General features: G+C 36.8%; 2 protein-coding genes across 19 annotated transcripts; both read left to right on the top strand.

The window, feature by feature from the left end:
• Positions 1-42,109: 42,109 nt before the first annotated feature.
• Apoh (apolipoprotein H) lies at positions 42,110-53,786 on the top strand. 2 transcript variants are annotated; one of them, XM_005328232.4, is made up of 8 exons: positions 42,110-42,243; positions 42,623-42,799; positions 44,237-44,333; positions 44,926-45,002; positions 48,158-48,346; positions 49,809-49,988; positions 51,620-51,817; positions 53,634-53,786. In XM_005328232.4, the coding sequence occupies exons 1-8, from the start codon at positions 42,180-42,182 to the stop codon at positions 53,687-53,689; spliced, it is 1,038 nt and encodes a 345-aa protein (XP_005328289.1). In that variant the 5' UTR covers positions 42,110-42,179; the 3' UTR covers positions 53,690-53,786. The 2 variants fall into 2 exon arrangements, with proteins under 2 accessions (XP_005328289.1, XP_077897961.1); XM_078041835.1 differs by lacking the exon at positions 42,623-42,799 and having other exon boundaries at positions 42,121-42,243.
• A 10,333-nt stretch (positions 53,787-64,119) lies between these two features.
• Positions 64,120-515,926, top strand: Cep112 (centrosomal protein 112). Of its 17 annotated transcripts, none has more exons than XM_078041817.1 (31): positions 64,127-64,295; positions 65,232-65,376; positions 70,997-71,025; positions 72,052-72,165; positions 75,405-75,595; positions 77,821-77,993; positions 113,332-113,422; positions 115,169-115,246; positions 119,369-119,416; positions 140,254-140,301; positions 140,561-140,638; positions 158,151-158,186; positions 164,673-164,759; positions 167,255-167,354; positions 170,200-170,318; positions 172,849-172,992; positions 191,028-191,182; positions 191,583-191,712; positions 192,629-192,721; positions 193,475-193,534; positions 202,521-202,600; positions 235,096-235,231; positions 259,573-259,680; positions 289,341-289,523; positions 345,235-345,465; positions 414,682-414,744; positions 421,062-421,211; positions 470,016-470,105; positions 511,164-511,265; positions 514,430-514,494; positions 515,498-515,926. In XM_078041817.1, exons 2-31 carry the CDS (start codon positions 65,264-65,266, stop codon positions 515,499-515,501), a joined length of 3,099 nt encoding a protein of 1,032 aa, XP_077897943.1. In that variant the 5' UTR covers positions 64,127-64,295; positions 65,232-65,263; the 3' UTR covers positions 515,502-515,926. The 17 variants fall into 17 exon arrangements, with proteins under 17 accessions (XP_077897949.1, XP_077897951.1, XP_077897948.1 ...); XM_078041826.1 differs by having other exon boundaries at positions 64,161-64,282; XM_078041827.1 differs by lacking the exon at positions 64,127-64,295 and adding an exon at positions 64,408-64,615.
• The last annotated feature ends 30,785 nt before the right edge of the window (positions 515,927-546,711 follow it).

Genomic DNA, 546,711 nt, shown 5'->3' with positions numbered 1-546,711 from the left:
ACGTAATATTATTTGGCAAACTATACAATCTGCGTTTGTGTTCAGAGTTGGCATGGCCTTAGAACTAGAAAGATAACACCTTCCAAAGCCTTGGAATCCGTTCAGATATCACTCAAATGTCCGTGTAAGGCACAATTCTGACAAACAGGAAGAATATAAAGGGTATTTAAAAACACAACGTATTTGATAAGTAATAATTATTATTACATGCCTGGGCACAGCTACAGACACTGAAGATGAACAGTAAAGGGAAGAGTTTCAACTGGGGAGTTCCAAAGCTTGTTTTGAGGGCATTGAAGATTCAAGGGAAGAGTGACACTGAAGCCAGAGGTTACAGAATGCTGCTGTTGCCACCAAGACTGGAAGAAAAGGCGGAGGAAGGTGGCCAGTGAAATGAAAACTGAATTTCAAGGGAGAAATAGCAGTATTTTGCATGAAAATAGAATGGTCCTCGAGAAGAAAAAAAAAAGTGATCAGTAGATAGATTAAATAGTTAAGTTGATAGGTGTCAGAGAAGGAAATCTTTTCCACCACACATTTAGGTTCTGTAATTAGAGGTCTGTAAATTAAACTGACAAAAAGCAGACAACCAGAGAAAAGACAACTCTTCCCCCATATAGGCATGTAGAAATACAGAAAATGTGACTCAGAGAGGTGGCTAGAACTGGGGGATCATTTATATACAAGCTTCATAGCCGGAAGGGGAGAAGGATCAGTCAGGGGGAAGCAAATGATTTCGGGGGTAGAGGGAAGCAATTGGACCTTAGCAGATGAGATAGAAGAAAAGATGGTTTTGTGTCAGTGTCTGGCTAGGCAGTCCTTATTCAAATGCCAACTATTTCCAGTGATAAGAGCCCATCTTTCCCAGTTCTGGAATTCCTACAGTGAGGATTTATGTCTGTTGAGTTCTCTTGAGAGATTCTGCTTCCAAGCAGATAAGGAGAGTTCAGAAAAAAAAAGCTTCATCCCACATCTGTTGATTCTCAAATGCCTTCGGCTCAAAATAATTTTTATGCTGCAATGGCGAATTCTATATTTTGCAGACTGAGGCAGAGCTTTGTGTAAAAAGGGGCCCAGCTTCACAGGCAGATGTGAGAGATGCTGCCCTGGGTGCCACAGCCCGGATTGCCTCCTCTTCTGGAACATCTGGCAACAACCTCAGCAGGGGAGATGATCACCCAAATTGAGGTACAGTATGAAAGTCTTCTATTCAGGGGCTGAGCGTCCTCAGTCTCAGGGACATCTGGAATTCTCTGTCCAGGGGGTAAACTAAATGCAACCTACCGTAGGTGTATTTTTGAGTTAGGCTCACAAACCGTGTATTATTTTGCATTCAGGAGAATTTGGCCTACGAGGGGTTTCAATGGATTAACTTTGTGATTCTAATGTAAAATGTGTAACTGAATATTGAATTTAAGCTGAGGTTTTCAGTTAAGATCTTATGTTCTTTGTAAGCATTAATAAAATAATTCAGAGAATCTTAAGAGAGTCACCTGTTTCAGAGTTTAATTCCTTAGATTTAGAAAACATACTGAAGTTTTAATTCTCTCTCTCTCTCTCTGTGTGTGTGTGTGTGTGTGTGTGTGTGTGTGTGTCTGTCTGTCTATCATCTGTCCATCCATGCTTTTCAGCTGGATCTCTTGATGCAACTTGGAAGACAACAAATGATGTTTCTGTTCAAAAGCAGTTTACCTTGTAAGTAGTCTCTCCTTTTATTTACTATCTAACTTTAAGGATCATTTTATTTTATATTTCAATGCCACTTTTTTTTTTACTACCAGCTTTTAAAATTTTTTTTACTTGTTCTTTTTTAGTTATACATGACAGTAGAATGTATTTTGACATATCACACATACATGGAGTATAACTTCCCATCCTTGTGGTTGAACATGACGTGGAGTCACACTGGTCCTGTATCCATATATGAACATAAGAAGGATATGCCCCATTCATTCTACTGTCTTACCTATTCTCATTCCCCCTCCCTTCCCTTTATTCTCATTTTTCTAATCCAATCAACTTCTATTCTTTCCCCTGCCCCCTTATTGTGTGTTAGAATCCACATATCAGAGAGAATATTTGGCCTTTGTTTTTGGGGGGCCTGGCCTATTTTACTTAACATTACAGTCTCCAGTTTCATTCATTTATCAGCAAATGCCATAATTTCATTCTTCTTTATGGTTGAGTAATATTTCATGGTGGATACCTACCACATTTTCTTCTTCCATTCATCCCTTGAAGGGAACAAAGGTTGATTCCATAGCTTAGCTGTTGTGAACTGAGCTGCTATAAACATGGATGTGGCTGTGTCACTGCTGTATGCTGATTTTAAGTCCTTTAGGTTTAAACTGAGGAGAGAGAGAACTGGATCAACCGGCGGTTCCATCCCAAGTTTTCTGAGGAATCTTTCCAGAGTGGTTGCACCAATTTGCAGTCCCACCAGCAATATATTACCATCTGTTAATTAACATTAATTATATGTATTAATGGGATTCAGTAAGATATTTCAATTCATTCAAACAAGTATGTACCAATCGAATCCCACTTCCCTTTATCCAATCCCCCAACAATACTTCCCATCCTCTAGTGAGTTCACTTGTTTTAAGCTTCCACATTTGAGAAAGAACATGCAGTACTGCTCTTTCTGTTTCTGGTTTATTTCACTTAACATAATGCCCTCTAGGTCCCTTGGTTTTATAGTGAATGATGGGATTTTCAGAGTTGACTCCTCTTTATGGCTAAGTTTTAAGTCTTCATGACAAAACCTTTGACAATTGAGCTTATTATTATTTATTGTTGTTTTGCTCAAACATCTCTAATGTGATTTGTAAATAGAAAAAGATTTGCAAGCTAAACTTTCAAGCTGAAGGAAGGAATGTGTTTGTGTGTGTAATCTTAGTCAATCGAACATAGAAAAAGATTTCCTCCTAAATGTTTTCCCCTCAGGGAGGGGACATAAAACTGTCTTGAGCAGTTTTATGTGTGATTTTGTGGAATCTCACACTCATGAATTGAGGGTCTAGGGGGCAGTGAGAAGCCCCGTGTCCCAGCTGTGGTACGTGTGCACACCGTTCCTGAGAGTGCATGGACTGTCTGCCTAGAGTACCAGACAACGTTCTGAGTAACTTAAAGTTGTCAAATCCACATTCATTACCTTGGGAACTGGGCACTTCTCTTAGAATTTGGATGTCAGTGATCAAAAGGCAATTTGAGCCTTGGAAAATATAGAGAAATAAAGAACTAACCTTGAAAAAAAAATATGATCTACCAAATTGCTCCACAGCCTTGGTGGGAAGGAGAATTAGTAGGGAATGGTGGCATACACCTGTAATCTCAGCAGCTCAGTAGGCTGAGGCAGGAGGATTGCAAGTTCAAAGCCAGCCTCAGTAACTTAGCAAGGCATTAAGTAACTTAGCAAGACCCTGTCTCAAAATAAAAATAAATAAGTAAATATAATAGGCTGGAGTTGTGGCTCAGTGGTTAAACGCCCCTGGGTTCAATCCCTGGTGCCCCCCCCACCAAAAAAAAAAAGAATAGAATTTCAGAGGAAGGAGTGAACTAAATGAATACAGAAAGCATATTATTTGATGAGAATGCTCCCCACACCAACCTCCAGAAGCAATAATACCCAGACAAGGGGATAAAGGCAGACTCAGGAAACGACATTTTCTTGTTCATTTGGACCAGTGAAACACAGTTTCCAAATTCATAAACATTGTCTCTTATAAATACCTTGAGTGGACACTAGATTATTCAGTTCTCTGTAGCTTATCTGATGACATTGTTTATAAAGTTTAACAAGAGGAAAACCACAATAAAGACACTTAACTGTTATCCAGACTGGTTAATACTCTGCCCCGGGAATTGTCTGAAGCACTTTATAGACAGATTGTAACTGGTTCAATTCTCACATCTTATATGGTGGATGTTAATATTATCCCCATTTATCCTATGAAGAAACTGGGGTGCAAAGATATCACTTCCCATACCCAAAATCACACGACTGCTCAATAGTGGAGCTGAGACTTGGACCCCGGAAACCTGACCCACAGGTGCCCTAGACCCATCTGCTACCTGGCTTGTACTCGGCTACCCTCGTCCATGGAGAAACCTGTGGTGTGACAAGAATTTCCCTCAAATGGTGCCTCCCGGGGTAGAGTAGGGTGTTTTGTTGTCATTGTAGCTGGTTTGGTTTTTTGTTTTGTTTTGTTTTGTTGGGAGGAGGGGTGTTTCTTTTCTTTTTTCCAGTTTAGGAGATCTTTTGGTGAAGAACTAAAGCAGCCACTGACAGACTGTAAATATTGAAAGAGTCGGAGAGAAGCCAAGCCTTCCCTCTAGTGGCGTGAGAGTGATTTGTGGCAACTAAATGTGGAGCTTCCTTCTGTAGCTCGAGGTAAGGAACAAACAAGCAAAACAAGTATTTCAATGTCTTTTTCTGAGTCATCGCCTGTTTGCTAGGTGTTTGTCTCTTTGATAGAGGATATCATTTCCCCCAGAACACATGGATTAGGCAAAGATGATGTAATTGAACAACAACAACAAAAAAAAAAAAACTTGCAATACTCAATAGTCACTTATTCTACAATCTTTTAACCTAGGAGCCTACAAGCTGCAAGAAATCATTGAGTGAAGCATATTTTTTCCTCCCTGCAAGTGTTGACCTGGTAAGGATGGTGTGCTTTTGCAATTGTGAACTGCCTGTGTTCTCTCAAGTTCTGTGCTGTCTGTTATGCAACCAGGAGGGTTTTATCTCTTAGTTGCAATAATTTCATTGGTGGATAGAATGTGCTAAGGATGGGTGATATTACGGACATTATCAAAGGTTGGGGTAACAACAAATGGCAGGTTGCTCTGCGGTTGTTATTTCTCTTTCTTCACAGTTTCTTAAACACAGACTAGGATATTCACTAAAATTAGGTTGTCCTGAACTCAACAGTTTGTCTCCATCCTGTAAATGAGACTGAAGAAAGCCTTGGGTCAGATCCACCTGGTTTCATACCATAGGTGTGAGTCAAGTGTTGTAGTGAAATCTACTATTGTTCCTTCTGGGGAGTTAGGTGTCTGACCATCGAGACAAAAATACCTCTGCTAACAGTTTCTGTGGTTTGCACAGAGATAAAGACAGCCTGGCAGGCCTTGGCCGTGACCACCGGGAGGGCCAAGTTTGTTCCTTGGACCTCCTTCCCAGGTCAGTAGGAGTAGAGCCTCCTCTTTGGGATCGCTATGGGCAAAGGGAAGGCTTTCCCAAGATGGCTGGAATGAACAAACAATAGACAAATTAAATAGGAGGAAACATAAAAAAAACTTATTAATGCACATGGGGGAAAAATCACATACACTCAGAGTCTCCCTGAAGGGGCAGATGGTAGATGCTTAAACGACTTTCTGAGCCGCACAGAGGAAGGGAGCCTGGGAGAGGGAGGGGCTTGGGGTGTCCTGAGGACAACTATGGGAGGAATGGGAGAAGAAGGTGGCTTCTGGCTTATGATGTACCTCATCTCAGGAGCTGCCCTCGGGAGAATAGACAGGTCTGTCCAGGCAGGGTGTGCCAGGAAGTCCCGGGCATGCAGGACTTCTCCAGTGGTTAATCTTTCCTGGTTAATAAGATTTTGTAACAATTGCAGCTCCTGAAGGGAGCATCAGAGGAGGCCCCTCCTGCCTATGGGCGAGGAAGAGGATTAAGAGCCAAACAGGGTGGAGGAGAGGACCATCAGAGAGACTGCCTGACGTTTGCTGCTGTAGTTCACTTTCACTATAGTTGGGTATTGTCTTTTCAGTCCCAATATTATGGAGTAGTTCCTATCTTTTTGTGTTCTTTCTCTTTCTTCCAACAGTACTTTAAGCTTATCTCCTACCACAATCTAGAAACTTTTACATTTAGTCTCACCAACTGCGATCTTCATAAAACCCTTGGTTGTTTTTCTTGCATGTTGTGGTACAGCATCCAGAACATCCCAGGTCCATTCATTCCAGATCCAATAACACTCCTGAGTGCCTGCTAGACGCCAGGCACTGGGATTATAATGGTTCCTGAAATAAAGTCCCTGCTCTGATGGAGCTTCCATCCCAGGGGGCTGGGCTAAACTGATCCATTGGAACTCAAACACTCTGGTACCAGATCTCCATTCTTTGATGAAGCCCCTTTATAGTGTGAGAAGAAATAGGATCAGTGACCAATAGATGAAAAAATGTTCAACATCTCTAGCAATTAGAGAAATGCAAATCAAAACTACTCTTAAGATTTCGTCTCACTCCCATCAGAATGGCAATTATCAAGAACACAAATAACAATAAGTGTTAGCTAGGATGTGAGTGAAAAGGTTTATTTATACATTGCTGGTGGGACTGCAGATTGGTGCAACCACTCTGGAAAGCAGTATGGAGATTCCTCAGAAAACTTGGAATGGAACCACCATTTGACTCAGATATCCCACTCTTCAGCATATAACCAAAGGACTTAAAATCAGCATGTTGTAGTGATACAGCCACATCAATGTTTATAGAAGCTTAATTCACAATAGCTAAGCTATGGAGCCAACCTAAATAAAGAAAATGTGGTATATATACATAATGGACTATTGATCATTTACAAAAAAAATAAAATTATGGCATTTGCTTATAAATGGATGGAACTGGAAACCATCATGCTAAGTGAAATAAGTCAACCCTAAACAACCAAAGGCTGAATGTTCTCTCTGATATGCAAATGCTAATGTAAAGTAGGGGGAGGGAGGGAGGGAAGAATAGAAGTTCATTGGATTACACAAAGGGGAATGAAGGGAAAATTGAGTGGATGAGCATAGGAAAGACAGTAGAATGAATCGGACATAACTTTCCTATGTTTCCAGTGTAACTCCACATCATGTACAAGCACAAGAATGGGAAGTTATGATCCTTGTATGTATGATATATCAAAACACACTCTACTGTCAAATGTAACTAAAAAGAACAAATAAAAAATTAAAAAAAAACATTTATGCAGTATTAATTCCCTCAGTTGATCCGAGATCTTATTTGCACTTTAAATCTCTCTCTCTCTCTCTCTCTCTCTCTCTCGTTTTTTTTTTTTTTTTTTTTTGAAGGTGGAGAGATCCTTCTATTAGTTGTCTCTCTGGCTTTTTAGAGAAATCTCCTGTATCAGCAGGAAAGTCGGGGATGTGGGAGGACAGGAGCTCGTCCTGCACTTCTCATCATTCCAGGGTTAATGATGACCTTGGAAGAAAATCCACTTTTGGTGCCTGTCAAATGGGAGACTGTTGGGTGGGCAGTCTGTCTCTGCTCTGCCCCCTCCCCTGACCTTAGTGCACTGGAGGCTACGATAGCAAAATAACATCGACAAGGAGCCTTGTAAACAACCAGCAGTCGCTTCTCATGGTTCTGGAGGTGGGGAGGCCCAAAGCGGAGATGCAGGCAGGCTGGTATCTGGAGACAGCCCCCTTGCTCCTTCATAGAGGCGCCATCTTGCCAAGTCTTCCCAGGGCAGAAGGATGAGGGTGCTCTCCTGAGTCTCTTGATGAAGGCATCCTTCCATTCGTGGGACTGCACTCTGGTGACCTGATCACCTCCTGGAGTACCTACACACACTCACATATTGGGAGCCAGGATTTCAGCACATGGATTGGGGGGCACAGCCTATGGCACCCTCACTCTCAGAGGGCCTTGTTCCCGAGGGATGTCCTCGCACCTCTCTGTTCTGTGGCCTAGAAATCCAGACTCACCACTGGCCCTGCCTATTGTGAAAAGCACAGGGCGTTCTCTGCTGCCCCTAATCTCTCTCCTTTCTGTGAGTCCTTATGGCCCACGCTCTATCCTGGTGCCTCCAAACCCAGAGCCCTGGAGTCTCCGGTGTTCCCCAGCTGGCCCTGGTCAGGCGCCCTTGTACCCGTTCCTTTGAGGCCATGGCTTGCAACTTGTGATTTCATACATTTTGCGGGGTCCTCAGAATCAGAGATGAAAGTCAAGGATCCTGCCTTCAAGAAGCTCAGATCCACCTGATTCAGTGACGTTCAGTGACGTGTGGAAGAACCTCTAACTCCACTTCCAATTGATGGTCCCAAACGATGACCTTTCACACTTCAGATTTAGGCTAGGATCCTCCGACTCCATCAATCCATTGGTCATCTTTAAACCAACGTGATGGTGAACATAAAGAGCTCTCCTGGGGAGAAATTCGCTAAAAGGGTTTAGTGAAAATTGTTCCTCCAACTTATATTTTTGTGCAATTGAATTTTCAAATATCAGGGTCTCTGAAAGTAAGTATACCTATATCCATTTCTACCTGCTCCAGAATCTAGAAAATGTTGAATTCTTAGACTGAACTATTAAATTCAAAGCTTTATTTTTTTCCCCTAGTACTAGGGATTAAATCCAGGGGCATCCTACCACTGAGCTAGATCCCTAGCCCTATTTATTTGTTTGCTTGCTTGCTTATTTATTTATTTATTTATTTATTTATTTATTTATTTATTTATTGTTTTGAGACAATTTCTCTAAGTTGCCAAAGCTGGCCTAGAACATGCAGTCCTCCTGCCTCAGCCTTCCAGGTAGCTGAGATGACAGGCATGCGTCACTGCCCCTAGCATAACAAGCATTGTTTTAAAGAGCCCTTTGATGACATAAAATCTCTTTTAACAATCACCAGTCTGTCTCATGTTGCTTCATATGAGAAATTTATTTATTTTAAGTAAGAATGTGCAGGACATGGAGAGACCATCCCTTGTTATTTTTCTTCACACTGCAGCCATATTGCCTGCAAGAATATGCAGAATGAACTCCTTTTTATTGGAAAAGATTCTGTGTGGATTCCAGATGTGGCCAATTAAGTAATGAAGCCCTATTCAACTGTGCAGAACCAAGCATGGGCTCTGCATGATGAATCCCTGAACTGGAAACATCTCTACTTTACAAATGGGGATGTTGGGGGCAAAGGCTCTAAAATAAAACTAAGTGGAGAATTGAAGTCATTGTGATTTGGCCTGAAACATCCAGCTAATGACAGCAAAAAAAAAAAAAAAAAAAAAGAATAAGGTTTTCTCTAAAATTTTTAGAAACATCGTCTTATCATTCTCCTTGAGTCTTCATGGGTGCCTGTGATACAGACAACCAATCAGAGCAGCACAGAAAGCTTCCTAGCCTCATTTTAGTTTCAGTGACCTTAATGATTGAGGTGCTTTGCTATCTTACAGCAGGCATGTTGGCTTGAAATCAATGATAGTCACATATTTCCAGTGGATCTGAACAGAGGGGACAAGTTTCCTCAAAAACAGCCAATACTTGCATTTCTTCTTTTGGGGGACTACCCTTTTTTCATTTGATCTAGTTTTTATATTTTAAAAGAAGACTGTATTTGTCTCTTTTCCATTGCTATAACAAAATTCCTCAGGCCAGATAACATATGAAGAAAAGAGGTTTGGGCTGGGGAAGCAGATCAGTGGTAGGGTGCTTACCTAGCATGCATTAGGAGCTGTGTTAAATCCCCAGTTCCCAAAAAATAAAAATAAAAAAAATTTTTAAAAGCCTTGTTGAATGGTCAGAAATTTAACATGGCTTAAAGAGCGAGATTCTTGGAAAGGCTCCTAATGGATTATTCCAGATGTTCTATCACTGCTGATAATTAAAGTGAGAGTCAAAACCCTCTTTTATTTTTATTTTTTTTTTTTAGGAGAAAGTCTGAAGCAATAACAGTGGAAAACATCCAGGTATGTTAAGAACCCTGTCAATGTCCAGTTGTTTTGGAAGTTGCTACTCTTCTGTTCGTTGCCTGAGAGATTCCGTAAAAGGAAGCACATGGCAGCTGGCTCCTGCTCCCTGTCAGTGTGCGGACAGGTTGTGGACCCCTGGGGGTCTGGCCAGCAGCGGAAATCTCTCCTGCTGCCTGGGCCACGGTAAACCTAGACAGATGGCAGAGCACTGGATTCCCCAGGCCCTTGTGAGGATTTCTACCAGCACAGACACCTGATAGGAAGATCTGGATGTTGTAAAACATGAGCAGGCAGGAATTCCATATTTCTCATGTGAATTTGTACTCAAAAAAGGAATTGACATTTCTTGTCACTCCTGAAGAGCACTTCATGAATCCTCTGGGAAATTAAAGAGAGAAGAAGGGTTTTGGAGTCCAATCGCTCTAGATTCTAGTGGATTACGATTCCCAGCAGCAATCCACTTAATTGTGTGACCTTGATAGATAGATTATTTAACCTCTCTTAGATTCAATTTCCTCTTCTGTAAAAGGAGAATAGTAATGCACATTCCCGCTAAGGCTGATGGGAGAATTACGTGAGAGGATGTACACACGAGGCCCCAAACCTAGTTACATGGCACATTATAGGTACTCGGTAAGTATGTTTCCTAGCCAAGGCATCTATATTGGGGATGTAAGAAAGACAGGAAGGATAAAGAGAAAACAAGGAAGAGAGAAGCCAGGATCAGTGGGAGTAAGAAGAAAAATTTGCTGAAATGCTTTTTGTCATGGAGAACATCCTCGGCCATCCATGCTGGGCCGGCACAGGCTGCGGCCTTCTCCGCTTCTCCCTCCCACCACTCAGCTTTTGGCCATTTCATTCCTCATTAGCACCTTTCCTGGGAAGAAGGAGGACAGAGACACCGAAGCTCAGGTTAGTCGATTTTGCTGTTAGCAACTCTTGTTAAGATGGAGTTGGGAGAAGAAAAAGAAGCAGTCAGAATAAAAGTTCAGAATTATGGGTGTATTTTCAAGATCTCTCCCTCCCTCTCTCTCCTCTTGACTGAACCATCTCTATCAAGAACCTGGCTCCCGGGCCTCCTCTCCCTTGCCTCCCACTCTCTGCCTAACCTTTGGTAGTTTATCTTATGCCACACCCATTCCCAACCCAGCGCTATATGGATCTCATCTTTTCAAAGGCCATAGGTGACCTCCTGGTCACCAAATCATATGACCTTGTCTTAACTTAGGCAATAGATATTGGTGCAGCTAACCTTCAGACTTGCTCTTCCTGTAGCTAGAGACAGCCTCGCTGTCCACACAACCCCATTCTTTTTCCCAACTCTGGAATGAGACCTTTCAAGCTTCCTCTGAGCTAGAAGTGGACTCTAAGCAGGAGAGAGAAGGTCATTCTAGAAGGTTATTGGATAGGTCTTCTGGTGGCTGAAATGGAACCTTTTCTATAGGTTTTGGAGACCTGAAATCTTACGGGAGAAGTCTCTCTAGGACTTCAGAATTCAGTCCTGATGGAATTCTCCCTTTCCCCCAACACAAATGCAGTAGGCATTGCCCCCTGTGGAAGAAATGTCCTGGGGTCGTGGCTACACCTTTGGGGTCCATGGGAAGGTAAGTGGAAAATCCATTTGGGAGAAGAGGGATTCTGTGTATGAAGCACTAGGAACGACTCTTGTTTTGTGCTTTCTGGTATTTGGGGTGATATATCCAGTGACAAGGGCAATAGGGAGAGACTAGCAGCAGCAGAAACCTGGCTGCGAGGGAACCTCCTAGCTAAAGCAAGATCACAATGCCCAGGTTCCTGTTGTGCCCAGAGTCAGGAGAGGGCTGGAGGGCGGAGTCAGCCGGGAATCTGAGCCAGGGGCAGGTGGGGCTGGAGCCAGGTTGGGCCTCAAAGAACTGACAGTGCAACTCGGAGAGGAGCCCAGCAGGGAGAGATCTGCAAGGTGTATAAAGGTCACTGGAGGGGGGAGAGAGGATGACACCCAGACAGAGTTGGGGGGGGGGCTTTGTGCTTGTGTGAGTCACTGTGGCATAATACATAACCCTCGCCAGCTTTGTTTACTTAGTGACACATCTTCCTGGTGCCTGGTGGTCATTCTACTGGCTGATCTGGAAGTTTGTGCCAGCTACTGAGTCATCTGCGAGAAAGATTGTCTTGGACATGTGATACCTCTTTACAAGAGAGTCCTCAGTGTGGTAGGGAGGCATGTGGGAGTCAACTTCCTGAGACTTTGGGCAAGTTCTGTTTCTCCTCTCAGTTTTCTGGACCATAAAATGGGAATAATAAAGCATACCTATCAGTTTTGGTGTAAGGACTAACTGAAGTTGTGTATTTGAAGCAGCAGTTCTCAGCCATCTGAAGAGGTCGTTAAAATACTAATGACAGAGCCCTACCTCCAGAATTCCTGACTCACTAGGTCCAGATTGGGCCTGAGAATTTACTGGGTTTTTTTGTTTGTTTGGTTTTGGTCCTGGGGATTGAACCCAAGGGTGCTCTTACCACTGAGCTACATCCCTAGGCCATTGTATTCTTTATTCTGAGACAAGGTCTCTTGCTAAGTAACTGAGTCTCTAACTTCAGTTCCTCCTTCCTCAGTGTCCCAAGTAGATGGGATTGCAGGTGTGTACCACCACTCCTGGCTGAGAAACTGTTTTTGATTGTTTGCTTTTTGGTACCTGGGATTGAATCCAGGGGCACTTTACCACTGAGCCACATCCCTAGCCTGCCCGCCCCCCCTTTTTAATGTTTTATTTAGAGTCAGGGTCTGGCTAAGTTACTTAGGGCCTAAGTTTCTGAGGCTGGCTTTGAAACTTGTGATCTTCCTGCCTCAGCCTCAGAAGCCTCTGGGATTACAGGCATGCCACTGGGCTCCAGGCTTCAAACATTTGAATAATTGTTTTACAAAGATACTGTTACAGATGGTTCCATACTTCAAGGTATCAGCCTGCTGTGCAAGAAAGTAGCGGTATGTATTATGGTCTGTGTACAGATAATGGTAGCAAAGCTAACATTCGTGTAAAAACTTGGCCAGTGTAATTACTTTTGATCTTCACCAAGCCCTCATTTTTTACATGAGGACATTGAAGTTCAGAGAGAAACTCATGTAGGTGGGAGGGAGCAGTACCTAGGTGCAAACTCAGGTTTTCCACCCCAAATCTGCCGTTATTTCCATCAAATTCCAATGCCTTCATTTTTTCATTGCTATTATATCTAGATTATTTTTCTATTATCATCCATCCCAAGAGCCTTTAATGAGATGAGTGATCCATGCCAAGTCCACAAGTTCAGTGACTTTATCACTCACAGGAGCAGCCCACACACTGTAGGTAGGGATGCATTTGTCACTGGGGCTCACTCAGGTTTAACCAAAGAGCATTCACACAGCTCATTCCTCAAGAAACACTGTCTCGGTGTGGATGTTCCTCTTTGACAGGGGTGCCCCCGCCTTACAGGACTGCCCTGGGGGCAGTGTGTCAAGAAATACGGAGCCATGTTGTATCAATGATTGCTCAAAAGCAAATGCAGATGGCACTCTCCAGGCAAGACGGGAGCCAGCCACTCGCCAGGAATGGGAAGTTCACAGGGGTGAAGAAAACAGCCCTGGCTTCATTTGCAGTTGGATGCAGAGCCAAAAAGATGCTCTCTGTTCAGCGCCACGAGGGAATTACGATTTCTCCAGGAGGAGCGTCGCTCACACGTGTGAGCAAGAAAGGGTGGAAGTCAACATGGCTGCTGATCCTGACTGTTGAACCGGGCTCCTCCACCTCCTGGACAACCCTGGGCAAATGGCCACCCTGTCTGACATCCTCAGGGCTGTTGTGGGAATAAAACAGGGTCAAAAGGGGTCCTGGGCTGGGGTTGCGGCTCAGTGGTAGAACGCTCACCTCGCATGTGTCAAGTGCTGGGTTCCATCCTCAGCATCACATAAAAGTAAATAAGCAAAATAAAGGTGTTGTGTCCATCTATAACTAAAAAAAAAAAAAAAAAAAAACTCCCTAAACATACTAGGTTCTCTCCACACACCTCCGCACAAGGGGATCCAGCTGTAGGGGACTTTCTTCTTTAGGAGGTTTTGTTGTTAATTGTTTTTTCCCACCTCGTATCAGGGCAGCAGCCGCCCTGTCTCCCTTTATGATGGTGAAGAGTCCACAAGCTCCTTCTCCCTGACACCTGGAGAGCAGGTTTGGACAATCATGGGCTTTCAGATCTTTGATTGGGGTTGCCCGAAAGCAGATGACAGGTTTATTTTGGAGCTGTTTCTGGGAAGGGGAGCAAGGCTGCCCGAGTAGGGAAAGCAAAACTTAGAAAGGACAGAAGAAGGGTGTGTCTTTGAGCTGCTCACTGGGGCTCTGTCCTGTGGAGACCGTCTAAGGAAACACAGAATGCATCTCACAGATGCGCCTCAAAAATGGAAGACTAGAACAATTCCACTCCTCATCCTAGGCCCAAGAGAAATGAAAACATGTCCACATGAAGCAAATAGTTATAGCTGCACTATGCATAATGGCCAAAGGATGGAAACAACCCACACATCCATCGACGGATAATTGAATAAATAAAATGTAATGTTTCAACAGTGGAATATCCTTCAGCCATAAAAACGGGATGAAGAGCTGATACATCCCCCAAGGTGGCTCGACTGTCAACACATCACACTCATAAAATCAGCCAGGCACCCAAGGACCAGTGCTGTATGCCTCCACTTACAGGACGTACCTACAGCCCTCAGAGTTAGAGAGACAGGAAGTAGATTGGTGGGTGCCAGGGACTGAAAGCAGGAAGAAACCTGGGAATTGTTATTTAATGGTGCAGAGTTTCAGGTAGGAAGACAAGATCCGGAGCCGGAGGGCGGTGGTGGTTGCTTGTTGTGAACACAATTAACGCAGCTAAGTGCGTTGTGCTCTTAAAAACGGCTAAGACGGTTTCTAAAGAAGTCAAGGGGTTTCTGCACAAGGATTCTTATGTATTAAAACAGGGGATCATTCAAGGTGGTCATGCTGGAGTCGTGCTGTGTGTGAGGTGCCTGGGTTTCCTGCTGCCTGGTGACCCTTGGTTTGTGCCTTCCTGCAGAACCCAAGAGCTCCCTGGTGTCCGCTCTGTGCATTGCTTTTATGCTCACATTTCCCAGCTCCTTGCAACTTGAGAGAGGGTGGTGATCAGGAGCAAGGCTTCAGGCAGCCCCTAACGGGGTTTTCTATAGCCAACAGAGCCTGAGGAACTTATGACCCACAGAAGGAGGCCTGGGAATCTCCGAGGATTCTCCTGGGATTGAGTTTTCAGCCAGTTATGGAGTAAAAGCACGATGCAATTCAAATTTGATTTTGAGGTATAGAATCAAGCAGTGGGGCCTCTGCTGTCCCAGATTTTATGCTCAGCACTAACTTTTTCACTTTTCAACTTCCGTCCTCCACTGGAGTGAGGAAGTGTGCAGTCAAGTCAGACGCAGTAGTACTGTCACTGCAGAAGCACTGTGCAAGCCAGCCCCCTGCCGTGGGGCTCATCAAACAGAGCGCGTTGAGACTGATACAGGGCTTCAGCTCCGCACTGTTCGTCCTCATCTCTCCTGGCTGCTGAAGTGCATCCTTGATTAATTTTAATAGTTAATTTTAGGTGTCAACTTGACTGGACACAGGAGGCCCAGACTCAACATTGTCTGGAGTGTTTCTGGATGAGATTAGTATTTGAATCGGTGGACTCAGTAAGGAATATCCCCCTGTTAGATGGGCATTGTCCAACCCATTCTGGGCCTGGACAGAAGGGAAGGCAGAAGGAAGAGCGATTTTTCCCTCCTTTGGAAGGCTTTGGAAGTCCTTAATGTAGGAATCTTCAAAATGGGTCGTGCTTCAGAGCACGGGAGCAATGTAAGTTGAATCTAGAGCCTTGACTGGAGCTCTCAATCTGCCCCTGCCAAGTATACAGAATCAACCAGGAGACCCTGGGAGGAGTCTGGGTCCAGTTCAAGTGCCCATTAAAAGCTAAAATGTCTTCGAAGTCCAGTGTGTTATCTTAAAACTCATTTTTCCCCCTGATGTCTTAAAGTGTCAGTTCTGCTCTCTGTGCCTGAGTGCTCATTTTGAGTTGATCTTGGTATTAATGCCCCTGGCATTATAAACCCGAATTTTCCATCTTTCATCCCATACCAACATTTCAATTCTCCAAGTTTCCATAAAAAAACAAATATGGTATTACATTTAGCTGAAGCTATCAGACCCTCACAACATGCATGGTAGGTATTATTACACCCACTTTACAGATGAGGAAACTAGCTTAGAGAAACAACAGGCCAGTAAATGACAGAGTTGCACTTTAAAAATGTTTTTTTTTTAAATTGTGGTTATATATATATATAAATAAAATTTATCTATGTTTAAATGGAAAATTCAGTTGTATAAAATACATTTGCAATGTTGGGTATCCATTACCACTTTCCAATTACAGAGCTTTTTCTTCCTTCCAGGACAGAAACTAGAAACTCTGTTCCTGTCCTTCCAATAGTAGCAACTGTCCCCTTTCTGTCTATTAATTCAACTACCCTGGGGGGCTCATATAATTGGAATCATTCATCCTTTGTCCCTTTCTGTCTGGCTTACTTCATTTAGCATGAAGTTCATTCATGAATGACATCTTCATTCTATGTCCCTGTAGTAAAGTGTATCAGGGAGCTGCTATTGGAACCCAATTTAATACGTTCCTAAATCCATGCTCTTTTCACTTCCCATTTTACCTCCAATTATTAAAATGGCGGCCATTGAGTTAGTCAGCTTTCTCTTACTGTGACAAAATACTGGAAGTGAACACCTTAAAACAAGGGAAGGTTTATTCTGCCTCACAGTTTCCGTGGTTTCTGTCCATGGTTGGTGATTCTGTTGTTTGGGGCCTGCAGTGAGGCAGAACACACTCACCTCATGGTGTCTGGGAAGCAACGGAGACAAGAGAGGCTGAGGGTCCCTAAATGACAGAGTATAACAACTGTTTACATGGCATTTACATTGTCCCAGGTACTATAAGTCATCTAGAGATGGTTTAAGGTGTATACAAGGATGGATATAGTTTATGTGCAAACACTACCTCATTTTAATAAAGAGCATGAGCATTCATGGATTTTGGCATTCATGGAGCGAGAGGGTGGTCCTAGAACGAATTATGGAGGGACAGCTATAACTTTTTTCACTTTCTATTCCTGAGATTATGCCAGGTATCATCTGGAAAGAGATTTTGTTTGTCCTGTGGTGCTGGGAATCAATCCCAGGCCTCATATATTCTAGGTAAGTATTCTACCACTGAGCTACTACCCTCTGCTCTGTAAAACGTTCCTTAAAAAGGATCTAGCTTCCTACCTCATTCCACCTGCAGTTTGGTTCATTGAATCTGAAGAGGACCCAGGTGAAATATTTTGGAAGCTCCCTTTTGGGTCTGGGATGTACTCCAGGGTTAGGAGCCACTAGATTAGATTAGATGGTAGCTGGATTCCGCACCCAACAACAGATCTCTTTGATTCTAGGGCCAGGTAATCATGCTCAGCCAGAGAACAGAAGTTCCAATTCTTTTGCAAAAGGGGCTCTGAGGACTGTTACATGTCTGTAAGAAACAGGTCAGTGGTAGGAGGTTATGTCTTGGTAATGATTCAAGCATTGGAGAGAAAAGCCAGCCTGGTGAACACTCATGCACATTAGCTTCGGGAAACACTGCCAGGCTTGGGAAGTAGTGATAAAGTCTTTTCCATGTCTGCAGAAGTCATAGCCCCAGCTCAGCACCCCTCTGAGCTTTACTGCTCCTGGTGAGCTGGCCTCGCCCTGTGGCTGCAGGTCCACCCTGCCCCACCCCTCCTTCCAGTAGTCCCTGGTCCCCTCCTGCTCCTACACTGAATTGCTAGGGTGTGGATGTGGACTAGGAGTGGAAGGGAGGAGAGGCCCAGCAGTGGGAAGCAGGAGTGGGGCACACTGGTCCCCCTCCAGGGTTAATTAGCACAGGAATGGGATTCTCCTCCAGGGCTGAGCATGGCAGAGTGACTGGAGTTTCCTCATACATTTTAAAATTTTTATTTTGCTTTTACTCGACACCTAACAAGTAGACTTATTTATGGGGGACAGCATGATGTTTTGATACGTGCACATTTTATGTAATAATCAAATTAGGGTATTTAGTCTATCCACCACCTTATACGTTTATCATGTCTTCATGATAAGATCATTTGAAATCCTTTCTTCTGGTTATTTTTGAAATATTCAACACAGTATTGTTAACCACAGTCACCCGGCTGTGTAGTAGGACTACAGAACATACTCCTCCTATCCGACTGCCATGCTCACCAGTTTTCTCCATCCTTCCCTCCCCCTCACCTTGCCGGCTTCTGGTAACCAGAGTTCTACTCTACTGCGGTGGATGAATCTAGACTCGGCTTTTCTAACGTGGCCCTAGACGATAGCCAGTACCTCACCTGCGTGCCTGCACATGTTAACATCTGTGAGCCTCAGTTTCTGCATCAGAGGAAAAATGGTGAGTGCTTATGTCAGAGAATTGTGAGAAACCCACAAGATAAAGCATGGAAAGCACCTCAGCATGCGCCTGGCACACAGTAGGAACTGTGCACCCACATTCATAAGCAGACTGAAGGAAAGGGGCTGCTAGTGAGCCAGACCTGGGAGGAGAGGCCGGGTAATTTCCGGTCCAGGAGCTGAGCGGGGCTGTGGCCGTGGTGTCTCTTCAGCTTTTTTCCACCCCACCCTACAAGTTAGCCCTCATGGAAAACGCTGCTGCTTTATTTATTTATTTATTTATTTTGAAAACGCTGCTGCTTTATGATCTGCACTTTTTATGGGACTTGTTCAGATGGCACCGGTACAAAAACCAAAACCTGTGTTGCTGGTGGGAGCCATTTAAGGGATTTCCTTGGTTTGGTGTCCCTGCACCTGCTCAGCTACCTGCCTTGATGTACTTCATATCAGCCATCTCTGAATTGCTACCCTGTTGCTTCGGGCCAAATACAGAGAAGCCAGTAATGAGTCTGGCCAGATTCAGGCAGGGGACATTCTTTTCTTCCCCAGGTGAGACTTCATTGACGACTCCGGGAAGACCCAGCAGGGGCTCTGAACTATCCTGATCTTGTTAGGAACTTTGGCTCCCATTGGCTGGGCACTTAGAGAGCATGCGCAGCGATGCTGGTGGGGCAGGACCCTCACACAGCCCTACTGCCTGTCTTTATTACCAATTTCCTGAATTGTCCATATAGCTCTGTTATGGTTTTGGATCTGAAAAGCAAAAGCTTCTGTATTGAGGGATTGGTCCCCAAAGTAGTGGTGTTCAGAGGTGAGAGCTCTGATTATAACCGTGGATTAACCCATTTGTGGATCCATAGCTTAATGGGCTATTGGGAGGAGGTGGAGCCTATTTGGAGGAAGTAGAACCTTGGCGTGCCTGCCCCTGAGGTCATATCCCCCTATCCCCCTCCTCTGTTTCTGGCTGCCAGGAGGTGAGCATCCTCCTCTGCCACAGGTTCCCACCACCACGATATTCTTCCTCACCATAGGCCCAAAAGGGACTTGGCCAAACATGAGCTGAAATTATGAGTCAAAATAAAACCTTCCTCCTTTAAGATGATTTATCTCAGGTATTTTGCAATGGCAACAGAAAGCAGACTAATAAAACCTCTTAGACATTCAAGACTCTGGTAGTCGGCCAGCTCACCTTTGATTTGTAACTATCAAAGCCTAGTATAAAAAAAAAAAATCCTGGTTAAGAAAAAAAAATCCAGGTAAGAATGTTCGGAAAAGTTTCTCTGATAAATGGCCAAAGCTGCGGTAGCTACAATGGCTTAGCAAGTGTTTAAATTAGTCTCTCGTGGAGCAGTCTCAAGGGTCCTCCTTGACTGCATTAGGAGGATAAAGGAATGGGTCAGATTCTTGTCTGTTATTTTGGGAACCTTAATAATGCGAACTTAAGCTTCATACCACTTTTGAAATTGGATCCAGGTCACGGCCTTTGTCTGTTTCCCACCTTTGAGTTCAGAATGGTGAACTCTGGGGCTTAATGCCACAGAGTAGTTTTAACAATAGAAATGGAACCAAAGGAAAGAAATTGTCTTCATCTGCTTCTACCGTTATAACAGATACCAGAGACTGGGTTATTTATGTATTTATTTATTTATTTATTGTGGTACTGAGGATGGTACTAAGAGGTGCTGAACCATTGAGCTATATCCCCAGCCCTCTTTACTTTTTATTTCAAGACAGGGTCTCACTTAGTTTCTCAGGCTGTCCTTGAAATTGTGATCCTGCTGCCTTAGCCTCCTGAGTTGTTGGGATTATGGGTATGTGTCACCACACCCAGCTAAACTGGGTAATTTATAGACAACAGATATTTATTTCTCACGGTTCCGGGAGGCTAGAAAGTCCTAGATCAAGGTGCCAGCAGATTTGGTATGTGGTCATGGGATTGGTCTCTGCTTCCAAGATGGCGCCTTGTTACTGCATCTTCACGTGGTGGCAGGATGACTGCTGGGTCCTCACTTGGAGGAACTGCACCAAGGACCAAACTTGCTCCCTCAAGACCTTTAATAGGGGCATTAATTCTATCTATGAGGGCAGAGTCCTATGGGTGCACTTCTTAATACTGCTATATTAGGGATTAGGGGTATTTGTACATACATGTATATGTGTGTGTGGTTCTGGGAACCAAGCCTACACCCCACCCCTTTTCTTTTGAGTCAGGGGATAATTAACTTGCCTAGGCTGATCTCCAACTTGTGATCCTCCTATCTCAGTCTCCTGGGATTACAGATGTGTATCCCTGTGCCAAACTGGGGATTAGGGCAAACGTTCAAACTAGAGCGGGAAGGTTCAAGAGTCCAAGACCAACCTGGTTTGGAATAATAGCCCTCCCAAGGACTGCATCACACACGGTTACATGGAAAAACTCATTTTATTTTCAATAGATCTCATAAGACAGGTTCTAGAATCGTTGAGGTGTTGGTTCTCAGACAATAAAGCCCAAGACCTTCAACCTTTTACAACGAACCTTTACTGATTCTCTTGATTCTGAAGTGATAACCGTGTTAAACGTTTTAAAAGTTAGTCCCTTTTGAGAATTTTGACTACCTCCTTCCAGGCTATTCCTGGCATTTTGTTACCTTTGTCTCTTTAGAAGATGCTTCCAGCAGCGTCTCCCTCATCCCTTATCCTTCATCTAGATTTAGACTGGGAAACTACACAATCCAGCTTATTGCAGTTGCGTGTGGAGGGTACCCTCAGGACAGAGAAACGCTTAGCCAATCAATATTGCGGTTAGGATAGAACTTTCTAGTGGATTATGGAAGCTTAGGCTGTGGAATCTGATAGACTCGTACACATGGCTTTTTATGGGTATTAGGAGTTTTAAACGTGACCTGATTGTTCTCAGCTTCGGTTTCCTCCTGTAAAGCAAAACAAAAACAAACAACAGAGAAACACCTAACTCTCATGGCTCTCGTGAGAATTAAGAGAATCCTGGCTCAGGATGGTACCTAGTTCCCTACCCATGGGCCACCATGTCTTGACTTCTTTTCTGCATCTTTCCCATGTGTTAGGATGTTGTAAAGAATGTTTCCAGGAACATGGTTCTCAGACTTGAACTTGCCTCAGAATCCCCCAAGTGGGCCTATTAAAAAGCAGATCACTGGGTCTGGGGTTGTGGTTCAGTGGTGGAGCACTTGTGTGAGATTCGATACTCAGCACCACATAAAATGATAAATAGATAAAATAAAGGTATTGTGTCCAAGATTGCTTGGTCCAATGGTAGTTTCTGATTCTTTAGAAAGAGGTTGAAAATTTGCATTTCAAAGAAATTTCCAGGTTATGCCAGTGACACTGTTGCTGCTTGTGATCTGGGGGCCACATGCCAAGAACCATTGGTCTAGGAAGGATAGACTGGGGTCCAAATCCCTCCCGGTCACCCAGTAGCTGTATCAATTTTAGGATTATTTACTTTTCTGAGTCATAGTGTCCTTATCTGAAATGCAGGCATAATAACTTCTACCTCATAAAGTTCTCATAAACATCAAACGAAGTAGCAATTGGAAAGATCTAGCACTTTTTAAAACAAATAAAGATCAAATAAATCTTAATCTTTTCCTTCTTTGAGACAAGGTCCTTTTTGTTTAGCTTCAGAATTTATGTTCAACTTGTTTTGAAATATTTAAAACATCTGGCTGGGCACTGTGGCCCACACCTGTAATCCCAGTGACTCGGGAGGCTGAGGCAGGAGGACTGCCTGTTCAAGGCCAGCCTAGGAAACTTGGGAAACTCTTGTCTTCAATAAAAATAAAAAAGGGCTGCTGATGTAGCTTAGTGGTAAAGAACCCGTGGGCTGACTCCCCAGTACTAGAAACAAAACAACAAGATATATGTCATTTGCTGAGGAAGAGTAACCGTAGACTTTATAGGAAGTAGTAAACATTGTTCCTGAACAGGTAGCTTAGAAGACCAATCTCATTAACTTCCCACCTGGGTCCCATTTGGGTAAATGACATATTGATTAAAGAACATCCCCCCTGTAGACTAAAAAGGGCTTTACAGGTGAGTATATAAAAGGCAATGAGTCCTTTCTTTATTGGTTGTACATCTAAAAGTATATATATTCATAAGTTGCAAAGCAGGTGCATCTCTAATTGTACTTATTCTGTCCAAATGACACACTTTCCAGGAAAAAGAAAAAAAAAAGTCTTTCTGTAGTGAAATGGGTTTGCTGGTGTTCTGCCAAATGGAAGCCTTATCCTAGTAAATACATCAACTTTAATTATTCATTTCTATTTGCTTGAAGAAATGTTCTTATGTGACTTACATATGTTCATACATTTCCTTGTTGTAGCAACATGAACTAAATAAGTCACTTTCACACATAAGTGCAACTCCAAGAGTTATTATTGCTAACTTGTGTTCTCTATACCATTCTCACATTTTCCATTCAGCAGAAGAAAAGGTAGTGTTTGGGTAACTGAGAAGAATTAGAAAAAATACAGGGTCCTTTTGGTGTTCCTTCAAGTAAAGGAGCAAGGAGCCCAGGCTACCATCTGCTGTTACTGATGAACTGAAACGTGTCCACCTAGAGAGAGTCATTGAAGTTCAACTGGTTTGCCAATTTCGTCTATTGGATCTACACAACCAAATGAAGCTTGAAGTCTTTTCACTTCATCTGCAAGTCACCCCCATGGCATACATATTAAGAGTCTGTTCTGCCATCTGGCGTTCACTGAAGGAAACGTCTGCTGAAGCATTAGGAGTTAAATAGTGTTTTCCTTACACATCAGCAACCGGTGTGTGGTTCTTATTCTTTCAATGAAAGACAACTCCAGAATTTCTGCCAAATTCCAAGAGAAAGCAATTTGAGAATATATGTCAAAATAAAAATGCAAACATCCTTGGTCTAGTGATTTCAATTTTATGAAGTTATCTTCTGTACATATGCATACACGTGCATAAAAAATGTATGTTAGCAATATTTCTAGCAGCACTGTTGTAATAGCAAAATACTGGAAAGAAGATAAATTCCCATTAGTAGGGTATAAGTTAAATAAGTTGTGATATACCCACACAATAGATACATCATGCAACTGCTTGAAAAATCAAGCAAATCTATATCTTGGATGTTAAATGGTCAACAAAACGTATCGTTAAGTGAAATAAGTACGATTTGAACAGCATGAATAATTCGCTGGCACTGGTATAAAACTGTTCATATGGGCATGGAATATCTAGAACATTCATTCAAGAGAATGGTATTCTCACTGTGGAAATCAATATGGAGTTTCCTCAAAAGACTGGGCATGGAGCCACCGTATGACCCAACTATACCACTCCTCAGTATTTATCCTAAAGAATTAAAGTCATCATACAACAGTGATAACATGCACACCCATGTTTATAGCAGCACAATTCACAATGGTCCAACTATGGAACCAGCCTAGGTATCATCCATCAATGGATGAATGGACCAAGAAAACATGGCATAGATAAACAATGAAGTTGTATCCAGCCAAAAGTAAAAATAAAACTGTCATTTTCAGGAAAATAGATGAATCTAAAGAACATTATCTAAACCAAAATAATCTAAATTCGGGAGGTCAAGGGTTGTATGCTTTCTCTCATATGTGGAAGCTATAGACAAAAAGGAAAAGAAAGTTCTGTATGTTGGGAGGGTGTCTCAAGAAAATCAGTAGAGGAAAGGGATGGGGGGGAGTGCTGGGGAGTGATATTGGTCAAATTATATTGTTATGTTGTGTGCATGTATGAATATGTAACAACAAACCCCACTTCTGTGTATAACTATAATGCACCAACACAAAATGTAGAAAGAGAAAACAGAGTGGTATTCTAGAGTTACTGACCTTGAGAATGAGAACCAGGGTGGTCAGATGTGTCAAGAGACACAGTAAGACTATGAAATTGGGCTTGGTCAGGTAGGGGAGGAAAAAGTATCTTAATTCTCACTATTACTATTCTGCACTGTAGGAGTGATTTTTAACACGTGCATTACCTAGGAAGACACTTTAAACACCTGTAATTTTCTGAGACTTCTGTGACTATACTCTCTTAACATGAACATCTGAACTTTTTATGTTTAAAAACCCACTTCCAGAGCTCTCCCTACTATGTGAATATTCACATGTATCACGGAGAAGAGAGAAAGTGCACATGCAAATCCATTTCCCTTATTTTTCATCTCTCTTTTCTTTTCTATCTCCAACTAGGAGGGAGAATAACACAGTTGGGAAAAGACATAAGGCTGGACCCGAGAGATCAATTTGGATCAGCAGTTACTATGATCATCAGAATTAAAGTACTGGAAAATGTTGAGGATCCTCCATACTGATGTTCTTAAAGGTAGCAGGAATTTACGGGAACACAAATTTGGGAAATTCATGTTCTAGGAGGGTTTACATTTCAATAGGAAGGAAAGCATTAGCTTTTGATGGTATCCACTGAAGTTAATCTCTACTGTCCTCTTCTTGTTTTCACACTGGTAGGAAAGAAAAGAATTGTAGTTAAACAGCCCATTGCAAAAGCTTAAATTGATATGGTTGGGAGCATAAAATCAAAAAAATCAAAATAGAGTAGTAATTTTTCAGAGCACTTAAAATAGAGTCAGAGGCCCATTGTGAAACAGAGCCCAGACTGTTGGCAGCTGAATATTTAAACTGGGCTATAGATGTGCTCTCCCTAAAGGCGAGTTGACCTTTGAAATACTGTTGACCTTTCCTTCCTCCCAAATTCCCAGGGACTGAGACTACACTCAGTCCCTCTCTTACAGGAAAGCCTTTTTTTTTTTCCCCCCCTGCACCAGTCGTAATTCCTGGCTAACAAGTGATGTCATTTCCAACCCCCTTGCAGTTTAAAGCTATAAATAAAGCTGCCATTTTGTAAAAAAACCTTGGAGCACATTGGAAGATGCTTAAGTATGTGTTTTCCCAGATTGAAATAGTAATTAGCCCAAAATAGATGTCATTCTCTTTGTTCTTGACTAGGTTGGCTTTATTCTTGGTTGACAGCATCATTTGGCCAAAATTTAAAATAAAATCTTTGACTATGTCTCTGGTTTAATTTTCATCATGGTATTATGTTCAAATAGCATGGAATGAGGACATGAGACTTTTGTTAAGAAATGAAGAATTGGACAAATACTTCTCAAGGACTAACATCTATGTGTGGAAAAAAGAAGAGGTTAGGAGTTATAATAGCTGGGGGTGGTGGCTCAGTGGTAGAGCACTTGCCTAGTATGTGGGAGTCACTGGGTTTGATTCTCAGCACTGCATGTAAACAAGTAAATAAATAAATGTCTATCAACAACTAATAAAAATATTTTAAAAAGAGGTATAGTAATCTCTCCCCCATTACATGTAGCTCTTCTATTTTGCTACTAGCTAAGACAACCACTAAGTCAGAAATTGCATTGACTTGTTGAAAAAGGTTTAAAAAAAAAATGCCATTCAGTGGCAATCTTCATCTTTTAACTCAGGCTTAGAACAAAGCCACTACAGGGGTCTCAAGAGACACAGTGAGACTATGAAATTAGGCTTGGTCAGGTAGGGGAGGAAAAAAAACAACTTCCTGTCTACCTTTCCTTGTTCTTCACTGAGACTCCCCGGACAGATTAACAAGAGAAAAACAAACAAAAGTTGGTGAACATATCACTCTCAGGAACATGTGGGAAAAAGAAAACCCAGAGACGTGAATAAATCTCTAGAGTAGGTCTCAGAGATCATTGTACTGTCACGTGTAACTAATCAAAACAAATAAAAAAAAATAAGAAGTTTCAACTTCAGCTTTAGATACTATCCTTTTCTGAAACAAAGAAAGAAGAGTGTGGGGAAAGGCCCTGCTGAGAGTCCCCGTCCGGAGGAGCACGGTAGGACAAGGGTGTGGTTGTGCCGCAGATTCCATCCACACCTTCTCCGCTGTTTAAGGGCCACTGGTGATTTAGTCTTCCTTCTCTCGAATGTAGAAAGGAGAGACCCTCCCAAGGGGTGACTCCTTTCATATATGTAAATTTCCCTACAGGACAACTTTCCAGAGCTACTCCTGTGTGGGCAGTTTCTCAAAGTAACCAGCTCAAAAACTCATCCATGGGCTTAAGAGGCATATATTAATGACAGTGGCGAATTCTGGCCTTCTGTAGTCCTATTTGAGGTGAGCGTGTTCTGAGTCCCATCAGTCACCTTCTTTTCTGCATCCTTCCCATTCTGGCCCCTCTCTCTGTGGGCCAGTCACGCTGGCTCCCATGCTACCCTCTGACCACGTTCTAGCTGCCCCCCCAGGCCTCAGACCCCCTTCACGACATTCCTCCCACTTCAACCAAAGTGCTCATTTTTTAAATGCTGTTCCACCCACCGTCTGGACGATCTGACTAAAGGAATTCACTCGTCTGACCATATGAAAGGAGGCTTAATTTTTCCTTAATTTTCTAACTGTATCTTTCAAAGAGAAGTGTCTGAGTATAAGCAAATCTCCAGATGGCAGCTCTTGCCAGGAAATGGCTTTGAGCAACTGCCTCACTTGACTCTACTTCCCCATCAGTCTGTCAACAGCCACTTAGGGAGCCCTGGCTGTGTGTCACGCACTTCTGGTACAGAGTCTGCAGCGGGTGACGACAGAGTCAGCCGTTGAGAGGCCTATTCTCTAGGTGGGAGGGCAGGTGATAGACACACAAGCCAAGTAACCAAAAGATAATTTTAGGTGAAGAAGCAGGGTAGTGTGGGGCAGAATGCATGGGGGACAGGAAGATGTTCAGCCACGTTGGGAAGGTGCCTCTGAGTCTCAATTCAAGAGAGGAAGGGTATCAAAAATATCCAGCAGACAGAACAAGTGCAAAGAGCCTGGATGTTTCAGGGAAAGAAACAAGACTGGAGTTAATGATGGTCTGTCTGATCCCAGATTCCTCTCTCCAGTCTATGCCCATTTCTTCAACTCCAGATGGTTATATCTAACTTGACTTTTAGAAGGTATTTCAAACCTAGCAGGTAAAAAAAACTGAACTTTCGATTCCATTCACCAGCCTCAAAGTCAACTTCTTCCTGATCTTCCCCTGTCAACAAATGGCGAATCTTTTTCTCCAAACTGCTAAAACCTGATATTTTGAGTCATTCCTGACTCTTTTCTTTCTCTAGGATCTCACGTGACATCTGTTGACATTTATAATGACTATTTTCTTCAAACAAAATTGAATCTGGTCCCTCATCGCCTCTTCCACTGCTACCATCTTGGTACAGACAAGGACTGTTTAAATTGCTTCAGCTGTAGGTAAGGTGTAGGCTAAAATGCTACATCAAATATTCCATCCAGCTAAGAAGCTGAATAGTACTTCAGAGATGGCTTTTATTTCTTTCTTACCCAATACTCCAGAGAGAGAAAGCCCTAGGCAATGAGATCATCCAGAGAGTTAAACGGGAGTCACATGGCCACACCCAGCTGCAAGGGAGTCTGGGAAACATAGCATCCAGCTGGATCACCACAGGTGTGGACAAATCTTTGGGATGTTTGTGAACTAAAATGAATAAAGAAACTCCGGTGGTCTCTCTCTGTCCACCATTGTGGAAGTCATAGATAAACCACCCTGCTCTCCCTTCAGGGAAGAACTGGCTGCCCACCTATGGGGAGTGTGGTCAGCACCTGGCTTCTTTCAGTCACCTCTGCAGGGTTTCCTCAGCTACAGAGAGGAGCCTTTTGAGGTCACATCCTTCCCACATTCACTTGCATCCCATGACTGACTGAGTAGGGGCCATAAAGGACCTCCCATTTCGGGACTCTCACAGGCCATACTAGCTTATTCTCTCTTGCTGACCTCTGACTGACACAGCCTTGTCAGGTCTGCATTTCAGCTCAATTTCCTGCTCTGCCCGAACACGTGTCCCCTGCCTTCCTTTCAAAGCTTCAGTCCCTAATAAACCTCTTACACCCCAAACTCTATCTCAGAGCTGCTTCCAAAAGACTCAAGCGATTGGTCTCCCTGATCCTACCCATATGCAGGACATTCCCTGCACGGTGGTCCTTCAAAAACATCCATCAGATTATGTCACTTTGCTTCCTCTCAACCTGAGTTTCCCACATCACTCAGAGGAAGTCACATCCTGATCATGGCCAATAAAGCCCCTAAGCTCTGTTCCCCTGTCACTCACAGCTCGGAACTGGCTCCCTCTTCTGCTCTCCTCCAGCCTTGCTGGCTTGTTCCTTGGACAGTCCCACCACTGGCCAGACACAGAGTTTGGCTCTCAATCTTTCCCCAGGAAACCTCAGGACTTACTCCTTCTTTTTCTTCAGAGCTCTGGTCTAACACCACCTCCTCCGGGAGGCCTGCCCTCATTGCCCTATTTTAAAAAGCATCTCCTTCCACTGTCCACTATTTGTTTTTACCCTAATTAGTTTTCTTCACAGTGCTTAACCCTTGACATCTCATCTATTATCAATTTATTTATTTATTTATTTATTTATTTATTGTCTTTCTTCTCCCAGTAGGATGTTGGCAACCTCGGGGCAGATATTTTGCCTGTTGTTTTTTTTTAAAAAAAATATTTATTTATTTTAATTAGGTATATATGACAGCAGAATGCATTTTGATTCATTGTGCACAATTGCAGCACAACTTTTCAGTGATTGTACATGATGTAGCGTCACACCATATGTGCAGTCATACATGTACCTAGGGTAATGATGTCCATCTCATTCTACCATCTTTTCTGCCCCCATGCACCCTCCCCACCCTCTCTCCCCTTTGCACAGTTCATCCATTTTCCCCATGCCTCCCCCTTCCCCAACATGGATCAGCATCCACTTATCAGAGAGAACATCTGGCCTTTGGTTTTTTGGAAATGGCTTATTTTGCTTAGCATGATATTCTCCAACTCCATTCATTTACCTTCAAATGCCATAATTTCATTCTCTTTTAATGATGAGTAATATTCCATTGTGTATGTATACCACAGTTTCTTTATCCGTTCATCCATTGAGAGGCATCTAAGTTGCTTCCACAGTTTAGCTATTGTGAATTGAGCTGCTATGAACATTGATGTGGCTGCGTTACTATAGTGTGCTGATTTTAAGTCTTTTGTGTATAGACGGAGAAGTGGGATAGCTGTTTTCTTCATGGCTATGCTAGTTCATGATAAGCCTCAAAGAAAAATCATAGAATCAATGGTGAAAAGTGGAAAAGAGAAGAGAGAACTGCGGATACAGGTTGGCTGGGGCTGGGTCGCAGAAGACCTTGTAGAGTACAGAGAGGAATCTACATTTTGTCCTATTTTTAATGGGGAGCCACGGAACGTCTAAGCATTAGAGAAGCCTCATCTATTCTGCAAGGTATCACTTAATTGAAATATAAGAATCAAGAACTTGATGCTATTATTCAAAGGCGGCTCACCACTTCTTGAAGAAACTTACTTCATTGCTGAGAATCTTTAATTATCAAGCATTTTTTTTTTCATACATTGACTCTTTCTTTCCTGTAACTGGTACTCATGAGTACAATGTCTGTGCCCAGGAACAATTCAAAACAGGCTGAAAATTTCCTTCACATAATGGTTCTTGAACTATCTGGACACACTTTCTTAGTCATCTTCTCTCTAGGGAAGGCATCAGTATCATTCAGTTACATGACTTCCAGACGCCACCGTCTGTAGGGGAAGCCTCCTTCTCCCATGTGTTTCTCGAGAACTGCCAAACTTTGGTCGGACCAACACAGTACAAAGGAGCAATTATGTTCAAGGCTGTCTATTCCTTTTGAACACAGCCTAATTCAGTTACCCTCCAGCCATGTTACCATTGGGTCAGGCTAAACTGATGATCGATGGAAAGGTCTGTAACTTCTTCAAGCTGGGCGGCTTCCTTTCCTTTATCAACCTACATGCTGAGATTTACATTGATCTGGTGAAATTTATCTTGTGGTTTGGGGCTTTGAGATCAATCTTGCCCTCATTTCTCCAGCTATAGAACACCTGAAAAATCTTGGATTTTATTCAATTTGCTGAATATATTGAATAGAATTAGATGGGGGTCAATTTTTTATCATTTCATTCTGGAAAGTTTTTCTAAGTAATAAGCTCTTAAAATAGTGAACTGAGCAGTTGGAAGTGCGTATTCTTGCGTATGTAGCGCAGAGTCCCTTAGCCTGGGAATCTTAGCAGATACAGGCACGGATTTTGGAATGGGGCAAACAACTGAAAGAGAGCAAACTCTGTGGAAGAAAATGAATAAGACAGCACATAGAAACAAGTGGGGAATCACAAATATTCTTGACAAGTTAAATAAGATGCTGCACTTATTTTGAAGTAGGAGACCAAGGCGTCCACCATAAAATGAAACTATTGTAGTATATCTGTGCTTGCTCACATACTTAGAGACCAAAAGAATGTTTCTTATGATCCATGATTCTCTCAGCAACTTGGGAGGCTGAGATAGGAGGATGGCAAGTCTGAGGCCAACCTCAACAGATTAGTGAAACCCTATCTTGAAATAAAAAATAAAAAAGGGCTGGGGATGAAGCTCAGGGATAAAGTGCCCCTGGGTTCAACCCCCAGTACTGAAAAAAAGGGGAAAAAAATAAGATCCATGATCCTCTTGCAAAGTGTGCATAAATCAGTGTTGTTGGGTGTCCATACTCACTTTAATGGAAAAAAAAAACAGCAGTAGAATATATTCATCAGAGACATTTGTGCCTCTGTTCTCTTAAAAATAGTAAATTATATTCCAAGCCCTTCTTTATCTTCGTATAACTGAGACCTACGGAAGTCACTAGAGCCCCATGGAGTTTGGTTGGTTCATAATCTAGCTATTGAGCAGAACTTTCCACATAAAGTTTGTACAGCAGCTGCCAAATCACTGGTAACATTATATTCCAATCCACATTTCAGGATGACAGTAGATAAGTCATCAAATGTGTTGCTAAAAGGGAGACATACATTATAACAGAAGTATTTCCCCTTATCTACTCACCGAGTAACTATGTCAAAAGCAGAATTGGTCTTAATTTGTTATGATCGTCAACATGTGTGAGTCGAACCTGTGCATCTTTTAGAAAGCATTTCACATTCGCCTAAATGCTTTATAAACCATATGTTGACAATTCATACCACTGCCTGCGGATTCCTGTCAAACTTAGTGATTCTTGGTTGTCAGAATCTATTGTCGTTCCTCCTGTATGCTCGGGCATCTCTCCTGTTTATCATTTTTTAAAATTCAATTTTTTCTTCCACCATACAATGATACAAACATATGACATAAATTTTGGAAGTAGAGAAAGCAAGAAAAAAAAATCTCCCCAAACTCAATTACTGTTATTATTTCAGCTCTTTAACTTCCAGCATTCGTTTCTATATATGTTCTTAATAACATCACAATTTTGGACATATTTTAAGAATAAAATTTGCATGTAATTAGATTTTCTTCCTTACTGTCCCATATTGTAAAGATGTTGATGGGGTCACAATTACAAACTTTGCAACTTGCGGTATATTTTCCAGGGGGACAGTCCCTGAATTCCTTTTGGATTGTTAGTTGCTTATTTTATTTTTAGCTGGACTTTACCTCCATCTTCATGGTGGCCATTTTATTCTTTTCAATTTGAGTGTTGAATTCCTTTGCTATATAAACTAGAATAAAACTAAACATTAAAGAATTGAAAACCTTGTCAGCTGTTAACCTTGAACTGTGGTTAGAACATTCACACTTTGTAAGGTAGAAGAAGCATCCATCGGGCAGATCTTTCAGGAAAGCAATTAAGGAATATGTATCAGGAGCCTTGGATGTGCTTTATGCTTTGTCAAGTAATTCCACATCCAGGATTCTATCCAAAGAAAATAATGCATTAAAGATTTTTGTGGCCAGGTGTGGTGGTGCATGCCTGTAACCCCAGTGGCTTGGAAGGCTGAAGCAGGAGGACCATGAGTTCAAAACCAGCCTCAGCAAAAGTGAGGAGCTAAGCAATTCAGTGAGACTCAGTCTCTAAATATAATGTAAAATAGAGCTGGGGATGTGCCTCAGTAGTCAAGTGCCCCTGAGTTCAAGCCCTGGTACCCTCCATCCCCCCCAAAAGATTTTTGTAGATAGGGTGGGAGTATAGCTCAGTGGTAGAGTGCTTGCCTAGTACGTACACAACCCTGGGTTCCATTTCTAGCACACACACACCTCCACGTACATATTTTATAAGAATCTAAACTGTAGCACTGTTCATACTAGTGACAGATAGCAGCTAAACATGAAAAAGTAGGGATAGACTTAAAATATAGAGCATGTGCAAGATGGAAAATTAGGTAGTTACTAAAAAAAAAAGTGAGCTTTGAAAACACAAATAGTGAGCCAGGAAAAGGCCTGTGATGTGAAAATAAAATACAAAGTTGTGTGCTGAAGACGATCCTGAATTTGAAGTACACAAATGCTGAAAAGAAGAGCTCAGCTGGGCGCAGGGGCATGCGACTGTAATCTCAGTGGCTGAGCTGAGGCAGAAGAGGATCGTGAGTTCAAAGCCAGCCTCAGCAATTTAGTGAGGGCCTGAGCAACTCAGTGAGACTCTGTCTCTAAATAAAATACAAAAAAAAAAAAAAAAAAAAAAAAGAAAAGAAAAGAAAGAAAGAAAGAAAGAGCGAGCTCTGGGTGGTGATATTAAAGGGTTTTTATTTGTTCCATATGTTTGCTTCCCAGATCAACTTAAACAATACTGTATTACTTTCATAATAACAAAAATATGTGTGGAGCCCCTTCCCCATGAAGCATAAGGCCCCCTCCTGCTGCCTTCCATTCTGACCTTCCCTCTTTGTCGGTCCAGCTTTTGCAATCTTTATCTCATGCTGGATTTGGTGTAGTCAGCGGAGTTCCTGACGTCCTGTGGACTTGGTTCATATTGCACTTTGAATTCACTGCATGCATTCCTCCTCTATCCATTTTTTTTTTAAAGCATGATCTCTTTTTGTTTTTTAAATCTGAGCTCATCGGAGCACTTCAGAATCCTGTTGGTTTCTCTGGCTGCCTCCTCATTTTCTTCTACATCTGAGCATCCCTGAGTACATTTTCAGGATTTCAGGCTCCGTCCCTTGTCTCCAAAGCCTCTTTCCCTTTTGGGATCTCTAGTGATGAGATCACACTGATCTTTTTCTTTGGATTTCTCTCAGTGTTGATCTATTGGTGAATGACACTTGTATGAAGTGTCTTAGTTCTCTCTTTTGTGTTCCAAAGTGTCACAGCAAGTTTGTCTGGAACTTGTCCCTAACTCAGGATTTCACAAGAACCAAGAACTGGCTGGGGTTTCTGATGATCACAAGTTTTAGTTGGGTGACATTAAGACTCTACCAAGATGGGCACAGTGGCACATGCCTGTAATCCCAGCACCTCAGGAGGCTGAAGCAGGAAGATGATGAGTTCAAAGCTAGCCTCAGCAACTTAGCAAGATTCTGGGCAACTTAGTGGGAATCTGTGTCTAAAAAAAAATACGTTTAAGGGCTGGAGCTGAGCTCAGTGTTAGAGTGCTTGCCTAGCATGTATGAGGCCCGGGTCGATCCTCAGCACCATATAAAAATAAATAAACAAAATAAAGGTGTTGTGAAAAAATTCTTAAAAAAAAAAAGTTTAAAAAGGGCCGGAGATGTGGCTCAGTGGTTAAGCACCCCTGGTTCAATCACTGGTAAAACAAACAAACAACAAAAAACCCCTACCAAATTGTAGGGAAGTGTCCATATTATTTTCTATACAAAGATGAGTTCCTAGAACAGGGAGACTCATGACTGATGCCCAAGGGGGCCAAGGCTGGTAAGCAGCATCATTATTTGATGCTCATTTAACACATATGAGCTACAATCCCACTTTGGTGGTATGGATTTTCATACAGGCGTACATTATTTTTCCCCCAATGAGGAAATAGATTTTCCATCTTAACTACATTTCTGATAATATTTTTAAAACTAGCAAAAGCAAAATAAAAGTCCAACATATTGAAAAAAGGGAAGAGAATAATATACTCATATTCCACCTCCTGGAGCTAATTCCCGCTGATGTTTTGCAATGAGGAATGGAACACAGCCTTTCATTCTGTCTTTTGTTCTTTTGTGTTTTCTGCTAATGAGTATCAGTTCACTGAGTCTCATTCAAATCTATTAGATTTTATGATTTGTGTCGGAATTCAAAGTACTTTGATGCAAGACATTGGAGGCATTTAAATTAATAAGAATATTAATGAGAGTTAAATTTCAGCAAGCACTCACTGTGAGCCAGGCATTCTGTGTGCATTCAACTGAACCCTGACTACCACTGAAGGAAGACTTATTTTATCCCCACTTTAGCAATAAAATCTTGAATGTCACCTGCCCCAAATGACACAGCTGGTGAGAGACGGCCAAGCTCCCAATCGAAGGTACTGATATTCAAACCTCTGACCTTGGCCAGGGCCCCATACCCCTCCATGGCGGTGGGTTTGTCCACTTTCGATAATTTCATTATTCTGTAAAAGACCACGTACTATGCTCCCTTTTCCCTTTGGATTACTTCCTCCTCCATAATCTTGATATCACAAGTTTATATCTGAGCATTTTCCTCCAAATTTGGTCTAAGATCTGGATTGGTGAATCTTCCCAGAGAAATTCCCTCTAGTTCCTGTAAAATGGCCTTAACACTTTACCGAGACCACATATGAGGCCATGATTCTGGGGGGAAATTCTTCCCTCTGATGCACACTCAGGAGAGCAGCACGTGTTCTGACTCATGGTGGTCAGGTTACGCAGTACATTTCACATACGTTGCTCATCTCAGAGAAAGGCCTTCTACTCCCCAGCGCCTCAGAAGGCAGCCTTGGTTGAGAGGGTGGCCTACACAGTGAGGAATGGAGATGTGTTTACATGGTGATGTGCTATGGTTTTTCTTCTTTGAATCTGTTTCTCTCCCTGCATTACCTTCTCACCCCAATGTGCCTTCTACACTACTGTAATATTCTGTCCAAAATACAAACCTGGCCTTGTACCTCCCCTCCACTGCCTTTAAGGTAAGTTCTAACTCCTTAACATGGCAAGTGAGAGCCTTCGCCGTCCAGTTCCTACTCCCCTTAGGCTCATTTCCCGTTACTCCTCACTTGAAATATTCTGCACCAGCCACCTTCGGCTGTCTGCAGTGGTTGGAGTATATCACACTGTTTTTTGCATTCCTGGATATGCTCATTCTTACCATTACATCCTTACACACTGGGAAACACAAGTACCTTACTTTTTAAAATATTTTGTTTTAGCTGTAGATAGGCATAGTGCTTTTATTTAATTTGTTTATGTGGTGCTGAGGATCGAACCTAGTGCCCCACATGTGCCAGTGAGTGCTCTACCACTAAGTCACAACCCTAGCCCTTTATATATTGCTTTAGAGTCATAAACCAAACAGTGTTGCATCTTGGTTTTAGCAAACCATGAACTCCTTCTAGGCAATAGTGAAGTTCTCTCTATTTCTGAAATTCCAGTATCAATCATAAGGTAGAGCTCAGCAAGGACTTAGTAAATGTGTGTAAAAGAATGATTGTATTAGCCAGGCACTATAGCACACACCTGTAATCCCAGCCACTTGGGAGGCTGAGGTAGGAGGATAACAAGTTCAAGGCCAGCCTGGGCAACTTAGTGAGATATTGTCTCAAAATAAAAAATAAAAAGGACTGGGGAAGTAGATCAGTAGTAGGGTGTCCTCCCTGGGTTCAATCTCAGTACTGCAAAAAAAAAAAAAAAAAAAAAAAAGAAAAGAAAAAGAAAAAAAAAGAATGAATGCATCAATAAAACCCAAGAGGTAACTCACAAGAGATCAGGAATTATATAAAACAGAAAGAATAGAAAGTATTCTCCCTTTGGCAAGAGAGAAACAGGTAAACACTGACATGCTAGAACCATGGGGCTTGACACTCATTGCAGTCTTAATTATCTGGATACTCAAAAACACTAAAGGCCTAATTCCAGAAATTGTTTCAAACGTTCTAGAATAGAGCCCCAGGCTTTCGTATTTTTAAAAACGAAGTGGGAGATTCTAATGTGAAGTCAAAGTTAAGAATAACCTGCTCTGGATAAAAATAGAAATTGCAACCCATAAATATTAGGGTTTTTTTTTTCAGGGTAAAAGCTATATGTTAGGAGGATCCCAGTTTCCAACAAAAATGTCCTCGGTATTGATTTAGGCCAACAATGTACACATTTCTAAACATATTTAATCATGCTCACTAAGCCCTGACTCATTCCCTTTGCAAAAGTGAACACAATTTCTGATAGATTTTATTATCGTAGGAGCAAAGATACCTACAAGTCTCACTGAGACCTTGTTGGTGGACATTGGCTAGGATTCCAATCCAGAAAGAGACAACATTGAAAGCAGTTTAAAAAATAAATCTAAACTGTTGCTAAATGTTTAATGACAAGGTCAAAGTCTCTGCTTGTGGAGTAAATAAGATTAAGCTTTTAAATGTGAAGCAATGTGGTTTTAGGAATACAAACTTTGGACTCTGAGTCCAGGTCTCTATACTTTAATTTATAAATTAGGGTAGGAAAAGATATACAATTATTAAGAATTTTAAGTACAAGGTCCTGTGTTTTTTGCAAAATAAATATTACTGTGTGTTCTTCAGCCTAAGTGTCTATGTCTATCCCCATTTATGATTTGATAAAATGTAACACAATACGTGTAACATTAGAAGATTGCTAGTCATTACTGGTGAATAGAAACCCCAACAATACAAATTGATTTTCTGAAATTCCTTGGATTTTTTTTTTTTTTTTTTTTATAAATTTTTTTAAAGAGAGAGTGAGAGACAGAGAGAGAGAGACAGAGAGAGAGAGAATTTTTAATATTTATTTTTTAGTTCTCGGTGGACACAACATCTTTGTCTGTATGTGGTGCTGAGGATCGAACCCGGGCCGCACGCATGCCAGGCGAGCGCGCTACCGCTTGAGCCACATCCCCAGCCCCTTGGATTTTTTTTCTTAATAATTTTTCCATTTGCTCTACTAAATCACACTTGGAGGGTTGTATCTTTAAAACATCATTTAACATTGATAATCAGCCAGTCCTTTGGTTATTATCCTAGGTTAACTTTTGCAGTGTGAGTTGAAATACATGGAAAGGAAGATAGATCAGTCAGTAGATAACTACACAGTACTCAAGTTATACAGAACAATGTATCCCAAATGGGAAGATGGAAATAATTGAATGGTACAATTTCATCTCGTCTTTCCAGAAGGCTTTTCATCAGACCCATGTGTGTTTTTGGAAGAGTTCTGGGAACATTTTGTAGTTCTCAGACATGTTCAAGTGGCAAAGCACTTAGGACTAATAATAATCATAATTTATTAATTGTGCAGATTTTCTTCTATCATCTTTGCATTTAATTACGGGAACAAGCGAAAATTTTACCAGCCAAAAAATAAAAATGAAAATAACAACCACAAGTCCACATGATTCCTATCAGACTAACTTTGATCTAGTATTTTTACATTTTCCTGTTACTGTTATTTGGCATCATTTTCCAAAGTTCAGTAGCTGGCAAATGAGAGCAGGGTGACAATGTTGAGAGAGAAAGGGAAGGAAGGGAAAGAAAATTAAGAGAATTGCATTGATTATTAAGGGGTGATGCAAATGAAATTTGAGGCCTCACGTGGTGCAGTTTAAGAATAGAATCTTGGACCTGGGGGTGTAGCTCAAGAGCAGAGCATGTGCTTAGCAAGTACGAGGCTGGGTTTGAACCCCAGCACTAAAACAAATAAAAAAGTCAGGCAAAGTCTCCCCTAGTAACCACTGAAAACATCTTCAAGAAATCCACAAAAAAAGCACTTTTTAAAAAATGTTATTTTAAAATAATTTCAATTTCAAACATACAGAGAAGTTGCAGAAATAAAACAAAAAAATTTCCATACCCTTTTAGTCCCAAATTTCCAAAATTTGCACCAGATGTCCCTTCAGGCTCATAGCAGAAAAATCACATGATGCACCCATTTATTATGTGTCTCTAAATTTCCTCAATCTTTTCTTTGCCCTTTGTAGCTTTTGCTTTTTGAAGATTCCAGGACAGTCAGGTTACACAGTGTCTTTCGACTGGAGTGTATACAATGCTTGTGGTATGACTCAAATCAGTATGTTTTGGGTAGGACTATTGCAGAGTGATATTGTATTCTTCTCATTGCATTCTGTGGGAGGGGCGCATGCGATGCCAATTGTTCCTGTTAATGGTGGCATTAATTTTGATTGATGGTGTCTGCCAGGTTCTTCCCAAATAAATTCTGCTTTTCCCTCCTTTGCAATAAATAATTATATGCAGAAACGTTTTTAGGACTGTGTGAGCATTTCATTTCTTATCCCACTTGTGCCCTCTAGTTTTATCATCTATTGCTATTTTTTTGCCAGAATTAAATATTTCTATGATGATTTCAGAATTATGATTTTCTAATTATAGTGTTCCTACTGTACAATTGATTGGCATCCTACTGTGAGAACTTCCTTATCTGTCCATATACTTATTACATGTTTATTGCTATCAAAGTAGACTCACTACCTTCTATTTTTCAGGTTAATTTAAGAAAAGATTGAGGGGCTGTTGTTGTGGCTCATGCTTGCTTAGCATGTGTAAAACGCTGGGTTCGTTCCTCAGCACCACATAAAAATAAATAAATAAAGGCATTGTGTTCATCTATAACTGAAAAAAAAAAACTTAAAAAAATTGAGATGAGGTGTTACTATGTTGCTCAGACTAGCCTGGAACTCCTGGGCTCAAGTGATCCTCCTATCTCAGCCTCCTGAGTAGCTGGGATTGTAGATGCATGCCACCTCACCTGGTTTTGGCTCCTATCTTGTTCAGTGGATGATAACTCACTACTATCTTTATTTACTTGACACAGAGCTTGTCCCGAATTGGATCAGGGACCCTTTAAGTTCTTCGGAGACATTTTGGCATGTTCCTATCATTCTCTGAGCGTTATCTGAAGTTGTGCTTCACATCCTGATATTTCCCTGCCCCAGGCCTGAAACAGTCAATTTTCCAAGGAGCCTGGCTTTTTTCAATGGAGAGCTGATTTTCAGAAACCAAGATGTAGGGACCAGGGGTGCTCATTGATACTGGCTGCATTGCGGTTCCCAGGCTATCCCAGTGTACAGAGCTGGGAATCATATGGATGAGCAGGCACACCATTGCAATCTATATTTATTTCTGGGTCTATCTACTGATTTAGTCCACTTTCCATTGCGGTGACGAAATGCCTGAAAGAAGCAATGTAGAAGGAGAAAAGATTTATTTTGGCTCAGTTTCAGTCCAGTGTTTGCTGGATCCATTGCTCTAGGCCTGTGGTGAGGCAGAATATCACAGTGGGCAGCATGTTGTAGAACAAAGCTGCTCACTTCATGGCAGCTGGAAAGCAGAGATCAGGAGGGGCCAGGACTAGATAAAGCCTTCTCGGGCACATCCCAAAGAAACTATTTCCTTCAACTGGGACCTGTCTCCTGAGTTTCCACCACATCCCAATAGCCTACTAAACTATGAATCTACCAATGGATTATTCCGTTGATGGATTAGAGTCCTCACGATCTAATCACCTACCAAAGGCCTCACCTCTGAACACTGTTGCCTCTAGAACCAAACCTTCAACACATAGCTTTGGGGAGAAATTTCAGATCTAAACCAAAACACCCTCTACACGTGCAAAAATTGAACTGCTATCTCCTTCTCCAGTCCAAAGCCACAGGGTTCGTTTGAACTTTCCTTCTCTCTGTACGGCCACTTCCCTTTGTCAATGAGAAATCTCACTCCTGATATCCTGAACATATCTGCTTGTTGGCTCGGAATCTTGTATGTAGCTCCTCTTGTCACACCACGAGGATGCCATGCTCACACGGATCACCTCGACTGACCCATTCAGGTTCCCTTGAGTTTGGGACTGAGTTTAGGTGGAAGGAAGGAAGAGAGGGTGAGAGAGATAGAGGTAGGAAAGGAGGAAAGAAAGACAGGAGAGGGAGCAGGAGGGACGAAAGAAATGAGAGGAAAGAAGGAAGAAACGCATTGGTTTCCAGTTGAGATATAATTAAGGAAATGTACAGATGTTAAATGTGTAGTTTGATGACTTTGGAAAATTGCAGGTATGCAAGTACAACCACCTAAAATAAAACGTAGAATATTTATGTCCTTCTGGAAAACTTCCTCAGGAAAGGGAATACATCATTAAAACCCTTCTCTCCTCACTGCTCCTCTTAATTTGATCAGTTTGCGGCATCGGCCAAAAATATTCTCTTCTCAATTTAAACCTTCTTTTCCCTAGTTTTCTTTTCCTGATGCCAATCCTGGTTGATTCCTCTCTTTCTCCATCTACCTTAGAGCTTCATTATGCAGAACAGCTCAGCACCTCTCAGCTTTATTCGTGTCTTCTCTTCTCCACCTGTTGAGGGAATTTGCTACAATAAAACGGTACCTGGAATTTATCCAGTTAGCAAGAATCCCTCCCCTGAGAAGGGCAAAAGAAGAACCACCATCATTTTCTATTGGAAGAAGCACACTTTTTTTTTTTTTTGGTCATACCTTGATTTTGTTCATTTATTTTTATGTGGTGCCGAGGATCAAACCCAGGGCCTTGCGCGTGCTAGGTGAGCTCTACCGCTGAGCCACCACAGCCCCAGGAGCACACTTTTATTATCATGGAACATAGTGTTCATTAGAAGCGTAGTTTAAGAATCACTGCCTGACCCAAGAACTTATCAAGTGATGTGTGTCAAGGAACTTTGGACCCATGGGTATAAATCAAGACCACCCAAGTGAAAACTAACAGAGGTTGTTGGTTCAGAACTTGCTATATATAGCCAGGAAGTCAGCCATCATCGTGTATTAGGCAGAGACTCAAAATGAGGCAGAGTGGGAAAACTTCATAACAGAAAAAAATATAAGGTTTCTAGCATGTCCTGGTGGGTTGATGGTGTGGGGAAGATGGAGGCAAGCTAATTGGATGTGCGGCATCCTCTGTGTGACTGATTAGAAGAACTTGTTTGGCTTTCTCAAATTGGGCCAATTGCTACAGAGGTTGTGGATTCACTTCCTAGACTGGGTGCTGCAGAGACCAGTCTATTTTCATATATGGTCTGGCCATGGTCCATCTGTATATTCAGTCTCTTAGAGTAAATGATGTATTAGGGAAATATGGAGTCATGGATGGTCTTCTCCAAGCTCTCCCAAGCAACATCATCAGCAATTGCCCATTCTCTCTTCCTACTCAACTCCTTTTCTTCTTTGAGTCCCAACCTGTAATAGCATATCAACTTTTCAACCCCTAAAACAGACCAGAAACCCCCCTGGACAGATCTAAGATGTACTGTGAATGGATGAGCAGGACTTTATATTGATTTGACATAGAGTCCTGTTCATCCATTGAGATTGAAGAATCAAGGAGGACTCTAAGGTCACACAACTGGGAGCCACATGTTGTTATTATTAACGACATGTAAAAGGGAAATTGGCAAGAAATAGTCATATTTGTGAGATGTCAAGTTCATGTGTTAAGGTGTAGGTGTCTCCTTGAAGATGTTCTTTAGAATCACACAGTTGGAAACGGGAAGATCATTTTAGAGATGTGGAGATGGAGACACAGATTGAGTTAAATTTATATTACAAGGATGTTGGTGAGACAGGAGACTTTGGTGATCCATCTACAACATACAGGAAACAAAAGATGGAGAATGAGAGGTCCGAGCAATCTAGAAATTATCAGGGTTCTGCGAGAGGCGATAATGAACTACTATGTGCTCTTAAGAAAAATGTCATGTACCAAAGAGGAAACCGTCTTCCAAAGATTTCACAATAGACTCACCCATGTGGAGTAAATGATTAAAGAATGGAGATCTCAGAGTTCCTTTCAAAACATGACATTTTATCTCCTATTTACAGAGATAAAAGTACACCCCCAAAGTGGTTTAATATTTAAGCATGTTCATATTTGTGTCTCTCTTTTTTAGCAGAGGGATCCCACTTTGGTGGTGCCAGGGTGAATCATCAACAATGTTTTCTCCAGTGCTCATCCTGCTCTCGAGTTTTCTCTGCCATGCTATTGTTGCAGGACGGAGTAAGTATTCTTGCTTTGAGACAATAACTAATATATCCAACATCCTAATATATGTCAGGGATCAATAATAGTCTTTAATTTAGAGTAGATGTTGGAGAGACTGAATTGGCATTTACTCTTTGATATTGATAGACTTAAAGCTCCTTCATAAGACATTCAGCCACTTGAGCCTCAGGGTACGGACCTGTAATATGGGGATAATAATAATAACCCACTACAAATGACCGTTGAGGAAACTAGATGAGAAATTACACAAGAAGCATTTGGTGTGGAATTTGGTATACTTATTGTTGGTGGCAGTGACTATTTTCCACATGTGTGCTTTGAACTTAAATATATGAAGAGACTGCTTAACCGTCTTCTTGGTGCTCTATTTCAGCCTGTCCCCAGCCAGATGTCTTACCATTTTCCACAGTTATTCCATTAAAAACATCCTATGAGCCAGGGGAGCAGATAGTATACTCCTGTAAGCCGGGCTATGTGTCCCGGGGAGGGATGAGAAGGTTTACCTGTCCTCTCACGGGGATGTGGCCCATCAACACTCTGAAATGCACACGTAAGTTGGCACCTTCTCTCACATTCTCTTCCTTCCCTTGGGTTCTGGACGTTGATGGGGAATAACCTAAGTTGTCATGCTCTGGGTGCAGGGGCCAGTAGGGGCTGGCTGTGGAGGAACAAGAGGGCCCTGGAAGGCTCTGTGGGAGAGAGCAAGGACAATGGATGCAATTTAGAGGAGAGGAGGAGGTTATAGCCTGGCCCTAAGGGAGGTTAAGAAAAGAGACCACAACCCATCAAAGGGTTAAAAGACAAGTGGAGACAGTGTGAGCTACAAAGTGATGCCAAAGAGACACTCGGACAAACAAAATTGGAAAATTACCATAACTTTGGTCTATGCCTCAAAATAAAAGCAGAATGAAGAATTACTGAAGTGAATATAAATTTCATCTAAATTATGTATATATTTACAATAAAATGTAAATAAATGTAATATATGTTAAATTTATAATATATATTATATATAACTATTGTTTTATTGCAGATGGTTACTTTTATTTATCCCTCAGGATGGTTCTATGAAACAATGCTAGCCTTATTTTTATGGTCAAATATTAAGAAATGAAACACACTGGATTCCTGGGAAGTATATGTAGAAGTAAGGCAGTAAAAATAACTAAATGAGTCTATCAGAGCTCTAATTATTATGTTTATATAGACATAAACTTTGCTATAATTACAAATGTATATTCAAGTGATTTTAATATGCTTTTTTTTAAATTAAAAAATAAGCTTTTTATATTTTTGGTGCTAGGGATCAAATATAGGGTCTTGTGCATGCTGAGCATGTGCTGTATTTCCGAGGCTCTAAACATAATTTTTAATGAAAAATCATTATGCCATTACTGGGGAAAATTTTACTTTAAATCAGCAATAACTTTGGAATATTAACTATCATTTTAAAAAATTTTTAGTTGAGATGGATATAATACCTTTATTTTATTTTAATTTATTTTTCTTTGGTGCTGAGGATCGAACCCAGTGCCTCACACATGCTAGGCAAGTGCTTTACCACTGAGCCACAACCCCAACCCCTAACAATATCATTTTAAAGTTAATTTCCATGTGTATACCTCATGTTATTACATAGTGTGTGTATAATTTTGTATTTTTCTATTTTCATCAGCATATCATAAAAATTGACTACATCCCTAGAATCCTCATAATTTATATTTTATTGAATATATAATAGTTCAACTGTTGATTTACCCTGATTAATTGAAACAATCCTGTCAGTGAACATCTAGAATATCCAAATTCTGCAATTAGCAGGACAGTGTAATGAGCACTTGGTGCATGTATCATTTGCCTTAGTCTTGCTCTCTTAGAAGAGTTACTAGTAGAGTTACTGAATCAAAGGATGGAAACAAGTTCACATATCTTTGTTTTAATGAAAATTCTACAAGCAGAAATTTACCTTTGTCTTCTTAAATCACAGCCAGAGTATGTCCTTTTGCTGGAATCTTAGAAAACGGAGCTGTACGATATACAACTTTTGAATATCCCAACATGATCAGTTTTGCTTGTAATACCGGGTAAGGACTTTTATGAAACTAAGCAGCTGAGTACAGTTAGACATCAAGACTGGTTAATATTTCATTTATAGACTTTAGATTGAACTTGCTGTATTCAAAACAAGCTTAGTCCCACTTTTAATATATATTACAGTGGTATTGAGGGTGTAGTAAAGAGTAGAGAAGAAGTGAGTAATTTGGGGGTGTGGCTTCTACATCAACAGCTATGGAAATATCCAACAATTTACCTGCAGCATTTTCTGGGACACTCTATGGGCCCCAAGATTAGTTAATATCCTCAGGAAAAGCATGTACAATGGATAAGACGGTAGAAGTCAATAGAATGGAGAATGCTGGGGTACAGAGGTGCACTCTTCTAGTCTCAGCTATTCAGGGGGCCAAGGCAGGAGGATCACTTCACCCAGTACACTTGAGGCCAACCTGGCCAACATTGTGTGAGACCCTGTCTCTGGGGGCAGGAGAGGCTACAGGAGCTGGTAGTGTAGAGCTCAGAGGCAGAGCACATGCTCAGCATGTACAAATGCCTGGATTCAATCCCCAGAACATTTGAGATGCCAAGGATAGCTTGATAGATTGAAATTTTTCTTTGCAGGTTTTATCTGAATGGAACTAGTTCTTCTCAATGCACTGAGGAAGGAAAATGGAGTCCAGAGCTTCCTGTCTGTGCGGGTGAGTTTATGGGTCTCACTCATGGGTAGGGTGACATTTTGTCCCAAAATGTCTTGTTTTTAGCACTGAGAGTCCCACATCCCAGAAACTCCTTAGTCCCAGAATCCTACCATTTCTGGCTCAGGGAGATGGTTGGTCACCCTAGGTTCATCCTGAGATGATCAACCCCCCTAGATGATCAACCACACTGGAATGATAGAAGACATTTTACTCAAGAACACATGTCATATCCATTACCTGGTGGGGCCAGTAATTGCTGGGTTTGCCAATTCCAAAGCCTCCATGGTGTTTTAGTAACGGTTTAGATATGCCTGGCATTGGCTTATTGGGGACTGTCAGTTTGACTAGGGGAACTTCCACAAGCCGTGAGATTGACATTTCCCCTATGTCCCCATCCCCTGCTCTGGAACCCCATTCATTCATTCATTCATCCCCATCTTTAGTAAGCATGAATTAATGATCCAGGAGATGCCAGATCCTGCTCAGCACTGAGGCTGTAAGGCTGAAGAAGACAGTTTTGTCCCCAGAGAATGATTCTAGTGATGGAGATATAAAAGTAACCCTTCACAGTAACCCACGAAGCCCCGCATTTTCAATTCTGCAAATATCCTAAGGAAATTGACAAAGTGTATTAAAATAGGTTGGAAATCATAATCTGAAGCTTATGCATCCTTCATTATCATTAAGAATGAAAATACAGGGCTGGGGCTATAGTTCAGAGGTAGAGTACTTACCTAGATTGTGTGGAGGCACTGGGTTCGATCCTCAGCACCATATAAAAATAAACAAAATAAAGATATTGTATCCATCTATAACTAAAAAGAGTTTTTTTTTAAAAAAAAAAAGAATGAAAATACAGATTGTCCTATAAATAGGACACTTGGATAAAATAGTATCATTCACACACACACACACACACACACACACACTATGTATATATAATAGGTTCAGGAGTATTGTGCTGTTTTCATCCTGGTGGGTTTCCATTGCATCATATGCTAAGCAGATGTCTCTGGAAAGTCAACAAGTTTCTGAGACATTTCTTGTCTTTGTTTATGAATTTGTGAATAATCTGTGCACTTAGAACACATATATCAATTATTTGAGTGAATGAAGGCCAATATTTTTTTTTCTTTTTACCTCTAACAAAACTGGACTACTTGGAAACCATCCAATTATTTCATCCACATTCCCGCTGCAGTTATTACAGGTCCCCACTGCCTTTGGTTGAGGCACCTTGGCTCCACTCTTTTTATTTTTTTATGGAATTGTGTTCATAATGTCTGATGATCATTTAATTCACGGTCAAACATTCTTCAGAGATACCTAGAATTTAATTTTCCTCAAGCATTCAGCATAATTGTTTTCTCTAGAATACTCTTTGAGGTACAAGAGCACAAGTCACAACTTGTCAACAAATAACCACAAGGGGCAACCAGTAGAGTGTACTGCAGCCGTGCAGTGCCTAGCACATTATTGCGATGATACCTTGTCCCGGCGTCCTATTGATAGAACAGCTACTTTGAAACATTAACACTTTGCAATACAGTACATTTCTCAAAGTAAATGACAGGTGAGTTCTAGAGTGCAGTTCTTATATTATGTGTCAGTATGTACATGGTATTTCTTTCAGTTGAACGTTTAGTAGAAGTAATTTTCTCAGAAAAGTTTATGCCATTTGCACAATGAATTCAAAACTACTTTAGAATGCTCCAACCATTCTCCTATTAGTTTTCTCAAAAGAATAGCCCCCTAAGAAATATTTTGAAGTTCCCAGAGTGATATATTTATAGCTCAATTTAAGCTTTTGTAGGTGTGATGAGAATGGAATGATGAGAAATAAAGGGGTGAGTTAAGAGCCCTCCAAGGGCCTTGCAGTCTAGGATTCCTGACAGATTCCTCCAGAGTCCTGGGGGGTGGGGCGGGGGAGCTCGTTCAGGTTATGTCAGACTCAGCATGGGCCTTTCTTCTGCAAGGAGGGCTGTTCTCATGTTTCCGAACTTGGTGATTTTATATAAGTCCAATCTTTGACCAGGAGGCCCAGGTATCAGAATAGGTAACAGCAAAAGTTGTTTAACTTTTCAGTGAGATCGATCCTAGCAAAAAAAAAAAAAAAAGCAAGTAGAAAAGTAAAGCAATTCCAAATAAATTCTAATTTTAGAATCTAATTTTAGAAAAACCAAACTACAAAAACAAGCTCTTTAAGGATAAATTAAGTAGAGGTTTTACTCAGCAGTAGGAATCACCTAGGTTCCTATAAATAATTTGTTTACCTTTTCAAGTAGCTTTATACCAATGATGTAAATTCACCTTGTCTTTTTAGTTTCAAACAGGCTACTTCATCTTCAATCTGATCTGAATGAGTGAGTCTCACACTTTAATGTACATATGAATCATCTGCACATATTATTAAAGTGTAGACTCTGATTCAAGCATCCAAGGTGGAGGCTGGGCTTCCACATTTCTAAGAAGCTCCCAGGATTTAATATGCATGCAACTTGAATACAGTGCCCAAACTGCTAGTCCATGGACCACTCTTTGAAGATATTTCAAGTCAAATCACAATTGGGTCACTCCGTTCTGGATTGGTGTAACTGTCTCTGAACTTGTTGAAATTCCTTATTGGTCAGGGCATGGTGATAAGCCATGACCGTGTCTCTGTGTCCTGGAGGCTGCACGTATAAGCCCCATGCATACAAAGTCCAAAAGCAGGAGACATTTAATAGAATAAACAAACTGAGCTAGCAATGGAACTCAGACGTCACAACTTTGTACCAAATGCTGTCTTCAGTCATTATTTTAGGATGGTGTTCTAGCGTGTTCTCCATAAATTCTACCTTCCAGAAACATCTTCCAAGGTAGCATTTAGATCAAAGATTTTATGGAAACCTAATCATTGTGTTGTAAAGGACAAATTAAAAGCAGCAAGACTTAAATTTATTTCAGTTTTTAGTTATTTGACTGGTTTGGACATCCAATTTGGGAATTGCATTTTCTTATTTGGCATTTATAATTGAGTCTTATTTCCCTGTTATTTGATCAAGTTTCACATTTTCTCAAGTTCGTTTTTGGATTTTCCTTTTTTCCCCCCCTGAAAAGAGTACATTTACAAGACTCAACTATTTTCATAGAAATGATGTTATTTCTTTTCCCAGCCATAACCTGTCCTCCACCACCCGTACCTAAATTTGCAACACTGCATGTTCATAAGCCATCAGTTGGGAACAACTCCCTCTACCGGGACACGGCAGTCTTTGAATGTTTGCCGAAATATGCTATGTTTGGAAATAATACAATTACCTGCACAGCTCATGGAAACTGGACTGAATTACCAGAATGCAGGGGTAAGTGAATGATATGACAAAATAATTATGGTAGTGTGGATTTCCAGTTTTGAAAAGTATTAAAAAATTCCAACTTTCATGGAGTATTTCAAAGTACTCATTCCACAAATGTTTACTGAGCATCTACCATGTGTCAGGCTGTGTGCCAGGCACGGGGGATAATACTAGATAATACCTGAAATGAAATAAATATCATGCAACTAACTGCCTGGAGCAACCTGGGAAATCTTCCCAGAGGTAGTGACCCTTGAACAGGCCCAGGAGAAGAGGAGCATGAGGAAAAGGTATACCACACAGGGCACAACCCTTGCAAAGTCAGAGAGCCATGCAAGGACAAGGGGGGTCCACAGACAGTTGAGCATTTCCACGAGGCTGGTGGAGAGAAGTCTGCATTAGGAGACAAAGATCAAAACTGAGCAGCACTCCAATTATGACGCCTTTGCAATCTTGACCTAAACTTAAAAAAAAAAAATCACAGAGATGTTTGATTTTCTCTAAAAAAAAGTATGAAAATTCTTCCTCCTTTCACTTCATCTGTCATCACTATCTTTGGATTTGCCATCTGCATAACAAATGACAGATGATAGAGTTTATCATGCATGCAAGGAGTTAGGCTAAGGACTGTTAACATCTCCAGTGGTAGACATTAGGGGCAACTATTGAATAATTCAAAACATAAATGGATTTTCTTGTGGGTGAACTACCAATAACAACAAAAGCTAGCACCTTTTTGGGGAGCACTTCACTGTGAGCCATGCACTTGTTTCCTGTCACATAAATGTCATCTCACTAATTCTCCCAAATCCTGAGCAGTAGGTTCTTTTCTCCTTTTTTTTCCAACCCTTCACCTAGATGTATCAAGTATTAACAAGTGTGACATGTCACCTCATTAAACTACCTCCCCAGGCTGCTTCTGGCTGCAGCCTTGCTCTCCTGAGCTGCAGTCACTAGGGATATGAGTTGGGGCTTCACTGGGGAGGATCTTGAGGAAGCTGGGAAAGCAGCACTGTTTTTCTTGGACATATTTCATGCTGCCTTCTTGCAGAGTCTGAAGACAATAATGATGATTATGCTTGACATTTCAGAATTAAACAGTGATGTGCAAAGTGTGCAATGGGGTCTTTGTGTTTTAATTTCATGGTTTGTTGAGTATAAGAAAGATTTTTTTTCTAAGCCACTATCTTAGAATGCAATGACACCTTAATGATTATATGTGAAAGCCCCAAACACCCACTAGAATGTCATTAATTACATTCCAAGTGGTGTTTATTTTTTAAATACTCAGAGTCCCATAAGTATAAGAGAATGGAGACCGAATTGAGCATAACATACCTAGAAATTGCATACCAGTTTGGGGAACACCCAGTAATTCAGTGGTGTAATGGAGACAAGAATGTAACCATTCTCAAACTACTGGGCAACCTATTTATTACTAATATGTCTTACTGAATAAACTTTATAGAAGTAAAATGCCCATTCCCAACAAGACCAGACAATGGATTTGTAAACTATCCTGCAAAACAAGTATTGACTTACAAGGATAAAGCCACGTATGGATGCCACGATACATATAACCTGGATGGCCCGGGAGAAGTCGAATGCACCAAAATGGGAAACTGGTCTGCACAGCCAAGCTGTAAAGGTATGAAAATATGGGTCCTCAAAGTTTCTGAATTTATCCAGTGGACCGCCTTTGCTGGCCATTTTCTTTTTTTAATTTTTTTTTTTTTTTTTTGCTATTTTCTTGTTCTATTCATTTTCCACTTGCTTCATAGCTATTGGCATGTGAAGCTTCATGTTAAGGAAGCTTGCTTGAGATTAAACTGTGGGAAATAAACAATTCCTTTTTAAGTATAGATAATATGGTGGAAGATCATGTGGGCTTATTATATTTGCTTTTAAATCCTTGCCTGTAAACATCTTTTTTTTTCTTTCTCTATCTGCACAAGGCTCTTTGTGTTGCAGAAAATCAACTACACATTCAAACTAGTTCAAAGAAACAGGGGCTTGTGATAAAAAGGATGTGTGGAGAGGGGAAAATGAAATACAACTGGTTCTTCTGAGGATTGGAACTATGGCTACTCTTTTCACCTCCCAGTGGCCTCTCCCATCTCTGTGCCTCTCTGCTTACTTACACTTGGCCTGATTATACACCAGGGTCTCTCTGCTAAAGGATATGTCACCAGCCGGCATATTTTCTCTGAGATGCTGGGTCATTTAGAGTTAGATGTCTATCCAGTCTTGATCCAGTCAGTGTCACAGTTATGCAAAGAATAGCAACCTAGCATTGTATCTCTGCTCGGGTTGCTGTGGGCTGAACAGTTTACACAGGAATAGAAAATTAGGCTCGGCAGGTAAAATGGTGAATGACTAGTGTCTTTGGTTGGAATTCCCTGGAAATAGACAGGGATTAAAGCGCAATTGATTTCTTAAGCTAGTGTCTCAGAAGAAAGTTAGTGAGACAGGAGGGATAAGGAAGGGCACTGGTTCTTGACTTTCACTGTGCAGCAGAATCTCCTAGAGGGCTTATTTAAACTCAGATTTCTGGGCTCTACCCCCAGTTTCTGATTCAGTAGATCTGGGATGGGACCTGGTTTATGCATTTCAAGCAAGTTCCCAGATGACACTGATGCTGCTGATCCTGAGATTATGTTTTAAACAGGGTGTGGTCTCTTCTAGAGTTTGGTTCATTTTCATCATTCCAGGAACTCTGGGACACAAATTGTTTCTGAGTTTATGGGGATCTGCATTTTGTATTCCCTTGTCCGTTAGTCATTGGCTGTGGGCTGTTCTCTTCCCTGACTCTGAGGGTGGTAGTAGGAGTAGTTTGCACAACCATCTTAATGAAGTGCTCTCCCTATGGCTGAAGGTATTTTTTTTTTTTTTAAGAGAAAGGATCATTTGTGAGCTATTGTGGACCACAGTGGCTAGCTGATAGGATATACCAACTTAATAAATGGGATCTGAGCGGGGCAGTGTAGGCTTACATGAAGTTTTGTTTTCTTTTAAACTGAAGTCTAGAAGCTGAAACTTCTGCTCTGACCTTAGTAGCTACTATAGGGAAAGGCACGTGGAAGGCCATGATTGATGATTCTATTGATAGAGGTTGGCTGTTAGCAATCATATTGACATTATCCACTATGTTGGTTTTTTGGAATCCCCTTGCCTTGACCCATTTCTTTCAGGTATACTTGTCTATTAATCCAAACATACATTGTCTTTAAGAAAGATTCACTGAATTCTTAAGTCTTAACTACACACTTTCTCTTTCAGCATCTTGTAAATTATCTGTTAAAAAAGCCACTGTGCTATACCAAGGAGAGAGAGTGAAGCTCCAGGAAAAATTTAAGGATGGAATGAAACATGGTGAAAAAGTCTCTTTCTTCTGCAAAAATAAGGAAAAGAAGTGTAGCTATACAGAGGAGGCTCAGTGCATAGATGGCACCATTGAAATCCCCAAATGTTTCAAGGGTAAGTCTGCACTACTGTGTTCAGCTAGGATTTCTCTTGCCATAATTAGCACTTGTGTTATATAATGACTGTAAGACGCCTTATCAAGGTTTTTTGTTTTTGTTTTTGTTTTTCTTACTGGGGATTGAATTTGAGGGCACTTAGCCACTGAGCCACGTCCCCAGCCTTTTTTTATGTTTTATTTTGAGACAGGGTCTTGTAAATTGCCAGATACTTGCTTAGTTGCTGAGGCTGGCTTTGAACTTGTGATCCTCCTGCCTCAGTCTCCATAATTGCTGGGATTAAAGGTGTTCTTCACCTCATCCGTTGGCCACAAGACTGGTGACAGGAAAAAACAATCAGATGAAGCCAGAATCGGTTTATTGTCTCCACTTGCATTAAAAAAAATTCCAATTATTTTCCTTAAATTCAGCATCATGGTTTACACAATGAATGTCAAAGTAAACTATGATATTTGACATAATTTTAAGTTAGAATTGAACAATAATGTTGAATCAAATATTGAATAATTCTTTGTCCCAAATGAAAAAGAACTCATGGCAATAGTAATTGGTCTACAGAGCTATAATTTTTTTCCTTCCTTCATCATGCCTAGTTTGAAAACTATCCTTTAGAGCAAAATATTCATTAGAGCAAAATATTTTTAGGGAAGATGATATTAAATTTGTGTGAGATAAAGAAGTTATAATAACTAGCATTTTGAGAACTAAATGTTAACGTTTTAGGTTTCAGGTTTAGGGTGTAAGTATCTTTGTCACTAGGAAGGGAGACCCAGCTAAAGGCTGAAGCTGTTGCTAGTTCTAAGTTTAGAAATGTTCCAAGAAAGTGGGCGGCCCCCTATTGGCAGCTGGGAGAGGACAGGTGAGAGCAGATGGAGTGAAGAAGAGTGGGATCTAAGCAGTGGCAACCAGAGGGAGAGAAGGAAATGATGTACACCTCACAAGGTAGGCTTGATTATGAGAAATGTCGTGCACGACATGGAGTAAGTCCTCCACCAATGACAGTATATCTACATTTTAACTACAAACAGAACTGCATGGAATAAAATGTTATTGTGCAAAAGATGGCAGAGGCCCTGGTGAGATGTTAAGCACTAAAACTGAGAAAGTATAATAAGCCTAGCATAGATCAATAGAAAAATATTAGTAAAGGGGCTGGGTGCGGTGGTGCAGGCCTGTAAGCTCAGTGACTCGGGAGGCTGAGGCAGGAGGATCACAAGTTCAAAGCCAGTAGTGAGGCCCTAAGCAACTTAGCGAGACCCTGTCTGAAAATACAAAATAAAAAGACAGAGGGGTGTGACTCAGTGTAAAAATACCCCTGGGTCCAATCCCTGGTACCAAAAAAAAAAAAAAAAAAAAACAAACCCAAAATCCAACCAACCAACCAACCAAACAAACAAACAAAAACACCCCCCAAAATAAAAACAAGAACAAAAAAAAAAAAAAAAAAAACAACTCACAAACCAGAGCCTTGTTGATATATTTTTTCAGGCTCTTCTTCTGCATGTTCTTCAGACAGATGCAGCAATGTTATGCATTGAAGAATAAATAAAGGGATGATACAGTATTTTTTTTCTCTTTTAATCACGACTGTCAGAGTTATCTAAAACCCTTTATTTTCTCTCTTGGAAATGTGTGCCTAATCATTGCCTGAATGTTTTCTCTCCAATATTTAAACCCCACACTAAATGGTATCATTCATACAATCATATTTATTCTGCACTTTTGTAACATGTATTTTAGATTTGGCTTAGCTACTTAACAAATTCAAGAAACGATCATTTCTCTTAGAATGTTTATCTTTTTCTCCCCAACAGAACACAGCTCTTTGGCTTTCTGGAAAACAGATGCATCAGATGTGAAGCCATGCTGAAGCTGCCTTCAATGGAGATCAAGGGCTGTGCTTGTACCTGTGCTTTGCAAGGAACCAGTGGGAGTGGAGAAATAAAGTCCCTGAACCTACCACCTCAGCCACTTTACTTCTCGTGTCTTGCATTTAGTTGTGTGATCTAGTCAAAAAACCCAGAGGCTTGGAACATCACCATTTCATGGCTGGGAAGTGGAAAGGGTAAACCATTATCTGGGTGACCCAGCTCCCATCGTCTAATCCTGCTCTCAAACACTTTCACCTAAAACAATGCAATGCACTTTATTTTTTAATTTAAATAGCCTGGTTTATAGACACCCCCCCACACACATCTGTGTTACCTGTCTTCTGTTCGGAGAAACCTCCAGATGTCTGCTTTTATGACACAGCTCCCAGTTAATTCTTGTGCTTCCTCAAGTTAGTGAAGTATCACCATAGAAGAATAAGGTGGACTTTCAGGTCCAAAGAACTTGATTGGAATCCTTAATGTTGGGTATACATAATGCAAAAAAAAAAGTGAACAAAAAATATTTTCTTTCCCCACTAAGGTTCCAAGGTCCATCACAGACATCACTTCTTGGCACGTGTTCAACTCCCTCGCCCTTCTCTTTTTCTACAGTATGCACTGCCCCAAACCCACCCAGGGCTCTATCTGCCTTCCCTGTGTCTGTCTGTACCTGAGCAGCTGAATGTTGCTGGAAGAAAAGGAAAAACTCACAGTCCTACCTTAGATTCACCAATGCAAACCTCACACAAGCCCTCAGCTCTGCCCAGCAATCCCACCACACTTCCCTGATTCGCTCACTGCCCTCACCCTCCAAAGCGGCTGTTTCTCTCCCCAGTCCTCACCCAGAGCCACCTTCCTGCATCTTGCTGTTTCTCCTCTCTCACTTGGTGGAGGATTTAATGGGCGGGCCCAGGTAGGACTGTGAAGCAGTGAAAATATGAAATGAGGAGTTCCTTTGGCATCTGGCAGGTGATTATTGGCTTTTTACAACACATCCCAGCTGTGGGCCTTTTGCTCAATTTCCAAGTGCCTCTCAATAAACAGTCTCACCATCAGGCTTTTCTCTTCCTTCACAATGATGGTTCTTCACTCGGATCAACCAAGACATTAATCCAGAACTTTTGAAGTCCTGTAGCCTAGTTTACAGCCCATGAAGGGACACACTGAATGGGAGATGGTTTACTTAGAGATTTATTATTTATGACCTATCTCCAGGGCATAACCAATATGGCTTGGAAAGAGTTGGAATGGATGGCAGCTGGACTGGGGCTTGGTGATGGAGGGTCAGAGCTGGAAGCCCCCTGATGTACCAGTATTATCCTTCGTTCGCTAGACCATGAGAAAGTGAGGGAAGGGTCCCACGAGAGGAGGTGGTGGTCTAGCGGTTGGCACTCACAGCACATGGGCAACAGCTATTTGCCAACTGGTAAATAGAGGCTTTTCAATATGTTAATAGCCTGTATGGTCTTATTTGTATGCCCTATCATGCCTGCTTCAATTTAGAGAAGGACAGGTGCTAAAGACTTGGTTGGTGGTTATTGGGAGGTGGTGGAAACATCAGGAGGTGGGTCCTGGTCGGAGGAAGTAGGTCTTTGGGGGCAAGCCCTTCGAGGGTACTTTGGAACCCTAGCCCCTTCCCCTCTTTTCTGCTCCCCAAGTGCCATGAACTGAGCAGTTTTGATCTCCCCCAACACGCCTGCCGTCACGTTTTGCCTCATCACAGGCCCAGAGTGACTGGCCCAAGTGAACATGGACTGGAACTCCTGAAACCATGAGCCAAAATGAAGCTTTCTACAAATGATCTGTCTCATTTTTGTCACGGTGAAGGAAAGCTGATGAACACCCTTAGCAATGTCGAAAGGACACATTTAACATGAAAACGTCCAAATAGAGCACACGTGCTAAAATGAAGACTATTCAGGCTCTGGAAAGAGATGTGGGAGCCATCAGCATACAGAAAGTTGGTAATTGAGGTCATGAAATTGGACGATACCACCCAGGATGAGCTGGTAGAAGAAAGAAGACCAAAACATCAGTTCCCATATAATGTGTTTAACAAACCACTGATTTCATGACATGAATGAATGAATAAAAAACACGAGTCGACAAAAAGCTACTAAGACTAAACCAAAAAAGCACACAGATGTATTTTTGACATTTTAGGATGAAGGGTTGTACCCAGCACCTAGAATGTGTCAAAAGTTTAAAGTGGACTCTGTCAAGCTGTGAGCTTTGACTCATTGAATGCATGCTTTTAATTATAGGAAGAAAGAAAAGAGCCAGATTGTGCCTGGTAATTGGCACATGTGCATCCAAGATCTTCCTACTTCGTGCCCACCCTATTTAGACATTCATGTGCCTTTACTCCAGACGTACCAATCTTTTTCCTCTGAGACTCTGTCAAGCCATTTGTCACTGCACATGAGTTCCTGTATTTATTCTAATCTTGAGCCACATCTTTTTTTCTGCACAAAGAGAATGTACGCGATTCTTCCCTTGAGGCAGACTTTTTCTTTGCCACTGTTTTCAAGGCCTTCTCCAAAAGAAGCTGCATTGCAGCTACCTGAGTCTGTTTTGTGCTCCCAGAGCAGAATACTAGAGATGGGTGATTTATAAAGAAACGCAACTTATTTTTCACAGTTCTGGTGACTGGAGAGCCCACGATCAAGGGACTGTCTCTGGTGAGGGCCTTCTTACTGCATCATAACATGGAAGAAGCCATCACAGAGCAGCAAAGTATGCATGAGACAGCAAGAGATCGACTCTCAGTCTCTAGCCCTTTTATAATCAGCGTTAATGAGGGTGGAGCCCTCCTGAGTTAAACACCTCTCATTAAGGCCCAACAACAGGGATGAAGTTCCCAACACATGCTTTTTGGGGGACACTTATAGGTTTGTACTTAGGAGGGGCCCTGGTACAACAGGAATGGATGATGAGGAGATTAGACTTTCCTGATCAGGGAACTTCAACTTATTCCCATTCACATGGATTGTTGCTGGCACAACTGATCTTATGACTGAGGTCGGATAGAACAGTTCATGATGTACAGCTGTAGCTTCCTGGTCACATGGTGCCCCAGCATCCAATATTATAAATTAGAAGTTGTTTTTCCAGTGGCATCAAATTCTTCAATGCAGATGTATAATTGTGAATTATTCTATTTCTCTTTTTAATTATGTTGGTTTTTTTTTTACTTTCTTTATACTGAAGCTGTTTATTACTAGGTCTCTATACATTTAAGATAATTATGTGAACATTTCCCTCTTAATTTCTGGTAGGTTTTAATTGATATATTTTGTAAGTAATAATATGTAAGCAAAATACATATTTTTGTGACTTACATTAACTGGATAGTGCTTTCTGCAGAAGCCACAGAAAATGTCGCTACCTACCTTTCTACAGGTGAGGAGTCCTGGCATCCAGGTAAGAACATGGTCTTCAGAATCAGGAAGATGTGAGTTTGAATCCTGACTCCATTCTTGAAAACTTCTTGACTTATCTGAGTACATTTTCTCATTTGTGAGATGGTGAAATGATTTCTAAGTATCAGGGTTCTTAGGGAGGATTAAGATAAAATGCTTAGCAAGGTGAAAAATAGACACAATAAATAGTGGACATTGTTCTATTTTAATAGTAGCTAGCATTGATTGAGAATTTCTTATGCACCAAGCATGTGGCAAGCAATTTACATAAATTAATCCATTAAAACTAAAAATATTTATATGCAAGTGAGGTGGGTGTTACCATAACCTTTCTAACTTTATTGGCCTCCCTTCTCCAGAGTTACTATCTTTAGTTTCTTCTACATCTTCATATACCAGGTTGATCATCAGCCTCTATTAGAATTTGCACTGATCTTATAAATTTTCCAGACTTTCTGTGGGGAATTTTTGGATATAGCATCTCTACAATCCCGACACTAGGTTCTCAACAGGAAGGGAAGGTAGATGGGCTTGTCTACCCTCAGCAAGTCCCTCAGAATAATGATCCAGGTTTCCTTTTAGCGAAAAAGAATAACTTTAGGTTCTTTCACACCTCAGCTTATCTATTATCAATTGCATTCATTTCTTTTCTTTTTTGGGGAGTGAACTTACGGGCCCTCAGTCATTGAGCCATGTCTCCAGCCCTATTTTGCATTTTTCATTTAGAGACAGGGTCTCACTGAGTTGCTTAGCACCTTGCCATTGCTGAGGCTGGCTTTGAACTTGTGATCCTACTGCTTCAGCCTCTTGAGCTGCGGGAAGCCATCCGTGAATTAGTTGAGGATCTTCTCTCCGTATGGTAGCCAGGGAGATTTAGGTTTGGCATTGCAAATTATCTGAATTACCCGTGGCTCTCCCTCAGCAATACATTGTCCAATGCACGTGACCTTTATCTTCACTCTACTAGGAAAATGCCTCGCAGTAGCTCCGGAGGTGGGCATAACCCGTTGGGAACTGGACAACCCACCTACCTTTAACCTTTTTTGGTGAAGAACATTCTATGGAAGGCCTTTGATGTTTCCGAATATAAATAAAGCAGACGTAGGCTCCATTTGGCCACAGTCTAGAAGTTTGATCCATCCTGATCGGCTTGGCTGTCCTGCCCCTGCTTTTGAAACTATTTTTTTTGTGTGTGTGTACTGTGGTTTGTTCGCTGTTCTATTTTTCTTAGCTTTTATTTCTCAGCCCATTCCACTGAGGGTAACCCCATTTCCACCACCGCATGGGGCATGAGCAAGACTGAGCCACTGGGATTATAGGCCTGTGCCACCGCACCCTGTCTCAGTTGCAGTCATTTCTAATCAGGATTATAAGCAGAATCTCCTTTGAGTGTACACTATCTAGTCTCCGGGATAAACCTTAGTGACTTTTGCCTCCAGATGTTCATGCTCCTGTGTAGCCTCCCAGATTGAATATGCTCTTGTGAAATCAAATGAGCTACTACCTAAATGATGGGGAGTCACTTCCAAGTCATGGCAGACATTGGCCTGTGTATGTGAGAGTGTATGTATGGACTGTTATGTGTGTGACAATATTTGGCCTTTATGTGTGTTTAAATGCATGTGTGTTGTACATGGTATTCATGTGTATGTGAATCTGTAAGTGGTTTGAATGTTCTCTGTATGCATGTGATCATATACCTGTGTGCCTGTGTGTGTGAATATGTATGTTTATGTGTGTGTATGGGATAGTTAGTTCTTTGTGTGTTATTGCTGCCTCCTAGTGGCATTTCTTGCATTTCAAAGTGCTCACAAAGGAGTTTGGAAATAAGATTAATATCAAAGTCTCCTTGTGTTTGGGACTGAGAAATTTTTTTCAAATACAATATTTGGTCTCTGTTAATTCAGACTTTCTGATTGTCTCATAAGGAAGATAAAGGCATTGAAGCTCAAAGAAGTTATGTAAATGGGGTTATCCATAACACAAAGCTAACAAGTGACAGAATCGGACATTCAAACTTCAGAACTATGGCTTTTGTACCATTCTTACACTGCCACTTAAGCTAGTATGTATGACTCTTCTTGGAAATAATTGCACTCTAAAGTTGGAATTTTACAGCCTAGTGCTGTAATAGGTTGGTTAGGGAAGATTATTGCATAGATAATGGGACATGTTGTAGTCACTGACTGCTGGTTTGTATGGATTCTGGCTAGAGCAATGTGTGTATTTTTGAAGGTGAGGGAAGAAAAAGAGTCAGTTTATCTCTGTTAATAGACTTTAGCATAAATTTCCCTGAGAAGGTCGGATAAACAGCAGAAGTAGGGATGGAATTTTCTGCATGAGGAAAGAATTCTGAATCACTGTGCTGAAGGCAGGGATTCTTTTACTAGGGAACAAAAGGGATTATGCCTCTTAGTTATTGTTTTTTACACTCATTACGTTATATCTATTTATGCTATAATTTATACTTTTGTGGTCTGTAAATGGAATGTTCTGAATCATTTACTACCCAATTTAAAGAACTTACTGGTTATGGGATTATTCGATGTTTCTCTCTAATGAGTTCACAGCATAATAATACAGTCACAACTTTTGGTATTTACAAATTGCTTTTCATCAAGATAGCTAAGTCATTCATGCATTTCATTCTAGTTATACAGAATATCTTATTAATGTAAAATGGTGAGTCACCGACTGAAATTTGATTATTTAGATGATCAGTTTTATATACAATTACTATGTACGGAGCCATTGCTCATTTTGAAATGACAAATTTAAAGATATGGAAGATGTAGATATTTGCACATCTCTCCTGTCTCAAATTCCTTAAAAATAGTAAAAGGGCAAAAGAGACAATCTTACAGAAGAATAAAAATAAAACACTAATAAAATATTACAAAATTTTTAATTAAAAAGGATGCCATTTTTGACTGTTTCAGGATTTTTTTTATTGGTTTTATTTTTTAAATACATGACAGCAGAATGCATGACAATTTTTATTACACACACATATAGAGCAATTTTTCATACTTCTATTTGTATATAAAGTATATTCACACCAATTCATGTCTTCATACATGTACTTTGGATAATGATGTCCATCACATTCCACCATCCTTGCTAATCCCCTGCCTCCTCCCTTTCCCCTCCCACCCCTCTTCCCTATCTAGAATTCATCTATTCCTCCCGTGCTCCCCCTCCTTATCCCACTATGAGTCAGCCTCCTTATATCAGAGAAAACATTCTGCATTTGTTTTTTGGGGAATTGGCTAGCTTCACTTAGCATTATCTTCTCTAACTCCATGCCATGATTTTATTCTTTTTTATTGCTGAGTAAAATTCCATTGTGTTTATATGCCACATTTTTTTTAACCCATTCTTTCACTGAAGGGCATTTAGGCTCCACAGTTTAGCTATTGTGAATTGTGCTGCTGTAAACATTGATGTGGCTGCATCCCTGAAGTATGCTGTTTTTAAGTTCTTTGGGTATATAGTCCGAGGAGAGGGATAGCTGGGTCAAATGGTGGTTCCATTCCCAGATTTCTAAGGAATTTCCATACTGCTTTCCATATTGGCTGTACCAATTTGCAGTCCCACCAACAATATATGAGTGTACCTTTTCCCCCATATCCTTGGCAACACTTATTGTTGTTTGTCTTCATAATAGCCGCCATTCTGACTGGAGTGAGATGATATCTTAGAGTAGTTTTGATTTGCATTTCTCTAATTGCTAGAGAAGATGAACATTTTTTCCATATATTCGTTGATTGATTGAATATCCTCTTCTACTTCTTCTTCTTCTTCTTTTTTTTTTTTAGAGAGAGAGAGAGAGGCAGAGAGAGAGAGAGAGAACTTTAACATTTATTTTTCAGTTATTGGCGGACACAACATCTTTGTTTGTACATGGTGCTGAGGATGGAACCATGCCAGGCGTGCGCGCTATCGCTTGAGCTACATCCCCAGCCCCTTGAATATCCTCTTCTGAAAAGTATCTTTTCACGTCCTTGGAGATGCTATTTTAAAAATATTTATTTATTTATTTTTTTAGTTGTAGTTGGACACAGTACCTTTATTTTATTTATTTATTTTTATGTGGTGCTGAGGATCTAACCCAGGGAGGATCGAACACGTGCTGGGCAAGTGCTCTATCGATGAGCCACAATCCCAGCCCCAAGGGATGCGATTTTTAAAGATATTGTTAGAACAGATCCAAAAAATTGTTAATATGAGTCAGTCATTCTTATGGACTGTTGAGTGGGATTACAGATTTGCAAAATGCCTCTAGAAGGCCAATTGGCCATACAGGTTAAAAAAAACCTTAATGACATTTTATGTCCATAGAAATCTCTTGTATGGAGTTAGATGAAATTTCAACAATGATGTATAAGTCAAAGACATTTATTGCAGCATTATTTACAAGAGTAAATTTTAGTAACTACAGGAGAATAATTAAGCAAATGACATTATATCCAAATGATAGAATGATGAGTCAACATTAAAAATGGTAAGATATATATATATATGATTTAATTAAATATATGAAGATGTTAATAGTGGTTATTCTTTTTCAATTTTTTTTAGTTGTGGATGGACACAATACCTTTATTTTTATTTATTTTTATGTGATGCTGAGTATTGAACCCAGTGCTTCACACATACTAGGCGAGTGCTCTGCCACTGAGCTATAACCCCAGCCCAAGTGGTTATTCTTTAATGGAAGGATTATACATAACTTTTATTTTCATCTTTAAATCTTTCAATATTTTCCAATTTCCCTACTTGGTATTTACAAATTGCTTTCCTTCAAGATAACCAAATCTTTCATGCATTTCTTTCTAATGATACAGAATATCTTAATAATGTAAAATGGTGAATCACTAAAACTTGACTATTTAGATGAAAACTTCTGCAATCTGAAAAAAAATATGCTATTCAAAATTCTTACAGCTAACTCTTGATTATTCTTAATAATGAATGGAAAAAAATTGATAATCTACTATGGTGATTCAAAGTCACTAACATCTGTTCTTGTGTCTTGCACTTCTTAATGTGTTTATTACTTAAAATCATTCAAATTACCAGAGAAGTTCACAAGGAAGTTTTTGAAACCTTGACTCCCAAGTTTTTTAGAGGAGAAAAATATGGTGAATGTCTTAATTTTGTATCTACACCAATATTTTTGAAATAGAGTTATTTTTGAGAGATTTGAGGATAGATGTGAAGGAAGTAAAATTTCTTTTCTCATTCCCTCTGAGATAAACTTGACCTTGTTACATTTTTTCCTTTGATCCTCCTTTTAAAAAAATCTTCAATTTTCCTTTTTATATTCATTTAGACGCCATTTATCAAATTCTTTTCATGTTCTTTCAGTAATCTGGTTATGCATTTTTATTTTCTAATGGATAAAAGATTATATATGTATTGTGTTCAAGAGGATGTTTTAAAATGGGTATATATTGTGATATGGTTAATTCAAGCTAATTAATACATGCATTACTTGATGTACTTAATCAATTTTGTGATGAAAATACTCCAAAAACTACTGAATTAAGAGTATTCAAGAATACAATATTTGCTATTATCTACATTACCATATGGAACTCTTGGACTTATTCCTCCTATGTAACTGAAATTTTGTATCCTTTGACCAATAAGTCTTCCCTACCCCTTATGTATTTTGAATGTCTTCAATGATAGGTCATATTCCTGCAACTACCTACTTGGTGTGGCGTCCTTGATTCTCAGTGAAAATGATCTGGATTATGGATCATTCCTCAGCTATAAACATGTTCAATGCACTTTTGCAAACTAAATCTTAAGAGCATTTTGTAATATTCTTTTCCTTAGATTTATCTCTGAAACAATAAAGGACTGTTGGTGTTTATTTCCAGTGAGATAGGTTTGAAAAGCACTTTGAAAAGAATATGACTTCCTTCTGGAAGCTTGAAAGTAACTAGTTACGAATGAATGAACCTTCTATTTTCTTTATGGAAAATTGAAAAGATGCTTCAAGCTGTGTTTAATGTTAAGTTTGGCACATATTGAATGCATTGCAAAGAGTCTGCAGAAGGAATCCTGTTGTGAAATTAGATGAAAAACAGTGGTAAACCGGATTTCATTTAAGTGAGTGTTTTTACAATTTAAATTTTGCTTCTGTCTGGTATTTTAAAAAATACGTTTAGTTCACAGCTTCTAGAAATGTAAGAGACCAAAGAACACCACAATGTAGCAAAGCAAATATGAATATTGCCTTGAGATGGATGAGACTTCCTGGGAAGAGGAAAAAAACTACATTTCCCACTTGATGTTATTGTTTTCCACCGAATTGGTAAACATAAATCATTTTTATTTTTTTTCCCAGATCTTCAGAGTCAGGGTTTTTTCAGACTTATAATAGCAAAAAAAAAAAAAAAAAAAAAAAAAAAAAAAGACATTGCTCATTTTTCTGTATAATCCATCACCCTCATATATACGGGTTGTAAGATATCAGGGACAAATTCTCACATCTTTCCACCCATTTAACTGTGACCTGTGTCCAAATAATGGACACACACCCTTCCGTGAACATTCTTCAGCAATCCTTTTTTTTCTTTGTCCTTTACTTGTTTTTTTTTTTTTTTCTCTTCGACCCTTCAGAGGCTCACAAACTACTCTGTGAGTAGGATGCTCTAGGGCAGCACGGTGCAAAACAACAGCCTAATTGTCTTGGAAGAATCGGCCTGGGACTGCTGAAGAGCTGCCAGTGTAGAAAGTGAGCCTGACCACGGTGCGGTGGGCTGGAGCGTCGCCATGGCAACAGCGTGGTGCGCACGCCGCCGCCGGGAGGACCGGGAAATGCGGAGTCGGAAGTCTCCGCCCCCCCATACGCTAGGGAGTAGTGGCTACCGCTCGAGCGTCGTCATGACAACTGCGCCGCGCGCCGGCAGCCGCCGGAGGGCGCGGAAACCCTCCCCTGCGGCCTGGGGGGCGGTAGTGGACGCAACCCGGAGCGTCGCCACGGCAACGGCGCCCGAGAGCCGGCCGCAGCCCGAGGGGTGGGGCAGGGGGCGGGGAAAGGCGAGCCCGGTAGTCCCCGCCCCCGGCCTGCTGGGCGGCGGCGACCCAGCGGCCCGCAAGGATTTGAAACCGTTTGGTGGCGGCGGCGGCGGCGGCCGAACGGAGGGCTTCCTTGTAGGGGCTCCAGGTTCTCGTTTTCCCGCATTTCCCCCCTCCCACCCCTCCTCCCAGGTTCTCAGTGGAATTTTGCGCGGGTTGGCGGCCGCCCCTCCTGTTGCGGGCTCGTGCGGGGCGGGGCGTCGCCCGCAGGCCCGGGCCGGTTCTCCAGGCCTGGGGGGCGCGCGCCCCCCGTGTCGCCTACAGAGTGAAGTCCCGAGTGGTAAAGTTATGAGTAAAGTTTGATCAGCCAGGCGAGGGTCGGGGTGGGGGTCTGGTCTGCAAGACGAGGTCCAGAAATCTGCCCCCGGGGCTTGCGGCTGTGGAGAGAGAGCTGTGTTCTGGGACAAGGTAGGAGGCCGCCGGGGCCGCGCAGGCCGCCGGTCCCCGGTGCCCGCGCTGGCCGAGGAAGGACTGCGGGGAGCCCGACTGCTAGAGTTGCGGAAGCCCTGTCAGAGCAGAGCCGGAGTGCGCTGGGTTTGGGCAGCTCCAGGTGCGCTTGGCTTGTACAAACAATCCTAATAAACATCCCGCTTGGAAAGGCCCTTTTCCCAGCGTCAGGGCCTCAGGAAGACGTGCAGGGTTTCTGAGTTTTAGGTGTTCAAGAAGACAGAAGTAATCATGAACAACTTTTATTCAGATCCTTGCGCGCATTTTTGTTATTTGTCTTCACTATTTAAAGATGAGTGAAAGAAAAGGCAAATGAAACGCCACCAGCCTCTTTGCAGTGGTCAGTCTCCACCAAAGAGGAGGGCAGGGCAATTTGTACAGGGTTCTGGTCCAGCTGTCTTCCGGTGGGACTGGGAAGCTACTTAGCTACTTCACCGGGCTAAGCCTCCACTTCCTAATCAGGGTGAAGTGGCTTATGGAAGTAGTGCCATCTGGCAGGGTGCTCAGGGTACATTGAAATAAGTTTCCTTTCTTTTCTTTTTTCTTTCTTTCTTTCTTTTTTTTTTTTTTTTTGCAGTGCTGAGGATCGAAGAAGTCAGGGCTTCATGGATGCTAGGCAAGCACTCTACCACTGAGCCACACCCCCAGCCCTGGGATACCTTTCCAAAGTGCTCAGCAGCACCTGGCACAGTCAGGGAAGGCGCCTGTCAAAACATCCAAATGTAAGCAAGATAAACGTGCACCTGTACAACTTTTTGATTTACTGACAAGTTGTCTTTTGAAGTATGTTTAAAATATGATTCGATGGAACATAATGGATTTTACACAACTTTCAGAAACATGTTAGGCAAGAGGCATGATATGTGGGAAGCGACTCTTGACTTAGCAATTGTGGCTTTTTTCCCCTGGGTCTTTTCACGTTTGTGACTTGCTTATGTAAATTGCTGACTCCTATGGCAGCTAAGCACCTTGAGAAGGCCTTAACCCATTTTGTGGCTGTCCACAAAGAAACAGTTTAACAAAAGACATGAACCAAATACAGATTATAGATATAAGCAAAAACCATCCATTTTTTTTGCTTTTGAAGTAATTTATATGACTAGTAGTCACACAACAATTTATATCACTTAGAAAAGACACTCTAAGTACTTTAAGCCTAAACCAAAGATGTGGCTTCACTTATTTTTCAGCTTTAATAATTTGAATCTAATCTGATAAATATAAAACTTCTTGATTAGTTGGATATATTCTTTGAAGTTTTGAAATGTTAATTTTTTTTCTTTTTGAATTTGTTGGAGAATGAATAAGGGTTAAGAAGAAGCAGAGTTTTGGTCTTTACTAAACTTTTTAAAAAATTTGAGCTATAGTATTGCATGTCATTATAGATTACCTTTCTGCTTTTCAAATTTTATTAATTGGAGAGAAAGTTGACTTATTTGTAAGTGGCCAAATGGTGAGATACAATAGATATGAAATTAAAATTTCAGAATTTCAATCTGAGTTTTGGGCTTGTTTTATGATTTTGGTGCATCACTTAATTGTTGCGTTGTAGTTTTCTCTAGCATTAAACACTGACATTTCCTGCTGGTATCAAAGGATTAGTTAAGAATTAGTGATTATGAGGGATATTTTTACCTTTGCTATAGTTGATGATGCTCTTAGGACAAGATATTGAGCCTGGAAGTTCATCAAGGCCAAAGCTGTGCTTAAAATTCTTGGCTTATGAGTTTCCTCTGGTTTATCTGTTTGAATAGCTGCTTTTCAATATTATGATCTAACATCAATCAGTGGTATCATAGCCTGTTTTACCAAGTACATAACTTATGGAATATATTATAGAAATGTAAGATGAAACTAACAACCACACACTCACATGCACACACACAGCCTCCAAACCAATCAACTAATCAGAAAATGCATTTAAATCAAATTTATTTATTTATTTTTGCACTACTGGGGATAGAACCAGGGCCTTGCATACATTCTAAGCAAGTACTCTACCATTGAGCTGCATCACCAGTTTTAAATAAAATTTATTTTAACCAAGTCTTCAATTTGGAAGTATTATTATTTTACCATAATTCAGAAGGTATGATGACCAGTTTTAATAAATAATGAGCATATAGTATTTCTATTTTGGAAGACCTATTTGGTATTCAGAACAGAAACATTAAAAAACAATTAGTTGTGGCTGAGTACAGTGCGCATGCCTGTAATCCCAGCTGCTTGGGAGGCTGAGGCAGGACAATTGCAAGTTCAAAGCCAACCTCAGCAATTTAGCAAGGCCCTCAGCTAGACCCTGTCTCTAAATAAAATATTAAAAAAGGCTAGGGGTGTGGCTTAGTGTTACACACCCCTGGGTTCAATCCCAAGTACCAAGAAGAACAACAACAACAAATTAGTCATGTAAAAGTGGAACACTAGTCTACTTGGTTAGTGTTTATTTAGCAATTGATTATTTAGCTTGTAAAATGTATCAGACAATATTCTAGGTATCTTATTAAATGTGTAAATTGTGATCCCTGTTCTCCAGGAGCAAATCCTAGACAATGGAAGATAATGTAAATAATATACAAATGCAAGTCAGTGGAACATAGGGCTTTGTGAGTAATGGCAGTGAGAATAGAAAAGCTGGCAGATTTGAGACAGTATTTGTTGATGTATCAGTTTATGTGAGTTTAGAGAATGGGAACACTGGAACTTCTATTCTAGCAGATGACATAAAGGATGATGCCATCAAGGAGAGTATAGCATAAGTAGAATAGATGTATGGGGAAATCATGAAAAATTTTCTTTGGGAGGCTGTCATAAATGGGAGTCTGGAGTTGCAGAGAGAAAGTGGAGTTTAAATGAAATTTAAGAGTGAATTATATGAGAAGTTACTTGAGTTACAGTAACTGAGTATGATAGCCTACAGAGAGTGTGCAAGTCAGATCAAAAGGAGGCTAAAGAGAGAGTGGAAGAATACCGATTTAATGTTAGGTGGAAAAGCAAGAGCCATTAAGAGAAGGGGAAGGAATGATCTGAGAGGCAGCAGGGGACCCAGGAGTGAAAGGAATTGCTGAGTTTCTAGGAGTAGTGAGTCCTAAGAAATACATGATGGTGTGGAGATGTCAAACAGGGTGCAAATTGAGCTAGCCCTTTGGATTTGTGAACTAGTGGATAATTAGTGAACTTTGAAAGATTTTCCATTGCAGGATAGAGCTGGGAGTTGATAAGAAAGAAAGAAGCAGACTGATGAGTGGAAGATTAGAATGAGGATTATCATGGGAGGGGAAGGAGTCAGAGAATGTAAACTAGAGAAGAAGTAATTGATAATTGATAAATGACAGGAAGAACTATGGACCTTAGAAGTAGAGTTGTTGCTTTTTTCTGATACAGTAGCAAAGGAGGTAAGAATGTCTGTTTCTAAGAAGAAATTTGGGAGATGTTAGGAATACCATTTTACTAGGGTGTTACCATTCATTGTTTTTTCCATGAATCAGGAAGTAAGATTTTTTAAAATTGAGAATAAGGTGAGTTTGGAGTTGTTTAATGGGCATCAAGATATCTGGTAAAAGTTTTAAAGTGCTTTGTGGAGTAAGAAATATTAAGACTCCGTAGGGTTCAGGTGGCATCAGAAGCTATCTGACTCCAAGGCAGTACCATCTTTTTCTTGCAGCCCCTTGTTTGAGAACAAAGTGTGGCATTGAGGGAACTGTAGTCTTGCTCAGTAGAAAGAAAAAGTCTAGTGGAATAAGAGAGATCTTAAGAAGCTAAAGGGCTGTTATCAGCTGGAGGGGTTTCTTTGCAAGACAGTGATGAGAATGGGGAGTGTGTTATAGTAAGATGGTTGGAGCCTCCAAAAAAAAGGAATTTGGGGGTTGAAACTGGAAGAGTAGTAGTTGGGAAGTGGCAGCATGGATGTTGATCAGTGTTTTCTTTCCTGAAATTCTTGTGTGCACTTAAGAAAGACTTGTACACTTTCATAGCTATGAGGGAATAAAGTCAACCAGTGAAAGCTAAGGTTTACTTAGAGAAATAGGATAGAGAGAAGTTTCTGGAAGAGGTTATTGATAATAAAATGGCAGATGCTGAGGAAAATACTAGAAGCTGGTTTAGCAGAGAAAGGGCAATTGTAGAACAACGTAGCTTATGAGACAGATCAGAGCTTTACCCCAAATATTTAATTTGTAAACTGAATTATATAAATATCACACAAAGGTAGTTCACATTCCTACCAAGACATTTCACATTTTAAAAGAACATTTAGAATATGGATATATTTTAACCTAAAGAAGTTTTGTCAAAACCTGTATTTCTTATTTTTGGGGATTCAGTCTTTTTACATTTAGTAGGATTTTTTTTTCTTTTTGCTAACTGGAAGAAATATGAACACTAATATTTTTTAAAGGATATTACAAAAGTTTTAAATTACAGCAGATTAACTTTTTTTTTGCTATTCAGCTGAGTGAATTTTTATATTTATGCATTGGTAGATTCTGAGGCCTCCACTTTAGAGAGGGTACAGAACAATTCAACATCACATATAGTTTCCTTGTGCCATTTTTTTGAATACATACTCTCTTCTACTCCTAACTCTACTGACCACTGATCTGTTCTCTATGCTGAAATTTTTTTGCCTTTTCTAGAGTGTCATATAAATGGAGGTAATCTTTCAAGAATGGCTTCTTGCCCTTAGCATAAAACATTTGTAGTGTATCCATATTGGTATGTGTATCAGTAATCATTCCTTTTTGTTGTTTAGTACTAATTATTGTGTGCATGTACCACAATTTATTTCATTCTCAGTCAAGGGAAATTTGGGCTGTTTCTGGTATTTGGTGATTCCAAACAAACAAAAAATTGCTGTAAGCATTACATTTGCATTTTTGGGAATATACATTTTTAATTTCACTTAAGTAAATACTTGGGACTGGGATTTTTGGGTTATATGGTGAGTGTATGTTTAACTTTGTAAGAAAATGCTAAACTGTTTTCCAGAGTGGCAGTATCATTTTACATTCCTACCAGCAGTGCAGGAGCGTTTCTCTTGTTCTCTTGCACTTAGTATTGTTGGCATTCTAAATTTTAGTTGTCCTAATGTGTTTGTAGTGGTATTTCATTATGGTTTTTTGGGGGGTCGGGTAGGGTACCAGAGATTGAACTCAGGGACACTTAACCACTGAGCCCCATCATCAGCCTTTTTTATTTATTCATTTCTTTATTTTGAGACAGGGTCTCACTCAGTTGCTTAGGGCTTTACTAAGTTGCTGAAGCTGTCTTTGAACTTGTGATCCTCCTGCCACAGCGTCCTGAATTGCTGGGATTACAGGCATGTGCCACTGCGCCTGGCTTTCTTAAGGGTTTTAATTTTCATTTTCCTAGTGATTAATGATGTTGGGCATATTTTTGCATGCTTACTTGCCATTATTTGTATTTCTTTTTTGGTAAAGAGATTGATTTAGTTTTACTTTTGCTGGGAATTGAACCAAGGGCTTTGCTCATGCTAGGTAAGTGCTATCCCCTGAGCTACACCCCCAGCTTCTAGAGATTGATTTATAAAAAGTATGGTTATTTTTATTTGACACATAGTAATTGTACATATTTATGGAATATGATGTGACATTTCAAAACATGCAAATGATGTATAATGATCAGGTCAGGGTAATTGGCATATTCATCACCTCAGATATTTATCATTTTTTTTTGTGTGTTGGAAACATTCAAAATCATCTCCAGTAGCTATTTTGAAACATATAGTTATTTGCTAACCAGGCATTAATTTTTTTGTAGATTATTTTTATTGGGTTAAAGTTTGAGATTTCTTTTCTATATGTGTGAATGTATATAAATGTGTATAAGTGTGTGTATGTATATGTTTATATATATAAATACATATAAATGTGTATAAAAGTGTGCATATAAATGTGTACGTATGTACGTGTGTATTTTTTCAGTGATGGGAATGAACTAAGGGCTTTGTATATGCTAAGCAAGTCTTTACCACTGAGCTATATTCTCAACCCTATATATTCTTTTTTTTTTTTTAAATTTTTTTAGATGTTGATGGACCTTTATTTTATTCATTTATTTATATGCAGTGCTGAGAATCAAACCCAGTACCTCAACATGCTAGGCAAGTGCTTTACCACTGAGCCATAAGCCCAGCCCCTATATATTCTTTTTAAAAAAATATTCTTTATATTTAAAAAAATACTATATATTTATATTTATATATATTTTATATATTCATATACCTTATATACTTATAGATCTTATATTTAAAAAATTTTTTAGTTGTAGATGGACACAATACTTTTATTTATTTATTTTATTTATTTATTTTTATGTGATGCTGAGGATTGATCCCAGTGCCTCAAACGAGCTAGGTAAGTCCTCTACCACTGAGCCACAACCCCAGCTCCCCAACTGTATGTATTCTTTTTTAAAAAAATATTTATTTATTTTTTAGTTGTAGTTGGACACAGTACCTTTATTTTATTTATTTATTTATATGTGGTGCTGAGGATCGAACCCAGGGCTACGCATGTGGTAGGCGAACATTCTACTGTTGAGCCACAACCTCAGCCCCTCTTTTTTTAAAAAATTGTTTTTAGTTATACATGGGCACAATCTTTATTTTGTTTATATATATATACTTTTTTGTGGTGCTGAGGATTGAACATAGTTTCTCACATGTTTGAGGCATGTGCTCTGCCACTGAGCCACAGTCCCAGCCCCCTACATATTCCTGATATGAGTTCTTTGTGAGATGTACAGTTTGCAGATATTTTCTGTGGTTTATTTCCTAATTCTTCATGACCAAAGTCATGAGGATTTGTTTTTCCTATTTTCTTCTAAGAGTTTTATAGATTTACATTTTATACTTAGGCCCACAATTTGTTTGGAGTTAATTTTTCTATATAATATAGATTTAGGTTTGAGGTGTAATTTTTATTTGCATGTGGATATCCAGTTGTTACAGTATTATTTGTTATAAAAACTGTGATTTCTCCTTTGTTGAAAATCAGTTGTTCATGTTTGTGTTAGTCCATTTTGGAGACCCACTGGTCTATTTCCTTGATTTATGTGTTTGTTCTTTCACCAATACTACAGTGTCTTGACTACCGTAGATTTATAGTCCATATGAAAAATCAGGTAGTATGAGTCCTCCAACTTTTTTTTTTTTTCAGAATTGTTTTGTTTTCTCTAGTTTCTTTACATTTACATATAAATTCTAGAATCTGCTTGTCTGTATCTACAAAGAATGCTGCTGGATTTTGATTTGAATTGCATTAAATCTGGAGGTAATTTTGGGGAGAATTGTTATTTATTTAATTGGTAAGTTTTCTTTTATCTTCTTTAGAGTTTTATAGTTTTTGGCTTACAGATCCTTATTTTTAAATCTTCTACAGATCGGACTATGGAAATGGAAAGTGAAGAAGAAAAATGGGAGAAGCTGGATGCAGAATTTGATCACTTTGTGGTAGATATGAAGCCCTTTGTTCTAAAATTACTCCATAGGTCAGGTAAGACTGTGTTTGAAAACTAGATTTTTTTTTTTTTGGTACCAGGGAATCAAACCAAGGGCACTTAATCACTAAGCCGTACTCCCAGCCCTTTTTTATGTTTTATTTAGAAACAGGATCTCAGGAGTTGCTTAGCGCCTGGCTAAGTTGCTGAGGCTGGCTTTGAACTTGCAATCTTCCTGCTTCAGCCTCCAGAACCGCTGGATTACAGGCATGTGTCACTGCACCCAGTGAAACTAAATTTTTAATTTAATTTTTTTCTTTATATTTAATTAAACCAGTGAGCTATCAAAATGGATAGCTGAAATATTTTATTAATAATTTTTGTCATTGACATAGATTGTTTACTTTGAGCTATTCATGGGTAAATAAAAATTTAGTGATTGTGTTCTTTAAGCTGTGAAAAGATCTTATTGTGATACCACTTTTTACATGTCATGAACACTGATCTCTAAAGTTAGCCACAACTGTGTTTACCTCCTTCTATTTTAGGAACCTATTATTCACTTATTCTCTGATCCTTTTGACTATTAGAGCAGAAGAGAATCCATTGGTCTTTTATGATTATGATTGTTTGAATAAAATCAGGTGTGAATGAGTTTTTGTTGCTATTTTGTCTTCATTTCCCAATGTGTTATTTTTTATTTTGGAATGAGGGCCTTTTTCTCAAAAAATTAGAGAATTTTCTGAATATTTAAGGCATCAGAGAGCAATTGGAGTGAATTTGGGGGACTTAGGAGATTCTTTCAGTTGTAGTAGGTATAAGGTTGGATGTGAAGGTGAACCTGATTTGGTAGCTGTTGAGTAGAGGGTTTAGAGTGGGGCCAAGAAACTATGACCTTTACTCTTTCCAAGTTCCCTGTTTCCTGAGGTGTCTGAGTGAACTCTATATTTAAAGTGAGGAAATTATTTAGTATTAGATATTTATTTCAGGGGCTGCAATGGGAGAAGGGAGTGTGACATGAATTGTGCACTGTACCTACTCACTTCCAAAGCCTGTAGCCTTTCCTAGTCCAGGGCAGCTTGGCACAACTTTCCCTTGAATCTTCTTACTGTATCTCCTTTCTTGTCTTGCTGGAACTTTTTCTTTCTTTCTTTGCTATTTTTTTTCTGGTTGTTGTTGTTGATGAACCTTTATTTAATTAATTTATTTATTTATATGTGGTGCTGAGAATCGAACCCAATGCCTCACACATGCTAGGCAACTACTCTACCACTGAGCCAGAGCCCCAGCCCCTCCTTTTGGTCTTTTTGTTTTTGATTTGCTAATTAGGAAAAATTTGTAGCAAAATTTCTCACTACAAATATATTTCAAGTCAAACCACCCTCTTATCTTCTTTTAAAAATAGATTAAAACAGGGCCCGATGGCGCGGTGCCTATAGCCCCAGTGACTTGGGAGGCTGAATTAGGAGGATCAAAAGTTCAAGGCCAGCCTTAAAAACTTACTGAGACCCTGTCTCAAACTAAAAAAAATAAAAAAAGGGCTGGGAATGTGGCTCAGTGGTTAAGTGTCCTTGGGTTCAATCCCTGGCCAGAAAATAAAACAGAAGGATTCCAGATACATAGAATTGATTACTTATAATCTTTGGTTTATGACACATTGTCAGTATTGGAACATTCATTGTTCTCCTTAATTAATTAATTAATTATTTGGTACTAGGGATTGAACCCAGAGACACTTAACCATTGAGCCACGTCCCCATCTCTTTTCACTTTTTATTTTTAGACAGGGTCTCACTAAGTTGCTTAAGGCTTCACTAACTTGCTGAGGATGGCTTTGAACTTGGAATCCTCTTCCCTCAGACTCCTGAGCTGCTGGGACTGTGCTTGGCTATTTAATTAATGTATAATAAGTATGTGGGAACTCATCTCAGTCAAGAACTAGAAATTCATAATAGCCTACTTTTTCTTGTAGCTAAAGTCAATTTTTTTATTTTATTTTTTTTAGATGCAGATGGACATAATACCTTTATTTTTTTAAATTTATTTTTATGTGGTGCTGAGGATCAAACCATTGCCTCACATGTGCTAGGCAAGTGCTCTACCACCAAGCCACAACCCCAGCCCCCATAGCTTTCATTTCTATAGTGAGATTTGTAAAGTGATAACTTTAGTGATTTTTTTATAGGTAAAACAATAAATGAATATGACCTTTATAAACTCAGAGATTAGAGCAGACTTTATGATTTGTGTTATATATATAGTCCTCAAATTACAGTAAACAGATAAATGTTAATATCAGAGTAGTTTTTCTGAGACTTAAAACAATCTGATATCATGGCAAGATAGTATGTATAGTCAGTGGATCATTTATCACATGTGAACTAAACTGTGCTATATTTTTAGGTAGATTTTTCTTTTCTTTTCTTTTCTTTTCGGTATTGGGGATTGAATTCAGGGGCCCTCAACCACTGAGCCACATTGCCAGCCCTATTTTGTATTTTATTTAGAGACAGGGTCTCACTTGAGTTGCTTAGCACCTCGCTTTTGCTGAAGCTGGCTTTGAACTCTCAATCCTTGTGCTTCAGCCTCCTGAGCTGCTGGGATTACAGGCCTATGCCACCATGTCCAGCTAGGTAGAGTTTTAAAAGGATAATTATTTTACAAAATTACATATAAATAGCTCTCACTTATTTTTAGTGATGTTAAAAGAAAAGTCTAAGTAAATCAGCTACAAATCCCTGGAAATCATTGACTTCAGCAAATAAAACATTTTGATTTAATTTTAGAGTAAGTATAAAATGCTCAATATGTCAGAGGTTGCATTTTATGTCTTTCTATGTTTGTCCAGTTAGAATTCTAGAGTCTTCAATATGTCTAAAGTCATTTTTAGAGTTGCAAATTTTAACTAAAAAATTTATTCAGTAGTTATCCAGAGATTTTATTTTTGTGAAATTTTTTCTTTGTATTTTTTGTCCAACTACTGATTAAAGTTAAATTGTAGATTAGGAGTTTATGGCTTGTGAGGCAACGCTAGTTCACCTTTTTTGGTGAAGTTTTATTGGAACCATCTTTTTTTTTTTTTAATGTATAGCCTGTGACTGCTTTATTGGTGCAGTGGCTTAGTCAAGTAGTTATGCCACATGGCCTCCTAAACCTAGTTATTTACTTTTCGAATCTTTATAAAAATTTTTTTCCATTTCTTGTTCTAGACTAAAGCAGATACATTATGGTCTTTGTAATTAAATGTTTTTTCTTCTGAAAAATCAAATTTCTTATAGTTCTTTTGTATTTATAGAACGGCAGAGGTGTGCTCTTTGGATTAGAAAGTTGTGTGAACCTTCGGGAACAGGTTCAGGAATAATTGGCAGGAAGAATCGGAATCTGTATGCAAAATTGTTATTGCATATGCTTAAGCGAGGAGTGCTTGAAGGCCCTTTTACACACCGCCCTGAACCAGGGACACTAAAAACATTACCTTCATACATGGTAGGTATTATTGACCAGAGTGTATTAGTTTCATTTCTTCAAAAGTGTGTAAGTTTTCATCCCTTTGGGAATACTAGGTTATATGTCCTAGTAACACATTAATTAAAACTATTTTTTTTCCTCTCTGATTCAGTTTTTTCTACTTTCAGTAGAAAACAGGAATTTACCTATAATGGGAAGAACCTTATTGATTCATTCATTTGTATTCTACAATATTGCTAAAAAAATGAATGAGTTTTTAATATTGAACTTTAACTGCCAACTGATTTTTCATTGGATTGTAATGGTGACATTTTATGTATTTCAGTAGATTCTAGCTTATTAAACTCTTTTATAAATTTTAAAATAATATTTATGAGAGGTTGGATTGGATGACTTCTATAAATTCCCTTCTACTGTAATGCTGGAGTTTAGAAGTGATTTTCTGTACTTCATTTAGTTTCATTTTTATAGACAGTTTTGTTCCAATGCTTGCTTGATGAATTGTCACTGTCTGGTTCCTAATAAACATGAAGTATACCTTAGTTTGTGCGAGATTTGAATATTTGAGAAGTCTTACAGGAGTATTAGGTAATTGATAGTTGTTGTCAGGATAACCATGTATTTTTTTCATGAACTGTAAAATTCTTATGTAGTATAAGACTTTTATGTATTTTATTAGTTCACATAAGGCAAAATTTAGTTCCAAGGCATGCTACACGTAGAGGATAATTCTTTTTTTTGGTCGAGGAATGTCAACCAAATAATAATAAAACTATTATTTTTATAATAGTTTTATCCATTGTATGTTCAAGTAGAGCCATGCATTTTGCTTAAGTTAAGATCTACAGTATTTGGGATTGTAGTTGCTTGACTTGATATTTGATCAGCCATTAGCATGACGATAGTAGTAGTGTCCCCTTATCTGTGAGGGATATGTTCCAAGATCTGACTGAAACAGTGGGTAATACCTAATTCCTTATACTGTTCTGACAACTAAGACAGCTACTAAATGACTAGTGAATACAGTGTGAATATGCCTGGAGGGACATAGTGGGATGGATGGTGTGAGGTTTCATCATACTACTCAAACACAATTTAAACTTTAATTGTTGATTTCTAGAGTTTTCCATTTAATATTTTTGGGCTATAGTTGACTGTAACTAAAACCATGGAAAGTGAAACTGTGGTTAAGAGGGAAACTTCTGTATTCCATTTAAAAAGAAGTTGTTATGCATTTCTGATTTGGGATAGAGAGTTGTGTGTCACTTTTCCCTATATAGAGCCCCTTGAAGATTTTCTGTATAGGATTGGGAGAATTGTTGTAGAGGTGTCTGGGCAGTGAAGTTTTCTTTAGAAATTTGTCATGCAGCCTGGTTAATTTGAAGAGAAACAAATGGGCTAATGCCATTCTCAGCAACTAGAGTAGAACGTTCTGTGAAGTACATTCAGATGTTAAGATGGGAGTGTGCATGGTGTCCTATTTTCCCATTCACATTCAATTTCATAGAGTCATAAGGGAGAGCTTTATTTTACAAATAAAATAATTAGAAGGCCTAGGGACCAATAAGTTAGTAATATGGCCAGAACTAACTCCCAGGTCTTTCACTCATTTGCTCACACCTCATTAAGGGATTCCTAATTTTAATTTCTGGTTTGTTATTGATTGTGGTTTTTCTGTTCACCGAGTATGTGAATGTATACATAAAATAGTTAATGATCACAGAAAGAAATAGGGTATCACAGGATTTAAAAATATCTTTCCATTTAACTCTTTATAAAGTTAATATCACTTTTGTTATATAATTATTAGATTTTTCTGTTCTTGTTTCTCAGGTTTTCTAAAAATATTTTTTTTTTGTATTTGTAGGTGAACAAATACAAAAAAATATATTTAATCTTAAAAATTAAAAATATATAAATATCTTTATTTTATTTTATTTTATTTATTTTTATGCCGTGCTGAGGATGGAACCCAGTTACACATGCTAGGCATGTACTCTACCCCTGAGCTACAGGCTCATTCCCTCAGATTTTTTATAAAGCAGAATATAACTGAAATGTAAAGATGTTATCCATTTTATTTAAATATTTTGTAATTTGTTGTGCACTGTGATACTTTTTATGTATTTTTATGTAAAGAATTTTGAGTATTTGAAAGAATGTTATCGAACTTGAAACTTGATGGAAATTGTTTCTTTATAGTACATCTTGAAAGAATAACTTCTCTAATTTTTAAAAATTAGTCCATCTATTTTGATGAGCCAAATCCAGCACAAGCAAAAAGTTCAAGCCCAGAGAGCTTACCCCACTGGGTAATGGGTGAGCTGGGAACAAGTGAACACAAATTAAGTGAATCATGGAAACTTTCTTCTGGCGAAGATAGCACTTTGGTGCTGTCACCAACTGGTGCCCACAGGTACGTTAAGAAAATGGGGTTCCGAATGTTTTTCATCTTTCAACCTGTCCTTGAAACTGGTTCATATATTGAATTTTTCCTTTTTTTCTTTTTAATAAATTGTTTTGCTTTATATTTCTGCTAACGTTGAGTACTGTGAGTGGATACTGTATAGGCAAAATAACAGGTTTGCTTTTCCATTTACTGTGTGTCTAAGATTATTTTATATTTTTCGCAGCTTTTATGGATATCTATTAACTTCGTCTATTTTCATTGCTTGGAAAGTGTTGCCTGGGAATCTTTAAATAACATAACTGTGTTTGTTTTTTTCCTTCATGACAAGAGTTAACTTAAGAACATTATCAGTGATTTCAACAAAATGACACCTTACATATCCATCTTGGAACTTTTGCTTGAATCTCCTTTTCCCTCAGTGAACAGTATTTATTTTTATTTAATGAAATAAAAATGTAAAGATAAACACCATTAAACTGTGCTTTCTTACTAAAGTTTTAATCTTAAATAGGATTTTTAGTTTAAATAAGACTAACCTTCTAATAATACTTCAGCTAACTTCAAGATTTACTGCCATTACTGCTACAGTATAATTTTTTGCTGTTAAGAAGAATAGATTTAAATTTGGACTTTTATCCTATTTTTATTTTTCCTATTGGCAATGTTCTCTAAAATGTTAGAATATTGAATAGCATCCATTGACCAGTACCCTACTTCATACTCACCACTGTCTTGGTAATTTTAATTATAGGACTTTGTTTCTGTTATCAATGTAATCTTTCTTTTCCCACTATAATATTTTTGGCTTATTCCTTAATCAGATACAGAAATGTAATTAGAAATTTTCAACTTCTCCATAGTTGATGTGGTCTCGCTGTGTATTTTTCAGACCTAAAATGATATAGTGGAAAAGAAGAGATGAACACAGAGCAAGCAATCCAGTCCATGAAATTATTTTGTTAGAAAGGGGAAACAAATTAAAATGGAGAGGCAGTATTGAAGAGGTGATATAATTAAGGACATGTTAGGAAGAATAAGAGGAAATGAATAGGACAATTTAAAGGAGGTAGTATTAAATACTTATTTTAAAATCCATAGACAAATAAAATTAGAAGAGGTATAATTTTTGTTAGCCAATAGGCAGGTAAGCAGGCATGTAAAGAGATTGTGGTCTCTGTATCAAGAAAAATACTGTTCTTAAATTTGGTTGCAGAATCCATCCATTGTTTGCTAAAATATTTGCCTAAAGTCCACTTAAATCCCAGATTCCTTTCTAGGTGTGATGAACATGGAGTTTTATAGTATAAAGGTGGATTAAGGTTAGTAACTATATCTTTGAGCTTAGACCAGAGGTTGAAATTGATAATCTTTCTGAATTGAATGAATTATGTTGGTAAATTTGTTTGCCTTACATAGTGTCTTTAAAGATTTTTGAGTGAGTTGTCAAAATTAAAAATTGGGAAATTTCATATCAAAATTCAATTTTGTGATTCCTCTTAAAAACTAGAAATCTGGTCATCTTTCCAGAAGATAGTAATGTGTCCCCTAGATTAGATAATACTTGCTTAATCCCTGGATGTGATATGTCTTCACTCTTTCCTCCTAGTTCCAGATACTGAGTTTGATGTTAATTGCATTCATTAGTGAGCTTGCATTTTTTTTCTTAAAGTAGATTTAAAAGGAACACGAAGTGTTATTTTTCTATTTTTGTATTCTATCAAAAGTGCAAAGAAGAAAGAAGAAGGATCATATAATTCAAGAAGGAAAGAGACTTGTCTTGTAGAAGTGAATAGTATGAGGATACTGTTGACATCTTAATCCCTCATTTGTTATCTGTTTAAGTTCTGTTGACATTTGATTTAGATAAATAGAGGAGAGAGATAATAAGTATGTGGATAAATTCATTGTGATGGTTATGTGTGGTCACGGAAAAATTTGCAGAGATTGAAGTATATATAAGAGAAGGTTCAGAATAGGACAGACTTGAGATTTCCAGGAGTCCAGGTGAATGGACTTTTTCTTCCTTGGAACATAGGATAAAGTTCAAGAAAATACACTGAGAATATTCTTTAATTATTACTCAGTGGCTTTTCTGGAAAATGAAACCAGAGTAAAATCCTCACATTTTTAACAAATAGTTTTTTTTGTTGGTCACCTATAATTAAATGTCATTTTAATGCAAAAGAATTACTTGAGTCTGAGGCATTTTCAATTATATAAAAAATAATTAATGGGAAAAGCAGACAGTCTTATGATTCTGGTTAGTGCTATCCATTCTTTAGATGTTATAACTTCAAAAGAACCCTATGTGATATCCCAGGTAGCTTAGGTGACCCCATTACTTACTCCTGTAGCACTCTGTGCTTCCTCTTGCACTCATCACATGAGCAAAGGTTTAATATCTATTCTTTGTGCTAGATTGTAATTTCTTGAGATAGGAATGCTGTTTTTTCTATTTGCACTATATTTTGAGCTGCCAGCGCTGGGTGGGAACATGTTAGGAATTCCATAAGTATTTATATTTGGTGGGTGTATGCATGCATGGATGAATGGATTGTGTTGGGAACTGCCATGTATTTAATCTGTTAAAAACCCCTTTGAGACAGGTATATTATGGAATTTTGTCCAAAAGGATTTTTCATTTAACTTAGAAAATGTTGGGGGAAGAATAAATTTTAGACAACATTGAAGGAAGTGCAGATACATGCAACAGAGATGTCTCTCACACTGTGAGGAATGTAGTATGCAGCAAAGGAGCTGGCAAGGATACTCCGAACTATCACTTTGGTCAAATGTCAGGCTATCATTAGGGCTAATGGTCATTTAGGACTGCCAAAACAAAACTTCTCAGAATATCTTACGTTTCTTTTAATTTAATAATTATAATTTGATTTATTTTAAAATTTCAATTTGATTTAAAACTTTAATTCATATGCATATTGTTTAAGAGATATTTGTAGTTCTACATACTTGAAGTCATTTAAAAAATAAAACTAACATTTATTTTAGCTAGCCGGCAAAATTGATTTTAAGGCCAAATACATAATGTGTAATATCAGATCAGATGTGGTGGTGAATAGTTTATTGATGCTTCTGTCTGTACATTTTTTTTAAAAGTTGTTCTTTTACTCTGAGTGGTCATACTGTGCTAATGAAAAAGTTAGTATCTGCTAATGTTGACCTAATACATCTAATCAGTTCTGTAAGAAATTGTTTTAAAAAGTTTAAGAGGCTTATAATATTTGACACATGTATGTTTTTATAGTGAATAATTTATTGTTACTTAGAACTGAAGTTTAATGCTGCCTCATAAATTTTACAACCACTTCAACTTGTCCTTTGAAAAACCTCTTTAATCTTAAAAGATTTTTCCCCCTTAGTGTTTCTTTTTTGATCACTTTATAAAATCCTGCTTTACTTAGACCTTTTTGTATGTGAAGTATTTCTAATGGCATTTTAGATATGCTGTTTGTGCCCTAGCCTTTTTATATTATTAAAGATGCAGAGTCCTTTTGAAGCTTTTTTGTTAGGGCTCCCTATTCAGTAGAGATGGCATCTTTCCTTTACCTTTATCCGTTCTGTAGGATATGGTAGTGGCCTTGTTCCACACACTTTAAAAGTATGATGAGGTTATTTTCTATCTGTCTTATCATGCTTTCTTTTTTTTCCACCAGATACACAGCATATACTAGTATACTTGATATTTCATATCAAAAAGCTTCAACACATAGCTAGTCCTGTCTCTATTGTTGTCTTCTTCTTTAAACAAATTTTTATAGTTGTAGATGGTCAGCATGACTTTATTTTTTATTTGTTCTTATTTTTATGTGGTGCTGAGGATTGAAGCCAGTGCCTCACCCATGTGAGGCAAGTGCTCTGCCACTGAGCTACAGCCTCAGTCCCTGATTGTTTTCTTTGCTTTCTTTCTTCTCATTTATTATATATCGTTTTAACCCATATAGTCTTTTAGAAGAACCAATTGTCCAAATGTCATTGCTTTTTTCTTATAATTCTGTTATTGCATTTTTATGTCAAATACCTGGCTCTTTTCTTGACAAAGAAATACTTCAGTTATATTTGACTTTGGAGCATGATTTATAAAATGTCTATAAAGAGATTATAAACTTAGTTCTTACCCTGTAGAGTTTGGCTAATTTCACTTATTTCTGCAGTCATGGGCTATGTCAATGTGTATTACCTTTCTGGTTATTCTTCAGATGCTTAGCACTGAAATTCAGTAAAGACCTTGTCTTTGTGGTAGACAGACTTTAAGTTGGCCCCATGGTCCTTCTCCTGGTCTCTCTTTTGTAATTCTCTCCCCTCAAGCATGGGGAGGACCTGCAACTTGCTTCTAGCCAATAGACTATGGAAATGATGATGGGATGTCACTCCTGTGATTACAGTATATTATACAAAACTCCATCTTGCCGGCTGACTTGATCTAGAGTTTTTCTGTCATTCCCTTTGCTGACTTTGAAGCAGCAGCTGCCATGAATCATATATCCATGAGGAAATGAATGCTGCTGACAGCCATGCAAACAGGGAAGTGGATCTTTCCCTAGTTGAGCCCCCAGCTGAGAATGAAGCTCTGGTCCAAACGTGATTGCAGCCATATGTAAGCCTAAGCAGAGGACCTAGCTCAGCTGTGTCTGGACTCATGATCCACAGAAATAAGAAAATACGTGTGTGTTGTTTAAAGCTGTTAAGTTTGTAGTATTTGTTCTGCAACATTAGATGACCAATACAGTATTTATCTTCATTTTAGGTTATGCAATCTGTATACAAAGCATGCTTGTTATAAAAACTTCAGGGTAGAAATATGTAGAGTAAAAAGCCAAAGCTTTTATGTGTTCTTTTCCTACTTTCCTCATGAGAGGCAATCATCATCAACAGTTTGGTTCGAATTATTCTACATTAGACAGTTAACACCCACACCTGTGTAATTAAAAATTATGAATTGACTTATACTATATATTCTGTTCTGTGACTTGCTATTTTTTGACTTAACTATATCTTAAATCTTTGTCATGTAGTCTGTGGAGTTTTTTTACTTGCAGATAATACTCTATACTGTGGATATACTCCAACCTGTCTCTACTGCTTTTAGTTCTTTATTATTATAAAGAATGCTTTAGTTAACATCTAGTACATCTAACATTATGCACCTTGTATTAAAATGGACCAGGGATTTATTTTAATCAGATATGGTAAGATGACAGATGTCCGACAACTGCCTTTGAAAAAAGAGTTTGTTACTCCATTAGCAAGAGTAAAGGGCACGCCATGCCATGCAGGCCTATGTGGGGAAACAACAGGATTGGTTAGGTGACAGAAGAAGCAAGGGGAAAGCACAAGTGAGAGCCTTTTATGTTACTTTAGTTGTAGAGATGTTCTCGGTTGGGTGGGAAGTGAAACACAGATGTTGGGGTTTGTGGTTCAGGGGTTTAAAATATATGATTTCCACATGTCCATAAAAAGATAGGGATGGTATGGATATAAACGGCTTTGGCTGTTAGTTTGAACCATAATTTCAGTTACGATATCAAGATTGATTTTTACACACCTGCGTGTGTTTTGGGTTGTTGTGAATTTCTAGAAGAGGAATTGCTGTGTTGGTGGGATTGTTAGTTTATCCAACATCCTTGTGCATGGAAGAAAAATCTATACAGGCTGCTATGGTGAGGCTTGGAAGATATATAGGGTTAAAAAGAAATACATAAAACATAGTAAACTTCCATTTACGTGTGTGTGTTTTAACCAAGCTGTATGGATACACGTGTGCACGGAATATTTCTGGGTGTCACACATGAAACTGTTAAAGATGGTTATCTTTAGTGAGTGTGCATATAAAATATTCTTTTTGTATATGTGTGCATGTTATTTTTAGTAATCACAACTAGTTTTTTTTAAATAAATATTGTTACATTGCTTACTAAAATACCATTTTATTAAAATTTTCAGTCATACATATTGTCAATATTAGTGATGCAGATTAATATAGTTAATTATATAATATATATTTAAACGTAAGAATGAAAATTTTTTTTATCAGTTAATATTCTAAATGTGTTTGGATTCCACTGGTTTCTGTTTGTTAAAGCATAAACCAAGTGAGGTGAGTTGTACAGTTCATGGAGTTCCTACTATATTTAGGCACTATTCTAAAACTCTTTCTAAATTATCTGATTTAATTCTCTTCACAATTCTGGGAGGTTGGCATCATTGCCCTTTTGTATTTATAGAGGAGGTAACACCTTCAGGAAGATCAAGTCATTTTACCAGTAGTGGATCCGGTATTACAATGCAGGTTTATGATTTTCTTTCTAGTATGCCATGTAGGCATAAGTACTTTATGTAAAAAATATGGCAATTTCATTCTTATCTAATTTTCCCTCTATTTGTGCTGCCTCAGCAATCCTAGGCTGTGCCTTTGTTCTGGGATATTTCTAGGTTGAGTTTTGAAATGAGGTACTTTGCCTTTGTTCAAATTCTACTTCTGACACTTGGCAACTATCTGTCCTTAGGCAAGTTACTTAATTTCTCTAAACCCCAGTTTCATCATTTGTAAAGCAGAGTTTTAAGGACAAAGTAAAATAATATACGTGGAGCCTTTGGCACAGGATCCCCTAGAGGTTAGCTGCTGCTACCACCACCATCACTGTCATGGTGATTGCTATTATAATAGTCCACTCTGGGCTTGCCAGTCAGATTGTTTGATCATTCTTTTTTTTTTTTTTTAACACAGTGCCTTTATTTTATCTATTTATTTTTATGGGGTGTCGAGAATTAAACCCAGGGCCTCGCACGTGGTAGGCAAGTGCTCTACCACTGAGCCACAATCCCAGCCCCTTGATCATTCTTTTCATTCTCTAATTGTGTAATCCTGAGAGTATAATCTTAAAATCCATTGGTTATTAAGTATTTTCAGGTATTGAGAATCATTTTGTATTCTCCAAGAAAAATAAATTGATACCTGTGCAGAAAGATTTTCATTGTAATACTGCTCACTCTCAGAAGAGTGGTAATAGTATTTCAGAAGAGGATTTATAGGAATGTTTATTTAAGTAACATAACAAATATTGTTTTTTCAGAATAGAAATAATACAGGGTGGCTGGCCTCATTTTTTAAAAAAAGAATAAGCTATTTTATTTAACATGTAGTTAATAGTTGGCATAAAGCGAATTTTTTGTATTTAGTTTTCTTATACTCTCTTGCATTTCCACAAATCTTTAAGATATGATTTTACAGAGATTTTTTCCATCAGTAAGGTCAGATATAGATGATTTATTTTTATTGATAACTGAAGGTTTTAAGAGAGTTTAGACTGCAATTCAGATACTATTTAGTGATAACACCATACAAAGACCTTTAATCAGGAAAAAAGATTTTTAACATTATTGCTTAGTCTTATAAAATGGTGAATTTTAACCAAATTGATACCATTCTCATCTTGTTTCCTATACTCTTAGGTCATACTCTTTTGAAAGTAGTATAGGTAATGATGTAGTTTTAAAATTAAATTAACTGTGAACAAATTCTATCTTGTTGGTCAATTCATATATTCCCCTTTACCTAGAATCTTCCTAGAAAAAGTGACTGTCCCACATTAAAAAAAAAAAAAAATGCAGAGCTTCATTCTTCCTTGAAGTACTATAGGGATTAAAAGTCCATAGAGGAAAAAACTGATTAAAAATTTGACATTCCTACTTTTTAATATTTTTTCTGCAGCCTATATTAGAAGCTATCTTAATAATATTTAGACTTTTTTCATGTCATGTCTTTATTATTTTCATGCTGTATCCCAAAGACAGAACACAAAGGTAATGGAGTGTATTCTTACCATGCAATTATGTGAAAAATATTTTGAAGCTTCTTTTTTAGTGGCTTGTCAGTATTTTTATGAATTTTCAACAAAATATGATGTGATCTGATAGTTTATCTCCAAAGTATAATTAGGTTCTGGGATAGGGAAAGATGAAGAAAAATCATATAATAACTTCATTTTTACTTGAAACTTTGATTAAAAGTTAGGAGTCAGAAAGTGAAGAAAAGTAATGTTAAATCAACATTGGCCTTTAAACACTGCTTTGCCTGTGAAAAAACACATTGCTTCTGCTAATTTTAGAGAAGTTTATTGATGCTTAAAGAAGATATTCATCTAAATTTCTTTAGATACCATTTTATAACGAGTGTCATCCAGATTACTTAAAAATTTTAAGAATGTGCAAACAAAATTATCATTATTTATGTTATTTTTTAGCATATCAGATTTAGGCTAATTTTATATAAATTTGATCTTTTAGCTTTTATTAGATCATCTAACTAATGCATTATTTTATGCCTGTAAGAAATGACTTAGAGTACAATTATCCTATTTTAAATGATGGTAGAGGACTCCAGTAGTCTTTGCATCTTTGTTTGATGAGATTTTTCTATAGGTTATTTGATGCTGGTTTTTGTTTTGGAATGAAGAATCTAGTCATACTCATACAATTTTGGAAAATGTGATTTGCTTTACAATGACTCTCTTTTAAACTGTGGTTTTCCAGGAATGCATTGTAGCCAAAAGGTGGTATTCTGTATGTCCTTTAAAAAGGTCTCCCAAGACAGTTAATATTTAATTTGCTCTGCAGTGTAACAGCATAGCCAGCAGATGGTGATAAAGTATAATGAAAACCTACTTGTGGTCAAATGTTGATCTACATGAAAAAAAATTTTATTTAAAAGATTGATTTTTCAGTTTATATAGTAATAAAAACAGAATCTTTTTAATTCGATGAATTCTATTTTTATATGTAAATAAGACTTACTCTACAAACAGTTCCTGCTCCTGAAATTGTTGGCTATATTTGTCAGGGAGCCAGTCAGTACCTTCCTTTCTTGGTGCATCTTCATGTCTGTCAACCTAGTTAGGATTGCACATAGTAAAATGTCCTTGAATGTTATTCACCAAAATACATTCATTTCATTAAAAAAATTCCCTGATGTTTTGGCAAAGACATATTTTATAGCAACACTAATAGAACTTGCTGTGATAATGGTCATGTTCTGTAGCTGTGTTTTCCAATACAGTAGCCACTAGTCAGGTGTGACTGTTGAGCACTTGAAATGTGGTTGACATGACCAAGGAACAAAATTTTTTGTTCTAATTGATTTAAATAGTCACATGTGGTTAGTGGTCACTATATTGGGCCACTAGTGCAGTTCTAGATCTCAGTGTTCTAATGGGCCATTGTAAAACCTGACCTAGTAGATGGAGTACTGCAGGCCTGTTCTCTGTCTAGGTGAGAAAATGTGGTGGTGATGGGTATTAGTGCATATTAACTGTCTCTGCTGTGGTGAGGCCTCTTGTATGCTCATGGCATCCCTTTTTTGATGATGATCATCCATGAGCATCCATAGATAAATTTATATTTATATATAAAATTTATATATTTTATATATAAATATTTATATATAAATAAATATTTATATAGTTATATATAAATATAACTATATATAAGTAGTTATATTTATATATAAATATATATAAATAAATAGTTACTATTCTGTTTATTAGTGTTGGGTTTCTGAGGCTTCCTCCCTAATAGAAAAGATACTGTTTATTTTTTTCATCAGTTTGGGTAGAACACTTAGCATGAAATAAACCTGATTAATTGTTATATTTGTTATACTTTAAAAAAATTTATATTTTTAAGTTGTAAATGGACACAATACCTTTATTTTATTTATTTATTTTCATGTGGTACTGAGGAACAAACCCAGTGCCTCACACATCCTAGGCAAGTGGTCTACCACTGAGCAACAACTGTAGCCCTTTGATATACTTTTTTTAAAAAAATATTTTTTAGTTGTAGGTAGACACAATGCCTTTATTATTTTATTTATGTGGTGCTGAGGTTCGAACTCAGGGCCTGACATATGTAAGACAAGTGCTCTACAACTGAGCCACAGCCCTAGACCCCATTGATGTACTTTTTGAAAGACATTTAATCTTGAGCTCAGAATAGAAGACTGCTACATAAACAAGAAGTAAAACTGCTTGGTAGGGCACTTAATAATATATGACATTTACACACTAATAAAACCACTTTGCTACTCATTAATTATCAACATTAGTGTGCTAGTTAAATAACATTTTAGATATTTACCAAAGCAAGGCCAAGTGGCAGCAATTTTGTAATTGAGATGGAATAGTTATGAACATAATGATAATGACTCTGCATCTTTTCTTTTAGGTATTTTTTTTCCCCCTAAGTTAGATTTTTGACAACTATAGTCACATTTTTCTTTTTCTTTTTTTTTAAAAAGATGACTAAAGCTTTTGAATAGCATCTTTTTATTTCACAAGTAAATTTTGTTCTGTCAGGTAATACTAAACAGTTTTGATCTTTTATTAATAAAAATGATGACTGTGATATACTAAGTGTTATAAGCAGAGATACATTGATAAATATTGATTTCAAGGTGTGACTATTAAGCATTATTTTTATTTTAAAATTTTAAATCAAATGTGTTATTTTCAAGTAGGTAATAAGAAATATAAAGTCTCAAGATGTTTATAGGTATCAGGTCATTTTTTAGTTTTGCTGAGCATCTCATTTTTTAAATTTATTTTTTTATTTCAAATAAAGTTCTCTTAAGGAAAAAAATAAGATAAATATGTTGTAGAACATGAAAGTTACTTTTGTATTTTTAGTATTGATACTTTACTGATATTAAAGTTGTTGCTATTTATTTTTGTCTTTCACAAAAATATTTAGCAATTATACCCAAAGAATACTATTTTGAAGATGGTATTTAACAACATTACCCATTGCTCAGATAAATGAAAAGACAAAATCAAAAGTTAGTACTTAGTTTTCTAATCTAATTCAGGGTTATATCACTTTATTTTTTTATGACTGTGAAACATAACAAATTTAACAAATGCATAAAATGCACATGTACTAAAAGTTTAAAGAACAATGATAATATAAAAGTCCCTGAACTTTCCACCCAGCCAGGGAACATCACATTAAAATACTCCAGATGATCCTGGGTGCTCCTTCCCCATTGCCTCTTCTTCCCTCCTCCTGAGCAGAAACCATTCTTCTACATTGGTGTTTATAATTTCTTAGCTTCTTTCTCCTTTTTTTTTTCTCCTCCTCCTGCTGCCTTTTCAACATTGTGTATGTTATTTTGAGATTTGCTTCTTTCACTCACCATATTTTTCAGATTCATCCATGTTAATAAAGGTAGCTGTAGTGCATTCTTTGTCTTGTAAACCTTGAAAATCAAAGTATAGCATATATACAGCAGGACACACAAAGAATAATGTATAATAATGTATGTACAGCAAGACACATCAAAGTGTGAGGCTTGATGAGTTTTAAAGAATAAAAACATCCCTAAAATCCAGACATTCCCTCAAGATCAAATGAGGAATTTAATCAGCTCTTCAGAATCCTGTCTTGCTCCCTTCCAGTCATTTATCACCCGCCCCAGAGGTAACCACTGTTCTGCATGATGTCAGCATAGATTATCATTAACTGTTTTTGATTCATAAAGTGTGTTCACTTTTGTTTTTAGCCTCTTTTGTTCAACATTAGCTCATGAGATTGTTCCATGTTGTTATATTTAAAAATAAATTTCTATTACTATGTGAATACATCACATTTTATATACATTCATTCTACTGTTGTTGGACTTTTGGATTGTTTCCAGTTTTTGTCTATTACAAATAATTCTACTGTGAACATTCTTTTACATGCCTTTTAGTGCATGTATGCCCACTTTTTTTTTTAAAGTTGCCTTATAAGTATAATTACAGTAGACACTGCCAAAGAGTTTTCCAAGGTGACTAGGCCAATTTACATTTCCACTAGCAGTATTTGAAAGTTCCTGGCTCCCCATTCTTGCCAATAGTTGTGTTGTTAGTGTCCTTTAATATTAGCAATTCTGGCAGGATGGGTGTGTGCTTTCAATTTACACTTTCTTTTGTGACTAATGATTTTCAGCATCTATTTTTATTCCTATTTGACCATTTGAATCTCTGATTTTGTGGAGTTCTTATTTAAGTCCTTGACCATTATTTTCTATGTATAAAAATGATGTCTCTGTTGATTTGCTTTTATATGTTCTGAGTACCAATTCTTTGTTGAATATATGTATTGCAAATATTTTTATTCCGATCTATATCTTGTGTTTTCACTTTCAATTGGAGTCTTACTCCATTTTATGCTAGAGTGATAGAATATCTGAGACAACGTAGTATGTAATGAACAGAATTTATGGTTCACAATTCTGGAGGCTGGGAAGTCTGATTTTGGGCTTCTGACATCTTGCAAGGGTCTTTGTGCTGCTTCATTCCATGTTGCAAGGTAAGAGGATGAGAGAGAGTGAGAATGAGAGTGAGAGAAGACAGCAAGAAAGAGAGGCAGAGGATGAATTTGCCATTTTATAATGAATCCATTCCTATTACTGTAACATTAATCCATCCGTTCATGTGGATCATGGACTAATTACCTGCTGAAGGTCCTGCTTAATGGCAATTAAATTTCAACATGGGTTTTGGAGGTGATAAACATCCAAACCATCTGTTGAACATTATTAATTATAATACAGTTTTTTGTGCTATCTCTGTTGTGTGTGTGTTTTATGGGTGTTTGGGATTTTTTGGCTTGCTTATCCCAAGATCATGGAGGTGATCTCCTATGTTTTTTTTTTCTAGAAAACTTATTTTACCTTTCTATTAGGTATATGGTATATCTGGAATTGATTTTTCTGTATGAAGTGAGGTAGGGATCATGGCTGGGTTCATCTCCTCTGTCTCAGTACCTTTCCGGTGGATATCCAATTGACTCTTTCTCCACTGCTGTTCTGGGACTGTTCTGTATGGTTTTTTTAAAAAAATAACTTTTAGTTGTAGATGGATACAATACGTTTATTTTATTAACTTATTTTTATATAGTACTGAGGATCAAACCAAGTGCCTCACATGTGTTAGGTGAGTGCTCTACCACTGAGCTACAACTCCAGCCCCTTGGCACCATTGTTATACACTAGGAAATCTTATTTGTATAGGCTTGTTTCTGGTCTCTAGTTTCTTCATTGGTCTGTTTATCTATCTCTGTGTTACTACTATACTTCCTTAATTACTGTAGCTTTGAAATAAATATTGATTTTTAGTAGTATAGCATAGGCCTTTCCTAAGCCCTAGGCAAGCAATGATTTCCCTTTTCTGTTTGTATTTGTGTTCTTTAATTTTCTAAAAATTTCATAAGTGGAATCATAAGATATGTAGTTCTATGTGTCTGGTTTTCACTTTAGTACCCCACTCAAAAAACTTTTTAAGTTTTTAAGTTCATATATATCAATTAGTTCATTCTTTTTTGTTTCTGATTGGCATTTCATGGATGACGGTATCTCGTTTTGTTTATCCATTTATCAGTTAAGTAGATATTTGTTTTGTTTTCAGTTTTCACTATTAGAATATTCCTGCTGTGGACTTGTTTTTGTGTGTGCGTATATGTGCATGCTTTGGATTTAACTCAGGGCTTAATGCATGCTAAGCATGTATTCTACTCATTAGTTTTCAGTACTGTATCCCAGCTGCTACAGAAATTCAAGTTTTTGATTGGCTATTTTTTCTTTGTATTTCTTTGGGTAGATATCTAGAAGTGGGTGGTGTTTTTAAGTATATTGTATTTTTCTTTTTTTATGGTTCTGATGATTAAACCCAGGGCCTCATGCATGATGAGCAAGCACTCTACCACTGGGCTACATCCCCAGCCCTTTAAGTGTATTTTTAACTTAAAAAATTATTAAACTATTTCCCAGTCTGGGCCCCTTTTAATTTCATATTGTCTCTTTTTCAGACCAAGGTGGAAGTTATTTTATTGATATAAGAAAAGTACAAAAGGAGTTGGTGTAAAAACTAAAGCAAAATGATAGACTAAATCTTAGAACAATCTTAGCCTTGAAAAAAAATCTTAGAACATATTAATAATTACATTAAATATAAATGAACTTAACACTCAAGTTAGACTGGATAAAAATTCAGTAACCCACTTAATATTACATATAAGGTACATACTTTAAATACAAAGACAAATAACTTAAAAACAAAATACAATACAATGAGATGTTCCGTGGAAACAATAAGGCTAAGGAAGGTGAATGACTATTTTAGATATCAGATAAAATAGAATTCAAGACAAGGAGAATTACAAAAGACTAAATGGTAAGAATCAGTTCATAAGCATGTTATAACAATTATAAATGGGTAAGTAACAAGTAATAGAACAATACAAATACACAAAGCAAAAACAAAACAAAACTAACAGGTAAAGGGATAAGTAGACAAATGCACAAACATTACCGCAGATTTTAACAACCCTTTCTTGGAAACTGAGGCAACAACTAGATCAAAAAAAAAAAAAAAAGGATATAGATTTCAAGAATACTCTAAACTATTACAGCCTAATGAATATTTATAAAATAGCCATCCAATAACCGAAGATACGCATTTGTTCAGTGCATAAGGAAAATTCACCCATATAGGTCATGACTGGGTCATAAAAAAATCTCCAGTGGTTGAAGATTTTATTTTTTTTCTTACTTCATTGGAATTGAACAAGAAATCAACAATAGTGGTTAACCCAGAAAAGTCCTCAAAAGTTTATAAGTTAAGAAAACTCACTTTGGTGTAACCTATGGGTCAAGGAAGAGATTAGAAGAGAATTTGGAAAATATTTTTAATCAAATAAAAAAAAAACTGACAAAATTTATGGGATGCAGCTAAAGTGGTTACAAAGTTTTTAGTGTTTTTTCAGTGAAAAAGTAAGATCTAAAACGATTGATCAAAGCCTTTTGAAGCTTGAAAAATAAGACCTAAATGAACACAATGTCAGAAGAAGAAAATAAAATAGAAGTAGAAAATCAATGTAATAGAAAACAACAGAGGAAAATCAGTGGAATCCAACACTGATTTTTCTTTTTTTTTGGGGGGGGGGTGATCCTGGGGATTGCACTCAGGGGCACTAGACCATTGAGCCACATTACCAACTCTATTTTGTATTTCATTTAGAGACAGGGTCTCACTGAGTTGCTTAGCACCTTGCTGTTCCTGAGGCTGGCTTTGAACTCGAGGTACTCCTGCCTCAGCCTTCTGAGCTGCTGAGATTACAGGTGTGTACCACTGCGCCCAGCCCAACACTGATTTTTTTTGAAAAGATAAATGAAGTTGATAAACTTTAGTTAGATTGATCCCATAAAGAAGAGAAAAATGTGAAAAAATAAGAAAACTTGTAGTTTAGGTTTATAATTCCACTTTTTTCTTTTTTATGATTAATAAGATGCATAAAATAACTGTAAATATATCTAATAGGTGTACAACATAAATAACAAAGTGAGGAGGATCAATAGAGCTATAAAGGAGTAGAGCTTTTATTTGTCATTATGCTTGAATTTTAAAATAGACTGTTGTAACCTAGGGAATTTTAAGTTTCATCTTAGGGTAATTACAGGATGTTTACAGAATATGCACAAGAGGCAATGAGAAAAAAATTAAAACATTATTACAAAAAATCGACTAAACATATAGGAATACAGTAAGGGAGGAAATAAGTAGGACTAAGGTAGAAGCCACATAGGAAACAACAACAATAAAGATGACAAGAAAACAAAACAGTTATAGTAAGTCCTTCCTTACCAGTAATTACTTTAAATATAAATGAATTAAAATTTTCTGATTAAAAGACATAGATTGGTAGCATGTATTAAGACAACAACAGGATTCAATTGTATACTGTTTATAAGAGACTTTATATCTGAGGACATGCGTGATTGGATAAGAAAGGATGGAAGGTGATATACTGTTCAAGTAAATATTAACTCAGAGAGCAGTGGTGACTAATATCAGGCAAAATGAAACTATGTAAAAATTTTAATAGAGACCAAGAAGGACATTATATAATTATGAATGGGTGAATTCACTAGGAAGAACAATTATAAATATATGCTTCAAACATCAGAATTCCTAAATAGATAAAGTAAATATTATAGAACTGAAGGAGAATAGAGAAAGTTCTACAGTAATATTCCAGGACTTTAGTACCCCACTCTCAAAAATAGAATAACTAGGCAAAGTTCAATCAAGAAACAGAAAATATGAAGCTTGGTGCTGTGTTGCACACCTATAATCTCAGCTGCTTTGGATACTGAGCCAAGAGATTCTAGGTTAGAGGTCAGCCTGGTCAACTTAGCAAGACTCTCAAAATATAAAACAAAAAATGGCTGGAACATAGGTGAGTGGCAGAGTACTTGCTAGTGTGCATAAGTCCCTGGTTCAATTTCCAGTACCAAAAAAGATGAATAAAGTTAAAAAAATGGAAAGACATAGACAATATGAACAACATTATAGACCAATTTGAGCTAATAGATGTAAACAGAACACTGTAGCCAGCAAACGGCAATAGTGGAATCTACACTTTTCTGAAGTGCACGTGGAGCATTCTTCAGGATATGCTATAAGTGATGCCACAGAGCAAATCAGTACATGTAAGGAAATCAAAAAATATAAAGTATCTTTTCCTATCCCAAAGGAGGGAAATTAGAAATCAATAGAAAGGTCAAGTGGAAAATCCATAAAGTTGTAAAAGTTAACAAACTTAAATAGCTGATGGATTAAAGAAGAAATCACAAAGGAAATTAGAAAATATTTTCATACTAATGAAAACAAACAAAAAAACAACATAACAAAATTAAGTATTGCAGTAAAAACTGTGCAAAGAGTGAATTTTTTTGTCTTAAAGGTGCTTATATTAAAAAAGAAGAAAAGTCTCCAGTTAAACTTACACTTAAGGAAGCAGAAAAATAAAGAGAAAACTTAGGAAAGAAATAATAAAGAATAGCACAGAGGGCTGGGGTTGTGGCTCAGTGGTAGGGCGCTTGCCTCGTGTGAGGCACTGGGTTTGATTCTCATTACCACATATAAATAAGTGAATAAAATAAAGGTCTGTCAACAACTAAAAATATATATATAAAAAAGATTAGACCAAAGATAGACAAAATAGAGAGTAGAAAAACAATGGAGAATATCAATAAAAACTACCAAGTGTAGTTTTTTGGGAAAAGAACAACAAAAGACCAATTTTAGCTACAAGGACTAAGAGAAAAGAGAGCACTCAATTCAGAAATGAAGGGGGGATGTTACAATTTGACAGAAATAAAATGGATTTTTAGAGAGTTTATGAACAATTGTATGATAATGTATTGAATAATCTAGATATTATGGAAAAATTTCTAAAAACACTTAACATACCAAGATTAAATCAGGAAGAAATAGAAAATCTGAACTGGTCTGTAACTAGAAAGGAGATGGAATTGGTAATCAAAAATCCTCTCAATGGGAAAAGAAAAAAAAAAACAAAACAACAAAAAACCAAAAAAACCCAGAACCAGGTGACTTCACTAGTGAATTATACTCAATCCTTTAAACTTTTCCAAATGATTAAAGAGAAAGGAACACTTCTCAATTCATTGTGTGAGGCTAGCATTAAGCTGGTATTATAGGCAGATAAGGACACAACAATAAAGGAAACCTATAGGCTAAAACCCTGATGAACGTGGATGCAAAATTCTCAATAAAATAATTGAAAACTAAATTTAACAACAAACTAAAAGGCTTATATATCATGACCAAATGGGATTTTTTTCCTAGAATGCAAGGATAGTTTGATATACGAAAGTCTATAATTAAGATGTACCACATTAACAATATGACAGAAAAAGACCTCACACAATTATCTTAATTGATTCAGAAAAATCACTTGACAAAAATTTATCAACATTTGATTAAAAAACTTAGAAGGAAACTACCACAATATAAAAAGGCCATATAAGAAAAGCCTGTAGCCATCATATTTAGGTGAAAGACTGAAAGCTTTTCTATTAAGATCAAGAATAAGGGAAGATAGTCTGTTTTTACGTGTGTATTCAACAGAGCATTAGACATCCTAGCCAGAGGTATGGACAAGGCAGAGAAATAAGAGGCATCTAAAGTAGAAACAAAGAAGTAACATTATTTTTATTCACAAACAATGTACATATATGTTTTACATATGTTTACATATATGTAAAAAACCCTAAGGATGAAATTCATTCAGCCTGTTTGCAAGATACAAAATCAGTACACAAAATATTTGCATTTTAATATGCTAACAGTGACTAATCTGAAAAGGAAGTTAAAACTCAGTAACATTTTCAATAGCATCAAAAAGAATTAATTACTTAGAATAAACTTACCCAGGGAGATACACTGAAAAGTTGTACACTGAAAGTTACAAATCTTTGCTGAAAGAATTAAAAAGATAGCAATAAGTAGCCTGTGTTCAAGATTTGGAAGACTTAATATTTTACAGATGTTAATATGACACAAGATGAGCTACAGATACAATAAAAATCCCTATCAATATCCCAGTAAGATTTTATTTTTCAAGAAATTGAAAAATACATCCTAATATTCATGTCAAATCTCATTAATGAAGGCAGGAGTATTGATGAAAGAATGGGTGGATTTGTAGAACAGAATGGAAATTCTAGAAATAGGCCTCATGTATATAATCAGTTAATTTTCCCTAACGACGGCAATGAAATTGAAGGAAGAGGTCTTTTCATCAAATTGTGTTGAAACAACTTGATATCCATTGAAAAAACAGTGAAAAGGGTCATAGACTTAAATGAAAATGCCACAACTATAGAACTTCTAGAAGAAAGCAGAAAATCTTGGGAACTTGGAGTACACAAATACATCTAAAATAGGATGTAAAAACTGAACAGTTAAATAAAATATTTTTGTAAAGTCTTTTTTCTTAGAAAGCTGTCATTTGGAAATTACCTAGCAAGGTACAGAATGGGATGGGAGAAAATATATTCATTACATATATCTGATGGACTCTTGCATAGAATATATGTCTTTTACAACTCAAGAAAAGATAGAAAGCAATCCAATTAATGTGTAGAAGAGTTTGTAGACAGTTTCAAATGAAATTACATGAAAAGATAGTCAGTGCTATTTTTTATTTGGGAAATGCAAATTCTAAAGCACAATATGATACCAGTATATATCCATTAGTAGGGCTAAAATTGCAGAGATTTAGAAAACCACTATGGGGGTAATGTAATGCAACTGGAAGTCTTATATACCATTGATGGGAACATAGTATGGCACAACCACTTTGGAAAACAGTTTGGAACTTTCTTATTTTTTAATAACATAGCATATGACCAAGCAGTTTTATTCGTATATATGTAATCAGGAGAAATGAAAACACAGCATATGACCAAGCAGTTTTATTCCTATATATTCAATCAGAATAAATGAAAACATGTCTACATAAATACTTGAGTGTTCATAGCAGCTTTATTTATCATAGCCAAAATGTGTAAACCATCTAAATGTCCATCAATACGTGAATAGAAAAGCAAATTCTAGTTTATACATATAATGGAATACTGCTAAGCAATAAAAATGACTTTTGGATACATGTAACAACATGGATAAATCTCAAAAGCATCCTCAGTGATAGAAGCCAGACATAAAAATGTGTATGCTGTTTTAATTTCATACATAAGAGATTCTAGAAAATATTTGTCTTCTGGGATTGGAGGAGGAGGTAGGTTGATTCTAAATGGTCTCAGGAAAATTTTGGGGTGTGCTGGGAACAATTTGTATATTTATTGTGTGGCTACACAGGTGCATACTTTTGTCAAAGCTCATTAAATTCTACATTTTAATTTATTTTCTTTTAAAAATTTGTTCTAATATTGTATGACAGTAGAATGCATTTTGACACATTATACACAAATGGAGCACAGCTTCTCTTCCTCTGGCTGAACACAGTGCAGTCACACTGGTAGTGTAATCGTACATGTATATAGGTAAATAATGTTTGTCTCATTCCACTCTCCTCATCCCTACATCTTCTTCCCTCTCCTCACTCCCCTCTGCACAATTCAAAGTTCCTTCATTCTTTCCTACTCCCTTTTCCCCCATTATGGATCAGCATCCATTTACCAGAGAAAACATTCAGCCTTTGAATTTTTGGGTTTGGCTTACTTCACTTATTAGCATGATATTCTCCATCTCATTTACTTGCAAATTCCATAATTTCATTCTTCTTTAAGACTAAGTAATACTCCATTGTGTATATGTACCACACTTACTTTATCCATTCATCTGTTGAAGGGCATCTAGTTTGGTTCCATAGTTTAGTTACTGTGAATTGAGCTCCTATATACTTTGATGTGGCTGTGTCACTGTAGTATTCTGATTTTAAGTTCTATAGGTATAGACCAAGGAGTGGGATAACTGGGTCAAATGGTTGTCTCATTCCCAGTTTTCTGAGGAATCTCCATACTGCTTTTCATAGTGGTTGCACCAATTTGCAGTCCCACCAGCAATGTATGAGTGTGGCTTCTCCCCGGTATCCTCGCCAACACTTGTTATTGCTTGAATTCTTGATAATTGCCATTCTGAATGGAGTGAAATGAAATTTTAGAGTAGTTTTTGTTTGCATTTCTCTAACTGCTAGAGATGATGAACATTTTTTCATATGTTTGTTGATGGATTATATTTCTTCTGTGAAGGTTCAAGCGCTTCACCACTAAACCACAAACTCAACCCCTCTTTGTAGTCTTGATTGGCATTTTCAGTACTGTTTCTTCATTATATCCTCAGTTTCTGTTTGTTGCTGTGGTCACCAGCTCTTAATTTCATCTTCCTTTCAAGAGCAAGGCATGCCAGCCCAGCCTCTGGTTTCTTGGTTAGTTTGACTTTGTTCTCCTACTTTAGTGGAGCACTTTGGGTCCCTCTTTTTACTTTTTGATAGTCATGCTTCCTACTATCTTTTTAGTTGCTTCTGGAATCAGAGTCTGGTAGACCATTTCCATCCTTTCCATTGCAGTGCGTTTTTGTCCAAGACAAACTGGTCCGAAGTCTGTCTTTAAGACTTCTCTATGCAATCTTTTATATTTATTTATTTTGTAATTGTAAATGGACACAATGATTTTATTTATTTATTTTTTATGTGGTGCTGGAGATTGAACCCAGTGCCTCACATGTGCTAGGCAAGCACTTCACCACTGAACCACAAACTCAGCCCTTCTTTGCAGTTTTGATTGGCATTTTCAGTACTATTTCTTCATTATATCCTCAGTTTCTGTTTGTTTCCCTCCTTCTGGAATTGATTTTGCCTCTATGTTAAGAGATTTTGAATCTATATTCTTTCTCCCTTACACTTTTATTTATTATATTCATCATTTTTTTCTTTTGTTTTTTCAGAGAATTTCTTGAACTAGTTTTTTAATCCATTTTTTTAATATTCTGCTATATTAGTCTACCATTTTATTTATCCATTGTGATTTTAAAATAGGTAATCATGTTTTTCATTTGTAATCACGATTTTACGATTACAGGTTGTTCAATTTCCCTTTCACACAGTGGCCACCTGAATCACATTGTGAATGCAAATTAAATAAACATTCAGAAGTTTCTCATCTTTTATTTATTGCAAGATTATGTAACATGAGATCTAACATCTTAATTTTTTTAGTGTATAGCACAATATTGTTAATGGTAAGCACAATGTTTTCCAGAAAATCTCTATAACTTTTTCATTTTTCTTTTTTAAAAAAATATTTATTTTTTAGTTATAAGTGGATACAATAGCAGTGCTTCACACATGCTAGGTGTGTGTTCTACCTTTGAGCCACAACCTTAGCCCTTCAGGAGGAGGGAGAAGAAGGAAAGGGGATATAATGGGAAATAAAATTGACCAAATTATATTGTTATATCATGTGCATATACAAATATGCAACAATGAATTCTACTATTGTGTATAAATTTACATATATATATAAATATTATGCATAAATCCATACACATATGCCCAACTGATCTTTGTAAAGGTGCCAAGAACACACAATGATAATGGGTTCTCTCTTTAAGTGTTAGGAAAACTGAATATCCACAAGCAGAAAAATAAAAGTGGTTCCTTACCTCATATTTTACAGAAGAAAATCAACTAGAAATTGATTAAAGACTAATTAAACAAAAGACCTGAAACTGCAAAACTACTAGAAGGCAACCTAGTACTTTCTACTGCTCTCCCTTCAGTTTTCATGAGATCTTCTCCCTTTCTTTTTTTTCTTTCTTCTCTAGCTTCTCTTCTCTAACATGAGACAAAACATGTCCTTTGACCTTCTAAGTTTGATTTATTTTGCTTAATATAGTATTCTCAAGTTCCATCCATTTTTCTGTAAATGACATAATTTAATTCTTTTTTTTACTTAATAACTTAATATTTATTTCAAATAAATCTGAAATGTTGAAGAATGTGATGAGAATGCTTTCACCTCATTGGAATTCAGTTTATCTACAAAATGAGAGAATTGAATCAAAAACCCCATTTGACCCTTCCCATTCTAAACATGTTGTGTTTCTGTGCTTATTGAATTGGAGTACTCAAATGTGGAGTCCATTCAAATGTTACCCAGTTGAATTGCCCAGTGACAGTTACCGAGATATTCACTGAGTTATTCCTGAAGTATTATTCCTGCTTTGAAGATAGGATGTAATGCATTAACTACTTACAGTTGAAGTAAACTTCAATGGTTAGAAAATTATGGGGATGACTGCCTGTATCTTGCTATCTGGCAAACCTTGCAAGAGGTAACAATAAGACTGGCAAGCAGAAAAAAATCTGGGCAATATTCAAATTTGAAAAGAACAGTTATGCCAAAATCAAGGCAGAAGATCCAGGTCTTTGGTTGGCTTATCTGGATGAACTTTTTTTTTTGATGTAGCTTTATATATATATATATATTTTTTCTAATATTCTATTTGTTGTTGATGGACACTTATTTATTTATTTATTCATATGTGGTGCTGAGAATCAAACCTAGTGCCTCACACATGCTAGGCAAGCACTCTACCACTGAGCCACAACCCCAGCCCATCCCCATAGCCTTATTGAGGTAAAAGTGAAGTATAATAAATGCACATATTTAAAGTATGCAGTTTTTTCAGTTTTGACATGTATCTAGCCAATACAATCAATATAAAAATCATTTCTGTTAATTTTTAAAATTTGAAGTCATGCAGACTGTTTCCTGCATGATTTATTACATTAGAAATCAATCACCTTAAGATATATAGAACCCCACCCCCACATGTCAACTATTTTAAAATTAAATGGCACACCTATAAATGTCTCAGAGGTCAAGGAAGAAAGCACCAGAAAATAGATAAAAAGTCCTTTGAACTAAGTGATAATAAAAGCTTAAAATATCAGGATCTCTGGGATGAAACAGTACTCAGATGAACATTTGTGATTTAAAGTACTTGTACTTAAGTACTTAAAGTACTTATCAGAAAGAAGATAGAATAACAATCAAATTATTTTCAAATTATGTAGTAAGAAGGAAAAAATAAGAGTAGGAACAGAGAAATATGAAATAGAGAAGAAATAATACAGCTAAAATGTGATAAAAACCAAACAAGTCTAATCAAGATGAAGAACAAGAACACAAAAATTAATATCAATGGAAAGGGAGCTACCACAATAACCCTATAGGTGCTAAAATATATTAAGGTAATATTATAGTTGTGTGCCAACATATGTGATAGCTTACTGGTCTGTATTAGAGAAGGATCTGTGTGCTGCTGAGAAGAAAGTGTATTTAGTCATTGATGGATGAAATATTCTACATATGTCTGTCAAGTCTAAATTATCAGTTGTATTTTTTACTTCTTTAGCTTCTTTATTTATTTTTGTTTAGAGGATCTATTCAGAAGTGACAGAGGCATGTTAAAGTTACCAGTATTATTGTGTTGTGGTCTTGATTCTTGAAATTGAAAAGGGTTTGTTTACTTAGTTGCTCCATTGTTTGGGGCAGAAATATTTATGATTGGTATGTCTTGTTGACATATAATTCCATTAAGCAGGATGAAATAGCCTTCTTTGTCCCTTCTGATTAACTTTGACTTAAAGTTCACTTTTTCTGATATTATAAAAGAAATCCCTGCTTGTTTATGTGATCCATGTGAGTGATATGTTTTTTTTCCCCCATCCTTTCACCTTCAGTCTGTGGATGTCTTTGCTGTGAGGTGAAGTCTCTTGAAGACAGCATATTGTTGGGTCTTGTTTCTTAATCCAATTTGCTATTCTATATCTTTTGATTGATGAGCTTAGGCCATTAATATTCAAGGTTGTTATTGAGATAAGATTTATATTCCCAGGCATTTGGGTTTATTTCTGGTTTTTAATTTGAATTAGTTTATCCTTTGGTTGACTATTCCTTTAGTGTAGTTCCTTCCTTTGTTGGTTTTCACTTTTTTTTCATTTTATCTTCATGGAACATTTTGTTGAAGAATGTTCTATAGTTTAGGCTTTCAAGTTATAAATTCTTTTAACTTTTGTTTATCATGGAAGGTTTTTAATTTCATCTTTAAATCTAAAGCTTATTTTTGTTGGATATAGGATTCTTGGTTGGTATCCATTTTTTTCAGAGCTCGGTATATGTTATTCCAGGACTTCCTAACTTTAAAGGATTTGGGTTCCCATTGTATGTAATCTGATATTTTTCTCTTGCAGCCTTTAAAATTCTATCCTTATTCTGTATGTTAGACATTTTTATTATAATGTATCTTGGTGTGGGTCTGTTGTAATTTTGTAAATTTGGTGTCCTGTAAGCTTCTTGCATTTGATTTTCCATTTCATTCTTATGGCTTGGGAAATTCTCTGATATTATGTCATTGAAAAACTTGTGCATTCCTTTGGTTTGTATCTCTGCAACTTCATCCTCTTGATAAATCTTAAATTTGATCTTTTCATGTTATCCCATAGTTCTTGGAAGTTCTGTTCATGGTTTCTTAACATCTTCTTTCTGTGCTAAACTCTATTTTTAACGTTATAAATTTTGCCTTCCCTGACTGAGGTTCTATCTTCTAAGTGGTCTAGTCTGTTGGTGATGCTTTCTATTGAATTTTAAATTTTGGTTTATTGTTTCCTTCGTTTTGAGGATTTCTTCTTCTTTTTTCTTTCAGAATCTCTCTCTCTTTATTGAAGTGATCTTTCACTTTTTCTCTCTGATTTCATTTCTTATACCATCCTTTACTGCGCAGATGAGTTTAACTATGTACATTCTAAACTCCTTCTCTGACATTGGTTCCACTGAGGTGTGGATGGATTTTGTTACTGGAGTATCTTGGTTTGTTGGGGAGATTTGTTTCCTTGCTTTTTCATGTTGTTTGTGGGCCTGCCCATCTAACAGTATGAATCTGAGGCAGTAAAATTTCTACCCTGTGGACTTATAGTGTCCCTGAAGGTTTCTAGTATCTCATTGTTTAGCGGGAGACAAATGATAGTAACAATTAATGCAAACAATTTATACCATTAAACCAAATAGTTTTTACTATGGTGTTTAAAATATTAGTTATCACAATAAATAGAGATTATATGATCAGTTATTACCTACAATAAAAACAGCAAATTTGCAAAAGACTTTACAATTTCAAATGGTGGGAAGGAAGAGAACAGAAGTGATATAGGATGTGATGACTATGAGGGAGGAGGAGAGATGAAGAAGTAAAAAATTAAAGGAAGAGTGAAAGAGAGAACAATAGAAATTGGCTATTAGCAGAAAAGAGACAATCAAGGGAAATAGGAGAAAAAATATATATAAAGTAAAAATTTAAAAAATAAATTAAAAATAAAAAACAAAATTAAAATATACTTATCAAACATCCTAGTTCACAGAAATCTAATCCATGAAAGGTAACTGGTTTCAAAAATGGTAGAAATGAGAAAAAACCCCAAATATGAATATGTACAAATGACTATGTACTATTAAAGTTACAAGTAAGCAGGAAAAAAGGATCTTGATGAAAATTGAAGAATTCTTTCTATTGGAGTTCAAAAGATTCTCAGTAGTTTTAGGTGGGGTTCTTTCTAGAATGATGCCTTACCCTCTGGATTGATGGAGTGAGAGAGGTAATCCCACAGGCAGAACTCCTGGAGGCAGGATTTAGGTTTAGGTGGGCTCCATGCTCTTCGCTGAATACCTGTTGATCTGGAGACTTTATATCAGTGCACCTCCAGCATCCAGTACTTGCTGGTCCACACTGGAAGACTGTAACCCAGGAATCTCCCCTGGGTTCCACTGTGCTGTGGGGGAGCCATGTCATCTTCAGACACCATATTTCCTGGTCTCTAGTTCAGTTTCCAAACAATCTCTCCTGCCCCCAACCTTCCAAGTTCCCGGCCAGATGCGTCTCTCCCAGAAGGTCCTGCAAACAGTTGGATTGGAGGGGGAAGGGTAGTGCTGGGTGTGTTTCCATGACCAGTTGTCCCCTGTGTAAACTTCTCTCAATGTTTGATTTTCCTTTTTTTTTTTTTCAATGTTTGATTTTCACTTAAGCACACTCTGTAATTTGGGCCTAATGTGGGCCTGTATTTCAGGCCCCATCAGCTGCCAGCTTCACACAGCAGCTGCATACCACCTGGAGAGATGGCAGCTTCGACCTGCATACAGATAATGTGTAGTACATCTTTCAGGTTTGCTGGGCAGTGATCTTGATCTCACACCCTTTGTACCCTGACATGCCTCCAGCCTCCCCAAAATACAGGTTCCTTTAATTTCCTTATCCCTCCACTATGCTCATGGAGGGACTGCTCTGGCTGGTGCTTAAGGCCCAGCTGAGGCAGTAGCTGTACAGCTGGGGATATCTTCTTTATTTTATAATATCCAACCTCCTGAGTCCATGGTCTGCTTTGAATGTCCAATTTTAAATTCCAGTAAAGTTCCTCTCTTCTTTTTTGTTCACCTACCTTGCTGAGAAGCTGCCTGTCTGCTTTCTTGGTTTCACTCCATGGAGCAGCTAAGAAAGGGGCCTCCTCTATTCTGCCATCTTGAAAACCTCCCTGAATCTTCATTGTTCTTTGTGGCCGAATAAAACTCCATTGTGTATATATACACCAATTTTTCTTTATCCATTCATCTGTTGATGGACACCTATGCTGGTTCTATAATCTGGCTGTTGTGTATTGTGCTGCTACAAATGTGGGTGTTCATGTATTGCTAGAGAATTATATGACCTTAATTCCTTAGGATAACTATCCAGGAGTGGTATAGCTGGGTCATATGGTGGTTCTATTCCTAGTCTTTTGAGGAACTTTCATGCTGATTACCATAGTGGTTTTACTAATTTACAATTCCACTAGTAGTTTTATAGGGTTCCTTTTTTTTTCCATGTCTTCTTTAGCATTTATTTTTGTAATATATTTTGAAATTAGGAGGGGTCATATCTCTAGCTTTGTTCTTTTTGTTCAAGATTGCTTTGACTATTCAGAGTCCCTTGTAGTTACATATGGATTTTAGGATTATATTTTCTACTTCTGTAAAAAAAAGCCATTGGAATTTAGATAATAGATTGCTTCAGTAGAGAGTATGGTTATTTTAACAATATTAATTTTACTAGTCCATGAGTACAGTGTACTTTGCCATTTATTGTCTTCTTCAGTTTCTTTCAAAAATGTTTTATAGTTTTTATTATATACCTTTTAAAAAAACTTCATTGACTAAATTTATTCTTAGATAGTATATTCTGTTTGGTTCTATTATAAAAAAATGATTATTTCTTGGGGCTGGGGCTATAGCTCAGTGGCAGAGTGCTTGCCTAGCATATGTGAGGCACTGGGTTTGACCCTCAGCACCACATAAAAATAAAGGCATGCTGTCTATCTACAACTACAAAACAAACAAACAAAAAGAAAAAAAATGTCAAACTAAAAAAAAAAGAACAAAAAACAAAAACTACTTATTTTTCTGTGTTGGTTATGTATCCTGAAATTTTACTAAATTTGTTTATCCTTCCTGACAGTGTTTTAAATGCAATATTTAGGTTTTTCTAAATATAAGGTCATATCTACATTCAGACACTATTCCTTCTTTTCTGATTTGGAACCTTTTATTTATTTTTCTTACCTAATTGCTCTGCCTAAGATTTCTAGTGCTATATTGAATATTAGTGTTAAGAATGAGCATCCTTACCTTATTCCGGATCTTAGAAGAAAAGCTTTTAGCTTTTCAAGGTTGAGTACTGTGTTAGCTATGAGCTTGTCATTTGTGGCCCTTATTTTATTTTTTTGAGTTATAGTCCTTCTGTATACCTAACTTACTGAGTTTTTAATCATGAAAGAATGTTGAATTTTGTCAAGTACCCTTTCTGTATCTATTTAGATGGTTGTAAAAATTTTATCCTTCTTTCTTTTAATGCAGTATATTCATTTATTGTTAAGCAGATATTATACCATCCTGTAATCACAAGAATAAATTCCACTTGATCATGATGTATGATCTTTTTAATATGTTATTGAATTGAGCTAGTATTTTGCTGAGAGTTTTTGTATCTGTGTTCATCAAGGATATAGGCCTATAATTTTCTTTTCTCTTAGTGTTGTCTCATTTTAGTATTAGGGTAATGTTGGCTTTGTAAAATGAGTTTGGAAGAATTCCCACTTCTCCAATTTTTTGGATGAGTTTGAGGAGGATTGATGTTAATTCCTTCTTTGAAGTATTAGGTAGCATTCACCAGTGAAGTCACCTGTTCGTAAGCGTTTTTTTATTGGGAGGTTTTGGATTACTGATTCCATCTCCTTACTAGTTATAGGTTGGTTCAGATTTCATGTTTCTTCACAATTCAGTCATGGTAGGTTGTGTGTTTTGAGGAATTTTTCCATTTCATCTAGGTTAGTCGATAACGTTGACATTTTCTTGTAGGACTCTGAGAGTTCTTTTCGTTTCCATGAAATTTGTTGTAATGTCCCCTCTTTCATTTGTGATTCAAGTTACTTGAGTGTTCTGTCTTTTTTTTTTTTTTAGTCCTGGGAGCCTAAAGTTTGTCAATTTGTTGATCTTTTTCAAGAAAAACCAAAACAAACCTCCCGGCCTCCTTGGTTGATTTCATTGTTTTTCTACTCTCAATTTTGTTATCTCTGCTCTCATCTTTAGTATTTCCTTCCTTATGGTAGCTTTGGGTTTAGTTTGTTCTGCTTTTTCTGGTTCCTTATGGTATAAATTTAGGTTGTTGATTTGAGATTTTTCTTATTTTTTAATATAAGCACTTTAACACCTATAAATTTTCCTCTTAGCACTGCTTTTACTGCATTCCATAATTTCATTATGTTGTATTTGTTTTATTGGTCTTAAAATATTTTCTAATTTTCCTTGTTATTTATTGTTTGATTCATTGGTTGTTTAAGTATGGGTTGTTTAATTTTTACTTATTTGTGGATTTAGCATTGCCATTTGTAAATTGCCTTCTAATTGGTTTACAATTCCTTTGTACATTTTTTTCCTCTCATTGTCTTTTCTTGTGAGTTTATTTTATTTTGGGTTGGTATGGTATGCTTTGATTCTTTTTCTTTATATTTCTTGTCTACTACATTAAAAATAATTGTGTTGCTATAAGGCTTACATAAATCATGTTTTGGTTATAATAGGCTACAACAGTCCTCTCTTAATCAGTCTCACTTTCTGTAGTTTCAGTTACCCACAGTAAACTTCAGTCATAAAATATTAAATGGAAAATTCCAGAAATAAGCAATCCATATATTTTAAGTTGTGCATCATTCTGAATAACATGATAAATTCTTGTGCTGTTCATTCCATCCTGCTTGGGATACAAATCATCTTTTTGTTTAGTTTATCCACACTATGTATGTTACTTGCCCGTAGTAACCTAATAGCTGTCTGTTATTAGTATTGCACACATGATTCAGTAATGTCTACTATTTAAGGTTTCCACTGGAGTGGGGAAGGGTCTTAAAATGTATCTCCCATGAATAATAGGACTACTGTATTTTCGGCTAGTAATAATTTGACTTTGATCATGCAGAAGAACTCTATATTATTACTCCCTCCATGCTTTATGTTGTTAATGTCCCAATTTTTACCTTTTTGTATTATATATCCAATAACAAAATATTATAGTTGAATTTTAAGATTTTTTTCTTTAACTTTTAAAGTTGCAAATGATTTATGTACCACAATTACATTAATGGGGTAATCTGTATTTCACTATATAATTACATTCACCAGTGGCTTTACATTTCTATGGGTTTTCATGCTGCTAATTAGCATCTTTAATTTCAATTTGAAGATATCCTGTTAGCATTTCTTCTAAGTTGGGTCTTTTGGTGCTGAATTCCTTCAAGTTTTATATCTGGGAAAGTCTTTCTTCTTCATTTCTAAAAGAAAGTTTTGTAGGATGCAACATTCTTGGTTAGCAGTTTTTCTCTTTCAGTATTTGGAATGTATCATTCTCTCCTGGCCTGTAAGGTTTCTTATGAGAAATCCAGTGAAAATCCTATGGGGACTCCTTTATTAAATATGAGTTACTTTTCTCTCTTTATTTCTTTGAGTTTTGACAATTTGATTCATGGTGTGTCTTAGTGTAGATCTCTATATATTTAACTTGTTTAGAACTTTTTGGAGATCCATTTCCTTTTCCAGATTATTTCTTTAAGTAAGCTTTCTTTAAGTATTTATTTATTTAAATAATCTTAATGCCTCTGTCTGTCTTTTCTTTCTTCATTACAGTGATACATATATTGTACTTCTTGATATTGTCACACAGTCCCTTCAACTTCATTGCTTTTCATTCTCCTTTATTTTTTTCTTCTTACTAGATCATTTCAAATGAGCTGTTTTTGAGTTTGATGACTCTTTTTTTGTACTTGATCCAGGCTACTGTTAAACCCCTCTAGTTAATTTTTCGGTTTGGCTATTTACTCGTAATTCCCTAATTTTCTGTTAGAAACATTTTCTTTCTACTTTTTTACATTCTTCTTTTGTACATACATAATTGTCCTAAGTTTATTGAGTATTTTGATGGTAGTTAATTTGGATTTCTTTGTCAATAGTTTATACATCTCCATATCTTTAGGGTTAGTTTCTGGAGATTTATTTTGTTCCTTTGTTTTGTATTTCATTTTCCTTAATACTTCTTGTTGGTGTCTGTATACCTGAAAATAGTACTCTTGTCCTGTCTTTGTGAACTATGTCTTTGTACATGTAAAACCTTGAAGAATCAGTCTTATTCCAAGGCCATCTCAAACCTTGTCTGTGGATGTGTCTCCTCTGGACTGTCATGTACAAATTCTTAATTAGGGGTATTTGCTATTTTCTCTTTTCAGGAACTTGTAATATCTTGCTCCCTCTGTAATCTATCTCTTGAATTGCAGGTTTTCAGGAGCAGTAGCCTGACTCTTTTTTGTTTGTTTGCTTTTTAAAAATTTCACCCACCTCTATACTTTATCCTGTCAGAGCATCAAGAGAGATAAAATAGGAACAAGTCCATCGGGCAGTACTCTAAAATGTCTGAATATTGGACATATACTTTAGTTTCTTTTTTTTACCCCAGAGAAAAACTATGGGCTTTGAGTTTCCCAGTCATGTCATGCCAAAGCAGGAAGAGGAACTCTGGCTCTGAGTACATAATAGTACAAATTATCCCTTTGTTCTCAATAGCCCCTGGTCCTATTAGTTCTTATAGAGTCCAGTTCGTCAGGTGACCCCCTCCAAAAATCAGAATGTTACATGGATGCTCCAACTCTTTTCTTCCTTAGGAAGAAGGTAATTCTTTGATGAGCTGGTGGGAGGGGCTATGACCAGATTTTTCACACTAGTTCCAGCCATAGCCTTTTTTCTCAGCAATTCCCAACTTGAGGCCTCTTCCTGTCAGATACAAAAATCAGGCCCTCAAGTAGCCCCTGGGAAAGTCAGAACATTGGATGTATTGTCCATTCCTCTTTTTTCCTTCCTAGGGAGAAGTTGGGAGCAGGGGATTTCCTCCTGATCATATGGGGCTGTTTGTTTAGAAGAAGGTTGTGGCAAGAGATGTCACCAATTTTCTTACCTGCTTCAGTGCAGTTTGTTTCATTGTTTCTGGTATAGGAGCCTCTCATACTGGTTCTGAATGTCTCACAAAGGGGATTGGTCTGCATATTGTGGTTGAATTTGTATGTCTATGGAAGAAAGGAGGGTTTGGGGCTTCATGTTCTGCTGTATTACTGACATCATCCCCTTAATTAATTTTTTTTTCAGAAGGACAATTGGCCATTCTTTAGGCTTTAGATTTTATCTCTTTGCATATCTCTGTTTGGATAGGGCCAACTTTATGTTTATTATTTGGAATCAATGGAGATACCTTGAAAGTGTTGAACTAGTTCAGCATGAGAAAATAGCAAATTGGAGAGTTTATATTTCTTGTAGTTTTACTGTTCAAGAGTTGTAAACGGTATGTTAGAAAATTTTACTAAGGTATTGAATTTTTTTCTTTCTATGATAATTTAAATTTTTTAAAATATTTTATTTTTTGGTTGTAACTGGACACAATGTCTTTATTTTATTTATTTATTTATTTGTGGTGCTGAGGATTGAAGCCAGGGCCTTCTACATGCTAGGCGAATGCTTCTACTGCTGAGCCACAATCCTAGCCCCATCTTTCTATGTAAATTTTGACACCCTGGAATTTATTGAGCCACAGCCTCCTTTTCTAGTGCCCTAGAACCATATCATGAGCTCACTTATGAGCATGTTCTCAGTACCAGACGTATACTGTCTTACTATTCTTTGTGGCAGGAACACTAGTTATTCATAAAGAAGCTTTTTAAGATTGTCATTTTTCTCCCAGTCACAGTTGCATTGTTCACCGTGACCACTAGCCCCATCACTATGAATTTGAGGCTGTTTTTGTATTTTGAGTTCAGGTTAATTGTGTTTCCAGCTGGAGACAGTCTCATGGCAAGAAATGAAACTTCTGTGCCTAATGTCCTGTGTTTCTTATACTAGCCAGATTTTAGCAATGATACTGACCTCCTCCTTTAGTTGGATCAGTTGCCTTCCAAGAAGCTGGCTTCTGCAATGCCTTTGCTTTATTTGGCTTTCGTAGGTACATGTTTAAGGGCCAACTTAATGAGTTTAGTTTTGGACATGTTGAATTGGAGACAGGTCTCTTCAATTTGTATTTGTAATGGATTTGTAGTCTAAGAGAACAATTTGGATGGGAGATGTAGATTTGGTAAGCAAAACTTCTTATTATTTGAAATATTAATAGTATATTGGATCACTCAGGAAAAGCATGTAAAATGAAAACAAAGAGGTTAGACACAGAACCCTGGGGTTGCAACACATATGGGGTTGGTAGAGAAGGAAAAACCAGAGCAAGTTACTGTGAAAGATATTTTTGAAATACAGGACAAGAACCAGGGAAGAATGGTTTTATGGAGCCAATGAATGTGACACACTTAAAACACTATTTCTAATATTCTAGTGAGATCAACTATGGTAAAGAGAGATTTCAACTCATTTGCTTGAGTGTGTAGGAGACCACTGATGACCTTATTTATAGTACTTTTACTATAAGTAGAAGTCAATTTATAGTTGATTGAAAAGTATATGACAGGTTAGGACATGGACCCAGTAACTTTTGAAAATTTATTGTGAAGGGAAAGAGGTTCATTGGTATAAAGGATAGCTACATGTGAATCAAAAGAATGTGTTATTTTATGTATGCACCCTGTGCAATAAATAGATAAATGTTTCAGGCCTCTTTTTTATTAATATTTTCTATGAGAATTACTTTTAATATTTAAACATTTTTCAATTTTTAAGCATAGCTCTTTTCATGATTGCTTAATCAATTTTTAAAGAGTAGGCCACTGCTTATCAGATTGCCTCTTCCGACACACTGAGTTGTAAAAGTGTGTATCCGCTCAAGTACATTGACTGGTGAAATTATCCTCAAAATATTACTTTGTCTATTTGATTTTAACTATTTGTATATCTGGGATACTGTTTAAGGGTATGAAAAATGAATAGCACTCTTTTTAAAACAGATTAAAAAAAATTTTTTTTTTAGTTGTAGATAGACACAATACCTTTATCTTATTTATTTTTCTCATGTGTTAAGGATCAAACGCAGTGCCTCACACATGCTAGGCAAATGCTGTACCACTGAATTACAACTCCAGCCCTGACAGAACAGATTTTTAAAGATATTCTATATATGTAGTAACCAGATTAGGGATTGTTATTTTTATCAGTGTTGCTACCAAAAAATATATGAGTTTTAATATGAACTTTTTGAACTTATAGTTTGTCTTTTGGGAATAATTTGTGTTTGTGAGGAAATCCTGATATGGGTTGTGGTTGAAAGTTAGTGACTCTTAATTCCCTATACAGAGGTCCCCTTAATCATAGAAAATAGGTTCCAAGGCTCTTGAAACTGTAGATAGTACTGAATTCTGCATATACTCTATTTTTTCCCTATCTACATATCTCTTATAGTTTGATTATAAATTAGGCATATTAAGATATTAACTATAATATGAAAATAGGACAATTATAATAGTATACCAAATTAAAAGTTATTTAAAATTTATGAATGGTTCATTTCTGGAATGTTCTCTTTAACATTTTCAGATTTTAGTTGATTGGGGGTGACTACCACTGTAGGGAAAAGAAAACATGGATGGGGGTGTCCTGCTCTATAATAATTTCTGATTTATACTTCTTGAAGTGGTTGAATAGAGAATAGGTATTCATAACCTTGGGACTTTCATTGAAGTAACTTGAATTAAAACATAAAGAGAGACTATAGGCGAGAGTAGTATATTTGAGAATGGTATATATCATATCTTTGTATGATATATTAGAGTAGAGTCTTTTTGGTAAAATCCATTTAAACTGTCTTCCTACTTATCCTGTACTTATCACATTTTACATGAATTAACATGGTATATATTTTAATAAAAGATTTTATATATGTGGTTTCTAACATGGTTTCAGATTAATAGAGACTTTAAGCTCCTTGAAAGTTTTGTTACTTTATATATTTTAAGGTTTTGTCTTAAATCCAACAAAATTTGCTAAGCTGTAAACAATGATCTCTCAGAATATATGATCTCAAAATATAAATATGAATATGTGTAGGAGGAGAAAAGATTTAAATACATGTGATTTATTATAGTCCCACTTAAAATAGAATTTATTTTTAAGCAAGTACGTGGCATTTGAGTGACATTTTACTTTTGATTTACTCTAAATGAAATAAAATGTGAAAAATACAAATGGTTATTATTTGTAGATCTTTTTGTCTGCTGTTGAACCATCATTGTGAATATAATCTATCAATCATTTCATTCAAAAGAAAAGACTTGGTGATTGTAGATTTGAACACTCTATGTCCTCTGAATTCTCCAGATTTTGATTTTTGCTCTTTTGATATTTTTATAGAGAGCAGCACACTGGGAAGCACCGAATGAGTTCACGCTGTATAAGTCCATCTTACAAAGAAGAAGAACAAAATGTTATCCCAAAGAACTCTGTAAGATTGTATTTTATATTTATTTGTTCTTAATTGTTTTAAAATAACTCTACATAGTTTTAGTTTTATATTGTCAAAGTTCCAGTGGTTACTTAAAAACAATGAATAAAGTATGAAGGAAAAGGAGAACATTTTGATGTGAAAGATAGTGGTGTACCATGATATTCCTTCTGTTTTCTCAGAGACTCTAAGGTATACTGCTAAGTCTATCATTTCTCCAGCATATCGAAGAAAAACTGAAACATTTTATTTTTTATTTATCTATTTTTCCCCCTTTACCTAATATACACTTGGAAATTAAGAAGAAATAGGGATTAATTTATAGTCAAATAGGAAACACTGCTTTTCTGATTGGGGTGAACTATTTTTATTTTCAAATATGGAAGTCTTTCTTGCATCTCTGTGTTTAACAAAGATTTAGTTTGAATAAGGTTTGTAAAGTGAAAAATTGCACTTGCTCAATGAAGTCTTTATTGCCTACTTTGGCTATCTTGGGTATATGACTTAGTTACAGGAGACATCATGTATAACATGTGACTATTTTAGCACATATTTCTTTAAACATAACTCATTTCATTTTCTCCAATGATACTTTGGAACATGAAATTTAATATAAGAGGCAGCACACTTTTAATAATAATTTACAGTATATTTACTCAATCAAGGCAGGTATGTTTTTTATTTAAGAAGTTCTGTTCACAAAGAAAACACAAAAATCAAGGTACCACCAGTAGAAGTGATAATGAATTTTAATATAGTATATAAATAATGGAAAGTCAACATTTTGTTGAACATAAATTTGGAGACTTAGTAAAGTATGCAGAACATTTTAGTGTATTTTTTTCCTTCATCACTTTATATTAATTTAAATGAAGATAGGTAAAGAGGTTTATTTGTTAGTAATGAGGCTTTCTACAAAAGCATGAAAGTGCTGTAATTTAACTTTAAAAATTTGGGGCTATAAAATAGACATTATTATTTTATACAGATTTACCTTTCTAAGTTTTTAGTGCTTTGGAATTATTAATTTCTGGGCACAGATCTTAGGTTGTCTTCAGTTAATTGTAGTTTTAATCTGATTGATAAATATGTAATATAGTAATATAGGAGAAAAAAAGCAGAATTTTTTTAAAAAGTAAAGAATCACCATAATTGTGTTTTCATGATGTGAATCCAAAACTTATTTCTCTTTTTATTCAATGTATGAGTTAGAATTAATTTAAGAACAAAGAGGCTTTTGGACATCAACACAAAACTTCCCTGTTAACTAATTTTAATGAGAGTAAATAATTCATCTTTTCAAGTGTTCCTCCCCAACCCCCCAACCCCTTTCAAGCTACTGTGGTATACCACAATTAAAACTTTTTGTAAAAGAACTTAAAGAGGAGAGTCTGGATTAATTTTTAAAATATTCTTTTGATGTTTTTTTTTTCCTAAATCTAGTTACTGTGTGAATATATTGTTAAGGCATCTCATAGCCCCAAGCAGCTATAATAAACAGTCATTAGTTAGAATTGAGAACTCTAGCTTAGTTATAACATAATCCTTTCCTTGGAGGGTTTTATAGCATTACCAAATAAGTGCATAAAACTCTGATTACTCTGAATGACAAATATTTTGTCTTGTTTTCTTTTCTACCTTCTTGCTCTTCCTTTCTTCCTCTTGTTTCCTTTGTTTCTTTCTTCCATTCTCTCATCTTTTATTTCTTTTCTCCTTCTCTTCTTTCCTTTCTATTTTATATTTCAGGAAGTTCATTTGAAAAAATCTCCTATTTCTTTGGATGACAGTGACCTTGAACCTCGCCTGAATAGTTGGAATCTTGGGGTAAAAGTAGCATTTTTTTTTGATGTATATGTTGATGTAGAAGAGTCATATTGTATGTGAATTACAGCTGAGCTAATTTAATTCTATTACTTGAATTTTGGATTCTAGATATCTATTATTATATTGGTTTTAAGAAGGACTTTAAGTATGGGGAAACAAATACCGTTCCAAAGCAATATAAATATTTCCTGCCTTGGCAAGCTAACTTTCTTGTTGGTGAAATGAGAGATATACACATAAAATAGTTAAATAATATTTTAAGATACTATCTCATAAGATACCAAAGTTAATTATATGATAGATATCATCACATATCATTTAACAACAGGGATATGTTCTAAGAAATGTGTCAGTAGGTGGTTTCACCATTGTGTGAACATTGTTCAGTACTTACACAAACCTAGACAGTGTGCGCTTATTATTCAGTGTGAGTCTCTTAATCCAATCAAGAAATGCATTAAGACATGAGATGCATGAGGCCGTTGCTGGCTTAACAAGGCACACTGTTTAACAGTAAACTTTTTTTTTTTTAATAAGATGCGTACTCTGAAATAATGACAGAATATGATATCACTTAGGTGATGGAAACGTTCCAGCTCCATAATACTCATGGGACCACTATCACATATGTCCTTTGTTGTTGATCAAGATGTAATTATGCAGCATGAGACTATGCTGATGTTAACAGGAGGGAAGTCAGGGTGAACATGAATAAGCAAAGTCATTTGGGTTAAAAAAAAACTCAGGGAGATAGCAGTTTTCATGTACAGAGAATTAGGGGCATGGAAGTATTTAGATAGGTGGGCAGAAGGAAAAGGAGGGATTCCAGGCAGAAGTAGACAGGAAGAAAGCTTTGGTTGTGTAAGTGAACTGTCCTGACACAGTCTCTGGGATTTATGTATGGAATTAGTGGACAGTGTTGGCAACTGGATTAAATTGGATCTGTGAGTGCTATCTTGAGAATTTTAGCTTTTAAATTTCAGGTGTATACATCATTCCTTTTTTGTCCTGTATCATTTTATAAAATTAAAATTTAAATAAATTAGGTCATTTTATAAATACTATATTATGTGCAGTTTAACTTTTTATATAAATTTATAAGAATTCTATGAATGACTATTAATGATAACATTCACTTTTATTTGGATAGATATTGTATAGTTTAAGTACTCTGCTATTTCTGTTTCTTACACTTTGTTGTTAATATAAGTAATACTGCAACAAAATTCTTTACCAGAATCTTTTTATTCATATTTGGTTGTTTTCTTAGGTTATATCACATCTTTGGTTCATCACCTTCCAGAAGGTTTCTAATACTTTCAACCAGCAGTATACCAGTTGTCCATTTCCATTTATTCATCTAAATTAGGGATTATTAATTCAGAAAACCTAAAAACCTTTCTACTAATCATTGTCTTTAGTGAAAGCAGTGCTTTAGAAAAATTGTCTTCGTGGCATTGTGAAGATGCTATTGGATGTGAGTAGAATTTGACACAGGAGATCAATTACCTTTTTGATGCTTAACACAAAGTGGACTTTGTGTTACTGTGATTGCTGGGAAGATTGAAAGGATAGAAAAGAAAACCCTTTGATCCTCAGTGACTGATTGGAGGCCTGAACTGAAGGGACCTAAATGTTTGTTTCTGAAAAATGGAAATGTTGGCTGTTAATTGACTATCAGGTAGGATAATCCATTTTAGAGGTTTAAAGTTTTATTTTAGATTAATGCAGTTTAAAGAAGTGGTAACATTAATTGCAGAGCTCAAGGCCTAGAGCTTCATGAGATGGGAGGGCTAAAGGCATATTTTGGAGTCCTTCTGATATGGGTGGTGGCAAGATTGAAGAAGAGCTCAAGCCTTTAGATAGTAGAATAAGTGGTGGAGAGTGGAGAATTAGGATGTTTGGGTCATAAAATTAACACAAGTAGAAGCTTGGGAAATGGGTAGGAGATGAAAGTAATATGGATCTCCTATTAATTTTGGGAGTATGCTAGTGAGAGAAGAAACAGAATTGATGAGAGGGAGGATAATAAGTCAAAAGAAAAACATTTTCATGTTTGAAAGTGTAGGGCAAAGTTGCTGTTGGAGGGAAGTCATATTCCCAATGTGGGAGAAGAGCACAGGAAATCCCACAGAAGGACAAAGTCCTCTTGCCAGAGAGCAACATCAAAGAGAAAAATGAAATTGTGGAGCTGTCCTTTTAAACTTGCCTTTGCCCTTAGCCATTTGAAACTTTTGATGTACATTTCCTAGTACATAGCGTACTTTGCACAATTATTTAACTGTTCAGAGGATTAAATCTTTGCTTCTTATAATAAAATTAAAATATCTAAAATATTTTGATATAATACTTTAAAAACTAGGTCTGCTTGGTTTTAACATCCTTATTGATTATAATGTATAAGCATTAATCAGGCTAAGTGATGTCTCTTCATTAGAGGTAAATGATGCAAGTATTTAATTTATTTAGAAAACAAAATTTTTTATTGTTTTTCTGATCATCTTCCCTTTTTGGTTTATTTTTTAATTATATGACAATAGTGGAATGCATTACACTCATTATTGCCCATATACAGCACAGTTTTTCCTAACTCTGTATATAAAATATGTTCACGCCGAATTATGCCATTACACATGTACTCTTTTTTTTTGCATTACAATTCTTAATACACATATATATCATAATTTTTCATATCTCTGTTTGTATATAAGGTATATAAGGTATGTTGACACCAAATTTTGTTTTGATTTTAGTTTTGTGTGGGAAGGCCTGAGAAGCTTTGTTTTCTTTCTTCCTTTGAAAGATCTGTTAATAGCTAGAATTAATTTTTGTATTCTTAACAAAAGGTACATTGTTTTATATTGCTGGCATTCCTGTCAACTCCTTCATTTTAATGCATTTGATATTTGAGCATTTGAATTTTCTACTATTTGTCAAAAAATACATTTTTTCTAAAATGTATTTCTTTTTTTTTTTTTTTTACTTTTTAAAATTTTATTTTTATGTGGTGCTGTGGATTGAACCTACCACCCCGCACATATTTGACAGGTGCTATACTGCTGAGCCACAACCCTAACCCCCAAATATATTTCTTTTTCTTAGGAATATGTTATTTTTTATGAATACATAATTCAGTTAGAGATTTGTTTTAAAAACTCAGTATGAAATTTTTATCCTGTGTGTTTTTCTTAATCTTTAACCTTTTTAAAACTTACTGTTTGTGATGTTTCTAGTTTTCATGATATATTTTAAATGCATTTCAACCAGCAGTATACCAGTTGTCCAGTATGAGACTCTAAGTCATAGGATAAATTATAGTGCTATGCAGTTTTACTATTTTTAAGTTAATTTGAGTAACTGTACGGATGGAGGGTTTGGAATATTTTGTCCTTAACCAGTGACTCTCATAGCACTATGAAACAAGCTATGTGTACTCATTTGGAAAAAAAAACTTTAAAAATTGTCATCGATTTTTCAAGTTTTAGATTTTATTATTTATTTTATAAATAATTTACTATGTTAAGATCTGTAGGGATTATTGGAGAGTGTTGATTATAACTGGGAATTATTTGAAACTTTCTTTACTTTTTAATTTTAAGGTTGTAGGAAAAAATTGATACATAATTTTTTCCTGGTTTCTAGAGCATATTTATGAATTTTATTTTGAAAGTGGGGTATATAACCTTAAAAGTGAGAGAAAATTACAATCATGACACAAATTGAGTAGGTATTTGAATCTCTTTTCCTATTTTATAGATGTAGATATGAATGGGAAAATTTAGTTTGCTGACACATTTGAAAACTTCCATTGCATGAAGGTTTAATTGTAGTTATGGTAATTACTTATTGATGGTTTAAAAAATTATTATACATAGAAATTGTTATTTTAAAAAATTATTATTGTTGCTGTTACACAATAATTAAATTGGTATTTATTTTGAGATCTGTATACAGATTTTTATTGTATCTTTTCCTTTTTTCTCCTATTTTTTCAGCCATTCCTTTCTCTTCCTTCCCCTTCCTCTTCCTTTACCCTCTTCTTCCTTCTCCTCCCTCTTCTCCTCCTCCCTCTTCTCCTTTTCCTTCTTCCTCTTCTTCTATCCTATTGTCATTTCAATGAAGGGACTGAGAAGGTCAATATGTTCCTATTCATTAATGGACTATTTTGAGGTGAGATTAGTTGTAATAATTATTGTTAAAGCAGCGGTACAATTTAACCTGTTTTGTACGGTTTTATCTTGGCAATTTGAGGTTTTTCCATTTATGTTAGAATCCTATTTTCATACTATTCAGTGATCTTGGAAAGACAGAGTTGAACATGTTGATCTTTTAAATTTCTCATTTGCCTGTGGTTTTCCATAAATGAGTAAACATGTCAGATTTTGTGACTACGACAAAGTTATCTAAATGAAAAAGAGTTATAGAGGTGGTTTATGTAAAAAAATTAACATTTGATAAGGCAAATTCTCACTCTCTTTAGAGTATAAAAATGTTTGGAATTATCTCCTCAAAATATTATAAGGTAATTTCTACATGGTAAAATATGAGTGCTTATTTTCTTAACATTTTATTTTTTCTAATTTTTTTATATTTAGTATTTGTTACTCATAAAACACACAAAGCCATAAAATATTTATAGTATTTTCCCAAAGCTTGTATTTGGGTAATGTAATGATATTCAGAGTTTTATTTGAGAAATTGGCATTTATTTCTTTTAAATATAAACTCCCATTTCTGGCTATGATGGAGTAAGTCTTTTGCATCCTAGCTCTCCTACAGCTAAAAACTCTGTACAGAATAAAACAAAGCAACTACCTGGGGACTCTGGAAAGTAAGTAATAGGAGGCTGGTAGGAGAGGAAAACATGAAGAATGACTGCTACAGTAGTTGAGAGTCATCTTCTTTTTTTCTGTTTGTGTTTTTTTTTGTTTGTTTGTTTTTCTTATCTAACTCCCAGCTTTGACTCCAGGGTGGGCAAAATTAGGGGTTTGTGTAGTGGGCTTGGACAGGAAAAACTCACATCTTTTTGGTTGGAGGACTAGGAAGAAGACTTGGCTGTATGAGAATGTTCTCTTACTCCCTCCACTTTGCCCCTGTTTTGGCCCTTCCTCTATGCCAGCACTGGTGGAGAACTGTACTGTTGTTGTACAGCAGCAGCAGTTTGGGCCCATCTGTCTTGGTAGAAGTACTGAAAAGGTTACCTCTTATGCAAGGAATGTTAGAGGGGGATAATATGTATGTATTTATATTTTCTTCTTTTCACTTGCTACTTTTCTTTGAGAGTGGAACTCTGTGATATTGTAAGAGACAAATTCTGAAGGGAACTCTAATCATTCTCACCAGTTGGACAGAGAAAATCTGAGAGGGAAGAGTGGAAGAAGTAAAGCCTTATTGTGTGTGAAGCAACACAAGTTCCACCCAGCCTTACTCCAAAGTGTGCATGTTTGGAACATACCCACCAAAATTCGTAGCAGTGTTTTAGAGAACTGAATTATGGTTTAAGTCATCACTTTTGTACATTATCAACTCCTGCGTGATGACCTATTAGGGGAAGACTCAGGTGGCATAGTACAAGCTTGGAGCATGGAAATGACATCAAAACCACTCTTCACAGGAGAGGTGAGCTTATAGACAGATCTATTGATTTTCCACACTGAAAGAAACAAAACACCAGGATTTTTCAGAACCTCACAATTTAATTACAATGATTATAATTTCTCTGATATTGTAATTAAGAGATCAGTAACAAATTGCTTGGAAAATCCACAATCATTTAGAAATTAGATACATACTTCTAAAGAATATAATCTGGAAGTAAAGAAGCCTAAGGGAAATTGGAAAATATTTTTAACTGAATTAAAATGATACAATAGCATATCAGAATTTGTGGAATTGGGCTGAAGTAGATCTTAGAGGGAAATTTATATCATGAAATATTTAAAGCAGAAGAGAGAGAAGTTCTTTTTCTTGATTGGCAGCATGAGGAGCTTCATAGACCTGCTGTCTAGCAAAACAAGAATAAATGGTAAAAACTATAAAAAAATTAAATGTCTCTGGAAATTATCCTAAGGATATAGAGCAAGTGAAGATATATTTGTTTAGAAAATCAACTACAGCTTAGTAAAAGCAGCAGAAGTCTGTGGTGCTTGAGCTGTGACTTGCTTTTACTCTCTACTGTCTCTCCAGCTCAATTTTATGGAAGTTGCAGTGGTGAGTATGGCAAAGAAGATGGGGTTCTCTTTCTCTCCCCTTACCTCCCAATACTGTGTCTCCTTAGGAGGAGCATGCCGCCAGCATTTCATATCCTTTTGAAGTCTTGAATTGAAGAGGCTGGTGAGTTCTTGGTGTGTTTTGCTGATTGGTGGTGGTGGTGGTGGGTGGTCCCTTCCTCCACTCAACCCCCACTTATAGGGTACAACATACTCATAAACATAACAGGTCAAGAATATTACAGCCAGGGTTGTCCTTCCCATAGGGTAGATTCCACACTGAGGGTGAAAAGCCAATAAGACCAGAGACTATTGCCACAGCACAGTGCCCAGAGTAATGGCTGAGATTCTTGCATGGGGATAGGCAGTCCAGAAGAACAGTGAGATCAGAAGCTCTCCCTATGGACTGACTGTATGGGAAACTTAAGTGTGGGAAGTTCAAGCCTAAGGATGCTTTAGAAAACATCTTTAGTGGAGATTTTTATGGAAAACCCTATTAGACATATGGTTTAACAGAAGGATCAGAGACAATCAAATAGTGTCCTGCTAAAAACTACCATCATTTCAGGATAACAATGTGCATGTCCAACATATCCACTGAGGACTAATATCAGTGTCTTCACACTGTAAGGGAAATAATTGCACTGAAATAGTCTAGCTAGCCCTAAGTAAGTCAACAAGTAAGCAATAATAAAAATTACTCTTGGAGAAGGGAATCAGTATCCATAGTTGCTGTGTTATGTAGTATTTAATGTGTCCAGTTTCAAGGAATAAACAAACAAAACAAGAGATGCAAAGAAACAGGAAGTGAGACCCATTTTCAGGAAAAAGGCAGTAGAAACTGCCTGTGAGAGTGTTCAGATTTATCAGACAAAATATTTCAAAGCAGCAATTACAAATATGTTCAAAAACTGAAGGAAACCATGTTTAAAGAAGAAAAGGAAGTTATGATGACCATCAAATAAAATATCAATAAGGAGAAATTACAAAAAGGAACCATGTGGGAATTCAGTGTAATGTGGAAACAGTATAATAACTAGCATGAAAACTTCACATTATAGGAGCCAAACAGTAGATTTGAACTGGAAGAAGAAAGAATCAGTGACTTTAAAGATAGATTGATAAAGATTATGCAAACTAAATTAGAACCGAAAGAAAAAAGGATAAAGAAAAATATTGCCTTAGAGAAATGTAGGACAGCATTAAGTGTTTGTTCTAACATGTGTAATGGAGGTACAAGAATGAAAGGAGAGAGAACAAAGGAGAAGGTATATTTAAAACATGATGGCTGAAAATTTTCAAATTTGATGAAAAACATCAATCTGTACATCAGAAAAACTCAATGCACTTCAAGTTAAGATAAACACAAAGATATGTATACATAGATGCATTGTAGGAAGAATTTTGAAACACAAATAGAATAATCTTGAGAGCACAAAAGTGAAAAAAAGGAAGGCCTAAAAAAGAAAAGAAGGAAGTTTTTTTTTTTTTTAATTTTGTAGTTGTAGATGGGCAGTATGCCTTTATTTGTTTATTTTTATGTGGTGCTAAGGACCGAACCCAGTGCCTCACATGTGCTAGGAAAGCGCTCTGCCACTGACCTACAGCCCAAGCCCAAAGAAGGCAGTTTTAAATCATTCAACCCTTTCCAAAGAAATTGGAGAAAAAAGAGTAAGTTAAACCCAAAGCTATCAGATGAAGGAAACACTAAAAATTAAAATAGAAATAAACAAATTTGGACCTAGAAAAGCAGTAAACTCAAAAGTTGGATTTTTAAATGATAAACAGAATTAGTAAACTTTTAGCCAGATAGGCCAAGAATACAAAGAAGAATCAATTTGCTAATGTCAAGAATGAAAGAAGAGATACCACTACAGATCCTACAGATGTTCAAAGTAAAATAAGGAATTACTATAAGCAGCCCTATGGACATAAATTTGACAATGGAGATGAAAGGGATAAAGTCCCTGAGCAATACAAACTACCAAAACTCACTCAGGAAGACATAAGTAACTAGAATACTCATTTATCTATGAACTAAACTGAGCCTATAGTTAAAAGTCTTCCAACAAAGAAAACTCTGGGCCCTCATGTTTTCACTGATAAATTTAATCCATCAGTTGAGGGAGAAATAGTAACAACTGTCCAGTCTCTTCTAGAAGACAGAATAGGAGGCATTGCTGCCTAGATTATGAGACCAGTTTTATTTCAATACCAAAATCAGAGTTTAGGGGAAATATTTGGATATCACATATCTGACAAAGATTTTATTCAGAATATATAAAGAATTTTCAAAACTCAACAGTAAGAAAATAGCCTAATGAAAAGCTAAGTTGGATTGCTACAGTGAGACATGACTACATATGTATTAGAATGGTTAAAACAACTTTAAAAATGCTAAATGCTGGTGAGGAAGAGGAGCAACAGGGGCACTTATCTTTTTCTTGATGGCTACACAGAACATTATTTTAAAACACAGTTCCCAGTTTTTTATTTTTTAAATAAAGTGAAACATATTTACCATCTGACAGAGCAGTTTCACACCTAAGTATTTACTCAAATGAGATGAGAGTCTTTGTCCACACAAAAATCTGTAAGCAAGTGTTTATTATAATGCCTTTCTTATTTTATTTCTAGATATAGACTCTTTTCTTTTAAAAAAATTATTCACCTTGAATTACCTTTTTGAAATAACTCAAAAAATGTTTTGAGCTTGAAGAAATGTTATGGTGGTTTTATTTAAAATTGCATGGCAGTTTTTAAAAGTGAAAAAAAGAATGTAATATGAATTTTAGTCTTTTCACATACTCATGGGATATTTATAAAGATGATCTAATTAGGGCATAAAGACATTTTTATTAAATGATTATTTAATCGAAACTAGAAATTAGCACTCATGTGTTTACCTGAACATTAAAAAAAAATACAAAACAACCCCAAATAGCTGTGCAAATGTAATTAAAACCAAGCATAGACTAATGGATAATAGTGAGCTTCGATAAACAATTATGATGTGTCCAAAATGATAACTGAGGATTAAAGATCCCTTTTTAATTTAATGGGGGAACCCCCCAAAACTTACTAAGCCAAAACAAAGCCAACCCCCCCAATCTACAAACAAACAAACAAAAAAACCCTCCCAAACAACCCCCAAAACAAACTTGCCCCAGTTATTGGAACTGATCAGTTAAACAAGCTGAATCTCAGCAAAGAATAGTATAATGGGAAATTCTTAGTTCCTTCAGTGTGATCTAGAAACAAGTGAGAAGACAAAGAATAATGTTAGCTGCTGAAAAGAGATCAAAGCAGTATATGGAGATTTTATCAGATTTAAGCAGCAAGTGCTGCTTGTGCTGGCATATAAGGTGAATTGGTATGTAAGGAACATTATACATTTCCAAGAAGAGCAGGTAATGATTGTTTTCATCACACATACTGCCCTTGTCTTGCATCGGGATCATACTTTTTTTTTGATCCTCTGCTGGGTCAAATTTTCCTTGCTCCTCTGCTGTCCTTGTGAGGAATTTGGGAAGTCTGGCTGTTCTCAGTGTGGCCTTCTGAGCAGCCTATTGAACCTGTGCTAATTAGTGCTCTTGCAGTATTCCAGACACTTGAGCAAGAGTGGCAGAGAGGAGCTCCCTGAGTTGCCAACTCACAGAATTGTGAGGTAAATAAAATGGTTGTAGTTTTAAGTTATTGAAGTCTTGGGGTGATTTGTCATGCAGCAGAAAGCTAACAGATAAAATCAGATACTGCAAAACAGTTTTCCAAAGTGGTGTACCAGTATATCCTCATCAGTGCTGAGCCAGTTGCCTTTGCGTTGCTTCTTCTCCAATACTTGGTTGCCAGTTTATTTTTTAATTAAAAAAAAATTTACCTGTTCTTAAAGGTAGTTATTGGTATTGCTTTGTGTGATTTAATAGTATTTTTCTGACCAATGATGGTGGGTTCCTTTTAATATGTTTATTGATAATTTAGATAGCCTCTCAGAGTACAGTGCCTACATAAAATTTTGTCTTTAGGATTTTAAGTAGTTTTATCTTTGTGTTGGATTATCTGCTTTTTTATTATTGATATGTAAGAGGGTTTTTTAATGTACTTTGGATAAGAGTCCTTTTGGAATATAGTATAGTAAATATTTTGTTCATTTTGTTGCTTTTCTTCATTCTTTCACTGGTATCCTCAATGAACAGAAATCTTAAATTTGAATGCTAATTTAATCAGCTTTTTCTTCATATAGTAGAACCATTTTGTGTCTTGAATTTAAAGAAATCTCTATCCTAAAGTCCTGAAGATGTTCTTGGGGGAAAAATATAGTTTTCTTATAAAAGTTTTATTGTGTTTTCTATTTGGATCTATAAGCCATCTGGTATATGTTTGGTATATGTTTTAAGATCAAGGAGTTAAGGTTTATTTTTATCCTTTGTATAAATCCAAGTGGCACTAGCATTTATTGAAAAAGATGACAGTTTTTTCCTCTACCACAGTGCTATTTGTCTCATAAATCAAGTGGCACTATGCCTATTTCTCTTCTTTTCCTTTGGCTCCTTTGCTTGTGCCAGTGGACTGTGTTTTTATATCTGTAAATTACTTATGATTGGTAAATGTTTGTTGAAATGTTTTAGGTAAACTAGTGAATGAGTCTCCACTAGTGTTATTTCTGTGGTAAAACATTCATAAAGTTCTAAAATATTGACTTAAAAACAATTTTGAAGCATAATCAACTTGGTGTTGAAGTCTGAATTTATCTATTGATATCAAGAAATGTTTGGCAGTTCTGATTTTGTTATATAAAAACATTTGTTTTACTTGAATTGCTGGTAATATATTGCTAGATAATGTCTTTGCCATTGAGAAAGTTCATATATCAGGTAAAGTTCCTTTAAATTTTTCCTGGAAACAAAACTTTTCTAGTTGATTAACATTAGTCTTTATGGAGGTATTTGCTTATGTCAGTTTGGCCTGAATAATTTGAACAAAACAAAACAAAATAAACTGGCAGAACACCCTTTGTAATCAAATAAGCCAGCTTAAAAAAGTAAATAAAATGTCAAAAGCTAGTTTTCATTAAAGAGCATTCAGATATCTGTATTCATTTCTAGCTTCAAAATTATATATTTTATTGTTGTGATTCTGTTTGCTTTTTAAATGGGAAATGTGCAAATGTGATTTAATCTTGCTATTGGAATTTAATTATTTTCAGTTTTGCCTTCTATGTAATATTTTCATAGATGTCAGTGTTCCACATAAGTCCTTTTTCTTCCATTTCAGATATTCTTTATTGTGGTATCCTTTCTTGAGGTATTATGAGAGAACAGAAGTTTTCTAAAAAAGCATGAAAAGTCAGTGTTAAGACTGTTTACAGATTGCTTCAAGTCCTAGAACTCGTGGATTACAAAGTGGGAACATTAACTTCAAAGCACATCTGGCAATTGTTACAAAATCAGAAAATAGATTGCTTATTTTCCCCAAATAGACTCAAGAACATGCTTTACCATGAATAATTCCCATTGCACATTAAAAGTGGTTAGTAGACAAACTCAGTGTATTGTACACAAACAACAACAGAATATCAGGACTAGTTTACAGTGCTCATTGTTGCTTTTAAAAATTACAGTAGACATTTTCTAGTTTTCCTTCTTTTTGAATGACCAGCTTGAAAAAGGAAATTCATCATAATAAAATGAGTCTTCTACTTCTTTAATAGCTTTTAAAGATGAAGGGAATAAAATAGGAACTACATCTGCATAGTTGAAATGCTACATTGTAATTAGCTAAACCAATATTTTGTACCCTGCTTATAAATGTAGAGATGGGTAAAAATAAATCACAGATGGTTTTCGGTTTTAAGTTCTAAACTTAATTAGTGCTTGAGCATCTTTGAGAATTCCTGTTTCCTCATCCCCTTCCCCCCTTATATTTAATTCTGCTTCATGAATTAGAGTTTTATATATTTTCAGATTTGTATATGTCTTTGAAGAGCTTATTTTCTGTGCTTGTTTTCAGCATTTCAAAAATAGAGAATGATTACTTATTTTTCATGTATATATATATATATATATATGTATACTTTTAGACAATAAAAGTGTGCTGGAAATTTGCTGCCTTTTGTTTTCAAAGAGATGGATGCTTACAGTATTGCTATTTAGTAAAGAATATGCCTCTTTTTGTGGTACAATATTTAAATAGATTGTATATTACCTCTACTTAGTGCCAAAGTGTACTAATTCATACATCCATCAGTAGTGGCTCATATCATGAACAATTTTGTTAAAATTTTAATGTATGTTAGTCTATAAAATGACAAAATGTTATTTCATTATGATATTACTTTTTTTAAAAAAAATTATTTTTTTTAGTGGTAGTTGGACACAATACCTTTATTTTATTTATTTATTTTTATGTGGTGCTGAGGATTGAAACCGGGACCTCACACATTCGAGGTGAGCACTTTACTGCTGAGCCACAACCCCAGCCCTATGATATTACTTTAAATTTCCATATTTCTAAGGAGTTTAAGCATATTTCGTATGTATATTTGCCATTCAAATGCGAATTGTGCCTCAAGGTTTTTTTGCACTTGTCATTTGTTTCTATTAAGTGGCATTTGTCTGTTTTTCCTTGATTATATATGTATAAATCTGTATATCTATATCTATCTACAAGTTTTTTTTTTTTTTTTTTTGGTACCAGGTATTGAATTCCAGGGCATTCTACTACTTGTCTTACAAGTCTTAAATTTTAAGACAAGTTTAGCCCTCAACTTGCGCAGGCTTTATGAAAGAAGGTTTGAATCATGAGAAACAGCTAGGGAGTTTTGAATTAAAGAGACAAGACTCTAATTACCTTTAAACCAGCTCCAGGATGGCTCCTCCTAGCTCCAGTCTCCAGCCACCTATTGTGGTGGCGAGGTTTACTGAAGAGTCTAGCTAGAGAGAGAGAACACGCCAGGTCTTCGGGGTAATGGCCAGACACGCCTCTGCACAGTCAAGCCCTCAGACCTGGAGAAGGGTGGGGAAAGCTCTGATGCAGCTGTGCCTAAACGCCTTTCACCCAGCCAGGGAGGTAACTCAAATCACGTGCGAGGATGGCCTCCCACATATTCCTCCTTTTTTCTTTTAAAAAGCAGGCGATGATTTACTCTCTTGAGTCTCTGTACTCTCGCTCTGAAGACTCGCCATCCTATAATTATAACAGAAAAAAAAATTAACAGCAAAGTGAACAATGTAATAATGGACCAGGCCAAGTGTTTTAGAATGTTTCCAGGGTTAAATCCATTTAATTCCTTCAATATTTGATTAGCTGAAGAAGAAGGATCTGAAAATCAGCTCTATTATTTTGAATATCTTGGATATGATGATGGAGTTCCAAAAGATCCAAGCTATTATTATTATTTTGCAAAATACCCAACAAATGGTTTTTAACCTTCTCCCAGTCCCAGAGAGAAGCATTGTACTTGGCAGCTGTAACACACACATATTTATAACTTGAGTGGCATTTAAGCCTTTCTTTAAACTTTAAAGCCGAAAGTTCATTATGTATATTTATAACAGTTGCTTCTAAGGCATTTAACTTAGTCTCAATCCTTTCATCAATATTTACTTGATTGTGCAGAGGAAGTATTTTGGGCTAAATTATTAAGAAATTTTGCATGTTGAATATTTTGAGATAAAGTTCTAGAAGATGTGACTGTGGATGCAATGAAAGAAACCAAGGCCATAACTCCCACAATTATAATTCCAATGGCATGTCTAGGTCTCGCTAGCTGGGTATGGGTTTTCTGTAAGACTTGAAAACCAGCAGCAGCGTACCATGGCTCTGAAATATTAGCAGGCAATAAAACAAAAGAGGGCTGATGAAGTACCAGTACTCCTTTTCCTCTATTATATCTAGTAATACAATTGGTTAGGTTACATTTGTTAAATGTTACAACATATCTTTCATCTCTCCATTTAACTTTTACATTTCCAATGATTAAAACATAAGGAGATTGGACACTGGCTCATAAGCCATAGCAAGAACCTTTCTTACAGCTCTTGCCAACAAATTTTGGTAAAGGCTTGTCTGTAAAATGTAAGAATTCTGAGGCAGCAATTAAGCACCAAACATCTTTTTGAATACCACCTTCACTGTAGGTCAAAATATTGCTAACAAATCCTGCAGGTGTCATAGCAGAACATTTTGTAATTGTCTTTTATCAATTTTTGGAGACCAGTCTAAGATACACCCACTATCTTTAGACACCTTATGTTATACTAGAAAGGTATTTACACAATCATCCATCCAGGCAAGTGCCAATCTTAATTGTAGAACTATTAGGACAATGAGGTATTCGTGGAGGTTTTGCAGAAATGACTGGTTTGTTATGATCATTGATCTAGTATAAGGTTTTAAGTCTCCATAAATAGTATGATTAATCATTCTAGGTTTCCCAATCGCTGTCTTTTCCTCAAATGATACTATCAGATAGCCAGCATGTTTATTGTGGAACCAACACAAGGATAATTGGGCACTGTAGCCAGACTAAGTAAATCTAGTCACATGATTGGGAGTAATATGAGTATCTATAAATCCTCCCATCATGAATGAGTCATTAGTAAACACTGAAATAGATTCTTCAGCCCACACAGCTGCGTGTACCAGGGTTGGATCTGGGAAATAGGTCCAGTAAGTGTCTGCTCGACTCCCTTTTACCTGACAGCCCAGCAGGGCAATCACTGTAGCTACTATCATCAATGGGGTCTTCATTCTTCCTAGGAGTCGAATCATTCGCAAATGTGTGTTGTCAGCTTTTTCACGTCTTCCTATGAGATCAGCTTTTCAGCTGGGTCTTTGTGGGTTGTTTTCATTCTTCTTCGATATCTCTTTCTTTTCAGTGGAGGCTTCTCCGGGTTGATTTTCAGTCGCTTGAATCTCGGCTCTGTTTCCTCCATGTCTGATTGCGCTTTCAGGCACCCAGATAGGATGGAAAGTACCTTCTGGAAAAACACAAGCATGGGGGCTGGGGATGTGGCTCAAGCGGTAGCGCGCTCGCCTAGCATGCGTGCTGCCCGGGTTCGATCCTCAGCAGCACCACATACCAACAAAGATGTTGTGTTCACCAAGAACTAAGAAAAACTAAATAAATGTTAAAAAAATTCTCTCTCTCTCTCTCTGTCCCCCTCTGTCTCTCACTCTCTCTTTAAAAAAAAAAAAAAAAAAAAAAAAAAAAAAAAAAAAAAGAAAAACACAAGCATGACCTCTGCCCCACATGATCACTGGATCTGGGCCTTCCCATTGACCATTCTGTAAGTCTTTCCACAAAACTCTGCCTAAAGGGCCTGTTGCTGTGGAAGACAAGTCTCTCAGCTGCAGTGTGACCTTCTGTGTCACAATTTAAAAAATTTAAGCAAACAAGGCATGGTTTAGGCTATTTGGGGAGTCATAAACCTATTCCCCCTTTTTAATTTTTGTAATTGTAGCTTAATAGATAAATCAGCTCGTTCCACAATGGCTTGACCTTGGGGGTTATAAGGAATTTCTGTTTTATGGTCAATTTGAAACTCTTGGCAAAATTGTTGAAAAGAAGAGCTTACATAAGTTGGTGTATTATGTGTTTTAATCTGTAAAGGGCATCCTAATACAGCAAAGGCTGCTAGGCAATGAGAAATTACATGTTGAGTATTTTCCTTTGTACATGCTGTGGCAAAAATGAATCTGGAGTGTGTATCAACTCTTACATGTACATACATTGCTTACCAAATTGAGGAATATGAGTTACATCCATTTTCCATATTTGATTTGGTCTTAATCCACGGGTATTTACCCCTGATGGCAGAGATAAAGTGTGAATAACACACTTAGGGCAGTGACTTATAATTTGACGAGCTTGTTCTCTGGTAATATTAAATTTTTTTACGTAAACTAGAAGCATTTTGATGATGTAAAGAATGTGAAGCTTGTGCACAATCACATGGAGACATCTTTTGACAAACAGCTACCAATTTATCAATTTTGTCATTTCCTGAAGTTAAAGGTCCTGGAAGATTAGTGTGAGCTCGTATGTGTTCTATTAAACATGGGTATTTTTGTATTTGTATCGCCTTTTGTATATTACAAAATAATTTAAATAGCTCTTGTGATGAGGTATATCCAATTACTGAAGTTTCAATATTTTTGGTAACTCCAACTGCATATAAGCTGTTAGAATAACTATGAATAGGCTCATTTGCAAAGTAATTTAAGGCACAAATGAGAGCTTGTAGCTCTGCTCATTGGCCAGAAGTATATAAGGTTTGTATTATCTCTGTGTGAACATGGCTATAAAAACCTGCTTTACCTCAGGCTCCATCTATGGGTTGGGCATGTACAATCTTTGGAAAAATAAGCAATGTTATTGTTGTAAATTGAATAATTTTATCACGAAGGTAATGACTTTCTATCTGACCAGAAAAATCAGCAAAAGCTATTTGCCATAGACTTGGAAAAGCCAATTATTTTGTTGAACAGAAAATGTAATAATTATGATATCAGGTTTAGATCCAATTAGTTGTAAAACTCTCGTTCTACCTTTAATTACTAATTGAGCAATAGAGTCATGAAAAGGAATTAATGTCTTTTGGGGAGAGTGGGCTAAATTAATCCATTCAGTAACTCCCAATCTTTTCCATATAGCTCCTGTAGGGGCATGAGCAGTTGGAAATATTAATAAGTATATGAGCTCTTGAGGATTAATTCTAGTAAGCTGTGCATTTTTAATTGAAATTTCAACCTTTTTAAAGCTATTCTAGCCTCTATTATCAGTTGTTGAGGAGAAGTTGGAGAATGATCTCCTTGTAATATCTGGAATAAAGGACTTAAATCAGAAGTAGTTAGTTTTAAGGATGGCCTCAGCCAATTGATATCTCCTAATAGCTTTTGAAAATCATGAAGGGTATGTAACTCCTTAATTTTTATCTGTAGATTTTGAGGACAGATTATACGTCCTTGAATTATTTGACCCAAATATTGAAAGGGAGGCATCTTTTGTATCTTTTGAGGAGCAATGCACAAACCTATCGCTGTAAGTGAAGTCTCTGAGTAAAAATTTCTGAAAGTACTTCTGGATTAGCATGAGCTAATAATATATCATCCATGAAATGAATAATATATGCATCAGGAAAGTTATTTCTTATAGGAGTTATCACTTGACCTACAAATTTTTGACATAAAGTTGGACTATTACGCATTTCTTGAGGCAAAACCTTCCAGCAATATCTTTTAACAGGTGTTTAAAAATTAATTGCTGAGACACTGAAAGCAAATTTTTCACAATCCTCAGGATGCAACCTTATTGAGAAAAAAACAATCTTTTAGATCTATTACCATTAAGCTATAATTTAAAAGAATTGCTGTAGCAGAAGGAAGTCCAGGCTGCAATGATCTCATAGGCTGAATTGCATGGTTTATTGCCCGTAAATCCTGTAGTAACCTCCAATTATCTAACTTTTTTTTTTAATAACAAAAATGGGAGTGTTCCAAGGACTAAGCATTGATTCTATATAACCAACCTGAAATTGTTCCTCAACTAACACATGAATTATCTTTAAGTTTTTTTTCCTGAGATGGTCCACTGAGAAATCCATATAGGCTCTTCTTTGAGCCAGGTGATTTTTCCTACTGTCTTTTGGATCAGGGAGACACTCAGGGTCCCTAGTAAAAATTTTGGTTAGTTTTAAGGATGGCCTAAAATTTTACTAATCTTTGTCAAGGAGACTGGTTTGTAAGCAGATACTTTTCCTGATAGTTTCCTTCATTATCTCCAGGAAGAATCCCTTGATTAATTTTTTTCAAATGATCTCATAGAATTTGGAGTTATTAATAATAATCCTATTTTGTTTAATATGTCTTCTTCTCCATTTACTGGTAAGGGCTCCAACACATAAGGTTTAACAACTCCACTATTCCCATCAGGATCTTCCCAATGGAGATACATAGCACTCTGAGCAGGCTGTGAGATTTGTCTTAATTCCTTCTAAGTTAGCTGGCGCTATATGTAAGTTGCCAATTCTTAGGCCAGAAGTGACTGGACAGGACTGATTTATCTGCTCCTGTGTCCAATACGCCTTTGAAATTTTTATGACTAATTTTAAGTTCCAGTAGGGGGCTCTCCTGCTGCACTAATTGAGACCAGTACACTCTAGCAGTTTGGAAACTGAATTTACTTGTGGGTGTCCATCCGAATTACAGGGTAAAAGAATCAATTGGGCGATAGTGTTTTTAGGAGTAAGCTGGATGGCATAATTTGATTTTACAGTTACATTTAATTCTCCCTCAAAACAAGAATCTACCACTCCAGGTATCACCTAGATGGCCTCTTTTAAATTGTTATGTCCCAAAATTAACCCTATATTTTCTCTAGGGAGTGGCCCGAAAACCCCAGTAGGGATTTGTTGTGGCTCTTTTTCAGGAATCAATTCAATTACCATGGATGGCTGTAAAGGAATTGCCTGTGAAGTCCACTCTGGTAGAAATGGCGGCTCCCTATGGTCGGCTGTGATGTTAAACTGTGTGACCTCTCTTGCGGTTCCCCTGTTTTTCCAACCCAGGGATGGGCCAACTGGAAGTTTTTTGACTCTCTACCAGGCGGAAGTGGAGGCCAAAATGCAGACAGATCAACACCATCTTGGTAGACAGATCTGCAGTGCAGTTCAAACCTTTTGAATATTGTCAGTATTTCCAGGTAGTTCTTTAGAAAGGCAAACTTTATGTAATTTTCTTCCTAATTTTTCCTATGTATATAAATTTGGTGAATCTTGGTCACAAAACCAAGGACAAAAATTCACTGACAACTTTTAAAAATTGTAGCAGCTGGGTCTTTTTGACCTGCTTTCCCTTCTGATTAATTATTGTCTCTAAAATAGTCAAATACATGTTCTTATTGGTAGAAGTTGAATTTCCCATCATTAATTCCTTTAATGTCTCTTAGCTTCAAAAACTGCCTGGTACCTCTGTGACCCTAAAAATTGTCACAAATTCTAGATTTCTATAGCACCATTTCTAACTCAACCTAGTCGATTTAAATCATGAGCCCCACGTTGGGCGCCACTTTTATCCATGGCTTCATGAAAGAAGGTTCAAATTGTGAGAAACCACTAGGGAGTTTTGAATTAAAGAGACAAGACTCTAATTACCTTTAAACTGCTCCAGGATGGCTCCTCCTAGCTCCAGCCTTCAGCCACCTATCATGGTAACGAGGTTTACTGAAGAAGCTGTTGAGAGAGAGAGAGAAAATGCCAGGGAGTGGACTTTTATTGGGGAACAAAAAATTCTGGGGAAAATCCCATCCAATGAAGACTAAGGGGGCAACATCCCAAGATCAGGGGCGACAATTGGGTCTTCGGGGTAGTGGCCAGACACGCCTGTGCATGGACAAGCCCTCAGACCTGAAAAAAAGGGTGAGGAAACCTCTGACACAGCTGTGGTAAAACACCCCTGAGTTCAATCACCAGTATGAAATCAGTCAATTAATAAGGCATTCATAAAGTCTTTTCTTTTCTCCTAGGTGGTTTTTCTCATTTGCAAAAATGCAGTTGACTTTTATATGTTGACTGACATCTGACAGGTTTGCCAAAATCTTAATAGTGCTAATATTAGCACTATTAAGTATTTACATATTCATTTTATGGTTCTATATAGAGATGAAATATTCTTTTTCTGATCTTTTTCCCTCCCCATCCTCCTCCTCTTCTTTCTTTTCACACTGTTTGACTAAAAAAAAAATGGTATTTAGGATACAAAGCATTGTTGAATAGAAGTGTTTTTATAGGGGACAGCTTGTATTATTTCTAATCTTGAGAGTGCTTTGAGTCTTTAGGATTTATGATTCTTGATAAATATTTTTTGTATAGTCCCTTTACCAAGCTAAGGATGTCTCTTTTATTCACACATTCTCAAGATATTAAAAATCATGAATGCTTGTAGAACATTTTAATACCTTTTTCTTCTTTTGAGAAGTTCATATAGTTTTCCTCCTGTAATCTACTAATGTTGTAAACCTCACAACAAAATTTTAATTTTATTATGTTTTTGTTAATTTTGCTTTAAAATAGTCATTTTTATTAAAGATATTTAAAATGTAAGATAAAAGTAATCTATTTATCCAACTATTTATCATTTCTGGCATTATTTAGCATGACTTTATGGAGTGTTTTCAACTGATATTATTGTCATGTCTTTACAATTCTTTTCCAATAGCTTCATCAAAAACAATCTTTCAAAATGCCTGGCACACAGGAAATGTGTAGGAAGTAATTTTTGAATGAACATGCTATAACCTTAAGCGTGATATAGAAAATAACTTCTTTGAAGGATCTCTTATGTTGCCTTGTAGTTAAAGATGTTCTCCCAGATTTTTTATCTTCTCCAAATTACCATGATGACTGGGGTTGTGGTTCAGTGGTAGAATCCTTGCCTAGCATGCATGAGGCACTGAGTTTGATCCCAAGTATCATATAAAAAAACTAAATAAACAAAGGTATTGTGTCTATCTACAATAAAGATATATAAAAAAGCTACCATACATTTATCTGTATAAAGTATTAAGACAGTGTAACTTTTCTAAGTGATATGTTCTAATCTGTAAAAAATATTTAAAAATTATTTTTAAAGCATAGAAAATAATTCTTTCCTTCTAAAATATATTTATAGTTTTTGTCTAATTGTTTTGAAGTCATATATGGTCGTTCCATTTATTTGGTAATCTGAAATAACTACTGACTTTTTTGCAGTGTTTATCCATAAAAATTTAACATGATCCCGTTTCTCTTTCCTCAGAATCAATGTTATTTGAAAAGTTTTTTTCCAGCATGTTTTAAATTATATACTGATCACAAACTGCCCTTTAACTAGGCTAATCAATCGTATCTGGCTTCATGGGAGAAGAATAAAACTGATCAGTTTGCATATAATACCTTTTAAAAAATATTGTTTTGGGGGCTGTGGTTGTGGCTCAGTGGTTGAGCACTTCCCTAGCACGTATAGGACCCTGGGTTTGATTCTCAGCACCATATAGAAATGAATAACTAAAATAAGGGTATTGTGTCCAACTACAACTAAAAATAAATGTTAAAAAAGTATAAAAAATATTGTTTTGTACCATGGATTGATCCCAGGGGCACTTAACCATGAATCCAAATTCCCAGCCTCTTTTTAATATTTTAGTTTGAAATAGGACCTCACTAAATTGCTTTGGGGCTTGCTAAGTTGTTGAGCTGGATTTGAACTTGCAATCCTCCTGCCTCACTCTCCTGAGTATAATAGATTATTAAAGAAAACATTTTTATAACTTTTATTGTGAAAAAATCCATGTAGAAAAAGAATAGTACATTAATAACTTACGTATCTGCTGCCTATTAAATTTTGTCACTTTGCTCTATTGGAACTATCTGAATGTAAGTTGCAAATATTATATTGTTTAATCAGAAAATATTAGTCTCATGGTTGAAATTTCCTTGGCTGTTCTTTTTTTTTTTTTTTTCAAAAATTACCTTTGATTAAGAGAAAAATATGCATTCTCTAGTTTACAGGAAGGAAGTAATTTTCTAAGTTCTTGCATGTTTAAAATAGTTTTTTTATGCTTGATTTTTGAAGGACTCTATACAGGATATAAAATAGTTGACTCATATTTTCTTTCCATGAGTTTCTTAAATACAGTTTTGTACTGTCATCTTCCATTGTATGATGTGTATTAAAACTGAGAAGTTTTTTTTTTTTTCCATTTATGTCTTATTCTTTTTGGCTAGGGTCCAAAGATTTGATTTTTTTTTTAGTTTATGAAGTTCACTTTTTTATTTTTATAATACTCTGAATATATTCAGCATATCACTTGGAATTTTGTTCAAAACATGATATATATTTACGAATGGATTGTTCTGGGTCAATTTTCTTAGGTAAAGAGTGAAAGTATTCAATATAATGTTTCAGGTAATTTTATTTTAAGGAAGTTTTCTTAATGCTTGAATACTGGGTTGTGTTCAATTAATTTTCTTCTTTAAGGAATCTAATTATACATTTATTAGATTCTTGTCCACGTTTGAAAGTTTTTATTTGCTCTTTTAAAATATGTTTTATTTAAACATATTCAGTTTCACCTCTTAGTTTCATATCCTGTCTTCTGTATCTCCTGCTTTTGCTTTAGTTATCTTTTTTAACTTGTGTAATATGGGCTCTATTTCTTAGATGATTTTTGTTTGACTTCCATTTTCTCTTTAATTTGGTTAGCTCCTATTTAACATTTTTTCCTATTTTTTTTATTCTGGTATCCAGTGTTTCTTATATCTGCAGTTAAATTTGCATGTGTGTTGTCCCATTAGTGATGGAACAAAAGAATGAAATACCTGTTAATGAGTGGCCTATGCTAAGTGGGTGGCACAAAAGTATGAGGCAGGAGTGCTAGAGGAAGAGGACTCAAAAGGAGAACTGTTATCCTTTTTTCCCTAATTCGGGCTTTTTAAGAAAAGCATTTCCTTTTGTTGGAAAGTTTTGATTTTGATTTTCTATTTTTTATACTAAGTTGTTATGGTTATTGGATTTTTTGTTCAGTTCATGATTATTTATTTTAGATTTTTCTGAATCAGCAATAACTAATGATGTTATGCGAGGTGTTAGTTTGTCTTACTTTATTTTCAGTTTAGAAAGGCCCTCTTCTACCACACCAAAGTTCTGTTTCTTTAATAAATGGTGACTTTTTTGGTTGTCATTTTGGTTTGTTATCTTTGGATTCTTTGATTCTATCTTGTTTATGTAGAACCTTATCCTTCCTAAGGCTTCCTTTTCTGTTTTTTTTTTTTTACACTTTTCCAAGCCTTCTGTTTGTGCTCCATTTATAATATTCTGACCTATCAGTTCTCCTCCCCCCGCCCCTTTATTTTAGTGCAAGCTGCATAAAGGTAGGCCACTCTCCTTTGGCAGGTCAGTATTTGATGATGCTTATGTCCTTACCCTCTCTAGGACCCTGAGGTGTTCCCCTGTTGTCCTCCCTGCTGTATCACTTTGATTTGGCTCAAGATTTTATTCTGCTGGTCTCAGATCTTTATGTGGACCACTTACGTGTTAATCCAGGAATTAGTATTCTCTTTCTCTTCACTATGTTGAAGGCCTGGCTGATGGGTATTTTTATTTGGTTGCTCTATTGATCTGCATGGGTCTTGGAGGCTAGGGAGAGAAATTTAAATTTAATTGGTTGCCATTACCTTATGGTATATACCCTCCATGTAAAAGAAAATTGCTTTGAATATTCCTCTTAATCTAGGTACTATAATATCGTTCCTCTTCAGTCCTCTTCAGATCTTATCTGTTGCTATTGAAACTCTTCTCTGTTTTACCTAAGTTCTTTTTTTTTCAAGTTTATTGACTCCATATTCTTGGATTAATGGATTCTTTGTATTCATCAGTTGTTCATTTTCCATGATTTTTAACCATAATAAATTACTTGGGGAATTTTGTTTGCAAACCAAATGATATTTCAGAGACGTGGAGTCCAATAGTATATGTTTGAAAACATTTATCACTTAATTCAAATGGTATGCTTCCTGGTACCACTCACTATCCTCGCCAAATTTGTGTTCTTCTACATTATGTAGATAACACATGTAGTGCATTGTGAGTGCATAATGTGAAGAAATTAGACTTCTGTCATGATGATTTTTCATTTTCACTTTATTGTGAATTAAATAGTTGAGACAATAATCATTGTATCTGATTTCAATAATTTTTCACTGAAAAACTATTAGATATTATGCTAGGTAGCAGAGGTACAAATTTTGAGACATTGTCATTATTGTACTCATTCTGTACTCATATTGTACTCATTATTGTACTCATTGCCCCAAGGCAATGTGGAGACATACTATAGACACTTAAAATACTATGGAAGGACTACAAGAGCGTAAATACAGGGTACTCTGGGAACTGAGAAGTGGGTGGGACCAGGTTGTCTGTGCCTTCCTCTTCTTCTTCTTGCCTCCCTCACTAATGAACACTGTTGGGCACTCTGGTGGACATTAGGGACAAAGTGATAACAAGGTAGTCCACATTCTTTTGGGGATGGATACTAGATCATAAAAGGGAATGAACATCTGGGATAATACTAACATGGTAGGAACTAAGTTTCTTGGGGAAGATCATTTCTAATTAGTGAGTCTTAAATAAGTTAATCATGTGAAGACATGGGGAGAAGGGTTTTATTTTCAAAGACTGAATGATGGGGATGCCAAAGTGTAGTGCTTTCAAGATAAAGCAAATTGTCGAGTGTATTTGGAATGTAGAGTATGGTGGGAGACAGATGAAGCCAAAAAGGTAGACAGAAGGGAAGTCTCAAAGGACTTTCCTTTGCTAGTACGGAGCTATGCTTAAGGAGTCACCAGTTTTGTCTGGGAGTGTAGTGATCAAATTGAGATTTGAGGAATGAATAGTAGGTGCATGCTCATAGCATGCAGAGTGATGAAGAAACTCATAGAGGCAGAAAGGCACAAGAAGACCCATCACTTTCTGGTAACACAAGTGATTCAGGATTTTAGGAGCATGAAATGTGAAGTGAAGAGTAATGGAAGATGAGACTGGCAGTTAGGCAGTGAGAGGATCTTGAAGGTGCATTTATGCATGCAAAGGAGTTTGTTTTATATTTTATTTATTAGTGGACCACTAAAATGTATTATATATTCATTCTAAAACTGAACTAAATATTGGTTTATTATAGAAAATGTTTTGATATAACAGCTTAAGTCTATATTTTATCAATTTGAAAATTAATAAACTATTATTTTATTTTTATATCTTCAGATAGAAAATCCTCGGTACCTGAGACAGAAGCCTCTCCCAGTTTCTCTGGTAGGTGAGAATTCCACTGGATTTTTTGGGGGACAGATTTAAAAATCAGTCAATCAATCAAATACTTTTTAATAGAAAATTATATTGTTCCACATTATAAGGCACAGTAATTTTTAAAAATTATCTCATTTGAAAGTGAATAAATCACTTTTTTTCTCTGATGATTTGATATGGGTTTCAGGCATTTTAGAAGTTTACTTTTGGGTTGAAGACAAACTAGCTCTGAAAAATTATTAAATAACTCTTACTAATTCCACAGATGACTCCCAAGTTCAGCCTGAGAAAATCCAGCAGTTTCCATGATGATCATTTTCTTTCTCGAATGCACGAGAAAGAGGTAGGATTGGGATGTTTTCTATGCACCTACTTGTTAACATAGCTTTAAGATTTAATATAATAGGTGCTTTCTGGTCCTAGATAGAATAATGATGCATGATAGGAAGAGATTATCTTTTGTACAAATATAAAATCATGATGCAGCTTATGCAGGTTTGTCTTTCAATATTTTTACACCCATCTCCCATCTTGAGTGTCCCAGCTTCACTCCAACCAGGCAGGGATATGCTGAGGGACTCTTTCCTAACTTTCAAGACCTGATTATCAGGGGGCCAGAAGAAATAGCAATTTTTAGAAGCAGTATCTTTAACTTTAGTGAATCTCTCTACCCTCTTTTTATCTCAGTTTACTTATAACACATCTTTTTATTGTCACTATTCTGTTTATTATTATTACTGTTCCTACTACTTAAATTGATATGCTAAATTAAGCTATGCTGTATTAATGTATGATATAATATTCTGTTTTTTTATGAGAATATTTGAGATTTAAACTCAGAGATTTGCAATGTACACTATTCAATTGTTAGATGTATTTCTCATCTGTGGAATAGATCTAAAATAAACCTTATTCCTTCTATGTGAGACTTTGTACCTTTTGAATATAATTTCTCCCAGGCTCTGGTAACTACCACTTTACTCTGCTTCTATGAGTTCAGTTGTTTTAAATTCTATAAAACGTAAACATGTTGCACTTGTTTTTCTGTGTTTGGCTTGTTTCACTTAGCATAATATTCTCTGTCTCCATCTATGTTGTAAATGATGATTTCTTTTTTAAGGTCAAGTAGTATTTTGTTATGTATGCATACTGCATTCTCTTTATTTACTCATTGATGGACATAGGTTGAGTTTGTAACAGCTGTTGGCAATAGGTGTGGCAGTAAACATGGGAGTGCAAATATCTATTAACATGCTGATCTCAAATCTTTCAAATAAGTACCAGAAGCAGGCTTGGTAGATTATATGACAATTTCAATTTTAGTTTTTTGAGGAACCTCCATATAGTTTTCCATAAAGACTGTACTAATTTACATTTCCACCACCAATATACAAGGATTCTCTTTTTTCCACCTGCCTTGCAACACTTAATCATTTGTCTTTTTGATAATACCCATTCTAGCAAGTGTGAGGCGATGTCTTATTGTAGTTTTAGTTTGCATCTCCTTAATGGCTAGTGATATCATTTTTTAAAAATTTCTTTTGAGAAATGTCTGCTTAGGTCCTTTGCCCATTTTATAATCTAATTCTTTGTTTTTTTTCTGTGGAATCGTTTGAGTTCTTTATTTTTTATTATATATTTTGGATATTATTCTGCCTTCAAGTGTATACCTTTTGTCCCATTTCGTAGTTCATCTCTGTTAACTGTCCCCTTGGCTGTGCAGATGTGATCCTATTTCAGTTTGACATAATCAATCCTGTTTGTCTGCTTTTGCTTTTGTCTCCTGCACTTTTGTGATCTGTTCTAAAAAAATCCTTTTCCAGACCAGTGTCTGGAAAGCTTCATGAAGCTTTTTCCTAATTCTCTTATAGTAGTTTTACAGTTTCAGATCTTATGCTTGCCTTTAATCTCTTTTAAGTCAATTTGGGCAGGATTGGTATTAATTGTTCTTTAGATGTTTGGTATAATTTAGCAGGGAGGCCGTCAGGTTTTGAACTTTTCTCTGTTGAGAAACTTTATTAATATTTTAATCTCCTCACTTGTTATTGGTTTGTTCATATTTTATTTTTCTTCAAGATTTAGTTTTGATGGGTTGTGTGTATTTAGAAATTTATCCATTTCTCTAGGCTATCAATCTGTTGGTGAATAATTTTTCATAGTGGTTTCTTATGACCCTTATATTTCTGAAATATTGGTCTCAATATCTCTTTTATTTCTAATTTTATTCATTTGAATCTTCTTTACTTTTTATCAGTCTAGCTAAAGTTTTGTCATTAGCATTTCTTGTAAGGTTGATCTTTTGTTTATCTTTTTAAGAATACATGAACATCAGACAATAGAAAATTTTTACCCTTGATAATATCAGTGTGGATCAGGAGTGAGCATATCAATGTTCATGACGTGTCTTTAAAGAAAAATATTTAAAGTTGTCAGGTATTTCATCAGAGAATGTTTGTAAATGTGCGCAGCATTATTTTTTTCCTACACTCTTTTTGTTATTCTTTTTGGCTTAGTGTAAGAATGTTTGTGGTATCCTTGAGAGATTTACAAATAAATATCAATTATCCACTGTACATTTTTCTAAAATCATTTTGCATTATTAGTAGTCATTTTTGTCTTAGTTTAATGAAGTGTTTTGTTCATATTTTTCTCCATCATAAAATATTTAAAAGTTTATGTTGATTGTCCAATGTGAAAGCTATCTTAGTTTTATCTTTTTTTTTTAAAGTAAAGTTTCTTATTACAGTTGATGTGGATTTTATTGATGAAGTTTTTGAAGGTAGAGAAATAAATATATGTATATATAAAATTGTCTATAAAATCACACATAGAAATAAAAAATACTGTTAAAATATTTCATGGTCTTTTATTCTTTTTTATATTTAGCCTGAAAGCACATTCATTTTCATTAGAAAATTGGGATGATGTTGTATATGTTGTTACATATATCTTGAGTAATTTTCTTGCTATTGAATATTGTTCCTAAGTATCCCCAAGTAACTTTCCTCACTCCTGGTGTTGAGTGTTGAGATTGTTTACAGTTTTTCCCAATATAAATAAATTTCAGAAGAATATCCTGATACTTTCGTCTCTGTATTCATCTCTAAATATTTCCTTGGAACACTGAATCATACTCTGTGATAAAATTGAAATGATGGGTTTTGTGAGCTTATTATAAACAACATAATTTCTAGAATAAAATGAAGATTTGGAAGCTTGTTGAAAACTGCATGTTGTTATAAGATACAAGTAAGGGATTTATTATGTGAAAATAAAAAGTCAAACATAATCAGGAGACATTTAAAGTCAAAGGAATGTAGCAGTTCAGATTGCCTTTTTAAATATAAAAATACTAATTTTAAACTGATTTTATTGTTACTGTCAAACATATTTTTCTATTAAAGTTTTTCAGTTTTTAGTTGTAGTTGGACACAATACCTTTATTTTATTTATTTATTAATTTTTACATGGTGCTGAGGATCAAACCCAGGGCCATGTACATGCCAGGCAAGTGTTCTGCCACTGAGCTTCAACCTCAGCCCTAGTTTTATTTTAATTTTTAAAATAAAAAACAATGCTTGTGTTGTTTTATTATTTTCCTCCCTGTTTCAGAGATATTTCTATAAAAAGTTTTTATTCCTAAAGGTAAATGCATAGTTATGTTATAAAATGTATTATTTTCCTTTAGAAGAATGATATTATGTTTGTTTTCTTAAATAAGCTTTTTAAGCATTTAATTGTGGACACGTTGATAAATGCTTTTGTGTTTTGAATTTTGTGAAGACCTTGCATGAGAAGGTTAAGTAGTTCTTGTGTGCCTTGTGAATGTCCTGATCTAAAAATAGTTTTGTTGTTGTTGGGTGATGTTTTTAAAACAATAAATGATTTTCTTTCAATTGAGTAAATTTTATTTTTAAGTAAAATAATAATGCTTAAGAATTAAATACTTAATATTTGCTTTCTTAACCCTAATATTCATTTTTTAGTAATAATCATTGCTAAAAATTTAGTGTAATTTCTCTTTAAAATTGTCTATGAATGAATGTGTTTCATATAAATGAGTCCATAGGCTGTATTTTATATGCTTTTCATTGCCTTTTTTTCTTTTTTTGGTATTAGAGATTGAACCCAGGGTCGCTTAACCACTAAGTCACATCTCCAGCCTTTTAAGATTTTTTATTTAGAGAGAGGGTCTTGCTGCGTTGCTTAGGTCCTCACTCAGTGGCTGGGGGCTGATTTTAAACTTGTGATTCTTCTGCCTCAGCCTCCTGAGTCCCTGGGATTACAGGCATGTACCATTGCACCCAGTGTGCTTCACTGCTTTTTTTGACTAAAATATATCTTCTAATGAATTTTCCCTACTAAAACTATAGCCTTATTCTTTTTCATAGCTCTGATATGTTAAAAAGTTTTGAATTGTATAGTTTAAATGTGTGAATCATATGGCATATGAATTATGTCTCAATAAAACTGTTTGTAAAAAAAGGTTATGTCTGTTTCTACTCACATCAGTGGTGTATAAGAATGTCTTTCCTTATATTGTCATCAACAGTAAATTATAAACTTGTTAAATTAACTGTAAGATGACAATTATCATTACTTACATTTATTTATTATGATATTACTGTACTTTTCAGTTGGTTGCCTTTTAAATTTTACTTTAAGCTGTCTTTTCTTATACTTTTCCATATTATATTGAATTGTTTGTCTCCTTCATTACTTCTTACTTTTATTTGTTCTTTTTAGTTATAATGACAGTTGAGTGTATTTTGACATATTATATATACATGGAGTATAACTTATTCTAATTAGGATACCATTTTTGTGGTTGTACATGAGGTGGAGTTACATTCATATATGAACATAGGAAATTTATTTCCAATTCATTCTAATTTACTATTTCTGTTGCCCCTCCCTTCTCTTTTTTTCCCTTTGTCTAATCCACTGAACATCTGTTCTTGACCACACTCCTTCACCCCCCCTTGTGTGTTATCATCCACACATCAGAGAGAACATTTGACCTTTGGTTTTCTGGGATTGGCTTATTTTGTTTAGCCTGATAGGCCCCAGTTTCATCCATTTACTAGCAAAATTCATAAATTCATTCTTTTTATGTCTGTATAATATTCCACATTTTCTTTGTGTATACATACCACATTTTCTTTGTTCATTCATCTGTTGAAAGGCACCTAGGGTGATTCCATAGCTATAAACATTGATGTGATTGTGTCTTTGTAGTGTGATGATTTTAAGTCCTTTGGGTTTATATCGAGGAGTGGGATAACTGAGTCAAATGGTGGTTCCATTGCAAGTTTTCTGAGGAATCATCATACTGCTTTCCATAGTATTTGCACCAGTTTGCAGTCTTACCAGCAATGTAGGAGTGAACCTTTTCCCCAACTCCTCCTAACATTTATTGTTGCATATATTCTTGACAATTGTAATTCTGACCAGAGTGGGATGGAATCTTAGTGTAGTTTTAATTTGCATTTCTCTAATTGCTAGAAATGTTGAACATTTAAAAAATGTATTTATTTATCATTAATGTTTCTTCTGTGAAATGTCTGTTCACTTCCTTGTTTTGTTGGCATTATGTTTTTTGTGTTCTTTATATATTCTACACCTCTATGAGGTGTAGGTGACAAAGATTTTTCTCCCATTCTATAGGCTCTCTCTTTGTGATTTTGTTTCCTTTGCTATCAAGAAACTTTTAAGTTTGATACCATCTCATATATTGATTTTTTTTTTTTAATTTTACTTCTTGCACTTTAGGAGTCTTATTGAGAAATTTGGTTCCTAAGCTGACATGTTGGAGATTTTGGTCTACTTTTTCCTCTAGAAGATGTAGGGTTTCTGGTATAATAATCTTGGTCTTTGATCCACTTTGAGTTTTGTGCAGGATGAGTGATAGGGGTTAAATTTCATTCTACTACCTATGTTTTTCCAGTTTTCCCAGCACCTTTTGTTGAAGAGGCTATCTTCTCTCCAATAGATGTTTATCGTACCTTTGTCTAGATAAGATAACTCTATGTAAGTTTGTCTCTGTGCTTTCTATTTTGTACCATTGGTCTTCATGTCTATTTTGGTGCCATACTGTTTTTGTGCTATAGCTCTGTAGTATAATTTAATTTTTAATATTGGGATACCTTATGCTTAACTTTTTTCACTGAGGATTGCTTTGGCTACTCTTGGCCTCTTTCTTTCCCAAATGAACTTCATGACTACTTTTTCTATTTCTATGAAGAATGTCATTGGAATCATAGTAGGAGTTGTGTTAAACCTGTATAGCGCTTTTGGTAATTTAGACATTTTGATAATATCAATTATGCCTATTCAAGAATATGGGAGATCCTTCCATTTTCTGTATTCTGTAGTTTTCATTGTAGAGGTCTTTCACCCCTTTAGTTAGATTGATTTCAAGATATTTTATTGTTGTTGAGGCTATTGTAAGCAGCATGGCTTTACTAATTTTTCTTTCAGTTGATTCATCATTGGTATGAAGGAATGCAATTGATTTATGGGTGTTAATTTTATATCCTGCTACTTTGCTGAATTCATTTATGAGTTATAGAAGTTTTGGTGGAGTTTTTTTGGTCTTCTAAATATAGGATCCTGTTGTTGGCAAATAGGGATAGTTTTTCTTTTCCTATTTGTATCCCTTTAATTTTTTTCTTTTGTCTAATTGCTCTGGCTATGGTTTCAACAGTGATTTTGAATAGAAGTGGTGATAGAGGGCATCTCTGTCTTGCTCCAGTTTTTAGGGAAATGCTGTCAGTTTTTCTCTATTTAGAATAATATTGACTTTGGGTTTAACTTATATAACTTTTACAGTGTTAAGATATGTTCCTACTATTATGAACATGATATGAATGCCGTATTTAGTCAAATGCTTTTTCTGTATTGATTGAGATAATCATGTCATTCTGTCTTTATGTCTATTGATGTGGTGAATTACATTTATGGATTTTCATATATTGAATCAACCTGGCATCTCCAGAATGAAAATTACCTGATCATGGTGCATTATCTTTTTAATGAGTTTTTGGGTGTGATTTGCCAGTATTTTATTAAAATTTTTCATATATGTTCATCAGGGATATTGGTTTGAAGTTTTCTTTCCTTGATGTGTCTTTGTCTGGTTTTGGTATCAGGGTGATACCAGCTTCATAGAATGAATTTGGAAAGGTTCTTTCTTTTCTATTTCATGAACTACTTTGAGGAGGATTGTTATTCGTTCTTCTTTGAAGGTCTGGTAGAACTTGGCTGAGAATCCATCTAGTCCTGTCCTTTCTTTTTATGGCCTCTTAAGTTTTATTGCTTGAAATTGATCTGTTTAAATTTTCTGTGTCCTTGTATGAAGATATGAATGGTGTGACTCTACTTTGTATACAGTCAGAGAGCTCTATATGTGTACTATGAATTGAAAAGCATTCTGTTCTCATATATAACAAATTAGAATAAAAAAAAAGAAAAATATTTTCTATGTCCTTCTGATTTGATTCTGGTAGTTCATATGCCTCAAGCAATTTGACGATGTCTTCAACATTTTCTATTTTGTTGGAGTGTAAGTTTTCAGAATGATTTCTGATTATCATCAGTATTTCAGTGGTGTCTGTTGTGAAATTTTCTTTTTCATCACAATTTTAAAAATTTGAGTTTTTTTCCTGCTTCTCTTAGTTAGCATGGCTAAGGATCTATCAATTTTATTTATTTTTTTCAAAGAAACAATATTTTTGTTTCACTCAATTTTTTTGAATTTCTTTTCATTTTGTTTAAATTGCATTGATTTCGGCTCTGATATTAATTATTTCCTGTTTTCTACTGCCTTTTGTCTTTTTTGTCTTCTTTTTCTAGGGCCATTAGATGTAATGTTAGATATTTTTGGTTGACTTTTCATTCTTTTAACCAGTGATCTCAATGCAGTGAACTTTTCTCTTAGAACTGCCTTTATAGTGTCCCAGGGAGTTTGATATGTTGTATCACTATTCTCATTTACCTCTAAATGTTTTTTTAATTTCATGCCTAATGTTTCTACTATCCATTGATCATTAAATAATGTAGTATTTAGTTTCCAGATGTTAGAGTAGCATCTATATTTTATTATATTGTTAATTTCTGATTTAATTCTATTATGATTTGATAGAATAGAAGGTATTATCTCTGTTTTTTCCTATTTGCTAAGAGTTGCTTTGTGGCCTAAGATGTAGTCTATTTTAGAAAATGATCTGTGTGCTACTGAGAAGAAAGTGTATTCAGTCATTAATGGATAAAATATGTATATCTCTTAAGTCTAAATTATTAATTGTATTTTTTAGTTCTATCACTTGTTATCTAGTTTTTGTTTTGAGGATCATCCAGTGATGAGAAAGGTGTGATAAAGTTATTCACTATTATTGTGTTGTGGTCGGTTGATTCTTGAAATTGAGAAGGGTTTGTTTGATGAATGTAGATGCTCCATTGTTTGGAGCATAAATATTTATTAATGTTATGTCTTTGTGATGTATAATTCCCTTAAGCAGTATGAAATGACCTTCTTCGTTCCTTTTGATTAACTTTGGTTTGAAGTCCACTTTATCTGATACATGAAGAGAAACCCCTGCTTGTTTATGAGATCCATGTGAATGATATTTTTTTTCCCCATCCTTTTACCTTAACACTGTGCCTATTAGTTGAGTCTCTTGGAGACAGCATATTGTTGGGTCTTATTTTTTAATTTAATCTGACAGTCTGTCTTTTGATTGATGAGTTTAGGCCATTTACATTCAATGTTATTGAGAAATGATTTTTATTCCCTGACATTTTGATTTATTTCTGATTTTTAATTTGAATTATTTTCTCCTTTGATTGACTATTCTTCTAGTGTAATTCTTTCCATTGCTGGTTTTTTATTTTATTTTTCATTTTTTTCTTCATGAAATATTTTAGTGAATATGTATTTTTAGTGGAGGCTTTCAAGTTGCAAATTCTTTTAACTTTTATTTATCATTGAAAGTTTTTATTTCATCATCAAATTGAAAGCTTAATTTTGCTGGGTATGGTATTTTTGGCTACCCTGTATTTTCTTTCAGAGCTTGGTATATAGTATCCCATGACCTCCTAGCTTTGAGGTTATGAGTTGAGAAGTCAGCTGAGATTCGTATTGGTTTCCTTCTAATTATAACCTGTTGTTTCCTTCTAGCAACTATAAAATTCTTTTCTTATTTTCATATTGGGCATTTTCATAGTAATGTACCCTTGTATAGGTCTGTTGTAATTTTGTATATTTGGAGTCCTATAAGCCTCTTGTATTTGATTTTTTGATTTTATATTTCGTTTTTAAGGTTTGGGAATCTTTCTGATATTATTTCATGAAAAGTTTGTACATTCCTTTGGTTTGTTTTTCTGAGCCTTCATGTATTCCAATAAATCTTTAATTTGGTCTTTTCATGTTATCCCACATTTCTTGAAAGTTCAGTTTGTGATCTTATAACCTCCTTTCTCCATGGTCACCTTTATGTTCAACATTATATATTTTGTCTTCATTGCCTGAAACCCTGTCTTCCAGTGGTCTAGTTTTCTGGTGATGATTTCTATTAAGTTTTTAATTTGGTTTATTGATTCCTTCATTTTAAGAATTTCTGATTGATTCTTCTTCAGGATTTCTATCTCCTTATCAAAATGATCTTTCACTTCTTGTACTTTCTGATTTCATTCCTTACATTGTCTTTTACCTTGCAGATTGGTTTTAACTATGAACTTTCTAAATTCCTTCTCTGACATTTCCTCCACTGTGATATCATTGGATTCTGTTAAGGAGGTATTTTGGTGTTTTTGCAGGGCATGGTTTTTGATCCCCTGCTTTTTAATACTGTTTATATGTCTATCTATTCATCAATAAGAATCTGAATTGGTAGAGCTCTGAATTTATATTGTCCCTGGAGGTTTCTAGTACCTCACAGTTTAGGGGGGAGACAAATAATAACAATAACTAATGCAAACAATATACAGCATTAAAGGAAATACTCAGTTCTTATTTTGACATCTATGATGTTAATTGGTCCTATAAGCAGAAATAGTATGGTAAGTAATTGCCAATAGTAAACACAAGAAAGATTTTAAAAGGGTTTGCTATCCAGGAGAATTCAGAATAGATGTAGGATGTGATGACTGTGAGGGAGGATGAATCAGAGTAGAAGCAAAAAATTAAAGGTAGAGTAAATATGGAGCAAATCAAGATATATGAAATTTTATACAGATTACAGAGTTCAATTTTAGCATCTTAGAATATCTGATTAGCATTCAGAAATCAAACTTTACAAGCACAACTTCCATTTTAGATTTATAATTGTGTGAAAGATACTTTAGATGTTAAATGAGTAATATTTATAGTATAATCTGAGTTAAGTAATTATATTGATTTTGTTTTGGTTTGTAAAATATACCTACAAAATATTTTAAACTGTTCTTTCAATTTATTTTGAGTGCCATGTTAAAACATATGTTTAGTAACAATTCTTTATTTTAACTTCAGCTCATCATTCACAAACTTACTTTGACTTGTTTGCTTTTGTAATGGCTAACACATTTCCTTTGATGTCCACATCACAGAATTCTGTGACAGTGAGCATCATCCAGTGGGGTTTTTTTCGCTGTAATCTGAGAAAAGTTTTCTGATGTGGATAAAGATATTTTTAAAAGTGTTGTCATTGAAAATGAAAGAAGAGGCAACACAACAAGAAAAAAATCAATTTTTAGAGCTACCTCAATTTTCAGAGAACGGATTGTAGAAATTTCTCTATTTGTGAAATAAAATAGAAAAATTCCTTTGAATTTCACCTCTATCCACATTGAATATTCCACCTATTGCCTAAAAAAAGGATGTTGCTACTTTCTTACGTGTAATTTCAATTATATTTCTTTTCCTATGAGTCAGCTAGTTAAATGTAAAAATTTCAATGAATACAAGAAGGAAATCTGCATATAAATGAGAGAACTAGTAATTTAAAACCCTTTTTGGGAGTAGGAGGTACTGGGATTCAATCCATGGATGCTTTACCATTGAACTACATCCCTAGGCCTTTTCAGTTCTTATTTTGAGACAGGGTCTTGCTAATTTGCTGAGGCTAGCCTTGAACTTGGGATTCTTCAGTCTTAGCCTCCTGAGTTGCTATGATTATAGGTATATGTCACCACAACCAGTTGGTTCATTTACAACATTTTTTTTTGTGTGTGAAATATATCATTTAGATAAACACAAATTTAATAAATAGGAATACCATTTTAAGTACTATCCAGGCAAGGATTAGATCATTGCCAATAGTTTTTACCCTCTATTAAGGTTACAACAATACTGGTTGTTAATATGCAATACCCAGTACAGGTGTTGATATAGGAAGAAATAGGAAGGAAAAGGAGAAAGTTTCAAGTAAAAAAAGGAAGTATTCATTAATGCATACAGAGAAGTTAAAAAAAGTAAACAGTATCTCAATAGGTTATATAATTATATTTGTGCTTTATATACGTTATACATGAAGTATGAAGCCATTTTTAAAAATTAGATAAAGGAAAATAACTGTGTGTGCTATGTGCATTTGAATATCATTTCTTTTAGTGGGATACACTCCAAAATGATTAAAATTATTGTTTAAGAGAATGTCATATATCAGTTGTCTCTAGGTATGAGATAGCCTAAGAAATAATTTATATTTTGGGCCAAGTTTATAAGTAAGCAAAATGGATAACAATTGGTCTTATGAAATATCACAAATTGATATTTTGAGAGTAGGTTTTAGTATAGTAGTGGAGATATTAATCAGAAAATTGTAATTGCTTACATGATAATTTCTTCTAATAACTAACAAAATTGTCTAGACAGATGACTGTTTTAATTAGATATCTGAGCAGGTAGAGTAGTGGTTATTTTGTGAATAAGTATTGCATGATTATTTGACTAATTATTATTGAAACATAGGAACTGTGACTAAACAAATAAATTATTCAGCTCTTGCCAATAACATTTGGTAATAGGTGACCAATGGTTTAGATATTTTTTTTTCCTATAAAACTTAATTGGTATGTAGGCATAGTGAGTTCCTTGGTATGAATTGTATTGTTCTGTCCTACTCTGTGCTATACTATGCATTATACATTTTGGGGTGACAGTTTCTCACTATGTTGTTCCAGCTGACCATGAACTCTGGGGCTCAAAGGTTGTTCCTGCTTCAGCCTCCATGTTGGGACTGCAGGTGCAGTTCACTGCACCTGGCATTATTATTTTAAAATGTGTGGATGATGATTGTCTAAATAACTGTAATACATTTCCCCCCTTACATAGTAATTAATGGTTATTATGCTCTTTTATCTTTAATTTCTGTTAATTTAGTAGCAAATGTTAAGCAAAATTTGTACATATAAAACAATTTAGAATAAAAAGTAGCATTCTGAATAAGAAAACTGCTCTTATGTAGGAGTAAATGTTGAATAACTGAGTGAATAGAACATTTGGGAATGTGATTTAAAAAATATATATCCTTCATTCAAAGTTTGTAAATATTGAGTAAAATGCATACATGATATTGGTGATTACCTTAAAATTTAACCACTTATACTGTAAGTAGCATATTGTTACACCTAAGGAGACTTTTATATTAAATCAGTGAGTATATTAAAATTGACTCATCTGGTAGGAATGTTCAATATCAGAGCTGTTTGAAGTAAATATTTCAGAGAAGATGGGGCCTACTGGACATTGTAAATAGAATTTCTTAAATTTCAAGTAGAAATTTCAGAAATACTTTTAAAAACAGCTTGTGGGAATACCTTCTAAAAATTGAAGGCATTCAATTTCAGTTTCTTTGCTTTGGCAGTAGTTTCTCATAAGGTGGCTTGGCATATACTCTTATTACTGCAAAGTGATCCCTGATATCTTGATGTCTATCTCTTTTTTCTGGATGTAGGTTGTTTAGCCCTAGGGTGTTAATGTAATTTTTCTAAGGGAATTTTCTGGTCATATTGCCTAGGGATTTGGTTCAGTGAGTTAAGACTTTCCTTTTTCCATTTATCCCAGTTGATTTTAAAAAAATTTATTAGTTATTGATAGACCTTTATTTATTTGTTTGTTTATTTGTGTTGCTGAGAATAGAACCCAGTCCTCACACATGCCAGGCAAGTGCACTACCACTGAGCCACCAACCCAGCTCCTATTCCAGTTGATTCTTTTTTTTTTTTTAAACACCTTGATTTTGTGTATTTATTTTTATGTGGTGCTGAGGATTAAACCCAGAGCCTCACACATGCAAGGCAAGTGCTCTACCGCTGAGCCACAACCCCAATCCCTCCCAGTTGATTTTTAACCATAACTTTTTTTTTGACAAATGGTGTAGATGAATATTTTAGTTCCGCATGAAACCTCTGTAACATGAAAGCTGGTTGGTGAGAATAAGTTGAACAATAGTTGATTTAAGCAATGGAATAAGGTGGCATTCACTTTTCTTATGCACTGTTTTTAAGATGAAGTTTTTTTCTTATATTCCTTAGTGACTCACTCTATTTTGGTCTGTCATTAAAGATTCTATAATTTAGCCTAAGTTATTTACTTTTCTAAATGTAAAAAAATTAATTTTAACACACACACATACACATACACACATAAGTATACTTATACAATGAAAAGAGAATGCAAGTATGACTAAAAAATTATTATTATTTGTGGTGCTGGGGATTGAACCCAGGGCGTTGCACATACATGTGCAGGAAGTGTTCTATCACTGAGCTACATCTCTAGCCCTATGAAATTATTTTATTCAATAAACATTTTGAGAAAGTCCCTTAAACATATTTTTCAGTTCTAGGAAAGAAAGAAAGTTAGTGCAAACCAGTTGTGAGGCAATGTAGAACAGGAAATGTGAGGTGTAATGAGGAAAGAGATCTTGCTTATGTGTGGGGAACCTGAGGTAGACTTCATGAAGGAAGTGACATTTGAGCCAGGAGTTGAATTGTGTGGGATTTTAATAGTAAGAGCAGACTTGGAATCAAGAAAACAGCTGTGTTTAGCTGCAGCTCATCCACCATTTGGCTGGTGCTAAGAAAAAGAAAAGAGAGTGGTAAAGTCAAACCTGCATGTTGTTGTCCATAAGACAGAGCCATGAAATGTCAACTACAGAGTAACATTTTTCTCAACTATGTTTTAGAAAAGTAAATTGGTAGTAGTTTCTCAGATGCATTAGTCGTGTGAAAGATTGGAAACTAGTGAAGAGGCTATTCTAAGAGTTGAGGTGAGGGTTAATGAAAGACCATTTGGGGCTGGGACTGTAGCCCTGTAGTAGAGCACTTGCCTAATGTTGCAACTGGGTTTAATGCCTAGCACTGCAAAAGAAAGACTGACTAGCAGATTGGTGGTAGTAAGGCTACAAGTGAGGCACTGTGTGCTAGAATGGAATTTTGGCAACTACTGGAAAAGAGGAATAAAAGATAAGGAACTTGTTTGTACATAGTAGGTACTATTTTTAATGATTGTTGAATTTGATGTGCCATAGAAACATCTAACTGGAGATGTCTAAGGGACAGTTGGAACCCAGGAAAGATAAGAGGCCTGGAGATTGAGAATTGTGATTCATCTGCATTTGAGGTTAGAATTAGATACTGAAAAGATCACCAACGAAAAGTATTTGTACATAGAGGAAGATGACTGGGATTCGGTTCAGGGCAATGCTAACTATTAGGTACACAGAAGTAGATAATGTAAAAGAGGTAGAAAAATATCCTCTAGGGTGAGAAGGGACCATGGCAGAAGCCAAGGACAGAAGTGGTGATTGGTGCAAGTTGCCAATGAAAAAAGGATGAAATCCACCTTTAGATCTGGTCACTAAAGGATCTTTGCATGGAAAATGATACTAATGTCATTGTGACCTTGAGAGTACAGTTTTAATAAGAGCAAAAGACAAATTCTGAAGGGAAATGAAGAATGTATGGAATATTTATTGAAAAGTTCATTAAGGAAAAAAGAGAATAATATTCTTGTGGTGAAAGCCCAAATATTTAAACAGCAAGTTCTTCTGTGTAACCCTTAACTAGGATTTTTGTAAGTTCTATTAAATAAAAATCAGTGAGGTAAAGTGTACCTTCAAACAATGGACTTGAAAAGATAGGAGCTCTGAACTAATTTTAAAAAATTAAAGGAAACCTTCAGAGAAGAATATTAAGCCATGATGTGTTTTATAAGAATGTGATGATTCTGTCCTGTGCCTGTCCCTGCCTCTCTTTCCAGTTGTGCCAGGTTTTCTATTATACACTCATTTATTAAAACCACATGATTATTTATTTAGAGAGCCCATCATCTTTTCCTCATTTGAGTTCTGTTTATGTATTATTCTATTAAAAACAGGTGAACCCTCATTTAAAAAATTACTCAGAATTATATCACTTTATGATGTGGACAGATTCCTGAATATGATCAGGCCAGACTTTATACCTCCTTGGCCATGTGACCTTGAGCAGTACCACTTTGTGCCTTTGTTTCTTGATATGTAAAATGGGGGCAATAAAAGCACCTATGTTAGAAAGTCATTGTGAAGATTACATGAAATCATGCATATAAACTTCTAGGAACAATGCTTTGCACATAGTGTGTAATCAAGCAAATGTTGTCAGTTTCCTTTTTCAATTTCTTTATCCCATTTCTTGGTGCTCCTGCTACTGTACCTTCTATTACTACTCCTGTGTCAACAATAGCTATTGCTATTGTTCTTCTACTGCTACTTCTACAACAACTTTCTTGTATTAGCTTATATTATTGTTTGTTCTTATGATAATAATGTTTCTTAATCATTTAAGTGAGGATTTTTGCTTTGAAATGGCTATTTATACTATTATTTCATCTTTCTATCTGTATTTCTGTCTCACACTGTATAATTTCTGTATGCCTCACTCAGTTTTCTCTTACCCTTTTAAAATGTAATTATCTTCTGTCCCAAGAAAATTTCTGCTAATTTTATAGGTATTTTAAATCTTGGGGTTAATGACTGATAATAGCTATATATAGTAACTTTTCTTTGAGTTTTGCTGTGACCACATGATGCTCACTGATTTTATACCTTTTTTTTTTTTTGCAAAAAAGTAAAGTATAATAATGATGTGAAACTTTTTAAATTGTGCTGGAATCACTGAAAATATTTATTTTTTTAAAATATTTAATTTTTTAGTTTTAGGTGGATACAATATCTTTATTTTATTTTTATGTGATGCTGAGGATTGAATCCAGTGCCTCCCATGTGCTGTTAGGCGAGCACTCTACCACTTGAGCCACAACCCCAGCCCCTGAAAAAGTGTTTATTACTAAACTGTCTTTGGTGCAAAATTAGGATACACAGAATACTTGTGAATAATACCTCAATGTAGTAGTGATAATTATGCGGTGAAGAATCATTACATTTATCTCATCGATGTTTTTATTTTAAAATTAAAGTTGAATTTCAAGATGTAATGCATTGCTGGTAAAGTTTGAGCCACTTCCTGTAACTATATGTATTAAATATATTCTTTCTATCCCCCAGTTCTATAGATTTATGATTGTCCTTTTTTTCTCCCATAAAAATGTTGTTTGAGGCTGAGGGTGTATCTCAGAGGTAGAGTGCTCGCCTAGCAGCACATGGGAAGTACTGGGTTCGATCCTCATCATTCACATAAAAATAAATAAATAGATCCTCATTATCCACATAAAAATAAATAAATAGATAAATAAACAAATAAAACAAAGGTACTATGTCCATCTATAACTTGAAAAAAATATTTTTATGAAATGTCTCAAATGTGTTATATGGGTACATATTTTATTTTCAATTTTCTGTATTTGTATTTGTCAGAGATAATTGATAAAAGTAGAAGATTTGAGAAAAGAGACATCAGGATTTGAAAAACCTGAAGACAAGGAAAGAGAATTGATTAACTTAGAAAAAGAATAAATTAGAGATACATGGAATTAATACATCATTTACCTTCTGTAGCTAGCTTCTTTTGCCCAACATAAAGTTTCTGAGATTTTTCCATGTTATTATATGCATCAGCAGTTAAAAAAAATTGTTCAGCATTCTGAAATAATGTTCTGTTGTATGGATGTACCGTAACTTCATCATTCACTATTCTGTTAATTGACATTTGGTTTATTTTCAGTTTTGGTTTTTAAGGCTAAGAATGCTATCAAAATTAGTGTGTAAGATTTTCTTTTTTTTTTTTTTAAATTTAAGCTTTCATTTGATTTGGACAAAACTGCTGAAGTGTTTTACAGATAACTGCCAATTTACCCTTCAATCAGCAATGAGGGTACATGTTGCTCCATAACTTCACCAACACCTGATATTCTCAATTAAAATTTATTTTAGCCATTTTAGTGGTGTAAATGGTATCTCACTGTAAGTTTTTTTTTAAAGTTATATGATTTTTTAAAAGGGCACTTTTTGTTTTATAGAAAAATTGAGCTGAAAGTATACGGAATTTCCAGTTAGCTCACCTTCCCCCCTCAACAGTATCCTCTAATTTTAACGTCTTACATTAGTGTGGTGCACTTTTTACAAAATTGATGAGCCATTACTGACACATTGTTATGAACTCAGGTCCATGGTTTACAATAGGTTCATTCTTTGTATTGTAAATTCTATAGGTTTTGACAAATGCATAATGCTATATATATATATATATATATATATATATATATATACACCATATAGTATCAAACAGAATGGTTTTATTGCCATAAAAATCCTTTGTGCTCAACCTATTCATCTCTCCTTATCTTTTCTAGATGTCCTATGTTTGTCTTTTCCAGACTGGCTTCTTTCACTAAGCGACTTGCATTTAAGATTTCTTTATTTTTTTTCCTGAAGTGCTGGAGATTGAACTCAGGACCTCACACATTCCAGGCAAGCACTCTACCACTGAGCTTATCCTGCTTACCTTCATGTGTTTGTACAGCTTGATCTCATGATTGTTTTAATTTATATTCGCTGATGGTTATCATTATATTGAGCATCTTATCATGCACTTATTGACAATTTATCTTTTTAATATTAAGCATTTGTTTAAATTTTTGCTAAACATTTTAAAGCAATTTCATCTTAGTATTGACCTGTAAGAGTTCCTTTCATATTCTGGATTAAAATACTCTAAGATTTCATCTCACTCCAGTCAGAATGGCAGCTATTATGAATATTTTCTAATTCTGAATGTGCAGGGAAATTTTGCTATTGAATCCTTAGGAAGTCTTCCTTTGTCATTATGAAGTAGCCCTTAAGTCTTTTGTTGCAACTCTTTTCCTACAGATATTTTATTCTCATGAATGAAAAGAAGTGTAGTAAAAGATCTGCAGGTTTATTTTGTAGTATTTCATTTTATCCTTTAATTTTCAACCTATTTGTGCTTTTACATTTAAAATGGATTATTTGCAGACAACATATACTGGGGCCATTTAAAGAATATTTCATAAGTCAATCACTTAATTGGAATGTTTAGTGCACTTAAATTTAATGTAATCATTATTCATTATGATTATATCTGCCTTCTTGGTATTCATTTTGACTGAGCCCCTCTTTTTCTTTCCATTCCTTCATTGCTCGTTTCTTGGCTTATTTTTGTTTATTTACTTTTTTATTATTCCATTTTAACAACTTCTCTTGGCTTCTTGGTTATATCTTCTTTTTTTTTCTTTAATCATTGTTTTAGGGCTAAAATATGTGTCCTTACCTTATAAAAGTTTATTTATGTCAGAGTTTTATCACCCACACGGAATTTCTCCTACTTTCAATTCTCACTTCCTAAATCTAATAATTTTAAAATAGTATAATCCAATTTAACCCTACTTCATCTTTGCTGTTGTTGTGATGACTCTATGTACATTATAAACCCACATTTCACTGTTAGATTTTTAAGAGTTGTCTTTAAATAAAATGATAAGAATATAAAAATAATTTTAACTTATCCACTTTACTATTTCTGCTACCCTTCTTCATGTGTAAGTTTTCATCTCATATAATTTGCTTTCATTCTTAGGAAGATCTTTTAGTATTTCTTTTTATTACAGTTTAATAAAGTGTGATAAGTGTTTATTCTTTCAGCATTTCTAAGATATAATTTATTTGTCTTCTGATCACTACTGTTTTATGAAAAAATTTTTTACCAGTATATGTTCCTTGAGTTTTTTGAAGTTATTAGTATTAGCTGTATTAAACACTTCTGTGGTAAACAGTCATCTTGAGTTTTATTAATGCCTTTTCAAAAATTTGTGTTTGCATATGTACAAAATTTCTTTTTGTGCATGTTTATTAATTTTTGTTCAAAGGACATTGTGGAAACTCTGGATTCTGTTATTTTCCTTTATGGAATATTGATTTTTTTCCCATTCCTGTAGACTATTCAAGTTGTGTAGACTTGGCTTAATATTCTATGGGCAAATCTGTGGAAAGTCAAACATATACTCAAATCCCTCCAATCTAATGAACATAGCTTACATACTGTCTATCTGAGGATCTGAGAGGCTTGCTTTAAGTCTTTTGTAGGCAAGTTTAGTGTAGGTTTTAGGTATAGTCCTTATGGTGTTTCAACTGGATGCCCAAGTGTTCCCAAGTTTTTAGGAAGATGTCTCCATATTGCTGTATCCTTGGTGTGTCCCAGCCCTGTTTAATTTGTAATCCTGGTTATGTTTTTTACCTGTAGCAGCTGTGCTTTATTATTCATTCAGTGCCTGCACTTCCAGCCCACTAACTCACAGTCCAGGCCTGGCAGAGGAATCTAGTGGGCAGCTTAGACTTTTCCAGTGCTCTGTACCTAAGATTCCTGCTTCTTTAACTGCTGTGAACTCAGACCTCTGCCTTTTCAGCTCAGTGGGCCTGTGGTGCTATACCTGGACTCCAGTTGTACCCAGGCAAATAGCCATATTATCAAATGAGAAATTTATAGTCAGCTTTGAAATTATCACAGTAATGCCATTTATACCTATATTTTCCCAGTCCAGGATCCAACCCAGGATCGGGCATTGACTTTAGTTGTCGTTATCAACTCTCTCCTTTAATCTAAACAATCTTTCTTTGTGTTTCTGAGCTGAAATTGTGGAGTCAATTCGTAGGATCACCATGCTGCACTGCCTGTTGTTCAGTGCCAGAGTACAGTTTCCTCATATATTTTGTCCTATTCTATGCTGGTTTACAGTGGGAGGTTCGTTTTGTACTCTTTTCTTCATTATAGCTTAGGTACGTCTCCAGGCTTTCAAAGTTGAAATGATATATATCCTGATCCCAGGAAAAGAACATTTAAGTATTGTTTGGTGTCAGGATTACTTATAGGTCAAACAAATTAGAAACGTTATATTTAGTCTTTCAATTTCAGTCTTTTTTTGTTAAACTAAAATAAGCAATTTTTTTCTTGTCTTTTACACAAAATGTGAATATAGATTCACACATCTATATTTATTTAGATCTACATCTCCACCTAAACCTTGTATTTTCATATTATCTTTTTATATTACATTAGTAAGACTATTTCTGTATTTTTTTTAGATGTACATAGACACAATATCTTTATTTATTTTTATGTGGTGCTAAGGATCAAACCCAGTGCCTCATGTGTGCTAGGCAAGCACTCTGCCACTGAGCCATAACCTTAGCCCACTATTTATGTATTCTGATCCTGATTCTCATGAATCATTCCATAATGTACAGGGCAGAAATATAGAGCTATCCAATGGCATCAAGTTCAGAGTTTCAAGAGAAGATATACTCTTCTGTTTTTTTTTTTTTTTAAGGGATGGTTGTAGGGAAACTTTCTTTTTAATGATACCTTTATAAAATTGTGGTATTCCATATTTTAACAAAGTCATTAAACCTTACATTGAATATATTAGGACAAGCCAATATCCTTTTACAGTGGTGTAAAAAAAGGGCACAGCATCTCGGTAGTGCCATTCTTACTAAAATCTAAGAAATCTGATCATAAAGAAACTTCAGATAAATTCAAATTAAGAAAGAGTACAGTAATTGACTGTACTCTTCAAAAATTTCAGCTCATAAACACAAAGAAAGGTTGTTCAGATTAAAGGAAAGAGTTGATAATGACAACTAAACTCAATGCCTGATCCTGGGTTGGATCCTGGACTGGGAAAATATTAGCTATAAATAGCATTATTGTGATAATTTCTAAGCTGAGTATAAATTTCTCATTTGATGATATTATTGTGTTAATATTATATTTTCTGATCTTTATAACTATGCTGTTATTATGAAAGACAGTGTTTTTGTTCTAAGGAAATATATGCTCAAATTCGTAGGGATAGAGGCATGATGTTAATAACTTTAAAAATGATTTAGAAGATAATATGCAAGTCTCTTTCTTTCTGTCCTCATCTTCTTCCCTCTCTCCCCACATATATATATATATATATATCTAGATCTATATATAAAGTCATAAAGCACGTAGGGCAAAACATAAACAATTAATGAATCTCTGAGTAAAATGTATGGAGGAATGTCTTGGGCTAAATTGAATTTTTCTTTAATGTTATACCAAAGAACAGAAATCTATCATTCTACCATAAATAAAAAGGCACACAGATTTTGAATTATAGCCTTATATTGTAGAAATTACTGGAGAGATAGTTTACTTGGTTCTTGTTTCAGATATTAAGTTGTTTATATTCTTTTCTCTTTGTGTCTTTGCTTCACTTTCTTCTGCATACTTCTTCATCTGCTTTCTCTTGATGATAGTGCTCTAGAACATTCCAGTTTCTCAGCTCAATAATCTGATGGAAAATCAAATATATATAAGGAGCTATCCTAAAATTAAAAGAACAGAGGTGACAGGATTTATTCCGTACAACTTAAAAGAATGTGTATGGACAGTAGATTCTGATAGAGCTCATTTCTAACTATAATTCTAATCCCACCACATATCATTGTGTGACTTTGGGAAGTCGTCACTTTGTTACCACTTCCTCTTCTTTGACTTTCCTTGACCATACACAGATTTGCTGTCTCTGTTGTGATTCTTCAGAGAATCTGAATAACCACTTATTCATCAGGTAATCAATTGCTTAAGCATATATTAGGTGTTTATTTCTAATTTGGTCAATACAGTTTCAGGTGGGACAGGTGAGAGGTGGTGAATGGGATACCATAGACAGTCACATGGTATTTAGGGACAACCCTCAGAAGCTGATGATATGACAAGTCCTCTACAAGGTATTATGGGGACATCTGGCAGTGAACTGTATCCTCTATACCTGGCCAGTTTTGTTATACTGACTTTTGTGCTTTATTTAATAGACCCCAAAAACACTTCTGTTAAGGATCGTCTTATTTATTTAGATCAATCAGTTCCCTTTCAGCAAAGATAAGGAGGAAGTACCTCATGATTTAGAGGCACAAGAAAAGAAATGTTCAGACTTTTTCCTTTTGCATAGTAAATAGGCAACTGTCTCCTTTACTATTTATAATGGTTAAAAGTTAGAAACTGTGTTATGTAGCTTTTATTTGTAAAATTTTAATTTGGCTGTATGTTTATGTTGTTTATATTAATTTTGTATTTGAAATAAGTGAAATATAAAATGCATCTAAAAAATTTCAAGAAAAATTTTGAAAGTACATTTCTAATATTTTAAAAGGACATTTTTTCTTAAGATTGTAGATGAATATTTCTGCATACTTACTTTGTATACATATTATACTGAGAATGGTCCCTTAAGTTATTCCTTTGAATAGAATTTTCAGTCATTGAGGGAAGCATGATTTTCCTTATGTGCAGAAGAGGAAGTGATGTCAAAGTTATGACTTGTCCAAAGTCACACAATTGATATGTAATGGGATTAGAATTATAGTTAGAAATGAGTTCTGTCAGAATCCATTCTTTTAAATTACATATTCTTTTAAATTCTAAGGGATAAATCCTATTACTACTGTTATTTTAATTTTAGGATACACTCTTTACCAATAAGCATTGATGACATTTTTTCTGGTTCTGCTTAGAACACTGTTGCATGTAGTGTTGGTGGGGAGGACAGGAGCTGTTAAGGGATGCTTGAAAAGATACAAGGTCATTGCCTTGAAGGATTGGTAGTCTGTCATCCCAGGAGAGGGACCTGTGTTTCTCAGTAATTTGCTATTTTTAAGGATTTTATGCTCAAACTATCATGTTTTAATATACAGGATACTGAATAATAAGAATATTTAATATTTATTCAAAATAATTGACCCAGCTATTCCCCTTCTCGGTCTATTCCCTAAAGACCTACAAAGAGCATGCTACAGGGACACCTGCTACATCGATGTTCATAGCAGCACAATTCACAATAGCAAGACTGTGGAAGCAACCTAGATGCCCTTCAATAGACAAATGGATAAAAAAAAATGTGGCATTTATACACAATGGAGTATTACTCTGCATTAAAAAATGACAAAATCATAGAATTTGGAGGGAAATGGATGGCATTAGAGCAGATTATGCTAAGTGAAGCTAGCCAAGCCCTAAAAAACAAATGTCAAATGTCTTCTTTGATATAAGGAGAGTTACTAAGAACAGACTAGGGAAGAAGAGCAAGAGAAGAAGACCAACATTAAACAAGGATGAGAGGTGGGAGGGAAAGGGAGAGAGAAGGGAAATTGCATGGAAATGGAAGGAGACCCTCAGGGTTATATAAAATTACATACAAGAGGAAGTGAGGGGAAAGGGAAAAATAATACAAGGGGGAGGAATGAATTACAGTAGAGGGGGTAGAGAGAGGAGAGGGGAGGGGAGGGGAGGGGAGGGGGGATAGTAGAGGATAGGAAAGGCAGCAGAATACAACAGACATGAGTATGTCAATATGTAAATCAATGGAAGTGTAACTGATGTGATTCTGCAATCTGTATATGGGGTAAAAATGGGAGTTCATAACCCACTTGAATCAAAGTGTGAAATATGATATATCAAGAACTATGTAATGTTTTGAACAACCAACAATAAAAAAAAAAGAATATTTTGAATGAGAATGTAGATGTGAGCAAAGGAACCAAAGGTTGGAAGAGATCTATTAAAATAAAAAATATTAAGGGCTAGAATACTATGTGGATGTAAGTGTATAAGCAGAATACCACTATAAGAGGAGATTTTTTGTGGGTCATAGAAGGAGGTAGGGGATAACTTAGGTGATTTTCAGTTTTGCCTACAAGTGAAATTTATTTTAAAAATTTTTAATTAGTTTAGTAGTAATTGAAAGAATGTAGTCGATGTATTTGTAGATGTAGTATGATTGCTAGAACATGGGCTACAAGGTAAAAGTGGAAAATAATACTATTTAAAATGTAGGGCATTATTTTAATTTAATGGTATATTTTTGCCAAAGGGGAAAGTAAATTAATAATACTTTTGCAATATTTTCCTTGAAGTTGGACATGAAAACAAAAATGATGGAAGCAAAATTTCATGAAGAAAAACTTAAACTTCAACAGAAACATGATGCTGATGTCCAGAAGGTAGGGCACATATGCTTATTAATTTCATTTTTATTGAATATTGAAAATATTCTAGATCTTGTGATGATCCATTTATTTATCTATCTCTCAAACCATCCACTTGTTTGTGCACCTTATAATATTCTATCTTATAAATGGAATTTGCTAGGGTAACCTCCCAGCAGAATTAATCTTTAAAATTCATTTGCAAAATGTTTATTTCAGACCTTATATTTATATTTCCTTTTATTTCTTTTACTATTATTTCAAGGTTGGACTTCTTAAGAGTTTTTTTTTTTTTAAATCTTCATTCTGTCATTACCTTATATAAAAATTGAAATAACATATCACCTGTCTTAGATTTTGTTTCATCCTAATATTCTTTTAGTTTATTGATAATTATAGTTTTCTCTTAATTTAAAAAGCAACTCTTGGACTTTTTTCTGGTTGGTATCTATATTATATACAGATGCATGCACTGTGAAGCTAGAACTGATAGCTTAGGCTTCTTTTTGAGCATCTTATTGAGATTTAGGCCTTCAAATCTTTTAATCTTTATTTTTAAATAAAAATTTTACTTGTCTTTCTAACTTGGCTCAGCAAAAATGATCAACTTATGATTGTGAAATTTGAGTTGAGAGTATATTTTAGTAATATTTAAAATATTTGGTGATAATAACACTTGTGTATTTTAAATACATAAAGTTGATCCAAATAGAAAGTTTGCATATTCTGTTCCCCAAACTGAATAACAGACAGAGGTGGGTGGTGGCAACCATTATGTATTCAAGCTTTCTCAAAAATAGAAAACATATTAGTATTTAGTCAGGTGCATATCTGACTCATTTTATTTCAAAGCAACAAGTAGGAAACCTCTGATAGAATATTACAGAAAAAAAATATTTGGGCTGGGGTTGTGGCTCAGTGGCAGAGTGCTTGCCTAGCATGTGTGAGGTACTGGGTTTGATCCTCAGCACCACATACAGTAAAGGTATTGTGTCTATATACAACTAAAAATATTTTAAAAATTTAATTATTTTCTTTTCCCCCATTCAGAGGTCAAAGGCAAATTTTACTTTTTGCTTTGATTAGAATGTTACTTTACATTGTTTAGGTAGAACATTTCTGTATCATAAATTTAAGTCAGTGATATAATTTTTATATAACATGTTCAAATGAAATAGAATCTCTCTTCCTGTGTGAACACACACACACACACACACACACACACACACACACACACACACTAAATGGATATAAAAGGTGTATTTGGCAAAATCAGCATAATAGAGTTTGAAGTAGTCCTTCTTGGTTTGCTTGTTACAAAGATGATTCTATGAAAAACATTTAATTTAAAAGTTCTTTCTAGAAATTTCTCTATTTAAATAAATCCAATGTGAAAAAAGAAAATAGTATCGATAATCTGAATTTCCAGGTGAAATGTAAGTAAAATTCTTGACCTTGTGCCAGATTTGGAAAGTATGTTATTGGTTTGCTCCTTGTATGGCATTTTCTAAATGTCAACAACTGGGGAGGAATAAAATTAGAGTGTTGTATCTATTTGCATACATTCTTTTCTTTTTTGCTTCTTTGCAGACATTAGGGTCAAACTTCTTTTTTTATTTACCTGTCAGTCTTAGATGTGAGACTTAAACAAGAAAAGGTAAAATATAACACTGGTAATAAAAACACTAAGGAAAAGTTGATTAGACATTAGTAGACATCTTTTTTAACATGATTTTGGGTGTATAGGAAATATGGCTCTCAATCATTAGAAAAGTTGTGGATGTTTGTACTCCTACCTCAATTTGGTTTTCTTTTCCCCCAAGTCAGTACTTTCTCTTGCTCGCTAACTTTCCTACATTTTAGTTATTCCTGTAGGTTTTTTAAAAATGAAGATATGTTCTGACGTATAAAATAATGATTAAATTTTTTAAATGATTAAAGTCTCTGATATAGATACATGTCACTGATATAAAAATTTTGTGCAATTTTTGGCATATTTGAGCTCATTTTTTGGATTCACAATAGCAGAGCTAGATATTAAAGAAGATTTTTAGATGTCATCTTCCTGTGTATCTGGGAATTCTTGTCATTGTTCATTAAGATGGGAGGAAACTCTTGTGGGAGGATTCAGGATCTGCTCAGCTGAAATATGTTCTATTCCAATTCAATGGAATGAATTGTACTATCCCAGCATGTCAAGTTTCTGATGGCTTCTCTCTGCCACTTTATGACAGTTTAATTTCTGAATTATATTTTCGGGAATCATCTAATTTATTATTTATAATCTTCTTAAAAATTGATATGTGAAAATTCCAAAGAGATGGCATACTTTTTCAGATAATAATTATTCTAGCATATTTAATAATTTTTTCAGGGTGCTGTAATTTTTACCATTTTTGGGGAAACCATTTCTGAAATTGACAGAGACAGACTTGCAGATATATTATGGTTATTTTTAAAATTATGTATTCTATGCTTAATATACTAAAACATTTTGCATTTAATTGCAGATTTTAGAAAGAAAGAATAAAGAAACCGAAGAATTGAAAGCTTTATACAAAAAGAAACAAAATGAAGCTGATGAGACTATAAGAAAGCTTGAAAAGAAAGGTTATATTGTGATTTTTTGTAAATCTTTAATAATATTTTTATTTTAGTGATTATCAAATTTGAAACTAAAATTTAATTACTAGCTTTTTGTTGAGTTTTCATCAAATTTATATGGACAAATTTATGTGAGCTTTCATATGACTGGGTATAACAGTGTGGTCTCTGTGCATACCCATGTGTACACATGAAGTGGTAACAACTAGTATTGTGATTGACAGGTGTGAGGATCAGACCTATGGCTTGCTAGGCAAAGAGAAATATTTTATATAATGTAAAACATATTCCAACTTTAGTAATGTAAATCTTGATAATTAATATTTTAAAGAATCTAGGAGCAATAATATATTGAAATGATAGTTTTCTTTATTTATTCCTTCAGGTTTTAAGTGTTTTTTAAGCAATATTCCCCATTTACACATTCTTGAAGAAGGACAAGAAAACATTTAATCATGGTTTAAATGAACAATGATTATGGGTGAAAACATCTAAATAAGCAGGCAGTCATGGAACAAAGTGTTGTAATTTTTGGAGAAAGGAACTTTTGTAAAATTTTTAAAAGTTTGATAAGATTTAGTTAGTTGGAGAAAAGTCCCCCATGTTAGGGTGGGAATGCTAAAATTGGTTAAATTGTGGGAAGGATGCTGCAAAACTGTTTAGCTAGAGTGAGTAACCTATGCATTAACATAAGAATTTTAAAAGATTCACATGGTTGACTTGGGGCTAGCTTAAGCGTGGATTTCAGATTTACAAATTTGAACTTATCTTCTAGATGCTGGGAAGGCAGTGACTTTTGAAGTGTGAACTTTAGGACCTCATATTTTAGGTACTGTAGGTTGGTAATGATGAGTGTGTTGAACATGGAGACAGAATGGGAGGGGGTAGGGAATGAGCATTCCACTCATTAGAAAACATAGGATCTCATTCAGTTGTGCTCTTCATTATAAGATACTGAGATCAGAAAAATATGTAAAGTTCCTTCTAACTCAAAGATGTTCAGGCTTCTGCACTTGTGTAATTTTGCATAAGAAATGATAAGGACCCAGAATATCTGAGGCATGGCAGCGTGAGAATTGACCTGAAGAAAAAGTTTTGAAGAGTGAGTGAGGATTTGTGAATGATAGGCTATGAGCTAGTGTATAGGGGAAAGGAAGGTTTTCTTTAGGAGTTTGAAGAGCTTAGTGGCTCTCCCCTAGATCACCAAATTTGAATGTGTTTAAGTAATGTTCTTAATAATTTAGGATGGCAGTTACTTATATAAATTAATTAATAAAGTAGACATTTTAAAATTAATTTCCAGCTTTAAATATTGGTGAAAATAATTAGAAATTTATTTCATATGTTTTTCTCCAAATATTATTAGTGACTACAAAAAATAATTTAAATTTATTTCTAGATTTTTCTTTCTTACCCTGATTGAAACCAAGTAATTCAGAGATGCTTAAGGTTTAAAGAATTTGGGTTCTTAAAATAATGCTTCTAAAGCCTTTTGAATTGTATTCAGATCTTACTTAATGTTGGAATTGTCATGTAAAACATGTTGTAGATGCTAAAGACCAGTACTAAATTAATTTGGATTCATCTTCTTCCTTTATGTGTTGCATAGTTGAGATTAAGAGTGAAAGAAATTTCTAGGGAAATGTTTCAGAACATTCTGCTGTCTGAAAAATATATTCAGTAATTAAGGAAGGGTATATTGAAGTAAAATATGGAGCTGAATTTATATTATCCAGATAACATGAATTATTAAACATATTTTCACTTAAATCAGTGACAGTTTAAATAATTTTAGGAAAGACGATAGAAATAAAAATGATTTATAAGGTAAATATTATTTGTTTATTTCAGTGCTTAGGATCAGACCCATGGCTTGCTAGGCAAAGAGAAATATTTTATATAGTGTAAAATATATCCCAATTTTAGTAATATAAACTGTGATAATAAATATTTTAAAGAATCTAGGAGCAATAATATATTGAAATGATAGTTTTCTTTGTTTATTCCTTCAGTACATAACTTTTGGAGAACTTGCCTGTGTGGCTCTGTTATGTCCTGTAGATAAAAAATTGAAATACCTTTTTCCTTAGTGAAAATAGTCTTGTTAAAGAGGAAATAGGAAAGTAAATTCTTATACTGTCATAAGTGACTCAATGGAAAAATATATGTTCTTTTGTGGAAATAAAAAGGAGTTTCTGTTTCTGTAAGGGGAGGAATCTGCTTGGTGAATAGTGCACAAAGAGCTGATTCTTGAGTTGAGACTCTGAAAATGAGCAGGAGTGGTTTTTTGTTGTTGTTGTTTTGTTTTGTTTTAAACAAGGGAGGGAAGGATATTTCAGGTAGATGGGTATGTAGATAGTGATTTATGAAAGAATATGTTCTCAAGACTCTGCAGATAGGTTGGTGTATTTTAGAATACAGGTTTAAAATGCCGAAGTGGGAAGAGAAGTGTCCATAGAATTGTTGGATCATGAGGAGCTGTGATTTCCATGTTAGAGGTTTTTGGCCTTCATCCTTTAGGTGAGGATAATTGTGGAATGATTTTCAGCCTGGGAGAGACATTGGATTTGTATTGTTGAAAGCTCCATTTAAAGCAACAATGGACAACAATTAGCGGCAAAATGTTACTTGAAGATGGCACACTGTTACCATTTTACAACCAAGGCTCTTTATGATGTTAGTCACAAATTGAGAAAAAAGGGCAAAGAAAAAGAAAAATTTTAGAAGAAAGAATTGAGAATTCTTGGTAAAAAATTGAATTATCTATTAAGTGGTATACTATATTTTATATCATCAAACTCTTATTTGGTTTCTAGAATTGGTTTAACTATATTTTCATCATTTTTGACAGTTCAGACCCTTATACGTGACTGTCAAGTTATCAGAGAGACTAAAGAAAACCAGATTATAGAGCTAAAAAAGATATGTGAACAAAGTACAGAATTTCTGAATAATGATTGGGAAAAAAAGGTAAGCTGCCTAAAATAGTAATAGAAAATATGAAAGAACATGCTTCAGAGTAATACATTTAACTGTAAAAGTAATGGATTTCACAGAGTATACAGAAAGGTATAATAAAGAGAATTAAAATAATTTAAAATTCTAGACCAACTAGAAATAGCTACTGTTGATGTTTTGGTATATTTCTTTCTAGAGGTCTATGGTCTGTAAAGTAATTTTCATTTTGAAAATATACTTTTGACTTAATTCTTGTGTTACCACTTGCTTCCCCAATGTTGAAGAATAACACCAAAGAAGCATGCCGAGGCAAGGTCAGAGTAGAAATTAGAAGTTTATTAAAGGACAGAAGAAAAGACTTTTCCCTGAGGAAGAAGGGGACCCAGGAGGTAGAATCCGTGGAAGTGCGGTTGTTTCCCCTTTTTATAGTTTTGGTGATGGAATGTAGGTTGGAAAACCCAAGGGGTGGGACACCGGTGGGCCAAAAGGGCAGGAAGGACTTTTGGGATGGGCTTATCACTTCTCTGGGATGGGCCATCTCCAAATCTGTTGGGGGCTGTTCATTAACACTTCTTTGAGGTGGACTTTGGCATAGGGCCTTTTCAGGACTTCATTAACATTCCATGAATTGTCCTGCGTTTTCCCTGAGTCATTCCCAGCATGGCCTCCATTTTAGATTTCACTCCATATTAGACCCGATTTACCTAACTACACTGACTACCTAAATTTAAATCTGGCTTCACTTGTATTTAATTAATTTTCTTATTTTTTTGTCATAGTCCATAGGTTTTTAAGCAAAATTGGTAAGGAAATATCAGTTTTAATCTTGGATTTTGTCCAGTATCTTTCTGAAAAATCATACAACATATAATGTAATCCAGACCAGAATTTATAGTCTAAACTTGTTTGAATGTGAACAAAATCACTAGTGCATGGATCATAGCACTGAGATATAGGTGCTATGGGTTTGGCTATGCCTTATACCAGCCAGTTCTCTCATTTTTGAATACTGGACATAATACTACTTTTAAGATGTGCAGTTCAAAAATACAAATAAAATGTATTTAAAGGGACTTGGGGGACTGCCTACAAGTAGTCACAACTGCGTATGTTAATTTGTGAAACACAAGAGTCTTCTGTGTGGCTACTGCTGAGCCATCCTGAGCCATTTCCCAGTCTTCTGTTTCTTCAGTATCTTCCTAGTCAAATAAGCATTCATAATGCCTGTGCCATGTCCTTGTGTCTCTCTCATGTTCATGAATCGTGAAACAAATAGATCATTTAGGCTATTTTGGACTCCAGCTCTCCCTACTTGGTGAGTAGGTTGGATTCAGGCAGTAAGAATCCCATGCCCTTGAAGAAAACTGAAGGAATGCCTAGAGGCTGAGAGCACAAATTTTTCGCTCTCTTCCCTTGAACTATTCATTGAACCTTGTTTGGACTTTCAGAATTTACTTTTTTTTTTTCTTTACCTTAGTTTACATGGATATTTTAAAACTTTATCCATTTGACAAAGAGTGAAGTCTTTTTGGAGGTTTGAATGGCAAAGAAGCATTTTTTACATTAATATTGTGTAAAATTTTATGCAAATAAGATGAGAAATATGGATAATATTCCTAATCAATAACAATATAAAAACTTGGAATGGAACCACCATTTGACCCATTTGGCTTATACCCAAAGGACTTAAAATCAGCATATTAAATTGATGTGGCCACATCAACGTTCATAGCAGCTCAATTCACAGTAGTTAAAATATACACAATGGAATATGACTCAGCCATAAAGAAGAATGAAATTATGGCTGTTGCAAGTAAATGGATGGAACTGGAGACTATCATGCTAAGTGAAATAAACCAATCCCCAAATTCCAATGTATTCTTTGTATGTAAATGCTGACTCTCAATGGGGTGGAGAATGGAGATTCACAGGATTAGACATGCAGAGTGGGGGGAATGGAGTGGAGATTGGAATGGGAAAGATAGTTGAATGAATTGAACATAACTTTCCTATATTCATATATGAATACACAACCAGTGAAACTCCACGTCATGTACAACCATAAGAATGGGAAGTTATACTCCATGTATATATGATATGTCAAAATACATTCTACTGCCTACATAAAGAACAAATTAAAAAATATATAAAGATTACTGTTTCTCTTATTTCAGACTAATATTTTTAAACTGAGGTGTTGTATTATCTGATTTATTTACCCTTTCTACCTGAGGTATGAGATTTCCATTAATATTTGCTCATTGATTAAAACTTTCAATTCAGGAAGGCAACTGAAAATGTTTCTTAATTATGCTCTTTATGTGTCATCTTAACTTTCTTGTGGGTTTTATGTTTTTTGTAGTTACATCACCATATACATATATAGTGATATATATACACACAAAAAATTGTCTGTCTCTCTATATATTTATGTATAAATATATACATATGCACATCTATTCATCTATCTATACACACACATACAGGAATATTGGAAAATGTTTATTTTCTGAATTGCAAAGTCATCTTTTCCATTGTGTAGCTCCACAGTGCTGTAGCAGAAATGGAAAAGGAAAAATTTGAACTTCAAAAGCGACACACTGAAAATATTCAAGATTTGCTTGAGGATACAAATGTACGACTGAATAAAATGGAAGGTGAATACATGGCACAAACACAGGCTACAGTAAGTCCTTTTTTATTTTTTAAAAAACATTTTTAGAAACTGTCTTCTTAATCTTCATGACCTCATGCTTCACTGGTGTGCACTGTAAGTGTGCTGCTGAACTAAGAAAAAGCTTTTTCTTCTAATTTTAGTCAGCTTTGTATTGCTGTGAGCAAAATGCCCCACAAGAAAAATTTAGAAGAGGCAGAGTTTATTCTGGCTCACTGCTTCAGAGGGTTAGTCCCTGGTTAGCTGAGCCCATGGCTCTGAGGACAAAGTGAGGCAGAGGGGCATGGCGGAAGAGGGCTGCTAATCTCATGGTGGCTGGGAAGCAGAGAAAAAAGAGAAAGGTCCCCAGAGAAGTTAAACCCTTTCAGGGCAAACCCCCAGTGACCCACCTCCTCCAGCCACACTTCACTTACCTGCACTTACCACCCTGCTAGTCCATTCAAACTAGGATGGACTGATTAGGTCACACTTATAATCCAAGCATTTCAATTCTGAACATACTTGCATTAACAGGAGTTTTTGGAGGGAGATACCTTATATCCAAAATGTAATACATTCTTACTTGCTGTAGATTTACGTGTGACAGTGGACAGTTAGTTCCTTGAAGGGATTTTACTCTAGAATGTTTGATGCCATTTTTATTTTAAATCCTCAGATGGTTTTACAAATCTTTCTCCTTCTTTCCCCTGTTGTTGTTTAGTTCAGAGATAATCTTTCTTTCTTTTTAAAAATTCTTTTTAGCTAAATTCTTGGTTGATTTCTTTTTGAAAATATTTAATGCTACTGTGATAGTCATAAAGGAAGATAGGAATTGCCTGACCACTCTGACAGATTTCCTTGGTAGATGATCTTGACTAAGAAACCTTGCATCCATCACTTGGATAAACTGGAAAAGTTCCCTTTAGTAGGAAGGTCACCATAGCTGGACTATCCAGTGCAATGGCCATGGGCATTATCCAAAGTAATGTGGAGGTTCCCTCCAGAGAGCCTCCTCATTGAACACACTGGTGTAGGGGAGGGGTCAGAGGGAGTGAATGTCTTCAGCCTTGTCTTCCTAATTCATAAGACTGGTAGGTTCATCTACATGTATGGATCAGGGCTTCCCTTATCCAAGGCAAGTGTACCTCATCAGTCTGGTTACTGATGTTTAACATGACATCATAGCACTATGCAGAGTTGGATCCCAGGCATCAACCCACTCCTCATTTATCATTCACAGCTGCCTCAGCCAGATGGCTGGGTCCAAGTACTTTCTTGAACTTAACACTGTGGAATTTGAATAGGAATCAGTTACCTCAGCATATGATAGATATTGTCTTAGTTACCTGGGCCCTTAGACAAGTCCTATCTCAAAGGGTAAAAGAAATGGGAAGTGATATACATAGTGGTTTGGAACTGGACTTTAGGATTAGTCTTTTAAGTTCAAATTTCAAATCCTTCGTAACTTGGGAGTTATGTTAACTCTTCAAATATAAATCTTCCTTATCTGTGGGTTAGGATAATGATAGAATTAAATAATATAAGTTGTTCAAATTATTAAATAAATTAATATACATAAGTTAAATTGCCTGATAAGCACTCAGCATACAATTATCTTTGAAAATGCAAAGAATAACAGAGAAGTATAAATGAGAAAAGAAAGGCTCAGTCTAAGAAGTTAATCAACATTTGCTTGAAGATGAAGCTGAGGCCTTCATTCCCTCCTACGGAAGTAACAGAAAGAGATAAAGAAAAAGGCAGAAAACCAGCTGGACAAAGGGAATAGGAGATTAATATAATATTTGGAGTTTACAAAAGCCTAGGGCCACTGTTGAACTCCCACTAGCAATTTCCCATTTGTGATAGGCAAGCCTTACTAGTCCTACAGGAAATGTACATTAGAGAGAACATTCTCTATAGATTAAAGTACATGAGCAAATAGGGTGTAGGGGAGGGATGATTTTTAAAAAATTTTTTTTAGTCATAGAAGAAAACAATACCTTTATTTTATTTTATTTATTTTTATGTGGTGCTGAGGATTGAACCTAGTGCCTCACACAAGTGAGATGACCGCCGTATCACTGAGCCCCAGCCCCATTATCTTTTAATGAAGAAAGTTCTTTATCAATCTTTTATAATTAGTGCTTTTTGTATCTTGTTAATACAATCTTTCTCTATTGTAAGTGCAAGAAGACTGACTTCTATATTCTATTAAGAATACTGAAGTTTTGATTTTACACTGAGGCTTCAATAACGCTGATGTTAGTTTTTGTGACTAGTATAAGATAGGTATCTAATTTCATCATTTTCTCTGTGGATGGCCATTTTTTTTTCCAGCTTTACTTTTTTGAGTAATGCTTCCTTTCTTTGTTGATGTCATGGCCATTTTTGTACATAAAGCTTCCATATATATGAAGATCTCTATTCTAGTTGGCAGATATCTCTGGCTCTACTAATATTATGCTGTCATCATTATTGTAGCTCACAATTACTCTTTATATCTTCCTGGACCATCAGAATGATCTTGGCTACTCTGAGCCCTTTCTTTTAACATATGCTTTTAGATTCAGTTTAATTGAGTTAATAAGGAAGCAGAACTCTGAGAACATCTTTCCTTTAAACATCTTTTGTAATATTTTATACATGTCTCAGACTTTTGTTATACACTTGCTGTGTAAGAATAAACATATAGGTAAGTCTTACAGATTTTAACTCTTTGCATGAATGTAGCAAATATTTTAATTTATTATACATTGAGCAGAATTTACATAAAATGTTAAATAATAATAGTGGCAATAGTGGTTTTAAAACTTTTTTTCTTATTGCAGAAGATACACATGCTCATTATTAAAAATTTAGAAAAGGTATGGCAAAAGAAACAAAATTAATGTTCATAATAAAATTACCATTAGCAAAAATATATATGATTGTCTATTCCTCTACTTTTCAGTCCAATGCTGGGTATTTAAATTAAAACAAACAATCCAAAACTTTGCTAATTAAATAGTGTGTTAGTTTCCTAGGGCTTCCATATCAAATTACTACAACTTAGATAGTTTAGAACAGGAGATATTTATTGTGCCAACAGCTTCAAAGACTGGAAGTACAGAATGAGGTTTCAGCAGGAACCTGCTCTCTCTGAAGGGGTTAGAAGAAGACAAAAGATTCTGTCTTGCCTCTTCCTAGTTTTAGCTGGTGGCTGTCAGTTCTGGACATTCCTTGGTTTATCACTGTGGTATTCCAGTTTCTGCCTCTGCTGTCCCTTTTTTGTTCTCCTGTGTGTCTCTGTGTGCCAGTGTCTTCACATGGTCTTCTTATAAGGATAGCAGTCATTGGATTTAGGGCCTACCCTAATCCAGAATCACCTCACACTAACTTGATTACATCTGTAAAGACCCTATTTCCATCCAAATAAGGTCACATTTATAGTAGTGGGGGTTGGGTTTCAGTGTGGCCTTTTGGAGGACACACTTCAACATAACAATAGGTAAGAAATGTTATTCTACTTGTTAGTACTGTTAAACAGAAAATATTGAATATTAAGTCATTGGCTTTGAAAAGAAGAAAGACTTAATATGTACATTATAGATTCTTGTAAAATGATTGTGTATTCCGTTTTGTTACAGACATTAGGTTTCTTAAAGCAAAATTTGGGACTTTGCCAGTTAACAGAACTAGTATGGTATGGCCTTTTTTTTTTTTTGGTGGGGGGGGCTATATTTTTAAAATTTTAATTTTTAAATTCACTTAAAATAATAAAACCATTGCATATAAACACACATAATAATATTATGATAACTATAAATATAAAAGAAAAAAATTTCAGTGAGACGTCTGCTGTTTCTTTACATTTTTATAAATTCTTTTAACCTCTGGCTTAATAGAAGACAGCTGGATTCTCATATCTGTTTTTGCACTTATTTTGATATCTCATCGCATGTAGTGTTTGGAAAACTCCTTGGTAATGAAAAAGGCAAAATTGCTTTGATCCCATAAACTCAAGTAAAGAATCTTGGGGAATCTCAGGAGTTTGTTGACCACACTTTGAGAACTACTGTTGCTCTAAGCCATTCGTTTACAAACATTTTGGAGAATGACTTCCAGTAAAAAATAAATTTTGTAAATTATGTCTCAAGCATACATGTATAAGAACACATACCCCCTGCACATTTATAACTCAAATGAAAGTTTCAATTTTGCTATTTGCTGTTCACTCTTGACAGGCTCTATCATTTTTATTTTCTTTTAATTTCATTAAAAATTTTCCAGCTTGTGGTTTACAACTTGATTTCACACACTGGTCAAGATCAAAGGTTTAAAATCATTGGTATAGGGAGTATATATTAAAGAAAGTAATTTCTGTTTCTGTTGTACGCATTTCAAAGTGGTTCCTCCTATTTATGTTCCCGTTCAACTGAATATGAGAGTCATCTTTTTAAATTCTTGCCACACTTGGAATTATCAAATTTTATTTTTTTTCCTGACTTGTAAAATGTCATGTTTTAATTTTTTTTTTTTTTTGGTGACTATTTTGTTTCTTGGTTGTTTCAAGTTGCTTATTTATCCTCTTTGTTGTTTTATGATTACGTTATTTGTCTTTTTCTTGAGTTTGAAGGATATTTCATATATTTAGGATTCAGGTACAAACCAATTGTCAGGGTTTTTCCTCACTCTTTTATTTTATTGTGATAAATATCCATGATATAAAATTTATCATTTTAAGCATTTTATGTGCATAGCTCAGTGATTTTTAAGTGCCTTGACATTTTTGTGCGATCATCATCACTATGCAGATCCAGATTTTTTTCATCTCCCTCAGCTGAACCTTTGTACCCATTAAACACTCATCTTGCTCAGCTGAAGCTCTGTACACATTAAACTCTTCATTTGTTGTTCTCTTCCAGCCTCTGGCAAATACCCTTCTATTGTCTATGAATTGGTCCTTCCAAATGTGTCTCCTAAGTGCTTTCACATAGATTTGCCTTTTTGTGATTGGCTTATTTCACTTAGCATAATGTCTTCACAGTTCATCCATGTTGTAACTTTTTAAGGCTGAGTAATAATCCACTGAATTTATAGACCACTTTGTGTTTATTCATTCATCTATAGTATTGAGTTGCTTTCACCTTTGTTAATTGTGAATAATGATACTGTAGACATGTATATAGATATCTTAAAGCCATGGGCAGAAAGCAAATGTAAATCTGAAATATATATTTATCATTGCAACATTCTAAATTTTTAAAAAACATTTATTTTTAGTTTTTAAAGTGGACACAATATCTTTATTTTATTTTTGCATGGTGCTGAGAATTGAACCCAGTGCCTCACACATGCTTGGCGAGCATGCTACCACTTGAGCTACATCCACAGCCCAATATTCTAAATTTTAATGTCTTAAAATGTTAAATAATTTAAAAGTAGAAATTTGCAAAATATGTTGATTGCTTAAAATGTTTATTCAGTTGCTATGTTTTACTAATTAAATAATATTAAGAGAGAAGTATCTTTTAGAGTAGAATTTTTAATTTTTGTAAGTTTAGTATGGAAAAAACGGTTATGCTTTGGAGAGAAGAGGTTGCTATCAGAGAAACTTCATTCTGTTTCTAATGAATGTTGAATTTAAAAATTAGCATTCAGACCTTGTCATGTGGAGAATCAAACCCTGTGTCTCACTCATGCCAACACAGTGTCTCAAGCACTGTACCATTGAACCACAACCCAGCCTGCTTTAATTTTTTATAATTAATTATGTTGTTTGCAGGATCCTTTTTACTTGTTTAAGGAACTATAAAAAATGTATTTCTAGGGTTGGAGTTATGGCTCAGCAGCAGAGCGCATATCTAGCACATGTGAGGCACAGGGTTTGATCCTCAGCACCACAGAAATATAAACAAATAAAATAAAGGCATGCTGTTCGTCTATAATTACAAAAAAATTTTAGAAAATGTATTTCTAGTTTGTAGTTTTTAGAGTTTGTATCATGACTAGGTGTTGAATTTTATCAAATGCATTTTTGTGTCTAGATTAGTATGTATTTTTCCTTTTTTATTCTGTGAATATGGTGACTTACGCTGATTGATTTCTAAATGTTAAACCAACCTTGCTTTACTATGATAAATTCTCGTTAGTCAAATTCTACTATTCTTTTGTACATTGTAGGATTTGATTTAATGTTTTAATACAGATTTTTGCATCTAAATTATCAGGATGTTGTTAACACAACATTTTCTTTCCTTTACTATCTTTTCCATGTTGTGTTATCAGGATAGTTCTGGCATTCCAATTGAGTTGGGAAATGATTCTTCTCTGTTTCTGAAATAATTCATAGTATTGTACTGTTATTTCAATGTTAGATTAAATTCAGCAATGATGCCATCAAAGTTAGGATCTTCTTTTTGGGAAGATTTAAAATTATAAATTCAATTGTTAATACCTGTAGGGTTCTTATAATTTCCTTTTTGTTTTAGCTTTAGTAATTTGTCATTCAAAGAACTTATCTATTTCATCCTTTTAGAATTCACTGGCATAAAGTTGTTTATAATATTCTCTTATTATCTCTAGGGTGATTTGTATGATCTCTAGGGATTTATCCTCTTTCATGACAACATTGGTAATTTATATGTATTCCCCACTTTTTTTTTTGTCACCCTTGCTATAGGTGTATCAATTTTCAAACACTTAGGTATATCAATTTTTAAATATTTTCCAGGTGTCTTTTGTTAGTGATTGTATGAATTCATTGACTTAATTTTTTTATAAATTAATATTTAAATTCTGTTCCATAGACCATACAGGTTTTTCTTTGTTTGAATAAAATTTTAATTTTCTATAATACTTATTTTGGTGGAGGCAATTTTTTGTTTCTCAAAGCATACTCATTATGTACTGTGAATTTATTTTATTCATAACCATTTTCTTTTTACTGTTTTTAATTTTGGGGACCAGCAATATGAGATTACAATCTTAATGAAAATTGTTAATAATTATTTATTTGATCTATTTTTTTAATGTTGTCATTCACTGTGGAAAGTTTGGTCCTTCCAGTAAATTGGCCAATTGAATATTCATATGACAAAATGCTTCTTGAATCTTTATATTACTTAATAAAACAATTCTAGGAACATCTCAAATTAAAAATTCGTATAAAATAAAATGTGTAGAGGAAATTTTAGGAGACTATCCTGGTCTGGACTACTGGAAGACTTCTTAAAAAGGAAATTAAAACACTAACCATAAAGAAAAATGCTGGTAAAGCAGAATATATCAAAATAAATACCTTTTGTTTGTCAAAGGATATCATTAAGAAAGGGAAAAGGCAATTCAAAATGGAAGAAATATTTGCAATTCCTTTATCTAATAAAGTTCTCTTTTATCCAATAAAGCTCCTAATACAGTAAAGTTTTTAAATATATAAATTATTTTTATAAATCACAAAATAGAACAGCAGTCTAAAACAAAAGGATACTGGGTTTAAACAGACACTACAGAAAAGAGGATAGTCACATGATTAATAAACATTTTAGAAGGTGCTCAAGACTTTATTTCTTTAGGAAAATTGAAATAAAATAATTCAATATCTCTACAAATTCACAAAATGCCTAAATTTAATAAAAACCATAGTTCCTAGTTTTGTCAAAGATGCAGAATCATAAGAAGTCCTATATAGTGCTATAGAGATGTTAGATTTTTATATCTACCTTGAACTTTGGTAGTAACTACTGAAGCTTAACATATATACATCTTAGTACTCAACAGTTTCACTGCAAGATGTAACAAAAAGAAACCTGTGCATAGGAGCACTATAAAACATGTCTGAGAGTCCTAGCAATATTATTTTGAATAGCCTGGAACTCAGAATAGATAGATAAATAAAATGGGTAAATTATTTCCATATATTTGCCAAGTGAAATGCTGTTTAGAGCATTGAAAAAGATTACTACTGTTGGACTCCACAATATGGTGAATTTCACATATATAAGAAGCCTGACCCCAAATAGAATATGCTCTGTATTGCACTTATATAAAATTTAAAGAAAAGCAAAGTTTATTTATGATAAAGTCGCACTTTACCTTTGGATGGAATATGACAAATAAAGCTTCAGAGGGCCTGGTAACATATCTTCTAGTGGTGCATGAGTGTTTTCAGCTGTAAAAAAGTATCAATATTTAAATTAAAATTTGTGCACTTTTTTTGTAAATATTTCATATTTCCACAACAAGCTTATGAAATAAATCAAAATATGTTGCTCCTTATGCCATAGGAGTTGAAATTGGGATTCCTTTTCAATTTTGACTCTTGCAGGGTTTCCAACTAAGTTTGTGAAGAGACAACATTTCTATTTGTAGGGCTAGATATTATCTATATTATGCTGATATAGGCTGTATAACTAAAAGCTCAAGGGATATTTTATATTTCCTAAGACTTGTTGAAAGTTATCTCTATGGTATTGCACACCAGAATAATGTCCTTGCCTCAACTTTTTCTTAATTCCCATTGTCCTTAGCATATTCTCAGCACATTAGGTTTTTAACCTGGAAGGTTTATAATTTTTGATACTTCTCATCTCCCTCATTTAATATTTTACTGAATCATTTTATTTACTTCCATGAAATTTTTGATGGATCTGTTCTATTTCCTTCTGTTCCAGAGGTGCTGGTTGATGTCAGGCCATTGTTGCCTCAATCTTGGACTCCTCCAATAATTTGCCAACTGCTTTCCCTGTCTTCTCTTTCTTCCACATCTGTTGAAAACAAAATTGTCTCATTTTTCTATGATTAAGAACTGAATTCCTAACCTAATGCCCATTATAATTTCTGCTTATAACTCATGTCATTTCAAGAAATCCAATTTAGTCTTCCAAATGATTTCCTGTGTATCCAAGGTAATTTATCATTTCCTGTACAATTTTTGGGCCCTTTCCTGATTTTGTTACATACCTCCGAATTTTCCTTCTAAACAATCTGTTACAGCTTGCAAAACAGTATGCAAGAAAATATGAAAAGATGAATAATTTTTATCCCAATTTTAGGCCCCCACTGTTTAATATCCTTTCAATTCTCTGTATGTAGTTAAAAAATTATTCTTGCCAAATATTGTTGTCCTTGAAGTCCATCATATTATACCTATAGGTTTTCCCTTGCCATTACAAAGTTTAAATTCCTTTTATTTACTTTGTGCAAAAATATGCCTTAAAAATGAATAATAAAGAGAGTAACTGACCTCACATATTTTTCTTCTTAAGTCAGAGAGTTGGTGTCAGCATATACAAAAGTAATTGATCAGTTAATGTAGATCTGTAATACTTATCTGCATATCAGAAAACATGTCAACTTATAATGACAGTTACGTTTCAGCAGATGATCAGTGTTTGAAGAATTAGTATCCGAATTGTCTTTTTTTTAATAATCTGCTTTTACCTTACCAAGTTTCTTCTTCTCACCTCTCTTTTTTTCTTTCTTCTTACAGCCTGATTGACTGCTGTTTTTCTTTTTCTTCTTCTGAATCCTTGCTTCTGTTTTGGTTTTTATATTCCTTCTCATGACTGTTCTATCTGGCACATTACCATCACTTCCCAATCTTGTACAAATCAGAAATCAGTCTTCACAGAAAGGTACCAACTAGTCTGTTTTTGCCCACATGGTGGCTATAGGTATAAATAATTAATCATACATATATCAAATCACATAAAATATGTTTCATTTTTATACATTCTTTGAATTATTTGCTAAGGACACTAGGAAAAATAATATTTGATAACCTGGTAAAATTTGGTCTTAGTTATGCTGCAGTCTGCATGGACATCATGTACGACGAGCCTGAGGAATGTGCTGAGTGATATGCTGAAGGAACTGGTTCCAGGCTTACTTTCTTCGTCTTCATTGATGTTGAAGTAATTGCAGTATGGTTTTTATACTTATGGGGTGCTGGAGTAAGAGGGGTTATAAAAAGATAAGCATATTAGAAAAATCATCATGTGGGAACTATGATAAATTCAGGGTGGGGGATCATTTGATTTTTTCAAATGGGAGAAAGACTATACATAAATATAGAATTAATTGATTCAACTGTTAATCCCCATTATAGTTAAGAGTTATTCACTGCAGTTTGAAATTTGAGAGCCATAGATAATCATATAATCACCTACTAACATTATCGCAAGGGTGTTAGGGGAATAGATATTGAGATTTTCTTTTTAGAGCATTCTAGTTGTATATTTTAAAACTGATTTCTCAAAGATGATTTTTGTCATTTTTAAAACTGATGACTGTGGGAGACCGACCTTACATGTGACTGAGTGACACTCCCCAGCTGGGTGCTGAGGTTCTCAGTCAAAGAAATGTGGCACCCTTCTTGGGTACAAGGGTGGGGGTCTTGTGCATGGGTGTGTCTTGCTACAGCCCCATGGGTGGAGCTATGCTCACCTGTTCCTTTGTAGTATAACCTCTTGCCCTATTTAGGATAGAATCTTCCATGGAAGTGCCTTGTGTGTGTCCCCTTCTCTTACTGTGCCCTTGGATGTGGCCTACCCAGGTGTCAGTCAACCTGCTGACAGTGGACATCATGAAGATACTGAAACCTGAAACCTGACCCCTTGCCTCATTTGAATAGCTTCCCTCAAAAAAAGGGGTCAGTGCATGCTCTCTCTCTTTCTGGGGACCCTTAAGGTCAGAGGAGCCATGACATCGACCCCAAAGAAAAAGGTATTTGTGGGCTGGGGATGTGGCTCAAGCGGTAGCGCGCTTGCCTGGCATGCGTGCGGCCCGGGTTCGATCCTCAGCACCACATACCAACAAAGATGTTGTGTCCGCCGAGAACTAAAAAATAAATATTAAAAATTCTCTCTCTCTCTCCTCTCTCACTCTCTCTTTAAAAAAAAAAAAAAAAGAAAAAGGTATTTGTGTCTCTTGATGTAACTGAAATAAGATCCTTGAGTATACATATTTATTTTTTATAGTTAGGAATGAGAATAAGGATGTTTTTGGTCATCACAGGAACATTTCCGGCTTTGTTCCTGTGGTGAGCAAATGCATCCTCATAACCTCCAAAATTAAAGTTAAATACAAACAAGCATGTTTGATATCTCTTATTAATGGAACATTATTTAGTAACACAACTATAAGAAGGGTCAGTTATTTAACTCAGGACTAACTTAAATTTAGGGCTGCAACATAGAAACCTGTGGAATTAAATTTTGCCTGAAAAAGATATCTTTTGTTAGCATTTACAGGTGGGAATTCTTAAAACGACAGGCTCTGAACAGCTCCAGTAGAAATCTGAAACAGGAAGTATAGGTTAGTGGCTGGAAGGTGGGACTAGAAGTCCTGTCTGAGTGACTGTGGAAGAGACAATCGGAAGCCCTGGAGAGTGTGGGAGGTGGGACCAGGAAGCTTGCTCTTCTGGCTAGGTACCACCTGGTTACCATGGTGATGCAAACAACATGGAGTCTGCTGCCCATTGTAGGAACAAAAGTTCCCCAAGTTTTCCTAGCTGATTGCATTTTGTTTGATTTTGTCTGCATTCCCCCCCCCCCCCCCCCCCCCGCCTGGCCAAGATCCTACTGCGGTAGCAGCTTGCTTTGTCTCTGCGACCTGTGGTTGCAGCCTGTATACTCCGGCATCCTGCACTTCTTTTTATGGCACGTGGGTGCTCCAAAGGTTTTTTTTTTTTTTTTTTTTTTTAATATTTATTTATTAGTTCTCTGCGGACACAACATCTTTGTTGGTATGTGGTGCTGGGGATGGAACCCGGGCTGCACGCATGCCAGACGAGTGCGCTACCGCCTGAGCCACATTCCCAGCCCTCCAAAGGTTTTTTAATGGCAGACATCAGCATTACCATCAGATCTTAAGTTAGTCTGTGTTTGGCACTCAGGTCAAGTCATTTAAGGATTAAAAGCACTGCTGACCTCTGGGGCTAGGACTCCATAGAGAGCAGCAAGCAGCAGTGGCTAAAGTCTCTTGTCCGCAGAGGCTGAGTTTCAGCCATTCTGATTCATAGGACAATCATGTAGTAAAAAGGTTCGTACGTACTTTCTGAGTATTGACAAAAACAATAGAAAATTGAAATTTATTTCTCTCCAGGTAAACATCACAACATTTTCTCTCCCTTTTTCTCACTCTCCTAGCGCAAACTTCTAGAATATAAAGGCCAAAAAATCTTTTTTTTTTAGAATGCCTTTAGAATGTGATGCTGAGGATGGAACTCAGGTTCCGCCCATGCTAGGGGAGCACTCTACCGTTGAGCCACAATTTCAGTCCCCAAAAAATCTTTTATAAAGATTTATAAAAACAATTTTAAAAAATCCACAAAAGCACGCTTTCCATGGAGAGGACTCAACTCAACAACATAGCTCATCAATCATCTTAATAACTGTATTTAGAGTCTCTACGATTATACCCCAATATTAAAAATTTTAACGTCACAGATTTTCCTTTTGTCTAATTCACTTACTTTCTACAATTCTGCCCACAATACTCTGCAATCCTAAGCATGCTTAACTTCTGGAGAGACCATTCAACTTCACAAACTTTCTTTAATATTTAAATTTGAGTCCCCTTAGGAACCAGCATTTGTCACTTTTGTCCCTGTGGCTTAAAGACACAGACCTTTCGCCCCACATTGGGCGCCAGTTGCCGGGTTTCTGTTCTCGAGACTAAAAGGCTCAGTGGTTACTCCAGTTAAACTGGGCTAATGGAGCTGCACGAAATAACCACACAAGAGACACAAATACCTTTTTCTTTGGGGTCGCTGTGATGGCTCCTCTGACCTTAAGGGTCCCCAGAAAGAGAGAGAGCATGCACTGACCCCTTTTTTTGAGGGAAGCTATTCAAATGAGGCAAGGGGTCAGGTTTCAGGTTTCAGTATCTTCATGATGTCCACTGTCAGCAAGTTGACTGACACCTGGGTAGGCCACATCCAAGGGCACAGTAAGAGAAGGAGACACACACAAGGCACTTCCATGGAAGATTCTATCCTAAATAGGGCAAGGGGTTATATTACAAAGGAACAGGTGAGCATAGCTCCACCCATGGGGCTGTAGCAAGACACACCCATGCACGAGACCCCCACCCTTGTACCCAAGAAGGGTGCCACATTTCTTTGACTGAGAGCCTCAGCACCCAGCTGGGGAGTGTCACTCAGTCATGTGTAAGGTTGGTCTCCCACAGATGACTTTTGACTTTATTAATTCAAGCTAACAAAGGTATATATTTAAGAAATCACTGAGCAATGAGCAATCTGTATTTCAACAGCATATTTAGGGAATATTTTGTGGCAATAGATTATTACCTCTATTGCTCTTCTACTGCTGTTTCCTTCTTACATAATATCATGTTTCTGAGTCTCATTTCACTTGTACTAAATATTGCTAATACTGAGTTAATATTGCTAATGCTGAGATAGGATAGAATTTCACTAGCTTGCCTTTTGTTATTTTTGTAGTTCCAAGGTATAAAACACTGTTGCCCTCAAATTACAGAGTAAAAAAAATATCTTGCAAATGTTTAATAATGTAACATTTTTTAAAAAGTACTAGAGATTGAAGTAATGAACATTTGAGAGACTAAGAAAGGGACCTGAACTCTTTCCAAAGTTTGATTTAGCTTCTCTTTGTGTACCTTCTGTTATAAAATGTTCTCTCTTCTCATGCTATTTTGGCAGGTTCATTTTCTATAATCTTATGAGTAGAATATTGTAGTCTTGGAGATGTTATAACAATGGGGTGAATTTTGGTTCAGGAGATATTGAACCAAATTCTTTTCTTCTTACTATTTTACTAAAAGAACAAGTAAAAGAGCAAGGTAATCAGTTTTGCTCATATCTAAAACTATATTTCTGATACCTACCTCATAGTTTTGGGGGAATGATTAAATGGCCTAAACCTTATAAAATACTTAGCACATTGGAGCTGGGGATGTGGCTCAAGCAGTAGCATGCTCGCCTGGCATGCATGCGGCCCGGGTTCAGTCCCCAGCACCACATACAAACAAAGATGTTGTGTCCGCCAAAAACTAAAGAATAAAACTAAAGAATAAATATTGGAATTCATTCTCTCTCTCTCTCTCTCTCTCTCTCTCTCTCTCTCTCTCTCTCTCTCTCTCAATAAAACAAAATAAAATAAAATAAAATACTTAGCACAGTGCCTGGTCTACAGTGACCACTCAGAGGCGGCTCTTTTCATCATCAAAATATGTTGGTGGTCCATGAGACTCTGGGTATTCAATTGGGGAAGATATTTACAAATATTTGTCTTTAATGTGGTAAGTTATATACCTTGTTTTTCTTTCTATTTTAAAAAGTGCAGCATGAGATCTACCTCTTAACAACACAGTATCTTTAATTATGTACACAATGTTGTACAGAAAATTTCTAGGACTTTTTCATTTTCCTTGACTGATATTCTGTAGCTATTGAATAATGGGCTCCCTGCTTCCTTCTCCTTGCAACTGGCAAGCACCACTCTACTTTCCGAATCTGTGTATTCCAGCATTCTGTGTACTTCAGATCACTGGAACTATGCAGCATTGTCTTCTGTGACTGTCTTCTTTCATTTAGTGTAATGTCCTTAAGGTTCATCCAAGTTTCAGCATATGGTTAGTTTTCCTTCTTCTTTGTGGATGAATAATATTACATGTATGTATGTATCATTTTGTATTAGCCATTCACTGTGCATGGACATTTACATTGTTTCCATTTCTTAGCTAATGTGAATAGCTGGAGTGGAACATAAAAGGGTAACTATTTCCCTTAGGATTATAGTTTCAATTTTTTTGGATGAATACCCAGAAGTAAAAATGCTGGATCATTGGGTATTTCTGTTTTCAAATTTTGGAGGAACCTTCATACTCTTTTCCATGGTGGCTACGTCACTTTACTTCTCATCAGCAGTGTACAAGGGTTTCAGTTTCTCCACATGCCACCAATACTTGTTATTTTTCTGTAGGAACCTAAAAGTTTGTCAAGACATGGAGGAGATAATAAGGGTGGAAAAGTACTACTGTCATCAGGGATGCTTCCTTCTTGTCAGTATTTGGCAGTTCTTATAGAACATAGTTATATTCAGGAAGAGTGACCAGTGTCCACACTGCAACATTAAGCAGGAAAATGAAAAAACTGCAGTCTTTCTGCAGTTTTTCAATAAACATATTCCATTGGATTCTTATTTTAGATATAATAGGTTTTTGATCAGTTTGATAACTCCTGAGTTAAAATTTCAGGTTCACTGTATATCCTTACTCTGTTCAATGACAGACAGTTGAGGTCACAGTGTTATTTCAGTGTCCATCATTTTCTTCTCTGAAATGTTGGATATCTTTCCCTTTCATCTTTTTTCTTTTTCTCATAAAAATTTTTTATACTTTTATCTGAGCATTTTTTATACTCTTTATAGTATTCAATTATTCATATCATAGAAGGAGAATTGTCTGGATTTTCTGACTGATAAAAAACCCCTTTCCTTAGGCAAAGTCTGTAGAATTGTTTATTTGTATCAATTTGGGCCCTTTGCATTGTTTAATTTCTTTAGCAATTAGGTTATTTTCTGATACTTTATAAGCATATATTTATTTTCCATTAGGATAAATTATATAAGAAATAGATTTTAAAAAATTCTCTTCATATGGGGCATATATTTATCCCTTTTTTGGATTTCCTATATTCTCTTTATATATAACACACAAAACCCCTCACTTCACCATGTGTTATGGCTTGGATGTGAGTGTCTCCAAAAGTTCAAGACTTAGAGGTTGAGTGATTTGGGTTATGAGAGCCTTAACCCAATCAGTGAATTAATCACTAGTAACATAAGGCGGGTAGGGTGTGGCTGGAGGTGGGTCACTGGGGGCATGCCTTTGGGGTATGTATTTTGTGTCTGGTGAGTGGAGTGTCTTTCTCTCCCTTTCTCTCTCTCTCTCTCTCTCTCTCTCTCTCTCTCTCTCTCTCTCTCTCTCTCTCCTGCCTGATGTTCATGTGAACTACTTCCCTCTGCTATACTCTTCTTCCATGATGTTCTGCTTCACCTCAAGCCTCAAGAAATGGAGCCAGCTGCCTATGGACTAAGACCTCTGAAACCCTGAGCCTCCAAATAAACTTTTCCTCCTCTATAGTGGTTCTGGTTGGGTCTCTGAGTCACAGCTGTGAAAAAGCTGACTAAAGTACCATGCATCCCTTTTCTCTGGGATCTTGACTTCTCAAACCCTGGCTTTTCTGGCCTTGCGGAGCTCTATTCCCTTGCCCTGCCCTCATCATCCAAGACTGGAAAATGCCTCCAGGGTGAAAGCAAAAGGAGAATGCTGAGCCCCTCTGCAGCTTCTTCCTTTAACCACCTTACCACCCTCCTTACACAGCCTCTAACACCTAACTAATAAATAAAAAGTTCTTAGTCTTTCAGTTCTTTTTTTTTTTTTTTTTTGTGTGTGTGTGTGGTGCTTGGGGTTGAGCCCAGGGCCATTTGCATGCGAGGCAAGCACTCTACCAGTTGAGCTATATCCCCAGCTCAGTTGTTCTTTAAAAAAAAAAAAAAAAATTGGAGAGGGGTTATAGATGGACAGAGTACCTGTATTTTATTTATTTATTGTTATATGGTGCTGAGGATTGAACCCAGTGCCCCACATGTACTAGGCAAGTGCGCTGCCACTGAGCTACAACCCAGCCCCTTTCAGTTGTTCTTAATGGGAATGTGTTCTACTGTGAGCTACTTCTTCAGAGCCAGAAGTAGGATTTTCCCTTGTAGGATTTGTAGTTGGAGCTTGCATTTATATTTCTCATACGTCTTGTCTCTTTTTGTCAATTTCTGAAGAGGAAGGGATACAAATAATTTTTATTCCACCATTTAAAATTGGAAAACCAAAGACATATTCTTTGTTTCTTCCATCCAATTCATATGTAGGAAACAGGGGTGTTTGGAATATGTATTAGAAAATTGAAACTGTCTTCTGAAACAAATTCCTGAACAAGAGCACTCCAAAGTAAATGGAATGCTTGAAGAATGAACCTGGACATCTGATAGGTGTCAGGCTCTGAGCCAGGAATTGTGTCAGTTATTAAAATTTGATCTATCTTACATGCTTTTAAGGTAGATGAAATGATTTCCATTTTACATATTTGGAAGCTGTTACACCAAAATTTAACTTTATATCTATTTGGTAATGAAGAAGGGATGAGAGGATGAAAAGATGTGAGATTTTAGTGTTATTTAATATTTGAACTTTATTTTAAATGTTTATCTTAGAAACTGTATAAAAGGAACATAGTACATCTTTCCTACTACTCATACACATTAGAAGTTTACTTGTTAAATGAAAATCAGTCATCCCTCCAGCTAATGCTTGCTACCTTAATTTTAAATATAAAATACCTAAGAGGTCATAAGCACCTTTGTTGAGGTTTTAAATTATAGTCCTACCAAGGTGAAGAATACAAAATAGCTTAAATATCAGATGATAGAGGCATGATTTAGTTAAGAGAAAATTTTGAATACTGTGGAAAAAATACAGAAAAACTTTTACTAAAATGGAAATAATATTCAAAAAAGAATCAAAATTTGTGTACTAACACTATAATTCTGTAATATAATATTTTTATATACTTAAATAATAAAAAGTATATTAGTTATGTGATAACCCTGGTAATAAAATTTGAGAGTTATAGATTTTATACTTAAAATATGATTACGTTGTTTTATAATTTGAAAAAGTTTTTGCAGCTTCAAATGAAGAGAAAAGGGCACTGGTAATTACTCACCTAATGAACCTAAGGTAATAAAGAGATGTGAAGAGAATGTAACCTTCAAAGGATAGGGACTTTGTCCTATATGCTGCCACGTCCCTACTTTATGGAATATTTGCAGACTCAGTAAATATTTACTTAAATTAATGAATGACTTTAAGCATGTAACTGCTGTTTCTAGTTTATCGTAGAAAGCATTTTTTTAAAAAAGATGTTAGAGATTGATTTATTTTTTACTGTTGTCATTTATGATGCATTTACTTATTTTCCAAGCTCCTTAATGGTAAAAAAGTGTTATACAAAAGTAAAAGACTTTCTCAACAATAACTTATTCTTTTAGAACCACATGGTTAAAGAACTGGAGGCCCGTGTCCAGCAACTGACCGGAGAAGCAGAGAACAGTAATTTACAGAGACAGAAACTAATTCAGGATAAATTGGAACTTGAAAGATGTTACCAGATAACATGTAGTGAATTACAAGAAGTAAAGGCAAGGTATTGTCTGTAATCAGATATCTATTTGGGGTAGCTACTTATTTTTTTAATATTTTGTTTATTTTGTTGTACACAAACCTTTATTTTATTTTTATGGGATGCTGAGAATTGAACCCAGGACCTCATGTGTGCTAGGCAAGCGCTCTACCACTGAGCCACAATCCCAGACCCCACTACAAAGTACTTATATTAACTGTATAAATAATCTGTAAAAATTAATCATACCATGCACATTTAATCTTAAAGTCCCCTTTAAACATGAGAGGCATATGTTTACAGTTAATAAAAATGCGCATACTTATTTGACATTTTTAAGTATAATAGAATTAGTTGGTTATAAAATTCCACTTTAGAGATTGGTTCTAAAAATATTAGAAATCTATTTTTTTATTGCTTTTAGGCACAACTTACTGCATAAAGAAAAAGACCATCTTATGAATGATTATGAGCAAAACATGAAACTATTACAAAGCAAACATGATGCAGATATAAGCCTTCTGAAACAAGAACATGCTCTTTCAGCTTCCAAGGTATTGAATAAGCTGACAGATATAGTTATTTTCTTTGCTTAGCTTGTAGCCATAGACAGACATGTAGAAGCTAATTGGAGTTTGACATTAATGTTACCACCACTTTATTCTTGAAATAATGGGAACTTTGAGAATTTTTATTATTTAAAATGTTGAAAATGTTAATGTCTGATAGAATATACAACATAAATGTTTATAAATTACATTCTTCTATAAGTTAACCCTTGTTAGTATGAAGGTTTTAAAAGGAGGAAACCTATAAATTCTGAGAAGTCATTTTTTTAATGCATTTTGTTGAGTAATGATATATATTATTACTGTCTTGAAATTTTGACTCTGCTTTAGTTTTGTAGTTAAATTTTTTAAAAAATATTATTTTAGATGTTGACAGACCTTTATTTTATTCATTTATTTAAACGTAGTACTGAGAATCAAACCCAGTTCCCACACATGCGAGGCAAGTGCTCTACCACCAAGCCACATCAACAGCCTCGTAGTTTTTAAAAAAAAAAAAAAATTATTTATTTTTTTAGTTGTGGTTGGACACAATACCTTTATTTATTTATTTTTATGTGGTGCTGATGATCAAATCCAGGGCCGCGCACATGCTAAGCAAGCGCTCTACCACTGAGCCACAACCCCAGCCCTAGCCCCATATTTTTATAGTTAAAATTTTTTGAAGTTTTCTGTAAACCTATTTTTATGTCAGTATTGCATTTGTAACATTAAATACTACCTGGTACTTAATTTATATTTTTACTTTTAAAAAATTAATTTTGCGTTCATTAAAAATAGTTTTTATTCATATAGCTAGATAATTTAAATTTTGATTGAATTTTCAGGGGGTACACATATATTTTTTGAATCAGAATTTAAAATCAATATTTGAGTTTTTATTCTTCTTAAAATCCGTCAGGCATCTGATATGATAAAAGAATTAGAACAGAACATCTGTCAATTAAAACAGCAGTTACAGGAATCAGAACTTCAAAGACAGCAGCAATTAAAGGTGAGACTTGGGTTTTTACCCAGAACAATGGCCCAAACTCCCCTTTCCTTTCCTTGATTTATGTTTTAGATGAGAGTCAATTAAAAAAACAAATCATATAGCAGATAGCCCTTTCTGATTCTTTTATTGCATTGCATAATTTTAATTTTATTATATTTACTTAAATTGAAGAATTGGATACTAATAACATGTACAGAATAAAGAACAATAGTTTTAATTTGAATGATCTCTCTTTTGAGGTTAGTTTTAAAAAATAAAGCTTAACTAAAAGTATGTTATTTCAGAATAATTTTTCTCTTTTAAATCATCTATGAATTTTCATAATCTCCCTTGTCCTCCTCTTTCTTTTTCTTTTACCTTTTGTTTTTTTCCTTTATCTCATTGCCAAAAAGTACCAAAGATTAGTGTATGGTATAACTTCAAATTTGTTATTTTTATATTGACCCAATTGGCCATTCTTAACCTCCTAATCCTAAGGATTGAAAAGTTCCTCTTACACTTTACTGCAAAGTAGGCACTTTTGAACACAGTTAACATCTTCAGACAGCTAAAGCCTTTGGTCCTGTAATATGGAGGTACTCAAATACTTTCTACTTGTAGCCTAGAAAATTGGGCAGATAGGGCTCTTCTAATAATTTTCAAAACTCTGAAGCTTGACATCTAATAGATTCATTGATTTCATTGGATTTGCTCATTATATTGACTCTAATAGCAATTTTAAATATAATAAAAATAAACATTTACCATTCACAGGACAAAGAAAATAAGTTTCAAGTGGAGAAAAGCCAATTAAAACACAACTATGAGAAAAAGGTAATAAGTTTTGTGGGAAGTTATAAAACATTGAAAATGGCAGATGAGGTATTTAATGGGGTCTGAGTTTTAAAATGCCATACATTTTAACCCTTAAAGAATAATTTGTTTCCAAGTTGATTTCAACCACAAAGTAGTGAATATTTTTTCATTATTTTTTATTTTTATAAATAGCTTCTTCAGATCAATTATTATTTACGTCAACATTAAAACACTGCTTGCATGTTTAATTTATTATCTTTCATAATAATACTTTTAAATTATATTTTCTTTCTACCAACTTAAAAGTATGATACAATGGGAGTTTATTTTATGTTATGTTATCATATGTTCAATGAGAGCATTGAATATTTAACCAAAGAACATAAAATAATGAAAGAATTGACTACTACTTAAAAATTACTAGTAGTTTCTTATTATTTAGACCAGTGTATATTTCTACTGATATATGTTAGTATCCTTGTTATCAGTAGTAACTAGGGGTATATTAACATCTTTGGCAGTAAAATGCAGTGTTTTATGGATTTGTGACTATGAACACTTATGTTCTGAAATTGTTTGCTATCAGTGGAAGGGCATTTGAAATACAAGGTTTTGTGCTGCTTTTATAATTATTTGTTGTTCTAACAAATGAATACACTTGTAAAATTTACCTATAATGGAAAAGGAGAAAGAAGTTAATTCTTCAATTAATTAGAATATATACAAATTTAAATTAAACATGGTTTACATAAAAATTCTTGAAACCTTTTATGTTACCACCTCTTACTTATCCATATAATCAGTTACTCAGTACCTAGCCATTAACTGCTTACACTGGTCAAAGTGTCATATTAGATAATAAGATGAGGTTGTGGATACATTAGGCATAGACCCTGCCCTCCAACAGCTTAATGTAGAAGAAGAAGAATGTTTCTGTTTTTAAGAAATGTATTTTTACTGACACATACTGACTTGTGTCTGTGCTTTTTAAAATTAATAATAGATTTTCTTACTGTTGCAATTTTAACACAACTCAGTGCAAGTTTTTAGGTAGATTTTATATCTACAAAATTGATAGCTCAACAGGAAGGGGAAGTAATGCTTTTATTGAAATAAAGAAGATTTTCAGTTTCTATTGTCAAGCAATGTGGCTTCATAAATATTTTCCTTACCAAAAGAAGAACATGTGTCATCATAAGCCTTGCTTCCTATGGTATAAAGCATCTGGATCCTCTGGGTATACTTGTTAGTTCATTGTTCATTCTTTGGGCAGATTTCTGACTTTCCTTCCATTAAAGAGCATCTTCCTGAGTCTAGTTGTGGCTCAGTGGTAGAGTGCTTACCTAGCATGCATGAGGCACTGGGTTCGATCCTCAGCACCACATAAAAAAATAAATAATCAAAATAAAGGTATTGTGTCCTGTGTCCATCTGCAACTAAAAAAAAAAAAAAAAAAAGAAATTCTAAAAACAGAGCATCTTTCTAGCCTCTTGCTCCATTACGCTTTATGGTTAGTCTCCTCCTGAGAGGTGGTTATATGTGTATCTGTGAAATGGATGGGCTGGTGTCAAGAGAAAGGCACACACTAATTGTGAAAGAATATATTCCTTTCCTGAACTTCTCGAAGTTCTGCTGAGGACTGTTAAATGCAGAGCTAGACCTAAAACGGCAGTCTTTTTTTCTCTCATTATCTTTTCTTGAATATTTAGCAACTAAGTCGACTAAAATTTCTGAGGCCAGTCCCTTTACCTGATGAATATACACGAGAGAGCAAATATGGGAGCTCAATTCATCCTTATCCAGTAACCTTCCAACCATTTATGTTCTATTTCATTCCAAAATTTAGGGAGCAGACCTAAATTTTCTTTATTAGGCATAATATTCCTTTTTATTCCTTTAGTAATTTGTTAAAGTGTATTATTTTCAATGTATGTTAAACTTGTTTAAAATCAGAGCAACCCTAAAAATAAAATAAATATTGCATATTTTCCTAAAATTATTTGTATTGGAAGAAAATGTTGCTCATCATGTCACTTTTTATCTACAAATAATTCCATAATATTCCCATTTTAAATTGACATTTGTTCTTCTTTCTTTATTAAACCTGCTGTGATCTCAAGCCTTGAAGATTTGATGTCTTGTACTCCCCTTGGGGAAAATCCGGTTGGACTGCTCAAAGAGCTGACATAAATCTCACGTAGCCCTGGACTGTGTAACTTTATAGCTAAATGGATTGTATAGGGCTTTTGTTTGTGAGACAGTGTTACAGGTGTGCACATTCAATAACATTGGGCATAAAATTCAGTTCTAAATATCTGTTCAAGAGGAGGAAATACCATCCTAAGTTATTTCCTCATGCCAGTACAAAAGCAGCAGGATAGGACCATACCATTCCAATTTGTTTGAGGTAAAAGAAACAGCATCAAATGCTGTCCCTAATTTAAGCACACACATATTATCTAATGGTTTTTATTGATCTCTGGTGGCTGTTGCCTGCTCTTAAGAGCTTTGAACATCAAACAAATAATAGGTAGTAAAACTAAATGTCATTGTTTGATGAAGTGTCCTAATCTGCTAAATCAGGAAATGGTTAGACTAAATGATCTTACTAGCAAGGAAACACCTGCCTCCTACAAATAGCCTGTTGCTTGTTTTCTGAACAGGCACCAGGGAGTAAAGATGGTGCTGTTTACCTAAAGAAATTTATGAGGCAGATGTTAAGCATGCATATTCTAAAATGTGCTAAAATTGAGTTGTGTACTTGAAATCATTCTGATGTAATTAACAAATGAGACATGAATTTTAATGGAGTTTAAAATCACATAAATATGATTATCTAAACTTAATATTTGTATATAATTCTTTTAATTTTGTTTAAAACAATTTTTCATAGCTTTATGTGTTTATTGTATATATTTTTTTCAACTAATACTGATGGGATTTTCTTTAAGAAGCTATGTGCCTTTCCTAAAGTGTTAGAAAATGAAATTACATAATGAAAAGATTTAGAGCAGTCTTGCAACACACTCTCCCATATTTTTTTGTATTGGGAAGCAGAGGTTAGAGCAGCCAAGAGACATGGTGGAGCTGTTCAGCTGGTCTGTTTTTGAGGCAGGAACAATTCTGAGCTCTTTACCATGCCATGATGTTTTGCACAGTAGATCTATTCCTGAATATAGTAGTCGCTGCTCCTTTATATAGGTACTTCTTTCTTGATTTCTAAATTCTTAGGATGTAAAGGAGTAAACTATCTATCTATGAATGTGCTTATGGCTACCTAAAATAATCATTTACAGCAGGTAGGCACATTTGAGAATATATAATGTATCCTTCACTATCTGGTTTGAATTCTTATCATTACCTCTTTTAAATGCATTTTATTTATCGTATATATTCGGGAAAAGATTAGAAACAAAACATTGTCTTATTTCCCTCTACCATTCAGAAATATAGTGACACTCCATTTCAAAAATAAATAAATAAATAAATAAAAAATTAAAAGCAGATTGGGTAATAACTTATCTCTAAGTTGCTTATTCTTTAACTTTGTTTCATGTAAAAATAAATAATTATTTAATCCAATTAGAACATTAATCTGGAATCTTTCTTACTGAGATCAATATGTAGTTGATTTCTAAATAACCTGATGTTTTTTCATTCCCACAACTATCTGAATATAAGTTAAAACTTAAAAATAACACCTCAAAGGAATCTTAATCATACAGTACAAAAATACTGTATTATGAAAAAATGAACCAGGAAAGCATTTATTGAATATTCTAGTGTGGGCCAGGTATGCTGGACACTAGGGACATAAAAATAAATGAGAAACAGCTTCAAGCTTTAAGGAACCCCCCTGCTCAAAAGTATGCACATGAACACATCCATATTTCACTCAGAGGGAAGTCCCTCATCTTCCCAGATAGTTCATTCTTCCTTTAGAAAGGGTTCTAATAGATTTAGAGGCAGTAAATTAAATCAAGGTGCTTGTGTTAGGAGACCATCTAGCATCAAGAGGTGGCAGCAGAAAATTTGACAGAGGTTAAGATTGAATAGAGTGATAAAAAAGCACTTGTATAGGAACTCAAGAATGCTTAGCAATTCAGGGGCTATTTTCTGAAAGGGCTAAGAGTTCAAGGAAATTATTGTATTGTAGCACATTGTGAGTTTGGATCTTCTTAATGACCTGAAATTATTTAAAAAATGTATGTGAACTATTTATTTTGAGAAGATAATAATAATTTTTCTTGTTTATTGAGCCTTTTAAAAAATTTCCGAATATCACTCTAAGAACATTACATGGAGTAATTAATTAATTTACCACAAGTCTTTGATATACTTAGTGTTATTACCTCCATTTTCAGAGATAGTACCCCAGACAGAGAATTTTTTTAAACATGTTTTTTTTTTTTTTTAGTTGTCAATGGATTTTTATTTATTTATATGTGGTGCTGAGGATTGAACCCAGGACCTCATGCATGGCAGGCAAGTGCTTTATCACTGAGCCATGACTTCAGCCCAAGACAGAGAATGTTAAGTTGTGGAAAAAGTAAGGCTACAAATCTATACAATTTGGTTTTAGATCCTCCACTCATACTGCATAATTTTGGATAGATTTTTCCAAGAAATGGTTAATATTTTGAATTTTTCCCTAAAGGGATAATTCTTAGTTATGCTTTCATGCAGAAAATTCTGTGCTCCCCCCATGCCCAACCCCTCCCCCCCAAAAAAAAAGCTGAGCAGGAAATAGAGTGAAACTACAGGTACATGGTACCTTAAGGTACAGACCCAATGTATAGAATACTATTGTCTTGTCAGAAATTCTGGTATCAATTCCCTGTTGGTTTTCCACAGATGGTATTTCAATGCATCAGAGAGAATAGCTGTGGCATGAGGAGAAAATATCTCTGTAGAGCTAGATAACCTAGTCACAACCCTCCTGGGAATTGTCTTGGGCATTGAATTGTAGTGTAGCTCTGAGAGTTGAGTGGGGAACACTATTCAGGGGGTGATTCCAGGAGAAAAGTCAAAATGGGGTCTGTTGGAAAATATGGTAAAGGAATAAGAACTTAAATAGGGAAGATTCAGAGAAAAGAGTTCCTTCTAAAAATATTTTAGTCCAAAAAAAAATATTAAGAACTCATCATAGAGTACAAGCAGATATGATGGCCATGCAAGAGAAACAGATATCATAAGGAACGAAAAAAATGACATGAAATTGGTGGGCACTGTCATAGAAAGGACTGGAAGTAAGACAGAAAGGCATAGTAGCAAATTTAAAATTCACATGGGCACTTCACTGGATAGCACAGATTATAAAGAGCTAAATCAGTGGTATGAAGGAAAAACAGTTATCTTTAGGATTATAAAGGAAAAGGGCAAAGAATCAAAAAATATGGGAAAGATGATAGATACTAAGTCAGGAAATAGAAAACTAGTATACAACAATTGAAGGAAGGTTTAGAAAAAAATAACACAAACATAAGTAAGACATGAGAAAACTTTTCAGAATGCCTATGTATGTAAATTGACAAGATTCACCCTTTAGCAAATAAAAATCAATGAAAGATTGAAAAAATTTGAATTACAGTACAGAGAGAATGATTTCAGATGTCCAGACTGGGGAAGGGGAGACCAAAACTTATATGACTTTAGTCTCTTTAGTTGCAAACTTAAATATCATAAAATAACAGAGTAGCATCATTCTAAGGCTTTAGGCCAAAATAAGATCTAAGAATCTTACACGTGTGAAGGCAGCAGAATGACATAATTGCATGTACAGAGCTTCAGAAGACATATCACTAGGATATTATTTTTGAGAAAATTATTGAATGAGCCTCAAACTAAGCATAAGCGAAAACTCAAAAAAACAAAATGTACTGGAATGTATACTTGTTTTTGTGTGTGGTGATACTGGGGATGAAAGTGGAGAATATCATGTTAAGTGAAATAAACCAGACTCAGAAAGTTAAGGTCAAATGATGTTTTTTATCTTACGTAGGAGTTATAAGGAAAAAAGGAGATTTTTTAAAAGGGGTAATCTTATGAAAATAGAAGGGAAATTGATTGAATAGACAAAGGGAATCAAGGGGGAGGGAGATGGGAAAGAAAAGGGGAAGAATAAAGGAATAAAATTGACCAAAATGTACTGCATTCGTGTATGAGAATATCACAATGTATTCTACTTTTATGTATAATTATGATGCTCTAAAGAAAAATATACATATACATGAATTAAAAAGGAGGAAGACCAGAAGAATACCGAAAGCGGAAGGGGGTAGGGAGTAGGGAAAGGAAAAGGAAGCTCTAGGGAATTAATTGAAGTAAGTTATATTATATGCATCTATGAATATATCACAGTGAACCTCACTGTTATGTATAAGTATAATGCATTAATAAAACATTAAAAATAAAAGTGTTATAGTAAGAAAAGAATTTAAAATGTATAATATGATGCGGAAAGTAAAAAAAAATATATTAAGGAAAATGGAATAGTGGTGAATGCCAAAATTATCAAAAAGAGATGCATTTAAATCTATATTTCATGATGTGAAATAACATAAATATCAGAAGAGAGTCTTGAAAGAGAAGGTATATAAAATTTAAAAATTTAAAACATCCACCTGGATGAACAACCTCAGATTATAGAAAAGAAAATGACTAGTAGAGAGAAATAAACATGTGCTAAGGTATTTTTTTTTAGAAAATGCATAGAAGTTAATGTTGTGAAATTTTTATTGCATTAGTGGGTGAAATTAAAAACTATCTGTCACTAAGAACAGTACAAGAAAAACGAAATTACAGGTCAGTGTTTCTGATGAACATAAATGCTAAAATCGTGAACAACATACTGGCACACTAAATTCAATAGCACCTTAAAAGTATCAGACACCACGATCCAGTAGACCTTGTCTCTAGGATGGAAGATTTGTTCAACATAGGCAAATCAATAAATATGATAGATCACAGTAATAGAATGAAGGACTGAATTTCCTGATCATCCCAATAGATGCAGAAAAAGCATTTGACAAAATTCAATATTCTTTCATGATAAACAGTTTAAGTGTAGGAGGAATGTACTTCAACATAATAAAGCCATATGTAACAAACCAGAGCTAACATTTTATTCTACCTTCAATCAGCATAGTGCCGAAAGTCCAAGCCAGAGAATTTATGCAAGATTTTATTTCAAGAAAGGATTTTGGTGCTATAAAAATGTATGTTCCCAGAATCTTCAAATTAGGTCATTTCTGAGTTCCAATTTGGAGTTTTAATATTTGATTGTAGACCTTGAAAAGACTAGATTTGTGTTGAGACAAGTGCTCCTGTGACTTTAGTAATGTTTGTTTTCTGGTTAAACATGCTTACTATGTGCCAAGCACTGTAGTACATGGTAGGGATCCAAAGGAAGTAAGACAATAATTTAAGTCTTCAACCTGGTAAAATTTTGAACAACAGAATTTGGGTTTTTTTTCCCCATGTAAAAATAGAATAAATGTAGTGATGAAGATCTGCAAGGCAAGTTGATTTTTCTTTCCTTGAGAATAAAAATAGCCTTCATGAGATATTTTAAATTTACTTTTTAAGAGAGGGAGCAGAGGGGCGCCTGTCTCCTGATTCTCCTGATAATTCACACTTTCTACCACCCTGCATTTGTCTCTACTACTCAGTATTTTTCTTGCTTTAGCAATTACTATCAGAGCAGCCAGTAGAAGGTTTTTGATATTATCATGTAATGTTGCCTCCTCTATCCTTATTCCTTTTGGTTTTAAAGGAGATTGTTAATTTTATCAATTTATTTACCTTACTAAAATTCCAACTGGAAAAAATTAAAGAGAATTATAAAAGGAACAGGAAAACCTAGCATAGTAGCACATGCCTGTAATCCCTGCTATGGGGAGGCTGAGGCAGGAGGATCACATGTTTGGAGCCAGCCTTGGCAACTGAGGGAGACCCTGTGTCAAAAATAAAAAGGACTGAGTATGTAGCTCAGTGGTAGAGTGCTGGCCTGACATGTGAAAACTCCAGAGGTCAATCCTGAGTTCCATAATAATGAAAATAATAAGGCAAAGGCCAAGTCATTCAGGGTTTGAGTTAAACAGGTCCCCATCCAAACTGACAGAAGTAACTATTTTTGGCCAGCATTGCTTCAGCATTTTGTACAGCTTATTGCATGTGTGTGCTCATTGCCATTGCTCTTGTTACTCCTCTCTCATCTCCCTGACCCCCAGTTATGTTTTGAGTCCCACCATGGCTGCAGATCCATAGCAGGTGTTCTCATCCCCTAACATAAGAGCTTTCTTACTGTCATCAAGGCTCTGCATCCTTGGTGCTATGTGAGTGGAACTGAGGCTGCATTTTATTCCTGCCTTTCTGTTGAGCTGTGCTAGTGTTTCTTTGTCGTATTTTAAGATCCCTGTAGTGTTCACTTTAGGTACACTTATCTACATTGTCTGTGAAGAGCTTTTTGTGAATAGATATCTTCATTTAGCTCTTGTTATTGATGTTGCCATCCTACCTACTTAAAGAATGCTACATTCAGGAAAGAGGTAATGGGGGAGGGGGAGGAAGACATAGCCTTCCAAACTCAGTAAGCAGGCATAGGAATCACACCCAGCAGGGGGGCAGAAGACTGCTCATCACAACCCTTATTCTTGAGGAGGATGGATGTATTACTTATTGTATTTTCTTGCCTCTCATGATAGTGTTTTCTTTGGGCTAAAGTATAATTTAAAAAAATAAAATGTGCCTTTTTGAGTTTCTTACATGTCAATTTTAAGAGAGTCTACATGTAGGTGGATTCAGGCAATCATTAGCTTTTAATAGAAAATTGATATTTGAAGTATAGTATAGAAATCATTCCATGGTAAATTATTATGGCTGACTAAATTTCTATCTGAAAGTGTCTAAATATGATTTTATACTACATGGATTTGAAATTACTGTTTCATCCTTTTGAGTATACTTGTCTTTTAGTAAATTTCACATATTCTTTTCATGACAGGTTCATGACTTGCAGAATGAACTTGATAAAGAAAAAGAAGAAGCTCAAAAGAAAATACATAAATTTGAGGAAGCTTTGAAGTGAGTAAAAATCACAACAGATTTAATTAAAAAATATATACCTTCATATTCAACTGTAAGCCAAATTAAGTAATTAGAACCTGAGAATCATATTTTATAAGAGCGTTGCTATGAATAGTTTGCATTGGTTTTCCATCATGAATTTCTATTTTCAGAATTTTATTACTAGTCAGTATTTTTTTTAAAAAAAGAAAAATCAGTTCAGCTGTTTTTAAGTGATAGGAATGTAAGAAAATAGAACCTAGTGGTTTCAGATGTTTTCTTTCTCTTAAATGGAAACAGATTTTTTTTAAAAATGAGATTAAAATCTTAAGACATTTAGAAATCCCTCTGTAGATTTTGTTGAGAAATTTGGGTAATGAGATGTTCCAGTTGTCATATTTAAAAATATATTTCTGTACAGGCATTGTTTAGGAAAGGTTTTTGTCTTAAGATATAATATGTAAATGTTCATTGAAGATTTAGATTTTTGTCTTCTCCATTATTTTCCTAACTATGAGTAGATTTTATCTTGAAGTCTTTAGCTGAAAACACTGACTCATTCAGTAAATACTGTGTTTCTACCATGTGTCAGGCAATGTATGGTCCTTTCTCAGAAGACCACATAGTCTAGTTGGAAAGTTATTTAAGAAATTTGGCAATTACAATACACAACAATAAGAACTTTAATTGGATGAAAGTCAACATGGCATCTGACCCAATAAAGTGATTTAAGAACACAAATTTCTTAAGCTCAAGCTCAGTGTACCTGGTTAACTCCTAGAGAATTAGCTAATTCCATTTTTCTTGCTTTCTCAAACCCCCAAATACAAATACCTTACAGAAAGTCAAAAAAGAACACTCAGCATCAAATAAACTTTATATCAACTTCTCCCTGGGAAGACTGCAGAACCATTCCCTCTCAGATTGTTTGTTAGTAAAATATATTGGCTCAGTTGCTAAATAGAACATCTTAAAATAGTTTATGTATTATGAAATCACAGGATACCAGTTTTTTTTATCTACACCAAGATTTATTGTTTGCTCACATCAAGTGTGAATTAGATGAAATCAAAAGGGAATGATAGTATGCATTAAACATGAACTCAAATAACTTTTATTATCTAACTGTAACTGAGTAATGACAGAACTAATACTCTTAACTCTCAAAGTCTTTATCAGAATACTGCATCTTGGAGTTAAAAGAAACTGTTTTAGAATTTTAAGTAAAATTGTTCAGTAGGTTTCTTTCTGCCATCCCCTAAGCGGGTGGCATCTTCATTTTAACTGTGTCTGCATGACTGCAACAGTACAGCATCCAGTACTGCTGAGGGCCATTGCCAAGTAGGAATGACGCATCGATATTTCCCTGCCAGCGTACCCCATGTTAAATGGACTTGCCTTGGACATTGCATGTGTCTTTGAGAAAAGTGACCCTGCTCAAGGACCAGGGTGGATCCAGGATTAGGGTGTATCCTGCAGGTTTTAGGAAGTATCCGGGTTTAAGACAATTTGGGTTTAGGGCGTTCCTGGTTTAAGATAATCCGGGTTTAGGGAAGTTGCAGGGGAATAGGGCGTTTCTGCTGCCTGAGTTCCTGCTGAGTTCTCGTGCAGAAAAGGTTTTTGGGACGTGAATTGTGCGAGAGAACTTGGAGTTCACCAGAACGTGTTGGTAGACGGCCGGTGTGAGTTCGGGAATAAAGAATTGTTGTTTGAACCTACAAAGCTGTGTGGTGGCTCGTGATTCAGTGCCAAGCGGAGACCTTGGCACAGTACAGCAGGAGTAATCAGGACTAAAGCACCAGAGGGGCCTGGGGATATAGCTCAGTTGGTAGAGTGCTTGTCTCACAAGTGCAAGGCCCTGGGTTCAATCCCCAGCACCAAAAAACACAAACAAACAAAAAAACCTTTTTTTTTTTTTTTTTAAATTTCTGAGCTCTCTGTCAGATAGGCTTCTCCATAGAGTATTTTTCTTCTTTCCTAATGACTTTCAAGTCACAAGTCCTTTGGTTATCTCAAAGAATTAATAATAGAATTATGTGACCATGTGGAGTTATTCTTATGAATTAAGATGTTAAGCAATGTGATTAAAGATATTACTAGAAAAGTTGGGTAACTTTTTTTCTGACTTATGTCAAAGACTGAAAAAGGTTAGGTATTGTTCTCTGAGAATATGATGTAGTTGATACACTCTCTCCAAGTAATTGAAACTGTCAGCTCAGTCTTTGGTTTAGGTCTCAGGTAATATTTCAGAACTAATCATTATTCAAGAGAGACACTGGATTGTAGTCAGCATTTTTCATTTAAAATGCTAACTCCTGAAAGTTAACCTGCCAGTTGTTGTTCCTAAGAAATGAAACTAGTTTAAAGTTGCTTCTCTTTTTAATTTTTTCTTCTGCAAACATTCTAATAATTTTTGTATCCTATTTCATTTTTACTGTAGAAAATAATTTAAAAACCTTCTAGTAATTAAAAGTTATCTACAACTTTAAGTATAAATGGAATGAATTGTATGTGTTCATTTTTTGAACGTAAGTACATAAAGTATATGGGAATCAGTATACTCTAATACATGGAAAATGACTACATATAACAAAAGAATTTAATATAACTCTTTGAAGGACTACCACTTCAAAATTATTGTTTCTTTTTTGGAGGAGTTAAAAAAAAATCTGTCAATATGGGCTGGGGTTGTGGCTCAGTGGCAGAGTGCTTGTCTGGCCTTTGTGAAGCACTGGGTTCGATCTTAAGCACCACATAAAAATAAATAAACAAAATTAAGACATCGTGTTCATCTATAACTAAAAAGTAAAAAAGATATTTAACAATCAATTAATATGCACAAGGCTATAGGTATGGTCCACAATATATAGTATATGTTTAACTTATTCCTTTTTAAAGGTATTCCTGTATTTACTAAATTTGATTTTTAAGCATCATTTGAGATATTGTATAAATTATTTAGTTATTTATTCATTTATTCTTTTTAGCTATACATGACAGTAGAATGTATTTTGACATACATACATAGAGTATAACTTCTATTTTTGTGGTTGTACATGATATGGAGTTACACTGGTCTTGTATTTGTATGTGAATGAAGGAATGTTATGTCTGATTCATTCTACTGTCTTTCCCATTCCCATTTCCCTTTCTGTCCTCCCATTGCCGCAACTTCTCCTTGTCCAATATGGGGAACCTCCACACCTCCCTCCACCCTGCCTTTTGTGAGTCAGCATCTGCATGTCAGAGAGAACATTTGGCTTTTGGATTTGGCGGGTTGGATTATTTCACTTATTAAGATAATCTCCAGTTCTATTCATTTACCACCAAATACCATAATTTTATTTTTCTATGGCTGAGTAATATTCCATTGTATATATGTACCACATTTTCTTTATTCATTCATCTGTTGAAGGGCACCTGGATTGGTTCCATTGTTTAGCTATTGTAAATTCAGCTGCTATAAACATTGATATGGCTGTATCATTGTAGTAGGCTGATTTTAAGCCTTTTGAGTATATGCCAAGGAATGGGTTAACTGGGTGAAATTGTGCTTTTATCCCCAGTTTTCTGAAGAATCTAATACTGCTTTTCAGAGTCGCACCAATTTGCAGTCCCACCAGCAATGTGTGACTGCCTTTCCCTCTGCATTCTTGCCAACATTTATTGTTTTTTTATTTTATATTTTTTTATTAAAAAGAATGTATTATTTTTAGTCTTTAAGTCAGATCTCTTTTATCTTATTACATCAATGATATTTCCTATTTTTCCTTTAAGAGTAAAATAGGCTTTGATACATATCAAGACCTGGAAGATCATATAGAACTTTAACCATATGAGTCAGAGTTTCGTTCATTTCCTTAGAGGTAGAGAGCAGCTGATTGCTCTCCTCCATGTAATTACATTTTCTTCTAACCCACAAAGTGATGTCACCCAAAACCATCTGAAGCAAAAACATACCAAGGTTTTACAGTGAACTGAGCACTAATTATTGTTCCATATAGTCAAGAGATTCAAAAGACAGTGGCCTAAAACTTTATTAATGTGCAAATATTTCTTGAGCACTTTCTATGTTCCGGGAATTGCCTTCTGCATTTGGGAAATTCGAGTCGAAGAAAAAGATTTAAATAAAGAACCCATGCCACTTAGAGCTTACACTCTAGTGAGGGACAATAAACAATAAACCCTGCTAAGTAAATTACAAAATGCACTTTTAAATAGAGCAGGAAAATGAAGATCAGAACTTCTGGGAAAGGGATTGCAATTCAAATAGATTGAACTTGTTGATGTGTTCTAGGGATCACCTCTGAATCAATAATCAGTTTGGTTACACACAGAAATCAACTCTAAACAGAAAATGAATGAACTGGATATTAGGTAACATAACACAAAATTGCCAGTAATACTGAAAAAAGGTCAAGACTTAAGGAGACTTGGAGGCTCTGGGAATAATCAACACTTTCATCACTTACCACCACGGTTATGAATGATCTCCTACTACTTTGTACCATTCTGCACTAACCCAACCAAGATTGGAAGTTCCAGGAGAATTTGGTTAATCAATTCAGAGTCACATGCCTATTGAGAGGGTAGTTAACCTCCAAAAAATGGAATTTCAAGAGGGATATAATTTATTGAAGGGAAATTAGTATGTCTATGCCAAAGTAATGGAAATGGTGATAGACAAACCAACTTAATTTGTTCCCAGTACAAGTGCCAGCTCCAGAATGTCCACACAGAGGACATTAGAGGTAGCAATCTGACTGCAGAGAGAAATAAGGTATTTTTCTTAATGCTGTGTTTTGATAATAATCACACCATTTGATTTAAATTGTGTCTTTATTTGTGTAGTTTTGAAAGGTTGCTGAAGATTATTCAGACCACACCAAGGTCTGTTCAGGACCTTGGCCCATTTATTGATTGGGATATTGGGTTTTTTAGAGCTTAGCTTTTTGAGTTCTTTATATACCCTAGAGATTAGTGCTCTATCTGATGTGTGAGGGGTAAAGATTTGCTCCCAAGATGTAAGCTCTCTATTCACCTCACAGATTGTTTCTTTTGCTGAGAAGAAACTTTTTAGTTTGAGTCCATCCCATTTATTGATTCTTGATTTTAATTCTTGCATCATCAGAGTCTTATTAAGGAAGTTGGGGCCTAATCCCACATGATGGAGACTAGGGCCTACTTTTTCTTCTATTAGACACAGGGTCTCTGGTTTTATTCCTAAGTTCTTAATCCACTTTGAGTTGAGTTTTGTGCATGGTGAGAGATTGGGGTTTAATTTCATTCTGTTGCATATGGATTTCCAATTTTCCCAGCATCATTTGTTGAAGAGGCTATCTTTTCTCCAGTGCATGTTTTTGACACCTTTGTCTAATATAAGATAATTGTAATTTTGTGGGTTAGTTTCTGTGTCCTCTGTTCTGTACCATTGGTCTGCCAGTGTCTTTTGGTGCCAATACCATGCTGTTTTTGTTACTATAGCTCTATAGTATAGTTTAAGGTCTGATATATGATGCCACCTGCTTCACTCTTCTTGCTAAGGATTGCTTTAAGTATTCTGGGTCTCTTGTTTTTTTACTTGCTTGTGGAATTTCCAGTACAATTAGCCTGGAAGGATGCTCATCTGAACTAATTTCACTACATCCTTTAGGGCCTGGGCATCTGCACCATTTGATATATATTTTTTTTTCTTGGTAATTGTGATTCTGACTGGAGTGAGATGAAATCTAAGTGTAGTTTCAATTTACATTTCTCTAATTGCTACAGATGTTGAACATTTTTAAATATATTTGTTGATCATTCATATTTCTAATGTGAAGTGTCTGTTCAGCTTCTTTGCGCATTTATTGATTGGATTATTTGTTTTGTTGGCATAGAGTTTTTTGTGTTCTTTATATACCCTAGAGATTAATCCTCTATCTGAGGTGCAGGTGACAAAGATTTTCTCCCATTCTGTAGGCTCTCTCTTTACAATTTTGTTTCCTTTGCTGTAAAGAAGCATTTTAGTTTGATACCATCCCATTTAGTGATTCTTGTGCCTCACGAGTCTTGTTGAGGAAGTTGGTTCCTAAGCTGACATGATGGAAACTTATGCCTACTTTTTCCTCTTCTAGATGCAGAGTTTCTGGTATCATGACTAGGTCTTTGATCTACTTTGAGTTGAGTTTTGTTCAGAGTGAAGGATAGGGATTAAGTTTCATTCTATTACATATGGATTTCCAGTTTTCCCAGCACCATTTGTTGAAGTGGTTATCTTTCCTCCAATGTATGTTTTTGGTGCCTTTGTCTAGGATGAGCTAACTGTGTTTATGTGGGTTTGTCTCTGTGTCTTCTGTTGTGTCCCATTGGTCTTAATGTCTGTTTTGGCCAAATAATGTCTGTTTTTGTTTCTGTAGCTCTGTTGTATAATTTAAGGTCTAATATTGTGATGCTTCATGCTTAACTTTTCTCACTGAGGATTGCTTTGACTACTGTGGGCCTCTTATTTTTCCAAATGAATTTCATGAATGCTTTTTCTATTTCTATGAAGAATGGAATGGAACCTTAATAGGAATTGCATTAAATCAGTATAAGGCTTTTAGTAGTTTGGCCATTTTGACAATATTATTTCTGCCTACCCATGCCTAAGAACATGGGAAGTCTTTCTATCTTCTAAAGTCTTCTTCAGTTTCTTTCTTTAAATTTCTGTAGTTTTCATTGTAGAGGTGTTTCACCTGTTTTTGTTAAATTGATTCCAGGTGTTTTTTTTTTTTTGAGGCTAATGGAATAGTTAATGGAATAGTTTTTAAAATTTCTTTTTCAGTTGATTTATCACTGATATATAGGAATGCAATTGATTTACCTTAATTTTATATTCTGCTACTTTGCTGAATTCATTTATTAGTTCTAGAAGTTTTCTAGTAGAAATTTTAAGATCTTCTAAATATAGAATCATGTCATTGGCAAATAGGAATAGTTGGAGTTCTTTTCCTATTTGTATCCCTTTATAAATTGTCTGTTTTAAAGTATTCAAAGAAGCTTTCAAAAACATCTGTTTGATAACTTTTTCAAATTCTTCCTTTGCACTAAAATACAAAGATGACTTGTCAGCAATTTATGCTGATCTATTTTAATTTTTTGCATTGTCAGAAAGTAAACATCACAAATATATTTTACCCTAAAACTAGCATAGAAAAGTTTTCTGTTTTTCATGTAGTATTCAAAATAAGTAGTAGTAATTTCATTACCACACAGTGGTCCTTAGATGATACAGTTACAAATAACCCTGTTGGAACCAAAAATATTTTGTTTTCATTGTATTTGTACTCGATTGCTCTCTCCCCCACCACAATCTCTCTCTTGTGTAAATGTATACATTATAAATAAAAATTTTACTGCATTTTTGAAAACAGATAAAACAGATTCAAATCTGGGCCATAACCTCTGGCCAGATGCCTCTTGATACTGTTAGTACACACTAATCATGCAGTTTTATTAAATGAGACAACTGTGTTATGAATTCTGGATATTCCAATAGTTTACTTTTTAATCTTTATATTAAATTTTCTCACAGTTACTTTATAATCCTGAAACATATGTTAATAATATAAAAATAATATAAAAATATATAATTTTTTTATCTTTTTACTTATCAGTGTATCTTGAAGCCAGTTTCATATGAAGACAAAGAATTCCTTATTTTATGCTTTTTGTATTTGTTGTAGCATGATTTATTTAATGAGCTTCCTTCGGAAAACACCTGGTAAAAATTCTTCCATTTTCCTTCTACTACATAAATGGTCTGATTTTTACATTTAAATCTGTGATTCACTTGCGATATATCTAGTGAAGGTTCTAAGATATGGATCCAGTTAGGTTTGGGCTTTTGTTAAATGGTTAGACAGTTACCTCAACCATTATTGCAGTTACCTTTACAGTTATTATAGTTATCTTTACAGTTATTACAGTTACCTTTATTTAATAATATTAACCTTTCCCTCACTGTAGTGTTGCTATAATACCTTTATTATTACAATTATTTCTGTAATTTTTGCTTTTCATATACTGTTCTCCGTATATAGAGGTCTCCATATACATCTACCAGTGATATATTCTTTAATGACTGCAGTTGAAAAATAGTATTTACAGACTAGTAGGACATCTTATCCAGCCACAGTAAACACTCTGTTCTTTTTCAGAATTTTCCTTTTGTTTCATTTGTATTTTTCTATTTGAGCTTTGTAATTACCTTATTTTGTAAAAAAAAAAAAAAATTAGTAACTAATGTTTCTGAACATTCATAGTTCAACAGAGGAAGTGTTTACACCTTATAATGTTGAATCCTTTTATCTAAGAACATCATATTCCTTTCCATTTGTTTGGATCTTCTTTTGTGCCATGTTACAGCTATATCCTTTCTTTGAAGCAAAAATAATTCACAACAAATTTATGTTACTTAATATCCCAAGTTGATTCTTTCCCATTATATTAAATGTGTGTTAGTATTTTGACTAATAGTATATGTAACTTGAAGATTTAAAAAGTTACATTCTAGGTTTAAAGTTTTAAGCAAAATTTAAGATGAAAATTTAAAAATTTCTATACTTGTGGACATACCATGTACTTTTACATGAAGAATGTAAACTCTTGAGTACACTGTTTGTGTATACTTCTGTCATTATTCAATGTCTGTGTTCTATTTGATTTTATCAAATTAATTTATTAATTATTCCCACCAAATATCTTGCTCTAGGAACTTGGTTGGTACTGAGTATAAAGAGCTGCATAAGCCATGACGTCACTGTGAAAGTCACTGTACGCACCTGTCAAGTTTTGTATAGCACAACTTTTGAGGGCACTTGACAGTGTCTAAACTGGGATGTTCTTTCCCTCCCAAGAATGCTGGGTGGGAGTGCCACGTGTTTGGCTTTCCATATGCTTCCTAATTTCCCCCATGTTCAATTATCCCAGAACTATACTCATTGTGTGGCATGAAAACAGTTGCTATGAGAAACTGAGAGGTGTGTAACAGATGGAGGGTAAACCACACCTGTGGTCAACTTAGTAAGGATGTAATTAAGCAACAGACAAAGTGTACCGTAAAGTTTTTCGAATTGCCAACTTCTGTCCCTTCAAATCTTTACTGTTGCTCCAGATTGTGATTCTTGTTTCTCTCAAATCATGGCTTTTAGGACACTAAATTCATCTTAAATCTTATTAATGACCCTTCAGTAAGTCCTTTTCACCATGACTTGCACATGTCTTCTGTTCATCATGTATCTGACATAGCCTATAATACCTCTTTCCTAGGTTTTGTATATTATGAACATAACCTTATTGAGGGTGTTATTCATGTACTCCTATAGAGTATTTTCTTTCTTTTTCTTATTGGTGCATTATATTCCCATAGTTTTTATAATTTTCTCATTGACATGCAAGATAGATACCCAAAACCCAACAAAGTGAACACATTTTGTAACCAGCTGCTAAATTGGGAAACTGAATATTACCACCATTATGAAAGATTCCTCACATCCCCCTAACCAGTACCTGCCTCACAAAAACTAACTAGATTTCTGTTTTTATATGTTTGAGCTACATATAAGGACTTGCACAGAATGTACTTTTTTGTGCCTGGCTTCGTCTCCTCAGCATTTAAGTTTGTGAGATTTATGTGTATTATTTCATATCATTGTAGTTTATTTACTTAATGTAACTATTCATCTGGGAATGTTTGTAGTTTGGGGATATTATTAATAATACTGCTGTGAACATTTTTATATGGTTTCCTTTGATAAATACATATTTGTATTACTGTAGAATGTATAACTCTATCAAGTTTTTATGTTGGTGTCAAGTAAGGCACATATGTGGGGAGAATAGTACTATGTGAATTCCTGTAGCCAGCAGAACTTGACTTATTCAATGGCATTCAGATAACCAGAGTAAGTGTGTGTGTGTCTGTTTATGAAATGAGTGTGTGTATGCTTATGTATATCTACACATTCATACATATTTATATTCAGTTTTTTAAAACATGTAATTATACTTTCATATATATATAATTGTTTATAAAAGTACAATTTAGTTTGCACATAGAATTATTGTAAAACAAGTTCTCAATACTTTCTGAAGTAATTTAGAATGTTCTTCAGTGGTATTTTTATTTGAAGCCAACCCTGAATATTGGTGCTGTTCAGCAAATGTTTACCATCTGATTATTGAAAGCCATTTTATAAATTATTTATTCATGTAGAGATTAGCAGCACCCCTTCTTTGCCTGCCATTATCTTTAGTTTTGTTTAAAATGAGGAAATTTGTGAAAAGGTTTTGCGGTGTTGTTTTTCCCAGTAAACTGACATATAGCTTTTTAAAAACATATCTTCTTGCTTAATATGTATAGTATTTATAATCTTCTATTATAGTGGAAAAACTGATTATTTACCCCTAGAGTTATATTTTTAAATGAGTTATATTTTTCAACAGGATTGGAGGACCTCTCCTACAAGGCACTTTTAAATCTCCTTTATTTATCTTTGGTTGCTCATTTGTTGTTATAAACCAACATTTATAATATTAGTAGGAACAGGAATTAATCTTCAAATAGGTACACCTTAAAGATATTAAAGCTACAAAGTTATAATGACAGTGTTTTTATACATTTATTTACAAGGCATTAGTCTTAATAGAAGACTTAAATAAAATACTGAACAATTTTGTGCTTATTCAAGAAGGGAAGGGACTTTATTTTGATAAGGTTTTTCCTTTTAATGGAGCATTGCCAACTGCAAAATTTAGATGAAGTTGCATTAATAGCAGACAACCTTCCAGTATACCTAGGAGCTTGAATTTTGAGTTTGGGTTGAATGGGCTTGCTGGGTTAAATCAATCTTGTATAAGAATTTTAAAGTATAGCTGAATAGTATAATGCTAAATTTAGTTTTAGATATTGCCAGTGAGAACTGTGGCTTGTTCATTTTGTCTGTAAGGTTAGTGAAGAATGTCTTCAGGAATGAATAGTGGTATTTACTTTAAAATGGAAAAAAAAGAATTAAGGAGCTATGAAGAAAGAAGCTGAAAGGAAAGCCTGCAAACTCAAGAACTAAACAATTTCTAGGACTAGCAAGTGAACAAAAACATCTTTATAAGTCACCTTAATTAGAAATTTTATTGTTTAGAAAAGGAATTGTGTACTTTTCATAAGTCAGAACATTAATTGTAAATACAGTTCTATCGAAGTGCACTGAAAGGTTTTTAAATGGTTAACAAAACTTACATTCTGGGATAAATCATAATTGATCACAATGCATTATTTTTAACATTGTTCAAAGTTTACTCAGAATTTTTACTCCTATGATTTTATGTCAGATTGGCTTACTTTGATTTAATTTTATTCTTACTGAAACACTTTCTTCCCTGTGATTTTATAACACCAGAAGCATTTGATGATTTTTCTACTGAATTAACTGTTCTATATCAGTCTCTCTTGCTATGTCCTTTGCTACTGGGATTCTGTATTTTAAGAGTTCCCCAGTTCCATCCTTGAACAACCTTTCTTCTCCATTTGCATCCTCTCCTTTAGTGATCTCACTAAGGCCTCTAGTGCCAGTAAGTACCACATACTGAGTGAATTGCAGGTCTTTGTCTTTGGCCCAGATCTCTCTGTTGCTTTACTGAATCCTTTATTCAGTATCTTTATTTTACTGAGTTAATTTCTTATTGTTGAGCTTTGAGAGATTTTAAAATATATTATGAGCTTTTAAAATAAATATGTTATGGGAAAATATTTTTCAGAATCTGTGACTCGTCTTTTAATTCTTTTAATAGTGTCATTCAAAAGCACGGTCTTAATTTTGATATAACCCAATTATTTACTTGTTTCTCTTAAAGAACATGATTTTGGATATCATATCTGAGAAATATTTTGTGATCTGTCCTTGAATCACAAAAATTGCCTCCTATGTTTTGTTCTGGATGTTATATAGTTTAGGTTTCATATGTAGGTCTAATATCTATGGTATCTTTTGTGTAGTGCATGGTGCCATCCTAATTTTTACTAGAGGGTAATTTTTTCTGTTGAAAAGTTAAAGCCCTTTCTCTTTGTCCTTACAATTGAAAATTATCATCATGATACTCAGGTTCATTCTAGGATTCAATAAGAAACTAAAAAATTTTAACTTTCCAGTAAAAATTATACATCTTAGTTGTTTATTTCAAATGTTTATTTTCTCCTTTTTGTTAGTAATATTTTTATCTCTCTTTTGTCATTTCTTCTAGTTTGCTTTCTCATGTTTAATTGTTTGTCCTGAGCATATTTTTAAACTAGTTTATGACATCATTAATTTGTATTTGTGACATTGCTAATTTCATTATAATGGGTTTTTATTCAGCTCTGTATTTTTGCTTTTATAATCCCTTTTTTATCTTAGTACCTTCACCCTCACCCCCGCCCCACCCCCCACCCTGGCCCCTGCTCTTTTAAACTAAATCTTTTTTTTAGTCTAATTCCCCAGTCTTTACCCCCATTTCATTTCTTTCGTTCAGGTGCCTCACTCTTTTCTTGCTATTTTATTTTATTTTTTGGACTTTATATTAGATTAATTGGATGCTAGGTTTTTCTTCAGTGTCTCTAGAATGTTCTCTTTCCCTGGTTCTAGAGTATCTCTCAAACTCCATATGGTATGTTTCTCCCTTATCAATCAATCTAGAATGAGGTAGATTTTATCTGGTCTTGTTTTATTTATTTAGCAAATTCTTGGAGAGCTCCTACTGTGTGTGTTCTTTTCTAGGGACATTAATGCCCTGTGTATTTTGTGTATGGAATATCCTGTCTCTGCCCCAGATTGACTTGAAAAAGGGTCATATTCTCTTAAAGATCCACAACTATTAAAATACATTGGTCAGTTGCCAGTGAAATTCCAAATTTCCAGAAAAATACCACCTATTGAAATTGTTTTACTGATGTTATATTTTATGTCCTTGATTTTCTGGATGAATGTAAATTTTATAGTTCTCATTATATTTTGAGTTGAGATTTCTTCCTATTTTTGTACCTATCTTTATTTCTTTAGCTGTGGAGATTGCAGCTCCCTGTATCCAGTACACCAATATCATTCATCCTTTACTTCGATCCAGGTGTTTTCTGGGAATTGCTGGTTTTAACTGGATATATATAAAACTCCAATAGATATTACTCAGAAATAGGGTATCATCATGGAAGAATCCAGCTACAAATATTTCAGTAGTCTTGGACACAGAATCTTTCGCTTGAGATAGAAGGTGTTTTTCTATCTCTTATTTTAATTCCTGAAACTAATTTACATTTGCTTTCAGGTAGATCCCTATAGATACTTTTAATCAATCTATTCCATTTACTTTGTATTTACTAGAGAATCTCTCCAGGCTTGTCCATCAGCTTGTCTATTCATCTTCATTCTTATTGTTACTGTGATGTTTTATTTTCTTTTGTTCCCCCTCTCCTTCTAGGTATTTTAGTGAACACATGGGGGAGACTATTTGTGAGATGTTAGCCAGATGTCATTTCTATTTTTGAAGACTAGAACTTTTCTTACCCTGATTTTTTTGGATAGAATTCTTTTTGAAATGTGATATATTTTTTCCCATCCTTTTATAATTGCATAATGAACAAATTTATGATAAGTCTGCATCATCACTTTTGGAATCAATTATTGTGATTTGCTGTAGATTCAATTATAGATTAGTTTGAGGGACTAAAATCTAAATACACACTGACCTTTCCATGACTTTGAAACTTGATTTCTTTAAAAAAAAAAAAAGTCCTTGATCTCAGCTTGCTTTGTGGTCTTTTGCTTCTTTTTCAAGAGGATAGAGTGAGGCATGTGGAGCTGTATGACCTCCTGAGCAGTATAACACGGTTAGCTCTCTGCAAAATCAATAAGTGAATCAAAGGCTGACTCACCAGCTCCCAAATGGTTTTTTCTTTTACTCCAGGAAAATCATCATATTCTCTGTTGCCATGACTGTTCTTTGATTTTTCACACCATTGAATATATGCTTTATTAATATAATAGACCACAGACAACTCCTTCTGAGCTTTTATTTCTTTTTTAAAATTATTGTTGGCACTGTTTGTTCATGGAGTGTATAGTAAGTCTTTGTCATCATTTTTCAACCAACAATTGGTCGTTCTCCTCTCCAGTCATCTATCATTGATTATATATGATGTTGGTGCTATTTCTATTCTTGAATATCCAGCTAGGCCAGAATATTGTTTCTTATTTTATTAATGTCCTTCTGTTATATCTTCTCCTTTTTGGATTTTGTAAGTTTTATATTTCTTGTATGAATCCTTCCACCAATTCGTTTACTTTACTTGCTTCCTGTTACAATTATTGTATCTTTCTTCATTTTGAAGTCTCTTTCAACTGTATTGGTCTTTTAAACACTTATATATGAGCCAATGTATTTTTTTAATATTTGTAGTTGTAGATGGACACAATACCTTTATTTTGTTTATTTAGTTTTTTTTTCAATGTGGTACTGGGGATCGAACCCACTGCCTTGCACATGCAAGGCAAGCTCTTACCACTGAGCCACAACCCCAGCCTTCTATATCTATCTTAAGACCCTTTTTTCTCAACCTTACCCCAGGTCCTCTCCCTTTGTTCCTCTCTCTCTCTTTGCTTTCATAGTCTCCTTTAAGGAATTAGTTTACTCATCCCTTCCACTTCATCTTCCACTTTTCAGCCCAGTTCAGTCAGGCTTCTTTCCTTGGGTCTCCAGAACTTCTCCTTGGGTTTCCAGTGACTTCCAGTTTCTGTATTTTTCAGACTTTCCTTATGACATTCTCTTTCTCAATTTTTGTGAATCAAATCACCATCCTGATTTTCTTCTTGTACTCAGGGTTCTTTGCATGTTCACGCTCCTCCTCTTAGCTCTAGATTTTCTCCTTACACAGTCTAGTCTGAGGTGACAGCCTTACTCACCAACATTCAGCAGTGGTTTGCAAATGTATGTGTTAGCTTTGGCCTATTTGCTTAATTTTGTTTATGGCACTTATTACTATGTGATTTCTCAATATATTTTGTATATGTAGTTTTTACTTTTTAAATCCCACTTTTAAATTTTTTTATGGGAACTTCAGGATTCTGTCATCTAAACCATTTTTTCCTCATTTTGTCCTTTGTGATACCCTTATCTTTGCTTTTTTTGCATTTCTCTTTGTCCAATGTCATCTCCGATTCTGGTCAAAGCATTCCAGCAGACATTACATATTCCTGGGCTGTAGGTTGAGTCATTCTACATGCATCTTTTGTTTGGCTTACTTAATGTTTTCAAAATTTTGAATTAGTTGACAACCTTATAAAACTGGAGATTACACATAAATTGTAGATTTCTGATTTCTCTTCAAAGAAGTTCTGGGAAAATTGAGCCAATTTCTGTCAAGGCAACAAGTAGTTGAAACTGATTGGATAGGGGTTAAATGAGATCATAAAGAAAGTCACAAACTCCTTCAAGAATCATTGTGATGGACACTGTCTTGTCAAATGCGCAATTAAATTAGAAGTCAATAATAAGCAATCAGAATTTTTTAAACCCTCATATTTAAAATCTTAAAAATTATACTTTTAAAGAAGTTTGGTTAAAAAGAAAACTATAATTAAAAACTGCCAAATATTTAAAAGTTGGAGAGAAGAAAATATTACTCATCAGATGTTGTAGAATATATGTAAAAATTGCTATCTAGACCGAAATTTGCTGAGTCTTTACCTCAAAGAGCTTGATAGAGCAACAAAGTAAACATGAAAAAGTATACAAAATAATGCTAAGAACAGAAATCAGTGAAATTGGAAAGAATGTAGAGATTCATTAAAACCAACTTTAAGAAAAGAATAAATGAATAAATTTGATGGTTTATGTTAGAGTGATGAAGAAAAGACTAGATGGCAAAAAATAGACATGAAAGGAATAAAAATAACTCAGTAACACAATGGCATACATGATATTCAGTGTTTGGCTTACTCTTCTCATTTTTGTTGCCTGGCCCCTGTAGATATTTGAATGTGGACTCCTGCCATACAGTTTCAGCTAGAGATTTTTCTTTCTTTTTTAATGGAGGAGATTCGTGTAACCATTTAAAACTGAACAATTTAGTGATGTTTAGTGTATTCAGAAGATTGTGAACTAGTAGTACTCTATCTAGTTCCATATCATTTTCAGCACCTTGAATAAAATCCTATACCCATTAAATGGTTAGTCCCCATTTCATTTCCAGTCCCTTCCTAGAGCCCACCTAACCACTTATCTGATTTCTATCTCTATGGTTGTATCTTTTCTGAATATTTCATATATATGGAAGGTGACCTTTTGTGTCTATTTCTTTTGCTTGACATAACTTTTCTGGAGTTTATATTCATTGGAGCATGTATCATTACTTCATTTTTATGACTGAGTGATAATTTTTGATACATTCAACGCTTGATAGATATTTGGGTTGTTTCTACCTTTTGACTATTGTGAATGTTCTGTGGAAAATTATTACTTTGCTCACCTGTTTTCAATTCTTTGAGTATTACTTATATAGGAGTGGAATTATTAGGACAACTAACTCTTTTTTTGTACTTGGTTTCTAGCATGATTTTCAAAATGATACTCTGGCAGTTGCCATTCTTATTTCCTTTTGTCTAGTTGTAGCTAGTGCTGTTACCCACAGAAGGAGAATAGTCTTTGAGAACTTTATAAAGGGTTTCCAGACATTTGATAAGATTATTTTTCTTGGAGCATGTTGATCTAGTCAAGAATTCAAATCATAGATTAAAGTATTGTCTGAAGCTCTATAGAATTATAAAAGTGTGATGTTTTCATGTGGTAATTCTATCAAGTTAGAGTGAGCAGTTAAGTTGGGAAAGTTACCTCTTTGTATCTTCAGAGTATTTTGCCTGTATCTCTATGCCAGGCTTACAAAGTTCTCTGCTAATCAATGCCAAAAGTACTCTGATAAACCTTTAGCTTCTATATCCACCCATGTATAATGAAAATATAAAATAGTAATAACATAATAAAATAGCTCCCCCCCAAATTATCCCCTATGCCTGGAGAGTTACAGTAGAATTTTTAGACTGTCATACTTGGGGTCATATTGCAGTATGTCAGTATCATTATCTTTTCCAATAGAGCTCATTTATAGAGTCATTTCAATTGTTTCTTCTTGTATTTATGAACAATCAGGGGGAAAAGTGCAAATGATAGTGATAAGAAGCCAAGTGTTACAAACAAAATATCTGAGGCAAAATAGAAATTCTCGTTTGCCATAATGAAAGACAATACTTTTTTAACCTCAACTAGTTTCCCATTGAACTTAAACTTGTGTGTTAAGTTGTGAGGGAAAGAACAAAATTAAGTTACACATCTGAAATACTTCAAAAACATTCTCACTGATAGTGACATCTCAAAGATATGTTGGCTGTAAACTATCAGATACTCTGTTTTCTTTACAGAGACTCAAAATATTTCATTGGTAATAAATTTACATAAATTATGTTTGATCTGGTATTAATTTTAATAGTAGATCTCTTCCTGATGGTGTCCACAAGTTGCATTCTGAATATGATGGCTTATATGTCCAATTGATTGATTGATTGATTGATTGATTGATTAGGGGTTCTGGGGTCATATTAGCACTGTGCAGGCAGTCTCTCTACCACTGAGCTATAACCCCAGGATAGTATTTTTACATATAGTAAAAGTCATCCAGGAAGTTGGAAGAGCATAAACTAATATGTATAGATGGAGAGTGGAGAGTTGAACTAAGGAACAATTTAGAAGAAACCTGAGAAGAATCCGCTTGGAACCAAAATTACTGGGGACTGGTGGTCCAGATTGAGGATGACCCTAATTCCCCCAAAAGTAAATGGTTGAAGAATTGGTAATAGGGTGGTATATGATCAAACTGACATTGAAGAAAAAGGCTACTTTCCTGAATATTTCTTGGCAATAAGCTAAGTATTGAATGAAGGACAGAACATGAGCTCTTGAAGAACATAATTTCCCAATCAGAAGGAATAAAATATTTCAAGGACATGAATTGGATGACATGTTAATGTCCACACATGAGGTTAGGAACACAGAAAGCAAACGTGACTTTCTGGAAGAAAGACTTCATTAGATTATTATAAGCAATCGATGAAAAATGTTAAACATTTCCATCCTTGAAAAACATGCTTTTATTTCCTCATTGAATTTCTTTTATTCCTTCCTAAATCATAGTCCATGAAGTTTTGTGTCATGAAATTTAATGATGGTCTTTTAAAATTGTGACTGTTAAAATCTTAATCCTCTAGTTTTTTTTATTACTTGATATAAAATTTATTCATTTTAGCTGTGGAATACACAAATGTTAAGGAACTTTGAAGAAACTTTCAGTAATTTGAACCATATATCTCTGTTCTTAGTGAAAAATGAAAACACCCCAAAGGAGGTTTTATGTGGAGTAAACTAGGTCTGGAAGTGGTCTATATCTAGAGACCTAATGGCCTTTTGATGTCTGATGCTTTGATTTTGCCTTTTCTTTTTAAAGGGGTGCTATGTGATTATAATTAGAACCATTTCAAGTTCTTTACTTGGAAAGTTAATTGTTCCTTAGTTCACTCTATCATGACTAACATGTCCTTTAGAATGGTAGTAGTGTTTGAAATTATTATTAAGGAGATTCATCATGTTTAGTAGGTATTGTTCCAATTCACTGTGAAAGTTTTATCACATCTATAATGTCTACTCATTCATTTTGCATGTTGTGTCTGTAATGTACTTTTATATCTATTATATATCTAAGATGTTTCATTTTAATAATTTTCTAGATACTCTACTGGCAATATTAGAGTTTGTTTTTCTTGCAACTGGAGCCATTATATTTTAAGTTGGAAATTAGGCCTAAATTACTAGACATCATTAATAAGAATTTACATTTTGAGGAGTGATAGTTTTTCAATTTTTACTGATAAAAGTATTTGCATTGTCTTAGAAAATCTATGCCTATAATTTAGAATGTTCCTCAAAACTCTGACTATAGTTCTCTTCTTACAAATAGTTTTCATAAACATCAGTGTGGTGGTTGCTGGGGGAAGGTCCCAGCTGTTCTCTTTTTTCCATTCTGCTTGAGCATCTGAAACCATTTTAGATCCAGAGCAGCGTTTCCAGTTTATTGTAAACATTCCTTAGCTGCAGTGAACATGCTGACTTAACCCTGCAAGAAGAACAATATAAAGATTGGAGAGAAGGGAGCAATATGTGGTGACCTTGCTTCAAGTTGAGAGGAAATTTCTTTTATATTAAGTATATCTTTTGAGATACGTCTTCATAGAACTCTGCATTTCTTCTTTTGAGAACACACTGCTTTAAATGAATGTCAGCACAATATGATGGTCAGGAGGTTTCTTATTGACATATACTTGTGACACTATTTCACACAATCAATTTAATTTGTAGCATGATAATTTTATGTTTGGGTGGTTTCGTTAGAAATTGAGTTTGCAAAACCTATTTTTAGCTGTTTACCTATTTAGCTTTTAGAGTTTTTATTACAATAAAATTTTCTTTTAGCAATGAAATGTGGTGAAATAAACCTAATCCCATTGCAGGTGTGGGGGGTCTAGGTAATAATATATAATAATACTTCATTTAGTGTTTTATAGTTGACAGAATGGGTTTTAATATACATTCTCTTAATTTATTTTCAAAGAACTCCTATGAGGTTGTTTGTTAATATCTGTGTTTCAGAGGAAAGAAACCAAGGTTCATGGAAATGAAACATCTGATCAATATGGCAAAGCTACTCTGTGATAGCTAGGCTCACCCATGGGCCTGCTGACTCCTAATTCATTGTTCTTTTCCTGATGGAATGCTGACTTTGACTTTCTGTGTCACCAGAGTAGTTTTCCTTTTGTACTTTTGAATGATCCAAGTCATTTATAGATGGCAAAAGATACTAGGTATGTCATTACTTATTCTTGTGTTAATGGGGAACTCTGCCTGGCCCACAGCTCTGCCACCTGCCTACCATGTTTCTGTGGTGGACTTGCCCTCTCTCTGCCATGCTCACTGGATCTAAGAGGATATCTGGTCCAAAGACAGCCAATTCATTTTACTCTGATGTACAAAGAGCCTACATTGTACAGTTGATGGAAGTGTTGGGAAACTTTGTATTCATTTTGACTCTAAAACCCTTATTTTTAACCACTTTGCTTTACTGCACTGTGCATCCTGTGTGATCTCAGGAATTTGGAATCTGGAAACTGATAGATAACCCAATTGATGCAGACACTGCAAATCTGAAAAGTAACTAGAATGAAGATTGGCTAGGCTATAGCCACTAAGGGCCATATGCAGAGTAATTACTTGAGTAATTATTTAAAGACCAGAGGAAAATGAAGCAGGATGCACATAGAGAAGCTGAGGTGCTGTACAAATAATGCAGCCACTGTGCAGGAGATACATCTCAGCCTTCACTGAGAACTTGTATCCTTATACTCTATAGCCATTTTACTTAATCTGGGTGGGTTGGAAGGTATTTTTAAGATTTATTACTTAAAATGATTAACTGTGGCCCATATATTGTTATTACAACATGCATTTCTAGATAAAAAGAAATTTTTCCTAGAACAAATAAAGGTAAACTTTAACATTCCTCCCTGTCAAAATTTTCACAAATTTTAACTAATAAAGTCTGAATTAGTATGGGAATGACATGCTTCTATAGGTTCCTTAGGAATTTTAAGGAAGATTATTTATGAAAGTAAAATTAATAATGTTGCTGCTTATTTTTCTCCTGTAGTAATAAATTCTTAGTATAAACTTGTATAAAACCTGAAAGTGTATTATTTTTTATTTGGAAGAAATTAGGAGGTCAACAGATAACACCTTCTTTCCTTCTTAAGTTTAAAACCAATTTGAAAAAATAGAAGAATCACATAGATGCTTCAGGGGTGTGGTCATGAGGGTTGGGAATCTTTACCACGTTAGGTTAAATGTATCGAACAAGTCACACCCACAGCTGCTCAGAAGAGCATATGTAAAGCCATGGAAGAGAACAGTGTGATGATTGGCCATTCCTAAAGACAGGGTAAGGAGCTGAGCACTCAGGACCACTTGTTCTTCCGAGTCAACTGTTGTTAGTGTGTGCAAAAAGAGAAGCAGAGATTTCTTCTTGTTGAAAGCGTTAAACTGTTTATTTATGAGCCAATTATAGAGAAGGTGGGAGAACTGCATATGTACCCAGCATGCGTGCAGGCATTTAACAACAAATGGTAGCGTTTAGTAATAATTCAAATTTTTTGTATAAAGAAAGAAGTAGTATAGGTATAGGTTTTTTCTCTCACCCTTTCCAGAAATCACATCTTTCTTATCCATATTTTGTGATTCTACCATGTTTTATCAAGACTGTGTTCAGACTAGCCTTATTTTATTGTCATCTTCATCCTTTTGTGTATTTCTATATTTCTATCTAATATCATTATCCTTCAGCCTGGAGGATTTCCTTATATGTATTCTATAGTGCAGGTCTCTTGATAATGAATTCTTGTATCATTTGTGTGTCTGAAAATTCCTTACTTTGTCTTTGTTTTAGAAAGACTGTTTTTTGATTATGAAATTCCAAATCAGCATTTTTTTTTTTTTTTTTTTTGCTGTTACTACTTTAAAGATGCTTCAGGGTCTTCTTGCTTACATTGTTTGCCTTGAAAAGTCTGCCATTTTCTTTGTGTTTGTTCCTTTATAATCTGCTATTTTCCTACTTATCTTTAATATCTTTTTTCCTTTATTGCTAGTTTGGGGAAATTTGAGTATTATGTAACTTAGTTTTCCCTTTGTGTCTTCTGCTTGGAATTCTTGGAATTAATGAATCTGTAGGTTTATAAAGTTCATTCAAATCAAAAAGGCTTTGGCCATTATTTCTTCAAATATTTTTTATGTCCTTACCTTTCTCTTTTTTTTTTCATGAATTCTAGGATATATTAACTTGCTGGAAATTATCATGGATGCCATTTCTTCTTTATAATTTTGTTTTCTGAACTTTAGTTAATTTTCATTGATGTTCCTTCAAGTTCATTAATCTCACTCTTTCTATTTTTTTAGAAGTGTATCATCTGCCTTAAAGTTCCTCCATTGTATTTTTCACATCACATGTAATTTTCATCTGTAAAATATCAGTATGGGAAGGAATTTTTAGTTTCCTAAAAACATCTTTCTCTGTTCTTTAAATTTCATCCACAGTGGCCCTCTTTTCTTCCTTGAATTAACCAGTCTTTCCCTTTTGCATCTTTTCAATTTGTTACTCTTTTTGTTAAAATGGCCCAGTATTTTCTTTTAACCAGTCCTGCTTAACCTGCTTAACTTTAATTCCATGTTCCTTCATTCTGATTCCTTGAGGTTTTGATCCATTACACAACCCATAGTACCTTGCATTTCTTCCTTATTCAATTAATTGAACATACATTATTCTTATTTGTATTAATTCAGAGTGTTTTTTCTTTGCTACACTGAAAACCACCTTAGTAGCAAAACTGGGTATGACTATTTCAGTGATATTTTCTCAACATCTAGCAAGGTACCTGGTATAGGATGCATAACCACAGCATTCATGGAAAAAGAATTAATGAATACTACACGGTAGCAGTTTCAGATGACTGAACTTGTCATCAAGTACATATAAAATAATGATTGGACCTTTAGAAAAGCCTAGTATTAGGTAGGAAGAAATGCCTAGTGAAAAATGGATTGCATGTATTTACATGTGAAGATCTGGATCTTAAACCTAACATACTTTTAAGTAAAACATTTTCATGTAAGTGTGAACAAAATTCATGCTTTTTTATAATCAGTAAAAGTGGTTAAATATTTTGTTAGACCTCAACAAATTTTAATTCTATCTTAATAAATCCCTTGTCCCTGCCATATTTATCTTCCTCTTGAAATAAAGATAATTCTTCTGATGGCGATTTGTTTTTTTTCTGGGATATATTAAGTTGCTGGAAATTATCATGGATGCTCTTTCTTCTTTATAATTTTGTTTTCTGTGCTTTATTTTGGTTAATTTTCACTGACCATATGATTTTCATATGGTCATATGAAAAAATTTTCATATGATGACTATAAGGAAAAGAAGTTTTACATAAATCAAGTATCATATGTATTTTACAAACACATTTTATAAATACATAGTATTTTAACATATGTATGTGGTATTCAATGTATATCTGAGATATTTTCAGTGACATTCTGTTACCAAAATGAAAAGTCTTTAATGAAACTTTGCTATTGTATTAAATATGTATTACATACATATTTTATAGGCCACAATAAATTCCTCTGGTCCTAATTTGTGTATAGTATTGTGTTGGTTTCACTGTGTAGTTTTTAATCATACCCAAAATAGCATAGTCTAGTCTTTTTCCATATAAGAAGTAGAGAAAATGTCTTGAACATGTTTATATTTCTAGTACTGGTCCCAGATACTGGCACGTAATGGGTGGTAAGTAAAAGTGTAACAAACATTTTAACTTTCAGACATTCTAAAAGTGATTTAATGTGCAGATATTGTTACATTAATTATTATAAGGACATAGCTGTATATTCAATTAATTAAAAGAACATCAATTTAAAATATATATATATATATATGTACAGATTTAAAGAAATGATGAAATGACTCTGGACTCTGAAGTCAGATGGGCTGATTTTATGTTACCTTCTGCCATTTACTACGTGAACTTGGCTAATCACTTAACTCTTCTAAATTTCAGTGTTTTCATATATAAGATATGTAATAACTTTTTTGAAAATTGAATAAAATAATATGTGAACTATCCTGAACTGAAATGTGCATAGTAGACTCTGAATAAATGTTTATTATCTCATTTGCAAATGTTTAAAAGTTATGGTTATACTGTAAATGTTATAGTTTGTAGCAATATCATTCACTAAACTGGAAAATATCTATTGTGACTTTAAAATACATTTTACATCAAGTGGAAACCATCTATTTTAAGTAGAAAACTTCTCTTACATGATAAAGATTACATTTATATTTGATAAATAAGGGGAAAATATACCTACTTTAAGTTTGATCTGTTTGTGCATAGTGATGAACATAAGTGAGAATATTTTCCAGCTACTTTGAAATATTCAACTGCCCAGGGACAAGGCATGGATGATGTTTTTGAAGGAAATAAATATTTCAGCTTCACATTTCAGCCTTTTTTCTTTATTCCTTTGATCTGGATTTGGTTTACTTACCATTCTGCTTGAGTGACTTCACACTGTCTTTCTTCTTCTCTCTAGTAACAAGAAGTGGCCTATGCTTATTCCAAAAGGTTTAGGTTTTGTCATTTTGCAGGAAGAACAAGTATTTCCTTATCATTTACTTATATACTACTGTCTCTAAAATAAAATGTATTATTGGGTATGCATATAAGCTTGGCATATATCATGTATAATTTATGCATGGATGTTTTAATTAGTAGTTTCTTAAATATAGGAAACACTGTATTTGGAATTTATTTTGAAGTTTAAAGAATTTAAAGAATAGCAGCTTTTCTTTATACACCATGGCTATTTTGTTTTTAAAATCATTTTCTCATGATTTTTTGTTGTTTTGTTATAAAAATTTGTATTGTTTTTTGATCTGCTGAGCCAGAGTTTCTTTGATTTATTTATGAACCCATATAATAGGCACAAGTTAGTTTGGCCCAGAATTATTATGTAAAATTTTAAATTGTTTAAGTCTTTTGTTAAATTTACTCGTAATTTTATTTTCAACTTTTACACAACTCTGAACTTCTGAGATTGGTTCTTAATACAGACTCTAAATGCCTTTTTGTATTTCTATAGCACTTAAAATTGTTATAAAATTTAATAGCTATAATATTGCATTACTATTTGATTATTTCTTGCACTTTTGTCTTTTTCCTTTGTCAGATTGTAGTTTCTCCAAGATAGGAACCATTTCTCCTACCTTTTTCACATTTTCTGTGGTATTTATCTGAGGAGATGGTAGATTTTACTGCTGGGATCCTTGTCTCCATTCCTGCATCATGGCTAAGTGACTGAGCATGAAGCCTGGGAAGTTCACACCAGAATAAGTGCTTTTGAATCATAATACAAATCCAGCTGACTTCCCCTCCTAGCTGAAATTTATATCATCTTAAGAGATTTTTGGATACTGAAGCCTTCTTATTCCTGTTCATAACTCACTTGCTTCAACTACTCATGGTTCTTTAAGACTAGAGTTTGACCCTAGGGACAGGCTCTCTGGATAAGTGTAAATCATTAGGTCCTTGTCAGAAGAGAGTTCCTTCCATAGGAGTTCTTTATGCTGTTACCCGCTTTTTTGAGTATTTTCATTAGTAGCAAGAGAAAAATTACTGATTAGTCCTGGATCGTCGTGACTTTATTGAGCGTGGTGGCTTCACCAGTGTTGTTTCAGTGCTGCCTTCTTGGTGCTAGTGTTATGCTTCATCTGTTTCTGACACTAAGAATTGTGCTGGTGTTTTTGCTGTACCTTTACTGCTGTTAGGGTATGTGAAGAGTTCAGAGAAGGTTCTTCTGATCCATTAGGAGAGGCTAAAGATTACTCCAGTAGATATCGCTTCACTTACATCTGTCTTGTCCAGTAGACCAAGGGGCATGACGTGTATCTGAACCCTCCTTTTTTGTTTAAATCCCTATAACCATGTATCTGTCATTAGACTTGGTATTTATCTTCATTTTTCTCCTTTACTTGACAGACTTTTATAAGAGGTTTTTTATGTAGCTTTGTTCCTTATTGTAAGTTAGTGGTTAACCTATAGTTAATCATAAGCAGTGTATAACCAATGAGTCATTGAAAGGTTGACTGACTTGGTGTAAGCTAAACTGAGCTATGCTCTTTTTTTAAAAAAAATTTAGTTGTAGATGAGCATAATACCATTATTAATTTGTTTTATGTAGTGCAAGATAGAACCCAGTGCCTCACACATGCGAGGCAAGCGCTCTACCACTGAGTCACAACCCCAGCCCTGAGCTATGCTGTTTTAGGAAGTAGAAGAATGGAGAAAATCTTCTCAGCTTGTCAAGGCTATTGAAAATGTATGTTATTTATCCTTAGAAACACCTGTTTTATCTTCCAGTGTATTACTAAGTCTCTATAAATTACTCAACTTTTTTTAAGCTTGAGCAGTCTATGGTTTTCTAATAACTCAAGATAGCACTCTGTCTCTGTATATTTTGAATTGGACTAGCACCATGAACACCCACTATGTGAAAGAATTGCAAAATATGTCCTTAATATGAGCAATGCTATAAATGTTTTCTTTCTTTCTAAGGTCTTCAAACTTTCCCACAAAAAGGCACTTATCAGTAAACTGGCATTCTCCCACAGAACCTCATAATCTGTCTGACCCCCTGAGATTTTTAATAGTCCCTTAATTATCATGATTTACTTCATAGTTCTTTTCTTGTCTATGTTGACATCTAATCTTATGAATTTGACTTATAAAGCCAAAATTTTCTTTGGTCACGGGAAGTCCTAGTGGTCATTGATGTTCAGAAGTTTGGTTCATAATTATACTGACTCTTTACTAGCAAAATTAGTTTATTCGTTTGTGTATGTCAGTTAGAGGGAATATCTGGAATTAAAGAATCTTTGGGCAATTTTACCTAGACCTTAACTCAGTCAACTTGCCGATGTTAAATGTAAATATTCTTTCAAAGGAAGAATTTGATTTTTAGTTTGTCTTTTAAACCTGATAATATTACTTAGAAGAAGTCAAGTGTTCGTTAGCTTCCTGCTACTGTGCTAAAATACTTGAGAATAACAACTTAAAGGAGGAAAGTTTTATTTCGGCTCATGGTTTCAGTCCATGATTTTCTGGCTCCATTACTTTTAGGCCTCTGGTGAGGCAGAAACATCATGGTGAAAGGGCTTGGAGGAAAGCTGTGCACCTTTTGGCAGCCAGGAAGAAGAGGCAGAGAGTGAGTGGCCAGGGCAAAGACATATCCTTTAAGGACACACCCCCAGTGACCTACATCCTCCAACTGAGCCCCTGCTCCCAACAGCCTGTTCATCTATGAGTAGCACCCTCATGATTCATCATTTCACTACACCCCCACCTTGGAACATTTCTGCTTTGGGAACCAAGCCTTTAAAACCTGAGCCTTTAGAGGCAATGGGAAATTCCAGATCCAAATCATAACATCAAGTGAGTGAACAGTCACAGAAATTTTAAATATTTAAAGATTTAACACAATTCATCCTGGGGATTTTTTTCTTTGCCTGATTTAACTTTTAAATTTGCCCTATACCCACTCTTATTTTGTTCCTCATAACACTATTATAAATTTTTATAAATTGTCTATTAAATATCATAGATACCACCAGGTGCAGTGGTGTATACCTGTAATCCCACCAGCTCAGGAGGATTGTGAGTTTAAAGTCAGCCTCAGCAAAAGTGAGGCACTAAACAATTCAGTGAGATCCTGTCTCTAAAATACAAAATAGGGCTGGGATTGTAGCTCAGTAGGTAAGTGCCCCTGAGTTCAAGTTCTGGTACCAAAAAAAAAAAAAATATATATATATATATATATATATATATATATATATATATTTAGATAGATACCACTGAATGCAGTGTTTAATAAGTACAGTATTTAGGTTGCATTGGTTTCCTATCACTACTGTAACAAATTACTACAAACTTAATGTCTTAAAACAATTCAAGGTTATTATCTTATAGTTCTGGAGGTAAGAAGTTCAAAGTGAGACTTAGGGGCTAAAGTCAAGGTGGTGATAGTATTGGCTCTTGCAGGAGCTCAAAGGAAGAGCTGTCCCTGGCCTCTTGAATCTTCTTAAATCTTGGAGTGTGGCTCTGTACACACTGTTTGTGTTGACTCCATAGATGAATTTGGGAGCACTGTCATATTTTCAGTTTTAAGGTCAGTAATACCAATGCCCATTTTACTTGGCATTCCCTTCCGACTCCTAAACTATCAAATGTTTAGATGTCTATAGTATTTGCCATTTTTTTCAAGAATTTAGAAGACTACTAGTTTTAGAAATCCTATAAAGAGGAGGCTAAAGCAGTTTGTTTATCATGCTTTAAAATATTTAGTGAAAGGTATTTTAAAATGTTTTTGACTGAGTCAGTCTAATCAATTGAAGTACCAGTTGGCAGCCAAGAACATAGGTGATATTGCCTCCTAAAGGTCTTGTTCTGCAACCCAGCTGGAGAGGAATGGAGACTCTTCTAGCTGTTTTTCAGACTTGTTTGAAGTTGTTTGTTTTGTTTTTCTTGGAGTTTCCAGTAGAGATGCCAAGCTGGCAGCAAATGAAGTATAATGTAACGTGAAGCCTTATAAATGTATGTTGGATCATGGCCATCATTATCAAAAGTGCTGGTTCAGAAATGTGCCAAAGGAAGATTTTCAAATTAGGGTTGGCCTGCATATAGAAATGTTACCTTGTAAAACTCAAGAAATACTAAATTGTAGTCCATTAGTCCCCTACATTTTATTGCCCTTTCTGGAATAATCATGTACTTCAGAACATCCTTTAATCTGAGCTGGCTTGTGGTTGTGTAAGAATGCTGCTGCTTTTTTCTTTTTTTCTTTATTCTTTATATACTCAGATGAGGAAATTTACTGCATTTTATAAATAAATCAGAGCTTAAAAAGCAAATTTTCTTTCCACCTTTTTATCTTCACGGAGGCCAGGCTTTAAGGCATTTGAGTGATGCATTTATACTCAGCCCCACAACCAGTTCTACTGAAGAACATAATCTTCAAAGTCACTTTTTTCTTTTTTTTTTTTTTCCTGACTCCTTGTAGGATGCACTGTTTGGAATCATAGTAAAAAGGAACACTATTCTTACGACAGTAAGGAGCAGACCCTAGTCCCTTCAGAGGCTCTAAGTTTTCATTTCAGTGTCATCACCTTGTAAAAATTAAAGTGGATCTCATTAAAGTGATTATCACCTCTTTATTTAAATTAAGATAATTTATGTTAAGGAAGAATATTCCCAAGAATTAGCGAAGTTCCATTTGTTTGTCGTGGCTTTACTGGGCAAGAACATTGATTTGCATTAAGCAAGACCTTTGATATTTAGCTTCTTTATTAAGTTAGCAGAGCTGGTTGTGGTGAGGTTGGAGACTAGTTAGGAGATGGTATTGTTTCCCCAGTCTTGATATTTAATATAAAACTATATCTGCTCTTCACAGGTCAGGCTAGAAATTTTGTCAAAAATAATGTGCTTTTTTATGCAAGCCTTTATTTTAACATTTTAAAATGATCTCTAAGATACATGGATGATGGCTCAAGCTTAAAACTTGATTGTAGTTGTAACTTAGTTATAAATTAAATGAATTAAACTGTATAGGAAAGAATTAAATAAAGAAAAGAATAAGATTTATCTTATTAAATTGAAAGATTTATAAGCAAGAGACCTTCAAAATGGAGAGGACAAAGTTGATACTTCATCCCAAGGTCATTTATTTTTATAAGCTCTGTTAAATTACTTGATTATATTTTATGATATATTTTAAAATATATCATAAAATATTTAAAATATAATCATTATATTTTATGATTATATTTTAAGCTTTCCAATATTGTCCAATGTGCTTTCTTTTCAGATAAACAGATAAAAGGTAAACTTTTGATAAATTTCCACTCAAATTATAAAATAGTTTTCTCAGGTACTTTTCAGAGGGTCTCAAAAATTAGAGAGTGACATTGTATAACTAGCCACTGAAGAGGGCTTTCAGTGGAAATGTTGCTTTACTATGGGGGTGCAGTAGTGATTGTCATCTTCTCATTGATGAATGTAGGGGAGTGGCAGAGTAACAGCCCTTGTTGTGGCTGGCAATGGAGTCATCATTCATCAACCTTGACAGCCTGTCCTTCCACGCTTGCTTTTTTTTTTTTTTTTTTTTTTGTGTGTGTGTGTGTGTGTGTGTGTATGCTGGAGATTGAACCCAGGGCCTTGTGAATGTGAGGCAAAGCCTCTACCAACTGAGCTATAGCACCAGCCCTAGAACACTTTTAATACAACATACCAGGTAGCTCCTTCCTTAAAGTTGACCATCATACCAGAGAAAATATATTTGGCACTCCAGTCTACACCATGGTGTCCATTATAGTTTATATGACTTTACATTAAGTCTACATGCTTTTTGATATTGGGGTATTCAGATATTCAAATTATTCAGTGTTTTTACCAGAGAAATCCTACATGTAACTGAAGAGTTCCTGCTTTAGGGAAAGAATAGAATAAAGAAGGCAAAAATGCACCAGGCTAAATTCAAATTCTGTAGCCATTAGAGTGCTTAGTATTTAATGTAGTGATGCCTTTGGAATCAATCTTCAGCATGATTTCTAGTTATTAATCATTATTATCCTTGAGCCAATCTTGGTGTTAAGTGACACAAAAGCATCACTAATGTTAAGGCCTTAGGATTTAGCAATATCAGCTAACATTTAAAACATTTTGCTTTAACTGCATGTAAAATAAAAGTAGAGAGAAAGACTTTTAAATCGGACAATTTAATTAAAATGAACAATTTATAGGGAAGCTCTTTTTTAAAAAAAGTTTCAGAAGCCTGGATTCCATTGATGTAAAATACGAAAACTGAGAGCTCATCTGGCAGGCATCCTGATCTGGAATGGCTTGGTTCTCATGCAGAGCATCACTCTGGGGCAGTGTTAAACCCTGTAGGTCATAAAAATGGTGGCTCTGCCAGTAAAAGAGACACACAGGAGAGGAGGGCTTTCAGTGGAAATGTTCTTTACCATGGAGGTGCAGTCTGATTGTCATCTTCTGGTTGATGGATGTAGGGAAGGGTATGAAGAGATTACATAGACAAAGGCAGAAGTACTTTAAGTAAAAAATAAAGATTCAAGGAATGTTCTTTAAGCCCATACACAAAGATATGTCCCTCTGCTTATTTACAGATAAGCCATGCCCAGCACAGGGCAGATGACGGAAGGGGTGTGGAAATAACACTGATCTGTATATACATACTTCATCATAATGAGACAAGAGATATCTTCTGAAATGGAAACTAGGCAACATAGTCTTTTGACCCCTTAAAATTTGAAAAAGGTTTTCAATTTAATGGGAGAAAGTTTGGTAGTATGATACTTTATATTATATATATGGTCTTATAAGGAAGCCTAGAAATTATATATGTTCAAGGGATTATTAAACTCCTATATGAGTAACTCCAAGAAGCTCAAGCTACTTTTTGTCCACCTCGTAAAAGGCGGTATTATGGTTTAGAATAGTCTTTTGCCCCAATTATGATGTTTGTCTAAAATGTGATTTGGGTTAATTAAATTACCTGATCTCCAGTATTCGTCAGTGTTACAGTTGGTCATAAGATAATATTTTATAACTTTCCTGGGAAGATGAACAAGTTAATGTTACGGCATCTGAAAAATCAGGAGAGTAGCACAGCATAGCAGCCAACAGCTGGAGCTCTGGAAGCAGATTGCTATCCTGGGAGTCCTGGCTTGAGCTGTCATGTCTGTAAGCTCCAGTTTACTGTTTTGTAAAAGAAGGCTATGAAAACAATCTTTTGTGGTTTACAGTGAGAAAATATATAGAAGTATTTTGCTCAGGGCCCAGCACCTAGTCACAAATAAAAATTAGCTACTATAAACTTGTGTGAATTTATAAACTAAAGTCTACTTTTCCTTCTATTGACATGCAAGAGATTCTCTTATTTTGTTGAACCCTTTTGACTATACGACTTGAGTTTAAGATATGAAGAAATTAGATGGTTACTTATTCTTTTAGGCAAGTCTATGGAAGGCAGTAGAATAACTTTAGGATATCATGTTGCATCTACTGTGTTGACCAGCTACAAAGCCACTGCTGATAAAAATGCATCTTTCTATTGGTACACTGGGTTTTAAAAAAAAATTTGATATTGTTTACAAACCATAAAACTCACTATTTTAAAGTGTATAATTCAGTGGATTTTAGTTATTTACAAGAATATGCAACTATTACTGTTGATTCCAGATCATGCTCACTCAAAAGGAAACCCCAAATCTTTTACCAATCACTCTCATTTTCCCATCCCTCCTGTTCCTAGCAATGACAAATTTACTTTCTTTCTCTATATATTTACCTATATTTCATATAAATAAAATCATACAATACATGACATTTTATGACAGCTTCTTTCACTTACTTTAATGTTTTCAAGCTTTATCTATGTTATAGACTATATCAGAATGTATCTTTTTTTAAGTCCAAATAATACTCCGCTGTATGAATATACCACATTTTGTTTTAGGAAAGTCTTTTGAAGTAGTTATGCCCTCATCAGAATACATATTATATGTTCATACCTATTTTTCCTGAGACAGATTATTTTGTTGCCAACTTTTTAAAGAGAAATTTAGTAGAATTTGGATTAGACCATTGAAATTTGAATTTAATTTTAGAGAAGGTTGAGTAGTTTTCTTTGAAGTCTAGTGCTTTTTTAGTTTAACTTCGGAACTTTCTGAACTTTTCTAGGGAAAAAGAGGAGCAACTAACTCGTGTGACTGAGGCTCAAAGGTTGCAGGCCCAACAGGCAGACGCTGCTCTAGAAGAGTTTAAGCGGCAGGTGGAGCTGAATTCAGAGAAGGTCTATGCTGAAATGAAAGAGCAGGTAAGAGACAACCACAGTGTTCTTAAAAGTCACTCTGTCAGTAGGAAGGTACATTCTCATCTTCAATAAGAGAAACATTTCGCCTTTTAAAAAATAAAATAAAAATTATCTAAATGAGCCATACAATTGGGCCACAGATTCAAACTGAGAAGGGCTTCTAGCCTTGGATTCATCCTTAAAGAATTTCAGAACAATCATTTAAAAGGCCCTTCTGTAGGATGGGGATGGAGCTAGTGGTAGAGCAACTTCCTTGCATGACCAAGGCTCTGGGTTTAATCCCTAGCACTTTAGGGGGAAAAATAGCCACTTCTATAAATGTTGTAGTAGCAGAAATGTTTCTCATCTGGAGGATGGCTCAGCTTGCAAGAAAAACTCCACCATCAATTAGACTGTTCCACAGAGCACAGGCTCAAGTTGAGCAAGCCTGTTTTTGTATGTTCCAAAAACAGTGCATTATTGACCAGTTACAAAAAAATATTTTCAACTTACAGTTTAGGAAGAAAGAGACTATCTTCAGGTTAAATGGTGCTTTTGTTTTGTTTTGAGAGAATTAAAAAAATTGTAAAAGAATAAGAAGAATTAATACAAACACCTAGGTACTCATCTTGAAGAATCAAAAATTATTAGCACCTGTTTATGTAAACTGAAACACCACCAATGAAGTGCATTTAATTTTGTCTTTCATGTCCAGTCACATTCTCTTCTCTCCACATTTATAGTTAATTTTGTGTGAATTATATCAGTTTATTTTATACTTGAACATATTTAAGTTCTGTATGTATGAGTATATAAAATATTATAATATACTTTTAATTAGTTATATTAAAAATATAATACTTCTATGCATATTTAATGTCCAGATATGCTATATGTAAGCTATATATTGTATGTTATAGATATATAATTGTTTTGTTTTTCTACTTTTAGAAAATTAGATGAATGCAGATTTTATGTATTATTCTTGTTTATTTATTTATATTTGATATTATGTATCTGTGCTCTAAGCTGATTTAATGCAAACCTTTTTTTGGTAAATATGTTTATCACATGAATATAGCCATATTAGCAATTATTAGCGCTCTTATTCAAGAACTTTTGGGTTATTTTATTTTCAAGTTTTCCTAATGAGAAAGACTGTTGTAGTATACTTATTTGTGACTTCATTTTCAGCTGTAGTTACCTTGCTTAGGTGTCCCAAGCACACATTGGTGGTAAAATTGTCCCCAAAGAAAGTTTTGTATGAATCCCACTGATCCCTGGAGGGCTTAGCTTGCCACTATGCCCATTTTGGCTGTTATTTTCTTAATATGATTTCCATTCCTACTGACTTGTGAGCATTTGGGCTCTGACAGTGGGGTCTAAGGTCTCATTCTTTCTTTTTTCTACTTGCTGCCTGAGATACAAGATGGGTTCCTGCTGTGTGTTTGTGCTGCCTGGATGTGCACCTCTTTCCAGCTCCCTGCAGTGATCAGGGTTAGGCCCCAGGATGTGTATCCGGTCCAGATATTTCATGGAGCAAATAGGAAGCTCTCAGACTGGCTGAAAATTAAAGGAATTGAGAAAATATTAGAGAGAAAAGCTCCAGGAAATAATTTTTAAGTATATAGTTAAGAATTTAGGCTAAAAATTAGGCCAAGAGTACAACTTTCTGAGAAAAGCTGACTAATGACAGTTACCTTGGCTCAGTAAAAGCACTTTTGGGGGCCAATGATGTAATATTAAATATTCCCTTAAGATCACTCTTTTAAAGAGTTAAAAAGCAGGCAAATAACATGGAGCCTGTGAGACCATACTGTAGACAAAGAAAAGCATACTTCTGAAAATGATGTACTGTATAATTCTGGAAAAAAATTAAGACAGGTAGTACCATTATAAAAGAATACATATCAAGTAAAATTAATGCAGTGAAACCTGCATGCATCCTGGGAAAAGAACTGAAGCTCAAGAATTAAGTGAATATCATAGAAGTTTCCAGGCAGGAAGACACTGGCAAAGAAATCAGAAAAATTATTGTGTGATGTTGACAGCTTTGAAAGAGAAAAGTTATTTGTTTTTACATATTACCAAGGCGTTTTTAACTCATAAAATCAATAGAATAACATCTTAATATATTATAAGTCACACAATGTATACCACTTATTTTCTGGAAAAAAAGTTATATGAAAACATTAATCCAGAGATGAATGCATAAGACTTTATGCATAGAATACCATCATATAAAAGGGTGAGGAGATAATATTAGATCCCAATAAAGTATAAAATTTAAATAATTGTAAAAATCTTATAAAGTATAATGCTAACAATTGATTTCTGGAAAAGAAGGTATGTTAATAAAATGCATATTTAGTAACTTGAATCTAAATCCCTAGATTATACTAACAAAGATCAAGAAGTAGATGAATAGGGTCAGGGGTGCACTCAGTAGTAGAGCTCCTGACTAGCGTGTTTGATGCCCTGTGTATCCCAGAACAGAAAACAGAAGTAGGTGAATAGTGAGAGTGGTGGAGGATCAAAGTGTGGCTCATAAGATTCTTAAAATCAGGGAAAAGTAGGTTTAAATATTTTTAAAGGGTATAAGCTGCTTAAAGAAGACTATGAGACCAGTTCATCTTTATAAAGTTGTATGAGCACACACACAAAAAAAGTCTCTAGATGTGAGCAGCATTCAGAAGGGTTCAGAATTCCCCTCATGCCTTCTAAAGTAATGAACTATGTTTATAGACATAAAGGAAATGATATGCAGAGATTACTTGATTAGTGCAGTTTGGAAGTTCCCTTATTTGGACATAATTTGTCAGCTTTCACCCTGGGATTGGCTCAGAGTAGCTTCTTTGATTGGCCAAGGCTCATATACTTTGGTACAAGAGTATTCTTAGGTTAGGTTATATCCTATGTGCACATCAAGTTAATTCACTGTATATGGAGTCCTCTTTGGGCCAAACTCATTTTTAAGCATGGATTATTTATTCTGGTTTAACAAAAGAGGCCAGTTTATTCTAGGTCAACAAAACATAGGCATTAATAAAATTAATAAGATGTACATTCTCATAAAAAAAAACTTGAAAAAAATAATAGGAAAGTTTGAGAGGATATTGCCAAAGAAATAGAAGCATGGCATGTCAAAAGACAAAACAAAACAATATACTATTTTAATAATAAATGTTAATAGGCTAAATTTCTTTAGTAAAGAATAGTTTCAAGGGGCTAGGGTTGTGGCTCAGTGGTAGAGTGCTTGTCTAGCATATGTGTTGCCCTGGGTCGATCCTCAGCACCACATAAAGATAAATAAAGGTATTGTGTCCATCTATAACTAAAAAAAATTTAAAAAATAATATTGATAAGCATACTTATATCCACAGATACACTGTTTATAAAGACATAGATAAAATAAAATTATACAATGATTATGTTAAAAGGATGATAAAAGAATGTTGCTTACATTCAGAAAAAAGTCATCAATATAGTCTTATACAAATTAGAATAAATACAAGTCAGTTAACTAGACAAATATTTTTGCATGTTAAAATCAAGACTGCTCGATTAATTCAAGTATTGAAAATACTCAAAGGAATTTACACATAGTCATTGGATACTTTAATATATTTTTCTCCATCTTTAATAGATTGGTGGTGGTGAAAAAAATAGTAATTTATATGTTTGTACTTTCTACGGTTTAGAGACAAAACATCAAAACTGTACTCTCATGGAACAGTTAAAACTCAGTAGATCATAAAGTTGACCTCAGTTGTTTCTAAATTGTGACATGTAAAAGAAGACATGTTTTTTACCACAATGCAATAAAACTAGAAATTAAATTTCAATTAAAATTGCTACTTTGAACTTCACCAAAATTAAAACCTTTTGCTCTTTGAAAGACTGTTTTCAAACAACAAAATGAAGCAAAGCAAGTCAGAGAATGATTTGCATTTCTCTAATTGCTAGAGATGTTGAATTTTTTTTTTTTTATACATTGGTTGATTGATTGTATATCCTCTTCTGAGAAGTGTCTGTTCAGTTCCTTGGCCCATTTGTTGATTGGGTTATTTGTTTTTTTGGTGTTAAGATTTTTTGAGTTCTATATATATCTTAGAGATTAGTGCCCTATCTGATGTGCATGTGGTAAATTTTGTTCCCATTCTGTAGGTTCTCTATTCACTTCATGTATTATTTCTTTTGCTGAATTATTTTCTTTAGTTTGAATCCATTCCATTTATTGATTCTTTTTTTAATATTTATTTTTGAGTTTTAAGTGGGCACAATAACTTTATTTTCTTTTATGAGGTGCTGAGGAACGAACCCAGTGCCTCACGCATGCCAGGCGAACACGCCACCTCTTGAGCCACATCCCAAGCCCTATTTATTTTTTATTTTAATTCTTGAGCTATAGGAATCTTATTAAGAAAGTTGGGGCCTATCTGACATGATAGAGATTTGGGCCTTCTTTTTCTTCTAAAGGGCATAGGGTCTCTGGTTTAATTTCTAGGTCCTTGATCCATTTTGAGTTGAGTTTTGTGCATGGTGAGAGATAGGGGTTTAATTTCATTTTGTTGCATATGGATTTCCCAGCACCATTTATTGAAGAAGCTGTCTTTTCTTCAACATATGTTTTTGGTGCCTTTGTCTAATATACGGTAACTGTAATTATGTGGGTTTGTCTCTGTGTCAGGACACATATATTTCAAAGAATTTATCTAAAATGTAAAAGAAATCTTAAAACAAACAACCTAATTAAAAATAGGTGAAAGATTTTAACATTTACCTCATAGAAGAAGATATACAAATAACTAGTAAGCATGTGAAAAGATGTCAAGGAAATGCAAATCAAAACCAAAATGAGATGATGTTGGTCAGAATGTCAAAAGGACAAGTTAGTTGACAATACCAAGTGTTAGCAAAGATGTTGTACAGCTGGAGTTCTTACGCACTGCTGGTAGGTATGTAAGATAAAACAGCCACCATGTAAAACTGCCAATTTTTGTAAAAAGTTAAAAATAAATGACCATATGGCAGCCATTCCATTTCTATGCATTTAGCAAAGATAAATAAAGACATGTCCAGAAAAAGAGTTGTACATAAATATTGACGGCAGCTTTATTTTCAAAAGCCCCAATTTGAGCAATCCAAATATTCTTCATTAGGTGGAAAGATAAACAACATGAGGTATATACAATGGAATACTATTCAGCAATAAAAGAGGAATGTCCTATTGATGCCTTTGGCAATATGGATGAATCTCAAAACCCTGCTGAAATATTCTGTAATCTCTAAGTTCTGTTAGAATTCCTAAAATGATGTTGAGTTTTTTGTTTTAACAGACCATCAACCCAGTTCATTCACAGCAAAAGTATTGTCTCTTATGGGAGAACTCTGTTCAAGTCCAATTTCAAATGTTTTTCTATGCTGCTTTGGGTCTGTTTGTACTTGTGCCGCTCAGGCAAATCTGAAAACTGGGTGGTAATTTAAGTCACCCCACCCAATGACTACAGGCACTCATTGAACATTCTCCAGGATAGATGATATGTTTGGCTACAAGACAAGACTCAATAAATTTAAAAGGATTAAAATCATCCAAAATATGTTCTTTGACCCCAGCAGTAATAAAATTAGAAATAAATAACAAAAGAAATCTGGGAAATCTTCACATATTTTGAAATTAAATAACATACTTTTAACTAACTCTTGGGTCAAGGAGGATATCACAAGGGAAATTAGAAAATATTTTGAAATGAATTAAAGTAAAAATATGACATATCAAAATTTATGGAATGCAGCCCAAGTAGTGCTAAGAGAAAGAGTTATAGCTTCAAACACCTATATCCAAAAAGAAACTTCTCAAATCAATAACTTCAACTTCACTTTATGAAACCAGAAAAAATAAATAAGACAAACTTGTATCTAAGCAGGTAGAAGAAAGGAAATTTAAAAAGAACAGAAAGCAAAGGTTTGAATTCAGAAAAATAGAGAAAATTCAATGGGACCAAAATTAGTTCTTTGAAAAGATCAATAAAACTGACAGACTGGCTTGACAAGCCAAGCACCCAAACAAAAAAAGTGAGGCGATACAAATTATCAAAGGTAGGAAAAGAGGAGAGCGCACCCACTATTGATCCTATGGAAAAGGAAAGTATTGCAAAGTGATATTGGGGCTGGGCTGTAGCTCAGTGGTAGGGCACTTGCCTAGCATGTGTGAGGCACTGGGTTTGATCCTCAGCACCACATAAAAATAAATAAAATAAAGGTATAAAAAAATACAACCAAAAAAATTTTTAAAGTGATATTACCAGAAACTTTATGTCAACTAATTGTACAATCTAGATGAAATGGATAGATTCACAGAAAGGTGCATATTACCAAAACTGTCAAGTAAAAACAGAAAATCTGAACTGACATGTAATAAATGTAGAAATTGAATTATCAATGAAAAATCTTCTCAATTATGGCCTCATTGGCGAATTACATCAAATATTTAAAAGAAAAATAATTTGAATTCTTGGGAAACAGAAAGTTGAGGAGAAAGAAACACTTCAATTTTTTCTTTGAGGCCAGAATTACCCAAATATGGAGACATTATAAGAAAACTAGATTGATATCTGTCATGAACATAGGCTCAAAAATCCTTAATGATATTTTCATAAACTGAGTCCAGCAACATATAAAAGTGATTATACATCACACCACATGGGATTTATTCCAAGAACCTAAGGTTGTTTTAAAATTTGAAAATCAATTAATGTTACATAGGATATTAATAGAATAAGGGACAGAATTACTTGATCATCTCAGTAGCATTTGAAAAAGTTCAACACCCATCTATGATTTTTAAAGATACTTAGAATATTAGGAGTAGAAGTAAACTCACTCAGTGTGATAAAGAATATCTATGAAAATCCCATAGTTAATAAACAGTGTTGGAAAATTTAATACTTTTTTCCTAAGAACAAGGCAAATATATCTGTTTCTTCCAATTCTTTTCAGCATTGTATTGCAGCTTCTAGCCAATGCACCAAGGTGAAGAGATTAAAAAAGAAAGTGGGCTATGTGGGGAGAAAAATTGCAAATATCATGATCTTGTAGGTAAAAATCTGACACTATTCTTAAAAGATATACATTAGAACTAACAAGTTATTAAACAAGTTTTTCAAAATACAAGATAAATATACAGAAATCAATAAATTCTGCATATTAACAATGAAAATGTAAAATGAAATTAAGAAAATAATTAAAAAAACATCAGAGAATAAAAAATTTATAAATAAACTGATCAACTAAGTAGAAAATATGTGTTGAAAAGTATAAAATTTTGACACACAAAATTTAAAAATATGTAAGTATACAGAAAGCTAATCTTTCGTCATAGATTGGAAGATACAATATTATCAAGATGACAAGTCGTCCAAAATTGGCCTATACTTGAGTAGAATCCCAGTGCAGTTGACAATATTGCTTCCATGAAAAAAGTACATTGGAATTTGTACACACTGGAAAATGTTTATTTTCACTAGTAAATTTTTAAAAAGTAAAGAAGCAGTGAGCTAGAAATTCATGAAAGCCCGTGGTCGAGATTCATGAGAAAATAGGCCGTGACACACATTCTGTTGGTGATATAAAATCGCATTCTCCTTCTGAAGAATTGTTTCAACATTATAGACATCATGTACCTGCTGATTCCACTTGTAGGGCATAATTTTCCAGAAACACAAAGTATTCAAGATGTGTTCATAAGGATGTTTATTGTGATGTTATTTACTAATGATGAAGAATTAGAAAATACGCATCAAAAATTGAAAAGATGTAAAAATTATTTTTAAGTTAAGAGAGAAATCTCCAATCTGTGTGGCAGAACTGAAAGCCCTGGAGGTACATTAGGAATGCTGATATTAAGAATCATACCTAGTCACAGAATGAGATGGCTACCTCATAAGGATGGCCAGGGATGCCAGGGATGTATTTGTGGAGCTGCTTCTGGGACTGTCCTTCAATTGTTCCCCCCCTCAAGTTATTTCTGACTGTTCCGAGCTGTGCTAGGCTCATGATCTGTCTGCTGTCTCACTTCATCAAACTGCTGACATCCTCCTCTTATCTGAAGAGTTCATGCGCTCCTGCTTTCTTGGGTATTATGTCTCTGTGGACTGGCTAAATGATCTGTTAAAGGACCGTATTTCGTGCATGCCTCTGGAATCCCCTATTGGCCCACATTCCCTTTGTCCAATCTTTGTGAACAGCCTTCACCAGACCGATCTGTCTAGTGCTGCTAATCCTGACTCCTTGAAAACTAATAGTGATGACAGCTGATGAGCAGGACATTATTTTGGTTGTCTATGTTGAAGGAATGTACTTCAGTAGTTTCAATGACATACATTTTTGCCAAGTACACTTGGGTTTCTGAAATAGAGAAAGCACCCTTGGTGTGAGTGTAGTAATAAGGGATCCCGTGATAATAGAATCCTCACAGCTAGGCTTCTTCATGGCTCAGTCAAGTAATCTTAGAGGGAAAATTTGAACAAATATTAAACAAAATATTAAAATATGTATATTAAAACATGGTAAATTACAAGTTCTCTGTCCCAGATTATTAGTTGATTAAGAAGTATGTATCTAATATGGCTAAAATTCTAAAAGAAGAGCAATCAGAAGATTCATTATGTGGAGAATCATGTTTTAGATTTTTCTTTCATCTGTATTTTTAGCATTCTTCCTTTTCTGCTTTTGTTTTGAACTACTTTTGTCTTCTTACAGAAATATTTTGTGTAAAAGCCAGCAGAGCTGTAGGGCATCTTTTTCCATTTGGAGACTGCTAGAGATAGCAGACAATGGGATTTTGCATTAAAAATAAAAGCTTTGAGTTTGTTTTAGAAAAAGAATTTCTGTATCAAAAATGAGTCCCATGAGAGAAAATGGAACAGACTTAAACTTTTAAAAAAATTGTTTCATGCTGTTTCTTTAACTTTGAAGAAACTTTTTAAAAAATCTCATTTAACATTGCTTAAATAATAACCTAATTTTTACTTCAATGGAATCCATTATAAGTGTTAGCTATTAGCAATTAGTTATGTAAAAGATCTGTATTTTAATTAATATGTATTACATTCGAGTTATTTCTATGTGTATAGGTAATCATGTTTTAATGATTTACCTATTCTCTCTGAAGTAAATGACTGAAAAAGACAACTATAGTTTTGAAGTATTGGCAGCAATTCTAAAGTGAAATTTTTGATCTTGTAAACTCATTGTATGAATGTCAGTTAACTAGTTCCTTCTGGGTCTTCCACTAGAAGCCTCCCAACTTTTCTTGTTTATTTTCTCCTCTCATAAACATATCCTCGGTAAATGGTATTTGCATGACAATATCTGTCTTTAAATTTCATTCCTTTTTCTTTAGTCTTTAGATAATATGTTACTGCAAAAACCCAGTGATTTGCCATGAAGACAAAATTCTGACTTGTACTGTTGACTAGTAAGGTTGATTCTGGCTTCCAGCACAGTTGAAACTGGTTGGCAAATTTTTGCATTCGTAGAGATTTTAAGTTTAGTTCATCATTCTAATATTGCTGTTGAATTAATGAAAAAACATACTCAATTTACAAGAAGAAAGAATACCATCTGTATATGTTTATGTCATTATTTATGTATAGTTGGATAACAAACAGACTTAAAGCAAAACAATGATTTTACTTTTACAGGCCTTCATTATGATATACCTTTGTCCTGGTATCCTTTTAGGCCCAGGCTGACGCTTATTATTCAAAAATTTTTTAGACTAGTTTTGAGATAATGATACCCAGTATAAATAGAAGCATTTTATAATATTGGAGAAATGTCTTTTAAATATTGCCTTTAAATGAAATTAGGTAAAATTTTAGAATATATTTTAATGTTTAAACAGAGACTGCCTTAGTCCATCTTTTGCTGCTATTACAGAAAGCCATAGACCTGGAAATTTATAATATAAAGACAATTATTTATTTGGCTCACATTTTAAGAAGCAGGGATGTCTAAGAGCACAGCACTGGCAGTTGGAGAAAGCCTTTGTGCTAGGTCCTGACATGGTGGGTGGGCCACCAGCACATGTGAGACAGGCAGTAAGCTGGCCAGACTCATCCTCTCTTATCAGAAAGCCACTCCTTCAATAACTAACTCATTCTGGCAATAATGATATTAATCCACTCGTACCCTTGTGATCTAATCACATTTTAACACTGGCCCACCTCTAAATACTGTTATAATAGCAATTAAATTTCAACATGCGTTTTGGAAGGGATATTCAGACCATAGCAAAGGCCATTGTGATAATTAATTTAAATGACACCATCCAAAGAAAATCTCTAAGTATTTGGTTTTGAAAAACAAACAAAACAAATAATTAAAAGAAATCTTAAATTTTTAAGTGCTTCATTGAAAAAGTGAATTTTCCCCTAATAATATTTATATATGATTAATCTCTTTTTCAGAAACAAAATAAGAAAGAAAAATCTATTAAGAATCTCAGACTAGAAAATGTCTTCCTTTCTTCATTTTGTGATTCGTGAAAGTATTAACATTCTAGTTTTTTTTTAAAGAGAGAGAGGGGGTAATTTTTTAATATTTATTTTTTAGTTTTCAGTGGACACAACATCTTTATTTTATTTTTATGTGGTGCTGAGGATCGAACCCAGCACCCCGTGCATGCCAGGCAAGCATGCTACCGCTTGAGCCACATCCCCAGCCCCAACATTCTTGTTTTTAATACCTTGACTGTTAGTAACCTACTGACTGGTCAAAGATTCAACAGACTTGATTTTTAATTTCATTTATTTATAAAAAATTTAAGACTACTTGTTTCATACCACACTTGTGGATTCTTAAGAATATGGAGATAATTTGCAGACATGTTTGTAGCTTGTATGTGGAATAGACTAGTCATTAAGAGAACACACATAGGAACTTGTAGTAGCCCAGTGAATTATGCCTTTATCTGCAAAAAACATCATGACATCTTTGTGTGGCTAAAGATTTATTAAATGTTCATTTGTCAAAATATTATAGGCTATAAATTTAGTAAGATCAATGAATATAAGTTCAGATATACAAATCAAGTGAATAGGGAAGAATAATTAATGGATATATTAAGTCCATTATTCAGTTTAATTTAAGTGGACCCTCCTATGGTACTGGTAAAGTATAATATATTTACATTTCTAGGAATATTTCTTTTCACATCTCTTCCATTTCATCCCAGTCTTTTCCCATGCTAACATATATACAAGACAGGTTGTCTTTCTTACATCAACTAATGATCATTGGGGCCTGGGAGTAGACATTGAGGTTAGGCCTGACAACACATGAAAATGAGGCACTTTTCCTGATCATTTGTAATTTCCCAGTATGTAGACTAGTAGTCAATCACTGACTTGAGAGAGAAGATCCCACCTGAGTGATGGAAAATTAAAGTTTTCTCCCGCGTCAGAGAAAACTGTTTATCCAATACATTAGGGATGTCTCCCTAAACTTGAGCTTCATTGCGGTCCAGAAAACCCGTCTCTCATCACCTGGCTTTGCCAAAGTTATTCTGGCTTCCTTTGGCAAAGTGCTAGGGTCCCAGTTTGCCCTGTGCCAGAGACGCTGGGAGGATTCAGACTTAAGGGCGTTACTGCTTTCCTCCTTGCCACTGTAACTCCTGATTATGAAAAACCCGCGAAAAAGGGGAATAACTGTATATGTCTTAACCTTTTGTGCCTAATTATTGTCCTATAGACTAAAGGAATCTCCTGAGGGTAAGGGGAACATCTCTTGGTTGTTAAACAAACACACTTTTCTGAGGAGTTTAAGGGAGGGGTTGGTTGAAAGAGCGCCTCCCTCTTGCAGCATTTTTTTAAAAAAATACATTTAGTACACCTGAGCACAGGAACAGTAATGGGAGATTTTAAACTGGCTTGTGAAGGGTAACTATGCAAACAAAGGGAACCTGGATGTTTTCTTACTATTCATCCCATGTCTTTCTCTCAGTCCTACAACCTGAATTGCTAGTGTTTCTGATCAGTGAAAGAAAGGGAGGATCCAGGAGGGAATGGATGCAGGGTTGGGAGTGTTGTGTGGCCCCTGCAGAGGCAAATGTAATGGGAGCTTTCCCTCAGTGCCATTTATCTACTGATCACCTTAGATACCCCTTTGGGCAGTTGGGAGGGGTTTCAAGAGAAGGAACCTTAGGATTTTTGCCTGAGTGTAGCCCAGGCCAGAAATTCCACATTTGTTCATACTCCCACGTCCACCTCCACACAGCCAAAGCAGATCAGGACTAGGGACACTGTGTACTCAAGCCAATTGCTCCCTAGGCCTGGACAGAAAAGTGGGAAGCGGCCTTGGCAGAACTCAACATGGCAGCTCTGTATTGAACAGGTAATTGGGAGCTGTCTTAGCCAGGAAACCTTTCACCTGGAGTCCTGAAGAGTGGCAGCCGCACTAACTGTATATAATCAATTAATTAAACAGATATAATCAATTAATGTGTTAGTTTATTTTCCTTGTTGAAAACAGTCATTTTTAACTGTATCTTTAGCCAGGCACAGAAATAATCGTTTTCTGGCTTTCTGCCATTTGTGGCTATCTGCTAGCCTGCCTGTTTCTATCTTTGTATCTGTATATCTATGTATCTTATCTCTGTGTGTGTGTGTGTGTGTGTGTGTGTGTGTGTGTGTGTGTGTATGTATATATATGAAAATATTTGGAGGATTATTTCTTACAATTTATCTAAGTATGTTTTAAATATAATAAAATGTTTTGTATATTTGTATACAATACATAATTGAATGATATTATTTATGTTAGATTTCTTAGAATATGACAACACAAATAACTTTACTTGTAGAAGAGCTATTATTTATTATGACTATATTTGATGGAGACTGCCAGATGGTCATCCATTATACATTCCTTCTTTCTCCCAGAACCCTGATTTTATTTAGGGCAGCAAGAGACACAGGCTTATATTACAGGCTCTTACCTTGCAGTTAGAGCTGTCATTTAATGTAGTTTATAGAATGAGATGCAAACAGGAAAATTAATTGCTTTTGGCAAGAACTTGCAGAAAAGAAAAAAAAAAACTCTTTTAAGAGGACTCAAGTCAACTAACACATGTCCTTTGTCCTTTACCCTTTGCCCTTTTCTTCCCAGATGTCCAGAACTGCAGCAGTCATTTTGTAGTGATTAGGATAAGGTTGAATTGTAGTAACCTCAACCCTGACATCTTTGAGCTTCTGATACAGCAGTTTTCTTCTGAAGAATATAGACTCTGCAGTATGCTGTTTATGCTATGGATCTTTCGGTTTTGCTTTGCATGTAGTAATACACGAGGCACCATATCAGAAGGATCCAAAACCCTTCATTGTCTCTCTTTCAAATTGCTTCTTTTTAAACACTGAATGCTCACAGAAATGTATCCACTTATTTTTCTGCTTCTAGGTTGGCCACCAAGTTTTATTCTTAGATTCTTTTGAAGCCACAGTTATACAATAAAGGAGTTTGCTTGCCTTTTTTTTTTTTAAAACTGGAAGTTGAATGGAATTTAGAATGATGTTTGAGAAGCAGAATCTTTTGCATCTATAGCAACTAAGAGCTGTGTTTCTAAACAAATTTTATGAGATTTGTTTTTCCAATATTTACTACATTGTGGAAGGACAATGGAGTGGGGTTTGGCATTTTCGGTCAGTGTTATGTAGAATGACATGTATTTCATTTTTGTATAACAACAATTGTTATTTTAATTTTTCTTAATGTTCAGGTTGAAAAAGGCACTTTTATGATTTAAATAATTTCTTATTTTGATTATAAAAGATAATTCTTTGAGTACATAAAGCTCTTAATTTTTATTTTAAATATTAAATCTTTTAAAACTTATTTATTTTTAAGATGTTATTATGAAGTGAAAAGAACCAAAAATCTATTTTATATGAAGTTTTGTCTTTAAAAATATTAAATAGACAATTTTTTTTCTAGTAGATGGACACAATGTCTTTATTTTATTTTTATGTGGTGCCAAGGATCGAACCCAGTGCCTCACAAGTGCCAGGCATGTACTCTGCCAAGTGAGCCACAGCTCCAGCCCGACTAAGTTTATTTTTAATTTATCTTTTGTCTTTTTCTTCTCTTTTCACTTTTTCTTATTTTTCTATTCATCTGTAAGTTATCCTTAAGATATTTTAGACTCAAAATAATGTTTACTTTTATTGAAAAGTCATATTGTATATATTTATGGTGTAGGATGTGATATTTTGATATATGTACACTATGTGGATGATGAAAATAGGCAAATCAGCATATTCATCACCTCACTTATTTTTTGTGGTGAGACATTTAAAATTCACTCTCTTACCACTTTTGAAATATACATTATTAGCTATACTTTCCATACAACACAGTTGATTACTTGATCTTATTCCTTTTATCCAGACTGAAACTTTGTTCCTTTTGGACAACATCCCTCTATTCCTTCCTTCTGCTCTTCTGCTAATCACCATTGTACTCTTTATTTCTGTAGGTTTAGTTTTTTAGATCACACCTATAATATGATGTCATGAAGTTTTGTCTTTCTGTGCCTAGCTTATTTAATGTGATGACTTTGTTTTAGTCAGCTTTTTGCTTCGTGACTAAAAGATCTTACCAGAACAATTTTAGGAAGAAAAGTTTATTTGAGGGCACACAGTTACAGAAGTCTTAGTCTATAGAAGGCTGGCTCCATTCCCTGGGGAAAAGCTGAACCTCATGGTGGAAGAGTGCGGCAGCGGGAAGCAACTCACATGGTAGCCAGGAAGTAGAGAGAGTCCACTTGCTAGATACAAATATATACCCAAAGCCATATCCTAATTCCCACCACTTCCACTTCAATTTCCACTCAATTAACCTCTATCAGGGGATTAAATCACTGATTGAGTTGAGACTCTTACAACCCAATCATTTCTCCTCTGAACCTTCTTGCACTGTCTTACAAGTGAGCTTTTGGGGTCCTCCAGATTCATCCATGTTGTTACAAATGACAGAATTTCCTTCTTTTGAAGGTGGAACGGTATTCCATTGTGTATATAAATGACTTTTTATTTGTCCATCTATTCACTGAGGGATATTTGGGGAGATTGTATATCTTGACTACTGGGAATGATGCTACCTAGCCTGGGGGTACAGACATCTCTTCAGCATATTGATTTCAATCCCTTGGCATATATACCCAGTAGTCAAAGGAGAGTTCTATTTTTAGTTTAAAACAAAAAAACTCCATACTGTTGTCTATGATGTCTGTACTAATTTACATTCCCACTTACAGTCTGCAAAGATTTCATTTTCTCCACATTCTCTACCAGCACTTGTTATCTTTCACCTTTTGTTGTCTTTCATCATTCCAGCAGGTATGAGATGGTAGTTCATTGTGGTTCAGTTTGCATTTTTGTGATGATTAGTTATGTTGAACATTTTTTTAATGAACCTGTTGGCCATTTTAATGTTTTGAGAAATATCTGTTAAGTCATTTGTCCATTGTTTAATGATTGGGTTATTTGTTTTTCTTGTAATTGAGTTGTTTGGAGTTTCTTTTACATATTTTGGATATTGACCCCCTTTATCACATAGATGTTTTGCAAATATTTTCTCCCATTCTGCAGGTTGTCTTTCATGCTGTTGATTGTTTCTTTTGCTGTGCAGAAATTTTTTTTTTAGATATAATCCCATTTGTCTCATTGCTTTTGTTGCCTGTGGTTTTTAAAAAATCTTTTGTAGTTATAGTTGGACACAATACCTTTATTTTGTTTATTTATTTTTATGTGGTGCTGAGGATCGAACCCAGGGCCTTGCACATGGTAGGGGAGCGCTCTACCGCTGAGCCCCAGCCTCAGCCCTGTTGCCCGTGCTTTTATTGTCATATCCAATTGGCCAAGACCAATGTTGAAAAACTTTCCTGGTATGTTTTTTTGTGGTTTTACTGTTTATGGTCTTATATTTAAATCTTTAATCCATTTTTGAGTTGATTCTTGTGGATATCCTAAGATAAGGACCCAGTTTTACTCTTCTTTAGAACAGACAGTTTATCAACAACATTTATTGAAGACATTGTCCTTTCCTCATTATCTGATGTTGGTACTTTTATGGAAAATCAATTGATTATAAGTGTGTGGGCTTATTTCACTATTCTGTATCTTATTCCATTGATCAGTGTGTCTGATATTTTGCCAGTACCATAGTGTCTTGATTAGTGTATGTTTGGATGTCTGGTAGTGTGATGACACCAGCTTTGTTCTTTTTGTTTAAGATCACATTGGCTATTTGGGTCTTTTGAGGTGTCATAAAAATTTTAAGATTGATTAATCTATTTCTGGAAAAATGACATTGGAATTTTGATAGGGATTTCATTGAATCTATGGATTGTTTTTGTTAGTATGATGTTAATGTTTGGATATGAGGTGTCCCCCCAAAGCTCCTGGTAATGCAAGAATATTCAGAGGTGAAATGATTAGATTATGAGAGCTGCAACCCAATCAGTCCTTCCCAGTGTGAATGGACTGACTGGGTGGTAACTGTGAGCAGGTGGGGGTACTGCTTGGGGAGATAGGTCACTGCGGGTATGCCCTGGAAAGGTGCATCTCCCTTGTGGTGCCCTTCCCCCCCATCTCTCTCTCTCTCACCCTCTCTCTTTCTCTCCCTCCCCACTCCCTCTCTGGTTCCTGAACCCACCATGAGCAACTTTCCTTCCCTGGGCCCTTCCTCCATCATGCGCTGCCTCACCTTGGGCCCAGAATGAATGGATTCAGCAATGGATTCATTAGTTAAACCTTGAAAAAAGATAATGTAGCATATATACTCAATGGAGTATTTACTCAGCCATAAAAAGAAAGAAATTATGTCATTTTATGGTAAATGGATGGGATTGGAGAACATGTTAAGTATAATAAACCAGTCTCAGAAGGTCAAGAGTTGAGTGTTTTTCTCTCGTATGTGAAAGCTAGAGAGAAAGAAGAAATGTTTTTAAAAAGGGAAATCTCTTGAAAATAGAAGGCAGGCGGGGAGAAGAGATGAGAAAGGGGAAGAGCTATGGAATGAAATTGACTGAACTATGTTCTGTGCATGTATGAATATATTACAGTGAATTCTATTTTATGTATAACTATAATGTACCAATTGAAAAATAAATTAATAGAAGGAAGACTAATCAAGGGAATTGGGGGAAGGTGGAAGGAGGTAGTACTAAGGCTCAAAAAGGAACAAATTATGTTGTATACATTTATGAATATGTTAAAATGAACCCAACAATTATGTATAACTATATGCACTAATAACAAAGAAAATCTACATGACTTCAGCTCCCTTAGATTTGTTAAAATTTGGGCTGGGCATGTGGCTCAAGTGGTAGTGTGCTCGCCTGGTATGCGTGCGGCCCGGGTTCGATCCTCAGCACCACATATAAAAACAAAAAGATGTTATGTCTGCTGAGAACTGGAAAATAAATATTAAAAAATTCTCTCTCTCTCACTCTCCCTCTTTTTTAAAAAAAAAAAAAGATTTGTTAAAATTTGTTTTATGGTCTAACATATAATCTATTCAGGAGAATGTTCCATGTGTACTTGAGAATAACTTATATTATGTTGCTATTGAATGCAGTGTTCTATTAGGTCCATTTGGTCTAAAGTGGAATTCAAGTCCAGAGTTTCCATACTGCTTTCTTTCTAGATGATCTATCCATTGCTAAAAGTGAAGTCTTGAAGTCCTGTACCATTATTGTATTGCAGTCTACTTCTCATTTCAGATTGATTAATATTTATTTTACATATTTAAGTGCTCTGATGTTAAGTGCATATATACTTACAATTGTTATATTCTTTTGATAAATTGACCTCTTTATCACTATATAATTACTTTCTTTGTCTCTTTTTACTTAAATTCTATTTTGTCTGATTTAACTATGGGTACCTTTACTCTCTTGGTTTCCATTTACATTTCATATCTTTTTTATATCTTCACTTTCAGTCCATGTTCTTAGATGTGAAGTGATCCTCTTATAAGAGGCATCTTTTTTATAAATTGATTCAGCCACTATGATTTTTTGAAGTACAGGGGGTATCTCTGTCTTTTGATTGAGAATTTAGCCTATTTTATATTCAAGGTAACTATTGATAGGTAAGAACTTGTTACTGCCATTATGTAAAAGTTTTTTTTTCTGGCTATTCTGTAGATCCTTTGATCCTCTTTTCTTCTCTCCCTTTGTGGTTTGATGATTTTCTGCAGTGATAAACACTGAATTCTTTCTTTTTGGGTTTCATTTAATGACTATCGACTTTTGCTTTGTGGTTGCCATGAGGAGTAACAAGTAAAACATCATAGACTGTTTAAGCAGATAATAACTTAATTTTTATCACACATAAAAGCACTTCACATTTATTTTACCTTCCTACTCCATTTCATTTTTTGATGTCATAATTTACAACTTTTTTCTAATTTGTATCTCTTAACAATTTATTGTAGTTAGAGTTATTTTTAATAGCTTTGTCTTTTAACCTTCATATAGGAGATAAAGTTACTTTGCATACCACCATTATAGTACTGGAGAATACCAAATCTAACCATGTATTATTTTTACCAGTGAACTTTTTACTTTCCTATGATTTCTGTTATTGATTAGCAGCCTTCTCTTTAAGCTTTTAAAACTCCCTTTAGCAATTCTATCAGACAAGCCTAGTAGTGCTAAACTTCTCTAATTTTTTGTTTTTCTGGGAATATTTTATTTTCTTCTCATTTCTGAAAGATTGTTTTTCAGGTAAAGTATTCTTGGTTAATAGTTTTTATTCTTTCTCACTTTGAAATAAAATATCACTCTGTCCTGGCCTGCAATGTTTCTGCTGAGAATTCAGCCAATAGCCATAATGAGCCCTCCTTGTTGGTGATATGAGCCTTTTACTTTTAAATTGTAGATGGACACAATATCCTTGTTTTATTTATTTGTTTATTTTTATGTGTTGCTGAGGATCAAACCCAGTGCCTCATATGTGCTAGGCAACTATGCTACCCCTCAGCTACAACCCCAGCCCAGAGATATGAATATTATCTCTTCCTGTTTTCAGAATTGTCTTTGATTTTTGATAGTTTGATTTGATGTATCTCAAACTGATAGAATTTCTCATTGGGCTGGATTTAGAAACATCTGAGTTACCTGTATCTGAACATTGACATACGGGAAATCTTTAGCCTTCGTTTTCTGAAATATCATTTGGGTCTGTTTTCTTTCTCTTATTCTCGAATTTCTGTTGTGCAAAAAGTTAGGTTTTTTGATAGTGTAACATAATTCCCACAGGGTTTCTCCATTCTTTTTCATTCTTTTTTCCTTCTCTGACAGGGTGATTTCAAATGTCCTATCTTTGAGCTCACTGATGGCTTCTTCTGCTTAATTGAGTCTGAGGGTCAAGCTTTCTATTGAATTTTTATTTCAGTTATTATATTATTTATCTCTAGAATTTCTGTTTTTAAAAATTTGTTTTTTTCAAACTTATAATTTTATGTATTGTTTTCCAAATTCATTGAATTTTTATCCAGCCATATTTTCATGTAATTCCATGAACTTACTTAAGAGGATTATTCTGAATTCTTTGCTAGTCATTTCATAAATCACTATTTCTTGGGAGTTCAATGTAGGAGTTTTGTTAAGTTTCTTTTGGTGGTATCATGTGTCCCTGATTTTTTTTTTTTTTTTTTTTGGTATTCTTTATGTCCTCGCCTTGGAGTCCATGCATTTGAAGAAGCAGCCACCCCTTCTAGCCTTTGTGTGTGTGTGTTCTTGGGATGATATAGACCTTCACACTCAAATCTATCCTGGGATTCTGGGTAGGATATCTGGTAGTGACTACTACTACCTAGTAGTAGGTAGGCCTTGCTGTTGTTTTTCCTAGTTAGGCTAGTTTTCTGCCTGGGCTCTGAGGTTAGATAGGGCTGTTGGCTGTATCTTGCAGTCCAGTGAGACCACTAGTTAGGCTCTGTGGTCAGTGTCAGTGTCTGTCAGGGCTCTTTAGTCACTTCTGATCAGGTAGGGTTGTAGGCTGCATTCCTTGGAAAGGTAGTAGTATTGCTTGGAATCTGTAGTTCGACAGGACTCCAAGCTGTACTCTTGAGGTTGGGAAAGTCCTCTGTTCAGCTTCTTGGCATGGGCAGGACCAGAGGCCATGCTTCACAGTTATGTGCATTCATGGGCCTGCCTCCTTTGGCTGGGCTTTAGAACTGCGCAGGGTTATTGCTTGATCATAAGGGTCAGGTGGGGTTAGATACTGGGCTGTGCAGATGTGTGGGAACATGGGTTTTCTTTATGGCATAGGGAAGCCTTATACAGAGCTCCTAGACTGAACATAATCACACCTCAGATGCCCAAAATTGGTAAGTCCAGATATAACCTTAAAAATTAAATGACTGAGGAACAAAATGGAGTGGTATATCAGGTAGTGTGAAGAGCAAAAGGTTGTTAGAACCAAGGCAGCCAGACTTGTTTGGTAAATGCCAGTGATACTGTATTGTGCATTGCTGATGATAGGTTAGGAGCTTAGCATTTGGGGGGTATGATCTTTTATATTTTTATATGATCATCTATAATGTAAATACTCCATACTTCACTGTAAGAATCAGAAACTGAAATGTAGTATTTTTTAGGTAACAATACTGAGTAGTAGTATGCATTTTGTTCTCATGCAGTAAAACTGGTTGCTTGTCATTGAATATCTTTGTTCTTAGAAGCTTAATCATGTTTGAATAAATGCATTTGAATTTTTTAAATGTAACATGAAAAACTGTGGGGAAAACACTTTTCATGGTTCATTTCCTCTTATATCCATGTTTTCACTAATCTTAATGCTTACCAAAGGGTAACCTGAAAGTTGGCATTGTGTACAAGTAAAAAAGAACAAGTAGCTCAACAGACCAGTGAAGCAGAATAATAAGGAATATAAAGTAGCCTGTGATAGAATGGTTGTCACATTAACTTACAATTGCCTCAGAAAAAAAATATTTTCCTAAATCACACCCAAATGGGCAGGGGTAGAAGGACAAATGAAATGCTACAATACTGTGAAGAAATGGTTCTATGTTCGTGTTATTGATAAGGAGAGCTTTTAAAATACTGATTGTAAGAACATCTCTTTCCTGTCACATAATGAAAAGATATCTGATGTGATCATGGACAGAGTGATAGGAAAAGTAATATTCCAGCACTACTTTATTTATTTTATATATGTTGTGAAGAATTTGACAATAAAGGTTGAAAAATGTACATTCAGCAAATCTTGAACTAATTCAAGTATGCTGTCTTTTTTTTTTCTTCATTATTTATTGAATCCCTATGTGTATCAGGGATTGTGCTAAATGGTCAAGATACATAGTGAACGTGGGGCTACGTTACAGTGGGGAAGGTGGACATATAAACAGCCCTAAAGAAGAAGTCAACTCTGTAGTGAACCTGAAGGTGATATATTCTGTGGGGCAAAAGAACAACAAAGCTGGAAATGGGGACTGGGTGAACTAGGGGACTAGGGGGGTGGCACAACAAAGTTAAAAATGGGATGTCTGGGAGGCCTCAGTATAATGGTAACATTTAAGCAAAGCCTTAAAACTTTGAGAAAGAAGCCATGTGAATACCTGGGGGAAAGCTTCTAGGTCCTCCAAGGAGAACAACGAGGCAGTTGGTAGTGGGACAGTGTAGATGGGAGGAGCTAGGAGTGGGAATTGGCAGTGGATCATGGGAGCCCTGAGGCATGAATGGAGTCTTTTACTTTTTTTTATTAATAATAGCTTTGTTGAAGTACAGTTCACATGTTAACAGTTTGCTCATATGTACACAATTCAGTGGTTTTTAAAACAAAGTTGGGCAACCATCTTCAAAAATCAATTTTAGAACATTTTAATCTCCCTAAAAAGAAAGTGCATGCTCCTATCCTTAAACCCACCCTATCCCCCATCTCATTCGAAGAAATCAGTAATCTGTTTTCTGTTTCTATGGAATTGCCCACCCTGGAAATTTAATATAAATGTAATTATATAATGTGTGGTCTCTTATGATACCTACCAAAAAATGTTTTCAGGGTTCACATGTGTTGTAACATGTCTTAGTGCTCCTTTACTATTCATAACTGAATAATATTCCATTGAATATACTGTATTTTGTTTGTCCACTCATCAACTGATGGACTTGGTTTATTTCCTTCTTGAGTCTACTAAGAATACTATTAGTATAAACATTTGTATGCTAATTATTTGTGTGTAGATGTATGTCTTCATTTCTTCACCATGATTGGAATTCTTAGGTCACATGGTATCTTCACGTTTAACTCTGTGACAAATTGCCAGACTGTTTTCCTATTTGCCTATATCATTTTACATTCCCACTGGTAGTGTTGCAGGTTCTGATTTCTCCACTTCTTTACCAATAATGCTTGTCATTATTTGTCTTTTTTATTATAGCTATTCTAAAGTGGGTGTGAAGTGGTTTCTCTTTCTTTTTTTTTTTTACCTTTTTTAATTGATTTTTTTAAAAAATAAAAAATAAATGACAGTGGAATGTATTACAATTCTTATTACAGGGATACATCATAAGTTTTCATATCTCTGGTTATATATAAAGTGTGTTGATACCAATTTGTGTCTTCAAACATGTACTTTGAGTAATGACGTGTATCACATTCCACCATCCATGCTAATCCATGCCCCTTCCCTTTTCCTCCCACCCCTCTGCCGAATCTATCCCTCTCATGCTCCCCGCTCCCTACCCTACTATGAGTCAGCCTCCTTATATCAGAGAAAACATTTGGCATTTTTGGAGGGGGGTGGATTGGCTAACTTTAATTAGCATTATCTTCCCCAAGGGCATCTAATTACCTGCAAATGCCATGATTTTATTCTCTTTTATTACTGAATAAAATTCCATTGTGTACATATGCCACATTTAAAAAAAATTATTTATCCACTGAAGGGCATCTAGGTTGGCTCCACAGTTTAGCTCTTGTGAATTGTGCCGCTATAAACATTGATGTGGCTGTGTCCCTGTAGTACGCCGTTTTTAAGTCTTTTGGGTATAAACCAAGGAGAGGGATAGCTGGGTCAAATGGTGGTTCCATTCCCATATTTCCAAGGAATATCCATACTGCTTTCCATAATGGCTGCACCACTTTGCAGTCCCACCAATATATGAGTGTACCTTTTCCCCTACATCCTTGCCAACACTTATTATTGTTTGTCTTCCTAATAGCTGCCATTCTGACTGGAGTGAGATGATATCTTAGAGTAGTTTTGATTTGCATTTCTCTAATTGCTAGAGCTGTTGAACATTTTTTTCATATATTTGTTGATTGATTGTATATCCTCTTCTGAGTAGTGTCTGTTTAGGCCTTGGCCCATTTGTTGATTGAGTTATTTTATTTTTATTTATTTTTTTGGTGCTTAGCTTTTTGAATTCTTCATATACCCTGAGATTAGTGCTCTATCTGATGTGTGAGGGGTAAAGATTTGCTCCCAGGATGTAGCTCTTTGTTCACCTCACAGATTGTTTCTTTTGCTGAGAAAAAACTTTTTAGTTTGATTCTATCCCATTTATTGATTTTTGGTTTTAATACTTGCACTATAGGAGACCTACTAGGGAAGTTGGGCTTAATCCCACATAATGAAGATTAGGGCTTCCTTTTTCTTCTGTTAGATGCAGAGTCTCTGGTTTAATTCCTAGGGCCTTGATTCATTTTGAGTTAAGTTTTGGCATGGTGAGAGATAGGAGTTGAATTTCATTTTGTTGCATATGGATTTCTAGTTTTCCCAGCACCATTTGTTGAAGAGGCTATCTTTTCTCCAGTGCATGTTTTTGGCACATTTGTCTAATGTAAGATAATTGTAATTTTGTGTTTGCCTACTGATAATGATTTGATCATCTTTTCATATCTTTTTTTGCCATTTATATATCTTCTTTGGAGAAATGTCTATTCAGATCCTTTGCCCATTTTGAAACTGTATTAATTGTCCATTTATTATTGAATTGTTAAATTCTTTATATATTCAGAAATAGTTGCATCCATTAAGCATGTAACCCTTGGTATGCTTAATACAATCATATTGAATAAAATTTGAGTGACCATATTATATTTCTATTATACTGTTGTTATGTTAGAATATAGTCAGCTACATACCAATTTTAATTTTCTCCTTTAATTATTAAGCTGTATTTAAATAAATTAATGTTTCATTGTTTTCACCATTAAATTAATCATCAAATTGATGAAGTGTTTAAAATCTATTATTTTAATGAATGAACAATTTTTTATAATATGGAACATAGTTTAAAATATGTTAAACTTGATTTTTTAAAAATTTTATAGATGGAAAAAGTAGAAGCAGATCTCACTAGATCCAAGACTCTACGTGAGAAACAGTCTACGGAATTTTTATGGCAACTGGAGGATGTCAAACAAAGATACGAACAGCAGGTTGGTTGTTCATTTTGTGATACCATTTAACTTTGTAAAAATTATTTTTAGTAATAGATGGACACAATGCCTTTATTTTATTTATTTTCATGTGGTGCTGAGGATTGAAACCAGTGCCTCATACATGCCAGACAAGTGCTCTACCACTGAGCCACAACCCCAGCCCACCATTTAATTTTTTAAAAAAATTTTAAATTTCTTTTAATTAGTTATACATGGCAGTAGAATGCATTTATGTACTTTGATATATCATACATAGAGGGGATATAATTTTTCTTTTTTCTGAGTGTGCATGTTGTAGAATCACATTGGTCATGTAGTCACATATATACATAAAGTAATAATGTCTGTTTCATTCTACTATATTTCCTATCCCCACCTCCCCTCCCTTTACTTTCCTCTACCTGATCTAAGGTAATACCATTCTTATCTAGTGCCCCCCACCTTATTGTGAATTAGCATCTGCATATCAGAGAAAACATTTAGCCTTTGGTTTTGGGATTGAGTTATTTCACTTAGCATGATATTCTCCAACTCCATTCATTTACTGGCAAATGCCATAATTTCATTCTTGTTTAAAGCTGAGTAATATTAAATTGAATATATATACCACATTTTCTTTATCTATTCATCTATTGAAGGACACCTAGTGATTCCATAGTTTAGCTATTGTGAATTTAGCTGCTATAAATATTGAAGTGGCTGCATTACTGCAGTATGCTGATTTTTAAGTCTTTTTTTGTAAAAAATGAGGAGTGGGATAGCTGGGCCAAATTGTTGTTCCATTCCAAGTTTTCTGAGGAAGCTCCATACTGTTATCCATAGTGGTTGTACCAATTTACAGTCCCACTAGCAAAGTATTAGTGTACCTTTTCCCCCACATCCTTGCCAACATTTATTGTTGTCTGTATTCTTGATGATGCCATTCTCATAGCAGTGAGATGAAATCTTAGTGTAATTTTGATTTGCATTTCTCTAATTACTAGAGATGTTGAACACTTCTTCATATATTTGGTGATAAATTGTATATTTCTTCTTCTGTATCTGTTCAGTTTCTTAGCCCATCTATTGATTGGGTTATTTATAGTTTTTGGTGTTAAGTTTTCTGAGTTCTTTATATATCCTAGAAATTCATGCTTTATTGGAGGTATATGTGGTAAAGATTTTCTCCCACACTGTAGGCTCTCTCCTTCCATTATTGTTTTCTTTTACTGAGGAGAAACTTTTTAATTTTAATTCATCTCCTTTATTGATTCTTGATTTTACTTCTTGCATTTTAAGAGTCTTGTTAAGGAAGTCAGACACTAGGCTGAGACAGTGAAGATTTGGACCTACTTTTTCTTCTGTTAGGTGAAGGATCTCTGTTCTAGTGGCTAAGTATATGATCCATTTTGAGTTGATTTTTGTGCAGAGTGATAGATAGAGGTTCAATTTTATTTTGCTACATGTGGATTTCCAGTTTCCCCAGCATCATTTGTTGAATAGGCTCTTTTCTCCAGTGAATGTTTTGGGCACCTTTGTTTAGTATAACATAACTGTATTTATGTGGGTTTGTTTCTGTGTTCTCTATTCTGTACCATTGGTCTACAAGTCTATTTTGGTGCCAATACCATGCTAGTTTTGTTACTATAGCTCTGTAGTATAGTTTAAGATCTGGTATTGTGATGCCTCCTGCTTCACTTTTCCTGCTAAGGATTGCTTTGGCTATTCTAGGTCTCTTATTTTTACAAATAAATTTTATGATTGCTTTTTTTATTTCTATGAAGAATGTCATTGGGATTTTAATAGGAATTGTATTAAATATATATAACACTTTTGGTAATATGGCCTTTTTGACAATATTAATTCTGCATATCTAGGAGCATGGGAGAGCTTTCCATCTTCTAAGGTTTTCTTGAATTTCTTTCTTTAGTGTTCTGTAGTTTTCATTGTAGAGGTCTTTCACCTCTTTTGTTAGATTGACTCCCAAGTATTTAATTTTTTTGAGGCTATTGCAAATGGGTAGTTTTCTTAATTTCTCTTTCAGTGGATTTATTGCTGATATATAGGAATGTGTTTGATTTATGGGTGTTTATTTTATATCCTGCTACTTTGCTGAATTCATTTATTAGTTCTGGAAGTTTTCTGGTGGAATTTTTTGGATCTTCTAGATATAGAATCACGTCACCAGCAAATAGTGATAGTTTGAGTTCTTCTTTACCTATTTTTATCACCTTAATTTCTTTCTTCTAATTGCTCTGGCTAGAGTTTGAAGAATGATGTTAAATAGAAGTGGTAAAAGAAGACATCCTTGTCTTGTTCCAGTTTTTAGATGAAAGCTTTCAATTTTCCTCCATTTAGAATGATGCTGGCCTTGAGTTTAGCTTTTACAATGTGGAGGTATATTCCTGCTATCCCTAATTTTTCTAGTGTTTTGAACATCAAGGTATGCTGTATTTTGTCAAATGCTTTTCTGCACCTATTCAGATGATCATATGATTCTTATTTTAAGTCTGTTAATATGATGAATTATTTTTATTGATTTCTGTATGTTGAACCAATCCTGCATGCCTGGGTAAACCCCACTTGATCGTGGTGCACTATCTTTTAAATATGTTTTTATATGCAATTTGTCAGAATTTTATTGAGAATTTTTGCATGTATGTTCATCAAGGATATTGGTCTGAAGTTTTCTTTCCTTGATGTGTCTTGGTCTTGTTTTGTTATCAGGGTGATATTAACCTCAAAGAATCAGTTTGGAAGGGTTCCTTCCTTTTCTATTTCATGGAATACTTTGAGGAGTATTGGTGTTAGTTCTTCTTTGAAAGTCTTGTAGAACTCAGCTGAGAATCCATCTGGTCCTGGGCTTTTCTTTGTTGGTAGGCTTTTGATGGTGTTTTCTATTTTATTATTTAAAATTGATCTGTTTAAATTGTGTATGACCTCCTCATTCAGTTTGGGTAGATCATATGTCTCTAGAAATTTGTCAATGTCTTTGATATTTTCCATTTTATTGGAGTTTAAATTTTCAAAATAGTTTCTAATTATCTTCTGTATTTCAGACATGTCTGTTGTTTTCCTTCTTCATCTTGTATTTTAGTCATTTGAATTTCCTCTCCTTTTCCCTTCATTAGCATGGACAAGGGTTTAATCTGTTGTATTTATTTTTTCAGTGAACCAACTTTTTGTTTTGTCAATTTTTTCAGTTGTTTCTTTTGTTTTGATTTCATTGATTTTAGCTCTGATTTTAATTATTTTCTGTCTTTTACTGCTTTTGGTGTTGATATGTTCTTCTTTTTCTAGGGCTTGCAGATGCCTGGTTAGATGTAGAACTAATAAATGAATTCAGCAAAGTAGCATGATATAAAATCAACACCCATAAATCAAATTTTATGCTATTATAACTTTGAAAAGATTGTGAATTCCTTTGGTTTGTATCTCTGCTCCTTCATCTTTTTATTATTTTAATGAATGTGCTCAGTGCAATAAACTTTACTCTTAGTACTGCCTTCATAGTGTCCAGAAATTTTGATAGTGTTTTGATTAGTGTTTTCATTTACATCTAAGAATTTTTTATTTCATCTTGATATCTTCTGTTATCCATTTATCAATCAATAATGCATTATTAAGTCTCCATTTATTACAGTAGCTCCTATTTTTTATTTTATCATTGATTTCTAATTTCGTTCCATTGTGGTCTGATAGAATGCAGGGTGTTATCTTTTTTTTTTATATTACTAATAGTTGCTTTGTGGCATAAGATATGTTCTGTTTTAGAGAAGGAGCCATGTGCAGCTGAGAAGAAAGTTATATTCACTTGTTGATGGATGAAATGTTTTATATATGTCTGTTAAGTCTAAATTATTGATTGTATTATTTAGTTCTATAGTTTCTTTATTTAGTTTTTGTCTGGGTTCTCCCCAGTATTGAGAGATGTGTGTTAAAGTCACCTGGTATTATTGTGTTTGGTCTGTTTGACTAGTGAAATTTAGAAGGGTTTGTTTGATGTACATAGATGCTCCATTGTTTGGGTCATAAATACTTATAATTGTTATGTCCTGCTGATATATACTTCCCTTAAGAAGTTTGAATGTCCTTCTTAGTCTCTTCTGATTAACTTTGGTTTGAAGTCTACTTTATCTGAGATGAGGATGGAAACCCCTGCTTCTTTATGCAGTCCATATGAGTGATAAGTGTTTTCCCATCCTTTCACTTTTAGCCTTTGGATGTCTTTGCCCATGACGTGAGTCTCTTCAAGATAGCATATTGTTGGGTCTTGCTTTTTAATACAATCTGTCAGTCTCTGTCTTTTGATTGATGAGTTCAGGCTGTTCACATTTAAAGTTATTATTGATATGATTTGTATTGCCTGTCATTTTGATTTACTTCTGGGTTTTAATTTAACTTAATTTCTCCTTTGGTTGAATATTCCTTTAATGCAGATCCTTACTTTGCTGGGTTTTACTTTGTTGAGAATGTTCTGTAGTATGGGCTTTCTAGTAGTAAATTTTGTTTATCATTGAAACTTTTAATTTCCTATTCAAATCTGAAACTTAATTTTGCTGAATATGAAATTATTGGTTGGCATCTATTTTCTTTCAGAGCTTGAAATATATTATTCAAGGCCTTCCTAGATTTAAGTGCATGGGTTGAGGAATCAGTTGAGATCCGAATTGGTTTCCTCCTATATGTAATTTGATGTTTTTCCTCTCATGGCCTTTAAGATTTTTTTCTTTACTCTCCGTATTAGTCATTCTCATTATAATGTGTCTTGGTGCGGGTCTGCTGTAATTTTGTACGTTTGGTTTCCTGTAAGCATCTTGTATTTGATTTTCCTTTCCATTCTTCAAGTTTGGGAAATTTTCTGCTGTTATAACTTTGAAAAAATTGTGAATTCTTTTGGTTTGTTTCTCTGCTCATTCATCTATTCCAATAACTCTTAAATTTGGTCTTTTCATGTTATCCTAAAATTCTTGGATATTCTGTTCATGGTTTCTTATCATCTTCTCTGAATATTCAACTCTACTTTCAAGATCATATATTTTCTCTTCATTGCCTGAGGTTCTGACTTCCAAATGATCTAGTCTGTTGGTGATGCATTCTATTGAATTTACAATTTGTTTTACTGATTCCTTCATTTCAAGGATTTCTGCTTATTTTTTTTCATAATCTCTCTTTATTGAAGTGTTCTTTTACTTTCTGTGTTTTTTCTTTGATTTCACTTCTTATACTATCCTTTACTTCACATATCAATTAAACTATGTACATTCTGAACCCCTTCTGGCACATTTTCTCTACTGTGTTATCAGTGACTTCTTTCATTGAAGGATCTTGGTTTATTTGGGGCACTTTTTTCCTTTTTTTCTTGTTGTTCATGTGTTTCCCATGTAGCAGTATGGATCTACGGCAGCCTAAATTCTACCCTATAGACTTATAGTGTCCCTGAAGGTTTATAGTGCCTCATCTTTAATGGTGAGACCAATATCTATGGTACCCAGTATAAACAATATATAGCCTTAAACCTTAATAGCTCCCACTAAGGTGTCTACTTCTTTATTACATTAAGTCAAAATGATAAGTTCAATTACTATGTATAGTATAAACAGAAAATTTGATAGTTTACAACTTCTAATGGTGAATGAGAAAACAGAAGCAATATAATATGCAATGTTCGCGATGGAGGAAAAAAGAAGCTAGAAGCAAAAATTCACAGAAAGAGTAGAAAAGGAACTGACCCAGATTGGCAGTTGGTTGGAGAAAATTTGGACAGAAAATAGGCAGGAGAGAGGAAGTATATGAACAAAGAGAGAAAATTAAAGATATAATAATACAAAAAAATGCAAATCACCATAATTCTTGGATGTTCTGTTCATGGTTTCTTACCATCTTCTCTGCATGGTCAACTCTACTTTCAAGATCGTATATTTTCTCTCTCTTCATATGGATTGCATAAACAAGCAGGGGTTTATATCCTCATCTCAGATAAAGTAGATTTAAAACCATAGTTAATCATTGTCTTCCATAAACTGAACATTATAAATACCCTGTTCCAAATATGGTAGAGATATTAGTGAATCAAAACTAAAATAAATCTCTATGGAAAGTTGAACTGTCTCCACCAGCATTCAAAAGTCTCTCAGCCCTTTCTCTGATGTCTCTTGACATCACCAGGCTCAGATCAGCCCTCACTGACTCAGTCACTATCCCATCGATCTGGGATTTAGGTACCTCAGGGTCAGCCATACTGTAGTCCCAAGATCTCAATGCTGATCCTACTTGCAGAGAGACCACAAGGGAGCAAAGGAGCAACCCTGAGATGCAGCAGTAAGACAAAGGCTACTAGCACTGCCAGAAGGAAGATCCCAGATACCTCCAAACCCGCAGGCACTCCCACACTGGACTTGCAGGTCCCAGCCAGAGTCCCCAGGCAGAGTGTCTTGTGGTGGTAAACCTGTTGGCAACCTGGCCCCAGGTCCTGGCCGGTATCCCAAAATGGGTGCAAGCCACGTGCAATCAAACCTGGAGTCTTCTGCAGCAGACTTCTAGGCGGTGGTAGCAGTGATAGTGGTGGTGGTTGGTGGCAGCAGGCAGCTGGTCAGCAGCAGTGGCAGGTATCAGTAGTGGCTTCGGTGGCAGCTTCAACTGCGGCTGTGGAGGCAGTGTCACCAAACGAACTCCAGGGGGCAGTAGTGGTGTCTGTGTCAGTTGTACTGGGGACTTCAGTGTCTGCAGTGGCAGCAGGGGCTGCAGAGCTGCATGGGCAGCAGCACCCAGAAAGAAAACCTGTATGGGACCTCAAGGTGGCAGCAGCAATATTAGAGGCAGCTGCATTGGAGGCAGCTGATTGGAGAAGAGACCTCCAGGCATTTGCGGGAGCATCCTCAGTGGTAGTGTCTTAGATATTGGTGGCCATGCCCGGAGCAAAGACCTCTGGGCATGGCAGTGGCATCTGCAGCAGCAGCATCTCCCACCATTTAATTCTTAACATACATATAATCTATCTTTTAAACACAGCACAAAATCTCAGAATAATGAAATATTACTAAGAGCTTTTATTACCCATGTTTGTAATGATGAAATAATATTTGTTTTAACAAAATTCAGAAACAAAATTTTAACACTCCATTAAAACTTATTCTTGGGGCTGGGGATGTGGCTCAAGTGGAAGCGCACTCGCCTAGCATGCATGAGGCACTGGGTTCGATTCTCAGCACCACATTAATGTAAAGTAAAGATATTGTGTCCACCTAAACAAAAAAAGAAAGAAATATTTTTTAAAAAAACTTGTTCTTAAAGTCTGATAATCTGAATATTTAAGTGAAACATGTAATTCTTAAATTTTGTTCCTGTCAAACGATTAGTTTGACTTTTTCATTTAAGAACAAGTGTTGCATACCTGCTTTGTGCCAGGTACTATTACCAACACTGAGGAGAACAGGGGTGGAGAGGCAAGTCTCCTTTACTTTTAGAGCCTCACATTTTGGTGATAGTCAGACTTGAGGTAAAGAGGGTCCCCTTATGGGTTTTGCACGTGGAGAATGAAAAGCAACATAGCACTGGGCACAGGGTCATGGAAGCCCTGACTTTTCTGCTGAGTCCAAAAACTAAGAAGGAACAACCAGTACTCTCAGCAGGAATGGTATTCCTGAGAGGGAACAGCAAATTCAGAGATCCTTAGAAGAGAGTAAGCTAGGAGCATTTGTGGCACAAAAACTGGAATAAAGACCAGGCTATCAGAGTGCAGGGGGAAAGGCGTGGTTTATAGGAGAGCCAGGAGACATGGCCCTGACTGCAGCAGAAGAAGGTTAGGTTTTCTACTAAGTGCTCTGCCTCTTATTTAGTTAACAAAAAAATCTTAAGTTTCTTTTAAAAAATACATTTTTGTTTATTCCCATAATACTTATTTAGCTATTAATTTTTACTTATGTAATTTGCTTGTCTTGTTTCCTTAACATTTGGAAAAATTAATTAGCTTAGTCACTCAGGTTAAGAAAAAATTTCTAAAGATTATATTTGAATCTTTTAAATCTTGAAATGGGAATAATTTTTTACATTATTATATTTAACCCCCATTAAGCAGGTATTATATCAAAAACTAATTAATCCCTTGTGATTGCTGGATTTTATTTCTTCTACTAATTGACAGCAATTAGTGGCTCACTTGAATTCAGTAAGAAGGAAGTCTGATCTGATGTGTGTCCTCAGGGTTGTTGTTGTTTTAATCTTAAAATGTTGGTAAAAATATCTGGCTCGAGCTGTTTGCTTAGGGATGGTGTAATGGCAAAATAGTTACAAAAAATAGAAAAGCTCTTGGGTTGGTCCTTATCAGCTTTTCAGCTATCTTGCTTTATTCTGTATAGTCCAGTCATGCCTATCGTTTAAGACCTAATCTTGTGTTCAGCTCTCATCAAATATTACATGATCTTTTCAATCCACACCAGTCTCTTCTTTCTGAAATTACAGCATCTATCATCTTCTTATTTTGCACACTTAGGTTCTTGTATTATTTGTTAACATATTCACGCTGTTTTTATCTGGAAAGCATATTCTACAAGAGAGAAGAAACTTTCTTTTACATTTCTTTAAACTTTTATTAATTGTTTCATTTATTGAGTTCAAAATAGTAACAATTCATTGCTGTTGAATTGATTTCAGTTTTTATCAATAGATATCTCCTATCTTTATATTAGAAGTTAGATTTGATGTCCTTAATTATTATATCAATGAAAATATCACTACTTATCACCTCTGGGTATATGTGGTTTGGGGCTTATATTAGTTTATATTCTTAATCCTAGGTAATAAAAAAATTTTCTCAAGGTCACAAGCTAGATAGTGTAAAGTCTTAAGGAGAATCCAATTTCTGAACCCTCTGGTATTCTTTCCTTTTTAACCAAATAGTCATATGATGTTTCTCTGATACCTTAAGAAAGATTTAAAAAGGTTATTAAAAGGTTTTTAATAGTAATAAAACAACTATATGTATAGAAGACGTATCCAATTTCATAACTCTCCTTTGTTTGCTTTAAAATTACTTTATTATAGTAAGTATGAAGATTGCCAGAAAAGAAAACAGCAAAGCATTATAACTGAATGAAAATAAAAACACTGGGGCTGGCATTGTAGCTCATTGTTAGAGTGAATGCTTAGCATGTGTGAAGCTCTGACTTCAATCCCCGGGACCCCCAAAACACTAAATTTAAATAAAAGAAAGGTAATGAAAACATGACACCAAAAGTATTGTGTGCTTATGTTAGAAAAATAGAGGTCTCAAATGAGTGGTAAAATTGTCTATCTTAGGAAACTAGAAAAAGATGAGCATGTTTTATCCCCCAAAAAGCAGAGAGAAGAAAACAAAGAACAGCAAAATTCAATGAAATAGAACACAGAACACAAGATGAGTAGGTAGCATTATAATGTCATATACTATCGAGGAAATCAAGGCCCAAGAATCTAAATCCTTGCCCAACATCACATTGCATACTGATTTCTTACGCAGTTCAGACCTGAGTTTTCCAGTTCTGAGTCCCTGCTCACAGCTGCTGTGCTATGCTGCTTTTAACTTCACCAAAAACAAAGTTGAGGAAATTTTCCAGAAACAGAGAAAAAGGCAGAAGATCAGAACAGAAAGAGACTGGGCCAGTCACCTGGGAAGATGAACAGACCCATCAGTGGAGACTTCCAAGAGAGAACACAGAGCAAACAGGAAAGAAATTACTGAAGGAAAAAATACAAGCTATTTTCAGAGTTGAAGGAGAAGAGACTCAATAAATATTTTTATGGCTGTTAGAGAACCAAAGAGAAAGGCATAATCCTAAACATAGACATGGTAAACTCGCTGGTTTTAGACCAGTCAAGCTTCAAACTTGTTTTTGTTTGGCCAACCCAGGGTTTCTGAAACCAATTTTTGAATGAGTTGTCACAGTCTAAAATACATACGATTTTATGTAAAAATACACATTTCAGGCTTTTCCTATAACCTTAGTAAATCTGACAATTATAGGCTACATTATCCCACAGCAGTTATCACACTGGGCCAGTTAAGAAGAAAATGTAGTCTTAACAAAATAAGGCTCTTCACTGAACAGTGTGCATATTCATAATAATTAACATTCATTGGTGTTCAGCTTTCAGAACTAGCTTATGGTTATAGAACACAGCATAAATATGATTTACCTATTCTATTCTAACAGTAAAGGAACAGGTGCTGTATGTACCTGGAATTGGAAGAAAGAGAAGGAAGTAGAGGAGGGGGAAGGAGGAGAGCACTAAGGTGCGGGAGCCCTAAGTGGGGATTTGAGTTGCTGCCCATGTAATGAAGCAAGATATGCAGATTTTAGTATATCCTCTTAGCATAGGTCAACCATGGAGGAAATGAGAGGAGCAATATAACTGTACAGTGGAAGAGAGGGAGTAAGCGAGGGTGAATAGGCTAAAGTCCCATTTATTAGAGTAGAAAGCCTAAAAACAGTGCATACATTTGGTCATTAATGAAAGACCTATACAAGCTGGGTACAGCAGTATAGTCCCATAATCCCAGTGACTTGGGAGGCTGAGGCAGATGGATCACAAATTTGAGACTAGCCTTGCAACTTAACAAGACCCTGTCTCAAAATGAAAAATGAAAAGGGCTGGGAATGTATCTCAGTAGTAAAACACTTCTGGGTTAAATTCCTAGTGCAAAAAACAAACAAACAAAAAAAGAAGGTAGGGAGTGGGATAAGAAAGAGCTATAGAGCTATGCAGTATATTTTTGTTTTGTTTTGTTTTTTAATTGGTTTTTTTTTATTGGTTGTTCACAACATTACAAAGCTCTTGACATATCATACTTCGAACAATAGTTTCAAGTGAGTTATGAACTCCCATTTTTACCCCAAATACAGATTGCAGAATCACATAGGTTACACATTCACATTTTTACATAATGCCATACTAGTGACTGATGTATTCTGCTACCTTTCCTATCCTCTACTATCCCCCTCCTCCCCATCTTCTCTTTCTATCCCATCTACTGTAATTCATTTCTCTCCTTATTTTTCTTCCAATTCCCCTCACAACCTCTTTTATGTAGTTTTTATAACAATGAGGGTCTCTTTCCATTTCCATGCAATTCCACTTTTCTCTCTCTTTCCCTCCCATCTCGTGCCTCTGTTTAATGTCAATCTTTTCTTCCTGCTCTTCCTCCCTACTCTATTCTTAGTTGCTCTCATTATATCAAAGAAGACATTTGGTATTTGTTTTTTAGGGATTGGCTAGCTTCACTGAGCATAATCTGCTCTAATGCCATCCATTTCCCTGCAAATTCCATGATTTTGTCATTTTTTAGTGCTGTGTAATACTCCATAGTGTATGAATGCCACATTTTTTTAATCCATTCATCCATTGAAGGGCATCTGGGTTGGTTCCACAGTCTAGCTATTGTGAATTGTGCTGCTGTGAACATCGATGTGGCAGTATCCCTGTAGTACGCTCTTTTAAGGTCTTCAGGGAATAGACCAAGAAGGGCAATAACTGGGTCAAATGGTGGTTCCATTCCTAGCTTTCCCAGGAATCTCCATACGAGCTATGCAGTATATTATGTAGAAGTATGGGAAACAGAAATGTTTTTAAAAAGTGGCTGCCAGTACAGGAGTGGATGAGTATATACACATACATTGTTGATTTTAAAATTTAATTCATATAGTTTTTAATTCAAAATTTCTATTTCTTGAAACCTATCCTGTGGAAATATTTATACATGTGCAAAATTATATATGTGTGCACATGTGTTGTGGAAGATTATTTGGAATAATGAAAAGAAGTTGAAAATAAAACAAATGAATCACTATGGAATACTATGTGCTTATTAAAGAAGATTGATTTGAATCCGTATGTGCCAACATATTCAGACTTCTAAAATGTATTGATAAGGGGAGTAAAGCACATCTTAGAACACTTTGTATATTATGATCTCATTTATGTAAAATGAAAACACATGTGTCCTTATCATTTAGTTCAGTATGTAAATTCAGTAAACAAATCTAGAAGATTGCATGTATCTGTGGAATGGGCATGGAATTATGTGTTGGGTATGACAAATTGAGACTTTCATTTTATGCTCTAAATTTTTTTACTTGAAATTTCCCAATGATTATGTACCATACATTACTTAGGTAATTAAAGCATTAGAGTTACAAATGCTAGGAAACAATAGAATGAAGTAAATATAGATTATATTTTACTGTATTGCATTTTAATTGGGTATTAAATTTGGAAGTAATGAAGTAGAAAATAAATTCAAATGATATATAGGAGTGTAAAATAATCAAAAGATGAAAAGTCTAAAAGAGAAAAGAAGACAGAAGATAAAACATTAGCAGATTATTTTCAAAGAGACCAAAGACTAAGGAATTTTGCAAAATCCAGTCCAATGGAATTATTTATCAGAAACTTTTTAAAATATAATGCATGAATGAAGTAGTTAATTTTGGATTAATGTACTGGCACCTGAAAATCATTTTGACATATGCTAGATCATTAATATGTAATTTCACTGAAATATGTTTTATCTGAAAAGCCTAGGAATATTTTCTACAAAGTTAACATGAAGAGAGGTTGCTTGGGTAAGTAGCTTTAGAAAGTAGGTATAGAAAATTATATTTAGAATTGGAACCTTCCATTGGGAATGAAAGGGACACAGATTTTTTTGTTTGTTTAAAAAAATAAGAAATAATATTTATAGCAAATACATTAGGCAAAGTGACACTGATTATTTTTTTTTATTTTTTGGTACCAAGGATTGAACCCAGGGGGAATTAACCACTGAGCCACATCCCCAGCCCTTTTTTTATATTTTATTAGAGACAGGTCTCACTGAGTTCTTAGGGTCTCACTAAGTTGCTGAGGCTGGGTTTGAACTTGCCATCCTCCCATCTCACCCTCCCTAGTCACTGGGATTACAGGTATGTGCGCTGTCCCTGGCAACTCTAATTATTAAATTAATAGATATATAATAAGTACAATTAGTAGGTAACTAATTAGCATAAATCATAATAAAATCATTAATGTCCCAACAAATGACATGACAAAAGGAAAGAAATATACATGAAATTAATTGAATAAACAACCACTTAGAAACATCTTCAGTATTGGTATTAACAACAACAAAAAAAAGCATGCTGGATAGCATTGGCAGAAAAACAGACATGAAGACCAATGGAATAGAAGATACAGACAAACCCACATGAATAGAGTTATCTAGACAAAGGCACCATAATACATGGAGAAAAGAGAGCCTTTTCAACAAATGGTGCTGAGAAAACTGGAAATCCATATGTAATAAAATGAAATTAGCCTGTATCTCTCACCCAGCACAAACTCAACTGTAAGTGAATCAAGGACCTAGGCATTAGACCAGAGGTCCTGTGCCTACTAGAGAAAAAATAAGTGCAAATCTTCATCATGTTGGATTAGGAACCAAATTTCTCAACAAGACTCCTAAAGCTCAAGAAGTAAAAGCAAAACTGAATAAATGGAATGGCATCAAACTAAAAAGCTTCTTCACAGAAAAGGAAAGAATGTGAAGAGAGAGTCTACAGAATGGGAGAAAATCTTTAGCACCTATACTTCAGATAGAGCATTAATCTCCAGGATATGTAAAAAACTAAAAAAAAAAAAATGACTCAGTAAATGGACAAAAGAACTGAACAGTCACATCGCAGAAGAAGAGATACTAATGGCCAACATATATATATGAAAAAATGTTTAACATCTCAAGCAATTAGAGAAATGCAAATTAAAACTACACTTAGATATCATCTCACTCTGCTTTGAATGGCTGTAATCAGGAATACGAGTAACAATAAATGTTGGCAAGGATATGGGGAAAAGTACACTCATACATTGCTGTTGGGAATGCAAATTGGTGCAACCTCTCTGGAAAGCAGTATGAAGATTCCTCAAGAAACTTGGAATGGAACCACCATTTGACCCAGCTATCATACTCCTCAGTTTATATCCAAAGGATTTAAAATCAGCATACTATAGTGACAAAACCATATCAATGTTTTAGCGGCTCAATTCATAATAGCTAAGCTTTGGAAACAATCTAGCTGCCCTTTAATGGATGAATGGACAAAGAAAATGTGGTACACATATGCAATGTAATATTACTCAGCCATAAAGAAGAATGAAATTTGGGCATTTGCTAGCATGTAGATTGAAACTGGAGACTGTCATGCTAAATGAAATAAGCCACTGTCTAAAACCCAAAACTCTCTGATACGTGGATGCTGACACAATTAGGGGAGAAGGAAGCAGAGAATAGAATTTCATTGGATTAGACAAAGGGGAAAGAAGGAAAGGGAGGGGATAAGGGAATAGGAAAGATAGTAGAATGAATAAGACATAACTTTCCTGTGTTCACACATGATACACAACCAGTGTAACTATATCATGCACAGTAGCAAGAATAAGATCCTAATTAGAATAAGTCATACTCTGTGTATGTATGTCAAAATATACTCTACTGTCATGTCTGTCTAGAAAGGAGGGGATCAGAAGTTCAAAGCCAGCCTTAGCAACTTAGTGAGGCTCTAAGCAACTTAGCAAGATCCTATCTCAAAATAAAAAATAATAATAAATAAACCATTAGAATAAAAATTTTACAGAGGGCTGGGAATGTGGCTCAGTGGTTAAATGTCCCTGGGTTTAATCCCCCATACCAAAAAAAAAAAAAAGGCATATTAGATATACTACCTAAAGTTGGAAAAAGTTTAGTGAGATTGGTACTTTGTTAATGCAGCCTTTTTAGAACAGTCTGGCAGTATCTACTGAGTAAAAAAAAAAAAAAAAAAAAAAAAATTTACTTGCCCTGGCTCAGTTACTCTTAACCTTGAACATCAGGCAGAAGTAGTGAACAACCAATGTTGATTATTTTTTAGATGCGGAATCATGGTTAATTCTTTTACTACACCCCTTCTTTCTGCATTGTGATGTTTTTACTATAAAAATACATTTATGTTAATTTATTTGATATATGTTAAGCTTCAAAGGTTTTCCCACAATGATAAATTTTAAAGTCTGTTTTGTCTTTGTGTATTCTTTTTTTTTTTTTTTTAGAGAGAGAGAGAGAGAGAGAATGTTTTAATATTTATTTTTTAGTTTTCGGTGGACACAGCATCTTTATTTTATTTTTATGTGTGCTGAGGATCGAACCCAGCGCCCCGCACATGCCAGGCGAGTGTGTTATCGCTTGAGCCACATCCCCAGCCCTTTGTATATTCTTTATAAAAATAATTAACATAAGCCAGGCCTGGTGGCACATACCTGTAATCCCAGGGGCTCAGGAGGCTGAAGCAGGAGGAACACAAGTTCAAAGCCAACTTCAGCAAGTTAGTGAAGCACTAAGCAACTCAGTGAGACCCTGTGTCTCACTGAGGATGTGGATCAGTGTGTTAAGCCCTGCTGGGTTCAATCCCTGGTACAAAAACAAGCAAAAAACAAAAACAAAGAAAAACTCATATAAGAATTTTAAATGAGCCAGACACCATGGTGCACACCTGCAATCCCAGTAGCTTGGAAGGCTGAGGTAGGAGAATCTTAAGTTCAAAGCTGCCTCAGCAATTTGGTGAGGCCCTAAGCAACTTAGAAGACCCTGTTTCAAAATAAAAGGTAAAAAAGAGCTAGGGATCTAGCTCAGTAGTAAAGCATTCCTGGGTTTAATCCTAGAACCCACCCCGCCAAATAAATAAATAAAATGTGTGTGTGTATTTCACAATTATGTGTAACTATAATATACTAATAAAATTGTGAAAAAATACTTAATAAGGAAAATTGATGAATTCTTTAAAGAAAATTATATTAACAGAAACCATAAACTATTACATTCATATTTCTGTGTCCTTTTGTTTTTTCATGAAAAAGAGAGAGATGATACAAGGGTAGGTTCTGATAGGAATTATATGAAATATATACAAGGATATCTCAGGTGATGCATTTTTATTTTTATTATATCTGCAGTCTTGTTCATTAGAATCAATGCTGAGAATGCAGATTTCAGCCTGCAACTCACCAAGGAGGCAAGAGTATGAGCTAATATATTTTAGGAGAATACTTATTGATATCATAATGTATGAACTTTTTACTTAATCTTTTTTTAATTACTCTTTTTTTCAGCAGAAAATTTTATTAACTGGAACAACATTCCCCCTCACTACTACAAAATTTTAGTATTTTTACTGTGAAAGTTGATTATGAGAAATGATGTAAGTAGAGATCTCTACTAATCAGGACTAGCACATGAAAGTGAAGTCAGTTTAATTACACCTGTGTTCTTCTCTGAACAGGGTAGCCAGGCTGGTAAGGACCAAGGATTAGAGGTAGTGTATCTGTTCTTCACAGAGCCATCTGACAAAAAAATACCTTTTTGTGCTTAAGGACCATTTTTGAATGAATCAACTTCAGAGGATTAGTTATACAAAGAATAAGAAAAATCAGTTTCTGAAGATTCAAACAGGTTGGAATTAGGTAGGTTACATTTTTTGAGGATGAATACAGAATTCCGTGCTTTGGATTAGAAAACCAGTTTCTAAAGTAGGGTGGGGAGCAAGAAAAACAGGCACAGAGGTAAGTGTTGAGTACAGGGGGAAGTGGGACAAGAGAGCTAGTAGAGATGGTCCTAGTCTGTTATTGACATCTCAGGCCACATAAGGAAAACATCAATTCTCATCACCATGTCTTAAGCAGGATACTGACAAACTTGAACACATTCATGGAATTCCCAAAAGTATAGCAATGTCTGGAACCATGTCAGAGGGAAGCATTTAAATGAAAGGCTGCTTTGCCAAGAGAAGAGAAGACTCAGGAGAATTGGGTCTCAGAAATGTAAGATCTGTGTTTCCAGAGGACATGAAGCTTGGTGGATGTGACAGTAATCCTAACAGCCAATGGTTCTTAGGACCTGCTCTACATGTGTTCCATGTGTTCAGCCACCTCCCATCTTCACAGTACTCATGTGAGTTGGGTACCAGGACTTATTTCCAGCTTACGTACACCCAGTTAAGCCAGTTATGTAACTGGCCTGGGGTCCCACAAAGTCAAGAGGTGGCAGAGTCAGAATGGTGAGCTCACAACTTCCACTCTAAACACACTACCTTGGTTTTGCAGGGTAGAAATTGAACCTATGTATAGATAGTACTATGAGGAATATTTTGAGTTACTTCTAAGTAGTACTTTCCTACAGAACTATTTGTTTATTCAGTGATTTGTCTTCTAAGAAAGTGTGTTTCCCAACATAAGCATGTTGAAGCATGGGCTGGAGCATTGTGGAAGGAGCTGTGCTTTCTTGGGGGCTGTTTCTCCACCAAGGCCCCTTCCAGATTCTGTGACTTTCTGCTCATTCTCTGGATTGGACTCCGCCCTTCCCTTGTCAGGTGTAGACTTTTCTGGTTCTACCACTGAGGCTTTCCTTTGGGTTTCCTACTATCAGGGCTTCTGCCGACTTTTTTGGTAACCATTTAGATGAAGTGTGACAGTTTTTCTATTCTTTAATCTTATTTTTCTCTAAAACATAAAAATTTAAAGGTTAAGATCTTAACATTCTTGCCAGGAGAGAATTTAGGTGCTGACCACCCAGGGTCCTGCTTCTCACACTGGGGTAAGGCGACCCCCTGGTGTGGGGAGCAAATGGGATGAATGGGAAGCTGCACATGTGCTTCCTGGAGTGTTCCACAGTCACTTGATTATTTTGTGGGAAAGCAATTAGTTTTACTAGTGAGGTAACATTTATATTAAAACAAACAGACTTTCCTGTTTTGTAAAATGTGACGTTCCCATGAATTTTTAAGATAAAATAGGACATTTCAAAGAAACTTCCAGCTTGCAGAGGCTGCTTCAGGCTAGGCCTCCAGTCCCACAGGGGGATGCTATTCATTTTCACTGATGCTAGGGATACTTTGGTAGAAAAGTTTTAGAAGCTCTTATCTGGCCTAATCCGCATGTTTTATAATGAGAGAATTGACATTTAGAGGAAATGAATGACTTGTGCCTCAGTGCCCAGTGCCTTCTGGGCCTCAGTTTCCTTCTTCACTTTTAAATTTTGAGCCCCACCCATATAGAAAGCATCATGCCAAGAACTGTAATAGAAGTGGAAAAAAGCAAAATGGTACTTTAAAATATCTTAGCCCAAATGCAGGCATAAAGCGTACAGATGTGCAAAGCAAAACATCAAACACATGGGATAAATTCTCACACAAATATCCTGTAAAGCCCAAGCTTTCATCAAGATTTCCTGTTTCTTTCCTGTATAACCCATTGGAACAAAAAGACAATTCTAATTGTCTTTTCACAAACCTCATTCATGTTGGAAACAAACAACCAAGCAGGCATGCTGGGATTTCCTGAACTGTGGAATTTGGGTTTTGGCAATCCTGTCATATCGTTCTTTAATCTTACACTTTATATCTTCTCTTTTAAAGCCTTTAAAGACAAATGGAGTTTAGCAGATAAACAAGTGGTCAAATTCTCCAGAAAGAATAAATGCTTTTTGTCAGTGAATATAAAGAACTCTCCAGGGCCAGCCTCTTACAAGCCACCAAGCCACTGTTACTTGAAACAAAAACATTTGGTAGCAAAGACAGTGGAAGAGACAAAACAGCAATTAGGCAAGATAAGCAAGTGGGAAATTTTAAGTAAGATCAGTTAATTTACAAAGATCAGTTTATTTAGAAAGCAAACAGCCTGGGATTTCCAGTCCTTTCTTTTGTAAATTGTTCTCTTAAATGAGGCTATTTTGTCTACCCTGGAAAAGCAGAGGCAGAAAGCAAGAGACAGGGGAGATGGAGATGCTCACTGGCATGTGGTCTCAGGCAAGGGAGAGTATGGGAAGGACTCTCCCCACAGGTGGAGGTGCTGGCCTGAGAGGAGGGGCAGATGCCCTCTGCTGAACTAGTGAGAAGGAAGAACAGAGGCACAGAAGTGTGGAGACCTGCCCTAGGCAATGAAAATGCTCTAATTACTGAAGGTTTTTCTTTGTGGAATAGGAGGCAAGCTCATTTGCCGAGTCAGGAGAGTGGAGAGAAGTGGAAATGGTGGGCAGCTATTTTTGTGGTCACAAAACTGATTGGACTAGAAAAACTCGGTAAACTTTCTTTCAGTATTGAAGTCCCAGGTGTGGTTAATAACCATGCATTTGCAAGTCTCCTAAAAAATCTCTTCAAAATGGATTTTTATATGATTTATTTCTAAGCATGCATAATTTATGTCGCTTTTATTCTCTTTGGTGTGCTCTTGCTTACCTCATCCTACACTTTTTAAGTCTTTTATTTTTTTTTTTTTTGGCTTGGCTTTCCTTTTCCAATTTGTAATAAATAATTTTTGAGCCCCAACAACAAATCAGCCATGTTGCTCCTCAGTGGTAATCAGGCTCTGTTAGATAACTATTTCTTTTAATAACCCTCTAATTCAGGGAACTCTGCTATGCCACCAGTCACAGTTGGGTCCTCTAGGCCACAGGCTAAGTACTCAATTTGGCTACCAGGCTGCCAAATCAGAGACCCAGGCCATGAAGCTGTGGAGCCTGGAGCTACAGAATGGGGATTGATAGGTAGGGAAGGGCAGTCGAGGTCAGGAAGAAGCTTTTTTCTTTTTTGGCCTGAAATTTTTCTCTTTGAGCCTGAAATAATTGGCACTTTTACCTAGACTGGGAATTAGGGTGCAAAGATGAGGCAATTCTTCAGCAACAGTAGAATAAAATGGGTGTTTACTTTCAGAGATATTTTATTTGAAATTTGTTTGGATAGCAATATGGGAAACTCATTATTCCCTTTATATATAAAGGAAACAATACAATAAATACATTTAGTATACATTAGAATATAAGATATTGGTATATTGCATACAATATAATACGTTTAATATATTTAATATATATTAAAAATATAAAAATGGACATAATGCCTTCTTGGTCAATCACTAACTCAGTTTATAGAGCAACTCTGTGCTAAACACTTCCAGGTGCCTAGGAGATGACAGTAAACAAGCTGTCTCTCTTAAAATATAAGGTGAGGTAATGGTGATTCTACAAAGAAAATAATGCTAACGGGTTTGTCAGTGAAGAGGCTGTTTCATAGAAGGTGTTGTTTTATATAAGGTGTTAGTTTGGTTCGTTCATCCAGTGGAGACTCTGCTGCAATGTGATACTAAGATCTGAAGAGAATAAAGGAGTAAGCCACAAAAACTCCTGAGGTTGAGGAGAGAGCACTCCAGCAGAGTCAGGAGAGGTGCAGCAGGCATGCCATGGAGCCAAGGCTAAGCAGGGGGATCGTATCAAGTGCTGCAGACGGTGGTGGTGAGTCTGGGTTTCTTTCTGAATGTGAGAGGAAGTCCTTGGGGGCACTTAAGCAACATCTGGTTTGCATCTTAACAAGATCATTCTGGCTGCTGTGTGGATCATTGATGGTAGTGGAGATGAGAAGCAGGAGGGAAGCTGGTTTGGAGGTGATTCCAGTGGTCAGGCAAGTCACTGCAGTGGCTGGGACTAAGCTGGGTGTGGTGGGGTGACAGCAAGCCACCAGATTTGGGGTATATTTTGCAGGCCAGATTTGTCAATGGATGTGAAATTGAGTAGAAGCTAGGAAGAGACTTAGAGGTTTTCCAGTTGAGCAATCAGGTGAATGCTGATGACAGACCCTGGGACTTAAACAGAGAAGAAAGGAAGTCCCCGGAGAGTTCAGTTACACCTGCAATTAGTGATGGGAAGGAGGTGGAGGAAGCAGCAAAAGAGACTAAGAAGGAGCAGCCTGTGAGGAAAAAGGAAAAAACTGAGAAGGTGTGACTTCCCAGGGGCCACCTTCGGTAGGTTTTATAGGAAGGAGATGAGATCCTTCTGTCTCAGGTGTTGCCAGGATGGTAAGTTAGGTAGGGACTGACACCTGGCCATTGGCTTTGGCCACCTTGACAGGACCAGTGTCAGTAGAATTTGAGAACAGAAACCCAAGTGCTGTGGGTGGAGAAAGTAGGATGTGATTAACCCTTTTGAGAAGGTTTTGAAGGAAAGGGGAGCAGAGAAATAGGGTGGTAGCTAGAGGAGTAAGCTTTCAAAAAGTGAGATACAGTAAAAACATGTTTGTTAATGAGATGATCCAACAGAGAAGATGAGATGTTGATGGAGAGTGATGGGGAATTGTGAGAGCAACGTGCTGAATTTGGCAAGAGGGGATGGAATCCAGCCCACAGGTGGAAGGACTCAGCTTAGTTAGCAGCAAAGCCTGTAGCCATGGAGCTGTGGGAAGAGCAGGCCCAGTGCAGGGAGACAAGTCCATTTGGTGTTGAGGAAAATGAAGCATCTCTCTTCTGATTACTTCTGATTTTATGTTTTGATTGTTCCTGGATGTCATGTTGTTGCATTCAAAATGATGAACAGTTACGAAGCCTGTGTTAGGTGAGGGGGGTGATTTATAAGGTGGTTGACCTGTTTGTCAGAAAGTTCCATATTAGCTGACGAACTTGGATGATTGTTAAATATTATGTTCATTCAACAGCAGTGATGTACTAGGTTAAGATGAATGCACATTTCATCAAGAACTGAATGTGTCTTAGAGAAACAAACATAAGTTAAAATATGAAGTTAAGACATGTTTTCCCCTGCCACCATTTTGAAATTCATCTATCAAAATGAATTTTTAATTATTTCCCAATTTGTGTCATGTGAATTGTCTATCATTAAACCTTTTTAAAAAAAGCATACATTATACAAAGCCTTCCAGAGTTTCAACTGATATTTGGAAGATAAAAACACAGAAAATTATAGCTAATTTTTTAGAAAATTTTAGAAGCCAAGAAGTTATTTTCACTCATTACCTCCAGGTGCCATGTGAGGTATTTTGAAGTGCTAAATGGGAAACATGGTCTTAGGGCAGCACTTGCTTCTGGCACATGCTTCACTTGGCACCGTGGTCATCACTGGTACCTTCAGGCTTTGGCTCACAGTGCATCTTGAGCTTTGGGAGCTTCAGCAGCCATTGGTCCCTGGCTCTTGATGGTTGATTAGAGAGAGAGAAGGATGAAGAAGCAGTCTACGCTGGTACACCTGGTACCATCTCTAGTTGCAGTGTTAAACCTTTAAATAAAGAAAACATGATCTGTTGATCTGAGAGATTTCGTGGATGGCTCCTTTTCTTTGTATCAAATCTTGGAGCCATGTGGGCACCCACAGATTACACATTCTATTTCTACTCTTGATATGCTGGTTGCTTTTTAGTATCCTTTGTGCCTTTTTCAATTAAGATGTTGGTCAGAAGTCAGACTATATTATAATATTTTCTATACTAAGATGTATTTTTATTGTGACTCCAAAGATCCAGAGCAGTATGTGTTATCTTCAAGGAAGTCTTATTTCTCATGTGATGAATGTTTAGTAGCATATTTTACATCATATAGCTGCAATTAAAAGTTTCCAAGATCTTTTTGAAAGGATATAAGATCAGCTTAGTGAAACCCTGCTAACTTTACAAAAGGCTTTGTATCATTGGAGCTGAATTTCCAGAGCTTTAGATAGTTAGGAACTTATTTTGACATTTCAGATGTGCTCTTTTGCATATGCAAATTTCTCAGAGACATAACTGAATAATGTTAGGTCTCTGTCTCATTAAATGCCTTGGCTTTATGTATCTGTTTATTAGTGTGGATCTTAATGCCATAAGTCTTATGAGCTATATCAAAGTAATGCTAAATTTCACAGCCAAGAAACAAAAGTTTTCCACAAAGAACGCTTAACTAGTATATAGAATGATTCTGAAGTATTACCTGGAAAGATAGAACCCTGTCTTTTTATGGCTGATATTTCAAAGCAGATTATCTCTTGAACTATTAATCTGATGATCAATATTATTTTGATAAAATTCATAATGTTTGAACTTTTATTAATATTGATTGATTTATTGATTGTTACTGGGGATTGAACTGGCCCTCTTCCCAGTACTTTTTATTTTTTATTTGGAGACAGGGTCTCCTTAAATTACTGAGGCTGACCCCAAACTGGGGATCCTCCTGCCTCAGCCTCCCAAATCTCTGGGGTTAGAGGCGAGCACTATACATGCAGCTCGTCTCTTTTTTTTAAAAAAAAAGTATAGCACACTTACAATAGTTTGTGATTTTCCTAGGTAGTGGTCTTCACTGACACTCCATTCACTTGACCTGAGGTGGAGGTAGATACTGAAACTGCCTTCTCAGTATTGAGAAAGAATCAAAATTACCAGAAAAGTGAGAATATGAGGGTGGTTTTGGTGCTGTAGACCAGAGAACTCACCCCTAGGAGAGTCTTAAGTTCTATCTTCAGTAGAGTACTGAGAGGCACTCTGGTAGTGGGACACTGATACCACTGAGTGGTTGCATTCTAGAAGCATCCTCTGTATTCCAGGGCTGATGTTGAGAGATGCTGCTCTGGATCTTTCAGCAGGATGGTAGGGTTCCACAAAGGCAGACAGCATGTGGAGCACTCACTGTATTCTGGAAGGCCAGAGTGATTGCTGTCACTGAAAGAAGGCTAACTGGCTACCAAGGTGTCTTGTCCTGTAGGGACTTGGGGTGGGTGAGTGGAGCTTGGTATTCTGGGAGAAGGTATTTAGCCAGCCAGTGAGAATACTAGTTGGCTGGCACAACATCCAGAGCAAGTCCAGAGTTGGCAAGGGTATTTTATATCATATTCCACTTCAGGGGAAAAATCATAGTCTTTCATAAGTTTTTAGATCTAGGTCAGTTCACAATCCCAGGCCCATTTGTTGGAAGAAAGGCTGTATTCCTTGTTAAAGACCCAAACCTGACCGCCATGAGGAAGTATTCCTCCAAAGGGAGGTGATACCCTCTGATATGGCAACTGTACACAAAGAAGAAGGAAGCAAACATTCTACCCAAATCCTAGCTTCCAAAAGTGACTATTGTTAATAATATTCTTAGTAGTATTACAGAAATTTCATGAGAGATTGATAAGTATAAAAATATGCAAGTACAGAAACAAAAACAATTTTCTTAGAAACAGGACCATGCTTAGAAATAGGACCATTATGTGAAATTAGTTGAAGAAACAAGAGAAACTGAAAGAGGTTCAGAAAAATATTTCTTTTTTAAGAAATGATTCCTTAGATTGTTAAGAAGTATTTATTAAAATATATTGAATAAATGTTATGGTTTAATTATTTACCCCCTACCCTAAAAACTAAAATTAACTTGCATACACTTCCTACCTGTCCTTACCATTCTGTTTTGTAAATTATGGTATTATTTGTACATTGTTGAAATATGTGCCCTTTGTATTCTGTTCTATAGTTGTCACAGTTCTATAGACATAGGTTTTTTTTTTTTTTTTTTTTAAATCTACCATGTGCTCACCATCAGGACGTTTGGCACAACTCATATCCAAGTTTTTTATTTGGACCTATCTACTGACTACTGAGATTTCATCATTGAGTGACTTTTTTGAGAAGAGCTTATAGTTGTATTCATTGCATTTTTTCTTGCTGGAGAATCATTTGTGTTCTTGTAGCTGTAAAGGATAACTTGATTGGGCATAAACTTCCTTATTCATCCTTTGTTTCCCTGAAGCTTTGTACATATTGTCCCATTGTCTTTTGGTACTACACATTGTTTTCAACTCCACTTTTCTAGTCATCTCTTGTTTAAATGAATCTTATCCTCAATTATTACTTTTTTCCAGAGTGTCTTGGGGTTTTTGAGTTTTTCCATGTTTGAACTTAGTTTTAATCTTCTTGAGCCATTATTTTCCTGAATCATAATTAATTTCTCTTGGTATATAGTGTGACTTTTTGATACACACATTCTGTTCTTCATTCATTTTGTGAAAGTTTCCTGATAGCACATCTGTATACGTGCAGATTTTCATTCTATCTTTCTTCTCTTTGTTTCTTTCCTGGGCCTTTACTATGATTTTCTCAGGCCTTTTGTCTATGTCAGTGATTCAGTCTGTAGCCATTATTTTATTTAATTCTTTTTAGTTGTAAATGGACACAATATCTTTTTGTGCGGATCAAACCCAGTGCCTCACACCTGTGAGGCAAGCACTCTACCACTGAGCAGCAGCCCAGCCCTTTAGCCATTATTTTTAACTCATTATTGTTTTAATTTAGAATTAATTTTGTGACTGAGTTATCTTGATCCTTAGCTAATTCTGTTGTTTTATCTTCTTTGAGTTCTTTTCATTACATTCATTTTCATCGAGCCCTCCTATACCTGGCTCTGGTTTTAAAGGTGTACTTTTTTCTCCCTCCAGAGTGATGGGCCTTCCTTGGTTTCTTCATCCTTTCTTTTTTTCCTCTTTCTTATTAAGTCCACCCCCCCACCTCACCACCCCCCACGCACACACACAATGTAGTGTTTTTATAGATGTCCAAACATGTTTTCCCCTCATCTTACTTGGGCATGAAGTGGGCAAGCTTTGTCGAAACCTATAAGCTTTTTCTAAATTCTAGTATAATATGCATGAATTCTCTTTGACCGATTTTCTGCCTTTATATTCAGCCTGGTTGTCTTTCTCTGAGTTTTAGTGTGAGAACATAAATATTTTGTTGCTTTTACTTTTCTGTAGTTTGAGACTCAGCTAGGGATGGAGAGTCAGAGCTTATTTGACATATTAATGAAAGTTCTAAGCAACCTTTGTTAGAGAAACTGATATATCCTCTGTCTTTTAACAATTTACTAATGCTCTATTCCAGAGTTTGCTATGTTTGTTAGAGGGTGGTTTCTCTTTTTTTGATGGGAACTCTAAAGCATGTGTTTTGTCAGAATCAGCCTCAGTTTTTTTCTTTCTCAGTTTTATTCATCTCTGGCCTATAGCCATTTTCACTCTGTACAGTTCCCTTTCTTATCCCCCATCTAGGCAGAAGAAGGAATTGTGAGTTTTCCATCTTCAGTCCATTTCTGTCTAAAATCGGGGTATCCAAAAATATTTCTCAGAATTATCTCAAGTCATCAGTTCTATTTCTGGGGCATGGGGATAAAATAAGTTGTCTTACCAAGTGATGTAAGAATCTTCTTTTTATTTCCTTATCTATCGCATTTTGAATTGAAATTTATGGTCAAGAAATTATTTAAAAATATTCTAGCCATATTTGCTGGTACTATGTTCACTATAAAACTGTTAGCAGGTCTTAAAATGTAGATTCCAAGACTCCCAGAGACTTGGTAATCTCTTAGCTGCATCTTTGTCTTCCTGAGCACCTGGAATGTGGTCCTGTTCTTGGGCACTTACATGAAACATCTGTTGGAATGAGGACATCAACAGCTGTAAAATTATTCTAGTCTGTGGTGGAAGACTGTGCTCTCAAGGACTCAGAACTTCAAACCCTCACTCTTGAATTTCAGATTCAGAATGTATTGGAGTTGCCATTAATTCTATTAGACGTTACTCTTGGTTCACCCAAAGTATGTAGTAGTTCAAGGTAAAGAAGATACACTACAATTTCCCTTTTCTCTCCCTTTCCCTCCCATCTCACGACTCTGTTTAATGTTAGAAAAGGGAAATTGCATGGAAATGAAAGGAGACCCTCATTGCTATACAAAATTACATATAAGAGGTTGTGAGGGGAATGGGAAAATAAACAAGGAGAGTAATGAATTACAGTAGATGGGGTAGAGAGAGAAGATGGGAGGGGAGGGGACCGGGGATAGTAGGGGATAGGAAAGGTAGCAGAATACAACAATTACTAATTGGGCATTATGTAAAATTGTGGATGTGTAACCGACGTGATTCTGCAATCTGCATTTGGGGTAAAATTTGGAGTTCATAACCCACTTCAAACTAATGTATGAAATATGATATGTCAAGAGATTTGTAATGTTGTGAACAACCAATAAAAAAAAATTTAAAAAAAAGAATTAATTACAAAGTATTGAATGAAACATTTAAGAAATATTCTTGTGGTTAGTTGTTTGGAATACTATTGGTATTATTTCTAGCAATCTCTATCTCACAATTAAGTAGACTATGTACTTAGAAACATACTTTGTATACAACCAGAGATATGAAAAATTGTGCTGTATATGTGTAATAAGTTGTAATGCATTCTGCTATCATTTGTTTTTTTAAAAAATCAATAAAAAGGAAACTACTTAAAGAAAAAAAAAAAGAAGATACACTACTTCTTTTTACTTCCAAAATGACCTTCAAGTAAGGGACCAAGCTGGAAGGTCTGAAGGACTCTTTTAACATTTGCTTACTTGGAAGAGGACAGGGACCAGTAAAACTTAGATTTTTAGCACAGATCCACTTCAGTGATTGTCTTAGTAGTTATGAATACCATCATCAATATAGCCCCAGAATATTAGGGGTTTTCCCTTGAACCTACCAGTTATCTAGAAAACACACCTCTAAGATGACAACAAGGAAACCTAGGCTGAGATCAGAAAGGGCTCATAAGATCTAGGCGTTAACTAAGCAGTGTTGGACTAAGCAGATAAACCTCAACTATTTCACTTAAAAGGCTCAACAACCTTGAGATTTATTCATTAAGAAGAATCACTGGGCAACAGGCCCTGGCAAAGTAACAAACCAGTAATAACTTAGGAACATTTATCTTTAGAGTTTAAATTTTGTTATACCAATTTCATTTTTTTCTAGTTTGTTTTTTAATAAAATGAATAAACATGTTTGAACATGGGCAGGATCATTGGTCAATCAATAAGAACAATCAGGTTACTCAAATTAAAATGGTACTGTGAAAGTATATTATTACTAGATCCAAAAATGATACAGCATCATTATAATGATTATACATCTAGTTCTGATCATGTGTCTTTGGGGGAATTCTGAAATTTTTTGGCTCTAATTATATGTCATTTGGATACTTGTAAAATATTTTGCTTTTTTCAATTTTGAGTCATAGTCATTCTCCCATTTTTTGAGACTTCTGAAGATTTCAGTATAACTTCTCCCTCCTACTTTCTTTCAGTGTTACATATGCAAGTGATTTTGACTAAAGTTTGTGATTTTATTATAATGACACTTGATAGTATAACACTGAGTAGAAATATGTGTCCAAGAACTAAAAATTCTTCGACTCAATAATTTATAGCCTCAGCTGCCTGAAAAAGTGCTGTAATAACAGTATCATTTTAATTTGTCTTCTGTTGGGATTATTGTTATAGTTAATATTAGTTGTATGACTCAAGGAATAAATCATACACATGTATTGTAAATAATCAAAGAAAACTGTACTACTTGGCATAGTATGTGCTAGTAGAACATTTTTATACAATATTTTTCTTACATTGCCAATAGAGTAATATGGGAGGAAAACCTGAATTTTAAACAAATTCACTATAAAACACCTTTGGTCTCAGATGAAAAATACTTTTTTCCCATATTATTTGTACATTATTTTGTTCTGATAAGTGTACATGTTCAAGAGTTAGCATTCTTCTAAATAGTGTAATACAATTATGAATGGTTAGAAATTTATTGTTAATTTTCCAACTCTCTAAGTCACAATAATAAAACATTTAGAAACCTGTTTTAAAGCACATTTAATTTGTGTTTTGATTCTTAATTTGCAATTAGGAGATGAGAGTTTCAAATTTCAAAAGAAAATAACTTCTGATATTTAGTGCAGTGTGCATGCCTGGAGAAATGAATGCTATAGCTTTAAGATAAGGTAGTCTGGTGACTCATTGCAGGGAACAAGATCGATTTGGAGCAGGCTCCTACTGTTAGCTTTTTTGAAGATGGATTCTCACGCCGAAAATAACACAACATATTCTAGATAACAGCAGTTTTTCCCCCTGAAATCCACCAAAACTGAAGAAAAATCCAAGTGACTGTTCTTAGCAGCTGTGTGGCCTGGAGTTCACTGGGGAAGCTGGCTTCCTGCAGTCCCCTATTCATCACCTGCTTCAAAGACAGCCTGGCTGGCTATAGTTTGCAGGCCAGGTAGGGTGCCATTGTGCACAGTCTGGGAGGATTAATATCAAAGCTGCGGCAACCAGGCCCTTGGTCTCGGGCTGCCATTCAGTCTAGCAGGGAGAGGCTAAGACTGGCCAAGGTCACAGTCTCCAGTGTGGAGTGGACTGGGAAAGGATCTTGAGAATAGAATGCTTTTTATGAAATCATGGGGCAAGCTTGCAGCACAGCAGGTGCTCCTCTGGAAGACATAACGTATGTTTATAGTGCTATACCGTGGCTGACAACGAGATAATAGAGCTTCGAAATTTATCATTTTATTTTTAAAAAGACAACTGTATATACAATAATCCAGATGCGTATTTAGCTCAGATCTTTTATTTGAAAATCATAAAGAAAACTGATCGATTTAATTGCTGCTTTTTACATCTGTGTATTTAAGCAAAAAGCAAAGCGTACTGACTATTAACCATTTACAACCATAGCTGATCAGTAATACTGGAATCTTGGGGAGGAAATACCTAGCTTTCGACATAATTTTTTTTCAATGTTCAGATATTCATGTCAACAGATTGCAAAAGGATTTCTTGAATATGCCCAATAGTCTTGAATATTAGGAGGTTTGGATAAAATCCCCCCCCACACACCAAATGAGGGTATTTCAAGGGTGAGGTAATAATGACGCAAAAATAAAATTTTCAACTTGGACAAATTAGAGAAAAATTAAGCTGTCCATGAGTTGTCATGACGACAAGGATGTTCTGTTGATGAACTGTCCTCCTCATTGTCCAATCAGATAGTAGAGCTGAAGCTGGAGCATGAACAGGAGAAGACGCACCTATTACAGCAGCATAACGCGGAGAAGGGTAGCCTAGTCCGAGACCATGAACGGGAAATTGAAAACCTGGAGAAACAGCTTCGCGCTGCCAACATGGAGCACGAAAATCAAATTCAAGAGTTCAAGAAACGAGATGCGCAGGTAATTACCAATAATATTTGATAAAACGGGTATCTTTTTAAAAAGTCATCAGCGTTTAATGTTTTCTTCTTATTCTTGTTGATGCACGCTGTTTGATCATTTGCAAAACTGACATATAAATGTGATTTTTTTTTGTTTTCTCTTCCCCACCTCCCCGTTTGGGGGATGAATAAGGCTTTAACTACAGAAACCACAGGTAGCCAGATTAAAAATCCCATGGCGCGCTATAACTTGGCCCCTTTCTTATAATCTTGTCTCAGCTCCTTTCATGATGGGTTTTTTTAAAGGTATCTACCCCTTACCCCTCCCCTCAGCCTTAGAAAATCCCTAAGAAATATATCAGCCTCGCTCCTTGCTTTTTGTTTTAATCTCTGTAGGTAATCAAAGCAGCTGTTTTCATATTTGCTTTTCCTCCCTAGTATTGCTTTTTTTTTTCCATGAGCCTATTTGATTAGATCACTCAGATGGTAATTGATAAAATGACTCCAGAGAAGGGCTATTTCCCATCAGGTCTGTTGCTTTTTCCTGCATGCACATACACATGCCTTCTAGCCTCCATCTCTGTAGTCCCTGTTGGAAGCCATTTGGCAGAATAACCCCCAGCTGTGGTAGCATTTGACTCTTCAAACTTATGGATGAAATGTGCACTGTCAGCATGGAAAATTATCTTTATAAATTTCAGATGAAAAAAAATCTTATTGGGTATGTATCTTTGTGGTACAATACATTCTTTAGAGTATATATAATCAAGGGCCTTTAATGTATCCTCTTGAGGAGATTGCTGTGAAATTTTATTAAAGGAAAATTCAAGAGCAATTGACAACAATAAAAATATAATTTTCTTTTCTAATAAGACCATATCATATACTAGGTCTAAATACCTCTTTTCCCATTGAAATCTAATCATACTATCCATACCACAGATAAGCTTTTCCCCCTATTTGTCCATCCTCCCAAAATAATATAATTTTTCAAACAAAAAAATGACTCTTCTGTTATGGTATATGTTTTAACAAGTCTGTAATTATCTAAGCATAAAAATACTGCTAATTAAATAAGATGCTAATTTTTTGAGTGGAGAGCGGGAGGCAGTAAGGCAAAGAATGGGAGTTATTGGTTATTTTTCATTTGACCTTGGGTTGTTTTTACTTTCAGAGAATAACTGGTGCAATATAAATATGCTCAGCATAGGTTTTTGGCTGATAATATACATTTGTAGAAAAATTATTTTTAGTTTGTTTTATGGTGGCATGCTAATCTAAAGGTAGTTATTGTAGCTATGGTACTAGGATAGTCATATGGTTCCTATTAAATCAACACACATTATACTTTTGCCATCAACCTCATTAGAGCCTTTTAAAAAATATATTCTGGACTTTTGATTTTCAGCCATACAATTTATTTAGAATATTTTCAAACTTGTATTCTCCTTCAGACATGATGTTAAACCCTACCATTGTCTTGCCATTATAACGAAGGAATATGGGGTCTGAATCAGTAAAGGATCTGTTTGCATACTAAAATCCAATAATGGATACAATAAAATACATTAATTTACATAACTTCCTACCATTTTGGTGCTTGGTGGAAAGCCGACACAAATGGAGGCCGAATTTAGAGGGAATCTTTGTGATTTTGTATATGCCCAATCTGCCATGTAGGGCGCGGTTCATCCAATCATAACAAAAGGGAAATTTTAGAATTACTATGTATAATTAAGCCACATGGATTGTATAATTTGGTTATTAATTGAATTTCTTCACACAGAAATATTAAGTATGAGGGCTATATGACCTCTTCAAATGTTGTAGTTTAGAATATTTCTCATATTTTGTGTCTTTCTTGGAAACGTTTTACTAATTAGAATTGCTGTCATGGGAATTCTAGTAAGCAATGGAAATTTAGGATAAATGCATTCTTGGCCAAAATGAAAAAAATTTTGTGTGTTTTGTACTTAGTTGTTTTTAGAAAATAGTTTTTATAACTTTCATCAGTGTTATATTTTATAAATTTTAGCATGTATACCAAAATGCTAATAATTTCTGTATATCTTTCGTTATTCATTGAGGTCATTAATTCAAAGTTTTTTTCAGGTAAGCCCTGAATTTTCAAACTATAGCTCTTCATTATTGTGGTCTAATAGTTTATTGTGTAATTTAGGAATCTAATTCCATTCACAGATTGCAAAAAAAAAAAAAAAAAAAAAAACACCCCAAAATGGACTTTTTTTTTTAAATCAGAAGATATTTTTAAATTCACTGTGTTATTTTATGCAGAATAAACACACACAACATAAATATTAGATTGCGTGATTTTTTAAATTTTAGTTCCAGAGAGATTTGATTTTCAGTTAATGTTTGACTGTTCCAGTTTAGTAATGGAGGCCATTTTGTAAAAAGGGTTATTTGAAATACTTAACCACAAGAGGACCATACAACATCTGTTTGGGTACTATGGCTTTGTTTGGAGCTTCTCTTCCAACAGATTCTTAAGCAAGGATGATACCCTAAAAATTTATTTTTGGCTTCTTCCAAATATGAGTTATAATTATATGCCAATATGAAAGTCATTATTATATATTAACCTGCATTAAGGTAAATCATACCAACTGGGAATTCCCTTTTGGTGAATATGTTTTACAATTATTAGGTTATTTATTCTAAAAATTGCTATTTTATAGAATAATGATAAGATACAGTAATGCATCTCAGGACAGTTAAACATTTTCCTCATTTCATTTGGTATAGTTAACTGATTATCCTGTATATTATATTTTCATCACACTAATTTGATTTTCAATGGCAGGATATATTGTGTCATGATAATGCCATTTTCTAAAATGTACATTAAATGTTATTACCCTCATATAGATGTTCATGATTATTTAAGAAAATACACCAAATCAATAGAAATGAAGACATAAAAATTTAAACCTCATTGTTAAATATTTCTCATTTACTAGGACCCTCTTATTGAAATTATTTTGGAGAATGATTTCATTAATTTAATCACAATTTTAATATGAAGAAAATTTGTAAATATCAGCTTCTTTTGATATGTCAATTCTATATGTAATTCTTGTTTTGCCTTTGTGCTGTGCTATAATGATAGAATGTCTACAGTTTATCTTGTTGAATTTGAAGAAAAATACAACATAGGTTCCTTGATCCCTTAGCTGTCTTTTTCAGACCCTGAACCATTTAGAGATTGCTTGCTCTTTTATGTCTGTTACCCATGTGAGTGGTATGTATGAATACTGTATGACTGTTACATAGAACCTTTGTGATCCGCCCCAGAAGTGATGTCACTTCTAGGATGGCTATGTGACCTGTTGTAGTATAGAAAGATCAAGAAGTCAGGGTAACCAACAGCTGTTGTGAACAACCTTTGGTATCTCTTAAATTGAATATGGCATTCTTGGAGAAGGTTATCAGCCATATCTAAAAGTACATTGAATATAGCACTTGTTCTAGGCTTCTTGTATAACATTGGTATCTAAATGCCTTTGATTTCTTAAGCTGAAAATCGTGAATCTAATTATGATTTAGTAATTTTTGCATAGTAAGTGGACAAATCATCTTGATTTTACTATATTGATTTTGTATTGAGAGGCTGAATTTATCACTGATTCTAAAATGTGGAATTTGTAGTCTCCTCTACTTAAAGAGTTTTTCTGAAGATTTTTAAAAATTAGGTTTTAATGATATTACCATACTTTCCATGAATTTGAAAATATGGGCATGAGGCATAAGTCTCCATTTATAAACCTGTTGTGTGTATATTTATTGAGGTGATTAAACACAGCTCTCATTCTTCCAAGGTTACTAAAAGGACAAATTTAAATTTGTATGGTCTGAACATCAATGGTATACCTTCCTATGTACATGGTCTTTGAGCTCAATAGTATTTTTCTCTTGAGAGTATTTGATTTTAATTTCTTTAGATGCCTACTTTTAAAAGGGATTTAATGCAGTATTTTATAATAAACATATACTTAAATATAATAGAAACTAATTATTAAGTAGTATATGATATATAGCCACATTATAAAATTTATACTTTAAAAATACTATAGTTAAATGTCATTTTTACCTTGGAACTTGCCTAGAAGCCACAGCAAAGAAGGAAACATGATGAATTTTGTGATTCTGTTTATGCAATGAAAGATATCTTAACTTTGCCCCTAGCTCTCAGCTCTGAGAGAAATTTATGGAATGGGACTAAATATGAACGACATTGACCAATAAATGATGATATTCTTTGCATATTAAAACATTCACAAATAACTCTGTTTGGAAAACTTTAAATTCTTTAATTTTATAAAATGTAATAAACAAATTTTCTATTAATGGGCCAGACTTTCATTCAATTTATTGAGACTACAATTATTCTCAAAAAACAAAGCTGCTTTGAGAGAGATAATTTTTTAGATATTATAAATTCTAAGAAAGTACATTTTAAGTCACAGGCTTACCAAATTCTAGTATGATTATTTTATAACCATTCTTGAAACCTTACACATTATCTTTAAAAATTAGAAACATGTCTGAAATTAGAAATAGTTTAGAAGTTAATGCCCTAAATTAATTTTCAAGTGTGTTACTCTCTTATATCAGATTCTCTTGTCCTCTGAATTTATGTTATGAAAAACTATAATAGGAAATTTTAAAAATCAAATGATAATTCATTCCAGAAATAAAATATTTTTATACCTTAAAATGGCTAACAAACCTTACCTGCCTAATCAAAATACTATTTCATCATCAATATTTATTTATTACTGTAATTTCTTTTGTTCTGAGGTAGTAATGATTTTTTCTTTCTTAGGGTCAAACTGATGTGATTGCTGGGAAAAGCTCAACTATGGGAGCTATATTTTCCCCCAACCTGTGGGGCTCTCACTGCTAACCCTGGCAACCCTGCTTTTTGTTTCCCTTTTCTCCCTGTTGACGCACAGTTTCATCAGGGTGGTTGCCTGGTGCTCCAGCTGTGTACACACCAAACTTTGATACTTATCCCTGACTTACCCAGTTATTTGTATTAGAGAGAAAGTGGAGTGGAAGTGAGTGTATTTTAAGTATTAAGGGGGTTTACTGCAGTGGACCACATTTAATTTTCAGTCATTAGAAAGTTGGTAGGAAAAACTTATTAATTCTTTACATTTATTTTGCTGAAAGAAAAGACTTTGGGAACAGATTCCTGATAAAACCACACCTTACAATTTTCTATGTATTTTCTTTAGATGAAGTTTTTTAAGAATAGTTTTTTAGATATTAATGGACCTTTATTTTATTCATTTATCTATATGTGGTGCTGAGGATTGTACCCAGTGCCTCACACATGCTAGGCTAGCAGTCTAGCACTGAGCCACAACCCCAGCCCCTAGGTGAAGTTTGTATATTATTATTTAACTGCTGTATTTAAGGCATCCCAAGAACTTTCTATATACTTTTAAAATACAAATAGAGATTCTCCTAATGAGACCATTTTAAAAAGCCTATGGGGGAAATACTGTTTTTTCTGACACCAAATCATAGGTCAGATAGAATTTATCAAATAGAGAAGGACAAAAATTCTTCTCATATTTTGGCATAGATACACTAAAGGGAAGATTGAATTTATTAGTATCCAGGAGTGGTGCATTTCATAGTATTACATATGGATTTTATAATATGCTTATTTTACTTATGAATTGTCATATAAGTTAATATTTATACAAATGTTGTTTCTTATGTGGTTAATCAGAAGAAAATATAAGAAAGTGCCATTTCAAGTAAAGCTTATGTTCTTTGTAGGTCACCAGCTTCTTTTTCTATTATAATTCTAAAAATTCTGTAAGTACTTTCATTTTACAAACACAAAAGTAGCAAATATGCCTATAATTAAAGTATTACAAATAAGTCACCTTGGTCCTCATCATGGAGAAAGTTAAGTTTAAAACAAAAATATAGGCAAGAAAAGAAAATTTATTCCTCTAAGAAGGAACCATTTGTAGAAGTATTATACAGTGTATCTGTAGCCCTGTGCACAGTTTTTAAATGTGTTAGTTACCATGGAAACCACATTCTATGGTATGTGGTCCACTTTTAGCTAAAGAATATTCCTTTAAAGGCAAACCTCCCAAATAATAACATGTAAAGTATTCCTTTTGAATTAGCAATATTATATCAACTAACAGTGATTTCTTTTTAAAAAATCTGTCTTTTGTTCTCATTATACTTAATGGATTTCTTTAGAAATACTAAAATTGTTCTTGTGAAAGAGGTAATTAAATGCTAGAGATACTTTAGATACAGAGTATAATGTGATCAGTCTGCAGTGGTAAAAATGAGGATGATTGCAAGAAACCAGGAATCATTGCATAAAAGTTGTTCTGCTAGATGTGAAGGTTTTAGTCATCAATTATCTAAGTATCTTGAAATAATATGGTCAGATTAAGGAATTTAAAGAGAGGACTACATCCAATCGTTTTCAATTTATAGATAAAGAACCTATAATTCAAGGATATTATCTTGTTCCAGATCATACAACTAGCAAATCAGGACTTCTTTATCTTAAAGCAGTGTTCTTTCTTGATATCACAGCCTCCTCCAAGAAAGGTTTTAGGTTTTGGGGAAGACTTGGACAGGCCAAAAAAAGGGAAGAGGGTTACGTATGAATCTTTGCCTAGCACAGGAGAGACACTGATACTCCTTTTTCCTTGTTCACCGTATTGAGCAATAGCTGTTACATTTCTTTCTGTGATTTGCCATATTTGATGTTTCTCCAAAGTCATAATTCAATAATGCTGGGGGGTTTTTTTTGGCACCGGGTATTGAAATCAAGGGCACTTGACCACTAAGCCACATCCTCAGCCCTATTTTGTATTTTATTTAGAGAATAGGTCTCACTGAATTGCTTAGCACCTCACCATTGCTAAGGCTGGCTTTGATCTGAGATTTTCCTGTCTCAGCCTCCTGAGCCACTGGGATTACAGGCATGCACCACTGTGCCCAGCAATAATGCTGTTTTATTTCCTCTTAGTAACTAGCACCTCATAAACAACACCGAATTTTTATGTTTGTGTATGTTTAACAGCAGCAGTGGCATCAGTAACAACTAATAGTTATTGTGTGCCTTTTGTGTACTGAACTCTCTGCTAGGTCCTTTTATTGCATTATCTCATTCAACTCTTTATGAAAATGAAATTTCCTTCCAAACTGTTTTGACCTTGCTACCTGGGCCAGAGGATGACCCATTTTATTGATAAGAGAAAACTCAAAGCAGAAATAAACTTTTTAAAGTGATATAACTAGTAGTTAGTGCAGCTGGGACTCTTGGCAAAGTCTCCTGCGCCATATGCCTCTTACTCATGGAACATGTTGTCATTGAATTTTATGTATCTGCATAAGTCCATTATATTTCCAATTTTGGATTGTCCATGTAGTATTAGATTTAAAGAAGTAGTACTCACAGCTCAGACTATGTAAATCCAAGTCAAGTTTTAGCCAGTAGTTTTAATCTTTCTCTAAAACCACAGTCTGTGACCATCTGTGTATGTGTTTGTATGTGTTCCCCGCCCCTTTCTCTACTGGGGATCAAAATCAAGGGTGCTATCAAATTCAGGGGTGCTTTACCACTTAGCCACATTCCCATCCCCCTCCTCCTTTATTTGAGGCAGAATCTTACTAATTGCTAAGGCTGTCTTCAAATTTGAGATCCCGGCTGGGGTTATAGCTCAGTGGTAGAGCACTTCCTTCATATGCGTGTGGCACTGTGTTTGATCCTTAGCACCATATAAAGATAAATAAGTAAAATAAAGGTATCCTATCCATCTACAGGAATGTGCCATCAGGCCCATCTCATTTCCTTATTTTGAGATAAATTTAAGTATAAAGAGATGTGCATTTCTTAATATTTTCTTTGAAATATATATTTTCCCAACTTTTAGAATTTATAGAATGGAAAAATAAATGTATTTTTAAAGTAGCTTAATTTCTGGTTTTCATATTTTACTGAAATAAAAAGGAATGTCCACAGTAAGACTCAATAAAATTTAGGTCAATGTGATATACTAATCTTTATAAAAACTATATAAGAATTTGCATTTGAAAACTGGTGATGTATGGTTTGTTATAAATGGTTTACTATAGTAGATGTATGTTAAATCCATATATCAATTTGGAATGTTACATATCCCATTTATTTTATGGAAGGAATTTTTAAATCTCAGAGTTCTTTGTTCATATTTTTTTCCTAAAGAAATCTAAGTTAGAATTTTATATGTGACAAAAGCTAGTCAACAGAAATATGACTATTAGAAATATGGTCAAGGTGGTTTAATAAATTATCTAGACACTTTTTTTCCATGAAAAATACAAGGAATAATTAGTGTGTTTCTCTTAGACTCCTTAAAAACAACTTATGTTGACATAATTTTGACTTAATTCTAGAGGCATTTTGGTAAAAATTAAAAATCTAAGATGATTTTTTAAAAAAATATATGCTCCAGCATAAATCGTTATTCTACATGCTGCATACCGTGTCCAGTACAATCATGTCAGTGGACATGACATACAGCATGTTGGATAATAGGGAAATATAATAATAGTAAAAATAATAATAGGGAAAAAAGCTAACTAAAATAATTAGTTATTTCTTGCATATTGTCCTTCCTTCTTGTCCTTTTCACCCTGCTGCCCCAGTGGGCAGAAACTACCACTGAGGAAATACTGGATGAATAACTCTTCTCCCTAGATGTCTTGGAAAATCCATTTTTGGATTTCCAACCCAGTATGTTCTGTAGGAGACATCGATGATGCCTTCATTTACATATTTGAGATAATTTTTTTTGTAACAGAAAGGTTGAAGCCAGAGTGCAAGAAATGATTGGCAAAATGATGATATCATTGAATGTTCAAAGAGCTAGCAAATTGAAGCTTATTAAGCTGTCATTTTGTCTTCCATTCAGGACTAATTGGAATCATGCCTAGTTGCATGATTTAAATGATATTTAATACCTGAGCATTTTTCATGACAAAAATGACAGAAATTGATGTTAGGGAGACCTTAAACTCCTATTTGAAGAGGGGTGCAAGGCATTACACAAAAATAATGGCCTTTAATATTTGTATGCAGAAAATATTTGAAAAATATTGTCCTTAAGTGGAAACTTTCAGATAATGATAATTGGCCTAATTGAGACCCAAAGTATCAAAATTGGTGGATTAATGTGAAACTTGAGATAAGTTTTTGAGTTGAAACCAATATTAAAATTTAATGAAAAATTATTTCACTTGTTTTAATAATAATAATTTTAAATTATCTCCTGACTCCTCCAGTGCTTCTGGATATTTGTGTCCTAAAAAGTTGTGAAAGATCACAAGAAATCACAAGCAAACAATATAAAGTTAGATTTCTGGAGTTTGAAAATATATTATTTGCCCAGTCCATTTGGATTTGTTCTTGATTAAGCATGCAATCAAGTACTATATTAGTGATATCTAAATGAGTTGATGGTGTCCTTAGAGAATTAGGTTGACTGCACTATGTGGCCTGAACCAGAGTCTCTTTTCTTGTTTGAGGGGACAGTTACACTATAGCTTCAGTCTCTAAGGGTGTGTGTGTCCCTCCCACTGATACAGTGACTCTGTGATACAGAGGAGCTTTTAGTGAACAGGGAACCAATACTCTGGCAGGCTCAGTGTCTAAAGACAAGGTACTTTTCCAGTAGAAAGACTTGGAAGTTGCATGTTTTTTCTAAGGTTAAAATGAGATTGATGATTAGTTTGTTTATTCCTTTAAACAATACTTTTAATGATCTGATTTATTTTGTTTTTGCAAAGATGTTATTCAATGTGCAAAATGCATATGTCACAAATATTGCTTGAAAATCCAAATGTTTGAAGTGTAAATGTTATCTTCACTTGTGGACAAGTTATATGATAGCCCCAGAAAGAATGATATTACCATGTATAGCATAAGAAGTGAAATGTGAGGGTTGAAATATTTTTGTCTCTGTTATTCCAAAATTACTGTTAGAGCGGTTACCATGCAAAAGCCATGAATTCTAGAGACACAGTGTGTTGTTAGCTCTCCTATTAAAGCAACTGGACTATGCAAATAGTGTTTCAGGCTTTGGAGAAAACATGGAAATATACTTTTGGAGTTTAATCTCTGCAACTACTTCTAGTGATATGCAATAAAAAATTGCTATCGCCAGAATGTTGGTGCTTCTTAAAACAACAGCATTCAACTCAGAAGTAAAAGTAGTAGAATAGATCTTCTCGTGAAAAATTATCATTAATCTGATTGCTCTGAAATCTCACTATTCCATAATGATATTGAAAAATGGAACTCTGTGGCTTAAAAATTTATAGTTATGACTCTTCAGATGATATATAAATCAGATTTATAAAATCAAATTTATCTCCATTTAAGTTTTCCTATCTGAACATTGGGAAGAATTATGTATGTGGAATTTTCTTGACTTCAACTTTCAACTTGATTAATTTATGTCATTAAGATGTCTTGAGTGCCTACTCTGTGCCAGGCCCTGGCCTCACTATGGCAGTGCAATCGTAGGCTGGGTAACCAGTTGGAGTGGTCTTAGTAAGAGGTAATGAGGGCTTAGCTAAGTCAGAAGCAGTGGAGGAAATTGATGTGGCAGTGAGGAAGAGAAGAGACCCAGAGCTATGGTTTGACATGCCCCAAGACATTTAGGTGTTGAATCTATTTAAATAAGTAGGACTATGGCGCTAGGATTCAAACAAATCTTCTCCATCCCCATTGGAAATCAAGACATAGAATCACAAGCATGGAATATACTGTATACCTATGTGAAGGCAAGATCTCTCTCACATGGAGGGGGAGAGAATGAGAATAGGAGACACTCACTGCTTAAAGGGAAGGTGGACATGAACACTGAGAAAAGGGGTCAAGAGAGAGATGAACAGAACCAAGAGGAAGTGGTATTTCAGGAGGCAGGAGAAAAATTCAAAACAATAGTTCCAAACTCCTACATTGGTCTGAGAATTTGATCTGGGCAAATTTTTAAAATATCCCTATCAATGTTAGTTTATTGTTTCTTTAAACAGAAGCAGACCACTGCACTGGGTGAATAATCTATGAAAACTGACCCTTCCTCATAGAATCCTGCATGTGGACATGAACTTTGAGTTCAGGGAGTCCATGAAAGAGGTTCAAATATGAGACTCAGATGAATGAAGCAAACGGGGCCATTAGTGGCCAAGTCAAGCATGATTTACAGGTGGGCATGTTAGTAATGTGGGAAGGACCCACTGAATGCCCAGCTCAGCATCTCCAGTCTCACTGTTGCTCCAGAAAACAGTAAGGTTTCAGATCTGGAGAGTTCTGCCAAACTTGGGTACTGAGAAGGGTTTTACATCTTACCTAAAAAAGTAGAATTGACTGTCAGGATCACCCAGTAAGGTACAAACTCAGTTCTAGGAGGAAAAGGAAACAGGGCTTTTCTGAGCCTATGAGCCAAGAGTATGAGGATCCTTTAAGCTTGGTGGGAGAATATATCTAGTATCAGCTGACAGGTGAAGAGGAGGCCACAAGCTTGTGGAAGCCCTCCCCAGAAGGGTCTTTCCAGGCAATTTAGCAAGTGAAAAAGAACATTACACATGAAATGGTTGTTGTTAACTGCTCATCTGTCCCATACCCCCAGGCTTAGAACACTGTGTGTGTCTGAGGGAACTAGGGAAGTCTTCATAAAGGGAATGATTTTATGAGCAACATGAGCAATGAGCAACATTGAGCTGAGGAAGAAAAAAAATCTAGATACTATTTTATGAAATTGTTTATGATTATACTATGCCCATCAAGTTGAAATCCATTACTCTAGAGAAGTGGGAATTTTGATGGATGGAAAGAAAATAAAAGGAGAAGGAAGAGGAATGTTGTAGAAAGATGTCTTCCTGTGGGAGTTTGAGTGAAAAAATTTGGACATGTGGAGGTGAGTGGCAATAAAAAAAGGGAGGGGTTTGGAGAGTGCAAACAAGAAGGTAGAAAGATGTTCAAAGGAAGCTTTATTTGCTTTGTAGTTATGCCTAGAGTTTGTAAGGTCCAAACTGTAATCAACTAAAGACCTCAAGGAGACAAGCCCTGCTTTAGGGAAACAAACCCAGATACTCCTATCCTCCTAGAATGCCTGGGGGCAGGTGAGAAGATGGCTGGTCAGCTTCTTCAGGGTCAGGTTGCAGGCCTGCACAGTTCCAACCCTGATACTCCATCTGCTAACCTGCCTCCAAGGGTATCCTTGCAGGATTGAGTTAGCTGTCAGAAAGCAATAAGTGTATGCTGCAGAGTTCAATGAGCCATGGCCATGTAAGAGTCCAACATGAGGAGTGGTACTTATGAGCCCTTGGTCTTGGAAAAGTGGGAAATTTCAACACCCACTTTGGAAACAATGGCATTTTCATTAAAGTACATTAAAGTATTTTTGTATATAGAAATATAAAATTTTTCAATTAGAAATGAACCAATTTTATTATTTTTTTTGTATCATCTGGTTTGAGAAAGGAAATTGAGCATATATTATTTGACAAACTTTCTGTGTTCTCTGGAAGAGGATGGACATTATCTCAGTTCCCACAGACAGGGAGGCAGACACAAGCTGTGCAGCTCTCAGCAAAAGGCTAGGATTTGAACCCATATCTTTCCAACTTACAGCCCATGAACTCTCTCCCCTGAACCCCATCATGGATGTAAATTATGGGCATCCGCATTGGCAGGATAGCCCTTTTTTGCTACTCCTCACTAGAGACTTGTTGTTAACATTCATGAATATCGTGAGGGTAATTTCACAGAACAAATCAAATTGACATGTCAGAACTACTTCGAAGGGCAAATACTCTTGAGTCTCTCCCCCAAATCTTAGGGAAGTGTCCCTCAGCATTTTAAACTGGGTATGACAGCTCTTTCTTTTTGAGACATTAATATCATACTGTAGTTATGGCTGTGATCCCCCGCCCCCGTGCAGCTCTTTCTCTTCTGAACCCTATGGCAGCCTATGTTTGTTTAGATTGAGCTCAGGAATGTTTTTTAAACATTAATTTGGTTTGACATGACTTGGTGTGCAAATTAATTATTCAGGCACATATTGTTCCATGTACATGAAAAGAATGAAATTGTAGTGAATTGCATTCTAACTACCACATGTGAATTGTAATGTTACTAGCAATCAGACTATTAAAGAACAAAAGCTGGCAACATATAGTAACTCTGAATTGGACCAGTCCCACAAAATTAGCATAAATATGTGAAGCAATCAGAATAGTTTTGGACATCCTAGGAAAGTGTCCCTGTTCTTATCTAGCTGTAAAAGAATGTGAAATAAACTATTCATTTAACCAAGTATAAAAATATGTCTGCTATGCAGTTATAATCATGTGTCATTAATCTGAAAATACTGCAGAAACTCTGACAAATTAAAAACACAAGGATGTGTCTGCAAGGGTTTTTTCAGCCATTAAAAAGCTGCTTCACCTCTCAGGCAAGCTCTTTTATGGCAACTTCTTGCTCAGTGTACTGACATCTTCAAAGGCTCTGACATCTGTCGGCCTTTGAACTACCATTAAAAAATATTATCCCATTTCCATTCTTTTATGCCCATTTTTTTAATTATAGCCCTTCTTTCAAGTTGGGAACATGGTTGGTTTAAATGATGCTGTCCTTTCGTTTTCAGCCACCCAGCTGCGGTTTGAATAAATTGATGTAGAATCAAAGGCGGGACTTTAAAGGAAAAAGGTTTGATGGACTTGGACTCCGAACCAGATGAGGTTTTATGATGAAAAGGGTTTAATCCCAGCACAGGCATTGCTTCTATCAGTTGAGCAGTACAAAGCAATTCATATATATAGGTTCACGCGAAATGATCTATTTTTTTTTTAACAGCACAGATCTCTTCAGGACTTGCAAATGTGGCATTAGCTAATATTCAGAGAGCTGATTTCCTTTCATCCACCAGAAGCTTATGATTATAGTACAGTTCTCGAATTGGAAATGAGAGCTGCAACACAGATTTAAAGCTGTGCTGTCTGATTTGTATTCAATATACATGTCACTGCGGGACAGGCTAGTCTGGGCCAAGCTGGTTCAATACAAGGAAAAACAGTTTCATCATCTGATATTCTTAGTCAAAAATATCACCAGCTAATTAAAACAGCAGTCCATGACTATTAGTGAGGTGTTTGGTTGAATTGGTATTTCTTAAAATTTGACAAAAATTTGAAGATGCATTCCCCTTCTTATTACATATTCTTCTTGCAGTATTAATGTGTTCAAGTTCATTGCAAGGATAATGAAGTGTAATCAATTAACTTTTTTTAACCATTTTTAAAAAGAGAAAACAACATAATTTTAAAACAATTACTTGTTTTACATTAAAATAGCTCCCCTTATATGATTATTGGCCTGGAAAAAAAATAATCTGTGAAAACAGATTTCAACATTGCCTTTGCTCCATTTACTATTGAATAAATGTTATCTTGAGGCAAATAGTTAATGAGTAAGTAGTTTAGAATAAGTATAACCTAGAACATAGATACAAGTTGATTTTATGTAAAAAATTATTACTTTTGATTATTCTAATAGTAATTCAGGATAGTAATCCATTAGAAAAATTTCTCAAGACTATATGCTCCTGCTTTCTATTAGAAATTTGCCATTCCTCAGAATTAAAAATGCCTATTTAGTTGTACAGATTTAGTAATTCACTGTTTTTTCATCCATCCCAACAGATGTATAATTTACTATTTTTTCATGTAGTTCAAATGAAACTGTAATTTAATATTCAAACCATAGTTAGAACAAATACTGAATATTTATCAATATAAATTAGCAAAACCTAAACCCTTTGGAAAACTTCTATAGATGACAGAAAATGGTCTACCTCTTATTCTAGAACATTTTATTATTTTTTCTTCTCCTTTGAAGAAAACATGGGGAAAAAACACAACCACTTATAATAAATATTATCTTGAGCCAAATAGTTAAGTAACTGAATAAGTAGTTAAGAATAATTATAAACCTAGAACATAAATCCAGGTAGGATAGGCTTTCTAATACAATATAGGATTTTCCATTTTACCTACTCCTTACATATATTTTGCAGATACATACAAGTTTACCAAATTACTTGGGAGGAGTTGGATCCTCTTGGTACAATCACCATTGTGTTTCACTCTGTAATCCTATTTTAGCTTCCTCATTTTTACTCACTGCTTTTCCCGCTGTATCAAGGTTCACTCTCTCCTACCCAATTATGCCTATGTCTTCCCACTTAGCCCTGGTTTTCCTGCTGCTGCGTTCACTTTTCCATCTCTGCTGCTTTGTTCTCTGCCACCTCCTCTACTTTTCAAATATTGGAGTCTGAGTCATTCTTTTTCTTTTTTTTTTCTCTCTCTCTCCCTCTTTATGTTTCTGTTAAGTGGTCACCTGCATTCCAGCAGTCTTAAATAATAGCTATATGCTAAAGACTTCAAAGCGCCCATCTCTCTTCTCAGTTATGTGGCTGCCTCTTGGCATCTTCTCAGCTTGCTCACACTCCACGTGTCTAGAGATGAGAGCTCCACCTCACCATCTTCCCTAGGTTTGTAGGTGGTATTACTAGACAGTTAGTGCTCAAGCCAGAACTTGGTGTTATTCTTGATTTTTCCCTCTCTTAACCCATCAGGGAGTCTTATAGATTTGGCCATCAAATAGATCTCCCATCCATTCACTTCCTTGCCTTCTGCTCACTGCCCTAGTTCAGGCCTCCGCAGTGAGTCTCCTGATCATCATGCTTTCTCTGCTGTTCCTTTCACAACAGTGTGATGATCTTTTTCAAAACACGTATTGGATTAGCAACTGCCCTGCATAAAGTCCTTCCATAGCTTATACTTAGAATAAAATCCAGATTTCTTAGCATGGCCTACAATTAAATAGCCTGTGTGATCTAGCCCGTTGACACCTTCCCACATCTCCTGCTATTCTCTTTCAGAGCACCTTCTTTGTGAACTTTGTGTCACTTTTCTCAGCTTGTCATTGCGTATTTATTAATTTTTTTTTACTGTTCCCCAAATAAACTGAAAGAAGAGACCTTATCTGTTCTCATGTTGGTGTATCCTCTACCTAAGAGGTTCCCAATATAGACAGTGACCTCAGAAAACTTTTACAAATAGCTCTATTAATAAGTCATCTTCACTGATCAATATAAGCCATAGCAAAGCCAAGGTAGGTGCCCTTTAAGGAGTCAGAGTGGCATAAGCATTTAGTGAGGTTGTAAGGGAAGTTGATGATGGTTTGCTGTGCTCTTAGAAAAACCACCAACCAGTCATTTTGGTTTTTGGCTTATTCTTCAGTGGGTGGTATTATCAGCATTTTTATCATTCCCCTCTCTTTGAGCTCTCACGAAATTTCTAACAGTAAATGGCAGAAACATGTACCTGATAAAGGCACCATTACTGTGATGTCATTAGTATTTACATGTTTGTGTCTTTAGAGGAAGGACTACATCTTATATATTTTGTATTCCAAGAACCTATTAAAGGACCTGGCTTAAGAACCAATGTTTAATCAGTAAATAAATGAACACAAATCAATAAATTTATTTTATAGAATTTGTTTTAGGTCTGGGCTTTGCCTGTTTCTAAATTATATTTTTTTAACCCTCAGATTTCTAAAATATGTAAAACATATTTATAAAATTCTTCAAATAATAATGACTTTAGGAGATTGGCTACTATTTTGGTCATTTGATTAAAATTAAAGAATATTTATCCAACATGTACTGAGGGCCTCCTTAGTTTTAGACACATTGCTAGCTGCTAAAAATGAAGAAATAAAAGAGACACAATCAGAAGAGGTTAAAAAAAGAAAAAGAAAACGAAACAAATATAAAATAATATCCTTAGTGCAGTTATTAGAGACATAATAAGGTGTTCTGAGCCGTGGAGAAGGAAACTAAGCCATTCCAAGAAGGGGGAGACAGGTACAAGGGGTAGTTCTATCTTTCAACAGTGTCTGCTTTGTGGGTACTGCTCTTGTGAGTTTTCTCCCAAGTGAAAATAGTGTAATTTCCTCCTCTGTGTTCCTTTAATGTGTTTAGCAAATACAAAATTATTTTACCCCTGTATGATTTTTCTCAGAAAGCCCATATCTTTTCCATAAGAGGCCAGAATGTAATCAACATCAAGTCCCCTGTTTGTTCTTTGCTGAAAGGCACCATAGTCAGCTAGGAAGTGAATTCTGCTACTGATTCCTTGGGGGTAGAACAGTGTTCCTACATAGTTGTAATGTTTCTCTCCATAATTTATATTCACAACTTCAAAATGTGCTCCATTATAAAGAATGTCTTTAATTTTGTGGTCTCCTTGTAGTGATTGACATTGATGTTGTTTTATCTGTAGAGAGATTTTAGGTGCGGCTCTGGTACATAAACTAAATTCAATATGTAGAAATACTGCTCTCATGCTGTTGAAGTGTTGCCACTGTGAGGACAAATGTAGTAACCATGTAGTAGTATATGCCTGTTCCACAGAGCCTTTACTTGTTCTTTTTATCCATGTCCAATTGGTATGATGTTATAATTAAGGATAGTTATTTGGCAAAGGGAACATAGTCTGAGATCATCTTCAGGAACTTGTTTAGCTCTTTTCCAGGCAATAAATTAACTTCCAAGGGGTAAAATAATAGGATGGTTGTTTGAAGCTAAGTCTGATGGCCAAAGGGAAAACATGCATATATGTGTGTGTGAGTGTGCATGTGTGTGCGCGCGTACACACACACACACACACACACACACAATTTTTTCTGATTTGTCTCTGAAGTTAATTTGTGAACTTGGCTGCATCAGTTCTCATAAAAGTGACACAAAAAGGAAATACATCAGCTTCAATAAAAAAAGTAGCCTTGCTCTGTGTTCTAGAGGGCTTTGATTTCCTATTTCTTTTTTTTTTACCATAATTGTAAACTTTCTAATTCAAGATTGAGTTCACACATTCGATGAATAAGCACTATTCTTTTATTAGACGACAGTTCTGAGATTGAGCAATCATAAAATCGTATCACTTGAATAAGAAAGGTTAAGACAATTAACTGGTGCTGGGCCCTTCCTATGTTGTCCGCATACTACAGATAGAGGGTGAAATGACCCTGCTCTCAGAGCCCTTCTTATAAGTTGTCAGTTGCCACTCTCCAGCATGTTCTGACTCTAAATCAAGGAGGTCAGAAAGCAGACAGTGCTGGCCTCTTTGGAAGAGACCACAAACCTCACTTAGAAAGGTCTTTGACACTAGATGTCATCACTTTTTACAGGAAAGAAGTCATGGCCTGCAGCGAGTTGAATTACAGAAGCTGCCTTTGGCACCTTGTCTGCCTCCATAAGATGGCCTCACTTTTTCTAATTTAATTTTTATTTTTTTAGCCTATGTCCAACTTTTTATATTTATATCCTCCCATATAGTTTATGTACACACACACTAACAAATAATACCATAGAACTGTGATAAAACCTCACTATTCCCAGTCCAAACTCTGGAAGGAACCTTTTTTAACCACTTTTGGTTTAGCTTTTTTTTTTTTTTAATTTCTATAATTGAACAGTATGCTGTTATCTCTGAGTTTTGAGTTGATGATTTTAGACATTTATTGGACTCTTCCTATGGAAGTAGGGATTTAACTGTCACATGCTGTCCCTCTCTTCCAATATTGTATAATTAAATATTTTAAAACTTCTGTTTATTAGTAATAGTTACTATAAGTAATATGCCTGTCAATCTGCATCTTTTCCCATTACCTTCAGTCCCTGACTAGAAGGGCTTGACTTTTTCTGTCTAGATTGGGGATGACGGCGTTGTCTTTCCTTTGACCTCCTCTGCTGGCTGCATGGTCACTCCAGAGTTGAGGTTGATAACATTTTCATTCTGTGTTGCACTCACAATGAAATCATAATTGCAGATGAAGTTTGAAAAACAGAAACTGAGGGTGTAGCTCAAGTTCTGTAGTACAGCACTTGCTTAGCATATATGTGTGAGGCCCTGGGTTCCACCCCCAGTACCCCAAGCCCAAAAGTTGAAAAACACTAAACATTATTATGTTTAATCTTTTTAAAATTGTTATGCTGTCATTTCCTTCTGTGGGATTTCAGTGCTGTGCCTGCTGGACCATTCACAGGAGAGAATTCCAGCACAAGGACAAGAAACTCAAGAACTTTCTTGTTCCCATTTTGATTTGTATTGAATTTCTAATTATAACTGATATAACTGAATTACATTTTCAGGATTTTTCACTCTTGTGGTCCTACTGTTAAGTGATGGCATCTCTCATTTCCTATGACTAGAGCTTATTCTTTTCCCTTACATGTCGTCTTGATAAGTTGCTGTCTAGGATTTTTGCATAGCTTTCATCCTAAGGCTTACCTTCACTGCCCTCCTGGTTGGATCAAATGTTTCTTGATTTGTTCCCTCATTTTACTAGAGTACATTTTTAGGTAATGTCCTAGAGAAAGTGGTGGAAGGAAACTTTTGGAATCTTTGATTATTGAGAAAGTATATATTTTGCTCTCACATTTAATAATTCTAGGTTAAAAATAATTTCTGAACTTCTAATTGTATCAGTAAATGATGTCTGAAAGGATCTCTCATTATAGAATCTGTCAAATTAATAGTTTTAGTGTGTGCATGAGTCATATGAAGTAAGGCAATACATCAAGGATTATCAGTTACTATCCCCGATTCTTTTCCCCCACCCCCTAAATAAAGCAGAATTGATGAACAATAAAGAAGGTGGAAAAGTCAGATTGCCCCAAGGGTAAATAGAGATGTCAGTGCCGGTGCAGTAGTCTGAAGATTAGGCCTTCATGAAGTAGTGCCATGCTTTAGATATAATGTGTACCTCAAAAGCTCATGTGGGAGGCAGTGCAAGAATTTTCAGAGGTAAAATAATTAGGTTTTGATAATCTTAACGTAATAGTGTACTAACTCACTGATATGGATTAACTGGGCTGTAACTATATGCAGGCAGGGTGTGGCTGGAGGTGATAAGTCACAGAGGGCATGCCTTTGGGGTTTATATTTTGTCCCTGGTGAGTGGATCTCTTGCTTCCTATTGCCATGACCTGAACTGTTTTCTTCTACCTTGATGTTTTGCCTCACCTTTAGCCCAGAGATATGGAGTCTGCCATCTGTGGACTGAGATCTCTTAAACAGTGAGCCAAACAAACTTTTTCTTCTCTAATTGTTCTTGTCAGTCTTTTGATCACAGCAGCAAAAAAAAAAAAAAAAAAAAAACTAAAATAGAAATTGGTACCAAGAAGTGGGATCATTGCTGTAAGTAACCTGTTCATGTGGTTCATAAGCCCTTTGATCTGGTTTGTAGGGGTAGGAATTTTTGAAAGTTCAGAGATGTGAGCTGGAGAAGCTGGATAATTTTGTAAGCAGAGTTTAATGAAGGATTCCAGTGGGAGCTCACAAGATCAATATGTTGAGACACTGTTGCCAGTAAAGACTGGGCTCATGAGATTTCAGAGGATGAACAGTGTGTTGGAAATTGTACTAGTGGCCATTCATGTTATGTATTGGCAATGGAGTTGTATACATTTTGCTCATGTCCTGAGACTTTTTGTATAGCTGAGTTTAAAGGTGATGGACTAATTAATCAGATTGAAGAAATTTCAAGGCAGCACAGCAATCAGATGATGGCCTGGATATTGCTGGTGACTTTTAGCCAAGTTTATGGTGATGTTCTGGAGCAGAAAACAGAGCAGAAAGATTTGAAAAACTTGAAGTTTGGCCAGAAAAGTATAAGTACAACTCGGCCTAAGGAAGGTGTGTTTGTTAAGGAGATTATAGCCACGAAAGAAGTGCTAAGTACTTTTCCCAGAAAAAAATAAGAAAAATGGCTTGAGGACATCTCAGGAATTGTCAAGACCACAGCCATCTTGGGCTGAGGTTGGTGGTGGTGGTAAAAAGTCTTTTTATTAGAGATCATAGTGGCACCTTGCTTGCACAGAGGGGTCTATGAAGTTATTTCACCATGTTCAGCTGCCCAGGCACTTAGAGGCTGCTGCAGCAATGGTCCCTGGAGGCATGGCTACTCCTTGAGATGGTGGCAGAATTTGACATCAACCAACCCATGTTTCTGCAGGATTTCAGGATGCTCAAGTTAGGGGGTCATGGAGGTTTTCACTGAGATTTCAAAGGAAGACCTTGGAGACCAAAGTGCAGCAGGGTCCCAGCCTATGTAGGTTTCCTGGGAGATAGTGGGCATGGATTGATAAGGAAGCCCAAGCTGCAGTGGAAACCCACAAGATTAAGATGCCAGTAATGTGTGATGTCTATCAGGGAAAGCAGCAGGAATTAAGTAGAAACAAGGCAAGAGAGAAGCCATGTGGGCTGCATTCAGGAAGGGTGGAGCTACATAAACCCTCTGGAGAGAATAGCACAATGCCATGTGCCCCAGATGCTAGATGTAGAGCTATATAACTTGTTTGCCCAGATGGATTTTGATCTTTCTTTTATCCCATTCTTTCTGTGCCCCTATTTTTCTCCTATGAAATGGAAATGTTTACTTTATGACATTCTAAATTGTATATTTGTAATTTGCTTTTGATTTTTACAGGGGAAAATGAACATCCGTGAGTTTGCCTTAAGTCTCAGATGAGATTTTGGATTTGGACTTTTTGGTAATGCTGAAATTGTTAATTCAGTGGGGACTCCTGAAGATGGAATAAATGTATGAGATGGACATGAGCTTTTGGGGGCCAGGAATGATTTAGATATTAGTAGCCCCCCAAAAAACTCACATGTGAGACAACATAAGAATTTTCAAAGGTGAAATGATTGGGTTATAAGAATCTTAACAAATCAGTGTATTAATCTACTGGTGTGTATTAACTGGTCAGTAAATATAGTCAGGTAGCGTGTGGCTGGAAGAGGTAGGTCACAGCGGGGTCGTGCCTTTAGAGTTTGTATTTTGTTCCTGTGAGTGGATCTCTCTACTTCCTATTGCCATGTCCTGAGCTGCTTCCCCTCCCTCGCCCTTCTGCCATGTGTTCTGCTTTGCCTTCAGCCCAGAGCTATGGAGTCTGCCATCGATGGACTGAGACCTGTGAAACTGTGCGCCAAATAAACTTTTTCTTCTCTAATTATTCTTGTCATGTGTTTTCATCACAACAATGGAAAAGTTAACTAAAACAGGAACGCTGAATCTGATATTATTGTAGAAGTCTGGGACCCTATGAGGGAGCAAAAATGGTCTGGATTGATATTGCTCCTGGGCTACCTATCAGAAGAAAATGAAAATTCTCTTTGGAGGAAGTCTTTTCAACCAAGGGCCACAGGTTTCCCACATGTTAAGATAAAAGAAATATGAGCTTGTAAAGCAAATCAACATGGGTGAGAGCCAGCAAAAACAACCAACAGATTTTTATTTCTGAGGATTTCATGTTTTACAGTTTTCAAATATATAGTATGTGTGAAATGTTTAAATTAATAAAATATAAACCAGAAAAAATGGGAAAGCAACCAGGGACTATCAAAACTTTTCAAGAAGAATATAAAAAAAATATAATAGAGCTTTTCAAAATGAAAGACATAATTGAAATAATAATCTAATTGGAAAGATGATGCCAAAAATTAGACATAGAAAAAGATTTAGTGAACCAGAAAATGAATTTTAAGAAATTACCTAGAATTGCCGGGTGCTGTGGCCTATGACCGTAATCCCAGGAGCTTTGAGAGCCCGAGACAGGAGGATCGCCAGTTCAAAGCCAACCTCAGCAACTTAGCGAAGCCTTAAGCAACTCAGTGAGATTCTTTCTTTAAATAAAATATTTTTTAAAAAGCCTGGGATGTGGCTCAATGGTTAAGTGCCCCTGGGCTCAATCCCTGGTACCAAAACAACAACAACAACAACAACAAACAGAAGAGAAAAGAAATTATCTGGAATAAATCATAAAGTTAAAAAGATGGGAAACATGGAAGCTAGGATCTGTTGAAGGTGAGGAATAACCTACCACCTAACATTAGATCCAGAAATACAGGAGAAGGAGAATGTGGTAGGTATACTGTTCAAAGTGCTTATATCAGAGTTTTTGAGAACTTACAGAGGGTAATACTCAGACTCAGGAAGAACACCAAATACTAATGTAGGATAAACGAATAATAAATCCACACCTGAACATCTGATAGTGAACAAAGGAAACTTCTGGAAAGCAGTCAGAAAAGTAATCACCCAGGTAATTGGGCAATGATGGAAGGCATATGAGAATGGAGTAAACTCTTCAAAGCTAACATAGAGCTGTGTGCTCAACTCTCAAGATTGGTGTGTTGAAAAGCATATTGTAACACTAATTGAGAAGGAGATTTGTTGTTTTCAAATTTTTTAAAAAGGAAATGGGGAGTTACCGTTTATTGACCTTTAGTAAGAAATTTATATAAAATATTTCAGAAAGAGGGAAATGGTACTAGAGGAAAATTGGAGATACAAGAAGGTGTGGTGAGCAAATAAATGAATGAATACAAAGGTAAATTTACATAAAGTTTATTTATTTAAAATGATTATAATGTCCCATTTGTATTTGTAAAACAATAGATGTCCTGAGCACAGTAGCATGCATGCCAAGAAGGGGTAGATAATATTTTTTATTAGAAGGTTCAAAAGGGGGCTATATGTAAGATTTTTATACTTTAAGTTAAACTTCAGTAAAAAGTAAAAATAGTTCAACTCCTACTTGTGATTTTGAAAAGTTATTATAGTATATTGGTAGAAGGTAATTTCCTTGGAGTGGTAAAATATATCAGCCCTAAGCAAGCATCATTGTTTATGATGATATTTTAGAAGTAGTACCTTTAAAATCATAAAGATGTCCATTATCATAGCTTCTATCTAATATTTTAAAGAAGTCTCTATCACTATAGTAAGAAGAGAATAAAGGAAACAGGTGATACCAATGTTGGAAAGCAAGAGAGAAACTATCATTATTTATAGATAATATGAATAGTAGGTTGATTGTTCCCAAATCTATTAATAATTAAGCAGAATTGTTGGAAATAAGGTCAATTTAATATACAAAAATCAAGAACATTTTAGCAAAAAATAGACATCATAGCACAAAAACACAAGGTTCCAAGGTATAAATCTAACAAAAATATGTGCGCTTCTGAAATTTTATCACTGGTGTGACTTGGCAAGGTCATTTCCAGCTCTGGAAACCTCCTTTGGATCACTTCTTTGATAATGTCTCCATCCAGCTTTGTGGTGGTGATGGTTCTTTCCTGGAGCTCCAGTTCGCTTGAACCTCCTGGGTTAGCTTTTATGACTTTTTTTTCCCTAGCCTCAAATTTTTTTTCATTTTGTCCTTTGATTCAGTGTTTTTGTATATGTCCATCCTTTTATGCTTATGAATCATACTTTAAATTCTAATTAACTTTTTGTACTTTTCTATTCACTTTTCAGAGCATCTTGTTTTCATTTATTGATGTAATGAATTTTTCTATTGCCAAATTTATGCATTAGAATGATTTATAAGTTCTGTTCCCCGAATTATCTTTTTCCTTTGGGGTTGGTTTTACTATTTAACTTTATATGGATCTCTCATATTTAATTGTGTTAGCTTTTCTCATATATTTGATAATTCTTGCTTTTGATTCATATTTGCAATAGAAGAATCATGTGGTACCACAGGAATCATGGATACCACAAGATTTGTATATTAAAATAACGAAGTGTTATTTTACAGTTCTGAAGGTAAGAAATCTGAAATTAGTCTTATGGAACTAAAATAAAATTGTTGCTAGGGCTGGTTCCTTCTGGAGTTTCCAGAGGACAATGTTTCCTTGCCTTTCTCCAGCTTTGGAGACCTCTGAGCATTCCTGCTCTGGCCCCTCCTTGTACTGCCTTTCTTCCTGCTGCTTCCATTGTCACACCACCTTCGCTCTGACTCTGGCTCTCCTGCTCCTGTCTGTAAGGATCCTGGTAATGATGCTGGGCCCACATGCAGAACTCAGGAAGACCTCCTATCTCAGGATTCTGAACTTAATCCCATCTGCAGAGTTCCTTTTACCATGTGAGGTCACATATTCACAGATTCGGGGGATTGTGACATGTGGACATCCTTGGGAAGAGTGCATTATTCATTTTACCACAGTTAGAATAGCAGATAGCTTGTGTTTTGTGCAAATCATTTATTTTAAATCCTCCTCCTAAGGGTGCAGAATCTATGCTGGAGGCCATGGATCTTCCCTGGGTGTAAACAAAATTTTGTTTTGGTAAAGAACTGTCTGGTTTTTCACCTGGGCTGCCTAGTCTGTAGGTTGGATCAGGCCCTGCCTTCTCTGTCCACACATCTTGGGGATTTGTCTGATGTTCACCTCTTTCTGTGATTTCCCCATCTTTATACCTGAACCCATTGGGAAGGTGTGTGGGGCAGATGGATTCCCAGCCCTGCCGAACTCTTTTCCCACTCAGCTCCAGCTTTCACAACCTGTCTCATCCCTCAATATCTGAAACCTGCCTGTCTACTTTCTGCCCTTCAGAAAGTTACTGAAAGTTTTCTCGGTTGGTGAATATCTCCCAAATATGCCCATTCCAATTCTTTTTTCTGTGGTTGGCTTTGTTTCACACATTTATAGTTTTATTTTACTCAAGGCTGCTGCTTAGTGGTTTGCTAAATAGGTCAAAGGTCACTACAAGCAGACTTCTTTTAATGTATACTTATGTCTTTTTTCAATGTTATTGAGATGCAAATAAAAAGTATGTATTTACAGTGTGTAACTTGATGTTTTGATATACATAGACATTGATAAATAATCACCACATTGTTAATTATTCAAACTAATTTGCACACCCAACATCTTAATTTTCCTCATTTTTGGTAGTGAGTACACATAAGATCTACTCTTAGTAAATTGTAAGTATACAATAAAGAATTATAACTTACAGAAACATTGGTGTATGTTAGAGCTCCAGAATTTGACCATTTTTCATAACTTAAACTTTGCAGCTTTTGACCAGCCTCTCCTCATTTTCCTTTCCCTATCCCCAATTCTATTCTCTGCTTCTATGAGTTTGACTATTTTAGATTTCATGTATAAGTGGCATGATACCATTTTGTATTTCTGTGTCTGACTTATTTCATTACATGATTGAAATGTTCTCCACATTCACCCAAGTTGTCATAAATGTGAGAATTTCCATTTTTTTAAGGCTAAATTGTAAGCCACGTGTGTGTGAGTGGGGGGTGGGGGGCAGTGTTTCTCTATCCATTTATCCATTGATGGACATTCACGTTGTTTCCATGTCTTATCTATTGTGAATAATGCTGAGGTAAGCATTGGAGTGCAGAAACCTCTTTGAGATCCAAATTTCATATATATATGAGGCATCTGTCCCTGAGTTACGTCCCCAGCCTTGTTTTTTTTTTTTTTTTTTTTTTGCTTTGTTTTGCACAGAGTCTCACCAAATTGCCCAGGCTGGCCTCAGACTTGCAATCAGCCTGCCTCAGCCTCCTGTGGCACAGGGATTACAGGCGTGCCACCAACTGACCTATTGACCATTTTTATGTCTTCATTTGAGAAATGTCTATCAGGTTCATTTCTATTATTTAATCAGGTTGTTTGGGTGTTTTTGCTTTTGAGTTATATAAATTCCTTATGTATTTTAGATATAACCCCTAATCAGGTATATTTCTCTTATTCTGTAGACTTTTTTACTCTGCTGATTATTTCTTATAAAAACATTCCATTTTCAGTTTGATACAGTACTACTTGTCCAGTTTTGCTGTAGTTGCCTATGCTTTGGGGGTCATATAATAAGGTCATGATTTGAATAATAATTTAGATCTATGTCTTCAATTTTACCTTTTGAAATCAATTTATATATAAAGCATAGAAAACATATTCATGGTCATAGATATAACATAAATTTTACCAACCTTAACAAAAGTATGGATAACAGAAGAAAAATCTAGATAATAGAGGTTATGAGAATGTATAGGCAAGGTGAAGATTGGGAAGCACCAAAATACTCTTGTATGAAGTGAGCAATGAAGTCATGGCTTTATAACTTCTGGAAAAAGAAAAGTCTTGTTATTTTATTAAAATTTATAAAAGTAACCAATAAAAGGAATTAAAAATGGTGATGTAACTGGACTTTGAAAATGGTGAAGGAGAGAGAACATGTGGTATCAGTAAGCCAAATATTTATCTTTCATACCAGGAAATCAGTAGGTAACAAATAAATGAAAATTTCTGAACTATGGAATGGTACTATGATAATTATAAGGAAAGTTAAAAGCAGACAACTGAAAGAGTTAAATGAGAGTACTTCTGGAGAATGGATTTGAAATGGGAAATCATACATGGTATTGTTTTCATTAAGAGCTCTTCCACGTTTTAGTTTGGTTATTTGCAGTTTTTTTATTTTTTAATTTGTTCTAATTAGTTATACATGACAGTTGAATGCATTTTGTCACATTGTACACAAATGGAGCACAACTTCTCCTTCTTCTGGCTGAAGATGGTGCAGAGTCACTCCAGTAGTGTAATCATACATGTCTATAGAGTAATAATGTCACTCTCGTTCCACCATCCTTCCCTTCCCTCACTCCTCTCTGCACAATCCAAATTTCCTTCATTCTCCCCACCCCCGTTATGGATTAGTATCTGCTTATCGGAGAATACATTCAGCCTTTTTTTGGGGGGGGGTAGACTTATTTCACTTAGCATGATATTCTCCAGCTCTATCCATTTATTTGAAAGTGCCATAATTTCATTCTTCTTTAAGGCTGAGTAATTGTGTATGTGCACCACATTTTCTTTAACCATTCATCTGTTGAAAGACATCTAGGTTGGTTCCGTAATTAATTGCTATATACATTGATGTGGCTGTGTCGCTGTAGTATGCTGATTTTAAGTCCTTTGGATATAAACTCAGGGGTAGGATGACTGAGTCAAATGGTGGTTGCATTCTAAGTTTTCCGAGGAATCTCCATACTGCCTTCCAGAGTGGTTGCACCAATTTGCAGTCCCACCAGCAGTGTGTGAGTATACCTTTTTCCACACATCCTTGCCAACAATTATTGTTGCTTGTATTTTTGATGATTGCCATTCTGACTGGAGTGAGTTGAAACCTTAGAGTAGTTTTGATTTATATTTCTCTAAATGCTAGAGATGATGAACAGTTTTCATATGTTTGTTGATAAGTTGTATTTCTTCTTCTGTGAAGTGTCTGTTCAGTTCCTTTGCTCATTTATTGCTTGGGTTATTTGTTTTTATGGTGTTAAGTTTTTTGAATTCTTTATATATCTTGGAGATTAGTGCTGTATGGGAGGTGTGTGTGGTAAAGATTTTCTCCCATTCTGTGGGCTCTCTCTTCACATTTTTATTTCCTTTGTTAAAAAGATGCTTTTTAATTTGAATCCATCCGTATATTGATTCTTGATTTTACTTCTTGTGCTTTAGGAGTCTGGTTAAGGAAGTCAGTTCCTAAGCTGACTTGGTGGAGATTTGGTCCTACTTTTTCTTCTATTAGGTGCAGAGTCTCTGTTCTAGTGTCTATGTCTTTGATCCACTTTGAGTTGATTTTTGTGCAGGGTGATAGATAGAGGTTTAATTTCATTTTGCTACATATGGATTTCCAGTTTTCCCAGCACCATTTGTTGAATAGACTATCTTCTCCAATGTATGTTTTTGGCATCTTTGTCTAGTAAGAGATAACTGTATTTATGTGAATTTGTCTCTGATCTTCTTCTTTTCTGTACCATTGGTTTACTTTGTCTATTTTGGTGCCAATACCATACCTTTTTTGTTACTATGGCTCTATGGTATAGTTTAAGGTCTGAGATTTTGATACCTCCTGCTTATTTCGGTGCCAATACCATACCATTTTTGTTACTATGGCTCTGTGGTATAGTTTAAGGTCTGGTATTGTGATACCTCCTGCTTCACACTTCTTGCTAAGGATTGCTTTGGCTATTCTGGGTCTCTTATTTTTCCAAATGAATTTCATGATTGCTTTTTCTATTTCTATGGAGACTGTCATTGGAATTTAAATAGGACATTTAAATTAAAAAATACTTCAGAGAAAAAAATTTCATAAAGACAATTTCGTCAGTGCAATGGCTGAATTTTTATTTTTATTTTCCCATTTTTATCTATTCTAAAGAGGTTCTTAGAATTAAATTTACAAATGTTTTGCACAAATTGCTGACTGGTTAATTCATAGTGAACTTTCCCAGAAAAATTTGGAAGTACTTGGAAAACTTTTCTGATTTTAATTTGATATTTTGGAATGTAGCTGCTTGCATCCTGTAAAACATCTTTTGTCATCATTTACTATATTTTTTATGAACACACATTAATTGTATAAATTAATGGGTTTCACTGTGACATTTTCTTGCATGAATATATTGTGCCTTGATCATATCCACCCTTGCCTTCGCCTCTCTCCTTACTCCTTGTCCCACCCAGGTCCTTTTCCCATTCCCTAATAATCCCTCTTCCAATTCCAGGGCATTTTTTGTTTGTTTGTTAGTTTCTATAAAAGAAAAAAATGCAGCAGTTGTCTTTCTTCTTTCTGTGTCTAGCTTATTTTGCTTAACACAATATCCTCCTGTTCCATCCATTTCGGGCAAAATTCATGGTTTCATTCTTCTTTATGGATGAATAAAACAACATTATGTATATATACCCTTTTTTTATCCAGTCATCTGTTGATGGGCATCTAGGCTGATTCTATATTCTATATATCTTAGCTATAAAATATATATAATTATATATATAATATAATATAATATATATAAAATATATAAATATAATATGTAATAAACATGGGTATGCAGCTATATCTTTTGTATGCTGATTTTATTTCCTTTGGATATATATCCAGGAATATATCTATTTTTATCCAGAAGAGGTTCTATTTTTGTTTTCTTGAGGAACCCACATACTGTTTTCTGTAGTGACTAATTAATTTACATTTCTACCAATAGTGTATAAGGGTTTCTTGTTCTTCACAACCTTATAAGCATTTGTTATTGTTCTTATTTTTTTATAATAGCCCTTCTGACTGAGGTGAGATATAATCTCAATGTATTTTTTATTTACATTTCCCTTATGGCTAAAGATATTGAATATTTTTTCATATGTTTATTGGCCATTTGTATTTCTGCTTTTGATAAGTCTTTGTTCAGATCATTTGCCCATTTTTCAATCAGATTCCTTGTTTTTTATATATTCTGGGTATTAATTATCTGGAAGGTGAATGGCTAGGGAAGATTTTTCTCCCATTTTGTTGTTTTTCTCTTCGCTCTGTTGATTGTTTCCTTTTCCATGCAGACACTTTTTAACTTCATACATTCCCATTTGTTGATTCTTTCTTTTGTTTCCTGGAAATTGTTGCCTGTGCCAGGATCTTGAAATGTTTCCCTTATGTTTTCTTCTAGTTGTTTCTAAGTTTCAGATCTTATGTCAAGGTCTTTGACCCATCTTGAGTTGGTTTTTATACAGGGGGAGAGATAGGGATCTAGTTTTAATTTACTTCATGTGAATATCCAATTTTCCCAGCATATTTGTTGAAGAGGCTGACTTTTCTCCAGTGCATATTTTTGTCACCTTTGTGAAGAATCTGTTGGCTGTATACATGTGGGTTTATTTCTAGGTCCTCTGTTCTTCTCCAGTGGTCTCCATGTCTGTTTTTATATCAATATCATACTATTTCTATTATTATGATTCTGTAGTGTGTTTTGAAATCAGGGACTACTATGTTCTTACAAGAATGATCAGTATTCCTATCACTGGTGTAATGAACATACATTTTTGAGTTAGATAAGTATTGTTTAGAGTAATTATAGGGAAGAACTTGGCATAGGGATACCCCATCTATGCTCAACAGTGGTGGTCATACATGCTTTAACAAACACTAACTTTTTGTGTGTGCTGCCAAGATAAAATATAGTCCACAGATATGATTTTAACCAAATAGACAGTACTTAGATAAAATCCCCATCTACATCAATAGTGAGTTGAAAATAGAAAGTTTAGGTAGAAGAAAGATTAAGAATACCCTAAGAAATATAAGGTGTACAGAAAACTGAAATATTAATGGAAATCAATAGAAGATGGATTAAGTCAAAACTTTTTAATAAATCTTGAACATCCTCTTGAAAAGTAATTTCATAATGCAATAAAATTTGAGAAAAGCCAAATTACAGACTAATAAACTGGCATTATTTCAAGGAAATAACTTGCCAGTCCATAAGAAATAATTTCATCTGGAAGAATCAAACTTGTGCTTTTCCACTAATGTTGTCTTAGGTTTCTTTAGGGATTCTCAAATATTAACATGTTAGATGAACCAGTTTTATAGATCTAGCCAGCAATGATTTGTAAAATAAAATAAAACAAATTGTGGTCATTAAAGATTTTATTGAAAAACCAAAAAAGTACCCCAGTTTCTTGTGCCTAAACTTCTGCAAAACGTCTCTGAGCTCTGGACCAAAAGGCTTCCGATAACTGAAACAGACCTGAGAAGTAGAACAGCTGAGTGAAGTCAGGTTTATGTGTGAAAACATAAAACATTAACTCCAGTTTTTTGAGCACTCACTTGATCATTTTCAACAAAAATGATAACTTACATATTTATTGTAAGGATTTCAAATAAGTCTTTATAGCTGCTTGTAAAATTTTGGAGCATGTATAATATATGTACACAAATACTTTTACATATGATGGTTTTCTAAAATGTTAATTTGAAATACAAAGAATTATTTAAGTGACATGATTTGCATTATATGTACTGGTTTAACAGCATCTACTTTATTATATGTGACATATAAAAGTTATAATCATATAAAACTGGGAAAAATTTTTTCCTATGATGTGAAATTAGTATATTGTATATACCCAACTACAAGGCATGTCTAACTGAACAGAGAAACAAAAAAGAAATTATTTATACAATTTTTTTTGCTAATTAAAGAATATGTACTTTCTAATTTCTGTGGTTACATTCTTAGTTATGTTTCTGTCTCCTTACTGGCTACTTCTTGACTTTGGAACTGCACAGAAGAAAGGTTAGGTCATAAATATAGTTCTATATCCATGGCAACATACATTTCTATTTCAACACTTTGCAGGTATTTTCATTTATAGCACTTAGACTTACTTGGGGATAAAAGGAGATATAAGGCTCAGTAAATCGCCTGAGTATAAATCCAATAATCTCAGGATTTCTAGTGGGCAGTAGAGAGGGAAGCATCTAGAACCTGGATAGACATGAATATGGACCATTAATGATTACAGAGTCGGATGATAGATCAGAAATCCAGTTAGGTCAGTTTCAGGTTAATGAATTCATATCAAGAAGTCAGGGAAAAAACTTCAAAAGTCCAGGTATTTAAAATAAGAAATAAAAAGATGTAATTAGAGAAAGTATAAAATCTACCTCTCCCAAATGATCTGGGGAGCACCTTAATAATTATAATTAGGATTAGTGTGTCTATAGCTGTTTTAATATCTAAGATACATAATTTTACTTAAATTTTATAACTGTCTACTTTGCCATATGCAATGCAATATTGGAAAGATTTTAAAATATCCACTAAGATTAATCTTTAAAAATGGTAGCTGAAATCCTCCTATAAATTAAGGCCTTGATTTTTTTATTATATTATTGTTCTGATGTCTGTATATATTAATCACATGTTATATCATGATTCTAATATCTGTATGCCAGTTTTTGTTATCGAACTGTGTATACTTTTTGAAGATGCATTTCAGTATTTTAAAGAACAGCTTGTAATGTTACCTCTTATAAAAGAATTGGCTAAAAAGACAAATTTAAAAAGTTCTTATAATTAAAGTAATTTTAGAATGGAAAAGCTAAATAACTTAAAATTATATATTTTATATTTTATATTTATACCCAGAAGCAAGTAATATTACCATGAATTCACATTTTTTCTGGTTATTTGCTTTGGCTTTGTCTAATTTATTTCTTTTTATGTTAGGTGAATTGATTTTAGGAACGGAGAAACAAAAGCGGCAAATAACAAGATCATGTGTAAAAATGCAAATTATTTTAATAAATCAAGTTATTGTTGTACAGTCTGGTGGAGGCTGTTGTGTCAATGTAAATTATCCAAGAAGCTTTTACAAGTGGGCTGAATTAAGAGTGAGGTAATCCCACTGAGGATAAACCCTAGTTATAATGCAAGGAATTCTTACATAAGAGACAGCTGGGGGAGGTCCCTGGTGAGTAAAGTTGGTTTAGGTCAATCGCCTGGAGGGGATGTTGTGCTGCTGGACCGGAGACATTCACCACCAATGCCTTAATAGCTTCACAGTAGCTTCCCTTCAGTCTGGATACTTAAGCTTCTTTCAAATTTCCTAGAATTGGGTCTACCAATAATTACATTATTTTACTATTAACAAAAAGACGAGAATTTGAACTAGATCTCCTCACATAATCTGGAACTCAAAAAAAGGGCTGGGATATAATTATTCATTTTTTGTATTACTCCTTCAGGTGAGATTGACATGTTTTCTCTTGCACACTTAAATTACAAATGTGGTACAGACTTAAAACATCATCCATCTCAGTTTCTGCATTATTTAAAGAATTTAATTGTACAAAGTGCACATGATGCCCCAAAATGTATGTGATGGGAGAGAAATGCCATTGGCTGTGATAGAGCAGCCATTGAGTCAACTTTAGCTTTCATGCGGGTCAGGAGAGACACCTCCCTTTCACTGGATCATTTTTTAAAAGTCAGTTATTTGTGTCATCAATGTCCTAGATGGTGTCCTAGATTTAAGCATTCAAAACTTCTAAACGCATTGCCTGAGAAATATCATATGTTGTTAGCGTGATAATTAGTGTTTTCTGAATGGCATTAGCACACCGTGGGCAGTTGTGACCTTGTGTAGACAGTGCTTAGATAGGGTAGTTTCTACTGAACTGGCAGAAAAGCTCAGTCAAAACTCTGCTTTCCTGAAATGGGGAATGTAGTAAATGAAGAGCTGAAATTCTACTTTCCAATTACTTGAATGTCATTCTTTATAGAAGAGGGTTTCTAGTGAAGAAGAATCCAGCCTGGATTTTATTCTTCTTCGAAGGCCAAATAGGTTACCTGTCACTCCTAGAAGGCTCTGTCAAAAATACAACTTTAAGTGTCTTTAGATGCTGCAAAAAACACCTTCCCGATAGATATATAGTCCTTCTGTTCATTAGCTCTGATGTCGCACCTGAGTTAGGGATGGTAAGTCTATATTGGCTTTTGTAGTATGTGTGCATTGCACTTTCAAGGTAAGATTATTAAAAGTACCATTTGGAGGTAGTTTTGTGTTATGTCATCATTTTCAAGTGGAATATTTCCACTCGTAATTCTTTTTGAGTCTGGAAATATTTAACAGCATATATTTTGTGCTTCTATCAGTTATTTACGTAGTTCATTTATAAAACAAATGCTTCCACATGGTCACTGTAAGTGAGGTAGACCTTTCAATTGTGAATTTCCAAAATAGACCAATATGTTGTGAACCTTCTTTCATTTCTTTTAATTTTAATTTAACCTAAAAGCACATTGTCACATATTTTTTAATCGTTATCCTTAAGATCTATTTTCAACTAGATGATTTGGGGGTGGATCTTTTAAAATAAAATGAGAAATTTCAACATCAGTTTTGAGTCTTTAGAAGTATTATCATTACTCACAAAAAAACAAACACAGCCACTGTTTGCCAGTTTATGTGACGCAGAACATGCTCTCCTCCTTTTGAAGTGTTTTTTTTTTTCCTCCAGATAGGCACGTGAATTAATGAGGACTTTTCTGTATTTCCACTCTATTGCTTATTTGTTATTGTTGTTATCTCTATCTAGAATACTTTGTTCCTTTACAGCTATAAAAGCATTTTTCCTTTCTTTTTAAAATTTTATTATTCTAATCAGTTATACATGACAGTAGAATGCACTTTGACACATCATAGGTAAATGGAGTATAACTTCTCATTCTTCTGGTTATACATGATGTAGAATCACACCATTCATGTAATCATAGAAGCATATAGGGTAATAATGTCCTATTCGTTCTATTATTCTTCCTACCCCTATACCTCCTCCCCTCCCTTCACTTCCTCTGTCCATTCCAAAGTCCCTCTATTCTTTCCTAGCTTGCCCCTCCCACTTATTGTGAATTAGCATCTGAATATCAGAGAAAACATTTAGCCTTTGTTTGGGGAGGTTTGGCTTATTTCACTTAGCCTGATATTCTCCAGCTCCATCGTTTTACCTACAAATGCCATAGTTTCATTCTTCTCTAAGGCTGAGTAATATCCCATTGTGTATACATGCCACATTTTCTTTATCCATTCATCACCTAAGTTAGCTCCATAGTTTAGCTATTGTAAGTTGAGCTGTCATAAAGTTTGATGTGGCTGAGTCACTGTAGTATGCTGATTTTAAGTCCTTTAGGTATAAACTGAGGTAGGGGATAGCTTAGTCAAATGATGGTTCCATTCCAAGTTTTCTGAGCAATCTCCATACTGCTTTCCATAGTGGTTGCTCCAGTTGCAGTCTCACCAGCAATGTATTAGTGTACCTTTTCCCCCACATTCTCACCAACATTTATTGTTACTTGTATTCTTGATAATTGCCATCTGACTGAGTAAGATGAAATCTTAGAGTAATTTTGATTTGCATTTTTCTTAATTGCTAAAGATGTTGAACATTTTTTTATATGTTTGTTGATTGATTGTATTTCTTCTTTGAAGTATCTGTTCAGTTCCTTTGCCCTTATATGATTGGTTATTTGGGGTTTTTTTTGTTATTGTTGTTGTTGTTGTTAGGTTGTTTGAGTTCTTTATATGTAGCCTGGAGATTAGTGCTCTGAGGTGCATGTGGTACAGATTTTCTCCCACTCTGTAGGCTCTCTTTACACGTATTGTTTCCTTTGCTGAGAAGCTTTTTAGTTTGAATCCATCCCATTTATTGATTCTTGATTTTACTTCTTGTGCTTTAGGAGTCTGGTTAAGGAAGTCAATTCCTAAGCTGATATGGTGAAGATTTGGGTCTACTTTTTCTTCTATTAGACACAGGGTCACCGTTCTAGTGGCTAAGTTTTTGATCCACTTTGAGTTGATTTTTGTGTAGGGCGAGAGATAAAGGTTTAATTTCATTTTGTTACATATGGATTTCCAGTTTCTCAGCACCATTTGTTGAATAGGCTATGTTTTCTCCCATGTATGTTTTGGCATCTTTTTCTAGTATGAGACAACTGTAATTATGTGGGTTTGGCTCTGTGTCTTCTTCTTTTGTTTGCCATTGGTCTTCATGTCTGTTTGGCTGCTGATACCATGTGTTTTTTGTTACTATGGCTCTGTAGTATAGTTTAAGGTCTAGTATTCTGATGCCTCAACTAGAAAAATTAGGGATAGTAGATCAACACTGTAAAAGCCATATATGCTAGACCCAAAGCCATCATTATTCCAAATGGAGAAAAATTGAAATCATTTTCTCTAAAAAGTGGAACAAGACAAGGATGCCCCGTTTCACCACTTCTACTCAACATAGTTCTTAAAACTCTAGCCAGAACAATTAGACAGAAGAAAGAAATTAACAGGATATGAATAAAAAAAGAAGAACTCAAACAATCACTGTTTGCTAATGACATGATTTTATATTTAGAAGATCCAAAAAATTCCACCAGAAAACTTCTAGAACTCATAAGTGAATTCTGCAAAGTAGTAGGATATAAAATCAACACTCATGAATCAAATGCATTCCTATACATCAGTGATATATCAATTGAAAGAGAAATTAGGGAAACTACCCCATTCACAATAACCTCAAAGAAAATAAAATACTTGGGAGTTAGTCTAACAAAAGAAGTGAAAGACCTGTACAATGAAAACTACAGCACACTAAAGAAAGAAATTGAAGGAAACCTTAGAAGATGGAAAGATCTCCCATGCTCTTCAATAGGCAGAATTAATATTGTCAAAATGGCCATACTACCAAAGCGTTATACAGATTTAATGCAATTCCTATTAAAATTCCAATGACATTCTTCATAGAATTAGAAAAAGCAGTGATGAAATTCATTTGGAAAAATAGGAGACCTAGAATATCAAAACAATAGAATACCAAAGCAATCTTTAGCAAGAGGAGTGAAGCAGGAGGCATTTTTCCTTCTTGACATTAGCCCTTTGTAGTGTGTTTCAAAACTGAATATTACTGGTGCTAAAATTCTAACCAAATTAAAGTTTTTCTGTCCTGTATGTTTAGTTTGTCCTGTCTTTCACGATGTAATTTAGTAGTGTCATTGTGAATAATAATTCTTCATTTTACTCTTGTGCATATAATTTCTTCTAGGAGTATGTTTTTTTTTTTTTGAGTGGGTGGACTTTAAGCCTCTTTTTTATCTTTACAAGTTGGTAAGGAAATAAATATTTCACTGAACCACAAGGTGGGTTAATGATTTTATTTTTAATTACTAAGTCGAACAAGTAGAACAAGGTCTAAAAAACACAAATATTTAAATATCTCAACATGCATATTGGATCTCAGCAATTTTTGGATTACTTGAAAGGTAAATTAACTGGCTCTTCCTAAATATTTCTTAGCCATTTAATGGATTTAAAAATATTTTCCATTTGGGCTGTGGCTGTGGCTCAATGATAGAGCACTCACCTGGCATGTGTGAGGCACTGGGTTCTAAGCACCACATAAAAATAAAATAAAAGTATTGTGTCCACCTACAATGATAGATAGATAGATAGATAGATACATAGATACATAGATAGATACATAGAAATATAAATTTTTTTCATTTGCTAAATAAAACACAGGTATTATGAGTCAAGAAAATTCTGTTTGCAGTTTAGATCTAAGTAGCACGCTAAAAATAGAAAACTGTGCCCTGAGAATCTCAGAACTGGGCTTCTTGCCCAGACTTTCTTCGACTCTTCCTGCATCCTTCAGTGTTTCTCTTTTCTCCCAATATCAGCTCCTGTCTTTCCTGTGACATGAGAGTGCACGTTAAAAGCATTAGTCCTATAAAAGTGCTATAAAAATACAAGTTTTATTCAACAAAAATATATCACCTTAGCTATAAAATAATTTTTTAAAATTTGCCCTTAATTTGGTTTGGTTTAGATAGGTTTCAGTATTTAAATAGTAAACATGTAATGTACACAATTGTATGCATGATACAAATTTAATCTGTGAAATAAATCTTTCATAAGCTGGCAGCTTCCAGCACTGAAAATTTCCCAACATTTTCACTTAACAAAGTTCTCAGTTAAGTTTTTAGGACATTGCAGGTAAGGATGACTTACATACGGATAACTTACATAAAGACACATTAAAAGAGAAATATTCAGTAATCAAAGCTATTGTTATTAAAGCTTATTATTTAGAATCTAAAGAAAAAGAGATGAGGAAAAATTAAATATAGGCTCCATAAAATAGCAGACACAATGGGATTTCATTTTTTCTTTTCAAAATTACTTACAGGATACCCATTTAGTCACCATATATTAACCCCAATCCCTTAACCTTTATACAGATACTATTTTACAGTGATAATTAGTGTTTGAATTATTTTACGGTCCAAAACCTTAAGCAAGCTCTACGTAGGTAGTATGAGTGTGGGCAATACCATGTGATTCTGATCAGCATGAGTTCATTCTCCCATTCATATCCAGGTCACACAGAGCAACTGTACTAGTCCTTCTCAAATGAGGTAAAATCAAATAACCATGTGAACCAAAGGTAAAAACCAAAACAACAAAAAACTAAAAAGGCCCCCTAACTACAGGGGTGGGTAGAGTGAAACTCTGACCTGTTCCACATGATGTAAACAGTCATGGCAGTAGATGGTCACTTCTTCAGATCATTCCTTATCTGTGGGGTTTTCCTTAGGTCCCTGAAATAGTGAAGAGGCAGAGAGTAGTTTACTGCCCTTTCCTATATTCCATAGAGGTTGGCAGGCACAACCCAGCCCTTCAGTATTTCATGTAAGACACACAAGTGTGTTTGAAAGAAGTGGCATTTTGCTCTCAGAAGCCCAAAGGAAGTAATTATAAGGAGACCTGATCAAATGTTGCCTACTTCCACACTATGCTACTTTTTAACTCCAGCTTCATGCAGTGGGAAAAGAATAGTATCAGGGCCCCTGTTGGTAGCATCCTTAGCCTTTCACTAGGGAAGAACTTTCCAGTGAGGAGGAAGTCAGGACCTTGGACTGCTTCTCTCAATATACAAACAACTTTTCCTCTTAAGAATTCTGTCTCCTTTGTAGATCTCATAAATAAACAACAACAGGACTCTTCAGAAATAGTCCCCAAAAGCTAAATATAGACAGTCCAACTCCTTAAAATAAGATTTAGTGAGGTATAATGTTTAGTGGATGGACACACAGACAAACCAGCGACTGACCGGAATGTTTAACTGCCAGACAATCAAAAGTTTGGAAAGGTTGTCAAAGCAGGACCTCCAGAGGTTCCATCTGTAAACACCTGAACATCACACTGTTCTGAATTCAGACCTCCTGAGCCTGCTTTTACCATTCTGTTTGTTTCTTTGTAATATGCCTATCCATATGGTCTGACCCTGCAACTGCCTGTGCCTACAGTGTTTAGTACACACCATTTGTCCTACTTTCCAACAGAGCTAATTGGTATTTAATTTGGCAGAGACAAATTATTTCTGGTCCTTTTTTTTCTTTTAGGAAATCAAAGCAATGTTTTCTTATAAGTTTAAATTCTCTTTTACATTAAATTTCCTATGGGAATTGTTTACAATACGACAACATTATATTACCTATGATATTTATAAAATACTATCAGAAAACAAAGACAATAAATTAAAATAATGAATTATCTTTGAATTTGTAAGCTTAAATACAAATACATATTTATTTATGTCCAATATAATGAAAATATGGCATTCATTTTGATCGGTTTTATATATATATAATAAATTTGGTGGTATCGATATTAACCATAAGTAATTAAAATGTATACTGGAATTATTCATATGTCATTCTAAAGAAAATATATTGTTTTAAATTAACTTTATTACATGCAAACAAAAAGTAAAGTGATGAAGCAGTGTGATATCAAAGACATAATTAGTATTGAGGGTTCTCTGTAAAATATTCTCAACAAAAAAAAATTATCTTAGGGTGTCTGCATCCCTTACTAAAGTAAAAGGAAGTCTATTAAAAGTAATTATTAAAAATAATTATTGTGTTGACATTTTAAACATTATTTTTTATTAGAAACATTCTTTTTGTTACCTGGGTTTTAAACCTCTGCATGGTCTTTTTAAAATTTTGTATGATCCATACAAGAATGTATGTCATAACTAATTTAAGAACACATAATAAACATGAGCATCCTGAGTAGACTGCACAAGAGTTAGAACACTGTTGAAATGTTGCTCTCCTGTGTAGTCTCCTGTTATTAACCGCCCTGCTTCCCCACACCCCAGGTGCCATTAACTTTCATTGTGTGTTGATAGTTACTTAAAACATTTTTTTATGCTAGCTTCATCATATGTATGTTCTATGAACACAATTTTTTTATAATTTTTTGCTTGCTTTTAAACCATAGAAAAATTGTTACATATTGTAGATAATCTGATTTGCACTTTTAATTCAATATTTTATCTTTCAGATTCATCTGTTGTCTTGTGTGTAGCTCTAGTTAATTCATTTTGCTGGATATACTATAACATGGTATAAGTAGAAGTCAATTGTGATAAGCATTTGGGGCATGTGTAGTTATGTAGTTTTTTAAAATGCTGCTGTGTACATTCTTAGTCCTGTCCCTAGCAAAAGTGTGAGATATTCTCTGCAAATTCCTGGGACATAGTTTATAAAAATGTTCACCTTTTCTATATACTACCAAATTAATTCACAATGAATTAGTTGCGCTTCACAGTAAATCAGTAGTATCTGGGAGTATCCATTGAGTGATACTATCTGGCAAAGTATCCAGATAGTATCAGTAAATCAGTAGTATCTGGGAGTATCCATTGAGTGATACTATACTGGCAAAGTATCCATTGAGTGATAATATCACTCAATGGATACTTTGCCAGCATTTGGATTATTAGATTTCTTAATTTTAGCAATATAGTGATTATAAAATGATATCAAAATGTCCTTAGTTTATATTTCTGATGACTAGTAAATTTGGGTACATTTTCATGTTTGCCATTAAAATTTTATCTTTTATGAAGTGATTGGTCATATATTTCACTCATTTTTCTACTGAGCTATCTTTTATTTGTTTTTTTATTTGTTGCTATATTTTAGAAATTCTCTGTAATATTCTTGTGTTCTTTACAAACTTGTAAATCTCCCCTTCCTGTTTGTAATGAATTTTTCATTATCTTTTTCTTTGTCTTTTGATAAACATATATTAGTATTGTAATTTATCAATCTTTTCAAGTTATTACCCCTTGAATTATGTTTAAGAAATCTTTCCTTTACCTTGAAGTCATAAAGCCATCCCTACATTTAGTCTCTAAGTCACTGATAATTGAATTTTTAAAAATATCAGTTTGAGGGCTACAGATGTGGCTCTGTGATAGGGTGCTTGCCTACCATTCATGAAGCCCTAAGTTCAGTCCCCAGCATTGCAAAAACAAAACAAGTGAACAATAGCACTTTTAGATATAATTGCCATACCATGCAGTTCACCCATGTACAGAATACAATTCAGTGGTTTGGGGTGTCTAATAGTCTTCCGTTATCCATGAATGTGCAAAAACATGGATAGTACCAAACTCTGTATATGCTGTTTTTCCTATACATGATATACCTATGATAAAGTTTATTAACTAGAGAATAATAGTAAGATATTAACAATAAGTTATAATCAAGATAATTATAATACACTGTATAAAAGTTATTAAAACTTGGGAATTGTTTATTTCCAGAATTTTTTATTTAATATAATCAGACTGCTGATGACTTCGGATAATCGAAACTTTGCAAAGCAAAACTGGATTAGGAGGGACTACTCTATCCACAGGGTTGTGCAACCATGATTGTAATCAATTTTAGAAGAGTTAATCACCCCCCCCCCGAAACCCACACCCATTAATAGTCACCTCACATTTCTGAATACCCCCAGTCCTAAGCAACCACTTAATCTGTCTCTATAGATACACTGTCCCAGATATAAATAAACCTAGGAATTGAGAAATAAACCTAGGAATTGAGAGAATTGATTTTTGTCTCTTGTAAGGTATGGATCTGTTTCATCTTTCTTCTATATGAATAACTGCAATTTTTAGAGTACTTGTCTCATCCCTAATATACTACAATGACATCTCTTTCCAACGTGTGCCTGTTTCTAGGCTCTTAGTTCTATTTCATTCATCAATTTTTAAATTCTCCATGATAATACTACACTGAGGTATTCCGTATACTTGATAGGGAATGTTAAACTGGTTTTTCTCCTTTATGGGTGTCATGGAAGTACGTTCATCTCTGTACATTACACTCGCCTTGTCGATTTCTTGAAAACTTTAAATCATAATCTAACTTATATTGATGCTGTAGTTCAATCTGGAAGAACTAATAGACTTTCCATCACTATGATCTCTCTGTTATTTAGGTCTTCTTTAATGGCTTTCTAAAGGGCTTATATTTTTTTCTTTAAGTTTTGTACACCTTTTAATAATATTTTTTGAGAATCTTTTATTTGTTACCATAGTCATAAATGGTGTTTTATAATTTTTGTTGATGTATAAAAATTGCAATTGATAAGCCTTGATCTTTTTTGGGGGGGGGGTGTTACCAGAAATTGTATTCAGGGGCACTCAACCACAAACCTTTTTTTCTATTTTATTTAGAGAGAGGGTCTCACTGAGTTACTTAGCATCTCACTTTTCCTGAGACTGGCTTTGAACTCTTGATCCTCTTGCCCCAGCCTCCCGAGTGCTGAGATTACAGGCATGTGCCATTGTGCCCTACTAAATATTGATCTTTTATTTAGGTGTCTTTCTAAACTTATTTCTTTTAATTTGTTTACATTGGTTTTGCATCTTCTGTATAGATGATCATAACATCTGTATCTAAAGATAGCTTAGTATTCTTTCACTTGCTTTGTTTTGTTCTGTGGTGCTGGGGATGGAACCCAGGGCTTCGCTCTTGCTAGGCAAGGACTCTACTACTGTGCCACCATCCCTCATTTTCTTTTCATTCTTGTTGGATGCTTGTGAATATATAAGTAATGGTAATGGACATTCTTTTCTTCTTCCTGATTTTAAAAAGCATATTTTAAAATGTTATTTCACAATAAAGGAGAAATATAATTTGCTGAGTTTTTAGCAAATATGTTTGATCTAGGTAAGAATGTTCCTTTCTATTCTATTTAATGAATTTGTCAAATTCAATGAATTTGTCATTGAATTTTTTATTTTTTAAAAGTAACTTTTTATTGAAATATAATGAACATATGGAAATATCAGTGAATTTTATCAAATAGTTTTCTGTGTATCAAGATGATAATAATGTTTTTTATTCTAATACATTAATGGTGTAGATGTGTTCTATCCTGTTTTTTTAATAATGTATTATCATTGGCCTTAGTTGTTAAGAGATTGACCTGAAATTTTTTTTTCCCCTTTGGACTCTCCTTGATATGTTTCTCATAGATGCTGTGCTATCCTCATAAATCAAGTTGCTGAATCATGCATCTTTTTCTATTATTTGTTTCTTAAATATTTATTGGAACTGGCCAGTAGAGCCATCTGGGCTTGATATTTAATTTCTGAAGATTTTTTGACTACTATTTCAATTTTTCTAATGGTTATAGAATGATTCACGTTTTCCAGATTTTTTTTTACAGTCTTGGTAAAATTTTATAGTTCAAGAATTTTTCCTTTTCATTTAAATTTTTAGTGGCCTTTATAAATTTTCATGTGTTAAACTGTCCATACATTATCTACAACTTGATTATTGTATATTTTATTTATACATTGGTAGAGTTGGTTTTCAGTAATTTAAGATTTTTATGCCTATATTTATAAGTGAGTTGGCCTGGAAACTTATTCTTTTCCTGTCCCTGTCATCTTTTGGTATCAATGTTAAACTGACATGAAAATTTGTTTGAGCGTATTTTTCTATTTCTATGTTCTGAGTGCATTTGTAAATATCTGAATGATCTATCCCTTGGAAATTGTTTTAGAAATTACCTGTAAAATTATATGAACTCAGTATTTTCTTTGTTGGCAGATTTTTAACTTTCATGTTTCTTTGATAAGATTGTTTAGCTTTCTATTCTTTATATTATATGTATTCCTTGAAATTTGTGCATTTATTTATTTTTGATTTTGTTTTTTAAATACATGACAGTGGAATGCATTACAATTCTTATTACACATATAGAGCATAATTTTTCATATCTTTGTATATAGTATGTCAAGCCAATACATGTCTTTATACATGTACTTTGTGGGTTTTTTTGTATTACAATTCTTATTACACATATATACCACAATTTTTCATATCTCTGTTTGTATGTAAAGTAGGTTGACACCCAATTCGTGTCTTCATACATATACTTTGGATAATGATGTCCATCACATTCCACCATCCTTGCTAATCCCCTGACCCCTCCCTTTCCCTTCCTCCCCTCTTCCCTACCTAGAATTCATCTATTCCTCCCATGCTCCCTCTCCCTACCCCACTATGAGTCAGCCTCCTTATATCAGAGAAAACATTTGGCATTTGTTTTTTGGGGATTGGCTAACTTCACTTAGCATTATCTTCTCCAACGCCATCCATTTACCTGCAAATGCCATGATTTTATTCTCTTTTATTGCTGAGTAATATTCCATTGTGTATCCATTTTTTAATCCATTCATCCATTGAAGGGCATCTAGGTTGGCTCCACAGTTTAGCTATTGTGAATTGTGCTTCTATAAACATTGATGTGGCTATGTCCCTGTAGTATGCTGTTTTTATATCCTTTGGGTGTAGGCCAAAGAGAGGGATAGCTAGGCCAAATGGTGGTTCCATTCCTAGATTTCCAAGGAATCTCCATACTGCTTTCCATATTGGCCACACAAATTTGCAGTCCCACCAGCAATATATGAGTGTACCTTTTCCCCCACATCTTGCCAACACTTCTTTCATGAAGTTCATCTGGAAAAATAAGAGACCCAGAATAGCTAAAATAAACCTTAGCAGGAAGAGCGAAGCAGGTGGCATCGCTATACTAGACCTTAAACTATACTACAGAACAATAGTAACAAAAACAGCATGGTATTGGCACCAGAACAGATTGGTAAAACAGTGTACAGAATAGAGGACATAGAAACTAACCCACAAAATTACAATTATCTCATATTAGACAAAGGTACCAAAAACATGCACTAGAGGAAAGATAGCCTCTTCAACAAATGGTGCTTGGAAAACTGGAAATCCATATGCAACAAAATGAAATTAAACCTGTATCTCTCACCATGCACAAAACTTAGCTCAAAATAGATCAAGGAATTAAACCAGAGACTCTGCATCTAATAGAAGAAAAAGGAGGCCCTAATCTTCATCATGTGTGATTAGGCCCCAACTTACTAAGGAGGTTGGGGCCTAATCCCACATGATGAAGATTAGAGCCTCCCCCTATAGTGCAAGAATTAAAACCAAGAATCAATAAATGGGATAGAATCAAACTAAAAAGTTTTTTCTCGGCAAAAGAAACAATCTATGAGGTGAACAGAGAGCCTACATCCTGGGAGCAAATCTTTACCCCTCACACATCAGATAGAGCACTAATCTCTAGGGTATATAAAGAACTCAAAAAGCTAAGCACCAAAAATCAAATAACCCAATCAACAAATGGGCCAAGGACCTGAACAGATACTACTCAGAAGAGGATGTACAATCAATCAACAAATATATGAAAAAAATGCTCATCACCTCTAGCAATTAGAGAAATGCAAATCAAAACTACTCTATCATCTCACTGTAGTCAGAATGGCATCTATTATGAAGAAATTTGTGCATTTTACCTGACTCCTCCAATTATTGGCATAATGTTTTATGGTATTATCTTGGTTTTTAATCTTTGATGAATTTGTAGTATGTTCTTTTTAATTTTAATATTGGTTATTGATAACTGTTTTATAGATAACACTATTATACCTTTATTTTCATCTCTAGTATTATTTGTACCACCTTTTTTGTTTCCTCCCCTAGTTTTTCAGAAATCCACTAGCTTACCAGTAATTTCTTTACTGGTTACCTATGTCATTGATAATTTGTCTTTTAAAAATAAAATGTTAAGGCTATACATTTCTCTGGTTTTAGTTTCATCCTTCAAGATTTGAGAAGTGATGTTTTTATTATCAGTCATTTACAGATATTTAAATGTTATGCATTTACTTTTAATTAGGAAATGTGTTGACTTTGATCAAAATTATGTACAGTGTCTTTCACTCACTCCCGACTTATCACTACATACCCGCTCACTTCTATTTAAAATAGTACCAATGTAAAAAGGGCCTTCTGTCTACTTCCAGAGATCAGTTCTAACTTCTTGAAATTCATATCAATTTTGTCTTGAACCATGGGTTACTTGTGTATTTTTAATTTTATATTATATGGGGAATCATTTTTGCTTTCACTGTTATTTAGTCATTGGTTCCTAACTTTAATCTCAGTGTTGTCATGAAATGCCTCTGTGGTATCACCAATTTCTTGCAATGTGTTTATTCTTGCATTTTATATATATCTAGATATATATGCATGATATAATTTTCTACTGTATTGTGAATTTGTCCTTTTTTAATTAAATTTATTGTATATTATGGATACAAGTCCCTTGTCACTTATGTGTTTTGCAGATATTTTCTCCCAATCTGTGAGTTATCTTTTCATTCTCTGAACAAGTCTTTCACAGAGCAGAACTTTTTAAATTTTTAATATTGTCCAATTTATCAATATTTTACTTCATAAATTATGCTGGTGTTGTATTTGAAGGTTCACTACATTGCCTCCTGTTTTTTTTTCTCTAAGTTTTAATTTTTTAAGTCATTTCATTTATTTTTTGTGGTTTGGGGGATGGAATCTAGAGCCTTGTGCATTCTAGGCAAGTGTTCTACCAGTGAGCTCTATCCTCAGCCCTTAGTTTTATGTTTCATATTTAGGGCTGTGATCTACTTTTTGATAATTAACTCTGAGAGAGATGCAAGGATTGTGTCTGAGTTTGTTCATTTGTTTGCTTTGCTTTTGATATTTAATTGTTTTAGCACCATTTGTTGAAAATCTATCTTTTTCCATTGAATTGCCTTTGTTTCTTTGTGAGAGTATCTGTAGACTATATAGATGTATTTCTGGGCTCTCTCTTTGGTTTCATCAGTCTCTGTGTCTGTTCCTTTGCCAATACCATCATGGCCTGTCTTGATTATGTAGCTTTATAGTAAGTCTTAAAATCAAGTAGTTTGAACCCTCTAGTTTCCTTCCTTTCTTCAGTATCGTATTGGTGATTCCAGGTTTTTATTGCCTTTTCATGTAAGCTTTATTATGAGATTGATAGTGATTTTTTTCCTTCAGATTGCTTAAGATCTATCTTGAAACTTAACAGTAAAAATATGAGACATCATAAAAAATATAAGATGAGAGGTCAGAAGGGATTTTCAACTATCTGTGTTTTATAAAATATTTCACAATAAGAATATATTAATATATCACTTGGAGAATGAAATCAAAGTTTAGGAAAGAGGTGTTGGTTAGTGACGTTTGAGAGAGCTGATCCATGCTCCTTCCTTTCATTCTTTCTTTTTTAAAATGAATGTTATTATGTATGATTATAAGGCATAACAATGATGTTATAGGATACATACAGATAGTAAAATGCTTACTATACTGAGCAGATTAGCATATTCATCATCTTAACAGAGTTGACCTTCTGTTTTTCTGTGCATGTGGCACAGCAGCTTGAATTTAGCATGAATCCCATATACAGTACAATTCGATTACCTCATATCGTACAATAGATCTCTAGGCCTATTTGTCTTGCATATCTGCTGATTTGTTCTCTGACTTGTATCTCCCAATTTTCTCCTACCCTCAACTAGTGACCCTGGTAACCACTGTTTTGTTCTCTATCTCTGTGTATTTTATTTATTCACTTTTTTAGATCCCACATATAAATGAGACCATGCAGTATGTTTCTTTCTATGCTGGCTTGTTATACTTTGGATAATGCCTCTTCTAGAAATATACTCTAAGAACATGAAGTCACTACCTTGTAAGGAGGTCTGTACTCCCCTCTTTATTGCAGTCTTATTCACAGTAGCCAAGAGATGTAAATGACCTGTATTCCTTGCTGGATGAATAAATAAATAAACTATGGTGCACATATGAAGCACAATATTATTTGTCCCTAAAAAGAATGAGCTTTTTGCCATTTGCTACAACATGGATGAACCTGAGGTCTTTATGCTAAGTGAAATCATCCAGACACACAAAGAAAAATAGTGGATGACTTGTCTTTTGTGTATTGCTGTTTTATAGAGTAGTATTTAGATGTGGATTTTTCTTCCTTCTTTTTTCCCTTTCTCCCACCCTTCCTTCCTAGCCTGCCTGTCATATATTATCCTCCTTATTTCTCTGGATTTTTGCTTTCCTTCATTTCTGGAAGATTCTCAACCATCATCTTTCAGATCTTTCCTATCTCCACTCTCTTTCTTCCCCTTCAGAAACTCCAATTAGACATACATTAGATCATTTATTTTACCTTCCATGGCTTTAAAAATTTTGTTTATTAGCTTTTATCATCTGATGTTATTGTTTTGCATTCTGGGTAATTATTGTGTCTTCTGTTTCAATACTCACTTCTGGGTTTGAATTAATTGCCTTAACTCATTCATCCTCTCTTTTATACAAAAATTTCATTTTGAGGAGTTATATTGGGTTCTTTCTCAAAATTTTTGCTTCATCTCTTCTGGCTTACTCATTTTGTGATTCCATTCTTTGTTTCCTTTACTATTTTACAGATGTTTATTTTATGCTCTTCTCCTGATCATTCCCATGTCTTAAGTGCTTGACAGGGAGAATCTGTTTGCTGGCTCACTCATGATGGTTTTTATCTGGACTTTGTAATTTTATATTATGTGCTTATTTTTGGTTTAATCTTACTTTATGAGAAACTTGGAAACATTAAACTGAAGAATCTTTCTTCAGAGGGAATTGTGTTTGCTTCAGTTGAAAGTAGGTAGCACTTGCTTAGGAACCACATTGGGCCCTGTTTCAGTTCTGGTTGGTTTAATTCAGGAGTTTCATGCTTAGCTTTCATAGTCCTTCCTCGTGAAGCTTTGATGTCAATTCGAACATTTTCCTCAAAGATGCCTTGCATTTTGGATGCGCCTGTTGTTCATTGTTCTGCTTTTTGGACATGCAATGTTACCTGTTTGTTTCCCCTACTTTGCATGTCTCTCTTACTTACTGTGAACAGGAAAAAAAAAACCGCAAAATTATATCTCATGCAAGTTCTAGTGGTTTGATATCATGAGGCACTCTCAAAAATATCTAATCTGCATAACTGGCCTAAGTGAGTGTCCTAAATCACAAGTGTTCCTTTTCTCTCTTGCCTTCCACCTGCATTTAGGTTTTTAGTGCTTACCATTCTCCTTCTAAAAACATATTTCTGACCATTCTACTCTTTACCTTCCTGTTATTCTCTCTAGAGTGCATCTAATCCATTTCAAACATTCAAGATCCTTCAATGTTTGCACCAAATCTTTTTTTTTTTTTAATTTTCCTTATTCTCTGGCTTCTTTCGTGCTGCTCATTTCTTCTGCCTGAAATGTCCTACATCTATCCCTGTTCCCAAATGGTTCAGTTTATCTATTAAGGCCCATCTCAGATGGTTTCAGTTTTATTCAGTTTTTCAGAATTCTTCCTAAATGAAAGTAACTCTTCCCACATCCAAACTCTTATGGTGCTTTGTCTTCTCTTACAGCAAGTGTGTGCATAGCTTGTGTATCATAGTAAAAATTCTTTAGGGAATTTTTTTTTCCTTAAAGTCCTATACCATGATGGCTCCCATATCATAAGGACTAATAAATATGTGTCAAAAGAAGTAAATTATACATAATTTTAAATTAAAGAATGAGCTAGGGAAAATATTTAGCTTCTTATAATTGGTCATAAACTTTTTATGAATATACAAAGTTAACCTCTTATGTCAGGAAGGTATTAATGTCTCTTTATTATAAGAATGCCTATGGAATAATTTTTCAACTTTAAAAATAACCCAAATGGATGTTTCTTAACCATGAACATCATTTCCTCAACGTAGATATATTTTGCTTTCATGAGGTGTATTTGTAAATTTTTCCTGGAGTTAGTTTGATGGTCATCCTGGCATCTATAATCTTCTATAGGAAGTTTGAACCTTATACTTCAGGTAAGATTCAGAGTGGTTTTGAGAGTTATTAACTTTCTAAAAAAAATTGACCTCTATGTTTTCACTAGTAATTGAAAGTCAGCTTGACAAAAGCTGTATTTGTAGTGTGTCTCTTAAAGACCTAACCTTTTTGACTTTTTTTTTTGTTTTGGTAATTCAGCTTTATTAAGTCATTCATGTAGATGAAGCTTTGTAGCTATTTGTAATATAAAGGAAAAATGAACACATGTATTCCATATAGATCTTGGCACTTTTATCACTCTGCCAGCACATGCTGATGATTGAAATAAGGGAAACATTCAACCTTAAGTTCTTTCATTTAATATTTTATTTCTTTCATAATTAGTTAATACATTCCCCAGGGTTTTTCCTTCTATTTGAAAATTACCAATGGACTATATTAAAAATGGCTGGACAAACACATTTATGTTAGAGGAAGAAATTAGTCAGTGAATAATAGTATTTCTAGCAATTAAAAATGCCTTCCTCCAAGTTCCCATCACATACCTAATCATCAGTAACAACAGACACAATAATGAAGTGAAGTGCAGCATAACCTGCAAGGTGTAGAGAAATAGGTGCACCTGCATACTGTTGTTCACACTGTGAATACATTTGGTGTGTCTGCAGAGCAATTTGAGAAAAGGTTAAATGTAATTCTTATCTTTTGGCCAAATAATTTTGGTAACATACTATAAAAGCAAAATACCATTATAATTGGTTCACAAATACCTGATATATAATTATGAGTAATTGTAAATAAGATAAATATCCAAGGTTAGATTGTCCTATGGCTACAAAAGTGAGAGGCAAGAACAGAAAGAAACTTTCTTCCCCTTACCTTCTTTCAGCAGTTTCCTGTGGTTTTCTTCTCATCTGTAGCCTCTTCCTTCCAAATGCAACTTGTTCTCCAGTTCAGAACTGCCTTCTTTCTATCCAGGAGCTTCTCAGAGTTTGTTGTTATTTTTATTACTCTTGTTCTTATCGCCATTAATATCTAGACCCATGCTTCCTGTCATTTCCCCAAGGTTGCTTTGAGGAAGGCAGCCAGCAGCCCATCCTAGTTTGTCATCTGAGACTACTGAGCTTTTTTTGAAAGAGCTTTTTTTGCCTCATAAAACTCGACTTCTCTCACTGCCACCCAGAAGGTTTCTTGTCTGTTCAGAATTTAATTAAATTGACTATCTCTTCTCTCTTATTCCCAGTTACTGAGTTCGAAGGGATCATTATCAAACAAGAAACAACAGGCAAGAGACTCTATTTTCAAGGACAATTGGTCTATAGCTGTGTATCAATATACAGAGACCAATATATCTATGAAATAGAGAAACAAGCTTTAAAACATTTAAAACATTTTCTATTTTAAAAAAGACTCATCTCTTCTAGTTCCAGTTACATGAATTGACCAAATCCTCCTATAGATTTCAAATAATTCAAGTCAGCATTTTAGAGAGGCCAAATAAAAATGAGATACCTATCACCACCACACTCCAGAGCTCAGATTTGTTATTATCAAGCACTTTTTCTTCCTCCAACATAAATGTGTTTTCCAGCCATCTTTAATATAACTCTTCCAATCTAGCACAGAGAATGAGGAGGGTCAATAGTTAAGCTAATAATCACAATCCAAAATAAAGGAAAATTCTGTATATAAATAATATCTACATACTGGGTTGTTGCAAAGATTAAATAAAATCTGCATAAAATGCCTGGTGCAATGTAAGTACTCAAAATTCTAGCAGTTAATATGCATCATGTAGAAATGGTAAGATTGTTAGCATGAACAACCAGATGAACATATTTTATTGAAAATAATTATAGGAATTTTGATTACTAAAGCAATTTCTTATGATTTTGCATTGTGTTCCTATTATCTGCATCCTAGGGTTACTTTTTTATTTCTTCCACATTGGGAGTTTCTGATTTCTAGTTAGAGAAGTATTGATTTATACAGTGCTGGTTGAAAGTACCTTATACATGAAACAGTTATCCTTATGTTTCAGAAAATGTTGCATTTGTAGTTAATGTATGGGTGGTGATAAAACGTTCCCTTAAAACTAAACTAACTGTTCATCTAGTAGAATGGCAGATTAGATTCCCTGATCAACTTTTCCTTTCAAAATAGCTGAAGATGCTAAATATAATTGTTTTTGAAAGTATATTCCTGAGCTGTACATTAGCTCAGATACTCAGAGAAGAAACACTGAGTGAAAACAGAAGCAGAGTACTGAAAAAAGCTCTCGTCTCGAGGACCTTTTCTAAACCGAGTGAACATGAACTTAACTTCTGTTTTGTTGAGTGTTTTATTTTCTCTTGTTTACTGCCTAAAATTTACAGTATCAGAATATTCCAAAAAGTTTGAGGCTGTGAACTTAAATTTATCCACAAATGCTGATATCTGTAGGTGTCTGGCAGAAGGACATGATTAACAAAGAACCCACTTTCAATTCCACTAGATAAAACTCCAATAAATGTGAGCTCACATTTTAAAAAGAGCACAAAACAAAACAAGAAAACAAAGTGCTATAAACCAGAGCCTTCAGAAATTTTGAGTAGCAGAGAGAGCCCTTCAAAACTTGAGATATTGGAATATTACACATAAAATAGAAATTAGTCATATTTTGTTTATATATATATATATATATACACACAAACTAGTAAAACTAGTAAAAATAAAAACAGTTAAAATTAAGAACTTGGATGGATCTGATAGCAGATTAGACAGAAGAAAACATACAGAATGTAGAAGGGACTACAATAGATGAACAATGTGAAAATGAGACTAAGGGAAATGGAAAATTGGGAGAAAATCAACATTCATCTGAATGAGTTATAAGCAGTAAAGTGAGAAGGAAGAGACTGAATTCCATAAGGAGTAGAGAAAAGAAGGAACAGAGTTGGGTCACAGCGGAGAATTTCACAGTATGTATCAAAGACTCATCAAAGACTTAGCAGACTAGCATGTCCTGATCAAAGTGAGTAACAAGCCTCCCCTTAGAGAAATCATGAAGAAACTGACCAACACTAAAGACAAGAAGAAAATCTTAAAGGCAGCCAGGTTGCTGTACCTTCACAGGAATGACAGCTGGCTTTTCAGCAGCCCCCCAAGGATGTGAAAACTCAATGTGCTAGCCACTGAACCTCCTTGAAAGAACTTGAGGGTTGCAGTTGGGGCTAAAGGAAAGTGGTGTTTGTTGGGAAGTCAGAGTTCAAGTCAAAGTAATGAAGTAAGACATTAGTAAATGAATGGTCTATTTAAACAGCTGCTGACTGGATAAAATAATGACATTAGCAATATTGAATGAGAAAAACAAATGAAATAAAAATAACTATTGAAGGTGAATCTGGAAGTGGACAATGCAACTTAGAATTTATTTTATTGTTTAGAAGATAGCAAAATAGCTTTAAAATGTGAAAAGTGAAGCATGGATATTTTGGCTGAAATATGACTTCTAAACAGGAGAAGAAAAGTGATGGAAGAAAAAAATTTCAGAATAAAATCACACTAAATAGGGAGAAAAAAAGAAATTCACAAAAGAGCAAATGACACCAAAAAAAGAGGAAAAAGAAAGGAAAATATGCAAGATATACAAACTAATTGGACTAAACGCCCATTTAAAAGACAAATATTATTTTCATTTTAAAAAGAAAATTCAAAATCTGTATGCTGTTATATCTTTCTCTAAAAATTAAGGATGCAAGAAGGTTTAGAGGAAAAGATTGGATTAAAAAAATATACCAAGCAAATACTCTTCCCGGAAAAAAAAGCTAATATTCATATCTGTTTATCACAGACAGAACTGACTTAAAGGTATCATCAGTACTGGAGAAAAAGAAATTGAGAATAATTTGGTAACAAAAATCCAATCAGTGAGTAGACATAACATTTCTATGGATTTTATGACCTCAAAATAATATAAAGGAAAGTTCGGGCAATATAAAGAGAAATAGACAAATCTACCAGCATAGGAGATTTTAATGCACATTTTAAAGTGCATTATGTGGGAAAAAATCAGTAGTTACAGAAGTTTGATGCAATGGACACGTGTAGAACATAGTACTCAACTGCAGAAAAGATAGAATACACATTTGCTAGAAATAACACGTGAAGCTTTTAAAAAATTGATTCTGTGGCTTGCCATCAAATAATCTCAACAATTTTCAAAAAATTAATGCAAGATATACTACATTCCTTGACCCTAAACCAAGTATGACTAGTGTCTTTATAAAAGGAAGGAAATAAATCTCCAGAGAGAACAGATCATGTGAAGGTAGAGGCAGAAACTGGAATGATGTGTCTACAAACCAAGGAACCCAAGACTGCCAGCAAGAACCAGAAGCTTCCAAGAAAAGACTGGAGCAGGTTCTGCTTCAGACCCTCCCCAGGAGTAACTCTTTCAACACCTCAGTGTTTAGATTTCCACCTGCAGAATTGCAAGAGAGTAAGTTTCTCCTCTTATAATATACCCGGCTTGTGGCTCTTTGTTATGGCAGCCCAATGAGATGAATATATTCCGTATGCTTGGGTATTAAGAAAGATGCTGCCAAATGACTCATCAGTCAAAGGTTAAAAAGAGAATTAAAAAATTTTTTGAACTAAATGATAATGAAAATGCCATATATCTAAACCTTAAGAGATGGTCCTAAAGCAATATAGAGAGAGACATTTAGAGTCTTAGAAAAGAAAGGATAAAAGTAAATGATGATGCCATGCAGTGGCACGTGCTCGTAATCCCAACGACTCAGGAGGCTGAAGTAAGAGGATCACAAGCTCTAGACTAGCCTAGTCTCAAAAAATAAAAAGGATTGGGGATGTCACTCACTGAGGTACCGAAATAAATATTCTAAATAAGAATTTAAAAGAAGGAATACAAAATAACCCAAGCAAAATAGGAGGAAGAATGTAAAAAACAAAGGCAGATAATGAAATAAAAAAACAAAAATGCAATAGACAATGTTGGATAAATTTCAGGAACATGAAACTGAATATCTGAAAAGCAAATCAGAAAAATACAAGTAACATTCATTTCATACATATTAGAAACAAAACTACACATTATGCTGTTTCAGGATACAAGTCTATGGTAAAACGTTCCAAGAGGTACTTACCTCTGAGCTGGAGTTGATGGCATGGGATGAGAGAATACTATAATGGAGGAAGGGAAGGGAAGTAGGCAGGAAGGAAGAAAAGAAAAGGTGAACTTTTTAATACTTTGTGTTTTATACTTTGTAATTGGCCCGTTGTGACTCTCCTATTCATATCCCCTGACCTCTTTTCTGTTTTTAAAATCAAGGTTGTTTCGGACATGGAGGCCCAAGTTCACAAGCTGAGAGAAGAGCTGATCAGTGTAAACTCACAGCGTAAACAGCAGCTGGTGGAACTTGGTCTTCTACGTGAGGAGGAAAAGCAAAGAGCTGCGAGGGACCATGAGACTGTTGTCAGTAAGCTGAAGGCTGAATCAGAAAAGATGAAGATAGAGCTGAAGAAGACTCATGCTGCTGAGACAGAGATGACACTGGAGAAGGTGAGACACCTCACTGGAATTTTTAATGTACAGGTGAAGCCCATCTTTAAACCCACTCACATCATTCTCATGTTTAATCTCTAAAAAGTAATAGACACAGACTTACTCTTCAAATTTATAAACACTTAAAGTGCTTTAAGGAGCAGTTTCAGTTTCTTTTGTAAACACAGCTAAAATAATCTAGGTAATTTCCTAACTTTATCCATGAATTTTGTGGAAGGGATTATAAAGAACATTCATTAGTAAGTGAATATGTGGTACAATGCAGCAGTATTATAATGTTGTCAAGTATTATGCTGATTAGGGATTCCTGGGCTGTAACAATGAATTTTCCTAGATTAGACTGTTTCAAATTTTCTCAGATGTCTGATAATTATTTCTAAACTTTATAGTTTTTTATAACACAAATGATAACGTGATTTCCAGGTTGGTTCTTTAGTAAAAAATAAGAAAAACTTCTTTAGAATTATATGTTAGTGAAATAATGTCTATATAGTGTTTATGTATTTTGGATTGACTGATATTTAAGCTATAACCTCAAATATCCTTACTTTTGATGTTCTGAAAACATAAATATTTTAACCAGGTACTCAAATGTAAATTGTTAATAATCATATAACTATAAATTGCCCCTTGGACAATTTGCATCTGTATCTTAGGAAACTTGAAAAAAATAATTTAAGAATCAGCTTATTCTATTCAGTTTCTCTACCTCTTCTTTGTCTTCAAATAATGTCAAACCCTCAGAGAGTACAGTTCTCCATTCTCACCATTGCTCCCCGACTGCGATCCTGAGGTGTTTGCTCTACAGTGTCTTAATTCAACTGAAAGTCATATTTCAGCAGTCTGCCCTTTGGCAGCACAGATTAGAACCCAGAAATAAATAGAAAAGGGGTGCTAAGGAGGGAAGAGTGAGCTTGGCTTCTTGGAACAGTTGGGGTGCTGGTATGACTGGGAATGAGGACCTCAGAGGAGAAGGGAGGTGAGGCCAAGAAGACCTCAGGACCCAGGCCAGGTCAGACATGGGCCATGGGAAAGGCTTTGTCTTGACTGCAAGTGGAGGAAGCTTGGTGGGTTTTGAGCAGAAAAATTGATGTGATCCAACTCACACTTGAAAGGGATTTCGCCAACTGTGTTATAAAATGGTAGTGACCACAGAGAGAGACACATGCAGATAACTATAATGCAAGTAGAATGTGAAACTGGGGAAAATTATTTTCTGTTATGGAAATCGGGGGAAATTAATTGAAGTAGATGTCATTTGAACTAGATATAGTGATATATAGGATTTAGACAAATAGACATAGAAGAAGGCATTTCAGGTCAAAGGGAATAAATACAAAGCAAGAGCGAATAAAACTATTTGTATGGCTTACAGGCTGGCCAAGCCAAGTGGGGTGGTCAGGCTAAAAGATAGTTTAAGGATCACTGGAAGTTTCCAAAGTGGTGATAAGTTGGTTGTGGGGTTTTTTCTCTTTTTTTTTTTTTGGTTCTGGGTATTAAATCCAGGGGTGCTTAACCACTGAGCCATATCCCAACCCTTTTTATATTTCATTTAGAGACAGGGCTTGCTGAGTTGCTTAGGGCCTCACTAAGTTTCTGAGTCTGGCTTTGAACTTGCAATCCTCCTGCCTCAGCCTTCTGAGCCACTGGAATTACAGACATGCACCAGTGTGCCCAGCTGGTGATAAGGCTTCAACTGCCTAGGGTGAACAGTAAGAAGCTACTGAGATTGTCTGAGATGAAGTGTCAAGATTCAGGTGATAATTAGGAAATGATTCTGTGAGGCCAGGTATCACAGAAGTAGAAGGGTTGACTGGGACTGAGCTATCCAGGTGAAAGGCCCTGAGGGAGCTAGAGCTATGTGAGATTTGGGGGTGTCTCTGGCAATTGAATGGAGAATCACCTGGGAGATGGCATTGATTAGACTCAAGTACAATTTCAACTCTTAATTAGTTGGAAACAGGAGAAGTTTCTGGTTTGGATAGAAAAGATGAATCTAGTTAGGAATAGGTTCAGTTTGAAGTGCCACCCTACACCGAGCTGTGACATTCACTTGCTGCTGAGAGAACATTTCTGTGTATCCTAAGAAAAGGCAGGAGGGTGGGGGAAGCAGCTGTAGGGTTCACTCATAGAGAGGGTGTGAGCTGAGGCCTTGGGAGTAATGAGAGAAATAAAGAAAAAAAGAGAGAGAGAGAGAAAGGGGTAGAAGAAAATAGAGGGAAAGAGAGGGAAAGAAGAAGAAAATTGGAACATTTGTAATGGAAGAATTTAAGGGTATAACTGCATTTGAGAACTTAGGGAAGAAACAGTCAGAAGGGTGATCAAGGTGAAAGAAATATGAGAAGTATATATTTTCATGGAAATAGGGGAAAGGAATATTTGAAAAGGAGGATTGTCAAGAATGGGACAGAAAGTCAGGAAGGACGAGCGTTGAGAAAAGGTCACTGGACTTGAAACTGAGAAGTCATTGATGATCTTGGACAGGGCACTGAAAATGATAGTGTAGGCAGAACATGGTCACAAAAGGAGAGTGAGGAAGTGCAGATCAGTGAACGCTCCTTTGTTTGTGAAAATTTGATTTTAAAATTAGGAAGTTTGGCTGGGATATACCTCAGAGATTGAGCACTTGCCTAGCATGCATGAGGCCCTGGGTTTGATCCCCAGCACCACAAACAACAGTAACCACAAAAACAGGAAGTTACAATTCCAAAGAGCAGGAGTTAAAGAAAATGTGTTTTTAGTCTGGTTATGTCTCAAGCATTTTAACATTCAGGAAAAAGGGACTGGTGAAGAGGAAGAGCTTTTTGGTATGGAGAATAGTCAGTGGTGTGCCAGAGGAGGGCCTATCGAAATCACAGCCCTGGCCTACCTCAGCCCTTGGCTTTAGGGGTACATGCAGAACATGTGGCAGGGTTCATTCCTGGAACTGCCCCGAGGTTCTTATACCTGCATCTTCTGCCTGCAGCCGTCTATGATTTTCTTATAGCTGGCCTCTTTCTCATGGTGCTATACTTTTTAACATCTTTCTCTGACCTGTCTAAAGTCTGGCTTCTTTTGGTGGGGTGTGGGGTACCAGGAATTGAACTCAGGAAGTCGGGGCCTAATCCAAGGAGATTTGGGCCTACTTTTTTTTCTGTTAGGTGCAGGGTCTATGGTTTAATTTCTAGATTCTTGATCTACTTCGTGTTGAGTTTTGTGCATGGTGAGACATATGGGTGTAATTTCATTTTGTTATATATGGATTTCCAGTTTTCCCAGCAGCATTTGTTGAAGAGGCTATCTTTTTTCCAATGCATGTTTTTAGTGCCTTTGTCTAATATGAGATAACTATAATTATGTGGGTTTGTCTCTGTGTCTTCTATTCTATACCATTGGTCTACAGGTCTATTTTGGTGCCAGTATCATGCTGTTTTTGTTACTGTTGCTCTGTAGTATAGTTTAAGATCTGGTATAGTAATGCCTCCTGCTTCACTCTTCTTGCTAAGGATTGCTTTTTTTGCTATTTTGGGTCTCTTATTTTTCCATATGAATTTCATGATTGCTTTTTCTATTTCTATGAGGAATGCCAATGGGATTTTTATTGGGATTGCATTAAATCTGTATACCACTTTTGGTAGTGTGGTCATTTTGACTATTAATTCTGCCTATCTAAGAACAAGGTAGATCCTTCCATCTTCTAAGGTCTTCTCTAGTTTCTTTCTTTATCGTTCTGTAGTTTTCATTGTAAAGGTTTTTCACCTATTTCATTGATTCCCAAGTAATTTCTTTCTTTCTTTTTTTTTTTTTTTTTTTTTTGAGGCTATTGTAGATGGATGATTTTCCTAGTTTTTCTTTTAGAGGATTTGTCACTGATGTACAGAAATGCCTTTGATTTATATGTGTTGATTTTATATCTTGATACTTTGCTGAATTCATTTATTAGTTCTATCTGAAATAATCTTTTTATATTGGCTTTTTTATTCTCTGTTCCCTCCCACCCACTAGAACATCACTCCATGAGCATGTCCATCTTATTCATTCCTGTACTGTTAATGCTTTAAAAACCTGGCATGTGGTATGTGTTCCATCACCCAAGTATATTAAACGAATGAGTGACAGGAGGCTTGTGTTTAGCCTAGGGAGAGGGAAGAAGAGGGTGGGTAAAGTATGGAGAAGTTTAGTGACAAGACTTGAGAAGACCTTAGATCTAAAATTCTTTTTATATAACTTTATTTTATGTGGTGCTGAGGATCCAATCCAGTACCTTACATGTGCTAGGCAAGCGCTCTGCCACTGAGCCACAGCCCCAACCCTGAGAGCTAAAAGTCTTATTAGTAAAGACGACAGTAGTCAGCTTAGGTGTGGAGTTTCAAAAAAATGAAGCAGCCAGGCTAAGCAAGGTGGGAGGATGCCACTGAAAGGAAGAGGAAGGGAAGGAATCTGCTGAGATGGAATCAGAGTTGTCCTGCAGATAGAGGAGAGAGTAGGGGCAGTATGAGTCTGGAAGAATGGAGTGTTCCTGAGCTGAACTGAGAATACATGTAAAGCAAGAAGATAGAGTGAACTTAGTAATTTTAGTAATCTTAGTTGACATGGAGACAGCACTGGGGAGGTTAGCCAGAATGCAGGGACTTGTTGGCAAGGGGGACAGTCTGGGGAAAGGGCATACAGCAGCAAGTAGGCTGGAGTTTAGTACCAAGAGTTTGATTTTTGTTGAATTGGAGGAATTTGCCAACCACCAAAGCCATATGATGAAATCCAAGTGCTGACTAAAGTTAGATAGATAGATAGGTAGGTAGGTAGGTAGGTAGATAGATAGAAAAACAAAAGAAAAAAATCTAAGCACTGAGCTCCTAATATGATGAGTTATTTGTATTTCCAATTGATAGGTGTTTTTACTTAATTAAAGAAGTTAAGCATTTCCAAATGCAAAATGGACTGAGTTAAAAACATGCTTTATGAAATATTAGTTTCTAAAGCTTCACAATCTTGGTACTTTGCACAAAATCAGCATTCATTAACTGTTAGATGAATGAATAAATGGGTGATCAACTATGAAATTCAGCATAGCCCCTGTGAATGGGAATGTGAATGATGGGAATGTTATTAAGTTATCCAGATTTGATTTCAACACATAAATACTTTGGGTAGTGCAAACTGTATGTTTGTGTTCATATGTTTGTAAGCTTGGTGTGGTAGTGCAGCTACCAGGAGGCTGAGGTGGGAAGATCATTGGAGCCCAGAAATTCTAGCCAACCTGGACAATGTGGTGACATCTGTCTTAAAAGAAAAAGTCAATCAGATATTCATTTGGGTTATTTTAGTGTTGTGGTTTCCTCCATATTAATAAATTAAACAAAAAGCATATTTTTAGATATAGTTTTAATTTTCCTACAAAAATTAATAAACATTTGAGTTTCTACTCTGAAAGTTTGAATTTACACTAATATTCCAGTAATTTAGTTTCTAATCTGTTGTGTCATTCTGGAAACTACTTGATTCTTCCCACAGATTCTTATAAAAAGTTGAATGTTTTGTCATGTTTAAATAAATCTGGGTCAAAATATTTGCTAGCAGTTCAAAATTCAGTCAGAATTAAAAGTTTTAGAAATTAATTTTTTGTCATTGAGTATAAAATTGAGGTTCTAAGAGACGAGGTCAATAGCACCAGAATAATAAATAATCTAAATGTAACATTCCCTCTGGGCCTGGTTTATTTCAGTAGCACTTACAATGTTAAGGTTATAAAAGAATTCCTAAGTCCAGCTCCTACCTCGGTATCTGTCAGCAGCTGTTTAGACCTAGATGAGATCTTCAGTGGCCTAGAGTTAAAAGAAATGTGCGCTATTTCCGCAAGGTCAAAATGCTTGAAGTAGAGAATCCAAGAGAGTAAATGATTGGCATTTGCAAAGGGAGCACTTTTTTTTTCTCTTTTAAAATCTTCTCAAACAGAATTTAAATAAAGTCCATAAAATATGAACCTTTGAAAAATTAAAGAACATCACTAAGTGATGATAGTAATTTTCAGAAGATCGATTAAAACCCTGGCATTTAAATTTTATCTTTATTTCAGAAAACTTTTCCACTATTTTTACAATAACCTTTCCTTAAACAGAAGGAAAGTAGAGATGCGTATTAAACTCCCTATTACTTAACATGGCTCAGATATAATTAATGGTACTAAGTTACATGTATGCAAAATAGCTGTCCACACTTAGCTGGCTGAGACCATGCAAAGTAAACAATTCTTTCTCTTGCTTTTTAAAAACTTACACTAAGAATATTCAAATTTTATTTGAAATTCATTGAGAATATAGTGATCATTGTTTTATGGTATTCCATTTTATGGGTGTAGCATAATTTATTGTTTTTCTTTTATTTTGGAACATTTATATTTTTAAAAAATATATACTTTATGTGGAAGATTAGTATCTTTGTACAAAAATTTTGTTGTCAACATTTCCAATTTTTCCCCTCTTAGGTTAAAATTCTTGTATAATTACTGGGTCAAATTGCATTTCAGAAAATTTGTACTAATTTATATTTATCCTCATAGAGTATCTGTTTGACCCAACCCATTCTTAGTATTATTACTATTTTCCTTAACTTTTGCTGTTTTATGAAATTGGTTATTTTAATTTGCATTTTAAGAGCAAGAAATTGAACATTTATAATAGATTTCCTATTTGTATTTCATTGCCTGTGGATTACCTGTTCATATTTTTTTGCCAGTTTCTGTGTCCTTATGATTTTTCATAAACTTACATGAACTCTTTTTCCTTTTAGAATGATAAAGCTCTTATGATCATTGTGGCAAGTATTTTTGGTAGTTGCCTTTTAATTTTTTGAGACACAAAAAAATTTGTTTTTATTGAGTCTGATCTATTCATCTTTTCTGTTGTGAATTCTCCACTATAGGTTCTTTAAGCTTAACATTTTGATATTTTAATATATATTAACATCTCACACATTTTTTTCAGTGTACTCTGCTAAGTAAAAGGCGCTTATGAATTTGACATTGCATTCACCAGTGTGGGTTCCTGGTCTGTAATTTTAAGTGGTAGCTGAAGGATTATGCTGGAATTCTGCCAGCCTGAAGTCATTAAAAGATTCTGAGCAACAGTTCAGCATCTTTTTCAAATTTAAGAAAGGCTCCGTATGGCATGATTATTCAAAAAAGCTAAGGTCATAGAAGCTACTTAAACCTTTGAAATTTATAATTACCGGATTAATATTAACTTATAGAGACATTGTCATTTTGGCTTAAAAAGGATTTCTAATCTCAGTTCTGTCCTTCCAACTTTGATCTTTTCCTTGACTTTTTTTCTTTACTAAAAATAAGTGAAGTTTATATCTTTAAATTTTAAAATTAAATATTAAGATTTACAAAATCAATTGACAAATGACATCCAGTATAATTTTTATAGTAACCCATGAATGATGATGAATTTGATGTTGGTATTTCTCTGAGATTATATAGCTTCAGCCTGGTATAACGGACTGTAGTGACACCTCTAAACATGATTATAAAAGAAAAAAATACAAAGAAAGTTCAACTTGGAAAACTAAGGATGTGTACATATTTTAGGAGCAATAAATTTGAATATGTCTTTGAATGATGGAAGGGTTTATATCTTGCTTTATACAAAAGCAAAAACTTTTGTTGCCATTTTCACAAAATGCCAAATCAAACCAATTCAGGTATTTTAGTTACATCAGTTTATTTATCTTCTATGTAACAAGAGGTAGTATTCTTTGTTTGTTTGTTTGTTTTTACCAAACTTCAACTCCAGCTTCTTCCTAATTTGTCTGAGTTCTGATGTGAGTCACCTGTTTCACAAGGTGAAAATCAAAACTGGAATCATATATGAGCTGTTCGTGTATTTTAAAAAATAGAGCAGGTATTTATCATCACTTATGCTTGAGCATTTGCATTGTCAAAAGTTCACCCTTACTTGAGCAGAGTGCAAAGCACAATATATTTATTGTGTAGTCACAGCTGTGACACATGAGGACAGGCTGCTCCCTGATGAAGGCCTTTTGGCTTCCTAGAGTCTTCTGTTTATCCTCTCCCTGCCTCTTTAATGCATGTCAAAGAGCACTTCTGTTTTCTAGCAGTCTGGAAGGTCCCATCAATAACTTACCTTCAGAGTTTTCCAAGCCTAGAAAAAAAAAATGTTTTATTTGGAGAAAATTAAAAGTCAGTGTATTTTATGTTAAGATTATTTGAAAATAAAATGTAGAATTATAAATGAACCATAAATTGAGCATTTAAAATTTATAAGAGTAATTCTTCCTTGTTATTCTCTAACTCTCCAATGTTCCAGGAGAGCCATTAAAAATGGGAATTCTTCCATTGACCAGAAGTTGTTGCTTTTCTCTTTTTGAATTATGTGGAAAAAAAATTCTACCTAGAAAAATTGAGAATCTCTTATGGTCAGTGCAGCAAAAGATTTTGATTTGACTTTAGAAGTTATTGAAAATACAGCAGTTTATTTGCTATCTTCAGAGGTTGATATCTAAACCCAGAGAGTGGGGAGCAAATAAAAGAAGCCGGTGTTTGTGCTATGTGTGCATGTGCATGAGCAAGTACACCCTGTCAGTTTGGGTTTTTTTGGTGTGTGCATGTATTTAAGATTAGTGTTAACAACTGTGTATGCCTTTTGATCCCCTCATCCTTGTAGCAAAGCCATAAGACTTATTGGACTTGTATCTTTTTCCATGTCACTGGGTGTCGGGGGCAAGGGGGGGGGAGCTCCCGTGGCACCCAGGGTAGAGGGCACTCTCTCCTTGAGGGGGAGGCCCCTCTCACCTGGGTGACGAGGGGAATAAAATATTAGTATTTTAACATGATGAAATTACTGCAAATAAGAACAAAATCATAATTTATGGTACTGGTTTGATAGCTCACCACTCGTGCATCCTGATTTGTCCAGAAAAGTCCCAGTTTATACCTGTTGTCTTAGTGTCTTATATGACTTAGCATTTCCCCAACCATTTTCACTCTTAAACATGTCCCAGCCTCAGTGCTGTTATATGTCACTTTAACTACCAGGATACTTTTTAGGTAATAGTTGCTTCTTTTCTTCTTATGAATCCCATAACTTAATTGAGTGTTACAGCTGTCAAAAATTATTTTAAATGAGTGCCTTTCTGACCGTAGAACTGACCTTAGGTTATAGATAACTAGATTATAATTATTTTAATATTCCAGACAGCCTAACTGATGTTTTTTCCACACATCAACAGTTCAGTAGCATTGTATGCACATAGAACCTAAATTATTTCCCATTTATTAGGAGACTCAGGGAAGCTGGGGTGAAGGGTTAGTTCCTCCCCATTCTACACTCCTGACTCCTGGTTTAGATGTTCTATGAGTACTAGGTGTGAGATTGAGTCTCTGAGGTTGCACTGTGTTGTGGGTGTGGTATAGTGGAAGAGTTCGGGGCTTAGAGTCAAATCTGGCTCTAACACTTGTTTGTAATGGACCTGGATTTCCTGATCCAGTATTGAGAAGATTAAATAAGTTGATAATTGAAAGTGATCAAGTAATTTAAATTAAATATATTATAGACAAAGTAGAGAAACAGAAAGTACATGGTCAGAAAAAAAATACAACTAACTTAAAATAAATCTCTTTATTCTCACAATTAGGAATATATTCTATTTTTGACATATTGAAAAAGTAATTCATTTTAAGTAATACCAAGTATCATTTTTTGTTAATAATAACAAATGCCAAGAATGAGTGAATAAAAACTCTAAAGTGCTGATAATGGGAATGAAAGCTTTTGGTAATCTATTATGGACCTTAAAAATATCCATCTCTTTAACCTGGTAATATATTCCTTGGTTAGCATAATATCAAAACCTAAAAAAGTCATCCATCTAAAAATTATTGGTCTCCCTTATGGTATTGTAAAAAATTCATCAGGCTAAAGAATCAAGTAGCACAGTTAAAATGTTATACACCATGATCACATGGTGTTTATTTCAGGAATGCAAAGATAGTTTGATATTAGGAACACTTAAAGTATGATTCATTGTATCAATAAATCAAAAGAGAAAAATTGTATATGGTACTTGAGCCTAAGCGTTTATAAAAAGGATATTGGAAGGATAGGGAAGTTTATTTCTCTCACACAGAACAGTCCGTAAGCATTAGGATAACCCAGTGGGGTGAGAAAATTATTTTTTTAATATTCACTTTTTACTGATTTTTTGTATATGACAATGTAATGCATTACAATTCATATTACACTATAGAGCACATTTTTCATATCTCTGGTTGTATGTATATAATGTATGATCACACCAATTCATGTCTTCATACATGTACTTTGCATGATGATGTTCATCACATTCCACCATCATTTCTAACCCCGTCCCCTCCCCTCCCACCTCTCTGCCCTATCTAGAGTTCGATGTTCCTCCCATGCTCCCCTTCTGTATCCCACTATGAATCAGACTCCTTATATCAAAGAAAACATTTGGCATTTGTTTTTTGGAGATTGGCTCATTTCACTTAGCATGATACTTTCCAGTTCCATCCATTCAGCAGCAAATGCCATAATTTCATTCTTCTGTGTAATATTCCATTGGGTACATATACCACATTTTTGTATCCATTCATCTGTTGAAGGGCATATTTTAGCTATCGTGTTCCATAGTTTAGCTATTGTGAATTGTGCTGCTATAAATATTGATGTGGCTGTGTCCCTGTAAGTCCTTTGGGTATAGTCCAAGGAGGGGAATAGGTGGGTCAAATGGTGGCTCCATTCCCAGTTTTCCAAAGAAGCTCCATACTGCGTTCCATATTGGCTATACCAGTTTGAGAAAATGATTTTGTTGCACAAAGTCACATAGGAATCCAACCTAGCTGTTGAGATGCCTCTTTTATCCTCAATATGGTAGATTCAAATCTGTATTAAAGACTGATATTCCAGTTGACAACATTTCTTAATTAGTGGCAAGGGATGGTGGGGGGCAGAGTAGAGAGATGAAGAGAAGAACAGGCCATTTTATTTTGAGGAAGTGCTATGGAAGTTGCACACATCATTCTCATATTCCACTGGAGATAATTTTGTCCCAGTCCACATCTGTGGAAGCAGGGACCTGGAAGCATGGACAGTAATAGAAGAGGGAAGGTTGTTATTTTTTTTAAGAGAAAAAGAGACGCTGGGGATAGTCAATAGGCAATGACACACTCAGTGCTTTCCATGTTTGGTGCCTGTCTTGTGTACAGACATCCTGGGTGGTTGGGACATAGCAGTGAACAAAGCAGGCAGATACTCCTATCCCCTCTGAGCTCATTATGGCAAGACAGACAGACAGTAAGCATTGATTTTTATATATAAATACATACACACAAACATACACACACATGCACACATAACAGAATTTTGAAAAATGTCTTTCCTATTGAAATGATAGAGAAGAATAAGGCAGATTCTGGAATACCACGGTTGGTTCTGTTTAAATAGTGTGATCAGAGTTGACTTCATCAGGAAGATAGCATTTGAGCAAAATGAAGGAGTTGAGTGAGCCATGACAACTTTTGGAGGAAGAAATTGCTGACAAGGGAATAGCCACTTTAATGGCTCAAAGGCAGGAGTGGGGCTGGCATGGCTAAGGATCAGTAGGGAAACCATTATGGACACAGTGCAGTGGACAATGGGGAGAGGGCAGAATATGATGAGAGGGATTCCAAGGCTCTGATCATTGCTTCAAGGTCATTCCAAGGACTTGGGCCTTAACTCTGAGTAATGGGACAACATGAGAGTATTACATCACAGAGGGGACCTCTAAGTTACATGAGAACAAAAGTGGGAAGCCAGTTAGTCCAGATAAGAGGATAATGATGACTTAGCCCACAGTGGGAACAGGAGAGGGGGTCAGATTCTGGATGTGTTTAGGGTTAACATAGCTTTCCAATGGCTTTGATGGAGGATGAGAGACTGAGAAAGTAAGCCATGGAGGAATTCACACTCAGGGAAAAAAGGGAGAGAAATATGGCAGTTCATTTCTTTGGGGGATGAAATCATCTGTGATTTTTGCATTGTGTTTTTCTGTACTTCCTAAATGTTCTATGTTATAACACTTTGTAAGATGAACAGTAATGTTCAGAAGTCATCTTCTGGTCATTTTGTTGCCCTGTTCCTAAGCCTTAGGGCGGCTTCAGTCTGCTTCTCCTGCTTTTGCCCCTGGGAGACTGGCATCACAAAGGAAAGAGAGTGCAAGCATTGCTGTAGTGACAACAAGAACCTTGCAGTCTGATTATGATGTCACTGGCCCTGCCTCACCCCTTCCTGAGAGACTGGGGATTTCTCAAACACTAAGCTTATGGGCCCATGTCACCTTTCTATCAGGGCAGGGAGACATTGAAGGCATATAGCAGCAGCCTTGCCCATCCTGTAGCCTGCGCATGGGGCTCGCTCTCATCATTACATCTGGGATCTTAATGGGGACCATAGGAGATGTGGACCTCTCTGATATTAGACTTCCTATCTCCTGAGGAAATTCAAGCCCTGGGACAGATAGGGATGGAAGAAGAGAATAATAATGCTCCCATAGTAGAGCAAGCTGTCAGGTTGCGGCCCCTGAGAGACCCAGAACTGTCTGGCCATAAGGAGAAGAAGGTAAGAATGAGATATCTACCTAGAGGGATCTTGCTTGCTAAAAATGAGATGTTATTGCCACGTGGGTGATATAAAAACAGCCTCTCAAGGAGATTAAGTTGAACAGAGACAGGGATAATAGAAGAGGTAGAACTGTGATTATACTGAACTGAAATCAAGGGCATCGTCTCACTCTGTTGGACTGCATGCCCTGGGAAACAGCAGGAAGGTGTCTAGAAGTCTGGGAGAAATAGATGTAACTGGGCAGACTTTCTGGAAGATGTAGATTGTGAACTAATAACATTCTCCACCCACCCCACCCTACCCCTGCTTAAAAATTTACAAAGTACCACTCCCCAAAACGATATCACATCTGCTAGGCTGTATGGGCAAAGATTTGCATGATCTTATTTCTCCTCTCTAATCTTTCTTTATTTTTCCATATTTATTTTAATTAATTAATTTTAAATCATGGTAAAATATGTATAACTTGAAATTCACCATTTTAACCATTTTTTTACTACACAGTTCAGTGGCATTAAGTACATCACCATCATCCATCCACAGGGCTTTTTTCATCTTGAAACAACTGACACTATCCCATTCAACAATAACTCCCCATTGCTCCTCCTTTTGACTTGTGGTTACCACTCTACATTCGGTCTATGTTTCTGACTGGAGTCCCTGATAAGACATCATATAGTGGCAGCCCTTATATGTCTGGCTTATTTCACTTAGCATAATGTCTTTGAGGTTCATCCATGCTGTAGCATGTGTCAGAATTTCCTTTTATTTGACTGAATAAGATTTCATTGTGTGTATTTATCACATTTTGTTTATCCATGCATCTGTTGATGGACACTTAGGTTGCTTCTGCCTTTTCTCTACTGTGAATAATGATGCTCTGAACATGGACTTCCAGAAATCTATTCTTCCTCCTGCTTTCAGTCATATGTATGCCTAGAAGTGAAGTTGGTAGATATGATCTTTCTTTCTTTCTTTCTTTTAAGAAACTGCCATATGTTTTTCATAATGGTTGCTCCATTTTACATTCCCACTAGCAGTGTGGGCACAGGGCTTCCAGTCTTCTCCATTGCCAACACTGTAGTTGTCTGTTTTAAAATAGCCATCCCAACAGGAGTAGAGTGTATCTTCTACTTTTCTCGACTGCTTTCCCACAATCTCTGCTGTGCCCACTCCTGACAATTTCCTTTCTACAAATAGGCTGTGACAACCTCCCTCCACAGCCTCACATGTGCTGTACCTTCTTCCTAGAAGACCTGTAACTCACCACCCACCCTCCAAGATGGTACCTATCCCTGCCTGCCTTCTCCACACACTGCTAGCTATACTGACTCTTTTCTATATTCTTCCAACTCTCCATTCATTCCTCTTTTTTAAAAACATACATAATTCACATAGTTTATGTACAGTTCTCCAAGTTTTGACAAACCATCACCACTGTCAAGAGATAGAACAGTTCCCATCCATCACCTCAAATATTCCTCCAGATCCTTGGTCATCAGCCCACTTCCTTCCTTTAGCCCAACTCCTGGTAACCAGTCATTTATTTTCTGTGACTGTAGATTTGCCTTTTCTGGAATGTCATATCAGTGAATTATTCAGTATGTAGTCTTTTGAATCTGGCTTCTTTCCCTTAGCATAATGCATTTGAGATTCACTTGTGTGTAACCATAGTTCCTTCCTTTTTATTGTTAGAAATATTCCCCTGTACAGTGTATCAAAATTTTTGTATCTATTTTCCAATTGAGGAATATTTGGGTTGTTAAACATTCACTAAAGATTTTGTGTAGACATAAATTTTAGGATTAATGGATTGTAAGTTAAGTATAATTTTTAACTTTATTAGAAACTGCTGAACTGTTTCCAAAGTGATTTTATTATTCTGCACTCCCACCAGCAATGTAGGAGAGCTCTGCTATGTCACATCCTCACCAGTGCTTTGTATTGAGTTTGTAATTTTTTTTTTTTAGCCATCCTAATAGGTATTTCTCTTCACAGGTGTATACCTAATGACCAGTAATGTCTAGCATATTAATACTGTTCGTCTGTGTATTTGTCATTGGAATATCTTTCTTAGTGAAAACCTATTTAAAAATTTTTTCAGATTTTTAAAAATTATTTTTAATTATACATTGGACACAATGTCTTTAGTTTGTTTATTTTTATGTGGTGATGAGGATTGAACCCAGTGCCTCACATGTGTGAGACAAGTGCTCTGCCACTGAGCCACAACCCCAACCCATTTTTTTTTCAGATTTTTAAATTCAATTTTTAATTTTCTGTTACTGCATTTTGAGAGTTATTTATATATTCTGGATACAAGTTCTTTATAAGATATGTGATTTGTAAATTCTTTCTCTCCATGAATGGTGAGGTCCAGTTTATCAGTTTGTTCTTTCATGTATAGAGAACATACTTAACCTCAGATCACAAAGATTTTCTCCTGTTTTCTCCCACAAATTTCATCATTTTTTAGGCTTTGTGGTTATGTTTGTGGTCCATTTTGTGTCAACTTTTGTAACTAGTACAAGGTATAAATTAAGATTCAGTTGTGTCAACACCATTTGTTGAAAAGACTGCCCTTTCTTCATTGAATCACCTTTGCAGCTTTGTTGGAAATCAGCTGACTGTATACTGTGCTCTGCTACTGTGTTATTCCTTCATTCACCTGCACCTCCTGTCCTTTTCCAGCACATACTGTCTTGATTACTACAGCATTTGTAGGCAATTTTAGAGTAAGACTGGGAATTGTCCAACACTGTGTGTGTGTATGTGTGTGTGTGTGTGTGTGTTGTGTGTGTGTGTATGTGGGGGGGGGTCAAAATTATTTGAGCTATGATAATTTCAGTGCTTTTCTTAGAAGTGGAGTGATGAAAACTACACAGAATCCTGAGGGGATTTTTTGAAAAAATTGTATTGAATGTATATCTCACTGTGGAGAGAAGTGAAATCTTAAATTCTTCTGATCCATGTACATGGAAGTTATTGCCATTTATTTAGGTTTTCTTTAATTTCTTTCATCTGTATTTATACTTTTCAGCATATAGATATTGTATCTATTTTGTTAGCTTCTCTGTAATTTTATGTTTTTAATTTCAATTTCTAATTGTTCATTGCTAATGTGTAGAAATACACTAGACTTTTGGACATTGACCTTATACAATATAATCTTTGAAACTCATGTTTCTTCTAGTCCCTTTTTTTTTTGATAGATTCTTTTTCTACACAGATAATTGTATAAATACCAATTATTTAGTAGTTTTTCCTGTGAAAGATTAGTTGTATTTTAATAGTGCCATATATATCAATGTATTTTTCTCACAGTAATATATTTTATTACTATACTTGTGAATTTTGGAAAATAGCCTCTCAGAACAGACCTAACATATGAAGAATCCTATTAATTCAAGAAAATGAATATATGATATGTAACTTCCCAGTTTACTTGTTTTGTTTTATGACATACATATGATTTTTAAAATATTACCTTGTAAACAAACATAGGATAGGAAAAGTGATAGACAGTTCTAAATACCTGTATTTTATATATAACTCATTCTTAGATTTCACTCTCCAGAGAAATCAACCTTTTTAAAAATAAAAATAACAGAAAAATACTTTTAAAATATTGTAATATTCCTTTGGATTGAAAATTTTGAGTATTTAAATATTTTAAAGTTTCTAAAAATCATAGTTTTGAAATCAGACCCAAAATATTTTATTCTCCAGCATCAGACCAAATATGTTTCTTTTCCACACATACTTGAAGCATTGTGAGTTGATATCTGACATTTTCATGAATTAATTACCTTTTAAAAGTGAAAAAAAAACTATTCATGTAATAATTGAAAACTTTTTAAAATGTTAGAATTCCCAAGTTGTGTAGAAAACCCCTTTAACTTTCATGTTTAAAATTGTATTTGCTTTAAAAATATTTTATTTTTTTTGGTTGGTTATATCACTAGAGTATATCTTTAACTTTCTATTATTTGTGTATTAAAGATACATATGTTACAGATGCCCGTAGAGTTACTTCTGCACATTCATACTCCACTATTTAGAGCACACTGGGAGTCTCAGTGGTAGCAGAGCCTGTGTCACTACACTTACAGCTGTAACACTAGTAACCCAGGCAGGTGTAGAGTATCATACAACTTTTTTTTGTATTTTTCAGAATGTATTACAAATTATTATTGAAAAAAGGAAGAGCTACATTTTTAAGTGTGTGCAGATGTGAATTTTGGCTAACATAACTGTTTTTAATATTCATCTATGGTATTTTCTTGGCAAAGAAAATAGACATTTGTTCCCACTGCATGACTTTAACAGATCAGTGGACATCCTACAAATACTCCAAGGAAGCAACCCTGGGTCATGGAAAATATCTCATAAAATATTATTATATGTTCCGTGTTATTATTGAACAAGGAATTTTAACAGATTTTTAAATGAGGTTTTAAAGATTTATAATTTAGATATATACTATAAATTATCATAATTCTAATATAAAGTATGGTGTTTATTTAATCCCAACTACTTTATTAGACTGAAGGTAATACACATTCTACAGACTTTCTGAGAATAAGAAATTATCAAGAGTTTCCATACTTAGATGATATCTAATGGCTCAATCCTATGTTCCATGTCTAATAGCAAAGAGAAGGCTATAAATGGATGATGTGAACTTCCAAATCTCTATTTTCCTGAACATTGTATGAGTGAATGAGTCAGCATATACTTAACAAGCATTTACTATACTCTTAGATCAGTGCTGGGGAAGATCACAAAAAGATGTGGAACTTTATCACTGCTTTCTGGGAATTTTTCTTATTGTAATGATAATCAGAAATTGCATTTTAAAATAACTAGAAAACTATATACTTATGCATAATAAAATTGTACATTAGCGTACAATGCTGGGAAATCTGAGAAAGTCTGTAGTAATTAAAGGAGGTTTTAAGCAAGAGGTGGGTCTTGAATACTGTATTTGAATTGGCACTAGATATGAAGAGTTTGTCAAGGCACTCAAAGGGGAGAATGTAGAAAGCCATAAGAAGCTTAGGACAAATTCAGAGAACATGAGATAGTAATTGTTAATGAAAACCCCACTTATTCTAAAACAGATTGAAGGTGACCTTTCTAAGGTTTTAGTTTTAAACTTTTTACTTAGACTTACTGAAAAGTTTCACAAATAAGTACAGAGAATTCCCATGCATTCTTCACCCAGCTCCTCCTAATGTTAACGTCTTAATTACCAAAAACAGTAAATTGGGGCATTGTGCTGAAAGTTATTCATTTTCTGCTTATAAGATGTAAATTTATCTTGAAGAATACACAAATATCCTTAGGCTTTCTCCCTACTACCCTTTAGTGAGTCTTTGCCTGAAACAATTTCTCCGCCCCTCCCCGCTTTGCCTTTCTCAGTTACTGTGAAGTTTAAGTATTTTTTTGGCTTTAAGTTGTGCTGAGGTTATTTCTTTTGTGGGAGAATAGGGGAAGAATTTGTTTCATTTTTGTTTTTTCATATTGTTAGGGGAGAAAATATTGAAAGTAAGATATTAGTTTTTAAAGTATGGACTCTGATCTAAGGAAAAAATTTTAAAAATAAAGTAAAGCTAAAATAGGGTCTGTGAAACCATTACCACCACCATCACTGCATGCTAGGGATTCATTTCCTCTGCTGAGGGACCTCGACCTGACTCTGCAGTTTCCAGTAGCAAAGGTAAAGAGAGCATCACAGTTAGGACAAGATTCTGTGAAATAAACTTTTAGAAACTATTAGCTCAAATTTGGGGCATTGAAAACTTCCGTTCTTTAAGAATTCCTGAACCATTATAAGTTTTAAAGGGTTTTCACATTATTTATGAAGTAACTATCTGCATTTTAATTTTAAATGCATAGCAACTGTTATATTCAAACATAAGAAACTTATCTGAGAGAACAGAATTCTTGTAAAATATATACTATTCATAAATTGTAGTAACCAAACTATAATTACCGATGTGTGTTAAATTTCTTTAAAAAATGTTTATACGCTGCAACTTTTAAAACAAATGTTTGTGTATTTTCTCTTATTAAAAGTAACTAATTCTGCTGAAAAAAAATTAATGAGCAGGTAGCACTTACTTTGGCGAGAATGGAATTCCTGCTCTTTGAAGGCTGCTGGCTAAATAGCCAAAACTTTGTTATAGGAGTATCTTCCTTATGGTATATCATTTCATCTCAGATCACCTAAAGGAGATTAAATAGGATGTCCCCAAATAATTTTGTTCCAAAATATTCTTCTTAAGGAGAAAGTTATAATAAGATTGAGACTGAACAAGAGTTTATCTTGTTATAATTTTTGAGAGCTTTTTTGCTTCTGATAATTAATTTTCTGGAGTCGAGAATATTTAGTAGAGGAAAAGAAGAAAAAGAGATGTTCATATGCTGCTTATGTTATATCTTTTGTTAATTTTCCATTTTTAAATAGCTGATTTTAACACCTTAATATATGTAACTTTTGATGTTGTATAATGAAGACTTTGAGATATTTATAATTTTTTTTGATACTAGAAATTGAACCTAGGACCACTGAACCACATTCCTAGCCCCCTCCCCCTTTTTTTTATTTTTAGAGACGGGTCTCCCTAAGTTGCTGAGGCTAACCTTGAACTTGAAATCCTCATGCTTCAGCCTTCTGAGCAGCTGGGATTACAGGCATGTGCCATCATACCCAGCTACTTTGCTATTTTTAACAAAAAGGGTTTTTTTTTTTTAAACTTTTCACAGTATTTATACATTTACAACCACCTCTAGTAAAGGAAAAAGAAATGTGTAATTGCTTCTTTCATTATATATCACATTTATGTCTGACTCTGGATTGCTTGAATTACTTAAATTGCCACATTCAGTTTAATTCTGTTAAATTTCATATTCAAGTTAAGCCTTTGTTGAATACTGACAGATGAGCTAGGTGATTAGCTAGGTGATGTGTTAAGAACTAAAGATACACAAAAGAAAAATCATCAACATTAATGAGGACCTAACTACCAAAATATATTTTAATAGACTTTTTTAAAAAATTATGAACAAGCTTAGTTCTCATAAAACATATAACTGAGAATAAAATAGCCCCAACCCTAGTGTTAGCTCAAATTAGATACAGAGTTCACCCAGGATAAGTGGGCTACATTTGGCACTATCTATAGAATTTCCATGTTGTCTGCATTTATTAGGTTATAAGCTGAAAATAAAATACTACAAAAATTGCCAGAGTGAAGTTTTGACATGATTTTAACTACCCTCTGCCATCTTTTTAAATGTGCCTTATATGACCAAAGAATTGGACAATGCTGTAGTCAAAAATCCAGATGTTGAGATTGATGTTTATTTTTTAAATACCTCGTGAGACCTCAGGAATAGAAGCAAGTCAAAATTGTCCAGTGTTAGAAATTTAATCTTTGCTGTTCAGAAGCTAGAAGTGGCACAGTTTTTGATAGATAATTCTCAGAGAAATCTTAGGTTTTTAAAACTCACATGAAAGGAAATTTACACGAGCATTAAAGAAATCTGGTTTTTACTTTGATCACATTTTTCAAGAAGAAAGTTATTTAGGAAACCATTTTGTGATCTTTTTCAGTAAATTGACTATTCAGTCACTGCTGAAATAAAATTTTAGCCACTGCTTTGTAATATTTTTAATTAATGGAAAACATTAGTCAATAGGTGAAATACATGTAATTATTAATATGTGATAATCCCCTTCATATTTTTAAAAGAGGCTTTAATTTTATACTATATCCAAAATATATTATACATTTTATGTGCATATATAAATCGTCACGGGGCTGGGGATGTGGCTCGAGCTTAGCGTGCTCGCCTGGCATGCGTTCGGCCTGGGTTCTATCCTCCAGCACCACATACAAAGATGTTGTGTCCATCAATAACTAATAAACAAATAAATATCTTTAAAAAAATAAATAAATCGTCACATTACCTTTTGACACGAAAAAGTATAATTTTTTAAGTTTAAACGTATTTGTTTATATTGAATAATTATTTACATTAATAAAAATTTAGGACATTTCACTTGTTTTAAAGTTTTTTTGTTTTTTCTGTGCCCTCTTCTTTTTTATTTATTTATTTTTAATTTTTAATTTATTTTTTATTAGTTCTAATCAGTTATACATGACAGAAAGCTTTTCAATTCATTCTACACAAATGGGGTGAAACTTCTCATTTCACTGGTTTTACACAATGTAGAGAGAACATTTGGCCTCTGGGTTTTGGGGATTGGCTTACTTCGCTTAGCATGATCTTCTCCAACTCCAACCTTTTACCTGCAAATGCTATAATTTTATTCTCTTTTAATGCTGAGTAATATTCCATTGTGTGTGTGTGTGTATATATGTATATATATACCACAGACAAAAAAATATATTTTTAAGCAAGGTAAGAAAAAAACACAGTAGCTAGGTACTAACATTTTATCTTTTGTTTTTACACTTGCTTGCAATCTCTAAATGCAAGTAACTGCTAGCATTCTCTAGAAGAAAGAGTATGAACAACTACTTCCACAATCTTTCTATGGAATTAGCTTAGGAATAATAAGTGAATAGATATACAATTAAACTTCAAATAGGACAGCTACACTGATAGATTATGTCATTCACTTAAGGAGGAATTAATACTTAATTCAAATAAACTTTTTCAGAAAAATAGAAGAGAAACACTTTCCAACTTACCTATGAGATCTGTATTACCCTGATAACAAAACTGGTCAATAATATTCTAAGAAAAAGAAAATTACAACCTACAAATACACATTATTTATAAAATTATTTAACAAAATATTAGCCAGTCAAATTCCACAATATATGAAAGAGATAGCACTTTATTGTCAAGTGGCGATTATCCCAGGAAGGCAGAGATGGTTCAGCATTCAGAAATCAATCACTGTAATTCACCATATTAAGAAAGAAAGAAAAAGTCATATCAGTAAATGCAGAAAAAGCTTTTCATAAAGTTTAATACCCATCCAAAGAGCACATGAAGAACAGATACCTGAAAAAGAAAAATCTGCTATTAAAATTATACTTAATGATAGCATTAAGTATAATTATATATTATTTCTTTCCAAAATCAGTAATAAGGCAGGATGTTCAATCTCTCCACTTCTATTCTACTTTATATTGGAGGTTCTATCCAGTACAACAAGGCAAGAAAAAGAAATACAAATCAGACAAGAAAAAGTAGAACCTCCTTTAATGTTAGACAACATGACATCTATATGAAATAACCAAAAGGAACCTACAAAAAATTACAAGAATTAATAAGTAAGTTTAACAAGATCACAGGTATCAAATCAGTATGCAAAAATCAATTATATTTATGCACTAGAAATTAATGATTGGAACTGCATTTTAAAAAGTCAATATCATTTAGAATGGCATCACGAGTATGAAATATGGGCACAACAAAATATATGCAAGGTCTGTAGACTAACAACTACAGAATTTTTATGAGATATTAGAGAAGACCTAAATGAATGCAGAGAAATACCAAGTTTATGGGTGGGAAGATTTAACCTGGTTAGAATGTCATTCTCCCAAACTGGTTTTTAGATTCAGTGCAGGTTAGTCAAAACTTCAGCTGTTTTTGTTGAAATGTCAAAGATGACTCTAAATTTCATTTGAGCATTGCCAAATCACTTTTGAAAAAGAACAAAGTTAGATTCCTGATTTAATAACTAGCTATAAAGCTGTAATAATAAAAGGAATGTGGCATTGATATAAAGTAAACATATCAGTCAATGGAATAAAACCAAATAGATTATCTGTTATGGTTTTGCTACAAGGTGTCCCCCAGTAAGCTCATGTGACAGACAATGCAGGAATGTTCTGAGGTGAATTGAGTAGGTTATGAGAACTTTAACCTAATCAGTGGATCAATACATTTGATGGATTAATAGTTTGGATGAAATACTGAGTGGTAACTATAGGTAGGTAATGTACGGCTAGATGGAAGTCAGTCTCTGGGGATGTGCCCTTGAGGATTATATTTTGTGCACTCACCCCCCACCCCATGCACCTCTCTCTCTCTCTTTCTTTTTCTATAATTTTTTTCTCTTTCTGCTTCCCAGCTGTTACAAGTTACTAGGCCCAGAGCAATGGAATTGACTAATCAGGAACTGAACTTCTAAAACCATGAGCCCAAAATAAGTGTTTCCTCCTCTGATTTGTTCTTGACACAGGTATTTTAGTCATTTCCACCAAAAGCTGACTAACACAGTATTCATGTGGAGCAGAAAGAAAGAGCCTCAACTTTTACCTCATACTTATATGAGAGTTAACTTAGAGTTAATCATGGACCTAAACATAAATGCTAAAAATACAAAACCTTAGGAGAAAACATGGGAGAATATCTTAGTGATGTTGGTTTAAGAAGATTTTTCTTTGATGCAAAACATGAATCATGAAGTAGTTGATAAAGAGGACTTCATCAAAATTAAGTTTTTTGCTCTTCAAAAGACACTCTTAAGAAAATAGGTAAACCATAAGCTGGCTACATTGACACACACCTGTAATCCCAGCTACTGAGGAGGCTAAGACAGAAGGATTGCAAGTTGAGACAAGCCTCAACAACTTAGCCTCAACAAAACAAAACAAAAAAAATTTTTTAAAAAGGTGGTGGGGCTGGTGATGCAGCTTCTGAGTTTAATTGTACATTTAAGGATCTCTTATAACTCAATAAGAAGACACGCTTTTAAAAATTATTTAATAAACTTCAGAGATGATGTACTGTGGAAACTAAAATTGTAACTATGTTGTTGAGGCACTGGGTTTATTTAAACTGTGGAAACTGAGATTCATGAAAATTGGAACTCAGCAAAGCAAGGACTGCCTCTGTTTAAGAAAGGTCATCACAACTAGTTTAAAGTTTATTAATTTTATAGGTTCACTGTTCCACTAAGTGCTTGACAAGGGTCACGTCCTGTTGGGTCAGGGCAACTCCACACTGTGGTGGACATCTAGTGTGAAACACTCCTTGATACCCTACTGATGAGTAATGAAAATGGCCAACATTTATCGCACCAAGTGTCAAGCATCGTTTTAAAGGATTCTCTCATTGTCTCCTTACAACAACCCTATAAAGTAAGTGCTTCTCCTCTTTTTGTGCAGCCTTAGATAAGTTCAGTAATTTGGAGAGATCAGATTCAAATTCAGTTTGACACCAGAACTTGTGCTCTTGACGGTTACACACATGGTAACAATATGTATGGTGACTCTGTGGAGAAGGGAAATGCTGGAATTTGTGAGAACAGCCAGAGCAGACAGCTTGGTCTCAGGATCACAAAAGGATTTCTGAGGAAATAAGGCTATGCTTCTTCTTGAATAATAATGCACATTAGCTGCATATGCAGGGAGAGGTGTGGGTTCCAGCAGAGCAGAGCCTCTGCCCACAACTGGCTAAGCAGCCCTCGACCAACAACCTGCTGGACACAATGCTGCCCCACTCCTCTGTGTTTACCTTCCTGTTATGAGAAAATCAGTCCTTTAGGGGACAAAGGCGTTATATTATCTGAATATGTCTGTGTTTGCATATTCCCTTTTTTCCCTTCTCACTTTCCTTCCAACAATTTGATCAAGAAATACAAGACTTTTTTAAATTACATTTTTCTTGTTAAAAGTTGACATAGTCCACAAATGAACTATATATTCTCTTGTATTCATTAAGGTCAGACAACTCAGATCTTGTTTTGTACTTCCTTCTGCTCAGATAAATTCTTAAAAATAATTCTGTGAGTTTAAAACAAATAATAAGGAAAAACCTATACGTATTGGCCTAATGGAAGAAGATATTTATTGTGTGCCTACCATTTGCCAGGCACTTTCACATACATTATCTACTTTAATTCTCAGAGTCCTTTGAATTTATTATTGCTTTAAAATAGCTGGAGATACTGACACTCGGAGGAATTCAGCAACTTGCTCAGAGTTACAGGACCAAGATTCTAAATTCTCTAAAAACATAGCAGGAGCAGTTCATTTCCCATGCTGCACCTAGTTCATCCAGCAATCTGCTAGCTGAGACAGAAGTAGCTCCTGCTTCACAAGATAAGTGCCACCTTCTTCATTTCCCAGCCAAACTGTTTTGACTTAACTCCTCATTACCCACAGCTTTTTTTTTTTTGGTGGGGATCAGGGGTTCTGGGGATTGAACTCAGGAGCATTCGACCACTAAACCACACCCCCATCCCTATTTTGTATTTTATTTAGAGACAGGGTCTTACTGAGTTGCTTAGCCCCTTTCTGTTGCTGAGGCTGGCTTTGAACTCCCAAGCCACTGGGATTACAGGTGGGCAGCCCACAGCTTTATTATGTAAGTCCTCCTCCCCATTTCTTGTTTCTATCTTGATTGGTATCTTTGAGTTTTTGGTGCCTGGTTGTTTCCTTAGCTCCTGTATGATCACTTTGGACTTGATCTTAGATCCATTTGACTTTTGGAATTCTCTTAATGTGCTTTTTCTAACAGAATTATTGGTCCATGTCCCTGAACAAACAGCAGACCTTTCCCTGGTATTTCTATGTAGGTGACCAGAAATCCTCCTATAATGTGCTGTTGGTCACCTGGGTTCAGAAGAAATGCTCAACTCTGCATTGTCTTAGTAAAATGAAATAATGTTATGTGCTAGATTTTTGGTTTTTGCTTGCTTTGTGCTTTGATTTTACCTACAGATTTTTACTTTTATAGGAGTAATTCTTTTTCTCAATAGTAGCTTTATAAAAGTAAGATCTGTTTTTGTCTTCATTTTAGAAATGTTAAAAATGAGTTCTATATAATTGTTGAAGTTTTATACATTTATTTATAAATATTCAAGTTCTCATTTTATATTTTGTTTGGACATCTTAGAAATTGTGTCAGGTTAAATCTTGAAAGTCACTTTGACTTTTCAAAGCAGCTAGATTGCTTTTATTGTCTTTGAGAGATTAGGGATGCTTGTTTGGAAGGTTGCCTTTTTATTTTAATAAAACTGTGAAGTTTTATTGTTCTGTTGTAATATTTCATTTTAATCTGGTTGACTTTTTGTGGAGATAATATATAGCAGGAGCCAAAAATAGTGCCATAAACAATCTTCAGTTATAAATAGGTTGATTGTTGATTGATTATGTTAGGTGTCCTTGTCAACTGCATTAGACTGCTGTTTCTGATAGGTATGGAACAATTTTCTCTAGGCACTTTGGATCTATTTTAGAGCATTGGGGGGGGGGTGTAAGTGATTTCTATTCCTGTCATAACTCTGAATCATGTACAAGGAAAAATAAGATATTTTCCCCCTGTAAAAATCCTGGAAAGCCGAGACAATGAAAATCATAGGAGAGTAAAATATTTTTCAACAACAAAACAATTGCTTTCAATACATATGATTATTATTGGAAAACATCAGTGACAGAAAATTATGAATTAACCATGGAAAGAAATTTAAGAATGTTTTTACATGTATTTTAGCAATAAAGTACCACTTCAATTTAGAGTTGTAGACCAAAATTGAAACATTCTATTATATTGCAGAAATGTATGACTGGACATTTAGTTTTCTATTCTAAATAAAACAATGGTAAAGTAAGAAAATAAGTTTTTAAAAACAAATGACATTTGTATTAAATAACACTTTAATAAAACTTTAATTAGATAACACTTTTCTTGTGAGATTTATATATTGTTTCACAACTATCTCATTCACAGGACTTGACTTTGTGGGTATAACTTATACATGATAAATCTGGTACAGAAAGAGCAGTGCATGTTCTACCCCAAATCATAATTGTCCATAGGCAAGATAACATTGGTGGGTGAGATCATTACAAATCACTAGCTTCTCATCATTCTTCCACCTCAGCCACCCGTTCCTGGGGATGACCTAAAGGCCTTGACAGTTCCAACAACTGTTCCTTCAAATTCTGGTTTCAGGCATTCCACTCTCTGTCCAGCCCCACCTGTCAGCTTTCTAACTCAGGTTATCATCCTCACTCCAACATGTCAGCAGTTTCCTCTCTACTGTATTATTCCAAACTCTTAACAACATAAAATCATGTTTTAAAGAATTCCTTGACCACCCAAGCCAAATTATGTTAAATTATATTCGTGGGAATAAATTCAATTTCAAGTTTCATTGGTTTAAATCAACAAAGGTTTATTGTTAAGTAAAATCATAAGAAAGTACTATTTTTGTAAGTTTAATCTGGTTATTAATGATTTAATGTGATTAATGCTTTCCCAGAGTATAAGTACATTGTTGGTTGGCAGGGAGATTATCTTGAATACCACCAGTCACCTTTGGCTAGAGAAGACAGGATGTGAAGAGCCCACAAGCAGTTGTTTGTGCTTTGGCCCAGAAGTGACACATATTCCACTGGCAACCTATTAGCCAGAATTAGATACAAAGTCCTGCCTATTTGCAAGGAGCTTGGAAGTGTGCATGGGGAAAAGGATTCAGGATAGGGGAATGGAGATTCAACTATCAGTAAGTGCTCTGCTGTAACACCTCGCTTCAACCACTGTATCATTTTTCTGTTTATCTTTATGGCCAGAGTTTGCAAAAGGACTATCTACTTACTTCCTATACTGTCTTGTCTTTTCTCCACTCTTTCATCCACAGAAATGAAGCTCTTAGCCACATAAGTACACTGAACCGTTTGTCCAGTGGTTTTTCACACTTAACATTTCTAAAGTAGAATTCCCGGGTAATTTTTTCTTAATTAGTAAATGGTACAGGTTATCCTTAACTCAGTTCTCTTTCATTCCCCCCTTCGTCCTGTTAGAAAGTCCTGCTGATTTTGTCTTCATGCCATACACCACATAAAACTCTCCCTCTCATCCCTTCTGTCATTACCACCCTAGAATACACCAACAACTCTTGACTGGACCATTACAGGAGCACCTGCCTTTTTTTATACATGCTCTCTCCAAAAGTTTATTTATACAGTAAACAGATCTTTCTAGAAATAGATGAACATGTGTGATTCCTCTATTCAAAACCATCCAATGACTTCTCATCGCTATTAGAACAAAATGGAAACTCATTAACTTTGTCCTCAAGGTTTTAGGTGTTCTGGCCCCTGCCCACCTCTCAACTTATTTACTACTCTTTTCCCCCTCGATTATATAGTTCCAGAATATGACTTTCTTGCCATTTATAACCAGGCCAACCTTGTTTCTACATGTTGCATTTAAACTTAACTTTTCCTCTTTCTCTGTCACCCTCTGATTTCCTGTCTTCTGGGCTCTATTTCCTGTCTCCTGGGTTCTCTGCTGAAGTATTAAGGTATCTCCTGTCACTTTCTGTTATTGTATCCTACTTTTTTACACACTTATCAGTTCTTATGCTTTATTATTGTTGTTATTACTTTTGCTATTTTTAGTGTTGTTTCCTCTGTGTTTAGAATAGCTCCTGGCACATATTAGGTATCCAGTATAAATTTCTTGAAAAGATAGATTGATAAATGGAACTTTAATGATTTTTCCCAACTATTGCTGTCTATATTGAGACTTACTATATTTTATAAAGAATAATTCTTGAGCCTTGATTCCATGAAAAAGTAATAATGATAAGTATTTCTGGCTTCTGGAAACAGAACAGGGACAAAGTGATAAAGCATTTGTGTATCAAATGTGCAGCTTAAAATTCTGAAAATACAAAACTGGTAAAAATTTGAAACAGAATAACTGAAGCAATACAGAAAGTGAAGCTGCTTCCTCACAAAGACTTTTGAAAGTTTTGCTTTTAGGCAGAAAATGAGAGATTCTATGATCAGATTCTCTAACACCATGAATAGGTTAATTCATATTATTTTTTCAACAAAGCACTGTTTAGATGAATTTGCAAGAGATCATTTCAAGCCAAATAAAAGGAAGTACAAGAATACTTCATTTACCAGATATTTTCCAGGAATAAAATGTTCCACATGTCAGTTTCCAAATAACCAAAATGTAATCTCTGTACCTGTGCCAAAGTGTACCATTCTGAAGGATATGAAATTTTTCTAACATGCTCTACATGTTATCCCTCCTCCTTCAGACAAACTACTAGAAACATCAACTCACAGTCATCATTGTGAAAGTTTTGGTACCACATAAAAGATGACCTTGCAATAAATATGTAACCCCTCTCATTCTAGTTCTCTTTTTTTTATGTAGTTCTTCCATCTCCTTCCTCTTCTTCAATTGTTACTTTGTGCTGATGCAGCTGCTTTCAATTTGTTGGCTGATTTTATATATCCAATAGCATGGACAAGGGCCTAAGGACTGTTCCTGAATCATACACACCAGAGTCGCTGAAACTCTGACCTCTGTGCAAGTGAGGAATTGTGGTAATAGTATAAATAGTAATGTAGCATAAAACACGTTAAAATGATGATGTTAATGAAGACTTTTATGCGTCTTCCTGCCACTATATTGCTTGTATAGAATTTACCCTTTGCTAGATGGACTGTGGACCTCACCTAGTATGATGGTATTTAGTATTATTCTATTGAAACCATTTTGAAGATATGATTCATATTTAGGATGACCATAGGTCCCAGTTTCTATGTCTGTTTATCAGGGATAATGCTTGTAATTTTTTAATATTCATGTTCAAAAGTTATCCAATTTTGACAATAAATTTTATTTTTACTTTCTGTATAATGCTTTTTAAATAATTTGCAAAATATTAGTAATTCATTTTTTTAGCCCAGCATACAACTGCCTGAAATTAAAAATTAAAATTCAGATAAGGGAATTTTTAAATGTTGTCATAAGAAATATACATAATAGGAAATTATGTTCAATGTATTAAGTAAAAAGAAAGGTAAATATAAGGAAAATTTTCCTAGCATCTCTTCTAGGAGAAATTTCATGGTTGAATACAGTACTATAAGCATATGTGTTGAGTGAATAATTAGATTTATTCACTTAAATTCAAGGAAAAGTCCCTGAAATTTTTTTAAAGCTTTGGAGCTGAGGTTTAGCTCTATGGTAAAGAGCATGTTTAGTATGTACAAGGCCCTGGATTTGACTCCAGTTCTACAAAAAACAAAAATACCCTCCTGCTCTCTCTGCTTCTGATTGCATGTCCTGAGCTGCTTTCATCCACCACACCTTTTGCCATGATGTTCTACCTTGTCTTGGCTACAGAGCAATGGAGAGCTCAGAAATAATGAGCCCTGAATAAACTTCCCTTCCTCTAAAATTGTTCTTATCAGGACTTTTGGATGCAGCAATGAAAAAGCTGACTAAAACAGTAATTGGTACTGAAAAATGAGTAGTGGTCCCAGGAGGCTTGGCTGTTGGTATTGAGAAATGGGGTTGTTGCTGTGACTAACCTGACTGTGTGGTTTAGAAGCTTTTGGAGTTTTATGGAATTTATGATAGGAATTCTGAAGTTTATAGAGGTATGTGGAAAAGCTTTAGAATATTGTAAGTGGAGCTTAATGGGCAATTCTGCTCAGAAGACCAAAATGCTGATAGGACTATAGATAGTAAAGATTGGGGTTATGAGGTTTCAGGAGGACTCTATTGGAAATTGGACTAAAAGCCATTCATGTTATGTTTTGGCTAAAAAGTTGTCTACATTCTGCCTATATCCTGGGACTTTCTGTGAGGCTGACTTTAAAGGAGATGAACTAATTAATCTGGCTGAGGAAATTTCAAGACAACACAGCATTCAGGCAGCAGCATGGGTATTGTGGGCAACTTTTAGCCAAGTTTATTGTGATAATCAGGAGCAGAAAGCAAAGCAGAAAGTTTGAGAAAATACGGCTAAGGAAGGTGTGATTGTTAAAGAGATTATAGCTGCTAAGTACTTTACCCAAAAACAATAGGAAAATGACTTGGTGGCATCCAGGAATTGGCAAGACCACATCCATCTCCAGGCTCAAGGGTATAAAAATAAAGATTCCTTTGATAAGAGACCATGGGAGCACCCTGCTTGCACAGAGGGGTCTAGGAAGCTATTTTACTGTGCTCAGCAGCCCAGGCACTCAGAGGCTTCTGCAGTGGTGGTCCCCGGAGGCTTGACTCAAGATGGTGGCAGAACTTGATATCAGCCATATTGGTACTGGTTCTGTGGGATACTAGGGGGTCATGAAGACTTCCACTGAGATTTTAAAGGAAGGTCTTGGAGGCCAGGAAAAGTACAGCAGGGTTAAAGTCCCTGGGGGCAGTCCTGAGAGAGTGCTGTGTGGAGATGTGACAAGGAAGCTAAGGCTGCAATGTGACCTCCAAGATTAAGATGCCAGGAATGTGCCATGTCTGCCAAGGAAAGCTACAGAGATGGAGCAGAGACAAGCCAAGAGTGATGCCATGTGGGCTGCACCCAGCAGGACCATAGGGGTGGAGCTGCACAAACCCTTAGGCAAGAACATCCTGATGCCAGGGGCTCCAGATGCTGGGTGTGAAGCTGCAGAACTTGTTTGCCCAGCTGGATTTTGGTCTTGCTTTGGCCCCATTCTTTCTAAGTCCCTATATATTACTTTTGCTCTATGCCTTTATTTTGGATATATGTAACTTGCTTTTGATTTTGACAGGTGCGCATACTGATAGATTTCCTTGAGACTCAAGAGAGACTTTGGACTTGAACTTTTGGGCAATACTAAAACTAGTAAGACTGTGGATACTTTTGAAAATGGACTAGATATATTTTGTGTTGTGAGATGAGCATGAGTTTTGGGGGGCCAAAATTGTAATGTTACAGTTTAGATATGAGGTGTCTCCCAAAAGCTTATGTGTAAGACAATGCAAAAAAATTGAGAGGTGAAACGATTTAGTTATAGGACTATTAAACCAATCAATGCATTAATTCATTTGAATGGACTAACTGGATGATGATATAGGCCTGTTGGGTGTGGTTGCAGAATAGGTCAATAGGGTTGTGGCTTTGAAGTATATATTTTGTCCTTGGTGAGCTAAGCCTAGTTTTATCTCAGCTTTCTGATTGTCATATCATGAGCTCTTCCTCTGCCATGCCCTTCTGCCCTGATGTTCTCCCTCACCTCAGGCACAGAGCAGTGGAGTTGGCTGTCTGCAGATTTTCTGCAACCATGAGCCTTAAAAAAACTTTCCCTCCTCTTAAAAAAAAAATACAAAGCTCCTCTTGTGAGTTTTCTTAACCTAATGTCTTTTGGCTAGGCCAACCAGACCAAACCCATTTTTAGAAATTGTAGGTATGTAATCCCAGCTTACATTTAATTCATGCTAAGAGGTTCCTGAAAGGTGGCAAATTCTTCTACATGAAGTTTGGTTTAGTGTTTAATTTCTTTTTCCTGTGTTAGGTAAGCACCTGTTCTAAGGAAATATAATCTCAAGATATTAATGCTATTAGCTTTCATTTAAATATGTTTAATAACAGCAGAATCATTATTTTTGTCATCGTGAATTTATCTACATCTAGGACATAGTAAATAATCCATAGCTATAAACTATTTTAAGTTTTATTGAATTTCATTGTATAAAAATTTAGAATTAAAAGAAGTGCCCAATGATTGATAAAAATACTCTTTTCAGGGGCTGGGGTTGTGGCTCAATGGTAAAGCGCTTGCCTCGCATGTGTGAGGCAATGGGTTTTATCCTCAGCATCACGTAAAAATAAATATACTGTGTGTTCATATACAACTAAATAAATATATTTTTTAAAAAATACTCTTTTCATTAAGAAACTAAAAAGCACACCAAGACAAATAATTTAGCAAAAGTTTACCTGTGAATATTCAGTGCATGAAACATGATATACTAAAATATTATAGTGCTAGAAACTTGTAATATGAATAATCTATAAATTACGTTTATGAATTATCTATTTGGAGATAATAAACTTTTACTTTAGGACAGGACAATATTTTACCTTTTAGATACTATATGGTGCATGTTTAAATAGTGCAGTGAGTTAACATTTTGAGCAAATAATGCAACCCCCAAAGTATTTGGGAGAAGGACTTCCTTATTAGATGCAAGTTCATTTCACATCCACCCACATTCATTACATTCTGAAACTTTTTAACACAAATATGAAATACTTTTGTTTTAATCCCATATTTACCCCTTTTTCATTTAAAAATTATACAATACATAGTAGGGGGGAAAAGGAAGCTATTGTGCAGATACCAAGATATATTTCTGCTATAATCTTCTTTCTTTAGTTACTGTTTCATTTGTCTAATGTCATATAATAAAATCATCACAATACATGTGGCTTCAACCAATATTCATTATTAACAATTATTCTGGGTTTGGAATGTGGGAGCTATTGGAATGATTTTGATTCTTGCTTGGGGTGTGTCATAGGTTTGCTGTTTGCTGAGGTCATCTTGAAGTCTTCTTCACTTATATTCCTGTTTCTTGGACAAGAAAAATACACGATGGACTCTCGGGCATCTTGCTTTACATGTTTTGTCCTCATGACAGCTTTCAGGGTAGCTGGCTATGCCCCCATGTTGGCTCAGTACTTCCAAGGCTCCTGTCCTGGGACAGAAATTTAGATGGGATTTGTATCACCTTTTTGGCCTAGTCTTAGAAATCAGGTAGTGTTATTCCTGCCAGTACTTTGGTTAAGACAGTTATAGAGTTCTACCCAGGCTTCAGTGAAAATAACTCCTAGATCCCACACTTTGATAAAGGAGTTTTGACACTTTTAGTGACAAGAGCATATGGAAAGAGAGATGTTTTGGTGTGGTCAAAACTGGAAAATACAGTCTGCTACACAGATGAAACATTTGACTGACTATAAAGTATTAGGTACTGTGATACTACCACTACCCAAACATTCACTGACCATTAATTAGCCAAGCAGAGATGTTAGTGGCTACACATAACAGAACATAGACTTCACAGCATTTGTTCAGAAAGTCACTAACTACACAACAACAAAACGGCCTTCAACAACAAAGGGGAAGGGAGAGAGTCTCATTTCCACTGTTATCATATCATAATATTCGTAAACTCCAGTTTTCAGCAAAATAACTCTGAGGCATGTGAAGAAACAAAGTATGGCCCATTGGCAGGGAAAAATGAAATCAATAGAAACTTTTTTCTACAAAGAAACAGACATTGGGCTTCCAAGACAAAAACTTTAAGCTATTCTAAATATGTCCAAAGAACTAAAAGAAACTATTCTAAAGAAATAAAGGAAAGATTAATGGTTGATTTCTCATAAGAAACATATGAAGGTCAGAAAGCAGTGGAATGAAATACTCAAAAGTCCTTAAAGAAAGTAGACTGCTAGCCATCCAAGAGCTCTCTGTCCAGTAAAACCATTCTTTTTTTTTTCTCTCTCTCTATTTAGGCGTGAAACTAGGGACAGTTAAACATCCCCAGCCCTTTTTTGTATTTTACTAAGTTGCTGAAGCTGGCTTTGAACCCACGATCCTCTTGCCACAGCCTCCTAAACTGCTGGGATTATAGGGATGTGTCACCATGCCCAGCTCAGTAAAATCTTTCTTTAAAAGTGAAACCTGAGCCAGGTAGAGTCAATCTCACCAATAAAGTGAAGCCATCCTATATCAGTCAAATCCCACACAGTTGATCAACTCACTACTGACATGTCAGGAAGTCCACTTGGGATAAATTGCACATGATCCAGATCTGCTGAATTTCCCATATTTTTGCTTTTTAAACCATTAAATCTTGGAATGGTTTGTAACACAGCCATATATAATCTCTTGATCCAACTCAACATGTGAATCTCAAAATCTATTGTTTTCTATCTTAATTATTCTAATCTAGGTTTCCTCTGTTACTCTCTAGCTGGACGACTGTCACTGCTTAGTCATCATTCTTGACTTTATATTTGTCCCAACTGCCAGCAGTTAAAAAGTAACAAATTTCTGTTGGTTCTATCTTACAAGTATCCATTGAGTTTGTTAAGTTTCTTCTATCTATATTGCCACTATTATAAGATCTCTACACTCTTTCACCTAAATTACTGAAAAAGATCTGAAATTGGCCACTGCATTGCTAGATTTCACCTCTAAAATTCTACTTGGACATGAAAACCACACCTTGCTTCAGTTCTTTCTGATATATGAATATAAGAAGATATGGATGCTTAAAATGGGAGGATTTTATTGACTTTTGCATAAATTTGACTTCTTAATTTGACTATAGCTATTTGCATGAGTTAGTGCTTATAATATTTCTAGCCATCCTCAAGTTTTATGACCCAGCTATGATGAACTACTTTTAGGTGTCTGTATATCCTACATATTTATTTGCACATATTGCTTTTTGGCAAATCCACACTCTTACATGACTGATGAGAAACAGGGAACATCAGTTGTATTCTGTACATATATCAAGGGAACACCAGTTGTATTCTGTACATATATCAAAGAAGTTAATCTAGGACTTAAAATTTCCAGAATGTAAGCAAGAAATAATGGTCAGATTAATGGTCACTGTCAAATCATTGCATAACACTCATCCTAAACTCAGTAACATAAAACAATTGTAATTTACTCTTACAGCAGAAATCATGATCAAGTGCTTGTCAGGGAATAGGAGAGGTGGTTTATTTCTGTTTTGGTACCTTAGTAGAAAGATTTAAATGCATGAAAGTTACATGAATGAATATAGCATAGAATTATCTGGAAGTTTCTTACTCATTTTGTCTGGGAATTGAGCTAGGATAACTTGAAGGGCAGAATTTGGAACAACTGATCAGAGTATATCTTCATAGTTCTCAACATAACTTTGATTTCCCACACTGTGCCAGCTGCTTTCTAAGAGAGAACATCCTAAAGAGAATTGTCAGAGAACAGTCATTTCAAAAGAATCAGAAAAAGCTAAATGAACTTTTCTCACCAAACCTCATGAATCAAAACAATCACTTCCACCATATTATATTGTTTTCAAAAGTTACAAACCCACATGGACTCACAGGCAAGGAATAGACTGTGGCTCTCACTGATTTTTTAAAATTGAAGCAGTTTATTAAAGACTGCAAAATGCAAATGAAATTTTTTGCTATACACTACTAAAAAGAGAAAAATGAACAAAAGTAAAAAAAAAACAGAAAATATATCTCCATTCAAGTTTTATTTACTTACTTGAGTGTTTACTCTCTAGGCTCACAATATATGCCAATTCATACTTCCCTCTCAGTCTTGGCTAAGTGCTATATCTTTCAGGAAGTCATCCATCATTATTATCACCAAATTCAGGTGAGATGTCCTGTTTCTGTATGCCCTTAACATCTTGCCCTTAACATTCTGTCCCCAATTTTAACATTAGTGGTATTTCCCTGTTCCTTCTAGACTCTAAGTTCCTCAGTGATTAAGTCTGTCTCATCCACAGTCCAGTTCCTTTCTCTAACAGAGATGAAGTTCTACTTGTAGAAGAACCAGAATTGAACCAGAATGTAGTCGTATTTTCGTCTTAACTTACAGCATTCTATAAGCCAAAGATCAATTAATATGATGTTTTGATTTAAAAAAAAAAAAGTGAAACCTGAGAGAATTTGTCAGGAGCAACTTGCTATACTTAAACATAAGAACCAAAACCATGAAAGTCTTTAAAACAAATTGTACCTTGGATATTACAACAATAGAAGTGTTAAAATAAAAAAATAAATTGGACTTCCTCAAAATTAAAACTTTTGTGCTGTAAAGAATATAGCACTAATCAAGAAAATGAAGACAACCCACAGAATGGGAAAAAACACATTTGCACACTGTCTATCTGATGTTTCATAGACTTTGCCAACCAAACAATAAAAAGACAGATAATCAAAGTATATGACTAAATATTTTTCTGAAGAAGATATATGAATAGCCAATAAGCACATCAAATGATACTCAAAATCATTAGTTATTATGGAAAACACAAATCAAAATCACAGTGAAATACTAATTCACACACATGGGAATATCTACAATAAAAAGAAATAAGAAAAAGTGTTGGAAAAGATGTAGAAAAATTAGAATCCTCATACTTTGATAGTGGGAATGTCAAATGGTACAGCCACTTTGGAAAAGTTTGGCAGTTCATCAAAAAGTTAAATATAGGACCCCAAAGTTTTACTTATAAGTATTTCCCAAGAGATTAAAAATTTTATCTACCCAAAACCTTGTATATATATGTATGTCTAGTAACAGTACTAATAATAGTCAAATATGAAAATAATCAAGTATCTATGTTCAGATGAATAGAAAAGAAAAATGTAATATATAGATACCATGAAGTATTATTTAGCTTTAAAAAGGAATGAATTTATTGATATGTACTACAACATGGATAGATCTTAAAGATATTAAAGAAATGAAATAAACTAGATACAATAGGTCACATATTGTATGATCCCCTTATTTGAAAGGTTCTGAATAGACAGATCCATAGAGTCAGAAAGTAGATTTGAAATTTTGGTGGAGAGGTGATAGAAGTTTCTGGGGGTAGGGAGAAATGGGGAATGATGGCTAATGGTACATGGCATCTTTCCTTTGAGGGTAACAAAAAAAAATTGAACCGCTTAGTATTACGGTTGCACAAGTTTGTGAACAGCCTAAAAACCTCTGAATGCTATTATCTGCTCTGCTCTTCTGGTTCATTGTCCACAGTCCCAGGGAGATATCTTCCCAATTATGCTTTTTGTCCAGTTTACTCCCTGATCAAAGACCTCTAACATACCCCACTTCTTGAATCCAGAATAAAATCAAAATTTCCTGGCCTGATACTCCTTGAGTTGGTCCAAACCCTGAATTGTTGGCTCTAAAGCCAGATTTGAGAAGGAGACAAATAAAAGAGTAGACTAGTTGCGGCAGTCTGGCTGGGCACAATTCAGGAGCAACTTGTCAAAAGAAATGAACTTTATTTTTAGAACACCCACACCACACAGCTCTTCAGGAAAACCCTCAGAGCCCAACTGCCACCACGGGCTTCCCACAAGCCTCTCAACCTCCCCCACTTCTCCTGCTCTTGAGGCCTATTGGCTGGGTCGTGTGGGCGGAGCCAAAAAAAAGTCCCCCAATGAGCAGCTCTGTGGTCTGAAAGGGCGGGGAAACAACCCAATGAGCATCACCACAGAGGAGCCAATCAGTTGGCAGCTAGAAGTTTGCTGGGGCCACTGTGAGCCAATCATCAGCTGGCAGCTGGAAGTTTGCTGGCAGCTAGGAGTTTGCTGGGGCCCCTTCAGCTGTGGCTCTCAACAACTATTAATGAGGCATACCTGGGTACAGTCAAGGGATTGGTGCCAACTTATATTCCAAGCTCCCAATCCTGGCATTAGAAGCTTATTATCTAAGCTGTCACGGAGAAAATGGTTTTTAAAAATGGTAGGTAGACGGGCTAGGGTTGTGGCTCAGCGGTAGAACGCTTGCCTAGCACATGTGAGGCTCTAGGTTCGATCGTCAGCACCACATATAAATAAATAAATAAAGGTATTAAAATATACATATATATATATATATATATATATATATATATATATGTTTAAAGTGGCAGGTAGAAAATGGTAGATAGAATTTTCAGCCACAAATTTTGTTTCAAAAGTGGGGGTGGGCAAAAAATGGAAGTTATACTCCATGTATGTATTGCATGTCAAAATAATTCTGTCATATGTAACTACAAAAAGAACAATTAATTTTTTTAAAGGACCGGTGTGGGAGGAGACAATGAGCCTTATGTAGGAAATTGTGCAGAGAAAACATTTTCTCTTAATTTCACCTCAAATTAAAAGAAAAGTAAGACTGGAGAATTAGATACTACATTTTCATATACTTAAAACTTTCAGAACCAAGTGGAAAGAACATCTTTTGAGTCCATTTTAGGGTAAAACATTTATATTGTGCTTTTGGCCAGTCAAGAAAATTTTAACTGCCTCTTCAGGAGCTAAATTATTCTGTTCACATCTTTTATCTTGTTTTCATTTTATGTTTAAATATTCTGAAGGCTTGTGGCCATAAATGAAGGTTCAGAGTTCACTAAAATCCTGTAGAAGAAATTCTGGTTTATAAATTCATTTGCAGGTAGAATTTTATTTGGTTTTGATTTTTTTTCTTTCTTTTTTTTTGGTGAATTGAAAACCACAGTCATGTAGTTTATGAGAGAAGGACTTTAGATTCTAATAGAGAGTAAACATTCTTGGAATTTTCCAAGTTCTCTTCTGAGATTAGAGTAGTAGAGTGACAGGTATTAAGCATTTCAAGAGACTGGTTTAGAATGCAAGCCATGTTATGTGCAAATCTAAATGTAATTTAATAATGCATGGAACATAGGGTGACAGTGTACTTCAAAACCTAGGCCTACTATAGATTTAGTCTGGGGGGTGAAGTCAGTCTTTTAAAATAACTCATAGTGTTGAATTTCTAGACCTACATGGCAGAGGGCTAAACTGTCATTACCTGGTGACTTCAACAAGTCAGATACTACTGGGTAGAAAGCATCAGAAGAGGAGTTTGAATACTCTTGGAAGCCAGCTAGCTGGCCAGTCTTTTCTTAACCTAGATAAGAGTCTTTCGCTCAAATATCTATAAGAAAAGAACAGGTTTTAAATCAAAGTTAGAAGTATAGTATTTTTCCTTTACAACCAGTTATCCTGGAGAGGAGATAGTAGATGACTCTCCATTGATAAGGGTCATAAGCCTGCCAATTCCTAAAGATCCAAGGCTGAGGGGCAAATTCATGATTCTCAGCGACAGGACCAGGAAAGCTTCTTGGAAGCAATGACTTTGGCTCACTCTTCTATTCTAGGATGTATGTGCACAAGTGGCACAGGCTTTCTAACTGCTGGTGGTGACTTGAGCAAGGATGTTAGAGGCCTGGGACATATTAAGAAGGTGGACACAGAGGACAAGGGATATTGCTCAGTTGGTAGAGTACTTGCCTCTACCAAGGCCCTGGGTGCAGTCTCCAGCACCACACACACACACACAAAAAAAAAGCAAAGGTGGAGGGAGACACAGTATGACCAGGGCAAACTCTACATGAAATAGGTAAATAAGAGCTAATTACAAAAGCATGGAGGGCATGGGATGCCTGGGTTGGGAGTGGGAACCCATATTCTTTATTCACTAGGAGCCATTAAAGATTTTGGGATAGAATAAAATTACAGGTCTTAGGAAGATAATTCTGATATAGTACTTGTTGACAGCCAGAGATAATCCAGACTTGTGCAGTTTGAAGTTGCTTAAACTCTCTGAGCCTCGGGTTACCTATTTGTAAAATGGGGATAATGTCTCATGCAGAATTGTGATTGAGGTAATTATGACAAGTATTTGCAACAAAAGACTCATTCATTAACTAGTATCCCCTCCTTATAGTCAGAGCAACCAATCCTTTAGGATCCTTAGTAGTTTAGAGACAATGGATAGTGGGTTATGAGCTGGCATTTCAGAGTGAGACTAATATAGCTCAAATCCCAGCTCCTGTGCTTGTTAGCTCTGTGACTAGGACATCTTAACAGATGTTATCCTTGTGTGCAACTGAAGGATGGCAATACCTCCCTCATGTGTTGATCAAATGAGGGAGTATATGCATAGAGATTAGGAACTGTAGAATGAATTCATTCCTTCTTTCAGCAGATGTTTGCTGAACACCTGTCTGATGCCAGATACTGGTATGCCCTTGGTGTCACAGACAAAACGTGAAAGCCCCAGCCTTTGTGGATCTCACAATCTAAATGACCATTGTTATTGTTGAAAATGAACACTTTAAAGACAATTAGGATTGTCTAGAGAATTGATAGAGGCTTGGAAGCAGAGCAGAGGTAGTAGAAGTGAGAAACAGAGGTATTAGCCACAGGTATGAATCCGGACTAGGTATTGGTAGAAAGGAAATGGGATGGGCTGGGGATGTGGCTCAAGCGGTAGTGCGCTCGCCTGGCATGTGTGCTGCCCGGGTTCGATCCTCAGCACCACATACAAACAAAGATGCTGTGTCCACCGAGAACTAGAAAATAAATAAAAAAAAAAAAAGGAAATGGGAGACTTGAAGATGACCTCAGCCAGGAGACTGAACAAAGAGGAAATGCATGCTCACCAGCAGAGATTGATGAACTTCAGTCTAAGATGTTTAATATCAGAATATTCACTTGGAGCCTTCTAGCAGGCAGTGAGGAATATCTTTCTGAAATTAGAGGAGTAGAGGGTACAAAAGAACACTTGGGAGTTTCTTGTCCATAACTGGTGACCAAGACCCCCCAGTAAACCAATTTCCATACAGTGGTGGGGTACAGAGAAATTAAAGAGTAGGAATAATAGATACAGACTGTTATATAAAAGTATTATAGAGAGAAGGAAAGGAAAGAGGGAGGAAAGTAGCTTGACACAATGTTGTCTGGGATATGTGTGTATGGGGAAGGAGAAGGCACCAGTGCAAAGAGGAAGACTGAAGTCATAAAAGAGATTGACTTATGGGTTCTTTTAATGAATATTTATCCTTTTCCTACCGTTTCAAAATATTTTCTTTGTCATGGGGTGAAAAAGAAATGGAATGTGGCCTTAAAGAGAGTTTATCTTTCAGTAGAGAATCATGTGTGCCAACAGAACTTGCTGCTACTCTGCATTGGAGCATGGCTTCTGTGGCAGAAGGCTTTTGCCCACACTGTTCACTGCTGGATCCCCAGTGCCTGGAGGAATGCCTAGTATATAGTAGCCATTCCATAAATGAAAAGTTTCAGCAGAAAGTGTGTATCCAAATTATTCAAGAAAACTGTCGTTATTTCTGTTTCATCAAGGATAGTTCTTTTGCATAATCACTCCTTAGTAGCTTTGGTCGGTGTGATGGGGGGGCACTAATAGAGAACCAGTGGGCTGGGGCTGTAGCTCAGTGGCAGAGCATTTGCCTAGCACATGTGAGGCACCGGGTTTGATCTTTAGCACCACATAAAAAAAAAATAAATAAAGGCATTCTGTCCATATACAACTACAAAAAAAAATTTTTTTAAAGAGAAAGGCAGTAAAGTTAGAAGGATTATTGTCCAACAAAGATTATATTTACCATCAGAACTTTTCCAGAAATAAACAAATGCTATTTTTCTACAGAACAATTGTTACAACTAAGGATATATCTACCCTAGAGGGTAGAGACTTCTCAACTTTAGCTTCACTTTTGTCAAACTCTGGACTAAGTAGTCATGAGGAATAGAGGAAAGTCTGTCTTTGTTTCAAAATATTAGCAACTCAGATTCAGTTGAGCTTGCCACCTGTTGCCTCAAGGTTGGGTGGTGGGGGAATGGGATGTAATTAAGTGCAAGTGCTTAGAAAAATTGGAAGACCAACTTTTAAAAATCACACCTGGAGTGGAAAATTCATATGATAAATATCAGAATTATATTTTTCTGCTTATTTGGTTACAAAACACATAAAGTAGATAAGTCATCAAAATTAACTGTTGTCATCCAAACCAAATAATTCTAAAGGATTTAAAAGTACAGTATAAATTGAAGGAGAAATTGAGAGATATTTTAGAATGCAGTTTCCAAACTCTGAGCATCAGAAGCACCTGGGGAGATTGATTAAAAAGAGAATTCCGTGTTTCCTCACAAGCCCTTGCCGTAGGAATCTCTGGGAATGGTCCAGTAACAAAGATAGATTTGGCTGCTACTAATCTGAAGTACAGAGAAGGGGCCCATTAAATGCATATTTATTAACTTGCAATAATATCTCCTATCTGAAGTTTAGAAATCAACTTTCCATGGAATGAAAATGGATATGGTTTAGGCGTTTAACATCCAAAACTTTAAGAGCATTGGACAGATTGGTCTTTTTGTGGGGTAGGGTGGATATTTCTACTCTTAACTCCTCAAGGTTTCACTCTTGCTTTTGTATAAAAGCTGTTCAATTATTTTTTATTCATGTGTTCCCTAGAATTTAGATTAAATTTAGAACTTTCTTCTATTTGTACATTTAATGTCAACTACAGGCATTAAAGTGCTCTTTGTTCAAAAGAAAATTACTAAAATTCCTAAAGCAGTCTCAAGGATCCTAGACGTTTCCAGGTGGAAGAGATCTAAGAGACTAAGAGATGTCTGGTCTGACATTTCCTGCCATGCACATGAGTATTCAGGGAGAGGGAATTTCAGAGAACTTTAGCTAACAATTCCAAAGATAGGTCTCGATACCACTTAATTATGATAATTATATATACAGTACCTAACCATCTTATCTATTTTTTATATGTCAGAACATAGTGTGAATATACTTTTTAAAGAATTTCCTTAATCTACATGTGTTGTATTACTTTACTTATTTGAAATTAAATGGAGAAAATCAGTGCTTTTCTTTAAGATAGGGACATCAGTATGTGACTAGTCCCATATTGTTTTAAGGAAAACAAAAGCAAAATGTTTCCAAATTATTTGCTTGCAGGTACAAAGCATGTTTAAGAAATAAGGATCTTCATTAAATGCATAAGAGGAAAAAAAGAATTATTTTGAAGTTCTTATGATCGTCCTGTATAGGCTTCATTGTAAACTGATACTAAAGAGTCCCCATTATGATCTGTATATTTTGGTGCCAGAAGGTTTTTTTCTTATGCTAAATTATTAAGTTCTGTCAGCTGCTGGGCTGTCATATAGAGATATAGTAAATCACATTATATTTTGTCATGGATTACATGGAGCAATAAATTTGGGAATAAAGATCAAAGTAGTTCCACAATCACATCTGAGTGTAGGAGGGATGTTAAACTTGTAGAAAACTGATTTAGGTGAAGCTGTTGCAGTTCTTGTGTGAATTGGAAATGAATTTGGATGTTTGGTTGAAAATGAATGAGGATCAAATCCCAGAATGGCTTTCCAATTTTGTATTTAGTTCAGAGAAGTTAATTCTAACACCTAACTGCATGACTTAAATTTGATAAATAATTACATGTCGAGAATAGTAGAGTCAGTGAAAATTGTACTTATGTATTTTAATTGCTTTCATGATTAAATAGTATTTGCCATTCTACTTTTATTTGCGTTTTGGGGGACTAAATAATCAGTTAAATACTCCAGCAGTAATGCTATTTGACGCCTTGGAGCTGAACTGTTTGCTTTTCACTGCATTTAAAATCATTCAAAGCAAGTTAGCATGAGCATACCGAGTAGCCTTGATTATTTAGATCTTGATGGCTATTATCTCTGTCCTGTGTTGCCATAGAAACTTTTTGGAGGTTATCAAAATTGATGATATTCACTTATTTAGAACAAGCATTCTTGGCTAGCTGGGCTCTTTTCAGAGAAGAGTCATATAGCAGAAGTAGTTAGTAGAAATTATATATAAATATGTATTTATACATAAATTTATATTTATTTATATATAAATTTATTGCTCCATGTAACTTAATAATTTATATATACATATATATTTATATGTATATATAAATTATTGTTCTTTTGTTTTTAAAAGTGCCCTCAGTTGTATCATCACTTAGTAGAAAGTGGTTCCCAGCTTGGCTGATTATCAGAAGCAAGGAAAGTGTCTTTAATATAGGTTCCTGGACCACAGAATGTGTGGATTCTCCTTTAGTACATTTTCCCCCCTTTCATTTTGGTGCCATCTCTTCTACTTTCTTTCTTCATTCTAATCCTGTTCGGAGGAATATTTTTAAATGTAAGCTTTACAAAACTTATTTCTCAAGAATGTATAGTTCCTTATTTTACTTCTTTCATTCTCCTTTTATTGATTTTTTCCCCTCTTGTGAAATTTAGGAGATTTACACTAATGCTATAATAAATCAGTCTGACATTAGACTTAAATCTCCCCACAAATCATATGAAAATTAAGTATGTGCCCCTTTTCCAAGTAGGATCAGAATAAAATGTAATTCGCTTTTAGGTCTAACCACCTAAAATGCTGGTCTGAAAGGAAAGAAAAGTCTAGTTAGTCACTGTGTATGTCAGGTATGTCTCTAGGAGAACGTGTTAGGCTAAGATGGAAGGCTTACCACGCCACTGCTGAGGCCTAATGTGAGAATTGCAGCACTTTGGATAACTCAGCAAAAAAGCATGGAGTTGGGTTTGTAAGGCCCAAGCTCCCTGAAAGGCTTTTTTTCTCTTGTCCTGTTAGTGCTGTGATACCTTCCAAGTCTGAGGCTCCCAGGTTGGAGACACAATTTTTGAGCATCTCTGTGAATAATGAAAAGCAAGTCGAATTTTGAGAGAATCCTTGAGCCTATATGGTTAGAAAATATAGGTTTTAATTCAGGTTCCTTCTTCATAAAAAATCAGAGGAGCTGAGGACTACTAGGGAGACTAAGACTGCAGAAAGAATGATTTAGGGCACTCTGGGACTGCCTGAAATGGGCCCAGTCACTGAAGCTAGGTTGGCCCGGCTGATAACTTTATAAGAGCTGCCAGGAGTGGGGAAATGAGGCTTGCACATGCAATAACTGCTGGGCTGAACTAGCACTGCAGAGCCCTTACAGTAGTCTGCATCTTCCTTAGTTCTCATCACATGTCCTTATCCCCCGTGCTGCAGCCTGGGTCCTGCACAGATCCATGGTGAGATTTGAATTGGTTCCTAGCCCTTAGCTTGGTTTATTGGAAGCCCTGATACCTCATAGTCTCTGCTTCTGATTCTTCTTCCAAAGCTGAAAATGTCTCTCTTGGCTCAATCTGAGTAGTTCTGCCAATATTACACAGAACATTTATTTATTTATTTTTTTTATTGTTGGTCGTTCAAAACCTTACACAATTCTTAATACATCATATTTCACAGTTTGATTCAAGCGGGTTATGAACTCCCAACTTTACCCCGTATACAGATTGCTGTATCACATCAGTTACCCTTCCATTGATTCACATCTTGCCTTTCTAGTGTCTGATGTATTCTGCTGTCAGTCCTATTTTCTACTATCCCCCCTCCCCTCCCCTCCCCTCCCCTTTTCTCTCTACCCCTTCTACTGTAAATCATTTCTTCCATTTGATTTTAACTATTTCATTAAAGAACCTATCAGGCTCAAATAATTTTATAGTCCTTATCATAATTTCAAGGAACAGTTAACTTCCAATAATACACAAAACACATTAAAGGAAAGAAAAGGGGAGCTATTCCCCTTGTCCATTTTAAGGCCAGTATAATCTGGATATGGAGATCAGCCAGGGACCCCATATATGGTAAATTACATACTAATCTCACGTTTAATTTTAAGTGTAAAATTACTAACAAAATATTTAGCAATATATAAGAAGAGCTATATGTTGTGACTAAGCTGGTTCCAATAGAGGAATGAAAGGGTGATTTAATGTTAGAAACCTATTAATATAGGCCATCATATTGCCAGATGAAAAGAGAAAAAGCTATATGACCATCTCAGATGAAAGAAAAACATTTGGAAAAATTTAAACCCTGTCTTGTGATACATAATCTTACTCAGCAAGGAATAGGAGGCAATGCCCTTAACCCAAGAAAGAATATCAATTAAAAACTTAGAAGCAAACCACTAGAATGGATATAATCAACAGGGCAGGCAATAGCAAGCTTTAACAAGGATGTTGAGAAATTGGAACCTTTTATACTTTGCAGGTGGGACTGTAAAATGGTACAGTTACTTTGGAAAATAGTCTGGCAATTAGTCAAAAAGTTAAATATAGTTATCATATGACCCAGCAATTCTACTACTACGCACAACTTGAAAAATTCCTTAACTGAAATGATTGAGCCCGGAAGTGTTTCATATTTCAGATTTTTTGGGGGGGGATTTTGGAATATTTACATGTATATAACAAGATATTTTGGTGATGGAACCCAAGTCTAAACATGAAATTCATTTGTGTTTTATATTTACTTCATATATACCACCTGAAGGTAGTTTTATACATTTGTATGTTGTGTGCCTGTGTTTTCACTGTGACCAGTAGATGAGGTGAAATGTGGAATTTTCCACTTGTGGTGTCCTGTCAGAGTTTAGAAAGTTTCAGTTTTAGTGTATTTGAAATTTTGGATTTTTGCATTAGGGGAACTCAACGTATATATACCCATGAGAATTGGAAAAATATTTTCTAAAGAAACTTGTCCAAGAATATTTATAGCAGTACTATACATAATAGTAAAAAAATGGAAACAACATGAAAGTTTATCAATGGATGAATGGATAAATATAATGTGATATATCATGCAATAGATTTGGCAATGAAAAGAAATGAAGTGCTGATAACATGCTATACCATAGACGAACCTTGGAAACATGCTAAATGAAAGAGTACAGTCACAAAAGACCTCCTGTTGGGAGATAGGCATGGTGGCACATGCCTGAAATCCCACCTATGCAGGAGTATTGCAAATTTTAGACCAGCCTAGGCAACTCAATGAGACCGTCTAGGAAGGAAAAATGAATAAAGGGTGGGAATAAAGGAGGAAGAGAGGAAGGAAGGAAGAATATAATGTTGTATGATACATATGAAATGCCCAGAGCAGGAAAACCCCTTGAGATAGAATGTGGATTAGTTGTTGAGTGGCTTGAAAAGATGAGTTAAGGTGGGGGGATGGGAAATGACTACTAATAGTTCAAATTTCTTTCTGAGTTGATGAAAATGTTCTAGAATTTGATAGTGGTGATAAGTGTATAGCTCTATGACTATAATAAAAAACCACTGAATTTTACAGTTTAAACTGTGAACTTCATGATATGTAATATCTTATTAAAATTGCTATTAAAAATAGAAGATCTGACAATGCTGAGCATGGTTGAAGGTGTGGAACAAGAAGAATTCATATACGATAGTGAGAATATAAAGTGCTGCTTTGGAAAATAATTAGGCATCATACTGTAAAGTTGAACATTTGATTCATGAACCTTCCATTCATCTCCTTAACACTTGTCCTAGAAATGCATAAATATGCACCAGAAGACATGTACAGGAATGCTTTTAGCAGTATGGAGGAAAAAAACTCGAAGACTCCAAATGCCCATGAGCGAATTATTTTGATCTGTTCACAACTGAATATTTTAAAACAGTTCAAATGAAAAATCATGAATAGATCTTAAAAACAATGTTGTATAAAATATGACAAGTTGCACAAAACTCTATAGAGCATAATTATATTTGAATAAAACTGAAAATAATAAAACATAATAATGTGTTAGAAATACCTATATGTCTGGTAAATTTTTAAGCAAGGCAATATATAAAATTCAGAATAGAGATGAATTCTTAGGACAGATCTGAGAGTAGGAGTCGGGGTGGGCAGGAAGCAAACACAAATGCTCTTTAATGCCAGATACTGAGTTTTCTTATTGATTCAGGAGGGTTCTTCATCATGTTTCATAAATTTCCATAATGCTCTGCTCCTTTGTATGTATTAATTGTTGCATACTTTAAACATAGTAAAAATGGCTAATGTTGTCAGAAGCAACAGAGCATCCAGTCTTGGGAACTTGTCAAGAAGAAAATTGCTTCCTCAGTAGAGTCTGAAGCAAATAGTTTTTTTTCCCCATGGGCTCAAAGTGGAAGAAAAAACAAGAAAGGGTAACTGATTTTGGTAACTGACTTTTCTAACAGCCTGACCTTGTTGTTTTGTAAGCTCAGGTAAAGTAACTTTAGTAACATCTATCTTGTTTCTACTTTATCCATGAAAAAAATGTGGACTTGCCTTAGACCTAACATTACTCAGCTAGTTCACCTCCAAGATGTGTCCATCAGATTCTCCTTTTGATCACTCTTGCCTTGCCTTTTATTTTTCCCATTTCCTCATGCATAAAGGACCTGGTCTTTGTCCTCATTCCAGTGCTGATTCACCACTCTCTGATCCCTTGCCATGTTGAACTTCCACCATTCTTACATTGCTGAACTGCAGCCATGTTTAATCATTATTGTCCACTTTATCTGCACATTATAAAAAAATAATGCTCAGGAAAGTTAAATAATTTGTTCAGGATCACACTACTCAGGTTGGTTGAACTTCAAAGCCCTGCGCCTAACCACCAGGCCCTGCCGCTTACCACCTGGCAACTATTGTTGGCATAGTCAATCAAAGCAACTCAGATTGATGAAAAAGTTGGTCGAAGTGCCTTCAAGAGTCTGGGTGATGGGAAATTCAGCTGCTCAGCCACAAAAACAACTGAACTCCTTATGTTTGTAGACTTGATAGTAAGGCATATTTTTGTGATCTCATATTGTCAAACACTTCAAATATTTTAGACTAATTGGTATAGTATTCTATCTCAGTGTAAATGATCCTAGAAAACTAGAATCAGTTCTAGGTTATTTTAAATTTGGAACAGCTAATGACTGAATATCAAGAATGTTCTCTCAGCACCCAACTCTAAATAATCCAATATGTGGGATAGAGCATCTGTTAAGTATTAAGATCATTGTCACATATTAAACTGAACTGTCTATAAATTTAACATAGCAACATTTTGTAAATACATTATTTCACAAATATTCTAATTTATATTCATTGAATTTTTAAGTTTTTATACAAATGAGCCAAAAAGAAGTTTTTCAGAACAAGTATAATATTAGTAGTGGAACTTATAAGAATGTCAAATGAGAATATCTCCTATATTTAAAGCTTACTTGAAAATTGTATTACTTGATTAATAATGCAATTAATATCATTTGATCACTGAAAAATGTCGCTTTTTTTACTTTGAAGTCAAAATTTGAAGAAAATATTCTTCCTAAAATTAGTATATTATAAATATACCATAGAAGGTGCCACCCATATGTAAATCATTTTTAAGTATATCTAAAGTATATAGTATGCATGTTAAATTTGTTAAATATAGTAATCATTTTCCTTTGACATTTGTCATATCATTTAACATTGGTAACATCTATCTTGTAAAGTGTAACAAAGACTTATAAAAATATTATAGAAGGGAGAGATTCTTAAAATTAATTGGCCCCATTTACATTTGGTCTTTGATGATAAATTCTTTTTTGCACATCAGAGAATAGCTGCTTCTTCCCTAGAGCAAACTAAAGTTTTTCCCCCCTCCCCTTACTCTTAAAGTTTGTATTTCTGCCCAAGTAATAAATGAGTTTCAGTTTCTGTGGCCTTTGCTTCAGAGAGCTTCTCTGGGGGCGAGCTTTGAAATATGATTAGATCTTAATTCTTTAACTATTTCCATAAGCTTGTTTCACAGTTTGCTTTCTTATTCAGCGAGTGGGGTGGGGAAATTCGTGTAAACCTTATGTGATCATTTATGGGTGTTAGCCATGTAAATATATGTTGCAATGGTGAGAAAATTAGTCCCTCTGAATTACAGTAAGGGAAGACAATCACCTGTCCCACATTATTCTTTAGGTTATCTGACATTAAATAACACATTATTTTAGTCTACAGTATTGATTGCAGTTACTGGGACAGAGAATATATTCAGTCCTTATTGGTATATTTAGAAAAGAGTACCTGCTTAGCATGCATGAGGCTCTGGGTTCAATCTCTGATACTACAAAAGAAAAAGGAAAAGAAATAAGACCAAATTCAGGAATGTATGGGCATTTCTTAGAATGGATTTATGAATAATGATATTGATAATTATAACCCTTTTTGAATAACTGTCTAGTTTCTCCTTTAATAAAAGGAGGTGACTTTTCAATAGGATTCTTACAAAATGAATAGGTACGGACGACGGAAACACTTGGGGTTCCTGATTTCCAGCTTCTGATTCTGGGTAAAGCAACTATTTAAGATGATTCCATCAATTTGCTAGAGATGAATTAAAATGAGTCATTAAATATGGAGTATTGACATTTGCAGCTGCTTTGCTACTAGTTTGTCATTTTCTCAAGTTGGGATTTATATGTAAAGGTAGAAGAGGAAAAGAATTCTCTAATTAAAATACCCTTTCTTATAATGATTGTATCAAGCTGAGAGCTTACCCTTGACTCTAAAGAAGACTTGAAAGTCTTAGGATTCATCATCAGGAACTTTCTCTGAGAGTTTTAGGTATTCAACAAATGTTCATCAACTTCCCACCACGGTTCTGTCTTGATTACTTTTCTCCAGAAGGGGCTTTGAAATTACAAATGTGATCATCAGAAGTCTTAAGTGGCAGTCTGCCTGCTTAATCCTCAATTAATTTATTTCAGAGAATGTCATAAGCAAATTAGCATGATCAAGTTGAGGATGGATTATTTCTTTTTTCAGCATTTGGTTCAATAAATATTTAATGCTGATGAATGTAAAACACTATGAATCTTTCTTTAAACAAAAAATACAGACTTTATTCCATTTTAAAATTCATTCTGAAAGTTAAAAGAAATGGAAGTGAAAGTCAAAATAGTTCTTTTAAACTAGTGTTTGAGCAAGCATAGTAATCTGCAAGGCATAATTTTATTTATGTGTTATGTATCATACGTATAATTGTACACAAATACATGATAGTTAACTTAGCTTTCATTTTTTAACTAAGTAAAATTTTGTGATTTATTGTAGTGTTTGGGGAAAGTTATCATCATAACTGCAATATGAGAAAAGTTATCTTTTCTCTGAATTAATATTAAGACATTTTTTGAAAGCTGTTTTTTTTTAAATCGGCTTTCTTTATATACTTCAATTATCTTAAAATGTCTTAAAATACTTATGACATATAAAGCAAATTATATTTACCAAGATGAAAAACAATATGCCTTCTCTCATAATAATTACTTGCCCAATTTCCATTTTACTCAAAATTATCTTTCCTCTCCTCTTAGAAAGAGGTAGCCTGGAAAATCATTTTTTATAAATACTCATAAACCAAACTTCGACCTCCATTCTCTGATTTACTTTGAATATGCTAGGTAGAGATGAAGAAATAATGATCTTTTTCTCCAAAAAACGATTTTAAAACTTAACAATGCAGCTCATTTATACTTTTTTTTTTTTCATTACTTTATAAAGCAATATTTGCTAAGCAACCACTCAGGGCAGAGCAGTGATGCCAAAGTCACACACTCTGATCAGAACCTATCAGGAAAGATAAGACACATTTTCAAAAGACTGTAGAACAGCCTCACATATCACTAGGACTCTAAATACCAGAGGGCAGAAATACAAATGACTTCAAGGGGTATGAGCAAAGAAAATAACACTAGCATTAGAACTGGTCTTGGTCCGTTGGTGGGGTCAGAGAGAGACATGACAGAAAGACACACTGCAAAGCAAAACTGGCCTGCAAAACCCATTAAAAATGTTTATTCATTCATTCAGCTGTTACTGGTTGTGTTTTGTGATGGCCTTGGAATAAATCAGTGAACACAACAGAGAAAGACTCCTGTTTTTTGTTGTTGTTTTACTATTTATTTCTTAGTTGTAGTTGGACACAATACCTTTATTTTATTTATTTATTTTATGTGGTGCTGAGGATCGAACCCAGCACCTCTCACGTGCTAGGCAAGTGCCGTACCACTGAGCCACAACCCCAGCCCAAGATTCCTATTTTTGAGCTAGCAGGATAAAGGTAGTGTTTGACGGTGTTGAAGCAGAAATGAGATGTGAGCTCATAGCATCAAGGGCCAGGGAATTTGGTCTTGATTAAGCAAGATTCTTCAGCAGAAGAGCTGTCACAGTGATACAGGGGAAATTGGAAATCGGCTAAATATGGAGGCAGGGAGTCAAGTCAGAAGAAGTTCAAATTAGAGTAAAACTATTATTACTTTGGTAAAGATTGTGTTTAAAATAAGAATACTTAATCCTTAAGAATATCTAATATAATGGGTAAATCAGACCCTGACATGTGGGGCTGTAAATTTCTGGAATGCACTTTGATAATATTTATAAAGAGCTTTAAAAATGTTTCTGTAGTCCTGGCAGTACTGGGTATCAAACCCAAGACCTTGCTCCTGGGGGCAAGTGAGCTACATCCCCAGCCCTAACAATGTCTCTATTCATTGGTTTAATTCCACTTCTTGGAATTTGACTTAAAAATATAATCCGTGCTTCAATGCAACACATATATGCAGATAGATGCCATAGTGTTACTTCTAATGATCAAGTCCTCATGAGTATTCAGCAATAGAGGAATGGTTCAGTGAGCCATGAGAGAGACTGTCAGTATCTCAACTAAAAAGTGAAAGCTGAATTCTTTGCTCTCCTAATAAAGGGCAGCTGTGTTGGTGGTCAGCACAGCCTCTCTGAGCCGTGTAGGTTTGAGGGTGAAGTGGGAATCAGGATGAGGGGACTTTCAAAGCTGTAGCTTGGTGGCAGTAGGAGTGTGTGAGAGTAAGGTGGAGGGTTGGCTCTCAGGTGTTGTTGGAGCGAATCCACCTCTGATGGCTGACTTTAGAATTAGAAGGCTGACAACACTTGGTTGGTTGTAAAAATGTATTCACCAAAGCGAGTTGCTGTTGATTAACTGATCAGGTTTCCCAGTTGTGATGACTCCTTGCAACTGTGGCTGCAGTATGGTTAGTCTTTTCCTAAATTTGTGGGAACATTTTTTTTTTAATTCTCAACCCACATGATGAGATACTAAAGCTTTTAAAGTTTAGGTGTTGGGATATTTTTAATCACATGGAAAAACATGACATACTGCAAAGCGGGGAAGACCGACAGTGCTCTTGCCATCCTGCCGTCTCCTGTCTCGTTCCTCCTTTATCTGCGGGCACAGGCAGCACTGGTTTGAAGGAGCACATGAGCTGGCTGCCATGTTTGCTAGTGAGCAGCATCTCTGTGTATCACTCCTGCATGGCTCTTCCTCCCTCTGCTTCCTGTGTGCTGGGGATGAGGCCAGAGCATGTGTAATAGGGCCAGTCATGTCCCCTCTCTCCTTGGGCCTAAGCAAGTTGCAGTTGCTTCAGGTTCCTAGTCCCTGTGGTTGGCCAGGGGGTGGTCACCTGTTAATTTGAACTTGGGAGGAGAAGGGGTCTCTATCTCAGGGGGCTCAAAGACTTAGCCCTCTGTTCCCACCCACTCACCACCTCAAAGGTATTAGGCTCAAACGCAGCCTATGATAGAGTGGTTTTGTCTCTCTGTCGCCTTTCATTCATGTGTCTTTCATGAAGAAGGGGCATGATGGCAAGCAGGGACCTGAGCCAGATAATCCCGGAATGGCACTGTAACTCTTTATAATGATATACCTATTACAAACCTCAGGCCATCAACTCAGATGTAGAAATCAGTACTGTCATCTCAGCTTCTGTTTTGAATCACCTGGGCCATGTAGCAGAAACATGATCCTTGTCCTTAATCACCTCAGACCATGGTCACTCCCCCACAATATCAGGTACACGCTGGCTCCTCCGTCATGCCAGGGGTGGTGAATGAGGTGGGGCCTCTGATCCCAGGTGCCATCTACTCCCCCAGGAGCCCACAGAAAAATGTGAGTTCCCTACTGATCTTCGACTGCCAATTTAATACATCTCTATCATCCCTTGCCTCTTTGAAAGTCCTTGTCTTTGGTACATCCTTGCTGCTGCTCTTGGGGAACTGGGCACAGAATGTTGCCAGCCTGCTGAGACCCATATACCACAAAGCCCATTTCTTCCTGTGGCTCTGACGTAGACGTCACTGTGGCGCTTGTCTCCTCCTGGCACAAGCACATGGGCTAGTTAGCTCTCAGTAGCCCCTGTCTACATGGGGTTTCCAGTCTTTCCCTGTATCCCAGAGGGAGGAGAGAAATAGAGCCTTCTCTCAAGAAAAGATCCCCAGATAAACATTTCTCTTTCACTTCAGACTCTGCCCCATTTTCCCAGCCTGGGGACTCTTTTCTAGTCTGAGGGTGGAGAAGAAATGGGGGAAGCCAAAAAGTTCTTCCCTAGGTGAAAACTAACTCTGAAAGACTTTTTGGGCCATGAATTCAGTTGATCCAGGTTATAATTAAAAGCCCAAACTGACTCCTCTGTTTGCTCTGTAGTTCTACTGTTATAAAGTGGTTATAAGTAGGAAGCCAGGTGAGGAGCCTCAGTAGAGAGATCCCCAGATTGAAGATTTCAGAAATGTCCAGGAGCATGCAAAAGATACTGCATAACCATTGCTAAAATGTTGACCTTATTACACTGGGTGAAGGTTACAGGAGGCTTCAAATGGTTCTTTTTATTTCTTGGTTTTCTACAATAAACAATTTTTTTTTACTTTTTAAAAAAACAACTTTATTGAATCTTAATTTACATACTAAAACTTGTTTTAAATGTATAGGTCAGTGATCTTTAATAGACTTTAAAAAAAATGTACAACCATCACCACAATCTGTATTTACTTTTATAATCAGAAAAAAAATGCACTGAAAGGGTCTTTGGTGAGTTGAATAGAGGGGACAGAATCAAATTTCAAGCCATTAAGTAAAGAACAGTGGTCACCAAGGAGCTCAGTAACTATTTCTTGAGCTAACAAGTAGATGACAGCGGAGGCAGAGGGCAGAGATGACCTTTTCAAGCCGTGTCCCTATGAAGAAGAAGGCAAAGCACCGGGGCTCAGAAGCGCTGTGCTTTCACAAGCTTCTGCACCTGTCCCTTCTCACTTCTTCCATCTTCAATTTTTGTTTTACGTCAATTGAAAATTTGTTTCACACTGTAACTCCCCTGACTCTCAGTTTCAGGGTAATAGTGCTTACCTCAGAGTTTTTGAGCGAGTTAGATAGATCTGCTGATGTGTATGAAGTATTTAAATATGTTCATTAAAGAGAAAAACAAATTAGTTGTTGTTTTGTTGTTGCTCTCGTCGTCAGCAGCAGCATCATTATTATCCTTTAATATTCACCTCTTCACAGAAGCCTTCTCTGATGTGAGGTATCTCGTATTTCTTCTCTAATAACACCCTGTGCATATCTCTTTCATGACACTTATTATGCAGCATTTTATTTATATACTTAATCTGTCTCCTCCCCAAATGTATTAAATCTTTTACTCTGTAAACATACAGTGCCTATTACAGAGGAAAAATTGAATTAAATGTTTGTGAAACTCTCACAGTTCACAGGGGTATGTCAGGATTTCACAAAGGGTCATGTGTATGGGGTGTGTGTGTGTGTGTGTGTGTAGGGTGTAGGAGAAAAACTGGTCTTTTATAATTACATGGAAATGAGTCAATGTAGAAGAAAATATGAGGAAAGGAGAGGTGACTAGGCATAATTAATGATTTGAGGGTTTTGATGGTGTTAAGAGACGTAGAATCATGTTCTGTTGGAGCAGTATCGCTCCTCTAATTGGTTATCATGATGTATCATGATGTAATTTCTGCCTACTCTGTTTTCTGCAAGAGTTAATGTTAAGTTTTATTTCTTTTTTAGGTGTTTGATACAATTGATTAGTGAAACTACTTGGGCCCGACTATTGTGTGTGTGTGTGTGTGTGTGTGTGTGTGTGTACAGCAGTTTGTTTCATTTCAGAGATTGGTATAAATTATCAAAAATTCATAAATATAATGTTCATAATACTTTGTTAACCCTATTAATATCTGTAGAATGTGATAGTGGTCTCTCCTTTCTCATTTCTGGTATTGGTATTTTTTGCCTCTCTTATCTGATCAGTGTTTCTAGAATTTGTCAACTTTTTTGTCTTGAATAAGCTTTTGGTTTCATTTTCCCCCCCTTTTATTTTTCTGTTTTCTTTTTCATTCATTTCTACCTGTCTATTTCTTTGCTTATTCCATATTTAACTTGTCATTTTTTTCAGCCTTCCTCATGTACAGGTTTATACTACTATTTTAGAACTTCTTCCTTTGCTAATAAATGAATTCAAAGCTAAAAATTTCCTCTAAGTACTGACCTAGCTGCATTCCACAAATATATGCTCCCGTATTCATTTATTTCAAAATATTTTCTAATTTCCTTTCTAAAATTTTCTTTAACTTATAAATTATTTATATGTACATTTTTCACTTTTCAAATATTTGGGAAATATCAGGTATATTTCTGTTATGATTTCATATTTACCTCATTATAAAGAGTCTACTATATAAAATTGATCCTTTTTAAAATTAATTAAAATTCATTTAATGGCTCAAAATATGGTCTATTTGATTAATGGTCAGGCTGGTTGTTTTTCAAGTCATCTTAATTTCTTTAAAAAAATTATCTATTCTTTTTAGATATACATGACAGTAGAGTATATTTTGACATTATACATATATGGAGTATAACTTCCCATTCTTGAGGTTGTACATGATGTGGAGTTATACTAGTCATGTATTTATATATGAACATAGGAAAGTTATGTCCAGTCATTCTATTGTCTTTAAACCTATTCCCATCCCCCACTCTCTTTCCTTTATTCCCCTTTGTCTAATCTGATGAATTTCTATTCTTCCATTCCCACCTTTTGGGGAGGATTGGCCTATTTCACTTAGCATGATAGACTCCAATTCCGTCCATTTATCAACAAATGCCATAATTTCATTCTTCTTTATAGCTGAGTAATATTCCATTGTGTATATACACCACATGTTCTTTATCCATTTATCTGCCAAAGGGCACCTAAGTTGGTTCCATAGCTTACTTATTGTGAATTAAGCTGCTATGAACATTGATATGGCCTCGTCCCTGTGGTATGTTGATTTTTAAGTCCTTTAGTTATATATGGAGGAGTGGGATAACTGGGTCAAATGATGGTTCCATTCCAAGCTTTCTAAGTAATTTCCATACTGCTTTCCAGAGTGATTGCACTAATATGCAGTCCCACCAGCAATGTACATGATTACCTTTACCCACATCCTTGCCAACATTTGTTGTTACTTATATTCTTGATCATTGCCATTCTAGCTGGAGTGAGATGGAATCTCAGTGTAGTTTTAATTTGCATTTCTCTAATTGCTAGAGATGTTTCATATATTTGTTGGCCATTCGTACTTCTTCTTCTGTGAAGTGCCTGTTCAATTCTTTGTCCACTTATTGATTTGGTTGTTGGTTGGTTGGTTGGTTGGTTGGTTGGTGTTAAGTTTTTTGAGTTCTTTATATATCCTGGAAGTTAATTCTTTATCTGAGGTGCAGGTGGCAAAGATTTTCTCTCATTTTATAGGCTCTCTCTTCATGTTCTTGATAGTTTCCTTTGCTATGAAGAAACTTCTTAGTTTTATACCATCCCATTTTTGTAAATCATCTGTATTCTTGCTGATGTTTGATCTACTTGTTCTACCAATTCCAGAAAAAGGAGTATTGAATTCTCTTCAGTTACAGTTTGTGAACTTGCCTATTTTTCTTTCAATTCTGTCAGTTTTTGCTTCATTAATTTTGAAGTTTTTGAAATTAGGCACATACATATTTAGGATCATTCTATTGTTTTATGAATTAAAATTTAAATTTTAACTCATACCTCTTTATTGTTTTTTTTTTTTAGTTTTTGATGTAGGCTTTACAATATGCATCTTAATTTCAGCCTGCCTTTACCTTCAGATTATGTGAAATGTAAGCTCCTTAATAAGTACTTCCATTTCCCCATTCTACAAGTATTTTAAGCACCACAGTAAATTTTTATTATTATTTCTTTTAACATTCAACTTGTCTTTTAAAGAACTGTTAAAATGAGAATAAAATTATGTTATATTGACACATGTTCAGTGTTATTTATTCCTTTGGGCCCATCCAGGTTTCTGTTTGTTATCTATCCATCTGCCAGAACAATTTCTTTCATTGTTTTTTATATTCACATCTAGTGATGACATATTCTCTCCAATTTTTCTGTTTCTTCTTTTCAGTTTGGAAAGATATTTTCACTGGATATGCAATTTTAGATTAACAGTTTTTTAAGACCTTAAGTATTAATTTTCTTGTTTTCTGACGTACATAGTTTAAATGAGAAATCTTTAGTCTTCTCTTTTTAGTGTATCTGTTTTCTGTGGCTGATTTTAAGATATTATCTTTATTTCTGTTTTTTACGATTTTATTATGATGTATCTTGATGTGGTTTTCTATATTTACCTTGTATTTTGTTCACTGATCTTTTGGCTTGTGGTTTTAGATGTTTTTTTCAGTTTGGAAAATTTTCAGTCATAACATCTTTGAATATTTTTGAACCTTCTTTCTTCTGGGATATAATTACATATATATTACAGAATGTGACATTGTCTCAGAGATTACTAAGACTCTCCTTTACATTTACCCTTTTATTTCTGGAAATTATCTGGATATTTCTGGTTTCTGATCAGGCATATAAGATGGTTGGAAGTTTCCATTCATCCAAAAATAAGTCAAAAGCTTAAAAAACTGAAAGTCAACAGCTTTTCTTAAACGTGTCGGAAAAGTGGGCTCCTAGGGAAAACTGTTGCCTTAAAATTTAGAGACAAGACACAGAGAACCCAAATTTACCTGAGCAGAAACCTTTGCAGGAATGGGTTCCTGGTAGAAAAACCAGAACTAGAAAAACCAGAACTCCACTAGGTGGAGGTTTACCTTGGACAAGTCTGGGAGATAAAACTTGAGTGTGTTTGACCCCGATGCTCAAAAAGAATATTGAAGAAAAATCCAACTGTGCTCATAGCAGAAGAGAGGTGAAAAGTGACCATTCTGAAATACACCAGAGTTTCTGTTACCCTTCAAAAGGAAACTCAAGAGAAAGTACCAGAGGCTGAACCTTAGGAAGGGAAATAACCATTACCAGCCCACTCTAGACTTCCATTCAGGGAAGGAAAAATAGCAACTGCAGCTCCCTCCAGCCTTCCTATATCTGACCTAAGAGAGGGGAAAGCTGAAATGCACTGGTGAACTTCAAGGTCAGGGGTACAGACTCACAGATTGATCTAATCACGGACTGCAGAACACTTGCTCCCTGCCCCCATCTTACCACTATATTATAGAGGCCTTTTTACTGTAATTCCTTATACCCAGTATAAGGAATTATACTGGGTATAAGGAATTACAGTAAAAATGTAATCCCAGCACCTTGGGGAGGGTAAGGCAGGAGGATCAAAAGTTCAAAGCCAGCCTCAGCAAAAGTGAGGTGTTAAGTAACTCAGTGAGACCTGTCTCTAAATAAAATACAGAATACTGCTGCGGATGTAGTTCACTGGTTGAGTGCCTCTGAGTACCAAAAAGAAGAAGAACAAGAAAAAGGAGGAAGGAGGAGGAGGAGGAGGAGGAGTCATAAAACACATCTAAAATTTTTAAAAGAATATGAATCATACAGTGTCTGCTCTCAGATCACAATAGAATTAAACTAGAATCCAATCTATAACAGAAAGATAGCTCGAAAATCCCACTCTAATACATGAGTCAAAGAAGAAATCTCAAGATGAATTTTAAAATATTGTGAACTAAATTAAAGCACAACTTATCAAAATTTGTGGGATATACAGAAAGCAGCAATTTGAGAAAAATACATACTATTGAATGCACATTTTAGAAAAAATATCTAAAATCAATAAATTTTTACTTTATCAAACTAGCAAAAGAAAAGCACAAGAAAATAAATAATAAAAATTAGAGCAGATAACAACGAAATTGAAAACAGGAAATTATTAGAAGATATGAATAACCTCAAAAGCTGGTTCTTTGAAAAGATCGCTAAATTTCATAAGCTTTCACCATGATAAGAAAAAAGAGTACAAAAATTACTAGTATTAGTAATGAAAGACAGGACATCACTATGAATACCAGGGACATTTAAAGGATAATAAAGAAATAGTAATTTTATTCTCAAAGATTTGAAATGGACAAGTTTTTTGGAAAACATCCAATGTCAAACTTATACAGGAAGAAACAATCAGTATAGACCTGCATCTATAAAAAAAATTAACTCAATAATTAATGACCTTTACCTTCCAAACCAGAAAGTATTAATGACATGGATTTAATGGTGAATTCTCCCAAACATGTGAGGAAAACATTATACTAATCCTGTACAGTCTCTTTGAAAAAATAGAAGCAGAGGGACTACTTCCTAATTCATTCAATGAGGCCAATATTACCCTAATACCAAAATTAGACACAGATACTAAAGAGTAGTATCCCTCATGAACACCAATACAAAAATCTTTAACAAAAAATTAGCAAATTGAACCCAATGATGTACAAAAACAATTAAACGCCATGGTCAAGTGAGATTTATTCCAGGTATGCTGGGCTGGTCAACATTTGAAAATCAATTAATACATCATATCAACAAACTAAAGAAGAAAATCATGTGATCATATCAATAGATGCAGAAAGGTAATTGACAAAATCCAATATCCATGTGTGAAAAAATAAATCACAGCAACTAGGAATAGAGAAGGTGCTTCCTAAGAAAAGGAAATAAGAGGTTAACAGATTGTGAAGGAAGAAATAGAACTTTCTTTGTTTGCAGATGGCATGATTGTCTAAATCAAAAGAATCAACAGACTCCTGGAACTAATAATCAAATTATAGTAAGTTTGCAGGATGCAAAGTTAATATACAAATTGATTACCTTCCTGTATATCAGCAATGAACAAAGTATAATTTGAAATTTAAAACATAATACTATTGAAATACTATTTACATTAGTATTTCCCAAAATTAAATGTGTGTAAATTTAACAAAATATGTACTGAATTTATATGAAAAAACCTACAAAACTCCAATGAAAACTAAATCAAGGAACTAAACTTCTTCTCTTTGTGTTGTGCTCCTAAGTTTCCTGTTGCCTATATTCTAAAGTTTTTCCAAAATTCTGTCAAGTGTCCTAGCTATTTACTATGGCAAATAAAATGTATTCCCAGTTATTCCATCATGGCCAAAGTGAAAGTCATAAATTTTGTTTCTTCTTCACAAGTTTACAACTTTATTTTGAAGTAAAACATAGATACTTTCAGGCTCAAATTTTCTGTATATATGTCTAATTAAATTAAATATAAGTATTTGTTATGAATTCTCTGGATATTTTTGTCAGTAGGATGATGCAGCTTTTCTAGACTGGCCATAGTGTATTCATAGTGTTTCCTGGGTGCATACCAAGATTTTCAGTAGAAAATACTGCATAATAATCTGAGCTTAATGCCATGTTTCAGACTCTGAGAAGCATTCTTGTTTTCCTTCATCCTAAAAACAAATATTTTATTCAGAAACTTATGCTATTATATTTTAAAGAGATTTACCTTCCAAGGTCTGGTCTTACCTTAAATATAAATATTTCAGAGTAGAATCTTAGTATTTTTTTCTCCAAATCACATTCCTGGAAAGGAAGGTGACTGCCTGAACTTTTCACCATTAATAGCAGGAACCTGGAACACAAGGAATGGAGGACTTCTTTTGAATTAGGGCATAATGTTAAGTACCCTGCAAGAAAAGGGTAGCACAGTAAGATAATTACCAATAATAAACACCTTTGTGAAAACTGTTTTGTTTTTCTCCTTTCTAGTTGTGTTTTCAAACTCAGGATTTTGAATTACATAGGAGAAGCTGATCAGCACATTGGACTTTTTAACAAAGATAATGACCTGAGGAATAGGCCCTAGAAAGTAGAGAACTGAGTGCTTGTTGGAGGGGGACAGCGTGGCCAATCTTAAACGTAAGCAGTGAGAGAGACCCAGAGCTGAACACAACCATGACTATAAGTACTACTAAAAAAAAACAAAAACAAAACAAAAAAACTGGCTCACTTCAAAATTTTGATTTTTCTTGTCTATTTTACCTCTGATCAAGCCATATTGCAGGTATTTATATGAAAATTTTGTTTCTACTTAGAAATGGTAGCTATAAGAATAAAACTTGGTTTATCCAGAGTATAAAATAACTAAACCTGATTTATTTTTATGTATAGAGATGAAATGTATAATCAGTACTATTCTGAGAGTAAAAGAATTTAAAAATGCTTTGGGGATAGTTTGCCTGATAAATAAGTTGTGAATTTAAATTATCCTAAACAAGTATTTTTTAGATTTATTTAAGAGTGATTATGAAATATAGGCAGCTGTGATTTAGGTTCAAAAATACTAAAAACTTGGAAGATTAATAAATCAATTTCATTTCTTCAATTACTCACTTTAGTCTCCAAAGTATTTATGCTGCTTCATTTAGCTTACCGCACCTTCTAGAGGTATTTACAAATTACAAACTAGTCTTACTTTGAATTTAAAGTGAGATATTGAATTCAACATTAGTAATTTCCAGTGGACCCTAATGCTTCCTAGAATCCTGAGACTTACACTGTATTCCCCAGGCCCTCCTTTTCCTGCCTACATGACTGATTTGTGTCTTTCCTCAGTCCTCACATCTCCCAACAGCTTTTTCTTCCATCCTCATACCCAGTTGGTGAATCTTTCCTCCTCCTTCATGGAGAAAGTAGAAGCAATCAGAATCTCTCACCACTTGTACCGGGGATCCTTTGCCTGTACTCCTAACAAGGACTGTTTGCCTGTACTCCTAACAAGGACTATCTCCTGTTCTGCTCAAAATCCCACCCTATATTAGTCTGCTCAGGCTACCATAACAAAATACCACAGACCTGGTGGCTCAAAAAATAGGAATTTATTTTATCACAGTTCTGGAGGCCAAAAATCCAAGATCAAGACAGTGTCAGGGTTGCCTCCCAGTGAGGCTTTAATTGCTCACTTATAGACTACAGTGTTCTCTGTGTCCCTCCATGGCCTTTTTTCTATATGTGTCTGTATCTATGCGCACTTGCATACACACATGCACCAGGAGAGGGAGAAGGTGAAAAAGATCTGGTATCTCTTCCCCTCTTAAAATAACAGCAATGCTATTTGATTAGGCTTCACCCTATAACCTCATTTAACCTTAATTACCCCTCTAAAGCACCCTTCTCCAAATATAGTCACATTGAGGATTATGGCTTCTATATGATGAATTTGTGGTGGACCCAGTTCACTCCATAACATGTTGTATAAAGGATATCTCTCTAGTAAATCTCTGACATTGTCTCTTTTCCCTCTCTATTACTAGGTGGTTTCCATCAGCCTACAGGCAGGCCATTAGTTCTCTTTCCTTACCAAAACAAAACAAACCAGCCCCTACTTACCTACTTGCCCTGCAGCTTCTACCCATTTCTTTCCTTTTCTTCCCCAATAAAATTCTGAACAGATGGTCTGTATTCTACCCCACTATCTCTCTTCTCTTTCTTCAGCACTCTGTAATCCAGCTTTCATCTCTCCAACTACACCAGAATTACTTTCATCCATATTACCAGTGACCACCATGTTGCCAAATCAATGTGATCATTTCTCAGTTCTCATTTTACATGACCTCTCTGTCACATTTGACCGTTGACCAGTCCTTGAAATATTTTCTTCACTTGGCTTCAGGATTTAGTTTCTTATCTCTCCAGCTGTTCTGTCTGCTTTCCTCCCCCTTCTCCCAACATCTTAACATTTGCAGGACCAAGACTTAGCATACTTGAGCCTCTTGTTTTGTGTCACTCAATGTCTTGAGATTTCACCTAGTAGCATGGTATCATACACTATGTATAACACTGGTGACTTCTGAGTTTATACTTCTAACCCACTTTCTCCCATAAACTCAAGATTTGAATACCCAAATATCTCAACAGTGGTTACCTGATTAATATCTCCAAGCTTAATATGCTCAAACTAATCACTTAGCTTCCTCCCCAAACCTATTCCACCCATAGTTATTCCAATGTCAAGTAATGATAATCTCATTTTTCTAGCTGCTTAGCACAAAAATCTTGAAGTTATCCTTGAATCATTTCTTTCTGTCATACAACATATCCATTGGGGCTACTTTTAAATTTTTCTCAGACTCTCACCACTAACTGTTACTATCCTAGATTGTTTCCAGTAGCCTCCCAACTGGCTTCTTTACTCAGTTCTTTCACCCAACAAAGGCTAGATTGATCTTTTCAGTACATAAGCCAAATTATAAATTTTTTCTATACTAAAAACCCTTCAGAGACTTCCTATTAATACTCCTGTTAAAAACCAAGTTCCTTGAAATTCCACACAGTCCCATGTGGAACCTGACCCCTGTTCTCGCTCGGAACACATCTTATTCAAGGGAGACATTTCTCACTGATCCACCACAGTGTTCTCTGCACTACACCCCAACACAGGGCCCTTGCCCAGCTCTTCCTTCTGCCTGAAATTTTTTCCCTGGAGTTGACCATGGCTTCCTCTCCTGCAGGTTTTGTCACTCTCTCAAGAAGACCTTCTAAAACATGCCTATTTTTAAATTAGAATATTTTTCATCACTTCCCCTCTCCTCCTCCTGCTTCATCTCTATGGCCCTGAAGACATCCAAATATTACTTTTGAAATTGCTTTACTCTCTCGGATAGACGTTCCACAAAGGTTGAGAGGCATTCTCTGCTGTTTGTCCAGTGCTGTTATTCTAGAGTGGGTGAGTGAACTGCAAATATAGTTGTCAAGCAGCTTGTCTGGGTTTGTGAGCTTCCAGGGCTGAAGCACAGCTTTCCTGAGCCAGCCAACAACTCTGACTCCAACTTTTTTTGGGGAAAAGGAACTTACTCTTTATGACATGATAATTAATTTTTGGATTTTCTAGTGGATAAATATTTTTAAAGCACTTGGAACAGTGTCTGGCCCATAGTAAGAACTCTGTGTTTATTTTAAAAGCAATAAATACTTCATTTGTGATAAATAACATTGACAGAATGTGAACCAAGACCAGTAATCCTCAAGAGGTTCAGAGGAGTCCTAATTCTATTATGAAGAGTGGCTTTATTTTTTTTATTGTTTTGTTTTATTGCCATGCCAAGAATTGAACCTGGAGCCTTGTGCATGTGAGCTAAGTGCTGTACAACTGAGGTCCTCTCCTAGCCTGAGAGGGGAATTGAGTCTGACTTACAGAGCAATTGAGTCTGACAGCTTACTAGAAAAATGTCAGTAGTCACATGCCCTCTTTACTCTAGAAAAAAGCAAACTACCCAGTGTGCTCAATGGGATTCTAAATACAGATATTTATGAAATAAACACTAAAGAATTACATTTGATGGTGCTGGGTAAACAGGTTATCTATATGTAGAAGAATGAAACTAGACCCTTCTCTCTCACCCTGCACAAAAATCAACTCAAAATGGATCAGAGATCTAGGATTAGATAAGAAGTTATCCAGCTCCTAGAAGAAAATGCAGGATCAACACTTCAGCATATAGGCACAGGCAATGGCTTTTTCAGTGGGACCCCTAAAGCTCAGGAAATAATTCCAAGAGTTAATAAATGAGACAGCTTCAAATTTAAAATGCTCCCCCACAGTGAAGGAAACAATTAAGTGAAGAGAACCTACAGAATTGGAGAAAAGCTTTGCTAGTTATTCTTCTGACAGAGGATTAATATCTAGAATATATGAAGAACTCAAAAAACTCTTCACCAAAATAAATAAATAAAATAAACCAATTAATAAATGGGAAAGTAAATTAAACAGATACTTCTCAAAAGAAGAAATGGCCAAGAAATATATGAAAAAATGTTCAAGATCATTAGCAATTAAGGAAATCAAAACTACATGAGATCTCAATCCAGTCAGAATGACAGTCATCAAGAATACAAATATTAATAAATGCTGGAGAGGATGTGGAGAAAAAGGAAACTTTTACACTGTTGGTGGAATTGTAAATTAGTACAACTGTTATAGATATCAGTATGGAGGTTCCTCAAAAGACTAATCACCACATAACCAAGCTGTTCCTCTCCTTGGTATTTACCCTAAAGAATTAAAGTCATCACACTATAGAGACGTGTGCATACCCATGTTTAAGCAGCACAATTCACAGTAGCCAAATCGTGGAACCAGCCAAAGTGTCCATCAAGGTATGAATGGATTTTTTTAAACATGGTATATATACTCAATAGAGTTTTATTCATCCATAAAGAAAAATGAAATTGTGTCATTTGCAAGAAAATTGATAGAACTAGAGACCATTATGTTAAGCAACATAAGCCAAACTCAAAAGACCAAAGGTTGCATGTTTTCTCCTGTATGTAGAAGCTAGAGAGGAAAAAGGAAAAGAAAGAGGTGGGATGGAGATCTCATGAAAATCAAAGGGAGCACAGTAGAGGAGGGGAACCAGAGGCTGGGAGGGAGGGAGGAAGGGCTGGGCAGTGATATTAGTCAATTATATTGTTATATTGTGCACAAGTACAGGTATGTCGCAACAAATCCCATTATTGGATAAAACTATAATGTACCAATAAAAAATGTGAAAGAAAAACAAAAAAAGAATTACAATTGAGCTTAACCATGAAACATATGGTTATAAAAAAAATTACTTCAGAGGTGTGAGCTCAGGGATAGAAAAGGAAAGGGGCTGGATGGTGTCTAGCTATTCACTAGGTGAACATTCATGCACCCAGCACTTTTTAGGGAATAGGGCTGCCTTCTGGGATCTCACCACCTAGTGGAAGAGAGATACCTTAACCAGCACTTCCCAGTTCAGCCCTAGTGCTGTGATAGAGATGCACCTGGAGTAGGTTGCTTTCTCGTCTCATTGTGATATCCAAATAAAAAAATCATTTGCTACCAGTAAAATGTAGTGGACAGAACTCACCCATTTCTATCCACACCTTGAAAAAGTCTCATTAAGATGCAAGAAATAAAATTGAGAGTCATGAACAGTGGCATTTTTTGTTTTATTTTGCAAGGATTGAACCCAGAAGTGTTCTACCACTGGGCTATGTCCCCAGCCCTTTTTATTAAGACAGGGTCTCAATAAGTTGCCCAGCTGGCCTCTAATTTATGACCCTCCTGCCTCAGCATCCTGAGTTGCTGAGATTACAGGAGTACAGAGTACACCACTGCACCCAGCTATGAACAGAGATTTTTAACTTTGGCTGAACATTAGAACTAGCTGCCAAAAGTCTTAAAATTATGATGCCTAGACTGTTCCCCAGATAAATCAGAACCTCAAGATGGGACCATGCATCAGTACTTTTATGCTCTAATTTTTATAAAGAGAACAGGAGGGAAGACAACAGTACTCTTAAGATATCAACATCATTTTAGCACTTGAGATGGGCCTGGATCCAAAATGGACTTAGCAGAACTAAGCAAACCAAAAGAAAAAAAAAATCCTGGAAGAAAGGAGGCTTGGAGGATATCTGTTAGAAGAACAGAGTCTGTCCTGCTTGGGAAGGCTTGGGAATCTGGGAATCTGGGCATGTAGTAAAGGAAACACTAGAGGGGTAGGCTCAAAGGCTGTGTGAGGAATAGCCAGGTGACACAGTTTGTTTCATTCTGCCCTGAACCTGCCCCAGGCTTGCTCCCTGGAGAGAGAAAGAGAGAGAGAGAATTGGGTACAGTTGAGAGTAAGAACGAAGACAGGCCTATGAGAGAGTGGCAGTCCCAGCATCTTAGGTGTCTTCCACAAACGATGGAGCCAGACAGGCCACCAGGCAGTACACAGAGCATGCAACGCTGGGCAAACTGGCCCAAGAAGAAAGTCCAGGCCCCTTTTAACACCCTATGGGGATGTCCATCCATCCGCAAGCTACACATCTTGAGTTTCTATAGTCAGCTTTAGAGGACCTCACCTTAAACAAGAAAGAACAGCAAAGTGGTCACCAGATATTTAAGGTCAGTAAAATAAAAGCCAAAAATCCAAACAGGCTGGCAAAAGTAAATAAATAAAGGGAACTTAGGAAAAAAAATGACACACTTTAGTGAGCAGAAAAACAATTCCTAAGTTTATATGGATGGTTAGATGACCATATTTAGATAAATTAATGGATAGATACAGACCTAGATATAAAATTAATAACCTCAGAGGAAAGTGGGAATATACATTTGCTGGGTGCTCTAGCCGATGGAGCATCTGTGCTCTGCCACCCCACTGTGTGGGGGTGACTAAGTCCTGGTTCTGTCACTCTTCGGCTCTGTGGTTCTGGGCAAGTTACTAAACCGCTCTCTGCCTCAGTTTCCTCTATTGTAAAAGGAGATTCATGCCCTTCTCAAGTGCTAAAATGATGTTAATATCTTAACAATACTGTTGTCTCCCCTCCTGTTCTCTTTGTAAAGATTGTAGCATAAAAATACTAACGCTTGGGTTCCATACTGCTGTTCAGAGAACAAGAAAGAATCCTTAGAAATTATTAATATGATGGCATAATTTTTGAAAAGTCCAGCAGAAAGTTCTAAAGGTTTGACCCAAACCTTTCCCCTAAATGACTGACAGAGGAGGGCCCCATCTAGGGCATGCCACCACGTCCTTTGTGAACACTGGAGTAAAGATCCCAAACACGTCCAGAGACTGGAAAGCACATCACACCCCGAGGATTAGAATTTGAGTGGCAGAGGGGTAATCTAGTTCTAAGTAATGTGGACTTCTTCTGGAAAGGCCACCCTACTGCTAGAATGCTCTACTTCTAGAACATAAAATTGCTTCATTTAGATGTATTTGTGGCTCAAAAAAAAAATAGCTCTTGTGTGTTCGGCAACATGGGGGCTCAACTCTTTGCTGAGTGAATCTAAAATTCTCATATCTGCCCCTGGCCAGGAGCATCTATTTCTTTTATTTTTAAACTAAAGATTATTGTATTTACCACCTTCTTTTCCTCCTCCTCCAATTCTGTCTCAACTTTCTCTTCCAATTCCCTCCCCTCTGTTTCCTTTTTCTTCCCTTCCTTTACCTTCTGAGCCTTCACACTTTTGGGGTGTCTATTTCTGCCTCTTCTCTTTCTATCCGCAGAAGTCTGTGTTTGTCTAATAATTGGCAGGAGAGATCTTTTTTTTTTTTTTTTCTTTTTAAGTGATGAATAGTTGGCGTCAGATCAAAGACAAGCCCTGTGGTTTTCTGGCTGCCCCAGAAGGGCGGTGCAGCTGGCAGGCGTCCCAGCTGCCTGGTGATAGGCATGTGGAAGAGATACCAAGCTCACAGGTCACTGTGTATGTGTTCGTGTACGTGTGTTTTTCAGGCCAACAGCAGGCTGAAGCAGATTGAGAAGGAATATACTCAGAAGCTTGCCAAATCTTCCCAGGTAAGCAACAGTAAAAGAACCAAAACAAAAACCAAAAATGAAACCAATACATCAAAGCCTTTGTACTTCAGAGTTAAATTTAATTATTTTCAGTTTCTCATGGATTAGTATCATATATTTGATGGGTATAGAAATAAATAAAATATGTTTTTAATATTTCAAGAAAAATGAGGCACATTGACCCATTTGAACCTAAACACTCACACACTCAGATGTTGTAAAACCAGCCTGAACACCTGAACAAGCCCAGGCTGAAGCACATTTCACAAGGGCAAAAGACACCTACATTTGTGATGTAAGCAGTTTGATACCATCTGTGCTTTTTTGCAGTATTACATTTTGCTTCCACTAAAGACTACTTTACAACATCGGTCAAAATGACAAAGAATTCTAGGTTAAATCAGCAAGCAGTGCAATTGTTGATTCCTTTTGGAAAAAAGAAATCATAAGTCCCTACATCCATATCTTGCTGTTTATTATGAACTAGAGTAGTTTTGATATAAGAAAGACCTATAATAAGAATACTCATCTCTACTTGAAATATGATGCTCAGAGTACCTTTCTGTCTTAAGTTGTTACAATGTTGTCCAGTGGCATTGTTTAGGCAATCCAAGCCTTTCCCTAGTTATAAGGGTGATTCTAGAACAAATACTATTTAATCTTCTAAAGGTACTATTTAATCTTCATTTTGCAGATGGATAAATTAAGCCATTTAGTTTTGTAAGCTTCATATCTAATGATTTTTAAATTGGCTTGTCTTATATATTTACAAGCATACAATGATATGTGGTAGTAAACTGAAATTTATATTCCATGTTATGAGTTACCACATAACAGTAGAAACAACACAAAAGCAAAACAATAATGATATCCAACTGTTAATGAGAACTAAGTCTGTTGACTCATTCAGCCTCATTCACAGGAGCTATGCGGTTAAGAACTATATCATTGGCCCCATTTTTCCAGTTGAGAAAACTGAGACTCAGAGAGATGTGATCATACAAGTTAGCAAGTGACTAAGCCAGGATCTGACTTCAAAGTGGAAATTCCAAACCTCAACACTACCAGCCTGGCCCAACCCTTTACATTTTTAATATGGCAAACTTTAGTGATAGTTATCAGGAAGTATCTTCATTTCTATAATTATTTCTAAAATGTGCATGTTATATAATTCTCATCCCATTAGGAAACCAAAAGTCTTTGTGTAAATGAAGAGTCAGATATGTTTACATAAGAGTTGATGGTGGTGTCTTGTTTCCAGTATTCCAGCCCTTTTTTGAGGAGGAAACATAAAGTGTCCTTTTTAACCCCTGAAAGAGATTCTTATAATCAAAAGAAATCTTATTATTCCAAAAATTAAAGTTTAAACTAAAACATGACAAATCCCTACTGGCATACACCTATATCCTGCTTATTTTGGTTTATGTTAAATGGGGGAAGCAGACTGAGAGTGAGATATAAGATAGCTAATAAAAATGCCTAAGTAATGAGAGTATAAACAGGAGTACTTAAGTTTATCTAAAGGAATGTCTGAGTAGCCTGATTAGGTGACATTAAAGCAAATTAAATTCAAGTTAGTGTGGAAGAAAGCCTCTGCTTTGGAGTCCACAGGCCTGGATTTGAATACCAGTCCTACCACTTGTGTGACCCTGAGCCCGCTCACCTGCCTTCTTTGGAATTTGGTTCCTCCTTTGTTGGATGGGGAGGCAGTGCTGACCTCACAGAACAATTCCAACCACCAAGTAAAACAATGCCAGAACGCATGCAGTGTGGGGCCTCCTTCAAGCCAAAGCACCACAGAGCTGGGAGCAATTTTAGTGGAAGTACCAAAATTGCAGTTGAGAAAGGACAAAGGGAGGGAAGAATTTTTAAAAGGGCTGTAAGAGAGAGAAAATATTTCTGATACTGTATTTTAGAGTGTTCAAGGATTGATAAAATCTCCCTGCAAAATTTGGAGGCTCATAGGGTCACTGTTTTCTCAATAAAGACATGAAAGAACAGGAAAAGGATGTGGAAAACCCAACCAGGAACAATTGTCATGCTATAGTCCTTGTTTCATAAATGAAAGGACAAAGCGACACCAAAACAGAAAAGAAACATGGAAAGGACGCAGCAACAGAAGACAGCCCTCCCTCCTCATAAGAGGGAGAGCCTCGCTTGGATAATATTTTGTTTGCCCACTGCTGAATACATATTAATATTTATACTAATGTAGACATATCTTCAGGTATTTATATCCATGAAGTAGCACTAGAGGAACATTGGTCTAAATGCCAGTCAGTGCCAAAAAAACAGATTATTTTTAAATGAATTATAGAAAACAAAACCATGATTGGCTTTTTCCACTTTCAAGTGGTGGCTTACTGGAATCTCTAATACACATCTCATCAAGTTGATAGGAATGCCAGAAGCAAAGTTGCTTAACTCCGTTTATCAGATGTTTTTTAAACCTCTCTTTTTAAAAAGGTAGTAAAATGAATGCATTAGTGATGGATGCATTGGCACTGAGGAGAGCAACAGGTTAAATTTGGAAAATATTTTAAATATTTTTCCTCCTTTAAAGGAAGCTACTTTATCTTTAAGATTTTATCAAGCCTTAGGACCTAACCCACCAGCACACGGAACCCTGAGCACACCTTCGGACTTGGGCTGCTCCTCAGGTCTCAGCATTCGCCATGTCCCCAGTGCTTGCATCATCTCTGGGCAGCTAACAGACACCATTTCCCTCAGAATCACATATTTGGGGTTTTAATCTCAACATTATATATTAGCCTTGCTTTTTCAGTCTTAATGCAATTTCCTTGCTCCGCAGTCACCTAGCGGCCTTTTTTCAAAGAAATAGAGTGCTGTTCTGCAAGAAGATGCCTCCTTGAGAACCGCAGCTGAACACCAGCCAGCTCACCAGTGCTGAGGGACGGCTCCCTGCTGCCCCAGCTCCTTCCCCTTCCCATACACGTTAGTCCCACTGGCTCCTGACTTCATGTCACTCTCCAGGGGCCAGCCCAGAACTCAGAGGGTAGTGTGCTAACCTTCCTAGTCAGCAGCAGAGCTCATCATGTCTGTGGTGGTTTTTTGCTGTTGATGTTTTATTTTTGTTTTGTCTTGTGGAGTTGAACCCAAGGGTGCTCTTCTACTGAACTATACCCTCAGCCTTTTTTTTTTTTTTTTTTTTTTTTAATAGAGCTCCACTAAGTTGCCCAGGCTGGCCTCAAACATGCAATCTTTCTAGATTATATTGTAGTTTTAGAAAAATCTCAAACTACAATATGAAAAACATTAGAATAAGTTAAAGGTGAAATTTAACCTCTATGGAATTCTGTTATATTTTGTTTTATTTGTTTGTTTGTTTGTTTGTTTACTGTGAATCTGGGGGTTAAACCCAAGGCCTTGTGCATGCTAGGCAAGCATACCAACTGAGCTACATCCCCAGCCTGAAATTCTGTTGTTTTTAAGATCTTCAAAATTATCCCTAACATTTACACAAAATTTTCATTGCTTAACAATTATTAAACTACCATTACTTTTAAGGGTTAGGTTGCTTACAGCATTGGCCCCAAATAGCTCTTCTTTTATTTGCCAACATATTTTTAATATCTATATGAGAATGTTCTATGCCAGTTCTTTCTCTGAAGCTAATACAGGGTAAACATTTAGTTAACTGGTGGCATTTCACTTTATGGCTTTTAATTATGATTTAAGCACAACTGGAGAGTTTTGATTATATTTGTATATATTACCTTTTATTTTTCTCAGGAAAATTTTTACATTATTTTTCCATTAAAAGTCTATCCAATATAATTTTCCAGGTGATAATTTTTCTTATTTACCATTATTACAGTTATACTACTTAAATATTTATTAAATACTAGTTATATGCACTGGGCTAAGATGAAAATGGTACATTTTCTTATACTCTGCAGCTACAACTAATAGACCTAAGGACCCATGCTTTGTTCCATATGTAAAGCATGCATGTTAATCTGAATGTTATAATTATTTATTAATCTGAAAGTAATTATTAATCCTGTTTTTAAATATCACCCTATTTCAGCAGCCTCTCTGTACCCATCATATCTGTCAGTCTGACGGCCAATTTGTCTAACCAAGGTGTTTCACCTGAAATGGTCTGACATTCTCCTCCTTATGTCACCTTGATAATTTTTAAAAATAGCTTTTCAAATGTAGTTTTATTATTCCTCCTGTAGGAATCTCATTATTCACCCAAAGAATGAAAAGGTTTTGTTTTCCCCAAGCTGCCCCCTCAGAACATCCTGGACTTGAAGCTGCTCCCAAGTCTCCCTTTGATGTGGTCTTATCTTAAGTTTTCTGAAAATAAGGGGTCCCTGTTTTGTACCCTTGTGGTCATTTGAAGTAGTCCAAAATATTTTTATCTTCAGTCTCTGGTCAGTTACTACTAATCTCAATCCTAGAATTTTTAAAAACATAAAATTGCCTTGTACTTTAAAAATAGATCACATGACTGTGGTTGTGGATACGTGACTCTATACATGTAATAAAATTATATAAAACTAAACACACATTTCAGATCTAACCCTTCATTTCTATAAGGTTGTGGTTTATTCAACTTGAAACATTGAAATATTAAGTTATTTTTACTCTTTGACCCCCATGCTCTTATAAAAATATCAGTCTTAAATTTCATATTAGGCCAAGGAAATCCAGCGCTTTCTGATCCCTTGCTCCTTTGGCCATGTGACCAGAGTTGATTATTCTGTGCTTCAATTCTTGACATTTACTATAAGAATTTAACATTTCCCATTTCACATAGGTGCTATCAGAATTAATTGGATTGATACCAAAATGGAAACAACATTTAATCAAAATTCAGAAAACAGATGAAAACTGTTCTATTCTAATCTCAGTAAATGAATTCCTCCACTCAGAGCAGAAGGCCCCAGTTACATTTATATATAGCATATATGTATAGTTACATTTATATATATATATATGTATCACTATTATGTACCTTATCATTTCACAATTATGGTACTATTTGATTATTTATATATTCTCAATTTTAAGCTTTGTTACAGTGAGTTAAGTACTCCATATTTTCTGTAGCTAAACATGCTATTATTTATGTCAATAATAACAACTAATGTTTTATAGGACTTGGCTCCCCAGAGACTCCACACAATTTCTGTTTATTGTCTTCTGATGCCGTGATCTGGTTTTGTCACCAAATAATAATTGGAAAAACAGAGCTCAAGAAAGATAGCTAGTGAGTCCATTGTTTCTCACCAACCAGCTCCCCTCCTGTGGAACCAATAGAATTATGTGCAAACCCAGGACATAATTTTTTTTATTAGAAGAAACACTATTTCCTGCTTTTAAAAAGTCATCACTATTGAATTTGAAAGGAAATGGTTTGGACCAAAAGAAGGGCAGTGCTCTCAGTAGGCCCATTAAATGTCAGAATTCCTCATCATGTAGTTCATTTGAGGAGTGGGAGAGAACCCTGTCCTAGAGGGAACCATTTCTCACATATTGGGAATGCTGCTGGAGTCTCTGAAGTTGTACCATTTGAACCCAAGTCAATTTACATGATTATGTACCAGTTAGGAAGAAGAGAAAATATTTGGAAGTATAAACTTCAATACCAAAACCTTGCTAAAAAAGAAAAGTCAAGTCTGCTAGTTAGAGGAACCAGTTAATGCAGCAGTGGATCTGACTGCATGCTTCAACTCCTGCCTGTCTCCTTGTTGATGTCATCTTCAACAATGTAAAATATTTGACATCTCTCAGTGCCTCTGTTTACTCACTTATAAAAGAGGGGTAATACTTGTCCCAAAGTAGTAAATGACATAAGAACTTGAGGTCCTTAACAGACTGCACAAACATTAGTGAATACCCAACACTTATCATAGAACTAGGTGACCATGAGGAGTGAACTCTATTCATTCTTTTCTTTGGTTGCTACAGTTCAAAGTCTTCTTAAAGGCAGAATCACTTTTCTCACTCTAATAAGTATATTTCCCAGCAAAATAAAATCTGACGCTTTTCATATTTTTGAGATCACAGATGTTCTTTCTTCTGATGAGTAAATATTGTGGAATGTTATAGTGGAAATGTCTTCCAAATATATTTGGTACAGAAGTTGTTCACCATTCACAGTTTTATTATAGTCTTTTATTGTTGGAATTTCATGCATTAATAGTGTATGATATGTTAATTGAAAATATTTAGATTGTGAAAGAGTTTTGCCAGATTCAGTCTTTTGTTAGGCATAAATACATATAAAATAGATGCCTCTCACTGAAGAATGTGGAGTTTATAGCATGCTGTTTTCATTTCAGATCATAGCAGAACTTCAGACAACCATTTCCTCTCTGAAAGAGGAGAGCAGCCGACAGCAGCTTGCTGCAGAAAGGCGGCTCCAGGATGTTGTACAAAAGTTTGAAGATGAGAAGCAGCAGCTGATTAGAGATAATGATCGAGCAATCAAGGTAATCTGAAGACTTCAGTAACCAGTGGTACCAGCTGCTTTCATGTAATTAAAAGGAGGCTGAAATCCCAGCAGTGGGCAGATGAATGCAGGTATCTGGCTTGCTCACACAGCCTGCAGTAATTCCATTCACTGGCCTCTACCTTTGATGTATCCAGTGACTCAGGCTGACTTCCCTCTAAGAGATTGCATGCCAGCATAAAAAGTCATTTTTGGCAAGCCCAGTCCATTCACATTGAACAAATATTTGAAAAATACCTTGTTCTTTCTCTTGAGAACCACTTTGGAATTGTCTCTTGAAATTAGAATGACTGTTTCAGCCCAGTACTGCTGCCTAACACATTCAGAAGTCAGCTTCCAATTTACATTCTCTTCTTTGCCCACATCCTTTCATTATGTATTCGCATAATGAGAAATAACCCATTGGAGGCTTGGAATGCCAACTATTTGATGTGCTTCAACACAGTACAGGGTGGACCGTTGCTGCTGAGAACTGAGGTTGTTTCCAAATGACTTCAGAGAATCACACCTTAATAGCCACAGAAAACTCCCTGGACCTGATTCTTTAGGTGATAGGCAGGCAGATCTCAAAGTAGTTTTCTCTTGGCTTCATAGCGATAGGTGTTATTGTAAGCATCTACATCATGCTGTGTTTAATCTATGAGGATAAGCATCTGGAAACCTTTATAAATAAAGCCTAAAAGAGAACAAAAATTTTTTTAAAGAATTCCCACCAAAAGATTATTTTTCAGTGATTTGACTTTACTCTGACAATGCTTAAAGCATGTAGAGTAATCATACAAAGAAAAATTCAGGTTTTATTACTGCCCTTTTCTTCCTAACCTCTTCCTTTTCCTTTTCTATTGCCCATCGTAAGCAATCTGAATAAAATTGGGGAAAAGTTAGTGTTCACATAAGTTATTTTCTTGTGTGTGTGTATGCACGCACGCACGCACACACACACAACACACAAACACACACACACACACACACACACACACACTCTTTAAGCCTGTGGATAATATTCAATAAAACAAAAAGCCTTGAGAGACAAAATCTTTAAGGCTATTACTTTACAGGTAAAGACTTGTGTTTGTTAATGACATTTTCCCTACTTATTTCCTCATGTGAGCTTTTTTTTTTTTTTTTTTTTGGTTGTGTGATGAGATTTTAAAAAACAAAAAACAAAAAACTTCCCTTTTCATATGGTAATGTAAACACATCTTTCAAGGCTTTTCACTTAAAAATGCACAGGAAGTGTCCATTGATCCATCTGTTTTGCTTTGCATGAACTGAATTGTGTACTTTGTCTAAATTGTTTCAGTTATATGTGTTTTATTTTAAGTGAATTTCTTTTCCATTTATGTTCAACTGCCAAGTGTTAGTTAATTTCCAAATTTTAAATAAATAATTAAATCCCCCTGGATAAGCAAAAAAGGAAAAACAAATTTGGTTACCCCTAACAACATAATTCCAATATTGGTTTTTGAAGATTAAAAAGTATGTTGAAAGAATTATAATTAGTATAATTGCCCATTTTTAATGACTTATTCTACAACTTTAATCCATTTACCTATTAAAAGGGGAAAACATTTTCATCCTCATTTTAAATAAAACCCAAATCACTAAGACTTAGCTTTAAATTATGGCAGTTTTTATTCATGTAGTATAAAAACATAAAGCATATTTAAAAGTCACTTGAAAATCAAGAATTAAAATTATAATCCAGTTAAGATACAATTCAGTTTTGGGTCACTTAAGTTAGGTATAAAGTTAGACTTTTTTTTTTTGCTAACCCACTAAGATACTTGATTTTTTTTTAAGCACTTGTCACTCTTGCTCTTTTTCCCCTAGGCTATGTCACAAAAAAATAATAGGAATAATATCTGATCTTTATGCAACATGTACTAAGTGCTAGGCTCTCTACCAAAAATTTTCATTCATCTCATGTTCCAATACCTCACTTAAGCCTTTCAATAATATTTTTTTTACATTTTATATTTTTTAATTTTCTGTAACCTTTGGAAATTAATCACATGAAACTAACCCGAACACTAACCCTCACCCTAACCCTTCTTCAACATGACTCTTAGTATAGAATAGTTCATTAGTTACGGTGAAAAGTATGGGAAGGAGAGGGAGAGTGCCAGAGTCACAGGTGGCTGGCACATACCAGGAACCCAATAAACAGTTAATTGAATGAGTGGTATGCTAATAAACAAAAGTAATTTATTCACTTTTTTTTTACCACTCAGTCTCAAAAAAATAAATAAATGGAGAAAAGTAGAGCCAAAGATAGTTATATGCCACTCTTTTAAAAAGGAAACTTTCTTTAACTTTAGACTCCTCCCATACCCCAGTTTCTAAACACATGGTTTCACTGTCTGGGTGATGGACGATTCCATGATGAACTTTTCTTTCACTCCCATAGCTTCTGGCTGTCAGAAAACCCCTGCTTTCCTTTACTGAAGGTGTCTGTCCTGCTGGCCTTGGTGCGCCCTTCCAGCATGCCCGTCCTCATCTTGGCTCCCAAGGCATTGCCTCTGGTTCACTATCTTCCTTTCATTTAAAAACCTCTGTTACTGAGTGGGTTTTTGAAGAAAGCATTGGAACAGTTCCTTTAGGCTTGTGATCTAAGTTTGGTGACATGGCTAAGTCTTTGTCACCTGAGGATCTGTGGCAAATTCAAACTTGGAGACCTTTGTAGGCTTTGTTGGAGGTTTGCAGGCTTCAGCTAATCACTTCTGAGGACCACAGCTGGACTTTCTCCTGCCTCCACTGCTCAGGCAGGTCCAGCTCACTGTGGTTTTGCAGGATTCTTCTCTCCCATCTTCTTGCCCACTATTTTCTCCACTTTGATCTCCCTGCCCACATGGTAATATTTATAAGGAAGATACTTTCCTCTTCCTGATCTTACAAATGGAGAAACTGAGGTTCAGTAACCAGCCAAAGACCATACTGCCTAACAACTGTTGGACCATGTTCAATGTGCCTTACAGGAGAGCCTGAGGTATTCAGGGTTATGCCGTGCCTCGGGATCCTGCATCTTGTCTATGAAAACGAGTCAGATGACCATGTCAAGTGAACCTGGAGATACTCTAGCTACTCTTGTGTCCAACTGAATGATACAGCTTTTTTGGAAATTCTAGTTATGTTTGAGTATTTTATACATACAAATAGAGATAGTAGATAAATACAAGTACTCAAAGACAGACTCACCAGGAAGCTTGGTTTTCTGGAACCAAATGCATTTGTCTGTAGATAAGTCAACAGTGCTATAAAGCAGTGTTCATGCTAATTGTGAAATGTCCTTCACCCACTTTCAAGTTTTTGGTGACCTAAGCTCCCTTTAGCAAGTGGTCAAGAATGGACGTGGAGAGAGTACACCTCTTCTTATCCCACCAGAGCTTCCAGTCATGTTTCCATGGGTGTTAAAATAATGCTTAAGAGAATACTTGAGGTATTAAATAGTCTACTAACATTGGCTGACAGGGTTCCAGTCTCTGCAGTGTAACTTGATAAAACATTTTTGGAGGCTAATTTGGTGATACCTATCATTATTAAATTGCCTGAGAGACATACCTAGCCTTTGACCCAATCCCAGAATTTGCCCTAAGGTGACGATTAAAGAGGTGCAGTGAGCGTTAGCTAGTCAAGAAGATGCTTGTCCTGGCATTCATTCAGTAGTGTAATTTATTCAATTAACTATTTACTGGGCTCCTGGTATGTGCCAGCCACCTGTGACTCCAGCATTCTCCATCTCCTTCCCATACTTTTCACAGTAAATAATAAACTGAAAACTACTCTAAACTAAGAATTATGTTGAAAAAGGATATTTAAGCATGTTAAAAATGTTTGCAAGATATTTTTCCATGAAAATGCAGGTTACAAAACACGTGAGTTCATTCTTTAGGGAAAAAAAAGTATACAAGAGCGAAAAAATTGCAATCATATATCAAAGTTCTACTGGTAGATATCTCTGAGTGGTGGATTTGTGTTGAAATTTCTTACTTTATATGTATTTAAATTATAATATCTCTTTTGCAATAAGATACAACAAAATCCTTATCATTGATTATTTTAGATCATTTCCACATTTAAAGTCAAGTTTATAAAAAGAATGATCTCTGCAGCATACCCCAAACTTGGTGGCTTACAGCAACAGCTATGTCATATGCCCATAATTCTCAGGACCAGGGATTTGGCAGTGGGGCAGCTGAGTGGTTCTTCTGCTCATTATGTGGCACTGCCTGGGCACCTCACAGGGTTCCATTTAGGAGGAAGCTTGACTAGTGCTAGAATGTCTGAGGTGGCTCCAGAACCTCCCCAAGGGACCTCCCTCTCTCTTTAACACAGTACAGACTTTTCACTTGGAGGCTGAATGGCAGAAGGGAGTCTTAAATCGAGGTGAAGACAAAACTGCACTACTTCTGAGGCCTGCTCTAGGAAGAATCACAGTGTCACTTTCATCACATTTAGTTGATCAGAATGAGTCACAGGGGCAGTCCAAAATCAAGCAAAAGAGAAATAGACTCCACCTCAATGGAAGCAAAGGCAGAGATTTTGAGGCCATCTTAAATCTCCATGGTAGTCTGTGCTAAAGGGGAGATTTCACCTCTTATTCTTTCCTCAACTGTACAGAATAATACAAAAAAGAAAATACCTAAATTCCCATATCACGTAGTCAACACTGTTATCTTTAAGACAAATTTACATCCTCCTTTTGGGAAAGAAAAAAAACACTCAAAAAAATTTTCTGTTGTCTTTGTAAAAATAGAAAATGGCATGTGCTCATGACCAAGAATAATTCAAAATGCAGAAGATAAAAAGTGAAAGATTTAAAAGTTACCTCATATCCTTCTCCCCAGAAATAATCATCATAGAATTAAGATGAAGGTCATTTCAGATACCCTATTATGTATAAGGAAAAAGAAAAAAAGAAAGCCAAATAGACTTATAAACTGAATAATACTATAGATTCTATTTTGTTTGTTTTATAAAACTATATAAAGAAACTAGTATAAAACAGAAGGAATTATTGAACTTTGAGACAGAATTTGATTTTGGACTGAAAAATGAGACATTTGTACTCTATACTTTCTTCCCCAATCCCTGCTCACCTCCCTACTTTGGATAGTAGTTCCATAGTTACACCACCCAAACTCAGGAATTCTGACTTCTTTTTAGCCATACCCTTTGGTTTAACACTTTTGCTATATTTAAATGGGTACAGTGCTTACACTAGGGCTTTCCCATAGTCTCTCCACTCCCAGAGCTTCTGCTTTGATTTGGTTCTTAATTGGCTGGATGGGACTAAACGGCACTCTCTACCCTGAGGTTTTCCGTGATTAAGAGCACTTTGGGTTAACCATTGTGTTTGAAAGGTGTTCTTGTTCACATTGTCTTCCCATGGGTAGACGGTGCACATCTAACATATTGCCATGAAAAAGGCTGAGATCAATTGTTCCTCCATATAAATGATTGTTTTTATCTTTATTTTTCTGTATTTATTCACTTTTTATTTGTTTATTAGATAGATGAACCAGGATACATCTAACTGTTCTGCATTCATTAGGAGTGCTTCTGAAGCACAGTGGTTCCCTTTCTCTGTAGACAAAGTTGATTTGTAGTGTCTGCATGTTTTCTAACCTGAGGGCAGCAGCAGGAAGAGCTGAGTAGAATGAATGTGGTGCTGTGTTGGGCTGACTGTTCTCCCTTCGAGATTTCATTAAATGTGGTCCAGGGTTCACACTACCAACCTTGAAAAGGACTTCTCCTCTCCATTTAGTTTTGAATTATCCAGATTTCAGTATATCCTCGAAGTCCTGAGACTCACTGCCCTGATATTTACTTGTTTTCCCACTACATCCATCTCCACTGCTGTCGAAAAGGGGAAAAGTTTAGGATGCCCACACAGTTTTCCTCTCTCCAGATTTTGGTGATATCAATGAGATATTTCTTAGGATTTTGTTGAGTCATATCAAAAGAACCACTCTGGGGAAGAGTGGCAGATTTTGAAGATGAATCTCTGAGCAGCCAGCCCTCCAGTGGGTTCCAGAATTGTGTTCCTTTTCCTTAACCACAGGTTTTTAATGGTGTTTTTTATTACGTCGACATTTCTCCCCTATATATTAATGTGTTTTGCGAGATCTTACCCTTTGTTTTTGTTCTTTTTGATAGACGAACTAGGATAAATTCACTAACTGACCAGGCTATGTCTAACTGTTCAGCACTTATGGGCAAATGGCGATTGAACCCAGGGCTCATGCATGCTAATAAGCACTTGCTCTACCTCTGAGCTATACCTTCAGCTTCTAGTTTTTACTCCTGTTTACTCATTTTGATTGATATTAAAAGAGGGAAACTCAATCGACTGATTTTATGAGTCTGTTTGACTTTTTAGAACATTTGACAAGAAACCTGTGTTGGTCAGCAGTTGCTACAATAATGGTGCAAAACCAACAGTCCCCCAAATTCAGTAACTTTTAATAACAAATATGTAATGAGTCACTGATGTGATGTGGGTTCTTGCTGTGTGTTGCCTGGGTTTGATTGGCTATAGCCAGCTCTACATGTCTGCACGATCTCTCAGGACTTGTAGCTGCCTGGTGTGTCCTTTTCCTGGTGAATTACAGAAGTACAAGAGGATGAGTAGAAAACTCCCTGCATCCTCTCTCTTCTGTCTGTGTTGCCAGGGCAGGGAAATTATATTCCCACTTAGTGGGAGGCGACTGAACAGTGATTAACTCTGCACACAACCAGCCTCTGATAATTCCCTTAAGTTCATATAGCAGTTCCCTGGTTTATCTACCTTTCTGAAATCCTCTTTTCTATTCCCGTCCTCTCTTTTCTTTTTTTTTTTTTTTAACATTTAAATAATGCTAGAACTCAGGCCCCTTGAATACTTCTCATACAAATTGATTTTGATTTTTCACCTTTTTTTCTCAATCTCTCAACCCGTATTTCTAACTACCATTGAACATTTTCACTTCAATGGAACATGGTCAGCTCGAACTGGACATTCTCATAAACTGAATTCATTTTCCTCTTCCATTGGCCCAACCTGCACCTCTTCTTGTATTAATTCTTTGAATTCAAGTGTCATCATCATCTAGTAAGTCACTCAAGTCAGATTCTGGAAGTCCTTTTGAATGAATTCTTCCTTTCCTTAACCCTCATAGGTTAATCCTAAAGACAACTTGTAAATATCTCAGACTGCACTCCCCAGTCACTGGGTCTGCCCTCTAAATCAGACCTGCCTCGTCTTTGACTTTGCCTCCTACTGTCCCTCCTATGTACAATCACTACTAGTAGCTCAGTCTCTCACACTGCTATTATATGACCTTTCTAAAGTACAAATAACAGCATGTTATTTATAACTTAAAATCCACCCATGGCTTTCCATTGCCTGAAGGAGAAAGCCTATAGTTGGCATCATGGCATATGAAACACTTTATGATCCTAAACAGGAATTCTCAAGATGTTATCTTCATACTCCTATGGGTCCCTGAGACCTTTTCAGGGGCTCCACAAGGTCACTATTTCCACAATAACACAGAGATATTGCTTGCCTTTTCACTATCTTAACATTTACACTAATGGTATATAGAAGCAATGGCAGGTAAAGCTACTGGTCCCATTGAGCCATGGTAGTTGTCATTACATTCTTCACCATTTCATACTTGTGGTTTACACATTTTAAAAAACAGAAGCAATAACATGTCTTAATATCACTAAGCCTCAGATCTTAGGACCATATCACTTTTAACAGTAATAGGAAGCCCAAGAAAGCCCTTCTGCTACACCCTACAGCAGGACTGCCGTCTCAAGGAAAAGCAGCCCTGCACCTGAGTGTGAGCTAAACTCCAGCTGCTCTGAGAGAAGTTGACAGACAACCTTGCTTATTCATACTGGAGTATTTGGCAGACGTTTTCTCGAAAATGAAGGAAGTGAGCCTGACACTTCAAGAATAAAGCCGACTATATTGTTGCAAATGAGAAAATTTGTGCTTCAAGCAAAAATTAGAATTTGGGAAAACTAGTTCCAGCACTGTGAGCTTGACAGCTTCCCAGTGCTTAAAGACGTGTCTAATGAAGTCAGGGATTTTGTAAGTGATAGGAATGGAAAGAACGGGGCAGGAAGAGAATGAAGTGTCTTAATATTTACAAGATTTATATAACTCACTGAACTATGTTTTCCAAATGATCAATATCCTATGTTACCAAACCACGAACAGGTAAAAGATCCATTCAAGGTACAAAAAAACCAAGGGATTTTAATTTAGCCATATGAAAATTTCATTGATAGAGTCTTAGATTCCTCATTGCAACTAGCTTTTAAGAAACCCCACTTTTCAAATATCCCCAAGCTCCTGAAAGGCTACTAAAATACTCCTCCCTTCTCTAACAATTTCTCTGTGTGAGACTAGATTTTCTCCCAATCCTTCAATCAAAGCAACATTTTACAAGAGAGTGAATGCAGGAACAGATAAGAGAATCCAGCAGCCTTCAGTTAAACCATACATTTAAATCTTATAGAAATATAAAACACAGCCACTTTGCCTCACGTTTTTTTTTTTTTTTTTTTTTTGCTTTTGAAAATAGTTTTTATTTCTCAAAATGTGATTTTTATATTCACCCATAATGGGCTTCTTACTGCTACTTTAAAATGAATTAAATGTTTTAATAATTCTTAGTTTTAATTTCCAATGTGATAAATATTAATAGACATAACCCACATAAACAAAAACTCCCTGGGATTGTTCACTTTTAAGAGGGAAGAGGGATCCTGGAACTAAATAAAGCCTTGGAGAGCCACTTGTCTGGATAGCACTCTCTCTCCCACTCATCAACCTCGGTCCTCGTAGGTGCCGGGCTTGCTGTAATCCCAATCCTCAATGGTAATCTCTAAGTAATGTGTTCCGTGGTGACGTGCTCTGTGTAGCACATCCTTTCCTTTTAAGATTTATATGTCATCTTTTCTGTGAAGTGCCAGTCTGAGAAGCTCATGCCAGAGGTATTCATCCCTTTAATGAAGTTTTTGCTAGGTTATAATGCTGATCCATGGTCTTTCATCCCGGTCCTTGAGGTCCTTGTGCAAATCAGAATCTACAGATTCCGGGAAGGTGATCTGATGCTGCCACTCTTCTTCCCAGTGGGGTCTGGGACAGTGCATTGTCATCAGACTCATAAATGAACAGTGAAATGTATGCATATTCCCAATAAATGGGACAAACAGAATTATAAATACTCACAGAATCAGTCAATCAACTTCTTGTTGTCAAATAAGTTAACTACAACCTTTTGAAAAGAATGTGTGGTTTTCAGAGGATTTCGGCCTTTGGGAAGGCAGATAAGACGTCATGGACCTATGTTTTGATTAATTCTTTTCTCACCAACTAAAAAGCTTCTTGAGAAGGGAGCATTTACTGCAACATTTGTTTCAATGGAAGTGCCAGAATATGCTAAATAAATGAAGGATACTAGCTCTTGAAGCAAGGCTCTGGTAACTAAAATGTTACTTTATTCTCACATTGTTTTGTTTATGGCATCCAGATTGTATATATTCTGTGATATAGCAGATATGGGAAGAGCTCAGGTCCTGCAGCAACAATTAGACATTTTGTCTCATTGGGCAAAACCTGATAGAATACTGTGCACCTTCTATAATCTGAGAGCAAAATTTATATACTCCAGCACAAGTGCCACAAAAGCTGTAGGCCAAACCCAGGGTATCTGAATATTAGTTGGCCTATCCACTGAACTCACAGAAGTTCACTTGGGGAAATGTTAGGAATAGTTCTATAGAGAGACTGGAACATTCTTCTGCCCTGGCTGCACCGCTAGGGCTAAGTCCTTTCTTTGAAGCCAGTGTATTGAAAGTTCCTCACTGTGAAGCCAGATGTCCAAGCAGAGATTTCATATCAAGGAGAAATGTTGTAAAATTTTTGCTTGCAGGCATAGAAAAGAGATTTTAAAGCATTGAAGCTTCCCTTCGTTGGCCACTGACTGGAGTTCACGAGAAAAGGTCGCCTGCCAGTAGGACATCTAGAAATCTGGTCTGTGTTACCAGAAGGGCTTGAGGGGGGGAAAGAATATTTCATAAGATTGGGCAATTCTCACTGTGCTAAAAGCTTACAGGAATCAATTTCCCAAAGAATAAAATTACAAACCTCATTGCAGGGTTTTAGAAGCATTGAGAAACAGAAAGAAATCTCAATGCCTAGCATCAAATGGCTTTGTTTGGGACCTGTTCATTATTTAATTCTTGTCTCCCCTGCAAGCATGTCCTAAGGGCACAGAAGAAAGTGGCATTTTCTTTTGTACTCTCTTGAATTAGAATTAATAATGCTAAGAATAGAAATGTATTTTCTATCCCACCCAAGAAGCTTGCCTGCTCACTCAGAAAGGAAGACAGAGCCATTCAGTCACAGTGGCATAAAGCGTAAGTGCCATTTTCCAGGAAGAATGCTCTGGAAGATAAGCTTGGATACAGCGTGGCTGTGAATTATGACCTTGCTTCCTAGAGCAAGGAGAAGCAATAACAAATGAGCAGAGAAGAAGTGAGTCTTCCCTCAGAAGTGTCCTACCTGATACCTTTCTTCCAGGTCTATTGCATGGCAAAATTTTATTTCAGAACTTGTCAAAAAAATTCTTTGTTCAGAAGACAAAATCTTTTAAGTGCTATAAAAAATATTTTTAGTTCTTGAAACATTGCCTTCTAAAATAATAAAAAAAAACAATTAAGGTTTGATGAGCAATGTGTGAGTGAAGAATCATTAAAGGAATATTGGAGAATAGGTTCCCCTTCACCACTGGCCAGACACATTGCTCCCTGGAAGTCAGGAGGTGGGTCACTTACGTGATCGATTTTATTATTGCATGGTCCCAAATGAACTTTTTTGGTTTGTTAACTGTTGGCATATATATGGACACATGGTTTTCAATGTTTAAAAATTTAACAAATAACTATTTTTGTAACTTTAAATTGGTGTTAGACATAATGAATTCACTGTGGTATATTCATAACACACAATTCATAATTTGGGCTATTTCATTCCCTGTACCCTTTCTTTTCCTCCCCAATCTTTAGTCTACTAGTCTTCTATTTTTAGGAGATCCTTTTTCTTTCCCTTGTTTTCTCTAGCTTACAAATATGAGAGAAAACTTGCTAAGTTTGGCTAATCTCTCACTTAGTGTAATGTTTTCTACTTCCATTCATTTCCCTGAAAATGACATAATTTCATTCTTCTATGTGGATGAACAAGATTCCAGTGTGTATATATAGCACATTTTCTTTACCCATTAATTGTTCACAGACACCTAGGCTGGTTCCATAACCTGGCTGTTGTGAATTCTGAACATGGGTGTACATGTATCACTAACTGCTTGGAAATTCTTAAACTTTAATAATTCTAAATTATACCAGAGATAGTTCAGCATATAGTGTATAGTGAACATAAAGATTGCCGAAATTTAAAAATGTAAGCCTCAACAACCAAATTAATTGAATGGTTAAGGAATGACTAATATATACATACATATACACTACCTATGCCTATACACATTATATATATTTGTGTGCACATGTACATTCAGAAGTACTGGGCCATAAGAATTCTAGTTACAGAAGATGATGATCACTTTTGTTATCTTAACTTAACTCTTTGCCCAGCCCCTCCAACAGAATCTGTATTTCTGTTCAACTTCTGGTGATTTCTGAAAAACTTCCTTTTCATCATTTATTAGAATTGAAATTTATACCTCTTCATACTCTTGCAATATTATCTCTTGCTTCCCAGGATTTGTTCCTAGAAGAATACAGCACTTTGACCTTGTTTTCCTGCCCTGCCCCAGCTTCTCCATTGGTAACAGCAACATCCAGGTGAATTCTTCCTGTTGTGGCATTTCAGAACCACTTGTGCCTGCCTGAGCAATAGATGTAACATGAAAACAGGTGCACACTGCTATGAATTCTTATATCTATGATTCAACACTTCCACTCATTCTTTTTTTTAATATTTATTTTTTAGTTATAGGTGGACACAATATCTTTATTTTTATATTTATGTGGTGCTAAGGATCAAACCCAGCGCTTCAAGCATGCTAGGCAAGTGTTCTGCCTCTGAGCCACATCCCCAGCCCAACACTTCCATTCATTCTTGAAGTCCATTTTGGTAATCCCAACATATTACAGAATGTTTACAAAGTGACCCGTCACCTCTTCTTCTTCAAACACAGTGGTGTTTTCCTGCTTCTGACTGTCCTCTAGCTTCCCGTACCCTTTGACTCTATTATCCAACAGTTTTCCTTCTAGAACAGGAGATGTCAGACTTTTTCTGTAAAGGACCAAATAGTAAAAAACCTTAGACTTTGCAGGCTGTACCATCTTTATCACAACTACTTAGCTCTGACATTGTGATAAGAAAGCAGCCTTAGATAAGTGGCAACAAATGCCTGGGTGGGTTTGGCCTGTTGGCCGTAGTTCGAAAAACCCTGATCTAGGAACTCACTCTGTTCTTGGCATGTATGCTACTTTTTTTATTTGTCTTTTTTGCTAGCCCCTCTTCTTCCTAGTGGGTGTTCCTCCAGTTTGTGTCCAGGACTTTGCTTCTCCATTTTCTTTCCATGGTAAATTCACCTCTTCTGTGACTTGAGCTGTCACTTCTGTAAAGATGATTCCCAGAAGTTCTAGCCTATTCCTGGTTGGGTCCTATATCTTGCATTGCCTGTAAATCATATTCTTTAGGAGGATGAACTACCATTTCAAAGTCAGTAACCACAACATTGAATTATTATCTTCCCTTCTAAATTGGCTCTTCCTTCCAGTCTATCAGGGTGACCACCAGTCTTTCTGTTTCCTGTTAGAAACTTTGAGCTCATCTTTGTCCTTTCTTTCCTACATCCCAATTTATCTCAAGTCTATCACCAGAGTCCTTGAATGTATTTCTTATTCTTCTGATATGACCCTATTCGGAGCTGTTCTCAACTTGCGACTGATTTAAAACAGCCTCCTCTCAGCTGATGTCCCTGCCAAAAAGTCCTGCAGTTCCATTCCAATGTGAAGAACTCTGCCAGAGAATTCTTAAATCACTGTGATTTCCCTGCCTTACAAAGAGTGCTGAGAAATCAATAGGAAAGACTAACATCCAGGAGACTAAATGAGCAAAGGAAAGGACATGGGATCCACAGACAAAGCATTAATGTCCAGCAAACATGAAAAATGAGCTCAGTCTCACTCACAGTTAAGGAAATGTAAATCAAAAGGACAAAGTCTTGAAAGGCCTATCGCCATCTAACTAGCATAAATTTTAAATTTGGAAAAATACCCCAAAGTGAAGGAAACCCACACTCCCGCACTGTTACTGGGAATATAGACCAGTGCAGCCTCAGTGGAGGACGGTATGGTCATATCTACCAAGGTTTTGTACACAGTCTGGCATGGAAGTTCCCCTAACAGGAACTTATCCCAAGGATATACTTGCAAGCATGTCTTTGCATTATTGTTTTAGTAAAATGATAAGAAAAAAAATAATGATAATCCATCCAGGCAGTGAAAATATTATGAGGCCATGTACAAGGAATGAAGTAGATCTCTGTGTGAAAATTTACTTGCTGATTTTCTATAGTGAGTACAAAATGTCATGAATATTTAAAATATCCTGAATGGGTGCTCAAAATGGGTAATAATAATTAATTGGAGGTAATTGGACATTTTTACTTTATATTTTTGAAGATAAATTTTAGTTTTTTGCACTGTCATCTTACCAAACTAAATTCGGAGGATTTCTTATAACATCAAGATCAAACTTCTGTGCTTGGTTCCCAGAGCTATCCAGACTTCTCCCTGTCCCTCAGCATGCCATTCTAGCCAAGCAAGTCTTTTCACTGCCCATGAGTACCTTGTAGGTTCCTTCTGCCTGTTGCTCTCAGGCAGCTGTCTACCCCCGCCCCTTTGCAGCCTCTTTGCCTCTCCGATGGCCAGGTATTAACAAGGCCATCTCAAGGCCACATCCCCACATTAAGCTCTCCTTACTGCCCAGTCCCCAAGGAACTTATGTCCTGTTATTAATGCTTAATGATTCTGTTGTTTTTCTTATCTCATACTTCTGATTTCTTGCATAGTGTTGTGTACTCAAAAATAAAGTTTTCATTGACTTAAAAAAATTTATATCTATTATTGATTGTTTTAAATGCAGCTTTAAGCACATCAGCACCCAACCTTGATGTTAAAAATGGCTGGAACCCAGGCCTCCTCCCCAGAAATCTGTACTTAAACACCTCAGCCTTGGGTTAACAACCTTTTCTTTTAAGATGCAGACAGCCTTGATGTGTTAACGCATTAAACCACTTGAAGTAATTCATGCTGTAATATGAAACTAATCAGAGACTTTTCTTCTTAACAATTAGATGAGATCATTTACTTGAAGGAGTAGGAAGTGGTATTGGGGAAGAAGAGGAAGAAAGGTGCCCAAGTGTAATTTAGAGACTTCAGGAGTGGGCAACTGTGAGTGCCAGGCAGAGGCCATGCAAGGGACGCAGAGAAGGAGCTAGACTGGCCCGGGATGGAGCCCCTGGAGCAGGCGGGCTGAGAACTGCCTGTCGGTGACTTTGTTTCAGATCATCTTTGTTGTCTCAGAACTTCTCAGAACCCTGACTCAGAAGTCTAACTACCTTGTACATGATCCTGTGTTTATATGTACAGGTTGATATAGATGTAGACTTTTAAAAAAGGAAATAATATGTGCATGTGGGTGTATTTTAAAAAAAGAAAGAATATACATACAAGTAATATTTTTAAGTACTATATTTTGGGGAAAAAAGTGAGACTGAATAAACAGCGGTATCATCATAGCCGCTTCTGCAAACATTGTACCTTCTAAGCCATGGAAAAAAATCAATACAGTTCTAGTTCATTCTCTTTTACATTTATGTAGTTATTTGGGGGGAATTCGTTGTGGAGGAACTATATAACATGTTAAAATTGCATAGCTTTGCACAGAATTTCTAAGGGACTGAATCAAAATCAGTAAGCTAAGCAAAATAAGTCTAATATTTATGTACTGTATTCTCCAAATGTATATAATTGGGAAAAAACTAATATGCTGCTGTCTTACCATCTGAAAACAATGAAATGTTATTTCCAGATCTGTCAGTAGGAGGCTGTTGCCATCATAGCAGCAGTAGTAGCAGCTGAAACTAAAGATTTGGAGCAACAGAGAGCTGGGGTGGCTAGTGGGTTACAGGAATGCTTTAATGTTGGAAGCACAGAGGAAAAAGTGGAATTAAAAACAAAGAAACAGCCCCCCGTTTTTTTCAAGAGAGGCAGAACCCTTTTGCTTTTATGTCTCTGTCACTTGCTCCAGGATTCTTCATAAAGCCCTCTAACCACCTAAATAAATATTCATACGGCTGTTCAACATCTCATTAATAAAACAAGATTTGGTGGTAAAATATTTCAGAGTAACAGATGATTTGCATCTCACCCTTGTTTAACTTTAAATCTCAAGCAATTAATAAATTAGACTCAAGAGCTTTTTAAGAAGTAACATCTTACATGCACCACAAATTGCATTATTTTTATGTGTAAATAATGATGAAAGGGGAGATTGTTCCTTTGATGTCTATAAACTACACTGTAAAATATGCAGAAACATTCTTGAGTTTAGTTGGAGCCAAAACAAATAGACTAGTTCATAAAACAAAGCAGCAGCGTTCTTAGAAACAAGCATTATTTTTTTCTTTTCTTCCCAATTGCTGTTTTTCCATCTTTATATTTTTGCCATTCCTGGTGGCAGCTTCATTCCAAATTCAAAAGTGATATTAGCCTGTATTTCCTCATCCAGAGAACTGAGCTCTTTGCAGATTCTTCCCAATAAACTTGGCTTCCTGTATAGTTCTTACCAGAGCTCAGCTGGACTGCCAGCTTTTAATTCAGTGAATCATTTTTGTCAGTAGTATTTCATTGTTGCTTTAAAAACTAATTATTTTAGATTTTAGCAAATACTGATGTTCCTTCATGAGATATATTCACTTTCTGTTTTCCAAGCTGGCTTATCTCATTTCATTTTGTTTTTAAGTAGTATCAGCAAACTCTTGTTTACAAAGTCTGATTTGGCCTAATCTTTTCTCAACAGCACTTTATTGTAAATTCCCTTCACAATTTGTGCTTCTGTTAGAATGCAGCACAAATACATGAATAACCTCACAAGATGGTTTGCCTTCTCGATCTGATGGCATATGTGTTCCTCTTTGAACACACTATAGTACTAGGTCAAATACTCTGTAGCTCTGCTTATTTGGGGAAGCCAAAGATGCAAGCCTGACCTAACATCACCCCCAGCCCAGGTGCTGCATCCCATCTGTGTGATCAGCTTTACTTGTTTCTGCCTTGCTGCCAGCAAGTCCAGCATTCCACTCCCTGGCCTAGGGCTTTCTCAGTACAACTGATCCTGAGCTCTGATGGTTTCCCATACTCAACTTGTCTGTCAGGTATGGTGTCATGGTCTCTCTAGCTAAGTCTGTATTCCGATTCTCTTCCTTTCTTCTAGTTGGCAGTTTTCTACTCATTCTCAAACATCATGTTCTCTCCAGTCTACCTTTATTCTCAGCAAAGCTTAATGAGCAGAGTAGTAAGTATAGTGGACTCATGTGACTCTCTCTCCTTTGATACAATCTGGAGATTCGAGGAAGTTCCAGGAGTTTCCCCAAGGAGTGGGCCGGAGGGGTTGGGGTGGGTTGGGGTCAACTCAGAATGAGTGGGGTTCTTGACAAACATTAGGGAGATGAAGTTAAGGACACATCAATTAGCAGGAAATACAGATTGATTTAGGAAAGCAGAGACAAATTCAAGGGAGAATATGAGCTATCAGTCTCTGGGTCTGGGGTGGTAGTGTTTATAGAGGGACAGTAGTAAGGGGCTGGACTGGAAGCAAAGTCAGGGCGGAGTCACAAAACTTCCCCAGTTTTCCTTGCACTTGTGCATTGGCCTCTCATCCCCTAACTCTTTGTGGGCAAGAGCAGGGTCATGGGCACAGGCTAGGTGGTTCTGAGTTGCTTGTTCTGTATTCCAGTGGTTCATGGGTGCTTCCTGCATTCCAAATGGCTCTTTTGAGACTCTGTATCCCCAAATCCCTATCTCAAAATTAGAGTTCCACATTGTCTCATTCATTAATAGACTCTTCAGTTATTAAAAAAAAAAACCTTAGAAATTTGGCTCCTTGACCTCCTGCTGTGCCCACCCTTATCTCTGGTTGCGCAAGTGAAGATGTGGAGCTCACCTCAGGGGAAGACCTGGTCCTTTCTCCATAACTATTGGTAACAGCAGGGCTTGCTTTGGTCATCCCTTTCTCTACCTGTATGCATTCAAATTCACATGAAAATGGAAATTCCATTTTTACTTTAAAATTCTGTGTGAGCTGCTGGAATGGTTGTGGGTCTTTCTCCTACTCTGTGGTTCCCTGTGATTCAAGCAGAACTTCCCTTGGCTTTGGAGTGGGAGTCAGCTAAGCCTTTACTCCTGAACTAAGGAGAGTTCTTTCAGTAGTTGACTTTATCCTTTGATCTTTTTTTTTTAATTTAAATTATCACCAGTGTCCTTGGAAACAAAATATTCAAAGCCAATTTTAAAAAGAGGCCATGATTTTGAAAGGCAACTTTCTAAACACTGAACACTTTCCCTAATTTAAAGAGCATTCCGAAGGAAGGAAATGTTGTTGATTAATAAGGATCTCTTGGAACTTCCTGGATGTGGAAGTTCAGTAAAAACACTTGGCCAAGAATGATTTGGGAGAAACCTGAGGGATTTGTCTTCTAAGAGGAAAACATTTATTTTGAGCATCCATTTAGTTCAACTGACTTTATTTATATGATGTCAGATGATCAATGTATAAATAAAGGGTTGATAATAGCAGCATTCTTTTATTTTCAGAAGGATGCCATCACAGAGGGATAACAAAGACAGGCTTGACATTGCTTTGATTAATATGTCATCCTGCCAAACTAGGATTTAGTTCATGAAATTTGATCTCTCTCTCTCTCTCTCTCTCTCTCTCTCTCTCTCTCTCTCTCTCTCTCTCTCTCTCTCTCTCTCTCTCTTTTGGTGATACTAGGGATATAGTCCAGGGACTACCACTGAGTTTCATCCCCAGTATCATCCTCAACCGCTTCCCCACACCTGCTTTTTTTCCCTGACTCTTCTTGTTGATTTATTTTTTACTATTGTCATATGACCTTGCTGAGTTGCCCATGCTCACCTCAAACTTGTGATTCTCCTGTATTGGCCTCCCAAGCTGCTGAGACTACAGGCGTGCACCACTACACCCAGCTGAAACCTGATTTTTTAAAAAATAATATTCCCTCTTATTTTTTAAAACTTTTATTTTATTTATTTATCTTATATATGGTGCTGAGAATCAAATCCAGTGCCTCACACATGCCAGGCAAGCACTCTACCACTGAGCCACAACCCCAGCCCAAAACCTGATCTTTTTAATGTGACCACTGTTGCATCTTTCCTAGGGCTTACAGTATCCTCTGAGATTATCTTGTATGCACTGCATTGAGGAGGAATACAGAGCTTAACAACATGGTTCTAAAGCCAGAACTATCGGGTTCAAATCCTGGTTCCACCAGTTGGAAACTGTGTATCCTCAAATTTACTCAACCTTTGTGCCTCAGCTTCCTCATTTCCAAAGTGAGAGTAATAAATAAACTTGTCTCATAGGAATTGTGAGAATTACAGGAATTAATGCTTATAAAGTATTAGAATAGTGTCTGCAACTTAATAGGGCCTACACTTATGTAATTATTAAAATACCAAAAAAAAAAAAACACAAAAAAGCCCTGTTCAATGAGATACAGTTTGTTCAAAAGTAACCCAAATTAGATCAAACCCTCTTTTTCTGGGGTGAGGATGGAGGTGCTACTGAGGATTGAACTCAGGGGACAGTCAACCACTGAGCCACATCCCTAGCCCTATTTGTATTTTATTTAGAGACAGGGTTTCACTGAGTTGCTTAGTGCCTTTACTGAGGTTGGTAAGCTCTTAGTGCCATTGCTGAGGCTGGCTTTGAACTCACAATCCTCCTGCATCAGCCTCCTGAGCCACTGGGATTACAGGTGGACACCACCGTGCCTGGTGCAGATCAAACCCTCTTAATCTTATCCTCCTCTAGCTATTGTCCATCCATCATCCCTACTCAATTCTTATTACTTTACAGTCTGGCCTGTGTCCCCATCCCTCCACAGAAACTGCTCTCGAGAGCCAGTGGCATCCTTGTTGACAAATCCTGTGTCTTTTTTGGTTTGACTCCCCTGCAGTACCTGGCACAATGGAATGTTCTCTGCCTCCTTGGCAGTAACCTCCTGATTATCTTCATGGGCCCTCTTTGTCTCCCACCCATACACTTGCTGTTCCCCTCTTCTCATCATTCTCAACCAGACCATCTTACTCACTACTGCCTGTCTTCTGACAACTGGGAATTTTCTCTTTCTCATACTGTGTTCTAAATCTTGCCTGGATATCTGTACAGATCTCCACATGTTGTACAGAAACAAGTCCACCATATTCAAAACAAACTGTTATCTGAACCTCCTTCAACCTGCTGCTGCCCTGTGTTCCCAGTGCAGTTCATGGCAGGTCTACTCCTTTAACCAGAGCACAACCCTAGACCTCATCCTTCCTCTCTTCTCTTTCATTCCCCAGGTGGTCAGTCACCTGGTCCTCCATAAAGCCCTTCGCCTCCTTCAGGCAGTTCCAGCACTCTTGCTTCTGAACAGGCTTCCACCCAGTCTTCCACATTCGAGTGGTCTCTGTGCCTTCACCCCTGGCTCCCCACAGCCCTGAGCACACTGGCCATCCAGATGCACTAACAAGGCTCACAGGCTTTCCTGTCACATCGCCTGTCACAGTCATCCCCACCTCTTCCTTCCTCTCTCCCCACACTCCCACCACCGTTACTGACCTTTTGAAAACCCTTTAGGTGTGATAAGCACTCTTCATCCTCAGCTTCTAGCATATGCAATTTCTTCTCCTTTTTGCCTCTTTCCCTCTCTCCTACTCATCCTGAAGGTCTCATCTTTGACTTGTCCCTCTAGAAAGACTCCCTTGATCTTCCAACCCCCCATGTTGGCCGAGGTTCCATTCTTGTCCTGCTCTTGTGCCTTCAGATTCTCATGAGGCACAGACAGGTGCAAAGAGCAGTCGCTGTTGCCTTCTGACACCCCTACCAGCCTGTGAGCTCCACGGGCCCTTCACAGGGAAGCGCAGTGCCTGATGTTCTCTGCCAAGTACGTCCAGGTCTAGTGTCCAGCTTTGTATAAGACAACGAAAACGCAGTTCCTTTTGGAAAGTTATTTCTTTTTTAAATGGTATGGTAAAACATAGACAGAGAAAACAAATGTGGCTTGTTAGACATCCAGAAATCCTGTTCTTTCCATGTTACCACCTCCCTTTTCTTCTCTTTTCTCTCTGCCTCTCTCTGGGGCAAATTATTGGTAGCAAATTATTGAATTGCTCATGTGGACACATCTGACAAAATTTTCAAGGCTAAGAAAATAGTCATGCTTTCAGGCTTCATCCCATGATAAGAACATTTTCTAATCAGTTACCCTTTAGTTGCCAGTCCCCAAATTATCCAGAAGCTCTGTAAAGCAAATCTTTTTAAAAACCATATTAAGGCTATATTATTTCATGACATAAAAAACTCCTTCCAGTTAATCAAAAAGCATTAAGAATTTCCTCCTCCCAAAAAGAAAGTGAAAACTATACCCTCCCCAGAAAAAAAATTAACAGAATCGAATACCTACTTGTTTACTCCTGAAATAGACATTAAATTAAGGAGTTCATTAAATGAGGGTATCATGATAGGATGAGTTGTTCTACAGAAAAATAATATATACTTGATTGAAATTAAAATAGTAAATGCAACTTCTAGTTGTAACTGGGATGGGAGACTGTCACATTTATACCCCAGCATTTATGTTTAGTCATGTATGCATCATTGAAGAGTTAGATGAGTCAGATTCTGTATTAATAGAGAAAACTTGCCCCCCAAAAATTTTTTCCTCCATTTGGATTTTAAAGAGTGAGCTTGTCACCCTAAATGATTATCAATGCCCAGAATAATTTAGTCAGCTTTCTTGCTTTTATTTCTTTTATTTCTTCCCAGCCAAAAAGTCAGGGACCCTTTTGAACATTTTCACCTGAGCCATCCATATCTTCCCTTGAGCACAAGTTCTCAACTGCTAGCCTTCCAAGAAATAATATGCACAAAAATTAAAACTCAAAACCTGGAAGAGTATGGAAAAAAGGATTGAGTAAAATATGTTTGTTCAAGCTGGGTGTGGTGGTGCACACCTATAATCCCAGCAGCTTGGGACGCTGAGGAAGGAGGATCATAGATGTCAAGTTTAAAGCCAGCCTCATCAATTTATTGAGGGCCTAAGCAACTCAGTAAGACCCTGTCTCTAAATAAAATACCAGAAAGAGCTGGGGATATGGCTCAGTGGTTAAGTGCCCCTAAATTCAATCCCCAATACCAAAAAACAATTTTTTTCAAATCAGTATTTATTATATAGCATCTATAAAGTATACCTAGTGTGTGGGGGACAGGGGGTACTGAATAAGAGTATGTTCTTTCAGATTTCTGCCTTTAGATTAAATCCTGAAGCTAAGACAAGACAGGAGCCAAACCTAGAGAGGAGAAACTACTCATCAAAAGATAAAAATTATGACAGTGTATGACACACATATGACATTTCTGAAAAAAACAGCAGATAAATTTTAGAATCTTGTTTTTATTCTCTTTCCAGTTTGTTTTTGGAATTCTCTCTCTCCTGAGACTAACTCATTTTGTGTCTATGTGGTCATTATAGATTACAGGGAGCACGTGGTGCTGTATAGAGCCCATCCAGCCACTTGTCTAAGGCATCCTCCAAAAGGCCAGTTTTTAAATTCATAGCAAAGACTTTTAAGTGTGATGTGGTTGCAAGTCCTGAAATATACTGATTTTTTTTTTAGCTGAGTAAATTATATTTCCCAATGAGAGCCCAAGCATGAAGCTTAGTATTTTTCTAGGAATTAAAAAAAAATGGGAGCTGGGGCTGGGGCTCAATTGTAGAGCACTTGCCTAGCACATGTGAGGCACTGGATTCGATTCTTAGCACCGCATATTTTAAATGAATAAAGTAAAGGTCCATTGGCAGGTAAAAACTTGAATTGCTTGCACCATTACTTAGATACTTCTGGCTTCTGAATATTCAAAATGCAATTTTTGTTTAAATATAATGGCAATAATAAATAATGTCTAGAATCTAGACCTTCTTTTTTTCTTTTTTATTTATTTGTTTATTTCTTACATGACAATAGTGGAATGCATTACATTCATAATTATCCATTCACAGCACAATTTTTCATAACTCTGTATATAAAGTATGTTCACACCAAATTATGCCATTAAACATGAGCATGTACCTCTCTTGTCCCAGCACATTTCTGACAAGGTCTTCAGAATCCCCAGGTCCCCTGAAATGCCCTTTCACATCACACCCTCACTGGCTTTCTCATAGTCTCATGGTCCCCTCTCATTTTCATCATTACCCCCACATTTTGAATCAACTACCAAGACTGTTGCAGGGAAAGATGTATTCCTTCTGTCCCAACAGAGACATTAGTGTAAATGATGGATGAGTTGCATATATGATTAATATAATATTTTAGACACAGAAAGGTTAAATAATCTCTAAAAACAAACTTTAACCCGACTTAGTGGTTCTCATCCTTGATTACTTTTCTTCTCAGCCTCTTTCAAACTCCAAATTCTTAAAAGAATAGGACTATGGACCTTCCCTCTGCTTTCTTAACATGTATTCATTTCTCATACCCAGTGGCCAAGCTTATTAGTATTTGGCAAATATTTGTTAGATGAAGTAGATTTTGCATTTCATCTATAAGCCATAAAACCATGTTCTTATAAATGACAGACCTCTTCCTATGTAATTTTAGCATTAGCAGCAGCAGCAGCAGCAGCAGCAGCAGCAACTGCTGAGATGGTGATTATATTGATGATGATGATGGTAAGGTGACATACATCAGTCATGAATCCCCCTAACTCTCTTGAGCATTAATTCTGATAACCACTCCTTGGGACTTCTCTGTTCCCTGGACTCCCCAGAATCCACAATACACATTAAATTTCTTTGTGGTTAAGGTCACTGGCTTTTCTTTTCTCTTTAGGGCCCCTCAATATGAAATCTGCCCCAGAGTCCTCTTTTGTCTCCCTCTCTATCCTTTGTATTAGCAAAACTCATTTGTTCTACCATTCCAATTATAATTATTCTACAGAAGAATCACAAGATTGAACCCTACTTTCTTGTTTCCCCTCAAGTTTTAAAATGAACAGACACTGTATGGATGGTCTCCTGGTGTCTAGATCTCAAGAGTATGTCTTCCCCGTTCTTCTCCCCACTTTAGCTGGCCGTTTCACTTTCTCACTTCTCCAGCTCACCAGTGGTTTCTGTACCTTATGTCAATCCTTTCCTTTTTGTACTTGCTCCTTCTCTCCTGGACTCTTCCAGGTCTCCTCCCCTGCTGTCCAACTCCTTTATCCATCAACAGTGCAGATAGATCAGCCACTTGTCTATGGAGGCCTAATCCTCTAGCTCCCTACTTAAAAGCTCTCCATTGTTCCCTACGACCAAACAGGTCAACTGGCCTTCCTGCCTCTCACCTTCCCCTGGACCCAACATGTACCCTAAGCATCTACCAGAATAGATGTTTGTTATCTAAATATCCCATTGTTTTCTTATATATGAATCTTTGATGAACTGTTCCTTTTACCAGAATCTGGAATTACTTAATAGTTCATGAATTAATTCCAAATAATAATGTGATGTATATGATATCACCACAGAATATGTCGCCAACATAGAGGTGAAGGTTTTTCAGCAGAGAAGTAGTGAAGGAACTAACAGGACGGCTAGGGATGCAGATGGCTGATTAATGAAGACATTGAAGTCATGTGATGTGGGAGCTAGGCCTGGGGTCACATTCTAAACTGACAGATGAAGGGAAAAGTATTAACTGACAGAGATTTATGTTGTTAGGAACTATTCGTCTCCATCTAAATGGTAAATCATTATAAAATTTTTGACATCATATAAACCAAAAATAATATAAAATATCTGATTCATTGGCTTTCTCACATTTTGATCAAATAAATTAGATATAACAAACAGAATTACCTAAAATGTTACATATTTACATTATGAGCAGGATTAATACATTCATACATGTGTGTATTTATAGAAGAAAAAATGAGAAAAGAGAAAGATTATGTTTGGAACTCAAAGGGTCATTTTTCTTGAGAAGCATCAAATCTTTTTGAACAGAAGATTGCAGATGCTACAGAATTTAGGAAAAGGGCGTTTTCGAGGTTTCCGGAACTGATATTCAAAGGCTCATATACATGGGTGGCCAGGAAGTCCTTTGCACAAAGGAAGATTGGCCACAGTTATCCAGATGTGTTTAGGTGTTCTTCAGCTCCTTGGAGATGAACTTATGGAATAAGAAAGGAAGTTGACTTGATGTGGAAGGAAATAATGGCTTTTAAAGAACTGGAGAGAAATGAACTATATCTGTGACATATTTGAATTTTGTCATCACCTGCATGAGCTTTGTAGGAACCAGTAAATAGCACAACAGTTTAGTATAGCTCTTAAAATAACTCCTCAATTATTCTTTAGACAGTAGAGTTATATATAGATTTTCCAATAGCTATATTTAGATTTTCCAATGTTTTTGTTTCTAAAGTTAATATAATTTGTATCCTTTGCAGATTTGGACTTGTAGTTGCCCAAAATAAAAACAGCAATTTCAGAAGCCTATGTAATAATTTGAATTCTATCAGCAGGTTCTAATTGTCTGCATACCTGGTACACCCTCGGCTACCACCATCGGCTAGGAGGCCTGACTCCCCACATTCCTCATGTTTTGCTCTTCTGTGAATACTCAATTGCCATGTATCATCTACCCACCTTACTATAAAGCTCAGACACCAAAACCACACAGAAAAAGTGGGAATGATTGATGTGTGGAGGTGATGGTGTTGTTTAGTGGGCATGGTACTATAGTTTGAATGTGTTCCCCATTTATTTTGTGCCTATGTCTGCCTTTGTGTGTGTGTGGTGGGGGCGGTGCTGGGGATTGAACCCAGGGACTCATGCAAGCAAGGCAAGCATCCTACCAACTGAGCTATACCTCAGCCCCTGCCTTTTTTTTTTTTTTTTTAAATCTCCATTTTTGCCTCCCACCCAACCTTAGCGAACTCAGCCTGGCATAGGTGATCCGGGGCACAAACTCAACCTTCATTATAGCTCCGTGCTGCCGATAGCACAGCCTGTGCCCCAGCCAGTCTTTGCTTTTGAGAGTCACCCACAGCACCCACCTACACAGAGGACAAACTTGCTCACATTTCCTCATCAAAAGTGAAAATTAGAGCAGGACCCAGACAGTTCAACCCTCCTTGCTTTCTCGCACTATTTTGGTCAGTATTTACATTTGCTGTGAGAAAGCAGAAAGCTTTTTTTGTTGCTCAGAACTCTGGAAGCCCCACAGCACTGCAGAAATTACATGTTTGTCTGGAAGAGGGTGGTGACAATGCAGCAAGGATGTTGAGGCCGGCTGCCCTGGGCCGCGCCGTGTGATTTCTGCGAGCAGTTGGAATAGGCTATTTTTCAGAAGTACTGGAACGGCGCCTGCAGGAGGCTAGCCTGCTGGACGGCATTTCTCCAGGCTGCTTTCCACCTCAGTGGAGATGCAGAACACTTAGCTCCTCAGAGACGGAAGGAAGTAGATGAGGAGAGGTGTGCTTTCCATCTTACTCCTCATCTTCTGTGTGGCATGTCTGTGCGTTATGGGGGAAAAGTTGATCCCAAGTGCCCCACAGAGGCAAGAACCATTAACTTCATGCCCTGGTTTCCCTCCTTTACACTGCAGCAGTCGCTCAGTTGAGCACAGTGGGCATTTGATACCTGCTGAGTGAGCGCGGGGTGGTAGTGAGGCTCCTTCCCACATGCTGACTCTCAGATGTTGGTGTGAGAGTGACACTGCCCTCTGATGATGCACAGAGACTCTGAGCACACAGCGCTAGAAGGACTCTTTGATGGAAATTAAATTGAACAGCAGTTGGCTCTGGGCTGTGAGGGAAGATGGTAGTGGTTTTCTTTTGTTTCCACCCGTGTACTTTGCCAAAATCTCGAGTGAGCACACATTACATGGGTAATGGGGCAGGGTGGGGAAGCGAGTGTCCCAGCACCTGGCTTTTTGATGCATAAAGTGGGATCTACTTGCTCTGCAGAAGATCACCAATGGACTCCCAGCCCTCTTGCAATGCTTGTACTTCATTGCCATTTGTCATTTTTGTGACTATAGCACTAGGGGAGAAAGAAAAGTATGGAAATTTATGTTGAAAATGTTTTGAATCAGATATTTGACAAAACCATGATGAATTTCCAAAAAGCTTGAGATTCCTAGTTCAGTCAGCCCTATAGACAGCTATGTTGCCTTAATACAAAGTTGTCCTGAGAAAAATAATTACAAAACTTAACTAAAGAAAACTATACTACAAAATTATATGGATAAATATGACTTTATTGCCCAGTTGTGATAAAATATAAATAACGTCTATTGAGCTCTTAGGTGTACTGACATTGTGTTTTTAGGTAATCATCCCGATAGCCATTTAATGTAGGTACTATTGTTATTGCTCTCTTTAGAAATGGGCAAACTGAGACCCAGAAAACTGTAAGTAACCCTTTGCAAAGTTGCATACCTAGCAAAGAGTTAGAATGGAGGTTCAGTCTCAGGTAGCCAGACAAGACAATTGAATGCTTAACCACTATACCATACATTTGAATACTTTACCACATGACTAAAGGTCCTTTCTAATATTAGAAACTTAGTTTATCCTGTAGCAGTTGAATTGGTGCTAGAAGATGACTAGCAGAACATTTTTCAAACTTCTCTCTGTGATGTAGGTGGAGACAGGTTCAAAGGGTAAACCGGCTTGCCTATGCTCATAGTATGTGAGAAAGCAGGACCCCGAGGTCCCGGCCATTCTTCTTTCTACTGAGCCACGCTAGCTCACCCACTGTGTCCTTACTAACAGTCGATTGTCGTTATATGAATCCATTTGTTTTTTTATAGTTCCACAGGAATTAATATTTAAGTGGAAGCCTCCATTTTCACTTTTTAATAAAGGCTGCTGCCTTGGAGCCCGCTGCTGATGATAGAGAAGAGCAGCAAGCAGATGGTTCTCATTTAGGAAAGGGCAGAGGGAGTTGGGGCCCGAGAGGGCCAGTGCAGTTTTAACTGCAGAAAAACCATCCTATCGCTGTGACACCCAGCCTGCCATAACCCAAATGCTCTCTTGCCTCCAGTTCTCCTGTCCTTCCATGAAGTATTCCTCCAGGTTGTGATGCAAGTATCGGGCTTCTGCACACACAGACTGGTTGGATGGGAGGAGCAGGGCCTTGTGCTAGAAGTAAAAATGGGGCCAGGGAAGCCAAGGAATCCTGGAGTTATGAGCTGTTTTATTTCCTTGCTGGATTTAAATCTTATCTCATCCCCAAAACCATTTTGGGTGACATGGAGATTCATATGATACTATAGGATAAAAAATAAGTAATAAACACAGCAAAATGAGATACAAAACAAATATGAGACCAAGAATAAGATCAGTAAACAAAATACTTGCCATAAAATCTAATGAAAGTGGCCCTGCCCATTAGGTATGAGCTCCGCAGCAGCTGAAAAGGGAATGGAATCGTGTCAGTAGTCAGTGTCTTTGATAGAAACCAAATCTTATTTTAAGAGAAGTATTTTTTCCTAACATAGAGAGCTGAGAGGAATTTCAATAATAGGACCCTTAGGGAGGTACACTGAATAAGTACTTCTGACACTGGAACGTGCCTGGAGGTCACCTGGGACTCTTGGGAAGATGTAGGCTCTGGCACTGTTGGGCTGGAGTAGGGCCCAAGATCTTACAATGCCCCTGGTTCATTAACCACACATTGAGTAGCTTGGAAGTACGCCATGGGAAGTACACCGTGTTTGGGAGTTGGAAATTATTCTGTTGATAGTGATAAGCTGTTGAAGCTTTTCGGCAAAGGAAAAGCCAGGTCAGGACGGTGCTTTGGAAAGACCTTTGGCAATAGCATAGAAGAGATTGGAGAGCAAAGGGAGATGGACAGAAGTGTTAAAATGTAGCTGATGTTCTCAGCAGCATTCCTACGCAAAAGTCCGCATCCAATTTCTCAGGGAGGTTTCTTATGGCCCTTCTGCAGGTAGACTAATGACTAAACACCCCAAGCAAACTTTTGCCTGATGCCAGGTGATGGTTTATCCACAGATTAAATTTGGAGTGTTAAAGAATTGTTGTGACATCTACCTTGCAAATCTTTATGGAGAATATTTCTTGAGGTGATGTGTTCAATTAGATTCAGCTACAGAAGACTTGATGTTCTGCTCTCTAACAAGAACCCAGAGTTCAGACATCCTGTTTCCCTATGGAGCAGATATTAGGGTTATGTTTGACCCTCACTGGGCGAAGGGGTTGAAGAGGACCATAGCGGCTGGCAAGCAAAAGAACAATGTATAATGAGAACTTGCAGCAAGGAGCTGAAGCCCAGGAAGGCAGGGTAGAGACAAGTACTGAAGGGTATTCCCAAAAGTAAAGGTCAGGGGACTACCCACATCCAGCCTAAGTCATCATCAGGAACATTGTGTAAGGTTAGAACCAGGGCCTTCCAGCTGAGATTCGGGTCTCCAGAGTCAGAGATAAACAGGAATAAAAGAACCTTTGAGTAAGTCACAGACCGGTACTCAGGAATATTTTAGATACGTCCCACCTTAAGTTAAATTGCTTTTTACTTGACCACTAATGTTTCTGTTGAGAATGATCTAAATGGATTAAGACCTCGTATGCAGTTTAAAGTGACTATACGACTAGAATGACCTGAAAAATCAAGGTACCTTTCTGAGTTTTCACCAAGGGGAAGAAGAAGTGCTTCCTCCCCTAAGCAGGATTCAGGAACTGTTGGAGATGAGAGAGAGAGGCTTTTATGATCACATCCAGGATCCCATTGCTTCACTATGCCAGTGCTGCATGCATGGGGGAGACTTTGTGCTCATGGAGGTCATATTTGAGTGCAAAGATTATAGGACTTTTATTTTTGTCTTTATTTGTCTATTTGATTTGGAACCAGAGATTGAACCCAGTGGCATTCAACTACTCTATATTTTATCTAGAGACAGGGTCTCACTGAGTTGCTTAGGGGCCTCACTAAGTTGCTGAAGCTGGCTTTGAACTTAGGATCCTCCTGTCTCAGCCTCCCAACAGGATTACGGTATGTGCCACCACGCCCAGCTCCTTTTATATTTTTCTTTAATTAGCATGTATTATTTATAATCTGAAGTAATCTTTAATTTTTTATTTATATATGACAGAATTCATTACAATTTTTATTACACATGTAGAGAACAATTTTTCATGTCTCTGGTTGTATACATACTCCAATTGATGTCTTCATACCTGAACTTTGGATAATAATGATCATCACATTCCACCATCATTAATAACCCCATGCCCCCTCCCTTCCCCTCCAACCCCTCTGCCCTATCTAGAATTCATCTATTCCTCCCATGCTCCCGCTCCCTATCCCAATATGAATGAGCCTCCTCATGTCAAAGAAAACATTCAGTGTTTGGTTTTTGGGGATTGGCTAACTTCACTTAGCATTATCTTCTCTAATTCCATCATTTACCTGCAAATACCATGATTTTATTCTCTTTTATTGCTGAGTAATATTTTTTAAATTGACATCAGTCCCCGAACAGGGTTTGATCCATAAGTAGGAAATTTGGACCACCTCCATTGTTCAGAAGTTGGGCCAACAAGTTGTGCTAACTATACTTCAATGAACAAACACAGTCTTTAAAAATTAATCTAAAAAGTCACATTTCCTAGATCACATCTATTTCAAGGATATCAGTCAAGTAGTGCACAAAGATGAATGTTGTCCACTGAAGAGAAACAATACTATATTTTAAGTTTTAGGTCTGGTTTGTAACAGTTCATTTTAAGAAACCATGCTAGCCTTGCACTTTTAGTTACAAGCATAATTCATTAGTGAAGGAAAGGCTTTAATGGGCAGTTAAAGTTGAACACATGTTCATCTAACACTTCCAAGAACCAGACATGGCTTTTGCTTTAAAAATATAGTTCCAAATTATGCCATCATGCATGAGCTCTCTTATTGATTTTTTGTTGTTGTTTTTTTGCATTACAATTCTTAATACACCTTTATTCCACAATTTATCATATCCCTGTTTGTATATAAGGTATGCTGACACCAAATTCACATCTTCATACATGTATTTTGTATAATGATGACCATGAACAGACTTTATATACAGAGTTATGAGAAATTGTGCTGTGAATGGATAATTATGAATGTAATGCATTCCACTATTGTCATATATGAAAGAAATAATATATATATATATTTCCAACTATTTGCATCCCTACATTAAATATACTGGGTATTTGTTATCCAAGCTAGTTCTTGTACAGTTCTTGAGTCCCAATTTACCTTGCACATTATGATCTTTGATTAAAGTTACTTTGAAAGATGTTAGGCTGGGTTATGCTGGTGTACTCCTGTAATCCCAGTGACTCAGGAGGCTGAGGCATGAGAATCACAAATTCACAGCCAGCCTCAGCAATTTAGTGAGGCCCCAAGCAACTTAGCAAGACCATGTCTCAAAATAAAATATAAAAAGAGCTGGGGATGTGACTCAGTGGTTAAGCACCCCTGGGTTCAATCCCTGGTACCAAATTAAATAAATAATTAAAGATGTTAGACCATTATTAAATTTCTATTTGTGAATATTATAATAGTAATTATTAATCCAGCAATTCAAAAAAGTTTTATTCCCTAACACTGTCTTAACTCACATGCAAAATCACAATCTTTTTTTTTTCCATTTGATTTTTTAATACTACTCTCATTAGAGAGTATCCAATGAAGCAGACTACTCTGAATATCAGATATCCAATATTGATGGCAATTTACCATGAAGTCCATGAATTAATCAAAGTATCAATATAGAAACAGTAATTCTGATTAGTACACAATAAGATCACATTATTGTAGCTTAAGATACAGTAAATACAGGGAACATATAAAAAGTCTTCCAAAATTGTTCATTAAGTATATCTTTCATATTTCTAGAACCAAAGTACAAAGCAAAGCACCATCTTATATTTATATAACTATTGAAAGCAATCAATAATATTACATATATTTTCTTTCTTTTTGTCAAGTATCTATGTTTGAATTTCAACTTTCAATCTTTAACTTGATACCTAACTTTGTAAGATATGTTAAAAGTCATTCAATTTAAAAATTACAAAGTATACAGCAAAATATTATCATAGTTGATAGTAGCTGACTTTACTACCACATTCTAAAGTTGACCTCTACTTAAATGCACAGTTAATAGAAGTTTTTGGCATTAGGTAATTAAATTTAAGTCTTAGAGTGTTAACAAATTAGAATTGCCTTACTAAATGGGAAACTGCAATCCAAAAAAAGAAAAAATTCAGTTAGATACTCCTGAAACTTTCATCTTAAAAAAGCAAAACATATATTTAAATGAGATGCCTCATAATTTCATCATTAATGAATTCTTGCTATGTATTTAGGAGCATAAATGTTTATGCTCATCATTATACACAGTTTTTGCACTCTTATCAGTGAGTTTCATTTCCCAGGAGAATGACTTGTTTTAAAACAGTGAACTTTAAAGTTCCTCAATGACAAGAGTAGTTTCTGCCCTCATGGAAAATATGGCAGGAGGGAGCTAGACATAAAGGCATAGTCTGCTGGGAGCTATGCAGCCCAGGCAAGTGGTGTTGTAGGAGGACTCAGGGCAGCCCAGTCAGGGAAGGCTGCTCCCAGAGTGGGAATTTAAGCTGAAATTGAAAAGACACATGAAGGAAGATAACTAAGTGCAAAGTAGAAAACCCATGCTCCAGGCAGAAGAGGGTGTGCAAGCTCGATGGTAAGAGGACAGCCAACAAGGCTGTTCACGGGAATGTAGCTCCTCTTCCCACCAAGTGAAGTGCCACTCACTCCAGGCCTCTGCACTCTGCCCTCCCTTTGCAGGACCATCTCCCCTTCACCACCTCCAGGTCCTGCTCCATGGGCGGTGCCATCTTTGGTCAGCACAGCCCCATTTTCCTCTTATTTACCTTTGCAGATGCTAGTTCCTTGGGAACAAGTCTTTTTTATTTCCAATTTCTGCAGCATCTCTTCCTGGATGCTACTTCCTACCTAAAGACTTTCTTGATCTCAAGTACTTTCCCTCCCATGCTATTTTACTACATAAAGGATTTTCTAGTTTATTATGAAAATTTTCAAACATACCCAAACAGAATAGTTATGTGAGCTCCCTTTTATCTGTCACCCACCTTTAACAATTATCAAGGTTTGGCCACATTTACTGTATTTTTTTCTTTCTCTTTGCTAAAATATTTTGAAGGAAATTTCAGACGTGGTGTTATTTTGCCCTACATATTACAGAATGCCTCTCCAAAAACCAGCATCATCCTACACAGTCTCAAATCCATCATACCTAGAAAAAGTAACAGTTGTCTTTTAGCCTTCTCTAATACCTGCTTCATATTTAAGATTCCCAATCTGGCTTTAAAATGCCCTCTTATGGTTGATTTGTCTGGATCGGGATCCAGGCAAGGTGCAGACATTACATTTGGTTGCTATATCTTTTATGTCCTTTCAAATGTCAAGCAGATCCTTCCTTCACTTTTTTTGGCATGCCATTGATGTCTTGCAGAAAGCAGGTCTGTTGTTCTGTAGAATGTCCCACATTCTGGATTTATCTGCTTCCTTCCTTGTGATGTCTTTGAACTTCTTTCTCTGTCCTGTTCTTTTCTTTTTGTTCTATCAATTGACTGCTTAAGAGACTTCATGTGCTCTCCAGTTTTCTTTCCTTATCTCATACCTTCTATGAGAATGTCAGCTCCTTAAAAGAGGAAGCTATGTCTTACCCACTTTGTCCCCTCCATATGATGTCTAGCACAATGTGTGTACTCAAAAAGTTTTATTCAGTTGCATTATACAGAAAGAATTTTGATTCTTTTTGGAACCAAAATTTGAACTAGAGTATCTTCTCAATCTGAAGACTATTTATGTTAGGAATTAAGTTGCCAGAGGTATCTTCTCAATAGTGTAGGTGAGTATTTCCTCTTTTTTCACTGAAAGAATTCCATTCTAACTTAAAGTGGCCTTTCTTTAGCTGAAAATTATTGCAGTTTGAAACATTATAAGACAAATGAAATTTCCAAGTTCCTTGCAGTCTGCCAGGTCCATACAGAAGAGTTCTCAGAAATCAACCCGGCATTCAACCAAAAACTAGGTCACTAATCATTTTTCTGATCAGGAGAACTAAATTTTGCTTAGTAGTTCAGAAATCATACTGAACGGCTGACTATAAAAACACCATCATGTGTATGCTTTGTTGTTGATAACTAACTGCAGTCTGAGCTTTAATAACTAGAAGGGAGTGGAAGAAACTTCAAAAGGTTGCATGATAAATGTTTTTGACAATGTGTCAGCTGAACATTAAACAGGATCTTTGTAAATCCTCTCATTCTAAGTGGTTTAAACGGAAAGTTTTTAACTTCTTCCTTCGTAAGTATGGGCTCCAGATATCACAGAACCCTAAGGTTAAAAAAAGAAAGGCGCTTTATCTGGCGTAGATGATTTCCATCCCCTGTGGGGGGGAGGGTGTGGGAAACAGCTCACCTACGGATCTCACCTCCGCATCTAAGCATTTTCCCTTTCATCATCTAAGAATATGCCATCGTTTTAGTAAAATGCCTTTCTTCATAACCTGATATGACCGTGCACACAAAATAATAGAAACACTAATGAATAAAGAAGTAGTAATGCCCTCAATGCTGTTTCCCAGATTGTCTCGTCATGAATATACTGTTGGTCCTCATGTGGGCAAAATGAGGTCTAAAAGAACTGAGTAGTAGGAAAGAAACGTGTGTGTTTAGTGTTTCAAGAGAAGTGCCCTTCCCATGTGTTTAGTTTCCTAGAGCTGCCATAATAAACACCCCAAACTGGGTGGCCTGAGATAAGAGAAAGCCATTGTCTCACAGTGCTGGCGGCCAGGAGTCTGAGATGAAGGTGTGGGCAGGCCTGTGCTCCCTGAAGCTCCAGGAAGAGTGCTTTCTTGCCTCCTCTAGTTTCTGGTGTTTTCCAGAAGTTCTTAGTGTTCCTTGGCCTGAGATGTACCTCTTGTCTCTGTCTCTGTCACCACACATCCAACCTCCCCTTGTGTGTCTTCTCGTCAAAACATCTGTCCTGTTGGGGTGAGGGCCCACTCCGCGATGACCTCATCTAATTAGATCTGGTAGGATCCCATTTCCAAATAAGATCGCTTTCACAAGTTCTAGGGATTAAGACTTTAGCATAGCTTTTTGGAGGATATTATTCAACCCATAACTTTGGGCCCCACATTTGGAAAGAGAAGCTGTTGGCATTATTATTACTGCTGAATCTGTGACACAAAGAAACAGATTTCTTCTTTTGTGTTCACATATTCCAATTCCTTAAAGACTAAAATCTTAAAAGTAAGCCCAGAGCATCCTGGGTCACTGAAAGCTTGAGAAGGAAGGAGACACTAGCATGGGCAGGACAACGGCATTCTAGACGAGATGAAGAAGAAACCACAGCAGGTGGGGCTGGGGCTGCTGTAGCAAAAGGTGGAGGTTGAAAGACAGCACCTGTCCCTCCCTCAGCTCAGGCCAACCTGGAGTCGGTCCCTGTCCACAGGTCTTTCCCTCTGGGTAGTTGGGTAACCCCGAGGAGCCTTGACTGCTTCTCGTAAAGTAGCTTCCATTATGGATGGATCTTGTGAAAGGAGGTGGAGTCCTTAAAGCCCTTTGTGCAGGGCCTGACGTGTAGGAACTGACATGTTAGCTGTGGGGTGGCGTCTCAGCACAGTGAGAGAAGTCCGCAGGGATCAACACAGCTAAGAAGGGACCAAAGCTGGCTGGAGGAGTTTTAGTTTAGTTTTACCTTGATGAGAAGTGTGCAGGGTGACAGGCTTGCGTTGTGTAGTCCTGGTTTGCAATTTAACACAGCTGGGAAATCTGGAACGTGTGCAGAAGGGAGGACTGGGTGGGAACCATTTCAAATAGAAGTTGACGGAACTTGAGCAACTAACGGAAAGAAAGAAAGGGAGAGAAGGGACTCAGGTGATGTGAGATTGAAACCCAGTGACTGAAAGAGTGGCAGCAGGACAGCAGGGAGGGAAGCTGCTGGGTGGGGAAGTCATGGGTTTGGTCTTGGACTTGATACATTTGAGATGACATGGAGGTGACCATGTGCACACAAGCAAGACAGTTGGAGCTGTCAGATGTGGGCACCTGCAAGATCATGGGGCCAGAGAGGAGCAGGAGGAGGCAGCATGTCCTGGTGGAAGCAGGCCCTTGCCCATGAGCAGGAACAGCTGAGTGCTGGGATGTGCATCAAACTCAGTGACTGCAAAACAAGACTCATATCTCATTGCCCCAAATCATTTCTTACGCTCCCCCTTGACACCACACTCTAATGGGTAAGCCGTTGGCACCATCATAACTGTCGAATCCTTGTCACACAGAAACTTCCATTTTTTCCTTCCTTTCTGTGTATTTTAATTCTACTGTGTTCCCTGCCTTAATGACAGCACCCAGTCATCTGTGCCCAAAACCTCCTAGTCATTCTTTAAGCCTCCTCTCAAACCTGAAGATCCATTTCATTTAGAGGCCCCATGGTTGTCTTTGGCCCCACCAGCCTCCCCACCTCTGTTCCCCAGGCCCATCATTTCTCACCATCCCTCGTCTAAGCCAGGCTCTTCTCCACGTGGTACTACAGGCCTCCTAGCAGGCTCTTAAACAGATTTTCCTGCATGTTTGTGTTACCCAGTGTGCAAATTATAGTTAAATCTTTGCTTTTCAGAGTTTCCAAACTATTTCTCACTGACTGGCATTTTTCTCTTTCCATATCCCCAAGCCCTGCTTGGTGCTTGTGTCTGGCCTTTTCACCGTGAGGACCATGAGGCTGATGGACACATTGTTCTGGGAGGGGACTCCTGCCATACATTGAGAAGACACAGTATAAATTGCTCCTTTTCTCTGTTTTTGTTTGTCTTTTGTTTTGTTTTTGTTTTTGTTGTTGGTTGTTTGTTTTGTTTTGGTTGGATTTTTTTTTTTTTTTTGTATTAGAAACTGAACCCAGGGGCACTTAATCACTGAACCACATCACCAACCCTTTGTTATATTTTATTTACAGACAGAATCTCACTGAGTTGCTTAGGGCCTCACTAAGTTCCTGAGGCTGGCTTTGAACTCGTGATCCTCCTGCCTCAGCCTCCCAAACTGCTGGGATTACAGGAGTGCACCACCGCATCTGGCATCCTTTCCTCTGTTTCACACCAAGGATTTACCCACATGTCTTGCCAAGGTTCTGTGAAGAGCCCCAGTGAGCTTCACTGACACCATTTCCCACATTGCCACACCATGTTCTTCCAGTATTGTAAATCTCCCTCCCTAGGCCCTTCAGTGGTTCCCTGTTATTACAGGTTGAAGTCTAGAGTCCCAGGGCCCGCGAGGTCCTTCTGTGTCACACAGCATGCCTTTTCTGCTTCAGAGGCTGTCCCCTGCACAGCCTCCTGGTCCTCTGTGACTGACTGCACCACCCTCTCACCTCTGCTCCTGGCAAACAGTCTCCAGCTCACATATTACCTCCTCAGTGAAGTTTCTCTGTCCAGACCTTCCTCAGCATGTATGACTTCCCCTGGGCTCAGTCCTGGTGATTGGTTAGGCTCTCTGGAGTGCTGTTTATAAGCAGTATAATTATGGCTTTATGAGCTTTCCAAATGTTAGATAAAATGCTTTTTAAGAATAACAGCACAATGCCTGGCACATGCTATATATTCAGATTATAGAGATACTTTTTATTAATTTATGAAATTGATTAACTACTCAACGGGGACTGTGTAAAGAGGAGAGAACTTTACCTGGGCAATATCCACAACTAGAAGGAAGAAGGAAGAGAGGAGGAGGAGGAGGAGGCAGTGGCACAGGAATGAGGCACAGGAGGCATGTGGGAAAAGGGAGGCCACCATTGTTTTGTGGTGAGGAAGGAGAGGTTTCAACAAGGTCCAGTAAAATAAAGACAGACGTCCAGCAGAATAAAGATGTGGGGAAAGTTGCTGGGTTGGCAATAGAAGGATCATGGCTGAGCTCGCAGAGAACAAGCTTCAAAAAGTATTGGAAACCAAAATCAAGGTGCAGATGAGGGAAGAGTAGCCAGCCAATGGGGGAGAAATATGAGGAACGGAGCAGTCACTTGAGAATTGTAGCCACCTAACAAAAGAAACAAGCAAACAAAAGGTATGTGGCCATCTAAGTATGAAAGAGCAGCAGGGTTGAAGGGACCATCATCAGGGTCTTGTCCATTGACCCATACAACAGATGGTAGGGAGGAGACCAGTCTCTGGAAGAAAGCAGCAGGCAAAGAAGGGCCTGCCAGGGTGTCGATCCCAAGGGGACCCAGCAAAGGGACAGCCATGTTGGACCATGGGAAACAAGGACACTACTTGGAAAAAGGACACTACTAGCTGTGTTAACTTAAGAAAACCAAAAGGGACCCCACTTCTGACACTTGAGGGAGGAAACTGGGTAAAGCAGTTACTTTTATCTAGGGACAGAGTAAGAGGAAATGTAGCTAAGGTGGAAAAAATCTGAAAAATTTTAGTGGGAATTCCTTAACTATTTGAAAGGAAAGGCAACTTGATCTTTATATAATTGGTTGGTGTTACCAGTAAATACCTAATACCATAGTGTAAATATCACTTTACCAAGCATTTCAGAGATCACTTTAAAAAATATAGGGGGGGGGGTACCCTTATGAAGCTCATAGTCTATAATGAGGAGAAAAGTCAGATGAAGTCACAGTAGTAAGAGATGTGTAAATATGTTATAATGTAGAAGACACAGGACTTAATGGGAAATAGGAATTTTCTCCAGTCTGGAAGAAATGAATCTTGACTTCAGTTTTAATAGAGGAGAAGTCCACGGTTCTGTTGGAGGAGTTTGCAGTGATTCTGCAGGCTCAAGGGATCACAGGTGTGAGTAATTAGCCCTGTAAGAAAATCAAAATTTAAATGAATGACTTACAAGTCCTCTCTTTCCTGGGCTTGTGCAGAAGAGCATGGTCTGTAGGACAGCAGTTTACACCCTGTTCTGCAGAGACTGAACTCAGGTTGGAGGGGCTGTTGCACTAGCCAGATGAGGAAATTGCTCTAGGATCCTGAGCACTCCTGGCTGTGGTTCTTGAACTTGATCCTGAATCTCTACCACCCGATAAGAACCTGTTCACAAGTGAAACGTCTGAAGCGACGGGGTGGGAAACGTGCTCAGAATTTCCTGAGTAGAAACTGACTAGCTCCTTAAGGAGGAGGTGTGGGTAAAGTCAATGGCCTTCAGTGACAATGGAGACATCAAGGAGGTGCGTGAGGAGAGTCCAGCTTCCTCAGATCATCAAAGTCTTGAAATAACATGATTTCTTTTCCTGGAACCTCTCTTAAGACCAGGAAACACTAACTTTTGAAAGAAAACTGCATTTTTAGGACCTTTAGAGGAAATCCTTTAGGAATTTTAAAGGACTGAAAATAGATAAGAGAGGGAAGAAAACAGAGGAATCGAAAACTTTCTTATCCTTGTGTTTTTTATATCGGCCATAATATTTTTGCCTTGAATGTTGAACCAATAGCACAGTAAGCTCATGTTCAAGTGCAGTTTCTTGTGCATGTATCTTATCCTGACAACTGTTGAAAGCTTTCACCTGAAAGGAATGTCGCTTCATGTGAAATGTAGCATATGTATTGGGTTAAAATCCCCAAAGAGCTCCTTTTCTTCACACCAATATCACAAGAGATTGAATTGTGAGAAGTATTTTTTTAAAGGTACTTGTTTGGATACAGGAAAAAAATTTAAACACGGAATATAAGCCATAAGGAAAAACTTACACAGTCGTGAATGCGACAGTGGCCTCCAGAGTGACTGAGCCTCTGGTTGCTTTATGTCCTCATCAGACCAGTGTGGACTGACTGTGGGACCACTAACAAAAGGGTTGGGGGCTGAGGTTGTGGCTCAGTGGTAGAGTGCGTGCCTCACACGTGCGAGGCCCTGCTTTCAATCCTCAGCACCACATTAAAATAAATCAATAAAATAAAGGTATTTGTTCATCTAAAACTAAAAAAAAAAATTAAACAAAAAAGGGAGGTTGGGCTTTTGGTTTGGTTTTGTAATGGTTTCTTATTCATCCTGGGTGGGTCTGAATGAAGAATCACCTTAAAAGAAATCTAGAGTAGCACTTCAACGTCAAAGATTTCTTACTTTGTTAATTAGCTTTAGCCTATGTCAAAATAATAATAAAACAGGAGTATAGCGGCCTCTGCAAATAGCCAGTGAGGCCATCCAGTAAAAGTGTCACTCTCTTCCCTTGTGTCATCTTCAGCTGTCCCTGATTTACATCTCCTTGTGGGAATGACAGGGCTTGTTCTCTTTGCTTTCTCACAGTCACTTAAGATTTGATTTAAAAAATAAAGACTATAAATCTAACTTGGAAAGAAAGTGCAATTTTATTGCTTTTATTTATTTTACCTTAGCTTTCAGTTAGCAGTACTAGAAAGCAAACCATTTATCATTTGTATGTCAATTTACATGTCAAAGAAAACTTACTCATTGGAAATATCAGCATCACTTACAGACTAGAGTCACTCTGCTTCAACACACATGGGAGTTACTACAAAGATGATTCAGGTTTAAAAGAGAGTAACTCTGATTTCAACTTTATGATTAGCTGTCACTTCTGTTTGTTGGATCAGCCAACCAATGGACCATAGGTTAATGTCAAGATTTTATAATATTAACAGATTTTTTATGACAAATTTTAAAATCATCATACATATTTTAAATGGAAAATAGACAGTTGCCAGTAAAAAAAAAAAAAAAAAAAAAAGCTAAACCTTGAATTTTACCCCAATAAAAATATGAATAAGCCTTCCTTTTCTAGTTAACTTCTCCTCCAGTCAAAATATGAACACCCAACTCCCTGCTTTCTTCACTTTCTATCCAGAATGTGTTTGGGAGAGTCCTCTCCATCCCTCCTACCCATTGTTTAATGATGAGTGAATCATCTATTTCTCCAAAGACATTAAATTCAATTCTCACAAAAGGAAGTCTATGGTGACTTCATCATTCTTAAAAGACAGACAGCTTAAAAAAATATTGTTGGTCGTTCAAAACATTACATAGTTCTTAATATATCATATTTCACAGTTTGATTCAAGTGGGTTATGAACTCCCATTTTTACCCCGTATACAGATTGCTGTATCACATTAGTTACACTTCCATTGATTTACATATTGCCATTCTAGTGTCTGATGTATTCTGCTGTCTATCCTATTCTCTACTATCCCCCCTCCCCTCCCCTCCCCTCCCCTCTTCTCTCTCTACCCCCTCTACTATAAATCATTTCTTCCACTTGTATTATTCTTCTCTTACCCCTCATTTCCTCTTATATGTAATTTTGTATAATCCTGAGGATCACCTTCCATTTCCATGCAATTTCCCTTCTCTCTCCCTTTCCCTCCCACCTCTCATCCCTGTTTAATGTTAATCTTCTTCTCAAGCTCTTCGTCCCTACCCTGTCCTTAGTTACTCCCCTTATATCAAAGAAGTCATTTGGCATTTGTTTTTTAATGATTGGCTAGCTTCACTTAGCATAATCTGCTCTAATGCCATCCATTTCCCTCCAAATTCTATGATTTTGTCATTTTTTAATGCAGAGTAATACTCCATTGTGTATAAATGCCACATTTTTTTTATCCATTCATCTATTGAAGGGCATCTAGGTTGGTTCCACAATCTTGCTATTGTGAATTGTGCTGCTATGAACATCGATGTAGCAGTGTCCCTGTAGCATGCTCTTATTAGGTCTTTAGGGAATAGACCGAGAAGGGGAATAGCTGGGTCAAATGGTGGTTCCATTCCCAGCTTTCCAAGAAATCTCCATACTGCTTTCCAAATTGGCTGCACCAATTTGCAGTCTCACCAACAATGAACAAGTGTACCCTTTTCCCCACATCCTCTCCAGCACTTGTTGTTGTTGGACTTCATAATGGCTGCCAGTCTTACTGCAGTGAGATGGTATCTTAGGGTGGTTTTGATTTGCATTTCTCTGACTGCTAGCGATGGTGAGCATTTTTTCATGTACTTATTGATTGATTGTATGTCCTCCTCTGAGAAGTGTCTGTTCAGGTCCTTGGCCCATTTGTTGATTGGGTTATTTGTTATCTTATTGTCTAATTTTTTGAGTTCTTTGTATACTCTGGATATTAGGGCTCTATCTGAAGTGTGAGGAGTAAAGATTTGTTCCCAGGATGTGGTAACAAAAACAGCATGGTACTGGTACCAAAACAGGTGGGTGGACCAATGGTACAGAATAGAGGACACAGTAACCAATCCACAAAACTACAACTATCTTATATTTGATAAAGGGGCTAAAAGCATGCAATGGAGGAAGGATAGCATTTTCAACAAATGGTGCTGGGAAAACTGGAAATCCATTTGCATCAAAATGAAACTGAATCCCTTTCTCTCACCATGCACAAAAGTTAACTCAAAATGGATCAAGGAGCTTGATATTAAATCAGAGACTCAGCATCTGATAGAAGAAAAAGTTGGCTATGATCTACATACTGTGGGGTCAGGATCCAAATTCCTCAATAGGACACCCATAGCGCAAGAGTTAACAACTAGAATCAACAAATGGGACTTACTCAAACTAAAAAGTTTTTTCTCAGCAAAAGAAACAATAAGAGAGGTAAACAGGGAGTCTACTCTGCTTTTGACTTGCGTTCAATTGCTCAGCTCCTCCTCACTCTTGCAGCTGATGAGGCCCCCTGCAGCTCACCCAGTGATGCTCCAAGACTCGCCTGCTACATAGCCACAGACTAGCCAGAACCTCAAAATCCATGATTTGGCCAATCCCCGTTTTATATTTCTGTAGGGCAGAGCTTTAATCCACATTCTTTTTGCTTCACATGGTTTAACTTCATATGGTTAAATAATAGAATATTTTTAACATTCCAAGTCCCCTTCCCAGACAAGTGGACAAATCTACATGAGAGAACAGAGGAGAGGATCCACTTACCTCTGTCCCTTTTGTAGACTGGGCCCAGAAAAGTGCGCCCTTGGGCCTCATGAAAACTGTGGAAAGGCCAGGAGCAAGCATTTTGCCAAGAGTTAGCAACACAGAATAAGGCACATGTGTCCAACACCCTAGATTTCAAGTCAGTGGGGAGTAATTGGAAAGCTCTTTAAAAGGCGAGAAGTGTGACATACAGTATGTAAGAGTATGTGCCTCCTCTGCTATGGAACCAGAACAGTGATCCAGGAGAAGGTGACTGATTGCTCATGACTGACTGACTTGTAGGTGGATTTTTCCAATTCCACATAACTGAGATTTTGATAAGGATGGAAAGGAACTTGAAACTGAATTCTCTGGTGAGAACCTGCAGCACAATATTCTGAGCTATGAGCAGAAGACACTTTGCTTGCTTAGACAGCCCTCTGGGAAGGGGGCAGCAAAGTCAGCTCTCAGGTGATGCAGAGGGCAGCCAGAGGCAAGGTCAGGCCTCTAGGAAGGCTTCTGGTCCTACTGGAAGCCAAGTCTCAAAGCCCCTTGTCAAACACCTTGTTGTACACTGAGAACATTGCCATTGTCTTTTTATTTTTTACTTTTTTAAGTTAGATATGGCCCTTTTTTTCCCCTTCATTTTTATTTATTTTTATGTGTGCTGAGGAGTGAACCCAGGGCAAGTAAGTGCTCTGCCACTGAAGCCACAACCCCAGCCTGCCATTGTCTTTTTTATCATTGAAATAGTACTTCTGCCAATGAAGTTTCCCTTTAGTAAATGACTTTTTAACTAATTTATCATTAAAATGAACTTTTTTTCATTTATTCATCATTAAAAGGCATGTATCTGCCATCACTTTTTGTTCATTTAAATAGCAAAGAAATACAGGAGAAAACTTGGGTTGTGATAAAATTACACAAAGTCTTACTGCCGTGGTTTTATGAGTTAGGGAGTGGCTTGCTTTGAGTTGTGTTTACAGATTTTAGAAAATGGCCTTGACTATTACACTCTTTTTTGTTCTTTCAAGGCAACAGAAAAGTTCTAGGACTGTCACAGGTGCCATTCAAGAGGCACATTAGCAACCAACTTATTTTCCTCACCCTAAAGAACCCATTAGCATGTAAAATCCTTCACACTTTAGTTTTCTCTAATTATTTTCCTATTTTAAATAAATCAGATTATCCTTTAAAGAGTGTGGTCTACTCTCATTGTTCTTGTAAAGCTTATTTAGTCATTTATATTTTTCTTCTGAAAAGTGTCATTCTTTGTTCCCATTAACACATAGTACTCAAAGTCAAGAACCATGAAGCTCTCCAGCAAGTTGACTTAGATGGTATTTACAGGCTGGTTTAATTGGAGGAAGGAGTTATCTTTTCAGTAATGATGCCACTTAACACAGCAGAGCTACGAGATGAGGAATAATCTTGCAGAATCAACAGTTTAACTCTCCTAGTTGGGTTTTGTTTTATATTTTTGACCTAGGATTGGACATTTCACTCAGTTATATTGTGCCTTTCTCAGGGATAACCTAAAAGTTGTGTGTGTATATGTGTGTGTGTGTGTGTGTGTGTGTATAAAATGTCAAATTTGGAGGTTTTTAAAATAAAGAAGACGCACTTAAAAGAAAGTTCTCTCCAGTTTTGTTTACTGAAAAATCATGGTTATTTTCACACAGTCCTTATGTCAATTTCTGAGGTTGGAACTAACAGCAATTTTAATAATAAATTTTATAGTATATCTTAATAGTAATTTTTTTAGAATATAAAACCAGAAATAGTGGCTGATATAAGCTATCATTTTCCTTTCATGTAGTACACTTTACCTATTTTGAAAATGGAATATTATTTGGTTATTTTTCAGTTTTTTAAGCTGACTTTCTAATAGATAATAAAAGTAATTTCTATACATAACTAATTTCTCTGATTAACCTTGAATGGGTAATATTTTATATTTTTAACTATAAGCAAATTTTAAGTGAAAAACAAATGTAATTTGAATCCTATTTTGATAATACTTATAAAATATGGTAAACCCAATAGTCTATTAATGTACAGAGTGTTGGGCTGGGGCTGTAGCTCAGTGGTAGAGCGCCTGCCTCACAAACGTGATTTTAAAAATATACTCACCCAGAGTGTGGAGAAGGGCTCAGGTCTGATTTTGTTACCCTGTCCTCTGAAATTTTCTTTCAGCTAGATTTTGCTCATCCTAACTTCTCAGTCACCTCCCCCTATCTCGATTCCCAGCAGCTCCCTTCACAGCACCTTCTCCTCCCCTGCCTGGGGTTAAGTGTGGGTGTCCCCCAAAGGGCAGGTTTCAGGCCCTCTGCTCATTTTGCTTACTTCTTAAGGAAGCATCCCACGTGCACCTGTGAGAGCCCTCTGCCCTGTTCAGACCTTTGCTGTGCCACAGCTGGACAGGTCCTCAGGGCACTTCAGGCTGCTCAGCAGAACCCCACAGACTGTGAACTAGAAGCAACACACAGTTCTGGATACTTCAACTTCCAAGATGGGTCAGTGGCAGATTTGGCATCTGATGAGGGCTGGGTTCCTGGTTCACAGGTGGCTGTTTTCGCTCTGTCCCCACATGGTAGAAGAGGCCAGGGACCTCTCCTGGGCCTGTTTTCTAAGGGCACTAGTCCCATTCATGAGGGCTCTGCCTCCCAAAGGGCTCACCTCCTAATGCCAACTACCTTGGGCGCCAGGATTTCAACATATAGATCGTGGGGATATAAATATTCAGACCACAGCAGTGGTCCTCCTTGAAGTCCTACAGTCCCTTAACCCTAACAAACACAGTGCTGCCCCGCCATTTCTGATGTGCTCCATATTCTCACTTCCCTCTGGTCTTTTAGGATAAAGCCTCATGGTAAAGAAAGAGTCCCTCTTTCCGCTGATCCCCGGGTAAAGATTCTACTGCCTCTGTCCACTTGTCTGTCCACGCTGCCCTTGCTTAAGGCCTCTTTATATTTGGCCTTCTCTTTTGCAGCAGCCTGATTTTTTAATCCTGTGACTTGGCTGGACAGAATTAATTCTTCAAAATTCAAGGGAAAAACACAATTGGATGTGAAGAGACCAAATGCTGCTATAGAAAGAGGGGGAATTAGCTGCTGGCTTTGGCACTTGGGAGGTGACAGTGAGGTCAGGCTCAATAGAGCCGAGGGGGCCAGAGGCAGGTATGATGAGGGGCTGAGAAAATGGGAGCAGACACTGAACGCAGGCACTCTTAGGGGACTGCAGTGAAAAAGAAGAGAGACAGCTGGGGATAGGGAAGGGAGAGGCGCGGATCCTTTAGTTTTTGTGTGTGAAATTTAAAAAATAAAGTTTCTTTAAAAAGTATTTTTTTATTGTAGAAGAAACCAGATAACATTATTACAAATAGTAATTATCATGTGTGTCTATGTACAGGTTAACGGAACTTGTGTTTGTATATTCTATATTTCAAGACACATCATAACCTTCAGTTACATGTACCGAATTAAGGACAGCTGGAAGCTCTGATGACTGAAGGACATGTCCTCAGGGAGTAGAGTTCAGTTATTAAAGAGTCCCTCCACAAGCAGGAATTGAGTCACATGTCTGCCGGGCATCACATGGACGTGGCACCAGGCCTGGCAGAGATGGCGAGGAGAGAGCCCTGAGAGAGCCAGCCGCACACAGACGTGAAGTATTTCTCAACACCAGGTAGTTAAGAGCCCAGAGGAGTCCTCGCTTGGCTGTGGCGTAGGTCAGGGGAATGAGGCCATTGAACAGAGTAGGTGGACAGGGCTTCTGGACAAAGAAAAAAGAGCTACAGAATGAGGTCGGGACAGCAGGAAGGCGCGCAGACATGTTGAATTTGAAGTCAGAGGAAGGTTAAAATCCCAGTTCAGTGCCTTCCTCCTGGCCACACCTGGATTGGAGCAAGCTGCCTAACCACACTGAGCCTCAGTGGGCTCCTCTCTCATGCAGCTGAAAGAATACCTGCACGACAGGGTCAGAGTGAGGGTAAAAATAAAACCCACCCATCTCCTGTTACTGAGAGTGACAAGAGCATCCGTGTCACACACTGGCACACTGAGGCTTCAGCCAGGTCCTTAGTGGTGTGCAGCTTGGTGGTGCTGGAGAGTGGCTTCGGCATTTCAGTGGGGAATAACATGATTTAGGTTTAAGAAGATCACTCTGTCAGCAGTGTGAGGACGGATTAGAGAGCAGGAAGGAGCAGGGGAAGAGAAGCAGATGCATGAATATTCTTCCCAGTGCAGTAATCATTACTCTCCTAATTATGCCAGAAAAAAAGCTAAAATCTATTTACTGGTGGCTATCAAAAGTAAAAGAATGCTGCCTGAACAACAAGCACAGGGACAATTGTATTCAGCCTTTTGGAAACAGACCATAGTAACGGAATTAGAGACAATCAAGGAGTTTGAGAGATTTCCAAGCATCAAACTGTAGATTTATAATCAAATTTTATATCAAAGAGACCCTAAAACACTTGAGCTCATTCTCAAACCGTCTCAATTTTTAAATTAGAACTTCTTAGCCTGAGGTCTATCCAAGCATGGGCTTCAGGCAATCTATGTACTCCCTAAAAATCAGAGAAAAAATGATAAGCATATATTTTCCTCCATTGTGGGGAACCGACCACATAGCTTCCATCAAATGCTCGGAGGGCTCTGGAACGCCGTAATGCTGAAGCCCCACTGTCTGTGTATGTACATAGAGGAGACTGGCCTTGCGTTGAAGGGGCTTTTCATGGACACCTGACATTCTGTCTGAACTTTGGGCTTTTCCACCCAGGGTCTCACTTGGATGCGTACTAGGCCTTTCAGACATACACACCAGGCTGACTCCCAGTGCTTCTCCCACCTGCCCCATCTCTGTAAGTGCTAACTGCACTCTTCTAACTACTCAGGCCAATTCCTTGGGGCCCTCTTTTTTCTTATGCTTTGCATCTACTTCCTTGGAGCTACCATTTCTATCCTCAGAATATATCTGGAATCCAACTCTTCCCTCACCAACTGCTCCCCACACCCTCCGTCTAATTCCCTTTCCCAGTGGATTACAGTGGCCTCTGACCTGCCTCCTTGCTCTGCCTCCTCCCTTTCTTGTCTACCAAAGCAACGCCTACCCACAGCCCTGCAGGAGCTTCCCATGTGCCTCTGAGCAAAACCCAAAGTCCTTAACTGACCTATGACATACCTTGTGACTGGATGACTTGAGCCCTGTCATGTCCCTGATCTTATCACTCCATCTTCTCTCTGGCTTCTGTGGCTTCCTCAAGATCTTGATGCAGCTGATTCTGCTTCCTGGAAGGCTGTCCTGTAGACACCTGTGTGGCTTGTCCTCTGTCCTCCTTCAGGCCTGTGCTCAGTTGCGCCTTCTTGGGCCATCTGTTTAAAACTGCAGCACCCCTTCCCCACCTGACGCTGGGATATCCCCTTTCTCTGCTTTGGTCTCCCTCTGCACTTATCACCAACTGTATTATACTTACTGTTGGCATGTTAACCCGCCGTGTTATGATGTAAGCATTATGGACGGGGTGATTTTGGGGGGTCTGTTTCAGAGCTACATCTTTAGCACCTATTGCAGTGTCTACATAAAGCAGGAACTCAGTAATATTGACTATGTGAATTTTACTTTGAGGATTTACTCGACATCTTTGTGTTGTCATCCTCTGTGCTGCTCACTGGAACTCTCCATGGGTTATTTCTATTATTACTTGGGACTATCCGAAGGGATCCTGTTTCTTTTCTAGTTATCCTTTTACTTAAAATGGCAATTGATACAAGGATAATTATTGATTTTTGTGACTTCTAAGTTCCCCATATTAACCTGAATTCTCTTTCCAACAATTACTTGACAACTGAGAGTTCATACCTGTCCAGTCATTGTACTTTCTTCAAACGCCACACTATTCTCTCTAACTTCATAAAGAAATTCCTTTAAGTTTACAATAATTTAACCATTTGATAATTTGGAGAAATGCTATGTTGATCAGGTATTATGATTCCTCTCTATTTCAATACCTTTCAGAGTATAAGTATACTTGCAGGTGTACTGGAAGGGCTATTTTATTTTATTATTTTGAGCAGTACTGGAGATCAAACTTAGCAAACATGCTAGACAAGTGTTTTGTTACTGAACCACATCCCCAGCCCTTGGGAGGGCTATTTTAATTAGAAATAGTTTGATGCTTTATTACATGGTTGTGGTTCTATGCTGAGAATATGAGATGTTTTTATAATGTGAATTGACATCTGCTAGTTTGTTTCCTAAGTTTGGAATTTTTTGCACTAGGTATTCTTAACACAGAACGCATCTGAGCTTAACACACAATAGCCTGATTTTGTGTGTCTGAACTGTATGGAACAACAGTAATAAACTAGAGATCTAGGGCTTTTTTAATGCCAGTTCATGTGTCAAGACTATTTTTTCCAAGTAAGCTAATTTTTAACATTGCTGTGTTTGTTTTACACCATTTCAGGTTTTACAAGATGAACTAGAAAACCGCTCTAATCAGGTGCGATGTGCAGAGAAAAAGTTACAGCACAGAGAACTCGAGTCACAAGAACAGGTATGCCCTCCTGCCCCCTTCGGCTTGTTTGTTTGTCTACTTTCTCTGGGTCAAGGGGCTCCTATATCCCCCATGCCAGTCAGGGTTCTTTACAAGTAACAGAACACCTCTGTGGTCGGCACAACATCATAGGAATGGAAGACTGCAGAACAAGAAGTCCCGAGGGAGGGCAGGCTCTGGCTCTGCATCTCTGGGATTTTCATGGCTCTACCTCCTGTGCTGGTCTCACTGTTAAAGTGATTCCAAGATAGCCCAGGAGTCCCCGGCATCTTGCCCAGATCTGTACTATCCAGAGGCAGAAAGGAATGGACAATCTCTGGGGTCTCCTCCTGAAAAGTAAGGAAATCTTTCCCAGCACCTGGTCTCTCACCTCACTTCATATCTCATTGGCCAGAGCAGGTCACATGCTCAGCCTGGCGTGCCCAATCCTTTGCAGGAGGACCAAGAGGACCAAACTTAGCCTAGACCAATCAGGATCCACCTGCTGGTGATGGAATTAGGCAAGAAAGGAAAACCAGAAAAAAAGAAGAGGGGAAATGGATGTAGTTATACAGCCAACGGTGTCTACAGTGTCACTGTTTTTTAAATAAATGGATTTATTTTACTTAGAAGCATAAATATGTTTTCTTTTGAATTTAAGATTTCCCCTCTTTCTTCCCATTCTGTTTATAAAGCATAAACCAGAATAATCTAGCCATGACAGTAGCTAATGACTCATTTTATTTTTGACTGACATGATTATTTTCACCCAACTCTCCTGCATATAATGGATTATATTAAGTGCTAATTTTGACAATTTAAAGTAAAAAGCTCAAAATGTATCAATAGAGACTATGAATCTTGAATGAGACCTTTTATAAATGTGTTGTCCTTGGCCTTTGAGTGTAGCATTGCTAACCTGCTTCAAAGTGCCACTGAGCCATTATGTACGGAATTTTCCATAGATACTGCCAAACATCTATATTTTGGTTGTTATGTGGTAAAATGCATATAAGAATATTATGTTAGGTCATTTTGATTTGGGGGAAAAGGTAAGAGATGTTTACAAATAGGATCCCTTGATAGGGGATGGTACCAAATGGCAGAATTAAGCACCTGAGAGATGCTGAGTATTAATACTTAGTAAATAATTCAGTTTGCAGATATTTCCTCCTGCTCCAAACTTTGTCTTTTCAGTTTTCAAACAGGCTCATAGACCAAAAATTTTTAATTTTGATGGAATTTATCAGATTTTCCTCGTATGGTTCACTTCTTGGTATCAAGTCAAAGAACTTTGGTCAAAGTCCTATGGCCCAGACTTTCTCCTTTTTCCTAAAAGTTTTATAGTATTATGATTTACTTTAATTGTGTGATACATTGTGAGTGAATTTTTGTGTAAAGATGTGAGGCTTTAAAAAAAAAACTTGGGGCTGGGGCTTGGGCTCAGCAGCAGAGCACTTTGCCTAGCATGCATAAGGCACTGGGTTCGATCCTCAGCACCACATAGAAATAAAAAAATAAAGGCATTCTGTCCATCTACAACTACAAAAAAATTTTTTAAAAAACTTAATTGACTTGACTTCCTACTCTCTAATGTACACCCTGTGTAATATAAATGTGTGTGTGATTTGCTTGAATACATATAGGCATATATACATATATGTATAATGTAGTATTTATGTCATACAAGTCAGTAGGAAGACAAAATGAAAATACTGGGATAAAAAATCATACTTTATCAAATGCCTGTAAGATGACAGACACTATAAAAGAAACATCACACGTTAGCTCATTGAATGCTCACAGTATTTTATAGATGACATACTAAAACCCAGAGGAGTTGCTTAACTCACCCAAGACCACACAGCTAGGAAGAAATACTGAAGATTTGTCAGACCCAAGTTTATCTGAATTTCAGATCTTTGCTCCTTTCATGACAATTTTGAAACTATAATAGTAACAGAACAAAAATGGGTAGCAGTGATAGTGAAAGTGAGTTTATTAAAGTTGTCAGGAAAACAAACATTGTTCTAAATGCCTGCAGTAGTAGCAAATGCCATTGACCTTCCACGGGCAAAGAGAAGCAAGGGCAAAGGAAAGGGACGCCTAGCAGACGGCTGCCGATAAAGCCTCCCCCTCAGATGGGAGTGCGCTGGTGTCAGGTCAAAGCAGCCTGGGTCTAATGGTCACTTGAGGTCAGCTGAGCACTGTTCTCTGAAGGACACTTGTGACTACAAGGAGAAAAGACCAGCTTCTTCAAAGCAGGAGAGGGTGCTCCCCGGAGGACAGGGGCTTCTCCGTCAGCGGTAAAATATGACTTAAGGTAAAACTTTGTTAACATCACTTTAATTCATGGCAAAACTTCACACAGAAAATTCCATAATATATTGAGAGTAGGGAAATTAAGAAATCCCAAATGAACAATAGGGAAGGATTCAGGAACTATTTTCAGTCTTTTTTTATTGACTTCTTTTTGATCATCAAAGTTGCTTTCATCTTTGTAGTGACAATAGCTTTTTAGAATATTTCTTACACTAATTCCTGATATCTTCTAGAAGACTATAGTTTACCAAAGAAATGTCAGGAAATACCCATGGGTAAAGCTGAATATTTCATAATCTTTGCAACTATGAGATATTGGGTTCTTTCCACAAGGTCCTAGGGTGTAGCTAGAAAAGAAATGCCAGTTGTTTCACAAAACTAAGCAGCAAATAATAGGCATCTAATAAATACTATTTATCCATAGTGAATTTAATATTTTATTTTGCCTAAATTTGATCCATGTTCCCCTTTCAATTTGTGACACTAATAGCAGTAGTAAAAAATAATTAGAGCTATTGTCATGGTCACTGTTTAGGGTCTACTTATATATGAAGTTACTTAGGATATTTAAAATATTGATGTTCTATTATGACTTTCTTTTCCTTTTTCTTTCTTTTTTTGTCATCCGTCAAAGCAACTGCAGTCACAGTAGCCAGTCTCCCATTAACCAATCAGACCACTAAAAAGGGTGCAGAGCAGCACTTAATACTTTCATCGTTTTCTTTTCAACCAAATATTATTATCCTGATACTAGTTGCATAAAGACTCAAAATTGAAACTGGCAGAATTACAAAGGACAATTTCCTAGGCTGCTTTTTTTAACTTGCCCGCTTTAAAAAAAAGTTTGAACTGTTTCTGGTTTTCATTTAAGAAAAATTCCTGTGTTTTGATGCTACAAAAACAAAAAATGAATGAAGCATTTTAAAAGTTATGTTTTTAATTAAAAACAAAAGACTGCTTCTCATCAGGTCTTGATGGGTGGCATCCTTGCTGCCCACCACTGGCCTCGGTGCCTCCAGCTCTCCTCTGTCTACTCATATGGAAGGTCAGAGTCCACAGAGCAGGCCTGTTCACCAGTGGGTCCAAAGGATGTGCTGAGCCTGATACGGATCCAAGAGGAATGGAGTTAGAAAATACTAATGTTCTAAGTTAGCCTTACAAAAGCATGTTTCCTTTAATCTATAAATAGTAAAGTAATTAAAATCACCATTATTTTTATCCATACCAGGGGTAAATAATTTCTAATTCCAGATAAGATCTGAGCAGGAATCCCATAATTTCAGCAAAGATCTAATCAGACTTCCTGATTATGGAGGAAACGGAGCCATCAGGAAAGGAAGTGACTTCCCTACTGCACAGCACAGTGCAGCAAACCCAGGGCAGGACCGCACATGTTCAGTGTCCTCCCAGGTGTTTTTTAACATCACATTAAACACTGTGTAAAATGAGTGGGTGCCATTTACCTCTCAGGTTCAGGGTAGGTCAGACTGTCATGGGCAAAACTAACATTCACTTTGAAAGCAAACAATGTTTCACTATTCACAAGGAGCCTAGAAAATTTGGTCTGATCCATTATAGAAAAGAGAAGGAGGCATGATCTTTACTTGGTTTCTTAACACTGTGTAAAGCATGTGTTTATCATAAAGGCATGAACAGTGTTAGATTAAACTGATAGAACATGGAAATTAATATACATATAATAAACCCTGCTTCAAACTGGCTTTCTCAAATTTTGGAAATATGAATAACTTTCATATTGATTGGATATCATATTGATTTTCCATAGCCATTGGCTAAGGACAGTACATTTATACAAAGTTTCATTAAGACTCATGGTCTCTAATAAGAACATTATTGACATTTTACTTTTTTTATCATTTCATTACATTGATTACTCTGTTTCCCGTAAGGTTATTTTAAACAAGTTAGTGAAAAACATCATTTAGAAACATCTTAATAAATAGCTTGCAATACTGAGCATTTCACAGGAGTCGATCTTTGTTTGACTTAACGTTCTCGTCTTTCAAGAGGCACTCTGTGCCTGGCAGTACTGGACATTGAGAAGAAACAAAGATGAGTAAGCTCTAGGTCCTACCCTCAAGAGCTCTCAGTCCAGCAGAGCTAAGGAGACAGGCATAAACATAGGCTCCAGGCATGGAATTTTCAAAGTCAGTTCTTTTTCTACTAAATGGCTCAAAGTCTCAGGGTCATACGATATGGAAAGAACCGTCCTTGGTGCCACCTTCCGCCTGCCAGAGCTCTGGAAAAGGTTTGGCCCCACCAACACAGGCAGCTTGGTGCTGGTGGGCCTGGTGCAAGAGTCTATGGTACACAGGACCATGTTCTTCCAAGGCTGGTCAGGAAGGGGTCTGCACTTCTAGCATGTTCTCTTAAAAGCTCCTGAGCTCCACCTCCTCCTACTGCTTTGGGCTCTTCTGGTAGGACTCTGATTTTGTGGCCAGCAATTTTTGCAACCAGCTGGTTTAGTTCTGAATCTTATGTCTAAGCATTAAAGGTCTAGACTGTAAGGCACAAGTAACCCATAAATTATTCTAAAATATATAGCTAAAGGCCAGTCACACCTCAGTCCCATTTCAGCCAGAGCTTTGCAGCAGCCAACTTTCTATTTAAGTCCTAAACACATTGGTAAATTTAGGAGAGAATCTAGTGACCAAAGGCAGTCTGTGGTAGTCATGTGCTCAGGGTTTGCAGGTGAGGGTAGAGGTTGTCCACACACCCCCATCAAGACACAGGGAGAAGAGACTTCAAGAACTGGTCTGATCCAGTGGGGAAAGCACTGCTGGTTCAAAATCTACCCTTGTCACTACTAATCATATGATCTTGGGTAAGTCACTTAGCCTTGCTGAGTATCAGTTTCCTAGTTGGTAAAATATTGGCAATACTACCTTCCATAGGCTCTTGGGAGCAGCATAACAAGATATGTGTAAAAATACTTCAAAAACTATAAAACATGCAGCTGCAATGTGTATAATTACAGTTATTCATAGCAGAGAAAGAGGCCTTTGCTGACCATTAACAAGAGGAAGGACATTCCAGTTAGGAAACAGAATGAGGAAAGACATGAAGCAGAACTTGCTCACAAGTGTTCAGGGAATATTGAGTAATATCTTGGCCAGAGGATAATATCTGTGAAGAGGAAAACAAGACCAGAAAGTTAGTTTCATTCATTTTGTCCATTAAAAGAATGCTTTGTTATTGAGGCCTGCTCTTTACTAAGCACTGTGGTATGTGTTAGGACAATCGGTGGCCAGTCTTGGATGCAGTGCCAAGGAGTTCAATCACTCACCAGAAAGCCATTGTCAGCAGTTGAGGATTTCTCTCTTTTCTGGGGAGTGCTGCATGGTTGAGGTTAGACTTTACAAAGATTAAGCAGCAGCCAGAAGATAAGATAAACAAGAGTTGAAAAGAAACCCACCCGGAGGTTATTGACCTCACCAGTCACAAGAGAAATATTGAAGGCTTGAACTGGATGTTGTTAAAAGGAGTAAAAAGAGAGGGGTTGATGTGAAGACTCCCTTGAAAGGAGAATTCACGCCCTGTGCAGTGGCTCATGCCTGTAATCCCAGTGGTTCAGAAGGCTGAGGCAGGAGGATTGCAAGTTCAAAGCCAGCCTCAGCAACTTAGCAAGGACCTAGGTAACTTAGGAGACCCTGTCTCAGGAAAAAAGAAAAAGGGAGGGGGCTAGGGTTGTGGCTCAGTGGTAGAGCGCTCACCTCTCATGTGTGAGGCATTGAGTTCGATCCTCAGCATCACATACAAATAAATAAACAAAATAATAAAGTATTGGGTCCACCTACAACTAAAAAAAATTTTTTTTTTTTTTTTAAAAAAAGGGCTGGGCCGCCTGGGGCTGGGGCTCAGAGGCAGAGCACTTGCCTAGCATGTGTGAGGCACTGGGTTCAATCCTCAGCACCACATAAAAATAAATAAATAAAAACATTCTAAATAAAAACATTCTGTCCATTTACAACTACAAAAGAAAAAAAAGAGAAAGAAAGAAAGGGGGAGGCTGGGGATGTGGCTCAGTGGTGAAGCACCTCTGGGTTCAACCCCCGGTACCAAAACAAAAAGGAAAATTCACAGACTTAGAGGGCAAAGGAAAAGAATATATCAAACCCAATACTGCATTTTTCGATTTGATAAGCTGGCCCATGATGGACAACAGCACCATTATTTCTTGAATGTTGCATCTGAGATGCTCCCAGGACATTCATTTGGAGGCATATGGTTGAAAATCTGAATCTATATGCAAGAAAAAGCTCTGGAAACGTGAAGACATGAGAGTCATCTTTCAGGGGCTGCAGCAGAAACCCAGAATGGGTGGTGATGTTGACAAGAAGAGCAGAGGAAGAGAGGAGAGGCCACAAGCCAACCCATGCAGGGCCCGTTCAAGGGACTGAGAAAGCAGGGAGGAGAGAGACCAGGAGGACTTAAAAGGAGTGGAGGAAGATAAGCTGGTGACTGCTGTGAAAACCAGAGAAGACAGATCCCTACTAGACCCAGCGCTCCTTAGGGTGAGGCCTGTGTCATCCTCACGCATCTGCCAGCACGGGTTAAGTTGAATTGCTCTGTGAAGCTTTTGCTGTCCCCACCCTTGTCCTTGCATGGCCCTGCCCACCTCTGTCCCTTTGTCACTGGGCTTCCCTAGTGCTTCCTGCTACCCTCCATGGAGAGCTTTCCCATCAGAGGTCCCCAGTAGGTGACGTGCTCTGAGGGGCCATGTGCCTGTGGATCCGCATCTTGCCAGTCTCCAGCCCAGGCTGCACTTGGCAAATTGTTGGGAAGAAGAAGAAAGAGAAAGGAGAGAAGGGAGATGGGTGGGAGGAGCAGGGGACAAGGGGAAGTTAACAGCCTCACATGCTACAGGAAGTTTGAGGACCAAGAGTTCAGAAGCCACCAAGCCTGGGTAATGATTACGGGCCCTGGGTATTGTGTCTCCCAAACCTTTTCCAAGCGACTCCCTTGAGCATATTCTTGCCTAGGCTTTTGTGAAAATAAATATGATAGTCGTTCTTTTATCATTTTCACCTGGGGTGATCATTTCATCTGGCAGAAGCATAATCAGCTCCTTGGGGCTTCTGTGTGGCCCCCAGCTATTCCCTTGGCATTACAGCTCCAAAAGAACAGGGAGAACTAAGAGAAAGTGAGATGCCCGCCCCTGCCATGTGGCCCACCTTTCTAAAACAGAGCAGATTTCCTGCCTAGTCTCTGCACAGTGCCACTCTGTACTGTACGTTCTCTGTTGATAACTGAGCATTCTGCTGATTACTTTCTAGTTCCAAGGTATTAAAAATACATTTTGTCCCTTTTGTATAAGTAGCTTTCAGATAACACTAGACATCTCCAAAAGTACCTTAGATCTGCTGCCTGTTACACTATTAACAATCAGTATCATTTGTATTCCCAAAGAGTTAACTTGCCGCCCACAATGCCCAGTGATCTATCGGGGAGCAACATGGATATTAGAAGAACCAAAATCGATATATTTAAAGCTTCCACTGACTAGCACTGCTTATCTTTAAACCACCTCAGTCATCATCAAGGGTAACCAGCAAATCCATGGAGTCACAGGAGGCCTTAAAGAAGATGATGCTGTGCAGACAGAAAATCAGTTAAGCAATAATCGTGACAATTGTTAAAAAGAAGAATTGGTCTTCTACAGATTTCCAAGCCTTTAATTTCTATTTTCCATAATGGATTTTAAAACTTCACAGTCTTGGCTGTTGTGGGGCTAACTCATCTGTAGTGAAATCTATTTAAAAGTACTAACAACACAAAACTATGTTTTATCCCAAAGCACATTATGAAAACAGGAATAATAATTGCAAGAGAAATATAATTCAAAGACTTTTATTGACTTTTCATGTTTAATGGTTATTATTCTGGCTTGTTTCAAGCAATTTTAATAACCACAGTTTATTTACAAAATTCAGACTAATTCTTTTGTTCCCATGCCAACAAAATACATTTGTTCCCGGACAGCTGGTATGATGCATCGTTATAAGACTCAGTTGTTATGAGGGATAGAACCACATTTAATTTTGGCCACAACTTATTCTCAATGAGAGTTTGAATAGTTGCCTATTTTCTGAAAAAAACACTTGAACTGCAATGTCAGGGACAATATATTTTTATTAAAATACAATCTCATCATCATGTTCTTTTTTTTTTTTTAAAGAGAGAGTGAGAGAGAGAGGGGGGACACACACAGAGAGAGAGAGAGAGAGAGAGAGAGAGAGAGAGAGAATTTTAACATTTATTTATTTTTTCTTAGTTCTCGGCTGACACAACATCTTTGTTTGTATGTGGTGCTGAGGATCGAACCCGAGCCACACGCATGCTAGGCGAGCGCGCTACCGCTTGAGCCACATCCCCAGCCCCCATCATGTTCTTTTAAATCAGTTGTTTTAATAGATTTTAGTGGCAGAGCAAGTCAAATGCTTGTCCCCAAAAGCCTCACTAAAAGCCTGCATGGTGATCATGCCACCATTTTTAAGAAAAACTATAAGCACCCTTCTGGGCGGTGTGCACTTGCACCCTGGCTCTCTTGCTTACTCCTTTGTTTTTAACGTCACTGGTTTGTGGAGCTGGGGGAGGTGGGGAGAGGGGCCCTGATGTGCTTGCTGTGTGTCTTTAATCCTGGACTTTGCTGACAGGTCAAATCCAAGTGTCAGCACATCAGCCGCCTCACCATGGCAGCTGTTTTTCCAGAAAGCATTTTCTGCATTGTTGAAGTGGCTCTCTGACGTTGCACTGAGCACTAAGGGACGAGGAAGACCAGGGGAGAGCACCAGGATTGCACTGGGCTCTGACCCAGAACTGAAAGGTTCAAAGCCAGGCTATGCCTGCCTCGGGCTGGGTCACACGCAGCTTTTATTTCTGCTGTGAAGTCCTGTGATGGTATTCCTCATTTCTTTTGGTTTAATTTTTAAAGATAGTTTAGGCTCTTGTATTAGTCTGTTAAAAATTATTTTTCATTCCCCAAATTATTTAATCCAAATGTTTACCTCCAAACCAGTAAATGTGGAAGCTCTTAAAAAAAAGAAGTAGAAGCAAAAACTTAAGACCAAGTTGTATTCCATCCCATCTCTCAAAATGGATGAGCAAGAAGAATTATCAAGCATTAACCTGGATAATGGAACAGCGTCTCTCAGGAAGATGAAAGGAGACTACATCCCTGAGGAGTGTCCTGTCGAGGCTGATTTTTCTGGCACTACTAAGCACTGAGTTCATGGAATTGAGTGAACAGCAAGAAAGAGGAAGTGAAAGAAGAGAGAAACAGAGATGGCAAAAGAGGTGGGGTGAGGCAGCACGGGAGGAGAGAGAGAAAACGTTCTGTGGCCATTTACTGTGCTTGTCACGTTCAGAAGCAAACATCAAGCATTCTAAGATGCCACTTCCTTGCAGTTTCTTCTTAACTAAGTCCAGCTAGAAAAGATCTCCTTTTCCTGTGGCAAAGGCCATTTGGAGGTAGAAGCATTGAAATTGATTACTGGCAAGCACATAGCAGAGCAGAGGTATTTTAGAGGCAGAAACATAAATCAATGTAATTAAATATACAGAAAGAAATGTTTCTGAAAATACAGTGAACAATTCAGGACATTTGAATCTATTTTCCATGTAGGTAACTTGTTGGGTTTATATAAAGAATTAGAAAGCATAGTTCCAGTAAGGAAAAAAAATATTATTACAAGTGTTCAAATGTAAAGGGTGACTTAGAGAATTAAATGAAATAATTAGAACTAGTGAAGACCATAGCACACTTGTCAGTATTAAAAGTTTTAAGGGTGAGCCCATTTTGAATCAGGCAACCTAATAATTACTAACTCTCTGTGGAGACATGATATGGAAAACTTGATTATCCATCCTCTTGAAGAAAATAGATAGTTTAAAGACCATTTTTGGCTTTGTGTATGCCTTGGCACTCAGGTTGATTCAGAAGGGGTGAGGTGACATGGACGTAGAGAGCACTCTGACAGGATATTAAGAAGGAAGGAAGGTGTTTGTCACATATTGGTATTGGCCCTGACAGACTTGTCTAGGGGGCTGATCCCAGTGCAGGTGAGTAGCCAGGTGCAGTGGAAAGGACACAGGCCTGGGACCCTTCAGGCTCGGAGCTTGTCCTGAGGCTCTTAGAAGCAACAGCCAAGACCCAAGGGGCGGCTGGCACCCAGGTGGAAACAGACACAGTTTAACTTACTGTTCTGCCCTTCAGCTTTAGGGATTTGTTGTGTTGTTGTTGTTGTTTTGAATGAATGTCTCTACAGAAAGAATAGGGGAAAAAATCAGAAAACTAGGCTCAATGATTTTGAGTTCTGTGTGACTTGAACACAGGAAGGTAAATGAGGTGGTAAATGCAACATGTCATGGTAGCTGAAGGACAGCCACAGTGGACTCTTTGTAGACTTTATTTTGTTTTAGAGCTTTATGGTCTTACATAATAGTCGGGTTTATCTTCTATTATCCATCCTCTCTCCTTATCCTCTCCCCTCCCTTCACTCCCTTCTGTCTAATCCAAATGAAATTCAATTTCCGTTCGTGACCCCCCACTTTTCCCTCCTGTCCTCACTCCCCTCTCCTATCCTCCTGCCTCTGCTCTAGCAGAATTACTTTCACTTGTTTGTAAACTTTTTGAAAGTGACACTTTAAACATTCGGTTTGCTAAGTATTCGCTGAGCACCTGCTATGTGTCCTGGATATACATTGATGAACAAACCAAACAAAATCCTTGCCCTTGTGAAGTTTACATTCTAGAAGTAGGTTCTCCATACCCTCCTTCATTTCTATTTATGTTTCAGCCTTGAATTCTCAATTATTAATAAGTCTTCCAGTTCATGAATATGGTATATCCTTCTTTGAGCATTCTTTAATTTTTCAGATACATTTTAAACTTTCTGTGAATATATCTTCCACATCTCCTGTTAGATTATTTCTATGTGTTTTACATATTATTGTTCTTTTTTCTTTCTTTTTTAATTTGTTCTAATTAGTTACACATAACAACAGAATGTTGGGGGTTTTTGTTTGTTTGTTTGTTTGTTTGGGGGTTTTTTTGTTTGTTTGTTTGGTACCAAAATTCAATTCCTGGGCATTCAACCACTGAGCCACATCCCTAGCCCAATTTTGTATTTTATTTAGAGACAAGTTCTCACTGAGGTACTTAGTGCCTCACCTTTACTGAGGCTGGCTTTGAACTCACTATCATTCCTGCCTCAGCCTCCCAAACTGCTGGGATTATAGGCGTGTGCCACCATAGAATGCATTTTGACACATCATACATGTACAACTTCTCATTCTTCTGGTTGTACAAGATGTAGAATCATGCCAGCCATGTAATCATATATGCACATAGAGTAACAATGTCCTATCATTCTATTATCCTTCCTATCCCCATAACCTCTCCCTTTCCTTCACTCCCTCCTGTCTAATCCAAAGTACCTCCATTCTTCCCAACCCCACCCCCCTTGTTGTAAATTAGCACCTGCATATCAGAGAAAACATTCAGCCTTTAATTCTTTGGAGTTGACTTATTTCTTTTAGCACAATATTCTCCAGTTCCATTTATTTACCAGAAATGGCTGAGTAATATCCACTGTGTATATATACCATGATTTCTTTATCCATTCATCTGTTGAAGAGCACCTAGGTTGGTTCCACAGTTTAGCTATTGTGAATGGAACTGCTATAAATATTGATGTTGCTGCCTCACTGTAGTATGCTGATTTTAAGTCCTTTGAGTATTAACTGAGGAGTGGGATAGCTGGGTCAAATGGTGATTCCATTCCAAGTTTTCTAAGGAATCTCCATACTTACTGCTTTCCATAGTGCTTACACCAATTTGGCGTCCCACCAGCAATGTATGAGTGTACCTTTTTCTCCACACTCTCACCAACAGTTATTATTGCTTGTATTCTTGATAATTGCCATTCTGACTAGAGTAAGATGGAATCTCAGTGTAGTTTTGATTTGCTTTTCTCTAATTGCTAATGATGTTGAACATTTTTTTCATATATTGATTGATTAATTATGTTTCTTCTGTAAAGTGTCCATACACTTCCTTAGCCCATTTATTGATTGGGTTATTTGGTTTTTTTGGTATAAAGTTTTTTGAGTTCTTTATATATCTTGGAGATTAATTGCTGTATCTGAGGTACAGTATTATGCTGTTTTAAATGGTATTTTAAGATTCTGTTTTCTCAGTTTGTTGCAGGTATACAGAAATACAACTGACTTTATATAGATTCTGTTTATTAAATTAATGAAGTTTTTTTCTGTTCTCACCAAGAATCTCAATTTTTTTCTTTGTTAAATCACAACTATTTAAGATATTGAATTTTCTTAAATGCCTTCTCTTTTATTATCTTTTGAGATAACCATATGAATTTTGTTCTTCATTCAGCTACTATGTGGTTTTTTTAATGTTAAATTTTGCACTCCTAGAATAAACCCACTTGAATCATAACTTACCCTTTTTTTAATCTTTAGTTAGATTTTGGTTCACTGATATATGTTTTATATAGGATTTCTGCTTCCATGCTTATAATTGATAATGACCTATATCTTTCCTTTATTGTAATGTTCTCATTCCATTTGGGTATCAAAGTTTCCTGGCCTCAAAAACAAACAAATTAAAAAAATCTGACAGAGTTTGAGTAACATTGATATTATTTCTTACTTTAAAATATTTGGTAGAATTCAGAGGAAGCCTTTGGGACCTAGAATATTTTTTGTTGAAAGATTCTCAATGAATTAGAGATATGCTTTCTCTAGTGGTTCTATTATACTTTTGCCTAATTTTCTGTTTTGTAACTGTATATATATTTTTTCTTCTAAGTCTTCCCTATATCTCTCTGTATTCTGAATATTTTCTTTTTGCCTTCTAGTTCATTAATTCTTTCCTTAGTTGTACCTAATTTGCTTTTAAATCTTTTTGTTTTTTTGAGGGGCGGGTGACTATCAGGAATTGAACTCAGAGAAACTTAGCCACTGAGCCACATCTCTAACCCAGTTTTGTATTTTATTTAGAAACAGGGTCTCACTGAGTTGCTTAGCTCCTTGCAGTTGCTGAGGCTGGATTTGAACTTACAATCCTCCTATCTCAGCCTCCTGAGCACTGGGGTTACAGGTGTGCACCACTGCACACAGTTTTAAATCCATTCTTAATTTGGATGGGTTATTATGTTTTCAGGAGTTAGAACTTATACTTAGTGTTTTTTAAATTTCTTTTCCCCTATGCCAAGTTCACAATTGTTTTCCTAATTCTGTTGAATACATACCTTTGTTCTTTTAATGGTTAGCCTAATAACCATTATCTAGAGTTCACATGGGTCTTGTGTTTTTGTGGGCCTGGATATTTTTGATTGAGTGCTAGATACTTTATATGAAAATATATGGAAATGATTTAAGACCTAAGGTGATGTTAATTTCCTCCAGAGAGAATTTACATTTGTAGTCTCAGTGGACAAGTAGTGTTATTTGCAATCTTGAATATCCTTAATTCATTTATAAGGATTAAGATGATTTGAAGGTAGACTTCATTTCTAGTCTATTTCCATTCCACTCCTACTCCCAGAGTATAACCTTTTGGAATGCACCCAAAGCATAGGGATTTTACCAGACACTCCCCATTAGTGAGTCCTGACTGTAATTTATATCTCCTTGGATTTGTGTGTGTGTGACTGTTAAATGATCTGTTCAGCCTTCTCAGCCACTCTAGAACCAGCAAGGGCCATTACATAAAAATGTCCCTAAATGCCAGGCTTACAGATTGTATCATTTGCAGGATCTCAGCCTCATGATGCTGTTCTACCTTGTTAGTTCTCTTAACATTTTGAAGCAAATGTAGGAAGAATTATCAAGGCTTCCATGACTAAATGTAAAAACTCAGCGTTTGCATTTCTGTGAATTGCTTCATCACATTCACTGCTAATGTTTTTCCCCTAATTTATTTTTCTGCCTTGATCTACAAAAGTTTTTAAAATATATCCTGTACATTAATGATCTGTTAGTTAAATATCTTGAAATCCATCCTCCCGGTTATATTTTATTTTTTTTATTCAACATCTTAATTTTTTAAGATTATTTTCTTTTTCATCATGACTTACAAACTTGTTTAGAAAGGCCCTCCCTAACCTAAGATTATGAAATGTATACTCTTATTTTCTTATAATACTTTCAAGAGTTTTGTTTTATACATTTAACTCTTTAGCTCAACTCAAAGTTCTTGTGTATATTGAGATAAGGGTCATGATAAAATGACCCCCAAAGGAGGCCAATCCCTGGAATCTGTGAGTGTGTACATTACATGACAAAAGAGACTTTGCAGATGTAATTAGGGTTACTCATCAGTGACCTTAAAAATGGGAGATTACCCCAGAGTATCTAAGGGATGGGCCCAGTCCAACACATGACCCTAAGAGCAGAGAACTTTCTCTGACTAAAGGGAGAGGGACTGTGGGAGGAGGAGGCGGCCGAAGGACTGGAGGCCGGGAATGGACCCAGTGAACTTTGAAGGTGGAGGGGCACTGTGACAAGGAACGCAGGGCAGCCTGAAGGAACTAAGAGGGACTTCCAGCTGGCAGCAGTCAGGAAATGGGGACTTCAGCCCTATAGCTGTTAGGAACTAAATTCTGCCAACAACATGGGTGAGCTTGGAAACGAATTCTCCCCTAGAGCCTCCAGGTAGGTTCCAGGCCAACCAACACCTCCATTTTGACTTTGTGCCACCTGAGCAGAGGAACCAGCTGAGCCCCTTCAAATTTCTGACCTATGTGAGGTGACAGAGTTTATTGTCATCTGGGGTCATTTGTTGCAGCAATGGTAGTAATATTCTTTTATTAGTTTTGTTTCCAGTTATTAATATGATTTATTGACTGTGAAAATTCTTCCCCCATTAAAAAAATGCCTTTATTGAAAATCATACTTTCCAAATATGTGTGAATCTATTTAGGACTTTCTCTTCTTCCCTGTTTATCCATTTCCTATGCCCCACCAGCCATATGTTATGATGCTTAAGAGCATGAACCCTGGAGCCACATCGCCTGGGTTCAAATCCCAGCTCTACCACTTCCACTTAGTTGTTGTAAAACCTCGAACAAGTTGCTGTACTTAATTTATCTCAGTTTCCATAGCTTGAAAGTGGGTTAATAACAGTATCCACCCTGTAAAATTGCTATGAAGACTAAAATCAGTTATTACAGACAAAACCTCTAGAAGAGTACTAATGCACAGTGAATATGAACTAAAGGGAAGGCTCCTCTCATCTTTGTCTTCGTTATTCTTAAGCATTCTCACTTGCTGTGAATCTTGGACTAATTCTGTGAATCTTGGTAGAGTTTCTTTGTTAAAAGTGCCACTCATTATCTGACTGGGATTGCATTGAATGTATGAATAGTCTCAGAATAACTGATATCTTTACAACACTGAATCTTTCCATCAGAAACTTTGCATCTTTTTGCAAAGTTTGGTCTTTTGTGTTTTTCAGTACAACTGAAATTGATCTTCACACGGATGTGTTGTACATTTCTTGTTAAATCTACCCCAGGTTTATCGTGGTGTGTTGTTTTCTTTAGTGGATTTCCCTTATGTTTTCTGAATGGTCCTTGTTAATGTTTGGGAAAGTATTCAGATTATATACGTAATAGACTGCCATAAGAACTAGTACCAGGATAAGTTTGATTTTTTTTTAATTTCTTGAATTTTCTAGTAGGCAATTATACCATTCCTGGGTACAGATGATGTTTGTGTTTCGCTTTCCCCTTTCACCCCCGTTTGTTCTCTCAGTGCACATCTTAAGCAGGAGTGCTTCTGTTCTACTGGAAATACTTCTGATAGCTACCTTTTGTTGGGTTTAGACACATTGCTTTCCCTATAATTACTTTAGACATATTTCTGCATTTCCACTAGTCTAAAGCTTCTTTGAGGACAGAGAATATATTATGGTAAGAAAATACATACATATGCACACACGTGTATAGACATGCGTGTACTGGGTGCATATGTGTCTAATAAGTATATTCTCTCCAGTCAACTTTCACCAATTGGAGATGAGCAGTTGGACTCCAGTTGGGGGACTGGGGATGTGGCTCAGTGGCAGGGCACTTGCCTAGCATGCATGAGGCCCTGGGTTTAATCCCCAACACTGGTGGAGGGGGGGACTACTCTCTCCATTTGATACTAGGAGCTTGTCCCAGCTAGAGAGAGACAAAGGAAGCCTCAGCATCCTCTTGCACATCAAACAGAACCATTCTTCCCTCCAAGCTTGTCCTCTCAGCAGTCACTCGCTGGCCCCGCCCTCCTCCAACACCATTAAGGCATCTCTTAGACACTCTACAAGATCCTCATCTCTAAGGTGTAGAATTCACCCTGCCTTCAGCTTGACCTTTCTTCCCTGTGCATATGCACACTCCCCATTTTCCCCTATGGAACTTTTGGACAAGATGGGCAGAAGTCTCTTCTCTAAGATGTCACCTGCAGGCTGCCCCTTTGAGTCCTATCCCACCATTCCCTTTTCCCCTTGCTTATAGCACTGCCCTTTCCAGCCAGCTGCACGCAGAGTGCTTTACCCCCCACCTGCCATCCAGACAGCCCAGCAGGCATCTGAGCTATGCGTTGTCCTTGAGAAACAGTAATAGAAGTTTCTTTATATATGAATGGTCTTTACATGTTATATCTGTCCCATGTACAATCTTTATCTGCTTCTTTATAATAGTAGATTGTTCTTTAAAGGACAGTCCTGTGAGTTGATTTCCTAGTCTTTTGCATTGAGCTTGATCTCAGTCCTCCACCATCACTTCAGCACCCCGCACCATGCTCCATCAGTGACCATACTCCATTCCACAAGTATTTGGAAGCTGACAGTCAGATATATACTTCTGAAGTAATGTCTGCTTCATTGTCATTATTATTTAAAACTGCTAAATTTTTGCTTTTGCACATACCAGTCATTTTAGTGAAGCTTGCCAAAAACTGTTCATAGTGTATATGAAAATTATGTTGGTTAATTTTTACTGATTCCATCTCTTTGTGAGTTGTGACATTTAGCAGCATATAAGTCTAGGGAAAGGTGGGGTTTCATTGAAGTTTGAAGAATGCATGAGGTATTTCAAAGTTGGTACTCTTGGTATTCAGTTTTTATAAACAGGTAAAAAATAATGATAAAATGTTTGCATTTGTGTGTATAAACATATTACCAGCAAATAGAAAACCTCCTTAAAACTTTAGTTATGAGCCAGATGCATACACCTGTAATCCCTGCTACTCAGGAGGCTGAGGAAGAAGGATGGCAAGTTCAAGGTCAGCCTCAGCAACTTAGCAAGACCCTGTCTCAACAAAAAAAAGTCTGGGGATGTTTCTCAGCAGTAGAGCACCAATGGGTTCAATCCCCACTACTGCTGAAAACCATTTTTGATTATGAGGTTTATTTTAATTATAATTCTTACTGAAATATACACCAAATAACATGACCCAACATTGAGTTGAAATCCTTCCAGTTAAGAAATCCTATATAGTATCTATACAACTGTTTGAGTACATTTTGAAAATGACAGAACACAAGTTTTAGACCCTCTTTTAAATGCCAATTCAGCTCAAAGAACATATGTCTCACTAGTTATTTTTAACAGGAAAAGATACTTATTCACTTAGCAAGCATTTATTGAACACCTACTATGTGTCAGACATCATTAGTCTTGGACTGTGAGATGAGTGAATTTTTTTTTTTCCTGAAGGAACTAAGAGCCAAACTCTAAAAGTGAACTTCCTTTGACTTCTTGAGCGGGCATAATCCAATTTTTCTTTTCTTTTATAGAGCCCACCTTTGAAGTCTTTTTTTTTTTTTTTTTTTTCATTATGTCTGCTCTTTAGCCTGCGCCTCATGGTAGCTAACCTCTGTTTTCTGGTCTATCCCAGCTTCTTCCAGCCACATTCCATCTCCCTCAGTGATGTCATCCATCCTCATTGGCTTCGGCTTTCATTCCTTGCTGTGATTCCCAGATTCCTCCTCCCTGGTCCCACCTGTTGGCAGTCTCTACCCTGCCTGATGCAGAGTGCTGACCTGTGCATCTCAATCTGGCATGCCAGACTCTGAAGTCTCAAACCAGTCATTAGGAGAGAAATCCTGGCTACTCAATCTCAGTTTCAGAGTTGTTCTAATAGTTGGGGGCTCAGTGACATAACATTTTTTTTAAAAGAGTCACTAAAAATAGGCAAGAGTAATAGAGTTAGTCAGTCAAGCTGGTAGGTTGACTTCAGTGGAGAGAGGAAGAAGGGCTGGCTGCCCTGCTCCCAAAATGTGTATCCTGCCTGTCACTGAAAACAAAAAATACGGGGGCAGACTCTCAGGTGTCAGGGACAGAACTTTATTTTTCAGTTAGAGATTTTCTAGCATATTTTCCCTTAAAATGGTCACAGTTCAGGTACCTACCAAAGAGAGTGTTCTAGGAGAAAGTGGGAAGAAAAGCTGAGCCTCTTGGCCTCAGAAAGGATGCAGAGGAGGGCAGGATTCTGCAGGACGGCAGGGAGCAGGGGAAGAAGCCACAGGTGCCGAGAAGAGCGCCGCTGGGCAGGGTTGTGCCTGGCAGCTGGAAGGTTGGCTCAAACCCTTAGAGTGACTGGGTGATGCCGAGAGGGCAGGACATCTTGGTGTTAGCAGAAACCAAGGGGAAAGGCCACTCTGCTTACAAGGCCGCCGGAAGGAGAGTGCGCAGGCTTGGTGGGTGTCAGAGGGCACCTGGACTCCTCGCGCCTCTGTCCTCCAGGAGAGTTCTTCCCCAAAGTCAGTGCAGGTGGGTGGTTTCAGAGTTGTCTCTGTTCTCTGTCCCTTTGGTTATGAACTACCTAGACATTTTAGTGCTGACTGTGGACAGAGGACTTCTCAGGTGGGGCTCTTCCCTGGTAGGGGATCAGAGTTACGAAAGTGCTGAAATGCTCACTGCTGGGGTAATAAGGCCTCTTGGAAGTGGGTAGCAAGTTCCTGACTCAGCGAGCTCAGTGTCATTGGAGGCCTGGGGGAGAGTCAGAGAATAGGGCAGAGGTGTACCCACTGTGTGAATTGTTCACAAGCTAAAATCAAAAGGGAAATAAAAACTGGCCATGTCACCAACTTTGAGTTTCTTGAAATGGGGTCCCGAGGAATTCCCTAAGACCACTGCTTAGGTGAGTGGCACTGGCTTTGACCCTACTCCACAAGGCAGGGGCACTGCCAGGCTCCCGTAGGTTCTGCAGAGGCCACCTTGTTCCACACTCATTCTTCATAGTTCTGCACGTGAAGTTCTCCAGGACACAAACATTACACACGGATCTGGATCATGGCTCCATTTTTGTCTAACTAAATGTGAGAAATTTAAAACATGTCTGTATCTAAAATTAATTATTATCCTAAAATATATTTGCTGCTAATTTTTAGCCTCTGAAATTCCACTTGATGGGTATTTTATGTATGTGTGAGAAAGAGTAGGAATGTCTTTAAGACTCAGATCCTTAATATAATAAATTACTTCACTTATAGAACTATAAGTGAAATGAACATGTTATTATTCTTTTTGGTTTTTGTTTTGGTTTTTTTTTTTTTTTTTCCTAGAAAATGATAGCGGGGCCGAAGTTTAAGTCAATCCTGTAACAGATAACAACTGAAAAAATGTCATTTTATCTCCCCACCCCATTGCCCTGAAGTTGTGATCACTCTCTGTAATTCATCAGGCCTCTGCATTTGGTCCCCTGGACATTTTCCCAAGCTTGTTCAACCATTAGCCTTCTGGACTTCTGGGTTTAAGTACTGTCAGATCAGATTTAAATCATGTGTTAAGGCTCGGTGGGTCCATCGTTGTCCTCAGTTTAAGAAGCATTATAGAGGTCACGACATTGCTACAAAGAAGGGGGCACTAATCCCTCCGTTATAAAAGGGAGCGCTGGGGTGTGCATTACAGCCCACGCCCAGCTCGCGCCCAGCCGGCAGCGCACTCACTTCCTCCATTCCCACTGTGCCCTGGTAGGGACGGCGAGCACAGAACCAGATGTAAACTATTTTTCAAATGCTCCTCTGACTTAGCATTGAATTTCCCTTAGACCAGATGCCAGTGTTTAAATAATATCCTGAAGGATCCAAAGAGCAGGAATTAGTCATCATGTTTCATTCATATAAAATCTGAAATAAAGGGAGAAAAGTACAAAGAAGCAGAGTACCTTGAGCAGGCTTGGCTGGAGTATCATGATTTGAAAAGAATGTTGCCTCACGAGAGCATAAAAGTGAAGGGCTCTTTTTCTTTAATTATAAATGGAACTTACCATTATTTATTAGTGCTTTTTAGGAAAAATAAAAGTAAATGATCATAATTTCTTTTACAAAGCCAGTTGGGTTTTGTTTTGGGGAGATTAAGCAACACTTGCTTTAAAGTGGCTCTGTCCTTTAATCACTTCCATTTACTTATTTTATTGATTTATACCTTGTTCTCTGCAATTATTACTTTGATGGCTTGCATCAATTAAGACACAGCAAATAACTAAACGCTTTGTCTTCATATAAAGTTATTTTCTGTGGTGCTCCCTAGGAATTGGCAAAAGCTTCACCAAGCACAGAGGTCAATGGGCCCTGAATTACACTAAGGGCAGTCAGTAGCAGATCATCAGCAGTACCAGCTTGCTAAGTATGTAGGCGTCCCAGATAGACATTGTGTGAAAAAGGACCTCCCGCAACCAAACAGTTGTACTATTTTGTATTACATTTTCTAGGGGATGTCATTTTCTAGGAGAAATTTCTGGTTCATATAACTGTAAACCAGAGGCCAGTAAAAGGTTTACCAGCAGAGGAGAAGGTCCACTGAAGTTAAATAGCATGAATTTGTAGTTGACACTATCAGAATATTGTGTCTGTGTTTTATTATAATTGTTTACTTTCTGCAGCAGCAAAAGATTGCCTCAAGATGAAGCAAGCAGGTGGCAGGGAGTACCCAGAAGTGGGGGTGGCACAGAAGGACCCCAGCAACATGAGGTTTCAGTGTATTCGAGTCCAGGCTAAATCAGCAAGAGATGATATGAGGAGACTCAAATCATTCATTCAGAAAGTGGGGAGGCTTTGAGCGACCAGTGTTGCACAGTTAAGAAGGGAGGCAGGCATGGCATTTGGAGATGTGGAAGTTGGTTTGGGAACAGATGTCAGCATTCAGAGTACTACACTCCAGCCTGTAGGGTATGGCAGCATGAAACTGAGTGGCCATCGTTACCTCACAGGGGGTGGTTGGCCAGCCCGTAGGGCACAGAGTCTAGGCCCTTGGCAGGTAAACTCTGCCCAGCCAATCTATTAAAAATTACTGGTTGAAACTCAAGCTGATTAATAAGGAGAAATTTCTGGTTCATATAACTGAGAAGTAATATTGACTTCAAAGGAAGTTTAATCCACTGGCTGAAGTCATGTGACCCAAAGCCAGTTTTTTTCTCTCTCTGTTTTTCGCTCTTTGGTGTTGGCTTCATTCTCTGCAGGCTAGCCCCCTCATGACCACAAGATGGCTGCCTTCAGCTCCTGGGTCTGTGACTACAAGCTCATATCAGCAGAAAAGAGAAAGTTCCCCTTTCTTTCTTTTTTTTTTTTTTTATTGGTTGTTCAAAACATTACAAAGCTCTTGACATATTTCATACATTAGATTCAAGTGGGTTATGAACTCCCATTTTTACCCCAAATACAGATTGCAGAATCACATTGGTTACACATCCATTTTCAACTCCTACAAAAGTCCCAGGCTCATTTCTTGGCCCTGAGCTCTAATTCTAACAGGGACCTGGAGCACAAGGTTAGGGGATAGACAGAAGTTCATTCAGATGAACTGGGTTGATGAGGCAAGCTCTCGTGCGGTCCAGGGGTCACGGTGATGGGAAGAAAGATCCAGGACCAAGGCTTTTAATGTCCTGTCCTTACCTGCATTTTCTCAGCAGCTTCATGGTCGGTTTGCAAATGAGAAGGAGGCCAGTAGCATTAGCAGAGTGGGGTGAAAAAAACCTGTGAATGGAAATGCAAGTGGTTAAAATTGAGTTGATGTTATGGGCTGAAGGTTCTCTCCCCACTGGGTTTAATCCCTGACCTCCAGGATGGTAGTAGCTGGAGAAGGGGGCCTTTTGGAGGTGACTAGATCATGTAAGTGGAGACTTCATGATGAAATTAGCACCCTTACAAGAAGTGACATGAGCTAAATCTCATACCTCTCTCTGCCACATGGGGATACAGTAGGGGGGCAGCCATCACCCAAACCCAATCAGGCCAGCACCCTGACCTGGAACTTCCGGCCTCTAGAACTATGATAAATAAATTTTTGTTGTTTAAGCTTCCCCAGTTTATGGTAGTTTGTTATAGCAGCCCAAGTTGACTAAGACAGGGGAACCAGAAACCAGAGAGTCGAAATGGCTCTGTTGTGACATTGAGTCCTTGACAGTGTAAGCAGACTTGAGAGGAGACTCCGCTGGGAAGCTTGACCTATTCTTGGACTCCGCTCTGAGCATCATATGGTATAACCATTTCTTCACGCACCAAGGAGAATGATTTCTACCTCCCAGTGTCACTTCAGTCCTATTCGTCTTCTCCCCACTGTTGTCTTTATTTGAATCCTAATCACTTCAGGTTTACATGAAATGGTCCCTTCCCTAGCTGCCTCTCGACATCGAGTAGTCTTTCTAACAGAGCACTGTCATCATGCTATTCCCCTCCCCAAACCACCCCGCCCCTTGTCAACGTCTCCGTCAGGCACTTCAGGCTCTCTGCAGTCTGGATCAGTCCAGCACCATTTCTGAGCATCCTAGTGTCTCTGGCAGGCCCAGCTGAGGTGCTCTCTGCTTCTCTACCAGCTGCACTCATTTGTGCCTCTGTTCATGCTTTGTCCTCCACCCGTATTTTTCCCCCTCACTGCTGCCACCCTTGGGAGTACAATTAAAGACTCACCTCTTCCACTGAACTTCCAAACAGAGCCAGGCCCAGAGATCTTTCTCCCCTCACCTATTACTGTACCTTGTTTCCCCATGAATAATGTTTGTGGGTTAATTTTGTTTCCTAGCAAAACTAGAATTCCTTGAAAACAGGTTCAATTCTCCCTTTGTGTTCTGCACAGGACCTCCCCGAGTTCTGGGTAAATGAGCATTGATCAGGAGAGGCAAAGAGGAGCACCCTGGCACCAAATACAGGTGACTATGCCTGTGTGGGCTGGGCCACCTGGAGGTGGTACCATCATTCTCCCCTGACCACCTACCAGTCTCCACCATCCCATTGGCCTGAAGTGGTTAAATTAAGAAGCAGAGGGTGATGACAGGGCACAGTTGCACATGCCTGTAATATCCCAGAGGCTTGGGAGGCTGAGCCAGGAGGATAGCAAGTTTGAAGCCAGCCTCAGCAATTTAGTGAGGTGCTAAGCAATTCAGTGAGACCCTGTCTCTAAATAAAAATACAAAAAGGGCTGGGGATGTGGCTCAGTGGTTAAGTGCTCCTGAGTTCAATCCCTGGTACCAAAAAAAAAAAAAAAAAGGCAGAGGGGGTGGGGGTGGAAGCAGGGGGTGATCCTGAAGTGCCCCACAATGTATGCCTAAGACCAGCCACCCTCACATACCTTGTACCCAGTCCTTGTCCAGCTGCACTGGCCACCCTCCTCTCCCCAGCTCCTTACAGCTACCTAAGTCAAGCTATACCATGTGCAGAGTAAATAGAAAACCTCAGACAAGTCTTTTAAAAGTTCCCATTCCATCAAACATTTACTTTGCCTTAAGGGACATTTAAAACATATATTAACCAAAGTTCACAGTGCAACTCATATTTCCAAGATCACTGGACTTGACAAAGATCACATAAGCCACTTACAGGGACTTGGGCTCACCTGTCTGGTATTTAAACTCTTCCTAAGGCCAAGAGGAAGCAAGATTAATTTAGTTCATCAAAAGGAAGGAGGGGAAAAAAAGATTTTCTCAAAGCTGCAAAAAAAAGTTAGCATAATGCAAGATAAAATAGTATCCTTATCCTCCAAATCTTAGACGTTCTGCTGCCAGCACTGGTTTTAAATAAATGTGCAAGATAAAGAGCAGGAATGAAATTACTATGGAGTCCTGAGTTACCAACTTGGGCACTCAGGCTACACAGAGAGATTCTTCTGATAGCAGCCTCTGATGGTTGGGAATAAAGCAAAAGCAAACCTTCTAGAATTCTCTCTGAATAAGAAAAGACATCTTTTTGTTTGTTTTCACTTATAAATGAGGAGGTTAAAATGTTCACTAAAATACGTTTTGCCTTCTGGGCCAATAAACATAAAGAACGACAGTGTTGAGGACATTTTTGTTTCTAGTTTAAATAGTAAATTTTCTCTGCTGCTGAAGAGAAAAGCTGTCCCAGGGTGGGTCCCACAGCCCTCGGCCACCAGCAGTTGTCAGAGCTCTTTCCCTTTGTCTTTTTACTCTCCAGCACGAATTCTTTTCAGATATCATTAGAATATGTTTCTAGATTTCAGTACATTTTTAATATTAAAGAAATGCCTTCAACTGAAAGAACAAAATCTGCCTGCTCTTTATTTGACCTTTGTTGGTTTGATGTGTTTTAAAAAAGATCCGGGCAACAGTTTTATGAGGAATGCACCGAGACATTCCTGAAAGAGCACACCAGTGAAAATAATAATGAAAAAAGATTAGAAGACGAAGCCTCTTGCTCAATCTAACAGCGATTACCCTCCCAGTGCAGTTTCTTAAGGCTACGCTGGTTTTGCTTAAATCAGGAACAATGCACTTATGTTTTTAAAAGAAAGTTTCTTATAACTGTTTCTAATGGAAATTGTAAGTCTTCGTAGACCAAGCCAGTTAGTATTCGTTACCAGTTTATCTGATGTGTTAAAAAAAAAAAAAAATGTAGCCCCCAACCTCTTTTAAAAGATGGAAAATGAGCTACTAGCTGGCTGCCATTTCTCCATGTCACCCAGAGCAAGTGCTTAAGGAAGCCCAGAAATACATGGTACAGCGCGTTGGTTTCCTGTACTCTCTGGCCTGCATAAGGCAAAATGTCTCATCCTGGCAAAAACTATCCATATAGTGTTTTCAGACTTCAAAAGAAATAATGATTTAATCTTATTTACTTCTTAAATAGCATTGATCTTCAACTAAACACAGAACTTACCCTCAGGGAACACACAGTCTCCTAAGAGAAAACAGTATGCAAATCAGTAATTATAATATTATGTGATAATGAAGTAAAAACAGAGGCTTTAGGGTAAGGAAGGCCTAGATACAGGTCCTGGGTCACGTACTAAATTACTAAATAGCTGTGTGACTATGGGTAAGACATTAACTTCTGCAAGCTTGTTTTTTCTTTCTTTTTTTTTAATATTTATTTTTTTAGGTGTAGATGGACACAACACAATGCCTTTATTTTTATGTGTTGCTGAGGATCGAACCCGGGTCCTGCCCATGCTAGGCGAGTGCTCTGCCGCTGAGCCATAATCCCAGACCCCTGTTTTTTCTTTAAAAAAAAACAAACAAACATATTTTTAGCTGTAGATGGACACAGTACCTTTATTTATTTATTTTTAAGTGGTGCTGACGTTGAACTCAGTGCCTCACTTGTGCTAGGCAAGCGCTCTGCCACTGAGCCACAACCCCAACCCAAGCCTGTTTCTTTTTTGTGTAAATAGCTATAAAATACTATCAAAGATTTGTGGGAAGATTCGTGAAATAAAATATATGCAAAAGGGTGCAATATGGTGCTTGATACATAGAGAACACTTAGTAAGCACCAGTCATCATCATCACAGTAGCAACAGTAGATGCACGAAATACCTGGAGTCTTAGTACAGGGAACGGTTACCTTGACGAGGCCAGGGAAGGTGTCTTAGAGAATGTTCTAAGTGAGAATGGAGAGTAGTCTCCAGCTACTTGGGAGGAAGGAAATGCATAGAAGGAGCACAGAATAATATGTGCAAGGCATGGGTCGAGACAGGGTACAAGACTTGAGGCAGAAATGCTAGGTTGTTGCTGGAGCACCACAGGGTCCTGGAAAGTGAGGCTAAAGTCATTATGAGATGGCTTAGATGACCTGTGTGAAGGAGGTCAAAGAACCCAGTGAGGTGTCTCTGTATGGGAGCGTGGGGACACTGGTCAGATCTGCATTTCAGAGAAATAGAGGACTGTGTGGAGATGAGTTAAAGAACCTAGAAGAAGGACAGCTACATAAGGCATCTCTTCCTGTAATGGTAATGGAGATGTATTAGTCCCCATAAATCCTGAATACCTTGGTCTGGACCTGCGAACCCTAAACCGCATCTTCACTGCCTGCCTCACTCCCCCCTGCCCACCCATGACTCCTAATCAAGTCCAGCCACATGACGGTCCCTCAGCGTGTGTGCACACTCACCTTCATGCTCCTGCTCTCCCCTCTGCCAGCAATCTCTTCTCCCTCTCATGCACCTAGAAACCCCGGCTCATTCTTCCATGTCCAAGTCGAGCCCCATCAGCTGCATGTTATCTTACTTAGAGATGATCTCGCCCATTCCCTTCCTTAGCATAGTGCAGGTTAGTTTTATATTTATGTGGCTCTTTTTTACCTCTCGTGTAAAAAGTGGGGGCTTTTTTTTCTTTTAGAAAGCTCAAATGAAATCTTTGGTAAAGTCACACTCCCTAACTTTTAATTGAATGGAAATCCCTTTCCTCTCTGCTGTATAAAGGTGAACAGCTCATGAATTTAGTCAGTGACTGTTTACAATGTTGTTTTGAAATTTTCTGCCATGAGGTTGTGGGGTCTCTGTCCCCATTCGTTAGGAAGTAAGGGGATTCATGCACAAAATCCTCATTAGTGTTAATTGGAGCTGCCTAAGTGAATCCTGGGTGTGTGGTGGGACAGCCACTGCCTTTGTATTCCTGTTTGTGTTCTGTGTAGAATACCATATCTGGCAAGACATGCCCTCTCAAACATAAGGAGATAATTGGCACTTTGAGGGAGAGGTTTAACTTATTTATAATTGTCAAGAGTTTAAATGTGCAGAAGAGAAGGAGCAGTCATAGCTTGCCTTTTTTGAAAGTGCCCTCAAATCAGGTCCAAAATCTCTGATTAAATTAGATATTTTGAGTGATAATTGATTGAAGGTGAGACTTGGACCTTTTATTGTAAGTTTTGCTTTAAAATAGGAAACAACTATAACAAATTAATTCCATTTTAATCTCTCTTTATTGCAACATTGCTGATTGCCCAAATCTTTTAGGATTAATATGCTATCTAGAATACTCTGTTTCCTCTATGGTGATAATATTTGAGGCAAATGATAGAAATCATGTGCTCTTCAGGCTTCACTCCCTTGGCCTCTGTACCATCCCACATCCACCTACTCCCTTCCTTTGTGAGACCCAACACCATCCACCTCTCTAGATTCATCTCCCTTCCCGGGCCATTCCTGGTCTTTCCTGCTTCCACTTCCTTCTCCATCTTCAATGTGACATCCTTTATGGATGACTCATGGTTCAGGAAACATCCCCATCCTCTCCTTCCCCCTCCTGAGAGTTCTTCCCTCCCCAAGGGCTTCCACTTCCTCAGCTGGCCCACAGTTCTCAGGTCTCTGCCCCCGGCTTTCTCCTGAGCTCCACTCCTGCACACAGGTGTCTCCCTGGTGCCCCAAACTAAGCTTTGCAAACTCAAAGCATATCTTCTCTCCTACCACACCCAGACCAACCCTCTCTAACCACCGCCTCTATAGTAACCTCACCCTTCTTCTAGGCTCGTGGCTGAAGGTAAAAATGCTTCTCTCCAGCATCCCTTACTTCTGTTCTTCAAGCCAGCTAATTTTCGGCTTCTCTCATGTGACTTTCCCATGGGCAGCACCTTCCACTGAGAGCTCCTCACACTCCTGACTCTCCAGCTGCTTCCAGCTGCCCCCAGGATGCCCGGCTATCCCATCTCCTGAGACTTCTCCTCCACATTTCCAGGTTGATCTTTTCTTCTCTCCCCCCCCCCCACAGAGTAAGTGAGAACAATAGAGGGTTAGATGTCAGGTTTGAGCCTGGTTCTAGCAGTTCCTGTGAGCTGGTTTCCTCCTCTGTGGATTGGGTGTGTTAACATCTATCCCCCAGATTTTATGTAAGGATTAAATAGAATCTTCACAATATGTGAAAGACTATGTTAAGTGCTTGATACAGTATCTGGCATATATTGGGTGATTATCAATGTGGGTTTTTCTTTGCTTTTCCTAGATTCTGCTACATTAAATCTAAACTTATTAGCATGGCTTTTACTGCCTTCTTTTATTTCAGGTCCCACCTATTCTTCCACCACAATTGTGTTCAGTCATTTACTTGTTAAAACAATATTTGTTGCACATTTACTGTGTGCCAGCTGGTCCAGCCTTTCTTCAGTGTACCAAGAGTAAATAGCTGAGGAACCCCCAAATCCCTTCAGTCTTGCTGAGGATCAGCCTCACTCTGTAAATCTTCTTGGGTCTTTAAATCTTAGGAGTCTTCCTCCTCAACTTCTTGGTTGGGATTTTGGCTCTCCATTGATGGAAATTATCTTTTCATGAAGTCTAGCCCCAACCAAAAAGGACTAGTCACTCTTAAGAGAAAGGTCAAGCCCTGTAAACAGAAGTGAGAATCACCTGTCCCTCCCCCAGGTTTTGTTTTCTCCAAAGCCTTTCAGAGATGTGCCTTGTGAAATAGAGAAGGTGCTTCCATCTAACTCAGACAGGCTTGGCTCTTCGAGGCTCCCTATTTTTCACCTCCCTGATGGTCCACACTCAGGCCTTCTCCTCCATACCTTGGAAACCACTGTAGTGCGCCCGGTCCTTGAAGACCTGTATCAGTCCTTCTTGGAGGGGAATGTTCACTGTAGGTGTCAACCTAAGCTAAAAAAAAAAAAAAAATAGGAAGGAAAATTAGAAATCAGGCAAAGAGTATCATTCTAGCCAGAAAGGAGCCGTAATTTAATCTCAGAAGAAAGAGAGGCCTGAGTCATTTAGGATCGCAGCCCCATAGAAAGTCTTAGAGTGAGTAAAAGAGAAGAAGTGTGGAAAAGGAAACAGCGTGGATGAAACAAACCTCAGTCCTTGGGGTGAATCTCTAAGATCCCTTTTGATCTCAGCAGCACTGTAGGCCTGGTGTTTGCCTCCGACTTTCTCAGCTTTGAAGCTGGCCTACTTATTAATAGCCACGGTGCTGATTAAGAACTGCAATACCATGATGACAGAATCTGCTCTTTGTATTTAGGGAAAGCTTTGGTGATTAATTTACTCTAGAGTTTCTGAAGATCCTGTCATTTTGAGATAAAGACAGACTTAACACCAATGGTTGTGAGCTCTGAGGTTTGGATTCATTCATTCTTCAGTGAATATGCATTGAGCTGCTGCCATATGCCCAGCTCCAGGCTAAGTGCCGGGGCTGCAGCAGCCAGCAAAACGGGTACTGTCACTGCCCTGTGGAGCTCACAATCCTGCACAGGAGCTGCCATGTTTTTGTTGTTGTTGTTTTTACTTTATTTAGTTATTTATTTTTATGTGGTGCTGAGATCGAATCCAGTGCCTCACACATGCTAGACAAGTGCTCTACCACTGAGCCACAGCCCCAGCCCCTGCCATGTTTCTTTAAAGGGCCAAGTAGCAAGTGTTTGAGGGTTTGCAAGCCACAGGCCCTCTGTTGTGACTACACAACTCTGCCATTGTCACGAGAAAGCAGCCATAGATGAATGAGCACAACTGTATTACAGTAAAACTTTATTAACAAAAAAGGCAGTCAGCCAGATTTGCCCAGCGGCTGCAGTTTGCTGAACAGTGGCCTAATGGTTGCAATACACATGAATGCAAGTTAATATTTTGCTTATTGTTTCAATTCATATTGTGTTGGTCACATGTGACACAAAATCCAACCCAAACTGAAAAATCTCAGGACGTGGCTCATTACAGGTGTATTTTGATAAAGGGTCTGGTTTCTTTCTCTCTCTGGTTCTCAATTCTTCCTCCCTGGATTGGTCCTGTTCGCTGAGTCCAGTTCTCACTCCGTGGTAACAAGATAACTGTGACAATTCCAGGATGGCATCCCTGGGGTAGGAGTCCAGTGGGTGAGAGAGAGCCTGTGTCTCTTGACAATCAGGCACTCTGGTTTCTTGGACTTGAATCATGTACGTAAGCCCTAAACAATCATGGCTTCCGGCTGTGGTATGATGATTAACATAGGCCCCTGTCACAGACTCCAGCCCTGAACTAGGGTGGGGTGAAGAGTGGAGGAAGGGTGGATTCCAGGTGAATGACTGCCAGGGTGAAAGCCAAACAAATCCTGGTGAATGAATTATCCACTACAGTCTTGTTAATGCTAAGGGAGCACCTTCTAAGACCATGTTTATTTATAGGAGTTTTATAATGTGGTTTTGGCTTTTGCCTCTCTGTCAAGAAATAAAGAATACAGTTTATATGCAAAATGTTGCCCAAGACTTTAATATTCAACTGTTTATTTCATGTCATAACCTTAATATTATTAAGTATTTGAGTCTTTGATTCATGAACAGATTTGAGCAGTTTATTGATCATTTTCTAGTATTGAGTGTCTTCCCCATTTTCCACATTTTTTGTTTGGTGAGGGGGTTGTTGTTTTTGGTTTTGTTTGTGTTTGTTTTTTGGTACTGGGAATTAAAGCCTCATCCCCAGCCCTTTGTATTTTTTATTTTGAGACAGGGTCTCCCTAAGTTGCTGAGGCTGGTTTTGAACTTGCATCCCTCCTGCCTCAGTCTCCCGAGCAGCTGGGATTACAGGCGGGCACCACCATGCCTGGCCTATGTGTGAATTCTTATAAGTAGACTTTATCAAACCTTTGCTTCTTTTTGGTGTCAGGGAATTTTTTTGAACTACCTGAAGCTGGATTTGGAGCTTCTAAACCTAATTAAAGTGCTTGCTTCAAACCCTCCTCTCATTCTTTCAAATCCTTCTCTTTTTCTGTAGCCATCATTTCCTCCACAGAACCAGAACACTGTTCCTTTTCCTGAAAATGTAACCTCATACCCTTCCTAGAAACTAGTCCATGCCACCCTCAAACCATAGCAGCCGCAGCTGCTTTGCTGGCCAGCCACCCCCTTGCCTTGGGGTCACAGACCTCTTCAGTAGCAGGCTTCGCTCCCTGCAGTGGAAACTGGTCCCCCCCCCCTGCAGGAACAGGAGGACTCCCACTGAGCTGTGTGCTTAACAGGGAGGGCACCAGTTAGAGAAAATGAAACCATTTTGAAGAAAGAAAGGGATATGAATATTTTAAGATTTTAAGAAAATTATGGTTACTTCTATTTTCACTGTATTTTTGAGGTTCAGTCTCCACAAGCAGTGCTGCAGAGCACCCTTCTTACAGTGGATCTTCCTTGGCAGTTGCTGTGGCAACACAGAACCTTCACCCCAATAAGATGACATTTCTTAGAAGGTAGTACATTTTTTTTCTCAGCTGTACTATAGCTTTTTTTTTAATTTGGCATCATCTTTTACTATTGTATCTTTCACCTTTCTTCTTCAGACCAGAAAATAAGACATATAAGTTCTATGTACTCACTCCCCTAAAGTGCCAAAGCAAAAACTTTTTGCTACACAAAGGCTGATCCCTCAGAAACTTCCTTCACATTTCAGTTTATATTATACCTAACCCCCCCCAACAAGCCCCTACTTCCAGGGCCCTGCTCCTGTCCACCCCTTACCTGCCCTTCACAACCTATTGGAAGCCCAATGTCTTTCTGATGCTCTCTGTTACTCCAGACCACCTACCGCATGCGCACCCATGCCCCACTTCAGAGTACACTACATATGCCCCAAAGTTGCCTCTTTTCCTCCCTCTCCTCCTCCTGTTCCTTGGTGTGCCACCTGTCAAACTCCCTTTGCTCTGTAATTCAGCTAAATGAGGTGTCAGAAGGACAGATAGCAGACGGGCCCCGAATAAACTAACCCACGGTGCGGAGAAGCATGTGTTAAGCCCCCTGACCTTCCCATGTATTTCTAATTGGTAGAGAGATCCAGAAATTGGAGAAGGTTTTGAGATCCTTCCTTACATCAATTCACGAAGCATGGAGTCATGGTTCTCCAACTGTGGGCAGAGTTTCTAGCAAGGACCTGTAAAACTCCACTTGTAGACCTCTGTGGACTGCATGCTGATAACCCACCCCACGTCCACACCTGAGGCCTAGCTCCCACCCTGATGGGATTCAAGAGGGGGACTTTGAGAGGTAGTCAGGTCTAGACAAGTCATGGAGGTGAGACCCTCATAGTTGGATGAGTGGCCTTACAGGAAGAGGGAAAGCTCAGTGCTCACTGTGTGCTTGTCCCCAGGGAAGGCCATATGGAGACAGAACTAGGAAGAGAGCCCTTGCCAACCACCTGACCACACGAGCACCCCGATCCTATACTTTCAGCCTTCTGAATTGCGTGAAATAAATGTTCCTTAAGCAGCCTCCACCCACTCTACATATTTGTTTTTGGTTTTGGTGCTGAGGATTGTACTCAGGGCACTTACCCACTGAGCTTCATTCCTATTCCTTTTTATTTTGAGTCAGAGAATTTCTAAGTTTGTGAGGCTGGCTGTGAACTTGTGATCCTCCTGCCTCAGCCTCCCAAGGTGTTGAAATCACAGGTATACCCCATCGCACTGGGCTGAGTCGAACTAAGACATGGACCAGCCATTGTAAACAGTTTGGATAAATAGGTTCTACTGCTTTTTAAATGTATGTACAGTAGATTTTTTTTTCTAATTAGTAAATACAAATTCATTTAAAACTGATTCTGGATTCATATAAGGTTTTTGTTATTATATACTTTCTCAATCAGCAGATACTGAAAAACACAAAAAGAGATTTAAATGGAGTACTCAAATTAATCATGAATATATGCAAATAATATGCTGTAAAGATTTATAGTGTTGCAAATAATTAGAAGTAGCACAAAAAGCCTAATGGTACAAGAATGGCTAAATTAAATGTACATAATCATAATATACAGATAATAATACAATTAAATATAAAAATCTCCATTAAGTGACGGTAATGACAACTAACATTTATTCATTTACTATATTCAACTCTTGTAAAAAGTCATACACGTCTCAAATTATCTAATCCTCAAAATGGCCTGGAGAAGCTATAATTCCCATTTCCCTGACAAGGAAACTGAGATGCAGTGAAGTTAACCTTCCCAGGGCACATAGTTTAGAGGCACGTATAGCTCCAGTTCCAGGCATTCAGTTCCATGTCTGGGCTCTTTGCCCCACATTTACAATCCTAAAGTAAAAGATTATAGTCTGTCCTTTGGTGCAGGATGCTCTGTGAAGCCATATTATAAGGCACTCTCCCTGTTCAGAATATCAGCATATGATCAAATATGAAAAGAACATGAAAAGGTGGCCTCAGAGCATATTGGACAGCTGTGGCCTAGAAACAGAACAGAGCCTCAGAGTAGAGAGGAGAGCCAAGCTCCAGGCCCGTGGTCCTGAGCCCCAAGCAGGCAGAGGGGCAGCTGAAAGGAAAGCCCTGGAGGATAACAGAGACCCAAAATGCTCAGTGCCTCTAGCCAGGAATGTGACAGGAGCCTGGGTGGCAGCCTGAAAAGCCCATCTTGCTGATGAAAGCTGTTGCCGACTACACTCAGGGCTGTGGCTAACGGAGGGTGGCAGGCACTGCCCCAGGAATAGCCTGCTCACTGGGGCCTGGAGAATCTCCCTCGGCTGGACACCTGGATCTGCAGCCTCCCTGACTTCATCCCAGAACAGGAGCCTCCAGTATCCAGAGGTGCAGATGGACAGAGTGGCAAAACCCCATGAGACAAGAAAGAGGAATCAGGGAAGATGAGAGAGCCCTGTGGTGAGAAAACACCCAGGCATCTGGCGAATCAATTGAAGGAAAGCATGTCCCATGCTCAGGTAGCGAGGCAGCTCTGGGCTCACCAGAGTCGGGGGCTGTACTGGGGATGGAACCCAGAGGCTCTTAACCACTGAGCCACATTTCCCCACCCCACCCCACTTTTTTATTGAGACAGGGTCTTGCTGAGTTGCTGAGGTTGGCCTTGAACTTGCTACCTGCCTCAGCATCTGAGTTGCTAGGATTACAGGCTTGCCCAAGCACACTGGCTTAACCTTGATTTTAAAAGTGAAACAAATTAATTGAAAAACAAAACTAACGTACCAATACTGCAGTCATCCAGGCACAAGATGAGGGTATCTGGACTAAGATGATACCAGTGGCAAAGTGGAGAGAGATTAAAAGGTAACATGACAGAATTCTTACTCAGTTTTCTCTTTACCAAACTGACCCCCAGGTGCTTGTTGGACTTGGAAAAGTAACATCAGACCTACTGGTTTTCCTGAATCTTACATAGAATACGATAATGAATGACCAAGCAGATATATGTAAACAACACCACAGGGCAGATCAGTGACGACTCAATAACTGGTCTCCCCTTTTCCCAGCCCTTTGAAAGTGTTCAGTGTTCAGTGCATTGGAACTTGTAATAATGACATGTTTGAGCCACTGACCCTAAGTGGTTTATACAAAGCCACACACTTCCCTCTGACTTTTTATATTATATAAAAGAAAGTTTCATGTTTTGACATAGTTTCGACCTATTGGCATGCTGAATCAATAGTGTTTTCCAAATAAAAATATCATAAAATATGCTTTAGTTCTCCCTTCCATATTTTTAACATGTAAAACTTATGTGTAATCAGACTAACACTCATTTATTTCTAGAGACCCTCTTGGCTCAAGTCAACTGCACATTCTGTACACTTTGTAGTCTCTAATTTATGTAAATGAGTATTTGTCTGATTACACATAAGTTTTTCTTTTCCAATATAGTTCAAGTTAGGGATGCCTCAGTCTTCGTAGTCCATTTCAAAAATTAAATACCGCCAGTGCTGTGCCTTTTTGGAAAGGATAGGCAGTCTGCTGCAGGGAGTGTGGGGCACAGTTATCTTTGGTCACATGGTCCCCATTTCCACTCAGCTTCCAGAACTTTATTACACTGCAGAAATGTCATCGTTATGATATTCAGGTTTCCTAATTTGACTTTGCTTTAAGGAACTAAGATGGAGTAAAGTGGGCAGAGAAGTTCCCATGATGGAGAAAGGGAAAAGAGAGGGTGTTGATGTCCAGCTTGGTGTGATGTGGCTGGAGAATGTGGAAGAGGAGACACACAGTGCCTTTTAAGGGTAGTGGAAGTGGCGAGTGGGATGGAAATGAACCACAACAATTCTGGAAATTCCAGAGTCTCTAAGCCAAAACAGCCTTTGAATTTTTCTCTGTTTGCTGAACATCACTCACTGGTATAAGAGCATTCTATATGCTAATAAAATTCAATGTTGAAGTATAATAAAATAGAAATATCTGTAAAAACTCAGTCCCCTTCCTTTAGTCAAAGAAATTGTATGTCCATCAAACCCTTTGCTTGGATCAATTCCACTTCATCTTGCATCTCTCAGTCTGTTGTAAGACCAGATTGTCCTGAAACCAGCTATGTCTGTGACATTCTTTTTCTTTTGGTGTGGAAGAGACATTTTAGCACTTGGAAGGATTAATAGAGAAATTATAGAACATAGTGGATAAGAATGCATGCTTAAAGAATCAGAATGTACCAGGAACTGACACACACCTATAATCCCAGGGACTCAGGAGGCTGAGGCAGGATTGCAAGTTCAAAGCCAGACTCGGCAACTTAGCAAGGCCCTAAGCAACTTAAGTGAGATTCTTTCTCAAAATAAAAAAAAAAAAAGAAAAGAAAAAGAAAGAAAATGGCTAGGGACATAGCTCAGTGATAAAGTACCCCTGGATTCAGTTTCTCATGCCAAACAAAGAAGAAGGAGGAGAAGGAAAAGAAGGAGACTGCCTGAATTCAAATCCTGGCTTACCTCTTTGTGCTTACCTCATTTTATCATCAGAAGGATTAAATCCATATAAAACATTCAGCATTATAGCTAGCATAGAAAGTACTCAATAAACATTTTTAATCTCATAAATATAATAAAAACAGGTTGGTTAAGTTTTCCATGACTTTAGTTAGTAAAGTAACAGATTATGTTTGATATAGTGATTTTTAGATTCAGGATTTGGACTTAGGAATTCAGTATACTAATATTTTCCTGATTGAAAGTCTCACTCATAGGTTAGGTAATTTCACATTTTCCAGGGGCTCATTTTAAGTTTACTCAAATTCACCGAAATTATAAAAACAAAGAATAAAGTAATAGGAAGAAGAAATAGATGGGTCCTCAGTAAAAGTCAGAAGATGTAGCAGACTAAATTTAAAAAGTGATGCAAGGGATGGTGATGATCAAGACCAACGTTGTTACACACTGTCTTCTACTCTCATTGCTTGGCCTTCCAGTAGAGGGAGAACAGCAGGTGTGAGGAGTGGGGGTAGGACAGGGAGAGAGTCAGGAGAAACCATGAACATGAGCCAGGGAGTTTCACACACTTGGCCATGACCTCTAAAGTACTTGAAAATGGAGGGAGATGGGCCCTCAGAGCAAATGAAATGATAGATTTGGTTAAAGTATTGAAGACAACAAAACCAAACCGTAGCTGTGGCTAACCCCGGTTTACTCCCCCCACCTCAACACTGAGCAAATAGCTGGTTCTATTAAAAAATGAAGTGTAATTTTTTTTAATAAAAGGGAACTAGCATAAAGTCTTTGCTAGATTAAAAGAGAAAGAAAAAAGGAATGTAAGCAAGCAGCAAGTAAAGAGCATATATCAAATAGAAAACTATTTAAGAAACAGGGGTAAGAGTCAGATTACAGTTCTGTGTAACAAACGGCTCTTCCCAGTGTCAAAGCATTTACAAAACACCTCTCTCTCTCTCTCTCTCTCTCTCTCTCTCTCTCTCTCTCTCTCTCTCTCTCTCTCAAAATGGAAGGGGGAGAAAAAGAAGAAAAAAGAAGAGCTGTCAAAAGATGAAACTAACTCAACAATCAGTTCAAAAATGATCTCTCAGAGCTTAGGAAAAATGGTAAACAAAACCAAAAGATTACAGAGATGATTTAAATCATATTAGAACTCGCCATGCACAAAAGTTAACTCAAAATGGATCAAGGAGCTTGATATTAAATCAGAGACACGGCATCTGATAGAAGAAAAAGTTGGTTATGATCTACATACTGTGGGATCGGGCCCCAAATTCCTCAATAGGACACCCATAGCGCAAGAGTTAACAACTAAAATCAACAAATGGGACTTACTCAAACTAAAAAGTTTTTTCTCAGCAAAAGAAACAATAAGAGAGATAAACAGGGAGCCTACATCCTGGGAACAAATCTTTAATCCACACACTTCAGATAGAGCCCTAATAACCAGAATATACAAAGAACTCAAAAAATTAGACAATAAGATAACAAATAACCCAATCAATAAATGGGCCAAGGACCTGAACAGACACTTCTCAGAGGAGGACATACAATCAATCAATAAGTACATGAAAAAATGCTCACCATCGCTAGCAGTCAGAGAAATGCAAATCAAAACTACCCTAAGATACCATCTCACTCCAGTAAGATTGGCAGCCATTAGGAAGTCAAACAACAATAAGTGCTGGAGAGGATGCGGGGAAAAGGGCACTCTTGTTCATTGCTGGTGGGACTGCAAATTGGTGCAGCCAATTTGGAAAGCAGTATGGAGATTTCTTGGAAAGCTGGGAATGGAACCACCATATGACCCAGCTATTCCCCTTCTCGGTCTATTCCCCAAAGACCTAATAAGAGCATGCTACAGGGACACTGCTACATCGATGTTCATAGCAGCACAATTCACGATAGCAAGATGGTGGAATCAGCCTAGATGCCCTTCTATAGATGAATGGATAAAAAAAATGTGGCATTTATACACAATGGAGTATTACTCTGCATTAAAAAATGACAAAATCATAGAATTTGGAGGGAAATGGATGGCATTAGAGCAGATTATGCTAAGTGAAGCTAGTCAATCATTAAAAAACAAATACCAAATGACCCCTTTGATATAAGGGGAGTAAACAAGGACAGGGTAGGAACGAAGAGCTTGAGAAGAAGATTTACATTAAACAGGGATGAGAGGTGGGAAGGAAAGGGAGTGAGAAGGGAAATCGCATGGAAATGGAAGGCGATCCTCAGGGTTATACAAAATGATATATAAGAGGAAAGGAGGGGTAAGACAAGATAATACAAATGGAAGAAATGATTTACAGTAGAAGGGGTAGAGAGAGAAAAGGGGAGGGGAGGGGAGGAGGGGAGGGGGGATAGTAGAGAATAGGACTGACAGCAGAATACATCAGACACTAGAATGGCAATATGTCAATCAATGGAAGGGTAACTGATGTGATACAGCAATCTGTATATACGGGGTAAAGTTGGGAGTTCATAACCCGCTTGAATCAAACTGTGAAATATGATGTATTAAGAACTGTGTAATGTTTTGAACGACCAACAATAAAGAAAAAAAAAGAAATCATATTAGAAGAAACTAAAACAGAAAAATTATATCTGAAAACATCCAAGGAAATATGGAATCCAGCTGGAGGAAATAATGCAAAATGAAGTGAAAATATAAAATAGATATAAAATAAGAAAGCAAAGTAATCACAGAGAAAATTGTAATTATGGGATATAGTTAAAGAATAGTCAACATATGCAAAATCTACATACCTGAAAACTAAAACTGTAGATTAAAAAAAATAGAATATAGGGACTGGGGTTGTGGCTCAGTAGTGTACTCGTCTGGCATGTGTGAGGCACTGGGTTAGATCCTCAGCACCACATTAATAAATAAATACAATAAAGGTATTATGTCCATCTACAATTTTAAAATATTTTTAAAAATAGAACATAAACAATTCTCGTAACTTCTGTTCAAAGAATTGAATTTTAAAATAGGGCACACACAATATCTCAGGAAAACTGATATAGAATGATTAATACCAAAACATTTCCCAGCGAAGTTACTAAATTGAGGGGGAAAAATCAGTTCATCATAGGATGAATTTCTTTCATCCTAGCAAAGAAAGAAAGTCAAATTCAACATGGAAAAAAGTAGCTTCACCTCAGACTGAGGAGAGAAATGTTTCCAAAGTTCTGAGAGAAAAGAATAAGATTGAAGCATTTTTATACCCAGCCAAGTTGTCTTGCAAGCAGACAGACAGCAGAAATTCCTACAGATAAGGAGACAAGAAATAGTCCTTTCTAATAATAACAGCATTAGTCCTTTTTAAAAGAGCAGGAGCTAGCTGGGTGCCGTAGCACACACCTACAATCCCAGTGACTCGGAAGGATGAGGCAGGAGGATCTGAAGTTCAGAGCCAGCCTCAGCAAAAGCAAGGTGCTAAGCAAGTTAAATAAGTCTCTAAATAAGTCTCTAAATTAAATACAAAATAGGACTGGGGATGTGGCTCAGTGGTCAAATGCCCCTGAGTTCAATCTCTAGTACCAAAAAGAGAGAGAGTCAGTCTCTGTAAATGTCGCCCTAAAGCCTGTATTACACAGCATATGTGTTGCTTTCTTTTTACCTTTCACTTGAGTTGGTTAACAGATATAGCTATTGAAAATAAGTGCAAGAAGGTAAGGAAAATCAAGATGTAACAAGCAACAAATAGTTGATCAGCAAAGTCTTTACATAGTGAGAAGAGATCATTTTCATTACTTTATTTTTCCTTTAGATATAAATCACAAAATTATAGCTTATCTCAAAAAAATGACTTGCCAAAAATCAAAAATTGCCACAGAATATTAGTAAGTAAAGAATTACTAAATAAATTTCTTTCTCAACTTTTTAGCATAAAAAATTTGGGGACTTAAAGATTAATAATTTTACATTACCTTAGCAAATCCATAGCCTTGTGTGGATGAACTCAGGCATACACATTTTCATAGTGTATTTTCTTATTTCCAGGTGTGTCTGATGAGCCATTTCTGTGATACACTGCAAGTTAGCTTTAAATTGACACAGCACATGCAACAGATTTTAAAAATAATAAATTCTAGCACATCCCAGATTAGGAGGAAGAAAAATGCAAACCCAGCTGTGGAAAGGCAACACCATGTGCCTTTCACATTTATGTGGCATCCACACACACCTTCATCCTGCCTGGATGTACCTTCCAGCGGTTTCATTTTCACCACCCTCACCTCCTCAGCTTTTAGAGAAGTGCATGGGATAAGCCACCAACATTTCTTGACCAGCTCAATGATCATCAGCTGGCTGGGCACAGGCCTGATTATGTTCTGGAGGCAGAAGAAACTGGAGAGCCAGGGAGCTCCCCATATCCAGGACTACTACTGCTGTCCACCTGTGTTGAGGAGGCTTTGAGACACAGCTTGCAGATTCTCCATCCTTCATACCTTTATAATCATATGAATCATACAGGTTCCCCAGATACCTGCCATGGCTTTAATCAAACCAAAGAAGTGCCATGAGTTGTCCTCAAGTCACAGTTTAGTGTGATCACCATGCACATCCTGATCAAGGGTGGGCTGCAGCATTAGCGCAGGGGTGGGCCTTGTGAGTGGAGAGGAGAAAACAAGTGATTTACTTATCAGATGCTGCAAATTATGTTAACAAGGGTTTTAAAGAGATAAAAGTGTTGTTGCAGGGCCCATGTCTCCCAGAGTCGCAAGGTCAAGCTGGATAGCTTTTCCATTTGTGTAACTTTCCTCTCATTTCAGCTTTATTGTCTGATAAGCAAACTTATCTTTGTGATAAATAGATATCATTCTGGCACTTCTTAAAATCAAAACAGTCATGTCTGTGGTTTTAAAAAAAGATAACTTTCTTTTTTTGCATTTTAGATAACTTACATACGGCAAGAATATGAAACAAAATTCAAAGGGTTGATGCCAGCATCTCTAAGACAAGAACTTGAAGACACCATTTCCTCCCTAAAATCACAGGTAATGGCAAGAACTGAGACTTTTCCCAAGGATTTAGGTGATATGTATATCCTGGAAAGAAACTTGGAAATAAATTTGATTCTGAAATCAACATTATGTCCTGAGGAGTCCAGCATCCAGGATGATTGTTTTTGTCTTGTTTTAAATTATTTTTTTTACTACTTTAAGAACTCATTGTTTCAAGCCAGACATGGTGGCATACATCTGTAATCCCAGCAGTTTGGGAGCTTGAGGCAGGAGGATCACAAGTTCAAGGCCAGCCTCAGCAACTTATCAAGACCTAAGCAGCTTAGCAAGACTCTGTCTCAAAATAAAAAATAAAAAGGGCTAAGGATGTAACTCTGTGGTAAAGCATCCCTGGGGTCAATCCCCAGTACCAATAACAAAACAAAACAGGAACTCATTGTCTCCTAGGTTTTCTTACAAGTCCCCTTGAAATTGAAAAGTTCAGTCATTTGCCATCCACATCCCAGTACAGCTTCATCCTTTTATTTGCAGTAACTGGTCCAAGTTGCCACCAGTTAGCACATTACTGATTCCTCACTGAACTAAGGGGCAGAGAAGGAAGCATCATTAAGTCGGAAGCATGTTTATTCTGGTGTCTTTTATATGGTTGTTTAAGATAAGATGTATTTTCAGTGCAAGACAAAATAATGACAAGGTATTGGATTCAATATTTCTTGTTGAAATACATGGTTGTTGGTATAGTTCATAAAATATAATGTGAGAGGTAAAACTGATTTGACTTTGGATACTTATTTCTAAGTAGACTATATACTTCCATATTTTTTGAATGTTTTATGTATTGCTGGCCTAATGAGTTTTTACTTCTAACATGAGAAAGAGTTCACCTACTCACAGTTTTATGATGTGTGTTTTCCTAGAAAGGATCCATGAGTGAGGTATGCCTGCACTCTCTAGGCCAAGAACTCTGCCTGGCACATAACAGGTGCTCAATAAATTTATTTACAAATAAATGATATGGTTTGATACAGTTCACATTAGCTATATTTATAATATGTAAGATGAAACATGCAGCAAATTTTAGCTGTCCCTGTTATATTCCCCTCAGTAAAAAGCCTCTTATCTGAAAATGAAATCTTCATTCTGTTGGTCCTTCTGCTACTTATAGCCATTGGCTACCAAGAAGTTGTGCTGTGTCACTCCAGCATGTAACACTAAGTGCTGGAAGAAAGGTCAGCACAGAGTTAAGCAATCTTTATTTACATGGAAAGCTCTCCTGGTGTGACTCACCTGTTGACTTCTAGGGAGCTACCATAGGGTCAGCGAGGAAGAACCTGATCCCGTGGAGAAGGTTGGGTTGTTTCTCCCCGCCCCTGGCCCCTGGCGGTGTTGAGGGGAGCTGGGGGGGAATCTGATATCCACCTGCAGGGCTTCTGTTATCATCCATATCATTCACTGTAATAAAACCTACTTCAGCCTCTTAAAACTGGATGTTGACCCAGAAAGAGTGTTGCCAGCTGCACTGGGGGCTCAGAATTGGCAGCTGCATGGAGTCACAGGCCATAGAGTGAGCAAATTTAGTTTGAAAGCACAGGTGCCTGTATTTTTTTTTTAATTGTTAGAATTCCGATTGTAGTGCTGCACGGGGGAGGAGAGTTGAATCAATGTAATTCTTGCATCTGTGCAAAAATTATTAATTGTTCTTTGAGTCATTTGATAAAATTAAAAATAGGGTGACAGTACAGATAAGCAAACTCAAGGGACCACTGTGCTAGGCACCCATTTGGAAGCTGTACTTTCCTCTCTCTCAAGCACATTTTTGGTTCTGCCAGCTATACTCTTGCATAACTGCGCTTCAGAATCAGCCGTTGCCATGGCTACAGCTCAGACCAAAGAGGCAAGAGTAAACAATTCCGATCAGATCAAGTGACAACTCTTTTTTTATATATACATATATTTTTAGTTGTCAATGGACATTTATTTTATTTATTTGATACATGGTGCTGAGAATCGAACCCAGTGCTTCACACCTGCTAGGCAAGAGCTCTGCCACTGAGCCACAACCCCAGCCCCAAATTTGATCTCCTGATTACATCAGGCCATAGAATAAATTGTTTTTATTTGAGTGTATAAGGTGCTTTTAACTTATGCTTGTTACAGGTATCTTTAATCATATAGAAATTTATGCTTCCAAATAATCAAATACATCATAAAGTCGGTGTAAGAGAACATGCTAGGAATCCTAGTTTCTTCTGTCTCACATCCCTGCAAAAGTAGGGCATGAGGGTGGCACCTGCCATAAGCTCTGCATTGGACAATTTCTACTAATCACTCTGCATCATCATCAGACCTTGGGAAGTAGCGGGCAATAGCCCCATTTCACAGATGAGGCTTAAAAAGCTGAAGTGACTTTCCTAGAGCCTTAGAAGCCAAGCCAAGAATTGAACCCAAGTTGGCCTAATTCCAGGCAAAGCTCAGGCTCTTTCCACTGCAAAATACTGTCTCTCCAACCTCAGGGAATTCCCAGGATGGATTGAGGTTTCCAGAAAGCAGTAATTTTCTTTTCACTCACTCATTCATTCATTAAACAGCTAGTGAATGACAGCCACCTGCCCAGCCCTGGAAAAGACTGGGGTACAGAGACTGGAAGGAGTCCTCCTGTCCCAGCGAGCCCTCAGGTTTGGGGACTCTAACAGCCACTGGGCAGGATGGGAGGTGCTAGGGATAGCATCCAGCAGTGGAGAAGAGCGAGCGGCTGCCCAGGGCGAGGCCCCCACAGGCAGCAGGGAAGGAATCATGGCAGCATTCCGTAGGAAGGTGACATGAGCCATAGAGGACGAATAGGAGACAGTCAGCCAAGCATTCCATGGAGAGAAAATTGCCCATGCCAAAGGGCAGGAGTGTGGGAGACGTGTGTGAGGTGACAGTGGTGGCAAGGGCTTTCGGGCAGATGAGGCCACAAAGATAGGATAGGGCCAGATAAATTGGCTCTGCAGAAAGGAGTGTGACTTTATTCTCTAGTGCATTTTCAGTAGGGATGAAATGTGACCAAATGTTAAAAAACACATCACTGACATTCAACAAATCCTGAGCTTTATCTAAGAAGTTTACTGAATCTAGATAAAATCCTACAATGTTCTATGTGCAATGTTGACATTTGAGCCATAGTCGCCTTTTCTCATAGAAGGTGTCTTTTCTAGGTTAACTTTCTACAAAAGAGAGCATCCATCCTTCAAGAAGAGCTGACGGCATACCAAGGCAGAAGGTGAAGCCCTGGGCAGAGTGCCCTCTCATTACTTTGTATTGTTTGCACCTGCGAGTCTCCTGGCTTGACTTTTAAGTCTGTCAGAATGCTTAGATGTAGTATGGGTTTTGAAAAAACAGACATGTTTTTAGTAAATAGCCTGACTTTGAGCCATCACCCACTTCTGCCGATCACAGGGCTTTGTCAGCCCCATCAGAACAAGATGGGGGAACCCAGGGCGTGGCAAAGGCGGGCCTCCCCCAGGTGGTCAGCAAGATGTGGTCTGGAAGCCTACTGCAGAGTGAAGGAGGCACCGTCTTGCTTCAAGACCAGGAGGTGATACCGTTCTTGCTGTGATTGGCTCACATCTTCAAGGTCCCCTGTCCCCTGAGGGCTTGGCACTGTTCTCCAGACCCAAATAGATCAATGCTCCGTGAAGTTGAAACACTGGCAGAGATGAGTGCCCCAGTGTGCTCTTCTCAGGGATGTGACCTTTTTAGTCAAAGGTTCCCAGTGATGTCACCGACCTAGATTGTGTTTGCCTGCTCCAATTCAGTTCAACAGTCTTCCTTTTCATGCGGTGAAGATTAAAGCATTTACTTGGCATTGAATTAAAAGGAAAGAGCTGCCATGCCTGTAATTGCAGTGGCTTCAGAGGCTGAGGCAGGAGGATTGAAAGTTTGAGGCCAGCCTCAGCAACTTAGTGAAATTCTCAGCAATTTATTGGAACCCTGCCTCCAAATTAACAGGACTGGGGATGTATCTCACTGGGAAAGCACCTCTGGGTTCAATTCCCAGTACTGTAAACAGACAAATAAATAAATGGAAAGAGCTTATAAATAATCTTTAATTTTTCAAAAGATTCTGTTTGGTGTAAATACAGTTTGGTTCTTATAGGCAACAGTGCTGAAATTTTGATATCAAATATACTTTTTAACCCCAAACTCCTTTAGAATTATATCACAAGTTTTATAACAACAGACCCATTAAGCCCACAAGTCCTAACTGAGGTTCTGGTTTTCAGGTAACTGCATGAGGAGATTCGATGGGTGTGGACGTCCAGGCCGCACTGTGCTCTTCATCCCACAGGTTTGAAGATGTGGATATTGTAAACTGTGAGATCACTGGCATTTTTTAATACTTAAGTGTAATTAATATCATAAAAACGTCATCATTCACACATTGGTGGGGTGGTTTTATTTGTGTCTGCCTAAGTTATTTTTTTTAAATCCCTTTTATTTCTGATTTCCTTTTTGTGTGCTTTTAAGTGTGGGCTGAGAAACGCCTTTTCTTGAAAAAGCAGTGGTTCCTCTGGCATGCCATGTTCATGGTTTGCATAGAATTTTAGTATTGGGTATGATCAAAATCAAGTTTGTAGTATCATATCAAAAATTTTAATCTGTTTACATTGTTTCATGTTTGTGTTCATGTATTATTAAAGTATTATTTTGTACTTATCAGTATTCTTTCTACTTTTTAACCACACCTCATTTGCTAAAATAAATGTGACATATACAGGTATTTTTCCCTAGCAAATACTGACAATGTCAAATTGTACTTTGGAGAAAAAATTCTGTCCTGTCAAAGATCAAATTCATGACTAGAGATCAGTGTTTAGAATAAAACCCCCGGGCCACCCAGTGTGAGTCAAGTACTTGTGGTGTTGTCTCCAGTCTGCTTCTGGAAGGAGAGAGGCAGCTTGGTGTGAGAATTTGTGTCAGTAGCTATGGCTGTACTGTTACTTTGTGGATCTCTTGTTTTCTGGAGGTTGTTTTGTTGTAATTGTCATTTCAATCAGCAATCCTTAAGAAAGCCTGAAGTCTTGTGCCGAGGCTACAGCACATTGGCAAGTGATCACAGCACGCACTTCTTCAGGTCCTGTTTGTGCGGGGGCGCCTCCTTGTTGAGAGAACATGGCTTTGTTCCAGTGAATGGATGTTTAAATCTGGGTCCCTCTCTCCTCCCCAATGCCCTTAGGCAATTCTGAGCCACTAGGTCAACCCAGATTTGCCTTGAAAATTTTGGATTGCAGTAAATGGGTGCATAATATTCTTCCAAATGCTCTATGGCGTGTGCCATGGACCTTGGAGACTCTAAAACTCTGACCTTCGGGTGTGGCTGTAATCACCTCACTTATGGTAAAGGACAGGGCAGAAAGTTTATTTACACTTTTTCAAAATTCTTTTCTCTTTCCCACGCCCATGACTATTGTTTGCTGCCCAAGGATTAGTTACGTTTTATGTGCTCTGACTGAGACATGGAGATGATAAGGAAGTAACAGGTTTTACAGCCACTTCCAAAGCCAGAACAAGGATCAGCTCGATGTGGCTGTGTGGCAGCCATCGGGCAGGCTGGTTTTCTTGCACTAACGCATCTCTGTAGTGCCAGCACTCTCACGGTGACACTTAGGTGCTCCCCCTGCCACCTTCCAGAGAAATCTAAGTCTGTGTCCTGTGGAAGATCAGGTTTGTCTCTCACGTACAATACATTATTGCACTGCCTTCAAGGATATTCAAGAAAAGCAAAATTGTAGCAGATGCTATTAAAACCACCTATTGAGGACAGCTGGTACTCAGACTATGATTTAGTACTCAAAAGGGAAAGATTATGGCTATGTGATTAATGTTAAGTACATCTGTGCAGACCATGAAAAACAGGTTGGGGCTCAGCAGATTTCATTAGTGAAGTTATTAGCTTCTCGGACTGAAAATACTTTGTGGATTGTATTGTATGCTGGAATAGGAACTCCCACTCAAGAATATTTGTGTTCCCTGAGTAAATACCAGTAGGTGTTTTGGAAACTTGCCTGCTATTCTTCCTTTCCCTTATTTCAAGAGTTGTGAAATGACAAACACTGGTGAACCTTTGACATCGCCCAGATCCTGTTTCCCCGCTAAAGCAGGCCGTGTATGTCTGGAGTAAACCAAACGAAACTTTAGTTCACTTTGATTGGATGTGATAGGAATGGGTGGTTGACACCGATGTGCTCATGAATGTTCTCTGATAAGGGAGAGAAAGAAAAATAATGTATTTGGCATGTTTGAAATTTCTTAACTGAGTTGAGCACTGAGTATATAAATGGCTACTGGGAGAAAAAGCAGGTGCTCAGGAAATAAATTATAAACACTGTGCCTTATTATAAAATCATCTAAGAGTTCATCCTTTCTTTTATCTGGTGGAAGATCAATTGTTCATCACAAGTACCTAATTTAGTTACATCTCCAGTTATTATTACTGGCTGCCGTGCCTGAGTCAGCCACCTGTGCCTTCTGTACTTCATCATGTGATTGTCAACAGGTAGTGCTGATAGGGCTTTGGGAGTAAGCAGAGCAGAAGGAAAGCTCTGGGACAGTGTTGTCGCCATGTGTTACCCACCCTCTCTTCTCCAGGGGTCACAGTTAGCCGTTCGGTCATCTGCACGTGTCATCGTTTCGTCTCAGTCCATCATTCCTGCATCACCAACAATGGGCCCTGTCCAGGGGTCTGACTTCTGATTTTGCAGCCTCCTGAACTTCAGAGGGCAGCCATAGAGGCACAGTGCAGAAAGGCAGGCTCAGGTAGAGGGAACAGGTGTAGATGGACGTGCTCCATAGGTTATACAAAAGACTGTGACTCCAGGGAGAGAGCTCAGATGCAAACATTCTCCTGTAATGTCACACATTAACAGAGATGTCTTCAGAAACGGGCATATGCTCATGGTGGTGAGCAGCCTCATTAAAGGCGTCTGCAGAGAGCAGTGCAGAAAGAAGAAAGTGTGCGCCTGAATTAACAATTAACAGCTCCCTCATTGAAGTGCATCACCACCCAGAGAAGGCAGTGGCGTGTTGGCTTTCTGTCTAAGAGTAAAAAGGAAAGGTAAAACATCAAAAATGGTGGGAGAAAAGTTCCAGAACACAAGGTCATTTTAATTCATAGTTTCCTTAAAAGAACTGTCTCTTCTGAGCTTTCATATTTTGTTCAGAAAGGTCATCTCTTTTAAGCCTTGTCATTAAAGACAGTTTGCTCTTTAAAGTGAATTATCAAAGGGTATAGAAATTGCAAGTTACTGAAACTAAAATGCATGATCAATTTTAAGTCTGCTAACTAAAGCCTCCTTAAATTTGGATGTGCTTTTGTCCTGGCAGTCCCTTTGATAAAAACCAGGAAAAGATACATGGTTGGTCAATTCAAAGTAGGGAAAGAAGATAATTAGATAAAACTTTTTTCAACTATCGAAGTGGCTCTTGACTTTGGGGGCTTGATTAGGAAGTTGTGGCCTAGGCTGTAATGATATTTGAAGAGTAAAAATTCAACACCCCAGATTCTGACCTGGTTAGTATCAACATTCTTCACTATATTGTCTTAGGAATAGAATCAAACTTTACATCATATTATTTACCACTCACAGGGAAGAGGAGAAATAAAATTTATAACACAGACTTCAAAAGACCTTTAAAATCTGGATCCCTCTTCAATAATACCTAATTCAATTGAAAGTTTATTCATTCAGTATTAAGCAAGGATTTCCATCTGGCAAATGTTCTACAACCAAAGACCCTGGATGTGGCTCTGGAGTCTGCCATTTTGAGAACCAAGGCTTTGTCTGCACTTCAGGCTAGCAAATAGTCTCATATCCTTTTTAGGAGTCTGCCACTTAAATGAGGCCACATGGATGATAGCTAGGTGGATATGAAGACTTCATAGAACAGGAAAAGGGCTACCTAGTGAGAAGTGATATATTTAATCAGCTAAAATGTAGTCACATGAATGAATCATTTTGCCCATGCCCTCTCTCCTGTAACTAGGAAAGGAAATTCACAGGTGGAATTAACCAATTAGTTTTAATTCCTTAAGTGACTCTGCATCTCACTGTTTAGATAATAACATGAAAGGTTATGCTAGACCAGGATTTCCTGAATTCATCCCTTGTTTTTCAAGTAGTATCCTGACCAGCCATGTTCTGTGTCTTGAGGTGTTCAGGTGTCATGTTTTGGAAACGTGTCATGTTGTATGCCCCTTTCGAAGATGCACATTATACCACCTGCTTGGTCATTCATTCATTTTATAGTTACTGTTTGCGAGCTATGTGCTAGACAGTACATTTGTCACCCAAAACCTAGTACCTTAAATAATATTTATTATAAAACAATAATGTATCATTATGACTCCCCATGCTGATGGCTGACTGGGCTCAGGTAGACAGTTCTCATTTAGGTGTTAAGCGGCGTGCAGGCAGATAGTGGCTGGGGCCAGCATAGGAGACAGGGCTCCAGGCCACACTGGCTCACTCACACATGGGCAGCTGTTGCTACCATCATGACAGCTGGAGCCTGGCAACTGGGAGAGTTCTCCTGAGCCAGCCCAGCAAGAGACCCCATCAGGCCTGTCCCAGGAACTGGCAAAGCATCGATTCTGTATTCTGTCAAAGACAGAGCCTTCCCGGAGTCAAGGGTAGAGGCCCCAGCAAGGTCAAAGAATGTGTAGCCATCTTTGATCTGCCACACCCTTTGAATAAAGAAATCTCTGTAACCTGGAATTTGCTGAAAGGATTTGACCCAGGGGAGAGTTCTTTAGTTTATTCTGGGGCCCACATATTTTACTATACAGAGTTCTGTCAAATCTTGATTAGAGAAGTCCCAACCTAATTGATTGCTAAAAAGTTCCTTCCTGTCCAAAAATTCTGTTAATCCATGCTACATCTCTATAATCCCAGGTTAAATTGAGGATCTACAAATTCTTCTTGGGAAACCCTGAGCTAGGAATGTGAGGCCATGTCATCCTCTCTGAATCTTTTGAAAGATGGTATCAACCATAGCTGAACGTTGTTTTCAACTCTGCTGTTTGGGGCTTGGTATGCACTGTTTATTATAATTATCTTAGCAAGTATATTATTATAAAGGTCCATGAAAACCCAGACCCTGTGCTTAGGAGAGTTTTCCCTCTTTCGTGGAACTGTCAAGCACATGGAAGGACGTGAACTTGATGAACTTTCGCAGAGGAAATTTCCTGAGCCACAAACACTTAAAAACTGCTCAACTAAGTAGAGCACAATCATCTAGGTAAACACATGAATCAGCCTCCTAATTGCCCCGTTAGCTCTCTCCCCCTCACTGTGGCAGCGAGTTATCTCTGTTTTTGGTGCTCAGCCATCTCCTATATCGCTTCTCTCAGCCTGCGCCTGGGTGGGGAATGTAAATACTCAGTGGAAGCCAAGTGCAAAGAGTTGGGCTGCCTCTGCTGTCCGACTCTCCCATGTCACTGATCGCTGGGGGTCAGGGGATGATTGAGCCAACCTAGTAATCAGCCTGTATTTTGAAAACATCCAAAGGGTCAGTTTGACTGGAATTCATCTCTCTTGAGCAAACAAAGCCTGAAAGTTTGAGGGTGAAAAGAAAATAGAAAAAAAACACACCCTTTCTGTAAGAAGGGAAGTATTTTCCTAACAGGAGCATGGAGGGTCCTGAGAGTCTTGTACTTTAAAGAAATATGTGGATGTTGACTGAGATTTCTTGATCGGGTCTTGCTTTTCCCATTTTGCTGGTGAAGTAACCAGCTGTCACCTATCTGCGTCCAGCCCATCCTCAGGTTAGGTGCAAGCTTTGGTTTTAGCCCAGTTCCCCTGGAACACTTTGGTGTTTCCCAGCACCTGTGGTGTCACAATCCTGTGGGAAGTCCTTCAGAGCCCTGATCACTTGGCCCATTACCTATCATTGTATCTGTAAGAAAAATATTTATCCAGGCCCAGCCGCGTTGGTGACTACACAGGGCCTGGGCAGTGTTGCCTCCTCTTGTCCCCACCTGCTCCTTCTCAGAGTTAAGGATCTTGTAGCAGTTTGCTGCCTAGAGTGGTATTTCTAATACATTCTCAGGGAACCTTTCTCTGACTGAGTTCCCACTTGTGTTATCTGATTTTCTTCCTCAGTATTTTTATTTATGCACTGTGAATTTGGAAGCTGTTGCAATATAGATTGGGTGGACTAAGGGTTTTCCTTAAAAACCCTTTCCACGATCTCATTGGACAGTGCTGGTGTATGTGAGAAATGGAGAGGTAGTAAATCTATATGCCTTCAAAGGCAAATCCATACCGTATTTCTTCATAGTGCCCCAAATCTTTTTTAAATAGACTAATTAAGATCACAAGTGTGAGTAGACCTCCTACTGCTGGCCCCTGCTATTAGCTACTTTGCCTAAAACCATACAATGTTCACTCTCTCTGCTTTATTTTTTTTAATTGGTAGAGGAGAGAGATTAATTAGCCCCATCTCCTCCTCACATTGTAATGATCGTTCTCCCTGTGATACCACCTCTAATATGCAAGGAGCGAGCTTTAGACTGAGTTCAGCTTTCCAAAATTTGAATACATTTGCTCAAAAATTAAATATTCTGCAGAACTTTGCTGACTGCGTCAGGGACCCAGCCCAGGATTAAGAGAGATACAGGGACGAACAAGACCTTGGCAACCTGCTCCTTGCCCATGAAGAGCTTGTAACCCACGAAGGAAGAGAAATCTATCTACACCAAAGAAAACCCATAATACAAGAGAAAACATGTCTTTATATGAGAGAAATGCCAAATGCCATGAGAATTCCAAGCAGTAGCATCTGAAATGAAGTGTCAGAGGAGGTGACGCTTTGGCTGGAGTTTGGGATAGAGTAGGAGGAATTCAATAGGCGGAACTGTGGGGAAGGACCTACCAGATGCCATCGCAGTCTGTGCTGTGTTCAGGGCCTGCAGAATCCTTCACAGCGTTTAGAGTGCAATTGCTGAGAGAAGAGAGCATGAGAAAGATTTTAAAGGTGCACTAGAGTCTGTTGATGAAAGACAAGGGGAACTGCATTACTGACTGCCCTCAGTCCCCAGCCAGGCCTCGGTAGGAGAGGGCCCAAGGGCTTTGGAGTCAGGTGCCCTGGAATCGGGCAGGCGGCATAGCTTCTCTGAGTCTGGGTTTCCCTCATCTTAGAAAAGAGAACTAACAGGACATGGTAATGAAGATTCAGTGAGACAGTGCATTTTGTAAAAGTCTAACGTGTAATAAATTTTGAATAAATGTAGGTTCTTTAGATTTTATAAATGGCAATCCTCGATAATCTCATAATTATTATTTATTCTCAAGAAAACTGAAACAAAGAGTAGTTTGGAAATTTGCCCAAGGCCACTTATCTAATATCTGGTGAGGAACTTCCATGGTTCAGCATAATACAGTGCCCCCGTAATGGGGGACAAGTTTGGAGTTTTATAAGCAAGAGGGAGCAGCAAAGCATTTTGAGTAGGAGAATGACACCATCAGAAATTGCTGTATTGCACCTATCTAGCAGCAGCCTGAGTGGGAGGCCGCAGAGAAAAACCTGGGAAACGTGTGCCGTGTTCCCATAAATTGGTCCAGGTTACCAGTGAGAGGAGCATTTCTCTGTGAATGAAAGTAGGTCAGAGATTCAGTAGCCACCCAGCACCTGAGTGAATGAGATGTTGTGAAAGAGAAACAAACACTTGTGGGTCAAGGTTTCCAACCTAAATAATGTGTGCCACCGATTTGAGCAGGGGAAGAGGGATGGATTTTGAGTCAGACAGAATAGCTTCATCAGGTAACTGGAATCCTGGGCCAGGGCCCAGAGGTGTGCCAAGTATGAGCACCTGGGTTAGAGTGGGTCCTGGGAGAGCCGTGGTTTCTCCAAGAAGGGGAGGACTTGGGGAAACAGAATGGGAGAAGGAGGAGACCAGAGGGTGCGTCATGGGGGAGTCCAGGAAAAGGGGTCAATGAGAGGGAAGTGCTAGAGGCAGAGAGGGGGCTGATCAGCAGGATAGGACTTGGAGTGCTTTAAAGAAGGTAAAGCCCTTTGAACTTGCCCTTGAGAAGTCAGGCTGGGCAGTGGATTAGAGGATTAAATTCCTGACAGCTCCAAACTGAAGGGTGTGGTAGCTCCGAGACATCTGGAGTCCTGAGATTAGTGGAGCATGGAATAGACCTTCTGAGCCTCCCCTGGGGGCTGGAGGCAGGTCCTTCCTTTGATGCTAGACGGCAGTTTGCAGTTGCCAGGGGTTCTACCAGACACTAAGCCCAAGAAAGCACTGGAGCTTGGGAGGCCCAGCCATGGCAATTGATATCCTGGGTTATTTCTGAAAGTGAAAGGAAATATTTTAAAAGTTTAGCTCTCCTTTCATACAGTCTGCACCAATTTGTAATTTTTGTAGAGTAGCTAAATGAAGTTAGCCACTTTGCAAACTAGCCCTCAGAATAAATCATGATGATAAAGTTGACCCTCTAAGACGGAAGTTCCTCTACACTCACTCAAATATTTTGCCTCTTGATTCTTACTGATAAGAAATTTTAGAATTATCTGGTTCCGGGGCATCTTTATTCTTACAACAAAATATTCACTTTAAGATATTTGGGTAGAATTTAACCTGAGTTAGTACAATTTAATCACAAAATTATACTCTTTCATGCCTAGTGTACCCCCTTTTAAATACAAAGCAAAACCAAAAACCAGTAGTGAACCCAGACAAATGATCATGAGCACATTTCAGGGGTAGAAAAGATTTCATTAAGACATAGTAATGTAAGAGACAATATGAGGGCTTTAGGATTGAACACCAAAAGATGAAATAACTTTAAAAATGGACGTTAACACAAATGGAAATTCAACTTATTAAAATTCTGAAGACATAGGTAGAGTGTCTTGCTTACCGACACAAAAGTATTCTGGGATGGATCGATGGATGGGTGGATGGATGGATTGATTGACTGATTGATTTTTGGTACCAGGGACTGAACCCAGGGGCACTTAACCACTAATCCACATCCCCAGCCCTTTTTGATATTTTGAGACAAGGTCTCACTAAGTTGCTCAGGGCCTTGCCAAGTTGCTGAGGCTAGTTTTGAACTTGTGATTCTCCTGCCTCAGCCTTCTAATCCCAGCCACTGGGATTACAGGTGTGTGCCACCATGCCCAACAGTATTTTGATACCCTGAATTTATTTAATTAATTTTGTAAAAGCTTACCACAATGTCTTCCTTTCCTTGTTTTTTGCTTTCTTCCTTTTTTTAATATTTTCTTTTTTAATATTTACTTTTTAGTTGTAGTTCGACACAATCCCTATTTTAAAAAATTTACTCATTTTTATGTGGTGCTGAGGATGGAACCCAGGACTGCGCATGTGCTAGGTGATCGCTCTACTGCTAAGCCACAACCCCAGCCCCCTTTCCTTGTTTTTTTCATAGTTTAACACCAAAATGACCTTCATGTCATCACTAAAAGTTAACAGATTTAGCAAGGAAGTAAGGCAAGACTTTGTAATTTTATCAAATAGCTTAGATTTGGGGTTCATTTTAGAGGTAGAAAGAGACATAATGGCTTTTTTCCTCCTAGTAACACTGAAAATAGGACACTTGGGCATTTTGTAATTTCTGAGTAGGGCAGGTGGTAAAATCAAAAAAATGTTTTCTTTTGTTGCCTGTCCTCCAAAGAAGTGGCAAAGGACCTGACTTTTTCTGGTACCTGTAAGCTATAGGGAGGATCCCATTGACTTCCTCTGAGCAGAGCACGGCTTCCCGACAGTGCTGAGGGTCGGAGTCTCCACTGGGAACGTCCACAGAGACGACAGGGGTGAGTAGACGTTCCCGGAGCCGAGGGCACGTGCCACCAGCAGGCCAGCTCTGAGTTTCTTTCTTATCTCAATAACAGAATGTCCACCTTCCAACTGCAAAAAGAGAAGTGGGGCCCCACTGCAGCTTTAAACCCTGTCAGTATTCACTAGCCCCTTGCAGAGATCAGATAGTGAGAGGGCTCTCGACATGAACTGGGACTCTTTTTGCACCTGGTGTCCTAGAAGTGGTGCCACCCCAGATGGCATGGACTCAAAGCAGGTGAGAAGTGCCGTGGGAGATCATGAGCTTGAGTTCAGAATGCCTACCACTAACGCTCAGGGACTGTGCTCTTCTCCCAGGCACTTCAGGAACAAACGAAGCAGATCCCAACCCACAAAAACCATGCTATTGTGGAGACGTCCTGAGTGGTGTTCCTAGAAATCTGTGTAAAACCAAAAGTCACATTCATCTTCCTCTGAAGGGAGTGTTTGGGCCAAAATTAGGTGGAATCTTATTTCACATAGCTTTACTGTAATATAATTTAAATAATTCCATTTTACATACTTAGGCTATACTGTAATTCCTGCTTGATCATAATGGTTTTATCTGTATTAACAAAGTGATTATAGCCCAAAGGGTAGTGGAATCTTACTTTATGCCTTGTGACCATGGAGAAGAGAAAGAATAAATTCTACTGTGTCTTCAGGCAAGTTATTAAATCTTTTATTGTGAAAGCATAGCTCATGAGGCTTGATTTAGGGCAAGAGCTTGTACTGATAACCAGATTCTATGGCTAGTACTTTGGTTAAATTGGCTTTTATGCTAGCCACTTAAACTCTGTCTGCCTTATTTCCACCATCCAGATAAATAGACAATAAATCATGATCAAGGCATTATCAAATCAGGCATTATCAAATCAGTAACATGTAGGCATTCTAGCATAGGCATCATTCAGGCATCTTGAAAGGGCCATGTCAAAGTCACCTGGCTGATACTGAGACCACCCTTCATACCCAACAGCTTATCTTGCTTCCTTTGCTTTGTTGTTGTTTTGTTTTGTTTGTTTTTGTGCTACTGAGGATTGAACCCAGGAGCATCCTATCACTGAGCTACCTACTTGCCCCTTTTTTATTTTTGTTTGAGAGAGAGTCTCGCTGTTTCCAAGGCTGGCCTTAACCTTGAGATTCTCCTGCCTTGACCACCCAAGTGTCTGGGTTTATAGTTGTGCACCACTGTGCCCCACTTCCTATTGCTATTTTAAGGTCTTTTCTTAACCTGAATAAGACCCCCACAGACCTAAATAAGCATTTAGTAAAAAATATTTGAAGCTTCTGAAGAGCCAATTCCTTTATTAGAAGAGAATGTGGTAGGCTCATTTATGAAGTAGAAAAAAAATTTTGACAGTGTGGTAGATACCTAATCAGAGGGACTGAATCTCCATATGCTTCAGAATCAAGCAGTAGTTTGGGCAAAAGAGCCATTCTCTGCTAAGCACATAAGAACATGAAGAGATTTTTAGCACCACCAAAGCAGTGTTTCATCACTTCCAAAAATGAACCTGCTGTTTTGATGTCAAAGGACAAGAGAAAGATTTAAGAACCTTTCCAGAAGCATCAAAGAGTTTTGCAGAAAAGTCAGTAAAGGGGGAGGGGGGACAAAGGACTCTTTTCTCCACCAGCAGTTACCACCTAGTGGATTTCTAGAGCATTCGTGCACATTAAGGCCACAGTAACTGTTTTCTAGAGATGACTCTGATTTTGAACACAGTTCCAAGGCCCTCAGAGCAGTAAAAAATGATGATGCAAAAATTCCATTTCCTGTCCAACATCACTGGGCGCATATCTTTAGAAAACTCAGCCAGCTCTGCCCATAAAGGAAAACTTTCCTTCAGACAGGAACATTCATGACCTAGTTTTTAATTCGATTGTTGGGTTTTGTATATATTTCCTAAGTATTTAGGTAAGAAAATGTCTGCTTTGCTTTTTTATTTTTGAAGCCACTTGTGGTATTTTTAATGTTATCAAACAGTTTCTTACAAATGGAACCTCCAGTTATAACAAGATACCTATGGGGGAAAAAAGAATGATTTAACTTATTGCCAGCTTGGTAACCAATTAGGTTATAGAAGGATCACTTGTCTTTATTTAGGGAATTTGGGACTGAGAATTGTTTTATACACTTCTTCCAACTTTTATAGAGACCAAACGTGCAGAGCTTTGACTCCTAATAACTCAAGGTTTAACCAGAAGAGTGGAAAGAGCAGAGCTGTAGGGGAGCCAGGGTAAACAGCTCTTGCTGAATCAAGCACTTTCCAAGAACACCTCTAGAGGAGTCCTCTCCTAAGATTAGCTTAGCAAGTGACTGATGTGTCTTCCCCTAGGCTTTCCAAAGTAAAGAATGATTGATTTAGGAGACTGATTTGAGTGTCATTCAAATTGCTTAAAATATCCAAGGCAAGAAAGAGCATGAACTGTCCACAATAGCAGGGAAAATAAATATTTAAATTTTTACAGAAAGTAACACCACTATTCCTCACAGCCATGACCAAGGAGGGGCTGGACACCCGTCATCAGTGGACCCTAGTTCCACTCCAAGGAGGGAGCTGCCTAAGAAGCAGCACACATTGTCCAGAAGTTGAGTGACAAGACCAGTCCACCTACCCAACAGATGCCCAGCGGCCTTCCTCATGCAGCCATGGGAGCTGCACCTTCCACGTCACATGGCTTACCCCATCCCTTCCCCCACCTGGTGTGCTCAGGCCACCACTGTTCACCTTCTCCTTCACCAGCGCAGGGCACATCTTCAGCCTGCCGTGTTCACGCCCCTCCTTCCCTTTCTTTCCTTTATAAGAATACCATCCCTGTTTAGTTTTCCATGCAAGATTCTTCACACAGACATGAATGCAGAGCCTGTGCCTAGGGTTGCCCAGTGGGACAGTCACTGACCTGGGCACAGTCATGACTACCGGATGGAAAGATTTCTCCTAGCCCAAATATGGAGTGCTGAACCCTATATGGCGCCCATTTCTTCCTTTCAGTATGGCCTCACCTGGGGACCATCACTTAGCATTTTAAGATGTAGTGATTCATTCTGTATGTATTCAAGATGTCCCCTCTGTGTGTCAGGACTGCCTGACACATAAATGAACTGGGCACAAGTCCCATGCCCCAAGGAGGTCACAGACTAGTAGAAAAACATAAAGTGGGATGTAAATATCTGCAGTATGTAGTATGGAGCCCGGGGCTTCCTAAGAGAGTTCTAAATAAGCCAGAAGACGTGCTCCCTCCCAGCCTGACAGTTCAGGGGAGAGTAGCAGTCATGCTCCAGGTTTGGGGACATGTGGCATCTGTCCTCTTTCTAGAGCAGCGTGTTCCACTGCATGAGTGGTACCCCACTGGTGCAGTTGTAGGCTCAGCTCCATTTTCTCCAGTGTAAAGGAGCAAGGACGGCAGTGGACACCAGGGGAGGCCAGGAAGTCCGTTCTCTGGCTAAAGCCACCAGTGTAGTTACAGAGAAAACAGGTCAGAAAGGCAGTGGCTCACAGTTCACACACACCCTCCAGGAGCCCGTAGTCAAGCAGACTGACTTTAGATTGTGGTGCAAGAACTTTTAGCCCCTTTACTATTAGGCATTGAGTAGGCACAGAAGGAAGAAGTATTCTTTTCTTTTTACTTCATTTTTTAAATTTCTAGACAGGGGCTTGCTAAATTGCTGAGGCTGGCCTCGAATTTATAATCCTCCTGCTTCATCCTCCTCCTTTGCTGGCATTATAGGCATGCACCACCACCCCTGGCAGAAATATTCTTTTTAGATAGAACTCCATTCCATCAGATCTAACTGAAGTGTGGGTAGATTAGAAAGCTCCTTCATCGGCAGAGGGGTTGCTGGATCCCTTCACTGTTTTCACTATTGACCCAGCTTGTACCTAATAAGATGGGTACCCGTAGCTGGGTTTGTTAAACAGCTCCAGGATTGAATTTCTGCTTGGTTCTTTTCTCCCTGCTCTGAACATAAGTTCCTGAAGATTTATATTAAATAGAAGATAAGCTAGAGAAATCTCAACAAGCTATGTAGCTTAGACAGGGAGATCATTTTCCACAAGCAAGCTCAATCATTTTGTCTCAGGAATATACAGCAGAGGTCAGCAAATTTTCCTATAAAGGGCCAGATAGTAAATATTTTTGGCTTCAGGCCATTCAGTCTCTGTTACAACTACCCAGTTCTGCAATTATAGTGCAAAAGCAGTCACAGAACAAGTGTGTATGCATTCCAATAAAACTTTATTTACAAAACAAGTAGCAGACATGCTTCAGCTGACAGCTTGCAGAAGATTGGTTTCCCTCTTTACGTTCCTTTAATTAGAAACTTTTGGGGCTCATAGAATCTCCAGGTTACCATGAGACTTCCAAGTTACATCTGTCTTGTATGCCTGGATGGAGGAGGGATGCTTGGTTGAATGAATGGATCGATGGCATCCTAGTCCAGCTGCTTCTGGACGATTCCCTTTATCACCGTGTGCAAAGTAAAGTTGTTAGCTCCCAAGACAACCATTTTATTGTTCGAAGCTCCTCTTCGTTTCAAGCTTTTTTCTTTTTTTTTTTTTTAATGACTCCAACTTGTCCTTCCTATAACTTCTACCCATTAACTAGTTGCAATTCTGCTCTTTAGGGCTACCTAGAATGCTACCTAGAACGGTGCTGATTCTCCCCCCTTGTGACTGGCGTTTGCTGTCAGGTGCACCCTTGACATTCATCTCTAGTGAAGAATCCTCTTCCTTTAGCAGTTCCTAGATGACATGGCCTCCAGCTCTTTCCACAGGGGGGATTCCTCCCATTGTCAATAATTCTTTAAAAGGGTGCACACTGAACCCTTCCTCCAGACATGGCCTGGCTGCTCTTCTTGCTTCAGTCATGTATTTTCTCACCTTTTTTGAGAAGGGTGCTAACCCTCTACAGACTAGTTTCCAATGCCAGTAACTACTGAGATTGCTCTTGCTAAATTATACGTCATTGTCAAATCTAAAGGGCAGCCTCCGTTTCTCCTCACTTGCCTGTCTTCCCTCTACTTTCCTTTGTCGGGGGTGTGGGGGGGTACTGAGGGTTGAACTCAGGGGCACTCAACCACTGAGCCACATCCCAGCCCTATTTTGTATTTTATTTAGAAACAGGGTCTCACTGAGTTGCTTAGCACCTCGCTTTTGCTGAGGCTGGCTTTGAACTCGTGATCCTCCTGCCTCAGCCTCCTGAGCCACTGGGATTACAGGCGTGTGCCACCACACCCAGCTTTCTTCCCTCTACTTTCTTGAACTCTTCTCCCTTGTCTAGTCCCCGTTCTGCGTCTCTGCCATTCCCAATCTCTTTTATGGGCTTCTCTTCTCCTTTCCCCTTAATGTTGGCTTGTCCATACCTCATTGCCCAGATGAACCTAGTGGAGGCACCTGCTCCTGCTCATCACCTGTGACACAGCTCAGGTCTGTCACCTGCACTTGGACCCAGACATTTAGACGTGTCCACCTTTGCATTCAATGAGCAATAGGAGTTCAAAACATCTAAGACTCACCTTGTCCTATTTACCAGTCACCACATCTGAAGGCCACGGAACCCTAAATCCTGTTTCTCCCTCAATCCTGCCATCTACTTAGTTGTCACCTTCTGCAAATTCTGCTGCCTCCCAGCTCCCTGACTCTGTTCTCTGTCTTCACCGTCAGTGCCTGGTGATTCTATCCCAATAGCTTCTCAACCAGCCTCTCCTGCCATGTCCGTCCTCCCCACCACTTCCAGCCCATCTTCTGGAAAGCCAGCTCTGAGCCTGCTGCTCCCTGCCAGTGCTCCTAGAGATAAAGGCCACTCTCCTGTCAGAGCGCACAGTGTCCTTTGCAATCTGAGACTCTGCCTGCATGATCCCTTGGGTAGGGGATGGGCACATGCTCCTATTATCATATTGTCCTTAAACCACAATATTATCCTTGTCTTTCTGTCCTCTCCCACTAGACTGCGGACAGGGATTGGGTGGTTCCCATCCTTGTATCAAAAAAGCCTGGCCCTCTAGAAGGTACTAACTCAAGTGCTTCCCAGGGAAGGCATGTGGCTCGACAGCCACCCTGCTGTCCCACCCCACATGCACCCCTGCCTTGCTCCATGACCTGAAGCTTCCTGGCTGGGCTTTGTGGCCTCTTGACTCCTGTCATTGTGGCGTGCCATCCCCTCTGTCCAGAGCTCCCTTTTCTAGGCAACCAGCTGGCTGATGGCCACCTCTTCCTCACGATGACTCAGCTGACCAGGACTCATCTCATGAGGACGAAGTGCCTCTGCCCCACTCCTCTACTGCTGTGTCCGTGTCTCAGAATTCTCCGAGCACTGTGAGGCGAGAGTCAGTGTGTGTGCCTCGCTGGACTTCGAGCTCCCGGAATACAAAGATACAAAACTTGAATTGGCACACAGTAGACTTCCAATGAAAGTTTTTAGAGTTGCAAATAAATGGATTCTACCTCCCGGAACTGCTCCTAGACGTATATTCCTGTTGTGTAGGACATCTCTAGTTGCTGCATCAAGTCAGATCTCCTTCCACACTCTCAGCCCCTCGTGAGTGGACCCTCCTTCCCCCGTGGTCCCTGCTCCAGTCACAGCCAGCCCACCCAGGCCCCTCTCGTCACTCAGCAGATCCCCATGAGCAGGATGGGATCCTGGAGCTGCCAGGGGATGGGGCTGATAGGTGTGGTCTGGGCCTCGCTTCTGCTCTGGGCCTGAGGAGTTTCTGCTCCTGGCCACCCCGCAAGCCCATTGTCATGACTTCTCCAGACCTTGTGACCAGCTAAAAGAAACCTTTCCTCCTTCTATTCCTTAAAAAACCTTAGCTTGTTAATTTGACCCAAGGCCTTTATTTTTCTCCAAAATTGATCCTCTTGTTACAAATGATATCTTGTTGATTTAAGGATGAGACAGAGGACCTCCCCTTTCTTTGGACTGTCACTTTGTCTGTGTAAAAACATTGTTCCATCCACTAATTCAGTTTGGCTAAACTCACATCACTGATATTATTCACCCCTGAGGAAGCTGAGGTTCTCTAAAGTATGCAGTATTTGTGAGATCAAAGATCAGCTATGTGACTACCAAATTAGTTCGAGAACCCAAGGTTTTGGTTTCAAAGCCCACATCCTCCACCTGCAGCTCTTCAATGCCACCCACATCCCTGGAGCACTTAAGTATATTAGGGAAACATGGTGGTGAGAAGAGCCGATCTTTTTTCATTTTTTTCCAATGGCTGCTCTTGAGCCAATGTCCATTTCCTAGTTCTTCAGTATTTTATGTGTTTTGTGATATGGAAAGGCTGAGAGACTTTGGCCTTAGTGGCCCTGGAGGCAGTGTTTGTTTGGAAATATGCTGTATGGCAACAAAGCTTCATTCACAAACCATCTGATAAGACATTTTATAGGTGCACTGCACTCAGCCAGAAGCCCCATCAGTGGGATGTGCAAGAGTCTTCTCTTGGGCAAGAGTTTTGAGAAATGGGGTGCAAATTGCAAGAGGGAAGTCCTGGCATCACTTCCAAATGGCTTTTGTCTTTGGGCACAAGCGATGCTTTTCTATGCCCCAGCCCGTGGTATGCTCCCTGGGCTAGAGGAAGAGTGGCTGGGTGGAAGCCGCTGCCTTGCCTGGCAGCCATTGCTGAAGCAGAGCGAGGAAATTGTTTTCTTTGGAATTTCACTTCTTTGTAGGTATTTGCAGGGTGAGTGTAGCTGTGCCAGGTAGGCCCTCCATACCCTTCCAAGGTGGTGGCTCCTCATTCCTGCACGTCCCCAGCAATGAGAGGCTGTGTTGTGTAAGCCCCTGATCCCTATCTCTTGGGTCTTTGTAACTCCAAGATTCTGTGACAAAATCTGAGGAAGCAGATAAGAAGCTAATCTTGGGCCTCGGGAGCAGAAGGTGTGGGGCAACCAGCAGACCCTGATGGCCAGGCAGGTGTCCTCACTCAGGGCCATCATCAAAGCTGGCCACTGCACAACACTCAGACACAAAAGGAATGGCCTGCACATTGCTGATGGCTCTTTCCATCCGGAGATGCTAGAAGCAACCCAGGAGAGAGGCAGAGGGAATGTCGCTGGCCCCTGGGCAGTGTGAGCCACAGCTGTTTTCCTGAAGACAGATTCAACATGGTACATTTTCTTATTTGCTTGTGATGGAATGCCCCAGGATAACCTCATGTGCAAATCATCTCAGGGCCAGCAGCTTCCAGGCCCATGCAGGTCATCGGGAGGTGGGGTTACTTCACAATAAGCCTGGAGTCCCCTCTTCTGTCATTTACACAGATGGGAAATGGTACAAACGAGTCTTGAGAGCCCAACCTTCATCCCTGGCCATATCTACTGAACAACATAAAACAGGCAGAATTTGAACCCAACACTTCCTGAGAGGCCTGGCTCTAACAGTGGTTCCACTGGTGCCACAGATGTGAAGATGTGAAGCACTTCAGGATCCATCAGCCGTTCCCAGATCCCAGGGAGCACTGTATAACTGAATTCATTTAAAGGAGGACCCCATTATACCAGGCCAATTCATTGTGTCTTCCTAATGACCACAAGGGGACAAGAGGTTAAGACGGAATTTTTCTAATTGAAAATCAATGGGACTTTTCAAGTTTCATTTGAAAAATCTGTTTTGAAAAGCAGCAAATGTTGCATTAAATTTATACCATATGTAGCCAATTCAGACTGCCTCCCCTTCAGTGACAACATCTGTCATGGGTGACCTAAGAATTGTGTTCCCCTGTAATAAGTGGCCCTTGTCCTTCTGGAGTTGGCCAGTGCTGGCAAGAGTCAGTTCCCCCGCAGCCCTCTCACTGTGAGGTTGGATCCCCACTGACTGGTCCTTCAGGAAATGAAGAGGCTCTGGCCACAAATACGAGGAGGACAGGGTTTGAGGAATTTCATCCTAAGGGACCACAAAATGCCAAGCATCCCCAAGCTCTGGTGTTTCTGTGGGAGGGGGAGGAGGGTGCTTTGCAGACAGAGAAGCACAGCCGGAGGCATCTCAGAACACGCCTGCTGGGACGGGTGGGTAAGGTAGCCATTGTGAACTCACTAAGGGGAATTTGCCCAAGTCCACAGAAGTAGAAAATTGTCGGCTGAGCTGGGTCTGACCCGAAGCCATGGTCCTGTGAATTCATCTTATCAGTTGAATTAGTGGACAGCTAAAATGGCCAGCCTTCTGATTTGTTGAGTCATACAACACAAAAGGAAATGAACACACCACTGGTATTAGGAGGGGTCTGACCTGGGCACTTGAAAGTGCAGCTCAGGCACAGATGCTGGAGATCAGATTCCTGGCTGGGATTTCTTGATGGAGTAGATGTGGGATGTGAAGGAGAAACAAGCACAGCTCCAAAATGGTGGCCCGAGCAGGCGACAGCAGGTAGCAGCCCTTCAAGGAGATGGGAAGACTGTGGTGGAACGGGCTGGAGGGAGCAGTCAGAAGCTCCTTCAGGTGATCATTTTGAAGTAACTGCTCAGCCTCTCCTGATGCTGGTCATTTGTAAGGTGCCCAGAAGTCCATAAGCTGTGGTTTGTGGCCTCACATCTTTGCTGCCGCTCCCCTGCCACCAGGAATCCTGCAGGGATCAGACCTTCAGAAAAGGTCAGACACTGCCAACCCCTTATCACTCTGACCAGTGACGGCCATTCCTCCTCATGAACATGCATCAGAGAAAACAGAGGCTCCCTTCCCAGGGGATCTCAGGCCCCTGAAGCTGACCACCTGGAATTTCCTTGGCCGGGACCTTTGTGTGAAGGGGAGCTGACTCCAGCCAAAGGTCACTCTACAGCTCCGAGCTTAATTCAGGGCCCCAGGTGGAAGTGTTGCAAGAAGCCTTGCGTTCTCTGTAAACTGCAACGCACTCATGTTCCCCACCGTGATGGAGCTTCTGACCACAGCAGGGGATTTGGGTCATAGGACCAGGCCATCAGCTGCTTGAAGATGGGGAAACTGAGTCCAAATTGCAGAAAGAGACTTACCCAATGTCACATAGCCAGTTAGCAATGGATCTAAGATTCAATGTGGGTTTTAATGCCTAACCTTCCCTACCACACAGCTCTTTCCAACTGGGGCTGAATCCTTTGGCATAGGTGGTTGTTTCTGGATGAGATGTCGTTGTTATTGTTTTATGAGAATGTGATTGTTTTGTGAGCTCTTTGAGAGCAGGGACGTGAACTGGAATTCAGGTCAGGCCAATATTTGCTGATCTTTCATTTTGTGCAAGAAGCTTTCTTGGTCCTGCCATGGACAATCCCAGTAGTTAGCCCAATGTCCTGTCCCCAGGATGATAAGGAAAACTTCAAACAGCAGTGAACCTCGCCATCTCTAGGAGATGCTATTTTCCTGCCACTACCTCCACATATGCACATAGACCCAGACACTCCAAGGCATAAGAAGAGTCTTCACACCACAGTTTTCTTTATTCTTTTGGATAAAAAGAAAAAGAAAAAAGAAAGAAAAGATAGTCATTGTATAAAAAATTAGGAGAAAAAGACTGTGTCAAGTCCCAATGTCAGTAATGGTAAAGTGACTTATATTGAACTAACCCTCTAACAGATAACAAAGATAAACTTGATAAACTTTATTTTTTAAGTCATTAAAGAAAAAGAAAAAAAACCTATTGGAGGCACTGGAGACTGGCTGAACTGGAGGGTATTCAATGTTTGAAAGAAAGGAACTATATTGAGAGCCATATTTATATAGTTTTCTCCCTGAGGTTGGTCTCCAGTTGGCATGTCATGGGGAAATTAGAACTCAAGCAGAAAGCTACAGAATCGGGGCTGCCAGGAGGACTGGGAATTGAAAGGGAAATCCAGAAAAGAAGAAGCAGAAATATGGGGATCCCTGAAAACTGCATAATGAATTTCTCTAAAATTCTTGGATGATCCCTGAACTGTCCTTGCTTGGAGAAACCCAAGGAGCTTCAGAAGACACAACAAAACAGATATTTTAGTTGCTGCTATCCCCAAGAGAAATAGTCTAAATTTTGAGTCCCATCAAGTTAACTGCCTTGGGAAAAAAAATAATCTATAATCTTCAAAGGAACGTAAAATCAAGACTCCATAGCTTTAAAAATACAATGTCAAGATGCGGGGTGTAGTTCAGTGGTGGAACACATACTTAGCATGTACAAGGCCGTGGGTTTGATCCTCAGCTCCAGAAAAAGGAAAAAAAGTCTACTAAACAATCAAAACAAATACTGGACGTAAAGGGAAGAGAAAATATGATCTTAGTCAAAAGTAAAAACAATCTAAAGAAACCAATCCCACTGGGATTCAGATGTTCAAATTAGAAGACATAGACTGTAAGGAAACTTATAAATATGTTCAAGGACTTAAAGGAAAATGTGTTCATAATGAATTTAAAAACAGAGAATTGGAGAAGCAAAGTTGAAGTTTCAGAAAAGAAATTCTAGGACCAAAAAGTACATTGAACATGAAAATTTAACTGGGTTGGTTGCAGATTGGAGATAGTGAAGAAGGGTCAGTTAAATTAAAAATTACCCAATTTGAGGAAAAGAGGAAGGATGTTGCAAGAAATGCACAGAGAGAGCCCCCATTATTTCCAGAGCAATAACATGGGGTCTAACATTTGTGTAATTAGAATCCAAGACGGACAGGAGAGGGATGAGGATGAGAAGATGTTGGAGGAAATGATGGCTGGAATTTCATTAAATCTCATGAAAAAATGCCAGTTCACAGATCCAAGAAGTTCAGTACATCCCAAGCAGGATAATAAATTTTACCAAGAAAACCACACCAAGGGACACCACAGACTGCTGAAAACAAGACATTAGGAGAAAATCTTGAAAGCTACCAGAGGGAAAAAGACATAAGCAAGGAAACAATGTTAAGAATGAATGGCGATTTCTAATAAGAAACACTGGGGACCAGAGGCAGCTTATCATCTCGAGTTGCTGGAAAGAGCAGATGGCAGTGTCCTTTAAGACTGTTTTGGAAATCTTCTCAACCCCGTTCTCCTCCCTGCGTGCCTGGCTGCTCCTGCAGCTTGGCCAGGAACGTGGTGTGGGTGTGTGTGGATTTAGCTCTATGCAATTTTAGCCCTGTGTCTATTTTTTTTAACTAATAGATATTTGCTAGCGTAAGACATAGTTTTGTATTGAAGAATTAATGGTCACCAAGGAAATGCTTAAGAAAAGTTAAAGTGTATGTCTGGGGGAAACTTCTTCATTTGCTCAGTGTTTTAAGATATAATTTCATGCAGCAGAGAGCACCAGTTTTAGGGGCCCAGCTTAAGTCTATTTTTTACACATATCTAGCTATGTCTTCATCACTGGATTAAGATAAAACATTTCTGCCATCTAGAAGGTTCTCCTGTGCTCCTCCCAGTCAGTGCTCACCACCAAGGGTGATCACTAGTCTGACTCTATCACCAAAGCTAATTCTTCTGCCTCATATAAACGGAACTATAGCCTCTTGTACCTGGTTTCTTTTCTTCACCCTGACATCTGTGCATTTTACCTATGTTATTTTTATACTAATAGTTAATTCCTTCTCATTGCTCTGTAGTATTTCATTGTATTTCATTCACCCATTGATGGGTATTTGGGGCTAGTTTGAATATCGTGTGTCTCTGTTGGTGAAGGCGTGCAATCATTTCCCCTGGATAGATACCAGAAATAGAATTACTGTGATGTGTGACAGACATGTGTTTAGCTTTAATAGATCTTCACAGTTTTCTAAAGTGGTTGAACCAGTTTACACTCCTGTACAACAATGTATTGTGAGTCTCCACCGTTCGGTGTCCTCGTCAACACGAGGTGTCATCATTTTTTAAAAAATGTAAGCCATTCTGGTGGACGCATAGGGTCAGTCTGCTGTGGGTTTAATTTGCATTTCCCCAGAAAGGCACGCTGTTGCACTTGAGTCACCAGCACCTGGAGCAGACTGGGCATATATATAGGTCCTTTGTCTGCTACATGGGACGGAGTTATCTTACTTACAGAGGCTTTCACCAACCTCCACCTTTTGCAGTTTTGCAGAGAACACACGACAGACTTTTCCAGAAGTTGGAATGAGAAATGGGTGGTGGGGGTGAGGGGGATATAACTAACCCCTACCTTAAGACTCCACCTTTGGGATAGGGAGATTATGTCTACCTCTTTATTCCAAGGGGCAATATTTGAGCATTATTATGGAATTCTTCACGACTTCCTTGGACAATAAAATCACTTGCTCAGGACTACCTCCGTACACTGGCTCTGAGAAGAGATGCTGCTGTTCAGGCTGGCTAAGTCAAGATGGTAGTCCCCTGGCTGGTTCCAAACTCAGGGCTGCTCTCCTGTGACACAGACTCTACGATACATGTGTGCTGCACTGGCACGCCTCCAGAGACCATCCCCTCTGGGCCATGGAGTTTGAGGACAGTAGACTGTTGCCAGGTGGCAGATTTGTGGGAAGCCTTTGCCTTGATTCCAGGACGGCTTTTCATCTCCACCTGGATACTAATCACCTTGCAGCCACTGGCCTGTGAGAGCTGCATTCCTTCACGGCCAGTATTCACAGGGCCTGCGCATTCCCGGTGGGCGGGACACCATGTGTGGATTCACCAGACAGGATTACAGAAGGGCTTTTCTTCCCTGCGCTGGGGCTGGGGGTTTGTGTGCATTTCTGCTCGGACACTGCATCTCCAAGGAGGTTTTTACTTCCTAAGAAGGATGCAACCCACTGAGCTATTCAGAATGGGTAAATGAGAAAATGGGTTAATAAAATACACGCCAGAGAAAAAGAAAATCAGATTAGGGGGCTGCTGTGGGCTCAGAGTGCCTTCCTTGCTGGGCCCCAGGAAAAATAGAACAAGATGATTTTTTTTTCTGGCCCAAAGGACATCATATCCAGAACACCACCACTAATCCAGTGTTCCTGTTCTAACAAGTGTCTTATCAATACCTTTTTTAAAAGTCCAGTTCTTTAATAGTTTAGCCACTACTTCTACTTCATAGGTGTATTCTCAATTTCTTCGGTAAAACTTTGACGTATTTCTCCCGAATACATAGTGGGGTGTGTCATTAGATTTGTTTGTTTGATGATTGTTTCTACCATGATCACAATTTCTCACTTTTAATGCACCAAGAACCTGAGTTCATGCTTTAAAATATGCCCTGGGAATTGATGAGCCATCTTGCACGTGGTGTGGACGGTGAGTGTCAGCAGCCAGTACTGAATGCCTGGCCCTTCCCCAGGCTGGTTGGAGTTAGCCTTGTTTGGTGAAGAAGCAATGGTAAATTTTCTCCTTAACAGGAGGAGGGGGCAGGGGAAGACAAGGGAAGTTAAGAACTGAAGGTTTTGTCTGTTAAGACTTTTTCCCAAACTTTCAAGCTGAAAAGGTTTTTTGAAGAGTTGCAAGCATGTTTTTGCAAGACGTTAGAAAAAGGAGAAGAAAGGTTAAATATAAAAATTGAAGTTTGGCAGGCAGTATTCCCTGAACTCAATGCATTGCTTGTGGTATTCTGAAAAAGAAAAGAATTTTGCTTTGAAAATGTCATACTCCAAAGAAGTTTTTGGAAGTTATTTCTAGGGGAGTTGACTCCTATTTAGTTGAATGGATGATTTGACTGTTCCTTTAAAGATATTTCAAACTGTTCCAAACAGTCTCTCTCTTTTTGAACAACAGAAGACCTACCCTACGCAAAGTTCCAGTAAAACAGGGTAGGAGGGAAGACATTTCCATTTCAATGGAGAAGCGAAATAATAATTACAAAAATGTCAAGATGTTAAAGCTCATGCCTGATAATCTCCTCCAAAGATATGGGAATATATGCCATCCAGCAGCTCCCAGGAAACTCCCCAGATGTTAGGCAAGCAATCAGGTGACACCCGGTGACTATTAGAAGCCCTGCAAAGGCAAGGAACTTCAGGGAAGAGTTGCCACTGTACCATCAATGCAGCTGTTCTAGAAAAAGCACTCTGCCTCTCTTTCTTCTCCCACCTCAAATGCTCCAACTTCCTCCTTCCCTTCAGGAGGTGCTCGGAGACAGTGGATGGCTGTCATGTATCCAGCTTGTTTCCCTTCATGCCAGGGGACAGGCACGGCATCAAGGCCTTAGTGCTTTGGCAGTTCTAATAAGGAGCCTGCCAGAAGTAGATGGCACCAGCACTGGAGAGGAGCACTGCGGGGCAGGGGGAGCAGGCTTTTCATAGGGGAGGCATCTGCGCGTGCAGGGGCGACGATGTGGCAGAACATGGTTATGTCAGACAGTGAGAGAATGTATTGCCGACCTTCAGCAGCACTCTGTTATACAAAGATGGCGATTGCCTTGTCTTTTTTTTTAATATTTATTTTTTAGATGTAGCTGGACACAACACAATGCCTTTATTTTTATATGGTGCTGAGGATCGAACCCAGGTCCCACCCCTGCTAGGCTGAGCCACAATCCCAGCCCGATTGCCTTGTCTTTTCCACATGGACTGTATAACTAGGATATCTTTGCTAAAAGGGGCTTTGGGGGTGATTTACTCCACCCCCTCACTTTACTAGAGAAGAAATTAGGTGACGGAATTTAAATGGCCTGGCCAAGGCCACACCACAAGTGTGATAAGAACTATTGCTGAACTGCTAGTGTAGCTCTGACACAAGCCAGTGTTAACAGATGTGTTCCCAGAGGAGCCCCTTCAGTCTACTCTAGTAGGGCTTCAGTCCTCAGCAAAGCACTCAACACACCGTAGATGCTCGTGTCTGGCGGGGGGCACAAGGGGACAGCCTCATCAAATTATCTGACAGTCAGTCCCCCACAGAGCCATGGCTGAACTCATGGGCTCCACCAAGATTCAGTGAGGGGAACCCTGTTTTCCTGGTTGCAAGAACAGACTCCTATTACAAGAACAGAATCACTGCCCCTGGTAGGGGAGGGGAGTCTCTCCAGCTGATTAGCTCAACCTAGTGGCAGGAACATACAACACAGTCATGATTTTATTTTGGGTTTTGTTTGTTTTTTACAGTACTGGGGATCCAACCCAGGACCTCATGCATGCTAGGCAAGCGCTCTATCTCTGAGCTGTGTCCCCAGGCTTAAGCCATGGTTTTGAATCCCTCTTGGTGCATCCTGCTTTCCTCATATCACCATCAGAGATGGTGCCCTAGTCTGTCATTTTACCTGTTTACAGTGGAGTCTAGGGCAGATGGAAGCAGATTCATCAAAACTGCAGGGCACGCAGATCCACTCCTGAGGAACAGACTCCTGTGCTTAGTCATCCAGGTATGACATACTGCCAGCAAGTTGAGAAGGTAGTGTTTGACTCTCCTTTGCCTTTATTTCCTATGCTGTTGATTATAGGATGCTCCAACTCAGAACTTCCTTCTCCTCCCCTTTGGGTTAATTGTGACAATGTCTCATAGAATCAGGTTGCGTTTCCATAATCAACCAGTGGGTGTCGCTGTTTAGCACATTGTAGACTTCAGCTGGTCCCCTCAGTTTTTTAGTTCTGTTGGATAAACTACTCGAGGTTCTGTTAACAACACTATAAAATAATGCTTTTCCAAAGCAAAGGCTCCTGTAGTTCCAGTTGCTCCACCACAATTGTTCTTGTGGCCAACAGCAATTCTTTAATGATCCATAACAGCAACCATGACCATGTATTGGTATCCGCAGGTCCGCCTGAGGAAATGAAGTGAGATGCAGTTCCCACTCTCAAAGAGCCTGCAGTCTTGGGTGCTCTGTGAAATCCGCTCCCACCTGTTTTGTTTTCACAGAATTGTTGGAAAAAATAATGAATATACTTAGGACTTGCTACAATGTGCCAAAGAGAGTACGCCAGCTCTAATCCTTCTGACACTTCTGAGAGGAGAGCTTCCCCCTCTTACAGGCTAGGGAACTGAGGCATAGAGGGATGAACTCGCCCCAGGAAAGTGGTCTGCAGACAACCCGTGGCAGAGTGAAGTAGAGTCTCAAGCTACTCAGACAAGACTTGGAACCTCAGCTTACTGGGATGGTTACGTGTGATGTCCCACAGTCTTTGGATCTCAAGTTCATTTTCCTAAAGAGCGAAAGCATTCTGGAGTGTCCCCTGCTGCCAGCAGAATGCTCCCCCGGCACACACCCATCCCCCCCTCACACATGCCCCTACACCCCTCCCCACCCCGCCACCCAGTGTGAAACTGGGCAGCCAGCGAAGGAGGGCGTCTGCCCCGAGTGCTGACCTGCGGCCTGTTTCTGCTTTGAGGCCAGGAGCTGGCAAAGGCTTATTAAGAAGAATGTCCCTGGCTTTGGGCCCTTGGGTGCCTCCAGCAAAGCCACCTTTAACAGGAACCTGTTTCTGACACCCACTCTCATCCGACACAAAGCCTCCCTCCCTGAAATCAACATGAAAGAGAGCCTTTTACTTGGTGCCTGAAGTAAGACTCCTCTCTGGCCTGCAGCCTTCAGGGAGAAGTCTCTAAGAAGGTCCAGGTTCAGCTTCACTTGGAAATTAACGTCTATTTTCTTCAGCTGCAGCCACGTTTGTCTCATAAACAAACACCAAGAGGTAAAGGGACCACAGGACGAGCCCCAGAGGGAAACATGGGTTGCCATGCTCAAGAATGGAACTGGTCCTGGTCCCCACAGGAGAATCTAGTGGTTCTCCTCCTGGATTCCCAACCTGTCAGCCCTGTCCCCACATGGCTTACTGTCCGACCAGTCCAGCATGATTACATATCAGAGCCCGGAAGAGAATTTCCAGGACCTAAAATTTAAAATATTCTTCATATCATATATTTCTTTTGCCAGGAGAAAACACTAAAACACTTTCAAAAGTAATTTAGAATGACCCAGGGCATTTGAAAACCCTAAAATCTCCAGTCTTTCCATAATGGTTTCCCCTCCTTGCACAAACATCCCTGAGCATCTTACTGTCCAATGGGCAAAGATTAGAAAACCATTATAAAATGGAAAAGCCCCGAGTGAGGAGAGATTCCGATGATTCCAAATGCAGGCTGGTTCAGGCTTACAGTGCTTTTTAAATCTTTCATTTCTTCACAGTTGAATGTTTGAGCAGTTGTACTTCTGACAGGAAAGCAAATGAAACCCTCCAGTCCAAGTAGAAGTTCCTCCAGGGTCTGCGCAAATCATATTATAAAGCAGCTTTTATGTATCTACAATAATTACGCTTGATCCGAAGAAGTTTGTTTTGTGTTAAGCTAACTTTAGCCTTGACATTAATTGGGAGCAGATGCATCTAGCCTCCTAGGCCGTTCAGCACCTTTTGCTCACGTACGGTTCTGAGTACAACTATGTGTCAGGTAGAAATAGTCACAGCCCAGGGCATCTGCCACCCCTGACGGTTGCCTGAGCTATACTCCATTTCTGTGGCTTCTCGTTGTCTGGGCCAGGGCATGTGCCCCTCTCAGCCGGGAAGCCTCACCCATGCTCAGCTCTAACCCCCATCCCGAGAAGCAGGGTGGCAAGAGCCCCACGGCTCAGTTTGAATGACATGCCCACATCCGTGACCCCTCTGGTTCCTTTAAATCCAAGAAATGGAAGAGTGACCTAAAAGAAATGAGGGCTGAGGCTTTAAAGGATTACTCTCTGAGAGAGAAAGTTCAGTCCCTGGGAGAAAAGAGCCCTAGGCCTTTGGAGAAAGTATGAGAAACATTTTGATCTTTTCACATAAACCATTCTGCTTTTCAAAACCTGCTCCCTTTCCCCCGACTTTCCAGAGTGCTGGCTGAGAGCACAGATAAATAAGAATAAAAACCAAGACAGGGAGGTTTGAAAATAAAAACCCAACAGGCTCATTCCCAGCCCAGTCCTGAGCACAAGCGCTGGGTCTCAAGGCAGCTTGTCCACAGTGGTTAAGGGCTTCCTTAACTCAAGCACCAGGAAGCCAGAACCCAGAACCCAGGCCAAGGGCTCGGGGTTCAGAGCTCCCACACCTCGCACCCCCCTGCCGTCCCCAGGCTTCCTCCAGCTCCAGGACGCAGTGGCTGAAAGCACTGTCAGGGCCTGGCAGATGGAGAAGGGAGTTTTCCAGATGTTGCACACAATAAAGGGAGCTTTTATTTTATTATTTCTTTTTTTTTTCTTTTTAACAAGGAGTGGGGGATCTGTGGGCGAAATGTGCCTCTCCAGCCCTCGCTGGCGGCGTGCTGATGCGGTGTCAGGCCTAGGCGAGGGCTGCGTGGAGGGGCAGGTGCGGCTCCTTGAGAGATCTCTCCTTGATCCTTCCAGTGCGGCTGGAAAGCTGCAGAGACGGGCTCTTCCTCCGGCATTTTCATCTTCTCTGTGGCGACAAGCGTTCCAAATGGGATTAAATGGAGAGGAGAAATGAAACGCACGTTTCCAACATTATTAGCACGCACACACGCTCCTTCTCACCCTTTTCCTTCTCTCTCTTTTTAAGATAGGCAGTGTCATGATCCTGAAAGAGCTGCTGCCTCCTGGAACCCAGACTTTTGCCAAACAGAAAGGGGAAGAAAAGGAAAAGAGTTGATTTTTTTCCTCCTGATAGTGAGGATCTCCATGAGCCTGGGTTTGTGCTGGGAGAAGCGGGAGGAGATTTCCCCTCTGTCCCAGCTTCTTTGGAGGCAGCTCTGTTTAACAAGCCATTTCCTGGCATGAGGACTCAGTCCCCTTCCCCCTTTAAGTGTCCTACCGTGTCAGACATCAAAGCCCTAATTAAGCCCATTTTTTAATTGTATCTTTTTGCTTCATTACTTTCTCTACCCCTTTGATGAGGGCTGCCCCTCTGATCGGCCCTAAGTGATCCCTTTCTCTCTGTGTTTTTCAGGTCTGAACATTGCTGGCTGGGTGGTTTTGTTATTGAGCTCCCCTTTTCTCCTCAAGTTGGGGACACAGTGCCTTTTCTGCCCATCCTCCTCCCCATAGGCCAACAGTTAAAGGGATATTCACACCTTTTCCCCTCCCGGCTCTTCTATTCTTATGAAGTTTCCATTGATTATTGTCCTGAAATTCCTTGGTCCAGTCATAGATAAAAGGATAATGACTTCAAAGGGAAGAGTTAAGAGTTTAACCCCAAGCTAAGAGAGTGGACAACTAGGTAATTGAGGGTAATAACCCATCACAGACTTGCTTTCAAAGGATCCCCAAGCTGAACTCTCAGGTGGCTTTAATTTTATTAACATTTGTAGCCGCTGACTTGAGAAGCTGGTCTGGAGTCATTAGGAGCTTCAAAGCGCCAGGTAACACTCGGCCTGGCCGGGAACCTGACAGCAATCTGGGCCTGAGCTCTTCCCCCTGCGGATGGTAGCGATTGCTAACCCAGGCTTCTCTGCCAAACCACAGACCCCAGAACCTTGGGGAAGGCCAGAAGATCAAAGGTCCCGCTGGAGCCCACCCCTTTACCATGGCAATCAAGAATTCAAATCAAGTGAAGGTACTTAGGAAGCAGTAGGTTGTGGCAGGGAGAAATCCTTCCTTTCTTAGTGACAGCGGGCCTGGGTCTTCACTGATGCTCCCAGCTCAGGCTTTGCAGAGAAGGCAGGGTCCTGTGGACAGGACCCAGGTACACCCTGTGCTGCCTGGGACAGGGGCTTTCCTGTCCATGTTCCTTGCATCATCCTGAGATGCCCAGTGGTCCAGCAGAGAGAAGCAGGCCTGGTGACCACCCAACAGCTTTATTTCATAAATGAGAAGCCAGTGTTTCAAACAGATGGGGGGACTTGCCCAAAGTCACCAGTGAACTAACTGGCAGCAGCAGATCACAGCCGCAGGCACAGTTCTGAATCCCATGGCTAATGCTAGACGAGCGGAAGAGACCTTGGAGGGAAGGAGGAAGGAGGAAGAAGACCACGTTCAAGTAGAAAACTGCCCTGGAGACGATGGGCAGCAATGGCAACATCCCTGCCCAGCATCTTTCCAGCCTCCCTGTCGCCTTCTGCTCGGCACACCTGCATGTGACCCTTCAATAAATCCCAAAGGCGGAGGGAACCTCCTCTTGGTCATTGTGGCCCCTGGGGACCCATCCCTGATTTATTGCACTGTTTGCAGAGCTCTCCATTTTCCCGGAGCTTGATAGCCTTCCAGGTCACTGGAATTGCCAGGCCTTCCCCGGGCAGCTTCGGGCAGTCTTTTTGGCTGTTAGAAGTTTAACAAAAGGCCTTTGAAATGGACCGACCACTTGAACAGCTGCCCAAGGACTATAGCCTCCCTCTGCAGACTGCAGCAGGGCTCTCTGACTGCATTCCTGGGCTGTCCCTTTGGAAGGCTAGGGGCTGGCGGAGGTTCCTAGAGTACCTACGCTGCTGCCAGCACACCTCAGCCCCGCCAGCCCTCTTCATGGGCTTCTGCAGAGCTGAATCCTCAAAGGACCAGGAAAAGCCCCTGGACCACCAGCAGCAATGACACAGCCCCCTCTGAGCACTTTCAGAGTGCAAAGGACTGTGGGCAGCTCTCAGAGAGCACAGGTCCCCAGCAGGTTTAAGAAGACCGCCTCACTGGGGCCCCAGCGGCCTGTGGTTCTCACTCCTGTTCCTTGCAAAAACCTTCTCTCCAGAAGCAGAAATGACTGCTGCCCTGGCAAAGGGTTTGCAGCATCTCAAGCCATGATCCAAGCTCCTAGAGTGGACCAGCACATGGGGGCCCAGGCAGGAGAATCAGGAGGACAGAGGAGAGCCAGGAGCCCTCCTGGGACCTCTGTGGCCACCTCCCCTCCATGATTGTTTGCCTCTGCCAGCCCTTTGCAGAATGTCCTG

This window comes from Ictidomys tridecemlineatus, chromosome 3 (assembly GCF_052094955.1).
Source record: "Ictidomys tridecemlineatus isolate mIctTri1 chromosome 3, mIctTri1.hap1, whole genome shotgun sequence".
Taxonomy (NCBI): Eukaryota; Metazoa; Chordata; class Mammalia; order Rodentia; family Sciuridae; genus Ictidomys; species Ictidomys tridecemlineatus.
The sequence above is the reverse complement of the archived record's forward strand: the minus strand, read 5'-3'. Positions and strand labels throughout refer to the sequence as shown.

Coding starts and splice junctions, on each gene's coding strand:
- Cep112 (XM_078041817.1), top strand. CDS start 65,264: ATGCTAGGCAAGCACTCTACCACTGAGCCACACCCCCAGCCCTGGGAT. Junction 172,993..191,027: donor TGGCACAAACACAGGCTACA/GTAAGTCCTTTT, acceptor TTATTCTTTTAG/AACCACATGGTTAAAGAACT. Junction 289,524..345,234: donor TCAAGAAACGAGATGCGCAG/GTAATTACCAAT, acceptor TTTAAAATCAAG/GTTGTTTCGGACATGGAGGC.
- Apoh (XM_005328232.4), top strand. CDS start 42,180: ATGTTTTCTCCAGTGCTCATCCTGCTCTCGAGTTTTCTCTGCCATGCT. Junction 42,244..42,622: donor TGCTATTGTTGCAGGACGGA/GTAAGTATTCTT, acceptor GCTCTATTTCAG/CCTGTCCCCAGCCAGATGTC. Junction 45,003..48,157: donor AGAGCTTCCTGTCTGTGCGG/GTGAGTTTATGG, acceptor TTCTTTTCCCAG/CCATAACCTGTCCTCCACCA.